Source organism: Rhinopithecus roxellana, chromosome 3, assembly GCF_007565055.1.
Source record: "Rhinopithecus roxellana isolate Shanxi Qingling chromosome 3, ASM756505v1, whole genome shotgun sequence".
In the NCBI taxonomy this organism is placed as follows: Eukaryota; Metazoa; Chordata; class Mammalia; order Primates; family Cercopithecidae; genus Rhinopithecus; species Rhinopithecus roxellana.
Genome location: NC_044551.1, coordinates 68758829 through 69311444, shown reverse-complemented (window position 1 = coordinate 69311444; position 552616 = coordinate 68758829). Strand labels below are relative to the sequence as shown.

At 39.2% G+C, this 552616-nt stretch overlaps 5 protein-coding genes, 3 long non-coding RNA genes and 1 pseudogene across 14 annotated transcripts; 4 read left to right on the top strand and 5 right to left on the bottom strand.

The window, feature by feature from the left end:
* Positions 1-298787: 298787 nt before the first annotated feature.
* On the bottom strand, positions 298788-319145 carry LOC115896403. The gene is made up of 4 exons (XR_004056261.1): positions 318995-319145; positions 317892-318003; positions 299409-299452; positions 298788-298937 (listed from the first exon to the last, which is right to left on the bottom strand). It is a non-coding gene; the product is annotated as an uncharacterized LOC115896403 (long non-coding RNA).
* A 10709-nt stretch (positions 319146-329854) lies between these two features.
* RANBP3L (RAN binding protein 3 like) lies at positions 329855-380363 on the top strand. The gene is made up of 16 exons (XM_030926850.1): positions 329855-329944; positions 330126-330391; positions 357731-357789; positions 359074-359113; positions 359616-359693; positions 360834-360908; positions 363551-363622; positions 363971-364110; positions 367080-367183; positions 368278-368362; positions 371627-371729; positions 372119-372249; positions 373548-373668; positions 375339-375481; positions 377889-378075; positions 379657-380363. The coding sequence occupies exons 2-16, from the start codon at positions 330301-330303 to the stop codon at positions 379698-379700; spliced, it is 1473 nt and encodes a 490-aa protein (XP_030782710.1). The 5' UTR covers positions 329855-329944; positions 330126-330300; the 3' UTR covers positions 379701-380363.
* Positions 344116-372629, bottom strand: LOC115896404. The gene is made up of 3 exons (XR_004056262.1): positions 372578-372629; positions 346858-346971; positions 344116-344162 (listed from the first exon to the last, which is right to left on the bottom strand). It is a non-coding gene; the product is annotated as an uncharacterized LOC115896404 (long non-coding RNA).
* On the bottom strand, positions 374113-384141 carry LOC115896402. Its single transcript, XR_004056260.1, has 3 exons — positions 384005-384141; positions 377885-378025; positions 374113-374251 (listed from the first exon to the last, which is right to left on the bottom strand). It is a non-coding gene; the product is annotated as an uncharacterized LOC115896402 (long non-coding RNA).
* Positions 384142-387394: 3253 nt separating this feature from the next.
* On the top strand, positions 387395-433591 carry NADK2 (NAD kinase 2, mitochondrial). Of its 3 annotated transcripts, none has more exons than XM_030926852.1 (13): positions 387395-387539; positions 397883-397971; positions 398910-398998; positions 399837-399918; positions 405770-405853; positions 407571-407707; positions 414203-414281; positions 417471-417536; positions 418908-419003; positions 425548-425603; positions 426367-426420; positions 428780-428903; positions 431158-433586. In XM_030926852.1, exons 4-13 carry the CDS (start codon positions 399848-399850, stop codon positions 431294-431296), a joined length of 906 nt encoding a protein of 301 aa, XP_030782712.1. In that variant the 5' UTR covers positions 387395-387539; positions 397883-397971; positions 398910-398998; positions 399837-399847; the 3' UTR covers positions 431297-433586. The 3 variants fall into 3 exon arrangements, with proteins under 3 accessions (XP_030782712.1, XP_010361199.1, XP_010361200.1); XM_010362897.2 differs by lacking the exon at positions 387395-387539 and adding an exon at positions 387549-388003; XM_010362898.2 differs by lacking the exons at positions 387395-387539; positions 417471-417536 and adding an exon at positions 387552-388003 and having other exon boundaries at positions 431158-433591.
* A 2654-nt stretch (positions 433592-436245) lies between these two features.
* SKP2 (S-phase kinase associated protein 2) lies at positions 436246-473618 on the bottom strand. Of its 4 annotated transcripts, none has more exons than XM_010362900.2 (10): positions 473334-473618; positions 472559-472830; positions 461740-461851; positions 458849-458992; positions 456999-457133; positions 455025-455123; positions 453740-453870; positions 448128-448179; positions 447852-447959; positions 436246-438163 (listed from the first exon to the last, which is right to left on the bottom strand). In XM_010362900.2, exons 1-10 carry the CDS (start codon positions 473339-473341, stop codon positions 437950-437952), a joined length of 1275 nt encoding a protein of 424 aa, XP_010361202.1. In that variant the 5' UTR covers positions 473342-473618; the 3' UTR covers positions 436246-437949. The 4 variants fall into 4 exon arrangements, with proteins under 4 accessions (XP_010361202.1, XP_030782709.1, XP_030782708.1 ...); XM_030926849.1 differs by lacking the exon at positions 473334-473618 and adding an exon at positions 472391-472419 and having other exon boundaries at positions 472559-472696; XM_030926848.1 differs by lacking the exon at positions 461740-461851 and having other exon boundaries at positions 473334-473521.
* LOC115896638 lies at positions 470358-470455 on the bottom strand (annotated as a pseudogene).
* Positions 473619-473633: 15 nt separating the features above from the next.
* LMBRD2 (LMBR1 domain containing 2) lies at positions 473634-540035 on the top strand. 2 transcript variants are annotated; one of them, XM_030926847.1, is made up of 18 exons: positions 473634-474051; positions 490371-490601; positions 491180-491277; positions 492661-492756; positions 496778-496945; positions 497706-497916; positions 509692-509766; positions 510916-511044; positions 511410-511593; positions 515979-516160; positions 517303-517436; positions 518779-518884; positions 519376-519473; positions 522643-522746; positions 523915-523961; positions 531753-531858; positions 535138-535267; positions 536228-540035. In XM_030926847.1, exons 2-18 carry the CDS (start codon positions 490428-490430, stop codon positions 536286-536288), a joined length of 2103 nt encoding a protein of 700 aa, XP_030782707.1. In that variant the 5' UTR covers positions 473634-474051; positions 490371-490427; the 3' UTR covers positions 536289-540035. The 2 variants fall into 2 exon arrangements, with proteins under 2 accessions (XP_030782707.1, XP_010361205.1); XM_010362903.2 differs by having other exon boundaries at positions 473719-474051; positions 510916-511029; positions 536228-536781.
* LOC104662025 (mortality factor 4-like protein 2) lies at positions 486709-487583 on the top strand. Its single transcript, XM_030926665.1, has one exon. The coding sequence runs from the start codon at positions 487203-487205 to the stop codon at positions 487581-487583; it is 381 nt and encodes a 126-aa protein (XP_030782525.1). The 5' UTR covers positions 486709-487202.
* Positions 540036-552616: the final 12581 nt, after the last annotated feature.

Here is a 552616-nt window from a genome sequence, read left to right as displayed (position 1 = left end):
AAGTCCCTCTTTTTCGAATAGGGGAATTAACTGACATTTATTCGGAAGACCCTGAATGCAGACAAGTATGGAGAAAAAAAATAATGCTTACTACGATTCTCTAAACTTGTATAAAGTTAGGGACATGCCTCTATTTTAGCAGTTTAAGCTTCAAAACTTCACTATAACAAACCTAATTTAGCTCAGACTGCCTGTGTTGCAAAGACGGAAAAGGTAGCAAATGTAAGGAGACTGGAATGTTTGCCAAACTAGAAAATGAAACGCATTTTAAGACCAAGAGTGCAAAGCACACTTGAGCTCTGGTGATTTCAAAAGATAAGTTGCTGTTCAGATGTCTCAATTTTAAAGGATGTTAAATGTTCTCCCTGCCACACACACCATTTTTAGAGCTAAAAAATTCTCATTGCCTTGAGAATGTGACTTGCACTTTTAGTCCGCTTTTCTTAAAAGAAAAATAAATTGTGAAAATAGATATTAGAAGATAAAAAAAAATTTTTTAAGCTGACTTATTCCCAAAACTTTAAGCTTATTTAGCAGGAAGAAAATGGTTTTTTAGAAACAAAAATTTATACCAAAATCACAGCCTGAGGTTTGAATTCCTGTTCACTCAATTTAGTATTCCCCATGCAAAATATGCTCAATTATTTGTCTATTATTCAACAAGAAAGTATGTCTTTTTTCCCCTCAATACAAATCTCTGGAGATCATAAAGAAATATCTCCTTTCACCTTCAACTGTATGTCCTTTTGAACAGCTACTGGTTGGAAAGCAATGGCGAATCATGTCAACACTTTAAAATTACAAATTAGCAGCAATTATAACAGCTTTCTAACATGCTATCATTTTAAGAACTTATTGAAAATACAGGCTTTTGACATTCCCAGCCCTCAGTGACCTTTCCCTTCTTCTAATCTCCTAGGTCACTGAGCATCTATACTGCATTGTTTAACACTTAATTATACCATGTTTTGTACTGCATCCTTCTTTAAAAGCTCATGTTAGGTTTTGGCTTCTCAACTGAATTATAAGTTCTTTGAGGGCAAGAACCTGTCTTATGCCTGATACAGAGTCAATATTAAGTAATTCTTTTAAGTGCATGGAATAATATTAGGATGTGAAACAAAATGCTTTTCAATCTTTTGTGTTAAAATACAATTACTCGTTTTTACATTGGTGCCTCTGGCTTAGGTGCATGGAACCATTTCTCAATGCCATGACTACTTTTAAAAGCCTTTATTTACTATACCAGGTCCTATTTGAGCCATGGGTTTAGGATTAATTTGCACCTCCCCCCCACTTTTTTTTTTTTTTTTTGGTAGAAATGACTTTGACTTGTATTGCAAGGGAACTTGAAAGAGAAATCTGATTTTAAATGGGGTTTCAAGCCCAGTGGCATTTCCGTTTTTTGTTTTTATTTTTTTTAATAGGCAAGAAAAAGGGCTGGAAAACCACACTTTGGTTAGCACAGAGATGGTAAGACCTTGGTGCCCTTTCTTTTTTACTTTTTTTTCCCTCTCTAATCCCTAAAGCTTGGTTAAAAACCATTTCATTATTTCAGTTTGTGTAGAATTATGGGAATCTGGTATTCTGTTGAGAAGGGAAGTAATTCACCACAGAAAGTTTTGTTGGCTGTAGTAAAACCTAATGAGAAAATGAGATGCAAAGAGTCTCAGTTCAGAGTTCATCCGAATTTTAGTCTGAAGGGAAACATTGGAAATTATTTCTTTAAGCACCACTTTCTCTTTCTGGAAAGCTATAGCAAAAATAATGCCCTGGGGGCCCCCTGGGTTTCCTCAACACGTATTTCTACCTTTTCCCCTCTACTTTACAGTTAAGTCCCTTGAGCTTTAAAACATCTTTTTTTTTTCCTTCATAGAAACACTAAATAAATGAAAGATCAAGAAATTATGAACAAGCCTCTGTATGCTGTATTTCATTCAAAGCTGCTCAGGGTGGGAGACTCAGAGCTGGGGGATCATGTTAACGTTAATATTATCAAATGAGAAAAACACAAACACCAGCAGCAAATGCTGTTCCTGCTGAAAAAATCTGCCAAGATCTTTCTTTGAACATTGTGTCATTAAGTATGTTATAGGCAAATTCTTTCTCTTGAGGAAAAAAATGTCAGTATAACAAGAAATAACCAAATCCAACCTGTCCTTAAAGGGAGCATTTATTGGTTTGAAGAACAAGAGATTACGGTAATAAGCATGCACTGATCTTAGCATGGTACAGGCCAGTCGAACTTCACCATTCAAAATTAGGAAATTCTGGTTAATTGGATTTTTTTTGAGCAACAAAATGGATTAGAAAACCTTTTAATCTTTTTTCAATATTTTCCACGTTGATTTTTAATTTAATGACAGTTTTAAAATCAATCCTTGTTTAAATAGCTTGCATTTCAGGATCATCAGAATATCAATTCCCCTTCTAGAATTTGGAAATTGTAGAATACTAAGACAATGAACAGGACCTGACTTAACCCCAGAGTGTAACAGTGGATGTGTTAGAGGTGTAGAAGAAATTGTGGTAGTTGTAGTAGTAGTAGTCTTCCATTTTGTCTTGATTTTTTTTTTCTTCTTAAATATGAATGTAAAAAACAAAACAATAAAAAAACCTGTGGTGAAGTCTAGTTAGTTGAATTTTTAAATAACTGGGTTTTATTTTAAAGTCATAGTCACATGAAGCTTAAAAACATCCAACTACAGAGAGGTGAACTAAAATTAACTTTATCACATTCATTTATTCGTTCAACAAACATTGAGCAACCACTGTGCTCCAAATACCAGGTTCTTTCCTCAAGGAGCCCATAAACACATCATAATTATTAAGCAGTGGGCCGGGACAAGGCCCAACAGAAAGTTATGAGATTGCCGTGTGCTGAGGCCTATTTTCCAGTTAGTCTGTCAAAAAGACTGGTAGCAACTTGAGGGAAGCAGCCGCGCCTGGATCCACATTGTGTACACTGTTTCTAACAGGTGCCTGCCCATAGCAGGTGCCTGCCCATAGCAGGCATAGTGTGGCATGGCAGGGAGCCAGTAGCGGTTCCTGCTGCAGAACAGGCCAGTAGGGGCCAAATTTGCAACTTGAACTCCACTCCTAGTCAACGGGGAGCCAGCCACAGGATTTAAGCAGGGGAGTAATTTTCATTTTAGGTAAAATGCAAAGCCTTGAAGTGACTAAGACTTGGGTTAGGAAGTCAAGGGGCAGGAGGAGCATTTACAAACTGGGTGAGTTCACTTTCACATTGAAAAATACTCACCATTTGAGAATACTGAGGCCCTTGAAGGGGTCGGCTGACACTGAGCCAAGGCTGCCTACTGTAGGTGGAGTGTGCACTCTCCAGCCCACTAGGCCTGCCCACTTCACTCAAGTTAGTTATCAGCATGTGGTTCTAGCAAGTTCTTCTGTTTTGACCTGTGATGGGGTTTCAGAAGAGGACTGAGCAAGGGCAGAAACCTAAGGAACCCCAACACAAAGGTGAAGACCAGCAAGAGGAACCCCCCCGAGATAGATTCCCACATGGCGAGAAGTTACACCAACTGTTCTTTTTATCACAAGCGAGCCAACAGGTGGACATAATGATGCCTTAAAAAACAACATGTTTTTTCCATTCTAAAGCTAAAGAGGGTCTGCTTTTTAATGAAGGCTTCACACATGTTATTGTTATCAATTATTATTTATATTGAAAAGTGACATTTTCCCCAGTTGCTCAACATGAGTCAAGCCTTTGTAGAACCAAGAATATCAGTTTAGCTGGGAAAGATTATGTAGGTTGATTGGAATTGAAGCCTTCAGCAGACATTTTTATAGGGCTTTATAGTTTTATAAGTACTTCTACACACATTATCTAATTTAATCTTCATGATAATACTTTGAGGTATATTCTACTCTATTATTACTGGTCTCGTAGACCCAGATGTTGGAGATCAGTAGGGATTGAGTAACACGCTGAGGATTATAGTCAGTGCTAAGACAAGAGTTCTTCATGTTGATTTCTCATCTTTTCCCAAAAGAAGCCCCCAGGTGTTTTTTTAAAGACAGAAAAGAAAGGAAAGAACATTAAAAGGAAGGCCTACCATCTGTCATTTCTTCTGGGGAGTCAACTCTAATCTTCTCCCACTCCCCAAATCCAGCAGACTTGGTTGCCCTTTCTATGTGCTCCCAAGGCCCCCGGGTTTAAATTTCCAGAGTCATTACCACTTTGTGCTGCAATTCTCCCTGTCTAGACTGCAGGGTCTTTGAGTGTAGGGCCTGTACGGATTACTACTGGTTACTCAGGAACCAGAATGAAAGGTGCTCAGAAAAGAGTTGCTGCACCAATAAGCAGATGCAACACAGTCACAAACATGAGAGGGTTCATCTGTCTATTTCCAATCCTAAGACTTGGAGAATGGAAGTCAGTAAACTTCAAACTTAAAAGAAAAAAAAAAAAAAAACCAATGAGTTCCTTCTTCAATCATTACAACGTAAAATAGATCCCAGTGTGACTGCTCTAATTGAATGGAGGGTGAGTGGGAGTCAGAGCCTACCTCAGTGTCCCCCTTTTCTTGCCCCCAAGTAGCTCCCTGGGTGAGGCACCTCCTTAATGTGTGGATTCTACACATCACAGCTGGGAAGCGAGAATGAATGCAGAAGTCAAGTCAGTTTGTGCCATAATTCCTGACTGCCAAGTTCAGGTTTCGAACCTCGATCTCTGGGCTCCTGGTCCCATTATGTGTGCAGTCACTAAGCCACATGCTCTCCCTTCCCAATTCTGAATGTCATCCATAAAACTAGGTTAGACCAGATTGTTTTTTCAAGTCGCTTTCCTGATTCTAAATCATGTCATGCCAATAATGGGCTTGCCATATCCACTTTGGTCTGTTTAGTTAAGGACACAAATTTTTATATACACTCAGTGATTAATGGCTTCTCATTAGGATTTCCCTGCCACAGATTAAACACAAGCATAATACAGTCACCAAAGGAAGCTTATTGAAGGGCATGAGTTTTATGAAGCACAGTGATGACATGAATGTTTTATAACTGTTTGCTGGTATAGAATCATAATTACAGCAATCAAGACAGATACACATCTTTTGTAAGGAAAAAAAGTAATTATAATTTAAAAGCACACAGCTCAAAGTTGCCATCACAAAAACGACTATTATAGCAACTATTTCGCATTTGGACATTTTTTTGGCAGGAGGTCTGGGCATTGTTTATTGTAAGTCAGAAACAGGCACTGAGAAAATATGCTAATTTTTAAAGCAACAGAAAATTCAGTTTTGGGTTGAGAAAACAGGGTGAACAGTGGAAACTGGGCCTTGAGCACAAATCAACCTTAGTGGCTGAAATAACTTTTGGACATTGGATGCAATTATAGTAATCTGGGGGTAAGGTTAGAATGAAGTTAGTTTATGCGTTAAAACATACATTCAAGACTTGGGCTGTGCCCCTAAGTAAAATTCCATCTTCTGTGAATGTCGTGCCTATGGATTGATTCTAAGCTGAAAGACCAGGGAAGAAAGACTTCAGAGTGCTTAACAATCCCCTTTTCCTTGGCCAGGCAGGGAATTCCCATTGCCTTATGAGGCAGTTCATTTTTGAGTCATAGAAGAAGCAAATGCAAGCCTCTTTCCTCATTCCGCTGCCTCCCCAGGAAGGAAGGATCACACTTGCTTGAAATAGAATTAACGCAGGATGACTAGTTTATTCCTACCCCTGTCCTCAGTTGTTTGCTGAAGTCCAGTAGATTCTTCAAAATCGCTTAATAATCAACAGGTGAAATCAGGATAGGTCATGTGACGTTAGAGGAAAACTGCATGGAGACTGGGGGTCAGGAGACCTGAGTGGTGCAAGGTTGGGCAAATACAGTATTGTAGGAGGTCCTCTCCTCCAAACTGAATAGTGAGATGAGGTCTGGGTTTCAATTTTTTTTAACCCTTTGTTCCAATCAAATCTCATGACAAAACAAGCAGCATGACACATCAGTTATAAACCTGAAGGTTGGGGAGGCAGAGCTACTGATTCACCCTTCCTCTAGCTTCCCCTCCTCCTCTCTCTTCCCTAACCCCAACCACCAGCATCTGAACCCTGAGTGTGTTCCAAGTTGTTGGGGCAAGATTTGGAAATGACTGGATCGGGTAACCCAAAGTACTCAAATTCTAAGAATGAAATTCCCATAAACTGGAATAACCTCTGGGTGAAAAACGAAAAGCATGAGTTAAACTCCAAGAACTCCACAGTATTCATGATACCTCAATTAATAAATAGCGGCGCATGCCTGTAATCCCAGCTACTCGGGAGGTGAGGCAGGAGAATCACTTCGATCTGGGAGGCGGAGGTTGCTGTGAGCCTAGATCGCACCACTGCACTCCATCCATCCTGGGTGACAAGAGCGAAACTCCGTCTCAAAATCAATCAATCAATCTTCTTATGGCTTGTTTTAAAAGTTCAACCACAAAGGCACTTTGAGAGGCCTGGGCGGGTAGATCACAAGGCCAGGAGTACGAGACCAGCCTGACGAAGTTGGTGAAACCCCATCTCTACTAAAAATACAAAAATTAGTGGGCGTGGGGGTGCTGGCCTGTAGTCCCATCTACTCAAGAGGCTGAGGCAGTAGAATCGCTTGAACCCGGGAGGCAGAGCTTGCAGTGAGCTGAGATAGTACCATTGTTCTCCAGCCTGGGTGACAGAGCAAGACTCCATCTCAAAAAAAAAAAAAAAAAAAAGTTCAACCGTAGGTAGGATGTCTAGGGGTTTCCGTCTCAGGTCTTAGGCCTATTCCTAGGGACGGTAGGTGGCAATGAGACAGACTGAGTTGAAGAGGCCAGTCCTATTTTTTGTGACTTGTGAGCTAGCTAAGCCCCAGGACAAATGCAGGAAATAAAACTGCCGAATTTAGTGGTTTACCCAAAGTTATCCAAGTAAATGACAGAGTCCAGACCAGAACCTAGAGTTGGCACTCCCGGTCCTAACCATTTTCAGAGAAACACATTCTCTTGCAGTACCAACTACATTCTGTGAAAGCCTGGAATGACAGGATTCATTTATGAGGGTGAGGTTTTCAAATTCTATGTTACAAATCTGTGCTGCCCAGTATGGTAACCACTAGCCACATGTAACCACTGAACACTTGAATAGAGCTAGTAGGATTTGAGATGTGCTGTTTTATGTGTTATGTATACATTAGATTTTGAAAACTTAGTATCCCCAAAATGTAAAATATCTCATTAATACTTATATTGACTTCATGTTGTAATGGTAATATTTCGGATCTATTGAATTAAATAATATATGTTGAAATTAATTTTGGTTGGGCACCATGGCTCACACTTGTAATCCCAGCACTTTGGAAGGTCAAGGTTGGCAGATTGCTTGAGTGCAGGAGTTTGAGATCAGCCAGGGCAACAAGGCAAAACCCAGTCCCAGTCTCTACAAAAAATACAAAAATTAGCTGGGCATGATGGTGGGCACCTATAGTCTCAGCTACTTGGGAGTCTGAAATGGGAGGATCACTTGAGCCCGAGAGGTCAAGGCTGCAGTGAGCTGTGTTCATGCCACTGCACTCCAGCCCGGGCGACAAAGAAAACAATTAATTTCACTTGCTTCTTTTTGTTTCTTTTAATGTAACTAGTAGAAATTTCTAATTTATATATATAACTCACATTATATTTCTATTGGTCAGCACTGTTAGAAAGTGATTGCTCTTTATAGAAGAGTCTTTGGAAAAAGATAGAATTGGTAGGGCTCATGAAATCCTCTCTCTAGAGCAATCACTCTTAATTTATTTAAATAGATTAACATGTAGTAAGAATATTTTGTTCTCTGCATAGAAGTTTATGGCTAATGGTAATAGTAATAATAATAAAAGGTCTACCACTTATTAAGTCTTTTTGAAAAGACTTATGTGTCAGGCACCATGCCAAGTGTTTTATATTTGCCTCATTTACTTGTCACAACAATCTTATTGTTACTAAGTTTTATTATTCCCACTTTCCCAATGAAGGAATTGAGATTCTCAGAGAATTAGCAACCGCCTAGGTCACAAGCTGGTTGAGTGGTTGGACCAAGATTCTACCGTAGTCCTCTTGCATTTAAAGCCTGGGAACTTAAGTGCTACACAATTCTGCTTTGCTGGGACTAACAGTCCTGATAAAAATACCACCCTCAGAATTCTACAGATTCCCACTATGTTTGAAGGCCCTGGAGGGAAGGTGGGATACACAAAGTGGGGCAAAATCGTGGCAGTCCTCAAGGATCTTACATTATGGTAGGGAAAACATGTGCAAAGAAATACGTGACAGAGAAAGACCTCATGAGAGAGATGAAAACATAAAATCCCTCATCGGACAGGACAGACACGAATTCATTCCAGTTGTGGGGGGAAAGAGAAGGTTTCATGGAAGAGGCAGCATTTCAGAAAGAGCTCTAAAGATGAGGAAGGTTTTTCTGGAGTTAGGAGTAGCTAGGGAGAGGTGTGCCAGGTGGAAGAAATGGCAGGAACAAGACAAGTCCTGTGAGGGGAACAGCAAGGGGACCCAGATGGCTGTTTACCCACGGCAAGAGACCAGAGAAAAGACTGAGGAGAGAGTTCCAAGTCTGGACAAATTGAGGAGTGGAAACAAAGCTGAAATAAGATGTATACCTTGCTTTCTTGACAAGGCAGTCACAGCATTTCTTGGGTTGAAAAGAAGTTTTCAGTTTGTATTAATGCACTTTGGAGCATGCTAAAGTCTTTTTTCTAGTACCTGGCAGAACAAGCAGTAACACCACCAACAACATTATTAGCCTCAAGAACTTCCAAGAATTACCCAATCTCCATGAGCCAAAAACAAAACAAAACAACCAACCAAACACACCAAAAAACCCAAACATCCAAATGTGACACAGATACAATGGGAGCAACCCCCAGGTGGCCAACATTCTTCCGTATTCCAAGATATCTATCAGCAGAAACAGGTCCCCACGATGCTCTGATCAAAACCCTGGGTTTTCTTCTCTTCCATTAGAGGAAGACCTGTCTAGAGGGCAATAGATCCACCAAATTGTCACAATTGCTAACATTCACAAGGTAGAGAGACAACACTAGAAGAAGTACCTTTCACCAGATGTAGAAGAGAGTGAATAATTTTATTAGGGAACCTCTTTTTAGATGTTTGCTATGTTTTTCAAATGTAATATTTAAGATGGAACTCACCCCTCAAGCCCTGCACAGGGTAGCTGGAGTCTCCCCTTTCTGGAGAGCTACTTGGACTTGGACCTTTCCTCCACTAAATCCCAAAGGATTCAGAGTTGTTTTTTTTCCCCCTAGTTCTGCTTTCAAAATCTTCCAGGAAGTTAGGACTGTCACGTGACACCTATTGTTATGAAGAAGTTTAGTGATTAAAATGCGGTCCCTGTCTAATCCCAGCCGGGGGGTTTGCCTCTTGATTAAAATATGTGGGGGTGGAGTTAAGGAAAGGAGGCCTGCTGAGGGGTAAATTTACTTCAGGTTAACCCTGCTTTGCATCAGTCATTTATTGCAAACCCATTACCATAGCCAGGCACTAGCAAATCCCACGTTTCCAAAACTGGCCCTTGTCAAGAGACACTTAATGGTAATCCTGGAGCTTCCTCTCTGGCATTTCCTTTACCCACCAGAAATGTCTGATCTTCCCAATTCCTCATCACAGACAGAAAAAATCATCACAAATCCATGAGTTCTCAAAGTTTGGAGCTTCTAGCTAGGCAGAATTCACTCGTTGCTGGTTGTCCATTTTGAAGTATTCTCTTGGGTCTTTTTGATGAGATTGCAATCTTTATTTGGATATATTGATCCTTTATGGAAGCAAACCTTTCCTTCAGGTATATCTTAACTCAAAAGGAGCTGTCTGAACATTTTAAAATGCCCATTGGCTGTATGAGTTGAAATCAACGTTGTGAGGGTGAGAAAATGGAAAAGAACAAATAAGAGTGGACAAGGGCACAGATGTTCTTCGGGGATACAGTGTCCAGCCAGAGCTGGGATTTGAATCTCATTACAAAGTCAATACAGACCACAGCATGGCTTCTATCTGCTTTTCCTCTTATTTTTAAATTTTTTATTAATTTTTGTAGAGATGGGGTCTTGCTATGTTGCCCAGGCTAGTCTCGAACTCCTGGACTCAAGTGATTCTCTCACCTTGACCTCCCAAAGTGCTAGGATTACAGGCAAGAGCCACCACACTGAGCCCTGGTCTTCCTCTTTTTTGTTGTTGTTGTTTTTTGTTTTTTGAGACCGAGTTTTGCCCAGGCTGGAGTGCAATGGCGTGATCTCGGCTCACCGCAACCTCTATCTCCTGGGTACAAGTGATTCTCCTGTCTCAGTCTCCTGAGTAACTGGGATTACAGGCACACACCACCATGCCTGGCTAATTTTGCATTTTTAGTAGCGACAGGGTTTCACCATGTTGGTCAGGCTGGTCTTCAAATTTCCAACCTCAGGTGATCCGCCCACCTCAGCCTCCCAAAGTGCTGGGATTATAGGTGTGAGCCACTGCGCCCGGCCTCTTCCTCTTAAAGTTGATTCAACATTTCCAGATTCCTCAGCTCTACCCACAGTGGCCCCACAGATTTTGCTATCTTATTATACTGCCCTTTCAGTCATTATATAGAGCTTGGACTTGTTAATAAGTTTAAATAAATTTTCTTTTCCTTTTAGATTTTTGAAGACTGAAGTCTTCAAAACATCTCTTTGCAAAAGTGTACAAAATATAGACTAAAATGTTAGTGTTTCCCTCTTTCCTCCACTGCTTTATACTCCCAGCCTTCACTCCACATTCAGCAGTTTATTCTCTTTTTGTGCCACAAGTATTTCTTGAGCCCCACTCTGCCTGGCACTGTTTAAGGAGATGTGGATAAAGCAGTGAACAGAGGAGAGGATGTCTTGACCCTCATGGAACTTACATTCTGGTGGGGCAAGACAGACCCCAAACAAATAAAGGCACACTGCTTTAGGAAACGACTTTGGAGCTCACTCGGGGTGAAATAGGAAGACATCGTAGGACATCATGAAGAATGAAATGACTTTTTTTTTTTTTTTTTTTAAGGCTAACTGGCTGCTTTGTGGAAAATGGTTAGCAGGGTGAGAGACTACCTAGGAGGCCATTGAAAAAGGCCTAGTGAGAGTTGTTGGTGGCTTGCATTAAGGTGACTAACCACGGATTAAGTCACCTTGGATTAAGGTGACTAACCATAAATGTGCGGAGAAGTGCTACAACTTAGGGATATGGTTTGGAAGAAGAATTGTCAGGATTTGATGAAAAATTGGACAAAAGAAGAAAAGAGAGCTGTGAAAGATGTAGCTGAAGTTTTAGGCTTGAGCAACGAGGTAAATAGACTAACTAAAATGAGGTGGAGGGCTGAAGGTTCAAGTTAGGTGCAGGGGAATGAAGAGCTCTGAATGCTCATAGATCTCCAATGGAAATCTCTAGGTGGCAACGGCATTCTCGAGAGAGGTGAAGCTGGAGCTCTATATTTGGGACCTGTGACACACACGGATTTAAAGCTCTGTGTAATCATGCCAAGGGAGCATGACAATGAATGAAGATGGAGGAGAAGATTCAAAACCAAAATGGGATAGAATAACTAAAAATTAAATGGTCAAAGTTGTTTTATTTATTTATTTATTTATTTATTTATTTATTTTTATTTTTTATTTTTTTTGAGACAGAGTCTTGCTCTTGCTGCCAAGGCTGGAGTGCAATGGTATGATGTCGGCTCACTACAACTTCCACCTCCCGGATTCAAGTGGTTCTCCTGCCTCAGCCTCCCAAGTAGCTGGGATTACGGGCGCATGCCACCACACCCTGCTAATTTTTGTATTTTTTAGTAGAGACGGGGTTTCACCATGTTGGTTAGGCTGGTCTCGAACTTCCGACCTCAAGTGTTCCTCCTGTCTCAGCCTCCCGAAGTGCTGGGACTACAGGCATGAGCCACCATGCCGGGAAAAGTTGTTTTATTTAACATTATACATGGTAGTACAACAAACACCATTACAAAAGCTGGTATTATACCTAATCCGATTTCTATTATATTATTCTGCCTCATTTTGTTAGCCAAATTTTTATATAAGATTTAATGACTCTAAAACCAAGGTTTTTGGCCTGAGTAGCTGTAGGAACGTAGTTGTAATTTACTGATTTGGGGAGGACTGAGAACACACTTGTGGGGTGTGGTCAGGGAGGAAGTCATAATTTGAGATACTCGAGGGAAGATGTTGAATAGACTGTTAGATATGAGAGAATGAATTCATGGGAGAGGTCTGGTTTGAGAATAGATTTGGTTTTATCTGCTATAGATAGTGTTCCTATGGGGCGTGAGTGAGTGTAGCTAGCGAACAGATAAGGACTGGGACCTGGGCTCTCCAATGTCTGGAAGTGGAGAAGATATCGAGGAATTGGAAGGAAGATAATGAGGTAAGGGAGGAAAAAGCAGAAATCCTATCTAACATGCCAAATTATCTTAAAATTACAAGAACTGAAAACATCAAATAGTCTCAGAGTCTCCCCTAATTTGGCATAAGCAAAGAATACTGTCTTTCATTTATTTCACCTCTGCATTTAATTCTAAATCTCCCCAGGATTATAGATACAGACCTGCTAATAAAATAATTATGTCATCCAAACAATTTCCAGATGCTTTCCTAGGGGAATTTTTTGGAATTCTGTTTTCAGCTAGTCATGTGCCCACTGCCTAGAGATTTTGGCTGGGTGTGACATATGGAGCTGGGCACACATGGTGCTGCTTCTTACCTCCATGCTGCCATATGAAGGAAGGTGTTCTTTTCTGTCTCTCTGTTATGAATTTGAAGGCTTGAAGGCACCTAATTTAAGCAACCCCAGGGGGTCTATACCACTTGATTGGACTTTCACATTTCACCCTTTGCATTTCTTTGTCTTTTGAGGTTATGCCAAGATCTTTCCCTGGAACACTGCCTGTGGGGGTTGGAGACACCCTACAAAGGTTCTGTGGATAGGCTCCAGGGGTCTGTGAACTTGAATGGGAAAAACAGTACCTCTTTATTTTCATTAACCTTTAGTTGAAATTCAGCAATTCCTTCAACTAATGGATGTAGGCAGAAAATTACATGAGTTTTAGCAGTACTCAGACTTTGTCACCCATAGAAATCACAGATATTTTCATATCACCTTACAATTGTTTCAGATATCTCCAGATGTCATCTGAGAAGGTGCTTCAGTAGACTGTGACAGGGGCCCGTGGTGCAGAATGGTGCAGGATCCTGCTATCTCTAAAGATATATTCAACTGGATATATATTCTACTGGAGACACACACACACACACACACACACACACACACACACACACACACACACATATATATATTTCTTTTTTGAGACAGGGTTTCAACATGTTGCCCAGTTCCTGGTCTCAAGCAATCCACCCACCTCAGTCTCCTGAAGGGCTGGGGTTACAGGCATGAGCCACCGTGCCCGACCTCTACTGGATATCTTGATGCCTTGCTCAATGACATTAACTTTATTTATGGTGTCTTTCTTGTCAGAGGCTTTACATTTTAGGTGGTGAAGTCTGCTATTATTACTTTTTCTCCATGGCTTCTAAGCTTTGTGTATTTCTTGGAAAGGCCTTCCCCACTCAAAAGTAATAAACGTACATTGTAACTTTCCAATATTTCCTTTCAACATTTTTATAGGGCTTTTGCTTGGTTTTGTTTTCCTTTTTATTTTATTTGTTTATTTTGTTTAGAAATGGAGTCTTGCTCTTTTGCTCAGGCTGGCCTGGAACTCCTGGGCTCAAATGATTCTCCCATCTCAGCCTCCTGAATAGCTGAGACTACAGGTGCCTGCCACTGTGTTCAGCTTGTTTTGTTTTTCATGTAGCACTTTAATCCAATTGGATTATGTTTTTATGTTTGCTGTAATGTAAGCATCTAACTTTTCTATTTCACTTTCTAAAATGGCAGCCAAATATCCCAATAGTATTTATTGGATAGTGAATAAATTTGTCATTTATCATATTTTTAGTAGCTTTACTGTGGCATAATATTATACATATTTAAAGTGTGCAATTTGATAAGTTTTGTCATAGCTGTATACCTGTGAAACCATTACCACCATCAGGAGAGTGAATAATTCATATTTTTAAATAATTTCCATTTTATTTATCCTTTGAATAGTTAATATATTCACATGGTTCAAAATTCAAAAATTTTGCAGACCCTGCACTTAATGGATCAGCTGGCACCGCCCAGATCAATAAACTGGCTCATCTCATCTAGTGGCCCCCACCCAGAAACTGACTCAACCCAAGAAGACAGCTTCGACTCCCTGTGATTTCTTCCCTAACCAATCAGCACTCCTGGCTCACTGGCTCTCCCCCACCCACCAAGTTATCCTTAAAAACTTTGATCCTCGAATGCTCAGGGAGACTAATTTGAGTAATAATATAACCCCAGTCTCCTGTACAGCCGGCTCTGTGTGAATTACTCTTTCTCTTGCAATTCCCCTGTCTCGATAAATCAGCTCTGTGTAGGCAGCAGGCAAGGTGAAACCCTTGGGTAGTTACACTTGATGGCATCCATGGGATTGCTGCTGTGAACCGTGATTCTGATTTGCTGAACCGAAACTAGAATTAGCCAGGGCTGATCACCCACTCTCCACCCATTCTGCCCGTTCCATGACATTTGGTCTCATTAAAACTGACCAGCAGTGGGTCAAGCAAGTCTCTTCAATGTTTGTCTAGCTCCTCCTAATGTAAATGTCCTCTAGGTGGTAGGATCATCTTAGCCTTCTTATCCATATAACTTCTTCCTGGGACACATGGCTTCATGAAACGCTAGGGCATGGGCATTCTCACCAGACATATGTTCTAATATGAAATAATGCTTAGTTTTAAACTAATATATTAATATCAGTATGGTAGGTACAAATAGGAGGAAGAATCATCTTAAATGTATATCCATATTGGAAGTGAAAGAGAAGAATGAATTTACTTTGAATGTACTGATGAAAAAGAATTCAATTTTACTGCATAACCTCCCAAAGGGTTAGTGCAAGCCATGATTACAATAAGCTTTTATGGCCTCTCTCTCTCTGTCTCTCTCTCTCTCTCTCTCTGTGTTTTGTTTTTGTTTTACATTTTTAGTTTCAAAAATCATTCTCTAAGTGCCACTGAGTTCAAGCGTACTTCACTAAAGAGCGTTAGTGTTCGTCACAGCATCTGTGTTGTATTTTGGGAGGTCCTTGGGACTTAATTAGAAAGAAAATTGGCTGTAATTTCTTCTTTTTGTTCCCTTAATTGAAAAAAACAAATCCTAGCTGTTACTGTTTGAAGACCCTTTTAAGAAATCATTCTTTAGCTTCCCCTTGATTTGTGTTTCTTGCTAAGTTTTCCCAGAGGAGGGCTGAAGACAACCCTAGAACAGTTCAGGCGTTCTGTTCTATTCCCTTTCTATCGAAGTGCTCCAGATAAGAGCCCTGAAGGAGGGAACACATTCAGCCCTCACAGTAGGATGCCGGTACTTTATAATAACCTCTCCCACAGCCCCAAGCTCTCAGCACTATTCACTTTCTACCAGGACCCTTAACATAGCACAAAGAAAGACTTTGAAAGTCCCTGGACCCCACATCCCTGCTGAGAGCCCAGGATGCAGGATACCACACAGCAGTCTTCAAAAAGCCCCTAATTTTATTTCCGTCTCTGATTTCTGAACCACAGTCTTCTGCTTGAACAAGGGGAAAAACAGCTGTGTAAATAAATATAGATGACTGAAACAGGCTAAACGCTTTCCCCAATCAATTCACATAGACTCTCTGTTGATTGTAAGATGAATAATGATATGGACAAAAAGTGCTCTAATACATGGTATTCTCTGGGAAGAGATTTGTTGCTATTAAGCACCCACAATAATGGTCTCTATAAAATAAGGATGCGGGCTGCTGGTGACCAGAAACAGTTAACCGTATCACATTATTATTATTATTATCATCATTATTCATATTATTTTGGGACGGAGTTTCGCTCTTGTTGCCCAGGCTGGAGTGCAATGGCACAATCTCGGCTCACCACAACCTCTGCCTCCCGGCTTCAAGTGATTCTCCTGCCTCAGCCTCCTGAGTAGCTGGGATTACAGGCGTGTGCCACCATGTCTGGCTAATGTTTTATATTTTTAGTAGAGTTGGGGTTTCTCCATGTTGGTCAGGCTGGTCTCAAACTCCTGATCTCAGGTGATCCACCCGCCTCGGCCTCCCAAAGTGCTGGGATTACAGGCATGAGCCACCATGCCCAGCCATGTATCACATTATTTTAGTTAGAAATTTTCACAAAGTTTTCCTAAGATCAATCATTCACTCAACAAACATTTACTGAGCATCTATAAGCATTTTTTCCTAAGTGCTTCTGGGGACACTTGGCAAACCTGAATGAGTTCTATCTATGCCTTTAAGGCTGTGGAACAGAGCAAAGGGATAAATAGTCATTAAGAGTATAGTTTCTGAAATCATCTGGCCTAGGTTTGAGTTCTAACTTGATTACCTGCTAGCTGTGCGGCCTTGGGCAAGTTGCAAAGCTTTTCTGAGCTTCAATTTCTTCATCTTCAATATTATCTTCTTCACAATGACATTTATGAAAATTAAATAACGTGATGAAGAGTACCTGCCATATAATAAAAATGTCAATATAAAGATCAACTATTATATTAGTTGGGGTATGGACTAAGCTACTACAGCAAAAAGACTCCAAATTCCAGTAGCAGAGCATAATAGAGGTTTACTCTTCTCTCTGTCCAGAGGTAGGAAGTCTGTAGCTATAAGGGAGCCTCCACATTTTCCACATGTGGCTTCCAGTTCTAAGACCAAGACGGTTGCTCTGGCCCTTTCCACATCCCAGCAAGCAAGAAAGGCAAAAGGCCAGGTGAAGATGTGCTTCATCTTTTTAAGGACATCACCCAGAAGTGGCTGATTTCATTTCTGGTTACATTCCACGTTCCAGAACTTAGTCACCTGATTGTGCCAAGTTGCATTAGAAGTGGGAACTGTAGTCTCTAGCTGACCACATACTCAGTTAAAACTCCTAACTTCCACTGTGCAAGGTGTTCGGCCATGAGCCATCTCAGTCACAGCTGTCATTATTAGCTGGCCTTAGGACTGATGAAAATTGCTGCTATAAGAGCCTTGAAAGTCATAGGAGGTAGACTCCTGGACACATGGGGAAGGAAGAAAACATCCAGATAGAGGGATAGAGAGCTCAGAGGCATCAACGAGAAGAGGCTTTCAGAGTGTATGGAGAAGTCCAGATTATCGGAGTGTAGCAGGCAGTAGCAGAACTGTGTGGAAAATAAAGCCGGATTAGAGGTGAACAGCAGACCAGCAAGGGTCTAAGACATTTGGCCTGCATTTGTTAGGTCATGAAGAGATAGTAAAGTTGTTTTTTTTTTTCTTGAAACAGAAGGTCTCATTTATTACTCAACTCAACCAACCAGTGGGTTCATAACAGATTCAGAGAGGAAAAATATCTTCCCAATAAAGCATGTCCAACTCTGCAGACAGTGGTGACATTTTCAGCTTGATATGGTAACATGATTTTGACCTTCAGACAGCATAAATATGTGTGCCATCTCACGTGCAATTCCCTATAGACCCAACTTGGTTCTTCTCCAATGTCTCCTTTTGGTGTTGTACCTGATTTTATTACCAATTTTCATCCAAATCCACTGGGCAATGGGACGATTTTGCTTTTGTTTCTTGGCCAGGGATCACTTAATCCTGAAAGTCTTGTGAGAAGTGAAGTCAAGCACACACCATGATGGTGGAGAAAGGAAAAGAGGGGGGAAATGCGAAGAGATAGTAAAGTTTTGTGAGCAGGGGAGGCAAAAATTGAGGATGACCTGGTACAGGAACATATGTCTGACAGCAGAGAATAGAAAGGATTGACAAGGAGGTAAATGGAGGCTGTGAGACTGATGGGAGAGGGCATTCCAATAAGCCAGGGATGAGGTTCTCAGGGCCCAATCTGGGCCCATGTGGTGATAGGATTGGAAAGAAAGAGCCAGATGGGAGGTACCTCTGGAAATAGAGTCAACAGGATATGATAACCAATTAAGTATGGGTCTGAAAACAACAGTGCAGAATGACACAAATTCTGCAGTTTTAGTTTTTGTCAGGACAGAGATGCCATTAACAAGGAGAGAGAAGCTGGGAAGGCAGAGAGGAGAACTGGGATGCGGTTCTGGTTTGTGAGCCAGGAAAGGTAAGAGTCTCATGGTACTCTTATAAGGTAATTTCTTTTTTTGGATAATTATTTAATGTCTGCTTTCCCCTGCTACACTGTAAACTCATCTATTGATGCCTAAAAAAATCTCAAACTTTGTGGTATAAAACAAACAAAACATTATTTTTTATTATTACCTCTCACAGTTTGAAAGATTGCCTTTGCTCAGGTTGGCAGGTTTCACTCAGGGTCTCTCATTTACTTGCCAGATGAGGGCTGGATTTGGAATCATCTCAAAAACTTCTTCATTCACATGTCTGGTAGTTGATAGTGGCTGTCAACTGAGCCCTCAGTCGAGACCCTCAGCCAGAACACTTATATGAGGCTTCCCCCTATGGCCTGGGTTTCTTTGCAGCAAAGTGCCTGGGTTCCAAGAGCACTCTGGAGAAAGCTAAGGAGAAGCTTCATTGCTGTTTACTACCAAGTGACATGGTGTCACTTCTGCTGTATTTCATTCATGAATAATAAGCCACCAAGGCCAGGCCATATTCCAGGGCCTCAGGGGAGGAATGCTAGAGAGTTTATAGACACATTCTGTGAGGACAGGTGGCTGGTCTGTCTTTTTTTAACCTCTGTATTGTCAATGCTTGGGAAAAAGTCATATACTGTGTGGTCAATGAAAGTTTGTTGAACGAATGAACAAAGACAAACATAAGCAGGTTCCAGTGCCACAAAGAGATTATTCAGTGTGAAGACTGGGGAATGTTGGCTGTTACTAACTGCTCATTACTAGTATGGCCATCATTTCTATGTGGGGGACACAATCTTCAGCAACTTTCACTAGTTTGAAACTTGGGAAATGTTCAAGTGGGAGAAAAAAGACATCATGATTCCTTTATATTGGGTCATTGGCTCTTGAGTTTGGCACAAGTGGATCTGAGAGACAAAATCTGAACCATATACCTGTATCTCACCGATGGTTGGTACTGCAAGACAAGCAGCTCCTGTCTTGCTACTCTGGGTCCTGAGTTGGGAGTGTTCTTACTGGTGAAGGGGAGGAGGGTTGGAGGAGGTGGAAGTAGGGTGCCAGCAGCCAGATGACTCAACTTCTCTCATTTTCCTATGGACTTTTTCTAAGGTATCCCCTCTTTTCCTCTTTTTCAAATTCTGATGACGTAGCTGCCATTTCCCGAGGAGAATACTTTTTAAAAAAGTTTTTGCTGTGTCTTTAAATAAACAAAACAAACAAATAAAATAAGAGAAATATTTATTCATTATAGAACCCTTGAAAAATATTGCACATTATAGAAAACAAAAGCTGTACATATTTCTACTAGCCAGGAACAACTACATTGGTGATATTTTCTTTGAATAAAATAACTAGATAGTTGGAATACTATAATACAGAAAGTTGTACATCTGATTTTTAAAACCTAACTTTATAATAAAGACATTTTTCTAAAGTTTCTAACTCTGTCCTTACTTGTTGTTTTAGCTTGGGCAAATTACTTAACCTCTCTAAACCTCAGTATCCTCATCTGTAAAATGGAGGTAATAATAGTACCTTCTTCACAAGATTGCTGTCAGGACTAAATAAGATGATGTGTAAAATTCTTAGCTTGCACCTGGCATATGGTAAACATTAAATGTTAGCTAATATTAATATTTTATGTCATGCATGAATTCATTGTATTATCAAAATATGATTTTTCAATTAGTGCATAATAGTCATTATATAGCTGTACCATGATTTATTTAACTGTTTTCCTGTTTTTGGACATTTAGATTGTGCAAAATGCTTACTATTGTAAATAACTTTGTGATAAAAGTCCTTCAATATAAAACTTTATCCACCTTACACATGAAGGTAAATTCTTGGAAGTGAAAGCAATTTTTGAGGGAAGGGGAGAGAACATCAGGGGAGTTGTGGCTTTCCTTTTCCACCTCAGCTCAAGTTCTTCATGATCTCTCACAGCTGCCTTGGATATAAGGCTCCTAAAAAGGGATAACAGTTTTGGGCTGGCTTCTAAAGGAACTTGGGTTGAAGGAGAAATGGGGACACTTTGGGAGATTTCTAAGTCTTCCCTCCTCTTTGTTACAAATTCTCAAAAGGACAGGAGTCACTAAACTGGGAACCAGAAGACCTGAGGTCTAGTTCCAGCTCAATGGCTAATTGTGTAACTTTGGGCAAGTTGCTAAACTTCTTTGGGCTTCCCCCTTGGTAAGATGAAGGAATTTGGCTTCACTTCTAAAGTGCCTTTGAACACTAGCATTCAATAGATCAAAGACTCTGACAACTTCATAGCCAATATCAACCTTCCCCACCTCCTATTTCAAGCAGAGAATCCGGTTCATTTAATCTTCATTCATCCATTCAGAAAGCATTTACCTACCACCTACTATTTATCTATCACAGAAATGAAATACAGGGTGATTATCCTTGATAAACTCCAAGCCTGGTAGAGAGATAGGATGAGAAAGAAGTTATATTGACATACTGTAAGAATTACTATAAAGGTTATTACTAACTCCCATGGACAGACAGAAGAAGGAAATGTATGCTGTGTTTTTAATGGCTCTGGGTTGGAGGGTCAGATTAGGAGTAGATTCACTTATGAAAAAATGTCAGCGTCTCCAGTCACCTTTGTGTGTGAGCCTGATCCTAAGTATTGATAAAAGCTTTCTCTCTATGAGACCTTTGTCTGTCTTAAAATATCTCCATACAGCATATATTGTTGAGCATCTCCAGGGTGGGAGACAGAGAGTTGATGTCAAGAGAAACAAAATGGCAGCCTTACCCTCCAGGATGGCAAAGGTAGCTATGCAGGTAATGAGGCTGTGGGAGAAGGTGCGAGTGCTGTGGGAGCCTTTGGGAGGGAGCCATTTTATTCCTGAGAGATCTGGGGAAAAGCGTTTTTTCTCAAATTCTAGAAAGAATGCTGGATTTGGAGTTGGAGAAGTTAGGTTCAGCTCCAGTGTTGGGTGAGTTGCCTAATGACTGTGAGCATCAGTAACCAGCCCCAGGAACATTTACCTGGAGGTGGTGTGTGTAAAGCTGGAGTCTGTTACACACTGAAGAAATGGTCTTGTCTCCTTCCTTCCGTCACTCATCTTTCAGAGTCTCGGTTCACACACCCTGAAAGTGTGAATAGTGTCTCTCCCTGAATGTAGAAGTAACATGTAAGGGAGGCACCTGGTGAGGCCAGAGCATTATTGTGGTTCTGGACGAGGGAGACTAAGAGCTGGGATCTTAAAGAACTGACTTCTCCATTAGGCTTTTTAAGGATGGTTCTGGCATTCACCAGGGAGTTGTTCCTCTTTAGCAGAAGGGTACTGGTCAGCAGCAGTGGCTGAACCAGGGCCTGATGGTGGTGAAAGCGCTCAGAGGAAAGGGAAATGGAGCAAAGTGGAAGGTGGACAGGGCCAGCTGACTGCATTGCAGCCAGACCTAGCCCCAATGCCAGCAGGAAAGGGGCACTCCAGCAGGGTGGAGTCTGGGGATGGGGTGGCTGCCCAGGCAGTGCAGGCCACCTAGTACCATGGCGAATGGGACAAGGAGCGGCCATCACTCCCTCACCTCTGTCCTTTCTTGTTATGTTCCAAAGGGAAAAGCTGTGATGAAAGGGCTTTAAAAAAGTGGGGCAAGGGAAAGATCCACCACACCGGGTTGCCAGGACAATACTGAATGGGACAGCTGGGTTGGGTGCCTCAGCTGTGCAGTGGGGAGAAATGCCCTGAGAAGCTCTGTGCTTTGCTAAACATTCAAAGATTATGTACAAGATCCAGTGTAACCCTCCCCACCACCCCTCTTTCTTGACACTCCCAAAGTCCAAGAGAGAAAAGGAGGGAGAGAGAGAGAGAAAATTCATTTTGGTGTAGGAGGGGAGATAGTGGATTCAGAGAGAGAGAGAATGTAGGATAACCTAGGGGAAGTTCACGTGGGCACCAGGAGGGAAGAGGGAATCCACAGAGCAGTGCTGGGAATGCGATCTCCACATGTACGGAGTGCTTGCTGTGTGTGTGACTCTGAAAGAGGTGACTTTTTTCTTCGAATGGAATAGGATTTGTGCAGCACTTGGGATGAGCTGCCTTGCAGTGTGTTTCGTATGTGTGCTCTCCCAGGCAGCAGACTTCTGTCCCAGGGTGCTCCCCCTGGGTAGTGTAGCTGTCTGGTTAAGTCTGCCCAGGAACTTACTTTCTGAGGTGGATAAACTGACATGGATATATTCAAAGAGCTGAAGAATCAAACATGAATAAGGCACAAAACATAATGCAAAAAAAGAAAGATCTGAGTGTAAGAAGCCAATCAAATTTATGTTGACGATTTTTGTACAGTAATATCATTCTTGCTGCTAAAGTTTTAAAACTGGTAGATGGATTTGTAGCTATTAAAAATGTCATATGCCTACCAGAAGGAAGTCTCTATTAGAATATCGTTTTATAAAATTATTTTTATTGTTATTATACTGGTGATTATTTTTATCCTGGTGAATACTTTTTCATAACAATATTTTATTAATATTATATAAATAGTAATACTTGACATATTGCATTTAAAATTTAATATTATGTTATATGTAATAAATATCATTTACAAAATATTTTATTCATATAATATATCGAGAGGTATCAACTATTATGCCATTTAATCATCCCAAGAATCCTGTGATGGGAAATACTTATTATTATTGTCATTTGATAGATGAGAAAATGGATTGAAATTGCCCAATTCTATAGAATTAATGAAGCGTGGAGCTGGTATTGAGGCCTAGAATTATTTGAATCTAACCCAATCCTATGTTCTTTTTTTTGTTTTGTTTTTTTTGTTTTTTTTGTTTTGTTTTTTGTTTTTTGTTTTGTTTTGTTTGGAGCGGACGGAATCTCGCTCTTTCGCCCAGGCTGGAGTGCAGTGGCGCGATCTTGGCTCACTGCAACCTCTGCCTCCCAAGTTCACGCTATTCTCCTGCTTCAGCCTCCAGAGTAGCTGGGACTACAGGCGCCCGCCACCACGCCAGATTAATTTTTTTGTATTTTTAGTAGAGACAGGGTTTCACTGTGTTAGCCAGGACGGTCTCCATCTCCTGACCTCGTGATCCGCCCGCCTCAGCCTGTAATCCCTGCTGGCATTACAGGCGTGAACCACCGCGCCCGGCCTGTTTGTTTTTTGAAATGGAGTTTCGATCTTGTTGCCCAGGCTGGAGTACAATGGCACAATCTCTGCTCACTGCAACCTCCACCTCCCGGCTTCAAGGGAGTCTCCCATGTCAGCCTCCTGAGTAGCTGGGATTACAGGCGCCCACCACCACGCCCGACTGATTTTTTTTTTTTAATTTTTTAATTTTATTTTTGGTAGAGATGGGGTTTCACCATGTTGGCCAGGCTGGTCTCAGACTCCTGACCTCAGGTGAGCCACCCACCTTGGCATCCCAGAGTGATGGGATTACAGGCGTGAGCCACCTCATCTGGCCCAAACCTATGTTCTTAATGACAAATAATCCAAAGCTGGTAGTTTGGATGATCCAACAGATCTCATAAGAAATAGAGCTATGAATGGAAACTAACAAGATTACATAAAAAGGGGTGGATGGAAAATTCTAAGTATGCTTTCATAAAACCAGCTATTTGAGTTTGAGGTGGGAAACTATGGCTTAGTAATGGTTTAGATGAAATATACTTAAGTGTACATTAAAAAAAAAAACTCTAAGTTTAATATAAGCCAAGAAATATGTAACTTGACTGCCCATAAAAGCTAATTACTGAGGTTGTAGCAGTAGAAGTATTATTTACAGAAATACAACTATAAAGGGGCAGGAACTGGCAAATGGAACAAGAAGAAAGCATTCATGACAGTGAAGAGTCTGGAAAACGTCTTGGTTTCTAACAATTTCAACAATGAACAATTGTTGAAAGTATTATAATAATTGTTTTTTTCTAGAAAGCAGTAATAATTATTATAATAATACCTAATTCTTATGTATTTCCTTAACCCAATCGTATTTGTATTATTAACTCTTTTATTCCTTACAAAAACCCCACAAGTAGACCCATTGCTATGCCCATTTTATAGATGAGGGGAATTTGTTATGTAGCACAGAAAGTGGATACAGTAGCCCTCTATCTTGTACTTTTGGTTCTGCCATGGTCACATGTAAGATGCAGGTACAGCAAACAGAGTTTTTACTCTAACATATGGTTAAATTGGAAAGAGGACTAATGATAACTCATATCCTTTTCTCCACCTCTTTTCAAATGCAATGAAATTAACCTCTCCTTTCCAAGAACAGTATGCAGGCGGCTGGCTGGAAAGACCCACACTTGAGCGAATAGCGACAGCTCAACCCTTCTGTTCTTTGACTCTGCTGTCTCTACTGGCCACTTGGTCTACCAGTCAGTTGTGCCCTGTATGTACCCAGCCATGTCTGGGAAGATTCATAACCACAAGATTGTCTATCAGGAGGAAATACAGGAAATTACAGAATGGGTATATGAGACATATGTGCTGGATATAAAGCTCAATAGCAGTGATGTCATATTCAGAAAATAGTGTAAACTTTCTAGCTATAAAGGTTTGGTCATTACTATTTTGCAACTCTATTTAAAAATTTTGTAAAAAGTACTTTCAGCAGCAATGACCTAAAAAACAAAAGGAAAATCAACAACAATGATGATGACAAACACAAAACAAAACCAAAAACCTGAAAGAGCATATTTAATGAAAAATTAAGTCTTAAATGTTCATTTCCCAAGATAACTGATGATGAATATAGAACTTGCACAAACATGTTGACATATACCATCCATCAAAGGGTTTTAGTGATATCACCAAACATATAAAAAGCAGATGACACCCATCTGCCATAAAAGCAACAGCACCTACTTCAAAGTTGGAAGTTATCTTAAGAGGATTGTGGTCAGAGAAAACAATTTAATATGTGCAGCTGTGGAAAGGTTTATTTATACATCATTCTTTGAAGTGACTTTTCATTTAGATTAAATGTCTGTTCCTCTAAATTAATTTCAATCATTTTCAGTACCAACATTTCTTGGGCATGTGCAAATCCATGCTGAAGTGTTGGGTCCATTAACAATAGAAGAACTTTGCAAACACTTAAATAATTCCAATTGTATATCAAAGTCATCAGATGCTTCAAATAGAAAATTGATCAAGTTCATTCCAGTTAACGGCTTAATTTTCTTTTCACCCGACAATTCAGGAAATCAAGTTAAGCTTTTGGAAGTTTATTTGTTGAAGGCAAAATATCTGACAACATTGTGCATACTGCGTTAAATTCAAGGAAAATTTCAACATTGAAAATGAAATTATTTGTGTCTGTGATGACATGAATATAAATTTTGGCAGAGCATAACACCACTGTAAAAACTATGTTCTAATCATGTTCTATAAAACATGTTCTAATCACATCTATAAAACAGAAGTGCACTTGGATTGACTGTGGTGCACACACAATTCCTAATTGCCTCCAAACAGATTTCAGTGTTTTATCAATTTAAATAGCAATTTATGTGTATATAGAGTAACTGATTTCTTTTTTATTATAAAGCTGATGTTAAAAAAACAAACAAAAAACTTCAGATGGAAGTATATATTTTCTCTTTGCCATGCATCACCAATCACATATTAAAAATGTTTGAACTTTTTCAATATCACTGATCACTAGGGAAATGCAAACAAAACCACAATGATACACCACCTCACATCAGTCAGAACGGCAATTATTAAAAAGTCAAGAAACAACAGATGCTGGCAAGGGTGTGGAGAAATAGGAATGCTTTTACATTGTTGGTGGGAATGTAAATTAGTTCAACCACTGTGGAAGACAGTGTGGCGATTCCTCAAGGATCTAGAACCAGAGCATCATTTGACCTGGCAATCCCATTACTGGGTATATACCTAAAGGAATATAAATTATTCTTTTATAAAGATACATGCACACATATGTTTACTGCAGCACTATTCACAATAGTAAAGACTTGGAACCAACCCAAATGCCCATCAATTACAGACTGGATAAAGAAAATGTGGTACATATACACCATGGAATACTATGCAGCCATAAAAAGGAATGAGATCATGTCCTTTGCAGGGACATGGATGATGCTTGGAAGCCATCATCCTCAGCAAACGAACACAGGAACAGAAAACCAAACACTGCATCTTCTCACTCATAAGTGGGAGTTGAACAAAGAGAACACATGGCGACAGGGAGGGGAACATCACACACTGAGGCCTGTGGGGTGGGGGCAGGGCGAGGGGAAAGAGAACATCAGGACAAACAGCCAATGCATGTGGGGCTTAAAACCAGGGTGACGGGTTGATAGGTGCAGCAAATTACCATGGCCTGTGTATATCTGTGTAACAAACCTGCACATTCTGCACATGTATCCAAGAACTTAAAGTAAAAAAAAAGAAAAAAAAAGTTTGAGCTTTTTGAAGAATTACTTGGCAAATCAACCTAAATGATGAAGAAAGTTCTTTTCATTTTTGTTGCATCTTGTTCAAAATCAGTTGAAAATATGTAATGAAATTATTCAGTGACAGAAACAACTAAAAACTTTTATTTTTAAGTGTATAGCAAATTGTAATTATTAAAAACAAAGCTTTCAAATATATAGAAGCAAGGGAAGAAGCAAAAAAAAAGTAATCTATGATAGTTCAAGTGGTGAAATAGGTTAACATGTGGGAAAAATCTTTTGATGAAGATTTTAGTTTTAATTTTATAAGTTTATATTACATTCTAGAATGGATGGAAATTGAGAAGACCTATTATTTTGCAGAATCTAAATTTGATTACATATTTAGAAGAATCATAAAAAGGGACACTTGAAAATAAATTTCATCTGGTAAAAATATTTGTTGCAAAAAGTAATCTACATGGAAAAAAATAGTACCTGTAAAAATATTTGGGCTAAAATATTTACAGATCTCAATTTTAAAAGTCAAGATCTGGCTGTGCGCGGTGGCTCACACCTGTAATCCCAGCACTTTAGGAGGCTGAGGCAGGCGGATTACCTGAGGTTGGGAGTTTGAGACCAGCCTGACTAACGTGGAGAAACCTGTCTCTACTAAAGATACAAAATTAGCCAGTTGTGGTGGCACATGCCTGTAATCCCAGCTACTCGGGACGCTGAGGCAGGAGGATCGCTTGAACCTGGGAGGCAGAGGTTGCAGTGAGCTGAGATTGTGCCATTGCATTCCAGCCTGGGCAACAAGACGAAAATCTGTCTCAAAAAAAAAAAAAAAAAAAAAAGAAAGTCAAAATTTGAGAATAACCTCTATTTAGTAGACTTTGACCAGAGCTGCCTGTGCAGTGGCCAACACCTGTGAAGACAAATAGTTTTTCACATAAAAATATTATGGCCAAAAGAGAGGAGTCAATTGAAGCTGCCATGAATTTCAAATTTATTAATAAAATATTCACCTATAAAGAATACTGCAGGCTAATTTATGAGAAAATTAAAAATAATAATTTCATGTTAAAAAATTTATTCACAAAACACCAGTGATATAGTATTATAGACGGAAACAGAATTACAAAACTGATTGAGTACATCAATATATGCCAAGAATAATTATTTTACTTTTATTCTTTTTAATGTTCAGCTATTAATGTAATTAAAAACATATGCTAATGAACACAGATGCATTAACTTTTAAAGAAAATTTCAGTTTAAAAAATTATTTTTAATAAGAATAATTCACAAATTCTCCAAGAAAATAACACTGATTTGTTGATCACTGAATGAATATTTTGATAAATACTACATAATTTTAATTATGTGTTTTAAGTTTTTAATTTGATGCAATTTCAAATTCATAGAAAAGTTGCAAGAGACCGAGTGTGGTGGCTCACGCCTGTAATCCCAGTACTTTGGGAGGCCAAGGCGGTGGATCATGAGGTCAGGAGGTTGAGACCAGCCTGACCAACATGGTGAAACCTCGTTTCCACTAGAAATACAAAATTTAGCCGGACTTGGTGGCGAGTACCTGTAATCCCAGCTACTCGGGAGGCTGAGGCAGGAGAATCACTTGAACTCAAGAGGAGGAGGTTGCAGTGAGCCGGGATCACACCACTGCACTCCAGCCTGGGCAACAGAGTGAGACTCTGTCTCAAAAGAGAAAAAAAAAGAAGAAGAAAAGTTGTAAGAGTTTTACAAGGAGCTCCAGTACGCCCTTACCAGCTCCCATTTTGATTCCATGTGCTTTAGTATTCTCTTCTCTGTCTCTCTCTCCACTCATCCCCCTTCCCTGTCTCTCTGCCCCTCTGTCTCTTCCTGTCTCATATCCATGTGTGTAATTATTTAAAATATTGTTTTTCTGAACCATCTGAATGTAGGTTCAAGACATCATTCCACTTTTCTACTAAATCATTTGGTGTGGATTTTCTGAAAATAAGGATATTAAATTCAGGAAACTTAACATTGTTAAGTTCCTATAACACAATTATCTAATAGTCCCTATGTAAATTTCATTTCTTGTCCCAATAATGTCCCTTAGAGCTTTTTTTTTTTTTTTTTTTTTTTTTTTTTTCCTGGTTCATGATCCAATCCAGTATCACATGTAGCAACAGTTGTCAGGCCTCTTGGGCTCCCTTTAATCTGAAATGGTTCCTTAACTTTTCCTTGTCTTATTTAACCTTGACATTTTTTTTTAAAGAGAACAAGATTGTTTGTTTTGTAGAATATCCCTCAATTTGGGTATGATTAGTTTTGGGCCATGCATTTTTGGCAGGAATAAAGTGATATATCCCTCTCAGTATGTCATATCTGGAGGCATACCATGTTGATTTGTCTCGGTATTAGCAATATTGACCTAGATCATATGGATAAGATGATGTCCACCAGAACTCTCCCTTATAAGTTGGAGATATTTTAGTGAAAATTACTCAAAGATCATGTGAATCAAATTTTTATCCTCTGTAGTTAACATTAGTTGATTTTATCAGTTGTCCTAGATTTGGCCAGAGGGAGCTCCTTCAAGTTGTCTTTTTGGCCTTTTGATATGATTTCTTATTCTTTAAGCACTTTCTTATCTTTCAGCATGAGATACCACAGGATCATCTTGTATTCCTTCTCTCCATGGAGGCCTGGCTTTTGGCAAACGATGGTGTTTATAAACCGCAATCGGACACTAGATATGTTTATTGTTACATGTGTGTCATTGCTTAAGGCTTTCTCAGTGCTGTATATGTTTGGACATGTATGGATGTCTCTACAAAAAATTAAAAAAAAAATCAGCTGGGCATGGTGGTGCATGCCTGCAGCCCCAGCTGCTTAAGAGGTTGAGGAAGGAGGATCACTTGACCCCAGGAGTTCGAGGCTGCAGTGAGCTATGCATTCACTCCTTGACATTGTCTTACAGGTTCCTAAAGGTTTGTCCATCTTCTTTCAATGTTTTCCTCTTTCTTTTTCTATTGGATAATTTCAATGGGTCCATTATTAAATTTATTGACATTTTCTTCAAACTCCATGTCTGGTTCCTCAAACTGGCACTTTCTGCTTGAGTTTTAATTATCTTAGACCTGTGTCAACTGGGGCAAACCCTCAGACAAAAAGCTATGTAAACATGATTTTTTTTTTTTTGAGACAGAATCTTGCTGTGTTGCCCAGGCTGGAGTGCAGTGGTGTGATCTCAGCTTGCTGCAACCTCTGCCTCTCAGGTTCAAGCAATTCTCCTGCCTCAGCCTCCTGAGTAGCTGGGATTACAGGCATGCGCCACCACATCTGGCTAAATTTTATATTTTTAGTAGAGATGGGGTTTTGCCATGTTGGCCAGGCTGGTCTCCAACTCTTGACCTTGTGGTCTACCCGCCTCAGCCTCCCAAAGTGCTGAGATTACATGCATGAGTCACCGTGCCTGACCTACAAATGTTATCCAGTGCAGTTGCCTGATATGAAACACTGACTGTCCTCCAGTTTCTGCTGCTTTTATTGCTCTCCAGAACCTTCAGATGATGATCTAAAAGAAATTTTTTTTTTAGCATGATCTACAGAAAGGTTAGTCAATACAAGCTACTCTGCCAGTACCAGACATGGAACTGTTAATACAAATATTAGTCCTTAATTTTTCTAATAGAGAAAAATGTGTAATTTATATCTAAATAAAAATAGGCTTGGTTAATAACTGAAGTGATAGAATAGTAAGTTGTAAAAATAAATTCTCACAATTTAAAAGATTTTTATAAATATTTGAGTTATAGTTGACAAATTTGCCTTAAAATATCTCATGTGTTATCATGAGCCTATTTGTACACCACCAGAATGTAGCTCAGGGAACAAACAATTTTCCTCATGGAAATAATAGCTCCTGAATGGCTCTATGTCCTATTTAATGAAACAATCACATACTTGAATGCTGACTGTGTTAAGTTGCTATTAAGATTTCTAAATGCACATTCTGTATTTCTGTACTTATCTCATGGCAGTTCAGCCACAAATACCTCACAGACTGGCACTGGTTTGTGAAACGTACCATGAATACTATTAATATATGGGGCATTTCTCTTCTAGATTTCTATGCTGAGTCTCTCCCCCTCCCCCTCCAGTTGTATTCTTCATTTTTTTCTACCCTGCTCTGTGCTCAAGACGCTGACATGCACAGACTGTGATCCCCTGCCTTCTGGCATCCTGTTGTATTTGGCCAACAGAAATAGCCAGCAGGAGATAGAAAGGCAGAAGAGTGAGGTTGGAGTGTTGATTCCTACAGCTTTTCTGAACTGATCATGGAGAGTGAGTTGTGTCCCTCTGCTCCTCCACTACAAGTCACAGCTTCTGTCAGGTAGCCCTCTCCTTATGCCTACCCTCTTTAGGTACTGATCTACTTTGTCCCCTTGCCCTTCAGTCCTATAGAGGGTGATGTCCCTCCTTTGTTACTAGTATGATATCGCATTTCCCTTCCCCTTCCCTGCCATGTCTTTAAATTGTGCTTTTATTAACTATTTTCAGTATATACATGTGCCATCTCTTTGCTGTCAGGACTCTGACTGAGACATTCTCCTTGGCTAGGATTTGGGTCTGGGTTGTAAGAGTGAATAATTTGCACAAAACCAAAGAGCTTTCTGGAAGAAATAGAATGGAGACTCCAATACCCTCTGTTTTGCAGATTAACATGAAGAGATTATCTCTGATGAATTGAGGTGGCTCAGATTGAAGGTCAACTGGCAGATGTGTACGTTCACTATGAGAGAAAGCAATCAAGGCCAGATCATCAAGGAAAGAGCTGGCTGGGAGCTCAGGATGTGGCCGAGGCTGTAAGGTTCCTCCTGATGGACCCTTCCTGGCACTGTGGACATGCATCTGGAAAACATCTGTGTATGATTGTTCAGAATGAGCCAGGTAACTAGAAAATGTGCCTTTGTTGTGTAGTGACTGTTGTGGACTTTTACATGTCTTTTTTTTTTCTTTTTTCTTTTTTTTTGAATTCACCTTAAGAAACTCCTGCCAGACCAGCAGCAGTGATGTGAATTGGTGCCCAGGTCCCTTTCTTTAGTGATGGGTGGCCAGCACAAGTATGATAAATCACCACTGTTCTTGCAGCAGTGACCAAAGATTGAATCTCACTATCAAACTACCTGCTTTCCATAAGCACTTTACCAGCAGCAACTTCACCAGATCCTGGCATTCTTCAGTGAATGAACTCCTCATAGTTTCCAGTTTTCTTCCATCATGAGGATAATAACCAGGACTGATGCCTTCAACAGAGCAAGCCTCTTTGCATTCTTTCTTTCAGTATGGGAGGTGAGATGCCCCAAAGAGGGAGGCAATACATTTTCACAATGGAAGAGAGGAGCTCAGAGTTATTTAATGTAAATATTAAAAAATGACTCAGCATTATTTTATACCCCATGTTTGCAAATCACAAAAACAATCACAAAAACAGCTATAAGATATATGTAAAGTGGTTGGTAACTGAGTCAATGATAACACTAGAATTATGGTCTAGATTATGTTCTCTACAGATATTGGTGCTTTTAGCGCAGAAAGTTTAGTTGAGAAAAGTACACTTACTAAGTAGATAAAAGTTCTGCTTCATGTGTATAAGACTGATTCCTAAGAAGACGGAATTTTAGAATGTCCTATTTCTTACTATATGCACTTGGGCTTGGTCAGACGTTAAGACCAATAGTAGGATGTTTGTGTGGAGAGAGGTCAACAAAGAACTAAATCTAACTGGTTAAATTTACCAAGAGTTATTGCTTTTGTGATCTCTTTTTACTATGTTTGGGCCAGTGTGAGTGTGTGTGTGTGTGTGTGTGTGTGTTTTTTCTTCAGCATGTTGTTTTTGAAATGTGTATCTGCCCTTAGAGAGTTCTGTGATGAGAATATTTGAAACCCTCTTTTAAAACCTTTGCAGTCCTTTAAATGCAGTCAACTGTTGACATGTGGTCAAAACATAATTCACAATGAAACATTCGTTCTTTGGGATTAGTCTACATCCATCAGGCAAAAGCTTGTCTAGTCAGGTGACTTTCTCAGAGGCCTTGGTAGGTAGTCTTGCTGTCTGTATTGTTTCAAGATGACTCTTATCAAGGGTTGAATTTCTTGATTTTTGCTGGTGTCACGTGGCCAAACATTTGCTGGGTATGGAGTATTTCTTCCTTCATTCACCAACAAAAGCCTCAAGGTCTATTCTTTTCTTCTTCCCACGCTGGGACTCACCTCTTCTTTACTCCTCCATTCCCGTCATTGTTCTCTTCCACTTCCTCTCATTTCACTCACGTGCTGCCTGCCTTGAAGAGGAGGCAATGGAAGAATTTCAGTTAATATCTTCCTACAAAAATCTTAGTTGAACAAGCAAAAGGTGTACAGTCTGGTGGAGAAGATACATAATTAGAGATGACAATGTTTGAGACATACGCTCTAATTAAAGTGAGCCCACAATGCTATAGGATGTATGGGAGAAAGCTCACCTTGGGAAGGTCCAAGAAGGTTTTCTATATTAGAAGATACTTTTCTAAATTAGAAGATACTTTTAGAAGATACTTTTCTATATTAGAAAATACTTTTAGAAGTATAACTTGAAAGATAGGCAGAGGTAAAATCATGAAATAATTTGAATGACATGCTTAGGAGTTTTGGGGAGCCATAGAATACTTTAAAGTGGCCTGTTGAGCTTTGTATCTTTGGAAGCTCTCTCTAGTGGCATTATGGAGGATGAACTGTAGATAGAAGATCTAATGCGACACAAATGAATCAGAATAGGTGAGAAATTGTGAGCATCTGAAAGTGAGGCAATGAGTTTGTATAAGAGAGAATCAAGAGGCATTTTAGTATTTAGACTCCATGGTACTTGGTGACCAATTGGATAGACAGGTGGATTGGGATGGTGAGTAGTCAGGGGTAGGTCCTCCAGGTTTGAGGGACTGATGGATAGTAGGGGCACTGGCCAAAAGAAGGAATGTAGGCACAGAAGCAAGTGTGCTTGGGGGAGTGAGTGGATAAGAGATAATGAGCTTATTTTTGAACATATTGGATTTGAGGTGTCTATGGAGAGATAATAATCAGATGTCTTAAGGACATATAAAAAGGTTTTCATTTCTCATTTTTAAAACTGGTAATATTTGGTAACTTTCAAGTTAAAATTCAGTAACTTTTTATATTTTTTCAGTCATACTAACACTGTTAGAATTTTTTTTCTTAATCTATTTGGCCACACATAAACATAGTCCCAACTCCTTTGCATGCAAAGTTTGTGAGTTGTTTTTGCATCATCACTATTATTGGATTAGAAATATATTTTACCTTAAAATATAAACTTAAATGCCTTTGTTTACATTATTGTTTGATATTTCAGAACAAAACACTTTTTATATACACATCTCATTTTTCTCTATACAGCAGTGCTACCAGTAGGTTTTATCAGATGAGGAAACTGAGGCTCAAGTATAACAGGCAAGTACTTAGGCTTGTGCAGAGATGGGTCAAAAGACTAACACTTGAGAAGCTGGCCTGCAATGGATATGCAGAATAGGCAGAACCAGAAGCGGGTGTCAGAGCTGGGATAAAAAGGAAGAAACTGTGTGTTGACATGGAAGAGTCAACAGGACATCTAGCAAGCAGCAGAAGCGGTAGAATATTGCCCGAGGCTGGGCCTCTTCTACCTGTGTGGAACAGAGTGGCACCATTTCAAGAACCTCTGGGCACTTCACATTCAATTCCATACACTAAGAACATCTACTATGTGCTTGGCACAAGGCCAGGAACCGGGAATATAAAGAATAAATTAGACAGTTCTTCCTCTGCAGGAGCTGGGAATGGCAGATATATAAACAATTGACTATACAAAATTGTTGAGCTCTAAAACAGAGTAAAGAATAACATACCTTGGGGACAGGGAAGACAGAGTAGTTAATACTATGTAAGAATGAAGTAAAGAGAAGTTGAAGAAAGAAGTTACATTTGAGCTGAACCCTGGAAAGGCTGGTGAGACATTTCCCAGGAGGAGAGGAGGACAAAGATGTTCCAAGTAGAGTAAAAAACAGGGCAAAAGCTTGGTAGTGTACAAGCTTCTGGGGTGTATATAGGTTGATGTAAAACATACTGCAAAGGATAGAATAGCTCATGGAAGAAGACCCAGAGAGAAAGGTGGACATTTTACTGCCGACTCAAAGCAAACTATTCAAAGGCAGGTCAGGGAGGATGGGAGAGGGAAGGAAGCCCACAGACCACCTCTCTCTGTGGTATAATCAGCTTGATTGCTGACACTTGTATGGTCCAAGAGAATTTAATAATCTTTATGTCTCAAAGATTCTTGGAGGGTCAGGAGATTGGACATGCATGGAAAAGTTTGGTTGTGAATACCCTGACTTTCTTTTCTTTTCTTTTTCTTTTTCTTTTTTTTTTCTTTGAGACGGAGCCTCGCTCTGTCGCCCAGGCTGGAGTGCAGTGGCCGGATCTCAGCTCACTGCAAGCTCCGCCTCCCGGGTTCATGCCATTCTCCTGCCTCAGCCTCCTGAGTAACTGGGACTACAGGCGTCTGCCACCACACTGGGCTAATTTGTTTTTTTTTTTTTTTTTTTTTTTTTTTTTGTATTTTTAGTAGAGACAGGGTTTTACTGTGTTAGCCAGGATTGTCTCAATCTCCTGACCTCGTGATCCGCCCGCCTGGGCCTCCCAAAGTGCTGGGATTACAGCCGTGAGCCACTGCGCCCGGCCTCGAATATCCTGTTTTTCTTATGCTGGAGTCTGGACAAGGTTTTGGGCAATTAGTTTTCTGCACATGTTTAATTTAAGTCACAGACACCACGATCTTGGGGTTACCTGGATCTCAGAGGCTCCTCGCTCCCTGATGTGAAGATACCTATGAAAAATTGGTTAGAAATCCAGTGTTTGTCAATGATGGGAGAAAGGGTTGCATGAAAAAGTCATGACTCATGCTCCCCTTGAGGCTTAAATGGGGATGAGCAGGTGCACCTAGCGGAGAAGGGTAGTCTGTGCTCAGGCACAGGTGTAGACGTCAACAAGATAAATGGGAGAATGTGGAAACCTTCCTCAAATGAACAGAGCACTTATGTTCCCAGGAGCAAGCTTACCTCAGCAAGGCTGTTTATAAAGCATTTATATTGGACATGGGAGGACCGTGCAGGCTTCTGAGCAATGGGTAGTGAAAGGGACTTTTTAGGAAGATTATTCTGGATGAGTGGAGAGCCTGGAGTCCCTGATTTAATTTGCATTTTTAATTCCTGGGTTCTCATGAAGTGGAAAGAAGCTTTCACGTAATTTCATGATAAGCAGATTGAATGGACACCCATCAGCCTCTTACTCTTCACAACTGAGAGTTCTGGAGTTTAGGGTAAACATAGGACTGAGTTAAGGAAAAATGGCCTGAAGCCTGCATTGAGTAGCTGAAATCAGCAGGCGTTTTATCATCCCTGTGCCATGCCAGTGGCTTTTCCCGAGTGTTTTTTTATCTGTGTTTGCTTCAACCTCAGGGGACAATCTGTTCAGTCACCATAAGGGATACCTTCAAAGAGTTTTCTTGGACAAGGTCCACTCATGTGGTCAGCTGTGACCTCATCTCCCTGCTCCGGGGGCCCTGTTTTGGGGCTTGATATCTTGAGTTTCTGCTGGAATAGGAAGCAGAAAGGCCCTTCTTCTGAATGCCTCTCATTTTGGAACACAACAAAACCACCAGTTAGCTTGTTAAATGTTTTTCCAGATTTTTTCTTATTTTTAAATAATTTAGGCCATTGCCCTGCTTATTGTCAAGAGTCGTTAGGAAAGCCAACTGCTTATAATCTTTTCACAAACATACACAAAGTGGGAGGTTTGGGGAGATGCACGGGAGAGTAAGGCTTTTCAATTTCTGGCACAAAATTTGGAACTGTAAGGAAAGAATAGAAATACTGGTTCAGATTTTCCTAAACTAAATTGTGAACTTGATGCTTCTACCAGCAACCAAAATACTCATCTCATGGAAATTTTCATACTTTTCTTTCTTAGCTGTCTCTTCAAATTTGAAACTGTCCAGAGAGGGCACTATATTCCCCTAATTCATTTATTCTTGAAAGTGAGGACCCCTTGACTGACTCCTGCAACCTTTTGGAGGAGCCATGTATCATGGTACCTTTCTCCTGCCTGGCTCAACCAGCTATGGATACAAATTCAAGTCCCCCAACGACTGTATTCACAGCTTCCTCCAGTGGCAAAGGGGCTTGTGCAGATTCAGTGTGAAAAGAAGCTGCAGGGATGGGTGGGGTGTGTGTGAGAGGACAGGTCTCTTGCTGCAGCCCTGGAGTGTGAAGCTGTGCACGGGACTGGACCTGCTTCCAGAACCAGCCTCCTCTGCCAGAAACAACTTATTCCCTGAAGAGCCTCTGACTCATGCCTCTAATAGGACTATTATGGTTTCCTGGCAGCAAATTTGTACTTTTGAAATGTAGGACTTTTTTTTTTTTCTTTTTGTAATCTGAATTATCAGTTGACCTATGTAGACAAGTTCTCCTGTTCCATGCTTTCATGGTACTTTTTGAAGCTCAATTCACGATATCCATTTGTAGGACTAGATTTTAAACTCCTTGCATGCAAAGACTAATTGTCTGTCCTAGTAACTAGGGTATGTCCAGTATCTGGCATGGTGAATGGAGCATTATTCCAAAATGATTTTTCATTGAACGAACAAATGAATGAATGAATGGTGTGTTATTCCTGTATGGTCCTACCAAGGAAGAAAGATTTTAGGAGACATTAGACCTCCCAAAGCCATAGCAGGGGACAGCTAAGCAACATGTCCCAGAATTTTCTTAGGTTTTCATTGGGACACAGTTCAGCAATTGTGTTCATCTGGTTTCTAGGCCACGATAGAGTGGAAGTAAATTAAGGAGGTGGGATGCTGTTAAAGACAGATGACTCTGATAGGAAAAAAGGGAACAACCTAGAGTCTGGCAAAAGGCAGGCCTAATTTTAATAAAGTGTAGGGGTGTGAGGCTATTGAATGCAGGGGCAGATGACCCTAAACTTTACAAGCACTGAGATCATCCCTATACTATACTGAAATACAATAGTTGGACTGGCAGTGAGAATCTTCAGTTATCTGGAAAGTTTACTTACATGAACTAGTTTATGTTCAAATGATGCTAGGCCATTGAAGTATTCTATTAGCGCTCTTTGACATATCAATTTTATCTCTTCTGAGCACTTTAGAAAATCCACCACTCTCTTTGACACAGGTAATAATAATTATATCCCATTCTGCTTCTACTTCACCTAATGTAGGATGAGAGATGTTCCTCAATGACAATAGCTTGGCAGTCTTTTTGAAAAGGAAGAGGATCCTCTTCGAATTCTGCTTGGAACACAGGGATCTTTATGCACATCTGTATTGGAAATTGCTTTCAACCAAAAAGGGGAAGACTGAGAGAAGAAAGCAATGACACAAAGCAATCCTGAGAGTGACAGGGATGCTAAGACGTGGAGTTCAACTAACAAAGAAATAGAAATTTCTAAAAATGTCATGGGAGAGACAAATAGAGAGACACAGCCTGAAAGAGGATGGGGAAGTTTTATTCAGGCCATGGAGTGGCAGGTGTTTGCCAACAGGAGCTGTGATTCTTCCAAAACCTTTTAATGTTCATGGCACACAAAACAATATTTGTTTCAAATTTCTAGACAAGGAGAAAACACTGCATGACTTAAGCCAAAAAGAAGTTCGTATTCCAGAATTTAATATTTGAGGGCATACATGGGTTTCTCTTTTTTCTTCTCTTATTTTAAGCAGGCACCAGGTTGTCTAGCTTGGGAAATGCCACTCAATTAACACCTGAAAGCATTAGGTACATAATGTGAAATACAAGAAACTGTTGCATTCAGATTATTATTGGAAAAGAACTTAAAGGGAAAGGCAAAAAGGATGCTGAGAAAAATGAACTCTTCAATATCCAGTTTATATCAATTGTGAAAACGAGATTATAAAGAAAATCAATTTAAATAGAAAAATTTAAACATAAGAAATTCACTCTTACAAAACTACTTTCCAGTTTTATATATTATTTTCTAATCTTTGGCAATATGCTTGTATATTTTTAGATAATTACAATCACAGTGTATATGTACTTTTTTTTTGTTTGAGACGGAATCTCGCTCTGTCACACAGGCTGGAGTGCAATGGCGCGATATTGGCTTATGGCAACCTCTGTCTCCCAGGTTCAAGTGATTCTCCTGCCTCAGCCTCCCAAGTAGCTGGGATTACAGGCACCTGCTATCATGCCCAGCTAATTACTGTATTTTTGTAGAGATGGGGTTTCACCATGTTGGCCAGGCTGGTCTTGAACTCCTGACCTCAGGTGATTCGCCTGCTTCAGCCTCTCAAAGCACTGCAATTACAGACATTGAGCCACCACGCCTGGCCTATTATGTACTTTTGTATTAACTTTTTTTGGTGACTAAATATTCCATGGAGGCTGCTATTTGAAAAAAAGCTCATCGATTCAGGGAAAAGTTAGTTCTTTATCTCACTCCGTAAGCCAGTTTAAGTTACAGATTGACTAGATGATAAAACATAAAGATGAAACCTTTGTTAGAAAATAAAATAGAAAAAAGTCATATAGTTGTCAAAAGAAACAAAAAATACAGAGTAACTAGGAATAAACTTAAAATGTGTAAGTCCTGCCTGAAAGAAACTAAAAACTTTCCTGAGAGAACAAAAACACTTGATTAAATATAGAGACATGTTATGTTCCTGGACAGAAGACTTTCTATAGTAAAGATGTAAATTCTCCTCTAACATCTATAGCTGTAACATTTTCAATCAAAATGCCAATAGAATTTCTCTTAGAATTTGACAAAATGCTTCTGAAGTTCACATGGAAGAATTAACATAGGAGAAAACAAAAGAAAATGTTGAACAGGAAGGGAATGAATGATAAGGCTCTGCTGTATCAGAGATTAAGATATATTGTAGTACTACGGCAAATAAAATTGTATGGAACTGGCCCAGAAACAGATAAACAGATAATCGAAAAGACAATAGAAACTGCAGAAACAGACTCAAGTATATATATTTAAGATATGATAAGGGAAGCTAGTTAACCATTTGGAAAAATAAAGTTAGATCATTAGGGCATACCTTATAATAAAATATATTCCTGAAAGACTAAAGTATTTAATATAAAGGAGGACATTAATTAAATACAAAAATAGATAAATATTTAATCTTGGGATTAAAATAAAGCGCAATCATGAAGGAAAGACTTGACAATAAAATGGTCTATTTGGGGAAAAAACACACAGTTAACAAGTAAATGACAAAATACGAAGAAATGAGGCCTGGTGTGGTGGCTCATGCCTATAACCCCAGCTCTTTGGGAGGCCAAGCCGGGTGGATCACCTGAGGTCAGGAATTCAAGACCGGCCTGGCCAACCTGGTGAAATCCCGTCTCTACTAAAAATACAAAAATCAGCTGGGTGTATGGTGGGTGCCTGTAGTCCTAGCTACTCGGGAGGCTGAGGCAGAAGAATCAATTGAACTTGGGAGGCGGCGGTTGCAGTGAGCCGAGATCGTGCCTTTGCACTCCAGCCTGGGCAACAGAGCAAGCAAGACTCTATCTCAAAACAAAACAAACAAACAAACAAAAAAAGAAGAAACGGCAATACGTGTGACAGAATGACGACACATAATTATTTTTCTTAATATATAAAGATATCTGAATCATCAAATTAAAAATCAGACTATCATAAAAAAAGAACAAAGAACACAAACAGGAAATTCATAGAATTACTGTAAATGACATTTAAATTGTGAATATTACAAACTAAATACATGACAACATGAAATTCAGGACAGGTTTTATTTATCAAAGATTTTTGATAGTAAGAAATCTGTGATGATGAAGATATGGAGAAATATACATTCTTGTATGCAAATTTTTTATCATTAGGAATGCAAATACTAAAATCTTTCTGAAAGGTAGTTTAATAAAATATTGCATCAAAAGGCTTAAATTAATATAGACTCATTGATCCAGAAATTCACTTTGAGCAATGTATCATAAGAAAATTATTTAAAGGTACAAAGATGTATAACTATGATATTTTTCATTGTCTTTTTTGCCTTAAATTTTAACCCTCCAGAAAATTCTGTGAAATATTTGATATTCTTAGAGAAAACTTTGTATTATGAAAAAAGTCAAACAAACAGGACAGTAGAAAGAATATTCAGTGAGCACTCACGTATCCACCACCTGCCCAGATTTCATGCTTGCTAATATTTTGTCATATTTGCTTCATATATTTCTCTTTCTCTCATCTGCTTATCATCTGTTCATCTTTCATTTTTGCTAAACATTTACAACTTTCAGAAAGTATGACACTTCAACTCTAAGCATGTCTGTGTTAAATTCTGAAAAAGAACACGTTTCACAGATACAATACCATAAATTATACTAACAAAATGAACTATAATTTCCTAACATATCCATTTCATAATCTAATTTCTCCAGTTGTCCCTCAAATACCTTTGTAACTACATTTTTGAATAATGACCAATCAAAGATCATTTATTGCATTGTTTTTATGTCCATTTAAATCGTAATATTGGAAATGTGGAAACAATCTAAAAATTCAATAGTAAGGTATCAATTCAATAAATTATGTTATATCAAGTGAAGACTTCAGTGCCATTAACAATCTAGTAATATTTAGTGATATAAAAAAGCTTTTTGCTTTTTTTTTTTTTTTTTTTAGAGACGGAGTCTCACTCTGTCGCCAGGCTGGAGTGCAGTGGTGCGATCTCGGCTCACTGCAATCTCCACTTCCTGGGTTCAAGAGATTCTCTAGCCTCAGCCTCCCAAGTAGCTGGGATTACAGGCATGCACTATCACACCCAGCTAATTTTTGTATTTTAGTAGAGACGGGGTTTCACCATGTTGGCCAGAATGGTCTCCATCTCTTGACCTTGTGATCCGTCCGCCTCGGCCTCACAGAGTGCTGGGATTACAGGCCTGAGCCACCGCTCCCGGCAGCATTTTTTTTTTTTTTTTTTGAGACACAGTTTCATTCTGTCACCCAGGTTAGAGTACAATGGCGTGATCTTGGCTCACTACAACCTCCGCCTCCCGGGATCAAGAGATGTAGCCGGGACCACAGGCACATGACACTACGCCAGGCTAATTTTTGTATTTTTTGTAGAGATGGGGTCTCACTAGGTTGCTCAGGTTGGTCTCAAACTCCTGGGCTCAAGTGATCCTCCCATCTTGGCTTCCCAAACTGCTGGGATTATAGGCATGAGGTACCACTTTGGGCCCTTTATTATCCTTTTAATGGATCTCTAGCTAGAGGGTTATCAATTTTACTTTTTCAAATAAACAGCCTTTGTTTTTAATTGGTTTTTATCTATAGTTTTCCTATTTTCAACTTTACTAACTTTAGCTCCTAACTTTAATATTTTCTTTAATATTTTCCTTAATATTTTCTTTAATAGTTTCTTTCTTCTACCTTGGGTTTAATTTGCTCTTCTTTTTCTTAGCTTAAAGTCAAAGCTTTGCTCATTGCCTTTAGAGCTCCTTTTATGATTGTTTAAACAATTAAAATTCTGTAATTTTCTTCCTATATGCTGTTTCAGCTTCATCTCACAAAGTTTCCTTTGTTGTTCTCTCATTTTCATCGAGTTCAAAATATTTTCTAATTTCTATTGTGACATATTATTTTACCTATGGGTTATTTAGAAGTATATTCTTAGTTTCAAACATTTGGATATGTTTAGATATTTTGCTGTTGTTGGTTTCTGATTATTGCCTTGTGGTCACATATGCAACAAAATTATATTACTCTATAGTTTCAATACATTTCATTTTATTGAGATTTATTTTATGCCCTAGTGTGTGGTCTTTCTTCATTCCATGTGCGCTGAAAAGAGTGTCTATTCTGTAGTTGTTGGATATAGTGTTCTATAAATATTAATTATGTCAGATTGATTTATAGTGTTTTTCAGCTCCTTTATACCCTTACTGATTTTTTTGTTTGATTGTTCAATCTATAGTTATGTTTTGCTTGAGTTGAAATGTATTTCTCTGGCTGCTTAGAGCTACTTTCAGTAGATTTAGCCTCTTACATGGATTTTACCATTTTAGATTCATACACTCTTTTGTTTTGATTCCTTGCTTCTGTGACTGGATTTCACCATTAAATAGTTTTTTCAAAATGTGCTTTAGCATGACTTTTGTTTAAAAATGTTTACCCGTTTTTTTTTTTTTTTTTTTTTTTTTTTTTTGAGACGGAGTCTCGCTCTGTCACCCAGGCTGGAGTACAATGGTGCGATCTCGGCTCACTGGAAGCTCTGCCTCCTGGGTTCACGCCATTCTCCTGCCTCGGCCTCCCGAGCAGCTGGGACTACAGGCGCCTGCCACCAGGCCCGGCTAAATTTTTTGTATTTTTATTAGAGACGGGGTTTCACCGTGTTAGCCAGGATGGTCTCGATCTCTTGAGCTCGTGCTCCGCCCACCTTGGCCTCCCGAAGTGCTGGGATTACAGGGGTGAGCGACTGCACCCGGCCACCTGTGGTTTTTATACCAGACAACATGTCTGGGTACATCTTTTATTTTTCTCAGAACCTGGTATACGTTATTCCAATGTCTTCTGGAATAAAATTTGCTGTGGATAAGTCATCCTGCATTTTTACCCTTACTCATGATTTTTAAATTTCTGCCTGGATTTCTTCCTTTATTTTTAAATTTATATATTTTATTATGAAATATAGTACACACACAGATTGCTTTATTTCTAAAATTTAACAGTTTAATCAGACTATGTCTTGGTATTCAGTACATTGTATCATTTTTACTTGGTACTTAGTGTGCTCTTTCAAGTGTTTAGATTCTGTTCTTTAGTCATTTCAGGGTAATTTCATATTTCTAAATACATTTCCCCCCTCTAAATCCATTTTATTTTTTACTTCAAGAACACCACCTACATTTAAGTTGAACTGTCTTTGTTCTCTATCATTTTACCTTCATTCACTTCTTTTCTTTTTCTTTTGTATTCACTCTTTTTATCTTAAGATATTCCTCCACATCATTGATTTAATATTTAGCCTTATCTATTTTATTCCTTGTTGTATCTAGGTTACTTATATGATACATAATGGTGAGAGGTTTTTGGTATTCTCAATGTGCTTTCTTTAATTCTCCATCTCCTTTTCCATCACCATGTTGTTATATCTTCTTGCCTTTGTATTCTTTTTATATTGAATTAATATTCTTTTTTTTTTTTTTTTTTTTTTTTTTTTTTTGAGGCAGAGTCTCACTCTGTCACCAGGCTGGAGTGCAGTGGTGCAATGTTGGCTCACTGCAACCTCCGCCTGCTGGGTTCAAGCGATTCTCCTGCCTCAGCCTCCCAAGTAGCTGGGATTACAGGCACACGCCACCAAGCCCAGCTAATTTTTGTGTTTTTAGTAGAGACGGTGTTTCACCATGTTGGCCAGGATGGTCTCGATCTCTTGACCTCGTGATCCGTCTGCCTCGGCTTCCCAAAGTGCTGGGATTATAGGCGTGAGCCACTGCTCCCGGTCAAATTAATATTCTAACAAAGTTATTCTATAGACACATTCTAAGATAATATTCTTCTGTTTCTTTAGTCCTATTCCACTTTTAGTCCTTCGTTTGTCTTTTGTGTGCTACATTCCTTTGTCTTCTTCTTCTTGTATCTTTTCATAGCATAGATTCTATTTCATTACTTTTAACCTTGCTTATGCTTGGGAAGATTTGTCCAAACTTTTATTTTCTCTATTATGGCATAGGCTTATGATATTTCTTATTTTTGGCCGATGCTTCTACTGTCTCACCCATATTGCCTTCGCCTACGTGAGTATACCTGCAGCTGCAGACAGTTCCTGGTATGCTGACAGCTTCCTTCCACAGGGACCTGCATTTCTCTTCTTTACTGCCTGCAGACCTTCTTCGACACCACGGAAATTTGCTTGATTGTGTGTAAGCATGACCCAGAAGTGTGGGAAGAATTGTGCTCGGGGGAGACCCCTAAACAAGGGGGGATAGAAGTCAGTGAATAAAGAGAGTATCAGCCACAGAGAATGCATTGAACAAGTGGACATGATAACTCAGCCATTAGAGACCAGCCAGTCTCTGTCCTCAACCACCATAGTGCTTGCACAATGAGTCCGTGAATAGTATAGCCTTGGTGGCAAGCATGGAGACTCTGTATAGGTCTAACAACTACATAAAGATATTTGAGATAATCATGTAAATTTCAACATAGACTAGACAACACAGTCATGTGCTGCCTAACAATATTTTGATCAACAGGACCACATATGCAACGGTTGTCTCATAAGATTATAATGAAGTTGAAAAATTCCTATTCCCTAGTGATGTCGTGACATTGTAATACAACACATTATTTATGTGTTTGTGGTGATACTATTATAAACAAACCTACTGCACTGCCAGTCATATAGGTAATGTGTGTGTGTTTTAGTTTTTAATAAAAAGTTTAAGAAGTAAAGGAATAAAAATTAAAAAATTAAAAATGGAAAAAAGCTTATAGAACAAGGATATAAAGAAAAATTATTTTGTACAGGTGTACAATGTGTGTTTAACTTAAGTGTTATTACAAAGGAATCTTAAAAGTTAAAAAAATTTAAAAGCTGATAAGTAAACAGGTTACCATAAGTTAAGGTTAATTTGTGATTGAAGAAAGAAAACATTTATTTATTTATTATTTTAATAGCTTTTGTGTTTTTTGTTATTTGAATGAATTGTCTAGCGAAAAAGTCTGGGCTTTTATTGTACCTGTTACTTAAGTAGTGTACATTGTACCCAATAGGTGACATTTTTTGTCCCTCACCTCCTTCTCACCCTCGCCACTTCTGAGTCTCTAATGTCCATTTTTACCACTCTTTATGCTTTTGCGTAATCCATGGCTTAGCTCCCACTTTTAAGTAAGAACAGGAGGCATTTATTTTTTTGTTCTTGAGTTACTACTTAGGATAATGGCCTCTAGTTCCCTCCAAGTTGTTGTAAAAGACATCCATTTCTTCTAGATTTTCTAGGTTGTGTGTATGGAGATGTTCATAGTAGCCACTGAGGGTCTTTTGTATTTCTGTGGGATTGGTTGTAATGTCACCTTTGTTGTTTCTGATTGTTCTTATTTGAATTTTCTCTCTATCTTTGTTAGTCTGGCTAGTGGTCTATTGATCTTGTTTATTCTTTTGAAAAACAATTTGTTTTTGTATTGATTTTTGTATGAATTTCTGGGTCTCAGTTTTACTCATTTCTGCCCTGATTTTAGTTATTTATTTTCTTCTGCTAGCTTTGGGGTTAGTTTGTTTTTGTTTCTCTAGTTCCTTTAGGTGTGATGTAAGATTGTTAATTTGAGATCTTTTTCACCATTTGAGGTAGGTGTTTACCACCATAAATATTCTCTTAACACTGCTTTTACTGCATCCCAGAGATTTGGGTATATTTTGTTTGTGTTTTCCTTTATTTCAAAACATTTTTAAATTTCTGCCTTAATTTCACTCTTTACCCAAAAGTCGTTCAAGAGCAGGTTGTTTAATTTCCGTGTAATTGTGTGGTTTTGGGAGATCTCAGTATTGATTTCTATTTTTATTCCACTGTGGTCTCAGAGTATGGTTTGTATGATTTCAATATTTTTAAATTTATTGAGACTATATCATGTGGTCAATCTTGGAGTATATTCCATGTATAAATGAGAAGAATGTATATTCTACAATTTATGGGTGGAGTGTTCTGTAGATGTCTATTAGATCCAGTTGGTCAAGTGTCGAATTTAAGTCCAGAGTTACTTTGTTAGTTTTCTGCCTTGACGATCTAATTCTTCAGTGGGGTTTTGAAGTCCCCCTGCTATTATTGTGTAGTGGTCTAAGTCTTTTTGTAGGTCTAGAAGTAGTTGTTTTATGAACCTGGGTGCTCCAATGTTGGGTGCATATATAATATATTTAGGATAAGATTCTATAGATGTGATTAAAGTAGGATTAAAGTATTACTTGGGAGGTGAAAGAGCGCTACAATGAGAATTAAAATACTCTGCTGAAAAAAATCAGAGACAAGACAAGCAAATGGAAAACTATTCCATTCTCACATACAAGAAGAATCAATATTGTTAAAATGGTCATACTGCCCAAAGCAACCTACAGTTTCAGTACTATTCCTATCAAACTATAAATTACATTTTTTTTTCACAGAATTGGAAAAGCTATTCTAAAATTTGTATGGAACCCAAAAAGAGCCTGAAGAGCCAAAGCAATCCTAAGAAAAGGAACAAAGCTGGAGGCATCACATTACCCAACTTCAAACTATACTATAAGTCTATAATAACCAAAACAGCATGGTACTGGTACACAAACAGACACATAGACCAGAGGAACAGCAGAGAGAACCCAGAAACAAAGAAGAAAACCTAGGAAATACCATTCTTGACATAGGTCCTGGTAAAGATTTCATGAAGAAGGCACTAAAAGCAATTGCAACAAAAACAAAAATTGACAAATGGGACCTAATTAAATTAAGAGATTCTGCACAGCAAAATAAACTATCTTTAGAGTAAACAGACAACTTACAGAATGGGAGAAAATATTTGCAAACTATGTATCCAACAAAGGTCTAATATCCAGAATATATAAGGAACTTAACAGGCAAAAAACAACCCCCTTAAAAAGTGGGCAAAGGACATGAACAGACATGTCTCAAAAGAAGACATATACACAGCCAGGAAGCATACGAAAAATGCTCAACATCACTAATCATTAGAGAAATGCAAATCAAAACCAAAATGAGATACTATCTCACACCAGTCAGACAGGCTATTATTAAAAAGCCAAAAAATAACATGCTGGTGAGGCTGCAGAGAAAAGGGAATGTTTATACACTGCTGGTGGGAATGTAAGCTAGTTTAGCCACTGTGGACTGCAGTTTGGCAATTTCTCAAAGAACTTAGAACTATCATTTGACCCAGCAAGCCCATTATTGGGTACATATCCAAAGGAATAGAAATTGTTCTACCAAAAAGACACATGCATGCATGTGTTCATTTCAGCACTATTCACAATAGCAAAGACATGGAATCAACCTAAATGCCCATCAATGGCAGGCTGGATAAAGAAAATGTGGTACATATATACCATGGGATAGAACACAGCCATAAAAAGAACAAAATCATGCCCTTTGCAGCAACATGAATGGAGCTAGAGGCCATTATCCTAATCAAACTAAGGCAGGAACAGAAAACCAAATACTTCATTTTCTTACTTGTAACTGAGAGTTAAACACTGAGCACACACGGACACAAAGAAAAGAACAATAGACATTGGGGCCTTGTTGAGGGTGGAGAATGGGGGGAGGGCAAGGATTGAAAAACTGCCTATTCGGTATTATGCTTATAACCTGGATGATGAAATAATCTGTACACCAAACCCCCGTGACACACTTTTTATCTATATAACAAACCTGCACATGTAACTTTGAACCTAAAAGAAAACCTATTTTTTTTTTTTGAGAGAGAGTCTCAGTCTGTCGCCCAGCCTGGAGTGCAGTGGCACAATCTTGGCTCACTGCAACCTCCACCTCCTGGGTTCAAGCAATTCTCTGCCTCAGCTTCCTGGGTAGCTGGGATTACAGGTGTGTGCCACCATGCCATGCTAATTTTTATATTTTTAGTAGATATGGGGTTTTACCATCTTGGTCAGGCTGGTTTTGAACTCCTGACCTTGTGATTCACCCACCTCGGCCTCTCAAAGTGCTGGGATTAAAGGCGTGAGCCACCGGGCCCAGCCAAATAAAACCTTTTATAAAAACGAAGTCTTACCTTACTAAGTAAGGGAGATTATGCCCCATACTCTGCGTAGGCCTGACCGAATCAGTTGAAAAGCCTTAAGAACAAAACTGAGGCTTCCCTGAAGAAAAACTTCCATCCATGGACTGCAGCTTCCTTTCTGATGACCTACCTACAGATTTTGCACTTGTAACCAGCTCCCAGAATTACATAAATCAATTTGTCGCAATAAATCTTTTTCCTTTAAATTTTTCTTTTTTGAGATGGAGCCTCACTCTGTCTCACAGGCTTCAGTGTGGTGGTGAGATCTCAGCCCCCTGCAACCCCTGCCTCCCAGATTCAAGCGATTCTCTTGCCTCAGACCCCCAAGTAGCTGGGATTACATGTGTCGGCCACCATGTCTGGCCAATCTTTGTATTTTTAGTACAGACGGGGTTTCACTATGTTGACCAGGCTGATCTCAAACTCCTGACCTCAGGTGATTGGCCCTCCTTGGCCTCCCAAAGTGTTGGGATTACAGGCATGAGTCACCATGCCTGGCCTTGTTACAATAAAGCTCTTAATATATATCTCCTACTGGTTCTGTTTCTCTGTGGAACCCTTACTGATATAAATATTATGTTGGTTTCATTTCCATTCTGCTTACTAGTGGAAGGTGTCATAACCTCTCTATGCTTCATTTATCATTTGCAAATCAGAAACAATAATATTGTCCACCATTAGTGTATTGGTGAGGATTAAATAATTATTTATATTTGTAATTGTTTGTTATGTTAAAGCAGGCTTTCTTCTGATTTACCAAAGTTATTATCGGGAATGGTTATAGAATATTATCAAATGTATTTCTAGCATCTATTAGCATGATCATGAAGTTTTCTATTTTGATGTACAGATGCCATAATAAGAGATTGGCAGTAAATCTGCTTCATATTCCTGAGATGAAGCCAGTTGTTCGCAGTGCATTCTTTCTTTTAGTATGCTCCTAAATTCCACTTTCCTGATATTATATTTAGAATTTTCCATCTATTTTTAGGCAAATTCATGTCATACATTGGTCAAGGATTGCCATCAAATTATGCTGACTTAATAAAATAAATTGGGAAACTATCCACATTTTTTGTTTTGTTTTGTTCTAATAACAGAATGTTACCTCTGCAGTATCTACGGTTGGAATTTATTGACAATTTTTATGGTATAATATACATGATCAATCTTTATAAATGTTTAATGGACTCTAGAAAGGATAATGTATTTCCTGCAGGGAATAATATTTGGCTGCAACTGTAGCTATAGCTATTCAACTTTCCTATATTCTTCAGATCTTTGTTTTAATTAATTAATTATTATTATCGTTATTTTGAGACGGAGTTTCACTCTTATTGCCCAGGCTGGAGTGCAATGGCGTGATCTTGGCTCACTGCAACCTCTACCTCCCAGGTTCAAGTGATTCTACTGCCTCAGCCTCCCAAGTAGCTGGAATTACAGATGCCTGCCACCATGCCCGGCTAATTTTGTATTTTTATGAGAGGTGGGATTTCTCTATGTTGCTCAGGCTGGTCTTGAACTCCTGGCCTCAGGTAATCCAGCCTTCCAATGTGCTGGGATTACAGGCGTGAGTCACTGCGCCTGGCCTGTTTTAATTTATTTACTTTTATTATTTGACTTGTCAAATAGCAAAACAGGTGCTCTTGTTTTCTTCGTGATGCACCACACTTATTTTTTTTTTGCCTTCTCTGAGTGCTATTCTATTCATAAAGGCTCATGATTAAAATTCTTTTATTTTTAATTGGCTTTTGTGAGCACTGTCATGATTAAGATTCTTATAAAATGACCTTCTTTAAATGGGAAAACATATTTGCAAACTATATATCTGACAAGGGGTTAATACCCAAAATGTATAAGGAGCAGAATTCAACAACAACAACAACAACAACAACAACAACAACAAAAACACCTGATTTTAAAATGGGCAAAAGATCTGAATAGGCATTTCTCAGAAGAAGATATACAAATGGGTAACAGGTACGTTTTTTAAATGCTCAACATTATTAATCATCAGGGAAATGTAAATCAAAACCACAATCAGATATCACCTCACTCCAGTGAGAATGGCCATTATCAAAAAGACAAAAGATAAGTGTTGGCAAGAATGTGGAGAAAACGGAGCCCTTATACATTGGTGGGAATGTAAATTAGTACAACCATTATGGAAAACAGTATGAAGCTTCCTCAAAATATTAAAAATAGAAGCAATCCCACTATGGGGTATATATCAAAAGGAAATGAAATTAATATGTCAAAGAGTGATCCTGTGATTATCACAGCACCATCTACAATAGCCAAGGTATGGAATCAATCTTAGTGTTTATCAATGGTTGAATGGATAAAGAAAATGTGGTATATACACATCTACTGTACTCACCTATTTTCACACCACAGTTGACTGTGGGCAACTGAAACACTGGAAAGCAAAACTGTGGATATGGGGGGACTACTGTGCTGCATGATCTCACTCATGTGAAATCTGAAAAGGTTGATCTAATAGGAGTAGAGAATATAATGGTGTTTAGCAGAGGCTTGGATGGTTAGACAGGAGGGAGATTTGGTCAGTCATAATAATTACAGTTAGATAGAAGCAATAAATTTCAAAAGCTCTATTGTACAGCAAGGTGACTATAGTTAATGATGAAACATTGTATCCTTAAAAAATGTAAAGAAAGTGGATGTTATGTGCTCTCACCACAATTACTATGTGAGGTAATGCATTTGTTCGTTACTGAAATTTAACTATTCTACAATGTTTATATACTCTGAAATGTCATGTTGTACGTGATAAAAACATACAATGTTATCTGTTAATTTAAAATAAATAAATAATTTAAAAAAGAAATTACCCTCTTTGTCTTGTTCATTTTTAGGGTGAGGAGTAAATTCTACTATGCCATATGGATACTGAGTAACTATTTTTGTTTGCATTTAGTTGTCATATCTTCACCTATCCTATTACTCCTAAACTTTCTGTGATTTAGATAAATGTTTTATAAATAAAATATAGTTAGAATTTGTAAATATTCTGAAAACCTCAAGCTGTAATAGTGGAGATGAAGCTATTTATTTTTATTGTGAGTCTGATATAGTTGGTATATGTGTCCTCTTTTTAAAACATGTTTTTTCTTTTTCTTTCATTACTGTGTATACTGTCTTTTCCAGTATAGGCTGTGCTTCCCTTGTTTCAATATTTTCCAGTGTTTTTGAAAGTATTTATCCTATATTAACATTTTTCTACTGGTTATCTGTTTTTCTTTTCCCCTTTCCTTTCCTTTCCTTTCCTTTCCTTTCCTTTCCTTTCCTTTCCTTTCCTTTCCTTTCCTTTCCTTTCCTTTCCTTTCCTTTCCTCTTTTTTGACACAGAGTTTCACTCTTGTCACCCAGGCTGGAGTGCAGTGGTGCAATCTTGGCTCACTGCAACCTCCACCTCCAGGGTTCAAGCAATTTTTCTGCCTCAGCCTCTCAAGTAGCTGGGATTACAGGCATGTGCCACTATGCCTGGCTAATTTTGTATTTTTAGTAGAGATGAGATTTCCCCATGTTGGCCAGGCTGGTCTTGAACTCCTGACCTCAGGTCTTCCACCTGCCCCAGCCTCCCAAAGTGCTGGGATTACAGGCATGAGCCACCGTGCCCGGTCCATTTATTTGTTTTTCAAAAGCATTCTTGAAACCCCATTAATTGCTTGTCAAAGTGAAGAGTAAATGTAAAATAAGTACTGTTATTTTACATTTATGTTTGCCACTCCCCCACCCATATAAACACTTCTTTTATCGTTAACTGTATATAATAAAATCAATGAACCAGGGGATGTGATTAGCTTTAAGTTAACTGTTGCTGGTTATAATGCATTCAAGGTCAGAAACTAGCACAAAGAATGGGAAAAAAACCTGTCAGGAGCAACACAGCAATGTTTTGAAAAATTTTTTCATCACCCAATGTGGTGATAATTTATTTACTCCTGGTCAGTTGTGCAAAGAAAATATTGGTTCTTTGTTTTTCTGCAACACATCTAATCTGCATGAGCCTTACCTGACAGGTTGCAGGGAATAACAAACATTTCATTAATGGTTTCTAGGTTTCTTTAGTAACACACTTGCCTTCAGGTAAATGCTCAGTATTTTGAATGTTCCCTTCCTCAGTGAGAGAGGTTCCATGTCTCCTTCTCTTTTAGTAAGGGCACTAATTTCATCATGAGGCACTACCCTCTTGTCCTCATCTAAGCCCAATTACTTTCCAAAGGCACCATCTCCAAATACCATTACATTGGGGGTTAGCAGCTTCTTCAATATACACATTTTGGGGGGATGTAACCATCCAGCCTACAGCAGCTACTTATGCACTTGATCTTTTCCACAAACTGTTGTAAACATAAGACATTGTTTTCAGTTCCTGTTGAATCATTCCTACAACCTGAACAAACTTTGCCCAATTACATAAGTCAAATTCTGGATCACTATTCCAGCAGGGCAGTAGGGACAAACAGCAGCTAAAATGACTTAAGTTTTACCACCGAACTGATCAGGATGAGGTTCCAATTCAACCACTGATAGCTGGACCTGAGTTTTCTCATCTGCAAAAAAGGGACTGATAAGAAAAATAGCTAGCTATGTAAGTGCTAGATAGGCCCTGTGCCAAGCATCTTTTGTAAACATTGAGGTAAATACTATTGTTATATGTATTTTGTTGATGAGGGAATTAAGGCTTAGTGAGGTTAAGTAAAAATGCTGAAAGTTAATCCAAGTCAAGGAGCTTGAATTCCAACCCAGCTCTGATTCTGAAACCTAAGCCGTACAATGGGTGTACATTTTACATAAGAAGTTGCATACAGAGTAGTTATTGGCAGCTATTATTGTTATATTTATCATTGTTGAAGATGAACTTCCTAAGTTCAATTCTTTCATTCATTTGTTCATTCATTCCATATTTATGGAGCCCCTGTTATATGCTGAGCTAAGCACTCTGGCACAGCCGAGCCGAGCCTGCCCTTTCTTCTCTCTTTCGTCCTCTGTTCACTCCCCTGGTACTTGATGCAGGCAAAGCCCTGTAATGGAATTCCAAGTTGACAGATTCAGTTCATGAGCCATGCTGTCTCCGTGTGGGTTCTCCCTGAGGCGGAGCCTGAGACAAGGATTTGAGTAGTCTTTTGGGATGCCTCTTTACTGAGGAGATGTCCTTAGGAAGCAGGAGTGAGGGGTGGTGACAGTGGAGCAAGGAAGGAGGAAAAGCCAGTGTAAGGATGCATGATCAAAGCTGCTACTATGGACAGCAGTGCTGGATTCTGCCAGGGCCTCTTGAGAAGTGTACAGAATGCCTGTCAGACCGTTTCCCTGAAGATGAGAGGGGCTAGAGCATTTACCTGCCCACTCTACTCTGTACTAAATTCATTGAGGGTTGCCCCAGGAGATGTAAATTTCAACCTGCACTTGTCTATCCCACAGAGGCTGGAGGCAGAATGCAGAGACTCCACATATGCACGAGGTGGGTTACCAGTGCAAGGTGAGTCTGAGCCCTCTAGAACCGGCCTCCGGAGATAAAGCTGAAAGTTTGTACCTGACACACAGGTTTCCTGCCTCCCCGCTGCGTGGCTCCAGTTCCAGTCTCTCTATGCTTCATATTACAACACATTTTATTCAGAGCAATAGCCCTCAGTACCAGGAAAAGGTTAATTGATGTTCCACTAACTTGGTTTACCTAGGTAGCGGCAGTAGGAGAAGTTTGGTGGTATAATTTGGATAAAGTCCCTGGCTACCAGGCCACAGGTGAAAAATCCCTGGCCCACCATCATATTCTCAAAGAAAGCCACTCCTCTTCAGCTCAAACATCTAGAGTTGATTCTGCCATGTGCAACTGAGAACATCGACCGATATAACCCCCATGACACTGGATAAATGATATTTTGATATATGACATTTGGCCTATGTTATTATGAGGAATTAAGACCGGATTAGTCCTAGCAATAACAATAAACTTTAAGACTATCTGTGTAGGGCAAAGTACCAAGAAACATGAAACATTCAAAATTGGAATTTGTTTTCTTCTTCTACCAAGAGTCTGAAAACTCAGCTGTATATAGAAAGCAGATTTTTTGGCACATGGTCAAAGAAATTTTTCTTTGAAATCATTTCTGCCCTTACAATTGCTGCTCCTTTTATCTTAGATTGTTTCTTTTGTCATTATGTGCCAAATATTTTACACAAAAGATAAAATGCAGCAAAATAAATCAAAGTAAAATGGCTGTCCTTCATGGCTAACTTTTATTTTCCGCTGGATTTTGATTTCCTAAGAGTTCAGAGTTCCAGAGAGCAATCAGAGGTGGATTTTATTAAATCATGGATTATAGAACTTTGCAGCTTGAAAACCAGAGTCCAATCTTCTTGTTTTGAGGTTTCAGATATAGATTAGAAAAACCCTGGTGTATTGTTCCTTCTCTGCAAACACATCTGTTCTTAGAGAAGCAAGTGCTATCCTGTTCTGTACAGACCTTTACTTACAGCAATTCTTTCTGCCCATGGCTCTCAAATCAGGGATTTTGCTGATGAAACAGATGAACAAAGAGATGAAAGTTAAAACGGCCTTGGCATTCAGGAGGGAGGAAAATGTATGTGCTGAGCTTTAGGGCTTTTTCCTGAAAGTGGCCCCCATGTGGCAGGAAGTTTCTTCCCTTTCCTGGGTTCTCCCCTGAACTCCAGATTTAGTCAAATTTATTTCTCCTCAGGGTCCTTTTAGTTTCTGCTTAATGAGACCGGGGGTTGCTGAGTGTTTGATTGACACTTAGTTATGTACAGCCTGTATTCATCTTCCTGAGAAAGGACATTGCACAAGAAAGGATTGCCAGTGGCAACCGTGGTGGCATTTCTGAGAGCAACAGCAGCATTCTTAGCAGCTCTGTTCCCCACCCCAGTGGAAGGAAACCCCACACTGACCAGCGGATGGAGGGATGGAGGGAGGCCTGACTCCTAGAGCAATTATAAAATCCCTATGCACAGAGACCTTGCTTTCTTTTCAGTCAACATTAGACCTGCTCACTTTTTACCCACATACAGTTCTCCTGATTTCTAGGACACCTGAGCCAAGTCTAGGCTGGAGGAAAATACTTCTAGAGTAAAATCAGATTGGTGCAAAGGAGTTGCAACATCTCAACTGGCTTCATGGATCAAATAACATTTCCATGTCACATTCAGGCATCCGAACTGATCTGTTTGCTGGAATCCTCCAGCTAAGAAGTGCAAATCTCTGCCTGCCTATAGCAAGGTCCCAAGCAAATGCCCTTGGAGGCTTAGCCAGGACACAGTGACTTGGAATACAGCTTGCTAAGCGTGTGGCCTGGCCAGAATGGTGTAACTGGCAAGCTAGCTGGAACAAGTTCTTCTGCTTCAGGCCAGTGAATACTTATGTCAGGCCAGGAGTAAAGAAAATGGATTTCACTTACTTTGTATCCTGTGTATTGCCTGGGGAGAAGGTGGCAAGTGAAAGCAGTTTTTTTTTTTTTGTCGGTAGCACTTTTAGTAGCTCCGCTAAGCTTGCTGTCTGTGCCCTCCCTTTCTGTCCACCTCTCCTTTCCTCTTCAGGACAAGACTTAGCACACTGCACATAAATATACATATGACAGTTCACATCCCCTGGTTTCAAGGGGATTTTTTTTTTTTGAGACAGAGTTTTGCTCTTGTTTCCTAGGCTAGAGTGCAATGGCGTGATCTTGGCTTGCTGCAACCTCCACCTCCGGGGTTCAAGTGATTCTCCTGTCTCAGCCTCCTGAGTAGCTGGGATTGCAGGCGCTTGTCACTACGCCTGGCTAATTTTTGGTATTTTTAGTAGAGACTGAATTTCACCATGTTGGCCAGTCTGGTCTCGAACTCCTGACCTCAGGTGATCTGCCTGCCTCGGCCTCCCAAAGTGCTGGGGTTTTAATAAAGCTGGATGGTCCTTCTACTTCAAACTTTAAAAACAGGTAGATCGAGTAGTGATTTATTGAACAACCCTCAAACCGAAAAGAAAAAACCCCACACTTTGATGGAGGTATAATGGACACAAAATAAACCACATGTGATTAAGTGTGCAATTTGATAAGACTGTTCCTTTTATTTTTAGTTGACACATGATTATACATATTTATAGGATACAGAGTGATATTTTAATACATGTATACAATGTGCAATGATCAAATCAGGGTAATTAGCATATTCATAACCTCAAATATTGATCATTTCTTGGTGAATATTCAAAACCCTCTCGTCTAGCTTTTTGAAAATATACAATGAATTATTATCTGTAGTCACCCTATAGTGCTATGGAACACCAACTTATTCCTCTTATCTGCCTGTAATTTCCTGTCTGCTAAATACCCTCTCCATATCCTTCTCTCCCTCCTATTCTTCTCAGTCTCTAATAACCACAATTCTGCTTGCTACTTCTATGAGCTCAACTTTTTTTTAGCTCCCACATAGGAGTGAGAACGTGTGGTATTTATCTTTCTGTGCTTGACTTGACTTATTTCACTTAATATAATGTCCTCCAGGCTCATCCATGTTGCTGCAAATGACAGGATTTCATTCTTTTTTATGGTTGAATCGTACTCCATTGTGTATATCTACCACCTTTTCTTTTCTTTTCTTTCTTTTTTTTTTTTGAGGTGGAGTCTCACTCTGTTGTCCAGGCTGGAGCACAGCAGTGCAATCTCTGCTCACTGCAACCTCCACCTCCTAGGTTGGAGCGATTCTCCTGTCTCAGCCTCCCCAGTAGCTAGGATTACAGGCATGCACCACCACGTCCAGCTAATTTTTTTAATTTTATTTTTAGTAGAGACAAAGTTTCTCCGTGTTGGTCAGGCTGGTCTTGAACTCCTGACCTCAGGTGATCTGCCCGCTTTGGCCTCCCAAAGTACTAGGATTACAGGTGTAAGCCACTGAGCCCGACCCCATGTTTTCTTTATCCATTCATCTGTTGATGAGCATTTAGGCTGATTCCATACCTTGGCTATTATGAATAGTGCTGCAATAAACATAGGGTTGCAGATATCTCTTTGACATACTGATTGAATACTTACTCAGGGGTGAGATTGCTGATCATATGGTAGTTCTACTTTTAGTTGTTTGAGGAACCTCTTACTGTTTTCTATTAGGTTAAAGCAAAAGTAATTGCAATTTTTGCCATTACTTTTGATCGCGGTTTTTGCCAATAAAAAGTAATGGCAAAAATTGCAATTACTTTTGCACCAACAATATAATAGCTATACTAATTTACATTCCCACCAACAGTGTATAAAAGTTCCCCTTCTCCCAGTTGTCACCAGCATTTGTTATTTTTTGTCTTTTTGATAATTGTCCTTCTGACTGGGGTGAGATTATATCTCACTGTGCTTGTTTTTTGCCTTTCCCCAATGATTAGTGATGTTGCACATTTTCTCACATACTTCTTGGCCATTTGTATGTTTTCTTTTGAGAAATGCCTAGTCAGAGCCTTTGCCGAGTTTTCGATAGGATATATATATATTTTTTTTCTGGCTGTTCAGTTGTTTGAAGTTCTTGTATATTCTAGATATTAGTCTCTTGTCAGATGAATAGTTTGCAAGTGTTTTCTCCCATTCTACAGGTTGTCTCTTCAGTCTGTTAATTCTTTTCTGTGCAGAAGCTTTCTAGTTTAATACTGTTCCATTTGTGTATTTTTGCTTTAGTTGCCTGTGCTTTTGAAGTCTTACCCAAAAAATCTTTACCCAGACCAATGTCTTGAAGTGTTACCCTTAGGTTTTCCAGTTTGATAAGTTTTGGCAGATGTATATTCCACTTGATTGTGGTAAAGCTGTCATCATAACCAAGAAAATGAACATACTCATCACCCCCTAAATTTTCCTGTTGCCTGTTTGTCATCCATTTCTCTCATCCATTCCTGCTCCCTGACCTTCCAAAGCTCCGCCCCAAATCCCCAGGCAACCACTGATCTGTTTCCTCTCAGATTAGTTTTCATTTTCTAGAAGTTTATATGAATGGAATCATACAATATATACTGTTTTTATCTGGCTTCTTTCACTCAGCATGATTATTCTGAAATTAATCTATGTCGAGTGAGCTTTATTAGTTTGTATTTTTCAAAGACTTGATCTATTTTATCTGAGTTGTTGCATTTATTGGAATAAAATTGCTCTTGATATTTCCTTATTATTTAAAAAATATCTGTAGAATTTGAGGTGCAGTCACCTCTTTCATTTCTAATATGAATGATATTTTTTTATCTGCTTTTCCCCCTGATTTTTCTAGGTAGATATTCATCAGTTTTATTATTTATTCATCAATGTTTATTAACCTTCTCAAGCAAGCAGCTTTTGGTTTCATTGCTTTTCTCTACTGTTTTTCTGTTGTGTATTTGTTGATTTCAGCTTTGATATTTATCATTACTTCCCTCTGCTTTACTTCCTCTATTTAATTTGCTCTTTTTAAAATTTCTTAAGGTGCAAGTTGAAGTCATTGATTCGAAAGCGGTCTTCCTTCTAATATGGGTGGCTACTGCTATACTTGTATCTCTAAGTACCATTTTAGCTGCATCCCACAATGAAATTAAAGTAGAAATCAGTATAATATAAATCCTTTGTGTAATATAGTCCTCTTAAATGTATACAGATTTGTTTCATTGCTCAGAATGTGGTCTACTTTGATAAGTGTTCTGTGTGCACTTGGAAATACTGTATATTCTATTATTGTGTGGAGTGTTCTATAAATACCAATTTGGACAAGTTAACAGTGTTGATCAAGATGTTTATATCTTTTTTGATTTACAGGCTATATTTCCTATCAATTATTGAGAGACAGACATTAAAATCTGACAATTACAGATTTAAATATTTTCTCCTTGAAGTTGTATCAGTTTTTGTTTCATGTATTTTTGAAGCTCTGTTATTAGGTGTATACATTTTCAGAATTTGCATGTTCTCTTGACCCATTTATCATTATGTAATGACCTTTTCTATCCATGACAGTATTCTTTACTCTAAAATTTACCAGTCTAAAAGTAAAATAGCTGCACTAGCTTTATTTTGATTAATGTTAGCATGATTTTTCTTTTCCCATCTATTTAAATTTCCCATTGTTGCTATAACAAATTATCAAAAACTTAGAGACTTAACATAATTATTACCTTATAGTTCTGGAGGTTAGAAGTCCAAAATCAGTCTCACTGGGCTAAAGTCAAAATGCCATCACGGTTGGTTCCTTGTGGAGGCTCCAGGGAAAATGCATTTCTTTGCTTTTTCTAGCTTCTGGAGGCCTCAGCTCATGGGCTTCTTCCTCCATATTTAAAGCCAGCAGCATAGCCTCATTAGAGGGAGGCACCAGAGGGCTCACAGTGAGTGGTAACTGTGGCGTGACCATGCTCTGTGTTTCATAAGAAATTAAAGCATTGTACAAAAACTAGGTGATATTACTGTATTCTACCTATGAAGGCATCTGGGAACATTCAGCCTGGAGAAGCAAAGACTCAACAGGACAGGGTGGTTATCTTGAACTATCAGAAGAGCTTTGAAATAAACAGTAGAAGTATGTGCGTTGGATGACTAGCAAGATCTAACTCTCTTTCTTGTCCTATGTGGGTGCTGCATATACAATCACATGTGACCCACAGTTCCTTAGAGAGGATAAATCCCATGTGCATGTCACCATCAGTCATTCTGTCTTGGGAGAAGAAAGACGGAAACTACAGATACAAAGAGCAGAATCCCCCAGTCTTGGGCATGAGGCTGAGGAGGGTATCTAGGGGTTGCTTTTGGTGTCCTGGCCATCTCCTCTCTGGCCTTACCATTGTAGTTCCAGACTTCTCACACCCTAGGACTTTCTTTCAGCAGGTGGGAAGTGTGTGAAGATGAGTTCCATCTCCCCTACCCAGCTGTCCTCAACCAAGGACTGACGAACACTGGTGTACAGATCCTTTGCCTCTCTTGCCCCTGGGGCTTGATAACTCTGAGGCACTCATTCTAACTGATTCCTGTGTTCCCAAATGGACTCATGCTCCAGTTACAGCAGAAATTGGCTGTACACCATTTATTCATAGATTGTACACCATTTATTCATTGTCTTCTCTTTGCTTACTTCCTCATTTTGCCTCCAGTGTTTCTTGGGATCACCTGTCTCCAAAACTTCTAGTACTTGAGTCCTTATATCAGGATCTCCAACAGAACTAAACAGGTAAGGCAAAGGGGATAGGGCTACAATAAAACCTCACATTTGATATACTGTCCCATTAAAACCAAAACATCAAAAAGATAGTTGAAAATTCCCCCAGTAAAGCTCTGCAACTAACCTTTAATGGGGTTACTGGCAAGAAGAATGGTTTTTTAAATGTCCCTTAGGAGAGGGATATGAGATCTTTAAAGGAAAAAAAAAAAAAAAAAATACACTGCAAATCATGGTGAAATGCTTGCTCAGGAACATAAAACAGATGCTTTTAAAACCCTATTAGTAAGGCTGAGAATCCAGAGGGCTTTGGTGATTCCAGCCTTGTGCTTTATTTGCTGGCAGTAGATTTGCCAGAGCTCCTGGGGTTGCCATAGTATTTGTAAACAAACTTCATGACAACAGACGCTGGGGTGGTACAACAATGCTAAGGGGAGTTTGAAAGAGGCAGAGTGCTCTTGCTGAGAAGAAGTCTTGAAAAATGACATCCTCAAAAGGTCACAGAACACAAAGCAATGAACTGGCTGCCTTGCTCATCAGGATCCACCACATTTGGATCAACTCCCTCTCTCTCTCCTTCTTCCAGCATCTCTTCTCTCTACAGGCATTCCACCACTCCTCCCTGAGGAGAAAGAAGTTATAATCAAATGAAAAAATCTCCCTGATGACACAGATGATGTGGCCAGAGTCCCTGACAGTTAAGGTGCAGTTGAGGAAGGGAGGATAACAAGAATTATTTCATGTTGCTTTGGCTGTCTGATCAAACCTGCTGAGTAGTTTAGAACTGCCTGCCATTCCCTCTTCTCTGAAAGATATTTATTCCACAAACACTTATTGCACATCTACAAAACGCTGAGCTCTGTGCCAGATATTGGGGAATGTAGAGAGGATTAAGATACAGCACCTGTCCTCAGGAGAACACTGTCCAGCTGGCGGAGGCTGCAGGGTGATAAATGCAACAATAGCTGAACATGCCAGGCACAGTGCTCAACAGAGGGGAGTGGGTAACTTGGGCGCCATGTGGGTTTTCCTTGAAGGACAGGAGGAGCTCATGATAATAGTATTTATTGAGCATTTACTCTACACTAGGTACCATTCAGAGCACATACCCAGATTAACTAGTATAAAAACCCATGAGACAAATACTGTTGTTATTCCCAGATGAATAAACTGAGAAGTTAAGTAACTTGCTCAAGTTCACACAACTGAGTCAGGATTGCACACTCCAGAGCACACAGTCTTAACGACTGTCCAGTTCTTCAGGGAATCATTTCCAGTAAGCGGCTCTGGGGCTAAGAGTATGAAAAATAGGTGGGGATTAGTAATGTTTTACATTAGTGATTTCTACCCATAGAATGTAGACTACTGTCCTAGTAGTCTACATAGGATAGTATATCTCCTTAGGATATCCTAAGGAGAAGCACCCAGAGACACTAGAGTCCCCATAAATGAAATGATCACAAAGTTCCTCTTTCAAGCAAGTGTACTTTTATAACTCTCTCTCCCAAAGATGGTGACAAGGGTCCAGGCAAGCCCCTAGAGGTGTATGCATTAAATGCATTAAAATGTATGCAATTTAAGTGCACTGGGCTTCCTAAAGCCACATTATTGTCTTGTCCTTGAAAATGGAGATTTCAGAGTTTTGGAGCAAAAGAGTCCCAAATGGGACCTGGCATGGTAAGGCTGGCCTGAGGCAGAGCTGGGAGGAAGCCACTTTGCAGAGGAGAAAATGCCAAGAAAGGATGAGTGTGTATCTAACCCAGAATGGGCTGTGTGAAAATGGAGACACTGGGTGGACTCTCAGCAAGAAGACCCTTGATGAGCACAAACAGGAGTGATTTAGAAAATATGGGCTTCTAGCATGTAGGTGGTGAGGAATGTGACTTGGCAGATTTCCATTCCAACGAGGAACCCTGGCCTGCATGGGAGAGAGCCTTCTCCTGGATGATCTCAGCTTTGGCCAGAGTCATGGAAGTCAGCTGTGCTGGCCAGAAGGACAGTAGCCTCAAGGGTCAGCGCCTCTAGTAGGGCCTGTGTCCTGGTAGAAGGGGAGAGCCTGGATGGGCCTGATTACATGCTTTAGACAAAAGCCAAGCTCCTGAGTAACGTGCTACCACACCCAACTGTTCTCACCATGAAATTTCCTCACCCTGCGGCATTGTTTCTTTCGGATCTTCAACTGACAGTGTGTGTTGGACTTAAAAAGGCCAGATCCAGAGAGAAGAGGAAGATGGGAAATTGGCTTTCAACATACTCGTCAATGGAGAATCCCTTCTTCCCACCTTCCCTTTCTTCTTATATAAAAAAAATGTTTTAAAGGCAGTAAATGCACATAGTTTAAAGAATCACAAGGCCAGGTGCAGTGGCTCACGCCTGTAATCCTAGCACTTTGGGAGGCCGAGATGGGCGGATCATGAGGTCAGGAGATCGAGACCATCCTGGCCAACACGGTGAAACCCCATCTCTACTAAAAATACAAAAAATTAGCTGGGCGTGGTGGTGCACACTTGTAATCCCAACTACTCGGGAGGCTGAGGCAGGAGAATCACTTAAACCCGGGAGTCAGAGGTTGCAGTGAGCCGAGATCGTGCCACTGCACTCCAGCCTGGTGAGAGTGAGACTCTGTGAAAAAAAAAAAAAAAAAAAAAGAATCACAGAAGTCTCTGAGATTTGTTAGGAGAAAAGGCACAAATTGTGTAACATGACTGTCCTGGGAGGGGCTTAGAGGGTCTGACTCTAAAATACAGACTTTCAGCCACTCCTATTTATATCAGCTATTCCTTTTGACCCCTACTAGTGGCTGCTAATTTTTAAGCTTTTGAGGATCTCTTGTTGCAAATCAAATTGCTTCTCAGCTTTCTGGTTGACAGAATGTATTTGTGCATTTTCTGCCTTCAAAATTTTGCTCTTCATGCCCCCTCTCATGGACTATCAGCCTTTTAGATTTGTGGCTTAAGAAAAAAAAATCTCTTTATTAGCATTTTTAGTGGTGTTTCAGGAGGGGAAGAAAGTAGATGGTTGTGTTTAGTCTGCAAACTTTACTAGATATCACCTGCCTTCATTTGTTTAAAATTCTTTAGTTGGTGACCATGAAAAATTAACTCTAAGAGTAAATATAGATAGATGGGCTGTGGGTTCAATTGGGAGTCTCTGTCGTTGGTTAGCCAGTCAGTCTGCCCATCGGCACCCCATGCTCACGGACTCATCATCTGTGTTCATCCCGCACTTTTACATGATAGTGGTTTCAAAAGAGAGATTAAAGCAGATGGGGGATGGAAGGGTAGAAATAAGTTTACCCCTTCATCTTTTAAAGACAAATAGTGAGTCCCCAGGCCCTCTTATACTTTGAAGCAAGCTTTTCTCTACTGTATTTCTGAATCCATACTTTAACATTCATATTGCCAAAGGAACAAGCCACAGGATCTCCAGGGTACACAGTAACAGGGGGCACAAAGTGTCCCTTGGATAAATTCCTGCAGCTGAGGGCAGAGACCCAGCAAGAACAACCTTCCTACGTTGCCAGACTGACCCCCTGTTGTCACTTAGGGAGAAACCAATGACAGGTGGCTGGGAAGTAGCAACTTTTGCTTCAATACATTGGAGAGGCCAGAAATTCTTGTTTGCATGCTGACAGGAACTTTGGGGAAGGAAGAAAATGGCTCCCTTCCTCACATTTTCCATAATTAATGGTTCCTTGCTTGGAGACAGAAATATACTCAAAAGGGGATTACATCATGTGCCCTGAGAGGTTCTGTCCTTAGTGATGAGTCTGCAGGCCCTGTGGGGATGGGATCCAAGATGGTGGCAGGAACTTCGAGAATGGATGCCAAAGGGAGACTCGCCAGGTATGTTGACTAGTGGCTGACCCTTGTACACATCTACAGCACCAGGGTGAAGGAGCACTTCACTGGGGCAGTGGCGCATATGAGTTGGTTCACAGCTTAAAGGGAGTGGAGCCCGGGGAAGCAGCCCTAGGAATGCAGCTTCTCTGGACACTAGCTTGCCCTGGCTTGTCTCAGCACCTCAGGCCACCTACCTTACTTTACAGCTTTCACTCCCCAGGCTTGAAAGGGCTCACTGTTGTCCCCTTGTATAATTAGTCAACCCTTCTTAATAGCCACAAGGAAGTTCAAGCAAGTATCTGGTTCAGGCATAGGAGGTGGGAGCTGGCAGTACCGAGGAATCATCCTCCATTCTCTGGTGCCATTTCAGAGGCTTGGAGCAGCATTTCTTATGGAGTAGCAGACTTGGAGGTCAACCTAGGGTGCTAGGTTGAAGTGAAAATTCCAAGTCTCACTCCAGGGTTCTCAAATTAAAATTCTTTGAGTTAGGGTGGATCTGCCTGGCAATCTTTACTTCTTAAAAACAACGTTTTCAGGTAACTCAGGTATAAAACAAGGTTTTCAGGTAACATTTGAGGAACTTTGGGCAGTGTTTACCAACTTCCAGATGATACCATTCACCTACTTTCTAGGCCTCTTCCCCTAAGACTTGATTCAGAGAAACTGGGCTGGATTTGGGAATTTGTAGCTTTAGCAGGTATCCCAGGTGAATCTTATCAAGAAAGTTGGAGAAACTCTGCCCTAGGTTAAGGAATGTGGTGATATTGAGGGGCTGGTCCAGGGTTTCCCTACCAGGCCAACCCTTGAAATTACCTGAGGCGTTAAAAAAAAGTATGTATGCCTAGCCCACCTTTGATGCTTTCAGCACATATCCAGATAATTACAGTTAACATGTGCATATCCAGGCTGCAAGCACAACTTATCCCTTTTTCAAGCTGGCTTGATTCCCATGAATTGTAGAGGACAGTTTTTTTTTTTTTAATTTTTAATTTTCATGGGTACGTATATATATTTATTGAGTACATGAGATGTTTTGATGCAGGCATGCATTGCATAATAATCCCATGCTGGAAATGGGCATCCATCCCCTCAGGCATTTATCCTTTGTGTTACAAACATTCCAATTATACTCTTTGAGTTATTTTTAAATGTGCAATTAAATTATTATTGACTACAGTCACCCTGCTGTGCTATGGAATACTAGGTCTTACTCATTCATTCTAACTGTTTGTTTTGTATCCCTTAACCATCGCCACCTTCCCCCTACCTCCCCCCTACCCTTCTGAGTCTCTGGTAGACTTCCTTCCATTCTCTTTTGTTGAGGATAGTTTTGATTACCTAGTAGAAATCATTTGAAAAGCACGTCTTTTCTCTTCTGGAGCAGAAATCTACTTGAGAAAAAAATGATGGCAGTTTCATGTCAATTTACAAATGACTTAGGCACTTTTGCCTGCTTTATCTGACTTAATTGTCCAAATGGAGGATTGTGATGTGGATGTTTTTATTCTGTCACTTGATGAATGAGAAACCTGGCTCTGAAAGAGGTTAAGTAACCTACCGAACATCTCACAGCCTGTGTGTGCGTCTGTGTGGGAGCAGCTCTTTGTCCTTGGTCCCAGTAAAGCAGATGTATGCCAGAAAATCAATAAAGGAACATTTGCCCAAGAGATGGGGGTGGCATTGACGTGGGCCTTGTCTATGGGTGAAAAGCCAGCTACGGTTTGGACAGAGAAGAGGAGGAAACAGTTATGACGTGAATGTGCTTTCTTTTATTTATTTCCTGCTGCTGCCAGTACCCCTCAGTGAGATGTTTCCTTGGAAGTCTCCCACTTCACTGTCTTCCAGATGAACATGACCTAAACCAGCCTACGCTCTGTCGAGGCTAGAGCAAGGCCACTCTCCGTAGTCCGTGACTGAGAGCAGGGGAATTCAGGGCCATACAGCACATTTTCTTTTATGCAAAGCCTGCTGGCCTTTTCGGGACCGATCCTTGATGTCATTAGCACCAATAAGCACTGCCACATGGACTTACCCACCCAGGCCATAACAACAATGACATAATCACCACTGCCATCTTGCAGCTTCTCAGATGCTCCAGGAAGTTGGCAAGCTTTAGGAGAGGTGACTTCTTTCACCCATGGCTCATTTTTGGAGCCTGCATGAAACAGTTGATGCATATGCTGTATTTATTGGATGGGGACTCTAAGCAAGGCCCTGTGCTAAGGCCTAACTGACCCACACTGAGGGATAAGTAGAGCCTTGAATCTTAACACGATTAGTACTGGATCGCTTCAGGCTCTGCCTTGTACTCTTATTCACATGAGAACAACCACATGCATCCTAGCTAGGGAGGTCCTGGGGACCAGCAATAGGTTCAGAGAAGAAAGAGCAAAAGAAGCCACAACACCCTTCACCAGGCCTGTGCTTAGAATTCGTGTATAATTTGTTTGCTGTTGTAGGGAAGAAGAAAAAAGAGTAGGGGATGAAGTGTGAGTCGGAGCCACAGAGTGATCCAAGAGTGGCTGGCTCCCTGGAAGGTTTCATTGCGTTGGCCTACATTTCTTTGGCTGCCAACTTATTCAGATCCAGAGATGGCATGGAATTGCTGGCACTGGGATTCTCCTCCTTACCACACACTGGGAAATAATCCCAAACACTTGGAGCAATATGTGCAGCTGAGGTCTGGCTAGGTACAAGGATGGAAGGAGCAGGAGGGTGCAGGGCAATGAAAGAATCAGTAGGAGGGAAAACACATTCTCCAGTCTCTTCCACCAGTGATCAAGGGCACAGGCAAGGGAAGCATGAAGATGAAGGGGAGGAAGGGAGAGAGAGAGGAAAAAATCCATGACAAGGAAACAAACCCTAAGGAGAGAGGGAGAGATGGATGTGGCTCAGCTTTCATGCTTCTGGGGTGCTTGCACAGTGGTGCCAACACACACACACATACACACACACATACACACACATGCCCGCATACACATGTGCACACACATATGCGCACACACATGCAGCACACACACATGCACAGACACACATGCACACATACATATACACATACACACACATGCATACCTACATCTCTGCCAGCTACCAGCCTGCAAGTTAGCCAATAATTAATTTTTGGATTGTTCATCTTAACCATTCGCTTTTGAAGTATAATCATGATTAAAATACATTCTTTGCCTTTATGAGTCCCTTTCTTTAAAACACATTTACTGTGCTTGTACTACATTAATAGATAATTTTATGCTTACTTATTATTTTCCTCATAGCCACACTTTTGACCTCTAATTGAACATGAACATCTTTCATGGCAGAGGCACTATTGTTTCCTTTCCAACTCCCTATGCTGAAGAACTATACATGCTTTTCTTTTTCTATTTTTTTTTTATTTTTGAGATGGAGTTTCACTCTTGTCACCCAGGCTGGGGTGCAGTGGCATGATCTTGACTCACTGCAACCTCCGCCTCCCAGGTTCAAGTGATTCTCCCGCCTCTGCCTCCTGAGCAGCTGGGATTACAGGCATGCGCCACCATGACCAACTAATTTTTTTGTGTGTATTTTTAGTTGAAATGGGGCTTCACCATATTGGCCAGGCTGGTCTCGAACTCCTACCTCAGGTAATCCACCTGCCTCAGTCTCCCAAAGTACTGGGATTACAGACGTGACCCGCCGCACCAAGCCCATGCATGCTTTTCTGCATATTCTAGGTGCTTCATAAATGCATAATTGGCTATGTCCTTATAGGAAGGAAGGATTCCATAGCTTTCCTGGGCAGTGTCAGAGTGGCTGGACTTGGCAATGGGCCCAGCAACAGTTCTGCCTGTGTGAGCCTTGCCTTGGGTTCTGGAATGTTCAGCGTACATTAGTCACCTGGTCCGGTGAGGATCAGCTTCTTCTCTCATCAGGAACTTCCCTGGCCTGGCATGGTTTGAAATCCTGCAGTATGGTTGCCCTTGAGATCTTATCTTCCAGGACCACATTCTCAACGACACTATGTTCTCATCCAGTACTTCTGGCACTTCTGCTAATCTAACATCCTTGGCTGGGTCCCAATGAGGTCCTCTGTAACCCCGTACTCCTAGCCAAGGAAAGTCATGTTACAGCAAAGTTCCTGCTAAACAAAAGTACTCAACTGCATGCTTTGAGGAGAATTTAAGAAAATTCTCTGGACCTTTCAAGCTTGCCATATACTAAAACCTTTTTTTTTTTTTTCTCCACCAGCCCTACCCACATTGATTAATGAGATTCCCCATCTACTCAGAACCACATTCCAATCTCCTCCTGAACTCCTAAGGGAGAGGGCGCATACACCCTGTTGTAGTCATGCCTACAGGGAGTTACAGGCCAACGAATTTCTAAAGAAAGCCTAATAAAAAGGTAAATAAAAGGAGAGGATTGTCACAGACTCACTGCTGCAGTGCTTTAAAATCTCAGCCTTATCTATTGAACACTAGCCCAGGCAGGGACAAGGCCCCGTCTTGGTACGTCTACAGAGGGCAAGGAGAGACTTCAGGCTTTTTGGGTCTGGGAAATGATAAATCCCAATGCTGAGGGGAGAAAGCCAATTCAGCTGGCCTGGGACATAGCCTGGACCTGAGCTTGGCATATGTTAGTGTAGATACAGGGGACAGTGGCTCTAACAGGAACTTGATCTTTCCCCCCAATAAGCCTTGTGAGGCTCTGTGCCTCTCTCAGGGGAGACACATGATGTGCCTGGCTTCTAGGAATCCTGCTGTGTTGTAGTGGCCGGAGTCCCTCCCACCTGGAGTCTGTGCTTCCTGGAGCCAAATTGCCAAGGACTAGTGCTTACTGAAGACAACTGGGATAGGAACAGCCGGGAGCATTCAGAGTTCATAGTGAGCCTCCTGGAGGGTCAGAGTTTCTTACTTCTTATGTGTGAATGTTTAATATGCTACCACAGCTTTAATCTATCACAGTTCTTCCAAACTTTGGGGTACTTAAGAATTTCCCAAAGACCTTGTGGAAAAAAGAGATTCCCTGACTTTTACTCCCAGAGATTCTGACTCAGTAGGGCTGAAATATACCTGGGACTCTAATGCACAGAGTCTAAAGACTGCACAGTGAGAAACCAAACATTTATCAATCCCAAAGACAGACCTGGTGTTCAGTGCTTTTCATCATCCTCACCACCACCATCATCACTATCACAATCACCACCATCATCATCACTATCACACCACCATCACTGTTGCCAGCATCACCACCGTCACTACCACCACAACTACCACTGTCACCATTGTCAGCATCACCACCATCACCACCACCACTACTACCACTATCACCATTGCCAGCATCACCACCATCACCACCACCACTACTACCACTATCACCATTGCCAGCATCACCACCATCACTACCACCACTACCACCACCGTCACCATTGCCAGCATCACCACCACTACCACCACTACCACCACTGTCACCATTGCCAGCATCACCACCATCACTACCACCACCGTCACCATTGCCAGCATCACCACCACTACCACCACTGTCACCACTGCCAGCATCACCACCATCACTACCACCACTACCACCACCGTCACCATTGCCAGCATCACCACCATCACCACCACTACTACTATCACCATCACCATTGCCAGCATCACCACCACTACCACCACCGTCACCATTGCCAGCATCACCACCATCACCACCACCACTACTACCACCATCACCATTGCCAGCATCACCACCACTGCCACCACCGTCACCATTGCCAGCATCACCACCATCACCACCACCACTACTACCACCATCACCACCACCACTACTACCACCATCACCATTGCCAGCATCACCACTATCACCACCACCACTACTACCACTATCACCATTGCCAGCATCACCACTATCACTACCACTTCCACCACCACCATCACCATTGCCAGCATCACCACCATCACTACCACTACTACCACCACCGTCACCATTGCCAGCATCACCATCACTGTCACAACTACCACCACCATCACCATTGCCAGCATCACCACCACTACCACCACTGTCACCATCATCACCATTGCCAGCATCACCATCATCACCACCACTACCACCATCATCAGCATTGCCAGCATCACCACCACTACCACCACTACCACCACTGTCACCATTGCCAGCATCACCATCACCACCACCACTACCACCATCATCAGCATTGCCAACATCACCACCACTACTACCATCATCAGCATTGCCAGCATCACCACCACTACCACCACTACCACCATCATCACCACCATTACCTCCACCACCACCATCACTACCACCACTACCACCACTGTCACTATCATCACCACCACCATCACCATCACAACTACCATCACATTATCACTATCACCATCACCACCATCACCACAACCACTACCATCACCATCACTACCACCACCACCTCCACCACCACCTCTTCCACCACTACCACTACTGCCACCACCACCATCACTATCATCACCACCATCACCACCTCCACCACCACCATCACTACCAGCACCAACCACCACCATCACCTCACTGCCACCACCATCACAACAACAACAACAACAACTATCTGGGAATTTTTATTGTTCAGTGGCCCCAGGTTCAACTGACTGCAAAGCCAGAACATTTCTCACTAGACTGCAAGGGTTTCCAAAGACCCCAGTACCTGCAAGAAACATGTACAGTACATGATTTTTGAGTACCTGAAATATGGCAGTAAGACTGGGGAACTGAAATTTTCATTTTATTTTATTTAACTAATTTGAATGTAAATTCAAATAGCTACATGAGTCCAATGTTTACTGTGTTGGACAGGGCAGAGCTAGAGGGTGAGAGGAAGAGCCTCTATTCAGCACCTGCTTGCATATCGGCTCATTGCTTCAGTCAACCCCACGGGAAAATATCAAGTCTTAGTTGAGTCTGAGAGTTGAGAGAATCTGGACATATACTTAGAAAAGCATGGACAATAGGTGAGAACTGACTGCTTCTTCCACTCCTCCCCCTATCCACCAGAGTACTGACTCCCACAATCACCAACCTATTTTCATTTATGGAGGCTCTATCCTGGGAAAGGTCATGCTGCCTTTTTCTGTAATTGTGCCACTAAGAATAGGAAAAATTGGGGGTGATGATGAAGCCCACTCTAGGGGCTGCTACAGCTAAATTGTCTGACTAGGCTCCAGAAAGATGTTGCAGTATTTAAGAATCTGGGCCCAGTAGCCAGGGATCCTGAGTTAAAGCTTGTCTTTGCTACTTGTCATCTCCTGCATAACCCTGGAAAATTACTTCATAAAACATTAGTTACTTCATCTGTAGAATGGGAATAACAAAAATTCCAACTTCATCAGGTTGCAAAAAGTCAGCGGTTCTCAAACTCTTTGGTCTTCTGATCCCTTTATACTCTTAAAAATGAGGACTGCCCCCAAAACCTGTTTTGTGGGGTAAATCTATAAATATATACTGTTTTAGAAATAAAAACATTAACAATAATAAACCCATTCTACATTATCATAAAGAACACATTTTTGTGAAAAATTACCATGTTTTCCAAAACAAAAAGTAATTAGTGATAAGTGTGACATCATGTTACATTTTTGTAGCTCTTGTCAATGTCTGGCATAATAGCAGACAGCTAGGTTCCCATCTCTGCTTCAGCATTCCATCTGTTGCAATATGTTGTTTTGGTTGAAGTATATGTTGAAAAATCTGGCTTCATGCAGGTATGTAATTGAAAAAAAAGAGTATTTTCATAGCCTTTTCAGATAATTTTGGGTAATCAGGGCACAGGAGACAGGGAACTTGGGTGAGATACTACATAAAACTTGAAAAGTGGGCATAATTAAAGGTTAGTTACAATGTAGACTCTGAAGCTGTATCAGTAAACTTTTCATACTTCATTACATTAAAATCTATTGGTCTATAATGCACTTTGTATCTTTTACCTAGGCATACTTTTGTAATATCATACATCAGCCATTTGGAAAATATTGGTTCATTGAGTTATGCTTGATCTTCCAAATGTTATCATATTTTTATTATGCAATATCAAAACATTACATTTGCTAATATCACCATCAGATGATGTTAATAACATCATCAGAATAAGTTTTTTTAAATTGTATTTTATTCTTTAACTTTTATTTTAGGTTCAGGGGTACATGTGCAAGGTTTGTTATATAGGTAACTTGGGTGTCAAAGGGGTTTGGTACAGATTATTTCATCACCCAGGTAATAAACATAGTGTCTGACAGGTATTTTTCAATCCTCACCCTCCTCCCACCCTCCACCCTCATGTAGGCCCAAGTATCTGTCGTTTCCTTCTTTGTATTCACGTGCATTTGGTGTTTGGCTTCCCCTTATAAGTGAGAACATGTGGTATTTAGTTTTCTATTCCTGCATTAGCTCACTTAGGATAATGACCTTCAGCTCCATCCATGTTGCTGCAAAAGACATGATCTTGTTCTTTTTTATGGCTGTGTGGTGTTCCATGGTTTATATATACCACATTTTCTTTATCCAGTCAAGTGTTGATGGGCATTTTGGATGATTCCATGTCCTAGCTATTGTGAATAGTGCTGCAATGAACATACACGTGCATATGTCTTTACAGTAGAACAATTTATATTCCTTTGGGTATATACCCAATAATGGGTTGCTGGGTTGAATGGTAGTTCTTAGTTCTTTGAGAAATCACCAGACTGCTTTTCACAGTGGCTGAACTAATTTACAGTCAGACGAGCAGAGTATAAGCACTCCCTTTTCTCCACAACCTTGCCATCATCTGTTATTGTTTGACTTTTTAGTAATAGACATTCTGGCTAGTGTGTGATGGTATCTCATTGTGGTTTTGATTTGCATTTCTCTAGTGATGAGTGATGTTGAGGTTTCTTTCATATACTTGTTGGACATGTGCATCTTCTTTTGAGAAGTGTCTCTTCATGTCCTTTGCCCAATTTTTAATAGGGTTGCTTGTTTTTCTCTTGTAAATTTGTTTGTTTCTTATAGACGTTGGGTACTAGACCTTTGTGAGATGCATAGTTTACAAAATTTTCTCCCATTCTGTAGGTTGTCTGTTACTCTGTTGATAGTTTCTTTTGTTATGCAGGAACTATTTAGTTTAATTAGATCCCATTAGTCAATTTTCACTTCTGTTGAAATTGCTTTTGGCATCTTTGTCATGAAATCTTTGCCCATTTCTAGGTCCAGAATGATATTGCCTAGGTTATTGTTCAGGGTTTTTAGAGTTTAGTTTTGGTTTTTACATTTAAGTCTTTAATCCATTTTGAGTTTATTTTAGTATTTGGTGTAAGGAAGGGGTTCCGTTTTGATCTTCTGTACATGGCTAGCCAGTTATCTTAGCACCATTTATTATATAGGGAGTTCTTTCCTCATTGCTTGTTTTTGTCAGCTTTGTCAAAGATCAGATGGTTGTAGGTGTGTGGCCTTATTTCTGGGCTCTGTATTCTTTTCTACTGGTCTATGCATGCGTTCTTGTACCAGTACCATGCTGTTTTGGTTTTTGTAGTCCTATAGTTTGAAGTCAGATAGTGTGACACCTTCTGCTTTGATCTTTCTGCTTAGGATTACTATGCCTATAAGGGCTATTTTTTGGTTCCATATTAATTTTAAAATAGTTTTTTTTTTCTAGTCCTGTGAGCAATGTCACTGGTAGTTTGACAGGAATAGCATTCAATCTGTAGATTGCTTTGGGTGGTATGGCCATTTTAGCAATATTGATTCTTCCAATCCATGAGCATGGAATGTTTTTTTCTGTTTGTTTGTGTCATTTCAAATTTCTTTCAGCAGTGTTTCATAATTCTAATGCCAGAGATCTTTCACCTGCCTGGTTAGCTGTATTCCTTGGTATTTTAATATTTTTGTGACTATTGTGATTGAGATCACATCCTTGATTTGGTTTCAGCTTGGATATTATTAGTGTATAGAAATGCTACTGATTTTTGTACACTGATTTCATATCCTGAATCTTTGCTGAAGTTGTTTATCAGATCTAGTTGGGCAGAGACTATGGGATTTTCTAGGTATAGAATCATGTCATCTGCAATGATATGGAAAAGAGGAGATAGTCTGACCTCCTCTCTTCCTATTTGGGTGCTTCAGAAAATGTTTTTCAGTGTCAGACATCTTCTAGGACAATAGTGTTTACAATTCTCTTGTGACCCACAGAATTTCAAGTTTATCCAAAGCACAAAACAAAGTGGAAAATGACAATGAATGGCATTAGTTTTTTTGTTTCTGTTGTCTTTCTAGTAGTTAGTTTTAGTATATGTTTACATTTTGAAAAACCAGATGAACAAACGTCTATTCTTTTTTTTTTTTTTTTTTTTTTTGAGCCAGAGTCTCGCTCTGTTGCCTGGGCTGGACTGCAGTGGCCAGATCTCAGCTCACTGCAAGCTCCGCCTCCCGGGTTTACGACATTCTCCTGCCTCAGCCTCCCAAGTAACTGGGACTACAGGCACCCGCCACCTCAACCGGCTAGTTTTTTGTATTTTTTAGTAGAGAAGGGGTTTCACCGGGTTAGCCAGGATGGTCTTGATCTCCTGACCTCGTGATCTGCCCGTCTCGGCCTCCCATAATCCAGGGCACTGAATTACCTTCTTCTGTAATTTTTATACAGTACAGACCTCAATAATTTATGAAGAGTAATCAGATTCATTATAGAGGACATCTTAGCCCGTAGTTAAAATGCTTTTGATTTTCATGTAGAAAAATAAGTAAGATGGTTTGTTTGGGAGCCAGGTGGGTACCAATGTCCCAAAACTTTAGACTTATTTCAGGATTATTTCACTTACGTAGTACTGCATAACAAAATACCTCAAAACTATGTTGCTTAAAAGAAGCAATCATTTATCATCCCTCCTGATTTCTGTAGGTCAGGGATTTGAGAGTTGCTCAGCTGGGCAGTTCTGGCTAAGGGACTGCTTGAGACTGCAGTCAGATGCTGGCTGGTGGCAGGAGGCCTCAGTTCCTCACCATGTAAACTTCTCCATAAGACTCACTGAGGTTTTTTTCTGTTTGTTTGTTTTTGTTTTCTTGTTTTTTTTTTTTTTTTTTTTTTCAGATGAAGGTTCGCTCTTGTTGCCCAGGTTGGAGCACAATGGTGCGATCTTTGCTCACTGCAACCTCTTGAACCCAGGTTCAAGCGATTCTCCTGCCTCAGCCTCCCAAGTAGCTGGGATTACAGGCACCCACCACCACGCCTGGCTAATTTTTGTATATTTGGTGGAGACAGGGTTTCACCATGTTGACCAGGCTGGTCTTGAACTTCTGACCTCAGGTGATCTACCCACCTTGGCCTCCCAAAGTGCTGGGATTACAGGTGTAGGCCACTGCGCCCAGCCCCCGAGTGTCTTAATATATGGTGGCTCATTTCCTCCAGAGCAAGTGATCCAATATAGTGAAAGGTGGAAGTCACAATGTCCTCCATGGCATAGCCTCGGAAGTACACAGCATCATGTCTGCAATATCCTGTTGGTTATAAAAGTCGGACCTTTCAATGCAGGGGAGAGTTCACAAAAATACTGAATATGAGTAGAAGAGAATCACTGGGAGCCATCCTGGAGGATGACTACCTTCGAGACTTGTTTTTGGTTTAGGTTTGCTTTTCTCCCTGCAGAGTTTTTATCTAGTCTCCATTATTTGGAAGCTAACAGAATACCTGATCCACAAGCATGGACAATTTAGTATCTGACCATAGTGAAGGCAGTGTTGGAGTGGGATCGTGACAATGGGATCCACTTTTGTATTACATGCTACACCATCCTGAGGCAGCTGGTATCTTGGAAAGGTAGAAGCATCTTCTAACATTGCAGCTGATGCTCCTGCTCAGAGGAAATACTCTAATGGTGGGGCGCCATCCTTGAGTCTGCGGGGTATGTATTAGATAATAGACCTTTATATGATACTATGTCTTCAGTAGAAAAACAAACAGGTCTTGGAACCAAGGAGTGGAAGCAGGAGTAGCCCCTCTGGTGGATTTTGTGCTTTCTATCCCTGTAAGTCTGATCTCTGCAGGGTTGAATGCCCGGGTCCCCAAAGAGAGATAGTACTCTTGCCATGGGGACGCAGCAACGTTTCCACTGAACTACAAATTACAGTTATGGCCAGATTCCAGCAGGCAAGAAGAAAGCTGTCATACTGACAGGGGTAATTGACCATTAGGCTGGGTCCTCTTAGAAGCAGACCCCAACATGGGATTAAAAGTGTGAATTTTACTGGAGCAAAGACCTGTGAAAGAAAATGAGTGGTAGACTTGTTAGGCTGGGAGAATGGCCAGACTGTGTTGTAAGTCTGATGCTGAGAGAGGTGGAGAGGGAAGGGGGGTTGGGTGGAAGGGCTCTAGACTGCCATGCAATGCGAGGAAGTTTCAAGCAGGGCCTTGGGGAGTCCTAAACCCAAAGCAAACCATTAGGGGAGTCCCATGTCTCCCAGAAAGACCCACCATAGTATCTCTGCTGTGCCCAGACACCAACCTAGAGCTGCCTGTGGAAAGTGCAGCCTCAGATTTCAGAGCCAGTAGCTAGGATCCTTGGTCAGTTACACTCACTGTACTTGGATTCTGCTAGAAGCTTCCTCACTGCTGCAACATTGATCCTGATCATTAGGAGGAGGCAGGATTGCTTTTATACAAGGAGGCAATGAGAATACATGTGTATCCTTCTGGTATTATACTTCCTCGCCCCATCAGAGAAACAGATCCAATAGGATATAATATGTAGATACATGACAGGGGGTTTAATTACACGAATTGGCTCACACAATTATGGAGGCTGAGAAGTTCCATGATATTCTGTCTGCAAACTGGAGGCACAGGGAAGCCAGCAGTGTTGCCCAGTCACCTGAAGTCCTGAGAACCAGGGAAGCTGATGATATAGCTCTCAGTTAGAGGCTGAAGGCTGGTGTACCTGGAGTTCTGATGGCCAAGGGCAGAAGAAGATGGGAATCATAGTTCAGGGAGAGAGAGAAAGAGAGCGAGTGAGAAAATGTTCCTTTCCTCTGCCCTTTTTTATTCCTATCTCGGCTCTCAACTGCCCATACTGAGTGTGGGCAGATCTGCCTTACTTAGTTCACTGAGTCCAACGCCAATCTCCTCTGGAAGCACCCTCACAGGTCTACCCAGAAATATGCTTTACCAGCTATCTGAGTTTCTTAATCCAGTCAAGTCGACACCTAAAATGAACCATCACAATGTGTGACGGTTCAGTACGGTCTTGTGTATGTCTGCATAGGATCATAGGAATGTGAATAAAAACACAGGAGGATACAAATTAACTTGGAAATGGTGTGGCAGATAATGTTGATTTGTTGACCCAACCCCATTCCCATTCCTCTTTCCCCTTGCCATTTTGCAGCCAGAGATGGCCATGTGACACTGTCCTGGCTTATAAAACCTAAGTAGAATTTTGCTGGTTACCCTGTCTCCTTTCCTTCTGCTTCCTATTGGGATGTGGGCTTGATGCATGAAGTGGCAGCAGCCATCTTGGGACCATGAAGGGGAGGCCAGAAGAATTGCCAGCAGCAAAGTAACTCCACTGCTTATTATGAGAAGAAAACTAAATCCCTCTGGTTTCACTCACAGTCAAAGTGTGTCCTATGATACACACAGGGTGTTGTGGGGTATGCATGTGCAGGTAGGGGGAGGGGTCAATTGAGACATAGAAAAGCAAATATAAGACCACTTAAAAATCATGTAAATCATTACTGTAAGCATTTACATACATAGTTATGTAAATGTTTTGATATGTGTATTAACAAATAATAATTAAATATTTAAGTTATAAAACTATCCATTTTATCTGTATTACACTTTATTGGCATAATATTGCATATATATTTAAAAATCATTTCTTTAATTATGCCCCTTTTTAATTATACTTTAAGTTTTAGGGTACATGTGCACAACGTGCAGTTTTGATACATAGGTATACATGTGTCATGGTGGTTTGCTACACCCATCAACTCATCATTTACATTAGGTATTTCTCCTAATGCTATCCCTCCCCCAGCCCCCCACCCCCTGACAGGCCCTGATGTGTAATGTTCCCCGCCCTGTGTCCAAGTGATCTCATTGTTCAATTCCCACCTATGAGTGAGAACATGAGGTGTCTGGTTTTCTGTCCTTGTGGTAGTTTTCTCAGAATGATGGTTTCCAGCTTCTCCATGTCCCTGCAAAGGACATGAACTCATCCTTTTTTATGGCTGCTTAGTACTTCATGGTGTATTTGTGCCACAGTTTCTTAATCCAGTCTGTTATTGATGGACATTTGGGTTGGTTCCAAGTCTTTGCTACTGTGAATAGTGCTGCAATAAACATACGTGTGAATGTGTCTTTATAGTAGTATGATTTATAATCCTTTGGGTATATACCCAGTAATGGGATTGCTGGGTTAAATGGTAATTCTAGTTCTAGATCCTTGAGGAATTGCCACACTGTCTTCCACAATGGTTGAACTAATTTACAGTCTCACCAACAGTGTAAAAGCGTTCCTATTTCTCTATATCTTCTCCAGCATCTGTTTCCTGACTTTTTAATGATTGCCATTCTAACTGGAGTGAGATGGTATCTCATTGTGGTTTTGATTTGCATTTCTCTGATGACCAGTGATGATGAGCATTTTTTCATGTGTCTGTTGGCTGCATAGATGATTCTTTTCAAAAGTGTCTGATCATATCCTTTGCCCACTTTTTGATGGGGTTGTTTGTTTTTTTCTTGTATATTTGTTTGAGTTCTTTGTAGATTCTGGATATTAGCCCTTTGTTAGAAGGGTAGATTGCAAAAATGTAATCCCATTCTGTAGGTTGCCTGTTCACTCTGATGGTAGTTTCTTTTGCTGTGCAGAAGCTCTTTAGTTTAATTAGATCCCATTTGTCTATTTTTACTTTTGTTGCCATTGCTTTTGGTGTTTTAGTCATGAAGTCCTTGCCCATGCCTATGTCCTGAATGGTATTGCCTGGGTTTTCTTCTAAAGTTATTATGGTTTTAGATCTAACATTTAAGTCTTTAATCCATCTTGAACTAATTTGTGTATAAGGTGTAAAGAAGGGATCCAGTTTTTGTCAGGTTTGTCAAAGATCAGATGGTTGTAGATGTGTGGTGTTATTTCTGAGGTCTCTATTCTGTTCTATTGGTCTATATCTCTGTTTTGGTAGCAGTACCATGCTGTTTTGGTTACTGTAGCCTTGTAGTATAGTTTGAACTCAGGTAGTGTGATGCCTCCAGCTTTGTTCTTTTTGCTTAGGATTGTCTTGGCAATGAGGGCTCTTTTTTTGGTTCCGTATGAACTTTAAAGTAGTTTTATCCATTTCTGTGAAGAAAGTCATTGGTAGCTTGATGGGGATGGCATTGAATCTATGAATTACTTTGGGTAGTATGGTCATTTTCACAATATTGATTCTTCATATCCATGAGAATGGAATATTCTTCCATTTTGTTTGTGTCCTCTTTGATTTCGTTGAGCAATGGTTTGTATTTCTCCTTGAAGAAGTCCTTCACATCCCTTGTAAGTTAGATTCCTAGGTATTTTATTTTCTTTGTAGCAATTATGAATGGGAGTTCACTCATGATTTGGCTCTCTGTTTGTATGTTAATGGAGTATAAGAATGCTTGTGATTTTCGCACATTGATTTTGTATCCTGAGACTTTGCTGAAGTTGCTTATCAGCTTGAGGAGATTTTGGGCTGAGACAATGGGGTTTTCTAAATATACACTCATGTCATCTGCAAACAGGGACAATTTGACTTCCTCTTTTCTTAATTGAATACCCTTTATTTCTTTCTCTTGCCTGATTGCCCCGGCCAGAACTTCCAACACTATGTGGAATAATAGTGGTGAGAGAGGGCATCCTTGTCTTGTGCTGGTTTTCAAAGGGAATGCTTCCAGTTTTTGCCTATTCAGAATGATATTGGCTGTGGGTTTGTCATAAGTAGCTCTTATTATTTTGAGATGCATTCCATCAATACCTAGTTTATTGAGAGTTTTTAGCATGAAGGGCTGTTGAATTTTGTCAAAGGCCTCTTCTGCATCTATTGAGATAATCATGTGGTTTTTCTCATTAGTTCTGTTTATGTGATGGATTATGTTTATTGATTTGCATATGTTGAACCAGCCTTGCATCCCAGGGATGAAGCTGATTTGATCATGGTAGATAAGCTTTTTGATGTGCTGCTGAACTCGGTTTGCCAGTATTTTATTGAGGCTTTTCGCATCAAGGTTCATCAGGGATATTGGCCTAAAATTCGTTTTTTTTATTGTCTCTGTCCAGCTTTGGTATCAGGATGATGTTGGCCTATAAAATGAGTTAGGGAGGATTCCCTCCTTTTGTACTGATTGGAATAGCTTCAGAAGGAATGGTGCCAGCTCCTCTTTGTGCCTTTGGTAGAATTCGGCTGTGAATCCTTCTGGTCCTGGACTTTTTTTTGTTGATAGGCTATTAATTGTTGCCTCAATTTCAGAGGCTGTTATTGGTCTATTCAGCAATTCAGCTTCTTCCTGGTTTAGTCTTGGGATGGTGTATGTATCCAGGAATTTATTCATTTCTTCTAGATTTTCTGGTTTATTTCTGTAGAGGTGTTTATAGTATTCTCTGATGGTTGTTTGTATTTCTGTGGGATCGGTGGTGATAATATCCCCTTTATCATTTTTTGTTGTGTCTATTTGCTTCTTCTCTCTTTTCTTCTTTATTAGTCTTGCTGGCTGTCTATCAATTTTGTTGATCTTTTCAAAAAAAAAACAGCTCCTGGATTCACTGATTTTTTGAAGGGTTTTTTTTGTGTCTCTATCTCTTTCAGTTCTGCTTTGGTCTTAGTTATTTATTGTTTTCTGCTAGTTTTTGAATTTGTTTTCTCTTGCTTCTCTAGTTCTTTCAATTGTGATGTTAGGGTGTCAATTTTAGATCTTTCCTGCTTTCTCTTGTGGGCATTTAGTGCTATAAATTTCCCTCTGTACACTGTTTTAAATGTGTCCCAGAGATTCTGGTATGTTGTGTTTCTAAGAACATCTTTATTTCTGCCTTCATTTCGTTTTTTACCCTGCAGTCACTCAGGAGCAATGTGTCCAGTTTCCATTTAGTTGTGAGGTTTTGAGTGAGTTTCTTAATCCTGGGTTCTAATTTGATTGCACTGTGGTCTGAGAGACAGTTTGTTGTGATTTCTGTTCTTTTACATTTGCTGAGGAGTGCTTTACTTCCAACAATGTGGTCAATTTCAGAATAAGTGTGATGTGGTGCTGAGAAGGATGTATAATCTGTTGATTTGGGGTGAATAGTTCTGTAAATGTCTATTAGGTCTGCTAGTTGCAGAGCTGAGTTCAGGTCCTGGATATCCTTGTTAAACTTCTGCCTTGTTGATCTGTCTAATATTGAGAGTGGGGTGTTAAAGTTTCCCATTATTATTGTGTGGGAGCCTAAGTCTCTTTGTAGGTCTCTAAGGACTTGCTTTATGAGTCTGGGTGCTCCTGTATTGGGTGCATATATATTTAGGAGAGTTAGCTCTTCCTGATGAATTGATCCCTTTACCATTAAGTAATGGTCTTCTTTGTCTCTTTTGATCTTTGTTGGTTTAAAGTGTGTTTTATCAGAAACTAGGATTGCAACCCTTGCTTTTTTTTGTTTTCCATTTGCTTGGTAGATCTTCCTCCATCCCTTTATTTTGATCCTATGTGTGTCTTTGCATGTGAGATGGGTCTCCTGAATACAGCAAACTGATGGGTCTTGACTCTTTATCCAATTTGCCAGTCTGTGTCTTTTAATTGGGGCATTTAGCCCATTTACATTTAAGGTTAATATTGTTATGTGTGAATTTGATCCTGTTATTATGATGTTCCTTGGTTATTTTGCCCATTAATTGATGCAGCTTCTTCATAGCATCGATGGTCTTTACAATTTGGCATGTTTTTGCAGTGGTTGATACTAGTTGTTTCTTTCCATGTTTAGTGCTTCCTTTAGGAGCTCTTGTAAGGCAGGCCTGGTGGTGACAAAATCTCTCTGCATTTGCTTGTCTGTAAAGGATTTTATTTCTCCTTCACTTACGAAGCTTAATTTGGCTGGGTATGAAATTCTGGGTTGAAAATTCTTTTCTTTAAGAATGTTGAATATTGGCACTTACTCTCTTCTGGCTTGTAGGGTTTCTACCAAGAGATCTGCTGTTTGTCTGGTGGGCTTCCCTTTATGGGTAACCCGACCTTTCTCTCTGGCTGCCCTTAACACTTTTTCCTTCATTTCAACCTTGGTGAATCTGACAGTTATGTGTCTTGGGGTTGTTCTTCTTGAGGAATATCTTTGTGGTGTTCTCTGTATTTCCTGAATTAGAACACTGGCCTGCCTTGCTAGGTTGGGGAAGTTCTCCTGGATAATATCCTGAAGAGTGTTTTCCAACTTGATTCCATTCTCCCCATCACTTTCAGTTACACCAATCAAATGTAGATTTGGTCTTTTTACATAGTCCCATATTTCTTGGAGGCTTTATTAGTTTCTTGTTACTCTTTTTTCTCCGAACTGCTTTTCTCACTTTGTTTCATTAATTTGATCTTCAGTCACTGATACCCTTTCTTCCACTTGATTGAATTGGCTATTGAAGCTTGTGCATGAGTCATGAAGTTCTCGTGCCATGGTTTTCAGCTCCATCAGGTCATTTAAGGCCTTCTTCACACTATTTATTCTAGTTAGCCATTTGTCTAATCTTTTATTCAGGTTTTTGGTTTCCTTGCGATGGGTTCGAACATCCTCATTTAGCTCGGAGAAGTTTGTTATTACTGACCTTCTGAAACCTACTTCTGTCAAGTCATCAAAGTCATTCTCTGCCCAGCTTTGTTCTGTTGCTGGCGAGGAGCTGCAATGCTTTGGAGGAGAAGAGGTGCTCTGATTTTTAGAATTTTCAGCTTTTCTGCTCTGATTTCTCCTTATCTTTGTGGTTTTATCTACCTTTGGTCTTTGATGTTGGTGATCTACAGATGGGGTTTTGGTGTAGATGAACTTTTTGTTTATGTTGATGCTATTCCTTTCTGTTTTGTTAGTTTTCCTTCTAACAGTCAGGTCCCTCAGCTGCAGGTCTGTTGGAGTTTGCTGGAGGTTCACTTCAGACCCTGTTTGCCTGGGTATTACTGGTGGAAGCCACAGAACAGCAAATATTACAGAACAGCGAATATTGCTGCCTGATCCTTCCCCTGGTAGCTTCATCCCAGAGGGCAGCCACCTATATGAAGTGTCTGTTGGCCCCTACTGGGAGGTGTCTCCCAGTTAGGCTACATGGGGGGTCAGAGACCCACTTGAGGAGGCAGTCTGTCCATTCTCAGAGCTTAAACACCATGCTGGGAGAACCACTGCTCTCTTCAGAGTTGTCAGACAGGGATGTTTGAGCCTGCAGAAGTTGTCTGCTATCTTTTATTCAGCTATGCCCTGCCCACAGAGGTGGAGTCTAGAGGCAGTGGGCCTGATTGAGCAGTGGTGGACTCCTGGCTGCTTTGTTTACCTACTCAAGCCTCTGCAATGGCGGATGCCCCTCCCCCAGTCAGACTGCTGCCTTGCAGTTCGAACTCAGACTGCTGCGCTAGCAGTGAGCAAGGCTCCATGGACGTGGGACCCATGGAGCCAGGCACAGGGGAGAACCTCCTTGTCTGCCAGTTGCTAAGACCTTGGGAAAAGTGCAGTATTTTGTCAGGAGTGTCCTGTTTTTCCAGGTTCTGTTTTCTTGGCTTTTCCTAGCCAAGGAAAGTCTGTCAGGGCTTTCCCTTGGCTAGGAAAGGGAGATCCCCTGACCTCTTGCACTTCCCGGGTGAGGCGACGCCCTGCCCTGCTTCAGCTTGCCCTCTGTGGGCTGCACCCAGTGTCCAACCAGTTCAATGAGATGAACCAGGTATCTCAGTTGGAAATGCAGAAATCACCCATCTTCTGCATTGCTCATGCTGGGAGCTGCAGACCGGAGCTGTTCCTATTTGGTCATCTTGGAACACCCCCAATTATGCTCCATTTTAACATTTTTAATTGTGTATACTTTTTTTTTCTGTACCAGGGTGTTAATTTAGTTACCTTTTAAGAAACACTTAGATTTTCTTGACCTTTATTGTTTATTTTCTAACTCATTGAATCCTTACTTACCTTTGTTGTTCCTTTCATTCTGCTTTCCTTGGGTTACCCTGTTCATTTTTTTAACTCCTGGAGTTGAATATTCAATAATAAATTTTGAGCTTTTATTATTTCTTTGAATGTCATAAGTCCTGGTCAAAACACAAATTTTAGTCTAACACAGTTGGTGATGAGCTCCCACGGTCTGTCCAGCCCTTGTTCTTAATCAGGAGGTGAATTAAAGTCCTCATCTTCTGCATATGTGGAACAGGGCTAGGCAGAAAAGAAATGGCAGGCAATGGAGCCAAGAGAGCGGGTCCCCAGCCAGTGCCTGGACTCAGAAACCTCCCATCAATATTCAAGCGAGAGCAGACGATCACCACCAGGTGGCGCCCAACCTCAACAGGGTCGGGGATGACTTTTGAATTTGAACCTGAAACTAGACCACCAAGAACTCTGTCCATGTGCTTTTATTTTTCCTCTTCATCTTCCTTTTTCCTTTTATTATTTTGTTTGTTTTCATTACACCACTCCTTCATCTCCTTCTATTGGCTTGAAAGTATTCCTTCTGTTTCAAATATTTTACTAGTTACAGTAAAAATTCTATCATGCATACTTTACTGGTCAATATTTCTTTGTTTTCCCTCCCCAATATACAAAGATTTAAAATTGCCCCTTCCATCTTCCATGTTATGTTTCCTTAGTATTTTAGTTTTGCTTGCTTTTGGCTCTGCTAGATTAGATGATCTTGCTGTTTTAAATCAATGCTTATTGACCTCTCTGCTCATTATTTCTTCTTGCTTCACACCCTGTTTTGAGTTCAATTATATTTTTTCTGAGGTACATCAGATTAGTAGCTTTTTCAGCAATAGATGTCAATGGTAAATTTTTTTAGCTTTAGTTTTTGAAAATATTTTTAGTTTAGTTGGGTATAAGAGAAACTCTTCTATTGTTGCTAACAATAATTCTGTGGTCAGCCTAGTTGTCATTTCTTTTTAGGTTTTATCTTCTTTCAGGTGATTTTTTATTTTTAATTTTTGTGGGTACATAGTAAGTACATATATTTATGGGGTACATGACATGTTTTGATACAGGCATGCAATGTGAAATAAGCACATGAGGAAGAATGGGGTATCCATCCCCTCAAGGTTTTATTCATTGAATTGCAAACAATCCAATTACACTCTAATTTATTTTAAAATGTCCAATTACATTATTACTGACTATAGTCACCCAGTTGTGCTATGAAATAGTAGGTCTTGTTTATTCTTTCTAATTTTTTTTTGTACCCATTAACCATCCCCACTTCCCCTACAGCCCCAAATACCCTTCTTGGCTTCTGGTAACCATCCTTCTGCTCTCTATGTCCATGAGTTCAGTTGCTTTGATTTTTGGATTACACAAATAAGTGAGAACATGTGATGTTTATCTTTCTGTGCTTGGCTTATTTCAGGTGCTTTTAAACGCTTATTTCTTGTTTAAAAAATTGGCTCCAATGTATGTAGTTTTGTGGGTTCTTTGTTGGTTTTGTTTTGTTTTATCCTACTTGGAATTCAGGGGCTTTCTTCAATTCTGAAAAATTCCCAGCCATTATTTCTTTGAGTTGTTTCTAACCCCCTTCCCTCCATTCTCTTCTAGAATTTATAGTTCGATCAGGTTGGAATTTGTCAGTCAACTCTCCATGGCTCTCAAACTCTCTTTAAGATTTTCTATGTTACTATCTTTCTGTGTTTCATACTGGATGCTTTTCTCAAATCAATCTACCAGTTCACTAGTTCTTTTTAAGTGTATTTAATCTGCTATTTAATTTGAGTTTAAAATTTGAATGATTACGTTTTTCAGTTCTAAAAGTTCAATTTAATTATTCTTTAAATCCTTTGCTTACTTTTTAAGAACCCTGTCATTTTGATGTGTTTATTATGTCTTCTTTTATTGCCTCTTTTGAAACATACTTATTTTGCAGCATCTTTGAGATTATTTCATTATTTCTAGGTTTCAGCCTTATTATTTTTCCATGTGTTGTAGCAGCTGATGCTTCTCATTGATACTTTTTTATTGTATAGTTAGTAATTATTTACTATAAGCTTTTATTTCTCCTTCTAGTGAGAGTCCCGTGTACTCTGGGTTACAGATAACTCCTTATGGAGCAGTTTGGTATCACTTTTCTCTAGATTCCTGTGACTCCACTGGTCTTGGGCCAGTAATGATGTTAATATGTTGCTTGAGATTCTTATAACTTGTAGATAGCTTACATTCATACTCCACACCCAGGTTAGGTTTGGGGCTTTTCACAGGATGTATACATTTTTTCCACCCACAGTCCAGAAAAGATAGCTTGCTTCCTGTCATCCCCAGGCAGTAGACAAAGTTCTAGTTACACTTTCAAGTCCTGGAAGTATTTTTGAGAGTCCCAGTTTTAAGCAGAGGTATAAGTTCCAGCCCGAGCAGCCTCCAGGCCAAATTTACTGTGGGGCCCGTATCCAAGCCTGATTATTTCCTGGTCCCTCATGTGTCAGTTGGAGCTCATGTCTCTGAGTTTAAATTTCCTTTTTGTGTCTGGCACCTGGGAATTATCTTGGCTTTCTTTCGGGCTATTTATTTTAGCTTTTTAAAATATTTATCTAGTATTTACATGTATTTGAGTGGGAGGAAGCCTTTGTTGAGTCAGGCTGCCATACCTGCAGCTTTGGAGGCCTTTTGCACGCAGAAGTTAGTCATGCATTTCTCTCTTAAATGAGTCTGGCCATGTTCCCTTTACCCCCACTGACCTCATGCCTCAAGGAAATTTGCCAAGCCAGAAGCATAAATCGCATACTTGAGCTGAGCTTCCTCTTCTATTTTATTTACATCATTTCTCAAAAATAATCACAGAAGGATGGAGTTGGGTCCTCTAGTCTGATACCCTCTTTAATCAGCTGAGGGACCAGGGACTAGCTGGGCCTCTGGATTTTGGATTCTCCATCTGAAACACTTTCTTTTTTTTTTTTTTTGAGAAGGAAGGAGTCTCGCTCTGTCGCCCAGGCTGGAGTGCAGTGGCCGGATCTCAGCTCACTGCAAGCTCCGCCTCCCGGGTTTACGCCATTCTCCTCCTCAGCCTCCTGACTACATGTGCCCACCACCTCGCCTGGCTAGTTTTTTTGTATTTTTTAGTAGAGACGGGGTTTCACCATGTTAACCAGGATGGTCTCGATCTCCTGACCTCGTGATCCACCCATCTCGGCCTCCCAAAGTGCTGGGATTACAGGCTTGAGCCACCGCGCCCGGCCTGAAACACTTTCAAATTCATTATCTTGAGCAGAGTGTAGGAAAAGGAACACTGAATTTTGAATCAGAAAACCAAGGGATGTATCCCAAGTTTGCCCCTTACCTGCTGTTTGATCTTGGGCAACCCTTTTGAGGTGTAGTGAGTTATCTGTCAAACGGAGGCAGGCTGCGTGGAATTTTTGATTCAACAGATGTGACAGTTTCTGGTATGCAATAGGCATTAATGTTTTCTTCCTTATGATTAAGATCTCTCATGCCCACTCTTGGAAACATCTTTGAAGCTGTTCATTCTCACAGAATCTGTCTGGAAAAAACTCACAAAATACCTGGAAACTTATTAAATCAGGTGTAATGTTGGGAAACAGAAGATTATTTTCCATTTCCCTTCTTTCCAACCAAATACTGAAACTTTGTTCTCAAAGAGTAAGGTAGGTCTGCTTTAAAGAGTTACACAAAGGCTATAAAATTGCAAGTGGAGCCATCGCAATCTCATGATGTTTTTCATTCTAGCTTCATGTTCATTGACCTGTGGCTTTCTTATGGGAGTCATGGGTGAATTCTAGACCAGACTGTTGGCAAACTTACTCTGTAAAGGGCCAGATAGCAAATATTTTAGGCTTTGAGGACCACAAATGGTCCCTATCATAGTCTTTGTTTTGTTTACAGCCTTGTAAAGATATAAGAGACATTCTCGTTCATGGACTATACAAAAGGAAAGCTGTGGGCTGGATTTGGCTCACAGGTCTGGCTGTAGCTGTAGTTTTCTGAACCCTTTCTAGAGGGACACAGCCTTCTGACCATGTCCATGAAGACTTTCTGTACTTCAGCAATATTATCCAGTGCTTAGGGGCACTTAGCCTAATTACCCTACCATGTTTGTGCATGAATGACAGCCTCCCTGATTCGCCGCCCCTGCCCCCAGCTCCTGACCTTTCGGCCTAATCCTAAAAGAAAAAAGGTGGCCCCCAGCACATGGTTACTTACGGGGTTTCCACCCACCCTGTAATCAGCCTAGTCCTAAAAGAAAAAAGGTGGCCCCCAGCATATGGTTACTTACGGGGTTTCCACTCACTTTTTAAATCAGAAAGTGACTTCCTAGGGGGCTAAATGAATGCTTCGCAACATTTATTATGTCAGGAATATTTGGAAAATGGTGGTAGTTTGTACAGCTCAGGGTTATGTGGGGAGGTGAGCAGAAGAGGGGTGAACAGACGCAAATGCTCATGACCAGAGGCTACTGGGTTTAGGGACTCCATCTTCCCCTGGAGGGTGGATGTGATCAATGTCTCAGCAGACCTCTTAGGAATAAAGCACAGTACCTGTATGTGTAATAACCATTGGAGTCAGTGCCAACTTTGTTTTTTACTAACAATATGACCTTTGTCAAGATTTTTAACCTCCTGTGTCTTAAGTTCGTCCTGTATAAAGTGAGAATACTAATAAAAGTAGCCATCTTACAAGTTTATTTCACATATTAAAATGTGCATGTAATATATGTACATATATGTAATATGCATGCGAGCATTCTAAGCAAGGTGCTTAGTTATGAATACTAAGACATAGAATGTATTCTCCTCCTCTTTTTAGTTCAACAGTTATTTTGCATTAAGTGAATCTTCTTTCTTGAAGAAAGTCCCAGGAATGAATAATTTCTAGCCCCAAATTGAGACCAATTTTTTTTGTCAGAAAGATTTGCTAAAAAATTTCTTTACAGGTTTAAACCTACATTTTGTGTGTCTATTTTTGTCATTCAAACACACAATGCCAAGGAGCACCTGCCTTCTCTACCCAGAGGACACTGGGTTGAGTTAGAAATCTGCAGTTCTTTCAGGCCAGAGTCCCTGCTCTCTAGACAATATACTATAGGAATTTCTATGTCCCAGCAGCTCCTCAAGAGTTAATATAGGGTAAGAAGCAGAAAGCATGAGATAATCTTACAAAGTTTGGCATGTGGTATGAGTTTGGTACAAATTTGATAAAAGTTTTGAATTAAATAAAACATTGGGTTGAGCAGAGTGTCCTTAGTGGCAGTGATCACGTCATTGATAACCACAGTTTGCTGATGGAGCTGTGGTTAAACCTCCTGTGGATAATCAATATTTGGCTATGCCTGGGAGTGCATCCTGTCTGTATCCCCATGGCAGCTGACCCTTCCAGGAGTCCCGTGATACAATGCAGGGAACGGCAGTAACAGAGCAATAATGTCAGGAAATGAGGGATCACTTTACTAGTGGAAACCACAGGAATCCTGGGCAGGCAGAAAGGAATCATGAAAATTGCTTTTTGGCAACGTGACATGGATCAACTCTCTTGGCCTCATGAAGAACGTCTGCGATTTATTGTGGCTTTAATCACATTAAACCTCTGTGGTTATGGGATAGCTGCATCACAAGGAGTATGAAGTACAATTTTGCTTTACTGTAGTAATCAGTTTATGCCTAGTATTTTGTGAGGGTGAAGGAAAGTGGACAATAAGGTTTCTTCATGTAAGATCCTAAAATTGGCTAGTAGGTCAGAGTTTACACACATATAACACTTAAAGATTAAAGTGAAACATCTTAGAAGCCAGGAAGCCCAGGCTACAGGTCCTCCAAATCACTTTAATAAAACAACAACCAAAAGGATCTGTGATAGAGATGGTTTAGGAAACTCCAAATACGCTATTCTTATTTGGAAAGTCACAAAGACATGGCCATGAAAAAGAGTCTGAGAAAGCCTGCAGTAAAGAATATTGTGTAGCTTTGTTTAGCCCTGAGTTCCACAAACATAATTGACATTGGCACCCTGACTCTCCCCACTTCCCAGTGGTCTGGAGTTCCTTGAGTTTTCTGTTGAAAGCATCGGCAACCAGCTCTAGCTAAAAAGAGCAAAAGCAAATTTTCTGGAAGAATATTGGGAACTTATAGAAATGTTAGGAAGACTGGAGAACCAAGCTGCCTCCCATGAGGTTGACCTCATAGCTGACTTGACTTAGCCTCATTACTTACAACTAGATCATTGTGAGGGCCAGAGGGGTCCTCAGATATCAGCCAGGGGGACCTTGTGAGTTCACAGTGAGGAAGCTGAAATGGACAGAGAGGCAATGGCTTAACCCAATCAGCTGGTCGGTCATGGGAATGTGTGATTGCTATTATTTCCTCCACACTCTACCTCTTCTCTTTTATTTTGATCTTTTCTTTGAGGGGGCAGGGGGTGATCCTTAAAAGCACAGCATTCCTATTATTTGTGAAGAGATGGAACCCACATCCTGAGTGCCTGCTTGGCAATCATGAGCTTTTCTTCTTTTTTAAACTTTTATTTTAGCTTCAAAGGTACATGTGAAAGTTTGTTATGTAGGTGAACTCGTGTCATGAGGGTTTTTTGTACAGATTATTTCATCACTGGGGTATTAAGCTCAGTACTGAATAGCTATCTTTTCTGCTCCTCTCCCTCCTCCCACCCTCCACCCTCAAGTAGGCCCCAGTGCCTGTTGTTTCCTTCTTTGTGTTCATGAGTTCTTATCATTTAGTTCCCACTTATAAGTGAGAACGATCAGGAGCTTTTCACAGACATAGTTATTTCTACCTCAACTGAACTCGATAGGCAATCTTATATTTACAAAGTGACAAAATAAATGAGCTAATGTCTTTTTTACTTATTTCTAAAAATGAAGTGATTTCGAGGTGGCTTAACATATCCCTATTAAAGCAATTCTATGGCTCTTTTGAAAGTTTATAGTTTCCATGGTCATTATTCCTAATTCAAAGACTCAGTAGTCCTTGCTTCCCTCCTTTTCTTCTCTCCTCTTCCCCAAATCTGGAGGGAAACTACTTACCTTCAAGAGTCAACTTTTCTATAAAACATACTCCACTACCTCTTTACTCTCATCACCTAGAATTGCCAGATAAAATATAGCACTCCTTGTTAAATGTGAATGTCAGATAAATTATGAATAATATTTTAGTATAAGTATTTCTTAAATGCTGCACGAGACATGTTTATACTAAAAAAGTTGTTGTTTTATCTGACATTTAAATTTAACTGGGGATTCTACATTTTTATTTGCAAAATCTGGCAAACTAATCCCAGCGTCAGGAAAATGAATTGCTTCTTTTTTTGTCACCTTCTTCTAACACCATAGGCAAATCTCTCAACACTATGCCTAGCACATAGCAAGCACTCAATAACACTGATTACTTTTGTTATTACTGAATTTGGCAAATACTTTTTTCATAGTACTTGTAGCACTTTACTACTTTATTCTTTTTTTTTTTTTTTTTTTTTTTTTTTGACAGAGTCTCACTCTGTCACCCAGGCTGGAATGCAGTGGTGTGATCTTGGTTCACTGCAACCTCCACCTTCCAGGTTCAAGCAATTCTTGTGTCTCAGCCTCCCGAGTAGCTGGGATTACAGCTGTATGCAAATTAGCACACCTGGCTAATTTTTTTTTTTTTTTTTGTATTTTTAGGAGAGACAGGGGTTCGCCATGTTGGCCAGGCTGGTCTTGAACTACTGGCCTCAAGTGATCTGCCCACCTCAGACTCCCAAAGTGCTGAGATTATAGGCATGAGCCACCGCACCAGGCCCACTTTAGCACTTTAATGCCCTTATTTGGTTCATCTTCGCCTTCTCCATCAGTCTGTAAATCTAATGACAGGAGGAGTCAGGTCTTTATGTCTTAACCACTGGACATAGTTGGTACTTAATAAATGTTGAATAAAAAAAAGAAAGACACTTGAATAATTGCTAATTAGTTAAAGAAGTAATCCAAAGAGAATATTGGTGCTATATATAAAAATGAACCCTATTTTTCAGTGGGTGTGGACAACTGACAGTCTTGAATTTAAAAATCCCAGATCTGGCCAGGTGTGGTGGCTCATGCCTGTAATCCCAGTACTTTGGGAGACCGAGGCAGGCAGATCACCTGAGGTCGGGAGTTCGAGACCAACCTGACCAACATGGAGAAACCCCGTCTCTACTAAAAATACCAAATTAGCTGGGCGTGGTATGCATGCCTATAATCCCAGCTACTCAGGAGGCTGAGGCAGGAGAATTGCTTGAACCTGGGAGGCACAGGTTGTGGTGAGCTGAGACTGCGCCATTGCACTCCAGTCTGGGCAGCAAGAGGGAAACTCTGTCTCAAAAAAAAAAGAAAAAAAAATAATAATCCCAGGTCTGCTGGGCATAGTGGCTCATGCCTGGAATCCCAGCACTTTGGAAGGCCAAGGTGGACAAATTGCTTGAGCTCAGGAGTTTGAGATCAGCGTGGGCGATATAGAGAAACCCTGCCTCTACAAAACACAAAAACATTAGCTGAGCATGGTGGTGTGCACCTGTAGCCCAGTTACTTGAGAGGCTGAGGTGAAAGGATCACTTGAGCCTGGGCAGTTGAAGTTGCAGTGAGCCGAGATCATGCCACTGCACTCCATCCTGGGCCACCGAGTGAGACTCTGTCTCAAAAAAAGAAAAAAGTCAGCTCCATCATTTAATTTAATAACAGTATGATCATGGATAAGTTGGTTGTCATCATCAAGATTCAATTTCCTTACCTGTGAAATGGGGTGATATGGTTTGGCTGTGTCCCCACTGAAATCTCATCTTGAATTGTAGCTCCCGTAGTCCCCACGTGTTGTGGGAGGTAATTGAATCATGGGGGCAGGTTTCCCCATGCTGTTCTCCTGATAGTGAATAAGTATCACAAGATCTGATGGTTTTATAAAGGGGAGTTCCCCTGCACACACTCTTGCCTGCCACCGTGTCAGACATGCCTTTGCTCCTCCTTTGCCTTCTGCCATGATTGTAAGGCCTCCCCAGCCATGTGGATCTGTGAGTCCATTAAACATCTTCTTTTTTTTGTTGTTGTTAATTACCCAGCTTCAGGGATATCTTTATTATCAGCATGAGGAAGGATTAATACATGGGGATAATGCATTTTTCTAGCACTATGAGATAGAAATGTTTCCTATCTAGGCCAGATAGAGAAGGATCACAGTCCTGGGGGCCTTGGCAATTTTCAGGGGGCTTCTACACGTGCAGTATCCCACCTGCCTACTGCCCACTCAACGCACTGATGCGGGGGGCGGGTGGGAGCAGAATGATTCTTAGACAGAAAACAGAACTTACCTTTCAAAGCACCCTCATTTTCCCCTTTATCCATTTTAGGAGAAATCTACAGGGATCGCATGTTTTTCTTCCTCCTTTCTTTTCCTCTTTCTCTTCCTTCTTCTCACACTTGCATTTCTTCTTTTTTTCCCTTTTGTGAGCACTGATAAGCCTTAAGTTCCAGAGCCTCCTTTTTGGCATCAAGAAGTATTTATTTCTTCTTTCTCCCTCCTGTGTGAGAAAGGAAAGACCAGAGGGCTGGAGTTTGTCTGTCTCCCTCATGTGTAGGTGAGTCCTCTCTTAGTATGTGGGTTTACTATTGGGGTACATTTCCTGCCTTCTGAAACATTTTAGGCAGAATCTAAACTTTTTTTAGTGACTCAGAATTATCATTATAGGATGTGGCCTTGGAAAGACGAAGGGCTCTGAGATTTTGACTAAAAAAATCAACTTAAAACAGGAGGAGAAAGCAAACTTTCCTGGTTAAGTAAGCAATTAATCAAAGACTTTTAGGGGGCTTCACCTCCTGGGAAGAACGTTGCATTGGAGCTAAGGTGGTCAGCAGGTAATGCGGTCCCTACACTCAAAGAGACAATCTGTCAGAATCTGGCTAGCATCATCCAGTAGTGTCCCCAGTTTGTGAAGAAATGACTGTGTTCTGGGTTTTGTACTTAACCTTGCTCTCCCACCAATGCAGAAAGTTAAGTGCAAAGGGAAATAGTTAAAAACTGTGGATTCTCAAGTCCAGCTCTCTCACTCCAAAACCCAACTTTGCCTCTCACTAGCTGAAAAATCTCAGGAAAGATGCTTAACTCCATCTTTAACTCCATCTAAGGCTGGAGCACTAATACCTACTGCATAGGTTAATAATAATACCTACTGCATAGGGTAATAATTATACCTACTGCATAGGGTAATAATAACACCTACTGTATAGGGTAGTTTTGAGCGTTAAATGAGATGGTCACAGAAGCAGGAACAGCACAGAAGCATCTAATAAGTACTAACTCTCATGATGTGCATTTATGGTGAAGAAAAATTCGGCAGGAATGGAGCCAAGGTTTGACTCCAAATTCTACTTTTTCCATTTCTTCATGAAGCCATTACCACAGGACAGAGAGAAAGTGGTGTTTGAGGCATAAATATTGGGATATTTCAAGTCACATTCCTAATTAGAAGTAATAAAATTTCACTTGTTTATTAGTTAGGATGTAGGTTCTGTTGTTAAAAACAAAAATATTAATGGCTTAAACAAGATAAGGTTATATTCTTTTTTTTTTTTTTTTTTTTTTTGGTTGAGACAGAGTCTCGCTCTGTCGCCCAGGCTGGAGTGCAGTGGCCGGATCTCAGCTCACTGCAAGCTCCGCCTCCCTGGTTTACGCCATTCTCCTGCCTCAGCCTCCCAAGTAGCTGGGACTACAGGCACCCGCCACCTCGCCCGGCTAGTTTTTTGTACTTTTTTAGTAGAGACGGGGTTTCACTGTGTTAGCCAGGATGGTCTCGATCTCCTGACCTCATGATCCGCCCATCTCGGCCTCCCAAAGTGCTGGGATTACAGGCTTGAGCCACCACGCCCAGCCAAGGTTATACTCTTATCAAGGAACAGATCAAGCATAAGCAGTGTAAGGTGACATGGTGGCTCCACTGTGGCAGCAACCCAGGCTCTTTCTTGTTGGTCTGTCACCCTCAATGTGTGGCTGGCTGTCCCTACTCCATCACCATGTGCACATCCCAGCCAGCAGGTGAGGAGACTGGAAAGTCTGAGGGTTCCCTTAAAGAAGAGCATGACTTGGAAGCCATCCACATGACCTGCAAACACATTCCATTGGCTGTACCCAACTGCAAGGGAGGATGGGAAACACAGCTGGCCCTATGTATCTGGGGGTTCTGCATCCTTGGATCCATCCAACTGAAGATCAGAAGTGTTCAGCAAAAATTGCATCCATGCTGAACATGTACAGTCACTTTCCTTGTCATTATTCCCTAAACAATACAGTATAATGATTTACATAGCATTTACATATTATTAGATATTATGAGGAGTCTAGAGATGATTTAAGGTATACGGGAGGGAATGTGTAGGTTATATGCAAATACTATGTCATTTTATATAAAGGACTTGAGTATCCATGGACTTTAGTATCTGAGGGAGATCCAGGAACTAATTCCTCATCAATATCAAGGGACAACTACATAGACTTTATTCTGAACAGTTATGTGCTCAACTATTATTAAAATAAAAAAGGAACAATGACTATTGGGAGCTTAGGTGAAATAGTTCTTTCCCATCGGCTTATCACCTTTGTCCTGGTTCCAAGCGAAATTGATAATTCGTTGTAAGCCTGTTCTAGACATGCTATAATCCAGATTGCTTACCGCTGGCGTTAATGGGTCTCTGTATCTCACCGTTAAGTATTCCAGACTGCAGAGGTTCTTTGATTTCCCTGTTACCCTTTCTTTATTGCCTTTTATTTCGTTTATCACTTCCAGGCTGTCCATTGGCATCTTGCTTGGCTGGCATCTAGCCCTCAGAGACCTCTCTCCTTCCATTCCTGCCTGGCCCTTCCTCTTTTCCACCCTCTTATACATTTGACACTTGCTTTTTTTTTTGTAGATAGAATTATGCGCAATGCAAAAGCAAACTGGTTTGAGTGAAGGCTAACTTATTACAAATCTTCTGATTAATCCATATTGGCTATTTGATCCAGCTCCTTGCTCGTTTCCTGATTCTCAATAGTGTTAGAATAGTTGAGGTTGCTAGGTAAGAAGTTCTTTGTATTAGAAGAAGAGAGGAGGTGCAAGGAGACCAGTGATACGGAGAACTAAGTCATTAGAAAATACAGTCTCATAGGGGATTTTTGAGGGAAAAACACCACCACAACTTAGGACTTAAGAAAAAACAGATGAAGCAGATAAGGAATATAGCAGAAATGAGTATGGAAGAGACCAACACAAATCCAGAGATTAAAAGTAGCTTTAAGTCTTTGAGGATAATTGTAGCTTCCTAGTGTGGATGTCTGGAGCACCAGGTTTGTTCTAACTGAAAGCACAATTTGGGGGTGGAGAAGAATCTCCAGTTTGTTAAGGTTGTGGTTAAATTAAAGTTGGGGAACACAGGATCTGGAGTTAGTATGCAGTTCATCCTCTCATAAACTGAAAAGAAAGCCATTAAGATGCTGGTCACCCAGGATGCTCTGGCAAGGAATAAACAGGGAGCTGAATGTTGGTCTTCACGCAGACTATTCTAATAACTAATCCTCTTTGTAACGGTCGATTTACATGTTAGGAGATCTAAAAGGCAGGAAGCATAGAAATGGGCTTTGAATTTTCTTCCTTAGATTTCGTTTCCAATTAATCTTTCTGAGACAAGAATTGCAATCCACCACAAACTGTTTTGAAGCTTTTAAGAGCAAGTTTTGCTCCTTTGGACAAGATGCAAATGTATTAAAAGGAAAGAAAACAACTTGGTGTTTGGTTGGATATTTTTTCTCTTCGAATATGAAAACAACCTCTCAGTACCAATAAAAGGGGAGTAGAGAAATATTATTTCGCATAGACTTTTGGCAGCATCTTAGAATCATAGGACTAGTGAAGACTGCCCAGATTTTTTAGAGATGAGGAAACTGAGGCCCAGAGAGGCCGAGCCAAGCTTAGAAAGATGCTCTGCAAATTAGCAGGAGAGCTGGAACTAAAACCTTGTCTCCTGTTCCCTCGTCATGCCCTACTGCCACTTCGTTGCAGAGTTGATCTGTAACGAAGAACATGAATGGCATCCTAAGCCTGATTTGTTTCTTTGGAATTTCTAAAGAAAGTACGTTTTACATGAGTGGAAAGGTTTTGTGTTCAAACAGAAACACGTGCTACTAAGAAGAGAAGATGAAGATGCCCTTGCTCCTAAATGGGGGTGTTTGGTTGTGATCTCAAAAGCAAACAAGAGGCCCTGTTTCCTGCCCCAGTTTTTTCCTACCTTTCTTGCCTCTGGACTGAAAACTCTCCCATTATTTTTTCCTGAGGCAAAAATACATCACAGATGGTAGTTTCTCCATTGCGCTGTGGTTAAAATGCAAACATCACATCAGAAGAAACCCCCCTGCTGTTACCGGCTCTCAGTATTAGCCCACAGTGACTTGAACCTTTTTTAGGAGGTCAAGGGTTTAGATGTGTTTAGTTGAGAATCTGGTGAAATCTGTGACTCTTTCCTCTAGAAAACGGGCACACAAAATTGTAATGCCTTGGGGTCTTCATCTCCCTCTGAAGCCTGCGTTTGGACCAGGTGATGGACTCGTGCTTTTAAGTAAATTAGCTTGTCCCATTAACTGGCTGGTCTTAACTAGCAGAGCCTAATGGCAATGAAACCAAGTTTCCATGGGAGAAAAAGAGCCAAATAGAAGCTTCCCTGAGGAGTAAGAAGCCAAGATAGAGAGTTCTGGACAAGCTAGAGAGAAGGGGACAAAGGAGACACGTCAGAGAAAAAGATTCCCAGGGGAGTTTGGAGGGAAGCCCGAGACAAACTTCTCAACTTCAGCACCTTGTCTAGGGTTGGCTGTAATTACGATTTCCAGGCTTTCCTAACTTGCTTTGCTGACCTCTGTAATTATTCCAAAGTCACACACCTCCTTGGAATCCTTCCCTAATACACATTGCTCTCAAAGGCAGCCCTGGGCTGGTGAATAAGATGTCTCCATGAGAGCCGAGTCCTTTTTCCCTGGCATCTTGCCACGTTGTGCTACTCCTGGACCTTTCAGACCCTAAAGGGGGTGGGACACGTCTTAGAATATGCTGTCGGGAGATGATAGATCACCACAGCCTAGACATGATCTTGGCAAGCACTCTGGGTAGTGATGTATCGATAAACATCAAAAGAAGTGCGGAATTCCAAACAAGAAAGTGAATTGGAGTAACTCCAGTGAGTCAGACTTTTTTTTTTTTTTTTTTTTTTTTAAACAGAAGGTGATTTGTAATGCTCAGCTGGACATGGTTGAGAAATGGGTATGGGACTCCTATGAGCAGTGGGAAGAGCTGCCACAGAGCAGAACCTGAGCTGCCAGGACTCAACTGTACCCTAGACTCGCTAGCAGTTCCAAAGAAGTGAGTCTGAGATGGAAAGTGAGTGCTGAGCAGCCATTTTATGAGCTGCTGAAAGTTGTTGCAAGTCGTGAACTGCTATTCAGGACTCCACTGATTCCATGTTTTTAAACAGCCAGGTTCTCATCCTATAGCAAGAAAGAGAATGGTGAAATCTGAGTTAAAAGCAACTGGGATATAGGGCTGGACACTGGAAAGCCAGGTGCTTGACTGTATCTAATCAGAACTGTCCAAAAGAATTTGTGCAAAATGTTCTGTAGTCTATACCACTGGGTAGACAGTAGCCCAATGTAGCTATTGAGCACTTGAAATACACAGTGCAACAAAGGAAATGAATTTTAAATTTCATTTATTTAACTTAGTTTAAGTAGCTACACATAGGTAGTGGCTACCATATTGGACAATGCAGGTCTGAACCTATGGCTCAAACAAGTCAGCATTGGCTCATGGTATTGACCCTCTGCTGGAGTTAATGCCCACCTTTGTTTATTTCTCCATTCCTTCATTTAGCAGGCATGCCTGGACCTACAGAGGATCTAGTAGCCTGATCATCTCTGTAGCCTAGGCCCCTGGACATTCTCCTAGGTCACACATCTCATATCCAATTCACCAGATACACTCCCCCACAAGCTAACAGGAAGAGTGGCAGTTCTTCTTTCCTCACCTTGACCTAGATGCTCATCTTCCATTTCACCATTCTACCTTTGTCTTACCCTTCTGGGGACATGTTGGCTTTGTTCTCTTCCCCATGCATGTAAAGCTGCCAATCTTGATCAGTTGGCATTAAGTGATTGGCTTTCCTTTCTGCTTCTGTCTGTAAAATGGGCATTTTTGGTGTTCTGTAAGAGGACAAGTGGCTAGGTTGAAATCTGTAACTCATTATGAGGTTTATGGTGAGAAGGACAAAATTTAGAGTTGGAAATGATGTCAGAGTTGATGAAGCTCCATTTTCTTATTGGTCTGAAAACTATGGAACCAATGCCTTGAGTCAAAAACACAGTGTTCATTCATTCACTTATTTGATAATATTTGTGTGCCAGGCACCGGGCACTGGTGCAACTATGAGTACATCAGCACACAAAAACAAAAACAAAAAACAGAAAACATTTTCCCCCCTGCCCCACCAAAACAAAACAAAACAAAACAAAACAAAAAAACCCAAGAAGAGTCTTTGCCCTCATGTAGAGGTAAGTGCTACAAAAATAAAGGGGAAGGGCATAGCTGCTGAGTGGTGCTCTTCCAGATAGAATGGCCAGGAAAATCCTCTCTGTAGGGTGGGTATTGGAGTTGAGACATGGATGAAGTTAGGCCCTGAGTCATGTAACTATTTGGGGGAAAATCAATAGGCAGAGGAAATAGCCCAGGCCTGAGGCTGAGTATGTTTGGCTTGCTTGACGGACAGTAAGCAGGCAGCAGAGTGAGTCGGGGGAGAATGGGAAGAAATGAGTCAGACAGGGAGCCAGAGGCCCGAGTGTGTAGGGTCTTTTAGGTCATGGTATGGACTTGGATTTATTCTAAGTGCAATAAGATGCCCCTGTGGAGCCTTCCCTAATGTCAGCTATGACCCATTCATTAGACAAGGAGATGCAACCTTGTATGCCTACAGGCAGGTAATGAGAGGGCTGTCCGGTTGGAAGGGGTTGGCCACTTCTCTGCTCCAGACCATCATGGCTATGCAGGAACACAAGACCTGGGCCGCCAGAGGTCACTCTCCATAAACAAAAATGTAGAAATTTTAAAATGTGAAAGCTTCCAATGTTTAAATACTGGCAAAAATTCAAGGTAAACACATACACACAGAGTACAGGTCAAAGAAAAGATATCTGCAGATAGTATCCACCAGTCTGCACCTTCTGCATTGTACAGTCATTTCCAGGGATTTTGGATTTTCAACTGAAGCACCTGAGACAAAGAAAATTCCAAATGATACCCAAACAAAATCACTAGAGGATTTGGAATAACCACCACTGTCACTGGCATTGTGTAAGCCCAACCATATAAGACAAAATCTACTACAAAATTTCACCTTCTCATTAGGATGTAGACGGTTGTGACAGACCATTGCTCCCACAATGACATGGAGACAAAAATGAATAAGCTTTAAAAAATCATATAGGCTGGATGCAGTGGCTCACACCTGTAATCCCAGAACTTTGGGAGGCTGAGGCAAGTGGATCACGAGGTCAGGAGTTTGAGGCCAGCCTGGCCAACATGGTGAAACCCCATCCCTATTAAAAGTACAAAAATTAGCCGGGCGTGGGGCACACACCTGTAATCCCAGCTACTCAGGAGGCTGAGGTAGGAGAATCGCTTGAACCTGGAAGATGGAGGTTGCAGTGAGCCGAGATTGTGCCACTGCATTCCAGCCTAGGCAAAACAGTGAGACTCCATCTCAAAAAAAAAAAAAAAAAAAAAAAAAAAAAAAAACAAAAAACAATAGCAACAACAATAACGACGACAACAACAACAAAACATATTAAAAAAGGCATTGGAGAGCCAGAGACACAAATATGTCCAAAGAAACCCAATTCCATGGAGAGATGAATTTCCATGGAATATGAAGAAATGGAGGGCTTCTAGGGACATTTGAAAAGTCTGGGCATGTAGGAGGAGGAAAAGAGGACTGTCACACAAAGAGGGGCCCTGCTGGGTGAGGAAAAGCTAGTCAATCTTTTAGCAGATACATGGGCTAGTGTGACAGACTGGGATTAGCAGGAGCCACCGCTGCCAGGCTAGTTTTCCCGTTTGCTAATTCCGCTCCCTGAGATCTTGCTGAACGTGTGCCAGGGCAGAAGGCTGATGGCTGGGCCCTCAAGGGCAGAGAGAGCACCACACACTTATGGTGCTGAGTTCCAAAGTTTGCAGACAGCTCTGTAATACTTGAAAAGCATATCTCACTCTGGAGACATTCGCACAAGTTGCAGTCATTATTAAAGAGCTGTGTTCTTTCTTAGGAACATAAAATGGGGTGTCTTGCAGTGGATGAATTTTTAGAGTCAATGAGACCTGGTAGCAGTCATGCCTTTTTTTTTTTCCATGCAAGAAAAGTTACACATGGAAGGCAAACTGGAAAAACATACCAAACATAATTAGAAGGCCAATTATGATCTCAATATTTTATTATATGTGTATGTATGTTATACCTGAATAAATATTTCTTTAAAAAATTTAAAAATTGCAGCCATGCATGGAAGGAGTGAAGAGGGTGCTGCTGGCAGGGAACTCAACGGCAGCAGCCCCCAGAGGATAATGTACAAGGCACGTCCTGTACAGGGAGTCTGCCAGCCTGGCCCAGAGCACCCCCCCCCCCCGCCATAAGCACTTGGAATGAGCCCAGCTACACCAAGGGTAGGAGATCTGCCAATATCACGGAAGGAGAAATACACGTCTAGTCTATGACCCAGCATCCCAGAGGACTGCAGGCTAACCTGCCTCTCTGGAAGAAAACAAAGCAAGTAGAGGGCCTGTCACTGCTGGAGATACCCACGATGGAGACAATGCTTCAGCAGCGGGCCCAGGTGTCACCATGCAACAGCACAACAGTTCCGCCTTTGTCCATCAACAGGGAAGTGAAAGAAAAGAAAGCCACCAAGTTAGAGAAAGCAACCATCAAACCACCACCATCAATAGCAAGTACTTAGTGAGCATCTACTTTGTGTCAAGTGCTTCCTGGGCACTGGATCATCCCATAACTAGTAGGTGTCCTGTGGCCCTCTTCTTCCAGTATCAGAATAACCCATCTGTTGTAATTCTATTTCTTCTTCTTTTTCTTTTTTCTTTCTTTTTTTTTTTTTGAGACGGAGTCTTGCTCTTGTCATCCATTGACTTCATACATTGGAGTGCAATGGAGCGATCTCGGCTCACTGCAACCGCTGCCTCATGTGTTCAAGCGATTCTCCTGCCTCAGCCCTGCTGAGGGGCCAGGATTACAGGCACATGCCACCACGCCCAGTTAATTTTGTATTTTTGTAGAGATGAGATTTCACCATGTTGGCCAGGCTGGTCTCTATCTCCTGATCTCAGGGGATCCGCCCGCTTTGGCCTCCCAAAGTGCTGGGATTACAGGCATGAGCCACCGCGCCTGGCCTCCTAGTTCTATTTCTGTCACACTAATACAGTGCCTACCACATGGGAGGCATTCAAAAGATATTTTTGAACAACTGACTAAGTAACTACATTAGTCATTTATTAATCGGGTTTAGGTAGAACTCTCAACATCGAAACAGAACGCACCATTCCCTCACTCCCGAGATGCTGCCCCTTGCACACCAGGCCCCTCCCTCTACAGACATCCAGACTCTGTCTGGGTTTGGCTCTTAGGAGATGGAAGCTTCTGGCTGGGCCAGAGCCCTCATACCATCTTTATCGGGAATGCCTTCTGTGTTGAAGGGGAACCTTCCCTCATCCACTCTATATCCTTCCCCAGATATTAGCACAGAAATTTTTGTTTTGATATTGGCATTATATTGTTTCAAACACAAGGAATCGAAGAAGCAAGCAAGGCTCCTAAACTTTTCTTTGGCCGTGTTAGGGCTGTTCAGAGATATGCCTGTTGTATTTCTTTGGAGATTTTAGGTTTGCTTATTATTATAGCAAAATCGAACCCATCCATTCATACTTTTCCCCCTCACTATCAATTGACTTTAAACTGTCCCTTCGGCCTAATCATTACTTACTTTTAATTAGGTACAAGTGTTGCCATAGGAATTAGAATCTCTTTCTAACTGGCAAGAGCAATAACGTGTGCTGTCACAGGTTTTTCATCAAATGATATGTGACACAGCTCATCTTAGGGCTCATCTGTAACCTTCTAGACGTCAAAGGCAGTTACAGCTTTATGTGCTGGTTTGCAGTTTCTTTTGCAGCCTCTGCATGATACACTCTTTGTTGTTGTTGTTGAGACAGGGTCTTGCTTGTTGCCCAGGCTGGAGTGCAGTGGCACAATCATGGCTCACTGCAACCTCTTCTTCCCTGAGTCAAGCCATTTTCCCACTTCAGCCTCCCGAGTCGCTAGGACTAAACAAGTTAGGCAAACTTTTAAATTTTTTTTTGTAGAGATGAATTCTCACTATATTGCTCGAACTCCTAGAGTCAAGTGTCCTCTTGCCTTGGCCTCCCAAAGTGTTAGGATTACACGAGCCACTGTTCCCAGACAATACACTTTTGAGATTCATGTGAATTCTATTCCCCTCTTTTGTACCTGGCCTAAGGCATTAGGAGAGAAGTAGATCAGTACCTCCCAATTTATTTGCGTGGTTAATTCTTGATTATTTCCTAAGGCAGAGCATAAGAGGAAGTTATGGGCTACCCCACATCAAACAAAAGTAAAAGAAACTCTCCTGTGACTAACTATAGTCAAAATTATTTGGAGACCTCACTTTGACAAGACTGCATATTATGGCCAGGCCCAACCCAACCACACTGGAGATTTGCCAAGTGGGGAAGGGGTTGGAGAAGCCAATGGAGGGTCCCCATCTGTTTCAACCAGAGCAGTTCAGTTGATGATTTGGTCTCTTTCTTCTCACCCGAATCAGCCATTGACTGATTTTTAGTCCTACTAGAGAAATGAATTTATTCCACTTCTCTGCTGTGTCTTGGGTCCAAGAGAAAATATTAGATATGCAGAGCAATGGGAAAACTCAAGATAGTGATGTTCAGAAATGCAGGCAGACCGGCCAGGTGTGGTGGCTCATGTCTGTAATCCCAGCACTTTGGGTGGCTGAGGCGGGTGGATCATCTGAGGTCAGGAGTTCGAGACCAGCCTGGCCACCATGGTGAAACCCCGTCTCTACTAATAATACAAACATTAGCTGGGGGTGGTGGTGCACACCTGTAATACCAGCTACTCTGGAGGCTGAGGCAGGATAATCGCTTGAACCTGGGAAGTGGAGGTTGCAGTGAGCCAAGATTGCACAATTGCACTCCAGCCTGGGCAACGAAAGCGAGAAAAAGAAGAAAGAAAGAAATACAGAAAGAAATACAGAAAGAAAGAAAGAAAGAAATAAGAAAGAAAGAGAAAGAAAAAAGAAAGAAAAGAAAGAAAGAAAGAAAGAAGAAAGAAAAAGAAGAAAAAGGAGAGGGAGGGTGTGATTGAGGGAGTCAAAAAGACTAAGAGACAAGAAAAAAGATAAAGAAAGAAAAGAAAGTACCGAAATACAGAACTACCGAAAGATTATACGACTACAAAGGAAAACAAAAATACTAGAAAGAAGAAAGAACTAAAGAAAGAAATAAAGAATAAGAAAGAAAGAGAGGAGGAAGAGAGAAGAAGGAAAGAAAGAGAGAAAGAAATGCAAGCAGACCGGGTGTTCTGTCCACTGGACTCCAGTCCTTGGGTGAGGGATACGTATGAACAAGGCAGGACCCCAGTCTTGAAGAAACTGGTGTACAGAGCAGGCTATCAGAGCAGCGATTAAGGACCAGAAACTAAGAAAGATACCTAGATTCCCACAACTCCAGGAATCATATAGGTCAGGTGTGAGAGAGACTCCTAGATCTCCTTCAGTATCCCTCTCCCCTTTTCAAATGGCATAGGATACTTAGCCAAGTGCAGGGCCATTCAGCTAAATGCTGCATTTCCCAGCCTTCCTTGCAGGAATATTTGGCCACCTGACTGAGTTCTGGCCTATGGTAGGAGAGCAGGCATGACATGTGCACCTTTCTGGAGGGGGCGGGTCTTAGTCTGCTCAGATTACTATAACAAAATACAATAGACCGACTGGCTTGTAAACAGCAGGAATTTATTTCTTACAGTTCTGGAGGATGGGGAGTCTAAGAGTAAGGTGTTGGCTTGGTGGGGTTCTGGTAGAGGCCTTCTCCTGGCTTGCACAGTGCTGCCTTCTTGCTGGTTGTTCACTTGGTAGAGAGAGCAAGCTCTCTAGTCCCTTCTTATTAGGGCACTAAACCCATCATGAGACTCTTACCCTCAGGACCTCATCTAAACATAATTACCTCCCAAAGGCCCCACCTCCAAATACTATCTCCTTGGGGGTTAGGGCTTCAATACATGAATTTTGGAGGGACACAAATGTTAGGTCTATAACAGAGTATGTCCTCCTTATCTTTTCCTCTCCTTTTCCCTGCTGGAATGGGGACATGCCAGTGGGCCATCGTGGATCGTGTAGATAGGTGTAGCATCCTAGGGACTGGCAAATCAACAAGATATAAGGAGTATGTGGCCCTAATCAGTTGGGGAGGAGCCACCATGCCAGCTCCAACTTCTATGTGATAGAGAAATAAACTTCTGTCTGCTGTAAGCATTGTTACTTTTGGTCTCCTTTATAAGCATCAGATCTTGTCCTAACTTGGTGACCTTGAAAGTGAGGTATAAATTTCCTTGGGGGGTAAATATCCTCCCCTGGATATGAAAACCCTTATAATTTTAAGGGAATCAATTGCCAGATGCTTAAGCTTCCACATAATGATAAATGTTTTGATGGTGAAAATAACAATACTCAAATTGAAAAATTAACTATGTTTCATGCACTTCACTGACACTAATTCACTGAATAAATCTTAACTCAGATTTCTTCCTAAAATTAGTCTATCTTAGAACATGCCTGTGGTTGAAACAATTTCCCTTTCTCACTCCACAAATGCCCTTTTTCTCCCACTTCAAAGAAAAGGTGTAACTAACTCATTCCAATTCTTAAAATGAGGACTTGCCCTTGGGGCAGTGTTTCTCAAACTTAATTCTTATCACCTTCTAAGGAGCCTTTTAGACATTTTTTGTTGATCATTCCCATCATGAAATTTTAATACAGTACATATGCAGATGGCCTATGATAGTTCAATTTATGAGGAGTTTATATGGACTTAATCTAATTGTAAATCAAGGAACATCTGACATGGTTCAACTTTTATTGATTTATCAAAATGTAACCCCATTGTAAGTTGAGGAACATCTGTACCCTGTATATCTATTTATGTACTGCGCATGTCTGTGCTTTGTACATACAGGAGTAAGATTTTTTTCATCTTTTAAGAACTAATTTTTGTCCCCATCAAGAAAGCATGCTCTACAATGTAAAAACCTATGGGGCACTGTTTTAGTCCATTTTCATACTGCTATAAAGAACTGTCTGAGACTGGGTGATTTATAAAGGAAAGAGGTTTCAGCATGGCTGGGGAGGCCTCAGGAAACTTACAATCATGGTGGAAGGCAAAGGGGAAGCAAGTCACCTTCTTCACAAGTCAGCAGGAAGGAGAAATGCTGAGCGCAGGGGGAAGAGCCCATTATAAAAGCATCAGATCTCATGAGAACTCACTCATTATCATGAGAACAACACAGGGGAACCCTCACCCCATGACTTAGTTACCTCCACCTGGTCTCTCCTGCATGGGGATTATGGGGATTATGAGGATTACAATTCAAGATGAGATTTGGGTGGGGACACAAAGCCTAACCAAATCTGGCACCAAAGGACTATTTGAAATATTGGTGTTGGAGTGAGAAATTACGTGAGTCTATAATTGCACAAGAAATCTTTTGCAACCCATATGATTTCTGATATTTTGTTTTATAAAAATTCAAGGAGGAATTGTCAGCTGATAAATCATTAAAATTAGCTCAGAAGGAGTTCAAAGAATTAAATAACATTGCTATAATAAAACCATTTCCATTTTCATATAAGTATTTGAATAAATAAGGTTTCTCAGGACTTTCATATGTAAAAATGAAAAATACTAGTATAATTAATGGTGAACACTGAATCATTCTAACATTAAGTATTATGTATTCATAGAAATAACTAAAATCTAAAATCAGTCCTATTCATTTAGAGATGCATTTCCAATAAAATTTACCTTTTTATATTTAGTGATTTATAACATACTTATGTTGATTTAACCAAAATTATAGTGATAACTAAATGCAGGAGATACTTTTCAACTCTTTCAGTGATAGGAAATTTTAAAAAAATTAAATTTTTAAAAATTAGGCCAGGTACAGTGGCTCATGCCTGTAATCCCAACATTTTGGGAAGCTGAGGCAGGAGGATTGCTTAAGGCCAGGAGTTCAAAACCAGCCGGGGCAGCATAGGACTACAGGCACACACCATCACACCCAGCTAGTTTTTTTTTTTAAATATACAAAAAATATTTTTTTAAAAAACTAGCTGGGTGTGATGGTGTGTGCCTGTAGTCCTAACTTCTTGGGAGGTTGAGGTGGGAGGATTACTTGAGCCCAGCAGTTCAAGGTTACAGTGAGCTATGATCACACCACTGTACTCCAGCCTTGGCAACAGAGTGAGACTGTCTCTAATAAACAAAAATTAAGTGCCAGACTATATATCTGAATATCTATCTCTATAGATAGATGAATATGTATATTTATATGTATTTATGCATGTATATATGTATCTCCCATCCAAGTGCTAACCAAACCCAAACCTGCTTAGCTTCTGAGATCAGACAAGATCAGGCGCATTAAGGGTGGTATGGCTGTAGGTAATCTTTACATACCACACATATGATTATCTATCTTTCTATATCTATACATAAACATATGTATTTTAAAGAGAAAATGGGGCCGGGCGCGGTGGCTCAAGCCTGTAGTCCCAGCACTTTGGGAGGCCGAGACGGGCGGATCACAAGGTCAGGAGATCGAGACCATCCTGGCTAATACGGTGAAACCCCGTCTCTACTAAAGAATACAAAAAACTAGCCGGGCGACGAGGCGGGCGCCTGTAGTCCCAGCTACTTGGGAGGCGGAGGCAGGAGAATGGCGTGAACCTGGGAGGCGGAGCTTGCAGTGAGCTGAGATCCGGCCACCGCACTCCAGCCTGGGCGACAGAGCAAGACTCCGTCTCAAAAAAAAAAAAAAAAAAAAAAGAGAGAGAAAATGGTATGAAAGAGTTAAAAGACTGTAAGAATAAAAAATGTTATATTGGATGAAATTATATGGAGGAAGCCAGATGGAAATACTAGTTCAAGAGGAAAATGTATTGCTATAAAATTTCTAACTACTAAAATGGACTTGTTTATGAATATTTTGAATAGATGAATGCATGATGGTGGGTGTCAGAGCCTAATTTTTAGATTCTATTTACTACATTTAAAAGACTCCCGTAACAGTTTAATTTTAAAATGTCAAAATATACAACATGCCAGAAAAATATCAATATCCTTTGCAACTATTTAAACTAATAATACATAATGTTAGATATCAACTTAGAAATGAGTGAGACTTGTTTTAAAAGTATTTTGAGCACTGTGAAGTGAAAAAGATTAAGGAAGCCTGTCCTAACTGGTGCATGAGGTCAGAGTCTGACTGGCAGCTCTACTGATGATGCCAAGTGACCAGAGCGGGATGGAAGTTGCCTCCATTCCACTTCCAGTTACCACTTATGGCAACTGGGAGTGAGACCAAGCCTATAGGTGGCCATGAAATGCCCTTAGGGTGAAAAGCGAGAAAGGGCAGAGTCTGGCCAACTGGGATACGCCTGCTGTTTGGCACAACTGCTGCTTCTTCACCCTTCCCTTCTGCATGGGGTCAAGTGGTGAGTAGCAGTTCATAAGGGAATGGCACACCTCAGACATCTCCCCACCAAGGGCCTCCACCAAGGGCCACCTCCAACTTCGGCCTCCACCAAGTTTCTTGGAACCCTTTTCCCCCTCCAGGTGTTTTCACTACTTCTTCCTCCTCCTCCTCCTCCTCTTCTCCTCCTCCTCCTCCTTCTTCTTCTTCCTCTTCTTCCTTCTCCTTCTCCTTCTCCTTCTCCTTCTCCTTCTTCTTCTTCTTCCTCTCCTCCTCCTCCTCCTCCTCCTCCTCTCCTTCTCCTTCACAATTACAGACAGGGTCTCAATATGCTTCCCAGGCTGGCCTTGAACTTCTGGCCTCAAGCAATTCTCCCACCTTTGCCTCCCAAAGTGCTGGGATTACAGGTGTGAGCCTCCGTGTCCAGCCAGCTCTTGCTGTTCTGGCCTTCTTTTTTCTCAAAAATGTGGTTCATGTCCACTTGTATATTACAGAATCATCAGGAGCACTTGTTAACATGTCAATGTTTTTGTTTCACTACAGACCTGCTATATTGGCATCTCTGGGAATAAGACTCAGTGTTTTGCATGGTTAACTGTTCAGCATAAGAATTACTTCTTTTTGCCTCCACAACTTGTAGCAAGCAATGATGGTGAGTTTCTTTGCTTACCATAGAAATTAAGCCTAAATGTTTGGATTAAAAATACCAGGAAATGGAGATGCAAATCAAAATGGATTTCAACCTGTTTTACTCTTGGATGACTAACAGATACTTACTGGGGCCTTCTTGGCTTTATCTGGAGAAGCATGTTCAGAGCAAGATTAAATGAATTTACAAAAAAGGGGAAAGTCACAAAGCAAGGTCTCTTCCAGACTGACACTTAGGACCATGGCATTGGACAAATGTTTACAAATGTTCAACACTGACAAAACAGTGGATGGTTTCAAGCACTGTACCATACTGTTTGGATATCATTCCAGCCCTGAGAGTTGGATCAAATGTTGAACTAGACCAACAGAATAATAATCAGAAGCCAGGAATAGGTGTTCCATTCAGGAGAGGCTCAGAAAGAGATTGGGTTGTAATAGAGTCTGTATTTGGTAGAGTCAGATTCAAGACCTGCTGATTCTTTGTGAGTAACTGAAGGAAGGGCCTCATGAAGATGTAGCTAGGCAGATGGATCCCCTTGATATCACAGAAAGGGGTTTACTTAAAGAGGTGGGTAAAAATGGAGTAGGCACACAGGACCTCTAATTTTCTGCTTTTAAATAGCAGCAATTGTCTCTCTTGATCAGCTACTTAGGCCACCCCCCTTTGATTTTCTCTGAGTTCACTGCATGATTTCTTGTGGCACTGGTTATTACAGCGATGTTTTCAATTGTTGAAAGTAATTCAAGCAAGGCAAAAATGTTTGCTTTATGCCAGCCCCAACAAACTTGGCTTCCCTCATCTAGCAAGACTTACTTCTTTTTTGTGCTTTGGAGAAGGGAAGACTCACTCCCCAGTAGAAATTGTACAATAATAGGTCAGAAAATCTTGGGGATTATTTTTACCTGTCTGCTGGTTATTTCTAAGTTTGGGGCATGTGGAATTTTCAGAAACAACTGTTTGTCTGGACTAGAGAAGAGTTTCAAACTTTTCTGGAGAATTTTAATTGTTTCTTTGATTTCACAACACCCCCATCTTCTCCATTACCACCTTGTTTTTACAATAATTTGGGGAATTAAAATAGTTTGTTTTGAGAAGTTAGGGCAAAATTTCATGATGCTTCTGGGGGTGAAATGAAAACCATTGTGGTTGACAAAACCAGGAATGAGGGTTGCTCCTATTAGACTAGAAATATCAAGAGAGTGGTCTCACAGGGTATTGAGAGTCCTCAGTCGTGGATGTTTGTAATGCAACACTTTGGTTTCTAGCACAAATGAACAATTTGTTTCTAGTCATTTTTTTTTTTTTGTATCTCACTTACATAGGCCACATTTTTTCCATTTATTATATTTACTTAAAAATAGTTTTATATTTACTTAAAAATAGTTTTAACTCACCAAAACAAGTGGGTAGATATAGATATCTGCCACGTGTTCTGTTTGCCACTCAAATCACTTGTTCATTCAGCTTAAGGGAAAAGACATCATGGTTTTCTTACCTATCCTTTCCTTTCCAGTCTGAATCACTTACGCTTTGTTTGACTGATCATTCACTTATCTATTCACTCAGTTGACAAATATGTATTGAGCACCTATCATATTCTCAGAACTGGACTAGGCATTGGGATACAGGAAGATGCATTTCCTGCCCTCAGGAAGCTTCCACTCTATTGGAATTCTCCATGTCCTCTCAGGATCTTCATGAAGACCTCCTGGGAGGTAATCAGTCTCTTCACTATATGCCATCAATACCTGGTGGGGCACTTCCTGGCCTGTACATTTATTCAAGGACCAGGTGTGATGTACTTCAGCTGTTTGCATTCTCTCTCATGGGACAAGGCTTGTGGGAGCTTCACAACCCCCTTGACCTGGCTCTCAGGGAGGCCACACTGAGAAGTTCTCCTGAAATGCCTGGAAGTTGATGACACACCTTGAACAAACGGAAGAAATTACAGTTACATACCCAGCGGGAGAAGGAGATATTTGAGCTGGGGCCTTGACTACAGCAAAGTAGAGAAATACGTCCTTGGGGGTTTAGCTACAATCTAGGGGATTATGGAACAAATCTCCCATTGTATGAGAAGCTGTAAATCAAATAACATGAGGCCTTCATTACATAAGAGAGATAACTCCCATCACCAAATGGATTTGAAAGCATCCAGACATGGCTTGTGCTGTGAACAGCCCTAGGTTGTCAGCCTGCTGCTGCATGTTCATGGGTCTGCTGGGTTCAACTCCTCACCCTCACATAGCTTTGCCTGCCCTCGCAGCTGTGAGGGAAGGGACTCATTTGCCAGTTTCAAGGCTTGAAGAATGCTTTTTTTTTCTTGTTTCAGGTACAGAGGGTTGAGTCAATTGTAATACTCATCTCTTCATCCATGCACGGCTCCTCCACTGTTTTGTTTTCATATTCTGTCCTCATTCCCAGCTCCCATTCCTCTTCCTTAGGTATTTGTTTTTAAAATGGATGTGGTTTGGTCTGCATATATATTTTTCCACCTTTTAATTATAACCATATTCAGACATAGTGGAAAGTTGAATGAATGGTACAGTGTGCACTCTTTTACCTACTACCTGGAAACAAACATTTCCTAACATTTTACCATACTTGCCTAATTTTATATAGCTTTTTGAAAGTAGGTGGTAGACATCATTATAAATCATCCCAAAATATTTCAGCACGCTTCTCCCAAAAAGAAAGACATTTGACATTTTCCTACATAAAATCAGTGCCATTATCACACCTAAGAATGTTCACAGTAATGATGTAATTTTATCTAATGTCCAGTTCATATTCAAATTTTTCTAATTACTGAAACTGTTTTTATGGCTCTTAATTAAAAAATTAGAATTCAATAAAAATATATACATTGTGTTTAGCTAAATATTTTAAATCTCTTTATTCTAGAAATAAAAGATAGTCTTTTTTTTAAAAAATGACATTGACCTCTTGAAGAGATAAGTTCAGCTGTCTTATAGAGTGTCCCTGCTTGTGGATTTGTCTGAATGCTTTCTCATGAATATATATATATATTTTTTATTATACTTTAAGTTCTAGGGTACATGTGCATAATGTGCAGGTTTGATACATATGTATACTTGTGCCATGTTGGTGTGCTGCACTCATCAACTCGTCAGCACCCATCAATTCGTCATTTATATCAGGTATAACTCCCAATGCAATCCCTCCCCCCTGCCCCCTCCCCATGATAGGCCCCGATGTGTGATGTTCCCCTTCCTGAGTCCAAGTGATGTCATTGTTCAGTTCCCACCTATGAGTGAGAACATGCGGTGTTCGGTTTTCTGTTCTTGTGATAGTTTGCTAAGAATGATGGTTTCCAGCTGCATCCATGTCCCTACAAAGGACACAAACTCATCCTTTTTTATGGCTGCATAATATTCCATGGTGTATATGTGCCACATTTTCTTAATCCAGTCTGTCACAGATGGACATTTGGGTTGATTCCAAGTCTTTGCTATTGTGAATAGTGCCACAATAAACATACGTGTGCATGTGTTTTTCTAGCAGCATGATTTATAATCCTTTGGGTATATACCCAGTAGTGGGATGGCTGGGTCATATGGTACATCTAGTTCTAGATCCTTGAGGAATTGCCATACTGTTTTCCATAATGGTTGAACTAGTTTACAATCCCACCAACAGTGTAAAAGTGTTCCTATTTCTCCACATCCTCTCCAACACCTGTTGTTTCCTGACTTTTTAATGATTGCCATTCTAACTGGTGTGAGATGGTATCTCATTGTGGTTTTGATTTGCATCTCTCTGATGGCCAGTGATGATGAGCATTTTTTCATGTGTCTGTTGGCTGTATGAATGTCTTCTTTTGAGAAATGTCTGTTCATATCCTTTGCCCACTTTTTGATGGGGTTGTTTGTTTTTTTCTTGTATATTTGTTTGAGTTCTTTGTAGATTCTGGATATTAGCCCTTTGTCAGATGAGTAGATTGCAAAAATGTTCTCCCATTCTGTAGGTTGCCTGTTCACTCTGATGGTAGTTTCTTTTGCTGTGCAGAAGCTCTTTAGTTTAATTAGATCCCATTTGTCAATTTTGGCTTTTGCTGCTGTTGCTTTTGGTGTTTTAGACATGAAGTCCTTGCCCATGCCTATGTCCTGAATGGTACTACCTAGGTTTTCTTCTAGGGTTTTTATGGTATTAGGTCTAACATTTAAGTCTCTAATCCATCTTGGATTAATTTTCATATAAGGAGTAAGGAAAGCTTCCAGTTTCAGCTTTCTACTTATGGCTAGCCAATTTTCCCAGCACCATTTATTAAATAGGGAGTCCTTTCCCCATTTCTTGTTTCTCTCAGGTTTGTCAAAGATCAGATGGCTGTAGATGTGTGGTATTATTTCTGAGAACTCTGTTCTGTTCCACTGGTCTATATCTCTGTTTTGGTACCAGTACCATGCTGTTTTGGTTACTGTAGCCTTGTAGTATAGTTTGAAGTCAGGTAGCGTGATGCCTCCAGCTTTGTCCTTTTGACTTAGGATTGTCTTGGCAATGCGGGCTCTTTTTTGGTTCCATATGAACTTTAAAGCCGTTTTTTCCAATTCTGTGAAGAAAGTCATTGGTAGCTTGACGGGGATGGCATTGAATCTATAAATAACCTTGGGCAGTATGGCCATTTTCCCGATATTGATTCTTCCTATCCATGAGCATGGTATGTTCTTCCATTTGTTAGTGTCCTCTTTGATTTCACTGAGCAGTGGTTTGTAGTTCTCCTTGAAGAGGTCCTTTACATCCCTTGTAAGTTGGATTCCTAAGTATTTTATTCTCTTTGAAGCAATTGTGAATGGAAGTTCATTCCTGATTTGGCTCTCTGTTTGTCTGTTACTGGTGTATAAGAATGCTTGTGATTTTTGCACATTAATTTTGTATCCTGAGACTTTGCTGAAGTTGCTTATCAGCTTAAGGAGATTTTGGGCTGAGACAATGGGGTTTTCTAAATATACAATCATGTCATCTGCAAACAGGGACAATTTGACTTCTTCTTTCCCTAACTGGATACCCTTTATTTCTTTCTCTTGCCTGATTGCCCTAGCCAGAACTTCCAACACTATGTTGAATAGGAGTGGTGAGAGAGGGCATCCCTGTCTTGTGCCAGTTTTCAAAGGGAATGATTCCAGTTTTTGCCCATTCAGTATGATATTGGCTGTGGGTTTGTCATAAATAGCTCTTATCATTTTGAGGTACGTTCCATCAATACCGAATTTATTGAGCGTTTTTAGCATGAAGGGCTGTTGAATTTTGTCAAAAGCCTTTTCTGCATCTATTGAGATAATCATGTGGTTCTTGTCTTTGGTTCTGTTTATATGCTGGATTATGTTTATTGATTTGCAAATGTTGAACCAGCCTTGCATCCCAGAGATGAAGCCCACTTGATCATGGTGGATAAGCTTTTTGATGTGCTGCTGAATCCGGTTTGCCAGTATTTTATTGAGGATTTTTGCATCGATGTTCATCAGGGATATTGGTCTAAAATTCTCTTTTTTTGTTGTGTCTCTGCCAGGCTTTGGTATCAGGATGATGTTGGCCTCATAAAATGAGTTAGGGAGGATTCCCTCTTTTTCTATTGATTGGAATAATTTCAGAAGGAATGGTACCAGCTCCTCCTTGTACCTCTGGTAGAATTCAGCTGTGAATCCATCTGGTCCTGGACTTTTTTTGGTTGGTAGGCTATTAATTGTTGCCTCAATTTCAGAGCCTGCTATTGGTCTATTCAGGGATTCAACTTCTTCCTGGTTTAGTCTTGGAAAAGTGTGAGTGTCCAGGAAATTATCCATTTCTTCTAGATTTTCTAGTTGATTTGCATAGAGGTGTTTATAGTATTCTCTGATGGTAGTTTGTATTTCTGTGGGGTCCGTGGTGATATCCCCTTTATCATTTTTTGTTGCATCTATTTGATTCTTCTCTCTTTTCTTCTTTATTAGTCTTGCTAGCGGTCTGTCAATTTTGTTGATCTTTTCAAAAAACCAACTCCTGGATTCATTGATTTTTTGGAGGGTTTTTTGTGTCTCTATCTCCTTCAGTTCTGCTCTGATCTTAGTTATTTCTTGCCTTCTGCTAGCTTTTGAATGTGTTTGCTCTTGCCTCTCTAGTTCTTTTAATTGTGATGTTAGAGTGTCAATTTTAGATCTTTCCTGCTTTCACTTGTGGGCATTTAGTGCTATAAATTTCCCTCTACACACTGCTTTAAATGTGTCCCAGAGATTCTGGTATGTTGTATCTTTGTTCTCATTGGTTTCAAAGAACATCTTTATTTCTGCCTTCATTTCGTTATGTACCCAGTAGTCATTCAGGAGCAGGTTGTTCAGTTTCCATGTAGTTGAGCAGTTTTGATTGAGTTTCTTAGTCCTGAGTTCTAGTTTGATTGCACTGTGGTCTGAGAGACAGTTTGTTATAATTTCTGTTCTTTTTCATTTGCTAAGGAGTGTTTTACTTCCAATTATGTGGTCAATTTTGGAATAAGTGCGATGTGGTGCTGAGAAGAATGTATATTCTGTTGATTTGGGGTGGAGAGTTCTGTAGATGTCTATTAGGTCTGCTTGGTGCAGAGATGAGTTCAATTCTTGGATCTCCTTGTTAACTTTCTGTCTCATTGATCTGTCTAATGTTGACAGTGGAGTGTTGAAGTCTCCCATTATTATTGTATGGGAGTCTAAGTCTCTTTGTAAATCTCTAAGGACTTGCTTTATGAATCTGGGTGCTCCAGTATTGGGTGCATATATATTTAGGATAGTTAGCTCTTCCTGTTGAATTGATCCCTTTACCATTATGTAATGGCCTTCTTTGTCTCTTTTGATCTTTGATGGTTTAAAGTCTATTTTATAAGAGACTAGGATTGCCACCCAGGCTTTTTTTTGTTCTCCATTTGCTTGGTAGATCTTCCTCCATCCCTTGATTTTGAGCCTATGTATGTCTCTGCATGTGAGATGGGTCTCCTGAATACAGCAGACTGATGGGTCTTGACTCTTTATCCAGTTTGCCAGTCTGTGTCTTTTAATTGGAGCATTTAGTCCATTAACATTTAAGGTTAATAGTGTTATGTGTGAACTTGATCCTGCCATTATGATATTAACTGGTTATTTTGCTCATTAGTTGATGCGGTTTCTTCCTAGCCTTGATGGTCTTTACATTTTGGCATGTTTTTGCAATGGCTGGTACCGGTTGTTCCTTTCCATGTTTAGGGCTTCCTTCAGGGTCTCTTGTAAGGCAGGCCTGGTGGTGACAAAATCTCTAAGCATTTGCTTATCTGTAAAGGATTTTATTTCTCCTTCACTGATGAAACTTAGTTTGGCTGGATATGAAATTCTGGATTGAAAATTCTTTTCTTTAAGAACGTTGAATATTGGCCCCCACTCTCTTCTGGCTTGTAGAGTTTCTGCTGAGAGGTCTGCTGTTAGTCTGATGGGCTTCCCTTTGTGGGTAACCCGACCTTTCTCTCTGGCTGCCCTTAAGATTCTTTTCTTCATTTCAACTTTAGTGAATCTGGCAATTATGTGTCTTGGAGTTGCTCTTCTCGAGGAGTATCTTTGTGGTGTTCTCTGTATTTCCTCAATTTGAATGTTGGCCTGCCCTACTAGGTTGGGGAAGTTCTCCTGGATGATATCCCGAAGAGTGTTTTCCAACTTGGTTCCATTTTCCCCCTCACTTTCAGGCACCCCAATCAGACGTAGATTTGGTCTTTTTACATAATCCCATACTTCTTGCAGGCTTTGTTCATTTCTTTTTCTTCTTTTTTCTTTTGGTTTCTCTTCTCGCTTCATTTCATTCATTTGATCCTCAATCGCTGATACTCTTTCTTCCAGTTGATCGAGTCGGTTACTGAAGCTTGTGGATTTGTCACGTATATCTCGTGTCATGGTTTTCATCTCTGTCATTTCATTTATGACCTTCTCTGCATTAATTATTCTAGCTATCAATTCTTCCACTCTTTTTTCAAGATTTTTAGTTTCTTTGCGCTGGGTACGTAATTCCTCCTTTAGCTCTGAGAAGTTTGATGGACTGAAGCCTTCTTCTCTCATCTTATCAAAGTCATTCTCTGACCAGCTTTGATCCGTTGCTGGCGATGAGCTGCGCTCCTTTGCAGGGGGAGATGCGCTCTTATTTTTTGAATTTCCAGCTTTTCTGCCCTGCTTTTTCCCCATCTTTGTGGTTTTATCTGCCTCTGGTCTTTGATGATGGTGACGTACTGATGGGGTTTTGGTATAGGTGTTCTTCCTGTTTGATAGTTTTCCTTCTAATAGTCAGGGCCCTCAGCTGTAGGTTTGTTGGAGATTGCTTGAGGTCCACTCCAGACCCTGTTTGCCTGGGTATCAGCAGCAGAGTTTGCAGAAGATAGAATATTGCTGAACAGCGAGTGTACCTGTCTGATTCTTACTTTGGAAGCTTCCTCTTAGGGGTGTACTCCACCCTGTGAGGTGTGGGGTGTCAGACTGCCCCTAGTGGGGGATGTCTCCCAGTTAGGCTACTCAGGGGTCAGGGACCCACTTGAGCAGGCAGTCTGTCCCTTCTCAGATCTCAACCTCCGTGTTGGGAGATCACTGCTCTCTTCAAAACTGTCAGACAGAGTCGTTCGCGTCCGCACAGGCCTCTGCTGCTTCCCCTTTTGTTGTTTAGCTGTGCCCTGTCCCCAGAGATGGAGTCTAAGAGACAGGCAGGTTTCCTTGAGCTGCTGTGAGCTCCACCCAGTTCGAGCTTCCCAGCGGCTTTGTTTACCTACTTAAGCCTCAGCAATGGCAGGCGCCCCTCCCCAAGCCTCGCTGCTGCCGTTTCGGTTAGATCACAGACTGCTGTGCTAGCAATGAGGGAGGCTCCGTGGGCATGGGACCCTCCCGGCCAGGTGTGGGTATAATCTCCTGGTGTGCTGTTTGCTTAAAGCACAGTATTGGGGTGGGAATTACCCAGTTTTCCAGGTGTTGTGTGTCTCAGTTCCCCTGGCTAGGAAAAGGGATTCCCTTCCCCCTTGCACTTCCCAGGTGAGGCAATGCCTCACCCTGCTTCAGCTCTCACTGGTCGGGCTGCAGCAGCTGACCAGCACCAATTGTCCAGCACTCCCCAGTGAGATGACCCCAGTACCTCAGTTGAAAATGCGGAAATCACCGGTCTTCTGTGTCGCTCGCGCTGGGAGTTGGAGACTGGAGCTGTTCCTATTCGGCCATCTTGCTCCGCCCCCATGAATATGTTTAATTTGTTCCTTATGTCTTATATTTCCTGTAAATTGGAAGTTAGATCTAAATGCTTAATTAAATTCAGATTTAAGTTTTGGCAAGAAACACCACAGAGGTGATTTTATGTGCTTTATAATATTGCATCCTGTTAGGGGGCTCATAATTTCAAAATAGCCATCTGAGTATTTGTGATGTTAAATTTGATCACTCGGTTAAAGTGATAACCACCAGATCTTTGCGTTATAAAAGTACATGCCTTTGCAAATTAGCAAGACATCTGTGGGGGTGATATTTTCATATGCTATGAACATCTTGTTCTCTGACAACCTTTGCCTTAATAACTATAGCATCCATCAATGATTCTTGTCTGAATCAATGATCTTATTAGTAGTTGTAAAATTGCGATATTCTCATGCTAACATCCTTTCTGCGTTTAGTAGCTGAAATTGTCCTGCAAAATAGAGCTTTTGTTCATTTATTGCAGATAAACGATGAACTACTTTATTAACAGGGAAAAACAATCAGCTGTTAGAATAATGAGTTAGTGTAATCGTCACCGTCAAAGATGGCAAATGAGGTTTTATTTTTTCTCTTTTAATTTTATTCCACTTTTGAATGTCAGTATGAACCTGTGGATATCCTTTAGTCAAGATTTTACAATTAGTTATGGTCAGTTTTCTTTTCACGCCTCCAATTTGCCCAACTTGGCCAATGGGAGCCCTGTACACATGGGAGCTGTCCCAGATCTGAAATTCTCTCCTTCTCTAAGGAGTCTTGGTTCCTTTGAGTGGAGGATGTTATTTAGATTGGGGCACTGGACGTGCCTATTGCTACTTGTTTAGCATGATTTCTATGTCCTATAGAAATTATGTTTCCATGCCCTGGCCTATAATGTCTATGTTTCAGTAGACAGAGGTCAGAATTAAATAAACAATATATTAGTTTATATGATTTCCAATTAAGTTTAATATTACTTGGTTTATTTAACTTTGATTTTATATTTGTATCTTTTTTCTTACTATAAACTTCTTGATTTCCAGTTATATTGTATTTACTTAGTTTCTTTATTCTACACAAAATAATTTCAAAATACCAATAACATTTTTACCACTGACAATGAACCTAGTGAGTGAAGTTTAAGATTTGTTTGCCTTTCTTTTTGTTTTGGAATATATCCCACCAGTGCATACAGTCAAAGTACTATGTTCAAGAGTCATTTAGAATAATTATTTCCTCTCATTACATTACAAAATTTGATATAGAATCATATGAATTTGTTTGTTTTGAATATCAGAGTTTGTTTATTGTTATTTTATCTTATTTAATTTTTTTGAAGATGTAAAACATTTTCATCATGCGTTTTGTTTGTTTGTTTCCACAAATGGGTGTAAAAAAGGGGGTTTGGGGACAGTAAAGGACCTGAGTTGCAGATCTCTAAAAAGTTGCTGCTGCTTTTTGGAAAATTAACACTTGAGATTTCCTTTAAATGCAGCCCAAACTTTCCAATCAGTTGGCTATCCAGTCCTAACAGTAATGTCAGGATTTGGGTTAAACTTCTTGAATTGCAAAGAATATATCAAGGCAGTCATTTTTGTGGTGTGTGGAACAGTGTACTGATCTCTAACCCTGGAAGCCCAGGCACAGAATTAATGAGAGGTTTCATGTGTACCTAAAAAAAAATCTTTCCAAGAATTTATTACCCTTGTTTTGGCACATGTTTATGAAGGCCTTCAAGTTTGTGGTCAGTTTAGAAACTTCGAGATTTCCTTTAAAAACTCAGTTTGGGGGTTGTGCACTTTTCTGGATGTGTGTTATATCTCAATAAAAAGTTTAGAAAGAAGGAAAAGGAAGGAAAAAAACCCCAATTCTGCCTATTCTGCCTAAGTCTCACTTCCTCTAGGCTAAACCTAATATACATACTCATTACCATTCACCTTAAGCATTTCCCCAAACACCTGGGACTTAAGACTTATCTCTTGAATTGGCAAACTGCAGTGTAGTGAAAAGAGCTCTCAATTTGGGGTGGAGCTCCTGACTCCAGAACCGGTTCTTCCACATATGAGTTGCCTATTGTGGTGCGAGACCCTTGACCTTGTTATTCCTTAATTTTCTCATCGATGAGACAGCCATAATATATGCTGTCACAAAATGTGCCGTCATGGGGATCAGGTAGGGCAATGGATCTAAAAAGTGCTTCATTGAGTACAGAAAATGTAAAAGCTTTACAATTATGGCTGGTACAAGTCTGTTATTTTTCTAGTCTGTTATGTGATTGTTATTTGGCTTCCCAGGTTCTGCCCTCGGCCCACTGCAGATCATTTTCCACTCAGTTGCCAGGAGGATACTGTCAGAGCATCAGGCCAGATCATGTCTCTCCTGGGCTCCATCTCTCCTTCTGCCTCTCAGCTCCTCACTACCACTCTGCCTTCAATTCCTCCTCTTCACCCTCCTTCTCATTCTATCCCAGAAGCAGGATTTCCTTCAAGTCTTCAAACCTCCAGGTTCATTCCTGCCTCAGAGCTTTTGCTGTTTACCCCACGGGGAGTGCTTTTCCCCAGACATCCTTGTGGCTCACTTTTTCACTTTCTTCAAGTCTTTGCTTTTTAATTAGGTCTCTTTTAGCCATTCTGTTAAAGTCGTACACCTGGCGCTCCCTAGCCCTCCTTCCTGCTTTATATTTTCACATAGTACCTACCACCTTCTAATATATAGATGAATGGCTTATCTATTTCTATTATTTGCCTTTCCCCACCATATTATAAATTCCACGACAGCAGGGATTTTGTCTGTTTTGTTAACTGACATGTCCCCAGCACCTACAACAAGGCCTGACAATAAAAATTTTTAGAGTGAATGAATGACTGTTTGAAAGTCTTACAATCAGACAGAGAAAGAATAAGAACTCACATTTCTAGACACTATTCAGTATGCAACTAGTAAAAATGAACCCTACTGGAAAGTCTAATATGGATTCTCTACTTTCCCCCAGGATCATGACCACCTGGAAGATATTTGTATAACCTCTTCATACATTTTAAAAATCCAGGAATGTTGCTTCTATTCCTGGATTATTAAAACATGTGGAGAAGCAGTAAATGCAAGAGATATGTTCTCTGGAAAAGTGGAGAGAAGCTGGACCATACCAGGCACATTTGAGCTAAAGCACTAATCAATTGTATGCTGTTGTTTTTTTGCACAAGCTTGTAGTATTTTCTTCAGCACCATGCAATTTGGTCTTGCAACTTTTTAAAAGGCAGAATGATGTATTATACCATGGCATTACCCATACTGTGCACCAGGGAACACTAGTTTCAGGAAATGCTAATCTGTGCTCAAAAAATAATAATGGTTCCGTGGTTCTGATTCACAGTATGTATTCACTTAAGGCTCTGAAGAGCCACACAGCTTAAAAATAAGTAAAGGATGGATGGCCTTTATTTATTGGCCCTACTTATGGGAATAGAGAAAGACTTCCTTTTTCACTGTTTATCTGTTAACAGTCTACCTGTTCCCAGAGAATAAAATATAAATGAGTTCTAACATTTATGAAGATTTAGTTTGTTAAAAGTCTTAGCACTTAAATAAAATATGTACACCAGGTTCATGACACCATGCCAGATTATTTATTTATTTTTATTATTATACTTTAAGTTCTAGGGTACATGTGTGCAACATGCAGGTATATTACATAGGTGTACAAGTGCTATGTTGGCTTGCCGTACACATCCACTCGTCATTGACATTAGGTATTTCTCCTAATACTATCCCTCCCCCAAACCCCCACTCTCTGACAGGCCCTGGTGTGTGATATGCCCTGCCCTGTGTCCATGTGTTCTCATTGTTCAGTTCCCACCTATGAGTGAGAACATGCGGTATTTGGTTTTCTGCCCTTGTGATAGTTTGCTGAGAATGATGGTTTCCAGCTGCATCCATGTCCCTACAAAAACATGAACGCATCCTTTTTTATGGCTGCATAGTATTCCATAGTGTATATGTGCCACATTTTCTTAATCCAGTCTATCATTGATGGACATTTGGGTTGGTTCCAAGTCTTTGCTATGGTGAATAGTGCCACAGTAAACATTTGTGTGCATGTGTCTTTATCATAGCATGATTTATAATCCTTTGGGTAATATCCAGTAATGGGATGGCTGGGTCAAATGGTATTTCTAGTTATAGATCCTTGAGGAATCACCACACTGTCTTCCACAGTGGTTGAACTAATTTACATTCTCACCAACAGTGTAAAAGCATTCCTGTTTCTCCACATCCTCTCCAGCATCTGTGGTTTCCTGACTTTTTTTTTTTTTTTTTTTGAGATGGAGTCTCGCTCTGTTGCCCAGGCTGGAGTGCAGTGCCCGGATCTCAGCTCACTGCAAGCTCTGCCTCCCAGGTTTACACCATTCTCCTGCCTCAGCCTCCCGAGTAGCTGGGACTATAGACACCCACCACCTCGCCCAGCTAGTTTTTTGTGCTTTTTAGTAGAGACGGGATTTCACCATGTTAGCCAGGATGGTCTCTATCTCCTGACCTCGTGATCCACCCGTCTCAGCCTCCCAAAGTGCTGGGATTACAGGCTTGAGCCACTGTGCCCGGCCCCTGACTTTTGAATGATGGCCATTCTAACTGCCATGAGATGGTATCTCATTGTGGGTTTGATTTGCGTTTATCTGACGACCAGTGATGATGAGCATTTTTTCATGTGTTTGCTGGCTGCATAAATGTCTTCTTTTCAGAATTGTGTGTTCATATCCTTTGCCCACTTTTTGATGGCGTTGTTTTTTTCTTGTAAATTCATTTAAGTTCTTTGTAGATTCTGGATATTAGCCATTTGTCAGATGGATAGCTTGCAAAAATTTTCTCCCATTATATAGGTTGCCTGTTCACTCTGATGATAGTTTCTTTTGCTGTGCAGAAGCTCTTTAGTTTAATTAGATCCCATTTGTCTATTTTGGCTTTTGTTATCATTGCTTTTGGTGTTTTAGTCATGAAATCTTTGCCTCTGCCTATGTCCTGAATGGTATTGCCTAGGTTTTCTTCTAGGGTTTTTTATGGTTTTAGTTCTTACATTTAAGTCTTTAATCCATCTTGAATTAATTTTTATATAAGGTGTAAGGAAAGGATCCAGTTTCAGCTTTCTACATATGGCTAACCAGTTTTCCCACCACCATTTATTAAATAAGGAATCCTTTCCCCATTTCTTGTTTCTCTCAGGTTTGTCAAAGATCAGATGGTTGTAGATGTGTGGTGTTATTTCTGAGGACTCTGTTCTGTTCCATTGGTCTATATATCTTTTTGGTACCAATACCATGCTGTTTTGGTTACTGTAGCCTTGTAGTATAGTTTGAACTCAGGTAGCGTGATGCCTCCAGCTTTGTTCTTTTTGCTTAGGATTGTCTTGGCTATGCGGGCTCTTTTTTGGTTCCATATGAACTTTAGAGTAGTTTTTATCAATTCTGTGAAGAAAATCATTGGTAGATTGATGGAGATGGCATTGAATCTATAAATTACCTTGGGCAGTATGGCCATCTTCACAATATTGATTCTTCCTATCCGTGAGCATGGAATGTTCTTCCATTTGTTAGTGTCCTCTTTTGTTTCAGTGAGCAGTGGTTCGTAGTTCTCCTTGAAGAGGTCCTTCACATCCCTTGTAAGTTGGATTCCTAGGTATTTTATTCTCTTTGTAGCAATTGTGAATGGGAGTTCACTCATGATTTGGCTCTCTGTTTGTCTATTAATGTTGTATGGGAATGCTTTTGATTTTTGCACATTGATTTTGTATCCTGAGACTTTGCTGAAGTTGCTTATCAGCTTAAGGAGATTTTGGGCTGAGACGATGGGGTTTTCTAAATATACAATCATGTCATTTGCAAACAGAGACAAATTGACGTTGTCTCTTCTTAATTGAATACCCTTTATTTCTTTCTCTTGCCTGATTGCCCTAGCCAGAACTTCCAACACTATGTTGAATAGTAGTGGTGAGAGAGGGCATCCTTGTCTTATGCTTGTTTTCAAAGGGAATGCTTCCAGTTTTTGCCTATTCAATACGATATTGGCTGTGCATTTGTCATAAACAGCTCTTATTATTTTGAGATACATCCCATCAGTACCTAGTTTATTGAGAGTTTTTAGCATGAAGGGGTGTTGAATTTTGTCGAAGGCCTTTTCTGCATCTATTGAGATAATCATGTGGTTTTTGTTGTTGGTTCTGTTTTTGTGATGGATTGTGTTTATTGATTTGCATATGTTGAACCAGCCTTGCATCCCAGGGATGAAGCCCACTTGATCGTAGTGGATAAGCTTTTTGATGTGCTGCTGGATTCGGTTTGCCAGTATTTTATTGAGGATTTTCACATCAATGTTCATCAGGGATATTGGTCTAAAATTCTCTTTTTTTATTGTTTCTCCGCCAGGCTTTGGTGTCAGGATGACGCTGGTCTCATAAAATGAGTTAAGGGAGGATTCTTTCTTTTTCTATTGATTGGAATAGTTTCAGAAGGAATGGTACCAGCTCCTCTTTGTACCTCTGGTAGAATTTGGCTGTGAATCCTTCTGATCCTGGACATTTTTTCGTTGGTAGGCTATTAATTATTGCCTCAGTTTCAGAACCTGTTATTGGTCTATTCAGGGATTCGACTTCTTTCTGGTTTGGTCTTGGGAGGGTGTTATGTGTCATGCCAGATTATTTTTAAGACTCCAGGCAATATTGAATTCTGCTCCAGTATATTCATGTATTTGAAATGACACACAGATATTAAAAGACACTACTTATTTTGTGGCCATAATCCATACCTATCAAACTGTTATTTCCCATAGATCTCATGATGGCATACATTTTATTTGCCATTGAGTCCTGTTCGGTACTCTGCAAGGTTACCTGAGAAAGGAACAGCATTCATAGAGTATCCGTTATGTCAAGAATATATCCTCCGAGGAACTGCAGTTATTTTGAGACTTTTTATTAATGGAGTATTTACTTTCTGCCAGGGATTCCATTAGACACAATGAAGGTACCTGGGAGAACAAGACAGAACAAGATCATGGAGTTCACATTCTGGTTTAGCCAGGCAAAAATGACAGTGTGCATAGCAGATAATCAAATGTTGAGGCAAAGATTGTAAAGTCAATGAAGAATGGAAGAGCTGAGACAGAGGATAAGGTGTGTGTGAAGGTGTTTCCTACTTGAGGTGAGGTGGCCAGGAAGGAAGGCTGCTGCAAGGTATAAGGATATGTAAACTGAGGTGGAAGGATGACAAGGAGCTGGCCATGCCAAGACAGGGAGGAAGAACACTTATTTCAAGCAGGATGTTTCCAACATAATGGAAAGACCAATGGCTTAGTGGCAGGAAACTGCTTGCTAAAGAATTAAAAGCACATGGCTTATCCATTGTCTTCATGAGGGCCACAAGATGAGGAAAGGGTGGCAGTCAGTGTGGCTGCAAAGCAAATTATTCAGGGATTTTGAGGCCATGTATGGACTTTAATTGAGAGAGTGACATGATCAAACTTCCGTTGCAAGGCACCTCCTCCAAAGCAAAATACACCCCCAAAACACTAACAACTTTTAAAAGTGAACAATGGGTATTAAAAAACACTTTTAACCATCTGAAAAATACAGATTACCTATTTGTCCATCTCCCTATCCCAAATGCACAGTAGCCTCCAATGTGAACCACCGGGCCTTGATGAAGTGTTATTCTACTTTATGTTTCACACAGGAGTCTCCACAGCTAGGGCCTCTGTAGTTCTCTGTTGGGGAGAACACTTATAGCCTGGGGCACATGTGAAGATTTTTAGGGCAGAGTTTACCCCCAACAGTCCTAAAGCTTCTTTTGGGGGCCTCCCCCATATCCTCTACCATGACCTCTGTTCTTCCAGGTCTCCAAACCTTCCTCTCATCCATTGTACCCATTATTTTATTTTTACCTTTATAGTTTTAATTGATACATAATAGTTGTGCATATTTTCATGATAAATTTTGTGATTCATACAATTTATAAAGATTAAATTAGTGTAATTTGGATATGTATCATTGTAAATGTTTGTCTTTTCTTCATGCTAGAAACATTTGAATTATCCTCTTCTGGCTATTTTGAAATATGCAATAGATTATTATAAGCATTAGTTAACCTACTGATTTATCGAATCCATTCTCCCCATTCTTGAGCCTGGTTGCTCACGCAGAATCCCTGTTAAGATTTTATAGATAGTTATGGTGTGAAATGATCCCCTGAAGTGTGATCCCCACCAAAAGCATTCATACTTCACAAGATAATTTTTTAGGGATATCCTGCCATTGGAGGCATAGTGAGAAGAACCGGGTGGTAAGTAGGTGAGACATACCCTCTCAGTGAGGCAAGAGGGGCTTCTGCCCTCAGTGCTCTTTGAGGGTTCTACATATTAGAAGCTATTACACTCAGAAAAGAATGATTAAGTCATAAGTGAGTGTCTTTGTCACTTGGGATCCTGTGCTTGGTGTTGGCACCTTGCAATTCATAATCCTAAATACTGACTCTCATGACTAACACTGCTAAGGCCCCAGGGAAATGCTTGTCCACATCTCTTGGCCTGGGTGCCTGAAACAAAGGCAGCTGAATCTAAAGGTTTGTGGGTTGCTCTGCTAAAGTTAGAGATGGACACTACTTTGAAGTGTAGAGAGGTGTGAGCGATTGAAGAATTGAAGTAAGATAAACCAACATTTCAAAGCATGAATTCAAAAGATTGTTTCCCAGTAGTGCTAAATATTCATTTTCTTGCTCTTTTGTGTGCTTTAATTAGTAGCTCTGGGGGTACTCATGAATTAACTTGCAAACCACAGTTGAGAGTATTTATAACATCAAACAATTCATATAACTCTCGAAGATGTATTTATGTTGGTATGGACATAACATATTTGAAGAGTGGTAGTGATTCTTTTCTTTTCTTTTTTTTTATTTTACTTTAAGTTCTGGGATATATGTGCAGAACATGGAGGTTTGTTACATAGGTATACATGTGCCATGGTGGTTTGCTGCACCTATCAGCCCGTCATTTAGGTTTTACTCCCTGCATGCATTACATATTTGTCCTAATGCTCTTCCTCCCCTTGCACCCCATCCCTTGACTGGCCCCAGTGTGTGATATTCCCCTCCCTGTGTCCATGTGTTCTCATTGTTCAACTCCCACTTGTAAGTGAGAACATGTGGTGTTCAGTTTTCTGTTCCTGTGTTAGTTTATGAAGAATGATGTCTTCCAGCTTCATCCATGTCCCTGCAAAGGACATGAACTCATTCTTTTTTATGACTGCATAGTATTTCATGGTGTGTATGTGCCACGTTTTCTTTATCCATTCTATCATTGATGGACATCTGGATTGGTTCCAAGCCTTCGCTATTGTAAGTAGTGCTGCAATAAATATACTTGTGCATGTGTCTTTTTAGTAGAATGATTTACAATCCTTTGGGTATATACCCAGTAATGGGATTGCTGGGTCAAATGGTATTTCTGATTCTAGATCCTTGAGGAATTACCACACTGTCTTCCACAATGGTTGAACTAATTTACACTCCCACCAACAGTGTAAAAGTGTTCCTATTTCTCCACATCCTCTCCAGCATCTGTTGTTTCCTGACTTTTTAATGATCACCATTCTAACTGGCATGAGATGCTATCTCATTGTGGTTTTGATTTGCATTTCTCTAGTGATCAGGGATGATGAACCTTTTTTCATATGTTTCTTGGCCGCATAAATGTCTTCTTTTGGGAAGTGTCTGTTTATATCCTTTGCCTACTTTTTGATGGTGTTTCTTTTCTTGTTGATTTGTTTAAGTTCCTTGTAGATTCTGGTTATTAGATCTTTGTCAGATAGGTAGATTGCAAAATTTTTCTCCTATTCTGTAGGTTGCCTGTTCACTCTGAAGATTGTTTCTTTTGCTGTGCAGAAGCTCTTTAGTTTGATTAGATCCCATTTGTCAATTTTAGCTTTTGTTGCAATTGCTTTTGGTGTTTTAGTCATGAAGTCTTTGCTCATGCCTATGTCCTGAATGGCATTGCTTAGGTTTTCTTCTAGGGTTTTTATGGTGTTGGGTTTTACATTTAAGTTTTTAATCCATCTTGAGTTAATTTTTGTATAAGGTGTAAGGAAGGGGTCCAGTTTCAATTTTCTAAATATGGCTAGCCAGTTTTCCCAGCACCATTTATTTAATAGGGAATCCTTTCCCCATTGCTTGTTTTTGTCACGTTTGTCGAAGATCAGATGGTTGTAGATGTGTGGTGTTATTTCTGAGGTTTCTGTTCTGTTTCATTGGTCTATCAGTTTTGGTACCAGTACCATGCTGTTTTGGTTACTGTAGCCTTGTAGTATAGTTGAAGTCAGTGTGATGCCTCCAATTTTGTTCTTTTTGCTTAGAATTGTCTTGGCTATATGGGCTCTTTTTTGGTTCCATATTAAAAGTAGTATTTTCTAATTCTGCAAAGAAAGTCACTGGTAGCCTGATGGGAATAGCATTGAATCTATAAACTACCTTGGGCAGTATGGCCATTTTCACAATACTGATTCTTCCTATTCATGAGCATGGAATGTTTTTCCATTTGTTTGTGTCCTCTTTTATTTCCTTGAGCAGTGGTTTGTAGTTCTCCTTGAAGAGGTCCTTCACATCCTTTATAAGTTGTACTCCTAGGTATTTTATTCTCTTTGTAGCAATTGTGAATGGGAGTTCACTCATGATTTGGCTCTCTGCTTGTCTATTGTTGGTGTATAGGAATGCTTGTGAATTTTGCACATTGAATTTATAGCCTGAGACTTTGCTGAAGTGCTTATCGGCTGAAAGAGCTTTTGGGCTGAGACGATGAGGTTTTCTAGATATACAGTTATGTCATCTGCAAACAGAGACAAATTGACTTTGTCACTTCCTATTTGAATACCCTTTATTTCTTTCTCTTGCCTGATTGCCATGGCCAAAACTTCCAATACTATGCTGGAGTGGTGAAAGAGGACATCCTTGTCTTGTGCTGGTTTTCAAAGGGAATGCTTCCAGCTTTTGCCCATTCAGTATGATATTGGCTACGGATTTGTTATAAATAGCTCTTATTATTTTGAGATATGTTTCATCAATACCTAGTTTATTGAGAATTTTTAGTATGAAGTGATGTTGAATTTCATCAAAGGCCTTTTCTGCATCTATTGAGATAATCACTTGGTTTTTGTCATTGATTATATTTTTGTGATGGATTACATTTATTGATTTGTGTATGTTGAACAAGCCTTGCATCCCAGGGATGAAGCTGACTTGATCATGATAGATAAGCTTTTTGATGTACAGCTGGATTCGGTTTGCCAGTATTTTATTGAGGATTTTCGCATCAATATTCATCAGGGATATTGGCCTGAAATTTTCTTTTTTTATTGTGTAGCTGCCAGGTTTTGGTATCAGGAGGATGCTGGCCTCATAAAATGAGTTAGGGAGGAGTCCCTTTGACTGTGTTGCTTGGAATAGTTTCAGAAGGAATGGTACCATTTCCTCTTTGTATCTCTGGTAGAATTTGGCTGTGAATCAGTCTGGTCCTGGGCTTTTTTTTTTTGCTTGGTAGGCTATTAATTACTGCCTCAATTTCAGAACTTGTTATTGGTCCATTCAGGGATTTGGCTTCTTCCTGGTTTAGCCTTGGGAGGGTGTATGTGTCCAGGAATTTATCCATTTCTTCTATATTTTCGAGTTTATTTGCATAAAGATGTTTATAGTATTTGCTGATGATAGTTTGTATTTCTGTGGGATCAGTGGTGATATTCCCTTTATCATTTTTTATTGTGTCTATTTGGTTCTTCTCTCTTTTCTTCTTTATTAGTCTAGCTAGTGGTCCATCTATTTTGTTAATCTTTTCAAAAAACCAGCTCCTGGGTTCATTGACATTTTTGAAGGGTTTTCATGTCCCTGTCTCCTTCAGTTCTGCTCTGATTTTACTTATTTCTTGTCTTCTGCTAGCTTTTGAATTTGTTTGCTGTTGCTTCTTTAGTTCTTTTAATTGTGATATTAGGGTGTTGATTTTAGATCTTTCCAGTTTTCTTTTGTAGGCATTTAGGGGTATAAATTGGTCTCTTAACACTGCTTTAACTGTGGCCCAGAGATTCTGATACATTGTCTCTCTGTTCTCATTGGTTTCTAAGAACTTATTTATTTCTGCCTGCATTTCATTATTTACCCAGTAGTCATTCAGGAGCAGGTTGTTCGATTTCCATGTAGTTGTGTGGATTTTAGTGAGTTTCTTAATCCTGAGTTCTAATTTGATTGCACTGTGATCTGAGAGAATGTTTGTTATGATTTTCATTCTTTGGCATTTGCTGAGGAGTGTTTTACTTCCAATTATGTGGTTGATTTTAGAATATGTGGTGCTGAGAAGAATGTATATTCTGTTGATTTAGGGTGGAGAGTTCTGTAGATGTCTATGAGGTCCACTTGGTCCAGAGATGAGTTCAAGTCCTGAATATCCTTGTCAATTTTCTGTCTCGTTGATCTGTCTAATATTGACAGTGGGATGTTAAAGTCTCCCACTGTTATTGTGTGGGAGTCTAAGTATCTTTATAGGTCTCTAAGAACTTATTTTATGAATCTGGGTGCTCCTGTATTGGGTGCATATATATTTAGGATAGTTAGCTCTTGTTGCATTGATCCCTTTACTGTGATGTGATGCTTCTTTATCTTTTTTGATCTTTGTTGGTTTAAAGTCTGTTTTATTGGAGACTAGGGTTGCAACCCCTGCTTTTTTTTTTCTGCTTTTCATTTGGTTGGTAAATATTCCTCCATCCCTTTATTTTGAGCCTATGTGTGTCTTTGCATGTGAGATGGGTCTCCTGAATACAGCACACCGATGGATCTTGACTCTATTCAATTTGCCAGTCTGTGTCTTTTAATTGGGGCATTTGGCCCATTTATATTTAAGATTAATACTGTACGGGAGGCTGAGGCAGGAGAATGGTGTAAACCTGGGAGGCAGAGCTTGCAGTGAGCTGAGATCTGGCCACTGCACTCCAGCCTGGGCGACAGAGCCAGACTCCGTCTTAAAAAAAAAAAAAAAAAAAAAAAAAAAAAAAAAAGGATTAATACTGTTATGTGTGAATTTGATCCTAGTCATCATGATACTAGCTGGTTATTTTGCAAATTAGTTGATGCGGTTTATTCATAGTGTCATTGGTCTTTATATTTTGGTGTGTTTTTGCAGCGGCTGATACTGGTTTTTCCTTTTCATATTTAGTGCTTCCTTCAGGAGCTCTTGTAAGGCAGGCCTGGTGTTGGCAAAGTCCTTCAGCATTTGTTGTCTGGAAAGGATTTTATTTCTCCTTAGCTTATGAAACTTAGTTTGACTGAATATGAAATTCTGGGTTGAAAATTCTTTTCTTTAAGAATGTTGAATATTGGCCCCCACTCTCTTCTGGTTTGTAGGGTTTCTGCAGAGAGACCTACTGTTAATCTGATGGGTTTCCCTTTGTAGGTAACCTGACCTTTCTCTCTGGCTGCCCTTAATATTTTTTCCTTTGTTTCACCTTGGGAGATCTGACAATTATGTGTCTTGGGGTTGCTCTTCTTGAGGAGCATCTTAGTGGTGTTCTCTGTATTTCCTGAATTTGAATGTTGGCCTGCCTTGCTGGGTTGGGAAAGTTATCCTGGATATTATCCTGAAGTATGTTTTCCAACTTGGTTCCATTCTCCCCATCACTTTCAGGTGTACCAGTCAATCATAGGTTTGGTCTTTTCACATAGTCCCATATTTCTTGGAGGCTTTGTTTGTTCCCTTTCATTCTTTTATCTCTAATCTTGTCTTCACACTTTATTTCAGTAAGTTGATCTTCAATCTCTGATATCCTTTCTTCCACTTGATTGATTAGGCTATTGATACTTGTGTATGCTTCACGAAGTTCTTGTGCTGTGTTTTTGAGCTCCATCAGGTCATTTATGTTCTTCTCTAAACTGATTATTCTAGTTAGCAGTTCCTGTAACCTTTTATCAAGAGTCTTAGCTTCCTTGCATTGAGTTAGAACATGCTCCTTTAGCTCAGAAGAGTTTGTTATTACCCACTTTGTGAAGTCTACTTCTGTCAATTTGCCAGTCTCATTCTCTGTCCAGTTTTGTGCCCTTCCTGGAGAGGAGTTCAGATTATTTGGAGAAGAAGAGGCATTCTGGTTTTTGGAATTTTCAGCTTTTTTGCTCTTTTTTGTTGTTGTTGTTGTTTTCATCTTTGTGGTAAATCCACAGAGATTTTTGAGGCTGATAACCTCTGGATGGGGTTTTTGTGTGAGGGTCCTTTATGTTGATGTTGATGTTGTTGCTTTCTATTTGTTAGTTTTTCTTCCAGCAGGCCCCTCTTCTGCAGGTCTGCTGATGTTGTTGCTTTCTATTTGTTAGTTTTTCTTCTATTTTGTTAGTTTTTCTTCCAGCAGGCCCCACTTCTGCAGGTCTGCTGCAGTTTGCTGGAGGTTCACTCCAGACCCTGCTCACCTGGGTATCAGCAGTGGAGGCTGCAGAACAGCAAAGATTGCTGCCTTGCCTTCCTCTGGAAGCTTCATCCCACAGGGGCACCAGCCTGATGCCAGCTGGAGCTCTCCTGTATGAAGTATCTGTCAACCCCTGTTGGGAGGTTTTTCCCAGTCAGGAAGCATGGGGGCGAGGGGCCCACTTGAGGAGGCAGTCTGTCCCTTAGCAGAGCTGGGACGGTGTGCTGGGAGAATTGCTCTTGTCAGGATCAGCTGCTCTCTTCAAAGTTGGCAGATAGGAATGATTAAATCCACTGAAGTTGTGCCCATAGCCACCCCTTCCCCCAGGTGCTCTGTCCCAAATGGGGGTTTTGCCTGTAAGTCCCTGACTGGGGCTGTTATCTTTCCTTCAGAGATGCCCCGCCCAGTGAGGAGGAATCTAGAGAAGCAGTCTGGCCACAGCCGCTTTGCCAGACCCAACCCAGGTTTCCCAGCCTCCTTAGCACTGTTGGAGAAAACTGCCTACTAAAGCCTCAGTAATGGCAGATACCCCTCCCGCCCCCAAGTTCGATCATCCCAGGTCAACTTCAGACTGCTGTGCTGGCAGTGAGAATTTCAAGCCAGTGGATCTAGTTTGCTGGGCTCCGTGGGAATGGGACCCGCTGAGTGAGACAGCCTGGCTCCCTGGCTTCACCCCTCTTTCCAGGGGAGCAAACGGTTCTGTCTTGCTGGGTTTCCAGGTGCCACTGGGGTACGAAAAAGACTCCTGCTGCTAGCTCAGTGTGTGCCCAACAGCCGCCCAGTTTTGTGCTTGAAACCCAGGGCCCTGGTGGTGTAGGGACATGAGGGAATCTCCCGATCTGCCAATTGCAAAAACCATGGGAAAAGCCTAGAAACCCAGCCCAGGTAGTACAGTCCCTTATGGCTTCCCTTGGCTGTGGGAAGGGAGGCCCCTGGCACCTTGCACTTCCCAGGGTGTACCCACTGCCTAACCAGTCCCAATAAGATAAACTGGGTACTTCAGTTGGAAATGCAGAAATCATCTGCCTTCTGCATTGGTCTCGCTGGGTACTGCAGACGGGAGTTGTTCCTATTCAGCCATCTTGAGAAATTCCCAATTGTGATTATTTTCATTGGCTGCTGAACAGACAGCAAACAGCAAACTCAAGAATAGCAAAAGGTTTGTTTTTATAATAATAGTTTATAAAATTTATTTAAATTATAACAAATTAAGAATTTTACTTTTATTTAAATAATTTTAATTTTAAGTGTTGATAATTGTAATTGGTTTTTTTTTTTTTTTTTTTTTTTTTTTTTTTTGAGATGGAGTCTCACTCTGTCGCCCAGGCTGGAGTGCAGTGGCCAGATCTCAGCCCACTGTACGCTCGGCCTCCCGGGTTTAGGCCATTCTCCTGCCTCAGCCTCCCAAGTAGCTGGAAATACAGGTGTCCGCCACCACGCTGGGCTAGTTTTTTGTATATTTTTAGTAGAGACAGGGTTTCACTGTGTTAGCCAGGATGGTCTTGATCTCCTGACCTCGTGATCCACCCAGCTCGGCCTCCCAAAGTGCTGGGATTACAGGCTTGAGCCACCGCGCCCGGCCTGTATTTTTTATTTTAAATAATTTTGACTACTTCAGAAGAAAATAACATCTTTCAAAAACTTATGAAAAATCATTTTTACTTTTCCAATTTTTACATTTATTTTAATTTACAGATTTTGATGAAGGTCTGTTTAAATTTGTAAACTCTGAATATTATTTGCTTTATTTTTAATCCTTTAGATCAGGAGTCCCCAACCCTCGACCCTGGACCAGTACTGGTATGTGACATGTTAGGAACCAGGCTGCACAGCAGGAGGTGAGTGGTGGGCAAGCAGGCATTACCACCTGCACCCCACCTACTGTCAGATCAGTGGGGGCATTAGATTCTCATAGGAGCACAACCACTATTGTGAACTGCACATGTGAGGGATCTAGGTTGTGTGCTCTTTTATGAGAATCTAATGCCTGATGATCTGAGGTGGAACAGTTTCATCCCAAAATCATCCCCCTCCCTGTCCCCTGGAAAAATTGTCTTCCACTGAAACTCGTCCCTGGTGCCAAAATGGTTGGAGACTGCTACTTTAGATCACTGGGAATGAGTACAACTTGCAATTGTGACAAACTGAAAATACAAAAGCAGAGTTCAGAAAAGAGAAAAAGCCGTAAGGGAAAAACAGTAAATCTTCAAAGAAGCAGTCTGCTTAAATATTTAAAAATGACTGAAAGCCGGGTGCGGTGGCTCAAGCCTGTAATCCCAGCACTTTGGGAGGCCGAGACGGGCGGATCACGAGGTCAGGAGTTCGAGACCATCCTGGCTAACACAGTGAAACCCCGTCTCTACTAAAAATACAAAAAGCTAGCCGGGCGAGGTGGCGGGCGCCTGTAGTCCCAGCTACTCGGGAGGCTGAGGCAGGAGAATGGCGTAAACCTGGGAGGCGGAGCTTGCAGTGAGCTGAGATCCGGCCACTGCACTCCAGCCCGGGCGACAGAGCGAGACTCCATCTCAAAAAAAAAAAAAAAATGACTGAAAAGGAAAGTGAGCAGGCTTTTATCATGTATGACCCACATAAAATTTGCAAATAACAACATTAACAATTCTTTTTATTAAAGTCAGTTTTTTGAGGCATAATTTACAAATAGCAAAAGTCACCCTTTCTAGGTGTTCAGTTTTACATGTTTTGACAAAATGTATACTATTACATAACCATGGCCATAGTCAAGCTATGGAATATTTCCACCAACCCAGAAAGCTCTTCTGTGCCCCTTTATAGTCTATCCATACCCTCACTCCCCAGCTCCCAAGTCCTGGCAAACTTTTATCTGACTTTTCTCTCTATGGTTTTGTCTTTTCCAGAATGTCATGTAAATGGAATTCATACAGTATATGCTGTGGTATTTTGTGTCTGACATCTTGTGCTTAGCACAATCCTTTTGAGAGTCATTCATGTCATTGCAAGTATCAACTGATCATTTCCTTTCATTGCTGATGTATTCAATTCCATTCCATATTACCATATATTCCATTTTGTAAAGTATCCATTCACAGGGTTGATGGGCATTTGAGTTGTTTCCAGTTTTGGATGATTATGAATAAAGTTGCTGTAAACCTTCCTGTACAGGTCTCTGTGTGCACATATGTTTTTATTTCTTTCAGGTTAATACCTAGGCATGCATTGCTGGATCATATGGTAAGTGTATGTTTAACTTTGGAAGAAACTACCAAAGTATGTTCCAAAGTGGCTGCACCATTTTGCACCTCCATCAGCAGTGTGTGAGGGTCTCCCTCTGTCTACATCTTTGCTAGACCTTGGTATTCTGAGTTTTAAATTTTTTTTTTCCAATTTAGCCATTTTAACAGATAGCAAATTCTCTAATTACTGATCAAAACAATTAAATTGAGCAACAAAATTATTCTTATCAACAATACAACTCAAATAGGTCAGATACAATCTGGCAACTTCATATTACTGGTTAAAATGATAAGAAATGTGTGGACCTCAATTAACATTCTTACCCAGAGTCTACTATACCTTCTCCCTGCTCTGCAGTTTCCTCTTAGGGGAAGTGTGTTTACTCTTTGGTGTCTGTCTGAGACTCTGTCTCGTGAAGGACAGCTGATACCTCACTCTGCAGCTCCTGCTAGAAGGGAAACTTCAGGATTCAACCTTTCCTCTCGTGCTATCCTGTCTCCTCCATATTAGGGATGAAAGAATAGTCAACACACCACTCAGAGACTCTGCCAGCCACTAGTCTAGAAAACAGGACCTATGTTTAGGTAGCTTTTTGTGTAATGAGCTTCCATGGCTCCAATGCCATGTGATGGAGTAGTGAATGACACTGAGAAGAGGCTGTGAGCAGTGGAGCCTTCATTGTGAAAGCTGTCAGTATAAGGAGTCTCATGGGGTGTAGCAAATGGTAGCATGCTCTACTCATCCTATCACTGCTGAGACCCTGAGTAGGGCTTCCAGTCTGTGATGAGTTCAGCTTCAGGATTCTTAAATCCTAGGGTGTGGCATTGGTGGTCTTTCCTAGTAGGAGAGTGAGTAAGAGTCAGAAACTATTTAATTAACCTTGAATGACTCTATTAATCTTTTCAGTAGATTATAAAGAATACCACTAGGGGAAAGTGTACTTCCTCAACTTCAGATTCAGTAAAAACAGCATTCTCTAGATCAAGACACTGCCTCTTCCTGACCACAAGAATGTGTCCTCACAGGAGCTGTGGTGTTTTGTGATCTACCAGCTGCAGGCTGGGGTGTAATATTTTCTGATCTGACATTTGGAGAACATTCAAATATTTAAGGGCACTCATCTTTCCTCTCAGTTATCTCTTCTTTCGAGGATCATAAAAACCTTGAGAAACGTCAAGCTTCTTTTTCAGATTTTCTTCATTGAATGCAATATCTCATTTTGTTTTTCAGCCCTTCTAATGAATTTGGGCTATCATCTTATACCCATTAGACTGGCAAGTCAACTTTTCCAAAAGGCTGACTATATGTAAAATATTCATAGGCAACTATATATTTTGTGTTTATTTGATATAACTTAGGGATTGACCATGCAGGAGGTGGAGTTGGACAACCTGGGTTCAAAGACTTAGGCTATCATACTGTCTCTTAAAATGTGAATATCCCACAAATTTCCTTATTTATTTATTTTGGAAATTTCTTGACAGTTGATGTTATTACTTTCATGTACACAAATAGTTAAGAAGATAAGTACTTTAAAAAGTAAGTACACTTTAATAATTAGTCAAGCAATAATTTTTGTTGCATTTTCTTGCAATAAAATGCTGTAAAATCTTGGGCAAGAAATTTATCTTCAGGGATGTTTTCTTTTTTTTTCTTTAAAAAAACTTAAATTGAGATCCAGCAAGCATAAAGTGTATTAATCAGTGTATAGCTTGGTGAATTGTTTTATGTATTCATGTAATCACATTACTTATTGTTATATTTTATTCTCAGAAAAATACATACACATTAAACCCTAACTGGCTGGTAGAATTTCAACACGTAAAGCACACAAGGAATGTTTTACTCAGTTACAGCTAGAATACTTAATTATATCTGAAAGTGAATATTCACATACTGACAAAACTCATGACAAACTTTGTATGACACACATTGTTACATTGATTCTATATGATGTTAGCCTACATATATGTTATGATGTTAATCTTGGTCTCTTGATTAAGTATACTACAACTCTGACCAAATATTTCTTTTCTTATTTGTGTGTTTCACTGTTCAAATATATAATCTACAGAGTCTTAAATACTACTACAAAGTCATTATCATATCAAATGTCTGTAAATGTTATTGAATCATGTGGCAGCCCAAAAGTAGTTCAGGACCTATTCTGGTTCTGGGGGCTGCACGATTCACAGATTGTTGTTTGCTCAATTAAACTGTTAACTTTAATTTGTTTAAAAATTTTTTTTTTTGAGATGGAGTTTCACATTTGTTGCCTAGGCTGGAGTGCAATGGCACAATCTCGGCTCACTGCAACCCCTGCCTCCACGGTTCAAGAGATTCTCCTGTCTCAGCCTCCCAAGTAGCTGGGATTACAGGCATGCACCACCACACCCAGCTAATTTTGTATTTTTAGTAGAGATGGGGCTTCACTGTGTTGGCCAGGACTCCTGATTTCAGGTGATCCACTGCCTTGGCCTCCCAAAGTGCTGGGATTATAGGCCTCAGTCACCGCGCCCATTTTTTTTTTTTTTTTTTTTTTGGAGTAGGAATAAAACATCTCACTCTTGCCTGGAGGATCCAGGTCACTTTGACACATGGCAGTGCCCTTTATTGCCAACTCAGATGTTTGGCGATAAGATGTTTGAATGCAGCATTTCACATTCATCTTAACTTTGTAGTTTCTTAGCAAATAGAACCCTTGGTTGTCTTTGCAGTTCAGGCTTGATGTTGACTTATTTGAGTTTATCAAACTGTTACTCAGATAAATTTTACTTAACTCTACATGTCCCCAAAACCCTATTTAAAAATCTATCTTTTTTGCTCATTTAATGAGACATCTTTCTGCTGTGTGATCTTTGCAAAGATCAGTGAATCTGCTCTGTTGGATTACATGTCTTAAGTTAATTAGGGTAGGACAATAGGTTTTGTTAGTTACGTTTTTAAAGATAAGAAAACTGAGGATCAAGAAGATTAAACGAAGTATTCAAGATGTCATGGTAATACGTGGCCACAGAATTCAAACGGAGATCTGAAGCGTAATGAAGCCCAATCCTTTTCCACAGCGCCACTCTGACCTTCCCCCTTTTGCCTCGTCCAGCTGATTATTGCATTACCTTTGTTTAACACTCACACCTGCTGTGAAACCACAAAATCCACTCTGACCACTTTGCTCTTTCTCATCACAGTTAGTGTCCAGTTTGGACGTAAGCCTCTGTTTCTCAAAGTACGGTTTCAGTTTCACAATACTGCTCTCTGCCAAGATCCCTAATGAACCATCCGACCATCCAACACTTAGTTCTGAGTTCCTTTCTTCCTCAGCCACACCAATCAGCAAATATTTCTAACAACACACTCCAGGTCTTCACACATTCATACCTGTCCTCGTGCTGTTTCCTGACCTTGTAATTCCTTGCCCCAAATTCTCTGCTTATACAAATCTTTTTTTTTTCTTTTTAAATATCGTATCAAGCTTCCTTGTTGCAAACAAAAAACACATGCTAGTCGGTTTCATTAGATAGGTAATTTATAAAGGATATTAGATATTTCACAGAAGTTTTCTTAAACTTAAAGGCTGCTTTGCAGAACTGGTCTAGTGTAGATAGCACCCCTGCTGCCTGAACGTAAATAACAGTTTTCACCTCTGACACTAGGAGGTGCTAGACCATTTCATGCTGCTGTATTGGGAGTTTGGTATCTCTGCTACTACCCTCCTCAGGACTAACCAGATTGGCGCTTCAGCTACGTTATGAGCCTCTAAGGGAAGTCTTGCATGGGTACATCTGACTGGAAGAGCCTAGGTCACATGCCTGCTCTGCAGCTACAAGGGAAGCTGGGAAAAGAGGTTTTTGTTTCTATCTTAAGGAGACACACCTCTAAAGTGGGAACGTCCCACTAAACAGGAAGGGCATTCAAATAGTAGGAATGCCAAGTAAGAATGATAAATGTTCATTACACTGGGGTCGAGTTAAAAAAAACTCCTGACCTGGAAAGTCTCTATAACAGCAAGACTTAAGAGCTCTTTGTATTGTCCCTCAGGTATTCACCTTTCTGCTGAGTTACAGTTGTAACAGATGTGATTCATACCTCTCCCATATCTCCTCATCCTTATTTCAGTTTGTGATTTCCAACTGCCATAACAGTACTTTTTTTTCTTGCCTGAGGGCTTTTTCTGGCTATTTAGCTTCATTATATTTGCCATTGCTGTAGGCTGAAAGTATGGGGGAACTGACACAGGCCATGAGAAGCCCTCAACCAATGTCTAGCAGATGGTGGATAAATATCTCAGCTACTTTGCTACTGGGGGGGGGGGGGATAGCCCTGAAGCATGTGTTTACTAATACCCCTCAGCATTTCCCTAGTGGGAATAAGCTCAGACACCTGCAATGGCAACTGGCTTGATAACTCCTTTATTGGCTCTCTTCCCTTCCTGTCTCACTCCCCTGTCAATGTCTCCTTCCCATCCCAACTACTTGCACTTGAACTTTTGTTCCAGAGTCAGCACCTGGCTGAAACCCTTAGTGAGACAACTCTCTTCCTTTCTCTCTCTCTCTTTTTTTTTTTTTTTTTTTTTTTGAGACAGAGTCTGTGTCACCCAGGCTGGAGTGCAGTGGTGCGATCTTGGCTCACTGCAACCTCCGCCTCCTGGGTTCAAGTGATTCTCCTCCTCAGCCTCCCGAGTAGCTGGGACTACCAGTGCACACCACGATGCCTGGCTACTTTTTGCACTTTTAGTAGACACAGGGTTTGACCATGTTTACCAGGCTGGTCTTGAGCTCTTGACCTCAAATGATCCGCCCACCTCAGCCTCCCAAAGTGCTCGGATTACAGGTGTGGGCCACTGTGCCCAAACTTTTCCTTGTAATATAGATGACTCATTACTCATTCATCTCTCTTGTAAGATTCTTGATGGAGAAAAAAAGCATTGCCATTTTTCCCTATCTCACACGACATGTAGTACAGGCCCTTGTATATAATAAGCACTAAAGAAACATTTGTTTGCATTTGTTGAGTTGAATTAAAATAGAGGTGATGGTCAGATTTTAAGTTTACATCACTGTATAGCCAAAAATTTTTCTCTTTCCAGAAGTCACACGTATGATTAACAGTGGTTATTTTTTATGATAGTGATTAGAGTTATGTTGTTGAACTTTCTAACCTTTGTCCAGGTATTTTTATTGCTCTTGAAAGTGTCAGCTATCCAGGAGGGTTGTGGCACATTGTAACCACATGCTACTGAATTATGCTGTAACTCTGAGCCCTTCAGGGGTAAGTGGCCTGCCAAGACCATAGTCTTTGTGCAAAATGCCTCATGAGAAATGTTGGGAACAGCCAAAGGGATTTGACTGACTCTGTAAGGGCTCCTTAACCCTGGAGCCTCAGCCTGAATCCATGCCCGAGTAGAGTAATTCCTTTTCCCAGCTGCTTTCCTTGTCCCACAGGATGCGCTCCCTACCCTTAGGAATAGCTCCCAGATCAGTGGTCTTCCAGTTATTTCATTCTTGAATTTTTTGGTTTTGAATATGAGCCCAAGGGTCTTTGGCCAGTGGGTATCATTCCAATGGTTCTGATGGGTAATGACAAATAAAACAAATGGTGAATATTATGTAACAACTGGCTGGTTCTGAATGGTTTTGGTCATGGTACTGGAAAAGAATGCAGAAGGGAAGTGGTCAACATACAGGAATTGGAATGGAAACAGGAATTGGAATGAAGCCATTTTACATTCCTTTGGATGTCAGTCTTTCAGTAGGAGGTTAGAGTAGGATAGCACAGGGACCATTTGAGTGCCCCTGCCCCAGTCTCCCTGCCTCCATCGCAATGCTGAAGAAACTCCCAGACTTTCTTGCTTCTTTGTTGTAGGACCTCTGCTCATCCCTATCCATTAATGCCCACAGGTCATTATTTTCCTTGAGATCCTCTGGACTAATCTCATTAAAGCCTTCAGCTCTGTGTAAGCCAATTACCACTAGAAGGCCTGGACTCCCTGGTCATTCCTCACCCACCAGATGCTCCTTTCTAATACATATGTATATCTGCTTTATTGACACCATCTCTCATCCCTCTGCAGCCTTCAAAACTCTTCCCGTGTGCCTCTGGAATTCAATGTACAGACACAAAACCATCTTCCTTCCTTCCTTCCTTCCTTCCTTCCTTCCTTCCTTCCTTCCTTCCTTCCTTCCTTCCTTCCTTCCTTCCTTCCTTCCTTCCTTCCTTTCTTTCTTTCTCTTTCTTTCTTTCTTTCTTTCTTTCTTTCTTTCTTTCTTTCTTTCTTTCTTTCTTTCTTTCTTTCTTTCTTTCTTTCTTTCTTTCTTTCTTCCTTTCAACGGAGTCTCCTCTGTCTCCCAGGCTGGGGTGCAGTGGCACAATCTCGGCTCACTATAACCTCTGCCACCTGGGTTCAAGCAATTCTCCCACCTCAGCCTCCCAAGTAGCCGGGACTATAGGCACCCACCATCATGCCTGGCTAATTTTTGTATTTTTGTAGAGATTGGGTTTCACTATGTTGGCCAGGCTGGTCTTGAACTCCTGACCTCAGGTGATCTGCCTGCCTCGGCCTCCCAAAGTGCTGGGATTACAGGCGTGAGCCACCATACCCAGCTTCTCCTTTCTAAAATATCTATTTCATGTCCTTGTTCTAACTGGCTCCTCCCTCAGGACACTGCTCCCCTGTAGCCCTCTATATAGGTCACTGGTTTCTCAGCCACGTGCCTGGCACCACAGGGCCTGGAATAGGATGAGTGTCTTCCTTGCATCTCAGTGCTGCTCCCAAGCCTTTGTCCCATATCATCCATAAAAGCACCCAGTTTCAACATGGGACTATGTTGTCTGCCACCTTCCTTCCTCTTGGCAACCATCTACTGACTCTGACATCACTTCCCTTCCGTCATGGATCACTGTCATTTTTCTATCACTACACCCATTGTATTCTTGGTGATTTCAATATCCACACAAATAAGTCTTCCCATACACTGAGCTTTCAGCTTCTCAGCCTCCCCTCCTCCAACATCTCATCCTCCATTCTACTTCAGTCACTCACTCCTATGTTCATGCCTCCTGGGCCCTGTTTTAATCAATAATCTTACCCACTCCAGAATCTCAACTTCAAGAATCCCAATATTTGACCACCACTTCTTATATTACTTGTTTTATTTACATCTATTTGTCTTCCTTTACCACATCATTTCCTTATCCTCTCTGCATGAAGAATTACTATCCTAAATTTTATGCTTTTAATTCTCTTGATTTTTAAAATGAATTTATCATATATGTACGTATTCCTAGGCAGAAGACTGTTTAGTTATTTTTGAACATCATAAAAATGATACTATATGTAGTCTATTATGTTGCATATTGTCTACTATATACACATAGTCTATGTTTTATGTATCATTATGTATACCATACACACATTATATATACTATATATTGTATTTGTGCATACCATACCTACAACATCTCCATGCTGTTGTGCATAGCTGAAGTTTGTTTTTACTGCTGTATAACATTCTATGGTGTGAATTTACCAAAATATATTCACTCATTTTTTTTTCTGTGTGCCATTTCCAGATTTTTGGTATCATTAACTCTTCTGTAAATAAATTGTACTTGTCTCTGGTGCATATTTGCAAAAGTTTTTCTAGAAGCACAGTTAATGAACCAAAGAGCATAAGCATGTTCAATTTTACACAACGATGTTACATTATTTTCTAAAATCATTTTTCATTATTCCAGGTCACTTCCACTAAATTCTGATTTTTAAAAGCCTAGCCATGTCTAGGACCTATAATGATTGATTGCACTGCCTTTTTACACTCTTCATTTTCAGTGTACCAAGGCTATATTCCATGGTATGTCACAATATTTATTCTTTTGCATACACCTTCAATTTCCTTGCCGCTTCTTCCTTTATTGTGCTCACCTGGCAAAACCCTAGTTTCAGTGACAGCCAAATCTCTGCTGGCTGTGTGCCTATGCCCACACAGGTGAATATGGCTGCAGGTAACTACACAGCTAGGCTGACTGTTCTCACATTACATTTATGGCTACAAGTATCATTAGCCTCTAAGATACTTGTCAATCAGACCACAATTTCCTGGTCCATTAACTCTCCCATTCATCTATTTGGTATCTTCTCATTTCTCCTTAAATCTCTGTAACATCTTGCTGCACCTTCACTGTCAGCTGATGACCTTGTCACTGAGAAAATGAAAGCAATCAGAAAAGAACTACCATTGGCTTTGTTATAAATAAAGTTTCAGTGCTGCAGAAGAAATAGCACTCGAATATAAAATTTTCTTTTTAATTCTCAGCAAGGCAAGTTACTTCTATAGAAGGGTGCGCCCTTACAGATGAAGCTATGGTGAGTACACACTTGGACAAGGGTGGGGAAGGGGTTCTTATCCCTGATGCACATGGCCCCTGCTGCTGTGTTGTTCCCCTATTGGCTAGGCTTAGACTGCACAGGCTAAACTAATTCCGATTGGCTAATTTAAAGAGAGTGATGGGGTGAGTGATTTGGTGGGAAAAATGGTTATGACAGAGCAGGTAATGAGTCAGGATGGAGTAGGTAATCAGAATGAGTTAGGGTGGAACAGGTAATCGGAATGCATCAGGGTGGAGTAGGTAATCGGAATGAGTCAGGGTGGAGCAGATAATCGAAAAAGATTGCTTTATGAGGAAGTTAAGTTTAAAAGTAGAAGGCAACACTGACATATTGATTCTTTGAAAAGAAATTTAGGACTCATATCTAAGAACCCCTCCTCTTGCATTTCCTTACAGCTCTTTCTTTTCAAACTTTTTAACATGTCTTGGCTTAGTTGTTCTGCTTGATTTTCCAAAAGAAGCTTCTCTGGATAAGGTGGAAGATAGTTAAGGAAGGTTTTAGTAAGTGCCATTTTTATGAGCCTCTGCACCAACCCATGGATGCATGGTGTGACACAGCACCCGACAAGAATAAGTGCACCCATTACAGCTGCAAGGAAATTAAGAATTAAGGCTATTATGCTTTTCCATTTACTGAACCACTTTTCTAGCCCTTCTCTAAAGGGGTCATTTACTCTTGAGTTGCTAGCTAACTCATTGGATAGGGCAGTCAGACCTTGCAATGCCTTTGTTATACTTCCATTAGAAGCAGTGTTGTGGCCGGGCGCGGTGGCTCAAGCCTGTAATCCCAGCACTTTGGGAGGCTGAGACGGGCAGGTCACGAGGTCAGGAGATCGAGACCATGCTGGCTAACATGGTGAAACCCCGTCTCTACTAAAAATACAAAAAAACTAGCTGGGCGAGGTGGCGGGCGTCTGTAGTCCCAGCTACTCCGGAGGCTGAGGCAGGAGAATGGTGTAAACCCGAGAGGCGGAGCTTGCAGTGAGCTGAGATCCGGCCACTGCAGTCCAGCCCGGGCGACAGAGCAAGACTCTGTCTCAAAAAAAAAAAAAAAAAAAAAAAAAAAAGAAGCAGTGTTGTTTGGGATGAAAATGCAACATTGAGTTTTAATCATGACGCAAACTCCTCCTCTTTCCTGCTAATATCATGTCTAAGGCTATCCTATTTTCCCAAACCAGCTGGCTAGTAGCCCCTAATTGCTCAGCTATTCCTTTACGGCATTTCTATTGTAGTTAATAAATCGTTGTTGATTGTAATAGATGTAGTTTATCCAATCTACATTTTTATTAATTGTTACCCACCAAAATATTGATTCAAATCTGCAGCTATTTGATTTTGGGCTTTAAATTTATCTGGTATTCCCCCTGGTATTCCAACTGCATTTAAATAGACATGAGAGTCAAAAGACCCATAAGGGGCTTAAGGGGCTTCTCTCATTTTATGATATCTTATTTTTCCTTCCTCTGGTTGATGAAATGCCAGGGTGAAAGGGATAGCCAATTGGACTAAAGCACAAGTGCCACTCCAGTTATTCGGCAGAGTGCCCAGTAAAGGTCTACCACAATACCACCACACAGTTGCTCAGAGATGAACAACGGCTGACTGATTGATAAGCTCTTGAAAATTCTTAAGCTCACTGCATCCCCTCAGGTCTCCAAGAAATGCTAAGCTTCCTCCCTGTCATGAGAGACACGAAGTGAACTTAGTGTTGGGAGATGGAAGCTGGATGGCCCTTGGGGGCTGACCTGCATGGTGCCAGACTTCGGGATATAGCAGAGACAGAGCATAGCACAACTTGCTACTCCAGGCTGTAGAATCCTGGAAAGGAACTACCATGCAGCCCACGCCCGGATGACTGGAGGACCACCCTAGTGGAAATGGGACAATTTGGGTCTCTGGCCTGCGGTGCACACAAGCATAACAATTGCTTTTGTTTAATGTGCAGACAGAATATTTGATGCATTCCAACCAGGCATTTGCATCTTGGTATCCTGTCTTACTTGCCAAAGTTTGTTTTAAGTCTTTAACTTCTACAATAGCTATCTTGGTCTTGTCATTAGATGGAGGAGGAGCAATTGTTCTGTTGTGAGAGGTTTTGGAAGAGGGCTTAGAGGAAGGTGCAGGCAGCAGGGAGTCAAAGAAACACATTTCAAAGAATTCAATAGGGTATGTCCCTGAACCTTCAGCCCCCATACCATAAAACCGAGTTAAAGAAGGGAACCGGCTTAGAAAAGGGGAAGAAATTTGAGGGTTTGAGATAATAACTTGTATAGGATTGCACTAGTTTAGCTGACAGTTGGGGGGTCAGGGGGTGGCACTGTCCCTCTAGTAAAATGAATATATGGTTTTAGGAAATTACAAAAACCAGTTGGGGCAGACCATCCTTGCTCTTTAGTGGTCCACAGAACATTGGACCAACTATGGCAAAAAAGCTCTACATTGGGGAGCAAGACTCCTGGTTGACACTGGGGTCTTTATCAAAATCTCTGCAGATTAAATGGTCCCAATTCACTAATGCCCAGTCTGAGGAGAGTCAGGAAGGATAGAGGTACTTTTCTGAAGTAGAGAGCTGTCTTTGACTTGGCAAGTCCCCACAGGGTATAACAAGGCAAGCATTAAATGCAATAATTTTAAGTGAAATTGACTTGGTTGTGTTAATAGCTAGATGGTCAGCAATAGAGTGAAGAAAGAAGAAAGAGTAATATCATAGATGGAAGAGAGTTGAATTTTTCTTAGCTTTAGTTTGGTAGGGTTTTCCCCTGGGACTATGGCCCATGACTCTGGAGGGGGTGGTGCTTTCTTGACTCAAGTGTGATGAGCAGCAGTCTCGGTGGTTATCAGCACAAGGTAGGGTCCTTCCCAGGCTGGCGTGAGTTTTCCTTCTTTCCACCCTTTGATGAGAACGTGATCCTGAGGCTGGTGCTGGTTTACCGGAAATTCTAGGGGTGGTATCTGCGCTAAAAGACTTTTAGTTTTGAGGGAAAGGAAAGTGGAAGATAAACCAAGTACATAATTTCTAAAAACTTGATCTTTTGTTTAAAATGTGGGGACATCAGCAGTGGACTTTATAGTCCTTGGTGCCTTTTTACTGAGAAATTTCCTTTGGCACCTATTTTTATTAGTTTTTAGACCAGAGAAAGCCAAACACCATTTTATATTTGACAATGCTTCCTGTATGATTTTTATACCAGATAAGCTAAATTTCACTTTTATATTAGTGTGTTATTAATGTTAAACTCAATTTTAATAAAACCTTATAGACATATGTATCCAATTTCAACATCTGACCATAAGGTAAGATTTTTATAGACTCTTTTTAACCTTTTATAATTTTTGTTAAAGAGCAGGTTAGTGCTTTAAGAAAAATCTGTTGTGCTTTTATTTTAATGTCCAGTTCAGAGAAAAACTGGATGATACCCCTTTAACTTTAGCCAATATGTTTACACACAGAATTTCCTTTATAATTAACATTTTGAAACTTGCTTAAACCTTTAAAACAAAATTTTTACCTTTTAATGTAGGTAAAAATCCACATTCTTATGCCTCCTTATAATCCTTTTACCAAAGGTATATTTTACTTTCCTTATACACCTTGCACATAAACTGCTTCTTCAATATTTTTACATTCAGGAGGCCTAATTACTTTTAAATTATACAAACATTTCTTGCATAAATTCCCTTTTATGACTTTTTTTTCATGACTTTTACAGACAATTTTTTGACATGCCTCAACTTTCTGACTTGTTGCAAACATCCCTTTCTTTAAACAACCAGCTAATTTATTTTAGGACAAGAATTTACCTTATAACATTCCTTTTTACATAAGTTTCCCACCTATTTTTTTCTCAAAGATGATAACCATTCTTTTCCAAAGGGAACTTCCTTCATGTCTGTGAACTAGACTGTCTAAAGCCAAAAGATTTGAAGTTAGGATAATACATGTTGCACTGTTAACTTTCAGCAAAATTTACTCTTGTTGAAAACCTCGTGAGTTTGGGATTTCAATTATTCTTTGCTATTAATAAGACCTCGTTCAGTCCATATTAACTTAGAATTGGTATAGATGGCTCTTTCCTGATTCTGTAAGTACTTTAAGGCTTGGCTGAGTGCAAACAGCTTGCATGTTTGAGCAAACCAATTATTAGGCAATTTTCCTAACTCTGCTTCTACCAGAGTTTCCTTATCTCTTACTGAGTACCCATTGTGTCTTTTTCCCTCAGTCACCCAAGAGGAACCATCTATCGTCCTGTCCTGAAGGGAGTTCCTCCTACATCTGATCATCTGATCGGAACTTTGTATAGTAATTAAGATTTAGATTCCCTGTTAGGAAACCTGCTGGGTTAAGGGAATTTTCAGTAGTCCATGTTAAATCATCTTTTTCTAACAGAATAGCCTTATACTTCAAGGTTCTTGAGTCAGTAAGCTATCTTTCTTTCTTTTTTTTTTTTTTTTTTGACTTACGATAGTTCTGACCTGATGAGGTGTGCTCACAATGAAGTTTCCTCTAAAAGCCACTTTTCTACTTTCTTCTGTTAGCAAAGCAGTTGCCGCTACAGATTGAATGCATCTGGGCCATCAGCAGGTTACTGGGTTAAGGATTTTTGATTAAGAAGTCTATGGGTTGTCAGTGGCCTCAGTGCTTTCAGGCTACGCCCTTGTTTACACTGATAACAGGTGGTATTGGAGTGTTACAGGGTCCCCTGGCTTTTAAAGGAATAAGGTACACTATTTTCTCTTTACTACTTCTATATCTCTCTTTCTCTCTTTGACTTTATATCTCTCTCTTTGACTCCCTCTTTGTCTCTTCCTCTCTCTCTGCCTCTCTCTTTCTTTCTCTCTCTCTCTTTGACTCCCTGTCTCTGTCTCTTCCTCTCTCTCTCTGCCTCTCTTTCTCTCTGTCTCTCTTTCCCCTCTTTCTCCTTCCCCTCCCCTCCCCTCCTTTCCTGTCCTCTCTGTTTGTCTTTCCCTGCTTCTGCCAGCCACTTATGCTGCTGTTCTCCTCTCTCCTTCCCCTTCCCCTTGGGGAGGGACTGGCAGGAGTGGAGCTACTCTTTCTTCCCCTGAGAAGAAAGGAAAGGGGGGTTCTGAATATTTTTCTTATTACCAGAGGTTTGTGTGAGGTTCAACCTCCCCCATGGGGATTTTTCACCTCTTTTTGAGGTTCAACCCCCCTTATGGAGGTTTCTCACCTCTTTTTGAGGTTCAACCCCCTCTCATGGGGATTTCTCACCTCTTTTTGAGGTTCAACCCCCTTCATGGGGATTTCTTACCTCTTTTTGAGGTTCAATCCCCCTCTTATGGGGATTTCTCACCCCTTTCTGAGGTTCAACCCCCACCTCAATGGGGATTTCTCACCTCTTTTTAACCTCCAAGAAATCCTGACTAAGGAATACTTCACTGCCCCCTGCACCTTTCTTTCCTTAGTCCTGACTAAGGAATGCTTTACTGCCCCTGCAGTTTCTCTCTCCTTGGTATGTCCTAACCAATGAATGCTTTACCACCCCATGGCTTTTTCCTTAGTCCCGACCACGAAGGAAATACTTTACCAGCTCCCACAGCTTCTCCTTCTTTGGTCTGTGCACAGAGTCATTGCCACAGTATGTGAGGATCCTTTAAGCTAGGTTGCTGGCCAGTTTCTTTCAGTGTTGCTGAGAACTCAGGTTATTCCTTGCACTGGGTGGGTCTTGATTTCTCACCCCTGAGGTGAGGCTGCCACAAGGGGGCAGGGTGAGCCTCCTCACGAGAGAGAACCAGAGACTGCCCCCAGAGGGGAATGTAATCATAGGTGAGCCCCCAAATTGTTATAAATAAAGTTTCAGGGCCGCAAAATAAATAGCACTTGAATATAAAATTTTCTTTTTAATTCTCAGCAAGGCAAATTACTTCTATAGAAGGGTGCACCCTTACAGATGGAGCAATGGTGAGTGCACACTTGGACAAGGGAGGGGAAGGGGTTCTTATCCCTGACACACATGGCCCCTGCTGCTGTGTTGTTCCCCTATTGGCTAGGGTTAGACTGCACAGGCTAAACTAATTCCGATTGGCTAATTTAAAGAGAGTGATGGGGTGAGTGGTTTGGCAGGAAAAATGGTTATGACAGAACAGGTAATGAGTCAGGGTGGAGTAGGTAATCAGAATGCGTCAGGGTGGAGTAGATAATCAGAATGAGTCAGGGTGGAGCAGATAATCGAAAAAGTTTGCTTTACAAGGAAGTTAAGTTTAAAAGTAGAAGTTCAAAGAATTGAACATACTGACATACTGATTCTTTGAAAAGAAATTTAGAACTCATATCTAACAGCTTCCACTTCTGCATGGACTTTCCTACCTTCATCTGTGTAACAAATTATCCCAAATTTTTTTTTTGTTTTTTCTATTGCTGTGTAACAAATTATCCCAAAATTTAATGGCTTAAAACAACACCAATTATTATCTCTTAGTTTCTGTGTGTCAGGATCCAAGGCACAGCTTGGCTGGGTTCTCTGGTTCTGCATCTTCTGATATCTTTCTTTTGTAGCTGAGTGCTAGTATGCTTTGACTAGCATACTAGCTTTAAATAGGCAAGTTATGCCCTGGCCCTTAAGGAAAGACTTATTACTAAAATGGACTGGATGGGAAAAGCCACACATCTTCTCATCTTCCTATAGAATACACACTGGGTAAAAGAAATATCGTACTGTTCATAAGTTATAAAACTCTTTGAAGTTAAACTATTTTTTTTCTTAAATTGTCTTTACAGTATTGGAACAACTAAAAGACATCTGGAAAAAAGAAAATGGAATTCTTGCCTCAAGTAAGGCCAAAATTATTGGAAGATGGATCAATGATTTAACTATAAAAAAAGAAAGTATAAAATACCAGAAAAAAATATAAAATAATTTTTAAAATTTTCTCACAATGAGAAAAGTTTTTTTTCCAAGTAGCACACAAAACCTAAGAGTCATATAAAAAGGATTTATAAATTTGATTGCATAATAATAAAAATATCTACAAGGTAAGAAAAATAATAAACAAAATGAAATGACAAATTAAAACCAGTATAATATTTTCAATGCATATCAAAAACAAAGGGCATACACATAATTCTAAAAGAACTGACAAATCAATAAGTCAAAGATCATTAACCTGATAACAAAACAGACAATTGAGAAGATGCACAAATAAATGTATAATTAGGGAAATGAAAATTACAACTACAATGAATACACTTACTTTGTATTAGATATAATTTGTACAAGGATAGCAGAAGTGCAAGAAATGACATAAGTACAAGCATATTCACTGGAGAGCCTGGCACAAAGTGAGTACGGGTAAGTATTGGCTAAATAGATCCTGTTTGTAATAGCAAGATTAGAAACAACCTCCATGCTCCCAAAGAGGATACTGATAAAACATTGTACAGTTCAAAGAATGAGGCACTGAAAGTACTGATATAGAATGATTTCCAAGGTTGAAAATTGAAAAAAGCCAGCCTGGCCAACGTGGTGAAACCCTGTCTCTACTAAAAATACAAAAGTTAGCCGGGCGTGGTGGAGCACATCTGTAATCCCAGGTATTCGGAAGGTTTAGGCACAAGACTCACTTGAACCTGGGCGGCAGAGCTTGCAGTGAACCAAGATTGCGCCACTGCACTCAAGCCTGGGCGAGACTGTCTCATAAAAAAAAAAAAAAAGAAGAAGAAGAAGAAAAGAAAAGAAAAAGAAATTTAAAAAAGCAAGAAGCAGAAAAGTATGTATAGCATGCATGTTAATTACATAATAGAAAAGATATAGTATACTTGTAAATGCATGGTCTATCTCTGGAAATATTCACTAGAAATAAGGAAGACTGCTTCCAGGGAGAAGAACTAAGTGGCTGGGTGACCGGGAAGGAATGTGGAATATTTTTCACTGCATACACAGCCCTGCTTTCATCTTTCATGTGCATCTGTTACCTATTTAAATGAATGAAAACACTTGAAAGTCAAATAGTTATCATTTAAAAAGAACTGAAGAAAAATAGTCTACAAGCAACAGCAAAGGAAAATATAGTATTGCTGAAAGAGTTGCTACTTAATTTATGTGTTTAAGAGGACAGGGAGGAGTGGTTTTATATGCAAAAAAATAGACATTGCCTAGGGTTATACAGGATGGAAGCCAAATATTCTGAATCCACCTCTTGCTTTTGACTTGGCTGCTGGAGCCTGAGGCAAGTGAATTAAGCCAGTCAAATCTGGATAATAGTACTTAATGATCAAACTCTCCACTGCATTGTGAAAATCAATTACTCGATGTTGGTAAAAGGCTTTGAAGGTGTAATGCTCCAAGGTGTAAGACAGAGCCTGTTCAGACCTGTATGCTGTCATGGGAACTGAGGCTCTGGAGTCAAGACTTTGAGGAAACTTCCAATCACTTTTCAGTTAAACCAATGTTTTTAAAGTGCCAGTGCTCCCAAATGTGTCTTCCATGTTGTGCCCAGAGAATCAGCCTATTTTATTTGTATTTTCTCCTTCCTGTCTTACTTTTCTACACAGTGCCGAAAGTCGATTAAGGAAATTGTAATCCAATGATTTCCAAAAAATGAGTTATTTTCAAAGAAGAGAAGCAAGGGTTAAGACCAGGGTGTGCAATTCAGTAAGGAAATCACAAACCCTTCCAGAAATCGCAGTGAGTTAGGGATTAATGTTGGCTTTTGAACAATATGTATTAAATTAGTCTGCAGAAATACAACATTCTCAAAGAGAAATGTACAGTCTAAGAAAAGCAGACCTATGGAAATGAGAATGTTAGTAGATAATTCCCTATCAGCCTCTCACATTTCTGTACATCTTGCAAGCAATGCACTGATTATCCTCTTTCCTGGATTGTCTTTTCAAGGACATTTGTATAGTTAACAGCCTTAGAAAATAGAGTTAGTGTCTTCCTCCAGAGCAAATAGTAGGTTTGCTTACTGCACTTCATAAAAGATTTAAGTTCTCTAAATTCAAAGTTTTTCTCCTGTAATGTAATACACTACATGTATAGGTGTCATCTGGCCCTGTGGAAACTGGGGCTTGGTGAGGTGGTACAAATATGCTGATACTCTGGCTACTGCTCTTGCTGTCAGTTATAAACTATCCTTTGTCTTTGACCCAGGAGTCTGGTGCCTTCTACCAACATCCATGAAACTGTAGGTGGGTGACTTCTTAGCTTGCAAGTGGGATAAAATCTCAAACTCTTCACAGTTCTTAAGAAATAATGGTTCTCTAGACGACTGCTATGTGAAAGAAATATAATGCAGGCCACTCATGTGAATCAGAACATAATTTTAAACTTTACAGTAGCCACATTAAAAAGCTAAAAGAGGCCAGGTGTGGTGGCTCATGCCTGTGATCCCAGCACTTTGGGAGGCCAAGGTAGGTGGATCATCTGAGGTCAGGAGTTAGAGACCAGCCTGGTCAACATGGCGAAACTCCGTCTTTACTAAAAATACAAAAATTAGCCAGATGTGGTGGTGCACACCTGTAATCCCAGCTACTCGGAAGGCTGAGGCAGGAGAATCTGGGAGGCGGAGGTTGCAGTAAGCCAAGATTGCACCACTGCCCTCCAGCCTGGGCAACAGAGTGAGACTGTCTCAAAAAAGAAAACTAAAAGAAACAGGCAAAATTAACTATAATAATATATTCTGTTTAACCCAATACATCAAAAATATTGCTATGAAATTATTAATGAGCAATTTTACTTCCTTCTCTAGCATGAAGTCTTCAATATCCGGTGCACTTTTTACACTTAAAGTGAGTGCATCTCCATGGGGACTAGCCACGTCCAGTGCGCAAAAGCCATGAATGGCCAGTGGCTTCTATTAAGAACAGTGCAGCTCGAGTTTACAACATACAGTAAAATGAAAATACAAGTTTGAAGGTCTAAAATAAGTTTTCCTTAAAAAAAAAAAAAAATCAAAGCCAGAATGTCAGTGATATTGCTCACTGGGCCCATTGCTCCTGAGACTCTAAGGCATGTTCCGCATGTTCCAAAGTTTAAGCCTGACAGACTTGTCAGGACATCCTTCATCCATTATTTAATCCTCCTGTGCCCTTTAAGGTACATTCAGGATTGTTGTTTCTTCTGCAGCTGACTGTAATAAGATAGGAATGTAGGATAAGAGTCATTAAAGACAAATTTGATACCAATCTATCAAACCAGAGATTAAAATTTAAATGTACCTTATTTCCCTTCTAGTTTTCTCCTTTGAGAGGTTTATCCACCCAGCCAATGGGGGGGAGTGGGGGGTAGATAATCCTAACCTTAGCTCAAATTATATTAATGTTTGAATATGAAATTGGATATTCACCCAATTTTGACAAAGGAAAAATTTCAGTCTCAGAAAGCTTAGTCTCAACTTGCTCATCTAACCTGCCTAGTTCACAGGGTGACCACGTGACCATATGAGTGCGTAGCAGCGATGGACATTGACAAGGGAAGACAGCACTTGACATCTAAGGTGCCATGATGCTGAGTGTAATGATCTGTACTTAATAGAATTTTTTTCTAAACAGCATGCTTCAGGACTCAGAATCTTGCATGGATTTGATTATGGTAAAATAAACAGTTGCCAAAACTTTTCATCATTTGGGATGAGGAGATGTCAGCCCAAATAATGACAGGGTTTTAAAATAAGAAATAGGAGTTTATAGGAATCACAGGCATTGCTCCTCACATGCTTATATCCTCCAAAGATGGCAAAATGGTAGAAGTTAAAGGATTTTTTTTAATCCTCTAATCTCACAAAAATCCAGTGTTTGGAAAAGACTTGGATAAAAATATTACAATATTATAAGATTAAGTTCTAAAACATATACAACAGAATCCTTTTTGAGACAAAATTCACATATGGAAGAGACACTTCAGTTTCTTAAATAAATCAGTAAATCCATCAGTCAATCTCTTTTTAAAGGTCCCATAACACTGGTAGCGGTTGAGTTAAATAATGACATAAAATGGCCAGGTCTGGTCAGGCACCTTGGAGAATAAATATCACCCTTTATGTCTTGGGCCCCAGACACTGCAGGGCCTCCCCATGGGTAGGTGGAAGAAGGAATCCTGAGTCCCAATCTGAGCACCTGGGAGGATTCACCTGCACATATGTCTTCTACCTACCCATGATCTGTCATTACCCGCGTCATCCTGTCCTATTCCTGAAGCCAGCATTTGGCCCAAGACCCTCACAGAGGTCCTGCCTCTCCCTCATACTTCTACTCAAGAATTATTATCAAGTCCCCTGTGTCACATTTTGTGCCCTTCTTTTTTATCTGGTATCCTGACAACCCATCACTTGCCCCAAGTTTCTTCCCATGTTGTCTACTGCCCTGTGTCCCAGTAGCACCAGTTTGTGTTTCATGCCTGGGCTTTGGCCAAATATGTCCCTGGTTCTGCACCACTCATCTTAGCACCTGGCCCCTTCCAGACTCAGCTTGCCCTACTTATAATTTGCCTTTAGTTACAGTGTCTCTGGGTAAGAAGCACCTCATTCTGCATCACTATCTAGTTGGGTGTTATTGTAGGTAACTATTGACTTTGCTGGTAGTCATTTGTTCCTTGTATAAGGCAATGTTTCTCCCTCTCTTCTCCTCTCCTTTTCCTCCATCCAAATGAAAGTGTAATCGAGTAAAAAGCCTATGGAATTTGGAGTTAACAAAAAAGGTGTTGAATTGTAAAATGCCACCGTGGCTGTTATCTCTAAGCTTGGTTTTGCACCTATAAATTGGGGATGATAACAATTTGTGCTCAGATACAAATTTTTTTTTAATGAGAATAAAAACATATGAGGACAAGTGTGCAAGAGCCGCCATAAAGTGATAAATGGACATGGCATGTTTGAGTGACAATGAGCTTGGAGTCCTAAACTCCTTTGGCTTTTTGTATGTCTAGCTCTTTTTGCCTGGTCTGTGTGGTTTGTTTGTTTTTATTGTTGAAAACACAGATATATACCTTGTAACTTCTGCTATATTGCATTAAAAAATCTTTGAGACGACATACTTTATCGTTCGTATTCCTATCTTGACCATTATAGTCATGTATTTCTTGGCTTGGGTGGAAGAGAGAGTTCCTGTTAGAGTTCTGCACAGAAACTTCCCAAAGGAGAGCTTCAAATATTGGGAACCCTGTTAGATTTTCCAGGAAATCCATCTCATGAAAGTGGATTGTAGGAAAGTGGGTTGCATTTAGATACCACCTGGAGTAGAACCACCTGGGAGCAGAGGGCTAGTGGTTGGAACATTTGGCATGTGTGGTTCTTCGTCCTGTTGGTGGTGAGGTTTTGGACAAATTACTTAGCTTTTCGGGTTCAATTTCAGTCAGCTTACTGGAGACTATAATGATATCAACCCCAAAGTATTGATAGGGAAGGGCATGAGAGAATCCAGGATATTTGATTCTCAGTGTCTGGCACGCAGGGCTTGCTCAATACACATTAACGATGCTGGCTTTAATAATTCTTGCAAATGTCTTCTGAAGTGCTTCTCAATCTAGAGTGATCCTACTAAAATATCAATCAGGTTATGTCACTGTGCTGCTCAGAATTCTCCGATAGCCTCTTCCACTCAGAGGAAAGGTCAAGATCCCCGTTCTATTTCCTTTTTCCCCTTAGCATTTAAAACCTCTTTAACAAACGTTTAATTGACTTACTTGATTTGCTTATTGTTTATACAACCTGTCTCTCCCTGCTAGTTTGTGAGCTCCATGAGGGTGGGTCTGTTCACTGCAGTTCAATGTCTTACACATTGAACTGGCCATACTAGGTACTGTTTATTGAATGAATGAATCACCCACAACCAAGATGATCTCTACCTCTCCTGAATTCCCACGTTGCTTTGATGGCTATTCTCTTATGACACTTATTATAGTGCAAATTATACTGTACTTTTTTTTTTTTTTAGAGGTAGTCTCACTGTCACCCAGGCTGGAGTGCAGTGGCAAGGATCTCAGCTCACTGCAAACTCCGCCTTCCAGGTTCAAGCGATTCTTGTGCCTCAGCCTCCCAAGTAGCTGGGATTGCAGGCACACACCACCATGCCTGGCTAATTTTTGTATTTTCAGTGGAGACAGGGTTTCGTCATGTTGGCCAGGCTGGTCTCAAACTCCTGACCTCAGGTGATCCACCCACTTTGACCTCCCAAAGTGCTGGGATTATAGGTGTGAGCCACGGCACCCAGCTATGTTTTTTTTTTGAGATGGAGTCCTGCTCTGTCACCCAGGCTGGAGTGCAGTGGTGCAATCTCGGCTTACTGCAACCTCTGCCTCCTGGGTTCAAGCAATTCTCCTGCCTCAGCCTCCTGAGTAGCTGGGATTACAGGAGTGCACCACCATTCTTGGCTAATTTTTTACTTTTAGTAGAGATGAGGTTTCACTACATTGGCCAGGCTGGTCTAGAACTTCTGACCTCCAGTGATCTGCCTGCCTTTGCTTCCCAAAGTGCTAGGGTTACAGGTTTGAGCCATCTCACCCAGCCATATACTGTACTATTTTAGTATTTGCCTTAGTCTCTTTACCTCCCTGAGTTGTAAGCTTCTTGAGTTGGAAGAATGTCTTAATTCTTTTTGTTTTACCTCAAAATCTTGGCACACAGTCAGCATTCATGCTCCTATGGGAGAAATACAACTGGGATTCTGAGCTATATTTCTTGTTTTCACCCACTCCTCTTGTACCATCTTTTCATTAACATGAAACTTTATTATCCAACATTAATTTGTTAAAGATTTGATCTTTAATTTCTAAAATAAAATGCATTGAATAGGATGGGCGTGGTGGCTCACACCTGTAATCCCAGCACTTTGGGGGGTTGAGGCAGGCAGATCACGAGGTCAGGAGTTCGAGACCAGCCTGGCTGATATGGTGAAACCTTGTCTCTACTAAAAAAAGAAATACAAAAATTAGCCAGGTGTGGTGGTGTGCACCTGTAGTCCCAGCTACTTGGGAGGCTGAGGCAGAAGAATTGCTTGAACCCAAGAGGTGGAGGTTGCAGTAAGCCGAGATCGTGCCACTGCATTCCAGTCTGGGTGACAGAGTGAGATTCCATCTAAAAAAAAAAAAAAAGCATTGAATAAATGTCACTTAATCTATTAGTAAGTGTTCACACGCAATTTCTGAACATAATACAATATTTCCATTTTCTCATCAAGAGAAATACAGATTCCTGCTGGGACTATCTCTCTTCTTTAATGTGGCAGTCAGCAGTAGAATGACAACTTCCAGGTCCGTGGTGCAATGGAGTTGGTGACAGAAGAGGCTCGGGAGTGAACCCCACTCCCTCTGCTCCAGGCATTCTTGGTGCGGTCCATCACAAGACAATCTGGCTTTAGGGCAAGCTTAAAAGAAGTAGGTTAGAGCCACTTAAGAAAAGGAGCAGACAAAAAGACAATTTGTTCTTTTTCAAATTACATATTGAGACAGCCAAGTATAAAGTGTTCTCTGGAGAACCTCCGACAGGCCTGCGCACTGGGAGAAGAGGGTGGAGCCACAGAAGTTCGCCTTGGCACGGAGGAGCCTGGCCCCTCCTGTTCCTGCGTTTGAACCTGGGAATTAGTCTGTGTGATGAGGGCCTGTTAATAGGAACCCCTCTTTCGCTTTGCTGTGTTGTTTTGCGTTTTCACCCAATAAATTCTGGCCCCCTCACCCTTCAAAGTATCTGCGTAATCTGTCCTGGTAGTGTGACAATAACCCGGGTTTTCCTACAACAATATTATGTTGGTAATTTAAAAAATGTGCTTCAATGGACACTTGTTATTTGACCTGAATACTAAATTTCATCAGCTTTTAGCCCAATTCATGATCCCAGTTACTGATGTTTATTAAAATTGAGGGTAGAGAATGTCATTTTGGTTTGTGTAAATCTAAAGAAGAAATTCCGGAACTGGGTTGGAACAAGCCCCCCACACAAGCGGTGTAGACATGTCCCCAGTCAGCTTCCTCCTCGGCATGGAGAAAGGAAGAAGGCCCTCTCTGGCACCTTGGATAGGGCCATGGGAGGAATCCCTGAGGCCAGACCTCATCCACCACAAGCCTGGGGGCCTCCTGGGAGGTGACAGGACAGGCTGGTGAATATGTGGGCACTATTCGTTCAGCTGCTTGAGTCCTCAGGTTCTTGACTCTGAAGCCTTGTCACTTTTTTGTGATGTTTCTCTTTAAAACTCCTGGGTTCTCCTTGAGACCCTACAGGGCACAGTGAGGTCTGCGCACTTCCTTTTGCCTCTCTGGGATACAGTGCTCTCTGTCACATGCAGGGGCGCACTCTTGGAGCAACATCCATTTCCCAGGCTGCTGGGCAGGATTCATGGCCAGAAGGGCTGCTGGCTTCAAAGGCCTAGAGCAGCCCCTGGAGCCGGTCAGACCCTGCAAGCACTTCTGATATGAACAGGCACCTGGACAAACAAAGAATGCAGCGTGGTTCTTTATTCCTGCTACACATTTTCCTGAGCAAAATGTGCCAGGACTGCCTTTTCATGCCTCACATCTTAAAGAGGTGTTTGTGTATCGGGGGCTGGGGAGGATGGTGGGTGTTGAATTACACTCTCAGGGCAAGGTCTTTCATCTTCAGATACTCAGCCAGCCAGTACATCACGGTAGTCCCATAATCCTTTCCCTCATCTCAGCTAACTCTGCCTGTCATGGGACATTCTCAGCCAAGGACCCATCTACTGATCTTTCACAGAATGCATGTGTGTGTAGCTTTTCAGTGCTTGATTCAGTGCCTGCTCTGGTAGGAGCAAAACGAAAATTTGTTGAATGAATAAATGAGCTACTGATTGGGCCCCGGATCAACTGTAGAACAAAGCTGTATCTTTAGAAGCAGAACCATTTCTGTCATTTTGGATCCCCACCAGAAACAAGCTCTGAAACACGGATTTGAGTGAAAATAGTTTATTTGGGAAGTGATGCCAGGAAACACCAGTAAGAGAATGAGGAAGTGGAATGGGCAAGGGAAAGCAGCCAACAAAGAATGCCTCATTCAGCAAATCACCACTTTGGGCTACTGGGGTGTGAGCTGCGGGGCAAATCCAGGAGCCAGGGAAGAATACCCACCCCAGTGCTACCCATCTAAAGCATGAAGGAGCCAGAGTGTGGTGACAGACTGCTTCGGGGGGTCATCAAATCCAGCTGCTGCGTGCCCAGGCAGAGTAGGCACAGGGCACAGTGAAGACCTTCAGCCAAAGGTGTGCATTGGCAGTTGGAAGTCAGACTGGAGGCGCATAAATGATGGAGGGTGTTTGCCATGTCTCCAACACTATTCCACCAACTTTAGTTTCCATTCCCTCCATTTCTTATGTCAGTAGGAGACTGACAGAAGCTGTCAGGAGGAGACCGGGGGTTGCTGGTTCCTTCTGCCCTAGGGATAATAGTAAGTACTAGAGACTGTAGCCTAGCACGTAATCTCCATTATCTTGTTACTTGTTAGCTGTGGGCCCATGTGGACATGGGTTTCAGCAAACCACACACACTAATCTTGCAGTACATTCTGATTGCCTGTGATTCTCTTGGTCTTGGTTTCCAAATCGCATTATCTGTATCAGCATGCGTAGGATAGAGCCAACAGTGACCGTGTGTGAGACTGAAGTGGTTAGGAAGTTTAAAGAACAATAGTGTCATAATTCAGAGTGGTTAAACTTAAGGATATTGTTGTAAAACCTCTCACAAAACCTAGCCCGTTAGACCCATGAAGGACCTTAGACACCACCTCATTCAATGAGCTCATTTTACAGATGGTGAGACCGACGAGCAGAGAGGTGAAAGGAATCGTCCAAGGTTGCACAACTGGTTAGTGTTCCAACCCCAGGGCTGATTGCCCTCCCACACTGCTGCTCACACTGCCCACTCCCAGGGGCTCTGCAGAAGGCTCTCCAGAAGGTATTGTGCAAAGTGTTAAAGAACATGGGACAAGTGCAGGATGGAAGCAAAGGATTTAAGGGGTTGAGAGAGAAATGGGGCAAGAAAACAGGAGTGTGGGAATCAGTAGCTGTTGAGCTCCTACTCTGTCAAACATCATGCTCTGTGTCTTACAGGCATTATCTTATTACTGATCATGAAATCACTAGGAGGCAGGTGTCGTCATTTTTAAAACGATGTTTTAAAAACTTTTCAAACTTTTTTTTTAAAAGTAGTTTCTTGGCTAGGCACAGTGGCTCACATCTGTAATCCCAGCACTTTGGGATGCCAAGGTGGGTGGATCACCTGACCTCAGGAGTTCAAGACCAGCCTGGCCAACATGGTCAAACCCTGTCTCTACTAAAAATACAAAAAATTAGCCGGGCATGGTGGCGGGCACCTGTAATTCTAGCTACTTGGGAGAATGAGGCAGGAGAATCACTTGAACCCAGGAGGCGGAGGTTGCAGTGAGCCGAGATCACACCATTGCACTCCAGCCTGAGACAGAGTGAGACTCTGTCTCAACAACAACAAAAAGTAATTTCTTTAATTTTTTTGAAGAAATCATCTCACCTTGTTCTGAAGTTTCATTCCCACACAGAAACAGGAAATTAAACAAACAAAAACAAAGATGAAAACAAAAAAAAACCAGCAAAACCCAAAACCTAAACTTGTGAATGTAAACTAGCTGGATTGCCTAGGAATTGACTCATGAGGCCGATATTTTTACTTTGTCAGCAGCCCAAGATGACTTACTCACATTTCCCCTGTGCATGGAGAAACACCTTCACTGGCCTCTAGTGCACCAAGGCAACCCTGAAAATCTCTAGTCAGCAACATCTAATTTGAGCATCCTCCACCTCCCTGGATAGTTCAGGTCCCTTCTCTAGTGACAACACTGGAGATCTGTTTAACACAAAAATATAGTTTTTGAGATAAGCATCTTTTTGATTAATTGTCATCCTATGACACCACTAAAAGAATGAATTTATAAGATTGGACCAAGCAGAAAGCTGGCTGTCTGCAAAACACAGGTCCCGGGGAAAAGTTGGAAGCAGGGTGAAAGTGAGAGAGGGGAAAGGAAGAAACCAGTCAGTCAGGCAGTTAGGGTGGGTCCTCAGTTGAATTCTTCCAAACAAACACCCTGCAGGCACAGATAAGGGAACTTGCACAGAAGGGCTTACCTAAGACATGCCCACAGCCATACAGATAAGAAAGACTACACCAGTTACTTGCCCAGACATGCCCGCAATGGAAAATTCCATCCCCTGACACATGTACAGTAAGGAGAACAAAGCAATATGGAGTAACTCAAATTAAGGGCCTGCATGTGCACTGTTAGAGAGGGGTGTAGCTACTAGAAATTCGCACCTTATGCAAATAAGATGCCCAGTTCTCATCAGTGTTTGATTAAAACTTTTGCATTCAATTGTAAAACAGCAACACTCTTCCAGGTCCCCTCTCTGCAGTGGAGAGCTTTCTTCTTTCACTTACTAAACTTTCGCTCCAACCTTGGTATCTGCACTCCTTAACGTTCTTGGTCATGAGACAAAGAATCCTGGGTACTACCTCAGGCAATGAGAGACTGCAACAAGAGGGGGAAGGAAGAGGTGTGTGGTGGTGGTTCAAAACATGAGGGATATCCCAGAAAGGCAAGCATAGCTGGGGCTGTAGCAGAATTAAGCGTGAGGGCTCTGGGTACCTAAGAAGGAGCTAGGATTAGGATTGGAATCCAAAGGCACATAGCGTAGCCACTTCCTTTCCTAGTCTAGTGGCCTTTGGGAAGGGTGATTCTCCAAGTGAGGAGAACAAATATTGAGGCTGGTGCTGACTATCTTCAGAGCCAAAAGGTGGCCTTCTGGTCCCCTCTGCACTCACTGAATCATGGGGACCACATCCCCTTCTTCTGATCGCCATCCAAAGTTCATTGTGCCAGTCACAGATTGCAGAGCTCATCAGTGCCCCAAGGGCCGAGGGGTACATTTCAGGCCTTGTGCAGCCTTCTCTGAGCTGTAATTTCCTTTGATTCTGTTGTTCTTGTTCCATCCGAGTGGGACCTCTGTTCCTATTCTGAAGGCCACTGTTAAGTCCTATTCACTCTGAATGGCTCATTTAGTTCAGTGGGGGTTTGGGTTTTTAGAAGGTTTTCTCTTTTAAATTCTTTTTTTTCCTTATTTATTTATTTTTTTTTTTTAAGAAAAAAGGTCATAAAGAGCTTTAAGATGCCATGCATGAAAAGCTCTGGATAAATGCAGCTTGTACTGGATTGTAAAATACTGTATTGTTCCAACCTTAATTCCTTGTGTGAGACTGGAATTGGTAATTTCCTGGTCCAGGGCAGAGGCTGAATACCAACAGGCTGCAGACTGGAAGCACGGGCACTGTGGCCTGGGAGTACTTGGGGAGAATTTATGGGGAAACCAGAGGCCTCTACAAGAAATTTTCCTTTTGGCCCAGATTAATTTTCCTGACTTTTGCATTAAAGTAAAATAACATTTTTATGAAAAACACACATCTCTGCTCTGCAGTGGCATTTGGGGGCTGGGATGGGCTGCTGGCTGGGGTCACAGACAGTTATAAATCACATAGAAAGCTTCCTCAGCTCTTCTGCTCTGAAAACTCACCCCATCTGGAGTGTGAGCATGTTTGCTTAGGGGGCAGTTTTCCTTCTCTAAGCTATGGGGACTGTTTTGACCTTGAATTCTCTTGATGCTTAGGCACCAGAATCACCCAGTTTCATGCCAGCAAGACTGAGAGCCCCTCACATTTGCCGCATGTTTCCCTGACTCCTTGTACCTGCCTATATCCTTCCCTGGAATCTTCCCCTTCCCATCTTTTTCTCTGGAAAGATCATGCTTCCCTGCTTTCAAGCCATCTCCTCTGTAAACTATGACTACTTCCAACTTTGTTGGCCTCCCTGAGTCTCTGATCTCTGTGGTACTCATAGTCATGAACGCACATTTTAAACCCCTTTTTGGTTTGAGTTTGGTGCCCAGGTTTGATTGTAAACTTCTTGAATGCCATTCATGTCCTATAATTTGTATCTGCCATATGTGCTTTCATATGAGCCCAGCACAAAGCCGGAGACTCATAAATTCCCATTGGTTGGCTTTCTGATTGATTGGTTGGTTGATTGATAGATATGCCCAGATGTCTGAGGTAGTGCTTTGCTCATGGGACTCCAGGTGTCAGCAGAGCTGTCCCTGACTCATGTGTATTCACATGAGCTGATAATTTCACTCCCCCCACCCCCACTTCACCTTAGGAGCAAGATACAGCCTCTGTTTTAGTCTCCAGGAAAAAAGTTTACTGGCACCACAGTTTTGTGAGGTTTCATGGACTTTTACTAAACACTTGGGTAGATGGTAGGGGAGCTACATTGGCAGGGTGTAGCATCTCACCATCTTCCTTCTGTGTAACGACACACAGTCCTTGTGCATGAGGCTGTGTGCTAGCAACCACCTTAAATGACTTGTTAAAGTGTTTCTTCTGAACAAATACCATGCCTAGTTGAAGAATAATTGCAATGAATTCTCATTATTGTCCTTGTTTTTAAAGCATCAGTACCCAGAAGGGTTGAGTTTGCACTCTCTGGATTCAACTACTAAAAGTGTTCATCAGCGAATGCAGCCACTAAGGGAACCTGGGGTTAAAGAGATTCCAGATATTTCCCAGCCTCCTAGTCGGTAGACTGTCAGACTGAGCCTTTTGCTCCCGTCTTAGCACTGTGGGAGACCAAGATTGAAGTCTGGGCCCCCAGTAAACATTGCCAAAACTGCCCCTCAAGGTCTGGGCATGAAAAAGTAAACAGATCTCCCAAACAGAGCTTGGCAGCTCAGACCCCCAGCCCCTCCCTGTCAGGAGCTGTTCACGTGGGTGTCTGCATCTCTGGCCCGGGGCTGCCACTCTGTCCCAGCTTCCAGCCTCCTGCCTCATGGATATAGCAGGTTTTTAGTCATATACTTTCAGAACAGCAGAGATTTCACGTTACAAAAAAAATAGACTTGGTGCTTGGGTCATTGCTATATCCTCGCTATTACCTTTGCCTGAAAGAGTCCCCCTCTCAACTCCTGCTCCCAGACATCCCCCTCTGGCTTGGCCTTTGTGCCATTCTTCTGGTTTTTTTGCTCCTCAGATGTGCGCACATTTTAAATAACATTCCTTTCTGAATTTGTCCCTTCTTTTCCCCAGCTTCTGTGCTTGGGGACTCTCCAGCTCCCATTCTTTTTCACGCTGATGTTCTCTTCTCCATCCTTTGTTGACATGCCAATTTATTCAGCGCTTGGCTTCCCCTTCCTCTCCTCACTCTTTTCCGTTCCTCACACTTCGCCTAACTGACAAACACTCCCCAACAGTGTGTGTGTGTGTATGTGTGTGTGTGTGTGTTTGGGGTCTAGAAGAATAAACCTATTTTGGCCCTCATACCCTTGATGAGGTGGGGAGACATGTTTCTTGTTCCCCCATATGTTCTCCTAAATGTCAGTGTGGTCAATCTGGGCCCAGGGCCAAGTTTATGCACAGGCCAGTGACTGTGTGCTGTGCAAGGTGCTGGGAAGGCCATGGTAGCAGTCACTCTTGGTTCTTTGCCCACCAGCCATTTTTCCCTTTCTTTCTCCTAACTGAACCCTAATTTTGTTTGGGCATATAGCCACCTGTACAGTCATATGCTTCAGGGGAGGTGAGCTCCATGCCTGTTCCTCAGCTGTGACTCACGATTGTTCTAAGTAATCTTGATTGGTTTAGGCATAAGTATGAGAAACAGTCTAGCTAATGAGAAGGAAAAAGAAGCCTGCAGGGTGGGTTGAAGGAGGGGCATCTGCAGAAGGCTGTCCTCTATCTTTAAATGTTATACTGGGGAGTTAAAATCCTTCTAATGCCCTGTATGTTGTCTCAAGGCTGGGATGGTGAAATCTACTACAGCCTTCTTGCAAACAGGAGAGGTCAAGCCTCAAGAAACAAAAACAAAAACAAAACATTCTGCAGAGAATGGTAGAAAAGAAATATGAAAAGGAGCTGTGTCCTCGATGGCATCTTTGATCTACTGAAGCTGCCTTACTCTGAACTTGCTGTGTTTAAGATAATAAATTTCCCTTTCAAGCCATTTTTCCTAGGGCTTATTGTTTCTTGCAACCTAAAATATCTTAACAAGTACCTCTTCTGACTGAAGAGATTCCATGGAAACCAATCTCTCTGTTCACATGGGTGTCTGTGCATCTCTCTGCTGCTTAGTTTGTTATACTCATACAGATCATCATCAGCAAGTAGCTACACATTTCATATCACTTTTTATGTGCCAGACACTGTTCTAAATGCATTACATAAGGTAAATCATCCAACTCTTTCAAAACATTATGAGGTAAATACTCTAATTATCCCCGTTACACAGATGAAGAAACTGAAGCATGAAAGGTTGAGAAAATTGCAGGGTTCCAAAGCAAGTAAGAAGCAGTGGTGGGATTTGAATCTGAACAGTCTAGCACCAGGGCTTATAATAAGATCAATGTTTAGCCATCAACTTCGAGGAATTCTAGGCCCTGCTAATCCTAGGAGGGAGCACATCTTTCCTGTCCCCACGCAGGTTCGAGTTAGCTGCCTTGCCTTGAGTGTAGGGCACTGTCCACACTTCCTTCTGTGTGTCTCTTCTCCAATGGAAAGAAGCTAGGGTCAATTTTGTTGGACCCAGAATTGGTGGTTATCTCATCCTTCCACAGCTGAATGCCAGGATAACACCCCTAAAGTGTCAGGGAATTGTGTCCCAGGGGCCACCATTCTCATGCATGCTTTATTACTGGTGCAACCAAGGGCTAACTTGATTAAGCCTACCAAACTTAACCTGTCTTGCTTGCTTTTAACCATTTGTTTCTAGATGAACTGAAAACCTGTATATACGGTTTGGCTGAAAGTCATGTAGCCAAACAATACGTAACAAACACCCCCACTAGCTTCCTTATAGGTAACAGCTCTAATGTATATGCCACTGTACTAATGGCTGCTTGAAGTTGTTTCTTAGGACCCAGGGGGTAGTTCTTGTCCAGTTTGAACCAGTTGAGACCACCAACCCTTCAACTGGGCCTTTGCAAATGCCTAAGAGGTGACCTTTGGATGTCAGCGGGCCTAAAACTCTTCCCTCCAATCATGCTAAAATCACCATTTTCTGAACATGAGTCCTATGAAGAGCCATGAACATCAACTATGCTTGTGCAAATCTCTAATTACCTTATTTTTCCCCACTACCAATCACCTTTCTCCACACCTTAGACCACCCTGCTTCTTTATCCTATAAATATCCTTAAGCCCTATCTTCAAGGAGGTAGATTTTAGACCTGTTCTCCCACCTCCTTGCTTGGCTGCCTTGTAAATAAACTCTTTCTCTGCTGCAAAACTCGTCTTCTCAGTGATTTGCATGTTGTGTGTTGGGCAGAATGGGTCTGGTTTGGTATCACTGGCAGGATTGCACCAGGATGAGTTGAACTGGACACTGGGCAACTTGAAGGCTAGCCAAGGGGAGGCAGAGACTGGGAGCCTCCCCAACTTCCCCTGGGCCCCACACTGGCCCAAGTTCAGGTTATCTCAAGTTCCTTCTGCAACTTAGGGATTCCTGGCTTGGGAGAAAATTGCCAAAGTTCCCAAAGCTAGGAAGAAGCGGTGGTGGGATTTGAATCTCATAGACTGAATTCCCAGTGACTGGATTTCCAGTGAATCCAGTGTACAAGAACATGGACACTTGTTGTTGAAAGGGTTTTAATAATCTCCTGGTCCTACCCTCTTCCATCTCCTTGGTAGCACCCAGTGTCAGAAACCACATTAATTATTTTGACAAAGAACATTTAGTATGAATGATTATTAACTAGGGTTATGAACTAAGGTTGAAGAATTGAAAAGGCAAAGAGATGTATCACAGAGGAGCAACTGCAGGAAGCAGCTACCATCCTTAGAGCTGTGGAACAAAAGAAGAGGTTGGAATTTCTAGAACTTAGAAGCCTAGAGAAAAAAGTTCTGAGGATAGAGTGCTGTTCTGCTGGTGCTGATGGGGAAAAGAAGTGTTGTTAGGGTGGTGCTGGCAAGACCATGAAGCCCATGGAAAACCAACAAGAAGCAATAGGGAGAAGCAAGTCAGTTCTGCCTCTGCCAGCTTTGCAGTCATCCTCTAGTGCTAGCTACTGTAGAGTGCAACATGGTGTCAGATGACACAGCAGCATCACAGAACATAGAAGGGAGGGTTTGAATATAGAAAACAACAACTAATTCTTTCTCACTGTCTCTCCCACAAAAGAGAATAGCCAAGAGGATTGCAAGGGAGATGTTTATCAATGGGAATTCAATAAAATAAGAAAGCTCTTATTTAACTTCCATCCCATTTGCACTGGAGGCACAAGAGGAGCAACCATGTGAGAATAATGCTCTAGAAAAGTCAGTGTGCATGAGGCTTAAAAGCCACATTGTAGGAGCAACTTGTATATGGTTTGTTGTAGGAAAGTTTAGTGTTTGCTGAGGGGATTGTCATTAGATCTTTTCTGAATTTTAGGTAAAATAAAGAAAGGAATTGGATAACATTTGATTATCTTCTTATTTCTTCCTTTGATGCCTATTAATCTCATAATATTAACATTGGCGTTTAAAGGATCTTCTCTTCTCTCTGAAAAAATGCTGCCCTCATCTTTTGAGAAACTGGGGAAACTTCACCTCCACTTCTGGGGCAAAGAGTGATGTGTTTCTGGATGAATGAACACTTACTAAGGACTTTCTATGTGCCAAGCACTTAGAAGTACTCTTACCACTTACTACCAGTGTAACCTTGGTCAAATTACTTTTCAAACCTATGAAATTGAGATACTGCCTATTTCACGGAGCTAGGAAGAATAATGGAGATACTGGAAGCTCCTAGCCTGGTGTTTCTTATGCCTTGTCTCTCATTGTTTGCTTATGTGCTTAAACCCCTTTGATCTCAGCAGTCTTCATAACAACTTGGTGAGAAAAAGCATATCTACCTTCATCTTGCAAGTAAAGAGCCTGAAGCTCCAGGTTGTTAAGTGGCTTGCGCAAGACCTCAAGCTGGGCCAACAAAGTGCAACTGGAACCCAAATCTTACTCTTCTGAAATCCGAGTTATTCTGAGGCCAGCATACCACCTTCTAATGACCCTATAGGAACTCAGAATACTGCTACCTATATAATTAATCTTGAAGTAAATACAATTAGTCCAAAATAAAATGCTCATTTTCGTTAGTAGTCAAGGAAATGCAAATTAAAAGAGAAATCATTTTTCTTTTAGCCTCTTAAATTGGTAAAGATTTGAGGAAAAGTAGAGTCGGTTAAAATGCTCTGCTTCTGGTGTTACTTGGCCTGGTTTGAGGTTTCACCTTTAGTACTCACTGGCTGTGTAGCCTTGGCCAAGTCCTTTAATCTGTCAAAGACTCAATTTCCTTATGTGTTAAAGGAAGATTATGGTTGTACTAATCTGATAGAAATGTAGAATTTAAATGAGATTATCTATGTAAAGAGCTTAGCCTGGGGCCTAGCATATAAATATTTCAAGAATGTCAAAGAAAGGAGAAAGATATTTGATACTAGGGTTGGTAAAAGTATAGTGGGACCTGTATTCTCATTTACTGGTAAATGCTCAAACACAGGCAAGTTGGTCTAACTATTCTGGAGAAAATTTCCACCTTGTGCAAGAACTTTAGATGTTCATATTCTTTGACCAAGCAGTTTTACTTCTAAGAATATATTTTAGGTAAACAATTGAATATGAATGATGTTTCATTTATATAGATGTTCCTTTTAGTGTTAGACAAACAAAAATGGAAACAGTCAAATATCTAATTATTGAAAAAGTATTAAATAAATGTTGGCATTGTCACAGGTTGAAATATTACACAACAATAAAATGATGTTTATAGAACATTTTTAATGATGTGAGAAAAAGCAAGATGAAGAGAAAGAGCATATGTTAGAATTGTCTCTTCAAATTAGAAAAAAAGGGAAAATTTGATAAGTGTCATTAGAATAATTTTTATCTTACACATACAAAAATGTTTTATCCTATACCTTATCACTTATATAGATAAATTAAAATGTACAAAAGATCTAAATAATGAACAACTGCTCAAGAATATTAGAAGGAAATATCAGCAATTTTTTGTGACTCTGGTGTTTATAAATTATTCTTAAAACACCCAAGAGCAAAAATCATAAGGGAAAAGGTTACTAAGTTTGAATACATCAAAAATTAAAAAATTATCTTTAGAAGAGAAGTGTTCTCTTAGTCAACAAATATTTACTAGGCATCTATTACAATGCCAAGGACTGTTGAACATTCTGGGATATAACAGGTAATGTCTCTGTGCTCTTAAAGCTAATATCTAAGAGGAGGTAGAAAATGAACAAATGATAATATAAATACTGAATTTGTTGAGTGGGAGCAAGAACTACTAAAAAAACACATTAGGGTATGAAAAATAGTGGAAGTGACAGGAGTGAAGATTGTTATTTTATAGAGTGAGCAGGAAAACCTTCTCTGATAGTATGACATTTGAGTTGAGGCTTGATGAAATGAAGGAATGAAACATATGGGTATCTTGAGGAAGAAAATTTCCAGGCAGAGGAAAGAGCCAACAAAAGCCCTGTGTCAGGAGTATCTTTTGTATGTTTGAGTTTAGTAAAGAGACCAGTGTAGCTTGAGCAGAGTAAGCATGGGAGAAGGTAGTAGAAGATAAGGTGGTAGAGGTAGCAAGGTGGCAAATGACACTGGATATCTGGTCCTTTGTATGAATGTTGGGTTTTATTCAGAGTGAGGTGGGAGATTGCTGAAGAGAGAAACAGAATCTTAGGTACAATGAGAGTCACTGCCTGTAAGACTAATCTGTAAGGTAGCAAGGGTGGTCATAGAGAGACTAGTTGGAGGAGACTGGAAATAATCCACGTGACAGGTGATGGTGACTTGGCCTAGGTTGACCATGGTATACATGTTTTAGCTATTCTAGCTCATTTGCTCTTCCATATAAATTTTAGAAACAGCTTGTCTACACAGAATCTACAAAAAATCCTGCTGGTTTAATCTTTAAAGATCAATTAATGGTCTAACACTTTTTCGTGATTTAAAAAACTCAACAGAATAGAAATAGATGGGAACCTTTTCAACCTAATAAAGGGCATCTATGAGAAATCCACAGCTAGTATCATATGTATGGTGAAAGACTGAGTGCTTTTGCTCTAAGATCAGAAACAAGACAAGAGTATCTGCTCTCACTGTTCAGCACTGTACCAGAAGATCTAACCAGGGCAATTAGGCAAGAAAATGGGATAAAAGATATCCAGATCAGAAAGGAAGAGGTAAAATTGCTTCTATTCACAGATAGTACAATCTTGTATATAGAAAATCCTAAAAAATCCACACGCACGTGCACATACACACACACACAATTATTGGAATTCATAAGAAATTTCCACAAGGTTGCGGGATACAAGACCAATTACAGAACCAGTTGTATTTTTATATTTTTATATATTTTTATACAATAGAATAAAAAAGAATAAAGTACTTAGGAATAAATTTAACAACAGAAATGCAAGGTTTGTACAATGAAAACTGCAAAACATTTTTGAAATAAAGAGTAAATGAACGAAAATGTGTTACATGTTCATAGGTGAGAAGACAATATTGTGAAAATGAAAATACTTCTCAAATTTACCAAGAGATTCAATGCAATGCTATCAAAATCCCAGTTGACTTCTTTATAGAAATTAACAGGCAGATCCAAAAATTCATATGGAAATGCAAAGAACCCAGAACAGCTAAAACAACTTTGAGAAAGAACAGATTTGGAGACTATCACTACCTGATATAAAGATGCCCATTTCTATAGGCTCGACTTACTCCTATAGGATACTTTAGCTTTGGTGGAATTGTTGGACCTGAGCTCTGCAGGGAGGTTTTGCCCATGAGATGGGTCCATTTTGACCTGAGCACCCCTTGGTCTGCTGGCCTCTTCTGGGACCCAGCAAGCCTGTGCCTGCTTGCAGGGCAGCCTCTGGTGCTTTGGGGGCCTGCATCATAGCTCCTGTGCTGATGGACCACCTGACCGGCAGAGTGCTCCAGTATAGTGGGCCCCATGAACATGCACCAGCTCACCTGTGCTGCCCCCCAATGCAGCCTCCCCCTGTGCCACCTTGCCTGCATGCACTTGCCCATGACCTCCCTGCACCATCCTTCTGCTGGTACGCATATGCCTGGGCTGACCTTGTCTTCCCTTCCCCACCCGCGTGCATGTACATGTGCATCCTGCCATCCCACTGCTGCCGGTGTGACCATACCTTGCTTCCTCCCAATCCCTCTCCCCCATTCCCCTCTCACTACCTCCATCCTCTGGCCACACCACCACTGTTGTCAGAACTTTGGTGGGCATGGAGCTCACCAGCCTCATGCCTGCCAGCACCTGCCCCTGCACCAACACTGCCAGTGGTGCAAAACGAGGCACGAAGAACAGTGGACCCAGCTACTGCTGCCTGTGGGAATGCTTACAGAGGGTGCACACAGTCCTGTGCCCACCAGCTCACCACCCCTATGCTAATACCACTACCACTGTGAACACGTGCACAGTCGCTAATGGCTCCCCCACCCAGCTGTGCTGCCCCGCAGCTGCTGTGAACACCCTCATGGAAGCCAGCAACCCAGCACCCACTAGCACCCAGCCACAGCTGATGAATGTGCATCTTACCACATTTCTGCTGCCACTGCTGCTGGCACAAGTGAACAAGGACAGATCCTGCTGCCATCACCCTATGAAGTACTTTGCTTGTCACTGCCCATTGGAGTGGATGCTGTGAATAGCCATTCAGTTTGGAAGCACTTTGGCCCCTCCAGTGCAGCATGTTCCTAACCTTGAGGAGCCAGAGATCAAAGCCAGGACCTGATACCAGTCCCCCAGAGTAATAGCATACAATCCAGGAATCCTGTGCTGAGCCTTGAGCCTAGGCCCCCTAAAATCTTCCAGAAATGAGGCCAGTTGACTGAACTCACCTTATACCACAATCAAGCCCCCAATGTCATCAAGTAGGATAAAAGAAAAATAAATATCCAAAGGACAACAACTTCAAAGACTGAAAGAAGATTGGCCCACAAAGATGAGAAAGAACACAGCTAACAACACAATAACAGCTCAAATCCACGCATATTAATACTAACCTTAAATGCAAACAAGCTAACTGCCCCAATTAAAAGGCTCAGAGTGGCAAACTGGATAAAGAAGAAAGACCCATTGGCATGCTGTCTTCAAGAGACCCATCTCACATGCAATGACACCCACAGACTCAAAATAAAGAGATGGAGAAAAATCAACCAAGTAAATAAAAAACAGAAAGAAGCAGGAGTTGCAATCTTAATTTCAGACAAAACAGACTTTAAACCAACAAAGATCAAAAAAAGACAAAGAAGGGCATTACATAGTAGTGAAGTGATCAATTCAACAGTAAGACCTAACTATCCTAAATATGTATGCACTCAACACAGTAGCACTTATATTCATAAAGCTAGTCCTTAAAGACCTTCAAAGAGACTTAGATTCCCACATAATAATAGTGACAGACTTCAACATCCCACTGACAGTATCAGACAGATCACTGAGGCAGAAAATTAACAAGATATTCAGGAACTGAACTCAACACTGGACCAAATGAACCTAATAGACATCTACCAAACCCTCCACCCAAAACCAAAAGAATATACATTCTTCTCATAACCACATGGTACATACTCTAAAATCAACCACATAATCAGACATAAAACAATCCTCAGCAAATGCAAAAGAACTGAAATCATACCAATCACTCTCTTGGACCACAGGGCAATTCAAATAGAAATCAAGACTAAGAAAATCACTCAAGGCCAGGCATGGTGGCTCACTTTGGGAGGCTGAGGAGGGCAGATCACCTGAGGTTGGGAGTTCAAGACCAGCCTGGCCAACATGGAGAAACCCTGCCTCTACTAAAAAATACAAAATTAGCTGGGCATGGTGGTGCATGCCTGTAATCCCAGTGACTCAGGAGGCTGAGGCAGAAGAATCGCTTGAACCCAGGAGGCAGAGGTTGTGGTGAGCTGAGATCACGACATTGCACTCCAGCCTGGGCAAAAAGAGAGAAACCCTGTCTAAAAAAAAAAAAAAAAAATCGCATAAAACCTTACAATTACATGGAAATTGAATAACCCACTCCTGAATGACTTTTGGATAAATAATGAAATTAAGGCAGAAATCAAGAAGTTCTTTGAAACTGAGGAGAATAAAGATACAACATACCAGAATCTCTGGGACACAGCTCAGACAGTGTTAAGAGGGAAATTTATAGCCCTAAATGCACACATCAGAAAGTTAGAAAGATTGCAAATTAATGACCTAACATCATAACAAAAAGAACGAGAGAAGCAAGAGGAAACCAACACCAAAGCAAGCAAATGGCAAGAAATAACTGAACTCAGAGCTGAACTTAAGGAGATTGAGACACAGAAAACCATTCAGGCCTGGTGCAGTGGCTCACACCTGTAATCTCAGAACTTTAGGAGGCCAAGGTGGGTGGATCACTTGAGGTCAGGAGTACAAGACCAGCCTGGCCAACATGGTGAAACCCTGTCTCTAATAAAAATACAAAAATTAGCCAGACATGGTGGTGCATGTCTGTAATCACAGCTTCTCAGGAGGCTGAGACTTGAGAATCACTTGAACCTGGGAGGTGGAGATTCTAGTGAGCTGAGATTGCATCACTGTACTCCATCCTGGGTAAAGAGAGAGACTCTGTCTCAACCACTGCTCGCCCCAACCAAAAACAAAAAATTTAAAAAGATCAACAAATCCAGGAGCTGTTCTTTTTTGAAAAAAATTGATAAGAGAGACTGCTAGCTAGACTAATAAAGAAGAAAAAAGACACAAATAAGCACAATTAGAAATGACAAAAGAAATGTTACCACTGACCCCACAAAAATACAAATAACCATCAGAGACTATAATGAACACCTATATGCACACAAACCAGAAAATTTAGAAGAAATGGATGAATTCCTGGACACATACAGCCTCCCAAGACTGAACCAGGAAGAAACTGAATCCCTGAACAGACCAACAATAAGCTCTGAAATTGAATCAGTAGTAAATAACCTACCAAACAAAAAAGTCCAGGACCAGACAGATTCACAGCCTAATGCTACCAGATATACAAAGAAGAGCTGGTACCATTCTTACTGAAACTATTTCAAAAATTTGAGGAGGAAGGACTGCTCTCTAACTCATTCTGTGAGGCCAGCATCATCCTGATACCAAAATCTGGCAGAGACACAATAAAAAAAGAAAACTTTAGGCCAATATCCTTGATGAACATCCACGCAAAAATTCTTAACAAAATACTGGCAAACCAAATTCAGCAGCACATCAAAAAGCTTATCCACCATGATCAAGTAGGCTTTATCCATGGGATGCAAGGTTAGTTCAATATATGCAAATCAATAAATATGATTCATCACATGAAGAGAATTAAAGACAAAATCCATATGATTATCTCAATCGATGCAGAAAAGGATTTTGATAAACTTCAACATAATTTCATGTTAAAACCTCTCAATAAACTTGGTACTGAAGGGACATACCTCGAAATAATAAGAGCCATCTATGACAAACCAGCAGCCAACATCATACTGAATGAGCAAAAGCTGGAAGCATTCCCCATGAAAATCAGCACAAAAGAAGGATGCCCTGTCTCACTAGGCCTATTCAACATAGTATCAGAAGTCCTGACCAGAGGAATCAGGAAAGAGAAAGAAATAAAGGGCATCCAAATAGAAAGAAAGGAAGTCAAACTACTCTGTTTGCAGAGACATGATTCTATATTTAGATAACCTCACAGTCTCAATCCAAAAGCTCCTTCAGCTGATAAACACCTTCAGCAAAGTTTTAGGATATGAAATCAAAGTACAAAAGTCACTAGCATTCCTATACAGCAACAATAGCCAAGTAGAGAGCCAAATCAGGAAAACAGTACCACTCACAACTGCCACACAAAGAATAAAATACCTAGGAATACAGCTAACCAGAGAGATGAAAGATCTCTATTATGAGAATTATAAAACACTGCTGAAAGAAATGAGACATGACGCAAACAAATGGAAAACCATTTCATGCTCATGCATAGGAAGAATCAATATTGTTAAAATGACCATACTGCCTAAAGCAATCTACAGATTCAACGTTATTCCTATCAAATTATCAGTGACTTTGTTCACAAAACTAGAAAAGGCTATTTTAAAATTAATATGGAACCAAAAATAGCCCTTATAGCCACAGCAATCCTAAGCAGAAAGACGAAAGCAGGAGGCATCACACTACCTGACTTCAGACTATACTGTAGGGCTACAGAAACCAAAACAGCATGGTACTGGCACAAAAACAGACCCATGGACCAATAGAACAGAATAGAATAGGGAGCCCAAAAATAAGGCCACACACCTACAACTATCTGATCTTTGACAAAGCTGATAAAAACAAGCAATGAGGAAAGAACTTCCTGTTCAATAAATGGTACTGAGATAACTGTCTAGCCATATGCAGAAGATTGAAACTGGACCCCTTCCTTTTACCATATACAAAAATCAACTGAAGCTGGATTAAAGACTTAAATGCAAAACCCAAAACTATAAAAACCCTGAACAATAACCTAGGAAATTTCATTCTGGGCATAGGAATGGGCAAATATTCCATTTCAAAAATGCCAAAAGCAATTTAAACAATAGCAAAAATTAACAAATGGGATCTAATTAAACTTGAGTGTCTGCATAGCCAAAGAAACTATCAACAAAGTAAACAGACAACCTACAGAATGAGAGAAAATATTTGCAAACTATGTATCTCAGAGAGATTTAATATCCAGCATCTATAAGGAACTTAAACAAATTTACAAGAAACAAACAACCCCATTAAAAAGTGGGCAAAGGACATGAGCAGACACTTTTCAAAAGAATACATACATGCTGCCAATGAGCATATAAAAAAATGCAAATCAAAATCACAATAAGATACCATCTCACATGAATCAGAATGGGTATTATTAAAAAGTCAAAAAACAACAGTTACTGGCAAGGTTGTGGAGGAAAGAGAACATTTGCATACTATTGGTGGGAGTGTAAATTAGTTGAACTATTGTGGAAAGCAGCGTGGTGATTCCTTAAAGATCTAAAATCAGAACTGCCATTCGACCCAGCAATCCCATTACTGGGTATATACCCAAAGGAATATAAATCATTCTGTCATAAAGACACATGCACTCGTGTTCATTGCAGTACTATTTACAATAGCAAAGATACAGAATTAACCTAAATGCCCTTCAATGGTAGGCTAGATAAAGAAAGTGTGCACATATACACCATGGAATACAATGCAGCCATAAAAAAGAATAAGATTATGTCCTTTGCAGGAACATGGTTGGAGCTGGAGGCCATTATCCTTAGCAAACTTACACAGGAACAGAAAACCAAATACCACATGTTCTCACTTATAAGTAGGAGCTAAGTTTTGAGAACACATGGATATATAGAGGGGAACAACAGACACTGGAGTCTACCTGAGGGTGGAGTTTTGGAGGAGGGAGAGGAGCAGAAAAAAATAACAATTGAGTACTAGGCTTAATACCTGGGTGACAAAATAATTTGTTCAACAAACCCATGTGACAGAAGTTTTCCTATATAACAAACCTGCACATGTACCCCTGAACCTCAAAGAAAAGTTTTTAAAAATTAAGAAATTAAAAAACAAAAATACAAGTCCCTTTCCACATTACCTGAGTTTATGCTAATGAAGTGACTCAACGTGAGGCCCCTGGATAGCTTCAGAATGAGACTGGTTAGCAGAAAGACCAACACATGATTATAGCGTTGCAACTTTCAGTTTCTCCCTTCCCAACACGTCAACCTCTTGGGAGAAGAGGGGACTGGAAATTGAGTTCAATTGCCAACAGCCAATGATTTAATCAACTATGCGTACATAATAAAACCTCCACGAAAAACCCCTAAACAACAGGAGTTTGGAGACCTTCCTAGCTGGTGAGCACACTGAGGTGCTGGGAGGGTGGCTTTGCCCACCACTCCCACCCCTTGCCCTGCTCACCTCTTCCATGTGGCTGTTTCTGAGTTGTTCCCTTGATAATAAATTGGTAATCGTAAGTGCTTTCCTGAATTCTGTGAGTTGTTCTAACAAATTACAGGACTTGGAAAGGGGGTTGTGCGAATCCCTGGACTTGTAGTCAGTCTGGCAGAAATGTAGTTGCCTGAGGACCCCATTTGTGGCTGGAGTCTGAAGTGGCAGCAGTCTTGTAGGACTGAGTCCTTAACCTGTAGGATCTGTGCTGACTCTAGGTAATTAGTGTCAGAATTGAATTGAATTTTTGGACATCAAGTTGGTGTCTGAGAATTGAAGAATTGCTTGTTGGTGTTGGAAAAAAACATCACAAAGCCAAATATCCACTAATAGATGAATAGATAAATAAATTGTGTAATTATTCAACAGAATACTACTCAGCAATAAAAAGGAATAAGCTATTGGTATAGGTTATCATGTGGATGAATCTCAAAAACTTACACCGAGTGAAAGAAGCTAGACAAAAAGAAGTACATATTCTATAAATCCATTTATGTAAAATTATAGAAAATGCAACTTTATAGTGGGAGAAGGCAGATCAGTGTTTGCCTGGAGAAGGGGACCAGGGGGAGAGATTACAAAGGGATATGAGGATTTGGGGGGAGAGGGTGACCTGCTCATTATCTTGATTATGGTGATGTGATGGTTTCACAGGCATACACACAAGTCAAACTTATCAAATTATACATTTTAAATATTGCAGTGCATTGTTTGTTAATCATACTTCAATAAATCTGTTAAAAAATGTTGAAAAGCTGGAATAAATTATATTCTAATGGTTATCTTTCGGTGGTGGACTTTGGGCAGTTTTTACTTCATTCTTCATACTTTTCTCTATTTTAAAAATGCCTTCCTATAAGCTTTATGGTAGAAAATGAATGTATAAGTCTGGGCATGATGGCTCATACCTGTAATCCCAGCACTTTGAGAGGCCAAGGTGGGTGGGTCACCTGAGGTCAGGAGTTTGAGACCAGCCTGGCCAACATGGTGAAACCCTAAAAATACAGTCATTAGCTGGGCATGATGGTGGGTGCCTGTAATCCCAGCTACTTGGGAGACTGAGGCAGGAGAATCGCTTGAACCCAGGAGGCAGAGGTTACAGTGAGCTGAGACTGTGCCATTGCACTCTAGCCTGGGCAGCAAAGCGAAACTCAGAAACTCCATCTCAAAAAAAAAAAAAAAAAAAAAAAAAATGAATGTATATAGTGAAAAAAGCAAATAGTATGAACATATTAGACAGGCCTAAGACAATATGATTGATTTTACAGTAACATTGTGAGCTAAGCAGTCCTTTTTCAGCCCATCTGGGAACCCCATCACCATTTATAACTAGGCTGCTGTGCAAAAATGTGCTTTTCATTCCAAACACTGATCTGAAATTGAACTCTCGGAACAGTATTGTCTTTTTAACTCTTTTAGCAGCAGGATCCCTTGTTGCAGGTTTTGTTCACAAGTTTCTCTTATTTCCTTGGGATTTTGGTTTTTTTCAGAGTAAAGTCATTCCTGAAAAATTGAAGTAATATTTGGCATGGGAAATACAGGAGATGAGGATTGAGGCTTGAGAAGTTTTCTGCTTCATTCTCCAGGAAAAGCTTTCAATGTGGTTATGGTCAGAAACAAGACTATAAACATTTCACCTTATTACTGCAAATGCCTGCTTCCTTCTTTAGGTGGCCCAAGTGATAGAACTGCTGGCAAACTAACTGCCTTCTCTCCCCACACACAACCTCCCTCAACCCCTCAAAGCAGCAAGACTTATGCAAGCGTCCTGTGACAGCAGAGCTTCTGTCCCATCAGTAGCCTTATCAAATCTGTCCTATAGCCCCATCAGACCTGAGCGAACACCTGCTTTCCAGGTAAGTTCTCACTATGGGATCAAGGTAATGCTGCATAAAGCAAAACAGGCTGAACATTTCCAAATCGTTGGAACTCATGCCACCTCTTTGGGAGGGCACAGCAATCAAATCCAACAGAATTTAGATTTGCTAGAGCCTAAACAAAAATTCTTTAGTCCCTTTGGAACAGGAAAACTTAGGGAACACTGAAAACTTTGCACAAACATTACAGCGACTTTTTAGAATAACAAAGATAAAATTCTATTTCCCGCTATTTATTGCCTTGGAAACCTCACACACTCTCAGAGACACAACCTGACCACACTTCAGTCTATCGAAAAAAGTACAACCCAGATGATAAACATTTTTCTCTGATTACCCGAGATAGGCTGAACTTGTTCTTTCTTCCTGCCGCACTCTTGTAACACTTAAAACATTATGTTGAACTTTCTTGCTTACTTCAAAGGGAAAACCAACCTCTTTCTTCTATGAATCTGCCCCAACATCTAGCAGTGATAATGACACATAATAGGCATTCAAAAATGTATGTATGACTTATGCATACTGTTTTGTTGACAAATTCCAGCTGCTTAATGAAGTGTAAATAAATGCATCATTAAATCCATCAAAGTAATTGATGGAATAGTGGAAAAATCGCTCAAGAGATTTCTCATATCTAATATTATCCTTGTTGCTGTTACTTTTGCCAGTTTCTTAAGGTGCTAAAGGGAAGTAGAGTAAAAAAGTTACATTAAGTTGTACATTTCAGCATTCTGTTCCCCTTCTCCCAAATTACTGTGATAGCTAATTTTTCAAGAAGTCCTTTTTTGAAAAATAATTTCTGTCATTGTATCAATTTAAGAAGGGTGATGTTTGTGTCACCCAGCTTTTCAGCTGTAAGCAATAGAAACCGCTTCTAGTCAATTTAAGCAGAAAAGGAATTTATGAAAGGATATTGGTAACTTGCAGAATCTTGGGTTGGGCCAGAGAATCAGCCAAGCACAATGTTCAGAATGCCACAGTAAACCTCTCCCTTAAAGAGACCATGGTCCCTGGAATTGGGCTCACGTGCTGCAGACTGTACAACTGACATCTCTAATGCACACTAGGCACTACTATCAAAACAGCCACCACTGCAGCCTCCGGAGACAGATGGGAGATATTGTCACTGTGGCCACGTTCGCCAGGATGTCTTGTGAGTGGTCTTGCTCCTTTGTGTCACCAGTTTCCAATTCTAAATCCAGGGCAAAGACAAAACTGAGATTCAGGCCCTAGCTGCAAAGGTGCTAGGAAAGTGAGTATCTGGCATATTTACTCTGTGAGTGGAAGGTGTCTGTCTCCTAACGTCAGATGCCAGGGCCATGAATATCCTCTACAAGACTGTTTTGTTATTACTCTCTCAAGGAACAGAAGATTGAAAAATGTCTTTAATGTACAGCTGCTAAGCACTATTAAATGTTGTCCCTGTGACAATGACACAAGAGAAAATAAGTGAAACTTAGAATGTGTATAAAGGCAAGCACTGGACAGTCATGTACAGAAATGAATAGATGGACATCAGGGAGCTTGTGAATGCTCTGAAAGTTTATATTAAATTATGTGTATTTCAAAGACAGCTGTTGTTCAAAGAGCTTTAGATTCTAGATCTAGATTCTAGTCTAAACCATCACTACATATAATAGGCTAATAAGTGAAGTGTCAGAGAGTAACTTATTCAAAGAGGCACAAGGTACTCTAGTAGAGGAAGGCCTAGAACTCCCGCCTCTAAAGTTTGTCTACTGCACATCTTCCGAGTACAAGGCATACTTTAAGGATGTGTCTGTCTTAGAACAACCATATCAACTTGCACCAAAATTATTATACATTTAATGTAAATGCAGAAGCCTATCCCCAGGCTTCAATTTTAGCTTTGCTTTTATTAGGTTGTCTTGTATTGATACGAATCTTACTTGCTTTCCTTACATCGCCTACCGGTGACGCAGACACATCATCTAAAAGAAGGAGGGAGGTGAATCAAGCCAGAAGTTAGAAGCCCCCAGGTAAGGCAACCCCAGCAACGCTAGCCATGTGCAGGCTCCTAAAGGGCTCTCCCAGCTGAAACCATGTGCATAGCTATACAAGTCTTATTTAGAGGACTTTGCTTCCTGTGCTGAAACCATCCCACCTCTCACAGCAAGTGAACTGCCAGTGAGATTGCTAATTGCATTGTCCAGCCATTTATCCAATAGTCCAGGTGTTATGAACTCAAATGTTTATTAGCGTCTCAAACAAGTAACACAAGTGAAGCTCTCTAAGCTAAGACAGTTGAAAGTGGAAGGGAACTGTAGTAAACTGAAGGCAGCTTCTAGAAAAAATAGTTAGATGCCTACCTTCCTTTTTACACCAAAATAAATTCAGGGAATCAATTTAATCAATTTATATCAACAATGAATTACATATCTATCAAAGCAACAACTAAGTCTTTTTTAAGACCCAAGAAATGAAGATATCCATGAAGAGATGAAGTAATGTTACATTTTCTTTATTCTTTTTGAGATGGAGTCTCACTCTGTTTCCAGGCTGGAGTGCAGTGGCACAATCTCAGCTCACTGCAACCTCCGACTCCCTGGTTCAAGAGATTTTCCTGCCTCAGCCTCCCAAGTAGCTGGGATTACAGGCACGTGCCACCATGCCCAGCTAATTTTTGTATTTTTAGTAGAGACAGGGTTTCATCATGTTGGCCAGGATGGTCTCAATCTCCTGACCTCGTGATCCACCCGCCTTGGCCTCCCAAAGTGCTGGGATTACAGGCGTGAGCCATGGCGCCCAGCCTCATGTTACATTTTCTTACTGAGATGCATGTAAAAGGATTGGCTGCCATACTCTAAGCAGTCCAACAGAAGGCAGGAAAAATGTCCAGCCCCTTAGAATAGATGAAACAAATTTCAAGGCAATGAAGGGCTGACTTGACGGATGTATGGATGAGGCAGGACCATCATTAAGGCACGATGTCATGATTTTATTGGAATTTTTTTTCTTAGTGAACACAAAATAATGGTGCATCTTGCAATTGATGGTGTCTTAGAAATACTGCATATATTTTTGCAGTGTGTGGATATAATACCTTTGAAAGGACACAAAAGAATGGTTGGGGCAGTTGTATCTGGGGAACTGGGGAACAGTGTGTACAGACCATTTCATATGTTTTAGATTTTATACCAAACACAAGGAACATCTATTCAAAAACCTGATACAAATAATAATAATAAAAAGAAAATGGTAGCTTTTTATATGCTAATGGGAATGAAATCTAAAATCTACTACAAACATTTTTAAGTACATACATAAATAGGCAGCACTGCTTAGCTCCAATTCAATTTGCAATGTGGGAACGCAGAGCCAGTGTGCCCAGATCTCATTTTTCAAGAAAAGCTTGAACTCTAGAGTTTGTGTGAAATCTCCTAATTTTTAAGGTTGACAAGCAATTTAAATTCTTTCAAACATAATTAGGGATAACAATAACCACCTGTGGGTGGGCTGGGGCCCTGGACTGTCACTTTGGGACATTCACATTTTTCCTGATGGTGGCTCTATTGCATACACTTATGCAGGTTGTTTGCGGGGGGTGTCTGCCAAGGGGACAAGTCAGAAATGAAATACAGACCTGTGCTTTTTTCACTGAGATGTGGACTGTGGCACAGAGCTGCGTGATCCTGGAGGGAAAAACACAGCATTCCAGTCTGCTCACCAAGCACTGCAACAAACTCACTAAGTTTTCTCAAAAGGGATGTCTTCTTCTAATTCAAGAAAAGGTGGTCTGCAGGTTTGTGATGGTTTTGCCTGATGAAGAGGTTCAGGAATCCTAATTTTTAAAGACGAAACTTAAACCCAGATCCGTGTGTGTGTGTGTGTGTGTGTGTGTGTGTGTGTGTGTGTGTGTTTCCTGCTGTAAAGTAGATAACTTCCCTCCCTCTTGGGTTACGCACTGTTTGAGGTGAAAGATTTGCTAGCTCAGAGCCAAGTGTGGTGCCTCCCCATGGCTGCATAGGATTCTGAAGTCCTGTGACTGTCTTGGTTCATCAGGAGTTGACCAAGATGGACATGCAGGTTGTCAAGGAGCCAGTTCTTTTTGCATTGTTTGATGAAAATCACCTGCCAAAACTTTTAAATTTATTCCACCTGTCTGTAGCTGAGTGCCCAGCCCTTGGCTGTCACCACTACCGGCTCACATCCCCACAAGCCAATACATTACATTGAAGCTAAAGGAAAACAATTTAAATCGGTAGAGCTCTTTGTTGTCTTGAGAATTGACTGAGATAATGCACTCAATGGGTTTGGCATGGTGTCTAGCACTTAGTAAACTCCCAAATGGTCACACTTTAAAAATAAATTGAGATGTAGACTTCATATGTAAAGTGCTAAAAGTCTTCAAACCTTATTGAGTTAGAAGCAAAAAATCTTTTGCTGTAAGATATCAAAACCCTAGTCTGCCATCCTAGACTCCCCCACACACTGGTTGTTACAAGTTGCGGATGCGCTCTAATTTGGAGGTTTTAGTCGATATGTCCCTTAGTAGCGCTGGAAAACAGAGAAGAGCAAGGCAAAATCAGAGGCAGAAACGTTACTCCTGCCTCTTGGCTTTTTTCTCTCTATTCATCAGTGTCACCTCTACCCACGTAGTACCCAAATTACTAAGAAACTGGCAATAGTGTAAGGTGAGACACTGACTCTGGTTTGGGACAAAGCAGTCTCCAGGTTTGCCACATGCTGCCTGTCCCATGTTCCCACATCAACAGGGTAAAAACCAGCCTGCAGTATAGCATAGTGGCTTCAAGTCTAGATCTTTCTTCATATGAAAATAGTGATGATTCAAACAATAAGGATGGTAATAGTACTCATTTCATAGGGTTGTTTTAAGGAGTAAATGTGGTAATATCTGTAAAGTGTTCAGTACACTCCTGGCCACAGGAAGCTGTTATTAGGATCTGAAAAGTAGGACTTGCGAAACTTTATTCATTTGTCAAACATGAATCAGGTGCCTTTTGTCTCTCTCTCTGCCAGGCATGGTGCTAGAAAGAAGGGAAGACTGGGCCTTTGAGTAGTTTATGGCCTAAGAGAATAACAACTTAGGATAGGACAAAAGACAGAGGACATGGTTGTATCTTCATGAGCCACCATCCGAAGGCAATGGGAATGTGCCTGGCCTATGGGAATTTTGTTTTGCACAATTGTACATGGATCATGTTGCTACCTGTACTACAGCTTGAACTTTGCCTTCCATGTGCAGCCAAGTGGGATCAACAATTGAGTAATTTCGACAAAGCTATGACTCACAGAATTAAAGGAATCGAACTCATTTACTTCATTCCTTGCACTGGGTCCTCAGGAAGGTCAATGCCCAAATAATCCAAAATATCTAGGGCTGTCCTTTTCTTCCCAGGGCCGTCTGTGGTGCAGATTTACTTTTCTCTTTGGAAAGCCACTTGTTTAAGAGCCTCCAGTCAAAGCTACTTCTTTCTCATAAATAATCTCATTTTCCTAAAGTGAATCAAGCACGTTTTCTCTTAATGAAGTGAAGTGAGCCAGGCAGAGTTTCTGTAGGTCACAGGTAGCTCAGCGCCCTTCCCACTCTTGCTGGTATTCATCCTCAAGAGCAACTCATGGCCTTGTCACCTTCTCTTTGAGGGAGGCATTAATGAGTGCCACTCTGCTGCATTACATGGGGAGAATATTCAGGGAAGCCCTTCCTGAGAATTTGGTTAAAGTTTAAAGCTTAGTTAAACTGGAAACACCCTATTGTTGTTCAAGAAGTGTCATTAACTTTTCACTACCTGGGGGGAATCTGGGTTTTTTTCTGGGGGAATCTTATTGGTTTTTTCCATTGGTTTCTATGACATAATTAGGGCAGCATCTGCAGGGGCACAGGTCCCCAAGATTAAGGAACCCCTCACTCATTTGTCTCTGTCTCAGCCAGGGAGCATGCATACTTCTTGAGAGGGGGAGATCACTCCTTCCAAAAGATATTGTTTCATCTACCACCTAGAGTTTTTTAAAGCATTAAACAAAATATTACAAGTAAGGAAGCTAGGATATAGTATGCCTTCAAGTAAATACTAATTCCTTTTCTTCTAGGTTGGAAAGTTCTTCCCTAAACTGATCTGAATTCATCCTCTGTCTTGCACGCAGATTGCTTCTCACTTCAACTTCTGAGTCAGCATGAGGCAAGCACAATTCTCTACAGACAGCTCTTGATGTGTTTGAGATAGCTGTCTTCAGTCTCTCCATCTCCAGCCATATTTCATGCACCTTGCTGTCACTATCTCAAGCACAGCCTGCTCTGAAAAGCCCAGCTAAAATAGACCCTCCTTTGCAGTTATTCTATCAATCACCTTGTTTGTTTTCTTCAAGCACTTTCCACCATCTGAAATTTTCTTGTTCATGTATTTGTTTATTTCTTTATTGTTGATGATAACAGCTCTTTGAAGGCAGGGATCTTGTGTGTTTTATTCACTACTGGCTTTTGTGCCTTAAACTGTGACTGGTAAGCACTCAACAATATTTGTTGGTTATTTGTTGAATGAGTAAATAAACAAGTCTGAAACCAAAGTATTTCAGCCATTCCTTATAAAATTGGACTCTATTCTATTTCTTCGGCTCAGGTAACCAGGTAGCTCCATCCTATAGATGGCAATGAAGGGTAAAGGAACAAAATCAGAGCATCGGCTCTCCATTTCTCATTCTTCTTCCTTTGGATGCAGTGTGATACTGAGAATAGCAAAACGCTGTCAGAAATTCAGATCTGATATCTGCTTGTATTTTACTGTGTGACTTTGGAAAAGTCTCTCAGCCTTTCTGAGCTTTAGTTTTCGCATATAGTGTGATGATTAATATTGAATGTCAACTTGATTAGGATTGAAGGATGCAAAGTATTGTTCCTGGGTGTGTCTGTGAGGGTGTTGCTAAAGGAGATTAACATTTGAGTCAGTGGGCTGGGAGAGGCAGACTCAGCTTTAATCTAATCAGCCACCAGCACAGCTAGAATAAAGGAGGCAGGAGAAGATGGAAGAGCAGACTTGCTGAGTCTTCCAGCCTTCTTCATCTTTTTCCTATGCTGGATGCTTCCTGCCCTCAAACATCAGACTCCGAGTTCTCCAGCTTTTGGACTCTTGGACTTATTCCAGTGGTTTGCTAGGGGCTCTCGGACCTTCTGCCACAGACTGAAGGCTGTACTGTCAGCTTTCCTACTTTTGAGGTTTTGGGACTCAGACGGATCCACTACTGGCTTCTTTGCTCCTCAGCTTGCAGAAGGCCTATGGTGGGATTTTACCATGTGATCGTGTGCATCAATTCTCCTGAATAAATCCCCTTTCATATGTCCACATATCTTATTAGTTCTGTCCTTCTAGAGAGCCCTGAAGAACACATATAGAAAATCTAGAAGTCAGACAACTTGGTCTGGAAGGTGCCCTGGGGCTCAGAAGTTCTGTCAGTGGAAATAAAAATGCCACACAGGAGCTCCAGTGTGGCTCAAGTGCACTTATGATCTGGTCATTCTCCAGTAGCAAAGGATCAGTGGCTCTCAAACCCGGATGTATGTTCAAATCACCTGGGAAATCTCTTTCATTAAATCAGCTTTATCAAGGTACAATTTATATGCAATTAAATGTACACAGTTTAAGTGTACAGTTATATGAGTTTCGAGAAATGTATACACCCGTGTAACTGCCACTCCAGTCAAAATATAGAATATTACTATTACACTGGAAAGTTCTCTTATGCCCCATTACAGTCAATCCACCTAACCTCCTGCCCCATACAACCACTGACCTGATTTCTATAACTAGTGGTGAGTTATATCCATTCTATAACTTTATATATTAATATATATACACACATACTTTATATGTTATGTATATGTGTGTATATATACATATGCACACACACATACATACAGTGTATACTCTTTTGTGTCTGGTTTCTTTTGCTCAGAATCTTGTTTCTGAGATTTGTCTGTGTTGCTGCTTATATCAGGAGTTTGTTCTATTTATACATCTGAGTAATTGTCCATCCTAGGAAGCTTCTCAAATGTGGATTCCTCAGCCCCGATGACACTCTTGACATTAGGATCTCTGAAGTCCAGAAATCTGTGAGTTTAACATGCTCCAGAGCAAATTGTTATGCAGAATTTGGGCTTAGGTGCCTTTAATTAGGGGACTTTTCTCTCAAGTTCAAATTGCTCCCGCAATGCAGGTGCTTGTGGCTAACAGCATATTGGTCACAGGTTCTGTGCAGGTCTGAGAACTCTCGTTTTTGTTGGGGGCATCTTAGCTAGATCTTGTGGCCTGTTTTAGCTCATGAACTTCCTGGTGCCTGTATCACATCCCAGAGTGTAGGCTCTGCAAACACTTTTTCAACTTTAAGGTATCTGTAAATTGAGCTATAAGTCCCAGTGTTCGCAGGTAAGTCTATAACCTTAATTTATAAAAGCTCACCCCTGTCATGGAAAAGCAAAGGTGTTCTGAGTAGCTGTCCATTTCAACTCAGCTGCTGGAATTACTCATGACAGTTTTATGAGATGTTTTACTGTCTGGGAAAGGTTTTATTTTTTTATTTTTTTTCCCTTAACAAATGAGGAAAGCATTCTTTGACCATGGTACACAAACGCCACCTTCAGGAAGGAAATATAACGTTCTTATTAGACCACAAGGAACAAACAATTCATTTTCTTATATGAAAACTTTCAAAAAAGTCTTGAGTTCAATATGCAGTTTTAAAAAACTTTATTCCAGATTTAAAAAATAGACTTTCAGTTTTAGATTCAGAGCAAAATTGAGTGGAAGGTATGGAGATTTCCATATCCTCCCTGCCCCTTCATACATAAAACCTCCTCCATTGTCACCACTCCTCATCAGAGTGGCATATTTGTTACAATCTATGAACCGACATCATTATCTCTCAGAGACCATAGTTTCATTAGTGTTAACTCTTAACATACATTCTGTGGATTCTATAAATATCTAATGACATGTATAATATACAGACAGGTGCACTACCTGATATGGTTTGGCTGTGTCCCCACCCAAATCTCATCTTGAATTCCCACGTGTTGTGGGAGGGACCTGGTGGGAGGTAATTGAATCAAGGGGGCAGGTCTTTCCTGTGCTGTTCTTGTGATAGTGAATAAGTCTTATGAGGTCTGATGATTATATAAGCGGGAGATTTCCTACATGAGCTCTTTGCCTGCTGCCATCCATGTGAGACGTGGCTTGCTCCTCCTTGCCTTCCACCATGATTGTGAGGCCTCCCCAGCCAAGTGGAACTGTAAGTCCATTTCAACCTCTTTCTTTTGTAAATTGCCCAGTCTCAGGTATGGCTTTCTCAGCAGCATGAAAACAGACTATATCAGTGCACTAAAAATTCTCTGTGCTGTGTCTGTTCACCTCTCTGTCCTCCCTAGCCCCTGCTAACCACTGATCCTTTTACTATTCCATAGTTTTGCCTTTTTCAAAAAGTCACGTATTTAATAGCTGGAATCATACATTATGTAGCCTTTTCAGATTGGTTTCTATCAATTAATATGCATTTATGCTTCCCTCTTGCCTTTTCATGGCTTGATAGCTTGCTTTCTCAGTGCTTCATAATATTCCATTATCTGAATGGACCACCATTTATGTATTCATTCACTTACCAGAGGGTATCTTGGTTGCTTCTAAGTTTTGGCAATTATTAATAAGGCTACTGTAAACATTCATGTACAGGTTTTTGGATAAACACATTAAGTTTTCAACTTCTTTGGGTTAATACCAAGTATCATGATTACTGAATTGTATAGTGACAATATGCTTAGTTTTGTGAGAAACTATCAAACTGCCTTCCAAAGTGGTTGTACCATTTTGCATTCCCATTAGCAATGAATGAAAGATCCTCTTGCTTGACATCCTTGTCAACATTTGGTGGTTGTCAGTGTTTTGCATTTTGGCTATTCTAATAAATGTGATATCACTGTTGTTTTAATTTGCAGTTCCCTAATGACATACTATGTACAGCATCTTTTCATATGCTTGTTTGTCATCTGTATATCTTCTTTGTTGAGGTATCTGTCAGGTCTGTTGCCCATTTTTAATTTTGGTTGTCATGTTTTTTATTGTTGAGTTTTAAGAATTCTGTGTATATTTTGGGTATCAGTCCTTCATCTGCGTGTCTTTTGTAAATATATTCTCCAAAATTATGGCTTGCTTTCTCATTACCTTGAGAGTGTCTTTTGAAGAGCAGAAGTCTTTAATTTTGATAAAGTCTAGTTTATCAATTATTTATTTCATGAACCGTCCCTTTTGATGTATCTAAAAAGTCATCACCATACCCGAGGTAATCAAGATTTTCTCCTATGTTATCTTCTAGGAGTTTTGTAGTTTTGGATTTTGCATTTAAGTCTGTGATTCATTTTGAATTTATTTTTGTGAAGGGTGGAAAATCTATATCTAGATCCTTTTTATTCCTTGCGAATGTTCAGTTGTTTGACTCTATGTTGAAAATACTCTTTGTTCCATTTTATTGTCTTTCTGGGGTCTCTTCTGTTCCGTTGATCTGTCTATCCTTTCCTCAGTACCCCAATGTCTTAATTACTGTAGCTTTATAGTAAGTCTTGAAATCTGGTAGTGTCAGTCATCTGTCTTTTTCTTTCCTCCTTTTTTTTTTTTTTTTTTTGGCGCTTCTGGGTCTTTTGCTTCTCCATGTAAACTTTAGAATCAGTTGGTTGATAGCTACAAAATAACTTGCTGGGACTTTGGGACAACTATAGCAAGTCAGGAAGATCTGGCATGTTGGCAATTTTGAGTTTTCATATTCCACTCTGTGTACTTTTTATTTCCTTTTCTAGTGTTATTGCACTAGCTAGGACTTTCAGTATGATGTTGAAAAGGAGTGATGAGAGGGGACATACTTGCCTTGTTCCTGATCTTAACAAAAGAGTTTCTAGTTTCTTACCATTAATTACGATGTTAGATGTAGGTTTTTTGTAGATGTTAATTCATTTAAAATTACTCTAAGTGTCTTAAATATTTGGAAATATTACTCAAAAATAGAAGCAATGAGCACTCCAGGCCACACTGAATTATGTAAACAGATTTACCAAGCATCCCTTTTATAATTCAAATGGCTTGTTGTGCTTTAAATCAACTAAATAACAATTGCTCATAAGTAATTTCACACTCATACCCAGAAAACACACTTTCTACCTGTCTATTAATTTTCTTTCTTCTTTCTTTCTTTCTTTACTATATTATTTTTTCTTTAAATTTTTAAAAATTTTTGTGGGTGCAGAATGGCTGTATAGATTTATAAGTTACATGAGATATTTTGATACAGGGCTCCAATGTATAATAATCTTGTCAGGCTAAATAGGATATCCATCACTTCAAACATTTATCTTTTGTGTTTCAAGCAATCCAATTATATTATTTAATTATTTAAAAGTGTACAAGTATGAAAAAATGCTCATCATCACTGGTCATCAGGGAAATGCAAATCAAAACCACAATGTGATACCATCTCACACCAGTTAGAATGGTGATCGTTAACAAGTCAGGAAACAACAGATGCTGGAGAGGATGTGGAGAAATAGAACTCTTTTACACTGTTGGTGGGAGTGTAAATTAGTTCAACCATTGTGGAAGACAATGTGGTGATTCCTTAAGGATCTATAACTAGAAATAGCATTTGACCCAAAGATCGCATTACTGGGTATATACCCAAAATATTATAAATCATGCTATTATAAAGACACATGCACACGTATGTTTATTGTGACACTATTCACCATAGCAAAGACTTGGAACCAACCCAAATGTCCATCAATGATAGACTGGATTAAGGAAATGTGGCACATATACACCATAGAATACTATGCAGCCACAAAAAAGGATGAGTTCATGTCCTTTGCAGGGACATGGATGAAGCTGGAAACCATCATTCTCAGCAAACTAGCACAGGAACAGAAAACCAAGCACTGCATCTTCTCATAAGTGGGAGTTGGACAATAAGAACACATGGACACAGGGAGGGGAATATCACACACTGGGGCATGTCGTGGGTTAGGGTTCTATGGAAGGGATATCTTTAGGAGAAATACCTAATGTCAATGACAGGTTGATGGGTGCAGCAAACCACCATGGGACGTGTATACCTATGTAACAAACCTGCACATTCTGCACATGTATCCTAGAACTTAATGTATAATTTTTTTTAAAAGAGAAAAAAAAGAAATATATCTGGAATATTATGGGAAAATAATTAAACCAACCTGAGGGGTTTTAAAAAATGTATTTAAAAAATGTACAAGTATATTGTTATTGATTATAGTTACCCTGTTGTGCTAGCAAATATTAGGACTTATTTATTCTTTCTAATGAATTTTTTTACCCATTCACCATCCCCTCTTGCCCCACTCCTTCCTGAGTACCCTTCCTAGCATCTGGTAGCCATCATTTTACTTTCAATCTCCATGAGTTCAATTATTTTAATTTTTAGCACCCATGGATAAGTGAGAACATGTTATGTTTGTCTTTCTGTGCCTAGCTTATTTCACTTAACATAATGACCTCTGGTTCTATTCAGGTTGTTGCAAATGACAGGATCTCATTCTCTTTTGTGGCAAAATAGTACTCCATTGTGTAGATGTACCACATTTTCTTTATCTATTTGTCTGTTGATGTACACTTAGATTGCTTCCAAATCCTGGCTATTGTGAATAGTGCTGCAATAAACATGAGAGTGCAGATATCTCTTCAAAATACTGATTTCCTTTCTTTTAGGTATCTATCTAGCAGTGAGATTGCTGGATCATGTGGTGGCTCTATTTTTGTTTTTTTCGAGGCACCTCCAAACTGTTCTCCATAGTGGTTGTGCTAATTTACATTTCCACTAACAGTGTATGAAGGTTCCCTTTTCTCCACATCCTCACAAGTATTTGTTATTGCCTGTCTTTTGATCTAAGTCATTTTAACTGGGGTGAGATGATATCTCATTGTAGTTTTGATTTGCATTTCTCTGATGATCACTGTTGTTGAGCACTTTTTTGTATTCCTGTTTGCCATTTGTATGTCTTCTTTTGTGAAATGACTATTCAGATCTTTTGCCCATTTTAAGATTAGATTATTAGATTTTTTTCCTGTAGAGTTGTTTGAGCTCCTTATATATTCTGGTTATTAATCCCTTGTCAGGTGGGTAGTTTGCAAATATTTTCCCTCATTCTGAGGGTTGTCACTTTACTTTGTTGATTGCTTCCTTTGCAGGTGCAGAAGCTTTTTAACTTGATATGATCCTATTTGTCCATTTTTGCCTTGGTTGTCTGTACCTGTGGGGTATTGCTCAAGAAGTCTTTGCCCATTCATTGTCTGGGAGAGTTTTCCCAATGTTTTCTTTTAGTAGTTTCATAGGTTAGAGTTTTAGATTTAAGTTGTTAATCTATTTTGTTTTGATTTTTGTATATGGCAAGAGATAGGGTCCTTCTTTAATTCTTCTGCATATGGATATCCAGTTTTCCCAGCAGTATTTATTGAAGAAACTGTTCTTTCTCTAATGTATATTCTTGGAAACTTGAAAATGAGTTCACCATAGATATATGGATTTATTTCTGGATTCTCTATTCTGTTCCACTGGTTTATGTGTCTGTTTTTATGCCAATGCTATATCATTTTGGTTACTATAACTTGGGAGTATAATTTGAGTTATTTGAGTTCAGGTAATGTTATTCCTCCAGTTTTGTTCCTTTTGCTTAGGATAGCTTTGTCTGTTCTGGATCTTTTGTTGTTCCATATAAATTTTAAGGTTTTTTTTTTCCGATTTCTGTTGAAGAATGTTATTTGTATTTTGATAGAGATTACATTGAATCTGTAGCTTGCATTTGGGGAGTGTATTAGTTTGCTGTCATGCTGCTAATAAAGACATAGGTGAGTCTGGGTAATTTATAAAGGGAAGAGGCTTAATTGACTCACAGTTCAGCACGGCTGGGGAGGCCTCAGGAAACTTAACAATCATGGCAGAAGGGGAAGCAAACATGTTCTTCTTCACATGGCAGCAGCAAGAAGAAGTGCAGAGCAAAGTGGGGGAAAAGCCCTTTATAAAACCATGAGATCTTGTGAGAACTCACTATTACGAGAACAGCATGGAGGTAACTACCCCATGATTCAATTACCTTCCATTGGGTCCCTCCAATGACATGTGGAGATTAGGGAACTACAATTCAAGATGAAATTTGGGTGGGGACATGGCCAAACCATATCAGGTAGTATGGACATTTTAACAATAGTGATTCTTTCACTCCATGAACATGGAATATCTTTTCATTTTTTTGTGTGTCCTCTTCAATTTCTTAAAGTAATGTTTTATGGTTTTTATTGTAGAAATATTTCACTCCTTTGATTAAGTTTATTCCAAGGTATTTTATTTTATTTGTAGCTATTGTAAATGAGGTTACTTTCTTGATTTATTTTTCAGATTGTTCACTGTTAGCATATAAAAATGCTACTGATTTTTGTATGTTGATTTTGTATCCTGCAAATTTACTGAATTTGTTTATTAGTTCTTATAATAGCTTTTTGGTGGAGTCTTTAGGTTTTTTCAAATATAAGATCATATCATTTGTAAACAGGGATAATTTGACTTATTTTCCAATTTGGATGCTATTTATTTCTTTTTCTTGTCTGATTGCTCTAGCTAGGATTTCCAGCGCTATGTTGAATAACAGTGGTGAAAGTGGGCATCCATGTCATGTTCCAGATGTTAGAGGAAAGGCTTTCAGTTTTCCTCCATTAGGTATGATACTAGCTGTGGGTCTGTCATATATGGCTTTATTATGTTAAGGTATGTGGTCATTTCATTTTAATCCAGTCTTTTGGATTATAAAAAATTTATCTTAAATTAAAATGAATGTGCTGGTTTCTCTTAGTCTATCTGTTGTTAAATAATTTCTTTCTTAATTGGCTGCCATTAAATATTACGGATTTTACCACATGGTCTAGCTTTTGTTCACTGTTAGTTTCATGATGGTTTCAACCACTTATCATATCTTTCAACATCTTTTATTTGGCTAATACTGTAATAAAAATACAAAGGAGTATAAGTTATAGCTTCATCCTTCCAGGAACTTAGAGATCCATTGGGGAGTTAAGAGAGATATTGAGAATAGCCAAGGGACATTGCGAAGCAGAGTGTGATTAATCACCAAAATGAACAATGCTGGTTATAAGTGCAACAGAGGGTCTGGGAAATGGCAGAGCAGTGTGATTTGGAGGTACTGGGGAAGGTCTTAGAAAGAAGGCAGTAAAGAAATTGGTCCTCATGGAGTAAGCTGAATTTGCAACTGTGTGAAAGGAAGAAGAAAAGTAATTTCTTCTGGTCAGCATAAGCAATGAGTTGGAGTTGGGAATAAGCATGGCGTGGGTAAGAAGAGCTTAAGCAGAGCATGAAAGGAATGGTCATAGGGTCTCAGAGGAATGTGGAGGGGGTAAGTCTCTCCTTGAGGTGTGGTTCTTTGTGGTTTTATTTTCTATAATGATAAAGGAAGGAATTTTTTTTTACATTTTTATAAAACAAACCAGAACTGTGATTTAGTCTCATATAATATGTAGCTCATTATAAATTATTATAGCTATCAGAAATATAACAGAATGATTAAGTTGTCCTCCCTTAGGAAGTTGGAATATGGGATATCCTTTCCCTCCTTCCTATTACATTTTTGGAAGGCAGTAAGAGAGTTGGTCTGGCTGAAAAGTGGACTGCTGCATCATATGTAGGATGTAGGCAGATCCTATGTCCCATTAATAATAACTGGGCTTCACTAGTCCAGTTTCTTCTAGGAATCCTCTTGCCCACCCATGAAGGTAAGGAACTATTGCAGAGAATGTGAGCCATTTCCTATTGTTATAAAGACAGAATTTGTTGCTGCATCCATACAAAAATGTCTAGTGTACTAAATATAAATAACTTTGAACTTCCTGCTGCTTTTCAATTGAGCCTCAGTTCTCCATTTGTCTACTCACTGAAAATGTGCTGCATATATGGCTTATCATTATCAGGTTTTAGTGCTACTAAGGGCCTTGTGGTATTAATGCCAGAGGTTGCTTCTGCTACCTGTCTATGGAGTAACATGGCAGAACGCAATATGAATGGTGCTCTCTGGGGTTGTAGGACACAGATCATCTCTGTAGTTCCTAGCCTACTCTGGAGAAATTTAAAAGTAGCAGCATCAGTTACAAAAGCTATGCAAAAGTTTTAATCTCAACTTCCAAAACCACTGCCCTTTTTTATAAAACAGCACAAGTGTATTTCTCTCTCTTCAGTACTGACCACTTATAAAATCTCCCACTATGAAAGATAATATCAATAAAATGTGTATATATTCTCTTGAAAAGTTTTCTTGTTAATGTGAATTTACAGTGCCATTCATTTATTATTCTTTAACACATTCAACAAGAGTTTTTGAATACTCACTTTGCAAAAATTCCATGCTTAGTGATGGGAGTACACTGGATAGCAAAACAGATAGTCATTACTCCCAGGGCATATGGAGTTTAGTCGGAAAGGCAAGAAATACATTACAGCAATAAAATGCAACATGTGCTCATAGGGGAGGAATACAAGGTAGGGGCATATCAAAAACCTGTTCTGATGGATAAATGAGAAATTAGCCAGACAATGGGAAGAGGAATAATGTTACAGGGAGAGGAATAACCTGGGCAGAGGACCAGTATTTCTAGAGCAGAGAGTGTGAGAGAAAGGGGTGCAAGCCAAGACCAGAGAGAGGGGCAGGGGTCTAATTACGATGGCCTCTGTGAGTCTTCTGGAGGAGTGTGAATTTTATCAAAAGGGCAATAGGAAGTCATTGAAGAATTTAAAACAGAGGAGCAAAATGTGCATATTTAAAAAATGTGCCTTGTACTCCCTACTGAAACAAAGACACAGACAAACGCTTGTTTACAAACGCTAAGCAGCAGCAAACCTCCATATTGAGTCCCAGTTCTACCACATATCGAAATCGTCACCTGTTAGCATTATTTTTCTTTTCTTTTCTCCTGAGGCAGCATTTTGCTCTTGTTGCCCAGGCTGGATTGCAATGGCGCAATCTCGGCTCACTGCAACCTCCGCCTCCTGGGTTCAAGCGATTCTCCTGCCTCAGCCTTCTGAGTAGTTGGGATTACAGGCATGTACCACCATGCCCAGCTAATTTTTTGTATTTTTAGTAGAGATGGGGTTTTGCCATATTGCCCAGGCTGGTCTTGAACTCCTGACCTCAGGTGATCTGCTTGCCTTGGCCTCCCAAAGTGCTGGGGTTACAGGTGTGAGCCACCGCGTCCGGCCAGCATTATTTTTCATTTTGGGTCAGAGTGAAATATGAAAAAGGAAACCAAAAGTAGTATTGGTACTTGGAATTCTCTGGGATTCAGCGATTTCTATGAGCCAGAAGAATTTAAAATAAGACTGATGCTTCGAAATCATGAAGGAAACTGTTTTGATAGTGTCCAGATCGAAAAGGGTGAAAGGAAACAGCCATAACATTGCCAGTGGTTATCTCTATTATGAGTTATTTTGTTTTCTGATTTATATTTTTTGGTAGTCTCTAATTTCTGTATTATTTTTATAATTGGAGAAAACATTACTTTCATTTTGAGTATGATAATAGAAATGAAGTTAAACTTTCCAGAATTTGTCTTCTTTCTTTTATTCTTTTATCGAAATTTCATGTTTGCATATCCTCAAGGTCATGGAGGGCATGTTTAGTATCATTATTCATTACTCAGGATCCTGGGACTCTAGAGGAAAAGTCCTGAGAGGTCAGACTCACACAGAGGTGATAAATTCAAGTTCACCATTGATTTTTATAGAAGCTGCCTTCCTTCAGCCTCTTCCCCTAAGCAGCATTAATAAGGGAATTCATGTCTTCTTTCAAATTTTAATGTTCAACCCTAGCCTATTGAAGTAGGTTTGTGCAACGAACACAGCTTTCCTTCTAAAATCTTATTTTCTGAAATATTTCAGAAAACATAATTAGAGGAGGTGGTAAGGGATGGGCCATTGTCAGACGTGTGACTTACTGGAACAAGTTGAATGACTTGGTAAAGGCCTTACTTGAAAGTAGTGATGGGGCCCTTCATTTTACCGGAAAGGAAAATGAGACCCAGAGAAGTTACACAACTTGACCAAGGCCATGGAGCTAATCAATGGCAAAACTGGGTCTAGCTCACATTTTCCTACTCTTAGAATATTGTTCTCCCTCCATTACATTGCCCGCACATTAGTGGTGTCCATTAGTGTGAACCTGGGAAGGAGGTTTTCATAGGGGTAGGATGACAGGTTAGTGGTCTCATAACAGGCCAAGAGGACTAGGGAAGTGGAAGGAGTGGGGATGGAAATCAACAGGGTAGGGGGATAGGTGCCAACCTCAGGGCAAGGTGCAAACATTGCAGTCTAATCCCAACCGGGCCGGCAAGCTGTCTTTGATGGGTCCATCCGGCTGAGTTCTCCAAGCTATAGTCCCTCCACTGCGCCCAGCTGACAGGATAAAAACCATTTGAAAAATATCCGGAAATTGCTACACGCGAGGGAGCATCTGTGAAAAATACTGGCCACAAATGAGCTAGCAGGGGCTCAGGGACGGCCACGTCACCCAGCCTTGGCGGGTTCATCTGAAGGGGTTCCGGAGTTGTTTCCCAGATGGGCCAGTCGGCTGCTAAAAGTGCTTGGGCCTGATGGACATTTTTTGCAGAATGTTTCTCTAATGCAGAAGATATGTTCCTGAAAATCTATGGGTATATCAGAATCTCTTACCTAGATTCATATTTTGCAAATGTATTCATGAATAATCCTGTGGTGATGCTCTACAGTTCTTCCTCTAAAGTGAAGAATTTTTCACAACAATTTGCTGTTTTATAAATCTGTGTTTTTGATGCAAATCCACCCAGGGTCATCTGAGTGAAGAAATTTCAGGGCACTGAGACATTTTGTGCTTTTTTATGTTGCTGCTGGGGAATGGGAAGGGAGAAGCAGAGTTAGGCCCTTTTCCCAATGAGCTGGGATCAGGGGGATTGCCCCGCCCTATTGGGAATTTGCCCACTTTCTTATTCCAATGGCTACTTAAGAAATCAGAGCTGGAGAAACCTAACCCAACACATTAGCTCATCCTTTTCTAGCCCAGGCTATTCCTAACATCCTTCAGTGATTTTTCTTGTTGTCTACACCCTAATGTCCCCTCCAAACTGCTGATAATGTCCTCAACAAGATATCATGTAAATATTTTGGTTTGAGCTCAGAGTCCATGGTCTTTTATCTTGTTTGGGAATGAGACTGCCTACTGGCATCTATTGATCGGTTGCTATTTTCTCTTCACCTGCTGTTCAAGCAGTTCACCAGATCAAGCAGTTCACCAGATAAGGATGGTCTGAGTTTTAATAAAACAATTGAAATTAAAAGAATAAAATGTGGCCGGTTGTGGTGGCTCACGCCTGTAATCCCCAGCACTTTGGGAGGCCAAGGCAGGTGCATCACCCGAAGTTCAAGACCATCCTGGCCAATATGGGTGAGACCCTGACTCTACTAAAAATACAAAACTTAGCTGGGCGTGTTAGTTGGGTGTGGTGGCGGGTGCCTGTAATCCCAGCTACTCAGGAGGCCGAGGCAGGAGAATTGCTTGAACAGGGAGGCGGAGGTTGCAGTGAGCCGAGATCACACCATTGCACTCCAGCCTGGGCAACAAGAGTGAACACTGTCAAAAAAAGAAGAATAAAATTTTTGCTCAAATACACCAGCTGTTTTGTTCATGAACTTCTACCTTCTTAGTGACCTGTCTAGTGGCTTCTGTTTATTTCAGTCAGGTGCAAGACCATAGAGGCTGAGAAGGAAGAGAAGTCAGTGACAGAAATAACCTCACTAGCAGCAAGACCCCTGGAGAAGCTAAAAACATTCCAGGGAGGGCTCATAACAGCTCTCAGAGCAGAATTCCCAAGGCATCAGTTATGGTTTCTACAAGAGCTTCTGCCTTGCTGTTCCTTCCCCTACATGCAACCTTTCAGCCCCAGTAAGTCCAGAGGCTTTCTGCAGAGAGAACTGAGTCAGAGTGTGGAGAAGAGGCTTTGGGCAGCTAAGAGGTGTGAGAGAGAAAGAACAAGGGGAGAGACGATTTTAAGTAGTACTTAGTGACAGAAATGGAATCTCCCGTAATTTCTTTTCTTTTTTTTTTTGAGACAGAGTCTCTCACTGTCACCCAGGCTGGAGTGCAGTGGCGCCATCTCGGCTCACTGCAAGCTCTGTCTCCCGGGTTCACGCCATTCTCCTGCCTCAGCCTTCTGAGTAGCTGGGACTACAGGCACCAACCACCACGCCCAGCTAATTTTTTGTATTTTTAGTAGAGATGAGGTTTCACCGTGTTAGCCAGGATGGTCTCAATCTCCTGACCTCATGATCCTCCTGTCTCAGCCTCTCAAAGCGCTGCCTTAATTTCTTTAAAAAACAAAAGTAAAAAATGGAATTTCTTTTTATTACTTTTGGTTCCCGGATGTTTCTGAAGGCATCTAAGTATCACCTGAGCCATATGGGATTTCGGGGTTTATTCAATTTATATTAAAAAATCTTTTCTTTTAATAAAAGAGTTTGGGAGTGGGGATGAAGGGTTATTTTATTTCAGAAATCCTTCAGAGACACCGAGGACTCGACTCACTGGGTCTCAGTGAAGGCCCCATAGGAGACACTGAGTTTGGAAGAGACTACTTTGTCCCTTGTTAACACAGCCCTCAGATGGGTCCAAGCTAACATTAGGAATTCATCTTCCATCTTAGCCATGTGTTCTTCCAAATCAAATAAAATCTATTGGTTGCAGAAAAAGGGCCAATCACCTCACTCCTTTATAAATCACCACTAGAGAGTCTCAGAGGAATTTTCAGAACCTTTCAAAGGGGCTGTTACAAGTGTCCACTTACTTACATTGCCTAGGCCAGCCCTGCTAACTACAGGATCCTTTTTTTTTTTTTTTTTTTAAATCATGGTTTCCTATGTGATTGCTGCTAAGCTTCCTTGCCAGAACCTTTTGCTTTTCTTACATTACGTAAGTACTGACAATCCCATTTCATTTAAAAATATTTCTTATTTATGTGAACTGACTCTAGTTGCCATCCACCAATGTGGATCTCACTATCCACATGGCAACTGCCAGGCCACTTAGTCATGGCCTGCTTTAGTCCAGAGCCTTCCAAGCTCAAGTGTGCATCAGAATCATTGCTGAATCATTGCTCATTTAAAAGTAAGGATTCCAGGTCTTATCCTAGGAATTCTGATCTAGGTGTTCTAGGGTGGGGCCAGGAATTTGCATTTTAACACAGACTTCCACTGATTCTGATGCAGGTGGTTCCTGACCGCACTTTGAGAGAAGCTGCTAAAGGTACTTTCCATAGAGCCCATCCAGACACACCTGGTGAATCACCCACCTCCCCCAGGTCTGCAACCTGTGCTTGCCAGCATAGGTGAACATTCACAAGGGAAAAAACAATGGCCAGTTGGGTGTTCACTGCCATGTTTTGATGCATAACGGAGCACCAGGAAGGCATATCCCATTTGGGTCTAGCTAAGGATAAATTTAGGAACCTTCTGGCTAAATAAGGTACACAGCTCATGGCAAAGGATCCACAATTAAAAGATTAAAATCAGACTTCCTTTTTGCTTCCTGCAAGCTGATTGGTAATGATGGCATGGAAAAACAGCTACTTGGTTAGGGGTAGACACATAGTGACTGTCTTCAGAAGCCAAGGGCTGATTTTGTGGAAGGGGCATTAGTTATCCCATGTGGCTCTGGAGAAGAACAAGGAGCAGTAAGTAGAAGTTGTAGGGAAGCAGAGTTTAGATCAATGAAAGGAAGTTGACGATTGAGGCTCTTGAAAATGAAGTGGATTCCACTTCGTGGCAGGGAGCCATATTTGTGTGTCTATCATTTGAGAGCCACAATGAAGAGGTTATGTTAGTTAATCAACCACTTTATGTATCCCACATTTATTGACATAATATGGGGTAGTGGAAAGAGTCCTGACTTGGAATCAAACTTGGACTCAAAATCCTGGATCCCTTACTTAAACTGTGTCACCATGGGAATGTGATTTAACCTTTGTAACGTTAGTGTGATAATCGAATAGATAGCACATGTCAAGCGCCCAGCGCTGAGCAGGTGCTCATATGCATTTGCTCCCTGCTGCTTTCTTCTGTGTCTGGCATTGTTCTAGCCATCAGGAAAATAAGGATGAGTAAGACACTGTGTCTCCCCACCAGGAGCTCCCCAAATAACAGTGGTAGACAATCAGCAACACAAATATGGCATGAAATTGTAGTTGGTGTAATATAGCACAATGTGGAAAGGCTAATGGAGGCCCAGGGTGGGGAGGGACTTCCAGCTCTCTGGGAGCTCATGCTTTCTGTCAACTCAAGCTCTTGATGCTGTCATTCGGATTCTGCTTTCCAACTAGGAATAACTTCCCATCGCTGGGAAATGCTAAGGGGCAAAGAGAAGTTGTGCTGTAAACCAAAGGTCAAATTCCCCTTAGTTATTTGTTTCTTTGAATCCATAAGCCCAGCAAATGTTTTCTGAGCACCTACTGATTCCAGGCGGCAGCTTGGAATGTGGGACTAATAGACACAATTCTTGGCAGCATAAGGTTCACAATCTAACTGGGGAGACAGGCAGAGATGGATAAATACATTCAGTCCACAATACCCTAATGTCCATTTCAACAAACAATGTCTTCTCGCTGTTCCACATTATTGTTAGATTTAAAATCCTGGGCCAGCAAAACACACTTTGGCCAACATGGCACTCCCTCTTCTAATGATTCTGAACTCACAACAGATCTTTTTTATTCATGGTTTGGTTCAAAAACTTTATTCTTGGAGCTTTATAATAGTACTGTTCAAACTCTTTTGATAACATATTTTTCTTAGTAAATAATCTTTGAACTTACATATATATAAGTTCTTTATATGTATGGCTACTATTAACTAACTTCTCAAGGAACAATATGCACTACAGGCAAGGTCATCATTAGCAACAACATTTAGCAATCCGTATATTAAATCATCTTGATCATTTCCATTTTAGGACATTCAATTAATTATTAGATGTGATGAGTTGGTCATTTTTTTTCTTTGTATTGTTTCTGAAAGGGTCACATTAGGAGTAAATGAACCTTGGTATTTTTGTAAGTCTATGAGATCGCATCATTGCAAATATTATCTTCAACCCACAGTTCTATGCGGAACTCCACTTTGTGAAGACAAGCTTAGTTAAAACAAGATAATGCATTTGTGGAGTCTCTTAACCGGGCGCACAAAAACTGCAAATGTCTCAGCAGCTCCAAGGCAGAGGAAGGATGAAAGTCGGCTGCCAACCCCACTGCTTTGTGGAAGTTCCACACCTCCCTGAGGATACCTCATGCCTCTCGTAGGATCCTGACCTGCTGACAGAAATAATGTGTGAGAAATACTGGTAAAATTGGTTGGTTTTCAAATTTTAGATAAACAGAAACAGAAGTTCCAAGTTTTTCTTTCTGCTTCCTGCTGGATGATCTTGTGCTCCCTCAAAGCATATGCCACACACTTGGAGCCGACTCTCCAGTCCATCTTGTAAAATAAGCAGCTCCACACACAGACTGTGCTCAACAGTAGGCCCCTTGCTCGCCCAGGAACACCATAGAGCTCAGGTGTGTTTCTGCTGTTCCTAATGTAGAAGCATTTTAATAGATGATGGGAAATTTGCTAGTCTTTTCTTATTCCCTTTGTCAATTGCAATTCAGTGTCCAGGAACTATTACCTGATATAAAAATTAAAAACGAACTTCGCAGTTTAAAAAAGACATTTTTAAAAAACTTCACTTTGTGGTGGGGGGTAGAGGGAGGAGAGTGAAGGAAGAAAGGGTAGTTCCCTTGACACAGTTTTGGGGTCCATTTTCATGAGAAGAAAAAGGAAAGACAAGCTTTGTACATTAATGATTAATATAATATCAAAACATTATTTTATGCTAAAATACTCTTGCCATTTAACTCTATACACAGGAACTAAAAATCATCATTTTTGTGAAAGAGAGATGCAGTTCTATATATTCTTTTGTCCTCCTTTATCCCTTTTAGAGGCATCTAGAACAAGCATTCTTAATCTTTTTTGTACCATAAACCTGTAGCTGTTTGGTTGTAAACTATAGACAACTTCTCAAAATATTCTTTAAATGTGCAAAATAATAATATACATAGAATTTCAAAGAAAACCAATGATACTGAAATATTCAAAAGTCATAAGGTTAAAATAGCAAATGTATGAAATACTAATGCATGTGTTTTATACTAACTCATTAAATAACGAGATCTAACGACAGGTCTATCAGAATTTCAAATTAATGGTGAGTGGAAACAATACTTTTTGATATCTGCAATAACTATAATGTAATTTTAAAAATTTATAATTTCTACTGTTGACAACATTACTAATAACACTACTAAGGTTAGTTGTCCGTATTCATAATTGAAGAAAATCCTAAACAGCAGTTTATGGAAATAAAAATGCAAGATTTTTCCCATCTAACTTCATGTACCCCTGGTCTTCTGAATAGTGGAGCAAGGGAACTAACTTGTGGGTGTAATAGTCACATGCTTTCCAGAAGGTGTCAGACTTGCATTTTGAAAAATTGAAATCCACTTGCTTCTCCAATCCCCCCAAACCAACAAGTCTCCTGACTCACTTTCAAGATAGGTAATCCAGCAGCCGGAATCATTCAAAATTAGATGAAAAATGCTTATTTCAAAAAGAATGAAAACACTTCAACAAAACAAATTCTACAAGGCTAAGAAAGTGCTGTTTAAATGAGGAAGTTGTATAGCAAAGAACAGTCTAAAGAAACAGAATTGTTTTCCGGTCTTTTCAGTATGAAGAAAGGATTTATGTTGTCAGCAAGGATAGACACTGTGAAATTTCTGAAAATACATCACAGAAAACTTATGGCTGAAGATAGATAATTTATATCCTCAAAGGAGTCCATATAGAGGAGGATTATAGAACAGAAGAGATACTGAAAATCCAGGCTGTAAGGAGAGGCTTCTGGGTACAAAACAGGGATTAGGCTACAGCTCTTCCTTTCATCTGAGAATTCTTCACACTCTTCCAGAAAACAAAACAATGTATTGGAAATCCAGTGCACTGAGTGAAAGATGCTTCCTAAAGAAGTCACTGTTCTTTTATGAACTATATGGGCTTCTAACATATCTAAGGCATATATTATGAATTATTTAGTGCATTTTCTTACATGAATAGGTAATCTACAAATGGGTAGATTCTGATTGTGCACGTTGAATTTTGGGGAACTACTTTCCTTTCCCCTGATCTTTGTATTATAATTTCTGACTGATCTTCATTTGAAAATGACTCCTTTAACAGTCTGCACTGTTGTTCTAATGATCTGCTGTCTCTAGAAAGGACTAATGTCAACTAATGTCAAGCTTGGCCAAGTGACTTGCTTTGTTAATGAAATCTAAGCAGCAAGTGACACATGTCAGGTCCAAGCAGAAGTTTTAGTAGTCACTGAGTAGCTTTGCCATCTCTTTTTCTTTTTCCTCTGCCTTAGGAATGATATATCCCAGATCAAACTGCTTCTTAAGCTTGTGTTATAGAAGAAAAAGACATGTGGAACATAGTGGCAGCTCACTGCAGCTGAAGTAATATAAGTAAGGAAAAAGCCTTTATTGCTTTAGGCTATTGATGTTTAGAGGTTGGTTGTTACACAACAAAATTTAGCAAAAACTGATAAATGTAAACTCTAATTCTTTAATTTTCCATTTTCTTCTTCCCTTTCCTGGTTCAAGTAGTTGTTTTTATTTATTTATTTATTTATTTTATTTTTTTTTTTTTTTGAGAAGGAGTCTCCCTCTGTTGCCCAGGTTAGAATGCAGTGGCTTGATCTCTGCTTACTGCAACCTCTGCCTCCTGGATTCAAGAGATTCTCCTGCCTCAGCCTCCCGAGTACCTGGGATTACAGACATGAGGCACCAAGCCCGGCTAATTTTTGTCTTTTTAGTAAAGACAGGGTTTCACCATGTTGGCCAGGCTGGTCTTGAACTCCGGACCTCGAGTGATCTGCCTCCCTCAGCGTTCCAAAGTGCTGGGATTACAGGCATGAGTCACCGTGCCCGGTCTCAAGTAGTTACCTTGATCTATAAACAAAACAAAAAGACAAATGTATTATGAGTGGCTTTATTTAACAACCACTTCTAAAATAAGAAGGCCAAATCTTATCTTTCTCTTTCTTCAATCTTTCTGTCTCTTTGAAGTTTTATTTGCATGCTTTTTTTCCCCAGTCACTAAATCCCATCTGTTAGTGTGTGATTGACTGTGGAAACTTTCTGGGTTCTTGTCAAAGAGAACATAACTATTTTATTAGGGGACAAGTTGCTGCCTCCTAGAAGAAGCTTCTAGATCTCTTAAACTGAGCAGTCACAGCCTTGCTCTTTTTTCTGGTGGAATAAGTCTATCTAGAGATAGACATTTTTCATAAAGAGACAAAAGTTCACTTACTCTATGTTCTAAATTTCAAGGCAGTCCCTATTTAAAATATCCCATCTTGTTGACTCAATGGTAAACACAAGCACCCAACTTTTTCTTCTAAGAATGCTTTAAGAAAATGTATGATTTGGCCAGGCGCGATGACTCACGTCAGTAATCCCAGAACTTTGGGAGGCCAAGGTGGGCAGATCACTTGAGGTCAGGAGTTTGAGACCAGCCTGGCCAACATGGTGAAACTCTGTCTCTACTAAAAATATAAAAAATTAGCCAAGAGTGGTTGGGCTGGGCCGGGGGCTGTAGTCACAGCTACTCAGGAAGCTGGAGCAGGAGAATCACTTGAACCCGGGAGGCGGAGTCCAGCCTGGGTCACAGAGCGAGATTCCCTCTCGGAAAAAAAGAAGAAGGAGAAGGAGAAGGAGAAGAAGAAGAAGGTATGATTCTACTTATATAAAGTTAAAAAATAGGCAAAATGAAATTATACTGTTAAGTAAGCAGAGTGTTTATCTTTTGAGGAAGGAATAGAGTGGTAACTGGGAAAGGGCATGAGGGGGCTATTGAGCAGTGGTAGGGTTTCATTTCTTATCCTGCGGAGATGGACAGATGAGTGTTCACTTTATAGTAATTTGTTTATATTTTTCATTTATGATAATTCATATATATACTAGTGTACTTTTCTGCATGCGTATGATACTTCACAATAAAAAACTTAAAAATTACAGTAATTATAGCCAATAGTCTACTGAAAATGCATGAAATTAAATGCTTGAGAATTAACAAACTCTAACTTAGAAGGCCAATTTTGTTGTGTAACAGAGAAAAACACAATCTCACCCATCCTGACTTTCTTGAACTAAGAATCAAGCGTAGTTCAATTTAGCACTCTCTTTTCTATATTGAGTGTTCTTGGTCTCCTACAGTTTATGTTTTTTCTTTTACAGCTTGTCTGTAAAACATGTTATGTAATTATATATTATAATAGGTAACTGTATATTGCAGTGGATAATTATATGTTGTATAATTAGATCGTTACATATACTGTATAATGAACTACACATGTAATAAGTACAGTTGGCCTTCCACATCTGTGGATTCACCCAAGCGTGAATAAAAAATATTTGAAAAAAATTGCATCTGTCCTGTACATGGACAGACTTTTTTCCTTGTCATTATTTTCTAAACAATACAGTGTAACAACTATTTACATAGCATTTACATTGTATTAGGTATTATAAGTAATCTAGAGATGATTTAAACTGTACAAGAGAATGTGCATAGGTTGTATGCAAATATTATGCCATTTTATACCAGAGACTTGAGCATCCTCGGGTATGGGTATCCACAGAAAGTCCTGGAGCCAATTTCCTGCGGATATTGAGGGATAACTCTACTATTAAATACAGAGTACTGGGGATTTTAAACCTTATCTCTGCTGCGCTATTATCAGCTAGCAGAGGAGAAACAGTCTAACATATATGACAGTCCAATCTAGAAGAGAAAACAATTGAATTTGTGAGTTTATTAATAAAATTATGTATTAAGCAGATTAATAAATGAGCAATTTTAGAGGCAAAGCTAAAGACACCACACTAAGAGATGCAAAAAGTTTCGGTTCTCCCCTTGCCTCTGGACGCTCCCACCATTGCTATCAGAAGTCATCCGTTTCTGGGCAGAATCTGACTCTTCAGGGCTCACTGTGATCTTCAAATCTCTTACATCTCTCTTTTCACACAAGCCTCTTTAAACGTGCCTTCAGGTTCACTCCCAGAGCCCTCGGCAGAATGTAGTTCTCTCTGTAACTACTAAAATACTGAGAGCTGACCTTCAGAATTTTTCCTCAATATGAAGACAACCAGCTCTGAGCTTTTTGGACGGATCTGTCAGGCAGCTGGAATTCTATCTATGACACAGACAGCTGGGCCTTGGAGGCTCTGAGGTTAGAGGAAGGGAAGGAAATAAAGAGCATGGAGAGAACTGAATTCCCACCTCCCCAAGTTCGCTGAGGACACATTTCCCAAACATTTTTCCCCACCAACCAAAAAAAAAAAAAGTAGGTGAAGAATAGTCCAAGTTGTGATTTTAAATGAAATAAGCTGGGCTCATGCAGCCCATTAGAAAGACTATCATTCCCAGTCTCCTTTGTAGTTAGATATGGTCATGTGACTAAATTCTGGCCAATGAGATGAGAGTGATTACGTGAACCTACTTATCCCTCTCCCCTTTCTTCCATCCTGTTGATCGGATGCAGTGGCAGACCAACTTGAACCAGCCTAGAGAAAACCCTGTGGATGGCAAAACAAGATAAAAGAGGTCTGGGTCCTTAATAACTTTTGATATAAGAGAAAAGTAAATTTCCGTCTTGTATTTGTCCTTGTTATTTTCAGTCTCAAAAACATGAAACCAAGCCTTTATTTCAACTGGTCAGAAGCCATCTAGCCCAGTGGTTTTCAAGAGGAGAAGGAGGTATAATTTTGTTCCCAGGGCATTTTTGGCAATCTCTGGAGACATTTCTGTTTGTCATACTCAGTGGGGGAGGGGGTGGAGGTTGCCACTGGCATCTACTGGGTAGAGGCCAGGAATGTGGCTAAGGACCTTACAATGCACAGGCAGTCCCTGACCCCGTGAAATAATTATGCAGCCCAGAGTATCAATAGCACTGAGGCTGGTAAGTCACTGAAGCATCTCAATTAGTAGGGAAGAGAATCCAAGAACCAGAGAGAGTGAATGACAGGCCTTGTAAGCCACACAGTTTACTGGGGCTGGGCCACTGCCTGGGTTCCCAGTGTCCAGGCCACTGGTTTTTATTTTTTAAAAATTATTATTATTATTATTATTTTTTATTATACTTTAAGTTCTAGGGTACATGTGTACAACGTGCAGGTTTGTTACATATGTATACTTGTGCCATGTTGGTGTGCTGCACCCATCAACTCACCAGCACCCATCAACTTGTCATTTACATCAGGTATAACTCCCAGTGGTATCCCTCCTCCTTCTCCCCTCCCCATAATAGGCCCCAGTGTGTGATGTTCCCCTTCCAGAGTCCAAGTGATCTCATTGATCAATTCCCACCTATAAGTGAGAACATGTGGTGTTTGGTTTTCTGTTCTTGTGATAGTTTGCTGAGAATGATGGTTTCAGGCTGCATCTATGTCCCTACAAAGGACACGAACTCATCCTTTTTTATGGCGGCATAGTATTCCATGGTGTGTATGTGCCACATTTTCTTAATCCAGTCTGTCACAGATGGACATTTGGGTTGATTCCAAGTCTTTGCTATCGTGAATAGTGCCACAGTAAACATACATGTGCATGTGTCTGTATAGCAACATGGTTTATAATCCTTTGGGTATATACCCAGTAATGGGATGGCTGGGTCATATGGTATTTCTAGTTCTAGATCCTTGAGGAATCGCCATACTGTTTTCCACAATGGTTGAACCAGTTTACAATCCCACCAACAGTGTAAAAGTGTTCCTATTTCTCCACATCCTCTCCAGCACCTGTTGTTGCCTGACTTTTTAATGATTGCCATTCTAACTGGTGTGAGATGGTATCTCATTGTGGTTTTGATTTGCATTTCTCTGATGGCCAGTGATTACGAGCATTTTTTCATGTAACTGTTGGCTGTATGCATGTCTTCTTTTGAGAAGTGTCTGTTCATATCCTTTGCCCACTTTTTGATGGGGTTGTTTATTTTTTTCTCGTAAATTTGTTTGAGTTCTTTGTAGGTTCTGGATATTAGCCCTTTGTCAGATGAGTAGATTGCAAAAATGTTCTCCCATTCTGTAGGTTGCCTGTTCACTCTGATGGTAGTTTCTTTTGCTGTGCAGAAGCTCTTTAGTTTAATTAGACCCCATTTGTCAATTTTGGCTTTTGTTGCTGTTGCTTTTGGTGTTTTAGACATGAAGTCCTTGCCCATGCCTATGTCCTAAATGGTATTACCTAGGTTTTCTTCTAGGGCTTTTATGATATTAGGTCTTACATTCAAGTCTGTAATCCATCTTGAATTAATTTTCGTATAAGGAGTAAGGAAAGGATCCAGTTTCAACTTTCTACTTATGGCTAGCCAATTTTCCCAGCACCATTTATTAAATAGGGAATCCTTTCCCCATTTCTTATTTTTGTCAGGTTTGTCAAAGATGAGATGGCTGTAGATGTGTGGTATTATTTCTGAGGACTCTGTTCTGTTCCATTGGTCTATATCTCTGTTTTGGTACCAGTACCATGCTGTTTTGGTTACTGTAACCTTGTAGTATAGTTTGAAGTCAGGTAGCGTGATGCCTCCAGCTTTGTTCTTTTGACTTAGGATTGTCTTGGCAATGCGGGCTCTTTTTTGGTTCCATATGAACTTTAAAGCAGTTTTTTTCCAATTCTGTGAAGAAACCCATTGGTAGCTTGATGGGAATGGCATTGAATCTATAAATAACCTTGGGCAGTATGGCCATTTTCACGATATTGATTCTTCCTATCCATGAGCATGGAATGTTCTTCTATTTGTTTGTGTCCTTTTTTATTTCACTAAGCAGTGGTTTGTAGTTCTCCTTGAAGAGGTCCTTTACATCCCTTGTAAGTTGGATTCCTAGGTATTTTATTCTCTTTGAAGCAATTGTGAATGGAAGTTCATTCCTGATTTGGCTCTCTGTTTGTCTGTTACTGGTGTATAAGAATGCTTGTGATTTTTGCACATTAATTTTGTATCCTGAGGCTTCGCTGAAGTTGCTTATCAGCTTAAGGAGATTTTGGGCTGAGATGATGGGGTTTTCTAAATATACAATCATGTCATCTGCAAACAGGGACAATATCACTTGCTTATTTTGTGATTGAATATCCTTTATTTATTTTTCTTGCCAGATTGCCCTAGCCAGAACTTCCAACACTATGTTGAATAGGAGTGGTGAGAGAGGGCATCCCTGTCTTGTGCCAGTTTTCAAAGGGAATGCTTCCAGTTTTTACCCATTCAGTATGATATTGGCTGTGGGTTTGTCATAAATAGCTCTTATTATTTTGAGATATGTTCTGTCAATACCAAATTTATTGAGCTTTTTTAGCATGAAGGGCTGTTGAATTTTGTCAAAGGCCTTTTCTGCATCTATTGAGATAATCATGTGGTTTTTGTCTTTGGTTCTGTTTATATGCTGGATTATGTTTATTGGTTTGCATATGTTGAACCAGCCTTGCATCCCAGGGATGAAGCCCACTTGATCATGGTGGATAAGCTTTTTGATGTGCTGCTGGATTTGGTTTGCCAGTATTTTATTGAAGATTTTTGCATCGATGTTCATCAGGGATATTGGTCTAAAATTCTCTTTTTTTGTTGTATCTCTTCCAGGCTTTGGTATCAGGATAATGTTCGCCTCATAAAATGAGTTTGGGAGGATTCCCTCTTTTTCTCTTGATTGGAATATTTCAGAAGGAATGGTACCAGCTCCTCCTTGTACCTCTGGTAGAATTCCGCTGTGAATCCGTCTGGTCCTACACTTTCTTTGGTTGGTAGGCTATTAATTATTGCCTCAATTTCAGAGCCTGCTATTGGTCTATTCAGGGATTCAACTTCTTTCTGGTTTAGTCTTGGGAGAGTGTAAGTGTCCAGGAAATTATCCATTTCTTCTAGGTTTTCTAATTTATTTGCATAGAGGTGTTCATAGTATTCTCTGATGGTAGTTTGTATTTCTGTGGGGTCAGTGATGATATTCCCTTTATCATTTTTTATTGCATCTATTTTATTATTCTCTCTTTTCTTCTTTATTAGTCTTGCTAGCAGGCTATCAATTAATTTTGTTGATCTTTTCAAAAAACCAACTCCTGGATTCATTGATTTTTTGGAGGGCTTTTTGTGTTCCTATCTCCTTCAGTTCTGCTGTGATCTTACTTATTTCTTTTCTTCTGCTAGCTTTTGAATGTGTTTGCTCTTGATTCTCTAGGTCTTTTAATTGTGATGTTAGGGTGTCAATTTTAGATTTTCCTGCTTTCTCTCGTGGGCATTTAGTGCTATAAATTTCCCTCTACACACTGCTTTAAATGTGTCCCAGAGATTCTGGTATGTTGTATCTTTGTTCTCATTGGTTTCAAAGAACATCTTTATTTCTGCCTTCATTTCGTTATGTACCCAGTAGTCATTCAGGAGCAGGTTGTTCAGTTTCCATGTAGTTGAGTAGTTTTGATTGATTTTCTGAGTCCTGAGTTCTAGTTTGATTGCACTGTGGTCTGAGAGACAGTTTGTTATAATTTCTGTCCTTTTACATTTGCTGAGGAGTGCTTTACTTCCAACTATGTGGTCAATTTTGGAATAAGTGCGACATGGTGCTGAGAAGAATGTATATACTGTTGATTTGGGGTGGAGAGTTCTGTAGATGTCTATTAGGTCCGCTTGGTGCAAAGTTGAGTTCAATTCCTGGATATCCTTGTTAACTTTCTGTCTCGTTGATCTGTCTAATGTTGACAGTGGGGTGTTGAAGTCTCCCATTATTATTGTGTGGGAGTCTAATTCTCTTTGTGGGTCTCTAGGACTTGCTTTATGAATCTGGGTGCTCCTGTATTGGGTGCATATATATTTAGGATAGTTAGCTCTTCCTGTTGAATTGATCCCTTTACCATTATGTAATGTCCTTCTTTGTCTCTTTTGATCTTTGATGGTTTAAAGTCTGTTTTATCAGAGACTAGGATTGCAACCCCTGCTTTTTTTTGTTCTCCATTTGCTTGGTAGATCTTCCTCCATCCCTTTATTTTGAGCCTATGTGTGTCTCTGTATGTGAGATGGGTCTCCTGAATACAGCAAACTGATGGGTCTTGACTCTTTATCCAATTTGCCAGTCTGTGTCTTTTAATTGGACCATTTAGTTCATTTACATTTAAGGCTAGTACTGTTATGTGTGGACTTGATCCCGTCATTGTGATATCAGCTGGTTATTTTGCTCGTTAGTTGATGCAGTTTCTTCCTAGCATTGATGGTCTTTACACTTTGGCATGTTTTTGCAATGGCTGGTACCGGTTGTTCCTTTCCATGTTTAGTGCTTCCTTCAGGATCTCTTGTAGGGCAGGCCTGGTGGTGACAAAATCTCTAAGCACTTGCTTGTCTGTAAAGGATTTTATTTCTCCTTCACTGATGAAACTTAGTTTGGCTGGATATGAAATTCTGGGTTGAAAATTCTTTTCTTTAAGAATGTTGAATATCGGCCCCCACTCTCTTCTGGCTTTAGAGTTTCTGCCGAGAGATCTGCTGTTAGTCTGATGGACTTCCCTTTGTGGGTAACCCGACCTTTCTCTCTGGCTGCCCTTAAGATTTTTTCCTTCATTTCAACTTTGGTGAATCTGACAATTATGTGTCTTGGAGTTGCTCTTCTCAAGGAGTATCTTTGTGGTGTTCTTTGTATTTCCTGAATTTGAATGTTGGCCTGCCCTACTAGGTTGGGGAAGTTCTCCTGGATGATATCCTGCAGAGTGTTTCCCAACTTGGTTCCATTTTCCCCGTCACTTTCAGGCACACCAATCAGATGTAGATTTGGTTTTTTCACATAATCCCATATTTCTTGGAGGCTTTGTTCATTTCTTTTTCCTTTTTTTCTCTAGACTTCTCTTCTTGCTTCATTTCATTCATTTGATCTTCAATCTTTGATATCTTTCTTCCAGTTGATTGAGTCAGTTACTGAAGCTTGTGCATTTGTCACGTATTTCTCATGTCATGGTTTTTATCTCTGTCAGTTCGTTTATGGCCTTCTCTGCATTGATTATTCTAGTTATCTATTCTTCCATTCTTTTTTCAAGATTTTTAGAGTCTTTGCGCTGGGTACGTAGTTCCTTCTTTAGCTCTGAGAAGTTTGATCGACTGAAGCCTTCTCCTCTCAACTCGTCAAAGTCATTCTCCATCCAGCTTTGATCTGTTGCTGGCGATGAGCTGCGTTTCTTTGGTGGGGGAGATGTGCTCTGATATTTTGAATTTCCAGCTTTTCTGCCCTGCTTTTTCCCCATCTTTGTGGTTTTATCTGTCTTTGTTCTTTGATGCTGGTGACGTACTGATGGGGTTTTGTCCTTTCTGTTTGTTCATTTGTCTTCTAACAGTCAGGACCCTCAACTGTAGGTATGTTGGAAATTGGTTGAGGTTCACTCCAGACTCTGTTTGCCTGGGTATCAGCAGCAGAGGCTGCAGAAGATAGAATATTGCCAAACAGCGAGTGCTGCTGATTCTTGCTCTGGAAGCTTCATCTCAGGGGTGTACCCTGCCATGTGAGGTGTGAGGTGTTGGTCTGCACCTAGTGGGGGATGTCTCCCAGTTAGGCTACTCAGGGGTCAGGGACCCACTTGAGCAGACAATCTGTCCATTCTCAGATCTCAGCCTCCATGCTGGGAGATCCACTGCTCTCTTCAAAGCTGTCAGACAGCTGTCAGACTCCACCCAGAGGTGGAGTCTACAGAGACAGGCAGGCCTCCTTGAGCTGCAATGGGCTCCACCCAGTTCAAGCTTCCCGGAGGCTTTGTTTACCAACTTAAGCCTCAGCAATGGCAGTGCCCCTCCCCTAGCCTTGCTGCTGCCTTGCAGTTAGATCTCAGACTGCTGTGCTAGCAATGAGGGAGGCTCCATGGCTGTCGAACCCTCCGGGCCAGGTGTGGGATATAATCTCCTGGTGTGCCATTTGCTAAGACCCTTGATAAAGCACAGTATTAGGGTGGGAGTTACCCGATTTTCCAGGTGTTGTGTGTCTCAGTTTCCCTTGGCTAGGAAAAGGGATTCCCTTCCCCCTTGCGCTTCCCAGGTGAGGCGATGCCTCGCCCTGCTTCAGCTCTCACTGGTTGGGCTACACCAGCTGACCAGCACCGATTGTCTGGCACTCCCCAGTGAGATGAACCCAGTACCTCAGTTGAAAATGCAGAAATCACCCATCTTCTGTGTCGCTCGTGCTGGGAGCTGGAGGCTGGAGCTGTTCCTATTCGGCCATCTTGCTCCTGACACTGAACCCACTCCATTATTATTTTTTGAGACAGAGTCTCCCTCTGTAACCCAGGCTGGAGTGCACTGACATGATCTCAGCTCACTGCAAACTCCACCTCCTGAGTTCAAGTGATTCTCCTGCCTCAGCTTCCCGAGTCACTGGAACTACAGGCATGTGTCACCACGCTCAGCTAATTTTTATATTTTTAGTAGAGACAGGGTTTTGCCATGTTGGCCAGGCTGGTCTCGAACTCCTGACCTCAGGTGATCCACCTGCCTCAGTCCCACAAAGTGCTGGGATTACATGCATGAGCCACCATGCCTGGCCTTTAAAAATGTTTGATTGCACCATTTCACCAGCCCCCAAACCAGATCCATTTTATCCTCTATCTTGCATTACTTATTTAACGAGAGGAAAAAAAAGGGCTGGAGGGAGACATAGAGCTCAAATAACTGAAAAAAAAAAGTCACACTTTTTCTCTGCCTAGAGTCAGCAGTGTTTTATCGCCAAAATTTATGAAACATCTGTTTGATATGAATCCCTAGGCTGGATGCCAGTTTTAAACCTAGTTGAGGAATTAAAGCCTGTGTAAAAACAGAGATCAAGTAATGCAGTGGCACAAATGGCAGTGCCCAGAGGGCTTCTGCTGTGAGTGGGTGGGTACTGAGAGGAGAGAGAGATTATAGTGGGCTCTGATGGGCAGAGCATTGGTGACAGAGTCAGGTCTTCCAGCCCTATGGACTTCTGCCTGGCAGTGATGTCTTTTGGATCTCAGAGCCTTCATCTGGTTGTAAAATTACTGTGCGCAGGCCCTGGGCACCAGCTCCTTCCCTATAATTTGTAGTGGACATTTGTTATGTTGAACTGCTCAGCACTTTTCTCACTTTTTATGGTAGGAGCAACCTGCTTTTCCTTTGTAAGTCTTCTCCTCAAGATTCTACATTCTTGCTGGGGATGTCAATCATAGTACTCTATAGGATATATTCTAACTGCCCTTCCAGATCCTCTCTCCACCTTCATGGCTGGCATGGATACATCAAGGGGTCCCATTCTCTCTGGCTTCCCTTTGGGTTTGAGCATTGAAAACCTTTGGCAGGGTACCGGAGGAAGGAAGAAGAGGGAGGTAGAGATATTTTTTCTCCTAGTGATTTCTCTGCCAGCTTGGGGACAGTTGGCTGCACTTTTCTACTGAAGGCCACAGCATCTGTCTGTCAGGGAGGCTTTCCATATGGCCACCTCTCCTCGTTCCAGGAATTTCCCTTTCCCCTTGACCCTCAGGCTTCAGGATGGTAAGAGCTTTCCAGCCTTGAGATTCTGCACTCCCTTGGCTGGCTTCCTTGGATGCTGGCAGACCTTTGTGAGTAGTCCTGTCATTGAATGATTTTGAAGTTCCTTAGTCTGAGTGAGCCATCTATTTACTGCTGGGAGCTTGACTACCCACATCCACATAAGCAAATACACATCCCAGTCTGGCCAATTTGAGTATTCCATGAAACTTGCTGTGGTGGTTGGTTCAGAGGCTGAATATCTGACTAAAACAGACCTATTCAGAGCCCTCCCCTGAAATTTTCAGTATGACACTGGAAGACGGCCGCTGTCTCCTTCCTCCAGGGTCACTAACTGGAATAATGTAGGCCTGCAGCTGTCTGCAGAAGCTCGTATTTAGTGGGAGAGAATGGAGCCAATCCAGACAGAAGCAGGGCATTGAAATGGACAGAGATGTGAAAGCATCCTCTACATTTCTGAGTCCACTCACTCTTGAGGTCCCCGTTCTTTCTGGTTGAGTGAAACAACACATTTATTTTGTGCCTATTTTAGTTTGATTTGGGATTCTGTCACTGACGGAAAGAATCTTGTATATGCTGTATTCATCCACCTCTTGGCCAAATGTGGCCTTTGTAAAAACCTCATTAAGCCATTGGTGCTAAGGAAAGTCTTTTTAGAGACTTTGGGATAGCCCAAGCTATCCAACTTCCTTCAGAAATATCCCTGAGGGGGATACAACCCAATCCCTCCAGAGAAAAACATGATAGCAGGAGGCAAACACAAATGAATTTTTAATTTTGCTCTGGCTAGTTGTAGCTTAGGCTGAAATGGTGCTTCTCCTGCACCTCTAAGTGTTCCTGTGCTGCCCATCTACAGTCTGTCCCCTTTTTGCCTCTCCTCACGCACAAGAGCTGGCCTGATAAATTCACACTGAAGCAATAGGAGCTGTGCTGATGAGTAGAAAAAACAAAACAAAACACTGGCATCCATGTTCAAAATCCAGATCCAAATGCCGATTTTAGTCCTAAAGCCAGACTTTCTAATTAGCTATGTGACCTTGGGAACATTGGTTCTTTTCTCTGTGCTTCAATTTCATCATCTATAATTTACAAAAGGGCTTTGGTTCAAGTGGTATCCTGGGCTCCTAAGGGTTTGAGCTATCATTCTTCATAAACTGTCAACTGACTTGGATTAATGTTTCCTTTGTTGATACAAGTCAATATGTATCTTATTATGCTTTTCTAAACACGATTTCATTAGTAAATATTACTAATGCCTCTGCAATGGAGGTATTAATAGGTCAGATTGTGGGAGTAGAGACATGTACCACAGAACACTGATCATACAGAAAACAAGTCAGGCAAGGGCCCTCTGGCGACTCCAGGAAATGCTGAAAGACAGAGGAAGCTGGAATGAAAGCAGAGCATGACACAGCATTGCAAAGGGTTGCTGAAGAGGCAACACACACACACACACACACACACGTGGAGACAGTACTTCCCCACTGTACAGTCCCTTCCACAGCAAAAGAAGCAGTGGAAATTTCCAGCACAACTGATAAACAATTTTCAGTTGTTAAGTCTCTGCTTCCTGAGCTTTTGCAAGTTTTTACAGTATTTGCAGTCTAACTAAAAAGTTAGCTTTAGAAATTGTAAAATTGTAAATTTTCCATGTCCCTTTGCTATCTGAGTGTTCCTTGTAGTTTCTTCATGTTGGAAAACTTTCCTTCATAATATTTAAGCTTAAATGTCATTCTGTTATTGAAACTAAAATGAGATAATTGGACAGATTTTTTAAAATTACTGTTTAAGTCTAAATAAAATTTAGACTGTTTAAGTCTAATTATTTAAAATTACTGTTTAAGTCTAAAAATTACTGTCTAGAATAAAATTTAAGAACACTCATGTATTGTAGCAAATAGTAAATTTAAAAATGTGCCCCATGGTTCCTAGTATTGGTGTCAGCTTAGAAATAAGAGAATGTTTATTTTTGAACCAAAGAACAGACTTGAACAAAACTTTCACAGTTATTCAGCCAGCTTCCCCAGTGGGAAATGAAGGCTCACTGAGGTTTCATTAGTGGCTTTTTAATTTCCCTCCTTCCAAGCAAATAGCAGCTTGAGAGTGGAAATGGTCTGAGTCTTGGTTCAAAATGCTCCTGTTTTCAGCTGCTATTGTCAAAGCTTTCTGGCCATGTGTAAATAGAGATGGATGATAGAGACAGTCATCCTAATAAAAACTATTAAAAATGATAATGATTGGCCGGGCATGGTGGTTCACGCCTGTAATCCCAGCACTTTGGGAGGCCGAGGCGGGCGGATCACGAGGTCAGGAGATCGAGACCATCCTGGCTAACATGGGGAAACCCCGTCTCTACTAAAAATACAAAAAATTAGCCAGGCGTGGTGGTGTGTGCCTGTAGTCCCAGCTACTCAGGAGGCTGAGGCAGGAGAATGGCATGAACCCAGGAGGCGGAGCTTGCAATGAGCTGAGATGGTGCCACTGCACTCCAGCCTGGGCGACAAAAGCAAGACTCTATCTCAAAAAAAAAAAAAAAAAAAAAATGATAATGATTGGATGTTTACTGCCAGCCACTGTGCTAACTAGTTCGTAAGGTAGGCATTATTCTCATCCTTATTTTACAGTTGAGAAAACTGAAATTTAGAGAGGTCAAATAGCTTGCCCAAGATAATAGTAATTTCAGCGCAGATCCGGGTTGTGTCAAGGCCAGAGATGACTGAGGTCTTCGCCATCCTGCTGTGCTGTCTGTATTGAAAGCCTCTTATAAAAAAGAAGCAAAAACAACAACAACAAAAAACTCAACTTGTGAAGTAAGCAATTTTCAGCACTTCCCCTCTCCTCTTATGCCCTTTGCCGTCCAGTTATGCTAAGAATGAGGACTGAACCAAGCAATCAATTCTATTTAAAAAAATATTTATTGAGATCCTACTGTGTACTGGGTACCTTGCTAAGCTATGCCATGGGACCACAAAGGTAAATAGCCAAGATCACAAAATATGCAGTCTTATGACAGGGAAAAACCAATATAATTATAGCTGGAATGGAACTGTCCTCAGACTGTGATGGTATGATAGAAATAGTAATAAGTGGCCAAGAAGAAGAAGACACGTATTCAAATGATAGAGCTGAGCTGTTTTCAGGAAACACTTGAATTGGATTTTAAAGGATGGGTGGGACTTCAAAATTCAGGGCTGCATGGGGAAGGTCTTTCAAGAAAAAGAGCAGGAGCCAATGCCTCAGGGGCACAGTTGACCCCAAACTACAACTGGGACATTCTTCTCCAGGTTGGTCTCCCAAATAGGTAAACTCAGTAGTAATCTACAAAGCATGTTATATGGGCCAATTCATGAGAGAAAATGCAATGATTACATAAAATCCAGGATTGCTAAAGCCAGGGGGAAACCAGGAAAACCCCTAAATAAGGTGGTCCTTAGAATGATAGGGCTCTGAGCAGAAGTTCATTCCTCCCATCAGAAGCCACAGTGCTCTACAAACACCTCCTTGCGCATGGCAAGCAAAACCATAGACCGACGTAGGTGGTAAGTCATCTTGGTCTTGGAATCTCACGGGCCCCTCTAGGGACAAATAGGCTTCATGGGTAGCAGGACTCACCTGTGTGGTACACCAAGTACCCTTGTATGTACTGTTGGCTGCGATTCTGATTAATTGGGCTTCTGTTCTGTTTGGTAGGGGCTCAGGTAATATTAATTTTTAAGTACTTCCAATAGTCGGGGAGGGTCCTTTTTAAGGTGATCACAATATTCTGAAGTGAAGGAAACCCAGGCAGTTAAATTTGTTTATTATTTGTAGTTTGTTTTATATATAATACACACATATATAACACATATGTTTATATTATATATATATGCAAAACAAACCACAAATATGCAATATATATATGAGCTTAAGTTGACTGCTTCATAAAGTCATAGAGTTAATTCCATTAATGCATAGTTTGCTTATTCAAATAATTATTTTTGTTGTCTTTATAGAGTCCCAAGTTAAAGAACTGCTTTAAAGGGAGGATAGGAATTGCGTTTGGTTGCATGTGCCTTTAAAACGTCTGCACTGACTCACAAGAACATAACAAAAACTACCTGATGGGGTAGGGGAAGGGGTGGTATAGCATGGAAACCAGGAAGAAGGCTAGGAACAGGGTTGCGTGCATGACTTTTCACTGGTTATCTCTTAAATTTGTTAATTTTTGAACCACATGGATTACATTTTAAGAACACTCATGTATTGTAATAACTGAAAAAATAAGCAAATAAGCCTATCAAATAACTCTGATTCTATTTTTGAAAAACCATAGACATCTCTGGAAGGCAGATATTTAAGAAACTGATCGGTGGCTCACACCTGTAATCCCAGCACTTTGGGAGGCCGAGGCAAGCAGATTACGAGGTCAGGAGTTCAAGACCAGCCTGACCAATGTGGTGAAATCCCGTCTTTACTAAAAATACAAAAATTAGCCGGGCATGGTGGTGCGCACCTGTAGTCCCAGCTACTCAGGAGGCTGAGCCAGAAGAATTGCTTGAACATGGGAGGTGGAGGTTGCAGTGAGCTGAGACTGAGCCACTGCATTCCAGCCTAGGTGACAGAGAGAGACTCTGTCTCAAAAAGAAAAAAAAGAAAAGAAAAAAGAAAAAATAAACAAAGAAACGGATAATAGAGGTCACCTCCAGGAAGAGTGTAACCAGAGAATGAGAAAAGGAAATAGGCTTACATTTTATTCAATCACCTGTGAGGTATTTTGAATTCTGTGCCATGTATATGTATTATCTGTTCCTGAGTAAACGTGGGAAAATAACAGTAACTGCATTAGAAAGATCCTTCTGATGACTGCAGTGAAGGGTCGGACGCTAAAGGACCATGCAAGGAGCACTCTGGCCTTCAGCAAAGTCTGAAGTTCATTTTATTTGTTTGTTTGTTTGAGGCAGGGTCTCACTCTGTTGCCCAGGCTGGAATGCAGTGGCACAATCTCAGCTCACTGCAAGCTCCACCTCCGGGGTTCAAATGATTCTTATGCCTCCACCTCCAGAGTAGCTGGGATTACAGGAGTGTGCCAGCATACCTGGCTAATCTTTTGTACTTTTAGAAGAGACAGGGTTTCAAGGTGTTGGCCAGGCTGGTCTCGAACGCCTGACCTCAAGTGATCTACCCTCCTTGGCCTCCCGAACTGCTGGGATTACAGGTGTGAGCCACAGCGCCCGGCCCTGTTGCTCATTTGGGAAAGGCCTCCTCTGGCCTGAAGAAACAGCACCTGCTCTAATGACTGCGGCCCAAATCCCCCTAATTTGAGCTTTACTTGTGTTTTATTTGTTTGTTTTTGTTTGTTTTTTACTTTTTATTGATACATAATATTTGTACATATTTATGGCTTACATGTGATATTTTGTTACATGCACAGAATGTGTAATGGTCAAGTCAGGGCATTTAGGGTATCCATCACGATTAGCATTGATCATTTCTGTGTGTTGGGAACATTTCAAATCCTCTCTTCTAGCTATTTTGAAATATATGATATGTTGTTGTGAACTCTAGTCACCCTACTTGGCTATCGAACATTAAAACGGATTCCTTCTATCCAACTGTATGATTGTACCCATTTACCAAACTCTCCTCATCTCTACCTCCCCATGCCTACCCCAAAGCCACTCCTTCCAGCCTCTGGTTACCATCATTCTACTTTCCACCTCCATGAGACCAACTTTTTCAGCTCCCACATATGAATGAGCACATGCAATATTTGTCTGTCTGTGAGATTCACTTATGTTAGACATGACTTCTTTCCTGTTTTGCTGGAAAGATCACATATAGATGGACCTTTGGTGACCATTTACATCCTAGTAAACATGTGAATAATACCGCAGTGGAAACATTTCAAGAAAAATAGAAGTAACAAGGAATCCTCCCCCAACCCTACCTCATCCCCTCACCTCCTGAGTTTTGGGGGTTTCTTTTTAAGGGAGAAGAAAAGGTCTTAGAAGAAGGTTGTATTGTATTTTTTTGTACATCTCAATTTTGCAGGTTTCTCCCCACCCCTATGTGAGCATCTCCAGGCATTATGTAAAATAGTTAATCACATCCTTTTCAGGTCAGGGTTTAAAGCAGGATGTTAGGGATGGAGGTCACCAGACCCCTGGCTAGGGAAGGGGCTGTTGAGAGACAAGGTACATAAAGGGGAGGGGATTTACTTTGGGGAAGATCAATTGTACTATTCTCAGAACAGTGTAACTAGAAAACAGGGTGCGCTCAATTCATTGGGCAAGAAAATCCTGCATATGTTGCAGGGGTTAAGTGGTTGAAGGCCGGCACTGTGTTTATCAGTGGGTGGGAAATGGGGAAGAAGCTACACACACCCAGAAGATCCTCTGTAAACAAGCCCGACCCCAGGAGGAAGGAAGTGGCTGTCAGAGAATTAGGAAGGTTCAAAGTTGCCCTGGAACATCCTTGTGTTTGAGTTAAAGCTGATGTTGATTTTAATATCGGAGAATAAAATAGATTTTTTCTCCAATACTAGTGATCTTATTGTTTAGTCCAGGAACTAAAGACTTTAGCTAGAAATAGTAAATTCTTTTAAAGGCTCAGATTTCCTAACTGGCAGAAGAGGGCATATCTTCAACAAAGGGTACTGTGTTTATCTTTAAAGGATCTAATTTTACACTGGGGAACAATGAGGGGAAGTATAAAAACAAGCCTACATCATATCATCTGAAACATTTCTTTCTATTCACATTTAACTGGGCTCTTTTTCCCACTCAAACATACTGTCATTTCTTACTCGCAGTGTCTTTCATAATCTGGCCCAGAATTTTCTCAGTCTCATTTCCCAACTTTATAGCAGGCAATCCCTGCTTCAGTCTTGGTCTCCTCAATCTCCTGAAAACACACTTAGTCCTACTTGCCAGCCACATCCTCTTCTTGCCTTTTGACTTGTCCCTCCCCTTCTGTTTGAGGACAAAGCCAAATCCTAATTTCCATGAAGACTGCCTCAAGCAGTGAAGGCTTTTTGGCCCCTCCTCTGAAGAGCACACAATGCATGCATCTCTTCTGAGACTAAGACGCGCCTACTTGGAAGATTCTGACATGCCTGTGTAGATAGCTGGGTAGCTCTGTTTGCATGAACTAAAAACATGCTGCTTAAGAGAACAGGGCTGGAGTGCCCTGATAAAGGTTAAAGTCAAGGCAGACAGACAAGGTTGGCTAAACCTTGGCTCCAGTGGGCAAAGGTGAAGCTGGGAATGGCATCGTGTCTTCATTCGCATTTTTATTCTGGCTCAGCTCCACCCCTAGAACTCAGGGCCGAGTTTCAAGGAGGAGTGGCTAAAAGCTAAATAAAAAGATGTTTCACTGAACGTGTATTAAGACAGTGAGGCACAAGTGACTTTTCTTTGGGATTACATGAACACAGTAAAACAAAAGGGGAAGAGAGGCGTTCAGGTCAACCTTCTTATTGAACACCCTGGTGCTGTGGCATTTTGAGGTCTTCAGGCCACCCATGGGGGCACTTCCTTAAGGAGACAGTGGTCTCTGGAGGAAGTTGTGGCAGTGCCCATAGAAAAGGTTGCCAGATAAATACGCAATGCCCACTTAAATGTGAGTTCAGAGAAACAGCAAATAACTTCTTAGTATATCTCATACGACATTTGGGCATAATTATACTAAAAATTATTTGTTGTTTCTCTGAAATTCACATTTAACTAGGTGTTCTATATTTTTATTTGTAAACCTGGCAACCCTACCATAAGGAATGGTTGTGCCTGAAAAAGGTAGAGTGTCCAGGCCAAGCACCGTGGCTCATGCCTGTAATTCCAGCATTTTGGGAGTCTGAGGTCAGTGGATTGCTTGAGCTCAGGAGTTCAACCAGCCTAGGCAACATAGCAAGACCCCGTCTACAAAAAAAATTTTTTTTAATTAGGCGGGCATGGTGGTGTGTGCCTGTGGTCCCAGTTACTCGGGAGGCCGAGGTGGGAAGATCACTTGAGCCTGGGAGATCAAGGCTGCAGTGAGCCATGTTCAAGCCACTGCACTCCATCCTGAGTGACAGAATGAGATCCTGTCTCCAAAAAAAAAAAAAAAAAAGAAAAAAAAGAGCCCAGTAGGGTCCAACAGTACTTGGAGCAGGGAATTCTAACATGATAGTTGGGTATTGGCAACTTCCCTTTCTTAAGAAAAAGACGAAGCATTTAGAAGAGAAAGGCTTTTGACCCTTCCACTTGCTTCATACCTTTCAGTCACTCCTGATGCCTGCAGTGATGACAACTGTCTAGAGGCTGTGAAGTACAAGCAGGAGGATGGAAGGCCAAGAGGCCAAGATGGTGAAGGCAAAGGTTGAACAAAGCCTGGGTCCTTAAGGACGTTGTCGGGCTCCATCCATGGAGGCTTAGCTTTTCCGAGATACACAGCTGCACGGGGTTGGCTTCAGACCCAAAGAACATTCGAGTCCTATTAGGAAGAAAACAGAAGGGAATCACTGCTGGGTAGGCCATCAACAATGTGACTGACAATCTAACCAGCAACCACACAATGTCCACAATGTGTGGACACTGATTCTTTAAAGCTCTGATTATTGACCACAGAACTTTGAGTTTTTAAATACATACACAGATATTAGGAGTCTAGGAAGAAAAAGAAGATAGGAAAGTATAGTGCAATAAAAGTGCCCGTACTCCCTTTTACTTGTTTGTTGTTTTCGATTGACTACCAGTGTGGTAGAATGTCAAGCGTAGTAGACATACTTTTTTTTAAGTACCAAGTTAGTTATTCCCTGAAAGATCAGTGCTCATATTCTTTCTTATCTGCAACCAGGTCACTGAATCCCTTATTTCCCATCTCCCTTACGTACACGCCTGCCTCTGGAACATATCCTTTCAGTAGTCAGGGAGAATTTAAAGATCTATAACCTCATAGCCCCAGGTTAGTCAACCTTGCCATTTATCAGTCATTCATGAACCCACACTAAGGTTTGCATCTGCTTGCCTCCAGATTTCTCCCGTTGTGAGACATTTAATATTTTTGTTGCTGGAGACACTATCAGATGCTCTATTACTTAGGGCCAAAAGCATGCCTAACTGATAGAGAAGCTGCAAGGATTTCTTGATGACTCACATGAGACACCTTTTTCAACTTTCAGAAATGCTTAGGGGAAACTTTCCAGGAAACTGCACTCCTAAGGTATCAGGTCAACAAGAGGGCCAGCCAAACCTGGGTTACACTTGGCATTTATCTTGAGAAGTTAATGATACTGGATGTGAGTATGCAGTGAACCTCCACGATTAGCTCCTGAGAACTCGGAGGGTCTCCTTTATACTTTCCCCTAATGCACTACTCAATGTATGATTATTAATTGACTACTTAAAGTATGTAATTGATTCATGGAGCATATCCAACGTAAACTAAATCTGGAAGGAGGGATTTGGGAGAAGGCATGGAGTAAGGAGAACACTGTGGGTTAGAAGGTGAGAACAGAGGTCCTGGAGCAAGTCATTAGCACAGCACATTTGGTGCATGGGGACTGGGTCACCTGCAAAGCATTGGTAAGGGTTTTGGTCTGTGGGGAGCAAATGAACTGCTGGACATGCTGCTGGGAGTTAGGAGCTAATGCAGCAGAACACTGGAAGCTACTGCAGTCCTTGAATAGTGGAAGAATATAAAGACAGAATGTCTTAGGGGAATTCATAGCCAGTAAGAAACACAAAGGTTAAAAGAAAGATATTAGAGGCAGACAGGGCAGTTAGGAACCTCTTAAAGTAATAGAGGAATGGATTAGGATGGTGCTAGGGAAGCAGGAGGGAAAGCAGTGAATACTAGAAACAGTTCAATTGAATAACTGACAGAAGGCCAGAGAAGAGAATTGTTATTTGCTTGATGTCTACTCTGTGTGAAGCACTTTACATATATCGCCCAATTTAGTCCTTGTGAGTTGTATTATTATAGCCCCTATCCAGTGGGTAAGACCAATTTGTAAACAGAACAATATTACAGAGTGGCAGCAGTTCTAATAGAGGTTGATATAGGAAAACTATTGGAGGCATTCAGGAAAGAGCCACAGGTCTAGGGAAGGTCTTGAAGGATGAGTAGAAACTTAACAGATGGAAAAACCAGGAGAGACCATTCTGGATAGATGGGTGGCATATTTAAGGCATTTCTTTCATAAAATCCTTGCATGTCTTTTGCAGAATTCATCAGTACAAAGGAGTCCCTCTAGTGATAAGATACTTGTGAGATACCAAAAGGACTTTTTGGTGCCCTTAAGTAATACCATGTAGGTAGCTGCCAGTTGGGCATTGAAGAAAAACTATAGCTATAGGCCAGAAGAGGAAACATTTGCAGAGATTCTTGCTGGAATGCAAGCAGTGTGATGTGGTGATGTGAGAGATAGAAGAGTCCTGAAGTTCTTCCCAGGTCCCTCCTACCTCCATCCTTCCCAGGATCACCCAGGGCCACCTGACCCCGCCCCCCACCTGCTCCAACCCCTGCCTGTTCTCCTGTCCACACTAGGGCTACATGTGTTCTAAGCATAAAGATAGAACCAGCATCCTCTGCATCCCTCACCTATTCCCTCTGGAGGCTGACTGCCCTGGGGTCTCAGGGAGACCAGGAGGCTGCAGCTCTCTCCTCTGACATCTTTCTGAATAGCACAGACAACTCTTCTCAAGGCCTCTCTGAGGCTGTGGCTTTCTGACATTTAGTCTAAGGTCCCTGGGACACAACAGCAGAGGCTTCCTGCCCCTCACCTTTCAGTCATCAGGACAATGTTTGGTTGCTTGTTTGCTTCCTCACCCACCCTTGGAGATAGGCAGGAGACCTCAGATAACCTCAATTGTGAGAGAGATCATCATGGTCTCAGAGAACAAATGCTGCAGATGCTGTCATGTCCCTTGCTTGACTGGTTAGAACCTTTTGGTTCCTTTGGGGATGATAAGAAGACACCATGTTCTCCTGTTCTACATTTCATTCAAAACGTTGGCATCGGTTTCTATGTTGCTGATTCTGCCACCACTGCGAAACTATTCTTCCATTGCCACAAATATTATAATAACATTTCTCTTCCTGTTACTTTCGCTTCAAATAATTCCTAAGGAATATACCCAATAGCAGGGGAGTTCATGTGGTCAGGGGAGCCAGGAGCCTGCAGACCTGCGCTATGCTTTGGATTGTGCCTCTATCCATCCCCTGTGCGCCCTTGAACAAGATACCACTCTTGTGAGCCTCAATTTCACCATTTGTTAAAGAGATGTACCAGAGTTTGCTCCCCCTTCCTTAGTCTTTCCTTGAGGACTGGTAGAGACTACATATATTACAGCGACATGGCGTGTATAGGGTATGATAGATGTGCATTGTCATCAGGCAGCAGAACAACATAGTTAACAGCACAGATGCTGGAGCCGCACTGCCAGTTTTCTTCTCTGGAAAATCAGGATAAGGATGATAATTGAAAGCTCCAAAATCCCCAAAGCCCAGAAAACGAAATGCTTTTTCGTAAGTGGTATACCCAAACTTATTTGGTGTCATATTCAATGTGAAGGTTTTGGTAGGCTTTGTCTAGCCCACTGGCTGCAGAAATGTCCACATGCTTGTTTACTAACTGCTACCCCAGACCCCTCTGGGAAGCATTACATAATATATGGTATAGGCACCATATTGCTTTTCTATGATATAACAATTCAGTATTGGAAACACATTTGGCCTCAAAGATTTTGGATATAGGATTGTGGGCCTTCAGTACTGAACTCACAGGGCTGCTATGAGCAGTCAGTTGATTCAGCTAAAGCTCTAATAAGAGTGTCTGGCCCACAGTAGGTGCTCAATGGATGTTACCTGCCATTACTGTTTCCTCTGTTATGCAACCCTGAGCACCTTGAACAATTTCCACATTGCCCTGGACCTCCTATTTGTGCCCTGGAACCATTAATGTCTGGATTTCTCTCTATTCAATCACGCAGCACCAGACTGTGTGATTGAAGGTTCTATGTTCTCAACTCTCCACCAAAATGCTCTCCTTGTTAGGAATATGGAAATCCTCTCGGTAGCAACCCTCACACCCTTCCCTCTGCCTTCATGGTAGTGAAGGAGGCTAGGAGAGGGCTCTGGGAAGAATCCCAGCAGTGTCTCAGACACCTAGCTCACTTCGACATACTTCCTATGGGCTGCATGGCTAAGATCCCATATGTGTGGGTGCAGCTCTGCTTCCTTTAGAGAAATTAATCCCACCTTTCCAGACCTCTGTTTTTCATGAATAAAACACAACAGTCAACCTAGATGAGAATGACATGCCTTTTGGACCCCTGAAATCCTACCTCCTAGGCATCTTGGATGCTACTTCAGCAGTCAGGTGATATGAGAGGGAGGATGAAAGCTACCTTACTTCAACTCCAAGTATGGTACATCCAGCCCCAAGAGGGCCAAATGCAAAGCATTCTAGAACTTTGTTACCACAAGACATTAGATCACCTTTTCCTGACTCCTGGGTACTGAAACCAACTTGACTGTAGAAACAGGCCTGTGGTCATCCTCCGGACAAGTTCAGACATGCACTGAACAATCTCATGTTCAAGGAGGTCCAGCTGGGAGCTAGAGGGCCGCAGGCAGGGATGCCACGCACTGATTCAGGCAGAGACCAGGCAGCACACTGACCAGTACCGGGATCTGGTCCAAAGACAAAAGAACCCTGATGTGGTGGTGAGAGAGGCTGAGGGAGGAGCAAGAGAGGGACTTTGGGGAGTGGCTGTGGTTCAGGGTGGGGTTCTAGTTCAGGAGGGAGATACATATGATGAAGGGTGTGTGAGGAGAGGGGAAGCATGACAGAAGACTGGTGCTGTAGACTGGGTCACCCAGAGGTGGGGGGAAGCACCACGACCTCAAACTCATGGGCCCCCAGGGCTGTTTCCTAGAGCACCAAATGCTGCCATGCTGTGACAAGACACAGTTAGATGCCAGTCTCACCTCCCTGTTATCCTTATGAAAAGAACCCCATTTTATTTTAGAAACGGTCTAACTGATTAAAAACACTCACATCCCCAGAGCCCCAGGTATGTTTAGTAAGATAAGCAGACATTCCTGCAAAGGCCTACAGGAAAATGTGTTAAAGGGGTCAATTTAGCTGGCATTTGCTTTTGCCCTTTATCCTTTACCCCCTTTTTTTGTGCATGGAACTCATACAGGATGCTGAAAGAAAAAACAGCCATCTAGTGAGCAGGAAGCCCCAAGCCACAGGCTCAGCCTGGGGGAGCTGAAAGCTAAAAGAAGCCTAAGACCCTGATGGCACTGGAGAAGTCACAAAACAGCCCTGAATGCTCTTGCAGCCTCCTGCCATGTGAGAAAGATAAACTCTTCTTTGGTGAATCTATTATATTGGGTTTTTGTTTTACACAAGCAAACCTAATCGTAACACATGTAGCAATGGGAGTAAATGAGAAGAGGGACAGGATATGTCAGGTCGTCAGGGAAGGCTTCTGAGAGACAGGACTTTTAAAGGGAGACACGAAGGCTGAGATACCCACCTTACACAATTGTCATGAGGATTAGATGTATTTGGAGACTCTGAAGGGTTGAAGTGAACCCAGAAGGCATAGCTCATCACCCGGACTCCTGCTTTGGAGACTTTATCCTTTCTTTATCCTTTCTTAAGCCCCTGTAGGTGGTGGAGACTTAAGCCACTGATAAGCTTCCTGCCTCCAATGTGATCTACTTAAGACTTAGTGGGGTTGGGGTAACCCTGAGACCACAGTGGGGAGGTGTCAGTAAATCTAGCTGCTGGAAAGCAGTTAAAAACAACAGGAGAAGCAAGTTAAAGGATGACATGGTGGCTTACTGAAAATCATCTGCACTTCTAGAAAAAATTTTTCTGATTATGTCAATGGTGGGTCAGTAGCACCTTCACATTCTAAGCACACTTCATTCATTCACTTCCTGAATGTCTGTAGCATGTCAGACACTGTATTAGGTGCTAGAGAAACAAAGATGGATAAAAATACAGTCCTTGGCCTCAAGCATCTTCTTTGGGTCTCACACTTTTGGGGAAATGGGAACCAAAAGATGAAGGGTCTATTTGAGTTAAATAAGAGGAAGAGAAAAAACTCTGAATACTGAAATTGCTGTAATTTTGCATCCTCTGACTGATGCTGCAAAAATAATATACCCCAGCTTTTAGGAGACGAGGGGATATTTCCAATCTAGACTGAAATGGAAAGTTACTAGGATGCTAAAAAATCAGCTTACATAATTACAGGCTGATGTCAAACAAACTATAGAAGGTTCTTAATTTCTAGTATTTCCTTTGGCTGTGAATAAACTACCACTTGACCCAGGTAAAATATGCTGTCTCCTTAGATGGAAAAATACTCAGATGGTGGGAATTTTATGCTGTTTATCAACAAGAAGCTGTTGGGTTTCAGTGATACCCACTGTACCACATTCTGGCCAGCTGACTAAGGTGGTTCCAGCCCACCATATTTCAAATAGCTGCTCCTGACAGAAAGGTATTAGAGAATATAGTATATCTGCTCTGTTCTGGGGTATTAAAAAAAGAGTATGCAGTGTAGACCGTGCTTTAGAGTTCATGTTCTGGAGTAAGAACACCTGACTTTGAATCCTAACTTTGCTACCTATAGTTTGTGAGAAGCCAGGTAATTCCTTGGCATCACTGAGCCTCAGGGTCATGAATGACATGGATATGATAATTCCTACCATATAGGCTTGTTAAGATGATTAAAAATAATGTGCAAAGGGTGTTCAGTGCTTGGCACAGATTTAGAGCTCAAATGTGTTGATTCGGGGGAAAATGAGGTGGGGAAGCAAAATGAGGGAATGCAAAATCTTTTCTCAGAGGGATCATCTGGGCTGCAGCCAATTTACCACAAATGGACCTCTTCGTACCAGGGGTAGTCATATTCTCAGCAGACCTCAGAGCCAGTTCCACCTCTGTTTTCCCTCATTCTGTCCCAGTCGTTGTGAAGCTGCTGGAGAATGTGCGGCTCCCCAATTATTTAACCAGAGAGCTGTATTTAGGTGATGCTGAATGTTCATTGCAGAGGGCAGACATGTGGGCAGTTCTGGAGGGTCTGTAGAATGAGCAGGTAGGTCCAATGCTCCCTGGGATGATTCTGCTTTGTGATGCTATTTAAAGGTTTTCATGAAAGGCTTCCTTATGTAAAGGCATTGGCTTTCTCATCTCTTCAGTGGAGGTGATTATACCAACCTCATCTGATCACCATGGTAATTAAACCAAATGAAAAGCACCCAGCATGCTGACTGGGAGGAAGCAGGCATTCAATAAACATTGCTTTATCCTTTCCCATGACCCGCCCTGGTGTTATGCTGCCCTCAACCAACAGTATTACTGTCAATGTGCTGACAATGTGTGGCAGGAGAAATAAAGGAATCTACTCTTAACCACTTACACTTTAGTTGGAATTACTCTGGTGAGCCAGGCCATCATTTCCTAATTCTTTTTAACTCCGGTGCACGTTAGACTTACTGGGCAGAATTTTTAAAACTACTGATGTCCAGCACGCACCCCTCCTCCCACGCCAAGAGAATCTGATTTAATGAATGGCTCGTTAAAAGAATGAGCACCTCTCTGGCTTTCAGTTTGTTTCTCTGTAAACTGAGAGGCAGAAAAGTAAACTTACCATGTCGCACAACCAGAGAACACCCCAGGTCCACTGGTGCCAGACAAGGGTGTTCACTGCAATGGATACTGTCTTTAGTTACAATTAGAATATTTTGTCTATCATGGATTTTTTTGCATTAATTTTGATTTTTAAAATATTGTATTAAAATATTTATCTCGATGATGGAGTTTTCTTGGCACTCCGTTAATTTGTACTTGAGGCCATACCCAAATGTTGGGGGAAACTTAAGTAAAATCCCTCAGCCCATGTGCCTTCAGTCTTGATTCCCATCTCCTCACACATCCTCTCTCATGCTTGTCTCCCTCCTGAACTGTAGCCCTAGCCTGAACCCCAGTCACTCCCCAAATCCCTCTCCTGCTTCCCCATCAGCCCCTCTCATCAGTGTCCTTTTGTTTTTGGACCAGATTCTGGTACTAGTCAGTGTGCTGCCTGGTTTCTTTTATTTATTATTTCTTTTTTTATTTTTATTTTTTATTTTAGAGATAGGGTCTCACTCTGTCACCCAGGCTGGAGTGCAGTGGCATGATCCACTCACTGCAGCCTTGAACTCCCAGGCTCAAGTGATCCTCCTGCTTCAGCCTCCCACGTAGCTGAGACTACAGGAACATGCCACCACACCGGGCTAATTTTTAAATTTTTTGTAGAGATGTCTGTCTTGCTGTGCTGCTCAGGTTGGTCTCAAACTCCTAGCCTCAAGAGATCCTCCCACCTCAGCCTCCCAAAGCATTGGGATTACAGGCGTGAGCCACCATGCCTGGCCTGGTCTCTGACTTTAATCAGCGGGTGGCATCCTTGTGCACAGCCCTCTGGCTCCCAGCTGGACCTCCTTGAACTTGGGACCGTCCGATTCATGTGTAGGAATTGCATCTAAAAAGGAAAATGAACTGGACATCCTGTCCTTTTCCTTTTGGAAGTTCATTCTAAGCACCCCCTTCAGTTTTGCGCTGTGTTACCAGGAGTGGTGATGGCCAGTCACAAGAATGAGGATGAGCAGTTGGTCTGTGACTGAGTGGGGCACAGGCCTAGTGAATTTCTGAGGCTTCTCTACAAGAAATCATTTGAGAGTAAACGTAAGACTGGTTAGATTTTGGCTATGTATCTTCAGCAGCTTAGTCAGCAAATGAAATTCCTCCTGGAAGAAGTACTCATTCTTTATCCTGCCACTAGCTTAGAGTGAGTTTTGACTTTTGCTAGCTTGAAATTTTCAGCCCTTAATAATCTGAACTAGGAAATAAAGGAATGGTAATACTAGAAGAATGCCTTCAGATGTCATTAGACAATTAGCTAACTGATTTGTGTGGCAGGAACACAATACATATCAGGTTAGGAAATAAGTCAACAGTCTGCAAAGAAAGATTCAGACAAAGTGGAGCCAGAACCAGGTAAAGCCCCTTCCTGGCAGAGTAGACAGATACTAGGGCTCATAGGAAGAGCCATACCCTGTCTGACATCATCTGCCTCAGGGAGTCCTCCCGTCCCCTCAAGGGCACCACTGAATTCTCCACGATTTCTGTAAACTCAATTTTCCTTTCCTTTGATTTCGGTTCCCACTACAACAGAAGCTCCTTTAGGATAAGGACATTCTCAGACTGTGTTTAGTGCTGTATTCTTAGCGACTAGGATCATATCACCCTCCTGATTATAACTTTGCATGATCGTTCCATTTCCTTCAGAAGTAACACTGAAGTCCTTATGTGGCCTGCAGGCCTGCAAGATCTACCCCCTGCTTACTAATTCAACTTCCAGTCAAGTCACCTTTCCATCAGAAAATGATACCCCCAAATGAAGGCCTCTAAAGCAGCCCCCAGAGTAAAAGATTTTCTCTGACATTTTCCTGCCCTCCTGTCTCTGGCCCCTCATTCTCCCCCAAGACCAGCCATAGAAACTAGAATCTGTCTTCCCCAAGGCATGTCGTAGAAACCAGAATCCCTTTTCCCCAAAGCCAGCTATAAAACCTAAAAATATTACTCTAACTTCCCCAGAGCCTTTCTGTGTAAAAACTGGCTATGAAAAAAAAAAATTGTCTAGGCCAGGCGTGGCGGCTCACGCCTGTAATCCCAGCACTTTGGAAAGCTGAGGCAGATCATTTGAGCCCAGGAGTTTGAGATCAGCCTGGCCAACATGGTGAAGCCTTATCTCTACTTAAAATAAAAAAATTAGCTGGGTGTGGTGGTGCGGGTTTGTGGTCCCTGTTACAAGGGAGGCTGAGGTGGAAGGATCACTTGAGCCCTGGAAGTTGAGGCTGCTGTGAGCTGAGATCACACCACTGCACTCCAGTCTGTGCTCACTGTAAGCTAGTGGCAGGATAAATAATGAATACTTCTTCCAGGAGGAATTTCATTTGCTGCTTAAGCTGCTAAAGAGACACAGTCAAAATCTAACCAATCTTTAAGTTTAATTTCGAAAAAATTTTAAAAAGTTATCTGACTTATCTTGTTTGATTGTAGGTCATAAGATCCTCATTTCAAGAGGGTCCTGTTGCATACCCAGAAGGAAGGAATGCTACACAGAGAAGCTAAGAGGAATCCAAACAGACAGACCTTGCTGGACTTCCCTATTCAGTCCATTAACATTAGATCATACCCTTTCTGTCCAGTCATTTTTCTCCACGGCTGTCCATACTTCATTGAAACTAAGTTTAAAAATGGGCAGTTTCCCCTGTATCTTTGGGTCTTTATTCTGAAGGCTCCTGTGTACAACTATAATCAAATAAATTTGTATGCCTTTTCTCTTATTAATCTGTCTTTTGTCAGTTGATTTTCAGTGAACCTACAGAGGATAAAAGGAGATTTTCCCTTGGCCTCCACAGTTCCAATATATCCATTTCCCTCTCAAAGACCCTGACACAGAATAGGTACTTACAAATTACTTGTTGAATGGATATGTGAATGAATGAATGAATGAACTTGTGTAGCACGTATGACCCTGTCCTAGACTAAAATATGAAGATGGGTCTCCCCATGCTCTCCCTGGTAGGTGTTCTCTCCTTGCTTGTGCCAGTGGCCAAACACTGCCCATTAGCTGCCTAGGCCTCCTTAAATGCTCCAGCCTTGGGTTTGACAGTCTAGACAGTGCCCCCATAAAACGCTAAAAGCTGAAATGTGAAGTGCTGCACATAACATTTAGCTTTTAACAGATGTACACCATTCTAAATACTATGGGAACATAGGGCATCATAGACAGTTCATAGGGAAATGATTTATGTGTGGACATGAGTGGTCATTCACCCCACAGGGTGCAGGGGGCAGATCCTGGCATACCTATTGTAATCCATTTAAACCGGGTTCATCTGGAGTTTTCATGTTCTCTCGATCATTCTGACGATATATTGGCTGTTTTGCACTATTTTTCCTTCTAACATACAATAGAAGTAACTGAAAGTGCATATGTCACAATGTCAATAGTGCTTACATTTAGGTGTTGAGATAGGAGTGTTTTTAGCATTTCCCTCTTACATGTGTCTATTTTTAAATTTATCTTTATTGACAATATATTACTTTTATAATTTTAGAATACTTGAAGTATTACTTCACGTGTTGTCTTTTGTGTTTATATATATTTCAACTGTGTAAAGCTGAGCTCTCCAGCAGTGTCCACTAATGGCCTCTGAGTACTTAAATTTAAATGAATCAAAATGAAATTCACTATAAGAAACTTAAACAAATTAACAAGTGAAAAAAACCCCATTATAAAGTGGCCTAAGGACATCAACAGACAATATTCAAAAGAAGACATACATGCTGCCAACAAGCAAATGAAAAAATGCTCAACGTCTCTAATCATTAGAGAAATGCTATTCAAAACCACAGTGAGATACCATCTCATCCTAGTCAGAATGGCTGTTATTAAAAAGTCAAAATATAACAGATGTTGGCAAAGTTGTGGAGAAAAGGGAACACCTATACACTGCCAGTGGGAATTTAAATTAGTTCAGCCACTGTGGAAAGCAGTTTGGCAATTTCTCAAAGAACTTAAAACAGAGGCCGGGCGCGGTGGCTCACGCCTGTAATCCCAGCACTTTGGGAGGCTGAGGCAGGCAGATCACGAGGTCAGGAGATCGAGACCATCCTGGCCAACATGGTGAAACACGGTCTCTACTAAAAATACAAAAGTTAGCTGGGCATGGTGGCACACACTTGTAGTCCCAGCTACTCAGGAGGCTGAAGCAGGAGAATTGCTTGAACCCAGGAGACGGAGGTTACACTGATCTGAGATCATGCCACTGCACTCCAGCCTGGTGACAGAGTGAGACTCTGTCTGAAACAAACAAACAAACAAACAAACAAAAAAACAAAACAGAACTACCATTTGACCCAGCAATCCCATTATTGGGTATATACCCTAAGGAATATAAATTGCTCTACCATAAAGACACATGCATATGTATGTTCATCGCAGCCCTATTCATGACAGCAAAGAAATGGAATCAACTTTAATACTTTTTTTTTTTTAAATTATACTTTAAGTTCTAGGGTACATGTGCATAACGTGCAGGTTTGCTACATATGTATACTTGTGCCATGTTGGTGTGCTGCACCCATCAACTCGTCAGCACCCATCAATTCATCATTTACATCAGGTATAACTCCCAATGCAATCCCCCCCCCCCCAATGATAGGCCCCGGTGTGTGATGTTCCCCTTCCTGAGTCCAAATGATCTCATTGTTCAGTTCCCACCTATGAGTGAGAACATGCGGTGTTCGGTTTTCTGTTCTTGTGATAGTTTGCTAAGAATGATGGTTTCCAGCTGCATCCATGTCCCTACAAAGGACGCAAACTCATCCTTTTTATGGCTGCATAGTATTCCATGGTGTATATGTGCCACATTTTCTTAATCCAGTCTGTCACAGATGGACATTTGGGTTGATTCCAAGTCTTTGCTATTGTGAATAGTGCCGCAATAAACATACGTGTGCATGTGTCTTTATAGCAGCATGATTTATAATCCTTTGGGTATATACCCAGTAGTGGGATGGCTGGGTCATATGGTACATCTAGTTCTAGATCCTTGAGGAATTGCCATACTGTTTTCCATAATGGTTGAACTAGTTTACAATCCCACCAACAGTGTAAAAGTGTTCCTATTTCTCCACATCCTCTCCAGCACCTGTTGTTGCCTGACTTTTTAATGATTGCCATTCTAACTGGTGTGAGATGGTATCTCATTGTGGTTTTCATTTGCATTTCTCTGATGGCCAGTGATGATGAGCATTTTCTCATGTGTCTGTTGGCTGTATGAATGTCTTCTTTTGAGAAATGTCTGTTCATATCCTTTGCCCACTTTTTGATGGGGTTGTTTGTTTTTTTCTTGTATATTTGCTTGAGTTCTTTGTAGATTCTGGATATTAGCCCTTTGTCAGATGAGTAGATTGCAAAAATGTTCTCCCATTCTGTAGGTTGCCTGTTCACTCTGATGGTAGTTTCTTTTGCTGTGCAGAAGCTCTTTAGTTTAATTAGATCCCATTTGTCAATTTTGGCTTTTGTTGCCGTTGCTTTTGGTGTTTTAGACATGAAGTCCTTGCCCATGCCTATGTCCTGAATGGTACTACCTAGGTTTTCTTCTAGGGTTTTTATGGTATTAGGTCTCACATTTAAGTCTCTAATCCATCTTGAATTAATCTTCATATAAGGAGTAAGGAAAGGATCCAGTTTCAGCTTTCTACTTATGGCTAGCCAATTTTCCCAGCACCATTTATTAAATAGGGAATCCTTTCCCCATTTCTTGTTTCTCTCAGGTTTGTCAAAGATCAGATGGCTGTAGATGTGTGGTATTATTTCTGAGGACTCTGTTCTGTTCCATTGGTCTATATCTCTGTTTTGGTACCAGTACCATGCTGTTTTGGTTACTGTAGCCTTGTAGTATAGTTTGAAGTCAGGTAGCGTGACACCTCCAGCTTTGTCCTTTTGACTTAGGATTGTCTTGGCAATGTGGGCTCTTTTTTGGTTCCATATGAACTTTAAAGCAGTTTTTTCCAATTCTGTGAAGAAACTCATTGGTAGCTTGATGGGGATGGCATTGAATCTTTAAATAACCTTGGGCAGTATGGCTATTTTCACGATATTGATTCTTCCTATCCATGAGCATGGTATGTTCTTCCATTTGTTTGTGTCCTCTTTTATTTCACTGAGCGGTGGTTTGTAGTTCTCCTTGAAGAGGTCCTTGACATCCCTTGTAAGTTGGATTCCTAGGTATTTTATTCTCTTTGAAGCAATTGTGAATGGAAGTTCATTCCTGATTTGGCTCTCTGTTTGTCTGTTACCGGTGTATAAGAATGCTTGTGATTTTTGCACATTAATTTTGTATCCTGAGACTTTGCTGAAGTTGCTTATCAGCTTAAGGAGATTTTGGGCTGAGACAATGGGGTTTTCTAAATATACAATCATGTCATCTGCAAACAGGGACAATTTGACTTCTTCTTTTCCTAACTGAATACCCGTGATTTCTTTCTCTTGCCTGATTGCCCTAGCCAGAACTTCCAACAGTATGTTGAATAGGAGTGGTGAGAGAGGGCATCCCTGTCTTGTGCCAGTTTTCAAAGGGAATTTTTCCAGTTTTTGCCCATTCAGTATGATATTAGCTGTGGGTTTGTCATAAATAGCTCTTATTATTTTGAGGTACGTTTCATCAATACCGAATTTATTGAGCGTTTTTAGCATGAAGGGCTGTTGAATTTTGTCAAAAGCCTTTTCTGCATCTATTGAGATAATCATGTGGTTCTTGTCTTTGGTTCTGTTTATATGCTGGATTACATATATTGATTTGCAAATGTTGAACCAGCCTTGCATCCCAGGGATGAAGCCCACTTGATCATGGTGGATAAGCTTTTTGATGTGCTGCTGAATCCGGTTTGCCAGTATTTTATTGAGGATTTTTGCATCGATGTTCATCAGGGATATTGGTCTAAAATTCTCTTTTTTTGTTGTGTCTCTGCCAGGCTTTGGTATCAGGATGATGTTGGCCCCATAAAATGAGTTAGGGAGGATTCCCTCTTTTTCTATTGATTGGAATAGTTTCAGAAGGAATGGTAACAGCTCCTCCTTGTACCTCTGGTAGAATTCAGCTGTGAATCCATCTGGTCCTGGACTTTTTTTGGTTGGTAGGCTATTAATTGTTGCCTCAATTTCAGAGCCTGCTATTGGTCTATTCAGGGACTCAACTTCTTCCTGGTTTAGTCTTGGAAGAGTGTAAGTGTCCAGGAAATTATCCATTTCTTCTAGATTTTCTAGTTGATTTGCGTAGAGGTGTTTATAGTATTCTCTGGTGGTAGTTTGTATTTCTGTGGGGTCGATGTTGATATCCCCTTTATCATTTTTTATTGTGTCTATTTGATTCTTCTCTCTTTTCTTCTTTATTAGTCTTGCTAGTGGTCTGTCAATTTTGTTGATCTTTTCAAAAAACCAACTCCTGGATTCATTGATTTTTTGGAGGGTTTTTTGTGTCTCTATCTCCTTCAGTTCTGCTCTGATCTTAGTTATTTCTTGCCTTCTGCTAGCTTTTGAATGTGTTTGCTCTTGCCTCTCTAGTTCTTTTAATTGTGATGTTAGCGTGTCAATTTTAGATCTTTCCTGCTTTCTCTTGTGGGCATTTAGTGCTATAAATTTCCCTCTACACACTGCTTTAAATGTGTCCCAGAGATTCTGGTATGTTGTATCTTTGTTCTCATTGGTTTCAAAGAACATCTTTATTTCTGCCTTCATTTCAGTTATGTACCCAGTAGTCATTAGGAGCAGGTTGTTCAGTTTCCATGTAGTTGAGCGGTTTTTTTTTGTTGTTTTTTTTTTTTTGAGACGGAGTCTCACTCTGTCGCCCAGGCTGGAGTGCAGTGGCCGAATCTCAGCTCACTGCAAGCTCCGCCTCCCGGGTTTACGCCATTCTCCTGCCTCAGCCTCCCGAGTAGCTGGGACTACAGGTGCCCGCCACCACGCCGGGCTAGCTTTTTGTATTTTTTTAGTAGAGACGGGGTTTCACTGTGTTAGCCAGGATGGTCTCGATCTCCTGACCTCGTGATCCGCCCGTCTCGGCCTCCCAAAGTGCTGGGATTACAGGCTTGAGCCACCGCGCCCAGCCATAGTTGAGCGGTTTTGATTGAGTTTCTTAGTCCTGAGTTCTAGTTTGATTGCACTGTGGTCTGAGAGACAGTTTGTTATAATTTCTGTTCTTTTACATTTGCTGAGGAGTGCTCTACTTCCAATTATGTGGTCAATTTTGGAATAAGTGTGATGTGGTGCTGAGAAGAATGTATATTCTGTTGATTTGGGGTGGAGAGTTCTATAGATGTCTATTAGGTCCGCTTGGTGAAGACATCAGTTCAATTCCTGGATATCCTTGTTAACTTTCTGTCTCGTTGATGTGTATAATGTTGACAGTGGAGTGTTGAAGTCTCCCATTATTATTGTATGGGAGTCTAAGTCTCTTTGTAAGTCTCTAAGGACTTGCTTTATGAATCTGGGTGCTCCTGTATTGGGTGCATATATATTTAGGATAGTTAGCTCTTCCTGTTGAATTGATCCCTTTACCATTATGTGATGTCCTTCTTTGTCTCTTTTGATGTTTGATGGTTTAAAGTCTGTTTTATGAGAGACTAGGATTGCAACCCCTGCTTTTTTTTGTTCTCCATTTGCTTGGTAGATCTTCCTCCATCCCTTTATTTTGAGCCTATGTATGTCTCTGCATGTGAGATGGGTCTCCTGAATACAGCAGACTCATGGGTCCTGACTCTTTATCCAGTTTGCCAGTCTGTGTCTTTTAATTGGAGCATTTAGTCCATTAACATTTAAGGTTAATATTGTTATGTGTGAACTTGATCCAGCCATTATGATATTAACTGGTTATTTTGCTCGTTAGTTGATGCAGTTTCTTCCTAGCCTTGATGGTCTTTACATTTTGGCATGTTTTTGCAATGGCTGGTACCAGTTGTTCCTTTCCATGTTTAGGGCTTCCTTCAGGGTCTCTTGTAAGGCAGGCCTGGTGGTGACAAAATCTCTAAGCATTTGCTTATCTGTAAAGGATTTTATTTCTCCTTCACTTATGAAACTTAGTTTGGCTGGATATGAAATTCTGGGTTGAAAATTCTTTTCTTTAAGAATGTTGAATATTGGCCCCCACTCTCTTCTGGCTTGTAGAGTTTCTGCCGAGAGATCTGCTGTTAGTCTGATGGGCTTCCCTTTGTGGGTAACCCGACCTTTCTCTCTGGCTGCCCTTAAGATTCTTTCCTTCATTTCAACTTTGGTGAATCTGGCAATTATGTGTCTTGGAGTTGCTCTTCTGGAGGAGTATCTTTGTGGCGTTCTCTGTATTTCCTGTTTGAATGTTGGCCTGCCCTACTAGTTTGGGGAAGTTCTCCTGGACGATATCCCGAAGAGTGTTTTCCAACTTGGTTCCATTTTCCCCCTCACTTTCAGGCACCCCAATCAGATGTAGATTTGGTCTTTTTACATAATCCCATACTTCTTGCAGGCTTTGTTCATTTCTTTTTCTTCTTTTTTCTTTTGGTTTCTCTTCTCGCTTCATTTCATTCATTTGATCCTCAATCACTGACACTCTTTCTTCCAGTTGATCGAGTCGGTTACTGAAGCTTGTGCATTTGTCACGTATTTCTCGTGTCATGGCTTTCATCTCTGTCATTTCGTTTATGACCTTCTCTGCATTAATTAGTCTAGCTGTCAATTCTTCCACTCTTTCTTCAAGATTTTTAGTTTCTTTGCGCTGGGTACATAATTCCTCCTTTAGCTCTGAGAAGTTTGATGGACTGAAGCCTTCTTCTCTCATCTCGTCAAAGTCATTCTCTGACCAGCTTTGATCCGTTGCTGGTGATGGGCTGCGCTCCTTTGCAGGGGGAGATGCGCTCTTATTTTTTGAATTTCCAGCTTTTCTGCAGCTGCTTTTTCCCTATCTTTGTGGTTTTATCTCCCTCTGGTCTTTGATGATGGTGATGTACTGATGGGGTTTTGGTATAGGTGTCCTTCCTTTTTGATAGTTTTCCTTCTGACAGTCAGGACCCTCAGCTGTTGGTCTGTTGGAGATTGCTTGAGGTCCACTCCAGACGCTGTTTGCCTGGGTATCAGCAGCAGAGGTTGCAGAAGATAGAATATTGCTGAACAGCGAGTGTACCTGTCTGATTCTTACTTTGGAAGCTTCCTCTCAGGGGTGTACTCCACCCTGTGAGGTGTGGGGTGTCAGACTGCCCCTAGTGGGGGATGTCTCCCAGTTAGGCTACTCAGGGGTGAGGGACCCACTTAAGCAGGCAGTATGTCCCTTCTAAGATCTCAACCTCTGTGTTGGGAGTACCACTGCTCTCTTCTAAGCTGTCAGACAGAGTCGTTTGCGTCTGCCAAAGGTTTCTGCTGCTTTTGTTGTTGTTGTTATTAACTGTGCCCTGTCCCCAGAGGTGGAGTCTACAGAGACAGGCAGGTTTCCTTGAGCTGCTGTGAGCTCCACCCAGTTTGAGCTTCCCAGCGGCTTTGTTTACCTACTTAAGCCTCAGCAATGGTGGGCGCCCCTCCTCCAGCCTCGCTGCTGCCTTGTGGTTAGATCGCAGACTGCTGTGTTAGCAATGAGGGAGGCTCCATGGGCTTGGGACCCTTCCGGCCAGGTATGGGATATATTCTCCTGGTGTGCCCGTTTGCTTAAAGCGCAGTATTGGGGTGGGAGTTACCCGATTTTCCAGGTGTTGTGTGTCTCAGTTCCCCTGGCTAGGAAAAGGGATTCCCTTCCCCCTTGCGCTTCCCAGGTGAGGCGATGCCTCGCCCTGCTTCGGCTCTCGCTGGTCGGGCTGCAGCAGCTGACCAGCACCGATTGTCCGGCACTCCCTAGTGAGATGACCCCAGTACCTCAGTTGAAAATGCAGAAATCACCGGTCTTCTGTGTCGCTCGTGCTGGGAGTTGGAGACTGGAGCTGTTCCTATTCGGCCATCTTGCTCCGCCCCCAACTTTAATACTCTTAACAGTAAACTGGATAAAGAAAATGTTGTACATATACTCCACAGAATACTATGCAGCCATAAAAAAGAATGAGATTATATCCTTTGCAGGAACATGGATAGAATTGGAGGTCATTTTCCTAAGTGAACTAACACAGGAAGATAAAAACACAGGAAGAAAAAACTAACACACCACATGTTTTCACCTTTTAGTGGGAATTAAACATTGAGCACATATAGACACGAGGAAGGGAACAAGAGACATCTGGGGCTACTTGAGGATGGAGAGTGGGAGGAGGATGAGGATAAAAAAACTACCTGTCAGTTCCCATGCTCATTATCTGGGTGACAAAATCATGTGTACACCAAATCCCCATGACACACAATTTGCCTATATAACCAACCTGCACATGTACCCCTGAAACTAAAGTAAAAGTAAGCAAAAGATGAAAGCCAATTAAAATGCAGTTCCTCAGTCACAGTAGCCATGTTTCAAGTGCTCACTAGCATGTATAGCTAGTGGCTAGTATTTTGGACAGTGTGGAATAGAATATTTCTATTAATATAGAAAATTCCGTTGGAAAATTCTGGTGTAGAGTGTGTAGGTTTTAGCCATTTGAATATAAAGATAGAGACTTGCAGGTGGTGAAGAGTTATGGGTTGCAAACAAAGATTTGAAAAGAGCAACTGTCTGGGTTCTTTGTGATCCAAACGCAGTAGTACTGATTACTCACTGAAGGGAGACCTTGTTATGCTCACCAGTGTCCTTGGAAGGGTGCTTGATGAGGGAAATGTGTCCCTGAAATTTTATGGCTGTAGGCACTGATAACTGAGTTTAGCCTCCTGAGAGTTTTTGCAAGGCAATCTGAAAAGCCTGGACAAAATGCCCACCATGATATGTCACTCCTAGGACCCAACTTGCTATAGGAAATTCCCATAGGCTTACCTGAAATCAGATTCGCTATTTCCTATTCCCATCAAAAGGCTTTTAGGGTCTATTCTTGGATGACTCCCTTTTACTACAGGATAATCTAATGCTAAAGCAAATTTATTGGGCAACCAGCCCAGGAGGTCATACTCAGCAGCTTGTCCAGGTTCTTCTTTGAAAGACTTAAGGACTAAGTGACTTTTGACACAGCAGGGCAAAATGTAAATAGCTCTACTTGCTCTGTAATTATCAAAATCTGTCTGGTTTCAAGATGAATCTCAAACCCACATTCCTGGTGGCCTAAGGAATGCATCACATCTGCCTCAGCCATCTTGAGCAACGGGGACCTAAGTTATTAGCTGAGAAGTATAAGGATATAGCCATTCATTTTTTTTTTTTTTCCAACAGATGTTTAGTGAGCCCCTATGTATCATGTGCTAGGTACTAGCAATAGGGCAGTGAGTAAGACAGACCTAGAGACTGCCTTACAGAGTACCACCTTAAATCATCACAACAGCATCTTTATCAAGGTTAAGAATAGTCTTAACCAGAAGTGAGCAGACACCGAAGGGCCTTTTATAGGCAAGTGTCAGGAGTGTCTCCAAAGTGCAGTAAAGATAAAACCCTAGCTACATGTCTAAAGCAGGCACTTACAGAACATATGGCTGTGCTTTATATCAATTTGAGCTTCTCAAGAGAGCCCGTAAGCATCATTTAGGCCTGTGCAAGAGAAGAGAGAAAAAATGTTTCTGTAACAGGGGTCCTGCAGGGGACATTAAATACTGTGTGAAATGGCACTGTGCAGTGGACTGCCAAGGCCTACAGTGTAGCTCACTGCCCTTTCTCCAGGGCCCTAAGTTAACGGCACAGGGAAGATGTATCAAAATGTCCATGATGAAAGGTCGGGTTTCTTCAAATAAATAAGATTGTGGAAATGGCGTGGAGAATGTGTGGTAATATGAAGACAGAAGGACAGAGCAAAATAAAAGGATGTCTTCTTAAAACATCTTCTTGCATATAAAAAACAAGAAATCAAAGATTGGATGCCAATTCTAAGAGACAGACACTCAGAGGATATCCTGCAAATTATATCTAATTGACTACAAAGGATAGACTAGTAAATTTTACTGTAAATCTCTCTTCTTTGGTGGTGCAAGCTTCCAAATGATGCACTGTATTGATTGATGCTGCAATGATACCTGATTGAGGCACAGAGACAGGGGAAGGAGGAAAGGACATGTAAAGGCCCTCATGCTCCTGAAATAAATTTGTCTGAGGAAAGGAAGTATATTGACTGATGGTCAGAAATCACCATCAGGCATGGTGGGGGAGAGCTACAGCACATGTGAATTTTGCTAGAAGCTCTTTCATACCAATTCACACTGGCTCAGTGGCTGTGCTTTGGAAAACATTTGTTAAGGATAAGAATATGTAATGTTGAAACTCAAATGTAGGGAACCTTGTGGCCTGGAAAAGAGATTTAGGAATCATCAGTAGTTGTTAATCATTAACACAAGGAACGTGCATGAAATCAGTGAGAAAGGGTGACACACGATGAGTAGATCCAAACATGAGCACTTGAGTATTCCCAAATTTAAGGGCAGGACAGAATGAACGGTCAAAGAGAACCAGCAGAGTGTACTATCAGAGAAACTAAGGAAGTAAAGAATTTAGAGAAGAGACACTTGGTTAAACACAGCTGAGGAGCACAGCCAGCTAAGGACCATAAACTGTTCCTTGGTTTGGCAATGTTTGCCAAAGAAGTTGGAATGGAATGGTGTAAGCAGAACCCAGATTGCAAGAGACTGAAGAAACAGAGAGGTGAGGAAATGTGAACAGGACCAGCAATTGTTTTGTAGATTACTGAAATGAAGACCTATGTGGATGTTGTTAATAAGCTCTTTACCTGAAGAACTTGGCTTGCTAAATTGTAGAGGTTTATCTTCAGAACTGAACTACCTGAGCAGCAAGAGCAGGAAATAATTATATCTGACCCTTTGATCTGAGGAAGAGTTCAAATAACAAAGCATTCTGACTTTGATCTTCTTGGATTATTAAAAGCAATGTTTAGCCCTTAGAGAATTAATTTTTCTTGAAAATGTCTCCTTACCACTTCTTACCCTTTACTATAGTGTAAAAATTCCCCACAAGAACTAGCTCTGCAGAGGTCAAGGAAAATGAGTTGGTATATTTTCTTTTGAAAAGTGAACTTTGGGGGTTAGTCAGAAGTTGAGCCTTGCAAAGTACTTCCTATAAAAACAGGAAAAGGTTATCTTGATCTGCTACACACAGACACTAGGCCCTATGTAACCTTTGGGTAAATAAAAATGACCAACAAGCTTCAGATCTGCAACATGATTGGAAGGCTGTGCATAAACAAACACCCTGGAGATGTTGGAAAGCAGATCTTGCCTCCTACTAAATAGTCACAACCTCAAAGTTGTTCATGTAGACCAGTTGTATAAATGCCAAGAAAAAGATTCCAATGATTATTTGTTCTATTTCATAAAGCCAAGAGTCCTCAGCTATCACAACACTCTAGTGTTTTCAACTTTTTCTTAGCATTAAATTCATTTGGTGACCTCAGTTGTTTACAGGTTGTGAGTATGTATATCAGACAAAAAGGCTGGACTGCTGTGGTTGAAGCTGGGTGAGGAAGGGTTAAATTTACCTCCCTGAAATGCAAGATGCAATTTCAAAGAAAAGTGGTTCACAGCCCTGGGTTCACATGAGAATCACCTAGAAACAAATCCTAATGCACTTAGGGATTCTGATTTAATTAGTCTAGGTGAAAGAGTTCTGGGATAATATGTTTTAAAAGCATCCCAGATGATTCCATTGTGCATCAAGGGTTAAGAACTGCTACCTGAGAGAAAGACTGTTTATGAAAAGCTTCATTTTACTAAGAAGGGTCTACTTATAGTAAAATTGCTGTCAAACCAGCAGTTAGGGGGTTCACTGCTGTTGATTAATCAAATAGTTAATTAGATTTGGCAAGTTTACCATGAATCAAAACCAATTTCACATGGAATTATAATACAATAGTATACATATATTACAAAATTCAGACTGAATATTTCATTCAGCCAACATTCATCCAGAAATTATTTCTTGAGTGGCACACTCTGTGTAAAGTGCTAAGAGAGAAACACAAATGATTCTTATTCCAATCTTTTCTCCTAAAGAACTATTAAGTATTCTGTGGGAGGTAGACATTTCTAACATAAAACAAAATCTAAAAACCAAGAAATATTGAAGTCATTGTCAGGTCATTGGTGGATTACCAATAAATACAGCAGAAGTGATTCTGTGCTAGTTGTAGGCCCAGGCTTTAAGAAACTTGGCAACTTCTACCTTTGTTCTGCTATAGCCTTCAGCTACAATGTAAAGTTACTTTGCTGGAGAGAACACAGGGAAAGTTAGAAGCCTGGCTAATGTTAGGATGTCAACCATCCTGAACAAAATGCTAGATATGTGAATGGAGCCATCTTGAAATGTAGCCTTGAAGGAGCCCATGTTAGCCATGTGGAATAGCCATGTGAGAACTAGGGCATTTTGGCCAGCAGCCTTGGATGAACTGTTAGATCAATACAGTCTCATAATTGAACAAGTGAGACCAGTGGAAGATCACTCTTTCAACTCACTAAATCCTGAGAAACAATATATAGCTTTTTAAAAAAGACATTATGCTTTAGTGTCTTTTGTTACACAGCAAATATAACTGATGCAGAAGTTGGTAACTAGAAATGCAATGCTGCTGTAACAAAAATCTAAAGCAGGCTGGGTGCAGTGTCTCATGCCTGTAATCCCAACACTTTGGGGGGCCAAGGAGGGTGGATCATTTGAGGTTAGGAGTTCGAGACCAGCCTGGCCAACATGGTGAAACCCCATCTCTAATAAAAAATTAGCCAGGCGTGGTGGTGAGTGCCTGTGATCCCCACTACTCTACTTGGAGGCTGAGGCAGGTTAATCGCTTGAACTCGGAAGGCGGAGATTGCAGTGAGCTGAGATCATGCCACTGCCCTCCAGCCTGGGTGACCGAGTAAGGCACCATCTCAAAAACAAACCAACCAACCAACAAACAAACAAACAAAAAAGCTAAAACATGTGGCACCAGCTTCAGATCATGTAGAGCAGGTGGAAGTTGTAAGGGTGGCAAGGAGACTACTAGTGGAGGTTGGAAAAGCAGTGAAGTATTTGCTATCAGAAGCTGGAGAAAGCAAAACTTAGGCAGTGCTGGAATTGTTTGGCAACACTGTTGCCTGTGGTTACCTGGAAGATATAAAACACATCAATGAATTTATGGATCTGGCTAAGAAAATTTTGAAGCAAAATATCAAAAGTGAAAGTCAGCTTATTTTAGCCACCTATAATGAAGCATGGGAAAGCAGAAATGAGCCAAAGAAGAAATTATTCCTTTTTAAAACAGAAATGAGAGAAAATGTTTCCATATCTGGACGTACGAGTTTGGAAAAGAAAACTGATATTTATTGCATCTCCATGAGAAAAAAAGTTCTCAAAATAAGGAGTCGTCTCAAGGTAAAGATTAAATCCATGGTGCTGACACTCAGATAGTCTCAGAGTAAAGACTGAATCAAGGTTACATGACCTTGATTTGTGGTTGTGCAACCCTTTGATAATACTTCAAAAAAATGTAAGATTCTTAAGAGCATTTCCCCACAGCACCTGACTTGCAGTCCAAAGGGGGGAAAATGCCTATTCTCATGATGTTTATAGGTGTTTTGTTTTTTTTTCTTTTGTGAGACAGAGTCTTGGTCTGTTGCCCAGGCTGGGGTGCAGTGGTACTATCTCGGCTCACTGCAACCTCTGCCTCCTGGGTTCAAGCAATTCTCCTGCCTCAGCCTCCCGAGTAGCTGGGACTACAGGCACGAGCCACTATACCCGGCTATTTTTTGTATTTTTAGTAGAGACGGGGTTTCACCATGTTGGCCAGGCTGGTCTTGAACTCCTGACCTCAAGTGATCCACCTGCCTTGGCCTCCCAAAGTGCTGGGATTACAGGCATTGAGCCACTGCACCTGGCCAGGTGTGACGTTTATTTAATAAAGTGAATTTGCAATTTGGTGAATAGAAAATATACAACATTTTAAAGAGAATTTTTATTGGTAAAAGCCTCACCAGTTTTGACTAAAAGAGACAGGAAAGTACAAAATAAAATGAGGCTTCCAGGCTCTAAACTTTACAAAAGCAGAAACCAGGCAGAGAAAGTTACTCAGCTGTGAACATGGGCCTTCTTTTAGGGAAAAGAAAGGGGTTCTCCAGGGATAGAGCCAAGATCCAAGGGTGGAACCAAGAGCCACCAAGAACAGTAGATTGAGAAAAATAAGCCAAAGAGCCAAATGAGAAATGAGAAAGCAGACAAGCCCCCTAATCAAGGAATAGTCTCTGTGCTGTAGTAGGAGATCTGACAACCTCTCCCCAGATGGATTTCAAAATTACTATGGGCCACAGGCTGCTATGTGCTTCCCTTTCCTCCCTTTTTGAATGAGAGTACCCATTACTCTGTCCTCTTTATAGGCTGAGTATCAGGGAAGAAAAAGAACTTGTGTTTTTAATTCAGAGATCTTTAGATAGAGAAGGGCCATAGTGATTGGCTGTACCCAGGGAACTGCACCTTAGGAACCCCTTTTATATCTGGGCCTGATTTGGATGAAAATATTCTGGATCTTAAGTATGAGCCTGATGCCATAGTGGAATAAGACTTTTCAGGATGTTAGGAAGGAATAGTGTATTTTGCAGATTAGAGGAATATAAATGATTTAGATTTAGAACTATAGAGATAGCCACAAATTCTATACTTTCCTTCCACTGATGGAAGTTCCACTGAGATAGAGCTTATTTTCCCTCCTCCTTCAATCTGGGATGGTATTGTGAATTTCTTTGTCCAACAGAATGTAGCAGAAGCAATACCAGTTTAGGCTAGACAAAAAATTAGCAACCTTTGCTTTAATGGAGTTTTGAGCCACCATGTAAAGAGGTTCAGGTACCTTGCTTGAGAGGACACATGGCTGATTTCCAACTAGTCTAGTTTCCCAGCCAAAATGCCAGACATGTGATGAAGCCATCTTGGAATGCTGTTTGGAAATCATCACGTTGTGTGGAAGCCCAAGCTAGCCATAAGGATAGGCCATGCAGAGAAGAATGAAGGTATCGCAGCTGACAAGCACAGCCTGGCTGCCAACTGATTGCAGTTACAGAACTGACCCCCACAAGAGTAGAACTATTTATTCAACTCACAAAATCATGAGAAATAATAGATTATTATTGTTTTAAGCCACTAAGTTTTGGGGCGGTTTGTTGTACAGAAATGGGTAATTTAAACAGTTATGAGTCACAACTGGAGCACTCTAGATACACAGAGGAAACTTAAAAACTGGTCCTAGTTGAGAGACCAGTTAAACTAGTGGGTTTTCTTTTTTTTTTGAATTAGCAAAATTTTTTTTTCTTAGGATGACATTAATAAAAGCAATATTAGGATGCTTTGAAATAAGTAAACCAAGGAGTAATGCAGCCTAGAGAGAGGACTTTGATTCCACTTATTATGTAATTATGTCTAGATGGGCAAAGTGATGGAAAAATTCACTCAAGAGATATTTATCAAGAATCTCTACTATAAGTGTCAGTATAACCTAAAGAGGGCTGGGTGTGGTGGCTCACGCCTGTAATCCCAGCACTTTGGGAGGCAGAGGTGGGCTGATCACGAGGTCAGGAGATCAAGATCATCCTGGCTAACGTGGTGAAATCCCATCTCTACTAAAAATACCAAAAAAAATTAGCCAGGCATGGTGGCGGGGGACTAGTCCCAGCTGCTGGAGAGGCTGAGGCAGGATAATGGCATGAAACTGGAAGGGAGAGTTTGCAGTGAGCCAAGATCGTGCCACTGCACTGCAGCCTGGGCAACACAGTGAGACTCCACCTCAAAAAATAAAAAAAAAAAAAAAAAAGAAAAAACCTAAAGAGAAAAACTTATCACCAATTTCTAAGGAAAGGTGAAATTTTGAACACTCAAATAATAATTTTTTTAAAATAGCCAATTTTAAACTTTACCTAGCTCGGAACATCAGAGAAGTGTTCCCCTCTTCTATTTTCTTTTCTTTTTTTTTTTTTTTTTTTTTATTATACTTTAAGTTCTAGGGTACATGTGCATAACTTGCAGGTTTGTTACATATGTATACTTGTGCCATGTTGGTGTGCTGCACCCATCAACTCGTCAGCACCCATCAATTCATCATTTATATCAGGTAAAACTCCCAATGCAATCCTTCCCCCCTCCCCCCTCCCCATGATAGGCCCTGGTGTGTGATGTTCCCCTTCCCGAGTCCAAGTGATCTCATTGTTCAGTTCCCACCTATGAGTGAGAACATGCGGTGTTTGGTTTTCTGTTCTTGTGATAGTTTGCTAAGAATGATGGTTTCCAGCTGCATCCATGTCCCTACAAAGGATGCAAACTCATCCTTTTTATGGCTGCATAGTATTCCATGGTGTATATGTGCCACATTTTCTTAATCCAGTCTGTCACAGATGGATATTTGGGTTGATTCCAAGTCTTTGTTATTGTGATTAGTGCTGCAATAAACATATGTGTGGATGTGTCTTTATAGCAGCATGATTTATAATCCTTTGGGTATATACCCAGTAGTGGGATGGCTGGGTCATATGGTACATCTAGTTCTAGATGCAGGATCTAGTTCAAGATCCTTGAGGAATTGCCATACTGTTTTCCATAATGGTTGAACTAGTTTACAATCCCACCAACAGTGTAAAAGTGTTCCTATTTCTCCACATCCTCTCCAACACCTGTTGTTTCCTGACTTTTTAATGATTGCCATTCTAACTGGTGTGAGATGGTATCTCATTGTGGTTTTCATTTGCATTTCTCTGATGGCCAGTGATGATAAGCATTTTTTCATGTGTCTGTTGGCTGTATGAATGTCTTCTTTTGAGAAATGTCTGTTCATATCCTTTGCCCACTTTTTGATGGGGTTGTTTGTCTTTTTCCTGTATATTTGTTTGAGTTCTTTGTAGATTCTGGATATCAGCCCTTTGTCAGATGAGTAGATTGCAAAAATGTTCTCCCATTCTGTAGGTTGCCTGTTCACTCTGATGGTAGTTTCTTTTGCTGTGCAGAAGCTCTTTAATTAGATCCCATTTATCAATTTTGGCTTTTGTTGCCGTTGCTTTTGGTGTTTTGGACATGAAGTCCTTGCCCATGCCTATGTCCTGAATGGTACTACCTAGGTTTTCTTCTAAGGTTTTTATGGTATTAGGTCTAACATTTAAGTCTCTAATCCATCTTGGATTAATTTTCGTATAAAGAGTAAGGAAAGGATCCAGTTTCAGCTTTCTACTTATGGCTAGCCAACTTTCCCAGCACCATTTATTAAATAGGGAATCCTTTCCCCATTTCTTGTTTCTCTCAGGTTTGTCAAAGATCAGATGGCTGTAGATGTGTGGCATTATTTCTGAGGAATCTGTTCTGTTCCATTGGTCTATATCTCTGTTTTGGTACCAGTACCATGCTGTTTTGGTTACTGTAGCCTTGTAGTATAGTTTGAAGTCAGGTAGCGTGATGCCTCCAGCTTTGTCCTTTTGACTTAGGATTGTCTTGGCAATGAGGGCTCTTTTTTGGTTCCATATGAACTTTAAAGCAGTTTTTTCCAATTCTGTGAAGAAACTCATTGGTAGCTTGATGGGGATGGCATTGAATCTATAAATAACCTTGGGCAGTATGGCCATTTTCACAATATTGATTCTTCCTATCCATGAGCATGGTATGTTCTTCCATTTGTTTGTGTCCTCTTTTATTTCACTGAGCGGTGGTTTGTAGTTCTCCTTGAAGAGGACCTTTACATCCCTTGTAAGTTGGATTCCTAGGTATTTTATTCTCTTTGAAGCAATTGTGAATGGAAGTTCATTCCTGATTTGGCTCTCTGTTTGTCTGTTACCGGTGTATAAGAATGCTTGTGATTTTTGCACATTAATTTTGTATCCTGAGACTTTGCTGAAGTTGCTTATCAGCTTAAGGAGATTTTGGGCTGAGACAATGGGGTTTTCTAAATATACAATCATGTCATCTGCAAACAGGGACAATTTGACTTCTTCTTTTCCTAACTGAATACCCTTGATTTCCTTCTCTTGCCTGATTGCCCTAGCCAGAACTTCCAACACTATGTTGAATAGGAGTGGTGAGAGAGGGCATCCCTGTCTTGTGCCAGTTTTCAAAGGGAATTTTTCCAGTTTTTGCCCATTCAGTATGATATTAGCTGTGGGTTTGTCATAAATAGCTCTTGTTATTTTGAGGTACGTTCCATCAATACCGAATTTATTGAGCGTTTTTAGCATGAAGGGCTGTTGAATTTTGTCAAAAGCCGTTTCTGCATCTATTGAGATAATCATGTGGTTCTTGTCTTTGGTTCTGTTTATATGCTGGATTATGTTTATTGATTTGCAAATGTTGAACCAGCCTTGCATCCCAGAGATGAAGCCCACTTGATCATGGTGGATAAGCTTTTTGATGTGCTGCTGAATCCGGTTTGCCAGTATTTTATTGAGGATTTTTGCATCGATGTTCATCAGGGATATTGGTCTAAAATTCTCTTTTTTTGTTGTGTCTCTGCCAGGCTTTGGTATCAGGATGATGTTGGCCTCATAAAATGAGTTAGGGAGGATTCCCTCTTTTTCTATTGATTGGAATAATTTCAGAAGGAATGGTACCAGCTCCTCCTTGTACCTCTGGTAGAATTCAGCTGTGAATCCATCTGGTCCTGGACTTTTTTTGGTTGGTAGGCTATTAATTGTTGCCTCAATTTCAGAGCCTGCTATTGGTCTATTCAGGGACTCAACTTCTTCCTGGTTTAGTCTTGGAAGAGTGTAAGTGTCCAGGAAATTATCCATTTCTTCTAGATTTTCTAGTTGATTTGCATAGAAGTGTTTATAGTATTCTCTGAGGGTAGTTTGTATTTCTGTGGGGTCGGTGTTGATATCCCCTTTATCATTTTTTATTGCGTCTATTTGATTCCTCTCTCTTTTCTTCTTTATTTGTCTTGCTAGCGGTCTGTCAATTTTGTTGATCTTTTCAAAAAACCAACTCCTGGATTCATTGATTTTTTGGAGGGTTTTTTGTGTCTCTATCTCCTTCAGTTCTGCTCTGATCTTAGTTATTTCTTGCCTTCTGCTAGCTTTTGAATGTGTTTGCTCTTGCCTCTCTAGCTCTTTTAATTGTGATGTTAGAGTGTCAATTTTAGATCTTTCCTGCTTTCTCTTGTGGGCATTTAGTGCTATAAATTTCCCTCTACACACTGCTTTAAATGTGTCCCAGAGATTCTGGTATGTTGTATCTTTGTTCTCATTGGTTTCAAAGAACATCTTTATTTCTGCCTTCATTTCGTTATGTACCCAGTAGTCATTCAGGAGCAGGTTGTTCAGTTTCCATGTAGTTGAGCAGTTTTGGTTGAGTTTCTTAGTCCTGAGTTCTAGTTTGATTGCACTGTGGTCTGAGAGACAGTTTGTTATAATTTCTGTTCTTTTACATTTGCTGAGGAGTGCTTTACTTCCAATTATGTGGTCAATTTTGGAATACGTGCAATGTGGTGCTGAGAAGAATGTATATTCTGTTGATTTGGGGTGGAGAGTTCTATAGATGTCTATTAGGTCTGCTTGGTGAAGACATGAGTTCAATTCCTGGATATCTTTGTTAACTTTCTGTCTCGTTGATCTTTCTAATGTTGACAGTGGAGTGTTGAAGTCTCCCATTATTATTGTATGGGAGTCTAAGTCTCTTTGTAAGTCTCTAAGGACTTGCTTTATGAATCTGGGTGCTCCTGTATTGGGTGCATATATATTTAGGATAGTTAGCTCTTCCTGTTGAATTGATCCCTTTACCATTATGTAATGTCTTTCTTTGTCTCTTTTGATCTTTGATGGCTTCAAGTCTGTTTTATGAGAGACTAGGATTGCAACCCCTGCTTTTTTTTGTTCTCCATTTGCTTGGTAGATCTTCCTCCATCCCTTTATTTTGAGCCTATGTATGTGTCTGCATGTGAGATGGGTCTCCTGAATACAGCAGACTGATGGGTCTTGACTCTTTATCCAGCATGCCAGTCTGTGTCTTTTAATTGGAGCATTTAGTCCATTTACATTTAAGGTTAATATTGTTATGTGTGAACTTGATCCTGCCATTATGAGATTAACTGGTTATTTTGCTCGTTAGTTGATGCAGTTTCTTCCTAGCCTCGATGGTCTTTACATTTTGGCATGTTTTTGCAATGGCTGGTACCGGTCGTTCCTTTCCATGTTTAGAGCTTCCTTCAGGGTCTCTTGTAAGGCAGGCCTGGTGGTGACAAAATCTCTAAGCATTTGCTTATCTGTAAAGGATTTTATTTCTCCTTCACTTATGAAACTTAGTTTGGCTGGATATGAAATTCTGGGTTGAAAATTCTTTTCTTTAAGAATGTTGAATATTGGCCCCCACTCTCTTCTGGCTTGTAGAGTTTCTGCCAAGAGATCTGCTGTTAGTCTGATGGGCTTCCCTTTGTGGGTAACCCAACCTTTCTCTCTGGCTGCCCTTAAGATTCTTTCCTTCATTTCAACTTTGGTGAATCTGGCAATTATGTGTCTTGGAGTTGCTCTTCTGGAGGAGTATCTTTGTGGCGTTCTCTGTATTTCCTGAATTTGAATGTTGGCCTGCCCTACTAGTTTGGGGAAGTTCTCCTGGATGATATCCTGAAGAGTGTTTTCCAACTTGGATTCCATTTTCCCCCTCACTTTCAGGCACCCCAATCAGATGTAGACTTGGTCTTTTTACATAATCCCATACTTCTTGCAGGCTTTGTTCATTTCTTTTTCTTCTTTTTTCTTTTGGTTTCTCTTCTCGCTTCAGTTTCATTCATTTGATCCTCAATTGCTGACACTCTTTCTTCCAGTTGATCGAGTCGGTTACTGAAGCTTGTGCATTTGTCACGTATTTCTCGTGTCATGGTTTTCATCTCTGTCATTTCGTTTATGACCTTCTCTGCATTAATTAGTCTAGCTGTCAATTCTTCCACTCTTTTTTCAAGATTTTTAGTTTCTTTGTGCTGGGTACATAATTCCTCCTTTAGCTCTGAGAAGTTTGATGGACTGAAGCCTTCTTCTCTCATCTCGTCAAAGTCATTCTCTGACCAGCTTTGATCCGTTGCTGGCGATGAGCTGCGCTCCTTTGCAGGGGGAGATGCGCTCTTATTTTTTGAATTTCCAGCTTTTCTGCCCTGCTTTTTCCCCATCTTTGTGGTTTTATCTGCTTCTCGTCTTTGATAATGGTGACATACTGATGGGGTTTTGGTATAGGTGTTCTTCCTGTTTGATAGTTTTCCTTCTAACAGTCAGGACCCTCAGCTGTTGGTCTGTTGGAGATTGCTTGAGGTCCACTCCAGACCCTGTTTGCCTGGGTATCAGCAGCAGAGGTTGCAGAAGATAGAATATTGCTGAACAGCAAGTATACCTGTCTAAGTCTTACTTTGGAAGCTTCCTCTCAGGGGTGTACTCCACCCTGTGAGGTGTGGGGTGTCAGACTGCCCCTAGTGGGGGATGTCTCCCAGTTAGGCTACTCAGGGGTCAGGGACCCACTTGAGCAGGCAGTCTGTCCCTTCTCAGATCTCAACCTCCGTGTTGGGAGATCCACTGCTCTCTTCTAAGCTGTCAGACAGAGTCGTTTGCGTCTGCCAAAGGTTTCTGCTGCTTTTGTTGTTGTTGTTGTTAAGTGTGCCCTGTCCCCAGAGGTGGAGTCTACAGAGACAGGCAGGTTTCCTTGAGCTGCTGTGAGCTCCACCCAGTTTGAGCTTCCCAGCGGCTTTGTTTACCTACTTAAGCCTCAGCAATGGTGGGCGCCCCTCCTCCAGCCTCGCTGCTGCCTAGTTGTTAGATCGCAGACTGCTGTGTTAGCAGTGAGGGAGGCTCCATGGGTTTGGGACCCTTCTGGCCAGGTATGGGATATATTCTCCTGGTGTGCCCGTTTGCTTAAAGCGCAGTATTGGGGTGGGAGTTACCCGATTTTCCAGGTGTTGTGTGTCTCAGTTCCTCTGGTTAGGAAAAGGGATTCCCTTCCCCCTTGCACTTCCCAGGTGAGGCGATGCCTCGCCCTGCTTCGGCTCTTGCTGGTCGGGCTGCAGCAGCTGACCAGCACCGATTGTCTGGCACTCCCTAGTGAGATGACCCCAGTACCTCAGTTGAAAATGCAGAAATCACTGGTCTTCTGTGTCGCTCGCGCTGGGAGTTGGGGACTGGAGCTGTTACTATTCGGCCATCTTGCTCTTCCCCCCCCTTCTATTTTCTAGAAGATATTGTGTAGGATTGATGTTGATTTTTATTAAACATTTGGTAGAATTCTCTTGTAAAACCATCTGATTCTGGATTTTCATTTTCTGGGAGTTTTGAAATTGTGAATTCAATTTCCCTAATAGGAGTTATGGGAGTATTCAAATTATATCTTTCACGTTGAGTGAAGTGTGGTAATTTGTAATTTTCAAAGAATTTGTCTACTTCATCTAAGTTGCCAAATTTCTGTGTAGATTTTTTCACAGTATTCCCTTACTATTATTTTGATGTTTGTAGGGTCTGTAGTAATATTCCTTATTTTCTTTCTGATGTAGGTAATTGTGTCTTTTCTTTTTCTTTGTCAGTCTTGCTAGATCAATTTTATTGATCTTTTCAAAACACCAACGTTTTATTCATTGGTTTTCTCTACTGTTTTTCTGCTTTAAATTTCATTGATTTCTGCTCTTTATTTTCTCCTTTCTGTTTGCTTTGGAATGATTTTGTCCTTATTTTTCTAGTTTCTTGAAGCCTTTTATTCTACAAGAAAATACTACTTTAGTTTATCATCTGTGTATGTGTTTTACTACATTGAGTGTAGTCATGCACTGCAGAAAGACATCAATGGCATATACGGACCGTGTATCTAATGGTGGTCCTATAGGATTATAATGGAGCTAAAAAATTTTTATTGCTTAATGATGACATAGTCATTCCTAATGTCATAGCATTATGAACTACATGTTTGTGGTGAAGCTTTTGTTAACAAACCTACTGTGCTGTGCTACCAGTGCTATAAAAGTCTAGCACATACAATTATGTACATGGCATAATGCTTGATAATGATAATATATGACTATGTTACCGGTTTGTGTATTTATTATACTATATTTTATTGTTACTTTCGACTATAGTCCTTTTACTTACAAAACAAATTAACTGTAAAACAGCCTCAGATGGGTCTTCCAGGAGGTATTCCAGAAGAAGGCATTGTTATCCTAGGAGATGACAGCTCCACATGTGTTACTGCCCTGAAGACCTTCCAGTGGCACAAGATGTGGAGGTGGAAGGCAGTGATATCGATGATCCTGGCCCTGTGTAGGCCTAGACTAATGTGTATATTTGAGTCTTCGTTTTTAATAAAAAAAGTTTAAAAACTGAAAAGAATAAATTTATAAAAACAGAAAAAAGCTTCTAAAATGAGGATATAAAGAAAGCAAATATTTTTGTGTAGCTGTAAAATGTGTTCATGTTTTAAGCTGTGTTATTACAAAAGAGTCAAAAAGTTAAAAAAATTTATAGCATTAAAAAGTTACATTTAGCTAAGATTAATTCATCATTGAAGAAAAAAATTCTTAAAAAATAAATTCAGTTTAGTCTAAGAAAACAATGTATGTGAAGTCTACAGTAGTGTACAGAATTGTCCTAGGCCTTCACATTCACTCCTCACATACTCACTGACTCACCCAGAGCAACTTCCAGTCCTGCAAACTCCATTCATGGTAAGTGTCTTATACAGTCTAGCATTTTAAACAATCTTCTATACAGTATTTTCACTGTAGCTTTTTGATGTTTAGATGTGTTTAGGTGCACAAATTCTTACTATTGTGTTATAATTGCCTGCAGTATTCAGTATAGTAATATGCTGAACGGGTTTGTAGCTTAAGAGCAAAAGGCCATCCCATTTAGATTTGTTAAGTACACTCTATGATGTTCGCACAATGACAAAATCACATAATAACACATTTCTCAGAACATAGTCCCATTGTTAAGTGATGTATGACTGTACATATATTAGATATAACAAATATCTAGCTATCTAATATCTATGATTATCTAATAACTATACTTTCACATAGCACATATAACATGCTTCCCCCATATTCTTGTGAAGCCATCTAACTACACCTGAAAATAATAGTTAAACTCACAAAGTGTGTGTGGATTAAAAAACAAAAAATCAAACAATCAGACTAGTTGCTATATCCCCAGTGTGCTTAGAGGCGCCAATCATGACTTATGCCAGTAGCAGGAGCAAATTATCAATGTTTTTTCCTGCTGCTCTAAAATTTTCCCCTAAGCAGTAACCAAGCAGTGGAAAATCCCCAGCATAAGGGTTCATAGAGGAAGTGTACTGGTCACTAGATTTATCTTTCAATGGTGTGTTTCCAATAATAAATGGCTCTCAGAACAACAAAGAACCTGAGTGTAAAAGGCTTAGGTTAGCCATTCAGCTGCAAAAAGACCAAAGTGTGGTTCAAAAGTGATGAATGGCATATTTTCTTCTTACATTTGTACCGGTGTTCATTTGAAATTGCTTGGTGTATTTTTAAGAGGAATGCAACAACCCACCCAATTGAATTTTAAAATCACACAATTATTTTTACAGATGTACAGACCCCAAGAGGAATCTGAGACCAGAGTGATGAAGTGATTTGCCCAACATTGCCTACCCGGCTGTCAGCAGAGCCTGAGCTCAGACTTCTCCACGTAGTTCCACCGTTTAGTCAACAAATATTTATTTATTGTCTGCAATATGACACGGACCATTTAGGTACCAGAATGCAAAATTTTTTAAAAAAACAAAAAACCTTGGCCCCACAGAACTGGCAGAGGAAGAAACACAATAAACAATTAATGAATTAACAAAGTAAATTACATAGTATAAAAGGTGATGACAAGTGCTATAAAAAAAAAAAAAGAAGTTACAGCAGAGGAAGAGGAAGAGGAATTGGGAGTGCTGGCAGAGATGTACTTTTTATGAAGGGTAAATTCTAAATAGGGTAAGCCTCTTTGAAAAGATGTGGAGAGGAGCAAGATGGCCGAATAGGAAGAGCTCCAGTCTCCAACTCCCAGCGCGAGTGACACAGAAGACCGGTGATTTCTGCATTTTTAACTGAGGTACTGGGGTCATCTCACTAGGGAGTGCCAGACAATCGGTGCTGGTCAGCTGCTGCAGCCCGACCAGCGAGAGCTGAAGCAGGGCGAGACATCGCCTCACCGGGAAAGCGCAAGGGGGAAGGGAATCCCTTTTCCTAGCCAGGGGAACTGAGACACACAACACCTGGAAAATCGGGTAACTCCCACCCCAATACTGCGCTTTAAAAAAACGGGCACACCAGGAGATTATAACCCACACCTGGCCCGAAGGGTCCCACGCCCACGGAGCCTCCCTCATTGCTAGCACAGCAACCTGCGATCTAACTGCAAGGCAGCAGCAAGGCTGGGGGAGGGGCGCCCGCCATTGCTGAGGCTTAAGTAGGTAAACAAAGCCGCTGGGAAGCTCAAACTGGGTGGAGCTCACAGCAGCTCAAGGAAACCTGCCTGTCTCTGTAGACTCCACCTCTGGGGACAGGGCACAGCTAAACAACAACAACAAAAAAAGCACAGAAACCCCTGCAGATGCAAACGACTCTGTCTGACAGCTTTGAAGAGAGCAGTGGATCTCCCAACACGGAGGTTGAGATCTGAGAAGGGACAGACTGCCTGCTCAAGTGGGTCCCTGACCCCTGAGTAGCCTAACTGGGAGACATCCCCCACTAGGGGCAGTCTGACACCCCACACCTCACAGGGTGGAGTACACCCCTGAGAGGAAGCTTCCAAAGTAAGAATCAGACAGGTATACTTGCTTTTCAGCAATATTCTATCTTCTGCAACCTCTGCTGCTGATACCCAGGCAAACAGGGTCTGGAGTGGACCTCAAGCAATCTCCAACAGACCTACAGCTGAGGGTCCTGACTGTTAGGAGGAAAACTATCAAACAGGAAGGACACCTATACCAAAACCCCATCAGTACGTCACCATCATCAAAGACCAGAGACAGATAAAACCACAAAGATGGGGAAAAAGCAGGGCAGAAAAGCTGGAAATTCAAAAAATAAGAGCGCATCTCCCCCTGCAAAGGAGCGCAGCTCATCGCCAGCAACGGATCGAAGCTGGTCAGAGAATGACTTTGATGAGATGAGAGAAGAAGGCTTCAGTCCATCAAACTTCTCAGAGCTAAAGGAGGAATTACATACCCAGCGCAAAGAAACTAAAAATCTTGAAAAAAGAGTGGAAGAATTGATAGCTAGAATAATTAATGCAGAGAAGGTCATAAACGAAATGACAGAGATGAAAACCATGACACAAGAAATACGTGACAAATGCACAAGCTTCAGTAACCAACTCGATCAACTGGAAGAAAGAGTGTCAGCAATTGAGGATCAAATGAATGAAACGAAGGGAGAAGAGAAACCAAAAGAAAAAAGAAGAAAAAGAAATGAACAAAGCCTGCAAGAAGTATGGGATTATGTAAAAAGACCAAATCTACGTCTGATTGGGGTGCTTGAAAGTGAGGGGGAAAATGGAACCAAGTTGGAAAACACTCTTCGGGATATCATCCAGGAGAACTTCCCCAACCTAGTAGGGCAGGCCAACATTCAAATTCAGGAAATACAGAGAACGCCACAAAGATACTCCTCCAGAAGAGCAACTCCAAGACACATAATTGCCAGATTCACCAAAGTTGAAATGAAGGAAAGAATCTTAAGGGCAGCCAGAGAGAAAGGTTGGGTTACCCACAAAGGGAAGGCCATCAGACTAACAGCAGATCTCTACAAGCCAGAAGAGAGTGGGGGCCAATATTCAACATTCTTAAAGAAAAGAATTTTCAACCCAGAATTTCATATCCAGCCAAACTAAGTTTCATAAGTGAAGGAGAAATAAAATCCTTTACAGATAAGCAAATGCTTAGAGATTTTGTCACCACCAGGCCTGCCTTACAAGAGACCCTGAAGGAAGCCCTAAACATGGAAAGGAATGACCGGTACCAGCCATTGCAAAAACATGCCAAAATGTAAAGACCATCGAGGCTAGGAAGAAACTGCATCAACTAACGAGCAAAATAACCAGTTAATATCATAATGGCAGGATCAAGTTCACACATAACAATATTAACCTTAAATGTATATGGACTAAATGCTCCAATTAAAAAACACAGACTGGCACGCTGGATAAAGAGTCAAGACCCATCAGTCTGCTGTATTCAGGAGACCCATCTCACATGCAGAGACATACATAGGCTCAAAATAAAGGGATGGAGGAAGATCTACCAAGCAAATGGAGAACAAAAAAAAAAGCAGGGGTTGCAATCCTAGTCTCTCATAAAACAGACTTGAAGCCATCAAAGATCAAAAGAGACAAAGAAGGCCATTACATAATGGTAAAGGGATCAATTCAACAGGAAGAGCTAACTATCCTAAATATATATGCACCCAATACAGGAGCACCCAGATTCATAAAGCAAGTCCTTAGAGACTTACAAAGACACTTAGACTCCCATACAATAATAATGGGAGACTTCAACACTCCACTGTCAACATTAGACAGATCAACGAGACAGAAAGTTAACAAGGATATCCATGAATTGAACTCATGTCTTCACCAAGCAGACCTAATAGACATCTATAGAAGTCTCCACCCCAAATCAACAGAATATACATTCTTCTCAGCACCACATCGCACGTATTCCAAAATTGACCACATAATTGGAAGTAAAGCACTCCTCAGCAAATGTAAAAGAACAGAAATTATAACAAACTGTCTCTCAGACCACAGTGCAATCAAACTAGAACTCAGGACTAAGAAACTCAATCAAAACCGCTCAACTACATGGAAACTGAACAACCTGCTCCTGAATGACTACTGGGTACATAACAAAATGAAGGCAGAAATAAAGATGTTCTTTGAAACCAATGAGAACAAAGATACAACATACCAGAATCTCTAGGACACATTTAAAGCAGTGTGTAGAGGGAAATTTATAGCACTAAATGCCCACAAGAGAAAGCAGGAAAGATCTAAAATTGACACTCTAACATCACAATTAAAAGAGCTAGAGAGGCAAGAGCAAACACATTCAAAAGCTAGCAGAAGGTAAGAAATAACTAAGATCAGAGCAGAACTGAAGGAGATAGAGACACAGAAACCCTCCAAAAAATCAATGAATCCAGGAGTCGGTTTTTTGAAAAGATCAACAAAATTGACAGACCACTAGCAAGACTAATAAAGAAGAAAAGAGAGAAGAATCAAATAGATGCAATAAAAAATAATAAAGGGGATATCACCACTGACCCCACAGAAATACAAACTACCATCAGAGAATACTATAAACACCTCTACGCAAATCAACTAGAAAATCTAGAAGAAATGGATAATTTCCTGGACACTTACACTCTTCCAAGACTAAACCAGGAAGAAGTTGAGTCCCTGAATAGACCAATAGCAGGCTCTGAAATTGAGGCAATAATTAATAGCCTACCAATCCAAAAAAAGTCCAGGACCAGATGGATTCACAGCTGAATTCTAGGAGAGGTACAAGGAGGAGCTGGTACCATTCCTTCTGAAACTATTCCAATCAATAGAAAAAGAGGGAATCCTCCCTAACTCATTTTATGAGGCCAACATCATCCTGATACCAAAGCCTGGCAGAGACACAACAAAAAAAGAGAATTTTAGACCAATATCCCTGATGAACATCGATGCAAAAATCCTCAATAAAATACTGGCAAACCGGATTCAGCAGCACATCAAAAAGCTTATCCACCATGATCAAGTGGGCTTCATCCCTGGGATGCAAGGCTGGTTCAACATTTGCAAATCAATAAACATAATCCAGCATATAAACAGAACCAAAGACAAGAACCACATGATTATCTCAATAGATGCAGAAACGGCTTTTGACAAAATTCAACAGCCCTTCATGCTAAAAAGGCTCAATAAATTCGGTATTGATGGAACGTACCTCAAAATAATAAGAGCTATTTATGACAAACCCACAGCCAATATCATACTGAATGGGCAAAAACTGGAAAAATTCCCTTTGAAAACTGGCACAAGACAGGGATGCCCTCTCTCACCACTCCTATTCAACATAGTGTTGGAAGTTCTGGCTAGGGCAATCAGGCAAGAGAAGGAAATCAAGGGTATTCAGTTAGGAAAAGAAGAAGTCAAATTGTCCCTGTTTGCAGATGACATGATTGTATATTTAGAAAACCCCATTGTCTCAGCCCAAAATCTCCTTAAGCTGATAAGCAACTTCAGCAAAGTCTCAGGATACAAAATTAATGTGCAAAAATCACAAGCATTCTTATACACCAGTAACAGACAAGCAGAGAGCCAAATCAGGAATGAACTTCCATTCACAATTGCTTCAAAGAGAATAAAATACCTAGGAATCCAACTTACAAAGGATGTCAAGGACCTCTTCAAGGAGAACTACAAACCACTGCTCAGTGAAATAAAAGAGGACACTAACAAATGGAAGAACATACCATGCTCATGGATAGGAAGAATCAATATTGTGAAAATGGCCATACTGCCCAAGGTTATTTATAGATTCAATGCCATCCCCATCAAGCTACCAATGAGTTTCTTCACAGAATTGGAAAAAACTGCTTTAAAGTTCATATGGAACCAAAAAAGAGCCTGCATTGCCAAGACAATCCTAAGTCAAAAGGACAAAGCTGGAGGCATCACGCTACCTGACTTCAAACTATACTACAAGGCTACAGTAACCAAAACAGCATGGTACTGGTATCAATACAGAGATATAGACCAATGGAACAGAACAGAGGCCTCAGAAATAATACCACACATCTACAGCCATCTGATCTTTGACAAACCTGAGAGAAACAAGAAATGGGGAAAGGATTCCCTATTTAATAAATGGTGCTGGGAAAATTGGCTAGCCATAAGTAGAAAGCTGAAACTGGATCCTTTCCTTACTCCTTATACGAAAATTAATTCAAGATGGATTACAGACTTAAATGTTAGACCTAGTATCATAAAAACCCTAGAAGAAAACCTAGGTAGTACCATTCAGGACATAGGCATGGGCAAGGACTTCATGTCTAAAACACCAAAAGCAACGGCAGTAAAAGCCAAAATTGATAAATGGGATCTAATTAAACTAAAGAGCTTCTGCACAGCAAAAGAAACTACCATCAGAGTGAACAGGCAACCTACAGAATTGGAGAACATTTTTGCAATCTACTCATCTGACAAAGGGTTGATATCCAGAACCTACAAAGAACTCAAACAAATTTACAAGAAAAAAACAAACAACCCCATCAAAAAGTGGGCAAAGGATATGAACAGACATTTCTCAAAAGAAGACATTCATACAGCCAACAGACACATGAAAAAATGCTCATCATCACTGGCCATCAGAGAAATGCAAATCAAAACCACAATGAGATACCATCTCACTCCAGTTAGAATGGCAATCATTAAAAAGTCAGGAAACAACAGGTGTTGGAGAGGATGTGGAGAAATAGGAACACTTTTACACTGTTGGTGGGATTGTAAACTAGTTCAACCACTATGGAAAACAGTATGGCGATTCCTCAAGGATCTAGAACTAGACGTACCATATGACCCAGCCATCCCATTACTGGGTATATACCCAAAGGATTATAAATCATGCTGCTATAAAAACACATGCACACGTATGTTTATTGCGGCACTATTCACAATAGCAAAGATTTGGAATCAACCCAAATGTCCATCTGTGACAGACTGGATTAAGAAAATGTGGCACATATACACCATGGAATACTATGCAGCCATAAAAAGGATGAGTTTGCATCCTTTGTAGGGACATGGATGCAGCTGGAAACCATCATTCTTAGCAAACTATCACAAGAACAGAAAACCAAACACCGCATGTTCTCACTCATAGGTGGGAACTGAACAATGAGATCACTTGGACTCGGGAAGGGGAACATCACACATCGGGGCCTATCATGGGGAGGGGGGAGGGGGGAGGGATTGCACTGGGAGTTATACCTGATATAAATGATGAATTGATGGGTGCTGACGAGTTGATGGGTGCAGCATACCAACATGGCACAAGTATACATATGTAACAAACCTGCACGTTATGCACATGTACCCTAGAACTTAAAGAATAATAATAATAATAATAATAAAGTAAGTAGCTGATATGTATGAAAGTGGAAACAGAGCTAGATGGCTCTAAGAGAAAACAAAATAAAGAGTTATTAAGGAGAAAAAAAAAAAAAAAAGAAAAGATGTGGAGGTAAAGTTAGCCTGGGGGCAATCGTGTGGGAGAGCACATTCAGCAGTGGATAGAACCAGCCCAGAGGCCTCACAGCAAGTGCGGGCCTACAATAGCTTCGGGGATGAACCTGGCATGCTTGAGGAACAGAAGTCACCTTTCTGGGACATGTCCTCTAAAAATCACAGAGCTATAGAGAGCCTGAAAAATTGTGCAGTCCAACCTCCCAGCTGAAGCAGGAATGCTCTGCGCAGTAGCACAGATTTGCACTTGCCTGGGTTTGAACGAATCCGTCTAGGCCACAAACTCACTGGCTTGCAAAATAGCTCATCCCATTTTTTTGGCCACCTACCATGGTTAAAAGTCTTGTCTTAACATTGAACTGAAATCTGCCTCCTTTGGCTTCACTCTGTGATTCCACCTCTACCCTTTGAAGCAACACAAAATCCCTCCTTTCAACCAATTCATATTATTTCTTTGGTCAAGGACACCTGGGAAGCAGTTTGGCACAGAGGCAAGAATGTGAATTCTGAAGTCAGGCAGGACTGGGTTCAAACCCACTTTCCAGCTGTGTGGGCTTGAGCAAGTTCTTTCATCCCCTCACGCTTTGGGGTCCTCATCCCAGAAGACTGTTGGGGGTGTTAGAGACTATACAAGGTGCACATTAAATGGCAGTTGTTCTGTATATTTTTTATCATCAGGGTGACTTATCTCTCACTTAAACACTGTCTCCAGGGCTTAGCATATACCACCCTTTGAGGAAAGCTAATTTAGATTCAGAAAGCCCCTGAACGCTTCCCACTTGTGCTCTCCATATACTGGCTGACCTTAAAGAAAGGAAAATCAAGTGGCTTGCCTGAGGTAGGTCATCTGTGATGGGAAGCACATAAACCGGATGGTATTCAGCCATGTTTACCAGTTAGTCGGGGCAGAAGTTCTGAAATCAGAAGCCAAAAGTCGATGAAGAAGAAAAAAGCCCTGTGGAGCACACATGTTTCAGAGTAAATCTGCTGGGTACCAGCACATACTAGGAATTTCCTAGGGGAAGAAAGGCAGGCAACACAACTAGACACAGGGCCAATGAATCAGAAACACAGAATTATCTACCCAGATGCACTGAGCAATGCCCTTTGCACACTGGAAGGTCATGGAGCCGCCCCTGCTGACCAACTTCTTCCAGGAACTCAGGTATGAAGTCAGCTGAGCGACTTTAAGAGAAGTCTCCTAGCAGTGACGATGCCATGAAAGATCATGCATCTGCAAATAACAGAAGAAGCTATTATCATTTACTAGGTCCCACCTGTGTGCTGGCATTGTGTATAATAAACATTCTCTCACCTGAAAACAACAGGTACCTGACCTTTTGTTTTGGCCAAACTGTCCTTCTAAGAAGGAGCAGCCAGCAGTCTGAAGATAGATTTACTAATGACCACCTTAGTCCCCTCTCCCCTTTTCCAGACTCCTTCCAATCGTCTCAGCCCTTCTTTCCATTGGGAAAGTTACCAAAATCAGCAAAGCAAGGCTGAATTCAGCCAGATTAAATCAGTCCATACAAAACCACTCAGGATAAACAAGTGTGGCAAACACTTGCCATGCTTAATTATCCTCTTTGAAAGATAATGCTGGGTTTAAAAGAATCATTCTAGAACTTTCCATGCAGCGTATGTGCATTGGAAAGTCACCAAGCAGTGATGTGCAAATATAAATCTCATTTTTTGTTTATCTGTGTGCACGTTTCTTTGACTAGTCCTCATATCTGCCTAGAGAGAGGAAAACTGAATTCAGGACAATTTAGACAGCTAAGACCAACTCAGTCATTTTTTAGCCCCTTTGAACTGAACTGTAACAGGATCTCTTTCCAGTATGCATTCAGTTAAGTACAGGCATTATTATCATTATTACCAGTTTTCATCTAGTTTAACACTCCCTCTGAGCTTCTGCTCGCCCCTTCCTCCTGTCTGACTCTTAAGCTCCCACGGGCCCTCGCTCTGATAATTTCCTGGCAGCCTCACCCTCAGAAAGAGAAGGAAGAGGCCTCAACGAACCTGGCTGAATATTGGTGATGGGGAGGTTCTGCATCTGGCTTGTGGTCCACTCTTTGGCTGCCTCCAGCCTCTCTGTCCTTGTCCATTGCAAGCTGTAAAGTGTGGTGCACTTAATGTGCCCCTCTGCATAGCTTTTGGACATGGATAGTCCCACAGGAATACACTTCCTTCCCTTGCCCCCAGGAACCCATCTCTAGTCATCCCGCAGCTATTGGCCTCATTAGCAGCCAGATGCTAGGGCTCACCAACTTCTATAGCTCATGCTGAGCCCATGGAAAGCTCACACGCCTTTGCCACACCCCACAGTGGGGACGTAGGCTATCTCAGACATGTTTTCCCTCTCTCTCAGCTGTCCTGGCCAACACCAACCTTTCAGAGGATTCAAGATGAAAAATGCACACCAACTCTATCTTCCAGAATGCTTCCTTCAAAAGTCACTGGGTGGATTCTCCTGGTGCCTCTTCCTTGAGATTGGGCAGGTCCAGTGCCTGCATTCTTCCATAAGGCTAGAAGGCTCCACAAACCCTCATCTGTCCAAAAAGAGCCAGTCACCCCTCCCAGTCCCTTTGTATAGATCCTAGTGGCAATGTTCACAAACAAGGTCTTCTGGTTTATGCAAATCAATTTTGCTTCACACTTGGCAGGTCACCACTGAACCTGGCCACTGATAACCTAGATTCTATGGTCTTGGCAGTCACGATGTAATGGTGGGGTGCAGGGAGTGATGACAAGGAAGGAAAAAGAATAGAACTGTGCTTTGGTGACTTGAGTCATTGCCATATGTAAAAACAAAATACCTAACATGCCCCTACCTTACATACACCTACACTCTACTCTTCCATGGGACAAGTGGCTACTCACTCTACTCATCATGATTATGAACTCAAAAACACTACATCTAAAAAGGACTTTAGAGATAATGCAGTCCAACTTTCTAAATTTGCAGATAAGAAAATTAAAATCTATATGTATGAAAATATGAAATTTTTTTCTCCTATAGCTATTCCTTTTGCCAGAAATTCTGGAGCATTTTAAGTGGAAGAAAATAGGTGCTAGCTATTTCAGTACAATCTACAAACTCAAGATAATTGAAATTACAGACAGAAATATTTTAGGTTGCACTTATAAACTGATTATTTCCAAGTTCCTGAAAAAAACCTGTTAAATTCAAAGAATTCATCTGAGAGCTGCATTTTCTTTTGAAGAAAATCTTAATTCAGCTGATAGAAGTAGAAAGAAGTACTTGGAAAGCCAGACAGCTCCTTAGGGACACCTCTGTCCTCCTATTTGGAGAGGCTCAGTAAAGGGGAAGTGTGATTTATTAATCAGAGGATGTGATGGTTACCATTACGTGTCAACTTGTCTTGGCTATGATACACAGATATTTGGTTAGACACTGGCCTAGATGTTGCTGTGAAGATATTTTTAGATATGCTTGACATTTAATTCAGTAGGTTTTTTTTTTTTTTTTTTTCAGAGATCGGATCTTGCTATGCTGCCCAGGTTGGTCTCAAACTCCTGGCCTCAAGTGATCCTCCCACCTTGGCCTCCCAATGTGCTGCGATTATAGGTGTGTGTCACTACACCTGGCATTGATTCAGTAGACTTTGAATAAAGCAGATTATTCTCCAAAATGTGAGTGGGTCTCATTCAACTGGTTGATGACATTGAGAAAAAAAAGACTGAGGTCCCTCAAGGAAGAAGTTCTGTCTCTATACCATCTTCAGGCTCAAGTTGCAACGGCAATTCTTCCCTGAGTCTCTAGGCTGCTGGACTTCCCTGCAGAATTCAGATTTCCCAGGCCCAATACTTTCATGAGCCAATTCCTTAAAATAAATCTATCTATTGATTGATCGATTGATCCATATCTGTTTATCTTATAGATCAATCAATATTATACATATATAAAAAGACAAATATCTATCTATTATCTACTTATCTGTCTATCTACACATCCTATTGGTTTTGGTTCTCTTGGGAAATCTGACTAACACAGGGGGTGTCACAATAACTTGATCAATTTGCAATGAGTGACTCACACTAAGCCCAAAGAATGGTTCAGCCCTGTTTGTTCTTATCACCTAGAGAGACTCTGACCTTCCCCACAAGGTCAGCAACAGCAAGTGCAAGTTAATAAGACTGAGATTCACTACCTGGCCAGAATTCCCAGGGAAACCTGAACATCATAACTCATTTGCCTCCCTTTGTGTCAATGGCGGTTTTTCTGAAAAGGTACTAATTGTGAGAAAGAAAAGCCAGGGAAGTCATAAAGCCCAGGGCTAGGGTCTTCTATGCTTAGGGTCAATTTATCCTCTCAAGACTCAAAATAAACTAGCACACTGTAGTGAAGACCCTCTATTTTTATATAAACTAATATGAAATTTTGAGGGGCTCCATTTGTTGCTTTATCTGGTTCTTGACGTGCAATGGTGAAGCCCTGCTCTTCTCTGTTTCACACAAGGCTCATCCATACCTGGCTGGGACCTCCAAGTTTAATGAAGAGAAGGCAAATGTGTGAACTGAAGGACCAGACACAGAGTTGCTCTGTGCTTTGGACATGAAGACCATTTTCTCCTGAAGTTTAGTGATGTAGAAAGTGTCACAAAGTGAAGTTGGCTTCATTTCAGAGGTTCAACATTGTCAGGACCAATACCTCTGGGATTCTTTTGACTTTTCATTCATGGTCACAATGTGGTTGCTCCTACTTCAGGCATGACTTTCACTTTTAAGGCAGGAAGGAAAGGCACAGAACAGCCACAGCAGGAAGACAAATGCTTTCCAGTACTCCCAGCAGATAGTTGCTTAGGTCTCACTGGCCAGAACTTGGACACCTGGCCCCCCAGTTGAATAGCTGTAAGGGAGTCTGGTGAAATATTTACCTCTTCTAATCTTGTTAGTAGAAGGAAGAAGAAGATTATAGTGTATCGGTACTCGATATGAATCAGAATTATATAATTTTAAGTGCTCTGATAAAATATTTTTGCATATAGTGGAGAAATATTTATGTAATGTAACTGTCCCAAAATAAATATTGCTTTTAAGGCCACCCTGTAGGTCAGAGTTTTCCAAATTGTGGGTTATGAAATGTATTTAGTGGGACTCCACTAGAAGGAAGAGCAGGAGGAGGAGTAGGAAGAGGAGGAGTAAAGAAGAGGAAGGGAGAGATGGAGGATGAGGAAGAGGAAGATGATGAACAAATGGAAAGTAACAATAGAAAATATCAAGGTGAAACTTTGGTTTCAGATATGTTTTTCTTACTCTTGGTTATTGTCAACAGAACTTGAAAGTTACTGTTATAGAGCATGTGATTAAAGAGATTTTTGCATACACAGCTTTGCTCTTACCACAACGAGTTTATGTATATTGAACATACCCCGCACTTGTTTAGAATCCTTATTCTTTGCATCTTTCCTAGTCCCTTCTTCAAATATGTATTCCTGCTTAAACATCTGCTTGATCCTGTTACTTTCTCTCCACTTTATTCTTTCCTGGAGCAGTCGATCACCTAGAACTGAGTAGTCTACGTTCACAACGTCTGTTTCTTCTGCACTTCCTCCTTGGAAACTGGCTTCTACTTCCCCCGACTCCCACCTCCATTCTCCCATACGCACTCTCCAAAGATCCTTAATGTTAAATTCAGGCTTTCCTGGCCAGCCAAAGTTCTTCATCACTTTGCTGAAGGGTGTGTTTTTTGGCAGGGTGGTGGCTCTTATTTTTTAAGAAATCATTTGGCAATGCATCTAAAGAACCATGAAAACATTTATACCACTTGGCATAATAATCAAAATTCTAAGGAAAGAAAGGGCTAGAATGCAAAGGTGTTTATTATATATCTGTGGAAAAATCAAAAGCAGCCTAACAGTTAAACAATTAAAGAATGGCTTGGCAAATTATTCTTAAGAAATTATCACCTTCATTAGCTATGATGCAGCCATTAAAAATGATCATTACAGAAATTACGTAGCAATCTGGAAACACAGAAAAAAGCAGAATATAAATTGCATTTCTGCTATGATTATAGCTATGTTAAAATTAGGCCTGTCTTTTGGCAAGAACTAGAAAGAAATGTGAGTAACTAGGAAGAACCACTAAAATCTAAGCTTAGTCCTTAGCTTGCAGGTACAAAGCTGATTTTTTTCCAGAGTTTTCTAAAGTAGTTGGAATTAGATAGACCTAGCTGATCAAGCACAGAAGAGAATCATGTCAGAAAGCTAACTTAATTACTTGCAAAAGGAAATAACCAAGCACACAAGAATAGCATTTATTGCTTTTTCTCCCTATGAATAAAGTTATATGAAAAGCCAAATTGTAGTCAAAACACTGTTTTCTGAGAATGGAATCAGAGGAGCAACTGAATGATCTCAGTGGCTATTGTTAATAAAGGCCTGGCATGTCATCTCCACCTGGGTGGGTGCCTACCAACCAAACCAAATACCCATTACCCATGGTCATCAGTCAGCATCTTCTCCACCTGGTGCTAAAGGTAGATGATGCTTTGTTAATTTTGGGGTTTTTCCCTTTCTTTCTTTTTGTTTTTTTTTTGATTCCATACCAACATCTCTTATCTCTCTATTCACACTTGTTTGCTCATGTTTTCTTCAGATGCTAAACCCAGTCATGTTATGCAAAGTGTATCCCATAGAATAATATGTAAGTTTGGAAAATTTGGGGTTAAGCAATGTTAAGTGCTTATTCCTGCAAGACTTCTGCAGAGTCTTTATGTATTGGTGTGAATTATGAACCTACTTCATGGCATGTTTCAAGCTTATCTGAGCAACTTTTATTTCTCAAGTAATTCCCTCAGCATGAATAGCAGTAGAAATGCTGGGGTATTACATTGTAGGTCCTATTCCTACATTCAGCCTGAGGAAATCCTGCTTTGTTGGAATCACTTCTGTATAAAGGTAATCTTACCTGTCTTATACCAAAACCATTGTTTAAATTTCTTAACTGTGGTGGAGTCATCTAACATATTCACACACAAGCTATCTATCATATAACATATATCATAACATATATATATATATATGTATATATTACTAAAAAGGGATTACTGACATTTGAAAAAAATTAGTAGCCCCCCCCCCAAAAAAAAGCATTACCCATATCCCCACTATCCCAATTTGACTATGTGCAAAAAATGCAAGGACTTACTTTGTATATTCTTACAGTTTTTCCCACAATTAACAAGTTTTTTAAAAAATACCTTCCCTTGGCCTGGTGCAGTGGCTCACGTCCATAATTCCAGCAATTTGGGAGGTCAAGGCAGGTGGATCACCTGAGGTCAGGAGTTTGAAACCAGTCTGACAAACATGGAGAAACCCCACCTCTGCTAAAAATTCAAAATTAGCTGGGCATGGTGATGCATGCCTGTAATCCCAGCTACTCAGGAGGCTGAGGCAGGAGAATCGCTTGAACCTGGGAGGCGGAGCTTGCGGTGAGCTGAGATTGCACCATTGCACTCCAGCCTGAGCAACAAGAGCAAAACTCTGTCAAAAAATGAAACAAACAAACAAACAAACAAAAAACCCTTACCTCAATCATTCATTTAAAAATACAATAAAAATCAAAATTACTGAGTGTTCATTGTTTCAGCATTCATGTCTTGCTTTAAAACTACCAATTTAAAAATAAGTTCCAGGAGGTTGTCTAATCCTTTCCCATACCTACAGAAAATAGGGTGCCTAATCCATTTGAAATATGATAACGTGCTACTATATTTAAAAACTTTTCCAGGAAAGAGAAAGATACAATAAGAGAATGTACTGCTTTCAGATATTCTTTCTTGTGTCTACGTATCTCCTCTCCCACAATGGTTACCTTCCTGCAGTATTTGGGGAAAAGACAGCATGTCTCACGTCCTCATTCAAGTAAGTCAGTGTGGCTTCTCCATTGTTCTCTGGCTCCTACCCACAATTTCCAGGGTCATCTTACTCATTTCAGTCTTGGTCACTAGAATTCTGGTCACTGCTGTGCTAACTGGCTTCACCAGCAGGGTCAAGTTGAGGAGGCTACAATTCCCTTATTGTTATACAATAGAATTTTACTGGATGTTTGCAGGTTAAAAAAAAAAAAAAAAAGAAACAGAGAGAGAGAAAACAGAAATTTCAGTTCAGCACAAAACAGAAAACAATTTTAAATTTACAATTTTATTAGACATTACTCATAAAACCAACAACTACCCTATCACTGGGATTTTCTCAAACTAGGCTTGGTATGTTGCTGGAAGCTACCTCTTTCTTACCTTTCTCCCCAGATGCCAGGTTAACCTCCCCAAATTGCTGTTACTTTGTAGAACTTTCTAACTACAGTTAGGTAGTTAACCCATGTAACCCAGTGGTTCTTGACTGGGGGTAATTTTGCTTCCTTGCCCCCAGGGCACATTGGCCATATCTGGAGACCTTTTTGATTGCCATTACTGGGCAGGGAGGTTCTATTGGCATCTAGTAGATAGAGGACAGGGATGTTGCAAAACATCCTACAATGCACAGGACAGCCTCTCATAACCAATAATTATCCAGCCCCAAATGTCAATAATGTGCAGTCAAGAAACTGATCTAACTACAATTCACTGCAACCAAACTAGGATCAGCTCACATGTCTCCAAATCCGGAGACTCATTAAGGTGTTTTGCTAAACAATTTACTCCAAGACCATCTCTAGCAATCTAAAGAATCAGTGAACATTTTGAAATTACTTCTCTTTCTTTAGAAACTCCTGATTCCACTTTTGAGCAAGATAATTATACCTACCCATTTCTGAAAAGTAAGAGGGGCAATAGAAATACGTATTCTTCCCTATTCAGAAAAAGGCCCTCAGAATTGGGAATATTTTATTCCAGTTACAATTACATCTAAACTACTTTTTACATTCCTTTTTCTAAAGCCTTACTGATATAGAGCATTTTGCTGGTGGCAGAAAAACGAAGACAAGGCTCATTGTTGGGTGGCTCTGCAGCTGCAGAAGTCAGAGGACTGGTGTTGTGGTTAGAAAATGGTTCATCTGACCGGGCGTGGTGGGTCATGCCTGTACTGTAATCCCAGCACTTTGAGAGGCTGAGGCGGGCAGATCACGAGGTCAGGAGTTCAAGACCAGCCTGGCCAACATGTAAAATCCCATCTCTACTAAAAATAAAAAAATTAGCTGGGCATGGTGGCGCGTGCCTGTAATCCCAGCTACTCGGGAAGCCGAGGCAGGAGAATTGCTTGAACTGGGACCTGGGAGGTGGAGGTTGCAGTGAGCCGAGATGGCCCCACTGCACTCCAGCCTGGCTACAGAACAAGATTTCATCTCAAAAAAAAAAAAAAAAAAAAAAAAAAAGGAAAAAAGAAAAGAAAATGGCTCATCTTTGTGTTAATAGTTTGTTTTGCATGAGTATTGTGCACCTCTCATCATGATGCTTGCCCTGTTGTATTATAATTTCCTACTTATCTAGATGACTTCAATACTCCCTTGACCACGTCTCCCCTTAATTTTTAAGGTCCTTAAAAGTATCCCCAATCCTAGCATAGTGCCTGGCCCATAGTGACCCTAAATGGTTGTTTGGTAAATAAATACATGAATAATTACTCAATGGAATCAGGTAGAATAAAACAACATAATTCAAGTTGAGGTTGAAATATAAAGGACTTGAATTACTATTCAAATATAGGAAAAAATCACTAAAAGTTCCAGTCATATGACCATGAAATTTCATAATACTAATTTCTTTAAAGAGTCATTTTTAAAAAGTAATCTATAAAGGTTATTTTTTAAAAAGTAATTTTTAAGTGTAGTTTCTCTGGTCCCATATACTCAGATAAATAAAATGACAATTCGAAAAAACTTCTGTGTAGACACAAATACATTTTCACTGTGTTTGGGACCCTCAAGGATCTGAAACTTGAGTGTGTACCAGAAATGCATAGGACACTATTAAAACACAGATTTCCAGATATCAACCCCAGCGATTTTGAACCATATGATGTGAGGCCCAGACACAGGGATTTTAAAGAAACTCAGCAAATGATCCTAAGTTTGGTTAGTCTTATTTTAAGAAGCATTCTTTAATATAGCAAACTTCTAAAAGTAACAACAACAATAATAATAATACACACCCCAGACCTTAGCCTAATGATATTTATTTTCATTCATCAGTAAAATATGATTTCATGCTGAGTCCCAGGTGGAGAGAGGTGGCTAGAATTTCTTAAATCCTTAAATATTGTCTGAATTGGTCATGTTCTGGAATGAAAAGTGGGTAAGTCTGCAGGTTGATTTAACTGGTCAGCTTGGGGTAGAGGGGAGCTAATGAAAGTAGGATGAGGAGTCAGATGAGACTTCCTTAAGGAGAATTCTATGTGCCCGTCAGGGCTTTTTGGTGAGGTTGCTGTCACTGTTTATTAATTTTAGCTAATTTTATTTCAAAACAGGATTTTATTTGGGCATTAAAATGTTTTATTCATACTACTCTAATGTTCAAAAGCCATCAATAGGTGAAATGAAATGAAATCAAGAGGGAAATGAAGAATAAAAGAGAAAGGAAAGAAGTTATTCTCCAGTAACCAGGTAAGGGCTGCTTTAAAGAAAGAAAGGTAAAACACGCTTAAAGAGAATCTGTCTGGAATCAGTTTATGAGCGCCGCAGCCCAGCTTGTCCCTGTTGTGGTCCCTACCCTATGAGATGAAAACAATGTTATGAAAGTGAGACACCAGCAAGTTGGGTGGCTCATCATTGTTGGGTGGCTCTGCAGCTGCAGAAGTCAGAGGACTGGTGTTGTGGTTAGAAAATGGTTCATCTGACCGGGCGTGGTGGGTCATGCCTGTACTGTAATCCCAGCACTTTGAGAGGCTCAAGTCCCAACAAGATCTTGTCTGCCAGAGTCCTAAGGAACCTTGATCCTTCCACTCTCCACAAGGCTCCCTGCTATGGACTGAATGCTGTATCACCCCCACCCTAACTTCATATGTTGAGGCCTAATCCCCAGGGCGATGGCATTTGGAGGGGCTTTTGGGAGATAGTACTTTTGAAGTTGCTAAAACCACAATTACTTTTGCACCAACCTAATAATTACATCATGGCAGTGAGAAGACTGCCATCTGCAAGCCAGGAAGCAGGCCCTCATCAGACGTTAAATCTGCCAGCACCTTGATCTTGGATTTCCCAGCCTGCAGAACTGTGACAAATAAATGTTTGCTGTTTAAGTCACCCAGTCGATGGTGTGTGTGTTACAGCAGCTCAAATGGACTAATACAGTCCCTAAGACAGAAGTGAGTACACATGAACCCTTCCTAATCTATGGTAGATGATTTACACTTTGACTTCACATTCATCATCTAAAGAAAGCTCCAAAGAGCAGGGACTTTGTCTGCTTACTGCTGTATCCTTAATTTTTAAAAATTGCACAAAGATGTAGTTCTTGATGTTCTGAATAAAAGATTATATAAACAAACACCAAATCCAACATCTCAGGAGCTCACAGCCAGGAAGAAAGATGTTGTTCCAAGCAACAGGCAGTGAGTTCTAACAGAGACAGCTGGAAAAATATTAAAAAGACCATTCCCTTCTGGCAAGCTTTATTTTTCTTATCTCTGGTATAAACATACTTAATTTGATAAAGAAAAATGGAATTCTAGCAACTTACGAATTATATGCCTGCATGTACCAGTCTAAAGAGCCAAAGTCTTTGTATTATATGCTAAGGGCAAAGGGAAATAGCCAATAGCTTTATTAGAATTCTTCACATCTTTGAATTTGGAGAAGGTAAACCTCAATATAATAATGTTAATAATATTTTCTGAAAAATGAACTTCACAAAACAAATGACAAAGCGATGATTCATTCAAATACTTCACATTCAGAGTTTATTAACAGTTGGGTATGTTGACATTACCTCTGCTAGAATGGCTTTTAAGACTTACTTTGAGAGGTGTATGAGAAACTTTTTTAGATGAAATGAGAATTTATGTGGTCAAAAATATGTTTAAGGCCTGAAGACACCATTGATGTAGCCCCTTTCCTTCATCACTAAAATGTATCTCTGTACTTCCTGCTTCTGGTCAACAGCCAGAGAAAGATGGGCAAAAGGTGTGGCCCCAGCCCAAGCAGAAGTCAGTCAGTATTTGAAGCTGTGTAAAATGCCTGTTCTGCCTTACAGTCTTTCTTAGTTTAATATTTAGAATCCAGGGTATTGCATTTTCCTGATAACAATAGCAAAATAGGCATTTTACACAGGCTTGCAGCTAATCTTATTAAAATGAGACAAAGGCAAAATTTCTACCTATTTTTCCTGGAAACGAAAATACCTGGAGAAAGTGTACTTAAAGATGTAATGCAAAAGCATTAAATAAAACCATTTAGTTAACAAAATTTAGCAGTTAAAATTAAGGTGTGAAGACACATTTGGTGTTTTTTTTTTAAGTGCAGAAAACTTTTAAATATTTTGCAAAGTGTTCTTTCCAGTAGAATTGACAATATAGACCCCCCTATAAATCATAGGTTTGTTAGTGTTTTGTCATACAGACTAGATATTTAAAAGTTGTCCTAGACTTTGTTTCTGGAACTTCTAAATTTACATCCTTTCTCATTGGGATAATTTAGTCCTGGTTCAGCCAATAATGCTTTAAACCTGAGTCCAATAGCTAGCCAGACCGGTGTCATCCCTGCTAAGATCCACAACCATGGTATGTGCAAATCCCCAAAAGCTTTGTCAATGATACATGGATGGACCACCTAAAAGTCTCTTGTGTCATTGAAGAGCATAGGAGGAACAGGACCCCCAGACCACTTAGTCCATTAACTGAAGATTACAACTCTTGTAGATTCCCTAAGCAATGGGAGAATTTGATCTAGGCTTCTTGGTCCATAGTAAATTTTTTCTGCATTGCCTTATGATTTTTCTTGCTAATATCTGTGATTGTCATAAAGTAATGTAGCACTATAACACAAAGTATGGGTAATGAGGTGAAATATATCATCAGTATAGATCAACCATTCCACCCATTGATTTTTGACTTTTCAGTTACACGTTACTATCTTGAGGATTTCTTACTTTATTTTATTTTAGATTCAGAGGGTATACATGCAGGTTTGTTTCTTAGCTATGGTGAACACATCTTCTGCTTACCTACAGAGAGAGAGAGAGAGCACAACAGTGAGAGTAAAGTAGCAAACACTAGTTCAATGAGGATTTTTACCTTATTTTTGAGCTCAAGAGGCTATTTGGAAGACATAATTGACATGTCAAAAAAGTGCAATTTTAAGAATATTCTCGGCTGCTCTGCCTATGGAGTAGCCATTCTTTCATTCCTTTACTTTCTTAAAAAAAAAAAAAGGAGAATATTCTTATTGGCTTAAGAGGATTGGGTCGAAGTATTCTTAATTTTAATTTACTTTCATTTTCTGGATGTATTTTATATGGCATATTATGCATACGATGACTCCAGGCTTCTCTACATCCTCCACATTCCTGTAGATGAATGATGCCCTCCCCATTCCCAGCTCTCAGGGATGTCCTTGATGTCTTCATGAGTGGTACACAGAAGTGCTGAGCACATGTTTTATATCTGTCTTTGTCTACTCTTCAGAAAAAGTTTAAAAAATTTTTTTTTTGTAGCAGGTTATTAAGTAGCCAGAATGTAGAATATATTATCAAATCTATTTTAAGAGCCAACTCATTCTATAAATGTTCTATAAATATCCTGCATATCCCTTTTCAGTTGACTTGGCTAAAAGTATTATTTTAGTGAGTAACTATATATTGTTTATTCAGTTTTAACCCCAATTCTAATTGTTATTCTTCTATTTTATTGTAGCCACAATAGTTTGAAAATTGAGGTAGAGCTTATTTGCCAAAAATTCTAGGTCTAGATTATGTCTTTTCCTAGTGATTTGTTTTTTTAAAGACTTGTTTTGCAAAATTAATATTAATCCTAAAACAAAAACTGGTGGTTTTCTTGTTATTAAATTTTAAGAGTTTCTTATTACATTCTGGATACAAAGTCCTTTATCAAATATATGATTTGTAAATATTTTCTTTCAGTATGTAGTTTTTCTTTTTATTCTCTTAACAAAATCTTTTGAGGAGCAAAAGTTTTTAATTTTGAAGTTCAATGTATCAAATTTTTCTTTCATGGCTCATGCTACCTATCATATCTATGAAATCTTTGCCTAACACCAGGTCACAAAGGTATTTTTCTGTTTTCTTATAAAAGTTTTATAGTTTGGAGTTTATCTTGCCAGTCTATGACCATTGATGTTAACTTTTTTAATATAGTGGAAGATATTGATCTAAGTTCATTTATTTTTGCCTATGGATATTCAAATGTCTCAGTACCATTGTTGAAAAGGTTATCTGCAATGGATTGAATGTTTGTGTCCCTCCAAAATTCATATGTTGAACTCTTCATCCACAGTGTGATGGTATTAAAAGGTGGTGCCTTTGGGAGGTAATTTGGTCTTGAGGATGGAGCCCTCATAAATGGGATTAGCACCCTTGTAAATGGAACCACAGAGAGCTCTCCTGTCCTCTTCTACCATGTAAGGATACATCAAGAAGACAACAATCTGAAGCCTGGAAGAGGGTACTCAGCAGAATCCAACCATGCTGGCATCCTGATCTCAGACCTCCAGCCTCTGTAACTAGGAGAAGTAATTTTTGTTCTTTATAAACCACCCAGCTTGTGGTAATTTGTTACAGCAGACTTAACTATTCTTTCTCCCAATGAATTGCCTTTGTACCTCTATCAACAATTTGTGTGTATATATGTGTTGGTCTATTTCTGGGTACTTTATTCTATTCCATTGATCTGTTTGCCTCTATTAATGCCAACATCTCACTATCTTGATTTCTGTAACTTTATTATAAGTCTTGATACCAAGTAGTGGTAGTCCTCTAATTTTGTTTTTTCTCAAAATTATTTTGGCTATTCTAAGTCCTTTGCATTTCCACATGATTATTTATTTATTTGCTTTCCACCTTGGTTGAATGTCAGCCATATGACTTTAGAATCAATTTGTCAATTTTCATTAAAATGCCTGCTCAAATTTTCACTGGGATTGTGTTGAACCTATAGATCAATTTAGAGAGAATTGCAATTGTAAGAATATTGAGTCTTTCAACTCATGAATAGATAATGTATCTCCATTAATTTAGGTCTTTAATTCTTTTTAGGCAATGTTTTGCAGTTTTCAATGTATAGGTCTTTCACATATTTTGTCAGATTTATACAAGAAATGTATTTCCTATTTCTTGATACTATTGTAAATGGTATTGTCTCATTTCAATTTCTAATTGTTTGTTGATATGATATAGAAATACAATTTAATTTGTACATCAATCTTACATCATGCCACCTTGCTAAACTAATTTATTCATTCAAGTAGTTTTTTTCATAGATGCCATCATATTTTCTATATAAATGGCCATATCATGTGAAAAACAAATAGTCTGCTTCAACCTTTTCAATCTGGATAACTTTTATTCCTTTTTCTTGCCTTATTGCATTGACTAGAACATCCAGTACAATGTTGACTTGGACTGGTGAGATCAGACATCCTTTTCTTCTTTTCTATCTTAGGGGGAAATTATTTGGTCTTTCATCATTATGTGTGAGGTTAGATATAGGTTGTTCACCAATGCTCTTTATAAGGTTGAGGAATTTCCTTCTGTTTCTAATTTGTTGTTCTAAAATCACCATAAATAAAACTTGTCTTCTTTCTTGAATTGTTCCTGATATGGAATCTGCCATTATCTTTATCTTTGCTCTTCTATGCATAGCATGTGTTTTCTATCAGACTGTTTTTAAGACTTTCCCTTTATCACAGGTTTTGAACAATTTGACAGTGCTGTGTGGGTTTGAAACTTTCATCAAACTTTGAAATAATTTTAGTCATCATTTTTTCAAATATTTTTTCTGCCCCTTCCCACTCTTATCCTTCTGAGTGATTCTGATTAAACATATATAAATCCACTTGAAGTTGCCCAATAGCACACTGATGTTTTGTTCATTTTTATAAACACCTATTTTCTCTATATGTTACATTTTGGATAGTGTCTATTACTCTGTCTGAAAATTCACTACTTTTTTTCCTTTCCTATGTTCAATCTGCTGTGAATCCCATCCAGTGAATTTTTCATCTCAGAAACTGTAGTTCTCATCTCTTGATGTTCTATTTGTTTTTTAAAAAACATCTTTTGCGTCTCTGTTTAATTTTTTGCCTGTAAGCAATACAGATGTAATCACTGTTTGTCTGTTATTTCTACCATCTATCTAGACTGAGTTTATTTGGGTTGATTGCTTTTTTCCTATTATAGGTTATATTTTTCTTTATCTCTAGTAATAATTCACATGCTGGTAATTTTTAATTGGATGTAAGCAATTGGGAATTTTTACTTGTTTGTTTGTTTTTGCTTTTTTCTTGTTTTATTTTTAGTTCTGGAGTTCAGGTTTGTTACATAGGTAGATGTGTGCCACGGTGGTGGTTTGCTGCACCTATAAATCCATCACCTAAGTATTAAGTCCAGCATGCATTAGCTGTTTTTCCTAATGTTCTCCCTCCTCTCACCCCAACTCCCAACAGGCCCCAGTGTATATTGTTCCCCTCCCTGTGTCCATGAGTTCTCACTTGTCAGCTCCCACTTATAAGTGAGAATATGTGGTGTTTGGTTTTCTGTTCCTGCATTAGTTTGCTGAGGATACTGGCTTCTATCTTCATCTACGTCCCTGCAAAGGACATGATCTTATTCTTTTTTATGGCTGCATAGTATTCCATGGTGTATATGTACCACATTTTCTTTATCCAGTCTGTTGTTGATGGGCAAAGGACATAAACAGACACTTCTCAAAAGAAGACATTCATGCAGCCAACAAACATTTGAAAAAAAGCTCAACATCACTGATTATTAGAGAAATGCAAATAAAAACCACAATGAGATACCATCTCATCCCAGAATGGTGATTATTAAAAAGTCAAGAAACAACAGATGCTGGCAAGGTTGCAGAGAAATAGGAACACTTTTACATTGATGGTGGGAATGGAAATTAGTTCAACCATTGTGAAAGACGGTGTGGTGATTCCTCAGAGATCTAGAACCAGAAATACCATTTGACCCAGCAATTCTATTACTCAGTATAAACACAAAGCGACTGGGAATTTTACCTTGTTGCAAGCTTTTAATCTCTGTAAATATTCTTGTGTTTTTGTATTAGTTCATTTTCATGCTGATAATAAAGACATATCCAAGACTGAGTAATTTATAAAGGAAAGAGGTTTAATTGAGTCACAGTTCTGCAGGGATGGGGATGCCTCAGGAAACTTACAGTCATGATGGAAGGAGAAGCAAATACATCCTTCTTCACATGGCAGCAGCAGGAAAAGTGTCAAGTAAAAGTGGGAAAAGTCCCTCATAAAACCATCAGATCCCAAAGAGCTCATTCACAATCATGAGAAAAGCATGAGAGTAACTGCCCCCATGATTAAATTACCTCCCACTGGGTCCCTCCCATGACACGTGGGGATTATGGGAAGTACAATTCAAGATGAGATTTGGGTGGGGATACAGCCAAACTAAATCAGCTTTGTTCTGGGACACAGTTAAGGTGTATGAAAATAGTTTGATCCTTTCCAGTTTTGGTTTCATGATTTATTAAATGGGGCCAGAGCAGTCCTCATATTACAGGGTTAATTATCCCCTACTACCAAGACAAGATCTTTCTGAGTATTCTACCAAATGCCTTATGAATCATGAGGTTTTTCCAGTGTGGTTTCTGGGTACAAGCAGGATGCTGACTCTGTGTGAATGCCAGACACTGTTACCTCTATCCTTTCAGGTGATTCTGTTCCAGGCCTCAGGCAGTTTCCTTCCATGCATGTGCTGATTATTGCTTAGCTGAAAACTCAAAAGAAAGCTACAGATCTTCAGATATCTTGCCTGATAGACTTTCTAGTGACTTTTGTCACTTTATTCACTCCCAACTTTTAGCTCTATTTCTCTCAGGGAGTCTTCCAGGCTCCACTTGGGTTCTTCCTCCCTGCGCTGCAGACTGGACTCTCTCAAAACATTAAACTGGGGTAATCACAGGACTCGCCTCATTCATCTTCTGTCTTTCAGGAATCACTGTTTATGTCTGATAACCAGTGTCATGAAAACCATTGTTTCATATACTTTTAAAATTTATTGGTTAAGGTGAGAGGGTAAATCTGATCTTTTTCTCCATCTTGGCTGGAAGAGTAATTTGATCATAGAATATTTATTTGGAGAATGATAACAGGTACTGCTCATTAGAAAGAAAAAGAAAAGGAAGAAAAAGAGCAAGCAAGAAGAAAGAAAGAAAGAAAGAAAGAAAAAAAAGAAAGAAAGAAAAGAAAGTTTTAAACGAGAAAGGAAAAAGGAAGTAAGGAAAGTTTTAGACAACTGCTTGTTAGGAAGCAGCAAAATGAGAAAAAAATTGTATAGTTTTTCATAAAGCTAAATTTATTTCATTTAAATTGCAATTCCTTATACTGAGATGATCTATTTGCTACTATTTGTGTGTCAAAAAGTCTTTCATTTTGTTTTTTACCTTGCACAATTAAAACTGGTAACTCTTCTAACTGAAAAGATTAATGACCTCCCAATTCCAAAGTCTAGAAAAGAGTGGTTGAAATTCAGGGGCTTTTAAAGTCTTTAAAGCAGTCTGAGAGAAAACACATACTATATACAGAAGAGCAAAGATAAAGATAACAAGATTCCATGTCAGAAACAATGCAAGAGAGAAGGCAATTTTTTAAAAAACAGGTAGGTGAGAAATTGATTCCAAGGTGATAAAAAACTGAGAGCTCTTTGAAAGTTGTTGTTGTTGTATCTCTATGTACCATTTTATCTCCAGTGCCCAGCACATAGCTGGCACTAAATATATGGTTGTTGAGTGAATGAATGAATTTGGTGCCTAACAACATAACACTCTAGGTCTGGCAGGCCCAGGAATTTTCCAGTGCAGCTCTCCTCTTAATTGATCTCCTTTATTAAAGTGGAAACAGTGTGACTAATTGGCTTTGACACAGGCTAATTTCCCCAGGTCACTGATGTGGCTGTCACATACCCCTCAGTAATCAAGCTCTTGTGCAAGGCGCCTGAGGCAGGGTCTTGGACCATGACAACACAGTTAGGGAAAGCAGAAAGAGTGCAGCATTAACTGGTGAATCTGTGAATATCTGACAGCATAGACACAAAACTGGCAAAGAATTGACCAAGTGGGTATCTCCTGTGGGTTACAACGTCATTTGCTCATTAGAATCCCTTGGGTTGCTTTTAAGACATATAGAATATGTACACAGAGAGATTCACACTCAATTAATCTGGGAAAGGGCAAAATTGGAAATTGAAACATTTTTAAAGCTCTCAGTTATTCTATCGTGCAGCTAGAATTACAAGTCACTGCATCAAGCCAACAAATGAATAATCCCAATCCTTCTATCTTTGATGATTTCGCCAATTAAAAAGTGTCCTATTTTCTGGCATGGTGCTACCAGTAGAAGGTATGCATTAGAATAATCCAAATATCAGCAAATACGAAACACTTCATTTTGGTGCCCATTTTTCTTTTGTAAGTTCCCATTCATGTTCTATAGCAGGAAAATAGTGCTATCTGTTAAGCACTGGTCTAATGTAATACATCTGTAGTCAAATGTTATCATTTCAATTATTATCCAGTTCAAAATTCTCTCTTCACACTGCCTTCACTCCCTGCATTCAACTATAAATCAAAGTGCATTCAACTCTTGGTGAATTTCCAGGGAAGGAATCTCATGTTTGACTTCTTGTGAAGGCAGCAGGGAGGGGGGAAGATGAGGAAGAATGAGCTGACTGGTCCAGGCAGTGGGGCAGATGGAAGCAGAATAGCTGATTTCAGTCACCTCTCTGCTGACTCCAGCTGCCAATGTCATCACCCAGTCTGGTCGACGGGTACCACCTGCTGGCTCAGTGATCCTTGGATGCCTATGGCATTCTGACATTCACTTCAGCTTCATCCAATCTCAGGATAGTGGTCTACTGTGAACCTCTACAGATGGATTTCCTTCATGTCCACCCAAACTTTACAAGGCATGGGGCAAATAGAGGCCCCCATACCCTAAGTCTATATTTATAAGAATTATAAATCAAACTAACAAATTGCTAAATGAAATATGTCCTATCATCTTCACTTGACAAACAGCTTTATGAGGACAAATTAGAAAAATATATGTAAAGCCCAGAATTAGCAAAATATCAAAGACTATTGAATTTAATTTGTATTGCATGTACCTGGGCATTCTCTTCATGGGCTGGCAATGTTTGGATGAGTAATAATTCAGAAATTAGTATGTACTCACTTGCTAGAATCAAAATGTTTTGGTCATCTTTTCTAGCAAAGTCACTAATTATGTTGATAAAATTAATATTTTCATATATAACTTGTATTCTTGTGTCAGCAGTGATCAAATGGATTAGAAATCAAATGTAATGATATTAAAATATATGCAATTTGAATGCATTAAGAAAATTTAAATTGGAGCAAACATAAACAAATGTAAATAAATTTACTTTTCCTACATTTCTGAATAATTAAGATTCATCTAAAATATTCAAGATTTATTAAAATTAAAAAGCCTATTTTATAAAAAATCTATTTGCAATTTTAGGATTTAATGTCCATCAAATTTCCATAGAGTAAAGAAGAGGAACTATGCTTCATGCATATAACTAGACCTACATATATACATATTTAAGCATAATGTGAACAATACTGCTATACTCTTCACACTCCAAAGCAGCCTCTGTAGCAGCACAGCCCACACACCTTCAGAGTTTTGCATATACCATCTTTAATGTACAGGATCTAATGCAAGTGGAGATTTCCCTGGGGCCTGCATAATGTCAGCTGGGAGAGCAAATATTTAGAGTTTTAGATTGGTCTGTGCCAGCTCTGAGTTCTGATCTCAGACTCAGAATGGCAGCAATACATGTTCTTTAGCACAATGTATTTGTTGGCAAATGCAGGACCCTGTCAAGCATGGGGTCCACGACAGGGTACCCTTTAGCCTGAGACTAATATTGCTACTGAGTCCCTTTGCTTCCTGTGTGTCCAGGGAATGGAAGTTTGCTCAACAATTCAACCAGCCAGTCAGCCATCTTATGGGGTCTCTGGGGCCCCAAGAATCTTAGACGCCCTGTTACAAGCACCTTGGGTCCTTGAAGAACTGGGAGGTGATTTGTGCCCTCTCCTGACTTATTCTGCCCCACTTTCTGAGGCCCTCTGCCTATGTCCAAAGCTCTCTGGTGGCCTTTGCTTGGGACTTGGCATGTGCCAATGGGTTCTGCCACTTGGCACACTCCAAACAAGAAACTGGGGCCAGTCCCTATGTTCAGATGTACCCTTGAGCTTTGTGGGATTGTCTCTAGGGATCCTTTCTCTGAGGAACCATGGCAAATGCTCCCCTTTCTCAAGGAGTGAGGGTGGGAATAGAATGACTCTAACATCCCAAGATGTCTTCAAGAAATCTCCCCAGTCTTACTCCTAAATCACTTCTAAATCAAAACCTTTGGCAGGTAGGAGGAGGGCAAATCGCTTCTCCTGATACACTCCAGTGTTTTTGTATCCTGCCTGGCATGGTCCTCGTGGAGCCTACACATTCATATCTATGTCTATTCTGGTGACCCAGGAATGAGTTTGTAGAAAAATGTAAATTGAGGTCTTAAGTTATTGTCATAGTTAATAGCTTATGAACTTCTCCAGAACTTATCTTTGGTGGGAAGATAAGAAGAAGCAAAAATGTCTTCCTAAAATAGCTTTGAAGTTGCTATAACTGGCTAGATGACTGGCCCGAATCAACAAGTAATATCTCTGATATTAGAAAATAAAACCCCACATTTCCACAAAACTTCTGGAAGGATACTTAATTTTTTTTTTTTAATTTTCATGAGTACACAGCAGGTGTATATATTTATGGATTACCTTAGAAGGATACTTTAAAATGTGATTCTTCTTTACTGCTATTTGTTTAGTTGAGAGGGTCCCTAAAAATCCCTGGGAAAAATGTTGCAATCTTGCCACTCAGAGTAATCTTCCCCAGATTTACCACTAATGAAGATATCCAGAAACTAAAAGAATTGGAAGAGAAGTCTTCATAACATAGCATTCTTCATTCAAGTATGAATTCTGTTCAGGCAAGCCAGATGTTAAAAATCTTTGCTTTTCCCAAGCATCTCTTTGGCAGGATTGAAGACAAAAATAACTGAATATAATTTTTATCACTGCCATTAAGATCGTGTCTGCTTTTAAAAAGGGAGTTTGGGAAAATGTGCTTTTCAAATTCAACATTGGTTTCAATATCCTGGGCTGGGGGGCCATGAGGATGGTAGAAATTTCTGTGTGTCAAATCTTCTCTACTTTGTATTCTGTTTTGATGTAAGGAATCATTACGTGTGGTCCTGCATATTGAGGGGAAAATTAACCTACTGTGTCAGATCTCGGCAAGACTCCAAGCATCAGTTCACTGCTCTCCCCACTCCCAAACTCTCATCAATTACCGTGCTCACTCAGTTCAGCAGCTCCCAGAAGCTGGAAGGTGTTAGGACAAATGGCAGAAAGAACAAAAGCACTTTAAGTGGAAAGTGTGACAAATATTTATTTTTATTTTATTTTTATTTTTTGAGACGGAGTCTCGCTCTGTCGCCCAGGCTGGAGTGCAGTGACGTGATCTCGGCTCACTGCAAGCTCCGCCTCCCGGGTTCACGCCATTCTCCTGCCTCAGCCTCCCTAGTAGCTGGGACTACAGGCGCCTGCCACCTCGCCCGGCTAATTTTTTTGTATTTTTAGTAGAGATGGGGTTTCACCATGTTAGCCAGGATGGTCCCGATCTCCTGACCTCGTGATCCGCCCGCCTCGGCCTCCCAAAGTGCTGGGATTACAGGTGTGAGCCACCGCGCCTGGCCTAAATGTGACAAATATTTTACCTTCTTATAATCATTTTACATTATACATTAAAAATTTTTTAAAATATCCCTGAGGACTTGTCTGGATTGTGAATCACCTGGATGTATCAATCCATCCCTATAGACTTCCTTCTTGTATCAATATAAAAAAAAATCTCTGCATCTCACAAGCTTCTGACTAAAAATCAAGGTCACATGTGCACTGAATGCCTAAATTACTATGGCTTAAGTTCCCAGCAGGTTAATTTTGAACCATTATCTCCCCTCGATTGAGATTCAGTCTAGAGTTTTGTGCCATGTCCTAGAAATTAGCTCCAATCAAGTCTATGGGGATTAGATTTAAGATTGAGGAACTCACACTTTGGCCCAAGGGCGAGTCAGTGAGTGCACATCTCAGGTTGGGTGTACTTCATCTTTTTCTGTGTGTGAAGCACTCAGATCATCCTCCTGTCATCTTTGGATGCACCACTTTCTTGAGTCCTGTACCAAAGCCTCCCCTTTCAGGTAGGTAAGCACTTTTCTAACCCTTGCGATCTCTCCTCTCGCCTCCATTGTCTTCCACTAGATTTCCAGCCCATGGCTGTCCTCTTCAGTTTGGCTGAATTAAAATGTCTAGCCAATTTTAAGGAAGCTTCCATGTCTATGTTCATAGTTCATGAAATTTTAACAACTCACAGTGCAGTCCAAAAGAAACAGAATGTGAACCACAAATATATATCACCTATGTAATTTTACATTTTCATATAGTCACATTAAAAAACTAAGATGAAGGCTGGGCACGGTGGTTCATGCTTGTAATCCCAGCACTTTGGGAGGCCAAGACGGGTGGATCACCTGAGGCAGGAGTTCGAGACCAGCCTGGCCAACATGGTGAAACCCCATCTCTACTAAAAATACAAAAATTAGCCGGGTGTGATGGTGCGTGCTTGTAATCCCAGCTACTCAGGAGGCTGAGGCAGGAGAATCAGCTTGAACCCGGGAGGTGGAGGTTGCAGTGAGCCGAGATTGCACCATTGCACACTCCAGCCTGGGCAATAGAGTGAGACTCCATCTTAAAAAAAAAAAAAAAAAAAAAGTAAGATGAAACAGGTAAAACTAATTTTGATAATATATTTTTGTTTAATCCAAATATATCCAAAATCCTATTTCAGCACTTAGCCCAATATAAACATTATTAACAAGGATAAGTTTCCCAGGAAGATTAATCAGATAGCTAGTAGTTAAGTTTCAGAAGGTCATGATTTTCTCTGTCATTGCTTTAAAATATTTTTAAACCTTTATTAGGTTTGCTTTGAGAAGACAGAGAGAAAAAGAGTGGCAAAGAGCTCTTTCAGTCTCTACTCTTTTTTTTAGTCTTTTTAAGGCATTTGGAAATTTTCTCATGATGCATTTACAAAAATTCTGGCATAAATGCCTGTCTAAATAAAAACGTCCCTCTAGAAAATGTGGTCAACTGCTTTAACTGACTTGTCTCCATAAATCCTCTTGGATTCTTTCCCAAGAAACAAGGTTTACTACTGTGGTAATCTTTTCAGTGTAAGACAGCCCACAGTTTCATCTCTAAGAAACTTAAGAATGAACATTCTAGAGGCAGAGTTACTCTAAGGGTATGAAAGACCTGGGCAAATATTTGTTGTGTGGACCCTGTTTATCTAAATAATTTGAGTCATTCAAAATTAGCACATCAGCACCATTCCAAAGGCATACTCTCCCATGATCTCAGGAGAGAAACACTTCTGCCAGTGTCCACTGGCCAGGGTCCTGGAACCAGTCTACCCTCCTGGAACCAAGGCCCGGGGATGACCCTGCACATTTGAGTCCTTGAGCTCCTGGAGGCATCTGGTTGTGCCCCATGCAGGGTAGAGTGTTGAGGAGAGCAGAAATAGAGGTTCTACCCTGGGCTCCAGTGCCACACCCAGAAGGCATTGCCATCCCCAGTTGGTCACAGGCACTAGAAAAGATGGGAAATTTTGAGAAAGGCACTCCCAAGTACAGCGTCCTACTTGTCTAGGTCTAAGTGACTAGTATGCTAACTGCCATGGGACCTAGTTAAATAAGTGCACATGCATGTGGACAAAAAAAAGAAAAGGTGCCTGGAGAAACAAAAGGAGGACTTGAAGCAGCAACATTGCAGATCCCACTTTAGAAGGAAATGTTTGGCTTTTACTATGCTTTGTTCAACCCAATACCATTTCTCATGTGCCATGAGCTGGGTATTATACAGTACATGCTTGATGAGCAGTGGTGAATAAGCGTGCCCTCAAGATTCTCTAGTGCTGTGTTTCCCAAGTCCAGGTGTCCATTAGAATCATGTTGGAGAGCTTTTAAAACACTGTTGTTCTCAAGCTCCACCCCAAACCAATTTATTCAAATTTTCTGGGGTTGGGACCTAGGTATCAGAATGCTTTCAAATTCTCCAGGTTATTTTAATGTTCAGCCAGGCTTAAGAAGAAGTCCTGGTCTAGTGAATGACTAGTGGTCTAGTCCTGGTCTCTCTCTCTCCTGCTTCTGTTTTCCATGGCCTCTGATCTAACCCAGCAGATGCTGAATCCCTTTAAGAATTTAGACTGGCTTGGGCTACCCTCTTTGGGTCCCCTCCTTTTGTATGGGAGCTCTGTTTTCACTCTGTTAAATCTCGCAAGTGCACACTCTTCTAGTCTGTGTTTGTTACAGCTTGAGCTGAGCTTTCACTCACCATCCACCACTGCTGTTTGCTGCCGTGGCAGACCCACCGCTGACTTCCATCCCTCCAGATCTGGCACGGTGTCCGCTGTGCTTCTGATCTAGCGAGGCACCCATTGCCACTCCTGATCAGGCTAAAGACTTGCCATTGTTCCTGCATGGCTAAGTGCTTGGGTTCGTCTTAATCGAGCTGAACACTAATCACTGGGTTCCACAGTTCTCTTCTGTGACCCATGGCTTCTAATAGAGCTATAATACTCACTGCATGGCTCAAGGTTACATTCTTTGGAATCGATGAGGCCAAGAACCCCAGGTCAGAGAACACGAGGCTTGCCACCATCTTGGAAGCGGCCCACCGCCATCTTGGAAGCAGGCCTTCACCATCTTGGAAGCAGCCCTCCACCATCTTGGGAGCTCTGGGAGCAAGGACCCCCCCACCGATAACATCTGGCGACCCAGATGGGACCTCCAAAGCAATGGGAAATGTTTCCCCCAAGGCAAAAATGCCCCTAACATGTATTCTGGAGAACTGGGACCAATTTGGCCGTCAGACGCTAAGAAAGAAATGACTTATATTCTTCTGCAGTACCGCCAGGCCACAATATCCTCTTTAAGGGGGAGAAACCTGGCCTCCTGAGGGAAGTATAAATTATAACACCATCTTACAGCTAGACACTTTTGTAGAAAAGGAGGCAAATGGAGTGAACTGCCATATGTACAAACTTTCTTTTCATTAAGAGACAACTCACAATTATGTAAAAAGTGTGATTTATGCCCTATAGGAAGCCCTCAGAGTCTACCTCCCTACCCCGGCTTCCCCCTAACTCCTTCCCCAACTAATAAAGGACCCCCCTTCAACCCAAACGTCCAAAAGGAGATAGACAAAGGGGTAAACAATGAACCAAAGAGTGCCGACATTCCCCGATTATGCCCCCTCCAAGTGGTGGGAGGAGGAGAATTCGGCCCAGCCAGAGTGCATGTACCTTTTTCTCTATCAGACTTGAAGCAAATTAAAATAGACCTGGGTAAATTCTCAGATAACCCTGATGGCTATATTGATGTTTTACAAGGGTTAGGACAATCCTTTCATCTGACATGGAGACATATAATGTTACTGGCTAGATCAGACACTAACCCCAAATGAGAGAAGTGCCGCCATAACTGCAGCCCGAGAGTTTGGCGATCTCCAGTATCTCAGTCAGGATCAGTGATAGGATGATGACAGAGGAAAGAAAACGATTCTTCACAGGACATCAGGCAGTTCCCAGTGTAGACCCTCACTGGGACACAGAATCAGAACATGGAAATTGGTGCCGCAGACATTTGCTAACTTGCGTGCTAGAAGGACTAAGGAAAACTAGGAAGAAGCCTATGAATTATTCAATGATGTCCACTATGACACAGGGAAAGGAAGAAAATCCTACTGCCTTTCTGGAGAGACTAAGGGAGGCATTGAGGAAGCATACCTCCCTGTCACCTGACTCTATTGAAGGCCAACTAATCTTAAAGGATAAGTTTATCACTCAGTCAGCTGCAGACATTAGGAAAAAACTTCAAAAGTCCGCCTTAGGCCTGGAGCAAAACTTAAGAACCCTATTGAACTTGGCAACCTTGGTTTTTTATAATAGAGATCAGGAGGAGCAGGCGGAACGGGACAAATGGGATTAAAAAAAGGCCACCGCTTTAGTCATGGCCCTCAGGCAAGCGGACTTTGGAGGCTCTGGAAAAGGGAAAAGCTGGGCAAATCGAATGCCTAATAGGGCTTGGTTCCAGTGCAGTCTACAAGGACACTTTAAAAAAGATTGTCCAAATAGAAATAAGCCGCCCCCTCGTCCTTGCCCCTTATGTCAAGGGAATCACTGGAAGGCCCACTGCCCCAGGAGATGAAGGTCCTGTGAGTCAGAAGCCACTGACCAGATGATCCAGCAGCAGGACTGAGGGTACCCAGGGCAAGCGCCAGCCCATGCCATCACCCTCACAGAGCCCCGGGTATGCTTGACCATTGAGGGCCAGGAGATTAACTGTCTCCTGGACACTGACGTGGCCTTCTCAGTCTTACTCTCCTGTCCCGGACAACTGTCCTCCAGATCTGTCACCATCTGAGGGGTCCTAGGACAGCCAGTCATTAGATACTTCTCCCAGCCACTAAGTTGTGACTGGGGAACTTTACTCTTTTCACATGCTTTTCTAATTATGCCTGAAAGCCCCACTCCCTTGTTAGGGAGAGACATTCTAGCAAAAGCAGGGGCTATTATACACCTGAACATAGGAGAAGGAACACTTGTTTGTTGTCCCCTGCTTGAGGAAGTAATTAATCCTGAAGTCTAGGCAACAGAAGGACAATATGGACAAGCAAAGAATGCCCATCCTATTCAAGTTAAACTAAAGGATTCTGCCTCCTTTCCCTACCAAAGGCAGTACCCCCTTAGACCCGAGGCCCAACAAGGACTCCAAAAGATTGTTAAGGACCTAAAAGCCCAAGGCCTAGTCTTTATGTGTCACAGAAAAAACAGGAATAGCTCTAGGAGTCCTTACACAGGTCCGAGGGATGAGCTTGCAACCCGTGGCATACCTGAGTAAGGAAACTGATGTAGTGGGGTTGGCCTCATTGTTTATGGGTAGTGGCGGCAGTAGCAGTCTTAGTATCTGAAGCAGTTAAAATAATACAGGGAAGAGATCTTACTGTGTGGACATCTCGTGATATGAATGGCATACTCACTGCTAAAGGAGATTTGTGGCTGTCGGACAACCGTTTACTTAAATATCAGGCTCTATTACTTGAAGGGCCAGTGCTGCGACTGCACACTTGTGCAACTCTGAACCCAGTCACATTTCTTCCAGACAGTGAAGAAAAGATAGAACACAACTGTCAACAAGTAATTGCTCAAACCTATGCCGCTCAAAGGGGACCTTCCAGAGGTTCCCTTGACTGATTCCAATCTCAACTTGTATACTGATGGAAGTTCCTTTGTAGAAAAAGGACTTCAAAAAGTGGGGTATGCAGTGGTCAGTGATAATGAAATACTTGAAAGTAATCACCTCACTCCAGGAACTAGTGCTCAGCTGACAGAACTAATAGCCCTCACTTGGGCACTAGAATTAGGAGAAGGAAAAAGGGTAAATATATATAGAGACTCTAAGTCTGCTTACCTAGTCCTCCATGCCTACGCAGCAACATGGAGAGAAAGGGAATTCCTAACTTCTGAGGGAACAGCTATCAAACATCAGGAAGCAATTAGGAGATTGTTATTGGCTGTACCGAAACCTAAATAGGTGGCAGTCTTACACTGCTGGGGTCATCAGCAAGGAAAGGAAAGGGAAATAGAAGGGAACTGCCAATTAGATATTGAAGCTAAAAGAGCCACAAGACAGGACCTTCCATTAGAAATGCTTATAGAAGGACCCCTAGTATGGGGTAATTCCCTCCTGGAAACCAAGCCCCAGTACTCAGCAGGAGAAACAGAATGGGGGAAACTCACAAGGACATAGTTTCCTCCCCTCAGGATGGCTAGCCACTGAAGAAGGAAAAATACTTTTGCCTGCAGCTAACCAATGGAAATTACTTAAAACCCTTCACCAAACCTTTCACTTAGACATTGATAGCACCCATCAGATGGCCAAATTATTATTTACTGGACCAGTCCTTTTCAAAACTATCAAGCAGATAGTCAGGGCCTGTGAAGTGTGCCAAAGAAATAATCCCCTGCACTGCAGGCCATACATTTCAATCCCTGTATCTTTAACCTCCTTGTTAAGTTTGTCTCTTCCAGAATCAAAGCTGTAAAACACAAATAGTTCTTCAAATGGAGCCCCAGATACAATCCATGACTAAGATCTACCACAGACCCCTGGACCAGCCTGATAGCCCATGCTCCAATGTTGATGACATCGAAGGAAACCCACCCGAGGAAATCTCAACTGCACAACCCCTACTACACCCCAATTCAGCACTAAGCAGAGCGGTTGTCAGCCAACCTCCCCAACAACACTTGGGTTTTCCTGTTGAGAGGGGGGACTGAGAGACAGGACTAGCTGGATTTCCCAGGCAAAGAATCCCTAAGCTTAGCTGGGAAGGTGACTGCATCCACCTTTAAACACAGGGCTTGCAACTTAGCGCACACTGGACCAGACCAATCAGGTAGTAAAGAGAGCTCACTAAAATGCTAATTAGGCAAAAATGGAGGTAAAGAAATAGCCAATCATCTATCGCCTGAGAGCACAGCAGGAGAGACAATGATGGGATATAAACCCAGGCATTTGAGCCAGCAACCGCTACCCTCTTTGGGTCCCCTCCCGTTGTATGGGAGTTCTGTTTTCACTCTATTAAATCTTGCAACTGCAAAAAAAAAAAAAAAAAAAAAAAAAAAAAAAATATTAGACTGGCTCTGTTACCAGGCTGTTTGCTTGGTCACCTTTTTCTGCTACTGGAGGTGGACAAGGTCTCTTCTGCACCATTATGAAACCATCCAAGGACTGTTCACCAGCTGACTGTGGCAGATTAAGCCTGACATCACATCAGGTCATTGAGGAAATCACTTTTTTCACGATTCTTTTTGGCCCAGAGGCTAGAACCAGGTTGACGCCAGTCTCCATGAATCAGCTTCCCAAACTATACACAGACTTTTTTGGAATGTGATAGCTCACCTGAAACAAATATGAAACCAAATTTTTGCCATGTTCTACTAAACAATACAGATACCTTAATTTTCTGTCAGCCTTGGGAATTTAAGTGAATAGGACTCTTTAAAATATAAAATATCTGCCTAATTGTAAACTCAAAATGAAGTTTACAAAGTTGGTTTCAAATGTGCTTCAAAAGAGGAAAAACACATTTTTACTTAATAGTTTTTAGACAGTTCCCATTTATGTACACAACTCTATTTCATAATTTTAATTCCTTTTACTAAAAAGGTTTTTTCTCATATCAAGCATGACTGATGCTCTACTATGCAATGCACATAATATTGTTTGTTATCTTTCAGATTTGTAATTTTCTGGGGCTGCCAAATGCTGACTAAATTATTTGTAGTAGTCAGCTCCCAGTGGGGTTTCTCCTTTTGAGTTCAGATGGGACAGCTATCTCTATATTTTCATTGTATTTGTGTACCATCTTTTATGCTTTATGTAATTTTAAACAGTATTTTATCTAGAACTGTATAAATCATAAAAACGACAAAATTTTAAACATGCAGTTAATAACCCACAAAAATAAAGTCAGCATAAGAGAAAGCAAAAATACCTGGTTTTTTTTAAGAGGAGAAGCAATTCTTTTTATATTCTTCTCTTTCTTTTTTTCTATTTTTTTGAATGGCAAGAATGTAGGTGGTTTCTGATGAAGCTCTTTCTCATGCAACTGGAAAGCTCACCCAGCTGAAAGGCTGGCTGTCTCTTAGTCACAAAGCTGAAAAAGTTTCCTAAGATTGAGAGAAAATGGGAATGTGAAGAAAGTCAAGAAAAATGAAGTCCACTTGTTTCCTGCTTGATGTTTATGCAGGTTTTAAAAAGATGACATTAGAGCAAAATTCTACAAGAAGTTCTGGGCTTTGCTGTTGATGTAAATTCAGCAGTTTGGCTCAGACAGGGTCTTGAGTGTGGTCTCATGAATTTGTTCTTCCAATGAAACTCACCTACCACCTCTGTGCCAGTCTCTGCTCCACACTTAGGACCTAACATTAAATTGGACAAGGTCCTTGCCCTCAGCGAGTGTTATTACATGGATGAGAAACTGTATTTCACCAGTTTTCCCTGGAATGTTCACTGTATGGAGAGTTGACTTACCCCAAATAAAATCCCAACAGACTAATTATAAATCAAAATATGTGAGAGCTGGTACAAACCCCTTCACAACTCATTTCCTACTTACCTCCCAGGCCAATTCCACTTACCCTGATCTAGTGCACCACTTCCATCATCGTTCCTCCCCCGATCCCTGGGGAGAATATATATATATATATTTGCTTATATACATGTTCTAAAATATAGATAGATAGATAGATAGATAGACAGATAGATAGATAGATAATTTAAGTCAGTACTTGCTATGCATGGAAAAAGAAGCTAATATCTAAACATCCAAATGACCTGTGCCTAGCACTGAGCTAGGTGTGGTTATCTCATCCAATGTAGACTATATAACGACTACAAGATAAGTATTTTTATGCTCATTTCATGTAATGCAGAAGTAGAAGCCTGTAGATGGTAAGTTGCCCAAAGTCATACAGCTAGCAAAGGGTGAATCCCAGATTCCAGGAGGCTTGTCTGATTTCAGAGGCCTTCCAATTCATGATCATAATCTCCTTATTAAGATCATCTTTCCCTCTTAGGTCAGTAGCAGTTAATTCTTTCTACTTATTCCAGGTGTCAACTACTTACTTAAGGTCATCTAATCTACCTGTCCCAAACAATTTTTCAAAAAAAAGTCAAACGCATTTCTTCCATTTGGTTTCTTAACCATGGAAAGAGCAGACATTTTCCCAACTTGGGGCATAATTTCTAGGATCTAAACATACTACAAGTTGGTTATTTCGTCATGGTCCCATTGAGCAAAAAAAGAAAAAAGAAATCATAATATTTTTTATTTTTTCCCTTCCTCCTTCCTTGCCTCCTTTCTTCTATTCTTTCTTGTTTCATTTCCTTTCTTCCTTCTATTCCTGGTTTACTAAGCACCATGAACTAGGCAAAGTGTCCTCATATCTTGGTGTAAAAAAACAAATGCATACATGTATTTATCAGGAAATAGGATATGTATAATAAAAGAAATACACTCAAAATATAGTTCCAGCCTAGATGAGGATGTGATTAACTCTATTCTGGAGAACATGGAGCCAGAAAAATTTTCACAAAGATGCTTGATCTAAACATTGAAGGATGAGTGAGCAAGAGAAAGGGTGGTTTAGGAAAAGAGGACAGAGTATGAAAAGCTTGGGGACATCTCTTGTGGCTGCAGATTCCTATATTAGTGACCATTATTACAATATCAGAAGAAGAAAGAGGATGTAGAAAGGTTAGAGCTGAGCAAATATTGTATTGCTATTGTCAAACACTGTATTGCTATTGGCAAAGTGTCCAAAACCAAGTATCCTGCTGCTCTTAGCACTGTTACAGTGAAAGGTGAGGCAGCTGCAGGAATGGCAGCAAGTCAGTCCATGTTGCTGGAATGGCTTTCCTCTCCTGGAAATTATGATATAAAGTGCTTAATATTTAAGAGAATAATTTCTGTTTGTTATAAAAATGTCAGTTGACATGGTGCAAATTAGAGCATGCTGTATTGCAGAGCATTTATTTTCTGGCAAATATCTGTTTATGTAGCTGACATTTCAAAATAAAATCTAAAAGTTACTTTTATGTCAGCGTTATCACTCTTGTCATAACTTTATATTTTATGGCTAAATAACAGTAGGTATCTATTTTGTAGGCTGTTGTAAATCAATTTAAGTAGGCAAGTTATGAAAATTATAGTAAATGACTCTATATCCAGAACATAATATATTGTATTTTCTTTAAGCCATAGTAATTTCCATTTTCTGGTAATGATAGACTAACTTGTTCCAGACTAGTTTTTTCACTGAGAGTAATTACAAAGTTCAACAAAATATAAGACATCTTTTGGAAGGGAATAGAGAGCTACCAAAGTAACAAGGACTTCGGAGGCCAAAAATATCAGAGAGAAGGCAAGGCCAAAGGAATGACCCCAATATTCAGTGTAGCTAAGTGGTGGACAAGAGGCTGAGAGCTGAGCAAATTATAGGGACAGGGTCTGTAGGGATCACCTAGGAGGATCCCTTGATTTTGGCTGATACCACCAAAGGGCTTAACTCTAAAAGTAGAGTTGAACTGGAAATAGACTAACACTCACAAAGATAGTGCTCAGATCATTTCAATTCTTGGTATAAATAAATAATCTGCATACCAAGAAACAAGATGATCTGGCCAAAAAAAAAAAAAAAAAAAAAAAAAATCCCAGGAAGAAATGGACAATGGAAACAGCCCCACATGGATCAACATATTGCTGCTGGGAGGCAGAGCTAGATGGTAGAAGAGAAGACTCCACCAATTGTGTCCCCCTGCAACACCAATTTAACAACTATCTATACACGAAAAAGCACCTTTATAAGAATCAAAAATCAGGTGAGCACTCACAATATGTGGTCTGGTTTTGGCTTCGTATCACTGAAGGAGGCACTGAAGAAGTAGGATAGTCTTGAATCACCAGTGCCACCCTTCCTCCATCCCCTGGCGAAATGGTGTGGTGTAAAGAGCATTTTTGTGCTTTGGGGAGAGGGAGAGCCAGCAACTGTGAGGCATTGAACTCAGTGTGCTTTCCTATTATAGCAGAAAGGAAACTGGACCACACTCAGCTGACACCTGTCTACAGAAGGAGCATTTAAACCAGCTGTAGCCAGAAGGGAACCACTGATCCCAATGGTCGGAACTTGAGTTCCCGAGAGGCTCGCCACTGCAGGTTGAACTGTTATGGGTCTCTAAATAAACTCAAAAGGCCGTCTAGGACACAAGCACTATAACTCCTAGGCAAGTTCCCATGCTGAACTGGGCCCAAAGCCAGAGGACTTGGTTGAGTGGGGAGGACATGTGATCTATTGAGACACCAGCTAGGGCAGCTAAGGGAGTGCTGGCATCACCCCTCCCCTAACCCCAGGCTGCACAGTTCATGGTCCAAAAGAGATCTCTCCCTCCCCTTTAGGAGTAGAGAGGGTAGAGTGGGAAGCACATAGTCTTGCTTCCTGGATACCAGCTCAGACACAGCAGGACAGGGACAGGACAGCCCTCAGAGTTGTGAGGCCCCCATTCCAAGCCCTAGTTCCTGGATGACATTCCTAGACACACCCTTGGGCCAGAAGGGAATCTGTTACCTTTAAGGGAAGGACCCAGTCCTGGCAACATTCATCACCTGCTAACTAAAGAGACTTTGGGCCCTGAATAACCAGCAGCGATACCTAGATACTACATCAAGGGCCTTGGGTGAGACTCAGACTTAGTGGCTTCAGGTGAGACTTGGCACCTTCCCGCCTGTGGTGGTTACGAGGCAAGACTCCTGCTTGAGAAAAGCAGAGGGAAAAGTAAAGAGGACTCTGTCATGCACCTTAGAGACCAGCTTGGTACCTAAGGTGACAGATAAGTGGGCTTTTGAGTTCCTTGATTTCAGGATTTGGCCCCTGGACAGCATTTATGGACCAAGCCCCAGGGCCATGAGGGATCACAGGCAGTAGCCAGGAAGTGGTTAAAGCAGGCCTTGGGTGAGACCCAGTACTGTGCTGACTTCAGGTCTCACCCTGTGGTGGTGGCTATAGGGGTGCTTGTGTCACTCCACCCCCAGCTCCAGGTGGCTCAGAACAGAGAAAGACTGTTTGTTTGGGAGAAAGTAAGGGAAGAGAATGAGAGTCTCTGCCTGGTAATCCAGACAATTCTCCCAGATCTTGTCCAAAATCATCAAAACAATAGCTGCATGAGTCTGCAGGACCACAGCATTACTAGGTTTGGAATGCCCCCTAAAACAGATACAGTTTAGATCACAACACCCAAGTACCTTCAAATATCTAGAAAGCCTTCCCAAGAAGGATGGGTACACAGAAGCCCAGACATGGAAGACTACAATAAATACCTAACCCTTCAATGCCCAGACACAGATTAACATCTACAAGTATCAAGACAATCCTAGAAATCATGACTTCATCAAGTAAACTAAATAAAGCACCAAGAACCAATCCTGGAGAAAAAGAGATATCTGGCCTTTCAGACAGAGAATTCAAAATAGCTGTTTTGAGGAAACTCAAAGAAATTCAAGATAACACAGGGAAGTAATTCAGAATTCTATCAAAGAAATTTAACAAAGAGATTGAAATAATTAAAAAAGAATGAAGCAGAAATCCTGGAGCTGAAAAATGAAACAGGCATACTGAAGAATGTATTAGAGCCTTTTAATGGCAGAATTGATCAAGAAGAAAGAATTAGTGAACTTGAAGACAGGCAATTTGAACATACACAGTCAAAGAAAACAAAAGGAAAAGTAATTAAAAAAAAATGAAGCACACCTATAAGACCTAGAAAATAGCCTCAAAAGGGCTACTGCCCTTAAAGCAGAAGTAGAGAAAGAGATGGGGGTAGAAAGTTTATTCAAAGGTATAATAACAGAGAACTTCCCAAACCTAGAGAAAGATATCAATATCTGAGTACAAGAAGGCTATAGAACACCAACTCTGTCATGCACCTTAGAGACCAAGCAATTTAACCCAAAGAAGCCTACCTCAAGGCATTTAATAATCAAACTTCCAAAGACCAAGAATAAAGAAAGGATCCAAAAAGCAGCAAGAAGAAAGAAACAAATAACATACAATGGAGCTCCAATACATCTGGCTTTTCAGCAGAAACCCTATAGTGCAGGAAAGAGCGGCAAGAAATATTTAAAGTACTGAAGGAAAAAAAAACACACAAAAAAAAACCCGTTTACCCTAGAATAGTATATCTGGTGAAAATATCCTTCAAACATGAAGGAGAAATAAAGCCTTTCCCAGACAAACAAAAGCTGAGGGTTTTTATCATTACCAGACCTAGCCTATAAGAAATGCTAAAAGGAGTATTTCAATCAGAAAGAAAAGGACATTAATGAGCAACAAGTAATCACCTGAAAGTAAAAAACTCACTTGGTAATAGTAAATATACCAAAAAACACAGAATACTATAACACTGTAACTGTGGCATGTAAACTACTCTTATCCTAAGTAGAAACACTAAACGATGAACTGACAAATCAATAACTACAACAACTTTTAAGACATAGTACAATAAGATATAAATAGAAACAACAAAAAGTTAAAAAACGGGGACAGAGTTAAAGCACAGAGTTTTTATTAGTTTTCTTTTTGCTTATTTGTTTGTTATGCAAACAGTGTTAAGTTGTTATGAGCTTAAAATAATGGGTTATAATATAGTATTTGCAAGCCTCAAGATAACCTCAAACCAAAAAACATACAATACATACACAAAAAATAAAAGTAAGAAACCAAATCATATCACCAGAGAAAAATCACCTTCACTAAAAGGAAGACATTAAGCAAAGAAAAAAGACAGGTAAGATCACAAAAGAACCAGAAAACAACTAACAATATGGCAGGAGTAAGTTCTTACTTCTGAATAATAACATTGAAAGTAAATGGACTAACCTCTCCAATCAAAGACATAGGGTGGCTGAATGGATGGAAAAACAAGACCCAATGATCTGTTGCTACAAGAAACACACCTCCTCTATAAAGCCACACATAGAATGAAAATAAAAGTGATGGAAAAAGATATTCATGTCCATGCAAACTAAAAAAGAGCAGGAGTTGCCATCCTTACATCAGACAAAATAGATTTCAAGAGAAAAACTTTAAGAAAAGACAAAGACAGTCACTACATAATGATAAAAGGGTCAATTCAGCAAGAGGACACAACAATTTTAAATATATATGTACCCAACACTGGAGCACCCAGGTATATAAAGCAAATATTATTAGAGCTAAAGAGAGAGAGACACTAATATAATAATAGTTGGAGGCTTCAACACTCTACTTTCAGCATTAGGCAGATCTTCAGGCAGAAAATCAACAAAGAAACACTGGATTTACTCTGCACTATAGACCAAATGGATCTAACAAATATTTAGAGAGCATTTCATCCAAGAACTACAAAATACACATTCTTTTCCTTAGCACATGGATCATTCTCAAGGACAGACCATATGTTAGGTCACAGAACAAGTCTTAAAACATTTCAGAAAATTGAAATTATATCAAACATCTTCTCTGACAACAATGAAATAAAACTAGAAATAAATAACAAGAGGAATTTTGGAAACTATACAGATGAATGGAAATTAAACAATATGCTACTGAATAACCAGTGGGTTAATGAAGAAATTAGAAAGAAAATAGAAAATTTTCTTGAAGTAAATGATAACGGCAACACAACATATCAAAACATATGGGATACAGCAAAAGTGGTACTGAGAGGGAAGTTTTTAGCTATAAGTGCCAACATCAAAAAAGAAGAAAAATTTCAAATAAACAATCTTATGGTGCATTTTGAAGAACTAGAAAAGCAGGAGCAATCAAACTCAAAATTAGTAAAATAAAAGAAATAAAGTTCAGAGCAGAAACAGATGAAATATAGAAAACAATACAAAAGACCAATGAAACAGAAAGTTGTTTTTTTGAAAAGTTAAAGAAAATTGATAAACATTTAGCCAGACTAAGAGAAAAAGTGAGAAGATTCAAATAAATAAAATCAGGGATGAAAAAGGAAACATTACAACTGATACTGCAGAAATTCAAAGGCTCATTAGTGGCTACTAAGAGCTACTATATGCCAATACATTGGAAAATATAGAAAAAAATGACAAATTCCTAGATACATACAACATACCAAGAATGAACCAAGAATCAATCCAAAACGTGAAGAGACCAATAATAGGTAATAAGATAGAAGCTGTAATAGAAAGTCTCCTAGTAAAGAAAAGCCTGGGACCTGATGGTATCACTGCTGAATTCTACCAAACATTTAACCCCTTTAACATTTAGGAAAAAAAAAAAAAAAAAAAAAAAGAGCACAGCTCGCTGTCACACTCATTTAACTTTACATAAATACTCTCTTTGAGGCTGAAGCAAATCTGACTGATTTTCAATATGAAAATAAAATATAAAAACTGTTTTTAGAGTTATTTCTAAACAGAACTAACATCAGAATCATCAGAATCATCAAAATAATCTATTTAGGAAAAATTGGATTCATCAAATAAATCTTCAGCCAAGTATTTGAGAACAATGTTAATGTCACACAGAGGAATGCTACATTTTCTAGGATATGACATCTCAGCGATTGAGAATTACTGTATTTTGTGAATAAAAAACATCATTACTAAAAACAGAATGGTATAAATCGGGTGATGTCTTTTGTTTCCAAAGTCGATATACTAGGGCAATATGAAAATAATAGTAAAAGTGAGATATTTCATGGCAAAGTTATCTTGGGGTAAATGCTGCAGCCACAAGTGCTGCTGGCAAGTATCATCGGGAAAATGGGAAAAGGGTTAAAGAAGAACTAATAACAATCCTACTCAAACTATTCCGAAAAATAGAGAAAAAGGGAATATTTTCAAACTCATTCTAGAAGGCCAGTATTACGCTGATACCAAAACAAGACAAAGACACAACAACAACAACAAAAGAAATCTACAGGCCAATATTTCTGATGCACACAAAAATCCTCAACAAAATGCTAGCAAGCTGTATTTGACAATACATTAAAAAGGTCATTCATCATGACCAAGTGGGATTTATCCCTCAGACACAAGGATGGTTCAACATACATAAATCAATCAGTGGGATTCATCTTATCAATAGAATGAAGGACAAGAACCATATGATCATTTCAATTGGTGCTGAAAAAGCATTTGACAAAATTTAACATCCCTTCATGATAAAAACCTTCAAAAAACTGGATATGGGAGAAACATACCTTAACATAATAAAAGCCATATACAACAGACCTACAGCTGGTATCATACTTAATGCAGAAAAACTGAAAGCCTGTCTTGTAACATCTGGAACATGACAAGGATGTCCACTTTCACCACTCTTATTCAATACAGTACTGAAAGTCCTAGCTAGCACAATCAGACAAGAGAAAGAAATAAAGGGCATCCAAATGGGAAAAAAAGAAGTCAAAATGTCCTTGTTTGCAGGTGATATGATCTTACATTTAAAAAACATAATGACGCCACCAAAAAACTATTAGAACCGATAGACAAATTTAGTAAAGTTCCAGGATACAAAAGCAACATACAAAAATCAGCAGCATTTTTATATGCCAACAGTTAATTGAAAAAGAAATCAAGAAAGTAATCCCATGTACAATAGCTGTAATAAAACACCTAGGAATAAACTTAACCAAAGAAGTGAAAGATTTCTATAATCTAAACTACAAAACATTGCTGCAAGAAATTGAAGAGGACACCAAAAAATGGAAAGATATTCCATGTTCATGAACTGGAAGAATCAATGTTGCTAAAATGCCTGCACTACCCAAAGCAATTTACAGATTCAATGCAATCTCTATCAAAATACCAATAACATTCATCACAAAAATAGAACAAATAACTTAAATTTTATGTGGAACCCAAAAGACCCAAATTTGTCAAAGCTATCCTAAGCAAAAAGAACAAAACTGGAGAGGAATCATATTACCTGACTTCAAATTATACTATACAGTTATAGTAACCAGAAGAGCACAGTACTAGCATAAAAACAGACACATAGATGAATGGAACAGAAAAGAGAACCCAAAGAACAAAACCATCTACAGTGAACTCATTTTCAACAAAGGTGCCTAAAACATACACTGTGAAAAGAACAGTCTCTTCAATAAACAGTGTTGGGAAAACTGGATATCCATATGCAGAAGAATGACACCAGAACCCTTTCTCTCGCCATATACAAGAATCAAATCAAAATAGATGAAAAACTTAAGTCTAAGCCTTCAAACTATGAAACTACTACAAGACAATTTTGAGAAAAATATTCAGGGCATTGGCCTGGGCAAAAACTTCTTGAGTAATACCCCAAAAGCACAGGCAACCACAGCAAAAAATGGACTAATGGAATCACATTGAGTTAAAAAGCTTCTGCACAGCAAAGGATACAATCAGCAAAGGGAAGAGACAATCCATAGAATAGGAGAAAATATTGGCAAACTACCCATCTGACAAGGGATTAATAACCAGAATATATAAGGAACTCAAAAAATATATAGCAAAAAAACATAATAATCCAATCAAAAAATGGGCAAAAGATTTGAATAGACATTTCTCAAGACATACAAATGGCAAACAGGCACATGAAAAGGATCTAAACATCATTGATTATTAGAGAAATGCAAATCAAAACTACAATAAGATATCTTCTCACCCTAGTTAAAATGGCTTATATCCAAAAGACAGGCAACAACAAATGCTGGTGAGGATATGGAGAAAAGGGAGCCCTTGTACACTGTCGGTGAGAATGTAAATTAGTACAACAACTATGGAGAGCAGTTTAGAGTTCTTCAAAAAGCTAAAAATAGAGCTACTATATGATCCAGCAATCCCACTGCTGGATATAGACCCAAAAGCAAGGAAATCAGTATATTGAAGAGATATCTGCACTCCCACGTTTGTTGCAGCACTGTTCACAATAGCAAGATTTGGAAGCAATCTAAGTGTCCATCAACAGATGAATAGCTAAAGAAAATGTGGTACAGATACACAATAGAGTACTATTCAGCCATAAAAAAGAGTAAGATCCTGTCATTTGCAACAACATGGATAGAACTGGAGATCATCATATTAAATGCAATAAGCCAGGCACAGAAAGAAAACATTGCATGCTCTCACTTATTTGCAGGGTCTAAAAATCGAAACAAGTGAACTCATGGACATAGAATTCATAGAGAAGAATGGTTACCAGAGGCTGGGCAGGGTAGTGGGAGAGGGTGTGGGAAGGAGGGTAAATGGTTAATGGCTACAAAAAAATTAGAAAAAATAAGTGTCTATAGTCAATAATTTAATTGTACATTTAAAATAACTAAAAGAGACTAATTGGATCATTTGTAACACAAAGGATAAATGCTTCAGAGGATGAATACCCCATTCTCCATGGTGTAATTGTTATGCACTGCATGCCTGTATCAAGACATCTCATGCACCCCATAAATATATACACCTACTATGTACTTACAAAAATTAAAAATTAAAAGATATTGCTTGCTGGTACAAGAAACAGAAGTTAAAATAACCATGATTCATATATTCAATAACTAGAAAATGTGATAGAAAACTCCAGCAGATAAATTGTTTTATGGGAAACTGTAATAATAAAAAATGTGAAAATCTTCAAACTAAAATACAATAACTGAAACTCTGAGCTTAAAGAGAGGTTTAACAACAGGTTGCACAGAGTTGAATAGAGGGTTAGTAAAATGGAAGATAAGTTAGAAGAAAACATCCAGGCTAAAGGACAGAGAGAAGATAGAATGGAAATACAGAAAGAAGTATAAAAGACGTATAAGACATGATGTTAAAAATCCCACAAATGTAATATAATTATTTGTTAGAGAGAAAAGAGAGAGAATAAGCTTAAGAAAATATTTGAAGTAAAAATTTTCCAGAATTAATAGAATATATCACATCTTTGGTTCAAGAAGTGCTATGAACCTCACACAGGAGAAACATGAAAAATAAACCACACACACTTATTTACATTTTGGTAAAACTGCTGAAAACTAAAGAAAATGAGAAAATCTGAAAAAGCAGCCAGAGAAAAATCACAGATTACTTTCAAAGGTGCAACAATATGACAGATGACTTCTCAGAAACAGCAGAAACCAAAAGCAATACAATGACATTTTCAAAGTTGTAAAAGAAGATGTGTGCAATCAAGAATTCTATACCCAGCAAAAATTATTTGAAAGTACAAGTAAATAATTACATTTTCATGAGAAAAAAAATGTAGAATCTGTCATGGTCTGACCACTTCTACAGGAAGTATTAAAAAATGTTATTCAGGGAGACAGAAAATTTTTCCAGTTGGAAGCATGAAGATAACAGGAAGAAATAAAGAGCAGCAGAAAGGGTAAATACATAGATAAATCTAAATATATTGATACATAAAATCAATGTATTATAAAACAACAAATCACACGTTGTAGGATTTAAACTATATCTGGTATAACACATGGAAACACTAGCACAAAAGGCAGAATGTGCCTACATGAAGTTAAAGTGTTCCAAGGTTCTCATATTGTACAGAAAGTGATAAAGGTTTAATTTATATTAGGCTTTAATAAGTCAAGGGTGTATGTTATAATCTTTAGAGTAATGACCGAAAGAATCATTTCTGAAAGCTAACTAACAAGGTAACAGAAAAAAGTGAATAATAAGCAATCATTAATCCAAAAGGGCAAGAAAGAAAAGAAAAAGGAACACAGAACATGTTGGAGAAACAGAAAACAGATACTAAAATTGTAGTTTAAAAACAAATATATACACGAATTACATGAAAACATATAGACTAAATGCTCAAATGAAAAAGATTGTCAAAACTAGGTTTTAAAAATAATTGTACATTGCTTATAAGGAATATACCTGAAATATAATATCGGTAAATTGAAAACAAAAGTTTGTGGATAAAAGATATACCATACACACCTTAACAAGTACAAAACGGAGCTACACTGAAAGCAAATGAAATAAAATCTTCTAAAACATTTCTAGAGGTTAGAAAAAGGACATTTCATTGCTAAAAGGGTAACTCCATGAGAAAACAATTATAAGTGCAAAAGCAATTAACAGAGCCTCAAAATATAGAAAGCAAAAATTAGGAGAAATAAAAAAAGAAAGAATAAAAAGGGTAATCATAAAGGATATTTTGATATTTAATTTAAAAGGGAACTCAAGAGGATATTTTAATATACTTCTCTCAACAAATCGTCTATGATTTGGTCTAGCTGACCAAAAATGTCAGTAAAGATATAGACGATTTAAAAAATATGATTAACTGACTTGACCTAATCGACATATAAAGAATATATAGAGAACTAAACAATTCTAAAATACATTCTTTTCAAGTATATAGAGAACATTTGTCAAAACTGACCATATGTTGAACTTAAAATACACAAAAATTTCAAAGGATTAAAATAATAGAAAGGATATTCTCTGAGCACAGAATTAAGCCAGAAATCAATAACACAAAGATAACTTGAAATTCTTTGCATATTTGAAAATTAAGCAATACATTTCTAAATAAGCTATAAATCAAAGAAGATATCAGAATGCTTAAATCCTATAATGATGTGAAAGAAAACTAAGCTCTCAAATATTTTTATAACTAACAGTTTACCAAAATCCTGGGTATTCTTTCTTTAAAAGACTTTTGCGCCATCCTTCTCTTTCTATTCCTATTCTACTACCAGCACATCTCACATTTATCAGTAATTGAGATATTGCTATGTGCTAAACACTGTGTTATTTCATTTTACCTTCACTACAGATCTATGAGGGAAGTAATATTATTCATACCTGTTTTGAAAATGATGAAACAGGCTCAGAGATATTAAATAACTTCCCCAAGGTGTTAAGTCCAAAAGCATCAAAGCTTGAATTTGAACCTACTGTCAGACCCAAAGCCTATAGCTGCATGCAGGTAGGATCTATGTCTGTACTGCTCACTACTGAATCTCCAGTACTTAGTTCAATGTCTTAAATGCAACAAATACTTGCCTCAGAACGATTTTGACTGCAAGTAATAGGATACCTTACAATAAGTGTTTATGATCTCACATTACATTTCCAGAGGTAGGCGACTTCAAGATGGTTTTAGTGGTTTAACATTCTCACCAAGAACTAGAAAGAAACTACCCATCATTCTACCTCAGTGTCCTCAGCACATATCTCTCATACGGTTGCATGATGGCTATACCATCTGAAGCATCACATTCTCACACAACCTCATTTGAAGACTAGACAAATTTTGGGTGAAATCTTTCCCATTTGTTTTCCTTCTTCTTCTTTTTCTTTTTCTTTATATCATGGAAAAAATATTTCCCCCAGTCTCCCCAGCAGTCTTCCCTTGTATTTCATTGACCAAATTCAATCTTATGGCCTCCCCTAAACCAAACACTGGCAAAAGGGAATGGAATTATAATTATTGGCTTTGTCTAAGCTACCTTCCCTGGGGGCTATTTCCACTCAACATCTGAACAAAATAGGGGTTCTCTTAGCAAGGAGGAAGAGGACATAGCTGTTGGATAGCCATCTATAGTGTCTCTCATGGTACTCAATAAATTCTTACTGAACAGGCATAGAAGTCTTCACCACTGAGCTACACTGCATTCTGGAATAACAGAAAGGATATCTGGCCTGGTCTCCCTGACACACCAGAGCTTATACAGCAATAGGCCAGCCCAGGCCAGAAAGAATTCCAATAGAAAGTTCAGCTTAGCAGAACTGCACCTGGCAGATGTCTTAATTCAGTGGTCAAATCCAGACAAGGGTAGAAGGGTGCATGCTGTGCTCCATTCTCAGAAAACTGCTTGTCATCTGTAGACTGCCTCATTCTCTTTCATGGCTTTGCCCAGAATGTCTCTATCCCTTCCGCTCATATTGTCCATTTGACAAATTCTTGTTTTTTTTTTTAAAGATACAGTTCAAAAGTCACCTCCCCTAAGAAGCCTTTCTTGATAGTGGAAATCCTCTCTGTTCTCTATGGTACTCTAGTTCAGCACTTATCACATTATAGTGTACATGCTCCTTTAGCCTTGAGTTCACAAGGCAAATAAAAAAAAAATATTGAGCCCTATAATCAGAGTAGGAAAGAGTATGAAAATATGAACCTATTATCTTTAACTAAATTTTTAAATTACAATAGAAATAGTGAGTTTACTGTAAATAAAATTAAGTAAGGGTAAGTAAAATAGGAATTTCATCCTATTTCATCCAGTTTCATTCCCCAGTGGTAATTTCTGATAATAATTTGGAGTATATTCTACTGAAGACAAAGATACAAATAAGCACATCACTTTTGGGAAATAAAAAATTTTACTCAGTAAAAATTCTACCCTAGGTTTTTATCCCAAATGGGGAAAAATACTCATTAAGAAATAAATACCTTGCAAACACACACACACAAACACACACACACACACAAACACACACACACACACAAACACACATCCTTGTTCATGTTGGTGTTCCTCTTGGAATTAGTCCTACATATTTTTCTCCCCCTTGATATAAAGAGATTTAGAATTCCCTTGCATTTGGCTACCATGCATAGGAAAGTCTATGGTTAAGCTAGGAAGTATTGTTGGTAACTGACTTCCTACTTAGTCCTCTCCGGTGCTCCTTTTATATATTAGTTTTGTGTGGCTGCTGTAAAAAATTACCACAAACCTGGTGGCTTAAAACAACAGAAACTTATTGTCTCACAATTCTCAGGGCCCAGAAGATCAAAATTGGGTTGTTGGCAGGGCTGTGCTCCCTCCATAGGCTCTAGGGCAGATTCTGTTTTTGCCTCTTTCAGCTTTGGGAGTGGTTAGTATGACTTGGTGTTTCTTGGCCTGTGGCTGCATCCTTCCAGTCTCTGTCTCTCTGGTCACATTGCCTCCTCCTCTTCTGTCTGTTAGATCTCTGGGGTGTGTCTCTTACAAGGATACTTATCATTGAATTTAGCACCCTCACCCTACCATAATCCAGGATGATTTTATCTCAAGATTGTTAACTTAATTACATCTGCAAAGACCCTTTTGCCAAATAAGATAACAGTCACAGGTTCCAGGAATTAGGACATGTCTTCTTGTATTTAACACCATTAAATACACTACATTTTAGTAATCAGGTAAGGAAAATGAAACAAAATTTTTAATAAACTGACAAAGAAATATGCATTGGTTAGGATGCTTTTAGTGACAAGCAAACTTAAAGTTGAAGCTTCCACTTAAGTACATAAGCAATAAAGCAATTTATCATCTCACATTAAAAGAATTCCAGAGGTGGGGCAGTGCTCAGGCTGGTTAATTTTGTGGCTCAACAATGTCATGAGAAGATCCAGGAATGTCCCACCTTTTCTTCAGACTAGGTCCCTGTAAGCCATCTTAGAATATCACATCCTAATGACAATATCCAGAAGCAGAAAAAGGAACCCATTTCTTCCCATTGCCTCCTTTTTAACAGTGAGGAAACCTTTCCCAGAGCTCCGCCACTCATTCCAGTAGATTCCCTTCTCATATCATTGGCCTGACAAGATCCTATGTCCTGCCTAACTAGTGACTGGCGAGGAGGATGGGGTCTTCATGATGAGTCAGACCAATCCCTATTGAGGGGATGAGGACCACCCCTCCTGAAGCAGATGGCTGCACAAGATCAGAGTTCTATCCAAAAAAAGGAAGGAGGAAATGGCGGTTGGGCAGGCACTCAACAATGCCTGCTTCAGAATGAATAAGATTATGAAAGGAATATTGCATAGACATTTGCTATTATTACAAACAAGGCATCTGTGTAGATATGAATAGGTGCACCTTATATTTTTCTCTCTTCTTTAGCACCATCTATGTAATTATAGGTTATATATAATGTTTTGCCAAGAACTTTTTGTTAGTGTCTGTTTTGTCTTACCATATCGCTATCTATAATTTTTAAAACAGTACATGATAAATTTTAAGATCACCTGTAATCCTAGCATTTTGGGGGATAGAGGCGGGTGGATTGCTTGAGCCCCAGAGTTCGAGTCCAGCCTAGGCAACATGGTGAAACCTCAACTCTACAAAATATACAAAACTTAGCCAGGCATGGTGGTGTACCTGTATTCTACTCAGGAGGCTGCAGTGGGAGAATTGCTTGAGCCTGGGAGGGAGGCTGCAGTGAGCCCAGATTGTGCCACTGTACTCCAGCCTGCCTCAAAGAAAAAGTCATATTTTGTTTATTTAAAGGAGTACAAATTTAGTGGTTTTATATTTATATTTATCATCTACTAGATGCAGGAGATTTAAATTTGCTCTAATTCATTTAATATATCAATGCCTGCAAAAGAAAAAGAATTTGTTTTCTGGTGAAGATAGTAATTTTTTAAAATCCAAAATATTAACAATAAGTAAGAAAACAGAGGCCGGGCGTGGTGGCTCAAGCCTGTAATCCCAGCACTTTGGGAGGCCGAGGCGTGTGGATCACGAGGTCAGGAGATCAAGACCATCCTGGCTAACATGGTGAAACCCCGTCTCTACTAAAAATACAAAAAACTAGCCAGGCGAGGTGGCGGGCACCTGTAGTCCCAGCTACTCGGAGGCTGAGGCAGGAGAATGGCGTGAACCTGGGAGGTGGAGCTTGCAGTGAGCCGAGATCGCGCCACTGCACTCCAGCCTGGGTGACACAGCGAGACTCCGTCTCAAAAAAAAAAAAAAAAAAAAAAAAAAAAAGTAAGAAAATAAAAACAACCAAGCTTCCTGAATAACCTTAGATAGAGCCACCTATCCACTCTGGACCACTTGAACATCTCTGGACTATATTGTAAGGAAGAAAGAACAGTTTATCTTGTTTGAGCCATTGTATTTTAGAGCCTATTATAATGGCTTTTGGGGAAGGAGGTACAATTAGGGGGTCTGATTTTGTGATGAGAACCTGAAATTTAGAATTTTATATAAAATCTATAGGTCTTTAAAAGTATTCATTGTTAATTGAATATTATTTGAAGCTCTGTTTAGGTTAAAACAATATGTCAGTGGATTACCACTGTCCCTGTGGCATTGTCTCTTGTCTCTAACATTTCTTGGCTGTGTGATTAGATGATTCTATGTTTGTGCCTTCTGTTTCCCTCTACTACAGGTGCAGTACTATTTTCAGGGAGGGAGAGAAAGAATCCCCAGCTAATATTTGAAAGGAGGATGGAAGGAAAGATGCAGACTCTATGTCACTTATTTAGTACCTTGTAGAGAAACTAATTTATCAGATGAAACCACTACAAAGCACTCAGCTCCTGAAGGTAAGGTTATGGTAGATCATGACATCTAGAAATATATCCATCAGTTAAAAGTCCACTGAGTGAATTAAATGAGTTAATACATGTAAGATCTTCACATTGCCTGGCAAATAGCAAATACACATTTAAAGTAGGATATTAGTATTATGGTGCTTGTGCAACATCACAGCTAGTTAGTGGAGTGACAGAGAGGCTTCCTAAAACTGACCTTCTGTGCTTCAACTTCAACTTGTTCACCTATTTTTCTTTGTCTTTTTGTTCTATATTCTTTGAGATTTCCTTGATTCTTCTATGTGACTAATTCTACCTTAGTCATGTTCATCATTGGATTCAGCTTTTTAAAGATTTTTTTTTGTTTTGGCAATCTTATTTTTAATTTTCAAGAATTTTTCTAGTGCTCTGATAGCTCATTTTTTAAGGCAGCCTATTCTTACATTATGGGTGCAATATTCTATCTTTTTATGAGGACATCAGTTAAAATTTTTTAAAGTTCTCTTCAGTTTCTTGTGTTATTTTTATGTTTTCCAGGGTCATCTGTTCTGTTTGCTCATTCTGGTCCTTTTCCTTTCTGCTATTAGTTTTCCTCAAATATTCTGCATTGGTCATTCATATTTATGGGTAAAAATCTAGTTTGATTAGTATAGGGAGTTAGCATGATTTTCCTCTGCAGCTACATGGGTCTTTTTCCCCAGCAGGCTTTTCCTAAGGGTTTCCTAAGCTTTGTGTAAGCACACTGGTTGTGTTGACAAACTTGACTTTTGGGTTTATGGATAGAGAACAGATAGGCAGCCTGAAGACATTCTCCAATTATTTTCTCTCCTCATCCCTCCCCATGGGGAAGGGGGAAAAGAGAGGTCTTAGGGCACTTCTGGCTCTTCTCTTTCTAGTTCCTCTTTAACAAACTTTCCCAGGCAGGTAACTCACATTCTTAATAATTAATTGTCAGGATTTATCCTACAGATAAACATGAGTGTTTCACAGACATTTTTTTCATCAATATGCAATGATATGCATACTTATTGGCTCTGATCCTTTTCTTTTACTAGTTTATTCCACTCTTATTGTTCAGATCCTATCTCTTTTTTACTTCTAGTAAGTCCTTTTAATGATCCAATGATGGCAGATACTTAAAGATAACTTTCTAAGGTATGTTCATCTACTTTTTTTATCTCTCTGTATAACTTTTTATATCATTTAAATGTACTTGGAAGTGTATGCTTAGCCTATTTTGATTAGTTTTTCCAATGAGTAATTTAAAAATATCTTTTCTCTATTGCCTTATTAAAATTTCTATTTAAGATTCAATTTCTCTTTTTAGTTTTATTTTAAGTGACACAGGATATTGTATACATTGTATAATGATATCCAGGGTCATCTGTTTTGTTTGCTTATTCTGATATTAAAAACATTTTTTAATTTGAAAAGCTGACAATGAAGAAGTATATGTTTGCTGATGTAGCTGATATTTGTAATACATAGAAAAGGGAAGCAGAAAAACATTCATTAGTTTTGTCTAATTGTGCCAATGACACTTAATTATAGGTTTCAGAGGTCCTGGGAGAGCTTCAAGCTCTATTTGAAGAGCAATTTAAAGGGTTATAAGGGGAGGGTTGATTTTTCCTTGATTTATTCACCACCACTTTCATACTAAATCTTTTGTACCCTCTCTCCCAAATTATTATGTTGAAATCCTAATCTCCAATGCGATAGTATTAGGAGGCAATCCTTTGGGAGGTAATTAGGTCATGTGGGTGGAGCCCTCATAAATGGGGTTTGTGTTTTTATAAAAAGGACTTCAGAGAGTTCTCTCACCTTCTCTGCCATGTGAGAATATTAGAAGATAGCAGTCTGCAGTCCGGAAGAAGGTCTTCACCAGAACCTGATCATGCTCGTGCCTTGATTTTGCACTTCCCAGCCTCCATAGCTGTAAGAAATAAATTTCTGTTGTTTATAAGTCACCTTGTCTATTTTAATCTTCTATAGCAGCCTAAACTGGGTATGACACAGCCCAATTTTATTTTAGAAGTAGAGCTGATAAAGTACTAATAAAATTAGAAGAAGGATGTAGAAAAGAACAGCTATACAGTTGAGAAGGAAGAAGTAAAATGACTGTTTGCTTTTCTTTAAATGAGTGCATCATCCTCCCATAAGGTCCAGCCTTCTTCCTCTGTCATAGAGGTCTCTGAACTTGATGGTCATGCACCCCTGTCAACAACAAATGCTTGAGAATATACCCCAATGTGGGTTTGTTTGTTTGTATGTTTATAAATCATATTCATGTAGTAGTGCCACACTAATACATTATGAATGTTAACATTTCAAAAGATTTTTGTGTGTGCATTGTATATTGTAAGAAGTAAAAAATTAGAAAAAAAGAGTATCTGTACACACTCTGATATATCTAGCACATTGTTCCTTGTACCCTTTCAATCAGATTCGTTAAGAGTATAGTGCTTTATCACAAAAATTGTAAAAATACACAAAAGTAGACACGAAAGCATTGTAAATCCCCATGCACTCATGACTCAGTTTTAATAACTGTTTATGGCCAATCTTATTTCATCTCTACCTCCCCAAATCTGACTCTCCTATGTTATTTTGAAGCAAATCTCAGATACAGAATAATTTTATTTTTAATACATCAAAATTACGTTATAGTCCACCTAATTAACATAAAAGAAAATGAGTGAAAGAAAAAATGCAAAGAAAAGGGGAAAGAAGGAAGGAAGAGAAGAAAGAGGCAAATAACCAATAAACCAACTAAAAAGGAAAGAAGAAATCATGAGGGAGTGAGAAACATAGTTTGCTATAATTTTATTCCTGTACATGCCAATTCAAATGAAGCAGCAAAATTTCGATTTGGTGCAAGCTAATTTGCTTTATTTGGAAACTGATCCCAGTTAGTACATATTTACCTTCAAAGAGTTAAGTTGTGCTGCAAACTCGTTCATTCCAATGCCTATGTGCTTCAAATACTTCTAGATGGAATTCAGACTCTGTGGGATCATTTGGTCCTACCCGGAGGGTGGTCATTATAGAACCAAAACCACCTTATTCTGGGTTTCCTTGTCACTAAAACAAACAAATAAAATAAAATCTGGCATTTTTCTGACCTATGGTTTTATTTTGTTTTGTTTTCACTGTAGCTAAAAGACTTCAATAATGATAGAAAAATGTAAAACTTCAGAAGATTAAATACCAGCACATAGCAGTGATCACATTTCACTTATAGAAGGATAATCAAATAACTTTCCTCCAACCTCAGACACAGACAATCATCTTCTAAGCTCACAAATACAGGACCCATTCTTGTGGGCGCTGGATGAAAAGACAGGTTTATCTTGTCCAAGGCCAAGGCTATTTTAATATTAACTGACCTTGGACTCTACCAACCTCCAGAGGGAGCCCTGTGGCAGCCAAATCTAAGGCTCAGCAGCAAAAGGGCCCAAATCAGTTCGAATGGCCAATGCAATGTTTATGTAGTGAGGCAATATTTACAATAAACACGACCCAAATGTTGGTGTTCAACGGGTTAAAGATCAATTGTACCAATTTCAGGCTCGAGAGCACCTTTGATAAGTAAGCAGTTTGGTGCTATGACAGTGTAGTCTCTTGAATCCACGGACAGGAGCAAGTAATCAAGTGAAACGATCTCTACCATTATTTGTATTTCCTATGTTTTTACAGATGGCAATTATGGGAATCCAGCCACCTGGGAAACTCTATGAGCTAAACACTGTAGTACATTGGGGTAGTAACATGGCTCTGAATAGCCACAAAAGCCTACCTTTGTGGAGGCTTTACAATATACACCATACGTAAGCGACTGTGAGATCATGAAACTCAACATTCTCATCTACAATATCTCTGATTGTGTATTAAGGAAGAGTAATCTGGAAAAAAAAAAAAAAAAAAAAAAAACCACTGCTTGATATAAAGGAGGAAGCGAGACCATCCTGGCTAACACGGTGAAACCCCGTCTCTACTAAAAATACAAAAACTAGCCGGGCGAAGTGGCGGGCGCCTGTAGTCCCAGCTACTCGGGAGGCTGAGGCAGAAGAATGGCGTAAACCCGGGAGGCGGAGCTTGCAGTGAGCTGAGATCCGGCCACTGCACTCCAGTCCGGGCGACAGAGCGAGACTCCGCCTCAAAAAAATTCATCAGCTTTCAACTATAATGATCATTTAATAATTCCTGTAGTACTTTGGGGATCATAGTGAGGCTAATCCCAGGGGCTCACAGTTTTCATATTTGCATTCTGTTAGGGGTCTTTAAACTTATTCTCTAAGAATGAGAGTGATAAATTCAGTAATATTGCTTTTTATTTATATAACATCTATCATTCCAAGCAGTCTAAAGGCGTTCAAAAAATGGATATACTTGCAGACTAGACATCACAAATGCTTTTGAAACATGGTAGGTTATTAACTAAACAAGCAACTCACTTGTGGACTAATTTTAAATGCATGTGTCCCTGCTTTTTGAATATGGTTCAACTGAGAAAAGAAAACCCTCCTCTAAACCTAATACCATTTAGCTTATTCAACCACACACTATGCTTTTTGAGGTACAAATTCTGACAATAAAATATCAATTTTTTGAAGTATCCACCCCCAAAGTGCCAGCTGATATGATTGATTATCTGTGATGCACTATTTCACTCTACTCTTCCAGAAGTACAAAGACATAGGTTAAGCAGAGAAGATATGGCAGATGAGGAAAAACCCAGGAAAAGGAAACCAGTGCTATCCTTTTGGGGGGATCACAGAGACTTGATAAGGGAAGAAGTTTGGCCTTTATAGGATTCAAATTCATTTTTAATCAATTGTAAGTAAAAATGCCAAAGATGATGCACCTGTTTCTTGACCCAGCCGGACTTCTGCAATCTGATTTCTTGTTTTCATTTACAAGCAAAAAAAAAAAAATAAAAATAAAAATAAAAAGTACAATATGCCCATTGTGAAATAATTTGGTGATGTTTCTGGAAAGTAAGTGGGGAAAGGGGGAAGCAAAGTAGTCCCCCATCCCACTTCAGCTGATACATCTGAGGTTTTCTTATGTACTCCTGTAACAGGCTGCTTTCTGCCATGCTGGATGATTTCCAGTGGAAACTGGTACATCAACCCAGAGACTCCTTCAAGAACAGCAGTGGAACTTAACAAGCAGTGTAAGAACTCAGGATTCCCTTGACTCGGCTAATCCATCACAGGGCCACTACCCAGGACTGCCAAAAGAGAAACTAGTAGCAGTCCTTTGTATCCTCCCTGTGCCTTTATGTTGTGGCACTTGATATGACTGTTTAAGGAGAGTTTGGTTTCTTTGACCCTTAAGAAAGATATAATGAATGAAATAGTGGAACAAACCAGCTCTGTTTAAGCAGGTAATGCTTGTTTATTTAGACTAGAGGACTTATAAAAATATATAGATCCCAGATTCCACCATAGACATCAGACTGTGCAGTTGGGGCTCAGAAATCTACATCTTTACAACATTGCCCAGGTAATTATGATTCTTAGCTAAGTTTGAAAACTGAGGGACTCGATTTTCAAATATACTCCTAAATCCTACCCAGATTTTAGTTTTAAATCTATGTCTTTCTCCTTAGGCTCTAATCAGAGACAAAGTAGGATACTCCTCCCTTTCCCAGGCCTTTATATCCACAGAATGAGCGTTGAATAATTTATCCCATTGCTTACCAAACATTTCTTTCATATGCCAAATAAAGACACAAACCCAGAGATGTTAAGTGCCTGGGTCAAGGTTGCACCGTACTTGAATGAGAACACCATGGCAAGAAAGCTGGGTATCTTAGCCTCCACGGCCAGATGACCACTCCTTTTCTTCTCTTTTTTTCCAAAGTAAGAAAAATGGAGGCATCTAGGGGATTTCCTTGAAAAACCAGACACAAATTAGGGTAAGTGTAGATATTCATCTCCAAGCAACATCTCTCTGAGATGAAGACTTAAGAAACATATTGGGGGCAGAGCAAGATGGCCGAATAGGAACAGCTCCAGTCTCCAACTCCCCGCGCGAGTGACACAGAAGACCGGTGATTTCTGCATTTTCAACTGAGGTACTGGGGTCATCTCACTGGGGAGTGCCGGACAATCGGTGCTGGTCAGCTGCTGCAGCCCGACCAGCGAGAGCTGAAGCAGGGTGAGGCATTGCCTCACCTGGGAAGCGCAAGGGGGAAGGGAATCCCTTTTCCTAGCCAGGCGAACTGAGACACACAACACCTGGAAAATTGGGTAATTCCCACCCCAATACTGCGCTTTAAGCAAACGGGCACACCAGGAGATTATAACCCACACCTGGCCGGGAGGGTCCCACGGCCACGGAGCCTCCCTCATTGCTAACACAGGAGTCTGCAATCTAACTGCAAGGCAGCAGCGAGGCTGGGGCAGGGGTGCCCGCCATTGCTGAGGCTTAAGTAGGTAAACAAAGCCGCTGGGAGGTCGAACTGGGTGGAGCTCACAGCAGCTCAAGGAAACCTGCCTGTCTCTGTAGACTCCACCACCAGGGACAGGGCACAGCTAAAAAACAACAGGGGAAGCAGCAGAGGCCTGTGCAGATGCAAACGACTCTGTCTGACAGTGGATCTCCCAACACAGAGGTTGAGATCTGAGAAGGGACAGACTGCCTGCTCAAGTGGGTCCCTGACCCCTGAGTAGCCTAACTGGGAGACATCCCCCACTAGGGGCAGTCTGACACCCCACACCTCACAGGGTGGAGTACACCCATGAGAGGAAGCTTCCAAAGTAAGAATCAGACAGGTACACTTGCTGTTCAGCAATATTTTATCTTCTGCAACCTCTGCGGCTGATACCCAGGCAAACAGCGTCTGGAGTGGACCTCAAGCAATCTCCAACAGACCTACAGCTGAGGGTCCTGACTATTAGAAGGAAAACTATCAAACAGGAAGAACACCTATACCAAAACCCCATCAGTACGTCACCATCATCAAAGACCAGAGACAGATAAAACCACAAAGATGGGGAAAGCAGGGCAGAAAAGCTGGAAATTCAAAAAATACGAGCGCATCTCCCTCTGCAAAGGAGCGCAGCTCATCGCCAGCAACGGATCGAAGCTGGTCAGAGAATGACTTTGACGAGATGAGAGAAGAAGGCTTCAGTCCATCAAACTTCTCAGAGCTAAAGGAGGAATTACGTACCCAGTGCAAAGAAACTAAAAATCTTGAAAAAAGAGTGGAAGAATTGATAGCCAGAATAATTAATGCAGAGAAGGTCATAAATGAAATGACAGAGATGAAAACCATGACAGGAGAAATACGTGACAAATCCACAAGCTTCACTAACCGACTTGATCAACTGGAAGAAAGAGTATCAGCGATTGAGGATCAAATGAATGAAATGAAGCAAAAAGAGAAACCAAAAGAAAAAAGAAGAAAAAGAAATGAACAAAGCCTGCAAGAAGTATGGGATTATGTAAAAAGACCAAATCTACATCTGATTGGGGTGCCTGAAAGTGAGGGGGAAAATGGAACCAAGTTGGAAAACACTCTTCAGGATATCATCCAGGAGAACTTCCCCAACCTAGTAGGGCAGGCCAACATTCAAATTCAGGAAATACATTGAACGCCACAAAGATACTCCTCCAGAAGAGCAACTCCAAGACACATAATTGCCAGATTCACCAAAGTTGAAATGAAGGAAAAAATCTTAAGGGCAGCCAGAGAGAAAGGTCGGGTTACCCACAAAGGGAAGCCCATCAGACTAACAGCAGACCTCTCAGCAGAAACTCTACAAGCCAGAAGAGAGTGGGGGCCAATATTCAATGTTCTTAAAGAAAAGAATTTTCAACCCAGAATTTCATATCCAGCCAAACTAAGTTTCATAAGTGAAGGAGAAATAAAATCCTTTACAGATAAGCAAATGCTTAGAGATTTTGTCACCACCAGGCCTACCTTACAAGAGACCCTGAAGGAAGCCCTAAACATGGAAAGGAACAACCGGTACCAGCCATTGCAAAAGAATGCCAAAATGTAAAGACCATCGAGGCTAGGAAGAAACTGCATCAACTAACGAGCAAAATAACCAGTTAATATCATAATGGCAGGATCAAGTTCACACATAACAATATTAACCTTAAATGTAAATGGACTAAATGCTCCAATTAAAAGACACAGACTGGCAAACTGGATAAAGAGTCAAGACCCATCAGTCTGCTGTATTCAGGAGACCCATCTCACATGCAGAGACATACATAGGCTCAAAATAAAGGGATGGAGGAAGATCTACCAAGCAAATGGAGAACAAAAAAAAGCAGGGGTTGCAATCCTAGTCTCTGATAAAATAGACTTTAAACCATCAAAGATCAAAAGAGACAAAGAAGGCCATTACATAATGGTAAAGGGATCAATTCAACAGGAAGAGCTAACTATCCTAAATATATATGCACCCAATACAGGAGCACCCAGATTCATAAAGCAAGTCCTTAGAGATTTACAAAGAGACTTAGACTCCCATACAATAATAATGGGAGACTTCAACACTCCACTGTCAACATTAGACAGATCAATGCGACAGAAAGTTAACAAGGATATCCAGGAATTGAACTCATCTCTGCACCAAGGGGACCTAATAGACATCTACAGAACTCTGCACCCCAAATCAACAGAATATACATTCTTCTCAGGACCACATCACACTTATTCCAAAATTGACCACATGATTGGAAGTAAAGCACTCCTTAGCAAATGTACAAGAACAGAAATTATAACAAACTGCCTCTCAGACCACAGTGCAATCAAACTAGAACTCAGGACTAAGAAACTCAATCAAAATTGCTCAACTACATGGAAACTGAACAACCTGCTCCTGAATGACTACTGGGTACATAACGAAATGAAGGCAGAAATAAAGATGTTCTTTGAAACCAATGAGAACAAAGATACAACATACCAGAATCTCTAGGACACATTTAAAGCAGTGTGTAGAGGGAAATTTATAGCACTAAATGCCCACAAGAGAAAGCAGGAAAGATCTAAAATTGACACTCTAACATCACAATTAAAAGAACTGGAGAAGCAAGAGCAAACACATTCAAAAGCTAGCAGAAGGCAAGAAATAACTAAGATCAGAGCAGAACTGAAGGAGATTGAGACACAAAAAACCTCCAAAAAATCAATGAATCCAGGAGCTGGTTTTTTGAAAAGATCAACAAAATTGACAGACCGCTAGCAAGACTAATAAAGAATAAAAGAGAGAAGAATCAAATAGACACAATAAAAAATGATAAAGGGGATATCACCACGGACCCCAGAGAAATACAAACTACCAGCAGAGAATACTATAAACACCTCTACGCAAATCAACTAGAAAATCTAGAAGAAATGGATAATTTCCTGGATACTTACACTCTTCCAAGACTAAATCAGGAAGAAGTTGAATCCCTGAATAGACCAATAGCAGGCTCTGAAATTGAGGCAATAATTAATAGCCTACCAACCAAAAAACGTCCAGGACCAGATGGATTCACAGCTGAATTCTACCAGAGGTACAAGGAGGAGCTGGTACCATTCCTTCTGAAACTATTCCAATCAATAGAAAAAGAGGGAATCCTCCCTAACTCATTTTATGAGGCCAACATCATCCTGATACCAAAGCCTGGCAGAGACACAACAAAAAAAGAAAATTTTAGACCAATATCCCTGATGAACATTGATGCAAAAATCCTCAATAAAATACTGGCAAACCGGATTCAGCAGCACATCAAAAACCTTATCCACCATGATCAAGTGGGCTTCATCCCTGGGATGCAAGGCTGGTTCAACATTTGCAAATCAATAAACGTAATCCAGCATATAAACAGAACCAAAGACAAGAACCACATGATTATCTCAATAGATGCAGAAAAGGCTTTTGACAAAATTCAATAGCCCTTCATGCTAAAAACGCTCAATAAATTCGGTATTGATGGAACATACCTCAAAATAATAAGAGCTATTTATGACAAACCCACAGCTAATATCATACTGAATGGGCAAACACTGGAAAAATTCCCTTTGAAAACTGGCACAAGATAGGGATGCCCTCTCTCACCACTCCTATTCAACATAGTGTTGGAAGTTCTGGCTAGGGCAATCAGGCAAGAGAAAGAAATCAAGGGTATCCAGTTAGGAAAAGAAGAAGTCAAATTGTCCCTGTTTGCAGATGACATGATTGTATATTTAGAAAACCCCATTGTCTCAGCCCAAAATCTCCTTAAGCTGATAAGCAACTTCAGCAAAGTCTCACGATACAAAATTAATGTGCAAAAATCACAAGCATTCTTATACACCAGTAACAGACAAACAGAGAGCCAAATCATGAATGAACTTCCATTCACAATTGTTTCAAAGAGAATAAAATACCTAGGAATCCAACTTACAAGGGATGTAAAGGACCTCTTCAAGGAGAACTACAAAGCGCTGCTCAGTGAAATAAAAGAGGACACTAACAAATGGAAGAACATACCATGCTCATGGATAGGAAGAATCAATATCATGAAAATGGCCATATTGCCCAAGGTTATTTGTAGATTCAATGCCATCCCCATCAAGCTACCAATGAATTTCTTCACAGAACTGCCAAAAAACGGCTTTAAAGTTCATATGGAACCAAAAAAGAGCCCACATTGCCAAGACAATCCTAAGTCAAAAGAACAAAGCTGGAGGCATCACGCTACCTGACTTCAAAGCTATACTACAAGGCTACAGTAACCAAAACAGCATGGTACTGGTACCAAAACAGAGATATAGACCAATGGAACAGAACAGAGTCCTCAGAAATAATACCACACATCTACAGCCATCTGATCTTTGACAAACCTGAGAGAAACAAGAAATGGGGAAAGGACTCCCTATTTAATAAATGGTGCTGGGAAAATTGGCTAGCCATAAGTAGAAAGCTGAAACTGGATCCTTTCCTTACTCCTTATACGAAAATTAATTCAAGATGGATTAGAGACTTAAATGTTGGACCTAATACCATAAAAACCCTAGAAGAAAACCTAGGTAGTACCATTCAGGATATAGGCATGGGCAAGGACTTCATGTCTAAAACACCAAAAGCAATGGCAGCAAAAGCCAAAATTGACAAATGGGATCTAATTAAACTAAAGAGCTTCTGCACAGCAAAAGAAACTACCATCAGAGTGAACAGGCAACCTACAGAATGGGAGAAAATTTTTGCAATCTACTCATCTGACAAAGGGCTAATATCCAGAACCTACAAAGAACTCAAACAAATTTACAAGAAAAAAACAAACAACCCCATCAAAAAGTGGGCAAAGGATATGAACAGACATTTCTCAAAAGAAGACATTCACACAGCCAACAGACACATGAAAAAATGCTCATCATCACTCGCCATCAGAGAAATGCAAATGAAAACCACAATGAGATACCATCTCACACCAGTTAGAATGGCAATCATTAAAAAGTCAGGAAACAACAGGTGTTGGAGAGGATGTGGAGAAATAGGAACACTTTTACACTGTTGGTGGGATTGTAAACTAGTTCAACCATTATGGAAAACAGTATGGCAATTCCTCAAGGATCTAGAACTAGATGTACCATATGACCCAGCCATCCCACTACTGGGTATATACCCAAAGGATTATAAAGCATGCTGCTATAAAGACACATGCACACGTATGTTTATTGTGGCACTATTCACAATAGCAAAGACTTGGAATCAACCCAAATGTCCATCTGTGACAGACTGGATTAAGAAAATGTGGCACATATACACCATGGAATATTATGCAGCCATAAAAAAGGAAGTGTTTGCGTCCTTTGTAGGGACATGGGTGCAGCTGGAAACCATCATTCTTAGCAAACTATCACAAGAATAGAAAACCAAACACCACATGTTCTCACTCATAGTTGGGAACTGAACAATGACATCACCTAGACTCCGGAAGGGGAACAGCACACATCAGGGCCTATCATGGGGAGGGGGAGGGGGGAGGGATTGCATTGGGAGTTATACCTGATATAAATGACGAATTGATGGGTGCTGACGAGTTGATGGGTGCAGCACACCAACATGGCACAAGTATACATATGTAACAAACCTGCACGTTATGCACATGTACCCCAGAACTTAAAGTATAATTAAAAAAAAAAAAAAAAGAAACATATCAACCAAATACAACGTGTGGATCTTTGGGTCCCAATTTGTAAAAAATGTGAAGATAAAAAGTTTATGAGATAATCAGGAAAATAAGAACACTGTGTGGATACTTAATGACATTAAACAATCATTTAATTGTTATGTGCGTGACTATCTTATGGTTATCTATTTTTAAATCCTCACATTTTAGAAATATATACTGAAATATTTATTAATGCAATAATGTGTGGATGCTTCAGCTCCAGTGGTGTAATAAGGGGGAGAACAGCTGTGATGAAACACATAGTTTTGAGACATGATTGTCTGAGTTGATAATATTGAATCCAAGTGATGAGTATGCAGGGCTTATTGTGCTATTCTCTCCTATTCACGTATTTTTAAATTTTTTCATCATAAAATATTTTAAATGTATTTTGCAAAAGGGCTGGCCTACAGTTTTGTAGGTTATTTAACTTACATGTACAATAATATGCTTATTGGTGAGGTACATAACTTGATAAAGTAACAATAACTTTACATATTCAGGAAAAATCACCTTGGCTTTCCACCATGGCTTTTGTGGAAGATGAGATGAATAGCAGACATTTAAAGTAGAAACTATGACTCTCCAATAATTTCAAGACTCTCTTTCAAAGGAGCAAAACACTTCTGTCATCTGTTACACTACGATGAGCCTAAAACTGGAGTAGATAGTCTACTGAAACAATTAAAGCATTCAAGAATTGTAAAAGATCAATCACCTATTTCATACAAATTTTCATAAACCAGACTATACTTGCGGAACTGTTTATTGCCTCAAAATAAAATGAGGGCAGCCACCCAGATCTGGTTAGGAGGTAAATTCATTACAGTGTTAAGTTTAACACCAATTTCCAAATGCACATAAGAAGCTGCAAAGTTCAGACTTTGAGGCTAAACAGCTCTGCCTTTCTCCTTAGTCCTGCCCACTACTTTCTTTCTGAATCTGTGAAGAGCTGTGACTCTTGAAGGGCAGGACCTACCAGCATTCCTTATGACTTCAGTCATGGCAAGCTCTCAAGTTAAATTAAAGGTGTTTGGGGTTTATGTTTTTAAACAGTAATGAAATAGCCAACAAGTAAAACTGGAAATAACTTTCTCCTATGACCTAGAAATAGCAATAGGAACTCTTAAGTGGGAAACAGAAATAGGACTCTGGAAAGATAATGTTTTATGTGTTTATTTTTCTTCCAGATCTCCAAATAGTTGCCTTGGCAGGAAGGCTGCCCTCTAACTGCTCCCTTCCGAAGACTAGGAGGTGTTTACAGAAATTGAAAGTTCCAGCAGTACATTTCCATGAGCTCATTACCAGTTTCATTTATACCTTTTAGATTTCACATGTACAAATGAATGTCCTTGCAGTATAAACTCCTGCTTTCAGCTTGCATTTTAATTACAAAGTAGCAGAAATCAGGTACTCAGTTACTGTAACATAATGGCAGGGCATCTTTAGAATCTGTGCTTTGGTCACTATTATTCAAAGCAGCTCCAATGCCCGTCTTGCCTGCCTCTTTATGCTAATCATCCTAGCCCACTTTGCTCCTCCTCCTTCCAGCCTCCCTTAAAGAACTGTGCACTTTCAGCTGTCACCGAGGGTAACTCAGATTAGTCTTAGAAATCACTTGACTTAACTCAGCAGCACTTTTTTTTTTCTTTGTGTATTTATTACTTTAGCAGTCTTCTTTAAATACCAGAGGCACTGGATTTCATGTAGGTAAAAGGAATTTAAAAATGCCAAAACTGTAATCTATTAGAAATAGTTAATTTGTAGAATTTTACTCTATAAGGGGGTTTAGTTTCATTTTGAAATGAAAGAATAATTAAGTTGTGTTTTTAGTCAAATGAATTGGCATCTTTGGGAGAAGTAACATTGGTCATTGTTTATTTCAAGAATCATGACTGGAAAAAGCTTGGAAGTTTAGTAGAGGAGTATATGTTGTACATGCAAAGACAAGATCTGCATGAATCTATGTATTTCTGGGTGTCTGGTGAAGGCCATTTTAGGTGACTGGCCAAGAGAAGGAGTGCCCTAGTGATCCTTGAGTCACAGCCATACTGCTAGGACCATGACTACCATACCAAGAAAAGGCAGCAGCCACCTGCTTGGCAGTTTGCACACCTGTAAACTGAAGCTGCATGAGGACCGGCGACAGCAAGGTAAGTCAGTCCAGCTCATGAGTTGCATGTTCTGTGACCTTCTGTGCATTTGCATTCCCAGAAGAATGGTGGGCTGGTGAAGGACCCAGGAAAGCTCTGATATAATAGTGATGCATAAGGGTGGGTTAACTTGGATTCACTATTGATTTTTAAAGGACTATGGAAGACTGTCAAGAATGCATATTCCTTGGAGCTGTCATTCAGAAACTTACATGCTTAAACTTCTAGCCACGAGTATGAGAGGTTTTGTCTAATTCAAAACACCCATCTGGGCAAGGCTGAGTCAGCTATAAGGGGGATTCAGCTGAGAGTAGCTTTAAGTTAGCCTGGAGCTTTCTCTACCACTAGTGGGACACTTTTTTCACTTTGTTTAAGCCTAATTTTGTCTGGATCTCTGGCTCATTCATTGTGGGAAAAATAAACATATTCTTGACTCTTTCCTTTTTATGGTCTAGGGACAGCTGGAGACAGTCAGGGAAAAGTGTCACGTTTCACCTGCTGGGCACTCATTCAAACTAACTATCTACCTCCCAGCCATTTTCACCAGCAGTCTTTTTAAATTTTCAAATCCACTCCCCAGCCAGCTGAGTTAGTTCAAATGGTTGACATGAATAGACAAGATGATCCCTCCAATTCATTCTGACAGGGACAGCAAATGACACTTGTGGGAAAGGCTGGGTCTCTCATGGATGACATCATCACTCCACAGAGGTTAAGGATTCACCAGACACTTCTAACTTCTCAATAACCTAAGATAGATCTTTTTATGTGTGGATCTAGGCAATGAGCTCTTTAATTATTTTTCTATAGACACAGTTTTAGATTTCAGTGGTGCGGAGAGTGCTGGCTAAAGGGCCAAAACCTCCCATTTCCAAGATGGAATCTGTGTGCCAACCGTCACATGAATGTGTCAGGCCACCTCTCTGCATCGGTTCCTGGAGCTGTATAACGTGACTTCATGCTCTACAAGGCTTAGCATAGTGTGGGCAGAAAATATTTTGTGGTAAATGAAAACAATGTGAACTTTTTAGACCATGCTTTACTACTAGGGCTCAAATAAATTTTGTACCAAGTACCCTAGAATGTAAAGTCCTGGAACGTGTCAGGGATAAGGCATAGCACTGTAAAATTCTCTTGCTTCTCTGTTAGTAGATAATTCTAGTTTATCAGGGGTTTTGTTTTCTGTTGACTTTGTTTGAAATGTTCAAGTGACTTCAATTGCTAATATAATATTTTTAATAGAAAATTTGGTGGGAGTGAGCCTAAAGAAGATGATAGGAAGTCTCCTGTAACCCCACCACCCAAAGATAATAGATATTAACATTTTAATGTATAAACTTTTAGACTTTTCTTCTATGCACATGTATGGATTCTTCTTTTGCTTGATTTTTAAACAACATAGACTTGTTCTGGATACTTTTGTAAACAGTGTTTTGTAAACTGCTTTAAAATTTAACGACAGAGGATGAACAAATTTCCAGGTCATTAAATATTCTTCTACAACCTTATTTTTAACAGTTGCACACTGTTCCTTTATATGGATGTAGCAAAATTCCCTTAGACAATTCTCTACTGTTAGACATATTAGTTATTTCTAATATTTTAACTATTATAATTAACACTGGGCTGCACCTAAACTAATGAATAGATCTTTGAACTGATATGGGATTATTTTCTTGGCATAAATTCATAGAGGTGAAATTGTGGAGTCAAAGGATTATACATTCTTAAAAATTGTTTTTGGCCAAATGACCCTCCTATCAACAGTGTTGGGGTATGTTCTCAGTAATACTAGTGTTTTTTAAATTTCTTCTCAATTTCATAAGTGAAAAATAATGCCCCACTGTTGTTTTAATTTAAGGCAGGCTATCCTGAAGATCTCTCCTTTACTGGCTGTATTAATCAAAGTTCTCTAGAGGGACATACTAATAGGATATATATATATATATGTATACATATGTGTGTATATATGTGTGTATATATATGTGTGTGTGTGTACATATATGTGTGTGTGTATGTATATAAAGGGGAGTTTATTAAGTATTAACTTACACAATCACAAGGTCCCACAATAGGCTGTCTGCAAACTGAGGAGCAAGGAGAGCCAGTCCGACTCCCAAAACTGAAGAACTTGGAGTCTGATGTTCAAGGGCAAATAGCATGGGAGAAAGATATAGGCTGGGAGGCTAGGCCAGTCACCTTTTCACGTTTTTTTTGCCTGCTTTGTATTTGCTGGCAGCTGATTAGATTGTGCCCACTAGATTAAGGGTGGATCTGACTCAAATGTTAATCTCTTTTGGCAACACCTTCACAGACACACCCAGGATCAATACTTTGTATCCTTCAATCCAATCAAGTTGACACTCAGCATTAACCATCACACTGCAATATCCAGAGAAGCCTGGAAATAATCACTATGATGACATACTTCCCAAAATACCCACAAGACTGGTCTTCTTTCTCAGACTTAGCTTTTTGCCTAGAATGTTTTGAAAGCAACCATATTCTTCCACACCCAAGTCTCAAAATATCTGCCCACATAAGCCACAGTCCATAAAATTGTGAAGCATGCTAATGCGGTCCAGACTGGCCATTGACTGCTACAAGAAATGTCATCTAGTGATTTGAGCTGACAAGTGACACTGGGTAGTATTTGCTGTGTTGCTGAATAGCATTCCAGTTACTGTCCTTGAGTTAGAGAGTGAGGTCTGGCTTTATTCCTGGAATCATCCTGGGTTCATGGCTTTGGCCTTTCTCCAGCCAGCCTAAGGTTCTACCTCTATTATTTGGCATACAGACTATGATTAATTGACATTTGACACTTCTGTAGGCGTGACTAGCTTCAACACATACATGTTTTCTTTTCTTTTCTTTTTAAGATGGAGTCTTGCTCTGTTGCCCAGGCTGGAGTATAGTGGTGCACAATCTTGGGTCACTGCAACCTCTGCCTCCCGGGTTCAAGTGATTCTTCTGCCTCAGCCTCCTGAGTAGCTGGGACTACAGGCGCACTCCACCATGCCTGGCTAATTTTTGTATTTTTAGTAGAGACAGGGTTTCACCATATTGGCCAGGCTGGTCTCGAACTCCTGACCTTGTGATTCACCCACCTTGGCCTCCCAAAGTATTGGGATTACAGGCATAAGCCACCGCACCAGCCTCAACACATACATATTTTATTTTCTAACCCCCCATGCCATATGCTAAAATGCTTTGTGTTAACTCCCCAGTATTTAACTCCTTCCACCTAGTCACTCACAAAAGTGTAATTTTGAAGTGATTACATAGATAAAAGTCACTTATTCTTCAGCAGTTATCTGGGCAACAACAATGTGCAAAGTGTTATGCTAGATGCTGAATATGCAAATTGAACTAAGTCAACTAAGCCATGGTTTCCTGTCCACATGGAGTTTACTATGACAACAAATGCTCTATCAGTCCAGAACACAAGTCCAGGAGGCTCATCTCCCAACTTGTTGCTATCTTCTAGCTTCTCCTGTGATACTTTGAATCCATTTATCTCTAATATTGACTCTATGACCACATTTGTAAATGTTAATTTACTTGTCTACACAGCCTCAGCAAAGCTCATTACATATTACATGTACTAGGCAGACAACCATCCTTATGTGTTATGGTGCTTTAAAATTTACAAATGGTCTCATATACATTGTCTCATTAATTTTTACAACAACCAGATGAAATAGTGTAGTCAAGCTTCTTCAGGGAAACAGAACCAATTGGATGTGTGTGTGTGTGTGTGTGTGTGTGTGTGTGTGTGTGTGTGTGTATAGAGTTGACTCTTGAACACCACAAATTTGAACTGTTCAGATCCACTTTTATGTGGATTTTCTTCCTTTGCCACCCTTGAGACAGCAAGATCAGCCCCTCCTCTTCCTTCCCCTCCTCAGCCTACTCAACATGAAGACAATGATGAAGACCTTTATGACAATCCACTTCCACTTAATAAACAGTAAATATATTTTCTTTTCCTTATGGTTTTCTTAGTAACATTTTTCTCTAGCTTATTTTATTGTAAGAATACAGTATATAACACATATAATATACAAAATACGTATTAATCGACTGTCTTATGTTATTGATAAGGATTCTGGTCACCAGTAGGCTATTAATAATTAAGTTTGGGAAGCATCAAAAGTTATATGCAAAATTTTAACGAGAGAGAAGAGAGACAGAGTGAGAGAGTGGGGGATTTATTTTAAGAAATTCACTCCCACAACTATGGAGGCTGGCAAGTTCAAACTGCAGTGTAGACTGACAGGCTGGAGACCCAAGTGAAGAGTTAATTCTGCAGTTGAGTCTGTTCTTGGTTGCTCTGGGGAAGTCAGTCTTTTGTTCTATTCAGGCCTTTGACTGATTAGATGAGATTCACCCACTAATGAAGGGCAATCTGCTTGAGTGAAAGTCTACTAGTTTAAGTATAAACCTCATCCAGAAACATCCTCACAGAAACATCCAGAATGTTGACAAAATATCTGGGTATCATGGAACAGCCAAGCTGACACATAAAACTAATAATCACAGGCAAGTATTGTTATCTTCATTTATAAAGATGTGGAAACTGTGAATCTTCAAGGTCAAGATGACTTTTCCAAAGTTACACAGTTATTTAGAGCTGCTTTCAACGTACTTTCTGTTACATATAGCTGTCTCATAAAATCTGTGATTTCTAGTATTACAATGTTTAATTTTTTAAATTGATCTATACTAGAGAAACTTCTCCATGGATAACCAAGACATTTTTGAATGCCTCATGATTTTCTTTGTGTCTTCTGACACCAATTCTCTGAGTGTCCTACAATTCAATTCTGACACTACCCAGAATTAGTGAAGACCCACAAATGAAGGACTTAGTCTCACAAGACTGCCCCATTTCAGATTCCAACAATGATTTTCAGCTGTCCCCAAGCAACCTGTACTTCTGTCAGGACAATTACAAATTAAAGACTTCCCACAACCCCTCAGATTTGATAATTCACTAGAACAACTCAGAGAATTGAGGAAAGCTCTGCACTTTCAATTTCCATTTTATTATAAGGGATACAAATGGTCAGCCAGTTGAAGAGGTGAGGAGGACTGGAAGGGTCATGAGCACAGGAGGCCTCTGCTTCCACAGAGTCAGGGTGTGCCACCCTCTTAGTATCAGGAAGCTCCCCTCAGCATGGTGTCCAGGGTTTTTAATGAGGTTTCATTATGTAGGCATGATTGATTAAATAATTGGCCATGTGATTGAACTTAATCTCCAGTTTTCTCCTCCTAGGAGGTTAGGGGAATGGGGTGGGTTCGAAATTTCCAATCTCTAATCACATTTGGTCTTTTTGGTGTGACAGTTCCTTCCTTGGAACTATGTAAGGACACCTTAGATAGTTCCATAATAAGCCTTCCTAATAGATTGCACTAGGAAATAATAAATAAATAAATTTAATGGCTGAAACTTCATTTTCCCACTTCACACCTATTAGGATGGCTACTATTCGTAAAAAACAAAAAACAAAAACAAAAACAAACAAACAAAAAAATAACAGGAAATAACAAATGTTGGTGAGAATGTGGAGACATTGAAACCTCGTGCACCCTTGGAGGAGATAAAATAGTGGAGTTGCTGTGAAAAGCACTATGGCAATGTATTAGTCTGTTCTCGTGCTGCTATAAAGAATTGCCTGAGGCTGGGTAGTTTATAAAGGAAACAGGTTTAATTGACTCACAGCTCCACAGGGCTGGGAAGGCCTCAGGAAACTTACAATCATGGCAGAAGGAGGGAAGCAAACACATCCTTCTTCACATGGTGGCAGGAAGGAGAAGTGACGAGCAAAGAGGGAAAAGCCCCTTAAGCATCAGATCTCATGAGAACTCACTGACAATCATGAGAACAGCATGGAGGTAATGGCCCCCAATGATTCAGTAACCTCCCACTGGGTCCCTCCCTTGACATGTGGGGATTATGGGAACTACAATTCAAGATGAGATTTGGGTGGGGACTCAGCCAAACCATATCACACAGTTCCTCAAAAAATTAACAAATAGAATTGCCATGTTATCCTGCAATTTTACTTCTGGATAAAATCCTAAGTGAAGTAAAAGCAGGGATTCAAACAGATACTTGTGCACCTATGCTCATGGTAGTATTATTCACAATAGCCAAAAGATGGAAACAAACAAATCTCCATTGACGAATGAATGGATCAACAAAATATGGTGTGTGTATATATATATAGACACACACTATATACATGTATACACTATATATATATATATATACACACACACTATACATATATATATAATCAAATAATTTTCAGCCTTAAAAATGAAGGAAATTCTGGCACACGCTACAACATAGATAAACCTGAGGACATCAAGTTAAATGAAATAAGCCAGTCACAAAAAGATAAATACTGTCTGATTCCACTTACATGAGGTATCTAAAGTAGTCAAATTTAGAGAGACAGAAAGTAGAATGGTGCTTCTAGGGTTTTGGGGCCGAAAGGATTGAGGATATTTTGTTTAATGGTACAGAGTTTCAGTTTTGCAAGATGAAAAGAGTTCTGGAGATTGGTTATACAAACATGTGAATACAGTTCACATGACTGAACTGCACACTTACAAATGGTTGAAATGATAAATTTTGTGGTAAGTATATTTTACCACTGGAAAAAAAAAGCCACACTGGGCACAGTGGCTCATGCCTGTAATCCCAGCACTTTGGTAGGCCAAGGCAGGTGGATCATGAGGTCAGGAGATTGAGAACATCCTGGCCAACATGGTGAAACCCTGTCTCTACTAAAAATACAAAAAAAAAAAAAAAAGAAAAAAGAAAAAAAAATTAGCCGAGCATGGTGGCATGTGCCTGTAGCCTCAGCTACTCAGGAGGCTGAGGCAGGAGAATCACTTGAACCTGGTAGGCAGAGGTTTCAGTGAGCCGAGATTGCGCCCTGCACTCCAGCCTGGGCAACAGAGTGAGACTCTGTCTCAAAAAAGAAAAAAAAAAATGCCATGGTTGTCTAAGGCCATCCCTAATTACACTTTTGAAGTTGGACTTAACAAAAACAAATTCCAAAAAAACCCTTTATTTTTCCATTCCTAAAAACAAAGTCATGAGAAAGTAGTCTGCTCCTCCATGATTCCCCAAAGCTACTTCTTTTCAAAATATTAATAAAATTAATAAACCCCTACCTAGATTAATCAATAAAAAGAGACATGGCCAGGCGCGGTGGCTCACACCTGTAATGTCAGCATTTTGGGAGACTGAGGTGGGGGGATCACTTGAGGACAGGAGTTCAAGACCTGCCTGGCCAACATGGTGAAACCCCATCTCTACTAAAAATACAAAAATTAGCCAGGTGTGGTGGCATGCACCTGTGATCCCAGCTACTCAGGAGACTGAGGCACGAGAATTGCTTGAACCGGGAGGTAAATGTTGTAGTGAGTCAAGATCGCGTCACTGCACTGCACATGTGCGATGGCATGAGACTCTATCTAAAAAAAAAAAGAGAGAGAGAGAGAAAGAGAGAGAAACCATCAGTATCAGGAATGATGTACAGGGTGTCACTACAGATATTAAAAGGATTATAATGGAGTGTTATGAATACTTTTGTGCCAGAAAGATGCAGAGGAACATAAAATTCAACGCCAAGTGATACAAAAACTCAAGGGATTTGGAATAGAGCAACTTCCTCAACCTGATGAAAAACATTTATAAGAAACCCAGCAGCTAACACTACTCAATGTAGAAGATTGCGCATTTTCCTCCTAAGATTAGGAAAAATAAACAGAGATGTCCATTATCATTATTTTTATTCAACAGTGTACTGGAGATCCTAGCCAGCATATTACATTAAGAAAAAGAAATAAAAGGCTTACATATTGGAAACAAAGAGGTAAAACTGTCTTTTTTTGCAGATGATTGATGGTGTTTGTGGAAAAATCCTGAGAAATCTATCAAAAAATGCTAGAACTAATAAACGCATTTACTAAGGTAACAGGCTACAAAGTCAACATACAAAAAATATTGCATTTCTATATATTAGTTGAGAACAAGTGGAAATTAAAAATATTAGAGTACTTATTTAATAGCATAAAAAGGAAATAGTTACGGATTAATTTAACAAAATATGTGCAGGACTTGTACACTTAAATATTGCAGTGTGAAGCTGAAGAAGATTGAATTACAAAAAAAAAAAAAAAAATACATCCCAAATTCCTGAATTGGAATGCTCAATATTAAGATGTCAATTTTCCTCAACTTGACCATCTCAATAAAAATTACAGCACATTTTTTTGTCTTGAAATTGACAAACTGATTTTAAAAGTATAAGGGAATGTTAAGGACCTAGAATAACTAAGTCAATCTTGAAAAAGACAACAAAGTTGACAACTACACTTTTGGATTTCAGGTTATAATAAATCAAGATGGTATAATATCAGTGTAAGGATAGAAAAATCTATTATTGGAACAGAATATGAAGTCCAGAAATTGATCTATTAGTACATTGTCAATTGGTTTTTGACAAAGGTATCAAGATAATTCAAAGGGAGAAGGGATAGTCTTCTCTGTAAGAATCCTGGAACAAATGGTGAAAAACATTTCTGAAAATGAACCACAATACCTACCTCATACAAAAATTAGTTTCAGATAGAATATGACTGAAATACAAAAGCTAAATGTATAAAGCTTCTAGAAGAAATGTAGGAAAATACCTTCACCGTCAAAAAGGCAGCTTTTTAGACAGACAAAAAAGCACTGACCATAAAAAATAGATAAGTTAGACTATCAATATTAAACATATCTGTTCTTCAAAAGATACCACTAAGAAAATAAAAGACTGGGAGAAAAATGTCAAATATATATTTGAAAAAGAACTTTCAATCAGAATATGTTAAAAACTCTTACAACTCATGATAAACAATTTGGTTAAAAAATGGGCAAATGATCTGGCAAACACTTCAAAAAGGAAGTATACAAATGGCCAAAAGCACATCAAAAGATGTTCAATGCTGTCAGTTATCAGGGAAATCCAAAATAAAACCACCATGAAATGTCACTTCACATCCACTAGAATGGCTAAAATTTTAAATGCTGATAACATGATGCTTGGAGAGGATGTGAAACAACCAGAACTCACTCATTGCTGGGAAGTGGTTAAAACCACTTTGGAAAACGATTTGGCAATTTCTTATATAATTAAACCCACAAGTACCCTGTGATCCAACAGTTCCATATTTAGGTGTTCCATAACAGTTCCAAGAAAAATAAAAATATAACCACGAAAGCCTTGCACAAGAATGTTTGTAGCAGATTTTATTCATATGAGCTCCAGAATGTGAATAACTCAAAACTGTTTATAAGCAAGTAAGCTGGTAAGCAAATTGTGGTATATTAACACACTGGAATACTACTCAGTAGTAAAAAGAAATGAATTACTGATACATGTAATCATGTAGGTGAATCTCAGAAATGTTATAGTGAGTGAAAATAAGGCAGACACAAAAGAGTACTTACTTCTACAGGCAAAATTAGGCCATGGTGATAGACAGCAGAACAGTTGTTGCCCAGAAAGGAGAACTGGAACAGGATACAAAGAACACACTAGGGCAATAAAAATGTTTTATATCTTGATAGGGTTTTGGTTACCTGAGCACATACATTTGTCAAAAATTCATCTGTGCATTTTATTCTATGTAATTTAGGCCTCATTTTTCTAAAATGTGAGACTGCCTAGGAGGCCTCAGACTCCAAATTTTCCTCTAGGCCTCTACTAGTAATTCCACAGAATAGTGAAGAGACTGAAATATCTCAATGAATTTGAATAATTTGCCCAAGAACATAACTGTGTCTTGCTGGCAGAGTACCCACAGCTCAGGAAATATCACACTTTCGAGAGAAAATGTTAGTATAACCTTAGTCAGGTTTAATAATAGTGGTATTTTATTGTTGCTTTTATTCCTAAAGCTTAGAAATTCTCTATTAATAACATAGTCAGCAAAAATTAGCTAATCAATGAAATTAGCAAAGGATAAATTGAGATATAATAAAAAGAACTATCTAATACCTAGGGCGAGACACTAACTCTTTTTGTCAAGTATCTGTCTTTCCATTATTGAATATCCTTTAGAACCAATGATTTATCTTAATTTTCTTTAGAATTCAGTGTTGTTATTGTTTTAAAGCCATGACTGACTCATCAGTTATCCTTTAATAAACACCTAAAATGGACTACTTCATGAATATTTTTTCACCCCATTTGTACTTCATCTTGTTTGCAGTTATATAGCACTTCATTTATTTTATTTAACAAATACTTAGTGGTTGCCATTTATCAGGCACTGTTCTAGACTCTAGTGAACAAAGCAAACAAAAAATCCTGCCCACAAGGAGCTTATTTTCTGAGAGGCAGAAAGGCAAACAATAAAGAAGATAAATGAACAAAATATATAGTGCAAACAGGGGTCCATGGCCTGTTAGAAACCGGGTCACACAGCAGGAGGTAAGCAGGGTGTGAGCGAGCAGTACCACCTGAGCTCCGCCTCCTGTCAGATCAATACACATTGCAGTCTCACTGGAGCATGAACCCTATTGTGAACTGTGCATGTGAGCGATCTAGGTTGTGTGCTCTTTGTGAGAATCTAATGTCTGATGATCTGAGGCGGGGCAATTTCATCCCTAAAACATCCCCGCCCACCTTCCCACTATCTTTGGAAAAATTGTCTTCCAGTCCCTTGGGCCAAAAAGGTTGGGGATCAACGGTATAAATGATAATAATGAAGATAGGAATTATGGAAAAAAATTAAGCAGGCAGAATAGAGTGTCATAATGGAGGTCTGATTTAAGCAGGGTGCTCAGAGAAGACCTCATTAAGAAGGTGAATTTGAGTAAAGACCTGTAAGAGGTGAGGGAGTGGGTAGTGCCACATCTGGTGGAAGAACAGTCCAGGTAGAATAAAGAGTAAGTACAAAGACTCCGAGTTTTAGAAATTACACTTGGCCTACATTTGTTCTGTCATGGTTATTGACTCATTTCAGTTACAGCAAAAATAATATCACAGTTATCTAGGTTAGTGATTCTCAAACTTTAGCATCACCTGCAGAATCACCTGGAGAGCTTATTAAAACATAATTGCTGGGTCCCACTCTGATTTTCTGATTCAGAAGTTCTGAGGGGAGTGGAGGGAAGGAGTCAAGAATTTTCATTTCTAACAAGTTCTCAGAGAAATGCCATCATTGCTGCAGTTGCAGTGATCACACTTTAAGGACTGACTGTGTTGGAGGGCAAAAGGAGGCCAGTATAATCAAGTTAACTTAAGTGAGTGTTAGGAAGTGATTGAGAGATAAGGGAGACACGAGAGGAAAGAGCAGTTAGATAGTCATGTCTGCCCTGGTAAGCTCTTTGGTTTTGACTGTGAGAGAAACGGGAAATATTACATGCCAACTTGACTTAATTTGATCATTTACATCTTTCAGGTTCTTTTGGGGGGCGGGATGCAGTAAAAGTAAGCTATTCCTCCCAACCTCAATACCATGTTAAAATAAAGAAAATCTTAGGCTAAATTCTTTCAAATTGAAAGAATTTAGTAAACAGATATTTACTAAACAAACATTAATTAGCAAACAAGCATAAAAGACTGCATATGATGTCCCGAACTTTTTGTTCCTTAGGTAATCTGATTACATCCTGCCGAAAAGGTTTGCTCAGACAAAACGACATTCTCCAGGCAGTATTCTGTGCAGTCAGCCAGTAATCAAGAATGATCCTGTTCATTAATGGACACTGGGGCCTTTCAATATAAAGCTTTGGGCTCCGTTCTAAAAAGTACAGGCTACAGGTCTTGCCAGATTCTTCTGTCCAGGTTGTGTAAGACTAGCAAGCATCCTTAAAATATTTCAGGTAATCCAAGGTCTTGAATGCCATTAATTTCACCATTGAAAATTAATGTTGATGATGCTAAATCTCAAAGGCTCGAATATTGATTGAGATGGAAAGATGACAACTTTGTAATGAGAAGCCTATGGATGTGGGTTTCCTGGTGCTAGCAACCACACCTGAAGTACAAATTCCCCACTAGGTCAATAGATACCACTTCAGGTGGTATAATTTAATCTAACATTCACATACAAATAATGTTATCTTTGCTGGTGTCTTCTAAAGTCAATTACAACTGTGACAATAAGAAGCAGCACTTCTCTACACTTTTACACAATAAGGCATATGTTAAAAATGATACAGCACTTTGAGGTAAATTCAGGAGGCTGACCCTGTGGGATGAAGGGCCAAGATCCTGGCACACATGTAGCCTGTACACTAGTGTGCTCCACACATGAAGTAACATCTGGCAAGAGCAAATATTTGAACTCTTATTGATACTCTTTGTTATGGAAGGCCATCTACTGAGGATGCTCTAGACACTTTAGATGATAAGTTCCATTAGGGGACCTACAAAATCACTTTCAAAACTGAGATACTCAGATTTGCCATGAATTATTCTTCTGTCGTAATGCTGCCTCGGCTGTGTTGTACAAGTTATTTGAGAGAAGAAAAATGGATTCATACCCTAGACCATACCACAGTGCTAACATGTCACTTACAAACAAATCACATTTATGAAGTGCTTGTTACATGCCAGAAACTGTTTTTCAGTACTTTTGATGTATTAGCTGACTTCTTTGTGAAAGTCCCAGGAAGTCTCACAGCTGGGGTCTTCAGCCAAGCTCCTAATCCAAGATCCGGACTCCAGAGACTGCTTTCACTCATGCTCACTGCCTCTTAATGGTATAAAATAGATGTTCAGCTAAGTACCTGAGAAGGGCTTGGATGATGGCTGGCCTTTGAACTCAATTTGTGGTTCAGTTGTTTAGAATAGGTTGCTATTAAATCACTGGTTAATTTATATATGAATTACCAACTACATCCAACTGTCTCCCAAAAGGATATATTTGACTGAAAAAGAAACAGTTGTAAAAATGCAGATGTACCAGTGCACTCCTAGCAGCTCAGAGCAAGTGGCTTACTGATTAGGCTAGCAGTTTTTGCTTAACTTTAAATAGCTGCATAGCCCCTATGTCCCACACTGCATGAAATGTGAAAGAGAGCAATGTACCATTTTTGGAACTGGACTGACACAGCCTTGGAGAGCAGTTTGGGTTTTTGACAAAATAAAGAGGCAGTAGGCAGAACCTCAAATTAAAAAGGGGTTAAATAATAGTCATTATTATAATTCACTTTTTATTTAAACTGGGACTTTATTTCAAGTGGTGGCTCAACTATTACATTAAATCATTAACTTAACTTAAAATTTTAATCAACATTTAGGGAAGGTAAGTTTCACACTGGAGTTGCTTTTTAATGAAGTCTGTTGGCAAATCTAGCAAAATATTCAAAAGACAGGATTTAAAATGCAGTAAATACCTGTATTCACTAAAAAGCTGCATTCCTTCTACCCAATGATCACATACCTCACACCCTGTGGATGGCAATAAACAAAAGGTCATAGGAATAAGGTCTAGACTTTTAGCAAGGGATGCTGGTGTGAAGGTATTTGATACTAACTAAAGCCACATCAAAAGAACATGAAATATATGTCTGTGAGTTGATTCGGAAGGAGAACAGGGGTTAAAATGGGAAGTGACCTACTTGGGAGGCTGAGGCAGGAGAATCACTTGAATCCGGAGGTAGAGGTTGTGGTGAGCCGAGATCGTGCCATTGCACCCCAGCCTGGGCAACAACAGTGAAACTCCATCTCAAAAAATAAAGGAACCCAACCTATATACTCAAACAGGAGAGATAAAGAAGAGATTTTTAAGTATGACCTGTATCATGGCAGGACGGGCTTCAGGTCCTGAAAGAACTCAATGCTAATGAGATTCAAATTCCTTTCCCTCATCAGATTCAGAGAAACTCTCAGAGTTGCAGCAACTACAGCTCAATAATATGGTCATCTGTCTGGAGTGGGGCTCCATCTAGATGTAAAAACCATATTTCAGACTTTTATAATGACCTGTTTAAGGAATTGTTCTAATAAAAGGAAGGATATTGCTATCGAAAGAATAAGAGTAAAGTGAGAAGAAAGTCTGTGAATGCTGAAAATGGATTATTTTGGGCTATGATTGTATTAAACTTTACTTGTCTGCAGAGACATAAAGTGGCAGATAAAGATGTGTGTGTGTGTGTGTGTGTGTGTGTGTGTGTGTGTATTTGTATTTTATATAGGCAAGACACTTACCAGAACCACAGATTATGAGGTTCTGTTTATTTAACAAGACAAACTTTTGTTATAAAAGCTTCATTTTCAAATATGGATTAAAGTTTTGTGTGTGTGTGTTTTTTAACGGTTTTCGTTTTAAAAACTGAGTAAGGTTAAATTAATGTGCTGGGCGTGGTGGCTCATGCCTGTAATCCCAGCACTTTGGAAAGCCGAGGCGGGCGGATCACCTGAGGTCAAGAGTTCAAGACCAGCCTGGACAACATGGTAAAATCCCATCTCTACTAAAAATACAAAAATTAGCCAGGCCTGGTGGCACATGCCTGTAATCCCAGCTACTCAGGAGGCTGAGGCATGAGAATTACTTGAACTCAGGAGGCAGAGGTTGTAGTGAGCCAACTGAGCTAGCCAGGTATCCTCAGGAAAACATAAATTAAAAGGATTGTTTTCAGTTTTCCTGGGAATTTTTCAAGTCATATAAATTTTAAAAGTAAAACTTTTCTCTGCTAATTTTTATTAGCCTGGTGAATAAAACGTTTCTGGTCAGTGTACAAATTACTACCTGGCCTTTACTTCCTCCAAACTAGTTCTGATATGGTGCAATAATATATATCCCTGCAGAACCATCTGCCACAGGCATCATGCTATTCCTGCTACCTTTCTATGCCTGAGGGCCAGGAGGGCAGTTCAGCCCTCAAACGCAAGGAGAAGAGGAACGACAGGTCTCCTGGGGGTTCCCTAGAGGAGAATGGGGACCAGTCCCCTCCTGGGTTGGTCAGGGCTTTGGATGGCAGCTCAGCTCCTTCTTCCTGACTAGACTGCCAAAGACTTGTTTTTCGTGGAATAACATCCACTTATTCCTGTGGAAATGGAGAAACAAGGAGCTTTTTCTTCTATGTGCTCAAGGCTCAAGACAAAGAGGACTAAGTTTAAAGAAAAGAGTTTTAGAATTGGAAGAAGCTGGAATCAAGCTTCTCCATCCGGCTTGTGTCCTTGGAATCCATGAAGAAATTTAAAAATAGTATGTTTCTTCACCAAAGGGGAAGAGTTTAAATTTATCTGGACTCAATATATGAAGCTATATTTCAGCTGTATTAACTTAGCAGTCTTTTTGAAGAGTGATTTAGTTCTTACTGATATGGTATTTTGTGTCAAAAGTACCTCTTTAGTGTTAGCAGTAATGAAAAATCTACTAATTATTATTTAAAATTAACTTTAAGATGATACCATTTTAGACTTGCGCATGCGCCTGCTCAATGTATATTTTCAACATCCCTTGAAACCTAGACTTTGTTCCCCATTCCCTCAGCAAAGCAGAGAGACCCATTTTTAACATATGGAAGCATTTTCACACTGAGAGTTATTCTGAGTGAAAAACATGTGATTTACAAATGCTGTCAAATTAAATATGTATTTCCAAATGGTATCAGCTTGACCAAGCACATCCTAGGACACATTCTGCAACTTTCTGTGCCCTTGGGCCTAAATAATGGAGTAGCGTAGAGAAAGAGCAAACAGTTCTTTCTGTCATTATCAATCCAGAAGTCCCACATTTGCTGCTAATAAGCATATTCAAGTAAAGATTACAAGTAACTTTGTCACAAAAGGACACAATAGTCTTATTTATAGACAAAGTAACACCTTCAAATTATGCAGAAATGGGTGTGCCCTGTCAAAAGTAACACATTCTTCTGAGTTATTGCTGCCAGTGGTCGAAAAGAAATACTTACATGGAGATTTTACATTGCTAGGATCACTATGCCATTTGCCTGCAGACATTCTTGATCAAATCTCTTTAGAGTCAGAATATGCACAAATAATGGCAAGAATAACAGAAGCATCTTGCAGCGTTTTATAGACGGCAAAACTGAAGTGCAGGAAGACTCACACAATATAGGATCATGTCCCAACCAGGTTTATACAGAACCATGGAAGGCAGGAAAGAGCCATCATAGCCCAGGCATGTCACCTTTCAGAAAAGAAGAAGCTGTAAAATAGTCATTTAACTCACAATGGAAGCCAGGAAGGAAGCTAACTTAGAGAAGAAGATTTGGAGTCAGCTCTCATGTGTTATAGTCTCAGATATCTAAGAATTTTCTGTGTGACCTGAGACAGGTCCTGTAATTTTAGAGCCTTAGTTCTCTCATGAGCAAAAGGGTTCAATAACTAACTTCTTGAGGATCATATCATGTAATAACATCACAGTTTACTGAGCATTTCTTATGAGGCAGGCACTGTGCTGAGTGTTTTACATACCTGACCTTGCTGAATCATTACAACTCTATAAGGGTAGGTCTAATGATCCCCATTTCACAGGTGAGAAAACCTGGGCTCTCAGGGTCAAATGACGTTCTCCAGCTCACACAGTAACTAGAAGAGACAAAATTTTAATCCAGTCTGTTTTTCCCCAAAGCTCAGGTTTTTAAAACCATACCTCTAGTTCCTAGTAGTCATTCTTTTATTTACCAAATATTAATATATTTAAATATGTCTTATAAAGTATGGCACAAATGTAAATTTATATATTACACCAGTGCATAAAAGAAGCATCCTTGGTAATCAGCCAGATCTAACTTGTCATATTACTTCTTAAAGTCATATTAAGTTAAACATTTCAAAAGGCAAAAGAGTAAAGACTAGTCATGATGGGTATATGCATTTCATATAGTAGCTATTATCTTTAAGAAGAGAGAAAAAATAATAATTCAAAGATTAATATTCTGACACTAAAACAATAGTAAAATATAATGGAGCATGCTGTGACAGCCATTGAAAAAGATCTATTAACAAACAAAGAAAGTCCTTATAAAACCATTCTAGTCCGTGATCACCCCCAAATAAATAGCTCACTGCACGTGATCATTATCTTTGGGGATCAATTACAAAACATTTTCAAAATATACATATAAATTCAGTTTCTTCAGTCATCACTGTATTTGATTGATAGGGTGATTTGCCTGATGTTCTATATGAAACGATTTAACGAAAATTCTGTTTTTAGGACTCTGTGAACTTCTTCATAAAGACGTTAATGAAGTAAACAACTTTAAAAAATGAGAATTTTTTTTCAATTGAATTATTGCTGCTGTAGATCCCCAGTTTCTTAAATGCAAATGAAATTAAGTCACTGGCTATGGCCCACTACCACATGTGGCTGGATTATAAATGAAGCAGCACAGTTTGGAGTTACGTTTGGGGTGAGAAGTACATTCAACACAAGAGTTTTCAAGGGTTTGGTTCTACTTTCAGAAGGGTAGCAGGTCTGTGTTGGATACAACCTATGAGTCTTCTTGCCTCTTGTTCACATTAGATATTTTCTTATCTCTATGTCTTGATTTTTCAAAATTGTTTGGTGTCTAGATCTAGACCAATGTACAAATCAGTGGAGGAGAGAGTTGAGAGTCTTTGGAACTTAAAATGAATGGTTTCCTTGAAGATTATCAGCATGAGAATCAGATGTGTTCAGAAAATGAGATGGATTAGACAAAGCTCTGGGTAATAATGGTTGTAATCGGTCATATTGTCAGAGAGTTTTCTCATCTTCTCCAATTTCTTCTTGTGAAATGATTTCCATTCTGAAAATAACTGCTTTCTTTACCAGCTTGGTATTGATGAGAAAAGAGGAATAACTTTCCTTATTTTTTTTACATGTTGATTCTTCTTTCTCTAGTGTGTGTTTGTCATAAATGAATATAAACTAAGAAATGCTAGATTTCCTAGAGTTGGCAGTTTATAACTTCATTTCTGATAAAAACTTTAAAGCAGTTAAGAACAAGTACAGTTAAAACTGCAGTTAGATCAAAAGGGGTAAGGGTTCCTACTCTTTTACTTCATATACGTCTGGTATAAAGATCTGAACACAAAATTGGTTACATCTTCAACAGGTATGATCAGGGCTGCAATCATTTCAGCAGGATCCATTCATCTTGTGTCTTCAGTTGACTTAGTGCTTTGTGAATCAGCCTGGAAACTTTCTGTATAAATTGCCTCTATTTTCTCCAGAGGTCTGGTTATTTTACCTTCAAATTGGTTCTCATGAAAAGAACCAGAGTGTCCCATTACAGTTAATAATGTCAGGCTGTGGCCCTACCACCTCCTTCTGTAAAGACAGACTTTTTAATCTTTTAGTAGCTTATTGTTTATTTCATTAAAACATTTTTTTTTTTACAGATTTCCCCCACATATGGCTAGAAATAAGTAGAAACAAGTACAGAATGTCTCACGTTTGTGGTTCCTTTTTGAATTGGCACAGGTTCCTTCTTCTTCTGGGGCTACAATTTGCCCCTTCTGTAAACTATCTTAAAAGACTTCAATATAGGCTTGGTTTCTCGTTTGTTCTTTTTTAAAAAATCAAGATTGTGATTCAGACTTTCTGTATCTCCTCTTCCTTGGGTTCCATATAGAGATTGAGATCAGCTGCTATGATTTGTCTATTTTTTTTCTACAGATAATGTCAGTTTTTACATTTGAAACTTCAGATGTTTCAAATTCTTCTTGAGGAATTTTAGAGCTATGGCAAATGATTTTGATGTAGTTTATGCTTCCAGCTTAAATTTTTGCTTTGCAGCAATGAACATTTTAATCAATATTCAATAATCTCAACCAGTGACATTTTCCGAAAAAAATTTCTCCTTGTAAAGAAGTTAGATCTTAGGCATATCATTAAAACAGAAAGCGAACTTTTGCATGTGAGAAGAAATCATTAATTGCTTCAAGCAGAATATCTGAATGGCTAATTTTAATATCAATATCAATATTGATATTTCAATATCCTTTACCACAGAGACTTCTTTGCAAGTACTTAGGGTAGCCCTTGACTTCACCTTACATTGAATTGTAGTAATTATAGTATATGGTTTGGATAGTAATTATTTTCACATTAATTCTGAGCATACTCAGAAGATCCCACAGGTTTAGCCATTACTAGTTAGTAGTCACTACTCTACTACTCTAACTAGTGACTACTAGAGTAGTCCAGGAATCTTTACTGCCATTTTCCTAAATTTGATCTCAGTTGACAGAAATCTGAATGTGCTCTAGAGGACTGCTTATCAATATTAGCGTGTCTACAAATCACCTGGGAATCTTATAAAATGTAGCTTCTGACTTAGTAGGGTAGGGGTGGAGACTGAGATTCTGCATTTCTGATGAGCTCCCTGTCAATGCTGCTGGTTAATCTGGACCACACTTGGAGGAGCAAGGATCTCTAAGACTATTTATGGGCCACATCTGAATTTGGAAACTTCCTGATATCAAAAAATAAAAAGAATAAAAAAGATAGGAGAGAAATGACAAGCAAGCTAGGAGTAAGCATAAGGTAATGAGTGAAAAGAAAAAGAAAGACTTTTGGGGAAGAATGAGACATTTCCCCCAGAGCTAACAGAGAGTATATGGTTTGGCTGTGTCCCTACCCAAATCTCCTCTTGAATTGCAGCTCCCATAAATCCCACGTGTTGTTTCCAGTGGGAAATTATTGAATCATGGGGACAGTTTCCTTTGTGAGCTGTTCTTGTGGTAGTGAATAAGTCTCATGACATCTGGTGGTTTTATAAAGGGAAACCCCATTTGCTTGGCTCTCAATTCTCTCTTGTCTGCCTGCATATAAGACGTGCTTCCCACCTTCCACCATGATTGTGAGGCCTCCCCAGCCACGTGGAACTGTGAGTCCATTTCTTTACAAATTATTCAGTCTTGGGTGTGTCTTTATCTACAGCATGAGAACAGACTAATATAGTGAGTGCATATCACATAGGACAGCAGAGCAGGAGGGAAGTGAATCTAACTTTTATTCAGTGTCTCCTATGCAGCCTGTATCCTGACATATTGCTACATGTTTATATATGAGTGGATAGATAGATGTCTACATCTGAATATACGGAGAGATGTGTGCATACATGGAGGATGGATGAATAGACAGATACAGATAGATACTCTGCTTTGTTTCAAAAGGTTAGAGAAGAAGTTGTAGGTGTTCTTGCATGCATATATTGCTTAAATCCTCATAATAGCTCATATGTATATGCACACACACACACACACACACATACATATATATAAAGAGAGAGAGAGAGAGAGAGAGAGAGAGAGACAGAGAGATGAAAAAGCTGAGGCTCAAGTCCTTTATTTAAAAACACAGCTCTAGGACCATCTAACTTCCAAGCTCTAAAATCCATGCTTTGACAAGCCAGAGAACCAGACACGGTGAAGAATGATGAGAAGACAGGGACATAAGGAAAGTACTGGAGACTGGGGTGAGACAGTGCACAAGGAGCAGAAACTAAAGAAGAGGATGTGGAAGAGACATGTGGAAAGGTCCAGGAAGAAAGGCAGAAGAAAACGCAGGGACTGTCAGGGCTACAGTTCAAGTGGATAATTCCAGTCCTGGTAGCAATTAGAGCTGACCTATTTGGTAGTGCCTGCCCCTCTGCAGGGGTTTGTTGCCACTTTCTTTCCTGCCAAGATTGTTTACACAACCTTTTTTAGCCCTGGCTAGAGTAGCCTGGTTCTATCCAGCATGGAGAACTTGGTTTCTATTGCAGGAAGTCAAGGACCCCGAATGGAGGGACTGGCTGAAGCCATGGCAGAAGAGCATAAATTGTGAAGATTTCATGGACACTTATCACTTCATCAATCCATACTCTTGTGATTTCCTATGACTGTCTTTACTTTAATCTCTTAATCCTGTCTTCGTAAGCTGAGGATGAATGTCGCCTCAGGACCCTGTGATGACTGTGTTAACTGCACAAATTGTTGTAGAGCATGTGCATTTGAACAATATGAAATCTGCGCACCTTAAGAACAGGATAACAGCGATTTTCAGGGAACAAGGGAGATAACTTTAAAGTCTGACAGTCTGTGGGCCGGGCAGAACAGAGCCATATTTCTCTTATTACCAAAAACGGGTAAGATAAGTATCACCTGGGGAAAAGAATGCATTCCCAGAAGAGGCCTCTGAATGGCCGCTCTGGGGGTGTCTGCCTTATGCAGATGTAAATAGGGATGAAACACACCTTAGTCTCCTTCAGTGCCCCCAGGTTTGCTAGGATTAGGAAATGCCAGCCTGGCAAATTCTAGTCAGACTGGTTCTCTGCTCTTGAACCTTGTTTATCAATGACAATGCATGCACAGCTGGACATGGAAGTTTATTAATGATTCTAGTTTCTCTCTGACCTTGTGATCTCGCCCTGACCTTCTGCCTTGTGATCTTTCGTCACCCTTGAAGCATGTGATCTCTGTGACCCACACCCTATTCCTACATTCCCTTCCTTTTGACAACTGCTAATAAAAACTTGCTGGTTTTGCGGCTCAGGGAGCATCACAGAACCTGCCGACATGTGATGTCTCCCTCAGACACCCAGCTTTAAAATTTCTCTCTTTTGTACTCTTTCCCTTTATTTCTCAGACCAGCCGACACTTAGGGAAATAGAAAACAAACTACATGAAATATCGGGGGCTGAATTTCCCTGATAGGTTTCCACCTCTACTACACTACCAAGTGGAAAGAAGAGGTGTACTGAAATCTAGGTTGGGGAAGCTGTGTAGCAGAAACTTGGGGACCTCTAGGAACTGCCTGTCCCCCATGCCCACTGGAGTACAATGGAACCAAAGGTACTCAATTCTCAGCAGCTTACTCTATCTTGACATTTTCTTTTGACTCAGTAGATCCTTTCAAATCCCCACCTCTGAGAGGATCCAGCAACAAAATCCTCCAGTTACTTTCCCAGTTGAAATAGGTTTATTTGTCAGAGACCAGGTGTCATTTAAAGATACAGAAATAAAAGGTAGGGACACCTTATAACCCACCCAAAATTGGGCGGGTATATAGTACATATTAAAACAGAAAAATAAAGTTTATTGTAAACATTGACTGTGATAGTGTAATACTTTAAAATCCTGGAGGACAAAGCTATTAAATATATATATAATATTCAGTTGAATCCTTTTTTCCCCTATACATACCTATGATACAATTTAGTTTTCAAATTAAGCACAGCAAGAGATTAAGAATGATAGTCTAGGACAATTTTAACAATATACTGTAATGTTATGTGAATGTTCTCTCAAAATGTCTGAACTGCTGTTGACCACGTGTAGCTGAAGCCACAGATAATAGGGACCACTGTACTGGATTTTCTTCCTAGTGAATTCCTGTCTACAGACTCAGATGAGTGTTTTGAGTAAAGGTGAAGGCCAAGGACTAAAGCAAATGTCTTTTAAAAGTTTAGATGGCATCATAAAAAGCAGATCTTCAGTTATTCTGTGGAAGTTTTGATTGCTTTCTGAACTCAGTGACTCCGTCTTACACCTTTATTTCCACATATTTTAATGTGAAGAACAGTTAAGTTCAAGAAGCAAGGGACTGCATGCTTGCTGGGCAGTATACTTCAATAAGAAGTCTATTTTTGGCAAGCAGTATGGGGCTTGTCCTCTACTTCTGGGAGTCTGACACTATGGTAGAAAAGGGATTATTTTTTAATTTAGTTTTTATATTTTCAAAGTTAAACATATTCATGTGATTTAAGGAATCAAATGGTTTTATGAGGCTTTTCTGGAAAAACAGGAGACTCAGCCTTGTGCCCTCCTTTGCTCTCCCTTTTCTTGATCCCCAGAGACAACCGTATCCAACTCTCACCATTGTTTCTTTCAGCATTAACCTCCATATCTCCACATATCACACTATTTCTTTATTTTTATGTTTAGGCTCCATTAGGCTGCAAAGTCAGTTACCACTTATCCTTCTGCCTCCCAGCTTCCAAAATTTTGTTGCTATTATTTATCTTCATTTTTCCTTGTATTTGTGGTGCCTTCCTCTTCCTCCCTGACACAAAAAAAGCCTTATTATTTTGTGATTTCTGATTTAATCAGGGAGTTGAAGTTCACGTGTATGGTCAATCAACTTTGACAAAGCTGAAAGTCCTGTTGTTTCATACTGATTTTTCCTTAGCATAGTGCTGGATTATGTCACATATCATACATTTGGGACTAATTTGTGCCAGTAGAGCCATATAGGATAATACATCAGTATGATGCATTGAAGTTAAATCAATGGTTTTGGAGGCAGGAGGCCTAGATTCAATTAAAGGTGTTGCCACTTACTAATGGTATGCATTTAGTGAGGCACTAAACCAAGCCTTAGTTTCTTCATCTGTAAGTGGCAGAAACCATATTTAATCCACAGAATGATTAAAATGATTAATTTAGACCAGGTGATGGATAAAAGCACTTGACCCACAATGTACCCTCCTTGTGGAGCAGAATTACAAGTGAACTGGGATTGAATTAATAGATAGTACTTCGTATTCTTTCTTGTAACAGGTACTCAATACAATATTTGTGAGGTGAATGAATGTCTTCTCTTAATGAAGTATTTCAGAAAAAAAAAACATTGAATATTGAGATTCATTAAATGCTACATGGATCTCAAAACAAGCAAAATAGCAAAATTAACTTTTACGTTTTAAAGTATTTCTTTCTAAACCCCTCATTTTCTTTCATTGCCACAGAAGACTGTATTTTAAACTTTTAATTATTCGGTTTCTCTTTAAAAAGAAAGTCATGGATGCACGATTTTAAAGAAAGAAAAGAGCAGCCTCATCAGCTCTTTTCTAGAACTTAGACTAGCCTCTTAGTTAGATTCCTCATTTCCTCTCCCTTAGTCCCTTCCCCCCAATACCCTTTCATCACCGCAGGAGGGGTGATCTTTAAAAGAAAAAATTCCTATCAGAGCAAATCACTCCCCCGCTTAAAATCCCTCTTTGACATCCCATTTTTCTTGGAATAAAAACAGAACTCCCTGGCAGAACCTACAAGCCCTTGCAAAGCTCCAGCCTCATCTCCAGTCCTGTTTTGTAAACCTTGCCCACTGTTTTCTTAGGGTATCAGCTACACTGGTTCCTTTCATTATTGAAATGTGGCAAGCTCCAGCCTTCCTCAGAGACTTTCCTCTTGCTTTACCCTCTGCTTGGAATGTCCTTCTTCAGTGTTTGCCTGGATAACTTCTACTCATCCTACAAGTCTGCCTAAATATCACCTCTCCTGGAAACCTTACCCTGACCCCAAAAACTAAGATTCTCTTGTTGGTTACTTGTTGAGAGCCTGGTACTTCCCTTTTATAATGCTTACCCCGGTTGAACTTCAATAATTGTGTAATTAATTACTTAGTTCTGTTTCTCCCCCTCAGTGTAAACTCTATAAAAGGCAGGGACTACATCTGTTTTCTTTACTGCTTTATCCATGTTAAAGGAGAAAGTTTAGACAAATTAAATTTATTAGAGTTTAATTGAGCAAAGAACAATTTGCGAATCAGGCAGCCCCCAAACCATAATGGGTTGAGAGAGACTCCAGTGCTGCCATGTGGTCAGAAAAAGGAAACAGAAAAAGGAAAGTGACCTGCAGAAAATGGAAGTGAGGTACAGAAACAGCTGGATTGGTTACAGCTGGTTTTTGCTTTGCTTTATTTGAAGAGTTGGCCTCCTGTGATTGGCCAAAACTCAGCGATTGGTAGAGGAGTAGGTTCCAGTTTGTTTAGACATCCAGTTCACTACGAACAAAGAAATCTTTAGGCAGAATTTATAAGGAGGTAGCTTTAGGCTAAACTTAATTTAACATCCACAATACTATGCAAAATGTCTTGTACATAGTCATTTCTCAATACATATTTGTTGAATAAAAGGATTAATGACTATAGTAGAAAGGGAAAAAAGGCTACATTTTAAATATATAATTTTAAGGACCCTGTTTTTATTTTCAGATTTTCCTGCTGGGTCAGGTAAACAAATCTGCTGTAGACCCAATGGCTTGACAAATGCTTACTTTTGACTCAGTCTTTGGAGCTAAGAGAATTGTTTGGGAGAAGGGGAAAGAACCTAGGGGGAAGAAGTATGAAGGTTATCTCTTTGCTAACCAAGTTCTGGGCAGTGTCAAGAAGGGAAGGTGACTGTGCTGCCACTAACGCACCTTCAGTTAGACCATGTGTCCCTAGCTTCCAGCACAGTGCTTGCATAAAAAAGATGCACAATAAATATATGTTGAATTAATGGACAAAAGTGGCCTTTTTACTTTGCCATATGCCCACCAAGCTGCAAATACGCTTTGTGACTTCCTCTTTAATGCTGCCATTGAAGATCACTTTTGCATGTTTTTAGCTGTATGTTTTGATAGAGGGAAAGTCAATACATTATTTGTGTAGGCTCAGGTCAAGTCATGCTGTTTAGGGATGATTGTCCTAAGCCCAGTTTGGAAGAGCCCCATTTATTATTCTAATTCATAAGTACTCCACTACACATTCACAAAAACTATTTCTTTTCAAAATCTCTGCAAATCTCACTGCTTAAATCTAATGTAATTTCTGGAAAAGGAGCTCATTTTGAAAAACAACAAAGAATTGTGTTATAGTTTCATATGAATGGCAATGCCAATATATTAGTGAAGATTTTCTGCTGGGGATCACTTGGCTCCAAGTGAAGACAGCATGGTAAGTGCTTGCATAAAAAAACTAAACAAGGCCGGGCGCGGTGGCTCACGCCTGTAATCCCAGCACTTTGGGAGGCTGAGGCGGGCGGATCACCTGAGGTCAGAAGGTCGAGACCAGTGTGGCCAACATGGTGAAACCTAAACCTGTATCTCTACTAAAAATACAAAAAATTAGCTAGGTGTAGTGACACATGCCTGTAATCCCAGCTACTCAGGAGGCTGAGGCAGGAGAATTGCTTCAATCCAGGAAGTGGAGGTTGTAGTGAGCCAAGATTGTGCCATTAGCCATTACACTCCAGCCTGGGCAACAAGAGCAAGACTCCATCTCACAAAAACAAAAACAAAAACAAAAAAAAAACCCACTAAACAGTTTATTTCACTGGACTGGGAAGAGGTATCCAAGTTCACATGGCTCTAGGAGATTCACAAAGGGTGTTTGACGACTTTATGGCACTCTTAAAAGATTGTGATGAAATGGGGAATCCCTTTCTGGCATTCAAACGTTGTATATGTCTGGTAGTTTCTTGAAATTTGTCAGCTAGAGCTTTATTTATTCAGCTCAGGGATGGCAAATTACCTCAGTGCATGCCAAGACGATACACTGCTAATGGTTGCTATAATGAGAAAAGTTCTGAGGTCCTACTTGGTCTCATCCAGAATGTGTTGTCATCACTTAGCAATGATAGCTATGAGTTTTAGAATGGGGATTGGTGGAATGCCAGATATCCTTTCTTTAAGGCTTTTTTTGTTTGGTTTTGTTAAATTTTAAATCTAAAAGTCTCATTTAATCTTCACATAAACTCTATGAGGTAAGTACTGCTACAATCTCGATTTTTTTTTTCAGATGAAGAAAGTAAGGTAAAGATACATTATTTCCCAAAGTATTTAGTCAATTAGTGGTGGAACTTATATTTGAACACATGCTTATCTAAACTAACTCCAGAGCCCAAGCTCTTAACTGCCACATAATATTTCTCAAGAATTCTGAAGCATTCATATTTAAAGGTGTTAACACTTATGCATACCCTAGAATGAATTTCTATTGTCTTATCTAAAATAAGAAAATACAAAATATTAATAAGGCTGGCAAGGTTGAAGACAAACTTTACCTACTTTATAACACTGTGTAAGACTAATTTTTTATCTAAATATCAAAAATAAAGTTTGGTGTATGACTACTCTAGTGAAGGAAATATGAATTATTTCTGGATATTTTAAGGTTGTAATGCAATGCATGCATATCATTTATACCTCCACATCTAACCTAAGTGGAAGTACTACTCCTAGATTAGATTTTTCACTCATTGAAACTTTTTATTCTTAAAGTAATGGTGTTAATCACCATGCTCTGATGAGATTCTAAAGGTACATAATTATATTTTGCTTTCCTTAAACACTTAAAGCATGTTCTTTTAATGGGATTACCTATTTATGGAAACATACTGCTATCATTTTCCCCAAGTATTTATTTCTGTAATTAACTGTTAAATTATTTATAAATGTGCAATTTATAGTATCCACGTAAAGTAGCTTAGCTTTTACCCAAATGCAGAGAAAACAAAAAACAAAAAAAAGTCTTCAAATATTTTTAGATGGTGTAAGAAATGTCAGAGTATGCTTTGATTTATTGCCTGTTTTCTTTTTTTTTTTTTCACAGAAAAATCTGTCATTGCTCAACCAATATTTGTTTTTGAAAAGGGAGAACATACTTTTAAGGTAAGATTGTCCACTTCTTTGTTTAATTTTACTTTGACAAAGATAATTGTATTTCAGGAAGCTAGTTATCCTGAAAGATATCACTGCTGCTTAGGTTTATGCTGTTCTTTACTAGCGGAGTAGTGCCTCCAGATTATTGATATAGTCAGGATCTACAAACATCAGTTTGGCTGGAATGCGAAGCCAGAGGCCTTGTCTTGGAGCTATGGATAACATACTGTTTCATTATAGTAATAACTTTATTTGGAGTAACTTGAAAAGGGGAGGAGCTGAAAGAGATTGGGAGGGCTATAGCTCCTCATATGAGTCCTCACCACTGACCTAGCCTAAAACCGGGTAAAAAAATAAATTCTAAACTACGATATTTGATTTTAAAGGGACCTTTTGAACTCTGCCTGCTTTTTCGGCATCATACTAAAATCATCCATTTTGTAAGACCAACAGTAAGATTAGTTGCTGGGCGTGATTGGCTTGCGCCTGTTATCCCTGCACATTGGTAGGTCACGGTGGGAGGACTGTTTGAAGCCTGTGGTTTGAGGCCAGCCTGATCAATAAAGCAATACCTCATCTCTACAAAAAAAAATAAAAAGAAATTAGTCAGGCATAGTGGCATGTGACTGTAGTAAGTCCTAGCTACTTGGGAGCCTGAGACTAGAGGATAGCTTGAGCCTAGGAGTTAGAGGTTGCAGTGAGCTATGATTGCACTGCTGGCACTGAAACCTGGGTGACAGAACAAGACCTCATCTCTAAACAAACAAAAAGCCCCACTAGATTCTCACTTTACCTTATTTCTTGGTATTCATTCTTACCCATGCAGGTAATTTAACCTACTACCCACAAAAACACTAAACGAAAGAAACACTCAACCTCCAAGCCCTTGTTTAAAAAACAAATTCCTGGGCTCCACCCAAGAACAACCACTTCAGAATCTTGAGAATAGGTGCCTCAAAATCTACATTTTTAAACGAACTTTCACAAGTGAATCTGCAGTCATTGAACTACAAAACTACTGGACTAGACTTTCGGTTTTTCTTGACTATGTGCCTAACAAACGAAGGTGAACTGCTTTGTCCTGGCCAGGCTAATTAGCCCTGGCTTCTGAGAATTCTGTAAAGTGGCAGGGTGGAAATCTGATGTACTAGGTTGGTGCAAAACTAATTGCGATTTTTGTCATTACTTTTAATTGCCAAAACTGCAGTAACTTTTGCACCAACATAATACAAAGGCTCTCCTACAACATAATACAAATACTCAGCTCTCCTCAGTGGTTTTGTTTCCTTTTAGAGACCTGCAGAAGACACCCTGTATGAAGCAGCAGAACCAGGTAACGATTTTCATCCTGTATTCCAAAATCAATCTTCATACAAACAAAATTAGCAGACACAAGTATTTTGGCATGTGGCACAGATTGTGTGAAAGTTAATGTTTTTTCTTTTTTTTAAATATGCCAGTAGATTCACTTTTGTTTTGAAAGATGATATATAGGTCCCTGAGAACACTGATGTTAGTGACTAAAATTCACTGTGCTCCACTCCCTGCCCCTCAGCCTATCAAAAACATTCTCTGTAGACCTCAACATGCATATACAAATTATTGCTGACACCAGTCATTTCTGATTGTTTCATACTAGCATGATATGCCTATAGGTTTATAATCAATCAGCAACCTATTAACCCCAATATTTAAAATAGTGATTCAAGGGTTAATGTGTTATCAAATGATGATCTGTGTAGACAAAAGAAAATTCTGTTTATCCTACCCTATCATGAGTTGAGGATACTTTGTTATTGCAAGTAATTTTAGCCTTCCCATTGCTTTTCTTGCAGAATGTAATGGTTTTTCAAGAAAGCGTGTACGGTCTTCATCTTTTACTTTTCATATTACAGATTCTCAGTCCCAGGGAGGTATGTACAGCCTTGACTGTTGACTATTCACTGTTATATTTATTCTGAATGCAAAATTACTGAGAAACTTTTCAAAAGAGTAATGTTAAAAGCTTACCAACTGAATAGTGTTTGTAATATATTGTTATGTGAAAACAACAAGCTATATAATGGTACAGTGAGTCAGTATTTAAACATTCCATTTATCAGCATTGGAAAAAATACCAAAAGAACATAAGCCACAATGACAGCAGTGGTTATCTTAAGCAGAGGACTTGCAGGTGATTTGGTCTCCTCCCTGTCGCCCATGCCTCTGTATTTTGCTATATTCCCAAAGTTTCTGCATTGAGCACGTATTAGCTTTGTAAGTAGGGGAAAAGGCCATTTTTAAAGTAACCATTGGCTGGGTGCGGTGGCTCACATGTGCAATCCCAGCACTTTTGGAGGCCAAGGTGGGCAGATCACGAGGTCAGGAGTTTCAGACCAGCCTGGCCAACACAGTGAAACCCTGTCTCTACTAAAAATACAAAAAAAAATTAGCTGGGCATGGTGGCAGGTGCCTGTAGTCCCAGCCACTTGGGAATTTGAGGCAGGAGAATCTCTTGAACCTGGGAGGTGGAGGTTGCAGTGAGCCGAGATTGTGCCACGGCACTCCAGGCGGGGTGACAGCATGAGACTCCCTCTAAAAAAAAAAAAAAAAAAAAAGAAAGCAACCACTTATTTAAATAAATGGACGCCTATCCTTTGAAAATAATTTTATCATACACTGTGTTCCGAGTAAATCAGTAACTTAGTTTGCTTCTCTTCTATGCTGAAAGCACTCCAGTGATTCCTTTTATAATGAGCTCCATATCTTCCGCCTTGTAATACAGCATCTATGTATATATTTCCCCTCCACTGTGAGTTCCTTGAGGTCATCTTCATGGTTGATAGTGTCTTATATATGGTGACCATAAAATAAATATTATATGTACTGTTGAATGGAATTGAATGGAAATTAATTTATCATCCTCATCAGATGTACTCCTTATTTACATTAATAAAAATAAAGACTTTTCTAAATTAGTGACACAGAAATTTTTCCAAAATAGCAAAACTACAAATGAAAACAAAACAAAAAACCCACTTTCTAAGTGACTTTAGTTTGCAATCTGCTTTTAGTGTCAACCTTGTCTCAGAAGCAAATGAGATTTTCATCTATCACTAACCTCCCAAACTTCCCCCATTCTGGATCAGGTAATAAAGAGTTTCTAGAACTTCAAGCCTGACACTCTGACCTTTCAAAATCATTCTTATTAATGATGACTTTTCTTTCTTAGCTATCATAAGATGCTGACACCTTAGAAATAGATCAAATAGAGGCCTTAGCAAAGTATGCATTGAAGAATACCTTATGAATTCTAACTTCACAAATTCTGAGTATATGTTTTTACCTTGGGTAGAAAGTTTGAACTTAATTTTTTTTAGGATTTCACATTTATAACAGCATTATTTTATTTAAGGTAGCCCTATAAAAGTAAAAACAATTTGCATTATTTTACTTCTTATTGTTCATCTACATAGTTTATAATGTATAGTATTTAAAACATGCAATTATGCTTTAAATTCATATTTTAAGTTTAGCATATAAATCCATTAAAATTTCCACTAATTAAAACATTACTCCTCTTTACTTGAAATTTATAATGTTTTGCTTAGTAAAACTATTGTATCATAATAAAATAGTTGAAATGGTTGGCATTTTTTCCACGTTAAAATGATCTCTATTCTCATGTTTTTATTTCTATTAAACAATCAATTGCCTTTTCCACGTTAAGTTTGCCACTAAGAAAGAAAAAGTACAAACTATTCACTTCACTTGAATTGATCCCCCTCTACCCAGGAACTACAGAGTTTTTTCTTTCTTCCTTTTTCTTTTTTTTTTTTTGAGACAGAGTCTGGCTCTGTCGCCCAGGCTGGAGTGCAATGACATGGTCTCGGCTCACTGCAACCTCCGCCTCCCGGGTTCAAGCAATTCTCCTGCCTCAGCCTCCTGAGTAGTTGGGACTACAGGCACACGTCACCATGCCCAGCTAATTTTTGTATTTTTAGTAGAGATGGGGTTTCACCATTTTGGCCAGGATGGTTTTGATTTCTTGACCTTGTGATCCGCCTACCTCGGCCTCCCAAAGTGCTGGGATTACAGGCCTGAGTCATCCGCGCCCGGCCTGAACTACAGAGTTTTTCAATGAATAAATCTATATTCTTAGTAATAACTGCAGGCATGACTGAGCAACAGTCATGTACCTTTCAGATGCAGAAGAGACACTTTTTAGTGTCTCTAACCCTTCTAACCTGACTGACAAGCTCAGACATTAAGATAAATAGAGATCCTGGCCGGGTGTGGTGGCTCATGCCTATAATATCAGCACTTTAACAGGCCAAGGCAGGCAGATCGTTGCAGGCCAGGAGTTCGAAACCAGCCTGGCAAACATGGCGAAACCTGGTCTCTACTAAAAATACAAAAATTAGCCGGGCATGGGGGATTGAGGCAAGAGAATTGCTTGAACCCAGGAGGCAGAGGTTGCAATGAGCCAAGGTCACACCACTGCACTCCAGCCTGGATGACAGAGGGAGACTCTATCTCAAAGAAAAAAAAAAAAAAAAAAAAAAAGAGAGAGAGAAATAGAAATCCTAATCCCAGAGGCAAAGGTATTCTGTTTTATGGTATTCACACATAAAACAAAGGAATGGCTTTAAGTTATCTACGCACCTGCTTTAATTCATTTTTTACTGGACACCCACACAAAAAGAAAGCATCACTCTGTTTTATCTTGTGCAGAATGTTAGTGGTGTTCAGCAGGAGAAAAATATGGCTCATTTTTTGGTGATGTTCAGTAATAAAGATAATAAAAAACATTAAATTGAACTCTGAAGTAAAGGAGGGATTCTACCCCAACGTTTATGTTATAACACCTTAAAGAATACTTTGAAGAAGCAATTATTCTTTTATCATCTTCATTAATTAAATGCCAAAGGTTGCTGTTTCTGCAATTTGCAATCAAAAGGAGATCCCTTTGAAATGTATAGAAATTCTATACTTGGAGCCATCACCACAGCCTTACCCCACCAACATGCTTGTAGAAAAATAACCTAGCACATTTGTCATCTTTACTTCTTTCTTCAGGTATACTCATTAAAAAGTCAGGAAGTGTGGGCAAACTTTGGTAACAGTTTTATAATATTCTGTAAGAGCTATATATTAATGCCGAAGAGTTCATTACCAATTCAGATTTTATAGTCTGTAGAATTTCTGACAGTACACTATTTAAAGATCTAAAAAAGGCTGCCTTTTCTCTAGTCACCTAATTTTCACTTCGATTTCTGAAAGTAAACAGAACTATGTAGCGGGACGCATCTGGCAATCCACCGCCCACCGTTTTTTTCCTTTGAGATGGAGTCTCGCTCCCATCACGCAGGCTGGAGTACGATTTTCGCTCACTGCAACCTCCACCTTCTGGTTTCCAGTGATTCTCTTTCCTCAGCCTCATGAGTAGCTGGGATTACAGGCACTTGCCACCACGCCTGGCTAATTTTTTTTGTATTTTTAGTAGAGACTGGGTTTTGCCATGTTGGCCAGGCTGGTCTCAAACTGCTGACCTCAGGTGATCCACCCGCCTTGGCCTCCCAAAGTGCTAGGATTACAGATGTGAGCCACCACGCCTGGCCGGCAGTCCCATTTTTAGCAGAGCCAGCGCTCCAGAGAGCACTACCTAGTACTCTGTTAGTGCCAATTGCGCCATCTGCTGGTAAATTCAGAACGGGGTTGTTAAGCCCCAAATAGTGTAAAATCTGACATTCTTCTGTATTTAAAAATTTTTAAATATTTTTTCTTACAGTGAGGAAAAACAATGTTTTTATGATATCAACTCTTGTGCAAAGTAATGTTGATATAAAGAGTGCTGAACAAGGTATGTAGCTTCTATTTCAAGAACCTCAGAAATTGTATATTTTACCACCTATATTTTCATCTCCCTATATGTGTGTGTGTCAGGGGCATGGAGTTAGGTCAGAGTGACAAAACATGAAGAAATAATGCAAGTAAGCCAGGTTTCATGATCAAAATGAATAGTTATTGGGCAAAAGCTAGGCAGGGTGTGAGTGCTGGGGAACTCAATGCTTATTTTGACTTTGATTAATTAACACTAGTCCCTCATTTAAACATGACTTTAGAAAATAAGAATTATATTAGTTAAAAATAGGCAGTAAAGGAATATTGCACTAAAAATTTATTTATCTTTTAATTCTATTCTTTTAAGGTCCTGTGAAACATTCTAAACATGTTATTAGACCTGCTATTTTGCAGCTACCTCAAGCTCAAAGTTGTGCAAAAGTAAGAAAAACATTTGGACACAAGGCACTGGAATCCTGCAAGATTAAAGAAAAAACAAATAATAAGGTGAGAAAGCCCAGGATAACAGGACTGACCTCAATCCTTCATCCTTCCTTTTCTAGGTTGTTTGGGGCCTCCATATCCAGAAATAGGAGTTGCCTGAGCTTTGTTTTGTTGCTGGGCTAGATAGCATAAAGCCCTTGGTAACCTTTTTAAAGTTGTACTCTTACATTGGAGAGTTGTAGTCTCACAAATCTATGGTCTCTCTGAAGTTATAAAGCTGAGCACTGGGCAGTAGAAATCTGGGGGTCTTGTGCCACAGCAATGACCCTGTGTGAGAACGGGGAAAGCAATGAGGTAGCCAGGGGCCATAGTCAGTAGTCAAAAAAGAGATATGGATTTTCTCTACATCGCCAGCTGGTCAACATCACAGTGTATCTTCGCCAGTTTAGGTCATACCAGGGGTTCACTTCAGAGCCATATTCCAGTATAACAGGAGCAGAGAACTCCCTATACAGTGTAATTGGAAGGGTTTAGGAAGCCTCCAGAGACAGATAAGAATTCTATCTTCCAACTATGTAGTGTCTGAATCACTCTTTGTAGGCCTTTCTAAAGAGATAGTAACTTAGTAACTTACACAAGCCATGCAGATATGGGTTTGGGGATATATTCAATTGCTGTAGTGCTATCCCTGTCTTCCAGCAGAAGCAGACACAGGAGGAATAGGACTCAAGATAGGCAGGTTGGAATTTGAGAGTTATTCCATCTTAGCCATTTGTTTCCAGCTGAACTACTGAGGATTGGTCACATAGTTTCGCTTTGTTTTGTTTTCCCTTAGTGAACATAAGGACAGAAACATGCAAGTGTAAAAAAACACCACCTTGGTACTAATCTTGCTTCTGCCACTATCTTTGTTTATCTAAACAAAGCACCCATTCAACATCTTTTTTTATCAGCAAAGTAAGGGACTTGAACTTGGTCAGCATTTACCAATATTTTTATATTTCTAAACCCTTTACTTTGTAAGATATGATTTGGAGAGATCCATTATGAACTTAAAAAATCATTTCATCATTTATGCATGCTATATAAGTAATTTTTAAGTAAAATGTCTTCAATTTTAGATAAGTTTATTACTGTTTTCATTTAAATATAATGTAATAATTATCACCAAGTTACATAATTCCTTACTTTTATTTAAGAAGTGATATGGCCGGGCATGGTGGTTCATGCTTTTAATCCTAGCACTTCGGGAGGCCGAGATGAGTGGATCTCTTGAGCTAAAACGTTCCAGACAAGGCTGGGCAACATAGTAAAACACTGTCTTTACAAGAAATACAAAAATTAGTTGGGCATGGTGGCATGCGCCTGTAGTGCTAGCTTGAGCCCGGGAGGCAGAGGTTGCAGTGAACCGAGATGGTACCAGCTTGGGTGACAGAGCCAGACTATCTCAAAAAAGAAAAGAAAAAAAAGAGTGATGCATGGTGTTTAACTTGTTTTAAATTATATAATAGGAAGTATAATGTGTTGACTAATTTCTAAAAAGTTATATTGCATTTGATTTTAAAATGGCATGCACTATAAATATACAGCAAGATTTTAATTACATGCTATGACATCAAAAGTACATCAATATTTCTTTCTTGGCAGGATTTTTTAAACACTGCATTGCATATTTTTAAAATAAAATTTATTAATATATTTCTTCCATTTTTTCCTAAATGATCCAAGCATAACAGAAAATTTCAAGCTATTGTTTACATTTATTTTTGAGAAAATTAGAAGGTCTAGTGAATAAACCTTATTTCCAGTTATTGAAAATCCCTACTGTATATGCCCATCATTAAACAGAAAATTTAATGCCCATTAAATAGAAAATTTAATGCCCATCATTAAATTTTCCATTTAGTGATCTTTGAAGATCCAGAGACACACTGTATATAAGATCCTATGTAAGAATTTTGACCAAATGAATGTAATTTAAGATTCGGTGAAAACTATCTCTAGGTGGATTTTGTAGAACCATTATCTTTATATTTCTTATTAACTTGTATATCAAAATCAGATAAATTATTTTCATCCTATCATTAATCAATGGTCACTCAGTATGTATAGATTAAACAATATATGCCTAAATAACTATTTTAACCAACATAGGAGTGAAAGCTACCATTTCGACTGAGAGATACATCATCTGAGTGACTAGGTCACGAGCATGTACTTCGATCTTTGCTAAACATGGCACATGCTCTCTTGATACATATTTGTCAGTTCTCAAATTCTTGTTAAAAAAGAAAAAGTATTCAAAATTATTTTTATTGATTGAAATAAAAATTTAAGTGGAAACATATCCCATCTGGCTTTAAAAGACACGAACGACCTGAAACATCTTTGCAAATCCCTAGTCGAGGAAGGAAGGTGTCCACAATACACTGTAAATACTAGACCAGATAATTTATAGGGTTCCTTCCAATTCTAAATTTCCTCACTCTTACATTTATATATTAATTCAGGTATTGTACATACACATATGTACATAAAGCAAAGTGACTGGGTAAGTTACCAGTTGAAAATTTCAAGATAAAGAGATGAGTGGGGTTTTCTCTTACATTGGGTGAATAGGATGGTGACATTTTTGGGTGTTACCAAGGATTACATAGTCCTGAAAGTGAGTTTTACTAATCCAGAAATGAGAATTAACCCAATTTGACTAAAATGGCGAAAATAACAAAACATAGTGGAATTTCTGAATATTATGATATTCTGGTATTAGAGAGATCTCCATTGTATGTGAGTGACCTGGACAAGTTATTTAAGTTCTTTGTGTCAGTTTACTCACCTGTAAAATGTGGATAATAGAAGTACAAAGTGTATAGAGTTGTAAGGAGTAAATGAGATACTACATAATATGCTTAGGGTAGTACTTAAACATAGTAAGTTTTCAATATGTTTAACTATAACTATTGTTTCCTTGTCTGATGGTCCTATAGTAAGGTAGTCCTTATAAACTTTTTGATGGATTTCTTTACTTTCAGATTTCTGAGGGAAATTCCTATTTGTCAAGTGAAAATTTATCAAGTGCCAGAGTTTCAGTCCAGCTGTCTACTAACCAGCACTTTTTAGGTGCAACATCAGTAGGGTAAGTTAATAATGAGAAAACAGAAGGGTTGTCCTTTCATTCTTGCATTCTTTTATTATTATAACCAATCATGGAAAATAATTTTCTGACCTTGTATGGATAAACTGCCAAGATTCCCATTTGAAAGGAGGTTTTACAGGAACACAAGTTTAAAATATTTTTAAAAATTTTCTGATACTTAAATATTATCATATTAATACTGGATTGTCTTCATTGTTTCATTGACTTGGGTGAGAACTTTTTGAAAATGTAGGGCTAAACTTTTATTTAGTTGGGCATAAATTATCCGGTTAGTAGATTAGGCTCTCTTCCTCTCTCTCTGGCATTTTTTTCTTTTATTTTGGCATTATTCATTTTTTATTGGCATGGGTTAGATAAACAACAAGGAAAGCAGTATAAATCTGCCATATTTATTAGTATGTATTAGTATTACTAGTGATGAATAAATGTTTGATCTGAGAGATTAAAACTAGCTGTGGATATAAACTGACTCACATGACTGGGCTCTGTCCAGGTGCGGTAGCAGGTGCCTTCTGTGCACATGGGGGATGCAATGATGAACCCTGAGCACATCTGTCTACAAAGAGAGGGCTTCCTGTCTTCAAGTTTCTCATCAGGAAAAACACTTTTAACATTAAAAAAAAAAAAACGTTTCTGGGAGGCAAAAAAATTTAAGCCAATGCACACTCAATTATAACAGATAGGGTTTTGCTTTTGCCCTGGAGATCTCTGGTTGCTAAAGGCATCAGCCACTTGGAGAAGGGAAGAGTGGAAATTAGGTATTAGACAGGGTGTGTTGGAAAAGCAAAAAGGGTTGGGCAGCCCTCCTGGCTGACCACACAGCCAGTGCAGTGATGGCCATGAGGCAGTCAGGACTGGTCTCTGTCAGTGCTGTAATAGCTAGAAACTATTTTGACAATCACCTCTGGATGCCACTATTTGAATTTTTCCTTCATTTCTCATTAAATTCGAACTAACAAAAATGAGCAGTAAATTTGATTTACATAAATCTATTACATTATCTGATTATTTCAAAGTTTAAAATGGCTTTATCCATGTACTTAAAATAGTAAATGCTTATTCCTTTTTCTTAGATGTCAACCAAATGAAGATAAACGTTCTTTTAAAAACTGCAGTTCCAATTTTGTTTTTGGAGAAAACATGGTAGAAAGAGTTTTGGTAAGATTTTGGTATATGTTTCTATTACTATATACAGAGCTGTCACTTTAAATTTCTAAAGGTAAATTAATTAAAAGTAATATTAAATTGAATAATACTTTTTAACTCCTGAGTTCAACGGCACATTTTCTTTCTTTAACTGGAAAGATTCTCCTGGGAAGCAAGTCCTAGTTGTTAAAATAATAGAAACCCACAGAGGAAGGGAACTGTATAATTATAACATTATTACTGATGTGAAATATTAAATAGTTCTTTGACTTGTGTTAAGCCAGAAGTACCCAAGGAAATCCCAGAATTATCTGCAATCATTAGATAAGCTCAATTGATAATGATATTTTAATAGTTTGCATCATTTTACCACAAGATGCATTTAAAATTATTTGCCAATTTTTTTTTTTTTTTTTTTTTTTTTTTTTTTTGAGACAGAGTCTCGCTCTGTCACCCAGGCTGGAGTGCAGTGGTACGATCTCTGCTAACTGCAACCTCCGCCTTCTGGGTTCAAGCTGTTCTCCTGCCTCAGCCTCCCGAGTAATTGGGAATACACGCATGTGCCACCACACCCGGCTAATATATATATCGCCCGGCTAATATATATATTATATATTTTTTTGTATTTTTAGTAGAGATGGGGTTTCACTATCTTAGCCAGGATGGTCTCGATCTCCTGACCTCGTGATCTGCCCGCCTCAGCCTCCCAAAGTGCTGGGATTATAGGCATGAGCCATTGCGCCCAGCGACCAATTTGTTCTTATTAGTTAATCACAACCCTACTTTCAAGCTCTTACATCAAAAAGCATTATTATAACTTTTCTTTCCCTAGCTTTCAGAGAAAATTCATAGTGCTTTACTTGCCTAGGAGAATCTACTTGCCTAGTGAAAACCCCTCACTGTTATTACCATCATCCTTATTTAATGCTCAGCATCCTCTTGCAATGAGGTAACTGCTTCTCTGGTCCCCACAGAACTCTGATCTCTAAGACAGTGTAATCTACAGTGGAAAATTGTACAGAAAAGTGAAAGCTGTGGGAAACCATGCCTATGGTTTTATCTGGTCAATCACATCTTCATACCTTTTCCAGCTTTCACTCAAGTCAGGAAAGTGGCTGAGATAGCTTGAACGTGCCTAGCTTGTCTCAGGAATACCAGTTACATGAAGAATCCCAAAGAAGCTGCAGAGATTTTAAAACCCATGTACGGATTTAGATTAATAAAAGAACCAACTCGTTAAGCCAGTTCATTCCAATTCTTTTTTTTTTTTTTTTTTTTTAGATGGGGTCTTGCTCTGTCACCCAGGCTGGAGTGCAGGGGCATGATCTTGGCTCACTGCAACCTCTGTCTCCCTGGCTCAAGGGATCCCCCCACCTCAGCCTACCGAGTAGCTGGGACCACAGGCACGCACCACCACACCTGGCTTTTTGTGTTTTTGGTAGAGATGAGGTTTCACCATGTTGCCCAGGCTGGCATTGAATTGCCCAGGCTCAAGCGATCCACCCGCCTCAGCCTCCCAAAGTGCTGGGATTATAGGCATGAGCCACCACGCCCAAACTCATTCCAAAATTTTTAGGGCTTTCATATATTAGTTATTTTAAAGGCTTAGTTTATTTTAGGAACCCTTCTGTCATTCCCAAAATGAAGGTCAACTCACCAATCCTAGACCTGTGACCTATGCCTTTGGATGTGAACCAAAACGGACTAGCCTCCAAGGTGAATTTACAGGCAGTATATTTAGGCACATTTATTCCATATCACTTATTTCTAAGTTTGACACCAGATTAGCCACAGCATCTGCAAAATGTCAGACAATGCTTTTCAAACCTCACAGGATCAACTTTACATTCCACTCAATTTACCAAACATGTACTGAGTTCTTATGGTATATAAAGCATTGATCTCAAATTTGGCTGCCTGTTAGAATCATCCTTTCAAGGATTTCTTACCCCTGGTCTCATCCCAGACCAATTAGCTCAGAATGCCTGTGGGTGAGGCCAGGTGTCAAGTGACTCTAATGTACGGGCAGGTTTGAAAACCACCTAAGTGGTTATGCAAGCTAAAGGAGACACTGTACCCTAAAGGTGCTTATCATCTAATAAGAGCAGACAGAGAGATACCTATACAAATAAACTATAGTCAGGACTATAGGTTTGGTTTGAGAAGGCACTTGTGCACATTTCCTATGGGCATTTTAAATTTGGTTTATAAAGGAACCTGAACTCTCTATCTCTTTAAGTTGGTAATATCTTAAGGATAACAGGAATTATAAAGATAATTTGTGTGTCCTCTAATCCTGTAAATTTTTGGCCTTGTGATTTGGGGGCCAGGATGCACTCTTGGCTTATTGGCTAACTATGTGTTTTTAGAGTGAGTCATTTAAACTTTCTGTGCCTCAGTTTCTATTTTCTTAAAATGGAAATAATTATACCCATCTCTACCAATTTTCAGGGAATATCTTGATGTCTAGTTAAGTAATGTGAAATAATTTTCAGTTCATAAGGGAAAAAATATAAGCATAAATTCTTAAGTATCATTGTTCCAATTCTCTATGTTTTGCAGAGGGCTACACATTATCGCAAATGTCATGTCAATTAGTCTTATTTGTGCAGGCCTTGATTACAACAGACATACAGAGCCCCAAGTAGCCTTAAAAGTGACTGTTGGCAAAAACTGGGAGGAAAAGTTAGGATTCTTTCTACAAAGATGTTCTCTGAGACATCTTGTGGGGGTCACTGGATAACTTTTTTGTTTTCTTCCATAAAGTGGATAGCAAGAGTAAATTTCTGGGGACACTGAAATACTTTGGTATATGTTTCTGTTACTATATACAGAGCTGTCACTTTAAATTTCTAAAGGTAAATTAATTAAAAGTAATATTAAATTGAATTATACTTTTTAACTCCTGTGTTCAAAGGCACATTTTCTTTCTTTCTTTTGTACCTCCTGGGCATCAGTTTAGTCTAGTCAGAGTATAGAACATCTGTTACCTTCTTTTGTACCTTTAGACCTTTCCCACTGCCTCCGGGACTAAATCCCACCTGAAGTAGGCTGGTGGTAACTAGATTATGTTTTCTGAGGATTAGAACTCAGGCTTTCTAACAATGGAGACGAATTCTCTGTTCAGCACACAGAAAGTCCAAAATAAAAACATACCAGCTGGGCTTGTTTGCTGTGTTGAAACAGAAAAATGAAAGTGTCTTACTGCAAACATATAGGGATAAAATTAAAACTTTTATTAAATAAAATTAATAATGCATCTTTTTCCCCACTCAGGGTACTCAAAAACTCACCCAGCCTCAACTTGAAAATGATTCATACGCCAAGGAAAAACCATTCAAATCCACTCCGAAATTTCCTGTCAACTTTTTAAGTTCAAGTAAGAATTCTTTCATTTGTAAAACATTAGATTCACCTAGTTTGTCTTCTGTTTTTCATGTTATTTATTAACATTAATATTTAATATAAGTAAAATTAATATTTAATATAAGATTTTAAAAACCAGTAATCCAGTGTTTCAAATATTTTGGTAAAGATTAAAGCATATAAATATGATTATCTGATATACAAGCTTTAATAATTTTTTGAGTTAATGTTATGCGGGAATTGATAAGGAGATTTTACACGAACTCAAGCAGTTTGAATTTTTGGAATCTCACTTACTATTAGAAAAAGCCAAGTAGATATATGTGGTCATAGGGGCAACAAAGAACTTTCACGGTAGAGAAAATGGGGACTTTTCAGTGTTTTTCCCGCATTTTCTCTTAGGAACAGACTCTATTAAAAATACTTCCCCAACTGAATCAGCTGCTGCATTCTCTTCCCAACCATCACGAAAATGCTTGCTGGAGAAAATTGATGTTATAACAGGGGAGGAATCAGAACATAATGTGTTAAAGGTCTGTATATCATGTTTTACTCTTTTTGGTAGCATTTACATACTTGGAATAAAGTTAACATGAGAAGAGAGAGACATCTTTAAAAATACAGACAGAAGTACAGTTTTCATGGAGACTAAGTTACTTAAATAAAAATGTTGGACGCTCTCAAAAATTAAACCAGTAACTTATTTTCTTCTTATGTTTGTATGTGTACTTTGCAGGAAAACGGGCTGCTAGTTTTACAACTATTCACATTAGTCCCTTAGAAATACGATAGCCAAGTATCCTGCTTTAATATTTGCTTTTATAATTAGTGCTATTATTGTGATTAAATAATTCTACTTACACAGGTTTAACAATGTTGATAACTTGATTTCAGTCCAATAAGAATTTTGTTTTCCTCCTAAAAAAGTTTAGAATTTCATGTAATTCAAGAATTTCACAGATATACACTACAGTATCACAGGATTTTAATGCTGTGTAGTATCACCATCAGCACAAGCACATGAAATGTAATTACTACAACTTTACCTTTTTCCAACAAGGCATAAATTTCCCTTTGCCTTTTCTGTCTGCTTTTCTCTAAACTCTCTCCATTCCTCTCCACTTCCTGTATGATCTACAGACACTTTTATTTTAACTGTGTCTCAAAGCATAACCCTTGGATTAGATTAATTCCAGTCTTATTGAAGTAATTGTTAGGAGTGAGGCTCTGACATTTAACAGGCTGTTTAGGTGATTCTTGTACACAGTAGTAATGATTGTAGTGGGGTAACCTGTGGCATTACATCGTACTTCTCCATATTATCATGCTGTCTTTGAAAATTTCGAAGTATGCAAATGGTTCAATGATTCCTTTACTTTCAAATAACATTATATATCTCAAATAATTAATATAAAAGTTGACGTATATATAGTGTTAACAAATCAGAAAGTAGGTATGGCATTCTACCACTGACAGAAAAAGAGGGGGAACATTTATATGTATTGGCACGTACATATGTACAAGTATCTCTGGAAGGATAAACAAAATATTTACACTGGTGGTTACTTGTTGCAGGGGTGGAAATTGGTAGATGGGAAATAAAAGCTGGGGGCCCTTTTCACTTTGTATGTCTTTTTACTTTTTGATGTTTGAACTATCCAAAAGTTATATGTTTCTAAACATTAAATATATTTTAAAAGCTGGTTTATAAATCATTAACGAAGACTATTTTGGTAAAAGATCAGACACATATAAATGTGGCATAACATAGGAAGTAACTTACTTTGAAAAAATTTTCTATATATTTGACATTGAAAAAATTGTTATTTAGATCAACTGCAAGCTTTTCATACTCAACAAAACAACACAATCCTGGATTGAAAGGGGCAGAGGAACGTTGAGACTGAATGACACAGCAAGCAGTGACTGTGGAACATTACAGTCAAGACTAAGTAAGGAATCCTTTTGTAAAGCAAGCAATGATTTCTCATGTGTACCTATAATAATATAGGCACATATCATTTTCTGGAGATGTGCTATAAAATACACCAAAAAATCACTGTTGAAAATATTTCTATAGGAGCTTCCCATTTCAAGTATGCTCTCCTGTTAGACTGCATGGGCTCCAGTTCTGGCTCCAGCAGTGACTAACTAGTGACCTTGACAAGTTTTTTAATCTCTTTCTCTACTGTACTTATATCAGTTTAAAATGGGAATAACTGTAGTTCATGACTTACTGACTGAGAGAATTCAATGAAATAAAGCATGTAAAGCACCTATATCAGAGCCCAGCACACACCTAAATAGTAATGTTATTATTATTTGAAATAATATGATGTAAATTATTTTGTAAAGTGAAAAGTTTTTTTTTTTCTAAAAGAAAATACTTGCCCCATGATTTGTCCTGGGCATCCCAGACATGGGATGGGGGTCAGGATGAAGGATTAGTCTCTAAGGAAAGAGATTAGTTTCCAAGGTGTGCAGTTATTGAATCCTGCAGGCACAGTGATGTTCAGAAGTTGGAGCCAGTCAAACCTAAAAATACAAGAGAGCTATCATTCAAAATGACACAATGGGCATTGTTCAGAGGTCCAAACTGAAAGATAGCACAGGGAGAGATCTGGGCAGGATGAATAGATTTATTGGTCAATTTTAAGAGGTCAAGACTTTGGAGGAGACCACAGGTAGACATTGGATCCAAGAATAAGGTTATTTGTTGAGTTTTGGATATCAAGCTCAAGAAATGGGTAAGAGATATAATTCAGATTAAAAGGATAGAAACAGTGTCTTCAGTTCTGTAACAGGCACGCAGATTTTTAAATCACCCAACCAAGTAATAGTACCAAGGCAGTTGCAAGTTATTTACTACTCTGGTTCGATTCCACTGCCTGCCAAAGGAAAAAAAAAATCCCCAAACAAAAGTAAAAAACAAAAACCCCAAAAGCAGCTTTCTTTTTATTATGCAGGTAATATCCATTCATTGTAAAAACTGGAAAGCATGGATTGAAAAAAATTTTTAAAACATCACTTAAAGGCCTATCTTCCTAAGATAACATCTGTTAACAGAATATATTTTTCTGACCCTTGTTTTCTGTATATATAAACGTATACATAGATTGTAAAAGTTCTGATTCATGGTGTTTATTTTGCTTTGTAGCCTAATTTTTTCTTTTACATATTACACCATGATTTTTCCACATTAATAAATATCTTTTTGCAGTATTCTTAATGGGTTCATAATAATCTCTTGAATGATTACACCATAATTTATTTAACTAATTCCATTTTTTTGGACACTTAAGGTTTTTGTTTTGGTTTTCTTCATTGTAAACAATTCGCAGACGAATATTCTTCAGACTATCAGTTCTTAAAAGGAGTTCTAAAATTTTAACCACTTTTAAATATTACAGTAGAAAAGTGTAATTTCAGCACTTAAGATAAAAAAGTTCTCCCAACATAAGAAAGTACAATTTGAAAACCAAGTTATAATCTAGTCAAATCACAAGTTAGTATTGAATCTACAATCTGAAAAACAACTACAAGATTTATTTTGCTTTTGAAAATGGTCAATTCCTCTGTGTCAACTGTTCTGTGGCCTGATGTAATCAACTTCCTATTTTAGTTATGCGCAATCAAGGCAGTTTAAGGCTGATCCTCAATAGCAAACTCTGGGCCCAAATGAAGATTCAAAGAGCAAACCACAAAAATGTACGAATAACAGCTACTGATTTAGAAGACTATAGCATCAAAGTATTTTTAATTCAGGTAAGTGAGAAATTTCAGTGATAGAGGATTATCCTACTACATTAATAGATGTCTGCAATTACTAATTTGTTTTTTCATTTGTTATAATAATATGTACCATTGGCAAAAACAGCCATTCTTTATGTCTGTTTGTAGTATAAGACATAAATTTTATGTGAAATTCAGAAATTAACACCAAAGTCTATGTAATCAATTGGTACTCATTCCAAGACATTTGTGTGATATATGCCATCAAATCTCTACCCTTTACTTTACTACTGAAATTTTGTGAACAATCTTACTGTGTTACCAAAGTGACTATTGTCAGGAATGGTTCCCAGGAAGAGGTTAGCAGACTTTGAAGCCTAATGCTTATCCTGCAAGCTGAGATTGAAAAAAGGCTTTAGGTCACTGGAAAAGAACCAGTGGGAAATGGAAAAATACAGAGCTAGCAAGTTAAAACAACCAGTCCAACAGCAAATTCCAATTCTGGACATGAGTAAATCTCCAAGGTAACAGGATGGGAGCGCAGCTTTAGCTGTTCCTGGCAGAGGAATACTTGACCTCAAATGCAAGATCCAGACCCAAGAGAGCTGGCAAGAATAAAGCTTTAAAAAAACAAAACAGGCCGGGCGCGGTGGCTCAAGCCTGTAATCCCAGCACTTTGGGAGGCCGAGACGGGCGGATCACGAGGTCAGGAGATCGAGACCATCCTGGCTACCCCGGTGAAACCCCGTCTCTACTAAAAAATACAAAAAAACTAGCCGGGCGAGGTGGTGGGCGCCTGTAGTCCCAGCTACTGGGGAGGCTGAGGCAGGAGAATAGCGTAAACCCGGGAGGCGGAGCTTGCAGTGAGCCAAGATCCGGTCACTGCACTCCAGCCTGGGCGACAGAGCGAGACTCCGTCTCAAACAACAACAACAACAACAACAAACAAAACAAAACAAAACAAAACCACAACCTCCCCCCAAAAAAACTAGATTTCCCCATGGACCAACTGGAGAAGACTGATTACTCAAGTTCAGGCAGAAGGTGACAATACAAATAAATTGGTTTCCATGTAGTAATATGGAAAAAAAGTTGGCATGTGCCCATGATGAAAAACCAAATTTATTAGTTACCAGTAAGTGTACTGTTAGGTGTAAGTGATATTGAGTATTAAAATGTTCAGGTAAGATGATACACAAACTGCATTTACCATTTAAGGTATTAATACTCTTGCCAGTCTTCTGGGCCAGATTCCCCCTTGGTTTTAGGTGGGTAAAGTAGCATGCCAGAGACTGAGCTTGTTAACCCTGACTAGATTCCATCCTCAGAGATGGTCACTATTAACATTTTGGTCTTATATTTTAGCATATACATGGAACTGGGTATAAGTATATACATACATACATACATGTAGCATAGTGTACATACTGTATAATCTTTGGGAAAGCTACTTAGCCTTCTTTAAATTGATTTTATTCATCTGCAAAATGATGGTAACAATAGTACACTTTAGAAAAGCTGCTGAGATTAAAAAGCTAATATGATTGTGAAATACACATTTTACTTATCGATGTTAGTGAGTGTCTTGACATTAGTTTATTCTTCAAAAATTGTTTTAGTAGGTGAAAGAATTCTATTCTATTATGGACCATAATTTATTCCATTAATCCCACTAATGTGAATGATAAAACCTGGGATTCAACTTTCAGCCAATTTGCTGACTAGCAACTCAGAAAAGTCATTTTATCCTTCTGAGCCATAATTTCCTCATTCATAAAGAGGGAAACAAGCTATATTTAATACCTGTGCTGCCTATATTTTGCTAATATAAACGAAATTAATAATGAACCCACAGTTTTACTGAAGGAATTGAAAAAAAGAATATTTTAACAGTAAAGGTTATACCAACTTTATTGTTACCATTTTTATATTTTCATACGAATAACAACCATTAAAATAGTGTAGAAAAATATTGAAAAGCAAGAACTTCTGATGTATTTATGGTACAATACCATAGACTGCTCTAATGAGCTCAGCATATCCACAAAGCTATGTAGTTTGGAGGAATGTCCAAGCAAAGTGATGGACAGGAAATGGAAGTGTTTTTTCTCTGCAAGCCTACAATTTTCTACAGTGAAAATAGTGAAGGAGGGATGGTCTTAACTAATTTAAATTCAAATAGAGATTTTATACAACAAAATTTCACTTTCTCAATTTAAAATGTATACATTGGGATTGCTTATAAAAGTATACATTTTAGGAAGCAATTTAGTTCAAGATTGTCTTTTTACTGCTTAATTTTCAGGGTTGTTAGCACCTATGTACCAATTTGTAGATTTATGCCATGTAATTCCTTCCTTATTAGTAGTGAAAGATTAAAAATCTGTAAAATGTAGCTAACATTAATGATTTTCTTAACAATGTAATGTTACTCACGCAGGCCAGTGCCAAAGATACAGCATATTTGTATGCAGCAATACATCATCGTCTTGTTGCACTTCAAAGCTTCAGTAAGCAGAAAGATGTCAATCAAGCTGAAAGCCTGTCAGAAACAGTCCAACAATCGAACTGCGAAAGCTGTGATGAGAATGAGGATGATTTCATTCAAGTCACTAAAAATGGATCAGGTAAATAGCTTTTGTTTTGTTAGGTCAGAGGTTTAAAAACGAATTCTTAAGCATGATCCTCATATATTAGGTAGACTTTTTAACAAGTGGAACTGCTCTGTTTAAAGTCGGTGGTAGTTAGAGCCTTAGTTGTTTGGATCTGAGGAGTGGGTTTGAAAATCACTGTCTTCTATAAGTGGTCTTCATTTTATCAAGTCAGCCTCATGGTGATGCCTATGTCATTTGCTTATAAACTGCATAAAAAACTACTACATTGCTACCCTGAAATTAACCCTTCATTTTTATTTCTCTTCACTTATTCTCATTTTATTATTGGCTATAATAGGAAGAAATAGAAATACATATAGTGAGTCCACCTGGTATACTTGGCTTGATACCCTGAAAATTCTGTTTATTCTCTTTTTAGAATTTGACTGCTTATAAGAATAACTAGATTGTACAAATACTATTTTCAAGGACCTATTTTGTCTAGGGGAAAAAGTACTATTTCTTTTATTGTATCAGGATTCACAAATAAAGTAAGGTTGAAGTGGAACCAGTGATAAACAGATTGTTAGGTTTTAGTGCTTCTCTTGATATGTGGATTTAAAACTAATATTCATACTTTGGAGAAAAACAATGTCAAACATAGTAAGCTCAACTTTGTTATACAGATGTAATTATTCCAATAAAGTCATCCAAGTGTTTTCACTAACAATTTCACTTAGTCCTGAATTCTTGTTTTACAGAGGACTGAGTAATACAATACAATGATAGTGTGGTAACAAGCATTTTTTTCAACTCTTAATCATTTTGAAATATTAAAGTTGCTTTAATCATACATAACTTAAGAATCTATCAAAGAATGGGCATAACTGGATGAAATATCTTCCTTTGCTTAATATTAAAGCTATAATCAAAAGGAAAAATACACAAAACATGCAAATCAGTATTATAACCTGCTTGACCCAGTGATTCAGAGAATTAAGTTAATATGACTTTTCTTGCTACTTTAAGCAAATCTATTAAACAAATGGTTTATTAGTCTTTAAAGCATATAAAATAAATAAAAATTCTTTTATTTTATAATAATGTTTACATTGCCAACAATAAAATGGGGTCTATCAGAGAACTAGTTGGTACACATTAACAATGTCAATTTGAAATAAAGATTAAATAGCAAATTGTCTCACGAACTAATGACACGTGCTTATGATGTCTATATTCTGTTATACTGAATTTTAGGAAAGGGGTGCTATGTAACTATCTTAATTAAAAAACAATGAAAATAATGCAAAGTAAATATCAATCATATGAACCCCCTTTCCCCTGCCATTTTTTCCCCTTTTCACTTAGTATCTTCTCCAGGAGGCATTAAAAACAAATGCTAAAATGTTATGGAAGCAATAAAAGGTCTAATTTTTTGCACTTTGTTGCTTATAAATTATCTAAAAGAGAAATGTTACTTGTAAAAATGTATATTCTGCAGCTTTTATTTCATCACCAACAAGTATATTCATTAATATTCATATTTAGTTGCATTCAATATTAAAAATCTACCCTAAATATTGTACAATAAAACATTTTAAATTTATATCCCAGATCCTTCTAGGTGGACTCACAGACAGTCGGTTGCCTGTTCATGAATCCTACCTGCTATAAACATGACATCTACAAAAAGAGGGTTCACCCTACTGAAAATACTAAACCACCCTAACTAATGAGAAGATTCTATTCATTCCTTGAAGAGTTTTTATAGAAAAGTTTAAGAAATGTAATTTGTTACAATTAACATTTTTATGTTTTACATTTTACATTTTGATTATTGTGCAGAAACTGACAGAATTTAAAAAAATAAATGGACTTCAGAAGTTCAAAATTTATCATTTTTGAAGAAGTTTATTTAGAATAGGATTTTATAACTAATTTGGACTCTTCATCATATTGATGGATATAATACTCAAAATTATAAATTGCTAGATTTGATAAATACCTACCAAAATGTTTATTTTTTTCAGTCATACACTGACCATAAAACAAATATTTTACTACATTTCCAGAGTCATTTCTTTGAAAAACAGTATAATTGCATCATAACATTTCACTAAATCCTATTTATCTTCTGGGAAATGTATATTTTAATTTTAGCTTTTGGATTTCCTAAATATGATAAGTTTATATATTCATGGTATGAATTCCTTTAAAAAGAGCATCTGCTCTTGGACTTGTATCTGTTGCATCTTGTCAATGCTTGACTTATGGTCAGCATCCAATAGTTGTTAAACAAATAAATAAAATATAATACATTACCTATGTATCAAAAAGCATGTATAAGAATTCCAAATATGTTAACTTGTTCTACTTTGTTTTATTTATGTAATTACATTTTCATTAATACTTTAGTAGGTGTGGCTGTATAGACAGAAAAACAAATGTATCATATATAGCCAAATGAATCTTTTTCTTAAATGCTATTATTATAGTAGGCTACAGTAATTTCAACAATTTTGCAATAGAGTTTTGATCCTCATCTTTGAGATTTGTTTCACAGACATCACATGAATCACACAAGAAAATTAGTCTCAGTACTTATAGCCCTACTTCATTTTTCAATTCAGTTTTATCACATCATGGCTTCAAAGTGACTTTTGATTGTGACCCCTAAACAATTCTCTGATCAGGAGATAAGAATTCATAATTCCGAAATGTTTCTGAAAATGTTCTGAACAATGACAACATATTTGAAATGAGGGTATAATTTCACTAAGTGATACTTCAAAGAACAATATTCATTTGGATATGCGAACACACACTTTCAAAAGTTATATTACTGTATTACCATGTCTGTTATAAAATAATAAAAAGTATTTATTTAGTCAAACCTCAGCTACTGCCTGAAAGTTTAGCATACGAAAGTTAAATTAACTCTTTTAGATTATGATTTAGTTAGTATAATTGATCATTTTGTCCTTCCTTATAACTGAGAAAGCGTAACTTAATGTAAGGTAACTACTAAGAGAGGCCCATTCATTCTTTCAGTGATTCTAGAAGAAATATGGCACATAATATCCTTTACTTCTAAATAAAGAAGTCAATGACTCAGAAAATAAAGAGGAAAAATAAAGTCAATGTGAGAGAGATGAAGAAAAGATAGAAGGGAAAAAAGAGACATAGTACGAAAGAAAGGACAAAAAGAATGGACAACAGAAACATTCTTTTTAAAAATCAAGAAGAGTGACTCTGATGTGGAACACACTCAGCAGAAAATTTTCATTAGAAACATAACACAGAGCGATATTTGGAGAAGATAATAAAGCACTCATTCTATTTTATTGTAAGATCTTAGCTGATGTGGGAACATTGTGATTGCACTATCAATTGCTAAAGTGAAGAAGAGAACAAATAACTTTATTTATGTATTTTGTTTGTTTGTTTTTTAGACAGAGTCTCGCTCTGTCACCCAGGTTGGAGTGCAGTGGCACCACCTCGGCTCACTTCAACCTTCACCTCCCGGGTTCAAGGGATTCTCGTGCCTCACTCAGCCTCCCGAGGAGCTGGGATTACAGGCACCTGCCATCATACCTGGCTAATTTTTGTATTTTTAGTAGAGACGGGGTTTCACCATGTTGGCCAGGCTGGTCTTGAACTCCTGATCTCAAGTGATCCACGTTGCCTCAGCCTCCCAAAGTGTTGGGATTACAGGCGTGAGCCACTGCACCTGGTCATTGTTATCCTTTTGACATGTTCATCCTTGTCACCACACTAACGTAGAGATAAAGCAGTATCTTCTCAATGCTTTTAACATTTTAAGTTAAATTCATTCTATGATTTTCTTTAGATTTCTCCGCATATATCAATGGAAAAAATTAACTACCTTAATTTCTGATCTATATAGAAATTCCAGTGCAACAAAACCAAATATAGGGTTAGAATATCAGGAAAGCAAAGAGAGAAGTGAAAATTCCCAGATTATGAAATGGAAAAGAAGAACAGAAACATGATATTTAGCTCACAACTCTTTCAACCCGCTTTCTATACACTCCATTATTCTTAGAATTCTTACACAAATATTTAGTACAATTTTGGAGGAATAGTAGAAACATTTTATGGCTTTTCCTTGCCCGTCCTGTATCTTCACCTAGCCTTCTTCTTTTCAGCTTTCCTATGTCCTTTCTTCCCCTTTTATAAGGAGAAGTTGTACAATAACATCAGTTGTACAATAACATCCATTTTCATAAGTTATTTAGGTAGATCATTTCGAAGTATACATTTTGGATTTCCAAAACAGCTGCTTTTAATTAAAATTTAATTATTTATGTCATTATATATCTTTTGTTAAGACAACCTTAACTTTCTTCTCTTTTAATAAGATTTTACCCAACTGTTTACCCTAATTATAGACAATTAAAATGTTCTCTCTTAAAAATATATTATTTTCCATCCATTACTGCCAAAGCAAGGAACCCTTTTTCGCCAGAATACATCCTACACAGCAGTGGTAACCAACCTTTTTGGCACCAGGGACTGGTTTTGTGGAAGACAGTTTTTCCACAGGCTAGGGGGTGGGTAGGGTGGGGTGGTTTTGCGATGAAGCTGTTCCATCTCAGATCATCAGGTATTAGAGTCTCATATGGAGCGTGCAACCTAGGTGGCTTGCATGAGTAGTTCACAGTAGGGTTTGCATCCTATGAAAATCCAGTGCTGCCTCTGATCTGACAGCAGGCAGAGCTCAGTAATGCAAATTATGGGAAACAGCTGTAAATACAGATGAAGCTTCACTCCCTTGCCTGCCTCTCCCCTCTGGCTGTGTGGCTCGGTTCCTAACAGGCCAGAGACTGGTACTGGTCCATAGCTCGGGGGTTGGGGACCCCCGCTATACAGGTCTTAGAGTATTTGAATGTCATAAAAAGAGGTATACATGTCTTTCATAGAGTCAGAATGTACGTGAAGTGGGGGTGGGAAGGGTTCTAGGGGTTGGGAATGATATATTTTAAAACCTCTGTAAATCTTCAAGTTGTGAATATCACAGTGATATATAATTTTTCCCATAAAATGTTGAGAACAGTTAAGCTTGCTTGAGATATGGCTATCACATGGTTGGTTAGACTCATTTACTAGAAAAGCACACCAGCCTCACCATAGATGGAGTTTGAGTTTAAAACTCAGTAACATTAAATCCATGAATGCCAGCAGTTTTGTTTGGGAGGGTGAGGTCAGGTAGATTGCCTGAGCCGAGGAGTTCAGGACCAGCCCGGGCAACACTGCACAACACCCCATTTCTACAAAAATTTCAAAAAATTAGCAGGGTGGCCGGGAGCGGTGGCTCATGCCTGTAATCCCAGCATTTTGGGAGGCCAAGGTGGGCGGATCATGAGGTCAGGAGTTCTTAGGACCAGCCTGGACAAGATGGTGAAACCCCGTCGCTACTAAAAATACAAAAATTAGCCGGGCATGGTGGCAGGTGCCTGTAATCCCAGCTACTCGGGAGGCTGAGGCAGAAAATTGCTTAAACCAGGAGGCGGAGGTTACAATGAGTCGAGATCGTGCCACTGCACTCCAGCCGGGGTGACAGAGGGAGACTCCATCTCAAAAAAAATTAGAAGGGCATGGTGACATGCATCTGTAGTCCCAACTACCTAGAAGGCTGAGGTAGGAGGATCGCCTGAGCCTGGGAGGTTGTGGCTGTGTTAGCCACGCAGTGCAGTGCCACTGCACTCCAGTCTAGGTGATAGACTGTCTCAAAAAAAAAAAAAATTTGTAAACTATTTTTTTACACTGGAAGGAAGAATTATTGAAATGATTAGCCAATGTTTAGGCTAATCAAGACTTGATATGGATAAGTTTTCTAACAATTAGAGTATTACCAAGATTTCTTAATTTGTACCAATCTAGTGGATATATTATTTCACAATGACATTATTAGTATTTCTCTAATTTCTAATAAGGTTACCTTTTCAAGTATTTATTCAGTTTGTGTTTCTTCTAAAAAATGCCTGCTCACGCCTGGGGTGCGGTGGCTCACGCCTGTAATCCCAGCATTTTGGGAGGCCGAGGTGGGTGGATCATGAGGTCAGGAGATCGAGACCATTCTGGCTAAGACAGTGAAACGCTGTTTCTACTAAAAATACAAAAAATTAGCCTGGCATGGTGGCACACACCCGTAGTCCCAGCTACTCGGGAGGCTGAGGTGGGATAATCGCTTGAACCTGGGAGGCGGAGGTTGCAGTGAGCTGAGATTGCACCACTGCACCCCAGTCCGAACGACAGAGTGAGACACTAGCTCAGAAAAAAAAAAAAAAAAAAAAAAAAAAATCACAATTTTTGCAAAGCTAAGTGTGTCATTTTCTCCTTTTGGTTGTCTCCTAATGTAGGCAGGATAAAAGACAAGTTCCTAAGCATGGATTTAACACTTTCCATTGTCTTTACCCTTGTCTACCTCTCTAGCCTCACTTCCCAGTGTTGCCTGCCTTTCTCTAAATTCTCTAAAAATTCAAAATTGCTAGTTCATTGCTTCTATGCATTTGTTCATGGTGTTTCTTCTGTGGAATTTCCTTCTCATTCTTGCTGATTATGGCTAATATTGTAGTCATCATTTAAGGCTTAGCTCTTCACATTTCCAGAAAGCTTTGTCTAACTCTTCTTAGGCTGACTTAAGACCTGCTCCTCCAAATTTCTATAGCATTCTGTGTATAACTCCATCACTGCACAGACTTTAGGCTCCTTAAGGGCATGGACGCTTTTTATCATTTCATCTGTAGCACCTAGCAGGATGCCTGGCCTACAGTGACACCCAAATGTAATTTAATCTCCACGAATGTGTGTTACATGTATAAGATTTAAGAGACATTATCTAAAAGGAAACTAGATAAGGATTGGAAATTCAGGAGAAAGATCTGGGCTAAAGATGGCAGTAATAGCTGAGGTCATGAAAGGGGCTAATATTTGCCAAGTGTGTACTGTGTAGTGGGCACAGTGCTAGGCATCCGTCATATATTCACAATTTTACAAGGTAGCAATTATATTTTATAAATGCAGAAGTAGGCTCAGGAAGGTTAAACAACCAGTTCAAGTTTCACAAAGCTAATAAACAATAAAACTGGGATTTGAACTAAGATCCTTCCATTACACAACACTGAATGAACTCAGGAATGTGTGTGTGTGACAGAGAGAGAGAGAGAAGGAGAAAGAAGAGGCAGAAGAAGAGACAAGGAGACGAGGACAGAAGACATCTTGGAGACGGGTTTAGGAAGAAGTCAAAAAGGGACATAGAAATGGGAGAAACACTGTTAGGGACTGGTGTGTTCGGAGACAGTAAAAGATTTCAAAAAGAAATGATAACCATTTCAAATTCTTCAGAAAAATCAAGCAATTAAAGGACTGAAAAAAGTATTTTGAGTTCCAACAATATCTTTTGGTCACCTTGGAAACACCAGTAATTAGCAAAGTAGTGGGGAGAAGCTAGTGTACAACAGGTTGAGGAATGACTAGGAGGCAGGGATGTGACAATGATAAACAGACTACTCTTTGGAGAATCAGCTGTAAAGGTAAGGCAGGTAATATGTAAAAACCAAGGCTTAGAGGTTGTTTTTTTTAGAAAAACTTTAAAGATGTCATAGACATGAGCATATTTAAATACTGAAGGGGTAAACTCATTTGGGAGGGAAAATTCAAGATACCTGTGAGAGGATGCCTTCAGAAAGCACATTTTTTAGGAGGTGGAAGATGATATGCAAAATAACTATGGACAAATGCCTATTCCAGCTGAGATGTCAATGCATATGTTTGTAGCTGAAGTGAGAGAGCCAAAAAATCTGGGTTTTTAATCTGTGAAGTGGGAAGAAATGAGGTCTGAGATTTCAAATATGAGCAACAAAAGTCAGACTTTGATCCCAAACAGTTTCTCCCTACTCATTTTTTTTTTTTTTTCTGTCGAATGGATCAATTAACATTCCCCTATTCACCCTGGCCTCAAACCTAAGTGTCATCTGTGATTTCTCCCTTTTTTTTTCCTTCCTAATATCTAATGAAGTTTAAAACAGTAAGACTACAAAGGTGTCTGAGGATAATTATAGATGTTACCTCTAGAAGTTCAGGTTATTAAGGTTGTTACACTACACATCACTATCAGCAGCTGCTGCTGTGAGGCAAAGTTCTTGGTAAGAATGGGTCAGTGGCAGAACTTTACCACGTAAACACCTATCGGGCTTCATTGTGCATGCTCCCAGTCCAATACACTACCTGGCACACAGCAGGCACACAGCAGGAACCAACGAATGAACGAACGCTTGTGCTGGTGGGCCCGTGAAGAGAGTCACAGATTCACTGAATCGATTTGGACTTGGTAGAACCTTGGGGTCACCCTAACCTCCTCTTTACAGATGAGGAATCTGAGGCCCAGAAAGATGAAGTAACCTGCCCAAAGTCCAGAGCGATTTAGCGCCAGGACTACAAAGGAGCAAACACAGTGCCAGGGGAAGGGGATCTAAGGAGCTGCAGGAATTGAACAGCAGAATGTGCACTGCCATTTGGTTTCCCCCTTACAATGGGACGTTTCCTTTTGTTCTCATCACATCCCAGCCCTGGTCCTGATCACTCCACGGGTCATTATCCCAACAGCATCCTGTCCTCCACTTCTTGCCTCCCAAGCTACCCAACATTCCCAAGCCAGATCAACAGTCATCAAACATTGCTTTAACTCACTCCTTTCCAGTTAAAAGCTTTCAAATAATTCCAACCTATAGGACAAAGTCCCAATGACTAACATTCTTAACCCCGCGCTCTAGTCCTGCCTACTTTCAACCATCGCTCCTCATGGAGAAATGCTCCATTCTGCCAGGCTTCCCTACCCATCATCCTCCAAGTTCCTTAGGCCTCTTCGGGGGGCAGCGGGGCGGGCACTGGGTCCCATGCCGAGAGGATTTCGTGCCAGGCCACGCCCACGGTGCAGCAGGAGCCGGGTCCGCCTCCTTAGCCCCCAGCCCAGCCCTGGACACACCAGCTATCACACGCCCTGGTCAAATGAACAAACGGGCACGTGGTCGGCCTGCAGAACAGAATCCGAGCGAGGACATGCCCGGAACCTGCTTTCCCGCCAGTCGCTCAAAACCCCACCCGCAGGCCCCGCGCTGTCTCAGACCGGATCCAGCTGGATTCCTCAGAGCGGCGCAACAGCCTAACAGAATTCTACCTCTTTCCCGGCCACAGCAAATGGCGCGGCCCCTTGGAATCCGGAGCCGCCGCGGGTTCTGATTGGCCGATAGAGTTAGCCTGGGGGCGGGAGAAGAGCTACCTCAGGGAAGCTTGTGCAGCGGGGAGGTCGCCCCCGGGCGGCGAAGCGGCCATTACGCAGGCGTGAGTGAAACGAATAAACAAACAAACAAAACCCACTAGCCCGAGGCCTCTACTTCTTCCCCGCCCACCTTTCCCCCGCGTGCGGTGTCCGGTTTCCCAACCGCCACGCTTTCCCCGCCTTCGTCAACGTCTGGGTACGTCCCCCTAGCCGCACGGGCCACGCACGTCCCAGCACTTAACCTCTGCCCGCCCGGCGCGAAGTTAGAAGCCGGGGTTGCGCGAGCGGCGCTCACTCCCGGCGGTGGGGAGCGGAAGCAAGGAGCCGGAGCCCGAGCCCGCGGCCGCGGCCTGGCCCAGGATGACTTGCTACCGAGGCTTCCTCCTGGGCAGCTGTTGTCGCGTGGCGGGCGGCCGGGCGGCGGCGCTGCGGGGACCGGGTGCGGGAGGCCCCGCCGCGCGGCCCCAGCTGGGCGGTGACGGTGGCGGCCGGCGGCATCTGGGGCAGGGGCAGCCGCGCGAGCTGGCTGGCTGTGGCAGCCGCCCGGACGGCGGCTTCCGCCCCTCCCGGGTGGTGGTGGTGGCCAAAACCACCCGGTACGAGTTCGAGCAGCAGCGGTACCGTTACGCGGAGCTCTCGGAGGAGGACCTGAAGCAGCTGGTGGGTCCTGGCTCGGCCCCGCTTCGCTCCCGTGCTCCGCTGGGGCTCTGGTGGCTGCTGCGCCCCCTCGGGCGAGACCTCTCGGGACAGCTCTTCCCAGGGCACCGCAGATGCCCGTCCTGCCTCTCTCGCGGCCCCCAGGTCCTCTGGTTTCTCCCTGGGTCCTCTTTGCCTCTGGGCGTGCGTGCGAGGGAGAGGCAGGTCCGGGGAAAGGGAGAAGGGCAGTATTCGTGCAGGGACTTCTGAGGCAGGGGCGCCGCGAGGAGGGCGAAAAGGGGCTGCCGAGTGGTCTCATAGAGTGAGGGGTTTGGGGATTCGTTGGTGCCCTCGCCGACCCCGCCCTCGTTCGCTGGTTGGGTCCCACTCCAAGAAAGAGCCGTGGCCTGAGGGCTGGACGCCCTGCGAACAGCTCCCCAGGACGCCCCCAGAAAGGGGGCCCGGGGCGCCGCTGAGGGCTGCAGGGGGAAAAGGGCCGAAACTACCGCGGACACACCCCCTTTTACTCTGCAGGACTTCGAGGCCTAGGACACTCCGGAAAGTCCTTCAGCGTGAGCCTTTTCCTTGCTGTAACGTGGTCGTTGGACACTACCAGCTTGTTTTTAAAGCACAGGTCTTTGGTGCTGAGAAGGGAAAGGGAGAAAATTTGACTTGTATATATACGTTTTTAAGGAGAAATGTCAGGACAAGGGGCTGGTATACGGGGTAGTGTGTGAAATAAAAAGCCTGAAACTCTTGTGCAACAGTATCTCCATAATAGGCCATATTTGATACTTTTATTTATATATATGCAAAAAGATACAAATCCAAGAGAAAAACCAGAGTTTGAATCTTCCTGTTGTCAACCTCCGCCCCCCCAACACTTTAAAAACAATTTCTGATCCCATACCCCCATCCACCAACTTTAGGAAAAGGAGAGTGCCCGGTGCTACCATGAGCAATATGTCCAGAAAAATCTGTTGGAAATCTCTTAATTGTTGGCACTGTGCACCAAAAGGTTTTGGAATTAATTGCACATAACTAATTTAGTTTAATTCTGTGCAAGACAAGACAACCTGTTGGAAACCTCTGGTATCGTGTGATCTTAGCAAAGTTATTTTTTTGTAGAGGCGTCAAAATGAAATTATAAATCATCTTTGCTTAAGTGCTGAATCTGTTGTCAACATTAAACATCCTGCTTCTTTGTTGGGTTTATTGAAGAGGGCCCCTGCGTTCACCTGATGGGAGTCCAAATTTGTAGATTTGTTTTCTGTTTCCTGACTGTTTGAAAATGACTTTATAGAATACACTTGCATCATTTAAAGAATAAAACAGTTTGAACAGGAGGCTAGAGTAGTTGAGTTTGTGTTAGGGAGTGAAACTAGAGGTGAGGCATGGACTAGTAATGTCATAAGAAAGCACAGTGTTACTATTTGGGGAAAGTGGTGTGCCCTTTGGGTTGTACTAATTTTGCAAAGTCTAGCTTGTAGAATTTGTCAAATGCCATGTATGCATGAATATGTGCATACAGTTTTATTGAAGCTTCCCACAACAATTTAAAATAGCTCACTTGGCGTGTTTAAAGTGTGGGATTAAGAGTGAAGAGCTGAGTTCTAGGCCCCTGGTTCTGTGTGGTTAACTTCCTATGTGTGTTCTCTGGGCCTCATAGGTGGAAATTATACTTCTTGTGTAGTATTGTCCGTTTTCAAGTGCTCCACCTAATTCAGTATGTGAATTGCTGAGGTTGTACCAGATAGCCTCCAAGGTCCTTTACAGTGCTGGCATTTTGAAACTGTGGATAACGTTTTCAAGGCCTCAAGAAAATGGGTGACATCTCAGGATTAACTCTTGGACCTCTGAACTAGATTGCCACTTAATAAAAAACTTTTAAAATGTAAGGAAAATCAATAAGTCTTAAAAAGTCAAACTACCTAAGTGTACCCATTCTGAGTGCAGAAATCTCTAATAAGGTAAATATTTGTCTATTGCTAGATAATGCTGTTTGGGATAAGCCAGCTTTGAAGTAAAACTCCTGGGACTGTAGAATACACAGTTTTGTAATTGCCAGGCATTGGAATAGTTTTTATTGATGTTGTTGTCATTACAGTTTTATTGGATAAGTTCCTTACTGATTTGAATTTGTGTTATAGTTTGTATCAAGGCCCGTACTCAGTGCAATAGCATTAGTCGTAGCCCAGATGAGAGATTATTAATAGGCCAAAGAATACTGGGCTGTGTGAAGTTGTCCTAAAATGGGATTCTGTAATAGGAGTGATAAGGTGATAAGTTATCATTGCTGGGGTAAAAAATACTAAGTTATGTGAATCATGTGAATTGGATATAAAAGAAAGTGGCCAAGTGTTTGAGTCTCACCATGGCTGCTGTGTCTATAGTGTCATGGTAACTTGGTTTTTTGTCAAAGCATTCTCTTTTGTGGTGGTGGTGGTGGTTTTTTTTTTTTTTTTTTATGTAAAACAGGTCTGTATTAGGCTATTTGTTAAAATGCAAATGGAAGATGAAGGATAGAGTGCCAGTATAATTTTATACCCTGAAGGCTGATGATTTTCTAACTTTGTAGAAATGTAAACAATTACAGGAAATATTTTTTAGGTGATAAGGCATGCACAGAACAGGTTTATGTCCTTCAAGCTAGTCAAAGTTTTGACTTTTATTTACCCTTTCATATTGGTTACATTGCTTTATTTTAAAATCTTGTCTTTTTCCCCATTGATTGACCAATGACTTATCTTGTGATATCAAATTTCTGGTCAAACATTTTAGCTCTGGTCAAACATTTTACTGTTTCATGACCTTTCAAAGGCCAGTAAAACTACTACTACAATTTACTTGCTTCATTAAGAGATATAGCTGTTGGCAAATGTGGAACTGCTATTAACAGGGTCCTTGACACAAATTAGAACTCTAGATGAAACAAAACTGACTTGGAAAGGATTTTGACACCAGAAACATACCTCACTGGTCAAAAAAAGGTTTTATTTAAAGCTCTTTTTCACCTGTCACCAAGGATGGGGAACTGAATAAGGAAGAAAAAAATTTTAATATAGAACAAATAAGAAGTCAGCAGTTTCTACCCTCCTCTCCGTCATTCCAGGTCTCACAACTTGGCAACCCTTTTATTGGTGTCTACTTTTAGTTTTGTTTTCTAAAATTCATAATGGGATAGAATAATTTCATTTAATAGTCTGCCGTGTTATTGGATTAAACTAGATGACTTGGAAAGTGTAGCTGTAGCACCTTGGATTTCCCTTTTGTTTTCTGAAGATTTTGTGGCTTAGGTTGTAGCACTTGGGCAGATAATACTTTTGCCACAGGGTATGCAATAAGTGTACCATGGTATACTTTTGTCAGGTGGTATACTTTTGCTACATTGTATGCAGTAAGTATATTGTATACAATATGATTGTTAATCAAATAGCATGATTTGGAGTACTGCCGGAGCTTTCTAACTGAATCTTGCTCCTCTCAAATCTTCGAGACACAGTCACCAGAGTGTCTATCTAAAGTGAACATCTGGCCCTTTCCCTCTTCTGCTTAGAACTCCACAGAAGCTCCCTGTACCCTTTAGTCACCTAGAGTACTTGTTAAAATGCAGACACCTGAACCTTAGCCCCCAAGATTCTGACTCAGTTTGTGGAGAATTCCCAGACTTTGGTTTTCTGAAGTACACACCTGACATTAATGACTCTGGCTGAATTCCAGGGATGTGTTTTATCCCTGGTTTGCACGTGGTCCCCAGTTACACTGAGAAACACGGTCATGGGCTCAAGTTCATGATCTTTAGAATGCCAGAAAAGTCCCTTCGTGAACTGGCTACCTCTTGAGCTTCACTTCTGATCACTTCTTGTCTAAAATTTCATATTCTGGCAATTTCAAACTGTCTTAATTTCAATTAGATGTTTTACTGATTTAGTTTAATTTTTGGATCAGTAGCACATAAAATGATTCAAAATGTAAAAGATACAAAATATTATACAATGAAAAGTCTTTCTGTTACGTGTCACTTGTCATTCAGTTTTGTCCCTGGAAGTAACTATTATCAATTTCTTGTGTTTTCTTCCAGAAGCAACCTATACCTACAAATCGACACAGTGAACTATTCTTTTTCTTTGCCTCATCTCTTTTTATTCAATGATAATATACTATTTAAGGTATTATGTGCCTTTTTTTTTAGCCTAACAGCATTTGTGGAGATTGTCATAAAGAGCATTCTCATTCTTTTTAAAAACTGTGTGTATATAACTTTATTATGTGTCGTAATTTATCTTCTGCTATTAAACACATTCTGAAATGAATAACATTTGTGTTTATATGCATGTAAATCAAGCTGTAAGACAAATACCTAAAGTTGAAATTGTTGAGTCAAAAGGCATGTGCATATAAAATTTTAACAGATTTGGCCAAATTGCTTCCCTTAGAGATTGTACAGATTTTTACTTTCACCAGCCCTGTATAAGGGGACTTGTTTTTCCATAAATAGTTTATCAAATTGTTGGGTCTTTGCCAACCTGGTGGGTGAAAGATGGTATTTCAGGGTGGTTGAATTTGTATCGCTCAGTGTCTACGTGTCTACCTTTGTAGCCTCCTTTGATTTGAATGCTCTTCTTCCTCTATCCAATTCTTGTTTTGTTTTGTTTTTTTCTTTGAGGTTTAGCTCAGACATTACTCTCTCAGGATGTCCTCTTTGGTAACCTTGCTGTGCCTTTGTCTCTCTCTCTCTCTCTCTCTGGCTACCAAGATTGTGTTAGGCATTCTTCACTTCTTTTTTTTTTTTTTTTTTTTTTTTTTTTTTTTTTTTTTTTTTGAGACGGAGTCTTGCTCTGTCGCCCGGTCTGGAGTGCAGTGGCCGGATCTCAGCTCACTGCAAGCTCCGCCTCCCGGGTTTACGCCATTCTCCTGCCTCAGCCTCCCGAGTAGCTGGGACTACAGGCGCCCGCCACCTCGCCCGGCTAGGCATTCTTCACTTCATAATACTTATCTGTGTTTATTTTCTTCTCTAGACTGTAAACTCTTTGAGGGCAAGAATTGCATCTCCTTCATCATCCTCTCCAACCCCACACTTTCCACTAAAAAAAGTAGTAAGATCATTTTTAGGTCTTTTCTCCTTGAGGCTGGGACCAGCTTCCTTGTAGTCCAGGGTCAAGAGATGTGGACTAACAGTATAGATTTCAAGGTTACTGGGATATAGTTGGTAGGTCAGTTTCCTGGAGTGGGGAGATAACTCAGGGAAAATGAAGTGGGAGCAGATAAGAAAACCAGAGTTGGAACCTTGAGCAATACCAAGGGAGGAGGTCAACAGAATTAACAGAGGAATGCACAAATAGAGAACGATGGGGAAAATAAAGGTGATAGCCTGGGAGAAAGTGAGTGGGATAGCGGTGATCTAAGGTAAATACCAAATATATCTGAAGAAATCTTTAGGGTTCGGATGCACTAGGTCTGATCATGTTAGGTAAATGGTTGACTATCTAGGTGTTAATTAGGTGCTGTTAACCTTTTTAAGGCAATTTTGAGTAACACTTAGAGTACCATTTAGTTAAATGTGTATGCTTTTCAGGGTGCCTAAATTATGCCTAGTGGATTTACATACTGAGCTGTCATTGTCTCAAAAGTTTGTGCATTTATTATGTGTTAAATTTAAAAAGTCTCAACTCCTTCCCTTATTAAGCTATCATAGAAATTACAGAGTACAAAATAGCAATACTCAATAGTAAAACAAGCCTTAAAAATTTGTAATTGCAATAAATTTAGTTTTAGATAAGTAAAACTATCTGTGATAATTTAATAAAGGTGTTATAAACCATTTAGGTAATAGCATAACTTCACATCTGGATCTTAAAGTGTGCTAAATCTATCCATTCAAAATCTTCCTTTTTTTCCTTACATGTTGTGTTTTATTTTAATATCAAAGCTGTGTGGAGAGACATGATCTTGCCTTTTTCAGATTCTGTAGGAGAAACTCTTGCTTATACTGAAATGTGTCTGTCTGTTTGTAGATCTCATGGAGTCACCTGCTTTTTCCAAGTGTCCTGGTGAATCTTTAATTATTTATTTATTTTAATGGAGAGAAGAATTAACAGGTTTTTGGGGAAAATATTAAAGACTGTTACTAATAATGTTGTGTAACATTGCAGAGAATTGGGAATGTGTTCTAAATTTCAATAATTTCTCTAACCTTTTAATGGTAAGACATTTTCTAAGAAATCATGTGTTCTTATTTTTGTCTGATTAAAGGAATGTTTTTAGATATTTGAAGTCATGTTATTTTGAAAGGTGTAGCAAGAAATTCTTACCAGATTTTGCATATTCCTTTTAAACAAATATAATTATTGGACTTCACTACTCACTGGCTGTGGTGATTGAATGTGAGGGAAGAATTAAAGCCAGTTGAGTAGTGATTTAAGCCTTTCTAACTGATGCTGTTTATTAAGTGATTTTCTTATTTAGCCAGCCTTGTTTAGCCAATTCATGTTAATAAAGCTTAATAGCCCAACCAGCAAGGTCTTTAAAGAAAATAAGAACTTACATTCTCTAAATGAATGTTGAGCGTGACTTATTAGAAAATTAGTTCACAAGAAGAAATTTGAGTGGGAATAAGAATTTATGAACTGACATTTTTGCTTCAATGTTAAGTATTCTGATACTGACTGAACTTTGTATTTAGATTTGGAATTTTAGGAATTTTAGTATTGTTAGCAATCATAGAAAATTTGAAGTTTTTTGTTAGTTCTTCAGAACTTTTTCTCCCAAAAATTCAGACCCTTTCGCCATCTCAAGCCAAAGTTCCCTAATAGTCAACTGCCAAGTATCTTATTTTCCTGGGGCTTGCTGAGAGCCAGAAAGTAAGCATAAAAGTTTCTGAACTCCCAGAGTAGCATTTATAGGGCTTACACAGTAAGTTTTATGTGCTTTTTTCCTGGGTACATGTTCCATGTTGTCCAAACCAAAATTTGGAACATAAGGTAAAAAGTCTGGATAGGGAATTGAAGTATGAGGGCCAGCTGCTCTTGAAGTTTTATTTAAAGTAGAAGTGGTAAATTAGATGTAACTAATTCAAATACACAGTAAGCCTATTGCAGCTGCAAGGGCAGCACCAGTAGCAGCTGTTTCAGCAGTCCTGGCACCCCAGTGTTAAAAAGAGTTAGAGTTAGGGGAGGGATGGAAAGCATTCCAACAAGTACAAAGGAAGAGCTTGGTGAAAACAGACCAAAGAGATTAGAGTGTAGGGAATGGGGAGGAAAACAGGTAGGAGAAAGGAGCAGAAGTCAGGTGGCATAAGCCTGAGAGTTGGTAGGGAGAATGCCATTTGTAGAGGGCATTAAGCTGAGGAAGAGACATGCTGTGGTCTCTCTGGTTTCTGTGTGGGAAATAATCTATAGGGCTTCAAGAGTGGAAGTAGGAAACCCCAGTTAGAGGCTTGTGCAGTGGTTCAGGTGTGAGATCATGAGTGGTAGAGGTGAAGAAGAGAAAAGTGCTTGGATCAAACATAAGATCTAGTAATTGGATGTGGAAATAAGCAAAAATGGAGGCATCGGGTATGACTCTAGACTCTTGGCTTAAGCCATAGTTGGGGAATTCTTGGGCCAGAAAATCAGGGGCTAGATATTGAACATGCTAGATATTGAATGAATAATAATAGTATTTAATTATTCAGTATCTAGCATGTTCAATGTCTAGCCCTCTAAATTTGAGGTGCCTATTAGATATCCAAAGAAATATGTCAAATAAGCAGTTGAATAAATGTATCTGAAGCCCTAAAGATAGGCCAGGTTGGGAGATAGCAGTTGGGAATCATTGGCATCAGCATATAGATCTCTTTTAAAGCCGTGAAACTAGAGGTTGCCAAGGGAGAGGGTAGTGGTTCATACTCACTGAGAAGTGGTTAATGCAGTTTTAGTCAATCTGTAGCTGGGTAATGATAGTGGTAATCTGAATATTAATGCTATGTTTGTCCATATTAAGAAACTCTAGTTTTTCAAACTTTACTGACTTGTGTTGATTTGTTGATTATTTTAAATGAAGGAATTTTCTAGTTATTATCATAGTCAATGTTTTCCTTTAAAAAAATTATTGACGTTGGAAGCTTAAAGTTTAATGAGGCTTTTGGCTAGGCATTAAACTTTAGCACAGGCTGTCTATTATAGTATATCTTGGTGAGTTAACATCTATTTATTAATTTTCACAATAGCCAAATGCTTCCTCAGCTTCTCTTTTGTGAGAACATACAAAGATTACAAAGTGAGGGCAAAACTATTTAAAAACTCTTAACCCAGTAGTCACATACAAAAGATAGGGAAGGTAGGTATCAAAATATTAACCCTTTTTGAGCCATAAGATTATATTTGATTTCAGTTTTCTTTAAATGTGCATCTTCCATATTGTGTTATCTTTATAACCTTTAAAAAGTAAAATATGTATTAATATGCTGTCTAAGAAATAGTTTTACTTTATAGTTCAGTAAGTAATGATTTACAACAAAATATTTGAGATTGTATATTAGGCTGAGCGTGGTGGCTCACACCTGTAACCCCAGCTTTTTTGGAAGCCAAGGTGTGTGGATTGTTTTTTTGGAAGCCAAGGTGTGTGGTCTCAAGGAGTTCGAGACCAACATGGGCAACATGGTAAAACCCCATTTCTACCAAAAAGAAAAAAATACAAAAATTAGTTGGGTGTGGTGGTGTGCACTTGTAGTCCCAGCTGCCTGGGAGGCAGAGGTGGGAGGACAGCTTGAGCCCAGGAGGCGGAGGTTACAGTGAGCTGAGATCGTACCACTACACCCCAGCCTGGGCAACAGAGCCAGACCCCATTTCAAAATATATATATATATATGTAGTAGGTATTTGAAAAACTGATTTTGTTACATAAAGAGGAAAGGTATAAGGTGGGCACAGTGACATGTGCTGATAATCTCATCTACTTGGGAAACGGAGACAGGGGAATCAATAGAGCCTAGGAGTCCAGGACCAGCCTGAGCAACATAGCAAGACAGCATCTCAGGAACAAAAAAAAAGAAAAAAAAAATAAAAAGGGAAAAGGAAAAGTATAAAGGAATTCGGAGGAACAAAGAAAGTACAAATAACACACTTTTGAATTCTAGCATTCACTGTAGTGAACAAATTTCCTACTTGGTGATTAAATGGATGTTCACTAAGGACATTTCTGAACTTTTTTCTCTACATTTTACTTTATGGATTATTCATAAGAAATATACTTTTAAAAATTTTAGGGTGAGATAGTTATAAAATGTTACTCCAACTAGGAAAAATAATTCTTGAAGGAGATATATAGATATAAAAGTTACCCTTTCTAAGGGAGCTAGTCAGCCCTTTGTTTAGATTGCATAGGGTAAATTCCAAATAGAGTTTATAAATCTGAGAACAAGAGAAGCAAATCCAAGTGGAACAAAGGTCATCTAACCACCTCTACAAGTATTAGTTTACCTTTGGTCATCAAGTAGCCATATGCAATGTGTTAAAAAGTCATCAACGCTGAGGCAAGAGAATGGCATGAACCCGGGAGGCGGAGCTTGCAGTTAGCTGAGATTGCGCCACTGCACTCCAGCCTGGGCGACAGAGCGAGACTCCGTCTCAAAAAAAAAAAAAAAAGTCATCAAAAAAATAAAAAGCTTAAGCTTATAAACATAAAATACTGAGATCCTGGTGACTATATGATTCAGAAAACATAATGCTGTATTTGGTATTAAAGCCAAATTATAATTTTCTGATATCAGGCTTTCTAGTTCAATTTGTACTTATAGGTTTCACAGGTAGTCATTAAAATATATTTTCAAAAAATTATATTTTATATGGGGCTTTTAAAAAACAATATTAGAACATCATGTGTAATATATATTAGTAAAACAACATTTTTTTTGTTTTGATATAGCTTGCATTGAAAGGATCTAGCTACAGTGGACTTCTTGAACGACATCATATTCACACCAAAAATGTAGAACATATTATAGATAGTTTACGGTAAGTTTGTGGGATTGGGTCTTGGGTTGGATTTTATATTCAGGACTTCCAGTTTTTATTTTGTATTAGCAGCCCATTCTTAGGCTTTTAGTGTTGATTGTTACTATAAAATCATTTTCAGAAAATTGTATTGAGGTTAATGGATCTGATTTTATACCATCTTTAAGGAAATATTTATTCTCTGAAAATGTCACAAGTATTTTCAATTATTTGGTCTTCCAGAGAAATGCATTTTCTACAGAGTTAATTCAGTTACACAGCTGGCTTCAACTGTGTAATGTTTTATTCATTAAAACAGACTAGTGGATTATATGAGTGTTCATTGTAATAATATTTTTGAGTGATTGAAAATTATAGAAACTTCTGTCCAAAAATTACAGAAACTTCAGTTAATTCAGAACTAAACGCAATTATGTGTGTACAAGAAGGTCAGTGTGAGAAACATGTGAATTACAAAGTATTTAGTCACTATTCCAGTGTCTGGTACTCAATGGATATTCGTTGGATTTAAAATAACGGCCATTCAGTTTTATAGTTTAAAAAATCGTCACTCTAGGTGTTAGTCTTCTGGACTGTTTTTGTACTATGAATTTAAGCATTAGAAGGAGTAGAGAAAATGAAATTCTAACTAATACTGCTATTCACTAGTGGTTATAAAAGCTTTTAAAGCACATGGAGATTTGGGATATAACTTTTGATTTATTCATATGCTTCCTTAATTATCATAGTTAATTGGCTGTTGTAATTAAATGATAACAAAGATAATGCTATAAAGCTCCATGTACATTTGCTTATAAGACACAAATTTGTTTATTTTACATCTCTGTTTTAATCATCTGCCTCTCAGAAAACATACCCCTGTTTTTTATATATATATATATATATATATATATATATATGTGGAAATTTCATATAACCTTTCCTTTTTTTTATCCTAGGAATGAGGGAATTGAGGTTCGTCTAGTAAAGAGGAGAGAATATGATGAAGAGACTGTTCGATGGGCAGATGCTGTCATAGCTGCAGGAGGTAATAATTTTACAGAAGTAATGATGTTGGAATATACAAATGTTGTTTAATACACATTATTTCCAGATACCCTAGGGTCTAGCTATATTGAAGCCGTCAGAGTCTTACCGTTAAACAACTATTTGATTGTTACGATTAGGTTTAAAACTTCTGTTTTATACAAGTCTACTTTTTAAATGAATGATGTTACTGTGAGGTTCCTTGTGTATATTTAAGGTATGCATTTAACTTCAAATATGATTCAAAGGATCAGTTATTGTGTTTTGGTATAATTATAGCAGTTTTAAGAAAAAAATGAAGTTGATAAAGAGTTTAATGAGATGAGGTAAATTCTTTTCCTCTTTGGTCCCAATATACTTACTTTTTTCTGAACTTTATCATTAAGTTAATGGCTACTGTTTCTAAAACTTTAAGTTGATGGCAGGTGTTGAAGAGAAAAATTTGAAGTTGGACACATTAGATATGTTTTCATTAAAATAATTTGTGAATTTGGACTGGTGTTATGGGAGAAGGAAAGAAGATTGGCTAATAGAAATTTTTGGATTAGATTAGTGGTTACCCACTGTGGGGTGCTACTAGTATGTAAAGGGAATATCTCTAAAACATTCTACAGTGTCCCCACAACAAAGAATTACTCTGCCTAAATGTAATCTTGCCACTTACGAAATCCTGGATTAGAGTGGGAGAGAGAATCCAAAGGTATAATAGGTAGAAAGGGAGTGGGATAGGCTATAGCAGTTAGCAGGGTAGCGTATGATTGTTAAAACTACTAATTTTCAAAATGGCCAAAAACTGGATTTATAACAGAAATCTGGTTATGTCTTATACTTTGTCTTAGGTGATGGCACAATGCTGCTGGCAGCAAGTAAAGTCTTGGACAGACTTAAACCAGTTATAGGGGTAAACACTGATCCAGAACGGTAAGAAAGAACATATATTTTTTGTTTGATTTGTGTGGTGTGCTTTTTAGTTTTTTTTTAGGTTATACATACATGAATTTCTGCTTTGCTTGCATAGTATCTTTTTATGGTCTGTCTTAAAATTTGGAAGCTATTCTTTATTTTCTCGACCATGTTCACATTCCTGGGCTCTGTTACTGCAGACATTTTACTATGGTGTATGGTGTCTTAAGTGGAAGCATGATTGCTCCTGGCCACCGTGAACATTAGAACCATGTTCCAGAAACATTCTAGTAATGAAATTTAGGTATGTAGAATTGAGTAGGATTGTCTTTTATGTAGCTGTTTTCAAGGATATAGCTCTAGTTTTAACCTCAGGCATGAAAAATATATATACATGTAGCTGGCATTGCTGGTAGGAGAACTGGGATGGACCAGTTCTCATATTTTAGCTTCCCAGGTAGTTTGGGAGTAGGATCTATGGCATAATAGACCTGAGTTATTGACCCAGGTGAGTGTTGGGGACCTTTGGTATTGCTGAGGAGGGACAAGTTAATAATGATCCGTTTTCTACCCTTCCTTATGGCTTGTATTTATATTCCTCGTTATGTTGCCACTGATTTTTTTTGGGGAGGTGACTTTACTGACTTAATAAAAATACCTATCCAAACACTATTGGCACTTTTTTTTTCCTTCCTCAGCTTTGTGATATTTACCCTCAGTCTGTTCTAGCCACCCACAGCCATGACTATACCTGGACTTTCTGATGATTTGGAATTTCCCTATCTCTACAATCCTAATTAATTCCACTCTGACTGCGGCCTCCTGCCTTAACAGCAGTCTTACTACTTTATCCCACTAAATCTGCCCTTTGACTTTCAGTATTTTGATCCCCTCCGTTTTCTCCACTTATTTCTTCCTCACTTCATTTACTTTCTTAAATATTTCTTTCTTTTCTTTTCTTTTTCTTTTTGTTTTTTTGAGACAGAGTCTTGCTCTGTTGCCCAGGCTGGAGTGCAGGGGCGTGCTCTCAGCACATTTCTACCTCTGCCTCCTGGGTTCAAGTGATTGTTCTGCCTCAACCTCCTGAGTGGCTGGGACTACAGGCATGCACCACCACACCTGGCTAATTTTTGTATTTTTAGTAGAGATGGGGTTTCACCATATTGGCCAGGCTGGTCTCAAACTCCTGATCTCAAGTGATCCTCCCACCTTGGCCTCCCAAAGTGCAAATATTTCTTCATCGTTACCTTTCTGCACAATTCTAGATCAATCTGACCATCATCCTTTCTACTTCTGCATCAGTACTGCTATGGTCATCTGGGGAAAAAAAGATCATTGGGTTTGGTGGCACTTCCAGTTTGTAGTCTTCAGCACTTAGCAGTGGACTCAGAGTTGCACACAAACTTCCTATGTAGCCCTACTCATCTCTCTTCCCCATTCTCTGTGGTGGCTGCTTCAGTAGTTCAACTTTTGCATTCACCTTGCTTCCCTTATCCTTCCTCCTTCAATAAACCCACCTTTTTTTTCACAGAGGATTTGAAAGTCACTGGATTAGAACTACTTCACCTTTTCTCCTGCTTAAAAAAAATCTTGTCCTATCATGTTGTCTTTTTTTCTCTCCCTTCACACATGACTCCTTTTAGCCTGAAAAGACTTGTTCAAAACTCCTGTTTTTCAAGAAAATTTAAAAAATCTTTTACCCTGTGTCACTCTCTTGGTTATTATCTCTTTTCCTTCCACTTATCCCCAAGCTTGGTTATCTGCACTTCTTCAGTTCTTAGTTATTTTCTAAAACTTTGCAACTTTTTTATGGATTTGCCCCCAACCAGTTCATCGACATTGCTTTTGCCTTAGAGATCAGTGATATCCTCGTTACTGAATTTACTGGATATTTTAGTCCTTGTCTTACCTGATTTCTGGGAAATATTTGGTACTAACTGCTCCCTTATTTCTACTCTGCTTTGTTTGCATTTATGATACCCCTTTCTTCCTATCTCTGTGACTACTTCTTTGTCTGTATCTCTTTTGAAGGATCTTACTATTTGGTTCCTGGCTAAATACTGCTGTTTTTACATATTGTGCTCTGGGCCATCTTTTTTCTTCTTCAATTCCTATATTGTCTCCAGGGAGGCTGATTAATACTGTGGTATTGGAGTCCCCTGGGACTGCAGAATCTTTATTCCAACAGTGATCTTCTTGCTTCCATTCTTACCCTTATAGTTTCTTAGTTTCTTCTCCCCACTGCAGCCAGCATGATTATTTTATGAAAGTTTGATAATATTATATGACTTCTCTGCCTAAATTTTTTTTTTGTCATGGCTTCCCATCTAACTTAGGATAAAATCTTAATTTTTTACTGTGAATAGGGTGAAAAACTCCTCCTGGTTTTCTTGGAACTTTCCTAGTTTTAGCACTGAAAGTCCTGTGTCCCAGGAGAATGTCAGTCCCAGGCAAACCAAGGGACAGTTGGTCACCTTAAATGTGATATACAGGCCATACATTATCTGGCCCTTTACCATTCTCTGTCCTTATTGCCTATTATTTTTCCCTTCATTCTATTCTAGCCACACTGGCCTCTACTTTGGATATATCCAGTGGTATTAAAAATGTAACATGTACAAATAAACTCTCCTTTTCTTTCTCCCATCATTCTTGATGAATGGAATCATCTGTGCTGAAGCTGTAACTATCTCTCCCTCACTCTATCATCAAATTGGTCCTAAGTTCTAGGGAACTTACTTTTGAGTCCATCTCTTGCCATCCTCACTGCCACTAAAAATAGCTCAGCCCTTTATAGTTGTTTAAATTACTGAACTAGCTTACAGTCTCTCTCCTTCTAACTCATCCTTTACACATTGCCTTAGCTTCTTTCTGAAGTGCAGATCTAATTGATTATACCCACTCCTTATTAAAATCTTTTAGTTTACCATGACCTTCAGGATACATTGTGAATTGCTTAGCATAAAATATATTATCTTTCACTGTCTCTTGCCTATTTGCTTTTCTAGTTTCACCTGTCCTCATATGTCCACAGGCATGACACATTCTTTAGCTTAAAAAATGTATTTTTGGAAACTGTTCTAGGATCAACCTAGGATCCTTTCTAAAAGGCTGTTCTTAACTGCAAAATGTAACTATATGAGTGTCCGCCAACATGCTGGTTAGAGGCTCACACAGGGATGCTTCTACTCTGGTGGGGAGCTTTGTTGATATATAAGATCCAGGGCATGATTTGAGAGTAGGTGAAAGAGTTCTCCAGAAAGGCCCATGTCCCCCCAACCCACCCACCCATGCCTTTGTATGTGCTTTTGTCAAAAGTTCCCTTATACCGCTTACTCACTTCTGTGGTTCTTATTTGTTCAAGACTGGGGTTTCTCCTGGGTTGTAATTCCCTCTGCAGAAAGCACTTATCCCTATATATTTATTTTCTGTTTCTTTTTCTCTTCCATTAGACTATAAATTCCTTGAGTATAGGACCTTGTATTTTAATTTCTCTGTCACTAGCATAGTTTTATACATAGCTGGTAGGTAATAAACACTTGAAAAATGAATGATTAAGTGATTTTAGGGAATAGGGATAGAACCCCAATCTAGCTGAGTAAATATTCCCTAAATGTAAATAATTGAGATCATTGGCTCAGTAATTAATTTTTAATTGCCATCAATGTTGATGCATGTGGGTTTCAGAACTTCTTAATGGCTTATTTTTATATCATTAAGGTAAAAGATTCTTAACTTTAGTGACACAGTTTAGTTACACAGTTTATTGAACTATATTTTCTTTTGAAAACTGGCTTCATATTCATAAATTTGTGGGAATTTGAAGCTGGCAAGCAATTGTTAATATTGTCATCTCTTCTCTATTTTCTACCTAGAAGAACAGGTGTTAGAAGTTCTTTGGTTTCTCTTCTTGCCTCCAGGCAAGCCAAAGTTGGCTTCTGGTTTTGTGTATGCTTCAAGTTATCTGACTTCTTTATGTTAAATATGCTTCAAAAAAGCTCAGAGCTTCAAAAAAGATCAGAAGTTAATGTTCAACTTAAGTTGAACAACTTAAAGTTGTTCAAATGTTGCATAACAAATCATCTCAAAACTTAGAGGCTTATGATGCTAACAGTGTATTATTTCTTATGGGTTGTGCATGTCAGGAGTTCAGGAGCAGTTTGGCTGGGTGGTTTTGGCTTGAGATCTCTCCTGAGCAGGTGTCAGCTTGGTCTGTAGGCATCTGAAGGCTTGACTTGGGCTGGAGGATCCACTTTCAAGATGGCCCACTCACATGGACTCATCTAAATCAAATATGTAATTTCTGTCTGTCTCTTCTGTATTCTACAGCCACTCTACTGAGCCTGGTAAACAATTACAACATTTGAAAGCTTAATATTCAAAATGGGATAGAGGACATGTGGGTAGTCAGCCTCCAAGGTAGCTTCCTAGTATTTAGGTACCCTTTAATGTACTCCTCCCTGCCCCCCAATAGTCAATCAAGGATGGCCTATGTGACCAGTAGAATATGGTGTGAGAATGCGTAGGTCCCAAGACCAGGTCATAAATGGTATTGCAGCGTCTATATTGGTCTTGAGGATTGTTCATTATGGGGTAGGACAGCCACCATGATATGAGGATGCTCACAACAGCACTGTGGAGAGGCTCACATGGAGGGGGATTGAGGTCTCCTGCCAACAGCCAGCACCAAGTTGCCAGCCATGTGAGTGAGCAACCCTGGAAGTGGTCGTGCTAGCCCAAGTCAAGCCTTCAGATGCCTGCAGCCCTAGCTGATATCTGACTGTAACCTCATGAGAGAATCTTCTCTCTACAGAGGTTTTAGACTTGCAGTTGACCTCAGCAGATATTATGCTATCAAATGACTGTTGATACCTTTTATATACTTAACATTGCGTGAAGTATTACAATGAATATAAGAATTTAAAAACCTAGGCCTTACGTTTTCTTAACCTCAGTGTTGACCCGCTTAAAGAAGTCTACTATTCACAACTTTGTAAAAACATTTTTCTGTGCTTTTCACACTTACAAGTTGATTTACATTGATTATCAGAAGTTTGTTTTCCTAAGCCTGCCCTCAGCCTTTTCTTCAAGATTGAAGTATCATTAAATGATGATGACTGAGCCTTCTGGACACGTCTTTAGGTGCCGCATACTCTCATCTATACCAATCAATAGGCAGTCTTACCACCTTATAATTTGCAATGATTCATTATTTAATTTGTCTTCCACATCAAGCTATGAACTCTTTAAAGGAGTTTCGTTATTTATATATTTTTGAATAAATGAAGGATTACATTGGATTAAGCTTTCTCATTTCTTTTTTAGTGACTTAGGATATCTTAAATGACATTTAAAAAGGAATTATGGTTCAAAACATTTCACATAAATATTTTGATTCCTCAGAATCACCTTTTGAGATTGCTGGTTTATCCTGATTTTGGAGATGAGGAAGCTGATGCCAAAGTGACTTGCCCAAAGTTAATAGTTAAATAATTTAAAGGTTAGAATAAAAATTTGAAGGTTAGTAGTTAAATAATGTAATTATTTGAACAGCACTGTACCATTAGGTAACTTTACAGGGTAATTAGTGGCAGATTTGCTGCTATTTTTAGTTTCATTGTAATGTAGAAACTCACATATTATTATGCATTATGTCATTAAAGCTGGATGTAGACTACTAACTCTGTGGTCTTTTTTATTTTTGTTGAAAGAACACAATTTTGTGGCAAAAAATGGAATATAGACTAGAAATTTTTAGAATTTCATTTCTTAATTTTATAACTTAGTGATACCTTTTAATTAAATTTTTTTGCTTCACCTTTTTTTCTTTTCCTCTTTGTATCGCCAAAAAATTCCTGTTAAAATACAGGTCTGAGGGTCATTTATGCCTGCCCGTTCGATATACACATTCCTTTCCAGAAGCCTTACAGAAGTTCTATCGTGGTGAGTTCAGGTAGGAATGTCTTACAGTTTTTCTTATATAAGTATCTTAATAAGTATGTGTCATTAATAAATCTGTTAAAAAACAGAACAAATCAGGCAGGGCACAGTGTCTCAACGCCTGTAATCCCGGCACTTTGGGAGGCTGATGCGGGTGGATCACTTGAGCTCGGGAGTTCAAGACCAGCCTGGGCAACATGGTGAAACCTTGTTTCTACAAAAAATACAAAAATTAGCTGGTCATGGTGGCAAGCACCTGTAGTCGCAGCTATTTGTGGGGCTGAGGTGAGAGGATCACTTGAGCCCAGGAGGTAGAGGTTGCAGTGTGAGCTGAGATTGCGCCACTACACTCCAGCCTGGGCAACAGAATAAGACTGTGTCTCAAAACAAACAAACAAAAAGACCAGAACAAATCAGATAATGTTTGGATTGCTCCATAGATATAACAGTAGCCATTAAAAGTAATGTATTAGCTGAGTCACACATAGGTCTAATTTACCTTCTCCTAGTCCAGTTGGAATTGTGGAGAGAAATCCTGACAAATGTTGGTTGGCCTATAATATAACTGCATATAGAGATTTTTTTTCTCCTTCAGTGAGATAGCAGCCATGTCTCTACTTTCTTAACCTCGTTACTTGTCCTTATCAGTTTAGTGGAAAGGTAATTAAAACTTTGGCTAAAATTGTTTGAATTTTTAGATTTTATATTTTTTATCTTTATCTTCCATCTAGTAATGATTGAGAGTTGGATTTAATCCAACCATGCTGAGATTCCTGGTATCTGTCTCACATAAAAGTATTTCTTAAGTAGTGGGGATGGGATTTTTAAAAATTTCTTTTACTTAATATGTTCAGTGGTCATACCATCAGGAAAACAGGAAAGTGGAAGAAGGAGCATGAGGTTGGTCAATTATATTTGAGAGAGCCAAGCTGGACTACTTTTTATTTTCTGACTTGGACTATATTTTATAGTTGGGGAAAGCTTTTCCCACAGATATTTGTGAAGTTGTATTACATCTTCTTGACTTTTCTAGAATCATTTCATTACCAATCATTCTAGTTTCTAGTCATTTCAGAAGTTTGACAACTTTAGAAATGGCTAATTTGTACCTACCAAGTGGAAGTATATTTTTGTATACTTACCAAGCAGAATCTGTCCCATTGACTTTCGATACATTGATTATTGGTTTTGAATTCAATTAAATCTGATTTTTTTTTTCCTGTTACCAGAGATGTTATTTAAATTTTTAGGTGTAATCAAAACTGTTTTATTTATTGTTTCTTAATCCTTTTTTCCTTTTATTGTTTAAAAAAAACTGCATTACAAAATTTGTGGAGAGAGATTTTTATCTAATCCAGCCATCAGAACACAATATTATTTTAATTTAAGTTTGCTTTCTTTTTTGTATAATATTTTTTGCTGAGCAAAGCACAAACTATATCTTGCTCAGTATCTTGGACTTTTTGGGTTCTTGATAGAGTTTGACTTAATTTAAGTTACTTGGGAGATTTTGTATAAGCACATTAAGTATTTCCATTATAATTGAAAAGAGAATAAATATTCAAATCTGTCATTGATAAGGAAGCTATAGACTTTAGGTGTTTCTGATATAACTTATTCATGGAATAACTAGTAACTTTTTTATTAACTAATTTCATTAAATTATTATAATGTGTACTCTTTAATTTATTCTATTTTAACATAATTCGCCTTTTCTTCACTATTCTAAGGTGGTTGTGGAGGCAGAGAATCAGGTTATACCTTGAAGGGACTGGCATAAACCCTGTTCCTGTGGACCTTCACGAGCAGCAGCTAAGCTTGAATCAACACAATAGAGCCCTTAACATTGAAAGAGCTCATGATGAAAGTAGGTGGATTGGGCATCAGATGTGTTTGGGGAAATATTTAACTCATAGTTCCTTTGACTTCAAATTTTTTGATGTAATAATTTATGATTAACTTGTTTTTAGTTTCATTAGTAGCACTTAACAAAGTACAGTGAATTACTTCAATTGTAAAGTTTATTAGAATCTGAAGTAAGAAATAATAGCATATTTCTAGATGTTTTCTAGGACAGATTTGAAAACTAGCTGATTAGGTAAGGATTGTAAAGTATCTGATAAGATAGTTGATGTTTGAGAAAAGATTCTTGGCCTTAATCTTTGAAATGTCAAAAAAAAAAAAAAAAAAGGAAAGCAGTAAAGATGAAATGAGCTAATCTGTGGAAGATTATGATGGTTATGCATTTTATATAGTTATACTTAAATATATGAAATATATTTGTTGGGAAATTTTGCATTCCACCCTTAGGATTTGTGCTTGAAATATTTGTGTAGCTTAGAGAATATATTAGCATAAGGTGATTTGGCAGCTTTTTTTGTTAGGAGGGTTAAAGCGAATTCTCCATTTTGAGCCGTATTTTCCCACTTTTTCTAGCAAATGTAGGACTTTAATGATGTAAGAATATCCCAAAAGAAATCTTAAATATTTGTAGACTGTATAAAAAGATACAGTTTTCTCCTGTGTTTTATTTTCTGGATAAATTTATCAGGAAAAGCTACTTTTACATTTTTGCTTTCTGCTTCTGCTCTTTCTTGGTACCTGAGGTTTATATCCACTTATTCCAGAGTTTTTCATGGTGACTTACAGCTTTATAGGTTAACATGTTTCTAAAATGTGTGTTTATGTTGTATTTTAAAGGTTCTCCTCAAAAAAAAATTATATTTAAAAAAATCTTAAATTATATGTGCATGAACTTCTATTATTGTTTTTGAAAGTCTGCAGTAACTGTTAAGCACAATTTAAAAATAAGTTAGAAATTTTAATCCCTCACTGAAAGAAGTTACTGTTACCACCAATAGATGGTAGATTTAACTGTCTTCACCAGCAGTCTTATAAAAAGATATAGATTGGTATATAAAGAGTCACTGCTCAGATTCCTCAGATTTACCGTGTTTAGTTTATAAATGAAGTTAATATTTCATATATAGAAACAATATTACATACAAAGTTAGTGAATCATAGCTCAGCGTCTAGGATGTTCATATCTGATTAATGGTAGTTCCAGAAAAAGAACAGAAAAATATTCAAAATAAAAAAATTATACATGATGATTTCTCAAAACAGGCAGGGGAAATTATTCAGCACATTGGTCTAGGCAAAGATTTTATGGCTAAGACTTCAAAAGCACAGGCAACAAAAACAGAATAGACAAATGGAGCTATATTAAACAAATCTTCTGCATAACAAAGGACACAAGAGTGAAGAGACAGCCTATAGAATCGGAGAAAATACTTGCAAACTATTCATCTAACAAGGGACTAATATCCAGCATATACAAGGAATTCAAACAACAAACAAACAAATAATCTCATTAAAAAGTGGCAAAGTGGCCGGGCGCGGTGGCTCAAGCCTGTAATCCCAGCACTTTGGGAGGCCGAGACGGGCGGATCACGAGGTCAGGAGATCGAGACCATCCTGGCTAACACGGTGAAACCCCGTCTCGACTAAAAAATACAAAATACTAGCCGGGCGTGGTGGCGGGCACCTGTAGTCCCAGCTACTCGGGAGGCTGAGGCAGGAGAATGGCGTGAACCCGGGAGGCGGAGCTTGCAGTGAGCCGAGATCCGGCCACCGCACTCCAACCTGAGCGACAGAGCGAGACTCCGTCTCAAAAAAAAAAAAGTGGTAAAGTTTCTGAATAGAAGTTTCTCAGAAGACATACGGATGACCGACAGCTATATGAAAAAGTGCTCAACGTCACTAATCATCAGGGAAATGCAAATCAAAACCACAGTGAGATACCATCTGTCCCCAGTTAGAATGGCCATTATCAAAAAGACAAAAATAACAAGTACTGGCAAGGGTGTGGAGAAAAGGGAACTCTTATACACTGTTGGTGGTAATGTAAATAAGTAAAGCCATTATGGAAAACAGCATGAAGGTTTCTCAAAAATCTAAAATAGAACTCCCATACAATCTAGCAATCCCACTACTGGCTGTTTATCCAAAGGAAAGGAAATCAGTATAGCAAAGGGATACTGGCACCTCATGTTTGTTGCAGCCCTATTCACAATAGCCAAGTATGGAGTAAAAGTGTCCATCAGTAGATAAATGAATATGGAAAATATGGTGTATATATATACACAATGGAGTACTATTCAGCCATAAAAAGAATGAAATCCTGAGATTTGCAGCAACATGAATGGAACTGGAGGTCACTATGTGAGGTGAAATAAGTCAAGCATAGAAATACAAATATCACATGCTTTCATTCATATGTGAGAGCTGAAAAAGTTGATCTCATGAAGATAGAGAGTACAGTGATAGTTACTAAAGCCTGGGAAGGGTGAAAGGTGGGATGAGCAGAGGTTGGTTAATGGGTACAAACATGTACTTAGATGGAAGGAATAAGTTCTAGCATTCAGTAGCATAGTAGGCTGATTATAATTAACAATTTATTTTATATTTCAAAATAGCTGGAAGAGAAGATTTGAAATATTCCCAACACAAATGACAAGTATTTGAGGTGATGGATATCCTAAATACCCTGATTTGATCATTATACGTTGTATGCGTGTATCAAAATATTACCTGTTCTCCATAAATATATAGTTAGTATGAATCAGTTAATACTTTTTAAAAATTTCAATTAGGAAACTTAGGCAAGAGTCTTTGAATTGAAAGGACCCACAAAGTGTTTCACATAATTAATGGTAAAATGTTCTTCACCAAGTTTTGTCAGAATACAAACAGCTACTGCAAGCTTCCAGAGAGGAGAAGGAGATGGAGGGGGTGGTGACTGGAGCAGATTATTTCATATACACTTATCCCTTGGTACCTGAGGGGGATTGGTACCAAGGACCCCCTACAGATACCAAAATTCGAGGATGTTCACATCCCTCATATAAAATGGCATAGTATTGGCATATAACCTATGCACATCCTTCCCTATACTTTAATAATCTTTAGATGATCTGTAATACCTAACACAATGTAAATGCTATATAAATAAAGACTGGTTGTATTAATATAGAGAGATGAATTGGTTTAATAAACAATCCCAGAACTCAGTGACTGAATGCAAAAGCTTATTTTTTATTTTTTTTTTTTTTGAGACGGAGTCTCGCTCTGTCACCCAGGCTGGAGTGCAGTGGCCGGATCTCAGCTCACTGCAAGCTCCGCCTCCCGGGTTTACGCCATTCTCCTGCCTCAGCCTTCCAAGTAGCTGGGACCACAGGCGCCCGCCACCACGCCCGGCTAGTTTTTTTTTTATATTTTTTTAGTAGAGACGGGGTTTTACCAGGTTAGCCAGGATGGTCTCGATCTCCTGACCTCGTGATCCGCCCGTCTCGGCCTCCCAAAGTGCTGGGATTACAGGCTTGAGCCACCGCGCCCGGCCCAAAAGCTTATTTTTAACTCATCTCATTGTCCAAGGAGTTTTCAGGCAACCATAGCTGCTACCAAATAGTGGCTGCTACCATATTTTAAGGCCTCTGAGTCTTCTATTGGATCCTCTGTATCTTGTGGGGAGAAAACATAGAAGATCTTACGGGAAGTTTTAGGAACTAGGCCTTTTCATTAATTTTGTCCACATTCCATTGGTCATTACTAGTCACATGACTCCATCCAGTGCAAGTAGACCTGGAAATAAAGTTTAGCAACATCATAGTGTGAGAGAATTACACAGTGTAGTAGTTTGTGTCACTAGTATTACAATTCTGTGTTTAAAAATATAAATTATAATTTTGTAATCTATTCACTTGGATAAAAAAGTAATTGGTGGCTGGGCACGGTGGCTCACGCCTGTAATTCCAGCACTTGAGAGGCCGAGGTGGGCGAATCACCTGAGGTCAAGAGTTCGAGACCAGTGTGACCAACATGGTAAAACCTCGTCTCTACTAAAAATACAAAATTAGCCAGGCATGGTGGTGCATGCCTGTAATCCCAGCTCCTCAGGAGGCTGAGGCAGGAGAATCTCTTGAACCCGGTGGGTGGAGGTTGCAGTGAGCCAAGATCATGCCATTGCACTCCAGCCTGGGCAACAAGAACTAAACTCTGTCTCAAAAAAATAAAGTAATGGTATGGAGTCCATCTTTTTATGTCCCATTGAGACAAGTTTTAAATGAACACAGTTCTGTGATTAGATAAGGTTTAGTAGTGAATTAGTATGAAAAAATAAGCAGAATTAAGATGATTAATGAGATTTGAAGCAATTTTATTTATTGTCTAACTCATTTGATGAAAGTTTTGAATTGAAATTCAACAAGCACATGCAATAAAAATGTAATATGGAGAGATAAATTAGGATGAGGGAAAATGAGAATAGAGGTGGAAAGTCAAGACCATATAAAAGGGAAACATGGTTACAGTTTGATGGTGAGAGCTCAGATTTACTGGTGATATTTCATGAGTACCTATTTTTGAGCATTTGTAGGAAATCTGTGGGTATAGTAATCTAAAACGAATTTCATTGGTAATTATTTAAGGAAAAGTAATTTAAACAATAAATTTTAGCCATTTATGTTTGTAAAACTGTCAAGAATGAGAATGTGAATATATGTAGTACCTAAGACAGTTTAAAGCCAGTTTTAGTCTTATGTGCAATCAAATTTGATTAAACATATCAAATCTTTATATATATATGTGTATATATATGTGTGTGTGTATATACATATATATGACTAAAACCGGCTTTAAGCTATATATATATTTAGCTTTTTGTATCAAGGTCTTTCTCTGTATTACGAAGTTGAGCTGATAATTTAGGTAAACAATAAGTACTCCAAGGGTACTTGGTATTGTAATAACTTGTTATATTTGAAGGAATAATTGGGTTCCCTTTAGGCAGTTATAGTCCAAAATAAATGAGAAAAATGTAATGTTCAATTTAATAAACATAACAAACAGAAGAATTTAATAATTAGGCTACCAAGTCAAAGGAGAAGAATAGATCAAAGTGGTCTTGGTGACAGTGGTGGTTTTATTAGTGTATTTGGTAACTATAGTGTATTAGGTAACTATTGTTGTATAACAAATCACTCAGCTTAGCATCTTAAATGTAAATATTTATGACCTCACACAGATTATAAAGGTCAAGATTCTAAGAGTATAGCTTAGCTAGTTCTGATGTAGGCAGGAGGTGACAGTCAAGCTGTTGGCCAGGACAGCAGTATATGAAGACATGACTGGAACTGGAGAACACACTTTCCAGCTCATCACATGGCTTTTAGCAGATGGCTTCAGTTCCTCACTATGTTGGTCTCTCCAAAGGGTTGTTCATGTTATCTCTTCCTCTAGAGCAGGAGATCTAAGAGAAAGAGAGCAGCCAAGGTAGAAGCAACAGTGTCTTTTCTAACCTGATCTCAGAAGTGATATGCCATCACTGCTTCCATATTCTGTTGGTCACATAGAGCAACCCTAGTATGATGTGAGAAAGAGAGTGTGAGTATATGTATTCACAAAAGTGTGAATACCAGGGAGGCAGGAATCACTGGGCACCAACTTGGAGCCTGCCTACCACAATTGGGATGGATTTTTAAACATTAACTTCGTAGGAATTGTAGAGGAGACAGAAAAGTCAACTTGTCTGACAGAAAGAGAACTTTTCTCATGATGCTAGCCTAGTGGGAGATACTTGAGTCCAGTAAATCTGATAGTTGTGACATTGAGGATACAGAGTTGCCTTTTCCAGTTGGAAACTAATAAAAGAAGTAAAGGGAAACATTTGAAGGGGACAGTCATTTTATATGATGGTGTAATGTTTAAGTAATTATGAAGGAAGATTACTTTAACTGTGCACACAACCTTATAGATTTAAAAAAAGAAAACATTTTTTAGGAATTATGAAGGGGGATGTGGAAATATTTCCTCCAGTGCTGCTGTTGCTAAAAACACTCTTGAGGTTTCCTTATTTAGAAAAAAATGTCTGATTTCTTAACATACCTGGTTTGGTTTCCATCATCCAAGCCATGCATGTCATTTGCTGCTTAAATCCAAAATAGTTCTTGTTTTAATTGGTAAGTTATATCTCTGAAGCTTCCAAGATAAAACTAAGTGTAACAACAAGAATCTTTTGAGATGGATAAATATAGTTCATCACTCTTGAGAAATTGCTTCAAGAAGAATTAAGGTTTATTTTTGAGAGAGACTCGGGCCTTCATTACAGGTGTAAGTTTAGATTCCTTTAAGGTTTATGTTGTGGATGCTTTAAGTAAAAGATAATTTAAATGTTAACTATATTAAAGTATGTGATTCTTTTAAAAACAAAAATATAAAAGTTGTAATGTTTTATAAATTTTTTATAATATTTCTAGAAATCAAGGAGCTATCTTGGATTTTCTTTGTCTTAAATTACATGCAGGGTGTGAGGCTTCAGGACCCCAACTTCTGCCAGTGAGAGCACTAAATGAAGTCTTCATTGGGGAGAGTCTGTCGTCCAGGTACTTTTAAACCAGTGATCTTGAGCATGGAATTTAATGTTTTAGTGCTTTTGGATATTTATTCAATTTCTACAACCTGGCTAAGATTTGTGAATAATCTTTTGTAAGTAATGGCAGTTCATTATTTAATGAAATATTTCCAAAACCTTCGTAGACGTTAATATGTATTAAGGGGAAAGAACATTGTATGGCAAAAAAAAGTTTGTAAAACCCTGTATTAAATAAAGTTATTGTACTGCATCCCAGAGCCTTTAATCTGTTTATATAGATTCTTTATTATTATTATTATTTTTTTTTTTGAGACCGAGTCTCACTCTATCGCCCAGGCTGAATTGCAGTGGTGTGATCTTGGCTTACTTCAACCTCTGCCTCCCGAGTTCAAGCGATTAGCCTGCCTCAGCCTCCCGAGTAGCTGGGACTACAGGCACGTGCCACCACACCTGGCTAATTTTTTATTTTTAGTAGAGATGGCGTTTCACCATTGTTGTGAGAAGTCAGGGACCCCAAATGGAGAGACTGGCTGAAGCTGCGGCTGAAGAACATAAATTGTGAACATTTAATGGACATTTAACAGTTCCCAAAATTAATACTTTTATAATTTCTTATGTCTGTCTTTACTGCAGTCTCTGAACATAAACTATGAAGATTTCATGGACATTTATCACTTCCCCAATCAATACTCTTATAATTTCTTAAATATTGGGGGCTGGTTCCCCCGATACACCATGTTGGCCAGGCTGGTTTCAAACTCCTGGCCTCAGGTGATCCGCCCACCTCGGCCTCCCAAAGTGCTGGGATTACAGGTGTGAGCCACTGCACTTGGCCAGATGCTTTATTAATGTTTTATTTTTATTTTTTAGAGATGGTATCTTACCATGTCTGAATGTTGCCCAGGTTGGCCTTTAAATCTGGACTCAAGCTATGCTCCTGCCTTAGCTTCCTAAGTAGCAGGGACTAGACGTGCATATCACTGTTCCCAGCTTATAAATATTTAAGAGAGTAATATACTAAGTACAAATTTGCAATTGATAGAAAACTTTTATAGGCAGTTCATATTAATATTTCCTATTAATTAGTGCTTCTTAAAGCTGATTTGTTTGCTTGCTTATTTTTATAATTTGTTTGCTTGTTTTTATCCAGGATCCAATTAAGGATCACACATTGCATTTGGCCATCATGGCCTTTTAAAATTAAGAACACTTCCATCCTGTTTTGTCATTCATGATATTAATATTTTTGAATGGTCTAAGCCAGTTGGATTGCAGAATATCCCTTATTTTAAATTTGTATGTTTTTTTTTTCATGTTAGATTCAGACTAGGCATTTTTGACAATAATGCTCCATAGTTGATGTTGTATCCTTTTTAGTGTAACACATCATAAGGCAAGTGCATCGACAGTTCAAGATTGTAACCATTATTGCAAAAATTAAGGTTAATGTAGTTCCTTATTAGGAGTGTAAAAATGTATGTGTTTCATTACTGGCAGAATCTATTTTGTGGGACTTGAATATAACTTAGGCTTACATTATCAACATAATTTTTTTTGCAAAACATTTTTGTGGAACACAGTGACAAGCTATAAAATGACTACTGTGATGTAAAGTTAACTCTTGATAGTACTTTAGAACCTGGCTTCTCATCCTTGTAGATGTAAGTAAATTAAGGGTAGAAGATTAGAGATGAGTTTTATTTGCTGCTTTCCTGCTACTAGAACCATGTGAGTGACCCTTTGAAGATTATGTTGTTGGATCCCTAGTTTACTAAGAGTTCCATAAATTCTGAAATTTTGTTTGCTGGAAGTCATATCCTTTTATAAGAACTTTAATTATAGTGAGAAAAACTTGTCTTAACTAAAAAAGATATTCACATTGTAGCCAATGACTCAACTTGGGTTGTGTTGAAAAAGAATTGAAGTTTGATTCAGCAGAATGGTTTGAACAGTTTTTTTGATTTGTAATTATGTTGTTGATGTAATATTTAACAAAAATACATTGTGCATGTGCTGTGTGTAATATGTGAGTCATTAGGGATGTAAAGATGAATAACAAAGGTAGTGGTATCTTAATTTTTTGGAGAGTAATACATAATTTAAAAAAGTTAAAAGTAGAATTTATTATTCAAAGATAAAATATTTAGGAAACAAAAATATAGTAAAGTTTAAAAATATACTTTAACACAGCAAGACTTATGCTATCTATAAAGTTTTCTCTTTTGCTGCATATAAAGTTTGAAGCAATACGGACATGAATTATAGATACTATGTGGTAGATGAGAGAAGAAAAAATTTAACTCTAGTGATACAATCTTGTCATTATTCTAAAGACAAGATAGAGAAGAGAGGAAGAACTTTAAATGAGATTGGAGAAAGTCTACCTTAAATAAATGCAATGATAAAAATGTTTTGTGAGTTTATGCTTACTTCAGGGAAGCCATTTAATGGCTTATTTTATTCTGTTTGTGTATTTTAAAGGTAACTGCTGAGAGCTAGCTTTGCTTTGTAATTTTATACTTACTAAAAAATTAAATAACATATATGGAGGAAAACTGGCATCAGTTGATAGATTTCGGGGGAGTCTGAAGTTTCTTGAGGGGATTTTCAATCAAATGCTTTTATTTTATGTGGCAGTAGTGATCTGGTTGGTTTATCTCATAAATAACTGATGCTGCTGCTTTTTGTGTTCTTTGATGTCTCACCTTATGGTTTTACTAAGTAAAGACAGCAATGGATTGGCTTCTGATGCTATTGAAAACAGTTTACTGCAGGTATTATAACTCACTTTTAAAGATTTTATGACATAGACCCTTAGACAGAAAGGAAATGAACATTTATTGGATGCCTGCTATGTGTCAGGCACTGCTCATATTGTGTGTGCTATCTCATTTAATGCTCATAGCAACCCTGTGAGAAAGGTAGTTGTATTTATTAGTGACAAAATTGAGATTTGGAGAGTTCAAATAACTAGCCCAAGGTCATATAATTAGCTAGCATCAGAACTGTAACGTAAGCCCAGTATTTCTGATTCTAGATTCTGTATTGAGGCTTCACTATGCTCTGAAAACTTAAGTGCCTTGCTTGGAAAATGTGAAGTGCAGCAATATTATTCCTGCCTCATTTATAATGTTCTTAGATTTAAGAACATTTTAAAGGCCCAATTTTGTTTTCTTTTCTCCTATTTGTTCTAACCTAGAATGTCTTATTCTTGGGCTGTAGCAGTGGACAATTTAAGAAGAAGTATACCCACTCTAAAGGGACTGTGAGTTTTATTGCTGCCTTAAAAACATAATTTCCCTGAAACAAAAATTCTATGAATTGACTAATCCTGATAAACTTGCATGTGAGAATGACACTAAATTTGCTCATTATTTTGGGCTCAGCATCTCTCACTTGACTGTACTTGTCTTTCTCTCTGCCTCTGCTTCTTTTCTACCCATGCACCCTTACCTTTAATCTCTTTTGTTTTTACTTGATTCTGGCATAGTGGCAGCCACTTCTATGGATTTGGCTGGCTTGTCTGTACATAATAGGCTCCTAATGTGTGTGTTTTCTAGGAAGATATAACAAAGCTATGAAATAGGTTAAATGTGAATGTTAGGCCTGCTATCTTTTATTTTTAATAAGAAATTCTGACTATAAAGAAAAAAGTGAAAAGGAGTTGTATTATGCAAAACCCTCACAAATTAAGAGCTTACAGGATAAACTGTAAAGGTTAGAATAAGAGATAAATTATCCACAGTGTTAGTGTTTGTAAGCATGTCCAGTAATTGTTATTATTTTGAAAATTTGTGTTTTATTACGGTTTTATCTTAACTTTTTTATTTGCTGGAGAAAAAAATTCACTGTTGATCAGTGACACAATTATTTTAAGATAGAGTTTACAAAATAGGCTTTTAGACATTTCAAAAGTTCTTTGAATAGTTACAAATCATTTATGCATTCATGGAGTTAAAGAATAGTGCCATTTTTGCTGGTGCCAGAAAACCCATTTTATTTCATATTGATGAAATATTTTAGGAAATGTAAATCTCAAAGAAATTTCTAGTTCTGGTTTATCTCTAGTTTTGTCCACTATCCAGTATTGGTTGAGAATTTTCTTTACAGCTTTATTATCTAATCTCTGTTAGCTTACTACCAATTCAAAAGGTACATTAGCATGTAGCTTAAGAAACAAGAGTTTAGTAGAAACTATTAATAACTTTAAGAATTAGAATCAGCTTTAAAATATGTCAAGGACTGGCTACCAAGAATGAAACTCACTTAAGAATAGTATTTTCTTTTTTGAATTCTGAAATGAGGCTCTGTGTATGTTAGATTCCATAAGAGCAATAGCACAGTGCTAGCCAGAAATTTGCAAGAAGCCCCTATTTGAAATATTAAAGTACTGTCAGAAAGGAATATATAAATCAGACAGGCAGCAGACATGTAGTTTTTTTTTTTTTTTTTTTTTTTTTCTTCTAACTTTTTCACTTAATCAGTATTGGAATTAGCATCATGATGTGTGTGCCTACTAAGTCCAGTATTTCTTGGGTAAGCTGACTTAATTAAGATTTTCTTAGTTCTGAAGAAGACTATCTTATTTACTGTGAACCATAAGCTCAGCAAACAGTTTTATATTCTCAATTCACAGGGCTTCCTACTATGAGATTTCAGTTGATGATGGTCCATGGGAAAAACAGAAGAGTTCAGGGCTCAATTTGTGTACTGGAACAGGATCAAAGGCCTGGTAAGTAACTTGGGATGTTGCTTATCAAGTTTTGTGAAATATTTTCAGTAATGTAATATATTGGCACATCTAAGGCGTGTAATACGCAAGAGATGTCCTGGTGGTGTTATGTAGGTAGGCCAAGTTTCTGTTTCATTCATCATTGGGGTCTAGTAGTCCTGCCTTGACTTCTTGGATTATAGTTACAGCCTGGATTTGGTCATTATTGAGCACTAGGTTTGTAAAGGAAAGGAAATGAGAAGTGGTTTTGGGACTATCTTTTCTTAAAAATGAAAAATATTTTAAATAATAGTAAGAAAATGAATACAAAGTACAATAAACAAAAATAGACTGGAGGTTTGTATATTAAAAGCCTAACTGGAGATAACCTGGTGCATCCTATGTCCTGTTTACTCTATAACCTCCCTCTGGGTAGTCTTGTCTTCTTAGTACATTCCTCACAGATGCCTCCCAAACATACCTTCTCTCCTGAGTACAAACTCATATTCTAAAATCACATGCCAGATAGGATATTCGTAGCACTTCAAATTCAACACATTCAGAACTGAATTTATTGTCTTCAGTTTTTCTTTTTGTGTTCTTTACATTGCTGAATACCATCAGCATTTACCCGACTCCATGTCTAGAGAAAAAAAGCAAAACATGATTTCTCAAAACCTTGTTCTTACCTTTGGAGTCCTCCATTCTTCATTCTCTTCTCTATATATCCCAGTCTCGAAATCCCGTTCATTGTGCTTCTGAAATCTTAGTCCACTTTTTGGGTTTCTACTGCTGCTACTTTGGTCCAAGCCTGCACCTTTTTAGTGAATATTCTTTGTGCCTCACCTTTTATTCTTGAGGCTGTCATCTGCACTACACAGAGTAATATTTCCTTTTTTTTTTTCACTTTTTAAAAAATTCTTATTATACTTTAAGTTCTAGGGTACATGTGCACAACATGCAGGTTTGTTACATAGGTACACACGTGCCATGTTGGTTTGCTGCACCCATCAGCTCCTCGTTTACATTAGGTATTTCTCCTAATGCTATCCCTCCCTCAGTCCCCCCCCCCAACAAAAGACCCCGGTGTGTGACCCTCCCTGTGTCCATGTGTTCTGTTGTTTTATGAGTGAGAAGATGCGGTGTTTGGTTTTCTGTCCTTGAGATATTTTGCTGAGAGTGATAGTTTCCAGCTTCATCCATGTCCCTAAAAAGGACATGAACTCATTCTTTTTCATGGCTGCATAGTATTCCATGGTGTATATGTGCCACATTTTCTTTATCCAGTCTATTATTGATGGATATTTGGGTTGGTTCCAAGTCTTTGCTATTGTGAATAGTGCCGCAATAAACATACATGTGCATGTGTCTTTATAGTAGCATGACTTATAATCCTTTGAGTATATCCCCAGTAATGGGATTACTGGGTCAAATGGTATTTCTAATTGTATATCCTTGAGGAATCGCCACACTGCCTTCCACAATGGTTGAACTAATTTACGCTCCCACCAACAGTGTAAAAGTGTTCCTATTTCTCCACATCCTTTCCAGTATCTACAACAGAGTAATATTTCTAAAATGTAGATAAATCTATCTCTGTTCTCTGCTTTACAAGTTTCATTGACCACTGTTCAGATTGCTTAATCTGTCATTTGAGGCCCTTTATCATATGACCTTAGTGATCTTATTGGCCTTATTCCTGCCCTACCCTTACTCCCACCTATGGCACACTAGAATTGGCACAACTACTTGCAATTCTCAGCACGCTTCTTGTTCTCGCTTGGCTTTTTATTTTTGCTCAGTGCAACTTCTTCCTGCCTTGAGTGCCTGAACACTCCACTTTCTATCCACTGGCTGAAAATTCAGTCTTGAAATGTCATTCTCTTTAGCAAATCTTTAACACTCACCTCTTTCATAAAGACAGTGAATTAATCATGTTTATCCTTCCCTAACACTTTTTCTTATAGCACTGTTATAGCCGTTGTTACATTATTAGTTATCTAATATGCTAGTACCCAGCTAGTTAAAGCAACTTTATGGATTTGGGATGGTGACTAGGGTTTTTTTTTTTTTTTTCCTGCTTAATCTTTTGTGTGCACAGTACCTTATATGTATTCACTCAAAAAATATTTTTTGAGTAAATGACTATATGCTCACAATTGTATATAGCTAAAACAGTGCTTATCAAACTTTTATATTTGGATAGTTTGATTTAGAGTTTTATTTCCTTCTTGTTTAGCATGACTTCTTAAACTATTTTATTATGAAAAATTTTTAATAAGTGACAAAATAGTGTAATGAATCCCCACATACCATTAGCTAGTAGTAATTATCAACACATGCCCAGTCTTGTTGCCTCTGTACCCCATCTATCTACTTTTGTCCTATTTATTTTGAAGTTATTTTTCAGATATCATGTCATTTAATTCATAAGTATTCAATAAAAAAAATTAGCCAAATAGTCTTTTGGAAAAAATAAGAAGTATCATTTTAAAAGGTAGGTTAATAACTTGTTTTCCTGAAGGCCAGTGAAAGGAAAATTTCTAAAGTGAATTTTCCAATAATTTTGTGAAAAAAATTAATCCTTTAATATGTTATAAAATTATTTTGTAACCATCTCATAGATTAAATTGAAAACATTACAGCTAACAGCTTTCATTTATGATGATAGCATCTTTCCTGTTGAACATGCTATGCTACTTTTTGAAAACTAGAGTGAAATTAGAAATAGAAATGGAAATTTCTGTTAGAAATAGAGATTGTCTTTACCCAGTGTTCTTATCATAAAAAATGGGCAAAGTGGTATAATTGAAAAGAGTACTGGCCTGGAAGTTAAGAGACCTGATTAAACCACAGACTAGCTTTACATCTGTGTACAAATCCTTGTCTGCAAAATGCAGGAATTGGAACTGATAAAATAGTAAGTTTACTTTGCCTTCTGAACTTCCGTGATTCTGTATGTTTATTTTTTATGCATTGTAATACAAACTATCAGTTATATAGCCCCTGCTACTTTGTACTGTGCTAGGTACTTTTATATATTAATTAATCCTTTTAGAAATCCTGGAAGAAAGTAGTAACATTCCCATTTTATAAATGAGTAAATTAAAGGTTAGCAAGGATAATTTAGGCCAAAGTTATACAAGAAGTAAGAGTCAGAACGTGGATATAAGTACAGGTGTGCTAGACTGCAAAATCAGTGCCCTTTTCACTGTCATTACTACTTGTGCTGCTTCACAGGGAAGGTCAGTTTTTAAATGGAAAGGGAGAGGGGTTCTGAGCTGTCTATAGAGGTCACATAGTTGAAAGAAAAGTCACTAGGTTGTATTGAAGAATTATCAAGATAAATTTGTAATTAATCTCAGTGAAGTAGTGCTTCTGCTAGAGGCAATGGGGCTTCTGTTTGGGGAGGGGTGTAATTTTGATAGATTTTGATAGTTCAAGTTTTCAACCTTTCAGGGCATAGGGAATGACAGCCACTACAATGCTTTTAAAGCATTCCTCGCCTTCCACATGCACCCAGTAGTTGAGTCCTGTGTTGATGTTGCATTTCGATAAGTATGGGTTAGATTAAAATCTCAGCCTTCTCTATGTTGCTTGTTAAAGTTTTCTATTATTTCCTGTGCTCTAGTATAAAAGTCTTTCTCACAAGCTATATCCTATCCCTGCCACCTTGGTTACTCAGTCTCTTCTCTACCAAGCCCCATGCAGCTTGCTTGCATCTAACATGTTCTCCACTGCAATTCCCATTCATCTTTTGTCCTTTTCTCTTCAAGAAATGTAGGAAGAGAAGGGAAGCCTAGGAGCCAGAGGGGCGGGGGAATAGCTGTATATTTCTATACATTAGTAATTTTTGTTTTTGTCATACTACCATCTCTGAGCACATATTTTGTTCTAAGCTAATTAGATGATCTTGTTTAAATTCTCACAAATACTCTGGAAGTAGGTGATTTTATTTTCATAAGTAGAATCCAAAAAGTTTCATAAGTTAACTGACTTTCCCAAAGCCATGTGGCTAATAAATGGTGAAGTCATGATTTAAATTTTAAACCTATCTATAAACCATAGACCTCTGAAGAATCACTGGAAAGAAAAGATTAGAATAGTCTATTTTTCTCTTTTAATTCTTGATAGAGAGGGGCTTGTTTTCTTGTATGAAATTTTTTAATTATCTTTACTTTTAATATGAAATGTGGAAATGTATGACTCACGGTAAGCTATTTGTTATAAAAGATAAACCACCAATCTCAGTGGCTTAACACAGTATAAGTCTATTTCTTGTTCTTGTAAAGTCTGCAGTGAGTATTCCTGATTGGCAGGTAGCTCCCTGTAAGTGGTTATTCAAGGAGCCAGAGTTCTTCCATCACATGGCTGTACCACCTTCTAAACATAGCTCCCCCGGTTGCTCTGCTACAGAAGGTAGAAGAGCATGGGGACTCCCCATGGGAGGCTGTGAGCCAGGCTTTGAAGTTTTATTCATCATGTCCACTCTGATTTCATTAGCTACAACTCAGTCACATGACTATATGGCATGAAGGGCTAGAAAATATGCATTCAGGGCCGGGCACGGTGGCTCAAGCCTGTAATCCCAGCACTTTGGGAGGCCAAGACGGGCGGATCACGAGGTCAGAAGATCGAGACCATCCTGGCTAACACGGTGAAACCCCGTCTCTACTAAAAATACAAAAAACTAGCCGGGCGAGGTGGTGGGCGCCTGTAGTGCCAGCTACTCGGGAGGCTGAGGCAGGAGAATGGCGTGAACCCGGGAGGCGGAGCTTGCAGTGAGCTGAGATCCGGCCACTGCACTCAAGCTTGGGCGACAGAGCCAGACTCCGTCTCAACAAAAAAAAAATAAAAGAAAGAAAATATGCATTCAGGAAGAAAAACAGGTTTGGGGAAGAGTTACTCCATGTCTGCATCTCCAGAAATTCTTCCACAGGAGACAGGGTATAGGGGTGGTATTACACAGCAAATGTCTCTAAATTGTCCCATTATCATGTCAGTTCTCTGGTCAGTGGGGAATCAGGTTTACTCCGTACATTGGGAGAAGTACTACAGAGCCAGATCACCATATATTTCAATTAGTTTCTTCTTAAGATTCTTCTTAGTCCTTTTTCTCCATACATGCTGCCCTACCAGACTTTAAATTAAGGATGAAGATGTGTTTTTAGGAGATGAAGCTTTAGTAGTTGATGAAGATGTGATACTCAGTTTGTCTTCCAGTTTGGTAGTAGAGGTTATGTCTGATTTTAAATGGGAACTCTTAGAATGGTGAAGGTTATAGACCTAAGAAAAAAGTTCTCATGTTTTTGCATTTCTCCAAACATGAAGGGTACAGGGTTTAGCAGGTATAAGAGTATCTCTTATTCTCCCTCTCTCAAAAAGTTGAGAGACTGTGATTTAGGTTTAGAGTTGTGTTGACTCACGTTATTCCTGTTCCTTGAGATTATCTATTGAGATCATGTATGAAGAGTTATGAGGTGGTAGAATAATTCAAAATTACTGGGAATTTTCTTTTAAAAAAACAACCTTTTCTCTTTTTTTTGAGACGGGAGTCTGGCTCTGTGGCCCAGGCTGGAGTGCAGTGGTGCGATCTCGGCTCACTGCAAGCTCCGCCTCCCGGGTTCACGCCATTTCTTCTGCCTCAGCCTCCCGAGTAGCTGGGACTACAGGCGCCCGCCACCACGCCCGGCTAATTTTTTGTATTTTTTAGTAGAGACAGGGTTTCACCGTGTTAGCCAGGATGGTCTCGATCTCCTGACCAACCGCGCCCGGCCAAAAATAACCTTTTCTTAGTGATCTTTATAGACCCCCAGGACAGAACTGTTTTGAAAAGTTATTCATGTTTGTATTAATGCTTGGTTTTTAGTGGTTAAGCAAGGCATTGCACATGTAGAAGATTTCTTACCTTTAAGGAAACTATTTTATAACTTAAAGAATACTTGCCTATGTTAAAAGGTACAAAAGGAGGGTATACAGCAAAAAGCTAGTCTCCTTTTCATTTCGTATCTGTAGTACTTATATCTAGATTCATACTATATATATATTTTTTTGTTTTTAAAATGAAACAATATATACACTATATGATGCCTTTTGTTTTTTAACTTAGTATTTTGGTTATCCTTACACATCAGCACATATATTTGTATTATTTTTAATATCAGTGAGTAGCTATAATTTATTTAATTAGCTTTCTGTGGGTTTCTATATTTGAGTTGTTTTGCTGTTATAAAGAGTGTTTCAGCTAATAATTTTTGTACCTATCTTTGTGTATTATAGATGGAGGTATATTTTAGGTTAAGTTACTAGATTGAAGAATATGTTCATTTTAATTTTGATAGTGCATAATTGCTCTCCAACTGCAATATCTCTGTTCCCATCAATGTATGAAAATACTTGTCTCATCATACCCATACTAGTACATTATTTACCAGTTTTTAACTTTGTTCATTTAGAACTTTCTCCAAATTCTAAGAATTTTCTATGTTTTAAGTAGGTTATCCATTTGTGATTTTTAGCATGTTTTTAGAATTAAAACTAAAAATTTTGTGATTTTTGTTTCTAGGTCATTCAATATTAACAGGGTTGCAACTCAGGCAGTAGAAGATGTTTTAAATATTGGTGAGTACCAAAACAGTTATTACAGTAGTCCCTTCTTGTCCGCAGGGCACATGGTCCAGGACCCCCAGTGAATGCTGAAACCTTGGATACTACCGAACCCTTATACCATGCATTAATTTCTTTTTCCTTCTTCACAATATCATGGATAGAAGATTCATATATCTGATTGTAAATCTTAGCAACCTCAGCATATGACCTTTTTGTTTGAGAACATTCACCTGTTCATGCAAAGAAAGCATTTTATGGCTTCTCTTTGGCATATCTGATTTGCCGACATCACTACTTGTGCCTTGGGGGCCATTATTAAGTTAAATAAGGGTGACATGAAACAAGCACTATGATACCATGACAGTCAATCTCATAACCAAGTCAGCTACTAAGTGACTAATGGGCCAGTAGCATGCACAGCATGGATAAGCTGGACAAAAGGATGCCTCACATCCCAGGTGGGTTAGAGCAGGACTGCGTGAGATTTCACCATGCTACTTAGAATGATGTGCGATTTGAAACATGAATTGTTGATTTCTATAATTTTCCATGTAATATTTTTGTATCATGGTTGTCTGCCGGTACCTGAAACTGGAAGAAAGCAAAATCATGGAAAGCAAAAGTGCTAATAAGAGCAAGGGGGGACTACTGTTTATGATAATATGCTATATAATATATACATGCTATTTTATATTAGCTATTATGTTATAGAATAACATATGTATTTATAACATATACATTTTAATCATACTTTCCCCCTTTCCTTTTTCAATAGCAAAACGACAAGGAAATTTGAGTCTTCCATTGAACAGAGAATTGGTAGAGAAAGGTCAGTGACAATTGGTAATAATCACTAACAGTTTAGTTCTATTTCAGTTTTAAGAATGATAGTGTGAAGTGTTATTTAATTAGCAAAGTACTTTTTTTTTTTTACTCAAACATGCTTTTAATACGATATCCCCTTAAATGTCTTTAAGCAACATAAAGATTAAAGTTGGACTTGGTTGTTGTGATTTTTAGTCAACCCTGAAATACAACTCTTAAGTCAAAGCAGTATAACTGCAAACATGTCCTGGGGGATAGGGAATTACAGAAAAATCTTTATCTCACAAATAGTAAGTGCATAGCTAAATTCACTATGCCATTAATATCCTCTGAATGAGATAGAATTCACTGAGCTATGAGTGCTTATTTTCTTATTCACTCAAATATTCTTTTTAACATTCTTCTCCCTAGTTTTGCCCGATTACTGCAAGATACCTCAAGATTCCTTTAAGAGAATTAGCACTGTTAGAGAAAGAATACTTACCAAGAAATCTGAAATCGTAGGTTCCAGTTCCAGATCTCTACTACATCAGCTGTGAAACTTGGGCAAGGCTGTGATCCTCCACAGTTGTAAAAAGAGGGGGTTAAAGTAGATCATCTAGCTGGTGTTTCTAGGAGTTCTTCAAATGTATTCTTTACATTCTGTTTAAAACAATTTAAATTTTTAAACTGAAAAACACATTCATTTGATTTGCATATAAGATTGTAACACACTGAAGTCTACTTATCTACCAGGATCATTCTTGTATACACCTCAAATTAAAGCTTTTTTTTGCTATCTCCATTGAAGGATATCCTAAAATTTCAAGGTAGATTGTTTTTTATAAAACCCCATACCAAAATGTGTTTAAAGTTACATCTACATACCTATGTAAGGATCTTCTCAACATATATGACAAAAAATATATAGATATAAAGTGAATATTGATACATGTAAGACTGCAACTGTCATCCATAAACATAAATGCTTGGATTTGAGTTATCTTAACAGCCTCATTCTCATTGGTTACCTTAAAATGAGTTAGCAATACCTTTTAACCTGATACAGTATTTTAACAGTGTCAGTTTGTCATTATTGTTAGGTTTCCACATAAGACTTCCTTTTTTGGGGGGACAGTTTGCCTCTAAAATAGTTTGAAAAAAGAAGCAAATCTCTCAAGCCCCATTCAGCCTTCTAAAATGGATTCTGGTCTTCTTCGCTCAATTTGAGACCTACAAGATTATTTTAATCATGGTTCATGAATTAGCACCAGCAGTAAATCTGTATCAGAGGAAAGTTAGGCACATATAGTAATTGCTTCTTAATTATATAATTCAACTTAAAAAATAATATATATAAAATAACTGAAATTTATGTCAGGTATATATATAAATTAAGGTTATATATATACACACACAGACACATATATATACACATACATATACACACAAATGTATGTGTATATATATATCATCTGTGATTTTTTTCTTTTAATAAACATACCAAAGCTTTACTTTGATGAATGGCATTCCTTTCAAGATTTGACTATCTTCAGAAGCAACAGTGAGTGCCAGTGATGCAATCACTGTTACAGACATTTGTGAAATTACGCCTTTGAAATTTCTTTCAGAGCTAGCATGCTGTTTTGTGGTGTGTTCTCACGGACCCAAATTTTTATTTTTGTGAGTGAATTAGATTTTTTTTAAAGCCAGTAATTCAGATGAAACTTTCATAAGGTAGATTATCTGACAGTCTTTTAATTTTTTTAATGTAGTACTCAATTAAACTTTCTTTCAGGCCTGATATATTTGTAATTTTCTCAACCAATTTGTGCTTTGTATTCCAGCCTTCATGTGCCTCTTGATTAGAAAGAAAGGTCCCAAAGATTTCTAAAAAATATGTTGATGTATTGGAGAAAGGATATTGCCTGTCGTTGTTTGAGACTGCATTTTATATCAACGCTGTTTGCTTATTATCATAGTTATGAGCTCTTTGATGTGGTATTTTGGAAAGAACTTGGCAGGGCAATATGGCAACTCAAGTTCCTTTTTTGAATGCATCTATCTAGTTCCTCTATTGTTTAATTACAAGCTTTGAAGCTAGTGGTTTTTTATTTTTTCTTTTTCCCCAATTGTACCTATTTCTGCTGTATTGTGGGTGATGTGTGGTTCTGTGGGCAAATCATGGTACCTAATTCTTATTTATAAGGTTTTTTGTTACTGTTTTTAATGGAATATGTGTTACGAGTTTCGAGAAACTAGTTCCCAAATAGACTTTTGGAACAGAATTAATTTTAAATGGGGGATGGCATCTATTTTTTGTTTTGCCCTTCTCAGAAGTGACCATTTTTTATTGAGTGTGCTAATATTTTTTTTCTTTGTAGTAACAAATGAATATAATGAATCACTGCTCTACAGTCCAGAAGAACCAAAAATACTTTTCAGTATTCGAGAACCAATAGCAAATAGAGTTTTCTCAAGCAGTCGTCAGCGTTGTTTCTCCTCAAAGTAAGCATCCTCGGTCTGACTTCTGACTATTTTCATCCCTTTCATTGTTACAAAGCACACTTGGTTTGAAAACAATTTAATTTCATTAAATTTGCTCATTCAAACTTAATCTAGCAGGAAAAGTCGAACCTGTGAAAGTAATAAGGTATCATGCTAACCCGGCTAAAATCATATTTTCTTGTACACTTGTTGTGCCATTTTAGAGAAGCTAAAACTTAAGTGACTAGAAAGGGTACAGTTATTTATTTCAGTGATTTGTTGGTTTTTAAAAAATGAACCAAGACACAATAATTGTAAAAGAAGCTGAATAGAAAGCCCCTTCTTTTTCATAAGCTGTAGAATAAAAACACGATAAACACTGATAGAAAACTTAGATTGCATAGCAATAAACCTTTAGAATAGTTTTCATTTCTTTTAGGTTTTCCCTAAAAGTGACCTCCCACCTATTGAATTTGCTTCATTTTATTTTTGGGGAGAGAGGATATAAAAAAGTGGATATAATTTCTTATTTTGTAAAGTTTCCCCAATTTTCCAAATTAACAAGAAAATCTAAAATTCCGAGAAAATGTCATCTATCTCATGGCAAGCAGAAAACAGCTTAAGCAATTACAAATTGCTGACCTCAGTGTACATATTTTCTCTTTATAGACATACAATTAATTTTTTCCCCAGGTTAGACACAAATAAGGAAATTTATCTTAAAATTCATGTTGTCATTTGACAGTTAATTTGATTAATCCACAGATCTGTACTCAGTTTGAGTGAGACGACAAAGATTCCTTCAGAGATATATACTACTTATATTTAAGGTTTTGCTAATAGGAGAATAGCTTTGTGATTTTGACACTTGGAAAAGATTTCTTAAACATGTCATGAAAAGCACTGTAACAACAAAAGATTGACAAATTGAACTACACTGGAAGTAAGACCTGCCAGTAATCAAAAGATACAATTAGGAAAACAAAAAGGCAGAGCGAGAAAGATATTTTCAGGACCTATATCCAGCAATGGGCTCATAGCCAGAATATTTAGTATATAAAAATTACTACTGACAATAAGAAGAAGGCAGGCAACGTGATAGAAAAATGGCCAAAGTCAGGCATTTCACAAAAGGTGATATTCATATGGCTAATAAACATATGAAAAACATGATCTTATTATTCATCTGGGAAATGCTAATTAAAACTACATAATACACTACCATATACACCCACCAGAATGACTAAGGTACCAGTTGTTGGCAAGGAGGAGTAACTACAACTTTCTGTGTATTCCTAAATTTCTGTTAGGAATGTATAGCTTGGAAAATTGTTTGGCAGTTACCTAGCAAACCTGCACATAGCATACACGGTGATCCACTAATTCCCCTTTGAGGTATATATCCAACAGAAATGTATGCACCAACAGAAATATGTGCACAAAGACATTCAAGAATATTCATAACCGCTCTACTCCCAATAGCCAAAAACCCAAATGTCCATGAATAGTAGAAGAGAGAGAAATGTTGGTGTTTTCATACAATAGAAGTGATTTCATACAGCATTAAAAATGAACACACTACTATTAATATTACACATAATAACATGGATGAATTTCACAAACATACTATTGAAAAGAAGACAGACACCACTGTGCATATTATATTCTTCTATTTATATGAAGCTCAAGAACAGACAAAGCTATTACTACTACAGTGATAGAAATTAGGAAGGTAGGTATGCTTGAGGAGGGAGCAGGGATAGTGACTGGGAGAAGGCAGTGAGGGAGCTTCTGGCAAGCTGGGTAACAGTTGATTCCTGAGTTGGGTGATCGTAAGTGTGTTCACTGAACTGTACATTAATAATTATGTATACCTGTATACATATACACGTACCCAGCTGTTCTGTATATGTGTTATACTTAAGTAAAAATGTTACATGAAAATAGTTAACACTCTTGTTCAATACTTAGTATTTGTGATGTTAGTAATTCAACATTCAATCATATGAAAACAGCCTGTGAGTTCAGTCAGGTCTGCATTTCTTTACTGCTGAATGCTTGAGTGAATGGTGCTATCCTGAATATTTGCATTTGGAGACCTTCATAATATACCCATATATTTACATAGTCACTAATTTTCTCATACCAGAGAACAACTTGATTTTTTAAATGGAGGCCCAAGTGATGTGTGAGGTTAAAATTCAGGATTAAAATAACTTATTAGTTAAGATTAAGAAAACTGTTACTATTTAATGAGATATTTCCTTCTGCCTAGGGTTTGTGTTCGTTCTCGTTGTTGGGATGCCTGTATGGTTGTGGATGGAGGAACTTCTTTTGAGTTTAATGATGGTGCAATTGCTTCGATGATGATCAATAAAGAAGATGAGCTTCGAACTGTGCTTCTAGAACAGTGAAGGATTTCCTCATGACAAATTTTGATTACTGGAGAAAATATTTTTACTTCAGAAACGGACTACCAGTCGTAAAGTGACATTTTTTTGGTTATTGTTGAGACTGCTTGCCCGTGGGCTCAGAAGTGAGATTTGCATTATTCTTCTGTTGGATTCTGATAGAAAAAAAGACATTCACTGTATAAGAAAATGGATGGACTGAACTAATTAGAATTGATAGCAGTGAAATTTTTATATTGCTTACAATTGGTAACCAAGAGTGCTGATATCTTTTTAAATTTATAGGGGTAGGCTTAAATAAAGAACTAAATATTTAGGATTTGAAACTTAACTGTATAAGTGTTTTTTCCTTCCCTTTCCTCCTAATTGTGGGATTGTCAGAACTGAACACATATCATTTGATTAGTGCATATTTTTTATAGTACCTGAAAATCAAGATTTTGAAAAAAATTTCATGACAGAGAATTTTGATAAATCCTGACATTGACCTAATTGACATAGGTAAATATGTTTGTATATGTGCTAAGAATTTTCTAATTTCAGAACACAAGGATGATGTTATGACTATTGATTTAAAAATTTCAAATAATCATTTTTGAAATTATAGATGAATGCTTTGAGTTTCATTCTGTTTAATTTCAGCAGTGCTGGGTGAAATACAGATATCAGAACAAATCATGATGCTGTTACAAATGTATTAGTTATCCAATAAGTGTTTTAAGTCAATTTTTTAAAAATGACGTGAGTCCTACAGGTTTCTTCCATCTTTAAAATGCTCAAATTTTAAAGATGGAAGAAAGATTCAGGGACTAAAAGGATGAACTGACTAGACATTTTCTATTAGGAGTTTGGTAAAATATTGTAAAAATATTTTCACCTGTGTTAGGAGTATTATCACAAATAATGGATTCTTTAATAAATATGTAAAACACAGTAGTTTTAGAATTGCCTTCCTTAGTATTGTGGTTTTCACCTAGCTTATACTCCAAGTTTTACAGAATTGCTTTTAGGATAAAATGTTAGTATTCCCCCCCCCCATTATGAGAATTCCTTTATTTTTGGAGGAAATTATCTAATTCTTGATCTACTTATAAGTAATCCTAGAATTTTTGCCAAAAGATCCTGTCATTGCATAATGAAACAGTTGGTATTCTCATGCCATTGTTCAAAGTCATGTGTTTCTTTCACTTGCTGCTGAAAATTTCTGTTCAGTCATTGATAAATATTTATTGAACACCCACTCTGTGCCATGTACTACTATGTCAGGTGCTAGATATGTTGATGAACGAAACAGACTCTATCCTTATACAATTTGAGTCTTGTGGGCTCAGAAGTAAATTCTGTGAAAGCTGGATGGATAATCAAATTGAGTGCTCTTAGTTTTGCCAATATTTAACATGTTGTTCTTATCAATTTTTAAAAATAAATGTTAATGTACAAAGTTAATCTAGGTTTTGATGTATATCCAGAGAATCAATTTTTCTTCAAGTATCTGCATAGACATTCATAGCAAAGAATTTATGACATATCAGATAGAAATACATTAAAATAGTGTTTTCCCAGAGCTGGATCTAGTTTCTGGCTTTTTTTTTTTTTTTTTTTTTTTTTTTTTTTTTTTATATACATAAGACCACTTTATAAAGAAGCTCCGCACTATAGAACCTCCCCTAACAGGCTCAAATACCTTCTTCTTTTTTTTTTTTTTTAGAGACGGAGTCTTGCTTTGTCGCCCAGGCTGGAGTGCAGTGGCACAATCTCAGCTCTGCAACCTCCATCTCCTGGGTTCAAGCGATTCTCCTGCCTCAGCCTCCCGAGTAGCTGGGATTACAGGCACGCAACACCACGCCTGGCTGATTTTTTGTATTTTTAGTAGAGATGGGGTTTCACCATGTTGGTCAGGCTGGTCTCAAACTCCTGACCTTGTGATCTGCCCACCTCGGCCTCCCAAAGTGCTGGGATTACAGGCATGAGCCACCATGCCCAGCCTTAAAATGCCTTCTTAAAGAAAAAATGCCAGCTCCATCTTTAATCTCAAGGAAATCTGATTGTCCAAATAGATGTTAATATGTAACATATTAATAGGTAACTTGCTGTGTAAAATTTTAAGCCATATTCTAAAAGGTTTTAAAAATAATGTGCTCCATTTGTGATATAATTTCTAACATTTCTGCTCTGTGGTGGGGATTTATTTGTAAAAATGAGAGGCAAAGGAATGTTAGCATAGCAAAAATGTGTTTTGAGTGAGTTAACCTTTTAATGGCAACCCTATGTGAATAAAATTACACCACTGTTACTTCTTCTTTTTAACATTTCTTATTTCCCTAACTCTCCAGGGTCACTATTTGAAAACTAGTTTTCACAAAATGTTATGTTTCAGAAGTGTTTCCCCACCGCTGTGTTATTATTCTGTGCCTTGTTTACTTCATTCACTGTTAACATTTGACATAGAATGATTAGTTATTAAATCAGAGGGTGAAGTGCTTACCTGGTCAATGTAGGCTCTTCAGATAATTTTGACTTAATATTTTTGATACTCCTTGTGTATTTACATTCATGGCCCCTGTACATTAAATCTTATTACATGTTTTACTGCATTGATTTCACTTTTTAATAAGCAGAAAGAGCCAGCGAACACATTTTTATTGTAAAATATCCACTTGAGTTGAAAAAGTTGTCAAATACAAGTTTAAGGATCCGTTATATATTTTGCACAGTTGTGAAAATAATGTACATTTAGAATTTAAATCACTTAAATTCATTCAATTGTACCAATATTTATGCATCCTTATACTTAAGAATAGCATCTACCAAGACAATTCTACAAAAAAGATCTCAGGGATAATGCAACACCTAAATATGATGGTTGGGGAGGTAAATGTACTAATGAATTGCCAAACTAAAGAATAGTTCAATTTTATTTTTTCAAAGGCTGTTTATTCTTGACTTTAACAGTAAAAGTACTCCAGGGATTAGGGCCTAAGTCAGTGAGAGGGCTTATTAAGTTTTCTACATTAAGGTGTGAAGAGTTTTTAAGTCTTACGGGCTTTAAGACTTTTTATTTAAAGAAAATCACTGACTAAACAAACTAAAGTAGAAAAGCATATTATGTGTTAATATGAATATCTTAAATATAGTGATTTTAATGCTCAAAATTATAATTTAGCTAACTGGTATTTAGAGAAATGTAAAAATATCAGCATTTTAGTATTTAGATTTGCTAAAACATATGATAAGATCTAAAATATGTTTTGAGTTATCATATTAGTACAGGCTTTTAGGTCTTTGACTTGTATCTTGAAGGGTTAGTCTCTTGGTGAAGAAAACTTTGACTTTCTGGGATATTTGGCTAGGTGGGGATTGGAATAGTAAAGAAAGAGGAGGTTGTCATTTTGCTTGTTCCATGGTTAGGGTAAGCAGTGACAAGAGGTTTCTTTCTAGTTTGCCCAGTCTCTAGACTACTTGCCTTTCTTTCCTCATAGGCTCTGCATCTTCTCCTGGGCTGTTGTATCCTGCACATTGTAGGTGGTCAATAAATGTTGAAGTGTAATTGGGTTCACCAGGATAGGACACAAGTGCTTTATCCAGAAATAAAGTTTTGCACTTGGCCAGTGTCCCTTATGTCTCTGGAGCTTGTGGATAGGATCTATTAGGAATCGAGTGCAAGAGCAGGTAAAGTGACAGTAGTAAAAATGAAACAGACAGGTGTGTCTTGGAATAGAGTATTACTTATCAAGTGTCTCCTTGATTAAAAAAAAAAAAAAACTTGATGATACAAGCCTCTAGAGCACTGACACTATTGACATTTTGTCAAGACAATTCTTTGTTGTGGGGGGCTGTCCTGTAGTCAGCAGCATCCTTAGCCTCTGTTGCCTATATGCCAATAGCACTTCTCATGACCACCAAAAATGCCTTCAGATGTTACCAAGTATCTCCTCGGGAGAAAATCACCCCTGGTCTAGAGCTTTTTGTTGCTAGATCTAACTACCATTTTATGGGAATAGGGGACAGATTAACCTATCATTCCAGGGATAGATGCAAAATCCAGAATGTAGAACACAGGACAGATAACATAGTTTCTTCAATAAATACGTTACAAGGAAAGAAAGGAAGAAACCCTAAGATTAAGATTTAGAGAATTTAAATGCAGTATGTACACCATGTTTGGATCCTGAGCAAAATAAACCCACTGAAGAAAACACGAGATAACTGAGGAGTTTTCAACATCATCTTGATATATCATGCTTCAGGATTCATGCAGGAGAATCCCTATCTTTTAGAGGTTTATACTGAAATAGTTATGATATTATGGTCTGGGTTTTGCTTCAAAATTATCTGTATTGGAGGGGAATGGTTGAGACCACAGATTAAGTGAGATTGGCCAGGAGTCGACTGTTGAAACTGGATGATGGGGTCCATCATATTCTCTTTTTTTTTTTTTTGGCATATGTTTGACATTTTTCATCATTAAAAAAAGGCATAGTGGTTATAGGACCAACGCAATTGGGTGATATTCAAGAATTACCATTCTACCATTTGGATGGAAGGGTTCAAAAGGAACAGAATTCCTAGAAGACGTCTGGGCATACAGTGAACATTCAAATAGTTTCTGAATGACAATAAAATACATAGTATAACCTGATCAAATATATTTTTAAAATGCTACTAGCTGACTTTTATTGATAGTACTCCTTTGTCACTTGAATTCAAAGGTTTTGTAAGTATATTACTACTGGAAGCACTTTAAAGATAAGCCTGTATTAGCCCCTTTTAAAAAGGCATTATAAACTTTTTTTTTTTTTTTTGATAAGCATATGAAGTAGAAGGGTCAAAACAGGGCTCTGTTTTGAAGAGTCTTATTTAGAGGTATCTAAGCCAAATGGCACACCACACTAAATGCTTTCAAATTTTAACCACAACACTTAAAGAGAAAGAAAAAAGGAATACAACTTAGCTTAAGTACTCATTTTTATAAAAATGTGTTTATTTTAAAACAAGTCTATAAAAGTAGAAATCACATACAAAAATACAGATTACTCTGACATGTTGGTAAAATAGCTTATGGCTGGACTTGAGTTTGGAAGTTCTGTATGTTTGAGGGCATCTGGATGTTAGAGTCCAACTGGATCCTAACCCCAGCTCTTGTCACTAACCTGTAAACAATAATTTCAAGTAGTATTTAGCACTTTTTAACTACTAAGAAATTGAAGCATAATCATTTCCTGTGTAACCCAACTTTAAAATCTTCCTTAGGTCTAAGCAGATAAAGGCACTTCATACTATGTTTCTAACATTAACAATTTTTGATAAAAAAAAAAAAAAAAAAAAAAACAGTTAATACAAACGACAGGTTTTGGCTTTTTTTTGTCGTTACATTTTGAACATATGAAGAAGTCATCAATTTAAACTAGTTTTTGTGATTCTGAAGAAGTAGAATTTGATCTTTTTCACTTCTCTGTACCAGTTTAGAAAATATATGTATCACTGATGGTATCAAAAGGTCCCACATCTGGATTTTAACTCTTATGTAGGTATAAGTAGTGCTTACTACTGAAACTGCATGGAACATATACCTGCTTCTATTGTATTATTTCTGATTGAAGAGAAAATGCAGTTCCTCTTAGGGAACTGTAGGTCTGATGACCTTAAAAATGGATAGTTTCAAACAATTATTGGTGAGAGATCATTAAAAAAAAAAAAAATTTAAAATACTTGATTCCAGAGTAATATAAAAGCAACCTTAAGAACCTCAGCGCTAAAGGAAAACAGCAGGCAACTTCAGAATTCTTCCCATCCAAATTTTCAAGAATACAGACTGGATTAATACCACCTTTCTAAAACAAAGCAAGTCATTTTAAAAGCTAAAGGACCCATGTTAACATAATTTGATTATCAAGTTAGAAAACCACAATTATATTTCTCATCTAATTTAGATTCTGGAAACAGTAACTTAATGAACATTACAGGATACTTCAAATTAACCTGTCATAGAAAACTGTCTCCTGGGCCTTCAAATCCTATACCAATTCTATACCTCTGGGTTTTGTAATGTTTAGTCTTCTGTAAGTTTTAAGGTGAATTACATGGGGTTACTTATTTCTATTAACCTAATTTCAAATCTAAAGGCAAAATTAAAATGCATTTTTCTCTTTCCTATTCCCAGAAAAGATGGCCTCAGACGCTACTATCCTATGATTCTCTTTTTGTTCAGCTCATAATACAAATAGCTTATTGTTCTTCTAAGCTGTCTTATAAAGCAATACTATAAAATTAAATAGATAAAAGTTATATGGGCTATGAAGATTGTTTACTGGTGGTAATTTTTAAGCTTGATTCTGAATAGACTTAATAAGAAGGAAACTTGGAAGAGGTGGCTCAAATTTTGCTCTTTAAGGTGTCTTGAAATTATAGGCTCACTCTCCCAAAATTTCAAAAGGCCTACAACTTTGGCTCTTAAGAGCAAAGCAGTGATAGAAGCTTTTAGAATCATTTCAAAAAGCAAGATTTCATAGTTTTCCCCCTCAAATGGTTCACTAGTATACTTGCAGAATGAAGGCAAAGGGAAAACCAAGAATAAAACTAGCTAAGTACTCCAGCAACTGGGCTTCCTGCTTATTTTCCCTGTTCTAAAGAAGAGACACCATCCTGCAATAAATACTTCATAGACAACTGGGCTTTTGCAGTGTCAGTCGGCACTTGATGCCCCATATCTCCTGGTTCTTTTTGTTGCCAATAGTTGGCCTGGCAATGGTGGTGAAATGGGAGCAATTAATTTGTAGGTGAGGAAGAGCTTCTTTTAACAGTTGAAGGGTACCGTCTGGCACGATTCCAAAAACTTGTAGTGTTTTCAGTGTGGGAATTTCTCCAAGTTCACTGGAAAGGAAGAAAAAGACTTTCAGAATGGCAGTACCTATGGAAACTGTTTGACTAGAGTTATATGACCCAAATTTTACAATTTGTATCATCTACAAAATGCAGTCTGAAAATATAATTTACAATAAATGATTTGAGAAAATAGCAGATTAAACTGGAAAGCACAGACCATATAGCTTGAGCAACAGGCATTAGGAAACACACTGCTGCATTTTATTGAATGAGGTTCCTAATAACCTTAGAAACTCAGGTTTATTTAAGAATCCAACCATATTTGCTTCCTTTCTCCAGTTGTGATTTATATAGTGATCTGAATGGGGTTACTGTATTGTGAGAAGAAACTAGCAAGTGAGTGATGGTAGAAGCAAATGTTTTACTGTGGCACCAGCTGGAACCACCACAGGTTACATGCAAATTAAGGATATGAACTTGACCTTTATTTGAACTAGGCTCATCTCTCAAAGGGAGATGTTGTCAGGATTAATGAACTTCTTAATAACGGTTCATCTCCCCCTGCAAAGGGGCGCAGCCTATCGCCAGCAACGGATCAAAGCTGGTCAGAGAATGACTTTGACGAGATGAGACAAGAAGGCTTTAGTCCATCAAACTTCTCAGAGCTAAAGGAGGAATTACGTACCCAGTGCAAAGAAACTAAAAATCTTGAAAAAAGAGTGGAAGAATTGACAGCTAGACTAATTAATGCAGAGAAGGTCATCAACGAAATGACAGAGATGAAAACCATGACACGAGAAATACGTGACAAATGCACAAGCTTCAGTAACCGACTCGATCAACTGGAAGGAAGAGTATCAGCCATTGAGGATCAAATGAATGAAATGAAGCGAGAAGAGAAAACAAAAGAAAAAAGAAGAAAAAGAAATGAACAAAGCCTGCAAGAAGTATGGGATTATGTAAAAAGACCAAATCTACGTCTGATTGGGGTGCCTGAAAGTGAGGGGGAAAATGGATCCAAGTTGGAAAACACTCTTCAGGATATCATCCAGGAGAACTTCCCCAACCTAGTAGGGCAGGCCAACATTCAAATTCAGGAAATACAGAGAACGCCACAAAGATACTCCTCCAGAAGAGCAACTCCAAGACACATAATTGCCAGATTCACCAAAGTTGAAATGAAGGAAAAAATCTTAAGGGCAGCCAGAGAGAAAGGTCGGGTTACCCACAAAGGGAAGCCCATCAGACTAACAGCAGATCTCTCGGCAGAAACTCTACAAGCCAGAAGAGAGTGGGGGCCAATATTCAACGTTCTTAAAGAATTTTAAACCCAGAATTTCATATCCAGCCAAACTAAGTTTCATAAGTGAAGGAGAAATAAAATCCTTTACAGATAAGCAAATGCTTAGAGATTTTGTCACCACCAGGCCTGCCCTACAAGAGACCCTGAAGGAAGCCCTAAACATGGAAAGGAACAACCGGTACCAGCCATTGCAAAAACATGCCAAAATGTAAAGACCATCGAGGCTAGGAAGAAACTGCATCAACTAACGAGCAAAATAACCAGTTAATATCATAATGGCAGGATCAAGTTCACACATAACAATATTAACCTTAAATGTAAATGGACTAAATGCTCCAATTAAAAGACACAGACTGGCAAACTGGATAAAGAGTCAAGACCCATCAGTCTGCGGTATTCAGGAGACCCATCTCACATGCAGAGACATACATAGGCTCAAAATAAAGGGATGGAGGAAGATCTACCAAGCAAATGGAGAACAAAAAAAAGCAGGGGTTGCAATCCTAGTCTCTGATAAAACAGACTTTAAACCATCAAAGATCAAAAGAGACAAAGAAGGCCATTACATAATGGTAAAGGGATCAATTCAACAGGAAGAGCTAACTATCCTAAATATATATGCACCCAATACAGGAGCACCCAGATTCATAAAGCAAGTTCTTAGAGACTTACAAAGAGACTTAGACTCCCATACAATAATAATGGGAGACTTCAACACTCCACTGTCAATATTAGACAGATCAACGAGACAGAAAGTTAACAAGGATATCCAGGAACTGAACTCGTCTCTGCACCAAGCGGACCTAATAGACATCTATAGAACTCTCCACCCCAAATCAACAGAATATACATTCTTCTCAGCACCACATCGCACTTATTCCAAAATTGACCACATAATTGGAAGTAAAGCACTCCTCAGCAAATGTAAAAGAACAGAAATTATAACAAACTGTCTCTCAGACCACAATGCAATCAAACTAGAACTCAGGACTAAGAAACTCAATCAAAACCGCTCAACTACATGGAAACTGAACAACCTGCTCCTGAATGACTACTGGGTATATAACGAAATGAAGGCAGAAATAAAGATGTTCTTTGAAACCAATGAGAACAAAGATACAACATACCAGAATCTCTGGGACACATTTAAAGCAGTGTGTAGAGGGAAATTTATAGCACTAAATGCCCACAAGAGAAAGCAGGAAAGATCTAAAATGGACACTCTAACATCACAATTAAAAGAACTAGAGAGGCAAGAGCAAACACATTCAAAAGCTAGCAGAAGGCAAGAAATAACTAAGATCAGAGCAGAACTGAAGGAGATAGACACAAAAAACCCTCCAAAAAATCAATGAATCCAGGAGTTGGTTTTTTGAACAGATCAACAAAATTGACAGACCACTAGCAAGACTAATAAAGAAGAAAAGAGAGAAGAATCAAATAGATGCAATAAAAAATGATAAAGGGGATATCACCACTGACCCCATAGAAATACAAACTACCATCAGAGAATACTATAAACACCTCTACGCAAATCAACTAGAAAACCTAGAAGAAATGGATAATTTCCTGGACACTTACACTCTCCCAAGACTAAACCAGGAAGAAGTTGAATCCCTAAATAGACCAATAGCAGGCTCTGAAATTGAGGCAACAATTAATAGCCTACCAACCAAAAAAAGTCCAGGACCAGATGGATTCACAGCTGAATTCTAGGAGAGGTACAAGGAGGAGCTGGTACCATTCCTTCTGAAACTATTCCAATCAATAGAAAAAGAGGGAATCCTCCCTAACTCATTTTATGAGGCCAACATCATCCTGATACCAAAGCCTGGCAGAGACACAACAAAAAAAAGAATTTTAGACAAATATCCCTGATGAACATTGATGCAAAAATCCTCAATAAAATACTGGCAAACCGGATTCAGCAGCACATCAAAAAGCTTATCCACCATGATCAAGTGGGCTTCCTCCCTGGGATGCAAGGCTGGTTCAACATTCGCAAATCAATAAACATAATCCAGCATATAAACAGAACCAAAGTCAAGAACCACATGATTATCACAATAGATGCAGAAAAGGCTTTTGACAAAATTCAACAGCCCTTCATGCTAAAAACGCTCAATAAATTCGGTATTGATGGAACGTACCTCAGAATAATAAGAGCTATTTATGACAAACCCACAGCTAATATCATACTGAATGGGCAAAAACTGGAAAAATTCCCTTTGAAAACTGGTACAAGACAGGGATGCCCTCTCTCACCACTCCTATTCAACATAGTGTTGGAAGTTCTGGCTAGGGCAATCAGGCAAGAGAAGGAAATCAAGGGTATTCAGTTAGGAAAAGAAGAAGTCAAATTGTCCCTGTTTGCAGATGACATGATTGTATATTTAGAAAACCCCATCGTCTCAGCCCAAAATCTCCTTAAGCTAATAAGCAACTTCAGCAAAGTCTCAGGATACAAAATTAATGTGCAAAAATCACAAGCATTCTTATACACCAGTAACAGACAAGCAGAGAGCCAAGTCAGGAATGAATTTCCATTCACAATTGCTTCAAAGAGAATAAAATACCTAGGAATCCAACTTACAAGGGATGTAAAGGACCTCTTCAAGGAGAACTACAAACCACTGCTCAGTGAAATCAAAGAGGACACAAACAAATGGAAGAACATACCATGCTCATGGATAGGAAGAATCAATATCGTGAAAATGGCCATACTGCCCAAGGTTATTTATAGATTCAATGCCATCCCCATCAAGCTACCAATGAGTTTCTTCACAGAATTGGATAAAACTGCTTTAAAGTTCATATGGAACCAAAAAAGAGCCTGCATTGCCAAGACAATCCTAAGTCAAAAGGACAAAGCTGGAGGCGTCACGCTACCTGACTTCAAACTATACTACAAAGCTACAGTAACCAAAACAGCATGGTACTGGTACCAAAACAGAGATATAGACCAATGGTACAGAACAGAGTCCTCAGAAATAATACCACACATCTACAGCCATCTGATCTTTGACAAACCTGAGAGAAACAAGAAATGGGGAAAGGATTCCCTATTTAATAAATGGTGCTGGGAAAATTGGCTAGCCATAAGTAGAAAGCTGAAACTGGATCCTTTCCTTACTCCTTATACAAAGATTAATTCAAGATGGATTAGAGACTTAAATGTTAGACCTAATACCATAAAAACCCTAGAAGAAAATCTAGGTAGTACCATTCAGGACATAGGCATGGGCAAGGACTTCATGTCTAAAACACCAAAAGCAACGGCAGCAAAAGCCAAAATTGACAAATGGGATCTAATTAAACTAAAGAGCTTCTGCACAGCAAAAGAAACTACCATCAGAGTGAACAGGCAACCTACAGAATGGGAGAAAATCTTTGCAATCTACTCATCTGACAAAGGGCTAATATCCAGAATCTACAAAGAACTCAAACAAATATACAAGAAAAAAACAACCCCATCAAAAAGTGGGGAAAGGATATGAACAGACATTTCTCAAAAGAAGACATTCATACAGCCAACAGACACATGAAAAAATGCTCATCATCACTCGCCATCAGAGAAATGCAAATCAAAACCACAATGAGATACCATCTCACACCAGTTAGAATGGCAATCATTAAAAAATCAGGAAACAACAGGTGTTGGAGAGGATGTGGAGAAATAGGAACACTTTTACACTGTTGGTGGGATTGTAAACTAGTTCAACCATTATGGAAAACAGTATGGCAATTCCTCAAGGATCTAGAACTAGGTGTACCATATGACCCAGCCATCCCACTACTGGGTATATACCCAAAGGATTATAAATTATTCTACTACAAAGACACATGCACACGTATGTTTATTGCGGCACTATTCACAATAGCAAAGACTTGGAATCAACCCAAATGTCCATCTGTGACAGACTGGATTAAGAAAATGTGGCACATATACACCATGGAATACTATGCAGCCATAAAAAAGGATGAGTTTGCGTCCTTTGTAGGGACATGGATGCAGCTGGAAACCATCATTCTTAGCAAACTATCACAAGAACAGAAAACCAAACACCGCATGTTCTCACTCATAGGTGGGAACTGAACAATGAGATCACTTGGACTCGGGAAGGGGAACATCACACACCGGGGCCTATCATGGGGAGGGCGGAGGGGGGAGGGATTGCATTGGGGAGTTATACATGATATAAATGATGAATTGATGGGTGCTGACGAGTTGATGGGTGCAGCACACCAACATGGCACAAATATACATATGTAACAGACCTGCATGTTATGCACATGTACCCTAGAACTTAAAGTATAATAAAAAAATAAAAAATAAAAAATAAATAAACATAAATAAATAAATAAATAAATAAATAAAACAAATACTTTTATTTGGAAAAAAAACAAAAATAACGGTTCATAGTCAACAAGTCCATTATGTGTGACGAAAACTACCACTGACTTCCCTAAGATATTTTAGATAGGGTTATGTAGTTGGGTACAGGTGGAGAAAATGGGTTAAAAATCACACCTTTTATAGGAGGCAAGAGCCATCTTACCTCCCTACATATTACCATTTTTTTCTGCATAGATAAGTCAGTCCCTTTAGGTATTTCACATTAGATGAAATCCAACCCTGTTAACAGTGAAATTGTGTTTCACAAATTCAGTTTCTCAAATTCTGTTTCTCCAAAGTAAATACTGTTTGGTGTTGGTAATGATTTTTTTCTTCGTAACTCAGATCTATGTGCCTAGAAATTCAACTCTCTAATCTGTATTTGCTCAAGGTTGGGACACACAGTACAAAGTCTCAGGAAAGGGAACATTTATTTTGGAATTTCAACAAAATCCTACTACAGATCAATGAGCACCTCAATGACCTAAAGTCAGAAACATCCTTTATATCTTCACATTGTCAATAATTACTTTTAAAAAGCCCCAAACTTTCCTTATAACTGTCACCTGACCTCCAGATTTCTTCCTTCTAGCCTATTCTATATACTAATTTCCAAGGCATCTTCCTAAAGCCTAGCTCATGTTAGTCATTCATCTGCTCCAAAACCTTTGATGCTTCTCTTGTGTTTACAGAACCCAGGCTGTGCAGCTAGTCTGAAGACCTTCCGTGTCTAACCTGCTCTTCCAGTCTTCCCACTACTCTCCGAAATGTATTTATTCTACATTCCACAAGGTGTCTTAAACCCCACAAATGTTTAATATACGTTAGCTGAGTACAGGATGAAGGCTAATTTACAAAATAAAAGCACTATCCAAATGAAATAAATATGCTTGTTCACAAGGGGACAGTAAGATCTAAAGGTATATAACCAAAGAAAATCGGAAAGAACAAATTGCTGTCATTAAGTAAACTGCTTTCTGGATTGTAGAAACAGTATCAAAGTAAGACCACAATACACAGATACTTAATCACTTACGATGACAGCAATGCAGCTCCAACTTTGAATCCCCCATGTGAAATTTGAGAAACGTTGTAATTACTATGAGAATTCTGGTTCTGGTGTATCCAAATTAGCCAAATTGTGAGCCATTCTGCGTTAGAGAATATTTAAGAGAAGAAACTGTAGGTGGAGTAAGAAAAGGAGGAATGGCAGATGGCAGAGGAGGACATGTTCTTACAACAGCATTGGGAAAGAGATTTGGTGAGGAAAGAAATGAAGACCAGACTCTCAGAACACACTCGGGTGTTATATATAAGGGGGTTATATAAGATAAAATGATGGATGAAGAACTAGTTCCCAAGTCAAAAATCCAGAAAGTCTAAGATTTTAAGGAGACAAAAAAAAACAAAAAACAAAGCCTCCTGGTATGTGCAACTCAGAATAAAAAATTTGCAAGCATCTTTTAAAAACTACAATGGAAGAGACTGAAGAACAAACTAAGGGATAGCAAATAGAAATAAGTAGTTCAAGAGTCTTTATTTCTAATGTAAGACGTGTAAAATGATACCAATGTCTTATGTATATTGAATTTTAGAAAATAAAAGATATTTATGAACTCACAGGATTGCTCTTTACCTTATCTATACAATAATCCTATTTTCCTTATAAAATCTTAAATGCCTCAACTACAAATGCTCCTACCACAGAAGTTTTTTAGTCTTATCTTAGATTACTTTACTATCTCCAGTTTGGGTTTCTTACTTGAATGAGGAATAGGGAAGAATTAGAAGGAAGTTTAGACATAGAGAAGAAGACCAATTAAGAAGTAAGAGAATAAATACAATGGGAATAGGTCCTGGGGAAGAAAAATGTATAGTTTCCCAAGTATTTTAAAACATTACTACAGAAGACAAGACATTCAAATTGTATTTTCCCACTTCAGAGAAGTAGATAGCCTTAAGTTCTTTAGCATAGGTGGCTCTCTGGAAATTACTATGGAAACACCCTGGAATTTTTATTACAAACCTCAAATATATCAACTGCCAAAATGATTGAAATTAAAGTCATTCTAATTCTCATTTTATCTTGAGAAACTTTTAAGCATAAGGTACCAACAAACTCATCTTGAAGGATTCACAATGCAAATCAGTGTACTATTTACACAATACCTAAAGAAATATACTCTTTCACCTTAATGTTCAAGAACGGGATCTTTCTTCTTCTCTATTCTAGTGGTCTGACTTGTAACTAAACTCCTAATGCCCCGTTCCTCTTATTTCGTAAGATTTGTACAAATAAGAAATAATAATGCAGTGAAGGTTCACAATATGTCTGTGACTTCAAGCCTGTGTTTGTAACCATCAATTCACACTGTCTCCAGGTATTACCATGTGATTATTATGCAGGTATCGCAATTACTATGACTATCATCCCACTGGATAAAAATACTAAAATGAAGAGCTCACAGCCTTCCCCTCACCTCTGCTTGAGAAAAAGCATTTGGGTCATTACCTGCTTAGCTTCTTTCTTTCTGCAGAGAAGGAACAAAAGCAAGACACATGGATAGATTCTCTTGAGAAAAGCAACCTGAAAAGAATGATCACCATACTCCCCAGGGGGCTGCACAGGCAAAGAAGCAGGAGGCCAGATGGCAAGGACAGGAAAGAATGGATGACAGAGAAGTCTTTTTGGGTAGACGCTAGAAGCTCCTAGGAGTTCTGGATGCTAGAAAATAGAGAGGGCAGGGATTTTAATAAGAGTTTCATGCACATGAATTTAAACCCCAACATTTGAGAGCCAGAAAAGTAAATCCTGCCATCCTATTTTAGGCAGTCCTTTCCCAAATGAGATACCAGCTGAGACCCTGAACCCCAAGATTAATTAAAATGATTAATTAAAATGCATAACTGCCAGATTTCCTAATTCTACTAGTTAATTCTGTATAGCTGAAGTATCTGATTTATTCATTAATTCTTGAAACTAACTTAAAAGATCCAAACTATGATTCTGAGGACTAAAATTCTTTGTTCAAATTCACCACCATTCCTACGTAGGAGCTGGAAGCTAAATTAACCTTTGTTTAGTTTGTGAGCTACATAAATGAATCCAGCAGCCGCATTCAAGACATGTTGGGCACCTGATCAACTCTTAAGATACTGACCTCTTGTGGTTTTTAATAAAATTGCTACACATGCACATTTGCCATTAGGGAGACTTTTCCAGTCCTTTGGGATGAAATACAGAAAACCTTTTAAAACAATAAAGATATGATTCCCAGGGATGAGTTGGGTATGGTGTTTCCCAAAGGACAGATGGACCAGGCTGCTTCTTTCTTGCACTCCCTTGATTCTGTGTAAGTTGCTGAGCAGGTAAAACTAACCCTTGCATGAACCATTGGATTAGATAGCGACTATTTTGCCTCTGTCCAGGAGACCTAGGATTTAGACCCAGGTCAGCCACCAACTCACCATCAGGGTTTGAATAAGTCACTTCACTTTTTAGACCTTAACACACCCCTCTTCAAAAATAGCATCAGACTTACAATACATACCATCTACAGGCTTATATCCTTCCAATTCCTTCACTATCCAGGACACACATCACTAAGAAGATACAGAACTTTAAGCCCAGATGAAAGCTTTTTGAATCAACTGGAGTTAATCCAAAAAATTTGGAAAGAAAAAAAAAAAGACACTAACCCACATTGGGTCTGCCTTCCCAATTATACTTCAAGTTTCCTGGAGGCAAAGGTTATCTTCTGCTTCTCTGCTAAGTCGTCTCATAGATACTAAGACAGCAAGCTAGTAATTAAAACTGCTTACAGCTAAACAAAATGTTTAGTTAACAATCTGGATCAACTCAATTTCACCAGACAGTTTAAGCAACACTCTGCTGGTCTTTCATAGCCAGTCTGTGGTATACTAATCACTAATGTTTCGGTTTTATACTGTCTATTAATAATAATGGATTTTCACACCAAGGGGCATCTCTGTTGTTTCCTGCCTTCTATTAAGCATTAAAAACAAAACATACTTACAGTAAAGTTTCAGGTATTATATCATAGCACCGACTGAGTGATAGGTGTTGGAGGTAGTTGAGCTGGAAAAATTCCTGAAAGCAGTCATTCTTTAGCATGACACTATCACTGTAAGAAGGCAGTAAAAAAGATATTGAAAATCACACATTGATCCTAGATAAAGAAGACAGAAATAACCTACTGCTTAGTTGCTTCAATTTACCATTATGATCCTTTCCCCATTTAATGAGAAATCAAGATTTTTCAACTTTTGATCTAAAATAAACAAAAAAATACCTTAAGTCTAGATGGACAAGATTGGGGCATCTTCTAACTAAAGTACAGAGATCTAGGAAAAGCAAAAAAAAAAACATGATGGTCACTATTAAATGAGGAACAAGACAAGGATATTTGTTATCACTACTATCATTGAACATCATTCTGGAAGTTCAGGGCAATGCAATTAGAACCACACACTATTCAAAAGAAAAAATGATCATCTTGGAACATAAAATTTCCTACCCAAAAAGCCCAAGAGAATCACCCGAAAAAGAGAACTGTGTAAAATGACGATCTTTAGCTTATCTATGTATCAGCAATAGCAGGCCGGAAAAACAATAGGGAAAAAAATCCCATTCACAATAGCAAAAAGTAAAATTAAATATCAGTATATATAAGCAAACAATATATTACAAAGGTAGCACCTCAGATCAACAAGAGAAATAATGGATCAGTAAAAAGAAATATTGCTACTACAACTGGAAAAAATTATTTCTCCAACTCAAATAACATATTTAAATACATTCCACATAAGTTCTAAATATAAAAATATTATTTTGTATTTAGGATAATAATATATTAAATATTAAAAATTATTAACTAATTTAGGGTAATTATTTAATTGAATCTTGGGATAAGGTATTTCTAAACATAAAAGAAAACATAGGGAACACATCAATTTACTACATAAAATTTTAAAACTCTACCATAGTAAAACAAAACAATTTAAAAAGTATCAGAAAACTAGGAATAAATATTTTCAACATACATTAAACAGAGAGTTAACCTTATATAAAGAGAAAAAAGATAATCAAAAAGGCAATGAATATGAACAAATCTACATTGCAAAATACCAAGATAATAAAAAGGAGCAAAAAATACCAAATACAATTAGAAATATTTCTTCTCAGCCATCAAGTGAAAAAAAATTCTATTATAAAGTAGGTCTATTATACAGTAGGTCTTTCACACACCACAGGTAGATATTTAATTTCATTTGCAGGCTTTCAGGAGTCTGAACCCCAGACTGATTTTTTTGCATAGTAAATGGATTTTTTTTTTTTTTTTTTTTTTAAGAATTCAGAGAATTATACACTTTACTTTTGGTCCAGCAACTCCACTTTTGGAAAAACATAGATGTGTATGAATATATTCAACGTGGCAACAGTTATATTAGCCCCTCCTCCAATTAGTTTAATATGTTAACCTCGGCCGGGCGCGGTGGCTCAAGCCTGTAATCCCAGCACTTTGGGAGGCCGAGACGGGTGGATCACGAGGCCAGGAGATCGAGACCATCCTGGCTAACACGGTGAAACCCCGTCTCTACTAAAAATACAAAAACTAGCCGGGCGAGGTGGCGGGCGCCTGTAGTCCCAGCTACTCCGGAGGCTGAGGCAGGAGAATGGCGTAAACCCGGGAGGCGGAGCTTGCAGTGAGCTGAGATCCGGCCACTGCACTCCAGCCTGGGCGACAGAGCGAGACTCCGCCTCAAAAAAAAAAAAAAAAAAAAAAAAAAAAAAAAAAAAAAAATGTTAACCTCATCCATTCCATATACACTGCTAATCATTATGAAAACGCTTTCTGATAACATTTCATACATAAAAAAATACGAGGATAGATTGTAAACAAAATATATACAATGCGTTATAATTTCAACTTGGCCAAAACACACTCAAACTCACATTTACACACAAACACATACACAGAATGAAAGAGCGAAAAGAAAAGAAAAAAAAAATGCTGGAAGGAAATATATCCAAAATGTTTACTGCAGTATTCAAGGGTATTGGGATTACAGGCAACTTTTCAGAATCTGGAAGAAAGTCATGTAAGCTACTTGGCAATCAGAAAATGAATCAATGTCACTTATTTAGAACAACAGGCAAACTTCATTAACATTTGAGGGTTTTTTCATCTCACAGGTATATCCCCTCCCCTAAATTCTGGACTAGCATTTTCAACTGCCTCCTCAACATACTGTTTGGATATGAGATAGGCCTCTAAATTTATGTCTAAAATCAAATACTCAGTTTCTCCCCCAAATTTCCTCCTTCCCTAAACTCTCTCCCATCTCAGCAAGCGATAATTTCATGAATCCAGTGGCTTCAGCCAAAACCCTTGAAATCATAGTGGACTATTTTTCTCACATCCCTCGTTCATTCTGTCACCAAATCTCATGATGTTGGTTTTTAAAATGTACCCAAATCTGATCATTTCTTACCACCTTAAGTGTCACCACCCTAGTCTCTTAACTGGTCTCCCTGCTTCATATTTCCCTGCTACAGCCTTTTCTCAACATAGCACTAGCCTGAGTCTTTTAAAATGAAGTCAGTCACATCATTGCTCTGACTGAAATACTCCAATGGTCTCCCATGTCCCACGTCACTTAGAAAAAATTCAAAGCTTTTGCCTTGGCTTAGACAGCCCTTGGCCATCTCTCTCCTCACTGTTCTCCCTGCTTCCTCTCACACACTGGTTCCATATCAAGGTATTTGCACTCACTGGTCCTTTGTTCTTGAATGTTCTTCTCTCACATATGCATATGGATTCCTTTTTCACTCAGTCAGGTCTGTGGATCCAGTACAGTCTCCTCAGAGAGGCCCTGTCTTTGACCATTCCATCTAAAAGTAGTCTCCTTTCTGCCACATTCTATCTGGTTACTCTGCTTTGCTTTTCGTCCTTGCATTTTTACCTCCTTTCATAACATTTATGAAATATGTTCACTTTCTGGCTCCCCCACATAAAGTAAGCTTCGTAAGGGTGACTTTCCCTGTTCAAGGCTACATCTCCTGAGTCTGGAACAGAGCTTCAATCATTGTAGGTGCTCAATAAGTATTTAATAAATGACCGAAAAATGAAAAAAGTACAGAATAAAATTTTGAGGGACCAATCATCTAACCAGCCAACTAGCCATCAGCAAAATCAGATGCAATCATACTTTGACACCACTGGAGAAAGAACCAAACATTAGGGGATAAAGTGGGTTAGTCTCCTTCTCTGGCCCACACTTAAGCTCTGTCCTCCCTGGGCAGGAAGTAGTTAGTAAAGAGTAGTCACTGCCAAGGTTTCCTTTTCACTGTCCCCTTCATTTCACCACAAACAGTAGACCCAACCTGAGCTAGAAGGGATCTTAGAAACACATAATCCAACCCGTCAATTCAAAGGAGAGGTGAGCAGAAGTCAAGGTCAAATCCAAGACCAAAACGTTTCTGTGCCTCATCCACTGCTCCACAGAAAGGTAGTGATGGGGGTAGTGGGGGAAGGAACAGTAATAACAGCCAACAGTAACTGAACTCTTACCATGTGGCAAGAAATGTTCCACATGCTGTACATATCTTAATTCATTTATTCTCCTGTAATTCTAAGAGATGGGGTCTACTTATCTCCATTTTACTGCTGAGAAAACTAAAGAACAGGCAAGTTTAGCAACTTGCTCAAGTCTACCCAGTAAATGGCAGAGTGGATATTTGAACCCAGGCCATCTGGTACCAGTCTATTAGCTAAAACCAAATCCATATTATCTCATATATAATGAAATGGTGTGTGCTATTGTTAATGACATTAAAAACTTTTTTTATCCCCATTGTATAATTAAAAAACTAACACTTCAATTTATATTCTACCTCTCTGTCCTGAATGTGTCTAGCAAGCAAAATTTTAATACCTACTATTTCTGCCAAAACTTGGTAAACAGGCTCTCTGTTCTCTTTCTTGGAGGAACAAAGGGAACGGTTTTAAGCCAAACTTGGACAAAACCAACAGCACTTTGCCTACAGCAGTTTCTCAACCTTGTGCCCACAGCCTCAGTTCATGTCAGAAAATCTTTCAGTAAAGTAGTGAAAGATCCAGATGTAGGAAAGACATATAAACAAGGCACTGCCTTCCCTTCACCTGCAGACAGACAGAGAAGAAGCAAGACTGATGGGATTTCACACCAAAAGGATGCTCGTGGTGGGAGTTTAAACTTCTTGAAGGAAAATTTGGCAGAAATTATCCAAAACTTGAGAATAGTACCTAATGCTGGACCCAGCAATTCCACTTTTAAGAATCCATCCTTAGAAATGCATCCAAAGATTTGTCTCTGTCACTCATAAAATTGTTTATAGTAGAGAAAAACTGGGAAGATTCTGAATGTCCATTCGAAGATCAACTGCATAAATTATTGATTTACTATAAATTATTCCATATCTATTGGATGGACTATCACATAGACACTGATGATGACATAATGTAGCCACTGAAAATGGGGTTATCTGGGGGAAAAAAAAGCATATTACAAAGTATTTAATATACTATGTCCCATTTAAAAAAGTGTTTGTACAGGAAAAAGCCTAGCAAGATGTTAGATTATTGATAATTTGCTTCCCCTTGCGTTTTTCTATATTTTGCATTTTTTAAAATGACTGTATAACGCTATGATCAGTTTTAAAATAGTAATTATAAATACTGGGTGGGAAGAGTGGTAAGAAATGAAGACATGATTGCTGCTTTTACGGCTTGCTAAAGAAAGTGTTCACCTTGTCTGAAAATGCAAGTGTTTGGAATGGCAGTAGTCCAAATTTGAGTCCTTGTACAGGTGAAAGACTCGAATCTCTACCCACTCATGACAGGCTAGCAATTATTTTCTATAGCTTTATACACCTTACCAGAGGACGTCTGTCCTGGAGAAGTAGTTTTATACTACTTAAATTTTAAGATATATTCTGCAGATGTTTGATCCAAATCTTTTTCAGAATAATAAAAACTATAATAAACAAAACACACCCAAATAAGCGAGTACTAACATCTAGATATGGTTGATGTGTGTTGCTGGTTTAACTAGGTTTTGTATAGCCCACAAACTGAATGTTGGCCTGAGACGGTGAAGCCATTTAAAAAACTTGCCATTTGTAATCACTTATCTTTGCAAATCAAGATTTTCTCATTAACATACAAGTAAAATAAAGCATAACTGAATATTAAGGTTTTTAAAGACTGTTCCTGCTACCCCTGACTCCTAAGGCCTGTTTTCATCTAAAAAACCTCGTTGCCCTCTTGGACTGAATAAAAAGTAAAAGTCATAAATATGAACTTATTAACAGAGTTAATAACAGTTTTTCAACCTTGGAACTGATGTTTGGACCAGATTATTGTGCATGATATGCTCCATCCTATACATCGTCCAGCAGCATCCTGGCTTCTGCCCAAGAAAGACCAGCAGCATTCCTACAGCTGTGACAATAAAAAATGTCTCCAGACATTGACAAATGTCCCCATACAGACAAAATAGCCGCATTAACTAATGAAGAACCACTATTTAATACTAATGAAATGCTACATTTATGTATTTTTATGTTGGGGTTTACCTAATCATTTAGTTGATTAAAAGTTTTTCTGCTTAAAAATAAATTGTTTTCAAGTGTAAAGGTTTCTACTGTTAGATCCTGAATTCAAACCTCGGCTCTAGCTCACTAGCTGCTTACCTTCACCTAACCCTTCTGATTTAGCAGCTACCTCATCTGAAAAAGGGGACTAACACATGCACTGGATTAAATGAGAAAACTTATGTGGAGGAACGATTAGGAGAAGCTCAATGAATCTCATCTATTACGTTGTGAAGGCCTCAGTGGTTCAGGCTTGGAAGCTCTAACCTGATTTCTGGAGGTTCTTTCTGTAGCCGCTAAGATTCAGCTGGGTGATGGTCTCTGACACATGCGCAACTGCCACCTGTACATGCTTTTCAGTGAAATCAAAACACCAGGAGAGGTTCAGCTCATCCAGTCTGCACAAAAGAGGGGTAATAAAGAAAATATGAAACCATGAAACCAATTAAAACTCACGGGAATGAGTTTGCCTCAAACCACAAACAAAGAAAATGCAAAGCCATTGATTCCTTATCATTTCATGCATAGAACATCTGCTTCTCTAACAGCAGCTACCTCTAGTCACCTAAGTATACCCTGTTTGTCCCTGAAAGTTGCCAGGGGATCAGAAGGGCCTTGGTGAATGCTGCCTCCTCCTGGAAATGGACAGAAGCACTCTCTTCCTGATGGCTCAAACCTTATTCCAGTACTGCAGGTAGAAATGTTAGTTTTTTATGTTTGCCTTCTCAAACTACCAACCACCCAACACAGACTGAACAATCACTCAGGATGTTTTACACAATTGAAGGATTGCACAAAAGAGATGCTGACGTTGCAAAAAGCCACTTCATCTTACTGTGCCTCTGCTAACTGAGCAAAAACGAGGGTTTCAGAGACAAAATACAACCATTAATCCCCACTCCCCACTTCTGGCACTGCTGACTAAATATAGGGCTATACATTTGATCTCACTGATAACATTCATATCCGGAGGCAATCTATTTTAAATGGACCATTAAGACACAGAGGTACCATGGAGACCAAGGGATATTTTTTTAAAACACACATATGCATAGTACTGTGTATTCCAAAAAGCATGTATTCCCCTCACTTAGCAACATCTGTAACTCTGTACCCTTTATGTGCTGACATTATTATGAAAGCTATTGTTAATAGAACTGCCCAAATTTATGGTCTATATTTATAAAGCACAAAATTTGATCAAAAATTGTAAGTTAGGTCTACAGATACCATAGGGGAAAAAACCTGAATGTATAGTTAACTGTGAGTTGATTTCTTACAACCGTACTGTTGACAGACACTACTATACTTCCCTTACTTTAACAGTTCCAAATAAACAAAAGAGAGATAAAAAAGTATCGCTTGCAAACTCAATTGACTTGGCTCCTGAGTTTGGACAGAAAGTTTAGAGGACAAAAGATGCTGCATTCACCAAATCAAGAGCCTGGAAAGTTACAAAAAGCTCAAAAAGTTCATCCAATTTTATACAGATGTGAGGGATAATTTTACATTTGATATAAGAGTCTATAATCAAGTCTCACATCTTTCATACCTGGAACAGCTGCTTAGCAAAGTCTTCAGGGCAAATTCAGAGAATCCAGAACACCCAGAAAGGTTAAGCCGCACTAAATTTGAGTTTTGTGCGAGATTACTGGAAAAAGAGAAAAAAACGCCAGAAGAAAAAGACCAATAAGACACTATTCATCAACAACATGCAGATGAAAGCAGGCAAGTGTAGTTAAGTTCATAGGTCTTTGAGTCAGTGAGTTTAAAATGTATATCACTGTCTCTCAGACATCAAACAGGATAATTTGCCTCAGTTTACTCATCTGTGAAATGGCATTATCAAACCTTCTTGGTAGGGTTATCAAGAAGATTAAATGATATAATGTGATAAAAGACTATGAAGCAAATACACAAGAATATCCATCAACGTACTTTTTGAATTAAAAAGACAATGGAATAAACATATATCCATTTCACCCATAATTAGAATTAGCTTGCAAACTTCTACTTGTAAAATCACCAGGTTCTTTTGATTATACATCTCTCAAATTTGCCATCTTCTCTACTACATCCCCAAATGCCCTGTGTTAGTAAAACTTAGTGATTAAGAGTAAGAATTCTGGAAATACTATATCACTAGGTTCACATCTTGGTTCAGCCACCTATTAACAGTGTGACCTTGGAAAAGACTTATTCAGTCTCCCTATGTCTCAGTTTCCACAGCTATAAAAAGGAAACAAGTAAGATCATACTTCACGGGGTTGCTGTCAGAATTAAATGAAAACGCATTTACAAAACTCACTATCTGGCACATAATATATGCTCCAAAACAGCTGCTATTATTGCTATCTGTTTTGTATCAGACTTCATCATTTCTCACTTGAATGAACACAGCAGTATCATTAACTACTCTAGCTTCTTCTATCCTCGATGGACCCTCCATGGTGCCTGGCAAGTTAATTTCCTAAATTTCAACTCTTGACATGTTCCACTCTCAGAACAACTCTCTCCACCATGCTTCCTTTTTTTTTCAGATGGACTTTTGCTCTTGTCACCTAGGCTGGAGTGCAATGTCGTGGTCTCAGCTCATGCCAACCTCCGCCTCCCGGGTTCAAGCGATTCTTCTGCCTCAGTCTCCTGAGTAGCTGGGATTATGGGCATGCACCACCATACACAGCTAAGTTTTGTATTTTTAGTAGAGACAGGGTTTCACCATGTTGGCCAGGCTGGTCTCAAACTCCTGACCTCAGGTGATCCGCCCCCAGCCTCCCAAAGTGCTGGGGTTACAGGTGTGAGCCACCGCACCTGGCCCATGCTTCCCTCTTGATGGAAGAGTCCATTCTTCTTACAGCAAGGCACAGGGGCCTATTACAATCTGATCCCTGACTCTCCTCACCTCCTGTCATTCCCCTCCCTTAGTCCTGTGCTCCAGTAACTTCCAACCACGTAGAGTTTAGAACCACACAGGAAGCTTTACCTAGACTGGTTGCTTTGTCTTATTACCTGGAGATCTCTTACCTAGATATCTTCAATACTCAAGAGTCCCTTCCTCTAAGAAGGCGACTCCTCGCGTGTTGCCACATATTCACCGAAATATTTAATAAACACACTAGCATGGTAATTACCTTTCTTGCTCATAAATAGTTTACCTTCTTGCAAGAGGAAACAGACATGTCTTGCTCGATGTTTCCTCTTGCAAGAAGGTAAACTATAGCTTAACCAGCATTCACTAACAATGTGGGAAAAGTTTTGGAGCATTCATTTTCTTCCAAATAATACACATGCACTGTTCATCCTTGTATCTCTAGAAACTAGCACAGGGCCTGGCATACAGTTAGCATTCAAGCTTCTGTTGCTTCAGTGAGTCCTGAAAAGTTTTGCAGAAGCAAGAGCCCTGCACTAGAAATTTTCTGTATCCACCTGGATATGGCTGGAAGGGCACCCCAGTTATATATATACAGGGAAAAAAATTCATACACATAAAAACAACTGCCTTTGTGACACTCTGGCTGCCACTCACTTGACAATGGGATCCGAAAGCCGCAGGCCTTCCAGGCTTAGATTCTGCAACTTGGAACACTGAGACAGTATGCCTTGGAGGGTGGACACTTCTATAACCGAGTTCGACAGGTCCATGTGCTGCACACGAAAAGGGCTAAACACGGAGAGAAAAAAGGGGCTCCATAGGTGGCTCTCACAGGTACATCCAGATCAAATCAGATCCCTTTGTCTCCCCAAATGAGCAGTCAATCACAAACAAGACTCTAAATACATACTTCAAGCATTAACTATAGGGTCATAAAACAAATTGCTACTAGTGTATTCCCATCTTCATTCATTTTAAAATTCAAGAGGATTTTTGCCAAGTACAGATGTTGCTGCTAATATAGTCCCACTTAGAAAATAATGAGTGGGCATCACAACAATGAGCCGGACGTGGGTGACAAGGAGATTAAGACTATAACGGCTCCTGGTTTCTAGCACGGGTGAATGGGTGAGCAACAATGGAACAGGGAAGATAGTGGAAGAGCACGTTTTAAAGGGAGACCAGGCCGGGCGCAGTAGCTCACGCCTGTAATCCCAACACTTTGAGAGGCTGAGTTGGGCAGATCACAAGGTCAGGAGTTCGAGACCACCCTGGCCAGCATGGTGAAACCCAATCTCTACTAAAAATATGAAAAATTAGTTGAGCACGGTGATGCGCGCCTGCAGTCCAAGCACTGCAGTCAAGTCAGTGCTTGAGAGGCTGAGGCAGGAGAATTGCTTGAACCCAGCAAGTGGAGGTTGCAGTGAGCCAAGATCGCGCCACTGCACTCTAGCCTCGGTGACAGAGCAAGACTCCATCTCAAAAAAAAAAAAGGGGGGGGAGGCCAAATTTAATATTAGTTATGCTAATATTGAAGTACTCGTAAGAAATTCAGGTACAGAAGTTTTTAAGTAATTAGAAATTTGGGAGTTTGAAAGGGAGGGCCAAGCTATAGATGAGGAACTGAGAGTCCTGGGCATAAATGTGGGTATATAGGACACAGCTTGTCCAAAGACAGCATTTGGATGTGAAAAAGGTGGCAGCCAGGAACCAACCCTGGAGTGAACAAAGGAAATCACATGTGTGAAGGAGACTGAGAAGGAACAGCCACAAGAGGAACAGGATAAAAAGCAGTGGGAGAGGTGATTCTGACTACAGAAAGAAGGGAAAAAGTATTGGAGTCAAGAGACATGTTTTGTCTTTAGCTCTGCTATCTTTAGCTTATTTTTCTGTTGAGTACCTAGTTATTCCACTGAAGTATGTGATAGCAGTAACCTTAGTATTGCAAAATTACCAGTAACAGAAAATTCTTTTTCAAATTATTCCTACAAAACAAACAAAAAGAGGGCATTTTTTTCAGGTTCCAAATTTCTCTACGACAAAAATCATAAACCCCAAGCTACAAATATGAATAGACTCCTCACTTTTTTTATTGATAAGAAATGGGCGGTGTGGAAGTTACTGGGCACCCTTGCATCTGCCGGTGAGTACTTTACTTGTGCCTGCCTTGCGGGACTCACAGTCCTCATCAGCTGAGGACTTGAGAAGATAAATGTGCTTCTTTCACCCTGGGAAGAGACTAACAGTAACCCTGAGTGAAATGGGAACAGTGTCATTGAAATCTATGCTAGCTTTCAGCACAAAGGCCCCATAGCAAAGTACGGAATTAACATCTCACACTGCACAGATAACCTACCATAGGCTACAAGGCTGAAGAAAGAGAAAAAGAAAGAAAGAAAGAGAAAGAGAAAGGCAAAGAAAGACAAAGAAAGAGAAAGAAAGCTTTGATCTGTTTCTACCTCGAAATTCAGAAATAGTCTTTTCCAGGGATTCTTCATTTTTACCTGAAATGTTCAGCCAATGGTTGGTCCATAAATGATCGTGGGCAGCGGAAGGCAATCACCCCTTGAGACAGCAACCGACCAGTCACATCCGGGTGCAGATTTTTACCTGTGAGGTCTAAGGTCTGCCACAGAGACTCATCAGACCTAGAAAAGAGGAGATGCTTAATTTGGCCAGTCAGGTCACACTAAATGCTGGAAGCCCTCAACAATATTACTAACAAGGAAAACACTGCTGCTAAATCCCCTTGAAGCACATTCTAAATGAACCTTTGTTTTTAAATCAACTATACAATTAGCTATGATTTTTAAGGCATTAGAGAATTTTTCTTGATCTCACCAGGGATAAGCTTCCATCTTTCTCTTTCTATATACTTCCAATTTAGATGGTTCAATGTGAACATTAGCACTACCGTGATCTAGAACCAGAGAATCATATTCCAGCATTCAAGTTGACAATTTAAAAAATGATTGCTCAAATCAATTAATTATTATATTACTAGGCAAATAGATTCAAAACTTCTTAGAAGATCCTATTTGCCACTTTTGTTAAGCAATTGCCATGATTACTATAGCAACATGGAACTATTACTAAAGGAAGGAAAGTTAGCATTTTATTATGAAATAAGGCTGTCATAGATATCCAATAGGAATAGTCATAGTTTAGCTGTGCCTTATAATATCTTTAAGCTTAAAACATACACATGTGTATATGTATGTGTATATATGTGTGTGTATGAACTAATGTGAAATAAGGGAAAAATGTAACTTAGATTATAGGTGGTGTTTCTAAAACAAAAGGGACGTTCAAAAAAGGTACTTAATACCACAATAAGAGGGTTTTAATACCCATAGTTGAATTCAATTTAAAAAAATAAAATGACAAGCACATGAAGGAACATTTTAAATGCTTAGGTGTACTAGAATTTTCTAATAGTGCTTGAAATAAGTGGACCACTGGCCGAAGTTATGAAATAATTTCATCATAAAAAAATTGTCAGTATGTGATTTGACAGTCTATCAATAAAAAGGTGGACTGTAGGTAAGATATCCTTAAGAGAGTGGCACACTTTGTACCTTCCTGACCAGACAGAAATCCATTTTGGCCTCCAAGGTATTAACACCAGATCAGCACTGCTCTGGTTGTCTTGAATCTCATGCTTGATGTTTCCTCTTGCAAGAAGGCAAACTATAGCTTACCCAGCATTCAATAACAATCTGGGAAAAGTTTTGGAACAATTCGTTTTCTTTCCAAATAATATACATTTTTTAGGAAGATGAACATCTCACAGAAAAAATGAATTCGGGAGCTACCTAAACCCTAAGCCAAGCATAACTAGATATGGTATGATGGTCATGACTGTGGAGTTAGCCAGACTTTAGATTCCTGCCTTTCCACTTATCTCTCAACCTACTATTCCTGACCCTGCAGTTTCTTCATCTCTGAAGCTAAGATGACACAAACACCATCACTTAAAATCATATAGAGGATTAAACTGCAAACACTGCATTGTCACATAGCAAGTGCTTAATAAATGTCAGTTATTACTTTTATGACAACTGAAATGAAGTTTAACAGACTCTAGGGGAGATGTAGATCAAACAATACTAAGCCACAGATATGCAGGATGAACACATCCCAAGATATAGTGTACAACAGGAGGACTAGAGTTGATAATACTGTATTGTAGTCAGAATTTTTGCTAAGAGAGTAAATTTTAGGTGCTTTTGTCATAAAAAAGGGGTAACTATGTGAGATAATGAATATGTTAATGTACTTGATTATAGTAGCCATTTCACATACATATAACAAAATATGCTATATACCTTAAATATATACAATAAAATTTTTAAATGGGATTAATAGACTCTGCAAGAAGAGGACAAATGCATAGCTGGCAGAAAAAGAAAACCAAAGTGGGGTTCCTTGAGCACGGTGAGGGTATGTGAAACTTGCCTGCCACTTGCACCAGCATTCCAGGTGTGCAAACCTCTCTGCGGCTCTTATAAGCAAACAACCCACACCTGTAAATACCAGCACACCCTTGATGGCAAGAGCCTCCTGCTATCTCACACAGGGAGTTCTAAGTATGTGGAGGGAGAAGCCAGACGGATGGCCTTTAAACACAAACCAAAGAATGACCAGGGGGTAGGATAGGGATGAGAACGCATGAAGACAGTAAAAAGTTCCGGTTGATAAACAGCCTTTTTCTTGCTCCAGGTCTGTATTGCCTTTCCAACTCACCAAGTCTTTCCACATGCAACTCACCTTCCACACGTCAAAAGTGTTGCCAAAAAAAAAAGCACAACCCCACCAATGGTTACTCTGTGCGGAACATGTCTGTGAGTCAGGCATTACACCGGCATCTTCACATTTCATCCTCATAACCAATGGTTTCCTCCTCATAACCATTATCCCCATTTACATATGGGAAGACTGAAGCTCAGCATTGTCAAGTAACTCGCTCAGGTCATGCAGAGCGTAAGCAGCAGAGGCTGGGTGTGCACTCGGGTCTAACACCAAGCCTGCCTTCCCTCTCCCCATTGTGCTTACTGCTCAGCCCAACAGCCTGAGGAATCGCCATCTGCATGCACCTCTGTAACTCCCTCCGCACTTAAAGCACACCGCCTGGCCTACAGTCAGCATCTAATAAACACATGCTGCACTGAATACAGGGCAAAGAGGTTTCCAGACATTGGTAAGTTTACCCCTTCCAGGAAATTCCTCTTCCACTGTGAAATGAGGACACTTATTAATAAAAATATAAAGATACCTAGTTTGCTTTGTGCTGCTCTATTTTTCTTGGGTTTTAGTTTCATGAGACCAAAACAAATAAATCACTTTCCTCTCCTTTTCCTCCCCTACGTATGCCAAAGGGGTGAAAAATACTTACGCTAGGCGATACCACCTCTTACAAACACCAGAGACCTTTAGCAGCTCAGGGAGGCACAGACAGGAAAAGATCCCCAAGAGCAGCTCATCCGGAAGGGAGTCCCATGAAACACCTTTGGAGGGAAAACAAGTGTTTGCCATCACCATTCTTTCAACCTACCAAGTCTACTGAGTCTTTCCAATCACATAAAGAATATACAACATTTAGCTTAAATGGGGAATTTAGCACAAATGAAATTATTCATCCTCACAATTATTTTTGTCTGAAAAATTTCTGTTGAACAGAAAAATAATTGTGGTGATGAGTAATTTCATTCGTGCTAAATTCTCCATTCCATCGTCTATGTACCCTGAAGTGACCACCACACTCTCTCAGCAAATGAAAAAGAGAAAACCAACAACACTTTTCCTATTCTTCCTCCCTTCAGCTTTAGCCAGCCAATCGGAGGCTGGGGCATGAACAGTGGCGCAGAGCAAGTCCCACCCTCTCAAATGTCATTCAATGACATTGTCAATTCATTGACATCAATAAGATATTGTGGTGCTTCTGAGTGCAAAGGAAGGCCTTGTTTCTCTCTGATGTGGACTCAGTGGTGACCTTATTTAAAAGGCAAATAAATCTTCTTCCCTTTCTGATATGGTTTGGCTGTGTCCCCACCCAAATCTCATCTTGAATTGTAGTTCCCATAATCTCCATGTGTTGCAGAAGGGACCCAGTGGGAGGTAATCAAATTATGGGGACGGTTACCTGGTGATAACCGCCCCTGTAATTTGATGCTGTTCTGGTGATAAGTGAGTTCTCACAAGATCTTATGATTTTATAAGGGGCTTCCCCAACCCCTTCACTCTGTACTTCTTGATGCCACCATGTGCAGAAGGACATGTTTGCTTCCCCTTCCGCCATGCTTGTAAGTTTCCTGAAGCCTCCTCAACCAGGCTGAACTGTGAGTCAATTAAACTTCTTTCCTTTATGAATTACCCAGTCTTGGGTATGTCTTTATCAGCAGCATGAGAACAGACTAATACTTTCTTTCAGGTTTACAAAAAGCAGTTTACCTAAAAGAGCAATACAAAAGGGTGCTGTCATTTCTTAATTCAACAAATATTTACTGAGCTCCTACTATGGTGCCAGGTATCATTTTAGGTGTTGGGAAGGAGTAGTAAATCAGACCCAAAACACTATCTTCGTGGGACTTCATTCCAGTAATAGGGAACAGATGATCACACATCAAAAAATAATTACATTATATGATATAGTAAAACTGATCTGTGCTATGCAGAAAAATTAAACACGGCAAGGAAGAGAACAGAGAGTTCAGGGCAGATGTTATTAGGTTTGAACATGGTGGTCAGAGAAGGCCGTACTGAGATGATGATCGCTAAGCAAAGCCTTCAACAAAGTGAGGGAGTGAGCCCTGTGAGTATCTGGGATGTGTTCTGGATGCAAGGAACAGCATGTGTGTTTGGAGGCATAGCCAGGAGGCCAGTGTAGAGCAGCAGAGTGAGCAAGGCGGGTGGGTAGAAATCAGAGAGCAGCCAGGTCATGCAGGCTTCCTATGTCATGATAAAGGCCTTTGGCTTTGACACTGAATTCAATGAAGTGCCACTAGAAGATTCTGAGCACAGGAATGACAGGCTCTCATGTAAGTTCAAAAAGGATCATTCTGGCTGCTGTGTTTAAAATAGGAGAAAGGTGGACGCAGGAAAAGCAGTTTTCTTTCATAGAAGCAATCTCTAAATATTCAACAAGTATGAAACTCTTACATATGAACACACAGAATAATCCCACAAGGTCAGGATAATATAACAATTGCCAAGAAGGAAATAAATGCACAATGAAGAAATCCCAAAAAATGGTCAGATGAGTTCCATGACTGCCTTCCTAGGCTTTCCACCTCTGATGGATCTTCTACAACAATTCTGGTGATACTCTCTCCTCCCACTAGCATTTAAAGGTGCCAGTCTTTACTGAGCATAGCCTTTCTACCAGGCCCTGTGTAAGGGGTTTGAGGACACGAGGGAGAAAAGCACCGAGGAGTGTGACAAACACCTGCTGCCCTGGGCAGTCTTTCTAAACCATCATGTCTTTCCCTCAGTTAGAATTCTTCAGTGGTACACTCCAGGTATTTAGGCTAAAGTCCACAATGCTTAGTACAAAGTTAAAGGCTTTCAGCCAGGTCCCAACTAGTTTTTCTAGGTTCGTTATCTAGAAACGTGTTCCAGCCATTTGGAGCTACCTGTAATTCTTACAATGAGTCATTCTGTGTCATATCTCAATGCCTCTGCACATGCTTGTTCGCCTCCAACTACTATTCATTTAAAATCAAATGGAAGCCCCAGTTCCTACAGAAAGCCTCCCATGACATCAACAAGGACAGGCCACTTATGTACCATAATTTCATTATTTACTTACTCATCTCTCTAGACCCCCAGAAGCTCTTGAGACCAAACTCCCCCCCCGCCTTTTTTTTTTTTAACAATTTTTGTATTTTCAGGAACTAGCACAAAGTTGATACATTCATCCACTCCCATATTTATAAAATATGTACTATATACTGAGGTCTATTCTAGGTTTTAAGGATACAATGACAAATAAGGCACAATCCTGACCCTTATTCTGCTCAGAGGTTGACAGATATAGAGAAACAAACAGGAAACTTCAGTAAACTATCCTGATGGGATACAGTAGGATTCGGGGTGCTGTGCAGCTTACGGCAACGGCACAGAGGTTAAGGAAGCCTTTCTGGAGGAAGTGGCCTCTCTTCAAGAATGAGTAGGAGATACACAGTTGTTCAATGAATGCCTGTTCCCCTCACCCCTTGTCCTTCAGGGGACAAAATTAAAGGACTGACTGAGGCCCTGAAAGCTAGGGGAAGAAAGCTGAAGGCAGATCACCCCTGCTGATCCGGGGAGGCAGCTGGAGGTTGTGAGGAGGCTCCTCCACGTGGCAGCTGTTTCATCACAGCCACAAAGTTCCTTCAAAGTCAACATGGGCAGGGGACAAAGGTTCTCAAACCAGGCTCTTGCCCTGCTCCCCAAATTGAAAACGAAGTTGAATGACAGGCTTTTCTCAAGTTTTTCTCCTATTAATCCAACTCCCTCAGACCTCTGCTGCCTCTTACATACCTAGATCAGAATCTAGTAATTGACTGGGCATAACTATATTTGGCTAAGTGTAGTCATAAACTCACATATTAACTATGTACTATATACATTGAGGTCTGTTCTAGGTTTTGGGACACAACGATAAGTAAGGTATAATCCTGACCCTTATTATACTCTGAGTTCGAGAGATACAAACAATTCAACAGGAAATTTCAATCAACTATCCTGATGGGCTACAGCAGGAATCAGGGTGCTGTGCAGAACATGGGAATGGTGCAGGGGTTAGGGAAGCCTTCCTGGAGGAAATGGCCTCTATGGAAGAGTGAGCTTAACCATACTTCAATAACATACTTAGCCATTTTGAATCTAATACGTTGAGATTTTACTATAATCTGTAAAAATCATACTGACACCATGTGCTTGGCCCCCTCAACACATCTGAGGACTACTGGACTGAGAAAGCAGCAGTTTTGATTGGAATCCTGGCTGTGTTACCCCAAGTCTGTGAACTTGGGCAAGTTACTTAATCTTTCTGCCCTCAGTTTCTTTACCTGCAGGAAAGGAAATTGACAGATTTATCTCGCAAAATTGTTCAGTGAAGAGTAAGTGAGGTACAAGAAAAGATTAAATAATGCAGCAGGGATTAAAACTTTCTTTTCTATATTCCTCTCCTTTCCCAATTAAGTCTGCATGTTTTCTTCATGCAATGACCTTTACAATGCTGCTCTGAATTTTCACCCATGCGCAGACATTGGACAAGGTCTGCCTGGTATGACTTACCAAAACCCCACATCTGCCCTCTAAGTTTGGGTCCCCCAGAAGCAGATTCTGAAGCTCTGACTTCAAGTAGTTTATTTGGGAAGTGATGCCAGGAAGCACTAGAAAGAGTGGAGAAGACAGAGGTGGAAGGGAAGAAAGCCAACCTGGAGTTGGCTAATAAGCAGATTACCCCATGGGCACCTGGGGTTCAAATCTTCTGGGGACTCCAGTAAACCATCCCAGAGCTGTCTCATCCAAGGTCACGAGTGCTGGGGTATTAATCCATCAATTGCTGTTTACACTATTTGGGGACTCCCCAGTATTCCTGCCCAGAGAAAGTCCTCAGGCATGGAAGCTCATCTACATGTAGGCAAGAGCTTTGGCATGTAAGGGAATGGTGGGCTTCAAGGAGCTATAGATAGGGCACCAACAAATTATGGCTGGGGAAAGGAAATTAGAAAATCTTGCTATGAAGTACAGGGCAGGAGAAATAAATTACCAAACTTGGTGCTTTCTATTAGGAAGACATAAGAAATCAGGACCAATTAAAAAAGCAATAGCAGCTAGGTAATTAAAGTGCTAAAGGAAAATCTGGCATAGTGATCAATGCAGAGGTCAGTAGACCTAACCCATGAAGAACTGCATGTGAGACTCCAAAGTTTGGAGGACTTTGTGTTGCAACTTCCATCTTCACCTTCCCAACTCCTCCAGATTTCAGCTTAAATGGCACCTGCTCAAAGAAGCATTCCCATCTAGGATACCACCACAGGCCCCATGCCCAGATTTGCACATCCATTACCTAACACAATCCCTGGCACATAACAGGATGCTACAAATATTTGCTAAATGTATTTATTAGCCCTCTTCATACAAATGATGAATGTGCTAATTCTCTATTAGTGTGATTGGTTAACCTTTATTAACCAATTAACAACTATGTGCACAGCACTGTTGGCCTATGGAGGGGATGAAGCTGAAGACAAAAACCCAGAGCAGAAGGGAATGTCCTCTATCAGTATAGCTGTAGTCTCTGGGAGATGGGGGCTGGGGCTTCAAGAGAACATGCAACTATGACAAAAGACACAAGGTCACACAATCAGCAAGTGGCAGGGGGGGAATTCAAACTCAGGTCTGACTTCAAATCATGCCCTTTCCATCCTAGTGGGTTCTAACATTCTATGCTCTCCTCTGCTGTGAGTACAATTTTTGAAAAGGTGAGAATTAAACCCGACTTGATATGGAAAAAGAAATCAATCAGGGCTAGGGAGTGGAAGAGGAGAGAGAAAATAAAACAAAGATGATATCAATGGGTTCACCACCAAATGGAAGGAGCAAGGGCCTAGAAAACGCACATACTCAGCTAGCAGCCAAGTACCCAGTGCTCTGACTCAGCTGACCACAGAATGACACTAATCCTAGGGGCCCTGGGTGGGGGTGCCACAGCCTGATATGGGCTGCTGTCCCAGCAGATGAGGCAGAAGTTTGTCTTTAATAGCTGCTCTAGTAACAGGCATCCAGGCTGTGATATGCTTAATCTAATTTTCCTTGCCATATTTAATTCTCAAAACATTAGCCATCTGTTTCCTGAATTCATGATGACACGGCTGCCTGGTCTGTTTGCGGAGAGCGGAAGGAAAAATCCAGAGGTCTTTTCTCCACTTGTCTCTGCTAAATCCAGCAAGGCTGCAGCTGCATACCAGCCCCACATTAAAAGATATAATTACTGAGCCCAAGGTCTCCAGTCTTCAATGACATGGACAGCAGTTAAATGTACTTCAGGGCCAGGAAAGGGCAAAAACTGGGCCAAACCAGCAAACCTGCTACAATCACCCTCACCTACCACTGTTTCCAATTATCTCTCAGGTGCAAACCCAGCCTCCCACTTCTGTAACCTTATCACCTCCCATGCTTCCTGAAATTCTCTGGGAAGAGGGCCTTGTTGGAGAGTTTTCTGTGCATTCCATCTTTGCAGTGTAGGTAACTCATCTTACTTGACATATTTATTTCATCAATCCACTCCACTCAGATTCAAGCTGAAAATTCAAAGTAATCCTAATCATAATCCAAACTTTTGACTTAAAAAATTGATGATCTTTAAGCATAATCAAATTATACTTGTAGAAATGTGCACTAAGGATCTGGTACTCATACTTGTTTTTGTGTGTGTGTGCATTTTCTTCAGGGAGTTGGGGGTGCTCACCTCATGACTGCTTTTGCTGGCTTGTTTTAAGTAGCAATACCCCATGCTTTCTTTCTGGGGAACAACAAACAGATTGTGCCATCCAGATGAGTTCTCCTTCCTCTTCCCACAAACCATAAAGAATATATTTGAGACCATGCTAGCTTTGGGTGTTTTTGTTTTTTTGGCTAAGGTGGGCAAAACTGAAAAAACAAAACACAGCCAAACTTAACAAGGATTCCCCCATGTACCCTTTCAGTTCCACAACCTTTTATTTCTATGAAAGACTTGCTCAACCCTGAGGTGTAGGGTGTGTAATGAAGAAGCAACAGGAGCTGGGATTTGGAAAAAATATGCAACAGTGTATAAGCACTATGAGGCAGGGTCTCTTGCCTGTTAAGCTCAGTGTTGTAGTCCCAATCCCTAGAATGGTGCTCAAGAAATATTTGCTTAATGGATGAATGAAAGGAAGCTATGGAACAAAGAAAGATGACTGGTGAAGATCCCATAAAGGCTCTTCCAGTGCTGACTTTAGTAACTGTAGACTGAGACTCACATAGGTCATGAAATCAATTTAGTGAGCTTGACTAGCATATATGTACATATATTTTAAAGAATGAACTAGAACAGAATAGAAAATATCTTAGTAAGGGGAAATATAGTTTTGTAAAACTGCTGTTTCAGATACATACCCAGGATTGCAATGTAAAATATGTTTCTTACTGGTTAAAAAAAAGTTGGAGAAAAATGCTTGCCTAAGGGTATTAAGACACAGATTCCCAGGCTCAGGCCAGGACTTCCCGGATCAGAATCTCAGGAATTTTGCACTTTGAACAAGTTCCCGTGGGGATTCTGATATACACTAAATTTTAGTATCTCTAGTCTGACAACCACTTTAGGGTCTGGAATTTCAAGCATTTAAGAGTCATGGAAGAGCTGATCAACAAATTAGTTCAACTCCATTTTCATGGCTGTCACCTGTTTAAAGGGTGGGGTGGGGGACAAGCATTTCATGACCATAAATAAAATGCAATTGTCCCCTTTCTGCCTGTTACTGACCTCATTGCTGGGCCATTTCCTCCCCAACTCTTTCCATACACTCACTCCAAGGGCCAATCAGACCTGTTCTAGTACAGGTTGGCCACAGAGCTGTCATCTTCCAAGATAAACAGATGAAGAAGATTTAGTTGCCAGATGTAAGGCTGGACTGGGGCCTGCAGGGAGAAACTGCTTAGCAAAGAACAAAAACTCGCAGCCCAAAACCAGTCATCAGATATCTATGTACAGCAGGTGTGGCCTATTCTACCCTAATCCTGGCAAAGCCAGTAGCCACCTGTCCTGACAACTGCAGACAAAACTCCTTGGAATGACAATCCAGCTCCACTGGAGGCCCAGGCTTCCAAAGGCCCATTGGGAATCCTCTATAGCAGCTGTCCCTCATCCTGCATCACTGAGTTCACCCTTCCCCACTCTATACCAATTAAGCAACCTCTGTTGCATGTAAGTCCACATACATTGGTTTCCCTCTGGGCCTCTCCTTAGGTAACAAACATAAGAGTCACCATTCTTTCTCTCTCACTTCAGATATATACCTTTGAACTCAGCTTTAACAATCAAGACACTGATTACACCATTTTCAGATCCCTCTCTTTCCTCACAACCTTCTTTTTTGCTGAGTGGAAGGAGGAAGATCTTCCACATCCACCTGAATGGGAATCACCGCAGGAGGCCTCTGCCTCTGGGACACTTTGGGTCATTTGGGCACAGGATTCCCCTGGCCCCCTACAGCACTCACTGCCTACCTAAGCTACTCATCTGCCGCTAATCTATGAGTCTCCATGCATTGCTGTGTGTGAACTGCTCTTATGTTTTATTGTATTTCCTCCTGAACTTGACTTCCAAATTCCTGGGAGATAGCAAAGACTCCGGAAACTTCTGTCTTGTTCCCACAGTACCTTGCTTAAAAAAAAAAATCACTTGTGGAAGGGCATTTGGCAATCACACTCTATGTCAAAAGCTATCGGCACTGGACAAGTTAATAAAAATCTGTTCATCTTAGCAGGAAGCATCTTTCACCACATTTGGTTGGTCAAGCACCAAATTGTTAGGGCTACTTTCTAGACACAAAAAATAGCGGTGAACATTAAATTTTGAAGAAAAAAAAAATTTACACTAATAGGGTCAGACTAACAATATTAAAAACAAAAGATAAAAGTCCACTAGGCTCCAAAATTGGTGTCAGGAATTTTGTTGTCTTATTTATTGTTATGTGTCAGTGGCATGCTAAGGGTTTTACGTCACTCTCGTTTAATCTTCACGACGACCTATGAAGTGGGTATTATTACAGCACTCCATTTCACAGATAAAGGAACTAAGGCACAGAAAGCTCGAATAACTTTCCAAGGCTGATAAATGCAAGAATGAGGATTCAAACCCAGAACTGACTTCACTACGACCCTCTACTGCTTCTCTAATTAATCCAACTCCTGATATATATTCCCAAACCATAAATTGGGCAAAGTTCTCTTTCCTAAAGAAAAGGCTATAAACAAATGTGTTGTTTTTTTTTTTTAATTAAAAAAGTGGAATGCATCACGAATCTGCATGTCATCCTGCGCAGGGGCCATGCTAATCTCTGTATTCCAGTTTTAGTATATGTGTTGCCAAAGCAAGCAACCAACCAACCAACTAAACCACCAATCTATCAACCCTTCTGCAAAAGAAACCAGATGGGAGAATTTATGAATATACTTAATTACCTTGGGTCTGCAAGACTTCGTCTTTAAATCTTTTATCTGTTTCTTCTTCGCTATCACCCCCCACCTGATTTCAGTTTAGACTCTGATCACCTCTTCTACAGATGATTTCAACAGCCTCCTAAATTCTGTTGACTTTAATGTCGGAATATATCTGGAATCTGACCACCCTCACCCCCAACAAGACTCCAAACTTTGGCCAGGTGTGGTGGTTCATTCCTGTAATCCCAGCACGTTGGGAGGCCAAGGCTGGAGGATCGCCTGAGTCCAGGAGTTTGAGACCCGCCTGGACAAGATGGTGAGACCCACCCCCCCCCAACTCTATAAAAAACAAAACAATTGCTGGGTGTGGTGGTGCATGCCTGTAGTCTCAGTTACTTAGGAGGCTGAGGCAGGAGAATCTCTCAAATCCAGGTTAAGACAGTGAGCCAAGAGAACGCCACTGCACTCCAGCCTGGGGGACAGAGCAAGACTCTGTCTTGAAAATATGAAAATTTTAAAAAGACCCTAAGTTTCTACCCTTGACACCCCCGCAGTTGAGTCTCAACACATCAGTGTGTCCTTTTTAGAAGGTTAAATCAGGTCCCATCACAACTCTGCTCAACATTACCTCCAGCCTGATCTCTCCCAACTCTCTCCTTTGCTCATTCTACTCTTAGAATATGGCTTCCCTGTTCCTGGAACAAATGTGTCACATTTATGCACCAGGGTCTTTGCATTGGCTATTCCTTCTGCTTGGAGCTCTTTTCTCCAAGATATCTGCATGGCACACTCCCTTGCCTCCTTTATGTCTTTGCTTAAAGGTCACTGTCCAGTTGAGGCTTTCCCTCAATACCTGGTTTAAAAGTATACTCTATCTTCCCACCCCAAGACCTGCATTCCCTCTTGGCTTGTTCTATTTTTGTTTTCAGCCATAGCACTTATCACCTTCTAACATACTATATAAAAATAGTTATTGTGTTTATTGTATTCTCTCACTAGAATGGATGCTCCCTGAGAGCAGAAATGTTTATGTTGTGCCCACTGCTGTATCTCCAGCACCTGGAACACTGCCTAGCACATGGTATGTGCTCAGCAAATATTTGCTGCATTACTGTTTTAAATAGCTTACTAGTAAGAAAATCTGATAACCCCAGGTCAATGCCCTATTTACCCTATGGCTTTTGCATACTCCAGGGTTCTGGTTCACTCTGGGAGGCACTCATTCACCTGCTTGAGAAACTAGGGGATGGGGAGCTATTAAGGAGGGAAGAAATAGTTTTTCAGTCAATCCATTCTAGTTCTGGGGGATAGATCTGGGGAGAAGAAGGTTGGAATTATGAATCTGCTCCAATAGTTCAAACAGGCAAGAGAGGATAAGAACTTGAGAAATAGTTACCAGAGAAGAGGGAAAGATGCAATGAATGAGTGGATGTTGGGGGCGGTGGGAATCGGACTGACTCTCAAGTTTTTGGGTTGGGTGATTAAACAGATAGTGTCAGCAGTAATGGAGACAGAACACACCAGAGAAGATAATATGGGAGTGGGAGTGGGCCTGGGGAGATAAAAGTCTCTCCCACTTAGGTGAACGTTCACTTCAGCAGTCCACTGATAAATAACTTAAGTAATTAAGGCAAAAAGCTTACTCAGGGGTACAAAGCAAAAGAATCCTACAAGAAGACCACTGCTTTATGTTTCTATTAATTGGCGGCACCGATCTGGCCTTTAGGAAGACAGATTCTCTTCTAAGGAAAAAGGCAGGAATATCTTCTCATGGGTTAAAATTTTCAAGGTGATTATGCACCAGAACACACACACACACACACACACACATATATACACATACATACACACACACACACATATATACCTACCAAGATTCCTGCATACTTGACGACTTGCCCTATTGTGTTGAAAAAATAGCTTCAGAATTAGGCAATCTTAAAAGGAACCCATGGTAAAGATCCCTGAACAAAGGTTTCCCAACAACATAGCTAAATCCACCCTTTGCATAACTTACATTTTTACCCTCATATCCTTACCTGGAAAGTTCTCTCGATTTAGCTTAGGTCTGCGGACAATCACAAAGTCTTTTTCACTCCCTTTGCTCTTCAGCCGTTTCCGTGGGGGGCTCTCCGGGTGGCCCAGGTTTGAGAACAGTTCCTGGGGGATGTTCTCACTGTCGGGCTCCTCTTTCTCCAGGGCGGAGACCCCCATGCCTGACAGCAGTTCAGAAGTTTTGCTGGAATCCCATCCCCACGTGAAGCTGGTGGCAACGTTGCTACTCAGGTCTGGAATCTCCTGGAGGTGCTTCCTGCAGAAGTGCATAATACCCCCGGTTCCTTTCGAAAACACACCCATAAATAATTCCAAGTAAGGCATTAAAGAAGCTGCAGTTTATGCATTGTGGAAAACCTTCACAGCAGCTAACAGAATCGCATTTTTTTACGTGCCCGCGGAGAGTTACCAAGAAAATGAAGAAATGAAAAGAACAAATCGAGAAGGCTTTTTGACTTACGATCCTGCAGAAGGCCTCAAGAATTTCTCCCAGTGGAGCGAACAGACAAGGAGAGAGACAGGGCAATCATACACTGATTGAAAACGGTGGCAGAAAAGCCCAATTAGGGAAGCCAAATAAAACCGCACGCTGATCCCTGCACTAAGGCATTCATCCATTCACACTTTTCCCAAGAAGGGGCTAAGCAACCATTCACTTAACAGCATTACTAACAATATTAGGCTGTAGCGATATTCGCGGCCTAAAAGAATTATTAAGAGGGTCCATTCATGCTCTTCCCCTTTTTGCAATCCGTTTACCTGTGCATAGCGTCCGCAGGATCGGGAGTTTAAAATACGTGCATTAATTGCAGAGCTGCTCGCCTCCCGGATTCCCGATTTGGCGCGCGGCGCCTCCGAGGGTGCCGCTCGGACCCCCAGAAGCCAGACCCGCTAAGTCTAGCAACGTTCCATCCCCACCGCGCGCGCAAGACTCTACAGCCCGCTTTGCTTCGCGGCCGCACTCTGAGGCCCCACGGCCTGCTGGGAATTGTAGTTTCCGTCCCGTTTCGTAGTCCGACGGGCTTGCCCTTACTTCCTTCCCTTGCAGCTTTACCCGCCTTCCAGATACCCACAACCCCCCGCGGGAGCGGGACTGGTCGGCCCATGGGGTAGGCGGGGAGGCGGAAGCGGGCGGCGCTACGGCTGACTGGGAAATGTCAGCAGCTGGACTGTGGACGGATTTTCCTTTCCCGGTAGCCGGCAGGCCTTCTGGTGATCGCCAGCGCTGTCGTCTCTGAGCGTGGATCCCAGAACCTGAACAGCTGTGACGGCCGCCGTTTCCCGGTCCCATCCAGACGCTGTCTGGCGAGATCGGACAGTGAGCCTAAGGCGGAACGCGTGAGGCACTTTTGAGTGTGGGGTCCAGGGCCGAGCGCAGGCGGAAAGAGAGGGGACCCGGCAGACCCCAAGTGGCCGCCGCCGCGGGGCCCACGTCCCTAGCTGCTGAGTGGGGACGGTAACCCAGCCCGCCGGCCAGGTGAGAGGCTGCGGGCGTCGCACCTGTTCGTCCCTTTGCCAGGAAGCTTCTTCCTCCGTTGAGGAGAAGGCGGCCCTTAGAGTTGGGTCTGTAGACAGGATCCTTCCTTTATCTGTAAAATACGCACAACAGCTAAACACGACTTGGAACGAAAGACAGTGGTTTAATTTTAGGGTAGCCGGAGACCCCAGCGGGTCCTGTGTGGTGGGAAGGCTGCGCATGCCCTTGCAGCCTTGACAGGGGAATAAATGAAAGAACTGTATTTTGCAACGGGCTTTACCCCTGCAACGCAGGGGGCCTCCAGCAAAGCCATTTGGTTGCTTGCTGTCGCTCAACTGGCTACGTGTGTATGCGTCGCCGCCTAAAAGCAAGCTGCTTTAAGCCTATCTCTGCTGAGAAGAGTTAGGGGGCGGTTGGAGTAGAGAGCGTGACATATTCCAGGTACAATGAGCATGCGAAATCCATTGGGCAAACTATACCACAACTGTGACCCCGGGAAAACAGTGGAAGAGGGAAGGGGGATGAATTCTAAGCCTCATAAAAATGAAGATTTATAAAGTTCATAAGGAAGCATAACAGCTTCATCTCATATTAGAATATTCAGTGATGCTGTATGACACGCCCTCTGGTTTCCTTGAAAAAATGATTTGCTCTATAGTGAAATTAAACTTCGCTTGCCCAGGTATATGCTTGTTCCTTAGCTTGGTCCTTAGCTTGAAAAGTAACTGCCTCTTGAGGAAGGAATTAATGAACTTTTAGCTTGTTCTTGAAAGGTGAGATTGGTGTAAAGAAGGGATCTGTGCACAACTTGGTTTTGATTGGAACTAGGTGCAGAATACTAGGCTGAGCTGTTCATTAAACTAATGTTGTATGGAAAACATTTTAAAATGCAATATCCTGATGTTTTACAAAAAGTGACCTTTATGTTACTTTGGCTAAGGAGAGAGCATTTGCCTTCCTTTGAAGCTAAATCCTTGCCCTTAAGATTGCAACTCGTAGGAGAAAATATTTTTGACACAAAAAATTATAGTTTCCTTCAGGAAAGGGAACAAAACAGAGAGAGCCTGTAAGCTAAGGGAGGAGAAAGAATAAACAAAAATATTTAAGATGGCATAATGAGAATAAACAGTTTTGAGGTGTAAAATAATTGGGAGAGCCCACTTCAGACATAGGTCTCATACATAGGAATCGATGAGATGATTCTAAATTTAAAGATGAGAAATATCTTTGTTCAGTCTTGGTTTTACTAGGAGTTACCTGGGGAACTAGAATACTTGCAACATCTGAATTAGTGAACACAAGATCCTCTCTAGGACTTCAGGGAGAGCCTGTCAGTTTTGAAAATCAGTTTAATAGTTTGCCCCGGTAACAGAAATACTTCGTCTTCCTAATATGGGAATAATTTTTTTTTGCATTCCTTCTAATCATGACTATTGCCTTAACATAATAAATGCAAGTTTAAATTGGTACATTCGATTCTTTTTAACATAAGGAATTGTATCCATTGAAGATGAGTGTAGTAGGTACATAGAGGTTGCTATCTGGTCATAAAGAACTGCATTGTGATTGCTACTGATGTATCTTGTTTTTTCTGATTGATGTTATTTTTATTTTTATTTTTTGAGACGAAGTTTCACTCTTGTTGCCCAGGCTAGAGTGCAATGGCGCAACCTTGGCTCACCGCAACCTCCGCCTCCTGGGTTCAAGCAATTCTCCTGTCTCAGCCTTCCTGAGTAGCTGGAATTACAGATATGCGCCACCACGCCCGGCTCATTTTGTATTTTTAGTGGAGAGGGGGTTTCTCCATGTTGGTCAGGCTGGTCTCGAACTCCCGACCTCAGATGATCCGCCCACCTCAGCCTCCCAAAGTGCTGGGATTACAGGCGTGAGCCACTGTGCCCAGCCATTTCTTACATCTCTTTAAAAGGATGAAGGCCCACCCTTCTTTGTTTATCCATCCTGCTGTCTAGATGATGATAGGATTCCTGAAGTTCCAGCATCTGTCCTGGAACATAAGGATTAAAGCCACCTGCTAAGGATGTGGACTAGAGAGAAGGGGCCTGGGCCTCTGATAATCTGATAACTTGCCGTAACCACCTATCTCAAGACTTCTTTTATATGAGAAATAAATTCTGCATTGTGTAAGTCTCAGGTATATTGGACTTTTCTGTTATGTGTAGCCAAACTAATCATGAATAATTATTTCCAGAACTAATATTCTCTGTAGTGGTGGCAGCTACCTGTTTACATAGCCCTTATCACCCCCTATTTTTTTTTTTTTTTAATTGCCTATTTCTTCCCACTAGACCTTTTAAGGTCAGGGACTTTGCTTGGATTTTTGTATCCCCAGCCCCTTGAACAGAGCTCACCAAATAGTAGGGGTTCAGTAAATATTTGCTAAATGAATGAATGATGCTTGGAACTAGGTAGATCTTTAATTCATTGCAATTTAATGCTCTAAGATAGGCAGATAGGGGCAAGAACAAGCGGATTCAAATTTACTCTATGTTTTCCACTTTTCCCATGTAGAGTACAGTGATATATTACCCTTAAATCAAGTAATGGTAATATAATCTGTAAGGTAAAAAGTTTGTGTTAAATTCTGTATTAAACATGACTTAGCATTCTGTCTTGATATATCTAAAAGAAACGGGAGAATGTTCTAATTTGTTCCCTGTGAAGACTGAACAAAATAAATCATTAATTAGCAATTTAAATTGCATTAAGAAACTGTGTCTAGATTAGAGAAGAGACATGTAATTATGATCCAGGCTCTGTAGTGAAGATGCCTCTCTTTGAGTCCCAGCTTTACCATTCACCAGCTCTGTTAACTTGGACAAGTTACTTAACCTCTCTGTGCTGTTTTTTCTGTTAAGCAAGGAAACGAACAGCCCTTTCTTACTAGGTTGTGAGGTCTAATTTGATAAAGCATGATAGGTACTAGTGTTAATACAATGCTTAAAATTTCGTGAACACATGCTAAATGTTAGCTATTCATTGTTTTAAATTATTTTATTATTAGGAAGGACTTTACAGATTATTCTCTATCAAAATGTCTTGCAATTTCTATATATGAAATCTTTAAGAATTCAGTAAAATTTTAGTTCTTTTTTCTTATATGCTTACATGATTACTACCTCTTCTCTTCATGCCTTGCAAAAGGTAAAGCAGTTGGTATGTATGCCACTGTCCTCAGGGGCTTGTCACATTTTGGAATTCAGGTTACCTGGTTGGTTCACCAACTCAGCTCTTAGGTACCTTTAAAAAATATTATGACTTTTTTTTTTTTTTCCGAGTGGTAGTAATAGTCTCTTGCAGTAGTCTGTGTCCAAAACTGAACTATCTCATACCTGAAATCTTTCAATATGTGAATAACGATTATGTTTGGAAGATTTAAATTTTGATCGTTGGTAGAAATTTGTTGACTTAATCTTCACTTCTAATTCTGGTTCTTTTGATTTTTCATAATTAGGATTTTGAGTTGTCTCCTAGTTTTTATTATTTTACACATATCTGAGTAAAAATACAGATATGTGAAGTTAGATAAAATTTCCAGTTGGAACCTAATGATTCATCAGACTCAGATATTTAAGTTAACAGTATTTGAGTCTGATGAATCATTAGGTTCCAGTCAGAAATTTTTCATTCAGTTTCAGAATCTCTGGTTTTGACAAAATTGTTTTCAGTGTTTTGTTTGTGTTCTGATCACTTGGTACCCATTCTCTCTCTCTCTCTCAAAACATTTGGAATTGTTCAAACTACATAATTAGCTTAACCTCTAAAGTTCCGTTAAAAGGTATTTGGCCCGAAAAATTATTATCAGCCATAAAGTACTCAGGAAACAGTACTTCAAGTCATTAACATTAACATGCTAATGTGAAACCATTATAAAGGCATTTGAAAGTAATATTTAATAATATTTTGACGATTGGGAAAAGATTGCATTGGATTTTAAATGTTTAAGACTTTCAGAACTGGTATTTTGAAGGGTACGATATGCCCACACATCAGGCACTAAAATCTGGTAGTTTTAATGAATTGGCATTTTGATTTTGAGTATAATCAAGTTTTGCTACTGTGGTGCTTAATCATGTGGAACTAAATTTTTATTTGCCTCCCCATTTTAGTATCATCATCATCATCATCATTATCATCCCCTTTCTTCTCCTTCTTCCCTAAACCTTGCAACTCATCACTTGAATGTTGGTACAAGGTTCAAGATACGGACTTTAAAACTATTATTTTCTCAAGTTAGGAAAACCCCAATTTTTATCTCCAATTTCATGGGATTACTGGTCCTAACCGGTGTCATAAGAAGGCAATATAGTTCAGCCTCAACAGAAATAGATGGTATGGTAAACAGAATAATAAACCCCTAAGAATGTCTATGCTCTAATCTCTGGAACCAGTAAAAATGATGAAATTATTCAGACAGGCCCAGTGTAATCAGATGAGCCCTGAAAAACAGATTTCAAGCATGAGGAGAATTTGACAAGCCATTGCTACTTCTAAAATATTCAGGACCACGGACACACACACACATGCAGAGAGAGAGAGAGAAGTGTGTGAGGAGATAGATATGTTAATTTGACGATGGTGATTATTTCACTGTGTATGTACAATATATCAAAACATCACTGTTGTGCATTTTAAATATATACAATTTTAAAAGATATGCAGAGCCACATGCAAAGACTGGGGAGAGGCCTCTAGAGCTAAGGTTAAGTGCCAGCTGTCAGCTTGCAGGGGAACAAGGATCTCAGTCCTATAACCATAAATAACTGAGTTTTGGCTTGGCTAGGCGGATCATGCCTGTAATCTCAGTGCTTTGGGAGACCAAAGTGAGAGGATCACTTGAGGCCAGGCATTTGAGTCCAGCCTGGGCAACATAGCAAGACCCTGTCTCTACAAAAAAAAATTTTTTTTTTAATTAGCCAGGCATGGTGGTGTGCACCTATAGTCCTAGCTATCTGGAAGCTGAGGTGGGATGATCAATTGAGCCCAGGAGCTCAAGGTTATGTTGAGCCATGATCGTGCCACTGCCCTCCAGCCTGGGCGACAGTGTGAGACCCTGCCAGTAGCCTGCCTGACTGAGATTGCAAACTTGCTGACACCTTGATTTTAAACTTGTGTGCCCCTAAGCAGAGAACTAAGTTGAACTATGCTGTGTTTGAACTTATGACCTATAGAAGCTATAAGATATTAATAAATGGATGTTGTTTAAAGTCACGAAGTTTGTAGTAATTTGTTACAACACTGATAGGATACTAACACGAAGGTATGTAACCAAATCATTTATTACTAGAATAAAGGACCCATAATTCTATTTATTCCTCTACAACCCTTTAAAGTGCTGACTATGAATCAGACTGAAAAATTGAGTACCATAGTAAAAACATTAATAGCTAGTGTCAGTTTTAAAACTGATTTTGTTGTTTGCTTATTATGCCCATAATCTTACTACCTGAAGACTGTTGATGTTTTAATATATTTCATTGTTACCTTACTCTTTTTTATGTTTACATAAAAATATGTGCCAAATTTTCAATTGCTGTTAGGGTAATTTTCTGATGTTATTAAATAGTCTTAACAAACATAATTTCTTTTTTTTTTAAAATCATACCTTAAGTTCTAGGGTACATGTGCACAACGTGCAGGTTTGTTACATATGTATGCTTGTGCCATGTTGGTGTGCTGCACCCATCAACTCGCCAGCACCCATCAACTCGTCATTTACATCAGGTATAACTCCCAATGCCATCACTCCCCCCTCCCCCCTCCCCACAATAGGCCCCCGTGTGTGATGTTCCCCTTCCTGTGTCCAAGTAATCTCATTGTTCAGTTCCCACCTATGAGTGAGAACATGCAGTGTTTGGTTTTCTGTTCTTGTGATAGTTTGCTGAGAGTGATGGTTTCCAGCTGCATCCATGTCCCTACAAAGGACACGAACTCATCCTTTTTTATGGCTGCATAGTATTCCATGGTGTATATGTGCCACATTTTCTGAATCCAGTCTGTCACTGATGGACATTTGAGTTGATTCCAAGTCTTAGCTATTGTGAATAGTGCCACAGTAAACATACGTGAGCATTTGTCTTTATAGCAGCATGATTTATAATCCTGTGGGTATATACCCAGTAATGGGATGGCTGGGTCATATGGTATTTGTAGTTCTAGATCCTTGAGGAATCGCCATACTGTTTTCCACAATGGTTGAACTAGTTTATAATCGCACCAACAGTGTACAACTGTTCCTATTTCTCCACATCCTCTCCAGCACCTGTTGTTCCCTGACTTTTTAATGATTGCCGTTCTAACTGGTATGAGATGGTATCTCATTGTGGTTTTGATTTGCATTTCTCTGATGGCCCGTGATGACGAGCATTTTTTCATCAGTCTGTTGGCTGTGTGAATGTCTTCTTTTGAGAAATGTCTGTTCATATCTTTTGCCCACTTTTTGATGGGGTTGTTTGTTTTTTTCTTGTAAATTTGTTTGAGTTCTTTGTAGGTTCTGGATATTAGCCGTTTGTCAGAAGAGTAGATTGCAAAAATGTTCTCCCATTCTGTAGGTTGCCTCTGATGGTAGTTTCTTTTGCTGTGCAGAAGCTCTTTAGTTTAATTAGATCCCATTTGTCAATTTTGGCTTTTGTTGCCATTCCTTTTGGTGTTTTAGACCTGAAGTCCTTGCCCATGCCTATGTCCTGAATGGTACTACCTAGGTTTTCTTCTAGGGTTTTTATGATATTAGGTCTAACATTTAAGTCTCTAATCCATCTTGAATTAATTTTTTTATGAGGAGTAAGGAAGGGATCCAGTTTCAGCTTTCTACTTATGGCTAGCCAATTTTCCCAGCACCATTTATTAAATAGGGAATCCTTTCCCCATTTCTTGTTTTTCTCAGGTTTGTCAAAGATCAGATGGCTGTAGATGTGTGGTATTATTTCTGAGGGCTCTGTTCTGTTCCAGTGGTCTATATCTCTGTTTTGGTACCAGTATCATGCTGTTTTGGTTACTGTAGCCTTGTAGTGTAGTTTGAAGTCAGGTAGTGTGATGTTTCCAGCTTTGTTCTTTTGACTTAGGATTGTCTTGGCAATGCGGGCTCTCTTTTGGTTCCATATGAACTTTAAAGCAGTTTTTTCCAATTCTGTGAAGAAAGTCATTGGTAGCTTGATGGGGATGGCATTGAATCTATAAATTACCTTGGGCGGTATGGCCATTTTCACGATATTGATTCTTCCTATCCATGAGCATGGTATGTTCTTCCATTTGTTTGTGTCCTCTTTGATTTCACTGAGCAGTGGTTTGTAGTTCTCCTTGAAGAGGTCCTTTACATCCCTTGTAAGTTGCATTCCTAGGTATTTTATTCTCTTTGAAGCTATTGTGAATGGGAGTTCATTCATGATTTGGCTCTCTGTTTGTTATTAGTGTATAAGAATGCTTGTGATTTTTGCACATTAATTTTGTATCCTGAGACTTTGCGGAAGTTGCTTATCAGCTTAAGGAGATTTTGGGCTGAGACGATGGGGTGTTCTAAATATACAATCATGTCATCTGCAAACAGGGACAATTTGACTTCTTCTTTTCCTAACTGAATACCCTTGATTTCCTTCTCTTGCCTGATTGCCCTAGCCAGAACATCCAACACTATGTTGAATAGGAGCGGTGAGAGAGGGCACCCCTGTCTTGTGCCAGATTTCAAAGGGAATTTTTCCAGTTTTTGCCCATTCAGTATGATATTGGCTGTGGGTTTGTCATAAATAGCTCTTATTATTTTGAGGTGCGTTCCATCAATACTGAATTTATTGAGCGTTTTTAGCATGAAGGCTGTTGAATTTTGTCAAAAGCCTTTTCTGCATCTATTGAGATAATCATGTGGTTCTTGTCTTTGGTTCTGTTTATATGCTGGATTATGTTTATTGATTTGCGAATGTTGAACCAGCCTTGCATCCCAGGGATGAAGCCCACTTGATCATGGTGGATAAGCTTTTTGATGTGCTGCTGAATCCGATTTGCCAGTATTTTATTGAGGATTTTTGCATCGATGTTCATCAGGGATATTGCTCTAAAATTCTCTTTTTTTGTTGTGTCTCTGTCAGGCTTTGGTATCAGGATGATGTTGGCCTCATAAAATGAGTTAGGGAGGATTCCCTCTTTTTTATTGATTGGAATAGTTTCAGAAGGAATGGTACCAGCTCCTCCTTGTACCTCTGGTAGAATTCAGCTGTGAATCCATCTGGTCCTGGACTTTTTTTGGTTGGTAGGCTATTAATTATTGCCTCAATTTCAGAGCCTGCTATTGATCTATTCAGGGACTCAACTTCTTCCTGGTTTAGTCTTGGAAGAGTGTAAGTGTCCAGGAAATTATCCATTTCTTCTAGATTTTCTAGTTGATTTGCGTAGAGGCGTTTATAGTATTCTCTGATGGTTGTTTGTATTTCTGTGGGGTCGGTGGTGATATCCCCTTTATCGTTTTTTATTATGTCTATTTGATTCTTTTCTCTTTTCTTCTTTATTAATCTTGCTAGTGGTCTATCAATTATGTTGATCTTTTCAAAAAAAACCAGCTCCTGGATTCACTGATTTTTTGGAGGGTTTTTTGTGTCTCTATCTCCTTCAGTTCTGTTCTGATCTTAGTTATTTCTTGCCTTCTGCTAGCTTTTGAATGTGTTTGCTCTTGCTTCTCCAGTTCTTTTAATTGTGATATTAGAGTGTCAATTTTAGATCTTTCCAGCTTTCTCTTGTGGGCATTTAGTGCTATAAATTTCCCTCTATACACTGTCCCAGAGATTCTGGTGTGTGGTATCTTTGTTCTCATTGGTTTCAAAGAACATCTTTATCTCTGCCTTCATTTCGTTATGTACCCAGTAGTCATTCAGGAGCAGATTGTTCAGTTTCCATGTAGTTGAGCGGTTTTGATTGAGTTTCTAAGTCCTGAGTTCTAGTTTTTGCACTGTGGTCTGAGAGACAGTTTGTTATAATTTCTGTTCTTTTACATTTGCTGAGGAGTGCTTTACTTCCAATTATGTGGTCAATTTTGGAATAAGTGCGATTTGCTGCTAAGAAGAATGTATATTCTGTTGATTTGGGGCGGAGAGTTTTGTAGATGTCTATTAGGTCTGCTTGGTGCAGAGGTGAGTTCAGTTCCTGGATATCCTTGTTAACTTTCTGTCTTGTTGATCTGTCTAATGTTGACAGTGGAGTGTTAAAGTCTCCCATTATTATTGTATGGGAGTCTAAGTCTCTTTGTGGGTCTCTAAGGACTTGCTTTATGAATCTGGGTGCTCTTGTATTGGGTACATATATATTTAGGATAGTTAGCTCTTCCTGTTGAATTGATCCCTTTACCATTATGTAATGGCCTTCTTTGTCTCTTTTGATCTTTGTTTGTTTAAACTCTGTTTTATCAGAGACTAGGATTGCAACCGCTGATTTTTTTTGTTCTTCATTTGCTTGGTAGATCTTCCTCCATCCCTTTATTTTGAGCCTATGCACGTCTCTGCATGTGAGATGGGTCTCCTGAATACAGCAAACTGATGGGTCTTGATTCTATCCAATTTGCCAGTCTGTGTCTTTTAATTGGACCATTTAGTCCATTTACATTTAAGATTAATATTGTTATGTGTGAACTTTATCCCGTCATTGTGATATCAGCTGGTTATTTTGCTCGTTAGTTGATGCAGTTTCTTCCTAGCATCGATGGTCTTTACATTTTGGCACGTTTTTGCAATGGGTGGTACCGGTTGTTCCTTTTCACGTTTAACGTTTCCTTCAGGAGTTCTTGTAAGGCAGGCCTGGTGGTGACAAAATCTCAAAGGATTTGCTTGTGTGTAAAGGATTTTATGTCTCCTTCACTTATGAAACTTAGTTTGGCCAGATATGAAATTCTGGGTTGAAAATTCTTTTCTTTAAGAACGTTGAATATTGGCTCCCACTCTCTTCTGGCTTGTAGAGTGTCTGCCAAGAGATCTGCTGTTAGTCTGATGGGCTTCCCTTTGTGGGTAACCCGACCTTTCTCTCTGGCTGCCCTTAACATTTTTTCCTTTATTTCAACTTTGGTGAATCTGACAATTATGTGTCTTGGAGTTGCTCTTCTCGAGGAGTATCTTTGTGGCGTTCTCTGTATTTCCTGAATTTGAATGTTGGCCTGCCTTACTAGGTTGGGGAAGTTCTCCTGGATGATATCCTGAAGAGTGTTTTCCAACTTGGTTCCATTTTTCTCTCACTTTCAGGCACACCAATCAGACGTAGATTTGGTTTTTTCACATAATCTCATATTTCTTGGAGGCTTTGTTCATTTCTTTTTCCTCTTTTTTCTCTAGACTTCTCTTCTCGCTTCTTTTCATTCATTTGATCTTCAATCATTGATACTCTTTCTTCCAGTTGATCAAGTCCGTTACTGAAGCTTGTGCATTTATCACGTAATTCTCGTGTCATGGTTTTCATCTCTATCAGTTCGTGTATGGCCTTCTCTGCATTGATTATTCTAGTTATCCATTCTTCCATTCTTTTTTCAAGATTTTTAGTTTCTTTGCGCTGGGTACGTAGTTCTTTCTTTAGCTCTGAGAAGTTTGATTGACTGAAGCTTTCTCCTCTCAACTCGTCAGAGTCATTCTCCGTCCAGCTTTGATCCATTGCTGGCGATGAGCTGCGTTCCTTTGGAGGGGGAGATGCCTTCTGATTTTTTGGATTTCCAGCTTTTCTGCCCTGCTTTTTCCCCATCTTTGTGGTTTTATCTGCCTTTGGTCTTTGATGATCGTGACGTACTGATGGGGTTTTGGTGTGGGTGTCCTTTCTGTTTGTTAGTTTTCCTTCTAACAGTCAGGACCCTCAGCTTCAGGTCTGTTGGAGTTTGCTTGAGGTCCACTCCAGACCCTGTTTGCCTGGGTATCAGCAGTGGAGGCTGCAGAAGATAGAATATTGCTGACCAGCGAGTGTTGTTGTCTGATTCTTGCTCTGGAAACTTCGTCTCAGAGGTGTGCCCAGCCCTGTGAGGTGTGAGGTGTCGGTCTGCACCTGGTGGGGGATGTCTCCCAGTTAGGTTACTCAAGGGTCAGGGACCCACTTTAGCATGCAGTCTGTCCGTTCTCAGAACTCAACTTCCGTGCTGGGACACTCACTGCTCTCTTCAAAGCTATCAGACAAGGTCATTTACATCTGCAGAGGTTTCTGCTGCTTTTTGTTTAGCTATGCCCTTTCCCCAGAGGTGGAGTCTACAGAGGCAGGCAGGCCTCCTTGAGCTGCGGTGGGCTCCACCCAGTCCGAGCTTCCCTGTGGCTTTGTTTACCTACTTAAGCCTCAGCAATGGCAGGCGCCCCTCCCCCAGCCTCGCTGCCACCTTGCAGTTAGATCTCAGACTGCTGTGCTAGCAATGAGGGAGGCTCCGTGGGCGTGGGACCCTCTGGGCCAGGTGTGGGATATAATCTCCTGGTGTGCCGTTTGCTAAGACCCTTGGGTGCTGTATTAGGGTGGGAGTTACCTGATATTCCAGGTGTTGTTTGTCTCAGTTTCCCTTGGCTAGGAAAAGGGATTCCCTTCCCCCTTGCACCTCCCAGGTGGGGTGATGCCTTGCGCTGCTTCAGGTCTCGCTGGTCGGGCTGCACCAGCTGACCAGCACCGATTGTCCGGCACTCCCCAGTGAGATGAACCTGGTACCTCAGTTGAAAATGCAGAAATCACCAGTCTTCTGTGTCGCTGGCACTGGGAGCTGGAGGTTGGAGCTGTTCCTATTCGGCCATCTTGCTCCGGGACCTGACAAACATCATTTCTTATACTGCAATGAGATCTCCTCATTTGGCTCTGCCATACTTTATTTAGCCTTTCTTTGGTAATCTCTAATATTTAGTCTTTTTTCCTATGATTGCCATATTCCTTGCACTGGATAATTTCAGGTGTAGTTCAAGTCATGAAAGGATTTTCAGTTAATTATGTTACATTTAAACTCACATCAAATGGGTTTTTTAAACGAAAAAAAACCCTAGATCTCAAAGATGGTTTTGTCATCAGCACATTCTGTGTTGAGCTTTCAGCCAACTACTTAATCTATGCTTAGCTTAAAAATAAGATTTGACTGGGTGCTGTGGCGCATGCCTGTAATTGCAGCACTTTGGGAGCTGAGATAGGCAGATCACTTGAGCTCAGGAGTTCAAGACCAACCTGGGCAACAAGGCAAAACCTTGTCTATTTTTTAAAAAATAAGATTTGACATTGTTGTAGTATAAGTTGTTTCAGAGGATATGAAATTAGAAAATTTGAGTAGTACTTGGTAATGTTCAGTGTTTTAAGCCTTTTGAGTTGTAATAAGTATTTGTTAAATCAGTTTACCATTACAAGAGTTTTACATTGCCTTTAAAGTAGGCAGTAATAGAAAAATAGTGTATGTACTAAACTACACACTATTTTTTATTCTTTCAACAAATATTTCTTGATATTACTACATGCCAGATACTACATCAGACAACTGGAATATAGTATGGAATAAAATAGTCAAGTCTCTGCTCTCATAGAGTATCTGGGATAAGGGGAGAGGTTTGGAGAGACAATAAATATAAAGAATGTGCATTATATCAGATGGATAAATGCATTGAAGGAAAATATAGCAGGATAAGAGGGTAGAGTGATGAAAGAAGTTCAATTTTAGATATTTAAGAAAAATGAGACCATGGCGGTTGGAAGAACGGCATTGATCACGCGTTGGCTGCTGGGAAGATCTGGATTCTCGTGTCATGTCATCATCAGAAAAGCTAACTTTGCTGTATAGTGAGGATCAGGAGATCTGATCCTGATTGCAGAACCTTTCCTGATTACAGAATCTTGGGTTGTATCTCCCACTTCACCCTTCTAGACCATCCCAGAAGATCTATAAGATTTCATATGGGAAATCACTGGGAGTTCTTGGAAGGGAAAGAAGGAAGATTGTTGGTTGGAATAAAAACAAGGTTGAATGAATTCCAGAAAGCAGGATTCTCAACCTCATGGACAGCAATCTGCAGAAGAAGAGAACTTCAGAAAACCAACTAGAAGCAACATGCAGAGAAGTAAGATGAGAGGGGTCTCCTCGGGAAAGAAGACCGCTGGTCCACAGCAGAAAAAATCTTGAACCAGCTCTCCCAGGAAGATGAGGGGGTCACTGTAGAGAACCCCCTTCAGGATCCATGAGGAAGACCAGAAAGAACAAACAGAAGACTCCTGGAAACAGAGACGATGGCAGTACCAGCAAAGCACCTCAGCCCCTTCGGAAGAAAAGGGCCCGGGCAGACCCCACTGTTGAAAGTGAGGAGGCATTTAAGAATAGAATGGAGGTTAAAGTGAAGATTCCTGAAGAATTAAAACCATGGCTTGTTGAGGACTGGGACTTAGTAACCAGACAGAAGCAGCTGTTTCAACTCCCTGCTAAGAAAAATATAGATGCAATTCTGGAGGAGTATGCAAATTGCAAGAAGTCACAGGGAAATGTTGATAATAAGGAATATGCAGTTAATGAAGTTGTGGCAGGAGTAAAAGAATATTTCTTTTTTTTTTTTTTTTTTTTTTGAGACGCTGTCTTGCTCTGTTGCCCAGGCCGGAGTGCAGTGGTGCGATCTCGGCTCACTGCAGGCTCCGCCTACCGGGTTCATGCCATTCTCCTGCCTCAGCCTCCTGAGTAGCTGGGACTACAGGCGCCCACCACCACGCCCGGCTAATTTTTTTGTATTTTTAGTAGAGACGGAGTTTCACGTGTTAGCCAGGATGGTCTTGATCTCCTGACCTCATGATCCACCCTCCTCGGACTCCCAAAGTGCTGGGATTACAGGCGTGAGCCACTGTGCCCAACCCAGGAATAAAAGAATATTCCAATGTGATGTTGGGCACTCAGCTGCTCTACAAATTTGAGAGGCCCCAGTATCCTGAAATCCTCTTGGCTCACCCTGATGCTCCAATGTCTCAGGTTTATAGAGCACCACACCTACTGAGATTATTTGTAAGAATTGGAGCAATGTTGGCCTATACGCCCCTTGATGAGAAAAGCCTTGCATTATTGTTGGGCTATTTGCATGATTTCCTAAAATATCTGGCAAAGAATTCTGCATCTCTCTTTACTGCCAGTGATTACAAAGTGGCTTCTGCTGAGTACCACCGCAAAGCCCTGTGAGCGTCTACAGACAGCTCACCATTTTTGTCCTGTATCTGTAAACACTTTTTGTTCTTAGTCTTTTTCTTGTAAAATTGATGTTCTTTAAAATCGTTAATATATAACAGCGCTTATGTTTCAGTTTTTTTTCTGTTCTGTTTTAAACAGAAAATAAAAAGAGCGTAAGCTCCTTTTCTCATTTCAAAGTTGCTACCAGTGTATGCAGTAATTAGAACAAAGAAGAAACAGTAGAACATTTTATTGCCTAGTTGACAACATTGCTTGAATGCTGGTGGTTCCTATCCCTTTGACACTACACAATTTTCTTATATGTGTTAATGCTATGTGACAAAACGCCCTGATTCCTAGTGCCAAAGGTTCAACTTAATGTATGTACCTGGAAACCCAGGCATTTGTGCTCTTTTTTTTTTATGGTGCTTGAAGTAAAACAGCCCATCCTCTGCAAGTCCATCTATGTTGTTCTTAAGCATTCTATCTTTGCTCAAATTGTTGAAGGATGGTGATTTGTTTCATGGTTTTTGTATTTGAGTCTAATGCACGTTCTAACATGATAGAGGCAATGCATTATTATGTAGCCACAGTTTTCTGGAAAAGTTGATATTTTAGAAATTGTATTTCAGATCTTAAATAAAATTTATTTCTAAATTTCAAAAAAAAAGAAAAATGAAAATATTGATAGTTGAAATGGAATCTGTTTACCAATATAAAGAAATAGTGAAGAAAATTGTTTGTTAAATGTGATTTTTGTGATATTTCATGTAGGAGTATTTTGTATATAAATTTAAATTTAACCCTTTAAAGTACTGAAACTTTCTTTTCTATTATTCTAAATAGTTTTAGTTAAAGATGTTTGTTGATTTGAAGTATTTTATTGGTTCTCCCTTGTTTTGTTATTTATTTATTTATTTAATTAATTTATTTATTTTTGAGACAGAGTTTTGCTCTTGTTGCCCAGGCTTGAGTGCAATGGCAGGATATCGGCTCACTGCAACCTCCGCCTTCCAGGTTCAAGCGATTCTCCTGCCTCAGCCTCCCAAGTAGCTGGGATTACAGGCAGCTGTTACCATGCCTGGCTAATTTTTGTATTTTTAGTAAAGACGGGATTTCACCATGTTGGCCCAGGCTAGTCTCGAACTCCTGACCTCAGGTGATCCACCTGCCTTGGCCTCCCAAAGTGCTGGGATTACAGGTGTGAGCCACTGCCCCTTATTTTATTTTGTTGGGTTGCATCACAATGTTGATTCTCTATGTTAGGATATTAATCAATTCCTTGGAATATTGTAGTATCTAGATAAACAAAAGTCTAACATTGATTTTACAAAGGTGAAATGTTCATATTGCCTTTGATTAGTAAATTTTTTTAAGTCTAGAGAGATCACATTTTTAAATTTTAAAATAGAGACTTTAAATCTCTATACTCTTTTTTGAGTAGAGAGATATCAGGTAAACTATTCGCTGATGACTGTATCATAAAATTAAGAATATTTTCACATGTATGACTTTATTCAATAGTCTGATAAATTTTCTGCATATAAAATAGTAGAAAAATTAAAAATGAGAATTTATTAAAGTAAGTTTAAAGCTTTATGTGGATAAATGGGAAGTGATAAATACATTTTGTGAAGCAGTAAGAATTTCATGAAAGTTGAGTTGTTAGGCAAAATTAACACAAAAGAAAAATACTGTTTCAAAAAACAAAAGATTACTTTTAAATGATCTTTCCATTTTTCTCTTTCCTCTCTTTTAGAAAATCTTAAATTGTAGAGGATAAATAATCTTAGAAAAATGTATTTTACTAAGTATCTAATATCTTAGGATTTAGTCAACAGCTTATTTGCATAAACTATTCTGTTAGGACTTATTAAGAAACTCTAAATGACACTATATTAAAACTGTTGACATCTAAAATAAGAACTTCTTAATTTGTAATATTGTAAGAACTAGTATAATTTTTGTTAAGTTTTTGAAAATACAAGGTATGTGAAATTTTTTAAGTGTGCTTTAAAAAATAAAATATAAGTACTTGAGGATAGGAATTACCCTTTTAATCTTGTTCATAGTCCAATGTGAAGCATGACATTTCTCCAAAGAGTTTATTAATGTATTAATGTACTAATAAATATTCAAATGAAATTTCCAAATGTCATTTCCCGTGTTAATGATGCATTTTAACCTTCTTTTCACTTTATAGATATGGTCCAGACCTGTACATGAATAACTTTGGTTAGTGAGAGTGAAATATCCAATAATGAGTGGTGCAGCTTTGGGACTTGAGATTGTTTTTGTCTTTTTTCTGGCATTATTTCTACTTCATCGATATGGAGACTTTAAGAAACAGCATAGACTTGTAATTATTGGAACACTGCTTGCTTGGTATCTCTGCTTTCTTATTGTCTTCATACTGCCTCTGGATGTTAGTACGGTAAGGAGTGAACTTTATTTTCACAATTTAAAAGACAAATTTTAATCATACAGCATGTTGGAAATAATGTTATTTCTTAAGACAGCTAAGTTATGTCAGTTTGTACTTATATTTTGAATTAAAAGATTGTATGGTCATTTGATCATTAAAAAGCATAGCCAAGGGCTGGGCACCATGGCTCACACCTGTAATCCCAGCACTTTGGGAGGCCCGAGGCGTGCGGATCACAAGGTCGGGAGATCGAGACCATCCTGGCTAACATGGTGAAACCCTGTCTCTACTAAAAATACAAAAAAATTAGCCGGGCGTGGTAGCAGATGCCTGTAGTCCCAGTTACTCAGGAGGCTGAGGCATGAGAATGTTGTGAACCCGGGAGGTAGAGCTTGCAGTGAGCTGAGATCGCGCCACTGCACTCCAGCCTGGGTGACAGAGCAAGACTCCGTCTCAAAAAAAAGAAAAAGAAAAGCATAGCCAGGAAGGTAAGTTTAGATAGATAGATTTATAAAAATCTGATGTCCTTTAAGTACTTGGTGTAACCTTTTGATTCTCATTTTTAAACCATACATTCATTGCTTTAGACAATATACAACCGTTGCAAGCATGCTGCTGCAAATTCAAGCCCTCCTGAGAATAGCAACATTACAGGATTGTACGCAACTGCTAACCCTGTTCCAAGGTATTTCCTTTTTTTAAAATATATATAAATATTGTAGGGGACACATTGTTTAAAAATGAAAGTTTTTACCATCCAGATTTTATATTGATGTAAGTTATCCTCATTCTCTATTAATTCCCTCCACCTCTATTCTTTCCTAGTAGACTTTTCATTACATCATATTCTAATTAAATCTCATTTTTAATATGTATTGGTCCACAAAGCCCTTCAGTAGATGGTAGTAAGAAACTTGAAGAAGTCCTGATTTTTCAGTCCTGGTTCTTCTTTACCAAGTATGTAATTTCTAAAACCTGTTTTTCCTCTCAGCCTATCTCAGATTTAAAAAAGTAGGATGTTACGGTGAAACCCCGTCTCTACTAAAAATACAAAAAATTGGCCGAAAAAAAAAAAAAAAAGTAGGATGTGTTTTCACTTTTACCTAATTTACAAGGTTATAATAAAGTACAAGTATTTCTGTACTTATGGTATTCCTTTCATATTGCACATCCTTCAAAAGCATTATAGATTTACATTAAAAAATGAATAAAGTTCAAATTGTCCAAAGATTATATTGAATTCATATTGAATTTTTAAGTAAAAAGCTTATATATGTTGACGATAGACTTTATGAATGCTTTCAATAGTATTTGCATGCTTCTTTATGCATATTTTTTTTAAAATCTAACTTGAGGAAAGGTAAATTTAAAATGCAGGTGTTACTTGCATTTGAAGCACTATTAAAAAAAACTTGGATAAAGATCAGCAGTAGCTACAGATTGTTGCAAGTTCTTGGGATATCTTTCTAGCTTAGGAATATGGCTACATGGCAGAATTTATGATCAGAGACTCATGTCTTCAGAAATTTAAACAGAATTATGTATAGATGCTAGCATGCATCTCCATAGAAGCTATGTTATAGTGAGTGATTTAATTAGCATTCCAATTTTCAGGAATTAATTACCTAATGTTTCCCCCTCCCAATCCCTATAACCTGAAAAAAAAAAAAAAAAAAAAAAAAAAAACCCAACCTATGAATGGGTTGTGTATTTTAAAGGTAATCATTAGAAATTTTATTTCATAATACATTTGCTTTTAATGATTGTTGCACTTTTAGTCTATTAGTTGAACATTAAGTTTTCTTTTTACCCAATGACTAAAAATACACTGAAAGTTGAAAACTTAAATGACATTTTCAGAAAAAACTATTTTGTTGCTTTTGTGTGTTTTTTTCGTTTGGCAGTGAACATTGAATTTTAAAATTTCTGTGAAATTTTATGGGTTATTGATTATTAGAGTCAATAATTTAAAATCTGAATGTAAATTAACTTGACCACATGCAAATTAACTGTATAATTCATTTAAATAATTATTTATGATTAATTGGCTTTAACTTTTATTCAATAGCCAGCATCCTTGTTTCAAGCCATGGAGTTACATTCCTGATGGAATCATGCCAATTTTCTGGAGGGTAGTGTATTGGACGTCACAATTTTTAACATGGTAAGTTACAGTAAAGGATAACATTTTTCAATCAATATAGTTTGGAATTTATTTATGTGTCATTTTTTTCCTTAAATCTCTATCCTCTCCCTTTCTGTTCTCTCAAGTGTGTCCCATCTTACAGAAAAAAGAAAAAGAAAAAAAAACACACAAATAGAAAATAGAAAACAGAAACACAGTTTTTGTTGTTACTGTTTCCTTTCAGTTATTGCCTTCTCTTTGCCCTTCAGTCCAATTGTTCTTCCAGCCACATTATTACATGAAACTGCCCTTGCTAAGGTCATATACTCTGGTTTTCTTTCTGTCTACTTTCCCCAACCTTCTGATTTCCTTTTTGAGTGCCATTTCTGTTGTCCATTTTCTAAATGTTGATCTTCCCTAGAGTCCTATCTTGGTCATCTTGTCAGACTTCCCTGCATAGCTGTAATTATAGCCATGGTTTCATTGACCAGTAATGCATTCTGAATCTTTCTACCCATTATTTTTATCTTTCTGCTGTGCTCCAAACTCATACTTATCCACTTGCCTGCTAAGCATCTCTTAGATCTGCAAACAACTGCACTCTAAAACTGGAGGTACTGAACATTGCAAGAGAAAAATTACATAGCAGAGTAGTGCTCTTGTAAAATCATGTCTATTAAATTCATCTGGGCTCTCAACATTACTAGACTTTCCTTCTTTGTATTTTTAGTTTGCTTTCTTTCCATTTTCTACAAGAAATATTTCCACTCACTTCAAACTTCTGTCCTCTTTATGGCTTTCTCTCTTGTACTCCCTAACAACAACAAAATCATCTTTACTCTTAGCCTCCTGGCAGATGACTACTTTCCATCCAACAGTTAAAACAGGAGTCATCAGATGGCAGCTCTTTCAGCTTCTCACCAACAAATCTACATACCTATCCATCTTTTCTTATTTCCCCTCCAAAGATAGAAGAGTCATGCTTGTTAAAGCCAATCCTGTCCCAGGATCCTTAGGGGCGTTGTTTTGCCAGCTGGAAACCTCTATGGCCAGCAGCACCTTTGCCCGAATTTTACTCAGGCCCACTGAGCTTATTCCACTCACTCAGCCTGGCAGGTTGCACTCAGCTCATGCTACTGGCTCTGATCTCATGCCTCCCAAGGGCGAGCCAGGCATGGAGTGGTGAGGGGTGTGTGAGTGAGTTGAGTGAGTGAGCGTGGGATCCAGCCACTGAGCACAGCCAGACATGCTGACTGCTGTGGCAGGGTGGGCAGCTCCAGGCACTGGCACAGGTGTCGGCTCTGTGCAAGCTTGTGGCTGGGTCAAATACACTGCAAGCAGCTTCTGCTGTGGGCACCTGCATATGGATGAGGGGAATGTAGTGGTACCCAGAAACATGGAGATGCCAGAAACCTCAGAGCTCCAAAGAGGGTGTCACAGACCTGGCTTGGGGAGCCCCCAGATCTGGGCTTTTGAAAGGGCCACAGTTCTTCTCTTCTGCAGCATGGCAAGTGGCAGGGTCATGTTTCAGCCCTGTTTATGTTTCAGCTCCTTCAGTTCTGCCATTCAGCAGGTCCTGAGTTCTTGTCCTACGTCCAGGAAGAATGAGGTATGTGGAAAACTGGAGGGTGAGCAAGGTGAAGAGGTGCTTTATTGAGTAATAGTACAACTCTCAGGAGACCCAAAGTTGATAGCTCCTTTCTGTAGGCAGGTCATCCTGACAAGTACAGCTCTCTGTGGAAAGGAGCCCCAGAGTGGGTAGCTCCTATCTGCAGGCAGGTTATCTCAATTGTCTGTGCAGCCCCCAGCAGAGAGGAGACCTGGAGTAGATAGCTCCTATCTGTAGTCAGGTTGTCCTGTCATCTGCCTGAGTCTGGCTGAGTCTGGGGTTTTTATGGGCTTCAGAGAGGAGGAAGTGTACACTGATTGGGCCATGGTTGGGCCTGGAAAAAGCATCCTAAGTTCTCACTCTGGTCCACAGGACTGGTGGCCTGGCCCCCAGGCTTCAAGCTGTCCCTGGCTTGAAGGTGGTGCTTCACCAGTGACTTGCCCACTTCTGCCCAGGAGCCTGTCTGCCCCCTGCCACCATCAATCTTGTCATTTATGGCACCCAGGCTGTTCATGCCAAATGGTGCCTGCAGGCCCATGCTGAGCTGCCCCCAGCCCCATTCTCCACCTCCCTCCTGTGCTTATTGATGTCCAAAGTCCAGAGTGGACTGAGGCAACAGGGGTCTGGTGTGTCAGCACTGCCCTGAGCATGTGTGCACACCCAGCTAGGTTGCAACAGTGCCTGGATTCAGTCACAACTTTTCTCCAAAATCAGAGCAGTTGTCAGGAGCAGGGACTTCCAAACCTGTAGTGCTATGGGGGCTTTCTGGGTCCCCGAGAGTGCAGGGATGCCTGGGTCCATAGCCACAGCTGGGCAGCTGCACCTGTGCCCAAGAAGGCAGGGCTCCTGCCCCACCAACTCAGAAGAGGGTGGGGCTCCCACCTCCTGCTAGCTCCATGGAGTGCACAGCCCCCGCCAGTCCTCCCCCACTGCGGCCACCATCTTTGCAGGGGGCCACTGCAGACAGGCTGCTGCTGCCATCACTTCTTCCTAAAATATGGATCCATCCCCTTTAGCTCTTGTTACTTACTTGTAGCTTTCAATTTCAACAAGGCATGCACATTTCTCTCATCTTTAGAAATGAAAACAGAAACAAAAATGAAAGTCTGTCAGTTCAGATTCCTTTCCAGCTTCTGCCTTGTTGATCTGATCACAACTAAATTTTTTTAGAAACTTTTTAAAACTGAAGCATAAATTCATACCGAAAAATGCATAGATTGTGTTTAGTTTGACTTTTTTCAAAGTGAATACACCCATACACCAGCACTCAGATGATGTTATAGGACATTAACAATGCCCTCAGAAGCCTTGCTCATGCTTCCCTGTGTAGTCGTCCCGTACTCCCCAGAGGTAACCATGATTCTGACTTCCATCACCATAGATTAGTTTTTGCCTGTTTATGAACTTTATAAGCATAGAATTATACACTGTGAACTTTTTTGCATCTCTCTTTGCTCACATATTTGGGAAATTCATCTACACTGTGCTGTATGTATCAGTATTCTGTTATTTTCCATTTCTGTAAAATACCCCATTGTATGTATATGCCATAGTTTATCCTACCCAGCCAAACTTCTTAAATGAATTCTCTATATTTGATATCTCCACTTGCTCATTGTTTACTTATTTCTCAACCATAGTACTCTGCTTTCTATTCTCACTCCTCCACTCATACATACAAGTTTTTAATTTACTTCACCTCTTGGTGGCATTTGATTCTCTCTCTCCACTTTAACTTTCCTCTGCTAGTTCCTAATCCATATGCTCCTTGGTTTTCTTCCTTGCCCCACTACTGTTCTGTCTCAGTCTCTTTTGCTGGTCCATCCTCCTCCTGTTTTCTACGTCTCTCTTAAAAGTTGATATGAGATCTGTCTCAGTTCTTTCCTTCACATTCTCCATACTCATGCTTCCCGTTGAGTTTCTACTGATGTTATTTCAGTGCCGTTGATACAGTGATGACTCCAGAAGCTATCCATATTTTTAGTCCTCTCTCTTGAACCCTGAAGCTGGGTTTGTGTGCAGCTTCTCTTGGATGTCTCCTAGGTACTACTTAAAAGTCAGTATGCTGTCAACTGACCTTCTCCCTTTTTGCTTCTTACCACCATCACCACCCTTCCCCCTCCCAACTAGTTCCAATTTTGTTTCCCTTTTATCCTTTCTCCATGCTGAAGCCTTAGAAAACTAAAATTTAATCAAAAATGTTTTCTTTGAATGCAGTCCAGACTCTTTATAAAAACTTTAAAGACCCATTTGCTTTCCCTAAAATTTTATGTTACAAAAATACTCAGTCATCTATTATAGTATATTAAGTATTCATGATTACTTATAAACATATTTATTAGTGAGAAGAACTATTCATTAAAATTGAGATTCACATATTTCTGGCATTTTAAGATTATATAGACATATCAATTGTTTGGGTTTTTAATCATATTTTTTCTATCCATCTAGGATTCTCTTACCTTTTATGCAGTCATATGCAAGATCAGGAGGGTTTTCCATCACTGGAAAGATCAAAACTGCACTAATTGAGAATGCAATCTACTATGGCACCTATTTGCTGATTTTTGGAGCATTTTTAATTTATGTAGCTGTAAACCCACATTTACATTTAGAATGGTAAGAAAAGTAGTCTTCTTAACATTGCTTTAATGTATGTTTGCATTTTTAAAAATTCATTTTTAACTTCGTATGTGCCGGTAAAAAGACATTTCATTGAGAAATATATTGTTACATATTTTATGGGTTTCCCTAAAAGAATATGTGAATAATCCATATTACTAAGAAAGAAAATATGGAATGACATCTTTAAATATAGAATTTAGGCAAAAGATTAATGATTAGTCTAATGGCTGTATATTAAAAGTAATAACCCTTATGATTTTTAGATAGAATTTCAAAATTTTTATATGACAAAGTAACTGGTTTTATTTTTCATTGGAACTTGTGATTTTTTTTGTTTTAATTATAATTTGAGGGCATATTTGTTCTTAATGTTATCTTGGATTTAGATATTTCAACAAAATTGAAATCTGTTTTATACTTATGATTTCTAACATATGTGAAGGTCTATATCTGAAAATTTAGAAATAGATCAGCAGTGCTAGGTCTCACTATTGTATTCCTGAGATTTGCTAGGTCAGCAACACAAGTTAATTTGAAATATTTTCAGGCTTCTTTTGTTTAATATAGAAAAAGAAATCACCTAATGCAAAATGTTTCCTCTAGGAAAATATATACATATTATTGCCATGAATTAATTCTAGATGCTAATTTTAACACAATAGAAACAGTGTCTCCTGTGTTAAAGTCTATTTATGCAGTCACATTTTATCTTTCCATTAAAATGTACATATTATCTGTTATTTCCCTTTCTTAGGAACCAGCTTCAGACAATTGGGATAGCTGCTGCAAATACATGGGGTCTGTTTCTTCTTGTGTTGTTGTTGGGTTATGGCTTGGTGGAAATTCCTCGATCCTACTGGAATGGAGCAAAAAGGGGTTATCTACTTATGAAAACGTATTTTAAGGCAGCCAAACTGATGACAGAGAAAGCAGATGCAGAAGAGAATTTAGAAGATGCCATGGAGGTAAGCAAGTTTGAACCTTATAAGCAATAGTCACTAAGGCATGGATCCCCTTTTAGTCACTTTTGGTTTGTTGTTGTTAGTGCATTGATGGGCTTCAGATTGCAAAACTGGTGTTGTGCAATCCTTCAGGATGTCTCATCCAGGATGACTTTTTAGCAGTTCAGCCTCATGATGTGTCTTGTCCATCTTCTGTCTGACAGAGATTCATGGAAAATATATTCAATATTGCAGGGCTATGCCTATTATTTTGAGGTAACTTTTAGTAGTACCCTCTTTTATTTTCAAAAGTCTCCCAGATTAAATGATAAATTGTATGGTTACCCTAACATAGTAGAAGTGAGAATAATGACCAGAGGACACTTATTTCTGAAAGGTTAACCTAAGGTAATACCACCAATTCTGGAAACTTCTTTAAAGAACAATTTGCATGGGAGTTTGTACTGATAAGTTTTGTTTCCTATCTGTAATCTTAATAAGACACTTCATTTTACTTGATGACTTAACCCAGTTTCACAAAGTTATTGAAAGTATACCTTTCAATACTGTACATAAAAATATATAACAAATTATAAAATTAGTTCTGTGTTAAATAAAAATTTTGTTATGGATTTAAAGAGATTATTGTAGTCACCTCACAGTTTTGCTCCCCAGGGAAAATATGCTACTCAGCTGATGATACTCTCCAAATTAAAACTCCTTTTGAAGGCTTTTCAGTCATGTTAAAATAAACTCTAAAATGTGGTAATACAGCCTACAGAAAAATAATTTGGCCTATGTTTAGCTCTCCAGCTGTATCCCAAACCTCTGTCTTCTCACACTGGTCATCTTTGGTTTCTCAAACTTGCTAATGGTGATGAAGTAATAAACAATTCTATAGACTTAATATTTACCTAACACTCAGCTTTGGTTCCTCAAACTTAGCAATGGTGATAATTATAGTAAACAATTATATAGACTTACTGTTTGCCTAAGAGGGACTTTCTAAGCATTATACATATATTTAATTCTCATGACTTTATGATAGAGATTTTTGTAAATCCCCATTCTATAAATGAAGAATGTGAGGCACAGAGAGGTTAAGTAACTTTCTCATGTCTACATGGCTAGGAAGTGATAAGAACCAGGCAGTCTTGCCTCTAACAGGGACTGATAAACTTTTTCTGTAAAGAGCCAGATAGTAAATATTTTAGGCTTTGTGTGCGATATCGTTTCTATTGCAACTACTCTGTCCTTGTAGGATGAAAGCAACCATAGCCGGTAAATAAATGAATGAGTGTGGGTGTGTTCCAGTATGAGAACAAGTAGTGGAATGAATTGATCTTGCTTGATGACCCTATGCTTAATCATTACACACATTGTCTTTCTTTTCTATCTTTGAGCATGCTATTCCCAAACTATTATAATGAGCTTTTCAGCACTCTCTTCAGCTAATTCCTATTTCATTTTCAGGTCTTAACATAAATGAGAATTCTTCAGGGAAGCTTTATTAGCTTCCTAGGACTGCTGTAACAAAACTACCACAAACTGGGTGGCTTAAACAATAGAAAATATTGGCTCACAGTTGTGGAGACTAACGTTCAAGATTGAGGCATCTGCAGGGTTGGTTCCTTCTGAGGGCTCTAGGGAATATCTGTTCCATGTTTGTCTTCTAGCTTCTGGTGGTTTGCGATCTTTGGCATACCTTGACTTGTAGACCTCTGCCTTCATCTTCACATGGTGTTCTCCCTGTGTGCCTGTGTCCAAACTTCATTGTTTTGTAAGGACACCAGTCATATTAGATTAGAGTTCATCCCACTCCAGTATAACTTCATCTTAACTTAGCTAATTAAATCTGCAACAACCCTATTTCAAATAAGATTGCATGTTAAGATACTGGAGGTTAGGTCTCAGGGGACACAGTTCAACCCATAACATCTTCCCTGGTTGTCCAGACTCTTAAACACTCAGCAACTTTTTTTTTTTTTTTTTTTTTTTTTTTTTTTTTTTTTTTTTTGAGGAGTCTCGCTCTGTCGCCCAGGCTGGAGTGCAGTGGCTGGATCTCAGCTCACTGCAAGCTCCGCCTCCCGGGTTTACGCCATTCTCCTGCCTCAGCCTCCCGAGTAGCTGGGACTACAGGCGCCCGCCACCTCGCCCGGCTAGTGTTTTGTATTTATTTTTAGTAGAGACGGGGTTTCACCATGTTAGCCAGGGTGGTCTCGATCTCCTGACCTCGTGATCCGCCCATCTCGGCCTCCCAAAGTGCTGGGATTACAGGCTTGAGCCACAGCGCCCGGCCTCAGCAACCATTTTTTAAGTGAATGAACAAATGAACGTATACTGTGATTAGAAAATTTTATGTTGGCTTTGCAGCATTTATTCTCTACAGAATGTAAGAGCTACAGCAGAAAATATTGATTTAAATGTAGGAGTGAGTCTATAAATAGTATTATTTAAATTGAAATGATTAAATTTCCTGTTATATTCAACATTCCTATGATGAATGTTATTACATCTTTTGAAAGAAGGTAATTCATCTTTGATAAATTTTACATTTATATTTGAAATTTTGAATTTTTTAAAAAAATTGAAATAGTTGAAAACTGATATTTCGATAAGATACTTACATTTGATAAAAGAAATTAATTTAAATTTAGATTTGATAGTGTTCCATCCAAAAGTTGGTATTAAATTCAGATGTTTCAGATTTGAGGAATTTGGGTTTCACTAATTTATTCAACATTCCTGCAAAATAAAATAAACCCAGGTATTATGTGAGTTACGGATTTTTCCCTAGAGGAAACTTTGCTGTCTGAATAAAATAGATTTTGTTGTTGTTATTTTTAAATAGGAGCCCTCTGCTTAGAAATAAGATGTGGAAAATTAAGGACTGGCATTGGTGACTTTTGTGCTATTTTAGTATAGTATTCTTAGGTTTTAAGCTGTGTAAGAAATTTTAGATAAGAAACCACTCTTTAAAAATGAATGTTTTGAAAATAGCAGTAGGTACACATAGACAGCAAGATAACTCTGAACCTCTTTCCATCAAAAACAATGCATGATTTCTCAGGTATGAATTTCTTTTTTGTTTGTTTTTCTGGGGTTTTAAAACATTTTTGTACATACTCATCACCTCAAGCATTTATTTTTCTTTATGTTACAAACCGATTATTTTCATTTAGTTATTTTAAAATGTACAATTACATTATTGACTGTAGTCACCCTGTTCTATCAAACACTGGATATTATTCACTCTAGCTATATTTTTGTACCCATTAACCATTCCCACTTCCCACCCTCCCTTCTACCCATAACCCCTCCCAGCCCCATAAATAAATGGGAACTTGTGAAGTTTGTCTTTCTGTGCCTGACTTATTTCACTTAACATAGTGACCTCTAGCTCCACCCATATTATTGCAAATGACTGGATCTCATTCTTATTTAATGGCTGAATAGTCCTCTGTTGTGTATATGTACCACATTTTCTTTATCCATTCATACGTTGATGGACACTTAGGTTGCTTCTAAATCTTGGCTATTGTGAGTACTGCTGCAATAAACATAGGAGTACAGACATTTCTTTGATGTAATGATTTCCTTGTTTTGGTTATATACCTAGCAGTGTAATTGCTGGAACACATAGTAGCTTTTTTTTTTTTTTAATTTTTTTGAGGAGCCTGCAAACTGTTCTCCATAGTAGTTGTACTAATTTACATTACGTTATTGCCTGTCTTTTGGATAAAATCCATTTTAACTGGGGTGAGATGATATCTCATTGTAGCTTTGATTTACATCTTTTTGATGATTAGTGATTCAAAAATCAGTAGCATTTCTATATGTCAACAGCAAACAATCTGAAAAAGAAACCCCATTTACAATTGCTATACCACAAATAAAATATCAAGGAATTAGCCAAGTAAGTGAAAGATCTCTACAATGAAAACTATAAAATGCCTGTTTTTGCCTGTTTGTCATTTGTATGTCTTTTTTTTTTTTTTTTTTTTTTTTTTTTTAGAAATTCAAATCTTTTGCCCATTTTTAATCGGATTATTACATTTCTTTTTTTCTCATGGAGTTGTTTGAATTCCTTATATATTCTGGTTATTAACCTCTTGTCAGAAAGATAGTTTACAAATATTTTCTCCTATTCTGTGGGTTATCGCTTCATTTTGTTGATAGTTTCCTTTGCTGTGCAGAAGCTTTTGCTTTGATTGCCTGTGCTTATAGGTTATTACTCAAGAAATCTTTGCCCAGTCCAATATCCTGGAGAGTTTCTCCAATGTTTTCTTGTATTAGTTTCATAGTTTGAGTTCTTAGATTTAAGTCTTTAAATCATTTTGATTTGATTTTTATATATGGGGAGATATCTGGTCTAGTTTCATTCTTCTGCATATATCCAGTTTTCCAGTTTTCCTGGCACCATTTATTGAAGAGACTATCCTTTCCTCATTGTTTGTTCTTGGAGCCCTTGTCAAAAATGAGTTCACTGTAGATATATGGATTTATTTTGGGGTTCTCTATTCTATACCATTGGTCTATTTTTATCCTAACACCATGCTGTTTTGGTTATAGCTTTATTATATAGTTTAAAGTCAGATAGTGTGATTCCTCCAGTTTTGCACTTTTTACTTAAAATAGCTTTGGCAGTTGAGGATCTTTTGTGGTTCCATATAAATTTTAGGATTGTTTTTTCTATTTCTGTTAAGAATGTCATTGATATTTTGATAGAGATTGCATTGAAATTATAGATCACTTTCAGTAGTATGGACATTTTAACAATATTGATTATTCTAATCCATGAAAAATGGAATACCTTTTTATTTTTTTGTGTTCTCTTCAATTCCTTGCATCAGTGTTTTATAGTTTTCATTGTAGAAATCTTTCACTTATTTGGCTAATTCCTTGGTATTTTGTTTGTGTTATAGAGATTGTAAATGGGATTTCTTTTTCAGATTGTTTGTGGTTGACATATAGAAATGCTACTGATTTTTGAATGTTGATTTTGTGTACTGCAGCTTTACAGAATTTGTTTATCCCTTGTAATAGTTTTTTGGTGGAGTTTTAAGGTTTTTCCAAATGTAAGATTTATCACCTGAAAACAAGGATAATTTGACTTCTTTCTTTCCAAGTTTGATGCCCTTTATATCTTTCTCTTGTCTGATTGCTTTACTTAGGACTTCCAGTACTATACTGAATAACAGTAGTGAAAGTGGGCATCCTTGTCTTGTTCTAGATCTTAAAGGAAAGGCTTTCAATTTTTCCCCATTCAGTATGATACTAGCTGTGGGTCTGTCATATATGACTTTTATAGTGTTGAGGTATGTTCCCTGTATATTCAGGGTTTTTTTACGGTTTTTATCATAAAGGGATGTTGAATTTTATCAGTGCTTTCTCGGCATCAATAGAAATGCTCATATGGTTTTTTTCCTTCATTCTATTAATATGATATATCACACTGATTGATTTGCATATGTCAAACCATTCTTACATTCCTGGTATAAATCTGAATTGATCAGATGGATGACCTTTTCAACGTGTTCTTGAATTCGTTTTGCTAGTGTTTTGTTGAGGATTTTTTCATGAGTGTCCATTGGGGATATTGGCCTGCAGTTTTCTTTTTTTGATGTGCCTGTTTCTGATTTTGGAATCAGGGCAATACTGGCCTCATAGATTGAGTTTGGAAGTATCCCTCCTCCTGTGTTTTCCAGAATAGTTTGAGTAGGATTTGTGTTCTTTAAATGTTTGGTAAAATTCAGCAGTAAAACCATTGGGTCTTGGGCTTTTCTTTGCTGGGAGACTTTTTATTACAACTGTGATTTTATTACTTGTTGATCTGTTCAGGTTTTGGATTTCTTTCATGGTTTGATCTTGGTAAGTTGCATGTGTCTAGGAATTTGTCCATTTCTTCTAGGTTTTCCAATTTATTGACATATAGTTGCTCATTAGAAGTCTCTAATAATCCTTTGAATTTCTGCAGTATCACTTGTAATGTCTTTTTACCAATACAGCCACTCTGTGTCTTTCGATTGAAGAGTTTAGTTCATTTACATTCAGTGTTATTACTGATAAGTGAGGACTTACTCCTGCCATTTTGTTATTTGTTTTCTGGTTGTTTCGTGATATCCTCTTCTTTCCTTTCTTCCTGTCTTCCTTTTTGTGAAGGTGATTTTCTCTGGTGGTATGTTTTAACTTCTTGCTTCTTATTTTGTGTGTATCTGTTGTATGCTTTTTGGTTTGAGGTTACTTGAGGCTTGTGAGTAATATCTTATAGCCTATTATTTTAAACTGATGACAGCTTGACATTGATTGCAAAGATAAACACAGAAAACTAATAAAAACTAGATTTCACTTCCTCCCTCTACTTTTAACTTTTTTTTATATTTGTGTATTATTATACTATCTGTGTCTTAAAAAGTTGTCATAGTTATTTTTCATTGGTTTGTCTCAAGATATGAGTAGTTTTCACACCACAGTTATAGTGTTAATAATATTCTTTGTTTTTCTGTGTACTTGCTATTACCAATGAGTTTTGTTCCGTCAGATGATTTTTATTGCTCATTGATGTCCTTTTCTTTCAGACTGAAGAACTCTCTTTAACATTTATTATAGAACAGGATTGGTATGGATGAACTCTCTTAGCTTTTGTTTGTCTGGAAACGTTTATTTCTCTTTCATGTTTGAAGAATATTTTCACTGGATATGTTATTCTAGGATAAGTGGTTTTTTGTTTTTTTTCTGTCAGCATTTTAAATATATCCTGTCACTCTCCTGACCTGTAAGGTTTCCACTGAGAAGCCTATTGCCAGATGTATTGGAGCTTCATTATGTGTTATTTGTTTCTCTTCTCCTGCTGCTTTTAGGATCCTTTCTTTATCCTTGACCTTAGGGAGTTTGATTATTAAATATCTTGAAATAGTCTTATTTGGGATAAATCTGCTTGGTGTTCTGTAATCTTCTTGTGCTTGAATATTGATATCTTTAGGTTTGGGATGTTCTCTGTTATTATCACTTTGAATAAACTTTCTACCCTTATATCTCTACCTCCTCTTTAAGGCCAGTAACTTTTAGATTTGGCCTTTTGAGGCCATTTTCTAGATTTTGTAGACATTTGTCATTCTTTTTTATTATTTTTGTCTCCTCTAACTGTATTTTCAAATAGCCAAATTTTCAAATGTCTTCTAGCTCACTGATTCTTTCTTCTGCATGATCAATTCTGCTATTAAGATACTCTCATGCATTCTTCAATATGTCAATGCATTTTTCAACTCCAGAATTTCTACTTGATTATTTTTAATTCTTTCAACAGCTTTGTTAAATTTACCTGATAGGATTCTGAATTCCTTCTCTGTGTTACCTTGAATTTTGACAGCTATCTTGAATTCTGTGTCTGAAAGGGCACATATCTCTGTGTCTTCAGGATTGGTCCCTGGTGCCTTGTTATTTATTTTATTTAATTTCTTTGAGGCAGGGTCTCATTGTGTTGTCCAGGCTGGCATGATTGTGGCTCACTGCAGTCTCCACCTCCTGGGCTCAAGTCATCCTCTCACGTCAGCCATCCAAGTAGCTGGTGGCTGGTACTACAGGCATAAACCACCACACCCAGCTAATTTTTGTATTTTTGTAGAGACGGGGTTTCACCATGTTGCCCAGGCTGTTCTCAAACTCCTGAGCTCGAGTAACCTCCAGCCTCAGCCTCCCAAAGTGCTAGGATTACAGGAGTGAGCCACTGTGCTCGGCCTTGGTGCCTTATTTAGTTTGTTTGGTGAGGTCTTGTTTTTCTGGATGGTCTTGATTCTTGTGAATGTTCATCGGTGTCCAGACATTGAAAAATTAGGTATTCTTTATAGTCTTTGCAGTGTGGGCTTATTTGTAGCCATCCTTCTTGGAAAGGCTTTCCAGGTATTTGAAGGGACTTGGGTATTGTAATCTAAGTTTTTAGTCACTGCAGCTGTATCTATATTAGGGGACACCCCAAACCCCATACTGCTGCAGTTCTTGCAGACTTGTAGATGTGTGCCACCTTGGTGGTCTTGGATAAGATCTGGAAGAATTCTCTGGAGCATCAGGCAGAGACTCTTGTTCCCTTCCCTTGCTTTCTCCCGAACAACTGGAATCTCTCTCTTTGTCCTGAGCTTCATGGAGGTGGGGGAGGGGTGTCACAAGCACCCCTGTGGCCACCATCACTGGGACTGCACTGGGTTAGACCTGAAGTTATCATGGTACTGCATCTCGCCCAAGGCCCACGGTAACCACTGCCTGGCTACCGTCTATGTTTGCTCAAGGTCCTGGTCCTCTACAGTCAGCAGGTGGCAAAGCCAACCCAGCTTTTGTTCTTCCCTTCAGAGTGGCAAGTTCTCCCTGAGTTGGGGTGTGTCCAGAGATGCCATCTGGGAGCCAGCCAGAGCCTGGAGCCAGAAACTGTAGGAATCTACCTGTGGCTAAACTGGCACCCAAGCCACAAGACAAAGTCCTTCAAGGCCCAAGATCTCTTCAGTCAGCTTGTGGTGAATGCTGCCATGCCTGGGACTTTCCCTTCAGGGCACTGGGCTCCTGTCTGGCCCAGCGAAGGTTCAACAATGCTGTCTAAGAGCCAAGTCCTGCAATCTGGGGCCCCAAGAACCCACTTAGTACTATACCCAACAGTGGCTGAGGTTGTACCTTGTTTTTTGGTTTTTATGAAGGCACTTTTTTGTGTGGATAGTTGCTTAATCTGGTGTTCCTGTGAGGAGGACAATCAGTGGAGAATTCTATTCAGCCATCTTGCTCTACCTCCTGTGTATGAATTTCTGTGGCCATATACTTCAAGCTATTTTAGGATTCTTTCTGCTTTTCTGAATATCTGGAAACTTATAAACTTGAGGAGAAACGTATTTATCATTTAAAAAATACTTACTATTTTCCTGCCATGTTAAGTGCTATGCAGAACTGGCCGGAATAGAAATTCCTATTCTACTGACTTTCTAGAGTAGAAAATCGGACAGAGTCCCTTACAGTATGTGGTAAATGTGACATGAATGATAAAAAGAAAATGCTCTAGTATGGAGAAGTTATCACTACTAAATGACAGTCAGAGGACATGAAGGATTGCCTGGGCCTTGCAGAATGGGTAGAATTTTGATAGCTGATAACATTTCAGGCAGATATCAGGAAGTTTTAAAACCAAATTAATTTGAGCATGAAGTTTACATTGGAAAGATAAAGCTATATCTTGGCTTTGAATGCCATACTGAGAAGTCTAGTCATTTGACAGATAACAAAATTCAATCACTTTATTGGTAAATATTTTTTCAGCTATCCATTTAATCTCCCAAATGTAGTTTTATAAAAACTGTTTGGTATTTTTATGATATGTTTCTCTCTGAAACTGATAAATGCATTTGTGTGTCTATTACCTTTCTTTGAAGCATTAATAAAACTTATAAACTATGTCAAATCATTCAGAAGATATTTGCTAGATGGCCTAAAAGGTCACCTCTACCTTTTGTCATTTTTCTAGGTAGAGAATTTTAGGGAGGGAGAAACAGCTACTTATTTCCACTGAAAACTGCCTGTTAGCCTTCCTTCATGAATGTTGTCTGACCTGCTTAGAAAAGAATTTGATGAGACACAGTAATGAAAGAGCTCAAAGTTACATTATTTTGTATAAAGAAAGCAAACAGTATATTTCAAATACTTTCCATGCTTTATTAAAATTATGAACTTTTGAAGGAAGCCGAAATTTATAACAGATATAGCAAATGTTAATTGTTTCAGTACCTGTTTTTTAATATGGCTAAATAAAGAAAAAAACATGATATTTCACATGTAATATATAAACAAATTATATAGTTCATATTCAAAGTATGATAAATTTGTGCTAACAAGTCAAGAAACTTTAAGGCAGCTTAGTAATGGAAAATAGATGTAATGATGCTTCCAGGTGACCTCTTAAAAGCCCAAGTCTTATCTTGTCACTGTCATGTGTAGGCCTCACACATTAACCTCAAAATAAACCGTGATTAAGGGCTTCTAGGATCACTTTGATCTTGCTCTTTCAGCCTGATCCAGTGCTATGCAGACCCTTAATCTCCCTTTCCCTATAATCACACTGGAGTTTTTTCAGTCCCTTCAAGTTATGTGCTCACTTAGGCCTGGAGGCCTTTGTGTGTCCCATCCCTTTCTCTCTGCCAGGAATATTCTAGTCTCTCCCTTTGGTTGACTGACTTCTATATATTTGTTTCATCTCATTTTAAATAATCAGCTAATCAGAAAGTCTCCCACTCTACATTCTCCCCTCTCAGAGCACCTCATAATTTTCTCTGACAGTAGTTTCCACATCATTTTTATTTATGTTTGTTTTCCTCATTAAGCTAAATTCCTTAACAGGAATAGTATCTACTGGTACAGATTATTTATAAAGTATACATATTCTAAACTTCAATAGATGTGAAATTACCTTTAAATAGATTATATCACTTTTTACTGTATATAGGAGAGCCTGTTTTCCCACAGTCTTACCTCTTTACATAATATCAATTTTGAAAAAAACTTATTTTTAAAATCTATAACTTTTTAGTGAGCTCAAGTATCTTTTTAGACATTTATTGGCCAATGGCATTTTTTCCGTGTTCCCACTTTTCTGTTGATTTGTAAGAGCTCATCACATATTAAGGATGAGTCTTTGTCATATAAATTACAAATATTTTTTCGCAATTTTGTCTATGTGCTAGATGGCTTCTCTGCCTTGAGTTTTATATCCCTAAAAACCCTTCTCTACTCTGTGCCTCAGAATGTTCTTCTAAATATCCTGCTCAGTTCTCTTATGCTTTCCAGGCTGTGAACATGCTATTCCACCTGACTAAAACAGTGGTTTCAGCTTCTTAAAAATTTCATGAATATTATAGAATATTGTGATTCCTTAGGGACTACTGGTTCTAAAGAGTCTTCTCTTTAACCCTTCTATGCCTTTTATAATCAGAATTGCTTATTTAATTATCGCATTACTGGACTGAAATTTTAAGACTGACAATTCCTTGTCTTCTCTCCCTGCCCTCTATAGGGATTATGGGGTCCTTACACCTAGCACAATACTGGCAAATAGTGTGCTGTTTTGTTTGTTTGTTTTTAAATTATTCTATTTTTAAATTTTTATTTATTTATTTAGAGACCAGGTTATAAGACTGGCTAATGTTTGTATTTTTGGTAGAGACGGGGTTTCACCGTATTGCCAAAACTGGTCTTAAACTCTGGGACTCAAGTGATCTACCTGCCTTAGCCTCCCAAAGTGCTGGCATTGCAGGCCTGAGCCGCTGTGCCCCGCCAGCAGATAGTGTGCTCCTCATAAGCAAGTATGGAGTTAATCAATCATGACTGCTCTAGAGTACTCTTATAGGAAAGAGCTGGCACTTTGTGACATTTGTAGGCTTTTTTGCTTCCTCTGGTTTTTCACTATATTTTAGATAATGAGATAATTGATCTTGGTGAGTAAGGCAGAGGAATATAGCCCTGTTCTTTTAGGACCACAAAGTTTGTCTGATCTTTTGTGGACTTTTAAATAATGCTTATTCTTTTTTGTGCACCAAGTGATGAAGTGATGAGAGAGTGAATCTAAAAAGTAAGGAAAAGTTCAGGGTATGGAAATAGCTATTCAGTGACTTTGTATTTTTACTTGTGTTCTTAAGAGCCTTTATTCATGTAGTGCAAAGTAATTTGTGTTGAAGTTGAACTTGTGAGAAAATATATAGTACTTAATGCATTCTCATTTGGAATATGTGATCTGTAGAAATCGAAATATGTTTATTTATTTTACTGTTTTTATAGGAGGTTCGTAAAGTGAATGAAAGCATCAAGTATAATCACCCATTGAGAAAATGTGTTGATACAATACTTAAAAAGGTAATGAAATCATCCTGTTTTCTTTTGAAATACACACTCATATATTATACCAAAAGTACCAGAAAAGTATGAAAACAGCCTATAGCTGAGGTCTTAAACTCATTTTCATATAAATATTAACCAAATACCATTTGTACTTTGAATTTTTTTTAATTACTGCAAGTTTAACACTAATTATTGGCAGTACTTTCTGTTGAAATATGGAAATAGAGGTTGACTAATATATAAGGATTGTCATGACAGTGATGGAAATAAACCTTTAAACTGTCATTGTATTTGTTCACTAAAGGCATATCTCCTGTAAAAATAAACTAAAGCCTCAGTAATATCTTACAATCCGCTGCCTACACATTATTTTACAAATATTTTCATTAATATATTCATGACATATATCATAAAATGAGTGATGTTAGCATAGGTATTTAATAAACCATACAGTTAAGGTTTTGATGCATTGGTATTGAATTAGGGGTATTTATATACTTCCAAAAATGGTTATTTGTAGTTCCCCAATTGTCTTCTAAACCCACAGAATGATAGAAATATTTATTTTCCTATATTTTAAATCTGTTATACTGATTCTTGCCTAGTGTTCTGTTTGGCTAAGATAATACTCACTGGAATCACTTTTCTAACTATTTATCTCACATTTGCTACTTTTTGAGAACTACTAAGAGAGGTTAACTAAGTTGCCCAAGTTCATATAGGTAATAAATGAATAGTAGTATAGAAGATGACTTTATTCATGTATTTATTTCTCTGTGCTATGCCTTTCAAAAATTCAGCATCTTGGATTTGTCATGATTTTGCTTCATTCTTTAGCTAGAAAAATAATTTATCCTACTTAGAATAATCCTCTCAAATACTAGTTGCTTCCTGTAGGTAGGCTCCCCTGCCTATAGCCATCTATATCTATCTAGTATATATGAACACAAAGATTAATATTATAGAGGTGAGAAGTAACTCAGTACACCTTTTAAGACATTTTCAAGAAAATATCAGCAGATGAAGTCTAACTAGAGGTGACAATAAAGTAGGAAGATGTTTTTGAAAAAATTAGAACTGCTCAAGAATGAAAGATTTTTAATAAAAATAAATTTTTATCTTTTTACAATTAAGATTTTTAAAAGTCTACTTTTTTTTTTTTAGTGCCCTACAGAGTATCAGGAAAAAATGGGTAGAAACATGGATGATTATGAAGATTTTGATGAAAAGCATAATATTTACCCAAGTGAAAAAAGTCTGGTAAAACTGCATAAACAGGTAACTTTGTTAATTGTAAGTATTTTACTTAATGATGATTTTAAGTAGACTTATCATTGCTCATATGAAAGGAATGTTTAGTGAATGTGTATTTAAAACTTTCTTTCATCCTGTCCTTATTATTCTTTGAAATATTTTATCTCTGTGTATACCAGCAGGGTTACTATTGGCATTTGGGGAGGGAGAATTCTTCGCTGAGCATAACTGTTACATTATATAAAACTGTTACATCATTTTAGAACCTTAATATTCTCAGCCTGACCCAGTAAATACCCTAGCACTTGCCCGTTGTTGTGACAATCAAAACATGCTCCCTAGTGGAGAGCTGAACCACTGTTGGATCAGAACACTACCAGGTCTACCCCCGTTCTCTTTTTCAGGTGATTTATTCAGTTCAGAGACACCGTCGAACTCAAGTACAATGGCAGATTCTTTTGGAGCAAGCATTTTATCTGGAAGATGTAGCAAAAAATGAAACTAGTGCTACTCGTCAGTTTGTTCACACCTTTCAATCGCCAGAGCCAGAAAATCGATTTATCCAATATTTTTATAATCCTACATTTGGTATGTAATTTAATATAAATTTCAAACTTTAATGATGAAAAGTTTTCTGTAGAAAAAAATTATGTGTTTTCACCAATGCAAAATTTATACTATGTGATATTAAGTATCTGGTAACATTTCCCCAAAATAACTGTTTTACTTATCATATAACATATAATCATTAGTTTCCACTGTTACTTCACAAATAATAAAAATTCTATTTAAAAATGTATACATCAAGCATATTTTGTATAATGCATAATGTATACAATTATGTATTGCTTAATGACTGGGATTACTCTGAGAAATGTGTTGTTAGGCAATTTCATCATTGCATGAGCATCATAGGGTACATACTAAACCTAGATGGTATAGCCCACTACACATGTAGGCGATATGGTATGGCTTATTACTTCTAGGCTACAAACCTATACAATATGTTACTGTACTGAATAATGTAGGCAATTGTAGCACAGTGGTAAGTATTTGTGTATATAAACATAGAAAAGATAATAGTAAAAATGCAGTATTGTAATTTTATGGGATCACCATTGTATATGCAGTCCATCATTGACTGGAATGTTGTTATGTGACACATGACTGTACTTAAAATAGTTAGAATTGTAAGTAATTTACGGCCGGGCGCGGTGGCTCAAGCCTGTAATCCCAGCACTTTGGGAGGCCGAGACGGGCGGATCACGAGGTCAGGAGATCGAGATCATTCTGGCAAACATGTTGAAACCCCATCTCTACTAAAAAATACAAAAAAAAAAACTAGCCGGGCGAGGTGGCGGGCCCCTGTAGTCCCAGCTACTCGGGAGGCTGAGGCAGGAGAATGGCGTGAACCCGGGAGGCGGAGCTTGCAGTGAACCGATATCCGGCCACTGCACTCCAGCCTGGGCAACAGAGCGAGACTCCGTCTTAAAAAAAAAAAAAGAATTGTAAGTAATTTTACATCACAAGCTTGGGTCTCTTCTTCAGTCTTGACATGCTACTGAAATATTCCCCTAAATAATCCTCTTTCATTATTTACATTTATTAGTCTTATTATAAAACCTATACTCTGTAGTTATCATTTTTCTCCTTTTCGATAATTTATAGCAGTCCCTTCAAGTGTTGTCAAATTTAGTGTGAAGAAACTTAATGCAAGTACAAAAGTGTCACAGTATTAAAACTTCTGTTTACCTTATTTATTCAAATAAATGGTTATATTCACTTGATTCTCCTTTGCATGTTTGGTTTTGAGTATGAAGACTTAATGGCTATAACAAATATCTCAGAAAACTTTAACAAAAATGCTTCGTAATTAAATGAAGGAATGATGTGGTATCTGTTTTCATTCATTCAACAAATATTTGGGTACATTAGTGCTATGTATTGTTGGGTGCTTGGTAGCTTGGTACGTATCAATTTAGAAAGACAGAAATTCCTGCCCTTGTGGAGTGAGGAAAACAGACAATAAACATATAAAGGCGTAAAGATGCTGAATAGGCAGTTGATTATAGAAATTGAAATTCAAGGGAGAAGTCTGAACTACAGATATGAATTAGGGTACCATCAATGTATAGTGAACCATGGGGTCAGGGTAAAATCAATAAAGAAGTATTGAGATAGAGAAAAGAGAAAAGTCTGAGGACCAAGTCTGAGGCACTCCAGAATTTAGAGATTAGGTGGATGAGAAGTAACCAGCAGAAAAGATTAGAAAAGGAGGGGCCAGTGAGACAGGAAAATTAGGACAATGAAGTGTTTTGAGGAAGAGAGTATATAAACTACCTTTTCAAATGTTGCACATAGATTAAGGATCATAAATATTAAGACCTGAACATTGGATTTTAGAGAAGTGAGGGGAGAGGATAAAAAAAACCTGACTGAAATTTAAAAGAAATAGGAAGAGGAGCAATTGGAGACAGACTAGAAAACTCTTAAAATGTTTTCCTTATAAAAGGGAACAGAGAAAAGGGGTAGTAGCTGACAGAGGATTGGGGGCATAGTCAAGAGAAATTATCACATGTAATTAGTAAATGATATAATAGAATTTGAGGCCAGGCACGGTGGTTCACACCTGTAATCCCAGCACTCTGGGAGGCCGAGGTGGGCAGATCACAAGGTCAAGAGATTGAGACCATCCTGGCCAACATGGTGAAACCCCTTCTCTACTAAAAATACAAAAATTAGTTGGGCGTGGTGCCACATGCCTGTAGTCCCAGCTACTTGGGAGGCTGAGGCAGGAGAATCGCTTGAACCTGGGAGGCGGAGGTTGCAGTGAGCCGACATTGTGCCACTGCACTCCGCCTGGCAACAGAGTGAGACTTGGTCTCAAATAAAAAAAAAAAAGAAGCAAATGAGAATTTGATAAGACAATAGAGAATTTCTAGGACAATGTTCATGACTAGTAGAGATGAGGTAGGAAATAGTGAACAATGAAGAGAATGGTGGAGGTAAGGCACAGATGTAACTAGCTGAGAAGTTGTAGTGGTAGAAACTTGGGAAAATTCTCCTCTGATCGCTTTGTTTTCTTAATGAAATGTGGAGAGTAAGTATAGAAGAGGAGATTTTAGAGATTTGAGGAGGGAAGAGAAGGTGCAAAATAGTTACCTAGTAGAGTGGGCTTCGGAGAAGATTGGCGAATTACAGTAGGCTAGCGAGGCAGTACTGAGGACCCACTTGAAGCTAGTGATTAAGAATTTAAAGTGAGGCCAGTCAACGAGGTTGGGTGTCTTTCTCCTGCAGTGTGCAGCTGTGTGGATGCAGGCTCAGAGTAGCCAGGGAGTTGGATTTAACCAGGTGTGGCTTAGCTTAACAGGTACAGTGGAGCAAAATGGGGCAAAGTAAGTGTGATACTATCCTCAAAGACTGGAATCTGAGCTGCATGAGGAAGGAAGGGCATCAAAGTGTTAAATAACAGTAGAAGTGTGATAGAATAAATTGATTTTTCGTCCAGGTATGGCCAGTCAGTGGAGTTGAAATACTGTACTAGATGAAGGTATTCTTTGGAGACAAGCATGCTGGAATGCGATTATATGGAAGGGCTGGAGATGCTGATAATGAAAGGTTTAGGCATCACTGTAGCAACAAGTAATTGAGGTAGGATGGAGGGAAAGTTCATTAGAGAGGAGGTCAAGGAAATGAGAGACAAGGGTATTGAAACGGGAATCATTTATGTGGGTATTGAAATCACTAGGAATTATGATGAGAGAAAAGTTGTAAAGAATTACAGTGAACCAGAAGCTCAACTATTCAATAAATGAAGTAAAAATATAGCTTTTTAATTTATTGAACTTTCTTTTTTAAATTTTTCTTTATACCTAAATTCAGACTTAAAACCAAAATGGTGCTGAGTGTGGTGGCTTACGCCTGTAATCCTAACACTTTGGGAGGCTGAGGTGGGTGGATCACGAGGTCAGGAGATCGAGACCATCCTGCCTAACACAGTGAAACACCATCTCTACTAAAAATACAAAAAATTAGCCGGGCGTGGTAGCACGCGTCTAATAAAAATACAAAAAGTTAGCTGGGCGTGGTGGCACTCGCCTGTAGTTCCAGCTACTTGGGAGGCTGAAGCAGGAGAATTGCTTTAACCCTGGAGTCAGAGGTTGCAGTGAGCCGAGATCACACCACTGCACTCCAGCCTGGGCGACAGAGCAAGACTCCGTCTCAAAACAAAATAAGACAAAACAAAACAGTACAAAATATTCCCATATACCCTTCAACCAGGCTCTCCAATGTTAACATTTTGCCATATTGATTTGCTTTGTCTGTATGTATTTTTTCTTACTATTTTAGAGTTGTATCCAGACATGATGCCTCCTTGTTCCTAAATGTTTCTGTGTATACTTTCTAAAAATAAAGATATTTTCTTACATAGCCAAATACAGCCATCAAAATAAAAAATTAATATTTATACTGTACTATTATTTACAGACCTTATTCAGATTTTGCTATAATTATCCCAATAATATTTTTTGTAAAAAATCCCAGATCATGCATCGCATTCAGTTATTATGTCTCCTTAGTTTCCTCTCATCTGACACAGTTTCTCAGTCTTTGTGTTTTATGATATATCAGAAAATGTTTTTGGGAGTATAGGCCAGTTTTTTGTTGAATGTCCCTGAATTTGACTTTGATGTTTCTTTAAAATTAGATGCAGGTTCTGCATTTTTTGTAGGAATACCACAGCAGCAATGTCATGTTCCTATCAGTACATCACAGCAGGAGGCACATGATGTCAGTTTGTCCCATCATGGATGATCATTTGGTTAGGGTGGTATCTGCCTGGTTTCTCTGCCGTTGAATTGTTGTTTTTCTCTTTGAAATTAAGTATCTTATTGGGAGATATTTTGAAACAATGTAAATACCCCATTAGTCTTTTATAGTTTTCCTAATCATTTTTTTCTTTTATCTTCTAGAATGGTACTGGGAATGTCTTTTGCGACCATGGTTTTACAAGATACTTGCTGTGGTTCTGTCCATCTTCTCCGTGATTGTTGTGTGGTCAGAGTGCACATTCTTTAGCACTACTCCTGTCTTATCCCTCTTTGCGGTCTTCATACAGCTGGCAGAAAAAACATATAATTATATTTATATAGAGGTCAGTTTATTTTATGTCTGTCATAAATAGATGTCACTTCGTAGTATAATCCTTAACTATTTTCTCCATGTATTTCTTCTAGTAAAAATGAAAGCTGTGAAGTTTTCTGCAGTGTTGTTATTCAAAGTTCCAGAAATGTGCTTCATTATTTTACCCACGTTATAGAAACTAATAACTATTTGAGGAGAGATGAAAAGTTGCAAGATAGTGTAAAAATCTGAGAATTTTTTTTTTTTTTTTTTTTTTTGGAGGCAGAATCTTGCTCTGTCACCCAGGTTGGAGTATAGTAGCGTGAATATGGCTCACTGCAGCCTAGATTTTCCAGGCTCAAGAGATCCTCTCACTTTAGCCTCCCAAGTAGCTGGGCCTACAGTCATGTACCACCATCCCCTGCTAATTTTTGTATTTTTTTATAGAGTCAGGGTTTGTCATGTTGCCCAGGCTGGTCTGGAACTCTTGCACTCAAGTGATCCTCCTGCTTCAGCCTCCCAAAGTGCTGGGATGACAGACGTGAACCATCACACTTGGCTCTAGGAATACTTTGATTATATTTATGCCAGTAAAGCTACATAACTTGTAGGCCTCATGTGAGGAGTTGCCAAGGGAATGGGAAAACAGGCTCACATTGGAAGGTAGATTTGAAACTTTTGGATCTAGGATGTTAAACAGTTTGAAATGTAGGTTTTTTCCTAATCTTAGTGGGTGATTTAAAAGTTCTCTATTACTGTATTTCAATTACAGAGCATCAATAAATATTAGAAATGGAGGCTAGACTGGGCGTGGTGGCTGTAATCCCAGCTCTTTGGGAGGCGGAGGCAGGTGGATCACGAGGTCAGGAGTTTGAGACCAGCCTGGCAAACATGGTGAAACCCCATCTCTACTAAAAATACAAAAATTAGCCGGGCATGGTGGCACATGCCTGTAATCCCAGCTACTCAGGAGGCTGAGGCAGGAGAATCACTTGAACCCAGGAGGTAGAGGTTGCAGTGAGCCGAGATTGCGCCACTGCACTCCAGCCTCGGCTACAGGGCCCAGACTCCGTCTCAGAAAAAGAAAAAAAAAATGAAGGATAATGCTTGTAATTGTTAAGTGCTAAAGTCTGTTTGTTTTAAACAAACTGCTTTGTTTTTGTTTTTTTCCAGATTGCTTGCTTCCTTTCCATCTTCTTCCTAAGTATCTGTGTTTATTCTACTGTGTTCAGGATTCGTGTATTTAACTATTATTACTTGGCTTCACATCACCAGACTGATGCTTATAGCCTTCTTTTCAGTGGCATGTAAGTAGGATTATGTTTAGAAACAAGAGAAATGTCATCACTGAGTGTATTCTTATGGATCTTTTATTTTTGCTTACAGGTGTTCCACTAACATCTATATTTCTATCAGCTAATTGATTAGGTTTAAATATTAAATTGATGTTTGTTGATTGCCAGCTAACTCCTGCTTGAGTTTTAAGGTTAAAGTAGGTGTACTGGGTAAAGTAGGCTAGAAGGCAGAAGAAACATACTTAGTGAGCCTGGATTTACCAACCAGAGATTAGCAAGTAGTAGAAATAATGGAGAGTTTAGAGACTAAGTCAGACCTAGATGGTGTCCTAAGATTCAGTGGTCTGTCACTGAGTTGAGGAGGACTGGGAAAACCAAAAAGAACAATTTTTCCTGAGGAATTTAGAGAGGATTTAGAGAGATATCTTCAAGTTGGGTGAGATTGTACAATCTATTAGTTGTTCTTATTGTTAAATGAGTCCTATGAGGTATTTATAAAGGATGAACTTAGATAATTTTGTAGAGGAGTTGACATCTAAAGTATTTTTAAGCATCTTTTTTGTTGTTTTCCAAATAATTATGGACTCACAGGAAGTTGCAAATATAGTACAAAAAGTCCTATGTAACCTTCACTCTACCCCCAGTGATATCAAAACCGGGAAATTACTGTTAACTATATACTACAGACTTTAGTTCTCACCATTTTTTTAATCCTTCATTCATTTGTGTGTGTGTCTGTGTGTGTGTGTGTGTGTGTGTAGATTCCTGTAGGCACCAACACAATCAAGATTCAGAACAGTTCTGTCACCACAAAAGAATTCTCTCATATTACGTTTTTTTTTTATTCATACCCACACTTTATTCTCCCCAGCCCCAATTATCCAAGTGGGTTTGTAAGGCATTCTTTTTATTTGGACAGAATCGAACAACTTTATGTCTGTGCTTGTCAGAATGACGTATGTTGATACAACTTCAGTTCTTTTATGTACTGAATACAATTCACCTTGAGGATGTTAACTGTCCTTGTCATGCTGTGAGATGGATTTTACGGATGACTTAGTTGTAGGAGATGCATGCAAAGGCATTCCACAATTTGTGGGGATAAAGCAATAGCAGAAACCATAAAAGCAAGGAGCTTGAGTCTGTAGTCATGTAGGCATTGATGTGGCAATTTTCAGAATACCTCTCAAGTAAGTGAGGGCAGGTCACATTAAGAATTCAATGTATGTATAAAGCAAATAGATGAAAATTTTAGCTATAATTATCTGAAATGTTTTTAATACATCTCAGTATAATATAAAATGTATTTTACTGCTTTACTTTTTATATACATATTTTTAAATGTTTGTTGCAGGCTATTTTGCCGTTTGACACCTCCTTTATGTCTTAATTTCTTGGGTTTGACCCATATGGATTCATCTATCTCTCACAAGAATACTCAGCCAACTGCTTACACATCTGTAAGTGTGGTCAGAAAATGGAATTCCTTAGTTTCACTATCTATATGAGATGCTATTACTGTGAAATTTCTTTTAATGCCAGCAGAAAAGTTCTACAGTGTTACTGGTAAAATTTTCTCTTAAAGATTGTATATGTATTACTATTGACTGGATAAAAGTGATTTTGCTTCTTTTATGATAAAAATGTTTTTTGGTTCATATAGGTTGTCTAACTGAGCAGTATCAAAAGAATTGACCTATACTAATATTAACTTTATATTTATAGTCAATGTATGTGATAATTTTGAGTAATAATTACATTAATTTTCCTTAAGAGAAAACCTCAATAAAAAGCAGATTTTAAAAAATAAGTCCATTTACTGCTTTTTTTCTACTTTTTAAAAAGTTCAAATGGATTGGCATAACTGGTTATAGGCAAATTTTCTAATGAAGGAAAGGAATGGAAATTATAGAGCTATTCCAATTTAACTTACTTTTTTCTTGCTCTTCAGATTATGGGTTCCATGAAAGTTTTATCCTTTATTGCAGATGGATTCTATATATATTATCCTATGTTGGTGGTAATTCTCTGCATTGCTACTTATTTTAGGTAAGAAACTTAACATTATTTTTTCTTTTGCTCTTAAATCTGGATATCCTTTCTCTTTAAAACTCTTTTCAGTGTTTACTAATTGAGTTTCAGTTTGTTTTATTGTGGCTTTGGAGAAGCTGGGGATAGTTCAAAGGGACTACTGGAGTGATCAGGTGCTATTCTCCCTCTAAAAAATTTAAAGAAAAAAGAGGTAGAGTTATTATTGTATTATAATAAATAATATTATTTTAACATTATTCTATTTAGGCTAAAAAATGATAGGATTAATTACAGAGTGTTAACTCTAAGTCCTGGCCTTTGACACTGACAGCTAGCATAGCCTGCAAAACACCCTTCTGTCCAGCTTTTTTCTAATGGCATAAATTAGCCTTGGAGCTTTCCAATAATTATTGCTGGGTGTCTAGATGCTTCAGACCATGACCAGAACAAAGGGTCAGGTGAGGACCAATTGTAATCAAGCTGTACATTAAGACTAGAGGAGAAATTTTCTCCTGTGTCGGAAAGCACATGGAATGCTCTTTTCATGGAATTTGAATGAATGGTAGAATCTAGGCAGGAGTGAGATTCAAAAGGGTTTAAAGGATAGGTGTACTTGGCTTCTAGCATCTGTCTTTCCTTCTTTTTGTATGCCAGGCCTCCTCATCCTGTACTCTGCCCTCTTTCATTGCCTAAGTGCTCCATAACATACCCAAAATACCACTTTTTCAAAAACACTTAGAAATGTTCATTGCTTAGTCTTCTGAGAAAAATAAATTTTATCTACTTACTTTATTTAAATCTTCCAATACCATTTTATAGTTGTTACAGATAATATCTACTAACATTACAGTAATGAGTAAACAGATATTGTTTAAAATACATTCTCTATTGAATTTTTAAAAATATATTTTACTTTCTCATAAGTAAAATAACTAAAAGATTATAACTTCAAATTGTAGCAGGACGAGCCACGGACAAGAACCCCTCAGACACCCAAGTTGTAGAAGGAAAGGGCTTTATTCAGCTGGGAGCATCAGCAGACTCACGTCTCCAAAAACTGAGCTCCCCGAATGAGCAATTCTTGTCTCTTTTAAGGGCTTACAACTCTAAGGGGATCCGCGTGAGGGTTGTGATTATTGAACAAGCAGGGGGTATGTGACTGGGGGCTGTATGCACCAGTAATTAGAACGGAACAGAACAGGACAGGGATTTTCACGACGCTTTTCCATACAATGTCTGAAATCTATAGATAACACAAGCAGTTAGGTCAGGGGCTGATGTTTAACTACCAGGCCCAGGGTGCGGTGCTGGGCTGTCTGCCAGTGGATTCCATTTCTGCCTTTTAGTTTTTACTTCTTCTTTCTTTATAGGCAGAAATAGGGCATAAGACAATATGAGGGGTGTTCTCCTCCCTTAAAATAATACTTTTAATATGAACTGATAGCAAATCTAATATTTTGAGTGTTTTCTTTAGGTGGAGAAAACAGTAACATCTACAGTGTGAAAATGAAGTATTAAAAGAAGAGTCTAGTCATACTTTGTGTGCCTAAAACTATGTTTTTATTATGTGCTTAATTATTTGAAAAGTTAATAAAGTGGAACATTAAGAACTTGTAATATATAAATTTTTTTAATGTTAGCAGTTATGTTGGCAAGATTAGCATTTCTTCTTACCTTGTTAGATGGTTGTATGGATCAAGTGATATGGGGCAGAATAATGCTTTGTCAACTATAAAATCTTAGCTATAAGGAATCACTATGTCTAGAGAAAGGAAAATTGTTTAATATAATCATTAAAAGTGTCTTTCTAATCAGGATAAACTTTGAGTGCCATTTTATCTTTAAGGGGAAAAAAGTTAATTTTCAGATTAACTCACAGAATAGATGTTCTGTTATAGAACACCTGAAGCAATGCCTTACTAACATTTCAGTGATAGGTTGACTTGATAAGTTCATTTTCATTTGAAATGCTGCCAGAATTAGTCTAATTCCCATGCTATTAGCAACACAGCCACACCCAACACAGCCACACCCAGAGTGAATATTCAGACTTACCTGCCTAGAGAGTGTAATGTTGTTTCCTGACACTTTAGACAAAGATAAAACCTTCCCAGAGACAGTGATCTAATTCTGAGCTTCTCATCCCAGAATATAGTACTCTCACAAGGATATGAACATGGTAAGGAAATGTTTGAAGTCAGAGAGTTAGCATAATCATCTGCAAAACCCCAATTTTACCCAATGGTAATACATAATAAACATTTTTTATATGAATGAAACAAGTAGATATATTATGGATTAGCTAGATATTTACACATTTTTCCTGCAAAATGGAATTTTCCTTCACTTTTTCTAAATTGCTTTCCTGTTTTCCCTTTGTCTGTCTCTCGCTCTCTCCTTCACCACTTTCTCTTCCCTTTTCCTCCCTGTCTGTGTAGAAGTACATCACTGAAAAAGTTTGAGAACTAATATAATAAAAAGAACTGCTTGGTTTTGGTCTGGGATTTAAATTCTAAGTCTGTCATTTATTAAGGGCTCTTTAGCAAAGTATTTAACCCCTTAGGCCTATTTTCTTACCTGTAAAGTGATATTTATCTCTTAGAGTGATAGTAAAAATTAAATAAGAAGGCATCTGTAAATTATCTGATGTATAGTTGGATCTTAAACAAATATTAATCCTGCCTATTCACCTATCGTTTCCTTCCTTGTGTTCCATGTTTTCAGTATTCTCATCTTGTACAACAATCAAATTTAAAGTAAATAGCAAATAAGATATAAGGTAGTAGGCTTCAGATAAGATATAGTAATCAATTTGTAGTTTATAAAAGCTATTTAAATACTTAACTAGATCAGAGGGAAAAAATTGCTCTTACATTATTATAGTTATCATTTTAGCATCTTGGTGTAATTGTTTTCTGAAGGTATGCTGATAACTTGACTTAATTGACACCTATAAGAAACCTGAATATAGTGCATACCCTAATCAGTGAAGTACAGGGCATACACTTCTTAGAAAGGGAGATAAGTGGTACTTCTTGAAGCATGTCAGATGTGACTGTAGATAACTATATGATAACAGGTAATGAAGCATAGTCTTCTTTTGGAGTGACAATGCTAAAGAACAATTCATCTAAATATTTACAATGTGAAATAATGCTTGTCTTTTTTAAAAACCTGCTTTTATTAGTTTGGGAACCCGTTGTTTGAATCTGCTTGGTTTCCAGCAGTTTATGGGAGATGATGATATGACATCAGACTTAGTTAATGAAGGAAAAGAATTAATCAGAAAAGGTAAGATTTGTCTTTTAAAATAAATGAAGGGAAAATACTAAATGCTAAGACTCAAAATACAAAATTAATATTTGTATAGTTTGTGAATAATTTTTAATCTATCCTAAGAAATTATCAATTAATGCAAATTTCTAGCTAAAAATGTACATGTAGCCTTCCTAGCAAAAATAATTTGAAAACATAAATAATTGTTTTATCTGTCTTTAAGAAATTCTGAAGCTTAAATTATTAGTATGTCTGCAGCTAGATAACACCCTTGTTTGGTCTTGGAATCATTTTCATGTTTACCTTGAAACATAATTGCCAAATTCTGTACAGTTATAAAGCTCATTAATTTAAAGAATCATCAGTTTGATACTACATGGGAAATCATTCAAGCAAAGGCTACTTTTTTAGAATGTGATGATCATTAATAGCCTGTTACAATACATGGCACTCTGGTAGAATAAAATCACAAAACTGAGTGTATTAAATTTACTGATGTTCAAAATGATGGTAGCATGGAGGGAAAAAAAGTTGACTTTTGGGACGTTGATTCTTAGACATTCTCCCTACTTGAGTCTGGGGCTTTTGTGTGATTATGGGTTGAATGTAAGCCAAAATGTATTGCAGCTCCAAAATAAGTTAGTGTAGCTTTCACATGCTCTCCTATTAGACCTCATATGGCATAGCACATCCAGTCCTGGGTAAGATTTTTAAGAATAAGACTGATAAATTAAAAGGTATTTAGAGAAGGACAGCTAGAATTATGAGTCTGTAGAGCATATCCTGTGGGAAAAAAGTGAAAACATCATGTCTGTAACCTAAAGAGAGTAACCAAGAAAACCACTCATACAGAAAGAAGAGAAGTATGAACTTAACTTAGAAGACAGGAATAAAAGAGAATAGAATTTACAGAGAAACAAATTTCAGGTCATTGTGAGAAAGAACTCTTTGTTCACTAAAGTTATTTAAACAGAGACTACAGGGCCATCTGCAACAAAAATACGGAAGGCATTCACTATTGAGTGAGGTAACCTCTCAAATTCTTGCCAGCAATAACCTATAACATTTGATTTTGTGATAATTTAAAAGAAATATCAGTCATAGCCCGATATCTTTACTTCAGTTACACTATGTCTGATTAAACCATGTTATGCCATATTTGAGGTCATTTTTCTGTCTTTAGAGAAGAGAAAAAGGCAAAGGCAAGAAGAAGGCGAAAATCGAAGAAGAGTAAGTACAGTATTAACTTCTGTAATCTGAAGATTAATTTGAAATATTTCTTAAGAATCTTACTAATTAGGAATAATTAGCTAAAGACAAAAAAAAAAACAGTGGGAAAATGTTATAAGATATTTTTAAAGAAAGGGAATTTTAATACTTTCAGGTACGTACACTAAGTATCCTGACAGACCTGTTCTAAAAGTCATTAGTAATAAATTACTTCATGTTTGGCTCCGAGCAGCTTCTTGCCTAAAGTAGGTGCTCCGTGAATATTTGTTGAATGAATAAATAAATAAAATTGTGTATTCTTGCTATTAAAGTGGTTTTGGGGGGCGGAGCAAGATGGCCGAATAGGAACAGCTCCAGTCTCCAACTCCCAGCGCGAGCGACACAGAAGACCGGTGATTTCCGCATTTTCAACTGAGGTACTGGGGTCATCTCACTAGGGAGTGCCGGACAATCAGTGCTGGTCAGCTGCTGCAGCCTGACCAGCGAGAGTTGAAGCAGGGCGAGGCATCGCCTCACCTGGGAAGCGCAAGGGGGAAGGGAATCCCTTTTCCTAGCCAGAGGAACTGAAACACACAACACCTGAAAAATCGGGTAACTCCCACCCCAATACTGCGCTTTAAGCAAACGGGCACACCAGGAGAATATATCCCACACATGGCCGGGAGGGTCCCACGCCCATGGAGCCTCCCTCATTGCTAACACAGCAGTCTGCGGCGATCTAACCGCAAGGCAGAAGCGAGGCTGGGGGAGGGGCGCCCGCCATTGCTGAGGCATAAGTAGGTAAACAAAGCCGCTGGGAAGCTCGAACTGGGTGGAGCTCACAGCAGCTCAAGGAAACCTGCCTGTCTCTGTAGAATCCACCTCTGGGGACAGGGCACAGCTAAAAAAAAACAACAGCAAAAAGGCAGCAGAACCTCTGGAGACGCAAACATCTCTGTCTGACAGCTTTGAAGAGAGCAGTGGATCTCCCAACATGGAGGTTGAGATCTGAGAACAGACAGACTGCCTGCTCAAGTGGGTCCCTGACCCCTGAGTAGCCTAACTGGGAGACATCCCCCTCTAGGGGCAGTCTGACACCCCACACCTCACAGGGTGGAGTACACCCCTGAGAGGAAGCTTCCAAAGTAAGAATCAGACAGGTACACTCGCTGTTCAGCAATATTCTATCTTCTGCAACCTCTGCTGCTGATACCCAGGCAAACAGGGTCTGGAGTGGACCTCAAGCAATCTCCAACAGACCTATAGCTGAGGGTCCTGACTGTCAGAAGGAAAACTATCAAACAGGAAGGACACCTATACCAAAACCCCATCGGTACGTCACCATCATCAAAGACCAGAGACAGATAAAACCACAAAGATGGGGAAAAAGCAGAGCAGAAAAGCTGGAAATTCAAAAAATAAGAGCGCATCTCCCCCTGCAAAGGAGCGCAGCCCATCGCCAGCAACGGATCGAAGCTGGTCAGAGAATGACTTTGACGAGATGAGAGAAGAAGGCTTCAGTCCATCAAACTTCTCAGAGCTAAAGGAGGAATTACGTACCCAGCGCAAAGAAACTAAAAATCTTGAAAAAAGAGTGGAAGAATTGACAGCTAGACTAATTAATGCAGAGAAGGTCATCAACGAAATGACAGAGATGAAAACCATGACACGAGAAATACGTGACAAATGCATAAGCTTCAGTAACCAACTCGATCAACTGGAAGAAAGAGTATCAGCGATTGAGGATCAAATGAATGAAATGAAGCGAGAAGAGAAACCAAAAGAAAAAAGAAGAAAAAGAAATGAACAAAGCCTGCAAGAAGTATGGGATTATGTAAAAAGACCAAATCTACGTCTGATTGGGGTGCCTGAAAGTGAGGGGGAAAATGGATCCAAGTTGGAAAATACTCTTCAGGATATCATCCAGGAGAACTTCCCCAACCTAGTAGGGCAGGCCAACATTCAAATTCAGGAAATACAGAGAACGCCACAAAGATACTCCTCCAGAAGAGCAACTCCAAGACACATAATTGCCAGATTCACCAAAGTTGAAATGAAGGAAAAAATCTTAAGGGCAGCCAGAGAGAAAGGTCGGGTTACCCACAAAGGGAAGCCCATCAGACTAACAGCAGATCTCTTGGCAGAAACTCTACAAGCCAGAAGAGAGTGGGGGCCAATATTCAACGTTCTTAAAGAAAAGAATTTTCAACCCAGAGTTTCATATCCAGCCAAACTAAGTTTCATCAGTGAAGGAGAAATAAAATCCTTTACAGATAAGCAAATGCTTAGAGATCTTGTCACCACCAGGCCTGCCTTACAAGAGACCCTGAAGGAAGCCCTAAACATGGAAAGGAACAACTGATACCAGCCATTGCAAAAACATGCCAAAATGTAAAGACCATCGAGGTTAGGAAGAAACTGCATCAACTAACGAGCAAAATAACCAGTTAATATCATAATGGCAGGATCAAGTTCACACATAACAATATTAACCTTAAATGTAAATGGACTAAATGCTCCAATTAAAAGACACAGACTGGCAAACTGGATAAAGAGTCAAGACCCATCAGTCTGCTGTATTCAGGAGACCCATCTCACATGCAGAGACATACATAGGCTCAAAATAAAGGGATGGAGGAAAATCTACCAAGCAAATGGAGAACAAAAAAAAGCAGGGGTTGCAATCCTAGTCTCTGATAAAACAGACTTTAAACCATCAAAGATGAAAAGAGACAAAGAAGGCCATCACATAATGGTAAAGGGATCAATTCAACAGGAAGAGCTAACTATCCTAAATATATATGCACCCAATACAGGAGCACCCAGATTCATAAAGCAAGTCCTTAGAGACTTACAAAGAGACTTAGACTCCCATACAATAATAATGGGAGACTTCAACACTCCACTGTCAACATTAGACAGATCAACGAGACAGAAAGTTAACAAGGATATCCAGGAATTGAACTCATCTCTGCACCAAGTGGACCTAATAGACATCTATAGAACTCTGCACCCCAAATCAACAGAATATACATTCTTCTCAGCACCACATTGCACGTATTCCAAAATTGACCACATAATTGGAAGTAAAGCACTCCTCAGCAAATGTAAAAGAACAGAAATTATAACACTGTCTCTCAGACCACAGTGCAATCAAACTAGAACTCAGGATTAAGAAACTCAATCAAAACCACTCAACTACATGGAAACTGAATAACTTGCTCCTGAATGACTATTGGGTACATAACGAAATAAAGGCAGAAATAAAGATGTTCTTTGAAACCAATGAGAACAAAGATACCACATACCAGAATCTCTGGGACACATTTAAAGCAGTGTGTAGAGGGAAATTTATAGCACTAAATGCCCACAAGAGAAAGCTGGAAAGATCTAAAATTGACACTCTAACATCACAATGAAAAGAACTAGAGAGGCAAGAGCAAACACATTCAAAAGCTAGCAGAAGGCAAGAAATAACTAAGATCAGAGCAGAACTGAAGGAGATTGAGACACAAAAAACCCTCCAAAAAATCAATGAATCCAGGAGTTGGTTTTTTGAAAAGATCAACAAAATTGACAGACCGCTAGCAAGACTAATAAAGAAGAAAAGAGAGAGGAATCGAATATACGCAATAAAAAATGATAAAGGGGATATCACCACCGACCCCACAGAAATACAAACAACCATCAGAGAATACTATAAACGCCTCTACGCAAATCAACTAGAAAATCTAGAAGAAATGGATAATTTCCTGGACACTTACACTCTCCCAAGACTAAACCAGGAAGAAGTTGAATCCCTGAATACACCAATAGCAGGCTCTGAAATTGAGGCAACAATTAATAGCCTACCCACCAAAAAAAGTCAAGGACCAGATGGATTCACAGCTGAATTCTACCAGAGGTACAAGGAGGAGCTGGTACCATTCCTTCTGAAACTATTCCAATCAATAGAAAAAGAGGGAATCCTCCCTAACTCATTGTATGAGGCCAACATCATCCTGATACCAAAGCCTGGCAGAGACACAACAAAAAAAGAGAATTTTAGACAAATATCCCTGATGAACATCGATGCAAAAATCCTCAATAAAATACTGGCAAACCGGATTCAGCAGCACATCAAAAAGCTTATCCACCATGATCAAGTGGGCTTCCTCCCTGGGATGCAAGGCTGGTTCAACATTCGCAAATCAATAAACGTAATCCAGCATATAAACAGAACCAAAGACAAGAACCACATGATTATCTCAATAGATGCAGAAAAGGCTTTTGACAAAATTCAACAGCCCTTCATGCTAAAAATGCTCAATAAATTCGGTATTGATGGAACGTACCTCAGAATAATAAGAGCTATTTATGACAAACCCACAGCTAATATCATACTAAATGGGCAAAAACTGGAAAAATTCCCTTTGAAAACTGGCACAAGACAGGGATGCCCTCTCTCACCACTCCTGTTCAACATAGTCTTGGAAGTTCTGGCTAGGGCAATCAGGCAAGAGAAAGAAATCAAGGGTATTCAGTTAGGAAAAGAAGAAGTTAAATTGTCCCTGTTTGCAGATGACATGATTGTATATTTAGAACACCCCATCGTCTCAGCCCAAAATCTCCTTAAGCTGATAAGCAACTTCAGCAAAGTCTCAGGATACAAAATTAATGTGCAAAAATCACAAGCATTCTTATACACCAGTAACAGACAAGCAGAGAGCCAAATCAGGAATGAACTTCCATTCACAATTGCTTCAAAGAGAATAAAATACCTAGGAATCCAACTTAGAAGGGATGTAAAGGTCCTCTTCAAGGAGAACTACAAACCACTGCTCAGTGAAATAAAAGAGGACACAAACAAATGGAAGAACATACCATGCTCATGGATAGGAAGAATCAATATCGTGAAATTTATAGATTATTTATAAATAATCTATAAATTTATTGAGCGTTTTTAGCATGAAGGGCTGTTGAATTTTGTCAAAAGCCTTTTCTGCATCTATTGAGATAATCATGTGGTTCTTGTCTTTGGTTCTGTTTATATGCTGGATTACGTTTATTGATTTGCGAATGTTGAACCAGCCTTGCATCCCAGGGATGAAGCCCACTTGATCATGGTGCATAAGCTTTTTGATGTGCCCAAGGTTATTTATAGATTCAATGCCATCCGCATCAAGCTACCAATGAGTTTCTTCACAGAATTGGAAAAAACTGCTTTAAAGTTCATATGGAACCAAAAAGGAGCCCGCATTGCCAAGACAATCCTAAGTCAAAAGGACAAAGCTGGAGGCATCACGCTACCTGACTTCAAACTATACTACAAGGCTACAGTAACCAACACAGCATGGTACGGGTACCAAAACAGAGCTATAGACCAATGGAACAGAACAGAGTCCTCAGAAATAATACCACACATCTACAGCCATCTGATCTTTGACAAACCTGAGAGAAACAAGAAATGGGGAAAGGATTCCCTATTTAATAAATGGTGCTGGGAAAATTGGCTAGCCATAAGTAGAAAGCTGAAACTGGATCCTTTCCTTACTCCTTATATGAAGATTAATTCAAGATGAATTAGAGACTTAAACGTTAGGCCTAATACCATAAAAAGCCTAGAAGAAAATCTAGGTAGTACCATTCAGGACATAGGCATGGGCAAGGACTTCATGTCTAAAACACCAAAAGCAACGGCAGCAAAAGCCAAAGTTGACAAATGGGATCTAATTAAACTGAAGAGCCTCTGCACAGCAAAAGAAACTACCATCAGAGTGAACAGGCAACCTACAGAATGGGAGAACATTTTTGCAATCTACTCTTCTGACAAAGGGCTAATATCCAGAATCTACAAAGAACTCAAACAAATATACAAGAAAAAAACAAACAACCCCATCAAAAAGTGGGCAAAGGATATGAACAGACATTTCTCAAAAGAAGACATTCATACAGCCAACAGACACATGAAGAAATGCTCATCATCACTCGCCATCAGAGAAATGCAAATCAAAACCACAATGAGATACCATCTCACACCAGTTAGAATGGCAATCATTAAAAAGTCAGGAAACAACAGGTGCTGGAGAGGATGTGGAGAAATAGGAACACTTTTACACTGTTGGTGGGATTGTAAACTAGTTCAACCATTATGGAAAACAGTATGGCGATTCCTCAAGGATCTAGAACTAGATGTACCATATGACCCAGCCATCCCACTACTGGGTATATACCCAAAGGATTATAAATCATGCTGCTATAAAGACACATGCACACGTACGTTTATTGCGGCACTATTCACAATAGCAAAGATTTGGAATCAACCCAAATGTCCATCTGTGACAGACTGGATTAAGAAAATGTGGCACATATACACCATGGAATACTATGCAGCCATAAAAAAGGATGAGTTCGCATCCTTTGTAGGGACATGGATGCAGCTGGAAACCATCATTCTTAGCAAACTATCACAAGAAGAGAAAACCAAACACCGCATGTTCTCACTCATAGGTGGGAACTGAACAATGAGATCACTTGGACTCGGGAAGGGGAACATCACACACTGGGGCCTATCATGGGGAGGGGGGAGGGGGGAGGGATTGCATTGGGAGTTATACCTGATATAAATGACGAATTGATGGGTGCTGACGAGTTGATGGGTGCAGCACACCAACATGGCACAAGTATACATATATAACAAACCTGCACGTTATGCACATGTACCCTAGAACTTAAAGTATAATAAAAATAAATAAATAAATAAATAAATAAATAAATAAATAAATAAAAGGAAGCTGCAGGAAAATTGATAACTCTGTATTCAAAAAACATGTAAAATAAATAAATAAAGTGGTTTGGATTGCTTTAAAATTTTTTCTCTTTTTTTGGTGCTGTTATATTAATTTTATTCTTTCTTAATTTTTCTTTAAGCCTCCATTTTCTGAGGCAAACTAACCTCCTAGAAAGTGAAAAGGCAAAAATTGAGTAAAATCTAATTATAATTACCACATATTTTTAACAAATAGGTGTATATACTGGCAAAGTAAAGACTAATAGTTGTCTTTGTGCATCTTCATATATGTGTATCTTCTTTATTTTAGAAGGCAGAACTAGAACCAAAGAGTAGAAGTTACTAGAGATAGATTTTTCTTCTCTATGAGAATTTCTAAATTACACTATTTACCAGAATTGCAATAGGCTTCTCAGACATAGAAAATTACATGCTATCTAGTCAGAGAGCCAAGAAGCATCTGGCAAGGATGTTTTAGAATGAGACCCTGCACTGCATGGATAGTTGCATTAGGTGATTTCTAATGTCCCTTTCAATTCAATAATTTAATGAGTAGAATCCAGTTAATATGGTTTTACTACATTTAAGATGACTCACAATGCCACGTGAGTCATAGACTAATTATGTTTGTATACAGCTTTAGCTGTTGACTTTTTAGCTCTCTAATATTTGTAGTTTATTTGAGTGAAAGAAAATTTTGTTAACATCTATTAGTCATTATGGATTCTTATAACTTTTGCATGGTCTAAGTAAGCTTGTAGTAATATTGTTTTACATTTTAGATAGATGAATAACAATCAAAGTTAGCAAAAATGTCTCTGTCATTTGTAGAAGTTAAAGTTTGTAGAGACTGTGACTTCAATAAATCATAAAAATAAAAACATTGACCTATGATTTTTAGAGATTACTAGGATAATTATATTGATTACCAATGAATTTATGATGAAAATATATTACATTGCATATGTAATCTCTTGATATTAATGGATTATTTTCTCTTATTATGTTCTCTTGTTATATATTTATTTGTGCTTCTTTTCTAGGAATGGAAAGAACGTTATGGACACAATAGAGAAGATTCCACTAGGAACAGAAATATCCATACTGACCCCAAAGAGTCAAACTTCTCAGATGTTAATACCAACCGTTGTAAGTAGTTTATCTTCTAGTTGACTTGGAAATCGTTTTCTTGTGCTTGCTTGCATAGAGATTGAGTGTTAGAATACTCATCCAGAAATGCCTTTGTAGAATTATGAATGTGTATTTGCAGTGACTTTTTTTTTTTTCTCCCACATTCCTCAGTATATAGAAGGAAGGGGAAGCTCAAATATGTACTCTGGTCGGGAAACGAGAAACTGGGGCATCAAATAAATAGTTTTAAGTATACTAACCCTAAATAATGTAAGCACTTATCCCAGGTGTGTTCTAGGCAGGTATTTATTTCTACTATTTACCTTGATGTTTTTCTTTCCTATTAATTGGTGTAGGTTATTTGATCATTTTTATAATAATTTATTGACCGACCTGTAAAAGTTAGGCATATTCCCAGGTATACAGCAATACAAAGAAGGTATGCTTCTTGTCCTCAGGATGCTCATAATTGAGTGAGGGACTGATACCAGACAGAAGCCATCTGCCACCAGGGTGGGTTTGGAAACCTTCCTGTGTCACTGACCCACACCGACATGAGGCAGAAGCTATTTAGGAGGTGCTAGGAAACCAGTTTTTCCTAGAACCTTGAGCTGAATAGAAGAAAGAGGTTGTTTCTGGGAGAGATGTAAGATTGCTGAGGCTTCAGTACACAGAGGATGGAGGAGAAAAACAGCACTCTCACCCACTCAGCTACAAGTTTCGCACTGAGTGAGGAATAGAAACATGGAGAAGACGCCCTCTGTTTCATATCCATATCAGGGACTACTGAAATCTGAGAGTAGAAAAAGAATACTGAGAGAAACCGTCTGACATTTGAGGCCCTACTAAGTACAAAGTCATAGGATTTCATTACTAGAGAAATGGGAAGTCTGTGGGGACTTAAGGAAACTAAAGCAACAACCAAATCCAAACTCAGATCAACTATAGGTTGAGTGCAGACCTCAACAGTGATGATCTAATAGAAGAGGTGTGCCCGTTCTGGGCATAAAACTATGATTTCTTTCCATCTTTTCCTTCTTTTACACATAATGTCTGGCTTTTAACCCAAAATTATGAGATATACAAGAAAGTAAGATAATATGAGCCATTTTCAAAACATAAAATAGTGAATATACCAGACCCAGAGGTGGCTCAAATATTGAAATTATCAGATACTGCAGTGATTTTAAAATAACCAATTGGTATGTTAAATGATCTGATGGAAAGCTTGGACAATGTGCATGAACAGATAGGAGAGAATTTCACCGGAGAGATGGAAACTATACAAAAGAGCTAAATAGAAATGTTAAAAATATTTTAATTAGGCTGTATATGATATTGTAGATTTCTCATGACAGCTCTGATGGAAGGATGCACGCCTGATGCAGAAGGAATTCAGCTTGGGGAATGGAAAAAGAGGGCTTATCTTAGGAAAGAGTTTTTATAATGAAGAAATATTTCTGTAATAAGGACATGTTTAGCTGAGTATTTAAGAATGAATAGTACTTAGCCAGGTGAAAGGTATTTTAATTAGAAGGGAGACTAAGTGCAGGACATTGTGGGATGAGAGAACCTTTGGGAAAATGTATGTTTTTCTCTGTAACTGAAGCCTAAGCATGGTGAGGCTAATAAGAGAGGGGGCCACAGAGGTAGTTGAGGAACAGATATTGTCATTCTCCAGTGTTTGGATTTGGGGCCGGGCACTGTGGCTCATGCCTGTGAGGCCGAGGTGGGTGGATCACCTGAGGTTAGGAGTTCGAGACCAACATGGCTAACATGGTGAAACGCCATCTCTACTAAAAATACAAAAAGTAGCTGGGCATGGTGGTACGCACCTGTAATCCCAGCTACTCAGGAGGCTGAAACGGGAGAATTGCTTGAACCCAGGAGGCGGAAGTTGTAGTGAGCCAAGATCATGTCACTGAACTCCAACCTGGGCAACAGAGCAAGACTCCATCTCAAAAACAAAAGAAAAAAAAGTTTGGATTTTGACCTAAAGGTAAGGTTTCAATCTGGGAAGAAGTGTGATAAGATTTTTGATTTAGAAAGATGAATTTAATGGCAGTATAAAGCATAATTCTTAGGGAAGTGAGATATAGAAACCATTTCAGAGACTGTTTGGTAATGCAGTCAAGAAATAATTAGGGCCTAAAATAAGGCAGTTGTCCTGGAGATGAAAAGAAAAGGATTTATTTGAAGGACTTTAGGGTAGAATAAATAGGAAAGGGCTGAAGCTTTAGTTAAAACTGGGAAATAGGATTCTGTAAAGGAATTTGGATGCTTGCTTACCATAGAGTGGAAGGAAGTTTACAGAAGGGAAAAATCTGGCAAGACGGGAGAATGCTTGAGAGGAGGAATCACAAAGCCATAGGATGATGAATTAGAGAGAATCTAGCATGTATTGGGCAATTGCAATTTGCTGAATGAGTGACAGAAAAGATGAAGAGACTTGCATTTAGGACAAAGTCCAAGCTTACAAAAATGTAAATATGATATAATTGGCTTGCATTAAGCTCTCAGAAAGAACTATATCCTAAAGCTGTTGTAAATTTACTTGGACTCCTCTGAACAACATTGTGAAAATTTGGTTTGTTTGTAAAGAAATCCCTATCCACATAGAGAAGGGAAAGTTAGTTTTCTTTATCTACTGTCTGGTATGATAATCATTAGCCACATGCGGCTATTGAGCACTTGGAACATGTTGAAATGATAGTATTTTGGATATATTGTGTTTAAATATATTAAAATTAATTTCACTTGTTTCTTTTTACTTTTTAATATAGCTACTAGAAAATTTCTAATTAAAGATCGGCTTGCATTCTCTTTCTATTGGCTAGTGCTACCCATACTCTTGCCTTATGGTAAAAAGACTCACACCTTTTTTTCAGAGTTTGAGCTGATTACACCTTAAAGTCCTAGCCAAGAAATGAAGTTTACTGTAAAACCAACTCAAACTACTTTTGTTAATGAACAGTTTCACCATTGTGATACCGTAGTTAAATGTTAATTCTGAGTTACACTAATGAAATGTTTGCACTGTATCTGCTTCTGAGCTTAGAGAGCTTCTTAGCTAACTACAAGGCTAGAGAACTTTTCCTTGCTGTATTCTATTATACTGCTTATAATTTTAATCTGATTTTAAGGAACCATGTAGTTATCTTTTCTTATGTTCTTTATCTTCACAATGAAAATTCAGATTCCTTGGAATTTTGATTTTTCTTTCTGTACCTCCATAGACTGTGACCCATAAATTAATAGACAGTAGGGAAGTAGACGTTTTTCCCCCTTCCTTTGCAGCTGCATTCAGATATACCAGGGCTACTAACAGGACTGAAAGGGACCGGATAGAACTTCTCCAAGATGCAGAACCTTTGGATTTTAATGCAGAAACATTCACTGATGATCCTCTTGAATCTGAATCAGGAAGGTAAGTTCTGGTTGTGACATTTTAGCTCTAGCATTCCTCTACAATTTTAATAATACATTGACTTGACAAGGTTGAAAATAAGTAAGTAAAGGTAAAAGTAAACAAGTGATAAGTAAAGGAAAATGTTCATTTTTACTACTAATAAAAAATGTATTAAGTAACTTTTGATACCTTTTTAGACTTTCTAATGCTTTTATATTTTAAAAAGTATATCATCCAGTAATGATAACTAAAATTGTTATCTTCATACAATACTAGTGGAATTATAAATAAGAAAGAATAATTGAAATATATAGCAAAGGATCACAACAATATTTATATGCCTGTTTCTGATTGTCCCATTTGTGAAGTTTATCTGCTGCATAGGAGTGTCTAGATGCCAGACACTATTCTAAGCCCTTTAACAAAAATACTGTAATTGTATGGTTGCAAATTCAGTTGGATTTAAATCCAGAGAGGCTCAGTAAGCTGCCTAGAGTCACACAACTTGTAAATGGCAAGTCAGGCATCCAAATTCCAGTATTCTGGCTAGAGTCTGTACTTTTAGCCATTATCCTATGAGGACATAATTAAATAAAAGCAAAATATCATGTGCACAAAAATGTTTACTACATTATTGCCTCTATGCAGTGAAAACCTAGGTTATATTTATATGCAACAATTGAGAGTGGTTATTGAATTGATTAATCTCCTAGATGTGTCTTACATCCCCCGCCCCTTCTTTTTACATCTCTCACTCTGTCGTGCATATATACTAGGGTCTAAAGCAGTTGCTGGTTGATTTATAATTAAGTCCTTTTGGATAATGTACTTGGAGGGTAAGTTTCTGCTTTCAGCTACTGACTAGATTTTACAGTACTTACAAATTATGTGGCCACCCCCTTTTAATGTATTCTTGTTTTCTTCTCTTCCTTTATTGTTTTTGATGCCTCAGATCATTTCTTTATGTTCCCTTTTTAGGTATCAGCCTGGTGGACGATATCTCTCGATGTCTCGCAGTGACATATTTAATGATGTTTAAAGTCTGAAAAAGTTTGTGGGGCCACTAACCAAGGTCAACACATCAGTTCAGTCTTGATGAACATCTGTGTACCCTAGAATTTCCTCTATACTCAGTGAAAAGTGTCAAGATAACAAAAAAGACACTGAGAATTAATTACGTCTTAGGAATAATAGTTTAATGTGCATTGAATAGAGTATCACCTTTTCCAACAAGATTTATTACGTATCATTTCCTAAGCATCTGCCTTAGAAGTACAGTTACAGTGGAAGGATTTTTAAAAAGATCAACATATGTTAAGAACATGCAGTTCAGTTTGTTTCAGATTAATTTTTTTTTTTCAGGAGAGTTATTTTAAAGATTCAAGGAAGCCATAAGTCATACTAAATAATATTATATACAGTTTGATTATTGTGACTTACATTTTTGTTACTTCTAAAAAATATATTCAACCTGTATTTCCCAAAGAAATGTAAGTGAATGGAAACCTCAAATAATAACTGTATTCATAAAACTCATGTCTTAAAACAAGGCTTACTTACTAGACATAACTGAATGTAAAAAGCGCTTTTTCAAATCTGTTTGCAAACTAGTGGGGATTTTTGCATGTATAAGATGAAGATTATATTTCAACTGATGTGTGTCTGTGTATTTAGCATGTGTACTGTAATCAGGTGATAATAGTATTCCTTCAGTCTTTGTAGTAACTGGATTTTTTTATGCTTCTGGTATTGCTTTATAAAAGATTTTCATTTCAGAAAACTATGTTCACATTTATCATTTAACCTATTGATTTAAATGTTGATCATGCCATTCAAGGATAAATCCTAGGCATTAATGGAAAATAGTGTTTTTTTCTTTTTAGTAGTCAAAGAGTCCAACAAAATCCTTTAATATTTAAAGCTACCTGTTCATACTTTTTGAGAAAAAAATTGGTTATTCAAAGGTAAAAAGTGAGTCAATTTACTGTTATTACTGATACATTGTGGTTTATAGAAAACCAAACTATATTAGAATGGAAATGTGTAATAACTTGTTGGTTAAACATTCTTACTAAATAGATTGTTTTAACCTTTGTGTTTAAGCTAAATTTATGTATTATATTTTAAAGCATTAGTGTTTTATTGAAAAGTGAACATGTTTGATCGCAGCATGCTTGCAGAGAGTTTTCTTATGTCCCTAGAATATTTGCGACTCTTACTGAATCCATGCTACATTGGGTGACCATACTTCAGCTTGCCTAATACAGTCTCAGTGTAACACCTCGTATCCTGTTTATTACTAGTGATTACTTTCACCCTCAAGTATCCCAGTTTGAAAATGAATTATATGGTTCCCCTAACTTGAAGTTAATCTTTCCCCAAGACATAAATTTAAAATTTTTATTTTTCTTTTTAATGAATATTATCATGTAAGTTTTTTAAAAACACAGCTCTATGCAGATATTGAAAGGAATAGGGCATCATCCTCATTATCTGAAAATTTTGATCTTTGGGTTTTTATGATCTTTGAGATTAGATTCTTTTTAAAATAATTATCAGTGGATAGACTTGTTCTGAATTGAAGGTCATATAGACTACACTTAAGAACACATACATACAGTCTTTTCATGTGAAGTGTGACCAGAGAGCAATAACCCAGGAGCAGAGATACTTTGATGCTCTTTGTAATTTCATGATTGACTAATTGAATACCTTGGGCAAATCACGTAGCTCTTCAGTGCCTCAAGTGCTTCATTTTGCACCTTCATTTGCAGAATGCAGATGATACTTGCTATTTACCAGCTGATCTACCTTACAAAGCTATTGTGAGGAAGTTGAGTTGGTGTTTATGTACTGGAGTTTATAACTGTGCTATTTTTCCTAGTGATACTTGAAGGTATTGGATGGGGGAAATGGTCATCCAAGAAAGGGGTCCAGTTTCTTCTTATTACAGAAAAGCTTACAAGTCCCTAAAGCAAAAATGCTTTTTGGACTAATTCATCAAAAGTCCTGTGAAACTAGTGTTGTTTTATTTAGTCCTTGGGTTTACTTTGAAATAATTTCTTAAGTATAATGTTTCTCTTCAGGTTTTGTAATGAAATTAAAATGCTGTTGTTGAAACAGAAGCAGAAAAGGAAAATGAATTAGCCAATTACTTTTATAACTAACGTTTATAATGCCCTAAGATAAATTGGTAGGAATGTATAAGGCAATGTTATCACTTTTCTTTAGTATTAAATTTTTTATGGTTATAATAATTGAAGTATATACATGCATACACTTCACAAACAGTATAGATTCCTTTATGACTTTCAAGTTATATTTAAAATAATACTTGGTTGTTTCAGTGATTCAGAGTATTCAACTTTTGAAGCAGAATTTGTCTTACAGAATGTTATTTACAATCATATAAAAATGTTATTTTGTTGGATAAATTTGAGTTCAGAAGGCAATGACTTGACCCTGAAAGACTGAGTTTATTGCTGGGGAACCAAGTTAATATTTGTCAAACCACCTTGTGTAAAAAACTGTAGTGGTACAAGTTTTCTCATTTGAGAAGCTTACTGAAATATAATGACATCTACTGCAAAATAGGACTACTAAATGCACGTACTTTACATGCAAAGTACATTTCTTAAAGAATTATTTCTGGTAATTTTTGATGACTTTATTACTTGATAGTAAGTATTTGTTTAAAAATTTCCAAATTATCCTTTAAATAGTTGTTAGGTAAGAATATTCAGTAAGCCAGTAATTCAGAATAACTATTTCAGAAAATAATAATAATCTATTAATTTAATGAATCACCTCTAAATTACTAATTAACTTCTTTTACAACATAAATAACTTGTTATCAATAGAGCATTTTTGTAAAAAACAAAAGAAAGTATAAGTTTAATTATTAAAACTTGCTCTCTTACCAAATGAATACAAAGGCTTTTGAATAATCTCATTGCATAAGAGGCCCTCATTTCACAAAAATGGTAAGAACTAAATCAAAAGAGTCAAGGGTTTTCCCTTTATAAAGAATCAGAAAATTTGACAATCCAGACATTCAGAAAAACATTCTGCCAGTTGACTTTTTTGGACTACTATTTGATTAGATGATCGGTTCTGAAATTAAACTGGATGTATGCCCAAATTAAATTAGCATAGGAATGTGTGTGGTTTTTTTAAAAGTATATTTGAGCATATTAATGGAGAAATTTAATTTACATTCAGTTACAAACCTCATTCTTTATAGCAATAATAGGTTCTTGATGGTGTGCTGACTACCATATTAGAGAAAAAATAAACTCCCCCTATTATAATTCACCTGTTTAGTAAGGTGAGTTTCTTACTTGTGATTTGAGTGGACCATGCCTAAAAATTACAAGTATATTTGCGCTAAGCGACAAAATATGTCCCTGAAAAATCTTAGCATACTTGAATCATCAAATGTAATGGATTGTATTAAATTATAAATGTTAAGAAGTAAGTGGATTTAGGATTTTGTCTTTCTTTTCTTATGTCGTCTCTCATTCCTTTATACCTTTCTTCCTTTCTGAGGCCTATGTTTATATAGTATGACTTTTAATCTGCTGAAAGTTTTTCCTTCTGTTTTGTGTACAGAGTTGTTTTTGATGAGTAGTACACTTAGAAGGAACCAGTCTGACTACAAATCCCACTACTTGAAATAGCAATATTGTACCTAAAGTAGTCAAATAGATTTTGCTAGACAACTAAGCAACATCTAAATACAAATGTAAAGTATGCTGGCTCAGTGTATCTTTTAGGTCACTAACTTGGACACATCAGTAAATAAATTATTTTCAGTGTAATATTTTTACATAAAAATAGATTTCCCCCCAAAATTTAGGATTTATTTAGATTATTGAGACATCTTTTTATGAAAAGGAATTAATAAATAACATACATCATCAAAACTTTTCTTATGAGAGTTGAAACAATAGAAGAAGGTTACAGAAGGCCTTCTAAAATATGAATTCCCATCTGTATGAGGTACTTCTTTCCAACTCAGTGACTTTTTGCCCAGAAACTTGGAAGACCAGGCAGTTTTCTTTCCCCTTTCCTGACTCCTGGAGACAAGGCCCTAGGAGCCATTTCCTCCAGTAGGGCAGGCCGTAGTCCTGCTCTGTCTTACTTCCCACTGCAGGAGGAACGTGTCCACTCCTCTGATTCCTTCCGTACCCAGCCTGGTTTAACTAAAATTTTATTTCTATTTTCAAAAGATTGGTCCATTGAGGTCAATTGAGGACTCACTGTAGTTTTTAAATCTGTTAATAAAGCAAGAATATTGGCATGTTTCTCTTCTCATCAATATCCTAAAAGACGTTTGTTTTTTACACACTCCTTGGGAAAAATTAACTTTTTTTTTTACTGAAAATATTTCCTTTTGTGATTATCTTTATCTCAAATTATTTTGTGAAAGAATTTTACTGTACTAGTTCAAAAGAGTAGAAAGAATGATTTACTATTCCAGACATACGTAGAGTAAAATAATTTATTTAAACTGACTGTGCAACACCATTTAGAGTTGATATTGACATAAATGTTATTAGCCAACTAATTTGGAACTGTATATCTCAACAATGCTGGCAAGTATCTTCCCTACTTAGTATACCAAGTTGTAGGGGAGAAACTGTATTTATTTTTTAAAAGCAATCCAATGGATTTGTTTTTGTTCATATTTTGAAAACAAGTTGTAGGATTTTTCTTATTTTAGAAGGTAGAAAATATGTGGACCTGTGTTTTAAATCACTATAATATGTATTTATAAATTGTAACATTGAATGATACAACAAAGCTCCAATATTGATGTTCTCACTTTCTGATATTTAATTTTTATAAATGCTTTTGTAAGTAACTAATTGTAGTATTGCTTTTAAATAGTTTTAAAATCTATCTCAAATAAGTTCTGCCCAGACCTATTTCCTTAGGACAGTATTCTAAAGTTCAGTAGTCCAGTGTGAGCTTGAAATACTCCTACATCCCTTCAGTAATTTTTTACATATACCAATATGCAGGCAAATAATTAATATAGCAAAAACCTAATTTCTGCATTGCATTAATAAAATATTTGTTATTTTGCCTTTATCTAATCAGTTGATTAGGTGAAATAGAAAATCTTTTCAAATGTGCATATGATCATCATTTTTCAAAATGTTACTGTGGTCATTTTTGGTGCATGATGCCAAATTTATCTTTAGTCAGCCATTGCTACCTGATATGTAATGACAAATGTTTTATTATCTGATCATTGGGTTGTAAATTAAACTACCTTTTTCTCTGTAGATTCTCACTACATTTTCAAATGTGTATTTGGAAAAAGCTGCAAAGTGCTACCTATAAGCAAATTAGTAACTTTTTCCTTATCTATGCATAGTGTTCTCTCAGTTTGGTTTTGATAAATTCATTGACTTGCAGTTCCTTTGTAGTATTTTAATTTATTGTGATGTAATGAATTTTTTGAAATGTTCATTTGATTAGCTGTTAAAATATAGGAAAGAATGTAGCTTTGCATGAAATAAACTACATTTCTACAAGTTAAGAATTTTGCTGATTATTTATATATTTTGCTTCATTTGAGATTAAGATTCTTTTAAGTAGATTCAGGAGTTCTTTGTTCCCTATCAATGTATTAGCAAATATGACAAAATAAATGTTTTAAAATAAATATGTGTACTTTAGTTTCCACATTACTTTTTCTTATGTTTAAAAGTAATTATAGGCCGGGCGTGTTGGCTCATGCCTGTAATCCCAGCACTTTGGGAGGTTGAGGCAGGCGGATCACGAGGTCAGGAGATCGAGACTACCCTGGCGAACACAGTGAAACCCTGTCTCTACTAAAATTACAAAAAAGTTAGCCGGGTGTGGTAGTGGGCACCTGTAGTCCTAGCTACTCAGGAGGCTGAGGCAGGAGAATGGCTTGAACCCAGGAGGTAGAGCTTGCAGTGAGCAAAGATCACGCCATTGCACTCCAGCCTGGGTGACAGAGTGAGACTCTGTCTCAAAAAAAAAAAAAAAAAAAAAAAAAAAGTGTATATGTATTGAAACATACTGTACCCCATAAATATGGACACTTATGTATCAATTTAAAACAAAAACTTATTTTAAAAAATTTTAAAAAGAGAAGTAACCCCCTCACTATAAAATGCTTAAAGAAAATTATATCAGAAACCAATGAAACTGAAAATGGGAGAACAGCAGAGAAAATCAACACCACCAAAAGCTGGAACTTTAAAAGAAAAAAAAAAAATCAATAAATTTGATGAAAAAAAAAATTTTTTTTTTTTTTTTGAGACAGAGTCTTGCTCTGTCACCCAGGCTAGAGTGCAGTGGCACAATCTCGGCTCACTGCAAGTTCCGCCTCCCGGGTTCACACCATTCTCCTGCCTCAGCCTCCCGAGTAGCTGGGACTACAGGGACCCACCACTATGCCCAGCAACCTTTTTTTGTTTTGTTTTGTTTTGTATTTTTAGTAGAGACAAGATTTCACTGTGGTCTCGATCTTCTGACCTCGTGATCCTCCAGCCTCAGCCTCCCAAAGTGCTGGAATTACAGGTGTGAGCCACTGCACCTGGCCAAATTTGATGAAATTTTAACCAGGCTAACCAAGAAGACAGAGTAGGCTGCTTTCCTGTATAACAAGAATGAACAATTGGAATTTGAAATTAAAAACACAACACTATTTACATTGGTCTTAGCTAATAGAGTAAGAGAAGAAAGGGAATAAAAAGTGTACAGATTCTTTTTTGTTCACAGATGACATAATTGTCTGTGTAGAAAGTCCAAAAAATGTCAGAATAACTCCTAGACTAATAAGCAATTATAGGCCAGGTGTGGTGGTTCACGCCTGTAATCCCAGCACTTTGGGAGGCCAAGGCAGGCAGATCACGAGATCAGGAGATCGAGACCATCCTGGCTAACAATGAAACCCCATCTCTACTAAAAATACAAAAAATTAGCCAGCTGTAGTGGTAGGTGCCTGTAGTCCCAGCTACTCAGGAGGCTGAGGCTGGAGAATGGCGTGAACTCAGGAGGCGGAGCTTGCAGTGAGCTGCGATCGCACCACTGCACTCCAGCCTGGGTGACACAGTGAGACTCTGTCTCAAAAAACAAAAAAATAAGCAAGTATAGCAAGGCTACAAGAAACAAGGTTAATATACAAAAGTCAATCACTTTCCTATATAGCAGCAATGGACAAGTAGAGTTTGAAATTTAAAATACAATAGCATCTATATTGGCATCCGCAAAAATGAAATACTTAGGTATAAATCTAATGAAATTTATATGAGATCTGTATGATGGAAACTACAACTGATGAAAGAAATCAAAAAACTAAATGGAGAAATAGCCCATGTTCATGGATAGGAAAACTCAATATGTCAGTTCTTCCCAAATTGATCTATAGGTTCAATGTAATTCCATTTAAAATCTCAGCAAGTTATTTTGTGGATATTGACAAGCTGATTCCAAAATTTATATAGACAGGCAAAAGACCAGAAGAGCCAACACAACACTGAAGAACAAAGTCAGGACTAACACGACTCAATTTTAGGTCTTACTATAAAGCTCCACTCTAGTAGTTAAGGCATTGTGGTGTTGGTGAAAGAATAAACACACCAATGGACCAGAATAGAGAGCCCAGAAATAGACCCATATAAATGTAGTCCATTGATCTTCAACAAAGGAACCAAAACAATTCAATGGAGATAGACTTTTTAACAAATGGTCCTGGGACATTCACATTCAAAGAGATAAGTGTAACCTTTCACAAAAATTAATTCAAAGCTGATCGTAGACATAAAAGTAAAACACAAAACTATAAAACTTCTGGAAAATAAGAGAAAATCTAAGTCATCTTGGGTTTGGCAATGAGTTTTTAGATAGAGCACCAAAATCACAATTCGTGAAAGAAAAACTGGAAGTTGGACGTCATTAAAATTAAAACTTCTGCTCCACAAAAATACTGTTAAAAGAATAAAAGGCTAAAAAGCCAAGCCACAGACTGAGAAAAATATTTGCAAAATATAGGTATCTTATACAAGATTTATATCCAAAATATACAAAAGAACCCTTTAAACTCAAAGCATATGTAAAGATGCTTAGTGGACTGCGTCATAAGGGCATTGTAAATTAAAACAACAATAAAATACCACTTACTACAGTGGCTAAAATCCAAAACACTAAATAACACCAAATGCTGGCAAGGGTGTGGAGCAACAGATACTGTCATTCATTGCCAGCCACTTTGGAAGACAGTTTAACAGTTTCTTACAAAGCCAACATGCTCTTTCCACATGATTCAGCAATCAAGTTCATAGGTATTTACCCAAATGAATGGAAAACTTACGTCCACACAGAAAACTGCACACAAATGTTTATAACAGTTATATTCATAATTGCCCCAAACTGGAAACAACCAAGATGTCCTTCAGCAGGGGAATACATAAGCAAACTGTTGTACATCCATAAAATGGAATATTATTCAGCCTTATAAAACTATCAAACCATAAGAAGACAAGGAGGAATATTGAATGCTTATTACTAAGTGAAAAAAGCCAGTCTATACACTGTGTGATTCCAACTATATGACATTCTGAAAAAGGCAAAGCAATAGAAGCAATAAAAAGATCAGAGTTCCAGTGGTGGTGGGGTGGGAGAGAAGGGATACATAGGTGGAGCTTGAGATATTTAGGGCAGTGAAATTATTCTCTATTGATACTGTAATGGTAGATGTGTGATGTCACACATTTGTTAAAACCCACAAAATTTTACAAAGCATGAACCCTAATGTAAATTGTGTGCTTTAGTTAGTGTATCAATATCAGCTTATTATCAGCTTATCAATAGTAACAAATATACTAGTGCAAGATGTTAATAGGGAAACAGGTGGGGGTTCTCTGAACTTTCTGCTCAATTTTTTTGTAAACCTAAAACTGGTCTAAAAAATAGCCTGGGCCAGGTGTAGCGGCTCATGCTTGTAATCTCAGCACTTTAGGAAGATGGAATGGGTGGATTGCTTGAGTTCAGGAGTTCGAGACCAGCCTGGGCCACATAGTGAGCCTCTATCTCTACAAAAAAAAAAAAAATACAAAGTTACTCGGGCGTGGTGGTGCCCGCCTGTAGTCCCAGCTACTTGGGAGACTGAGGTGGGAGGATGGCTTGAGTCCGGAAGGCAGAGGTTACAGTGAGCAAAGATTGCACTCTGCACTTCTGCTTAGGTGACAGAGTGGTACCCTGTCTTGAAATTAAAAAGAATAATGATTTAAAAATCTCTTAACTTTTTTAAAAAGTAATTTTAGTGATACCAAAATCCAATATAGGCAAACCAGATATTAACTTCCATATACATCCTTTTACATCTCTTTGAGAATAGTATAAGAAATATATAAAGTTAGTCAAAATTGTTAGATTTTGAAGCCACAAAATTCTTAGGAATTTGTTTTTTGCTCTTGTTGCCCAGAGGCTGGAGTGCAATGGTGTCGTCTAGGCTCACTGCAACCTCTGCCTCCCAGGTTCAAGAGATAATCCTGCCTCAGCCTACCAAGTAGCTGGGGTTACAGGTGCCTGTCACCATGCCTGGCTAATTTTTCTATTTTTAGTAGAGACAAGGTTTCACCATGTTGGCCAGGTTGGTCTCAAACTCCTGATCTCAGGTGATCCACCCACTGCGGCCTCCCAAAGTTCTGGGATCACAGTTGTGAGCCACTGCACCCAGCCTAGAAAACAATTTTTAAGGGGAGGTTACTGTAATTGTTCAGAAAGTCCTGTGGCTGAAGTGGCAAAAATCAGGAGAAAATATGACTACTATTTGACCTTTACCCAACTTTCAAAATAACATTGCTTTTCTGTCTAAAAGAAGTAAGAATAAAGTTATTTTCACAATGAAGATAGCCAACAAAAATTCCTGAAAATGGATGCGTCTTTAACACACACTTAAATAGCTGAAGATATTATGTGACCTAATTAACCAAAAATAATTCTAAGAAATTTGAAAAACTATATTCTTCATTCACACTTGTGATTTTCTGACCAGAACAAAAGAAATGTTTGGTCCCTGTCAACCTGTTTCACATATCTTCTCTTGCTAAAGAAAAACACAACTCTGGCTGGTGATAGCTCAGCCAATGCCCAATAGATGTTTGTCAACATCTAATAAATTAAAATAACTTAGTACTTTGAAGTCTAAGGGTTATGAGACAATAAATGTGAATAGGCTAGGTTTGCTAAAGCACAAGCAAGGGCTCGGTCATCTATACATCCCTAGAAACTAACAGTGCCTTTCATGAAGTATATGCTGACCAAAGGATGGTTAAAAGGTTAAAAGTGAACACAGAAGTTACAATAGTGAATATTATGGGAAAAGTCATGTTCAGTCATATACGTATATCTTGCCACATCCTTTTATAAAAGCCATATATTTTATGTCTTGAAAGGACACAATGTTTTATCATATGTTGAATTTACAGGGGAACATGATATTTAACATTAATTTTGATCAAGGTGTTTATTGAAACATTTAATATTCAGAATGAATTTGAAGACTGTAGACAAATGTCACAAGTGTGTAACCTAAGACACACATGAACCATAGACACAGTTTTAACCTATTTGAAATGGTCCATAATTGATTATGGAAGTGTTTTTGTTTATTTTAATTCAGTGTATTTTCAGCTACCAAATAATTTTAGTGTTTCATTATGGGTGAGGGTTTTATAAGAATTGTGGTTTATGTCAGTGAAACATGAAATCTATCAAAACAGGCATTTTCAGAGATCTTAACTCTGGCCAATTTCACTCTGGTACCTTGTTAATAAAAATAACTGAATAAATCACAAGTCTGTAGATACATCTTAAAGCTCCACTGTTGTACCTCACCTACACCCAGGTGGAGAGGACTACAGTAAGTCTTAAATCAACTTGGTAGAAGTCCAAGGGGTTCTTGGACTTCAACAAGGCCTCTCCTAAACTACATCTGAACAGTCAATCAATTTTGTAGAATAATAAGCTACAAAGAAGCATAGATATTACCCATGCTTTGTGTATGTATGTGTGTACGTATATGTATACATAATACATATACATGCACATTCATAGTCCTTTACATGTGAACTGTTAACATTGAGATAGAACTATACTTCCACATCTTTTGGCTGGCTAGTCTACTGACTGAGCCTAGACAGAGTTTTACTTCTGAGAAACAAAGCAAGAGTTGTCTCTAACGCTGGGATGAGACAAAACCGTTCTTTCTCCCTCAGTCTTGTTATTTTAGGGATAATGAACTTAAGGACTTTTGCCTTTGTACACTTTCTCACCAGATTTAGAAGGTGTAACTCAAGTGATAACACCTTGTTCACTGGAAGCAGGAGGGAGAAAGGATTAATGTCCTAATAATCAGCCTAATTAGGGAATTGTCTCCCTACCACAGCTGAAAGGTCCTGCAGGTAACTGACTCTGGCTTCTGGCCAGCCTGTTTCGTTCTTACAGCATAAAGACTTGTGGACACCAAGCACCTAGCCTAAAAGACTTCCACAAAGTCCTTGGTTGGTTGGTTATTTCTTGACGATATGGAAATCATCACAACTGATGCTTGGCTTTCCCTTGATGATGTCTTAGCTGGCTTTCTTTTCTCTCCATGAGGTATTGAAACTGACTTGGTACTTTCTTGGCTTTTTCTATTTTCTTCCTCTGCCCACCCATCTCTCCATCCCTGAGATGGGGAAATTCACGTTTCAATTAATTACTTATTTATCTTTTGAACTTCAAAAATGGTTCACAGCCACCAAAAGATTAAACAGTTATGGCTTGCTTCTGTGGTCTCTGGACACCTAGGTTATAGAATACATAAAGTGAAGAGGGAGCAGCCTTTATTATTTACTTCTGATTTGGACACTCAATTCTCTTTCTAAATAAAACATCTCCCCATGGCCCTGGAATACAGAGATATTTCAGTCAAATTTTTTACTTATATATTGAGGATGTGTTCACATCAATACCTTAAGCTTAGAATTTTTCAAGGGTAATGTATCTGGATATGATCAAGAAAACAGAAATGATGCCAGGTTTAACAGAAGTGATTGGTTACATACATGTTAGAATGCTGTAAGAGCAGCAATGGAGCTGTGTAGAAACCTAGAAAGAAAATCTGCAGAAAGCAGTCACCCCTATGGTTGGGAAAATAAAAGTGAAGAGGTTGGAGTTACCAGATTGTAGAGCTTGAGGAAGAAACATTATGGAATTGGTGCTCCAACCTCTGAGGAATGAGCATTGCCAGGCTGCTGCTGGTACCTAAGCAATGCTGTACAACCACACAAGCATCTATTTGTTCTGCTTTCTGTTGTTTAGGGCCCAGGAAATACCTACTTTTTATTCTGCAGAGGAAAGTGAACATTCAGTGTGGACTGGGGATTGTATTAGGCCTTTCTTGGATTGCTATAAAGAAATACCTGAGACTGGGTAATTTATACAGAAAAGAGGTTTAATTGGCTCACAGTTCTGCAGGCTTTATAGGAAGCATAATGCTGGCATCTGCTTGGCTTCTGGGAAGACCTCAGGAAGCTTACAGTCATGACAGAAATCACATCATGCAGTGAGAACTGGAGCAAGAAGGGGGAGGACCTCCACACACTTTTAACCCTTTGCCCGTTTGCACTGAGAATACTCAACCTGCAGCACTTGCAGCTGCAGCATGTATGCCAAGATAACTTTGCCACGAAATGTCTCACTTTTATTATTATTTTCTTATCACTCTAGTATATCGATTTTGGAAATAAAAGACATAATTCTATTTAAGGAATTATGTCTGTTTTTAGTAGTGGTATTTCCATTTATAACATATAGTAATTCTTCATCTCTGAAATGTCTAATTTGAGAAAATGTAATGTTTCTATGCATGATGTTAACATCATTCTCAGACAATTGTTGGGCAAAGATTAATTTGATGAATCCAATTTTTCTGAAGTAGACAATTCTGATGATTCTGACAATTCTGATGTTAGTTCTGTTTAGAAATAACTCCAAGAACAGTTTTTATATTTTGTTTTTACATTGAAAGTCAATCATATTTGCTTTAGCCTCAAAGAACATGTTTATGGAAAAGTAAATGAGTGCTGGCAGCAAGCTGCACTTTTTTTTCCTAAACGGTTAAAGGCTTCAACAACCACATCTCTCAAGATCTCACTCACTACTGAGAGGGCAGCACCAAGAAGATAGTGCTAAACCATTCATGATAAAGCCACCCCTAGGATACAATCATCTCCCACCTCCAGCATTGGGGATTATATTTCAATATAAGATTTGAGGGGGGACAAGTATCTAACCTACGTCAAGGATGATCCTATGCAGGTCAGGAGGCCAAAGCCAAGTCAGCTGTGTAAGCAGTGATTATCATGGTAGCAAGGTTTCATTACATATGACCAGAAAGAGAATTATATGAAAATCTCAGTAAATAAAATCATTGAAATATTTTAATGAAATTCTTTGTGAAATAAAAACTTACAAACTTGGAATATAGGGAAATATTTTTTATTTGTTAGATTATATTATTGTAGTGACTAATAAGTGCTCAAAAATCTCATTTTTTCTTCTTCCTGTGCACCACAGCTAGCTTACATTCCCAGGATCCTTTGTATCCGGTGAAATCATGTGACTAGTTGTTACCAATGTTATGTACAGAAAAAGTGATATGTGTCTCACATCCTACAATATATGAAGAACTCTTAAAAGTCAATATGATAAAAACAAACCAATAGAAAAACAGGCAAGACACTTAAATAGGCCTTACATGAAAGGGGATTCCTAAATATATATGTGCTTGCTTTTCTTAGAATTTTTTTTATTTCTATTTTTTAGAGACAGGGTCCCACTATGTTGCCCGAGCTGGAGTGCAGTGATGCAATCATAGCTGACTGCAACCTCAAACTCCTGGGCACAAGGGATCCTCCCACCTCAGCCTCCCAAGTAGCTAGGACTACAGGTACACACCACCACACCCAGCTAATTTTTATTATTTTTTTTATAGAAACACTCTCACTATGTTGCCCAGGACTGGTCTTGAACTCCTGGCCTCAAGTGATCTCATCTTGTCCCTCCAGCACTCTGGGATTGCAGATGTGAGCCACCGCACCTTGGTTAGAATTATTGAAAAGCAAATTAAAGAACAAAATACCTCAGCCACACCTATCAGAATAACTAATTTAAAAATAATAATAATAATGAGTTGACCGAAAAGGAAGAGGCTAAAATATAATTTAAAGAGTTTACTTGAGCCAAAATGAGTACAGCTGCCTGAAAGACTGAGACCCAAGTAAGCTTGAAAATGAGCTCCTTTGGGGGGCAAAAAAGAGGGGACAGAGAGTGAACTGATACAAAGTTGTTCAACAGGAATTCTCAGTGACTTACAGAAATAATATTGATTAGTGATTGGCTATATATTGTAAAACTATAGGTGAGGTAGGAGACTGGCAGAACTTGTTTTCTGGTCACAACACTACTGCTGACCAAAACAGGATCTGGTTCAGACAGGATCAAGTGGAGAAACCAGAAAGAACCAGCAGATGGCGATGAAAGTGATCCCCCAGCTGTCCTTTTTGCTCATTAGCAGAAGACACTCCCACCAACACCATGACAGTTTACAAATGCCATGACAATGACTCAGAAGTTACCACTCCTTTCCATGGCAATGACCTGGAAGTTATTGCCTCATTCCAAGAAAGTTCTAAATATACCTGTCCCTTAATTTGCATTGGCCCACTCCTTAATTTGCATGTAATTGAAAGTGGGTATAAGCGAATACAAATACAGTTGCCAAGAGCCCATACATTGCTGACTGTGGGTGCACTGCCTGTGAGTTTGTCCTTCTCTTGAAGGAGCAGTGCCATTCAATAAAAGATTGCTGTCTAACCAACACTGGCTTGCCCTTGAATTCATTCCTAGGTAAAGCCAAGAACTCTCCTGGGCTAAGCAATAAGTTTGGGGCCTACCTGTCCTGCATCATAGGATTTGGTTTATAGTGTCTAGTGGGGCATTATTAGGTTAACTTGTGGCTATTTGTGGCAATAGCAAGCAGTTTCTATGAGATGAGTACATAGCTCAAGGGGAGGATACTGTCCCATTTTAAATGTTTCTCTGGGCCTAATAATTTAGAAAGACTCATATTCCTCAGATAAGCACTCTTTTATTTTCTCATAAGTATTGGCAAGAATGTGAAGTAACTGAACACTGGGAGTATAAATTGGTGCAACCACATTAAAACTATTTTGGTAATATGTACTAAAGTTGAAGTACTCATAATCAGGAATTTTATTGTGTGTGTGTGTGTGTGTTTGTATCTCCACATGTGTATATATGCACCAAGAGACATGTAAAATAATCTTCATAGTAGCATTATTTATAATAGCCCAATCACAAACAACTCATTCAACAGAATGAATTTACCTAAAAGGATGGATAAATGCATTGAATAAATGGAAATGTATTTGTTACAGCCACACAACAACATGGATAAAACTCACCAACATAATATGGATCAAAAGAGGCAAAACAGGAAGAAATAGAATATAATTTACATACAATTCAAAAACAGGCAAAATAAAATTGTAGAGTTAAAACAGGAATGTCTAGTGGTAAAAACATTTAAAAAGTCAAGGAAAAGATTGCCATACATGTCAGGCTATTGCGTACCTTTGAGGGGGACCAAGGAATTAGTGATTGCAATGATGCACAAGAGAAGCTTCTGGATTGCTGGCTATGTTCTATTTGTTGACTTGGGTGGTGGTTTTACAGGTGTTCACTTTATAGTAAATTATTAAGTAGTACATTCCTTTGTATGTGCTTTGCTGTATGTACATTTTATTTCATCATAAAAGGCAAAACCTATATATAGAGATAGTTAAATTACACAACTCACCATATAGATTGAGAGTGGAGGAAAAGGTATTATATTATTATAGTGTTTTTAGGTTGTAGTAATATCCAGAAAGAGGGTAAAGATATTGCTTAACTTAGACTTTGAGAAGTTAAGGACACTTGTTAGAACCTCTGCAATCATTAAAATAATAGAAATGGGATATAGCTTTAAATTGAAGAAATAATGCTTTAAAAAAATATATCCAATATATACAAAACAGAAAAATGGCCAAAACCTAAACTTTATGTTTAGAAATACATACATAGTTGGGCAAATTATAAAGAAAGTCAAGTGAGGGGACTGACTATAAAAGTCATGGTAGTGCTTTTGATTTAGGGATATCACTCAAGAGGCAATGTTTTGTTTCTTCACTTGAATATTTTTTACAAGTGTGTTTCCATTCATGCTTATTCACTATACTGTACATTTATATTTATGCATTTTTTTGAATTTGT

What these genes read in the sequence shown, in the direction of transcription:
- RANBP3L (XM_030926850.1), top strand. Translation starts at nt 330,301, where the DNA reads ATGACTACCATACCAAGAAAAGGCAGCAGCCACCTGCTTGGCAGTTTG. An exon ending in CAGAACATAATGTGTTAAAG is followed by an intron (nt 372,250 to 373,547) that starts GTCTGTATATCA and finishes ATTGTTATTTAG; the next exon opens with ATCAACTGCAAGCTTTTCAT. An exon ending in TCAAAGTATTTTTAATTCAG is followed by an intron (nt 375,482 to 377,888) that starts GTAAGTGAGAAA and finishes TTACTCACGCAG; the next exon opens with GCCAGTGCCAAAGATACAGC.
- NADK2 (XM_010362897.2), top strand. Translation starts at nt 387,704, where the DNA reads ATGACTTGCTACCGAGGCTTCCTCCTGGGCAGCTGTTGTCGCGTGGCG. An exon ending in AGGAGGACCTGAAGCAGCTG is followed by an intron (nt 388,004 to 397,882) that starts GTGGGTCCTGGC and finishes GTTTTGATATAG; the next exon opens with CTTGCATTGAAAGGATCTAG. An exon ending in CATATTATAGATAGTTTACG is followed by an intron (nt 397,972 to 398,909) that starts GTAAGTTTGTGG and finishes TTTTTATCCTAG; the next exon opens with GAATGAGGGAATTGAGGTTC.
- SKP2 (XM_010362899.2), bottom strand. Translation starts at nt 472,844, where the DNA reads ATGCACTTCTGCAGGAAGCACCTCCAGGAGATTCCAGACCTGAGTAGC. An exon ending in TTGCTAAGCAGCTGTTCCAG is followed by an intron (nt 453,871 to 455,024) that starts GTATGAAAGATG and finishes TCTTTTGTGCAG; the next exon opens with ACTGGATGAGCTGAACCTCT. An exon ending in AAAGAACCTCCAGAAATCAG is followed by an intron (nt 448,180 to 453,739) that starts GTTAGAGCTTCC and finishes TGCTTTTCCTAG; the next exon opens with ATCTCTGTACTTTAGTTAGA.
- LOC104662025 (XM_030926665.1), top strand. Translation starts at nt 487,203, where the DNA reads ATGAGGAAGACCAGAAAGAACAAACAGAAGACTCCTGGAAACAGAGAC.
- LMBRD2 (XM_030926847.1), top strand. Translation starts at nt 490,428, where the DNA reads ATGAGTGGTGCAGCTTTGGGACTTGAGATTGTTTTTGTCTTTTTTCTG. An exon ending in CCACATTTACATTTAGAATG is followed by an intron (nt 496,946 to 497,705) that starts GTAAGAAAAGTA and finishes TCCCTTTCTTAG; the next exon opens with GAACCAGCTTCAGACAATTG. An exon ending in AACAGGTAACTTTGTTAATT is followed by an intron (nt 511,045 to 511,409) that starts GTAAGTATTTTA and finishes TCTCTTTTTCAG; the next exon opens with GTGATTTATTCAGTTCAGAG.